This window comes from Bos taurus, chromosome 7, assembly GCF_002263795.3.
Source record: "Bos taurus isolate L1 Dominette 01449 registration number 42190680 breed Hereford chromosome 7, ARS-UCD2.0, whole genome shotgun sequence".
Lineage (NCBI taxonomy): Eukaryota > Metazoa > Chordata > Mammalia > Artiodactyla > Bovidae > Bos > Bos taurus.
In genome coordinates this window covers 107826860-108403575 of record NC_037334.1, presented here as the reverse complement: position 1 = coordinate 108403575, position 576716 = coordinate 107826860, and the positions used below count along the sequence as shown (strand labels likewise).

At 41.5% G+C, this 576716-nt stretch overlaps 1 protein-coding gene and 1 non-coding gene across 5 annotated transcripts; both read right to left on the bottom strand.

Moving 5' to 3' along the window:
* Nucleotides 1–119189: 119189 nt before the first annotated feature.
* FER (FER tyrosine kinase) lies at nucleotides 119190–576362 on the bottom strand. Of its 4 annotated transcripts, XM_024994406.2 has the most exons (20): nucleotides 576298–576362; nucleotides 558329–558476; nucleotides 536454–536721; nucleotides 494608–494781; nucleotides 484411–484510; nucleotides 461103–461286; nucleotides 458870–459007; nucleotides 458128–458247; nucleotides 434095–434217; nucleotides 423499–423688; nucleotides 358656–358745; nucleotides 347016–347219; nucleotides 333310–333432; nucleotides 265693–265749; nucleotides 257460–257575; nucleotides 254895–254989; nucleotides 220816–220939; nucleotides 129875–130029; nucleotides 124427–124549; nucleotides 119190–123098 (listed from the first exon to the last, which is right to left on the bottom strand). In XM_024994406.2, the coding sequence occupies exons 3-20, from the start codon at nucleotides 536658–536660 to the stop codon at nucleotides 122956–122958; spliced, it is 2466 nt and encodes an 821-aa protein (XP_024850174.1). In that variant the 5' UTR covers nucleotides 536661–536721; nucleotides 558329–558476; nucleotides 576298–576362; the 3' UTR covers nucleotides 119190–122955. The 4 variants fall into 4 exon arrangements, with proteins under 4 accessions (XP_024850174.1, XP_024850173.1, XP_024850178.1 ...); XM_024994405.2 differs by lacking the exon at nucleotides 558329–558476; NM_001191336.3 differs by lacking the exons at nucleotides 558329–558476; nucleotides 576298–576362 and adding an exon at nucleotides 356373–356375 and having other exon boundaries at nucleotides 122793–123098; nucleotides 536454–536660.
* Nucleotides 289767–289839, bottom strand: TRNAG-CCC (transfer RNA glycine (anticodon CCC)). The gene has a single exon. It is a non-coding gene; the product is annotated as a tRNA-Gly (tRNA).
* Nucleotides 576363–576716: the final 354 nt, after the last annotated feature.

Genomic DNA, 576716 nt, shown 5'->3' with positions numbered 1-576716 from the left:
TATTGGGTCTCATTTGTTTATTTTTGCTTTTATTTCCATTACTCTAGGAGACGGGTGTTGTTTCAGAGGTTGATTGGGGGCTGTTACGGGACATGGTCAGAAAGGACTTTTGGACATTTCTGTTGAGACTAAGAAAAGAAACTTGTTTGTGAGGACTTGTGGGGCAAGGATTCTAGACAGAGGGAACGTTTGGAACAGCAGCCATGGTGGGGATTGCATAAGTGACTCAAAGACCAGAAGGAACGCCGCCGTGGCTGGAGCAGGGCCAGGAAAGGGCGGCTGGTCAGAGGCCCAGGCAGCCGCGGGAGAGCTCAGAGCATGGCGTGAGCTCCAAGCACAGAGACGCGGCACCAGAGGGCTTTCACCAGGCGCCGCACAGACAGCACCTCCGCGTGCGAGTGCAAGAGACACAGGCAGCTCATACTGTTCTCCAAGTCAAGCAGCTTCTTAAAACAGGGGAGCGGTTCTAGCTGCTAGTCATCTGAGAACACCCGGGGGTGTTATCAAGAGAAATGTTTAAACCCAGGTCAGACACCATTGCCAAATCCTTTTCTGTCATGAGTATTTAGGGTTAGCAGCTTAGAGTCTGATGTCAGAAACACTTGGCTTTGAATCCCAGCTTCTCTGGCATCGGATGTGTTATCTTAGGACATGCTACCTCTTGGAGTTTCATTTATCATCATCCATCAAGTGTGGAAAATAACATCCATCTCAGCAATGCCATCATAAGGCTTCAGTGAGATATTATATGTAAAATGCCTGACCCAGTACAAGTACCCAATGAGCAGTATATGGATTTAGTTTTACATAGTCCTGGGACTCACTGAGACGCTACTCCCAAGGTGCTGAAGTGGAGACTGAGGGCTTCAGGACTACCCTTCCCCTGCCCAGCCCAAGTCCTGGTGTTGTTCAGTCACTTAGTCGTGTCGGACTCTGTGGCCCCATGGACTACAGCCCAGCAGTTTCCTCTGTCCCTCACTATATCCCAGAGCTTGCTCAAACCTATGTCCATTGAGTCAGTGATGCCATCCAACCATCTCATCCTGTCATCCCCTTCTCCTCCCACCTTCAGTCTTTCCCAGCATCAGGGTCTTTTCCAGGGAGTCAGCTCTTCACATCAGGTGGCCAAAGTATTGGAGTTTCAGCTTCAGGATTAGTCCTTCCAATGAACACCCAGGACTGATCTCCTTTAGGATAGACTGGTTGGATCTCCTTGCAGTCCAAGGGACTCTCAAGAGTTTTCTCCAACACCACAATTCCAGAGCATCAGTTCTTCAGCACTCAGCCTTCTTTTTGGTCCAACTCTCACATCTGTACGTGACTACTGGAGAAGGCCTATTAAAACCCTCTTATCCTCCCACCCACGCCCTTCCCTCAGGGCCCGTGCTGACCATCCCTCCTCTAACTCTTTTCAGTGTTACTGCTTGGAGCTGAGCTCCCTGAGAGAAGGAAGTATTTATCACTCTTCACCAGTGTTGCCGGGTGCTTGGGAATCTACAGAAGGTGCTTAACAATGCGTGCCTGATGAACGAGAGAGTGAACAGAGAGAAACCAGAGCCTTTGGTTGGTCACCTCTGCCTCTCTGATCCCCATTTCCTGCATTTCTTTCTTTTGCCCTGGAATCTCTTGTCCATCTTTCTCCAGCTTGAGATGTAGGAGGCTAAACCAACCGGGCCCCGTGTCATCTGGCTTCTGATGAGTTTAGCGGATGGGAGCCACTGGAGGAAAGGCAGTGAGGTCTGGACGAGGAAGTTCTTCCTGTACAGCTGCTCCTTCTGGGGCCCTGTGACTGTGGCATCCATCCAAGGCCTAGGAGTGCCTCCCTGCTCTTGCTGGGCCTGCAAATGTCTCTACTAGCTCCCATCACCCTGCCCACACCGTTGGGAGCAGTCCATTAAAAAAAAAATACAAAAAAAAAAAAAAAAAAAAACGCTCAAAGTATCCGCTCTGTATCTGCCATTTCTTCCCCAAGGACACTGATACCGTGCCAGATAGATCCGAATGTATCCTATTCTAGAGCAGGACTTGGGCCTTTTTGGTTTTGGGAATGCAGATCCTGTCACTCCCCTTGGTGAACCTCCGCTGTTTCACAATCACACCAAATGGCTCTGCGCCTGCTATAACTTGGGCAAACAAGTTACGATAAAGCTGTCCATTGTCTTGAAGAACTAAGCAGGTTGTTTAGAGAAGTTGCAGAGTTTAGCAGACATGAGCCATTGCTGACAGTTAAATGTTTTTAAGAAGAATAAAATGTCAATTCACGGAAGAAACTAAAAATACTTTTAAAGCATATATTGTACATGATTTCTTTCCTATTCCGAGTTGCCAGGCTGTGGGTGTTGAAAACTCTTCAGAAGATGTGGTGTGTCATGTTTAGGTGGTGGGTGGCAAAAGAAATTCTAGGTTAAAAAATTATAAGACATCCACCCCATTGTTTCTTGCTTAAGTGTGAATTGCTGACTGTCGGATCCAGATGCTATGAGCTGGTGGGGTCAAGGCCAGTTGGCCACGTTACCTGCGGAACAGCCTGTCCAAACCAGCCCCCTCCTGGCTTTCAGGAATCACCTTGCACTAACTCTCGTGAAGACAGGGTTTTCCCTATCGAATACAGCCCTAGAAATGGCCACGGTAGGCTTAATCAATCAGAACTCCTATAGGAAGGAGCAGGAAAATATTTTTCACTGATGTGTCCAAAGAGGAGAATGTTGCCAATAAAAGAAAAGCAAAATGCGGAGATGAAAAGATCTCTTACTGGTTGGCTTGGGAAATGGTTTTCCACTGGCCCTAGCTCAGTGAACCCTTCCCTGATTCACAGCGTGGAGCTTCTCACTGGCCCTAGCTCAGTGAACCCTTCCCTGATTCACAGCGTGGAGCTTCTCGGACACTCCGTGCAGAACCCAGGTATTTTTCATAGTGAACAGCCCTTCCTCACTTTGCACACGGCTCACGTTTCCCTGCCACCTTCCTGGCTTCCTGCAGGATGGTATCCAGTGTCCTTTGGCTAATGACCTCCACCAAGTGACCTCCCCCCAAGCAAGTACAGCTCACAGACCCCAGCTCTAAGGTGCTCCTCGCTCTGGGAGCGTCAGGGTCCCAGGGGGTCACTCCCCAGAGGGGAGGGGACCTTGCGTTTGGCCAGGCCGACCTAGTGCAAGCCGAGTCTGTGCGAGGAAGTAAGAAGCGCCCGTAAGTTGGCCGCTGATCTCCCAGCTTTCAAATGAATCATTTTGCTGATTTGCTCATTCAGCCAAGGTTCTAGGCATCGATGATAAGATCCTTGACCAATCAAACAAATTTAATTCTCTCATCATGAAAAAGAAAGTTAAGATAATAAATGAATAAACAAAGCAATTACAGAAGTCCAACACCTTCTTGTGCCCTGGTTTCAAAGAGAAACGTGCAAGTAAAGCTTGTGAAAATTAGAGCCAGGCCCTGGGCCCTGCCACTGGTCACAGCCCCCCTCAGATGCAGACTCCCTTCTCCCGGAGAGACTCTGAAGCTATACCTGAGAAAGCAGCCAAAGCTGCAGGTGCATTGGGGGCTTAAAGTTAACACATGGCTTAGGGCTGCAAGAGCCTCTGACTGGTAAAGAAAACGCAGTCCTCTCGGGCACATAGGAACCCACATGTTTTCCAGAAATTCCTACAAGGAATGCGTGTGCCTTCAGAAACATATTCCAGGTGTGAGGACCTTCAGTGAAAAGGTGCTTGCCTTCATGTCTAAGGCAAACTTGTTCATCTTGCACTACTCTCAGGAGGAACTGAAGCCAGCTGTTTACCTTCATTAAGAAAATAAATTTTCAGATGACTGTAGGTTAACAGCACACAATTCCCTAACAATACCTTCCTGCTTCATTTCATGCCTTTATTCATGTTATGGAAAATACAAGATTTTTTGGCAAATATTACTTCTGAGCATTTCTGGCAGGTATGGGATTTGATTCTAAACGCAATTTTGCCCCTCCTACCCTGATGCTGGGAGGGATTGGGGGCAGGAGGAGAAGGGGACGACAGAGGATGAGATGGTTGGATGGCATCACTGACTCGATGGACATGGGTTTGAGTGAACTCCGGGAGTTGGTGATGGACAGGGAGGCCTGGCGTGCTGCGGTTCGTGGGGTCGTGGAGAGTCGGACACGGCTGAGCGACTGCACTGAAGTCTTGCTTGGACGGGGCTTTGTGCACACTGTCAGTCTGCCTCCCCTTGGAGAGATCCTGAGTGGCCCAAGACCAAGGACAGCAAGGGTTAGGCAGGGAAGGAGACGCGGGTGCCTGATGACAAGCCCTCCTTCTCGTCGCTGCTGCCCTAGTGTTGTGGGTATTTGAGTAGAGGTTGGTTTGGAGTGGCGTCTTAGTGTCGTTACAAGTAGCTCCCAATGTTGGCTGCACATCTGACCCACCCGGGGAGTTTGTGAAAGAAATATTTAGGGCCTAGCCCTTGGGTATTCTGATCAGTAAGTCTGGTTTAGGACCCAGGAATCTTTGGTTTGAAAAAATGTCTTCAAATGACTCTAAAGTAGGGTCAGCACCAAGAACTGCTGAGCAGCAGAGAAGAGCATCTGGGGATCCCCTTGGAAATGTCAGTGCCGGGGAGCCCCCCTGGAGGACAGGTCCAGGCCCAGGTTGCGTCCTAACGTCTGACAGTGAGCCTCAGCCCCGCCTGCCTCTCCCACTCTGATCCTGAGTCTGTTCCGGGGGCAGCACGAGACCAGTTTCCTCCCTCCTGTCCCACTGGCCATTGTGATGGGGCGGGGGGGCAGAGAGGGCCCCTCAGCACCTCCGTTAGTGTCATGTGCCAGGGTTTCTAGACTCTTCGGACACGGCCTGGGGTGGTGAGGGTGTTCAGAACGTGGCCCCTGGGGGCCATGCTTGTGGGGCTGCAGTTTTCTTCTGTGATACTCCCGGTGACTTGCACACCTCTGATGGCCTGTGCTCCTTCACTCCTTCTCCTCTCCTGGAACGCGGTGCCTCCCTCTCCTCCAGGACACAGTGTTGGTTGGATTCATCATGCCGCAGGAACGGCTGTTCAAGACCTGCAGCACAAAGGGATTCAGCAAACGCATAAAAGGTCAGACAAGGTGGAAGAGAAGCCGGGAGCGTCAGCCTTCACTGCAAGATGCACTACAGCTCATCAGCGGTGTTTATACTGAAAGGAAAATAAAACTATGATTGCACATGAACAGAGAACCCTCGGTGTAAAAGCTAATAAGAGCTTTGGTGCTGCACGATGAGCCTGAATCCCGTAACACATTGTAAGATGTTTCCTCCACAGTGTGCAGAGGCAAAGTTGTCAAACCAGGCCTACAGATCTTCAGCAATAGACATACCCTGTGCTTCTGCCTGGGAATCGTATTAAAACAATACAGCTTTTTAGCTTTGCTTCTCAACTAATTGAAAACACTCCAAGGACGTACTGTAGAAAGACAAAGATGTGTGTGAGTGGAGTTGAGCGGAGTTCCTGAAACAAGTGTGGAGACTGATTGAAGGCACACTGAAACGATTTCGCCTCCAGCCCTGGGACGGGTCTGGGAACTTTGGCTACATATCTTTAGGAAAACGCAGTCTTAGCCACCTCCTGTGTGTTTGGGTGTGATTAAGAATGAGGCATTTCTGCACATTCAAATTGGATTTTTGCCTCAAGTATTCGGTTCTGTGAATTTTAGGTATAAATCTTTAAGGAAAAGGCAATCTCAACATCCATGTGTGTGTGTGTCTGTGTGTCTGTGTGTCTGTGTGTCTGTGTGTGTGTGTGTGTGTGTGCATGCCTGAGCATGCCAACATGCACAGACACACAATTTTATTTTTAATTAAGAATGAAGGTATGTCTGCACATGTTTGTTAATCAAAATCTATAGACATTTAAAAAACAAAGATGCTCTTTAAGGCCAGACTGGTTTTCAGAGAAGACGGAACAAAAAAGTTAAGGAGGCCAAGCAAAGCTCCTATGCCTTTTCTATAGGCGAACTGGCTGTATCTCCCCAGACTCACATGTTGAAACCTCATCCTCGCCTTGGTACTTGGAGATGGGGGCTTTGGGAGGTGTGGAGGCCAGGAGGTGGGGCCCTTGCAAGTGGAGTTGGTGCCCTTATAAAAGAAATCTCAACGAGCTCTCTTCCCTGCTTCCACTCCATGAGGACACGGTGATATGAGGCTGTTTATGAGCCAGGAAATGGGATCCCTCCAGACTCAAATCTGCCAGAGGCCTGACCTCAGGCTTTCCAGCCTCCAGGAATGGTGAGAAGGACATTCCTCCTGTTTACACGCCACTGGCCTGTGGCATCCTGTTATAGCACCTGAACTGACGAAGACAACCTTCCTGGCTTTACACCCAGCTGTACAGTGGGTGCCCTCAGGCAGTGTAGAAAGTCATCGTTGGTGCTTTGCTCCGGCTCCTCGGAGAGCAGCCTCGGTCTACGGTGGTTGCTCAACAGGAGACAGTATAATCACAGAACAGCTAAATCCAATCTGTTAAATTTTTCCAGAAGCAGCAGAAACAGGAGCATCTGTCACACTGTCTGTTATTAATACGTGACGTACGTCGAGGCGTGGAGGTGCGTACAAAGGGATGGGCATACCAACACGCGGCAGGAGACAGACGGCACGCTCCTTTCGGCCTGTTTTCTTGTCAACACGGGGAACAAATGCTTCTGCTATACTTTAATTTGTAAAGTATATATTTATCTTTAAAGTGAGAATGTCTACCACATTAAAAAAAAATTTAATAGTAGCTCAGTATTCCTTAGAAATGATTTATCTCTTGTGCAGTGCTTTCTGAGCCCAGTAACCAGTTTTATTTGGAAATTGAAAAATGACAACGAGTTATTTTTAAAGCAGTTTTCCTACTCGTGCCCTGTAACCCCTGAAGAAGTCGGGCCCACGATGACATACACAGAGAGCCACAAAACCATTATCATCTAGATTTATTTCTTAAAGAGGAAGTCTAATCAGACACTCGATGATGCCTCTGTGACCAGGATTCTGAAATGGATGTGACTATTCCATCTTACTGCCTTTAGAAATATGATTTACAGCTCCCTTCTGCTTATTTTTCACTCTGTGTGTCTATTATGTTTCCTTTTAAAGGTTGTATTTAAAAAAAAAATCAACAATTTGACTTAATGTAAAGCCAGAAAAAGAAATTGGCAGGCTGGCAGAAACAACTTGAAGTAGAAAATCTATTTAGGGAAGATAAATTTCAGATCCATGAGGGCCATTTCTCCAGGACCTAGAGGTACTTCCTGCATCCTTGTGACCTGTGGCCTCCTGCCGCAGGGAGAGCGGGAGAAAGGCGCAGGCTTTGTGACCATGGGGCAGGGGGTGGTCTCCTGGGCTTCTGTGATGTTCCCTCCTGCCTTCTGATCTGACATCTGTCCTGGTAGCTGGAGCCGGGAACAGTGCAGAATGGTGCAGCCTCCTTCCCAGCGGGTTCCCTTCCGTCTTCCTTCTCAGGATCTAAGGGAGGATGGCCTCTGTCCACTTAAACCCCTGCTAAGAAACAGCCTGTGACTTGTCATCGCTGCCGGAATAAAGCTCAGCCCTGAGACTGGACTCCGGATCTTCCCCAGTTTACACGTGACTTTCCTCCCCGCCCTGATTTCCCTGTTTTGTTCCTGAAGGATGCCACGGATTTTGCTGTGTGGAAAGTCTGCCTTAGTTTCCCTTGCCAGTGTCTCCTCTGCGGGAAGGGACTCCCCGGTGCCCGCTCCTGCCTCCTCTCCTGCTCTGGTAGCCCTTTCTCCCAGCTGGAGGCAGGCTCTGGGCGCTCAACCCGAGCCCTCCATCGCGTGTGGTGGGCACCGCGCTGCTCCGCGCACTCCTGTCCTCTCCCTCGGGGAGAAGCGCCTGGAGGCAATTGCTGCGTCTCCTGTTTCCCACGACCCGACGCGGGCCTGGCACGGACGAGCCGCGGCGGGAAGCTTGGCCCACTCCCCGGCCCAGCGCGGTTGCTGCCCTCAGCCCCGGGCAGCTGAGACTGGGGCTCCAGCCCAGAGCACCGAGGGCCGAGCGCAGCCCTTGGATGAGCGCTTGTCGATACCGCAGCGCAGGCTCGCTTCCGCGGGGCGCGCCCTTCCCCGGACTGAGGGCGTTTACAAGGTCTCCTGGCCTTCCTGCTCACTCCGCGAGCGGGACTGAAGCCCACCGCAGCTCAAGGGAAACGCTGCAGCCCCAGAAAACGTCCCCGAGGGGGCCTTTCCAACAGGAAACCAGGGGTCCGTTTTGAACGGGTCACCTCCTGTGCGGGCCCTGCACCGTCTCCTGGCCCCCTACCCTCCCACTCCTCCTTCCCAAACCCACCACCACCCGCTCCTTTGTCAGCATTATGGCTTCTGGGTATCAAACCTCTTAAATCTCTTTTCTAAGGGCTAATTTCCCATTGAGATACGAAAAGCATGAAGATAGTAAATAGAGCTGTAGACATTTTCTCTGAAAAAGCAAAGACAACAAGCTGAAGCTTGCTGATGATTAATACATTTTTACTTCTTTATAATCACCTCACTTTCATTAATTTATTCATCCATATAATCAAGCTATGGTTTTTCCAGTGGTCATGTATGGATGTGAGAGTTGGACTATAAAGAAAGCTGAGCACTGAAGAATTGACGCTTTTGAACTGTGGTGTTGGAGGTGACTCTTAAGAGTCCCTTGGACTGCAGGGAGATCCAACCAGTCCATCCTAAAGGAGATCAGTCCTGGGTGTTCATTGGAAAGACTGATGCTGAAGCTGAAACTCCAATACTCTGGCCACTTCATGCGAAGAGTTGACTCACTGGAAAAGATTCTGATGCTGGGAGGGATTGGGGGCAGGAGGAGAAGGGGACGACAGAGGATGACATGGCTGGATGGCATCACTGACTCGTTGGATGTGAGTCTGAGTGAAGTCCGGGGGTTGGTGATGGACAGGGAGGCCTGGCGTGCTGCGGTCCATGGGGTCGCAGAGTCGGACACGACTGAGCAACTGAACAACGACGTGCTTGGCATTTTCTCAGTAGTTGGAAGAGACATGAAGAGGGAAACACCCCTGCCCTCGTGGTGAGGCATGGGGGTTGATGGACAGTAAGCCGTGAACTTAGTAAATAAGTAAATTACGCTGTTTGTGATGGACCAAAGGCTGGAGCAAGAATCCAGGGCATCAAGAGCCTGTGCCACCGTGTATGAGTAGTGTGGGCTCAGGCAGCGTCTGAGCAGATTGGCGGAGGTGATGGGGGCCCCGGGGGACGCGGGGGGAATAGCGGTACAGGCACGGGGGGGCGGGGGCGGTGAGATCAGAGGAGTGTCTGCGGAGCAGCAGCGGGGCGGTGAGCAGCGTGAAGAGCTGTAGGTCTGCACGGCGACAGCACTGTTGTAAAGACTTTGGGGTTTTTATTTTGATCAGAGTAAAAGCCATTTTCCTTTATGTGAGAGAAGAGACGGGGTGCTTTGAGGTGCCCGCCCACACTGAAGGCAGGACATGTCTTCACTCACTGCAACAACCATCAAGGGGAACAATCAGCTCTGTAAACACGCCGTGCTCTAGCCCAGTCCGCAAATGTTCTCAGGTCAGCCCAGAGATAAGACACAGGAAAGAAGAAGGAACGTTACTGGAGGCGGAGAGAGACTGCAGCTCTAGCAAAGCACATCTTGAGCGCCACGATGTGCACAAGGGCTTTCTAGCGGAGAGAGCCGTTCAACAGGAGACGCTGCACAAAAAAGGCCGTCGCGAGATGGCTTAGGAGGGGATCGAAGGAGGCCGTGAAGGCCGACATTTATGGCCTCGTGTGTCCATGTGCTGCATAGGACATTAAACAACAAAAGCAAACTGTAAAGAAAACAAATTCATGACTGTCATTCCAGGTACTGCAGAAAGCTCCCTGGATAGAAGTCACGGCCACAGAGTCATGTGCAGATGATACATTGCAAGAGTGATGGTGTGGTTTGTAAATGAAGAAGTTGTGACTGTAGAAATTCACGAGGCCGACAGGGGGGTGAGTACAGGAAGGCCATGTGACGAAAGGTAAAAGGAGGGGAAAACGCAGATGGCCGCTAACCTGCCCGGTTCCATCCGTTAAAAAGCAACAGTGGTTGGTCACACTCCAGCAGATTACGCTTGATAAACTAACCAGAAACTCAGAGAAAAGGCTGAGTTTTTGCATGTTGCTGGGAAACTGTCATCCTTACTCCAATGGGTGAGTTTTAAGGAGGAAAGTGCTGCAAAGCCAGTCTCGCTTCTTCCACCTGCAGCAGGTAGCACGGGGTGCTGGGCCATTTCTAGCATCAGTGTGGGCAGAACCTGCAGCAGATAGCACGGGGTGCCGGGCCATTTCCAGCATCAGTGTGGGCGGAACCTGCAGCAGGTAGCACAGGGTGCTGGGTCGCTTCTTCCACCCTGCAGCAGATAGCACAGGGTGCCGGGCCATTTCCAGCATCAGTGTGGGCAGAACCTGCAGCAGACAGCACAGGGTGCCGGGCCATTTCCAGCATCAGTGCGGGCGGAACCTGCAGCAGACAGCACAGGGTGCTGGGCCATTTCTAGCATCAGTGCGGGCAGAACTGTGAGGGGGGCGATGCGTGTCCCGGACTCTGAACCCTGAGACACTCCTAGTTCCCACTTCCCTCACCCTCCCACCTCCTGTGATCCCACTTGGCATCGCAGGGTGCTGCCTCCTCGGTGTGCCAGCCTCTGCTCCATCCTGGTGGAATCCCTGGGAGGACAACAGCAGGAGAAGTTGACGGAGGTCAAGGGAAACGTGGACTGAAAGGTGTCCACTGGACTCAGTGACGAAGGGGCCGTTCCTGATCTGGCAAGAGCAGTGTTCATAGAACTCATGTCTAGCTGCGTGTGGGTTGCAGAATGAGTGAGCGGTAAGGATCACAGCCGGTAGGTATAAGAAACCCGATTGTGCAAAGCAAGTGTAAGAGGAGGCGTTTAAATTTTAAGACGAGGACAAGTGGAACACGTTTCAGTGTCAGATGTTAATGGAAAGGAGCCAGTCGCAAGGACCAGTTGATGGCACAGGAGAGGAAGGGAACAGTCAGTAGCACAGGCCCTGAGCCCTGCTGGGGTGTTAGGACCATGTGGTAAACGGTTCTGGCCTGTTGCTGAGGTCCAGCAAACAAGTGCAAGGAAAGGTTTCTGACCGCTCCATCTCGTTCAAGAAGCTCAAGCATCACCTTTAAGTAGGACCTTGAACGCTGGAGCCATTAAACAAATCTGGGAGAAATGGCCCATGATCTGACGTCATATGCGAGAAAAGATTCCCTCTGCTCTAACACATGCGTAACGTTTTCTTAATGTTCTCAGAGGTTCCGTGAGTAATATTATGATAGACCACTCTGACCATTTCTGAAAGCCATTTCCACATTAGCATTATCCAACTGATTTTAATTATCCTGGGTACTTTTTATTTCTTCTAAAGATCTATTGCATCCACTCCGCCTTTAATCGTTTTAAAAACAAACCATCTCCAAGCAAGACATTTACAGAAACATAAATTAGTTTGACCCAATCTCAGAGCTCTGTGATTTCAGGAGAGCTCACTGCTGACCAACGAAGGCCTGAGCCTGAGCAAAATACGGGTCAGCATTGCTGTTAGTTACATCAGGGTTAACAGTTTAATTTTCAAAGAGAAGTGCAGAAAATGCAGGTGGGACAGGATCTCCTTGAACCATCCACATCGGGGCTCTACTTAGTCCTGGGATTCATATTCCCGCGTGTTGTTTAAGTCTTGTGAGCTCTGGATGCTCCTTGCATGTGCGCATGCTAAGTCGCTTCAGTCGTGTCCAAACCTTTGCGGCCCCATGGACTGTAGCCCGCCAGGCTCCTCTGTCCATGGGACATTCCAGGCAGGAATACTGGAGTGGGCAGCCATGCCCTCCTCCAGGGGGTCTTCCCCACCCAGGGATGGGCCTGCATGTCTTGCATCTGCTGCATTGACAGGCAGGTTCTTTACTGCTAGCACCATGTTGGACATGCCTCACCTCCCCACTAAGAGTAAGCGTGTGCAGTAAATAGCCTCCCTCCACGCAGCCTGGGCCCTGCCCCGCGTGTCAGCGCGGTTCTCACGGCACCATGGGTGTGGCCGCCCCAGCTCTCCTGTCAGGGACTGGCTTCACGGATCACATGCACAAGCTTCTGTCACTCGCATAGAACCTGCCTTACTTTCCAGAGTGTCGCATGTTCCACCAGACATTGATTTCCATTTTCCAAGGGCAGACTGTCCTCCTGAAGCTCAGCGAGGCTCTCCTAATTCTTTTAAGAACACTGTGTTTTTGTACCTACAACTAATGTCAGAGCTGGGTCCTGTTGCTTCATGGATTCAAATGTGACATAGGCCAGTAGAGAGGGCAGTTTCTCTGTATTGAAAGTGCCCTGAGCTCCTAAAGTGGATCCTTCAGAGTAAGTTTGGTCTGATACTAGACTGACTCTCATTGCAAGACTTCTAATTTTCTTAAGCATTCTGCCAGTCCGGTAGGTAAAATGCTCCCAGCGACTGGGTTTAGGAAGGTGCTTGGGTGAATTTGCGTAAACTGTTGCTTTGGTTTGCGCTGTGGTGAAGGTCGCTGACAGTTTGATCTAAATGTGGTCCGTCCGTAGCCTCTCAGGTTGGAGACTCAGAAGCTACCTGGCTTGGTGTGAACACGTCATACCAGACCCAGCGAATGCTCTCAAGTGCAATTATATTTAGCACTGAATTTTAGAAATAACTAGACCTGGAGTCTCCTGGAAATGTGGTGGATGAGAGAGTCCAGAGGGCTCGGAGCGGATGACTCGGAGGATCCTAATGCCGGGCTGCCAGAGTCTGTCTCATTGGTGTCGGCCGGGGCTTCCTCTGAGAAGGACTTGGCTTGCCCTCTAGACATACGGGCAGGGCTGTCCCAAAGAATGCAAAAAGAAAAGCTGTCTTCATTTGGGTTCCTCCTGTAGCTGACCCTGAGACAAACTTAAATGCAAGGAGGCTATCTGATGGCTGAGACAGGAGGCAGCAGGAAGTGGGGGCATGCAAGGGAGGAGAAAGAGGCCTGAAGGGAGTGCAGCATGCCTGTTATCAGCGGGGGCCAAGGCTCAGCCCTGCCGGGTCCTGGGGACAGCGTGGCACACCCGTCAGCCGTTCGCCTCGGTGGAGGGCAGCGAGGGCGCCGTGATGCCAGCCCATCAGCTCCCCATCTTTCCTGGTTGTGGCCGCTTCCTGCTGTTCAGGCACTGGCGGCAAGGAGAGGAAGTGCTCAGGCTGACAGAGGACAGCCGTGGTGTGCAGGGGAGATGCCAGCAGTGTGGACGGAGTGTGTCTGCATCTTGGGCCCCCAGAGTGATGGGAACCAGCTCCCCAAATGGAGAGAAAAGAGCCTGTCTTAGTCCATTCAGGCTGCTGTGACAAAATCACCGTACTCTGGGCAGCTTATGGGGCCTCCCTGGGGGCTCAGACAGTAAAGAATCTGCCTATGATGCGGGAGACCCGGGTTCAGTCCCTGGGTTGGGAAGGTCCCCTGGAGAAGAGAAAGGCAACCCACTCCAGTCTTCTTAGCTGGAGAATCCCATGGACACAGGAGCCTGATGGGCTACTGTCCATGGGGTCGCAAAGCGTTGGGCATGAACCAGGTGGTTTATAAACACAAGCATTTATTTCCTGCAGTTTTGGAGGTCGGGGTTCCGAGATCGTGGCACCGACACATGGAGGTTCCGCTCGCAGGCTGCAGATGGCCAACTTCTCACTGGGTCTCCAGGGCAGGGGGACGGCAGAGCTGTGTGGGGTCTCTTTTTTACAAGCACGATTTCCATTCCTGGGGGCTCTACCTGTCAATACCGCCTCCTAATACCACCAAACGGGGCACTAAGATTTCAGTATGTAGCCTGTGGGAGGACACAAACATACAGCCCAGGGCACAGAGCCCCCAAGGAGGCTGCCTCAGCCGGAGGAAGCTAAGGAGGTGGTGTCTGTCCTCCCCACTTCTCTGTGCCACAGGACACACACTTACATGTCTAGACCTGTTTAAATGAACATACCTCGCTCTGGCAGCTATGTGACGTGACCAGGGCTCTTACGTTGCTGACAGGAATGCGAACTGGTCCAGCCGCTTCAGAAGCCAGTGAGCAAGTTTTTGCAAAATTAACATACACTTAGCACATGACCCAGCAACTCTACTCCTGAGTTATTACCCAAGAGAAAGAGCTAAACACATGTGTCCCCTGAAAGACCAGCAAGGCAGCTTTAGTCACAATGGCCCCACGCTGGGAAGAACCAAACTGTTCATCAGCTGTAAACTCATAAACTGTGGAACATCCACTCGGTGAAACTCGTCTCTGCAATCAGAAGACACAGAATGCTGACAAGCAGGACAGCATGGACGAGTCTTCCCAGCGTCCTTCAAGTGAAAGGACTCAGATACTAAGCGGCATTCTGAAAAAGGCAAAACCGTAGGAGCAGAAGACAGATCAGAACCTTGCAGGTGCTGGGGGTGGGCATGGCGTGGGCTTTCCTGTGTGCAGATGAGACCTCGGTAACCTCGCCTTAACACACACTGAGGACTTAAGGGTGGTGCGAGGCGCAGACGGGGCGGGAGACTCATCAGCTCGGGTCCCGCCTCAGGGGAATCTGAGAGACAGTAAAGGGGCCCCTTTTCTAGAGTGGGTGTGGGGTCCTCTCTCCTCTGTCTCTGTCTGGACAGTCCCCACCTTACAGAGCCAGGACAGGAGTGCCCGCCGCTCGTGAGTGTCCTGAGGCCGTGTGTCCACAGAGCCTACGATGGGCAGCGGAACTGGTCTGCCCACCAGGGACCCAGCGCCAGCTCTGCCCTCCCAACTGCCTCTCTGCTCACCCCTCGCCCTGGGAGCCCGCGTCCTTGTGGAGACACGCTCATTCAGTAATAGATGACATCTGTCAGGGTGATTCCAGATTGGCTGTGAGCAATGCGGAAACCAGCTTGCTTCAGGCTCTTTGCAGTGATTTCCACTCAAGGTCATTCATGGCATAGACTGAAAACTTTGGGAAAACAAGATGAATGGAAAGGGAGGTCTCTCGTCAAGAGTCCAGGGTCATTTTTTAGGGTCACGGATCGTCTTAGGTTGCTGTGAGCCAGGAAACTCTGCTAGAAATTTCTGTCTTGACTGTGTCACTTGTCTGCAGCCTGCTTCTGACCTGGGCTTGAGTTGGGGGAGGAAATCGTGATGTTCTGTGACAGTGATTGCCAACAGGAAGCATCAGGGAGAGAAGGAGCTCATGTAAACAGCAAGGCAATTTTCTTAGACAGGAGCCACTTTGGGAGAACTTGGTGGAATCCCCAAAGGCTGATGGGTGGGAGCCCGAGTGCAGCTCTGGGCGTCGCGTTTTTACCCGCACCTTCGTGTTGTCCCCTCACAACAAGCAGAGAATACAGCTGTGACCTCCTGATGAACGCGCGCTCCTCACGCACTGTGACCCCAGTTAGATGCTGCTTCTTATTCATGGAACCTAAGTTCAGTTTTGCTGGTTATATGTGTAGGGGGCATGATTTTGAATGCAAAGAGGCCTTTCCAAATATAAAACCCTGTACACTCGCTTTCTTTTGCTGCTTGAGTTAACAGAAAGGAGATCAGTCCTGGGTGTTCACTGGAAAGACTGATGCTGAAGCTGAAGCTCCAATATTTTGGCAACCTGATGCAAAGAGCTGACTCATTGGGAAAGACCCTGATGCTGGGAAAGACTGAAGGCAGGAGAAGGGGACAACAGAGGGTGAGATGGTTGGATGCCATCACCGACTCAATGGACACGAGTTTGGGTAAACTCCGGGAGTTGGTGATGGACAGTGAGGCCTGGTGTGCTGCAGTTCATGCAGTCACAGAGAGTCGGACACGACTGAGCACCTGAACTGAACTGATTTGGCTTTCTGTCGGATTTGGGGTTTGCCCTGCTTTACCTTCCTTTCTTCCAGGCCTTTGGAAGGTGAGGAAGAGCAGGTGTTTAAGGCGGTGTGCACTGAAGATCCAGGACCCTGGTCTGACCGCTGCTCTGCCCACTGTGCTCTGTTCACATGTTTGCAACTGTCTCCTTTTATGGATGCGAAGCGGGGGCTCATCCTTCTTAGCAAGTGCCCCGTGAAACGTGGTCGGCAGAGGGGGTGCATCATCACCGGAGATGGGCAGGAGGCTTCTTGCAGAGGGGAGAGGAAAGACTTCCCACAGTGTGACAGAGGCTTGCTTTACAGGGAGTGGGGGAGGGGGAGAGAGAAGAGAGAGGAGACGGAAGAGCAGCCTTTGAGGGCGGCGAGGCCCGGACATCGGAGGTGCGTCCGCAAGTACAGCTGTGTGGGTTTCAGCTCCGGGAGCAGCCTTCTTGCGTTAGTCATCTGTGCTTGAGCGGTGAGGGCGTGCCGTTGTCTCTGACTCTTGGTGGCCCCATTCTGCAGGCAGGAACACTAGGGTGGGCTGCCATTCCCTTCTCCAGTGCCTGAGTATAATTACATAAAAATCTCCCTCTACATACGTGTTAATTAAAAAACAAACAAAAAATCTCCCGATCTTACTCCTCATGGAACAGAGTGAACACGGTCTGTGTTCAGACCCACTGTGGCCAGTTCCTGCGGAGCAGAGAAGCACTGCCTTCAGGATCGGGGGCCAGAAATCGTCCCGGGAATAACGAGGCTGAGAGTGTAGCAGTGGTTGGAGCAGTGACAGCTGAGGGACTGGGGGAGACAAGCGCTCTGTCAGAAGGAGGAGGGTAAAGAAGACGGGGTTGTTCACTTGCATTTTCTCTCCCTTCATAATGACAATCAACAGAGTCACTCCCAAGATAATGAGTCACTTCAAAGAAAGAAACAGATATCTGAGTTTGCAGCTGAATCACCAAAGACGGCAAAGAATTCTCAAAGAAGATGAAACAGTGCTGTATTCTCTGGAGAAGAAGGCCTCCTATTCTGGGGCATCGAGGTTGTCAGACTTTAAGGAAATGCTGCAATGTATGCAAAGAGTACACGGAGCAGACTTGTCTCAGCTGAGTGTCTCACTGTATTAAAAACACAAACACACTTTATCTTTGTTTCCATTTAAGTTTATTCGGTAGGGCCAGTTCCTTCCCTGGAGCAGGGCGTCACGTGACTTTCCTGGGCACGCTCATGTCAGACAACTCCCCCACATGGTCTGTTTCTGCACAGGAATTATGTAGAGACTATGAGCCCAGACCCTGAACAATTGAAACTATGACCTTGGTCTAAAATCGAGGCAGCCCCCCGAGAGGACTCTGCGAGCAGAGAGCAGCCAGGGTCATGACCAGCCCCTCCCCGCTGAAGGTGCTCTTCTCTGCATTCCCCTCTCAGTAAGGAGAGGTCTCCCCTGTGGCTGTGATGAGGGCCACCGTCTCACACGTGGCCCGGCGCGTATTACTGCTGACTCATGCAGGGGCTAGAGGCCTCCCTCCCGGACCCCTGCGTCTGGAACTGGCCCGCGCAGTCCCGGGAAGGTGGGTGACTTACTCTCATGATGTGTCTTGAACGTCAGTGGTTCCTGTGGTTTGCTTATCCCGAGGGAGCTCTGCCCCTCCAGTCCAGTTCAGTCAGTTCAGTCGCTCAGTCGTGTCCGACTCTCTGCGACCCCATGGACTGCAGCACGCCAGGCCTCCCGGAGTTTACTCACACTCGTGTCCATTGAGTGGGTGATGCCATCCAGCCATCTCATCCTCTGTCATCCCCTGCCTCTCCAGGTGGCCCTCTTGGGCAGGGCTGAAGGTGCCTCTGCCCATGAATCGCAGCTGGCCCCTGGGAGGTCGGGGGGCAAGCACCTTGGGGTTAGACCTTTCCTTTGCAGCTGCTCCTCCCTGCTCCTGCCCCCAGTGGAGAAGTCATATTTTGCCCTTTAAATGCAACAGGCAGACTTAGATGCCAGTCCACTGTGACTTCCTCCAGCCCCACACTGCAGGGGAAAGCATGACCCTCTCTGATGGAAGCCCAGTACCCTTGCTTTCAGTTGAGCAGGGAGTGAGAAGGAACCACCACCCCAGGCTCCTAGGGCTGAGCTGGGACTCAGAAGCTTCTTTCAAATCTTACCTCCAACAAAACGCTTCACATGTGCAGCTGCAAAAGCCTTTGCTTTTAAACCCATCCAGCTTTTCCAAGACAGTCTCCTTTACCAAAGTCAACTGATTGCAGAATTTAATTAAATCTCCAAATGTCTTCATAGCAGCACCTAGATTAGCGTTTGATTGTCTAATGCTTGACTGTAGCCTAGTCAGGTTCACACAGCACAAGTCCTTCCTTCACAGGTCGTCGTGAAGCTGAAGTGGTGGCTGTAAATCACTGGAGAGTGTCTGGTGTGCGGGAGTCAAGCACTGACTATCATAAATGTTGCTTACAAGCTCTGTGGCTTTGGGCAAATCGTGTAATTTGTCTGAGCCTTGATTTCCTCATGGTAAAATGAAATCCCTGGAATAGAAAATCACAGATGTTTCTCTCTTTTTTTAAAAAACAAAAAGTTAATTGTTTTTAGTTGGAGGACATTTGCCGTACAGTGTTGAGTTGGTTTCTGCCGCACATCGGATGAATCAGCCGTAGGTGTACGTGTCCCCTCGCTGGCGCCCCCTCCCGCCCCGGGTTGTCACAGAGCGCTGCCGTGAGCTCCCGCGTCGCACGGCAGCCCCGCAGGCTCTCTGTTGTGCGTAGTTAGTGTGTGAGCTTCTGTGCCACTGTCTCCTTTCACCCCGCCTTCTCCTTCCCGCCCCTCCCACGCCCACAGGTCTGATCTCTGTGTCTGCATCTCCACCGCTGCCCTGCACATAGGGTCATCAGAACCATCTTTCTAGATTCTGTATATATACGCGTTAATATGCAATATTTGTGTTTCTTTTTCTGGCTTACTTTACTATGTATAATAAGCCCCAGGTTCAAGCACCTCATTAGCACTGACTCAAACGCGTTCCTTTTTTATGGCTGAGTCATGTTCCACCGCGTATGTGTACCACAGCCTCTCTATGCATTCGTCTGTCGATGGACATCTAGGTTGCTTCTCTGTCCTGGCTATTGTGATAGTGCTGCACTGAACACTGGGGTACCTGTGTCTTTTTGAATTGTGCTTTTCTCAGAGTATATGTCCCATAGTGGGGTTGCTGGGTCTCATGGTCGTTTGTGGCTTCCTGGGTGGCTCTAGTGGTAAAGAACCTGCCTGCCAGTGCAGGAGATATGAGATGCAGGTAAACAACCCACCCGCCAGGGCAGGAGACATGAGATGCAGGTTCGATCCCCAGGTCAGGAAGATCCCCTGGAGGAGGGCGTGGCAACCCACTCCAGTATTCCTGCCTGGAGAATCTCATGGACAGAGGAGCCTGGTGGGCTACAGTCCATGGGGTCGCAAACAGTCGGACACGACTGAACTGACTTAGCACACACACAAGGTATTTTTTTAAGGAATCTCTGGACTGTTTCCACGGTGGAGAGGCTGCCCTGGAGGCCTTGGGTCTGCCCCGGGGAGGACGGGGGTGGAGGCGGCACAGCTGTGTGGATTACGGGGCCCGGGCAGCACCATTACGCAGGGGAGCTGGTGGCCCCGGCACAGGGATGCCATCTCTTAGGGCTTTCTCTAGCCCCTGGCAGCTCTGCCCCATGGGGTCGACCGCGGGGGTGGCACGGCCGCTTGCATCACAGGAACCCTGGCCACCTCGGGCCTGTGAGCCGTGGCTCTGTTGGAGCCCTCTGTCTGGCCTCTGCCAGCTGGCGTGCAGAAGGCCTCCGGGGCTGCCTGTATTTGTTGCTGCAGCAGCGCTCAAACCCACCCCCAGGCTGGGGTCCTTCCCTCGTGCTTGGCGCCTCAAGCACTTACAGGGCCACCTCTCTGGGGTCTCTGCTGGTCGGCTGCTGCACTGGTGTTGGGAGAGGGGGGCTATGGTGATGCTCCACGCTCTGCGTGTGACTCAGCCTGTGACCTTGCCTCCCTGCCTGCCCGGCTCTGCCCCCCGAGACCTCCCCCTCATGTCCCCTCGGGCCGTCTCCCTCTTCTCTTCCACAGTCAGCAGCAGACCTCACCCTGGGGTTGCTCCCCCATCCCCACACTCCAGCTCCCTGCCACCGTGCCTCCCAGGGGACTGGTGGCCCTGTCCTGGGCATGCAGGGCTGAGGCAGGGACTGTCCTTGTGGAACTCGGTCCACCCAGGGTCACAGGTCAGCTGCTGCACTCTCAACGGCCCCCTGCTTCCCCTCTGCCCTAAATGACAGCCCCACACGGGGATCCGACCCCTGCATCAGTTCCCCCAGGCCCTGCGGGGTTCTGCACGGATCTATAAACCCCTTTCTGGAGGTCAGGGACTCCTGCCCACTCTCAGCGGGTGTTCCGCCAGATCTTCTGCATCTGGAGACTATTTCTGGTGTGTCCACGAAGACATGGACTCCTTGTCCACTTACTCCTCTGCCATCTCGCCTCCTTCTCTCTTCTCTTCAGTTTAGTTCAGTTCAGTTGCTCAGTCGTGTCTGACTCTTTGCGACCCCATGGACTGCAGCATGCCAGGCCTCCCTGTCCATCACCAACTCCCGGAGTCCATGTCCATTGAGTCGGTGATGCCATCCAACCATCTCATCCTCTGTTCATCCCCTTCTCCTCCTGCCTTTAAATCTTTCCCAGCATTAGGGTCTTTTCAAATCAGTCAGCTCTTTGCATCAGGTGGCCAAAATATTGGAGTTTCAGCTTCAGCATCAGTCCTTCCAATGAACACCCAGGACTGATCTCCTTTAGGATGGACTGGTTGGATCTCCTTGCAGTCCAAGAGACTCTCAAGAGCCTTCTCCAACACCAGAGTTCCAAAGCACCAATTCTTCGGCGCCTGCATGAAGGGAGCAGAGTTTACGCAAGCTGAGTCTTGTGGGGGAAGGAAACTGGAGTGAAGGTAGGGAAGGAAACGGGACAGAACCGCGGTAGGAGGAAGAGCAGAAACAGTGAGAAGACCCCTCTGCCTGCTGGACCCTGGAACTCTGTCGCGAAGAAACGATTCAAACGGTGCAGAGCAGACAAGCCTGGGGCTATCTCCACCCCAGCTCCTAGGAGCCCTGGTGCCTGGGCGTCCTGGTCTGACCCTGAGACTCTTGTCAGACGTGGCAATAAAAGCACAGCTCTTCTGCACAGTAGACTCATCCAGGCAACTCTTCGAGCACCTACTAGAGCCAGGCCTGGGCACCTACTCTGTGACATGACAAATGCAGGGAAAGCTGGCTCCAATTCCTCCTTATCAGGAAACCCTTGAACAATCACCTTTACTCTTTCTTAGCATCATCTCCCGGAGAAGGCGATGGCACCCCACTCCAGTACTCTTGCCTGGAAGACCCCATGCACGGAGGAGCCTGGTAGGCTGCAGTCCATGGGGTCTCTAGAGTCAGACACGACTGAGGGACTTCTCTTTCTCTTTTCACTTTCATGCATTGGAGAAGGAAATGGCAACCCACTCCAGTGTTCTTGCCTGGAGAATCCCAGGGACAGGGAAGCCTGGTGGGCTGCTGTCTCTGGGGTCACACAGAGTCGGACACGACTGAAGCAACTTAGCAGCAGCAGCAGCAGCATCTCCACAAAAAGGGCTCTTTCCACTTGAGGGTCCTGAGTTAAATGCCAATCTGGGGGACTCAGGACAGTTGAGGCAAGCACTCAAAAGTTCCCACTCCCACCCAGCTTGGAGGTGCTTTCAACCTTGAAACAGCACCTCCTGGGACTTCACAACAGAGACCGTGTCAGACTCGGAAGGACAAAGCGATTCTGCTCCTTCAGAAAGCGATGTGTCCCCTGAGAAAAGCTGAGGTGCTTGGCCCTAGTGATTTTCATCTTCAAGCAAATGCCCTTGTCAGAAGGAAAGGTGAAACCAGGGCCAAGGCAATCGTGAAGGGCCAGGGAGGAAGGAAAAGCAGAGTGTCCTGTGCACAGACCCTGTTGCTGCTGCTGCTGCTAAGTCGCTTCAGTTGTGCCCGACTCTGTGCAACCCCACAGACGGCAGCCCACCAGGCTCCCCCGTCCCTGGGATTCTCCAGGCAAGAATACTGGAGTGGGTTGCCATTTCCTTCTCTGCACAGGCCCTAGAGACAGTCTATTAAAGACGGCGCTGCGGGGAGCCGGCAGGAGGCACTCCGCCCATGGCAAAGGTTATGAGGAAGGAGCCTCGACATACACAAAGGCAGGATCAAGCCTCAGGAGTCCCCCTGGAAATCCTCAAGCATCTACCCCCATAACCAGAGCCTGCCTACTTTATTACTTTGTGCTCTCACCTACACCTCTGACTTTACGGGGGGCTGTCCCCCACCACCTCTTTCAGAGAAGGAGTTAACTTAGAGCTCCAGTTAATAATAATTCCTGGGTGTGATAGGAGTGTTTCAACCTACAAACTCCTCTGAAGGTTCTCTAGCCTGCCTGACAGGCTTGTCCGGCCACATGTGATTGCTCACAGCCTTCCAACCTCACGGTTGGCATGAGATGCTTTAAACCTTCTAAAAACAGGTTCCTTAGAGAAGTTAGAAAACCATTAGTATAAGTATAGTGGGCTGATTAGAAATTGTATTGGTGAAGGGTTTTTCATTTGTTGAGCCAATGTTTGTTGCTAAGACTCCACATCCCCTGCCCTTACACACATTAATGAATATATAGAAGAAATAAGTATTAACCTTTGATATAAATCATATTAGACCTTAGGCTAAGTAAATTCTTTCCTTAACTAAAACCCACTACACCCTCACCCTATAGGAATGTAACTTTATTTGGGTGGCGTCTGTTTTAAGAATAATCACCCCTGGAGAAATAAGTGTTGACTGACCACTGTCACAAGGAGAGGGTCATAAATTGTCAGCAGGCTCCCTGGCCAGAAGATGATGTAACACCCCTAAGACCTCTGTATACATCTGTATGAAGCACCTGACTTTAATAAAAGCCAGGACTGCTGTCCCCACATGACTTTTGTATAACATCTCAGTGTATAAAAACAGACTCTGGAAAATAAAGAATTGGGATCAGTTCCTCGAAATACTGGTCTCCCCATGTCTCTCTCTCTCTCAAACTCTGGCTGAGTCTCCATCTGGAGCGCAGAGCCCGCCATGCTTATTAATTATGCCTGGGCTTCTAAGAGCCGACTGGGGAGGCCTCAGTGTCTCCTCTCCTTCGGGGGAACGGAAGGACACCTTCGGCCTACGTAAGTGGTGCAAGCTTCTTGTCTTGAAGTTTTATTGGTTTCCCGCGTAAACCAAGCTACTCAGCCTCTTTTCTCCACTGAATTTTCCTACTGAGCTATCCTCATTCTATTACTCTTTATATCTCTAATTAATATCTAATTGAAGCTATTGTATCCTGATACTCGCTGACGCCGTCCCCGCTTCAAATACCCTGGATCAGCCGGGGCTGGACCCCGGCATGGCGCCATCCTAGGATGTTCTTCATACCACATCCAAGCAAGCCAGGGTGGATTTCTGATATTTGAAGAGTAGCTGCAAAAGTGTGTCAGTTCCAACGTCTATTGTTTCAGCGTGGTTTATCTCAGAGCAGCATGACTGACTTAGGAAGGTAAAATCTAGAAATTCCACGATTTAGTTTCTCAGATATTCTTTTTATCTGTTGCCTTTATGGACTTCCTGGTGTCTCAGCTGGTAAAGAATCCACCTGCAATGCAGGAGACCTGGGTTCAGTCCCTGGGTTGGGGAGATCCCCTGGAGGAGGGCAAGGCAACCCACTCCGGTTTCCTGGGCTGGAGAAGCCCGTGGACAGAGGAGCCTGGCGGGCTGCAGCCAGGGGTCGCACGGAGTGGGCCACGGCGGGTGACTGAGCACACGGCCGTTACACCTGCCTCTACTGTGCTGTGTGGTGCTGGCTCGCAGAAAGAAAACTGTAATTGTTACTCAGTGTTTTGTAAAGAATATTGTAATAGTGTGATTTCATGAATATTCACTGTGTGTTGTTATTTGTGGTTTCAGATAAGGAAGTGCAGGCATTTCATCTGATTCCAACTCAGACGTTGCTTGAGAAGGACTGAAAGCGTGACTCCACAACAGTGGGCCTGGTTCTCTGCTCTGGAGTAAGAGGGCAGACTTTAAGACATCTTGTTATATGTTTTACTATTTTGTATGTCAACGTTTTCAAGCACATATTTTGTATCTGAGCTCCATTTGCACAGCTTCCTAGGTGGTTTATGTGGAGTCAAGGCGGAAATCCTGACACCAGCTCTCCCCCTTGGCTTCTAAAACGCCTCACGCTCAGTTATCTCCTTCCTTCTTTGCGTGGTCCTGGACGAGGAGCTCAGTGTTCCTCATTGCAAGTACAATGCAATCCATTTATAAATAATTCATATTTACATTGTACATCACTTACACACTATAAAATATTGGATATATTTTTGGCTTTCTACTTACAATTTCAGGATTCTTATTGCAAATGAATTAATTGCATTTTCTCCTTTTGCAAGGTTGAGGTGAAAACTAATGACAGAGATAACAGATTTTTTTTCCCTCTTGGTAATTAGAAAGGCTTTAGCGTCATCATTTAATCCCCAAGGACAGGGAAAGTGATTACTCTCAATGAATGAATTGCAGTCTACAGTTCCATTTTAATTAAACATTTATTTTTTTTACAATATGAGAGATTCATTAAGTAAATTTTAGGAACATAAATGCTTGAAGACATAGGAATTGTTTTAAAGGTTCCTATAAAATTATTATGGAATCACATTGTGATTCCTAAGAAATTTACCGTTTATGAAGTCGATTTATAAAGGGAACTCAGGATTTTCCCACTGTTATTTTTTGGTGATATTTATATTCTAATTTTTGTTGTTGTTGTTCTGCAATCGACAAATCGTCAGATGTGTAAGGGACTACCCTTTTCACCTGAGAAGTGCACTTCTAGAAACGTTTCTCAAGGAGAGGAGGACCAGGAATTTGGTGTTTCTAGGACACGTTTGTCCCGTCGTACACGTGGGCGTCTCTAAAGACTGGAGAGGACTTGTAGCGTCCGTTTCACCACGCAGGGCCTTGCTGCCAGCGTGCTGCGAGGGCCCTGAGGGCCTGTGCGTGGCTACGGCCCACCTGGCACAGCTTTGGCTGGGGCTGTCAATCACGGCAGGCCAGATTAAATCTGTTCTGCAAGAGCCCACAGGCCAACTTAATAGCTGCCACCTGATCAATGAAGCAAGCTGAATTGTTACAGAACGTGGAGGCTGTGATTAGAAGGCAGGTAATTGGGTAACTGTCCATTCTCAGGATAAGCTAGATCTGTATTGATCATGAAAGGAAAAAGTCTGACTTGATTAACAAATCTTCTCAGCATCCATAAGCTAATGGTAGGTTTTAAAATGTAATTTTGCTTCTGGTCCTCAGCAAGTGGCCAAAAGCAGCTAAGGGAGGGGCTATGGAGAAAGAGACAGTGTTTATAAATCCGGAGCTTCAGCCGTCATTTGGGGAAAGAGGCAGAATTTCTGCTTCGGGCAAAGGGTGCCTCTACCCTCTGAACTTTGTATGGCAGAATTCAACACCGTGTTACACTGAAGCCTTGGCGTCAGATACGTGGCTCCGTGTTCAGTTCTGAAGTGAGTCCTGCTAGAGGCAAGCGACTCAGCAAGAGGAAAACTTCCTTCTATGGAGAAACCTCTCGCTCCAATACATCACGTCCCACAGTCCCTCCCCGGGGACCTGAGGCGCCTCTTATGCTGCCAGGATTGACGCCCTGAGAACTGTCTCCTTCTTCTTGAAGCAAAGGAAACCCAGGCCTGTGCACCTCTTCCCTGGGGCAATGTTACTAGGTTGTTTCTCTGTGGGTTTCATTGCAACCACAACCAAACATATTGCACACAGTGCCCTTGGTTCAAAGGACCTCCTTATTTGAATGTAGCCGGAAGACAGGCTTGAAAGTTCCTGGGCCAGAAAGTTCCACATCTTCCTGAGTTCTGAGTCTGAAGTTACCTTCCCCCTCCCCCCAGCACCGCTTGTCCTGTCTTTGCTGACCCCAGACACGCGGGGACCTCGCCTGAGCTTGGGGGGCATCCTCAGGCACCTGCTGCGTTTGCAGCTTTGCCCAGCACAGCCTGTGGGCACGTTTCTCTCTGAGGCCAGGACACAGCAGCCATGCCACCTCCTCTGCTCTCCATGGCCACCACCCGAAAAGCTGCAGAGAGGGGTGAGACGCAGAAGAGCTAAGCGGTCACCTCCCAGATGCTGCTGTCTTCCAGCCTCCTTCAGCAATAAGCAGGAGCCCTGAGGCATCTCCGCTGACCCCGAGGAGCCTGATGTGAGCCCCTGAGCCTTGTCAACTGTTTTTGGTGCCTCATGAAGGAGGCTCTGCCTTCTACAGGGTTAGCCTTCCCAGCCCACGACAACGAGCATATTGAATGAGCGTGTCCCAGCGTGGAGTGTTAGCAGCAGCAAGAGTGTGTCTGTCCCTTGTTTGGGTTGCTGCTGTTTTGCTTTTGGCATATTCAGGATTCTTGTAGTATGAGACAAAATTTTGTTGAAAGAATGTGTATAAAAAACAGGAAGATAAAAAAAAAAAAAAAAACAGGGAGATGCAAGTTCTAAGTACAGATGGGTATTTTCACTCCAGCTCCCAATACCGGCATCGCCTCTGCTAAAACCTGGGACATCTCTATTGACGTGACTGTCCTTCCCGCCCGTAACAAGAGCCCCATGTGTTTCCTTCAGCTGTTGTCAGTAGGCAGGCAGCTGCGTTAGTACCTCTGCCGTGGGCTTGTGGAGACTGATGAGCTCTGTCACTCAGGAGACAGGCGTGAAAGGAAATGGACGGCTGGGCGCAGCAGAGGGGAGCCAGGGGCAGGAGCCAGCTCCGTGGACTGCTGGTGTCGAGCACACTCAGGCAGGCACGCCCTTGAAGAGAGGCTTCGACCTCCTAGAGGACTGAGGAAGCCCACCAGACCCGGGGCTGGGGTAGGGACGGGGTGACATCAGTCAGGACGCAGAACCAGAGGTGCTGACCCCAGAGAGCCCTCGGGAAGCTAGTCTGGCTGTCGGAGAACTAGAACTCTGTCTGCGAGAGGAGAGCCCTCGGGAAGCTAGTCTGGCCGTTGGAGAACTAGAACTCTGTCTGCGAGAGGATGGAGAGGAAGGGACGGGAAGCTAGTCTGGCCGTCGGAGAACTAGAACTCTGTCTGCGAGAGGATGGAGAGGAAGGGAGGCAGTGATGGGGGCCTGGGGCAAGTGTGGTGGGGCAGACTGGGCCGTCTGTCCAGACAAGGCTGGGAGTCAATTCCTAGGCAGGTTGATAGGGAGTCCGGGGTGCCCGAGGAGGAGAGAGAGGTCTGGGGCTCTCAAAGCGGAGGTAGGGGTCTGGAATTCTCAAGGGGGAGGAAAGCACAAACATCTTTTTCTTTCTCTACATTCCTTAGTCTTAGTCACATAAAACGTTTTTTTCTTTATGCCCAGAACTGATGATTACACAATAAACAACTCCGTTTAAACTCTGTACTAAGGATTATATAACAACAATGTATCCTGCTTGAGGACAGTTTCTCCTTCCTGAAAACCTTCTGGCTAATCCTGATTTCTAAAAATGTAAATTATGGGAGTGGGTCTGGTAGGATCTTTACAACCTTGAGACATTCTTTCGATTTATTACAATAGCTAATTTAAAAAGTATATAACTCCCTTGCTAACATTAGCAAGGGGGCACTCTCCTTCCCTCTTGTGATGTCTGCGTCAGAAGCTTCCTCTGTCCCTTTCCTTACTTTAAGAAAACTCTGCTACACAAAAGCTCCTGAGTGATCGTCTGGCCCCTGGTCCCAAAGGTCCATCTTCTTCAGGAATCACGCATCCGACACCGTTCACTGTAAGCTGTCAAGGCGACACTCGGGAGCTGGGAGCAGACCCCCCAGGGGTGGAGCGGGCCTGGAGCCTCGTGTCCGGTGGGCCTTGCTCAGCAGCTCCCCCATGGGAGACCCACCTGGGCTCACCCTGCGCCCACCTCTGGCAGAGCGGAAGGCGGAAGTCACACCCTCTCCCTCGCTGACCGTGGAGCCGTGCAGCCAGCCCGCTGTGGGAAGGGGAGGGCTCTTAACATCCTCAGCTTTGCGTATCACCAGCTGCCTGGGGACGACTTGCAGCTCACGGGACGGCCACCTTTCCCGGGGCGCACCTGCTCCCAGGTAGCCCAGGAGAGCCCACAGGAATGGCAGTGGTGGCCCTCGGGACCCTGACCCTCCCTCTGCCCCCGCCCCCATTCCCCTGGTGAGTGTTGGCAGCAGCCTTTGGAAGCCGTGTTGTTGGAGACGCCCCCTGGGAGAACTCATCAGGGTGTGAGTGCTCTATTCTGCCCACAAGGAGGAGATGGTGCACAGAAGGGGTGGTCAAATCATACTGGCAGGGGTGAATGCTGCAAGCTTTCTTACAACTGCAGTAAGTGAGGAAAAGAGCCTTCTAAACGCTGGTAAAGCGTCTGCCTACAATGTGGGAGACCTGGGTTCGATCCCTGGGTCGGGAAGATCCCCTGGAGAAGGAAATGGCACCCCACTCCAGTACTCTTGCCTGGAAAATCCCATGGACTGAGGAGCTTGGTGGGCTACAGTCCATGGGGTCACAAAGAGTCAGACACGACTGAGCAACTTCACTTCACTTGAAACGCTATAGATCCACAGAAGTGAGGGAGAAAGAGCACAGGGCTTGGAGCTGGGACATACTTGCCGACATCAGGGCTATAAGTTAGTCACTTAACATCTTTACAGTTTTGAGGCTCAGTTTATCCATCTAGAAAATGAGTGGAATAATGCTTACTCTCCTCTCATGTACTGAAAGTGAAAGTCGTGTCCGACTCTTTGTAACCCCATGGACTCTATAGTCCATGGGATTCTCCAGGCCAGAATACTGGAGTCGGTAGCCATTCCCTTCTCCAGGGGATCTTCCCAACCCAGGGATTGAACCCAGGTCTCCAACCCAGGTCTCCGAGTTGTGGTTAGATTCTTTACCAGCTGAGCCACCAGGGAAGCCCTTCTCCCACAGGATTATTCGAATACTGAAGAACTTAGTGATGATGATGGTGTAGATGATGGTGGTGATAATAAGTAATAGGTGTCCCTTACAAGGGGCTTCGCTGGTGACTTAAATGGTAAAGAATCCACGGGCGGTGCAGGAGGCCCGGGTTCGATCTCCGTGTCGGGAAGGTCCCCTGGAGAAGGGAATGACTACGCACTCTAGCATTCTTGCCTGGAGAAGCCCAGGGACAGAGGAGCCTGGCGGGCACTTACAGGAGCACCTGCCACGCTCCAGGCAGCATTGCGAGACAGCTATCAGTTCCTTTAGTCCTCACATCACGCCTATGAGGACGGCACCCAGATTGTCCTCCTTTTACAGAAATAACGGGTCAAGGGGCCGGCTTGCCCACAGCTGGCCAGTGACAGCAGCCAATCAGAGCTGACGCCTGGGCAGACGGCCTCAGGGCCTCTGCCCATAACCTTAGGCGGTAACTTTTCTGAGACAATCGATGCGAAACTGGTTTAGAAATATCTTGGCTCCATAAGGCAGGCCTTAAGCATGGGCTTCCTGAAGGAGGATTTAACGTATACATGAAGTGCTAACCACAGAAAAGCAGATACTGTCTCTATGAGGACTACAGGTCCAGCAGTTCTGATCCCTTAGAGGCAGAGATCTGAATTCTGCGGAGGCACCACACCCGTCAGGTGGGAGATGCGTGCCTGGAGGTGGGGGGCTGCAGCGCAGGCAGGGGGTGTGGGAGAGGGGGTGGGGCCCGCCGCCCCCTGCGTGGTGGCCGCGGAGAGCCCGGAGGGCTCTCCCTTTAGCTCGGCTGGCTGGGAGGGGGATTGTTCATGCCAACGGGCCACTGTTCCTGACCGATGGAGAGCAGCTCCCGCTCGGAGAAGCCGACAAAGGCGACCTGCAAAGGCGCGAGAGGAGGAGGTGGGCGGCGCCTGGCAGACCCATCTCAGCGTTTACTCTCGGGGGAGCCGCGGGGACCATCCACCACCCCGGAAAGGCTGTGAGTTCGCAGGCCCAAATCCCGGCCCCGGCTCCACCGACGCCCCCGCCTTGCAGAGCCCCGATGGGCGCGGGGTGCCCTGGGGAGGGGATGGGGTCCAATCCCAGGTTGGGGACCTCGGCCAAAGTCTAGCGGCACCAATGCCTTCCCTGAACGGCAGGAATGGCTGCAGGGGAGCCAGCTCACTCTGCCAGGAGGCCTCTTTGGGGAGCTCGGTGCCTCCCAAGGACCCTCATCCCCACAGAGTTTGCAGCCTGTATGAGTCCACCCATCTCCTCACCCAGCACCACCTAGGTGCCTGAAAACGGGGAGTCAGCCTCGCCTCCCGCCCCCATCTCAGTCATCCCATCCCATCAGTCAGCAGATTCCTCAGGTCTTGCTCCTACTCTGTGGTTTCAAACCCTCCTTGTAGCCGGAAAGAAGAAATACGTTGTGTGCGGCAGCTCAGCGCCCCAGGTAACGCAGTCTCACGCACGCGCGCCGGAAGCAGCCATCTGAGGGAGTGGTACTGACCCTTCCTAGATGCAAAGTCCTCCGGTAGCTTTTGTTTGTATTTGTTTATCTGTTTGTTTACAGAGGCAAAAAACAAGTTTATTAAGATTTACTCCTCCTGGTTACATAGGAACTACCCAGGAACACGGAATAGACCTCCCCTCTGGTAGACTTCAGAGAAGGCAACAGCACCCCACTCCAGTACTCTTGCCTGGAAAATCCCATGGACGGAGGATCCTGGTGGGCTGCAGTCCATGGGGTTGCTGAGGGTCCGACACGACTTAAGTGACTCAGCAGCAGCAGCAGCTGGTAGCCTTTACTTAGTTCTATTTCATGAAAACAATTCTAGTCGTGACTCACTATCACGACTTCCCTGGGTTGGGAAGTAAATTTATGCTCATTAATCAGTCAAGCCCCACAGTTTGAAAAATGCCCTGCTAACAGTCTCTTGAGTCTATTTCTCTCCCTATGGCCAACACTAACTCCCAAGTCCAATGTCCCGTCATCTGTTGCACGAATGACCACAGCGTCCAGACCGTCTGACCCTTGACCATTTTTGCTCCTCTTCAGTCCACTCCCCATTTTGACACATAAACCAGAGTGAAACGTTCTGAAGACAGAGAGTGATCGTGCTGTTTGCACGCTCAGCGCCCTTGCTGCTGTATAAAGCCCAGCTCCTCAACCACGCCCCCAGCCCCCAGACGGCCTCACCTATGTCTCTAGCTTGCCTTAGCTCTTCCTCCTGCACTGTCTTCACACGAGTCACCAGAACTTCTTCCACCTCCTTGAGCTTGCCATGCGCTCTGCTGGGTCTGAGTCCTTTCTACAGTCCTTTCCTCCCTCCCTTCTGGCCATTTAGTGTGGTGGTCTAGGTCTACGATAAGCAAAGGGGTGATGCCAGCAATTCTCGGGGTCGTGCAGAAGAAGGATTTCAAAGACTCGGGGAAGCAGGAGGAACTATTACAGTAACTCAAGCGTGTGGCACTGGTTCCCTTGCCCCTGTGTTCCCTGAAGGATACAGAGGACAGCTCCTTCACCACGGTGTTGAGTGAAATATGGGGAAAGGAATGATTGCGTGGTGGGTCCTGCTGGTGCCACATCCCCGCTGTCATCAGCTGCTCTGAGCACTGGCTACTGCCTTCTCCATAGAACCCCTTCCACAAAACGGAAGCCTCCTGTGGCTCAACTGGTAAAGAATCCGCCCAGTGCGGGAGAGCTGGGTTTGAGTCCTGGGTTGGGAAGGTCCCCTGGAGGAGGGAATGATCCCCACTCCAGTCTTCTGGCCTGGAGAATCCCATGGACTGTATAGACTCGCAAAGAGTCAGACCCAACTGAGCGACTCTCACCCACTTGAAACAGAAGCCACTCAACTGAGAGACTACACCACTCCTGTTGCTCTCGTAAGCAGTCAGAGGCCAGAGGCTCACAGACACAAAAGATGGAAGCGGTCGCCTTGCCTCCGGCTCTATGGTGCTGTCCGCGCTTTAGCCTTGGGCACCGGGCTGGACCCAGTGCCCATCAGGACCCCCTGCTTAGCTTCCTTCCCAGCTCTGTCCTGCTTTTCTCACCTGCCTTCTCCTGAGGGCACTCACCAGTAGATTATTTTCACGAGTAAATGCCGGCCAGGCTCTGATTCTAGGTGACCTGAGCTGTGATGGCTCACGTCTCTGAAGAGTGCAGCGGTGGCTCTCCTCTGGGCTGGGACGAGGGTGGGGGATGCTGAAACAGCCCCCTTGGTCTCCGTGTGGGGCAGCAGGCATCTGCCAGGGGCAAGGCTTCCGTGGTTTCTGTCATGGGCAAACGGCCAGGGGGCACAGCAGAACGGTTTGACTCTCAAGGAACTTCGTTGGCGACTGATGGGTTACAGAGTCCCTGGAACGAGGCTGGGTGGGTGGCCCACTGAGGCACTCCTGGAGCTGTGTGTCTGAAGAGACTGTCCCTCAGAGTGAAAGTGGCTAGAATCACCACAGAGGGTCAGAGCCCCAGCCTAGGCCACACACCTGAGAGGGTCAATCACCACAGAGAGTTGGAGCCCCGGCCTAGAATCACTGCAGAGGGTCGGAGCCCCGGCCTAGGCCCCATGCCTGAGAGGGTCTGCAGAGCTGAAGCTCTCTGAGGGAAATCTCATGGTGTAACCTGGAGGAGGGGCCTGATGGTGGAACCACAGAAGCGTCCCTAACCCCCACTTAGTCTGCGCTAAGGGACCTGCAGACTCCCACCAGAGGAGGAGAGTGCTCAGCCCTTTAGGGGACGGTGGGTGTCGGCTTTTAGGTGCCACTGTGGTCTTATTGTTCTTCAGTCGCTCAGTCGTGTCCGACTCTTTGTGACCCCATGGACTGTGGCACACCAGGCCTCCCCATCCATCACCAGCTCCCGGAGTTTACTCAGACTCACGTCCATGGAGTCAGTGATGCCATCCAACCATCTTGCCCTCTATCATGCCCTTCTCCTCCTGCCCTCAATCTTTCCCAGCATCAGGGTCTTTTCAAATGAGTCAGTACTTCGGGTCAGGTGGCCAAAGTATTGGAGTTTCAGCTTCAGCATCAGTCTTTCCAATGAATATTCAGGACTGATCTCCTTTAGAATGGACTGGTTGGATCTTCTTGCAGTCCAAGGGACTCTCAAGAGTCTTCTCCAACACCACAGTTCAAAAGCATCAATTCTTTGGCACTCAGCTTTCTTTATAGTCCAACTCTCACACCCTTACATGACCACTGGAAAAACCACAGCTTTGACTAGACAGACCTTTGTTGGCAAAGTAATGTGTCTGCTTTGTAATACACTGTCTAGGTTTTTTGTAACTTTTTTTTCTGAGAAGTGTCTTTTAATTTCATGGCTGCAGTCACCATCTGCAGTGATTTTGGAGCCCCCCAAAATGGTCTGTCTCTGTTTCCATTGTTTCCCCTCTTATTTGCCATGAAGTGATGGGACCAGATGCCATGATCTTTGTTTTTTGAATGTTGAGTTTTAAGCCAGCTTTTTCATGAACTTTCCTCTTTCACCTTCATTAAAAGACTCTTTAATTCCTCTTCTCTTTCTGCCACATGGTCGGTGTCATCTGCATATCTGAGGTTATTGACATTTTGCAGGGAGCTGGCAGGAGGCACTCCGCCCGTGGCAAAGGTCATGAGGAAGGAGGCTCGACATACGAAAAGGCGGGATCGAGCCTCAGGAGTCCCCCTGGAAATTCTCGAGCATCTACCCCCATAACCAGAGCCTGCCTACTTTACTACTTTGTGCTCTCACCTACACCTCTGACTTTACGGGGGGCTGTCCCCCACCACCTCTTTCAGAGAAGGAGTTAACTTAGAGCTCCAGTTAATAAAAATTCCTGGGCGTGACAAGAGTGTTTTAACCTACAAACTCCTCTGAAGTTTCTCTAGCCTGCCTGACAGGCTTGTCCGGCCACATGTGATTGCTCACAGCCTCCCAACCGTGAGAGGCACGAGATGCTTTAAACCTTCTAAAAACAGGTTCTTTAGAGAAGTTAGAAAACCGTTAGTATAAGTATAGTGGGCTGATTAGAAATTGTATTGGTGAAGGGTTTTTCATTTGTTGAGCCAATGTTTGTTGCTAAGTCTCCACATCCCCTGCCCTTACACACATTAATGAATATATAGAAGAAATAAGTATTAACCTTTGATATTAATCACATTAGACCTTAGGCTAAGTATATTCTATCCTTAATTAAAACCCACTACACCCTCACCCTATAGGAATGTAACTTTATCTGGTACCTTCGGAAGGTGGAGTCTGTTTTGAGAATAATCATCCCTGGAGAAATAAGTGTCCTGGTTGACTGACCGCTGTCATAAGGAGAGGGTCATAAATTGTCAGCAGGCCCCCTGGCCAGAAGATGATGTAACACCCCTAAGACCTCTGTATACATTTGTATGAAGCACCTGACTTTGATAAAAGTCAGGACTGCTGACCCCACGTGACTTTTGCATAACATCTCAGTGTATAAAAGTAGACCACGGAAAATAAAGAATTGGGATCAGTTCCTCGAAAGACTGGTCTCCCCATGTCTCTCTCTCTCTCTCTCAAATTCTGGCTGAGTCTCTATCTGGAGCGCAGAACCCGCCATGCTTACTAATTATGCCTGGGCTTCTAAGATCCGACTGGGGAGGCCTCAGTGTCTCCTCTCCTTCGGGAGAACAGAAGGACGACTGCGGACTCCATAAGTGGTGCAAAACTTCTTGTCTTGAAGTTTTATTGGTCTCCCGTGTAAACCAAGCTACTCAGCCTCTTTTCTCCACTGAATTTTCCTACTGAGCTATCCTCATTCTATTACTCTTTATACCTCTAATTCATATCTAATTGAAGCTATTGTATCCTGATCCTCACCGACGCCGTCCCCACTTCGAACTCCCTGGATCAGCCAGGGCTGGACCCCGGCAACATTTCTCCAGGCAATCTTGATTCTAGCTTGTGCTTCATCCAGCCTGGCATTCTGCATGATGTACTCTGCATATAATTTGAATAAACAGTCACAATATACAGCCTTGATGCACTCCCTTCCCAAGTTTGAGCCAGTCTGTTCCATGTTTGCTTCTGTTGCTTCCTGACCTGCATACAGGTTTCTCAAGAGGCAGGTAACGGGGTCTGCTATTCCCATCTCTTTAAGAATTTTCCACAGTTTGTTGTGATCCATACAGTCAAAGGCTTTAGTGTAGTCAATGAAACAGAAGTAGATGTTTTTCTGGAACTCTCTGCTTCTTCTATCATCCAGTAGAGGTAGTAGTTTAGTTGCTAAGTCGTGTCTAACTCTTGCAACCCCATGGGCTGCAGCCTGCCAGCCTCCTCTGTCCATGGGACTTTCCAGGCAAGAGTACTGGAGTGGGTTGCCATTCCCTTCTCCAGGGGATCTTTCCCACCCAGGTATTGAACCCAGGTCTCCTGCATTGAGGCAGCTTCCTTATTGAATAAGCTACGAGTGAAGCCCTATGATTTGATGGATGTTGGCAATTTGATCTGTGGTTCCTCTGCCTTTTCTAAATCCAGCTTGAACATCTGGAAGTTCACCGTTCACGTACTGCTGAAGCCTGGCTTGGGGGATTTTGAGCATGACCTTGCTAGCATGTGAAATGAGTGCAATTGTGCAGTAGTTTGAATATTCTTTGTCATTGCCTTCTTTGGGTTTGGAATGAAAACTGGCCTTTCCAGTGTGGTCTATCAGTCAGAACGTGAGGTCAGCTGAAGTGGTGTTGGTACAAGTTCACGTTTTGGCACATGTCCACCTCCCAATGTATGTGATGGCTCCATCGTACTTCCAAAGTCCTTGGGGGGTATGATTAGAAAAGATGAAATTAGCAACTGGCAGTGTCTATCGGTTCTCTGTCCTGTGGAGCAAGGAGAGTAGGAGCCGTTGAAATAGTTCCCATTGAACCAAAACAGAAAACCAGAAGCAAGAATTCTCAAAGGCCAGCTTAGGTACCTGCATCATCTTACCTATGTGCTGACCACCCTGTGAGACTGGCATCATTAGATCATCTTCCAGGTGAGAGGTGAGCGGCAGAGAAATTGAAGATCATGTTCCTGGAAAAGTCTTCGGTTCTCAGTTCCAGGCCTTTGCTACCCTGGGTTGTGGTCTGGCCAACTGTGGCCCCCTTCCCCACTCCCTCCATATTATAAATGTTCGAGGTTCTGCATCTGCCTTTTGGAAGTGGTGGTGGCTTCGGGGCATGTGCTGGCTGCCTCTGCTCTCTGTGTCTGGAAAAAGACTAGCAAGGGGGCCTTGAAGCAAGATGGAAATGCCTGGGTACCGTATTAACTACAGCCACGTGGGCTCTCACCTTCTGCTTCAGCTCAAGTAATCTCAGAAATGACATAGCCTCCAGAGAAAACTGCTTGTTTGCGTGTGGCAGGCTTCCTGCTATAGATGGAATCATGTCCCCAGCAAAATTCATAATTCGGAGCATTAACCCCAATGTAACGTAACAAAAGTAAGTCCTCTACATACACACCTTCAAGTTGCCCACGTTCAAAGGTGTGAGCGTGTGATCCATCAGCGTCAGGAGTGGGTGAAACCCCAGCTCCCTCAGTCTTCTGGCGCTGATGATCCTTCGGCTCTTCTGTCGCTAGTCAGTAAGTCTTCTTGCCTCTTAGCTGGATGCCAGCCCTTCTGCACCAGCTCTTGTGCTGTGCTAACTGGACATTTCAGTCTTACTATACTGCAAGATTAAAAATATTTTTTGTGCTTGTTTTTTGTATTATGTGTATGAAAAGTATTATAAACCTATTACAGTATAGTACTATAAGATCTTCATGACCCAAATAATCAGTATGATGTGATCACTCACCTAGAGCCAGACATCCTGGAATGTGAAATCAAGTGGGCCTTAGAAAGCATCACTACGAACAAAGCTAGTGGAGGTGATGGAATTCCAGTTGAGCTATTTCAAATCCTGAAAGATGATGCTGTGAAAGTGCTGCACTCAATATGTCAGCAAATTTGGAAAACTCAGCAGTGGCCACGGGACTGGAAAAGGTCAGTTTTCATTCCAATCCCAAAGAAACGCAATGCCAAAGAATGTTCAAACTACCACACAACTGCACTCATCTCACACGCTAGTAAAGTAATGCTCAAAACTCTCCAAGCCAGGCTTCAGCAATATGTGAACCATGAACTTCCAGATGTTCAACCTGGTTTTAGGAAAGGCAGAGGAACCCGAGATCAAATTGCCAACATCCGCTGGATCATCAAAAAAGCAAAAGAGTTCCAGAAAAACATCTATTTCTGCTTTATTGACTATGCCAAAGCCTTTGACTGTGTGGATCATAATAAACTGTGGAAAATTCTGAAAGAGATGGGAATACCAGACCACCTGACCTGCCTCTTGAGAATCTTATATGCAGGTGAGGAAGCAACAGTTAGAACTGGACACGGAACAACAGACTGGTTCCAAATGGGAAAAGGAGTACGTCAAGGCTGTATATTGTCACCCTGCTTCTTTAACTTCTATGCAGAGTACATCATGAGAAACACTGGGCTAGAAGAAGCACAAGCTGGAATCAAGATTGCTGGGAGAAATATCAATAACGTCAGATATGCAGATGACACCACCCTTAGGGCAGAAAGTGAAGAGGAATTAAAAAGCCTCTTGATGAAAGTGAAAGAGGAGAGTGAAAAAGTTGGCTTAAAGCTCAACATTCAGAAAACGAAGATCATGGCATCCAGTCCCATCACTTCATGGGAAATAGATGGGGAAACAATGGAAACAATGTCAGACTTTATTTTTTTTGGCTCCAAAATCACTGCAGATGGTGATTGCAGCCATGAAATTAAAAGATGCTTACATCTTGGAAAGAAAGTTATGACCAATCTAAATAGCATATTAAAAAGCAGAGACATTACTTTGCCAACAAAGGTCCGTCTAGTCAAAGCTATGGTTTTTCCAGGGGTCATGTATGGATGTGAGAGTTGGATAGTGAAGAAAGCTGAGCACTGAAGAATTGATGCTTTTGAACTGTGGTGTTGGAGAAGACTCTTGAGGGTCCCTTGGACTGCAAGGAGATCCAACCAGTCCATCCTAAAGGAAATCAGTCCTGAATATTCATTGGAAGGACTGATGCTGAGGCTGAAACTCCAATACTTTGGCTACCTCATGCGAAGAGTTGACTCATTTGAAAAGACCCTGATGCTTGGAGGGATTGGGGGCAGGAGGTGAAGGGGACGACAGAGGATGAGATGGCTGGATGGCATCACTGACTCAACGCACATGAGTTTGGGTGAACTCCGAGAGTTGGTGATGGACAGGGAGGCCTGGTGTGCTACGATTCACGGGGTCACAATGAGTCGGACATGACTGAGCGACTGAACTGAACTGAACTATACAGCTGATTGCATTAGTTGGATATCAAGGCTAACCTGGTTGGCAGGCATGCATGCTAAGTCGCTTCAGTTGTGTTCGACTCTTTTCAACCCTGTAGACTGCAGGCCACCAGGCTCTTCTGTCCAAGGGATTCTCCAGGCAAGAATACTGGAATGGGTTACCATTTCCTCCTCTGGGGGATCTTCCCGACCCAGGGATTGAACCTGAGTCACTTACATGTCCTGCACTGAACTTGGTTGGCCATTTCCTCCTCCAGGGGATCTTCCCAACTCAGGATCGAACCCAGGTCTCCCACATCGCAGGTGGATTCTTTACCAGTTGAGAGAAGCCCAAGAACACTGGAGTGGGTAGCCATTCCCTTCTCCAGTGGATCTTCCCAGCCCAGGAATCTAACCGGGGTCTCCTGCATCACAGGTGGATTCTTCACCAGCTGAGCTACTGGGGAAGCTCGAACTTGGTTGGACTCACAGACAAACTGTGAGCTGAGCTCCAGGGTGGGCCACAGGCTCAGAGTGTGCTGGGGATGCAGAAACAAAGTCACAGAGGCCACCTGTTTTCCAAGCCCCCGGCCGCCGGTGCATCAAGTACTTACTTCACTCTCGATTAGATTCCTAGCAAGAGCTGAGCTGAGGACTTTTCTTTAATATTATTATTATCATGAAAGATTATATTCTACACTTGCCTTCTGCTGGAAGATGGATTGTGGGGACCGCAATGCATTGTGGAATTATCTTCACTGCTTTTGAACTGTGGTGTTGGAGAAGACTCTTGAGAGTCCCTTGGACTGCAAGGAGATCCAACCAGTCCATTCTGAAGGAGATCAGCCCTGGGATTTCTTTGGAAGGAATGATGCTAAAGCTGAAACTCCAGTACTTTGGCCACCTCATGTGAAGAGTTGACTCATTGGAAAAGACTCTGATGCTGGGAGGGATTAGGGGCAGGAGGAGAAGGGGACGACAGACGATGAGATGGCTGGATGGCATCACTGACTCGTTGGATGTGAGTCTGAGTGAACTCCGGGAGTTGGTGATGGACAGGGAGGCCTGGCGTGCTGCGATTCATGGGGTTGCAAAGAGTCGACAGGACTGAGCGACTGAACTGAACTGAATGCATAATTAATACGCAGCGATTCAATTGGCCAACTCCCCTCTCCCGTTTTTCTTGCTAAAATAGTTTACATTTATCTTAGAAAGGCAGGGCGTGTGCAAAAGGGAACAAAAATGCCCCCAGCACTTTGGAGGTCCTTTCCTCTTTGTTTCATCAGATATGGTTTTTCTCGGGCCCCTGGCGTTTTTCAGCTCCGGAACAGCCCAGGGAGCAAGGAGAGGTCCGACCGCGGTGACTTCGCTAAGGGGTGCCTGCTCCCAAGTCGGACGCCGGCCGTGCGCCTCCGTGCGCCCGCATCACGCGCACACGCCCGCGGCCCTCACCTCCTCTGCCTGAACGTCTGCGCTGTGACCTCGCTCCTCCGGCCCACCGCCGTCACCGGCCGGCCTGGGCGTGACGCGGCCCCTCGGGCCCTCTCTCCAGGTGCCGCCCCTCTCTGCGCGTTTGCCCGCTGCCGGCGCTCTGAAAGCCGGGCAGGCGTGCCCGGGAGAGGAGAGACGCCCTTCGCCTCTCCGCAGCGCCCACGTCCAGCCTCAGGGGCGGGCACAGCACCCGGGCCCACCCAGGAGGCCCCTCCCTGCTGGCCGCCTCCTGGGCGCCCCGCCAACCTCAGCAGGGCTGGTCCAGCCTCCTTCCCCTTCTCCCGCCCTGGCAACTCCGCTGGAGCTGGGAGGATGGCGGCATCCGCGTCTTTCTACACTCACTACACCCCAGAGACCCAGCCCTTGAGGACTGACTGCCTGAGAGTGACTGCGGGCAAGGGACTCCGAGCCCCGGGTGGTAGGAAAGAAGGTGGGATGGGGGGCGAAGGAGGGGGACAGGGAGGGGTCTGCGGTCTGCAGCCCCGGGTCCTGATGCGCTCCGCTTCATCCTGGGACGCAGCGTCCCGAGGAGCCGGTCCCCTCCTCCCGGCCTCCGCCTCTCTCTCCCCCATCTCATCAGAGCCCGCGGCTCTGCTTCAGGTGTTTCCCGGGCGCAGGGCTGGATTCCAGGCCTCCACGTGTTTGCGCTGCCGAAATTATGTAAAGCTAATTACTGGGCTTCCTGGTGGCTCAGACGGTAAAGCGTCGGGAGGCCTGGGTTCGATCCCTGGGTCAGGAAGATCCCCTTGAGGAGGGCATGTCAACCTACTCCAGTGTTCTGGCCTGGAGAATCCCACGGACAGAGGAGCCTAGTGGGCTGCCGTCTATGGGGTCGAAAAGTCGGACACGACTGAGAGACGGCACTTTCTCTCACTGTTCACCCTGCCAGGAGCACGGTCTCCCAGCCTCGGCCTGGCTTACCGCTCTGTCTTCTTTCAGACCCGGTTCAAGTACTACCCGAGCTCCCTGACCTCCTGCTGCCACCGCGGATGCAGCCCTCATCTGTGCTCCAACCCCATGCCTGGTTCTCCCATCACACTCATTCAGCGGGTCGAGGGCAGGGACGCTGTTAAACATCCCACAAAGTGTAGGGCAGCCCCACCACTTAGCATTATCGGACCCAAGATGTCAGCAGTGCTGAGGCTGAGAACTCCAGCTGAAAAGTGCGTTCCTAGCACCAAAGGGAAAAGAGTCTGTGTGTCATCCGAGTTTTCAGCACAATTGTGAGATCTGCCCTTCGGACTAGCTTCAGAGGGGTAGGGATCTAAAAGGAATTTAGTGCTAGAGCTGTTTCCAGCTAGACTGTCTGTCAGGGGGGTGTGTGTGTGTGTGGGGGGGGGGGGTTGGGGTGCATTTTTTAACCTGAAGGCACTCGTAAAGTTTGCCTGCTCTCCCCCATACATTCATTTGAGAAAGTTATTTGAGGTAGCATTCCAGAAAAACGCAAGTCAGGAGTCCAGACGATGAATGGCAAGACAAGAGACAGAGCTGAGTGTGAGCCAGAGGACGTGAAGAAAGCTAGAGAAAGTAAATAAAAATGAATCTGTTAGACCCTGATGCACACAGAAGCCTCGCTCAAGAGGACAAAAAAATTCAGGAGTCACCAGCTCCTAGGTATAAATATTTAAAGCCACATAAATATGGTTTAAAGTTGCGTTGGAAGGTCACCAGAAGAAAAACAACAGAAGCGCTGCCCTGGGGGCTGGACGAGTGCCCGGCAAGGGGAGAGATTGTTTAATGCCCAGCTCTCTGGTTAGCTTTTTTTTTTTTTTTAATGCAGATTTGTTTTCTTTGTGTAATAAAACCTCACTAGTTTAAAAATATCTATTAAAAAATAAGATTCTGAATCCCCGTGACTCTGAATAGGGAATGAATCTTTTTAAGAGGTCTTACCGTTTATTAGCTCATGGAAAGGAAGAGAGTTGTGTGCAACCTACATGCCCATGACAGGGAGAGGCTACATAAGTCATGTATCTATCTATCTATCTACTCTGTTATGTAGTTATTGAAATAATGGGCTCATTGGAAACTAAGGTAGAGACATGAAAAAGGTTAGGGAATAATGTCAAATAAAGATATATGTGTGTATTTTATAAAATTAGGCCCATTTGAAAAAAGGCTGGAAGGAAATGGCCCTGGCGACAGCAGAGCCTGTCCAGACTAATGAGGTTAGAGATGATACATAGTGTTTCTTTTACTCTATTCCCCGTGTTCTATCTATAATGTTACTGCTATGATTAAAAGCAGCTCCCCCTGAAAGAGGATGAAAGTGTTGTTAGATGGTCTGAAGGTATCAAGGCCATGGCTCTGGTGACTCCTGTTTGAAGGGAGACCCTCTGTCTCTTCTTAAGCAAGAGGTTAGAAAATCACCACCGTTTGGTTGCAAAAGAAAGCCACAGGAGTTCTATCAACACACAACATCTGTGGTTATAATGTCTTCCTGGATGAATGGAAAAATAAGAATTTAGGATCCTCTGCGTGTGTGCGTTTCTGCGGTGGGAATCAAAGTGTTAAGGCCGAGGATGCTAGTAGGATTGCCTGATTAAGGAAGGCCAGTGGGTTTTCAGTAGGAAATGCAAAGTAGCTGCTGGAGGACGTTTCAAGAGATTGTGATCCAAATTAGTTTAATGTTTTGGAGTCTGTTGGCAACCTCTGGGGTGGATTTGAGTGCAGAGTAAGACCAAAGAAGGGTTTCCTGGGTGGCTCAGTGGTCAAGAATCTGCCTGCAAGGCAGGAGATGCGGGAGACGTGACTTTGTTCCCTGGTCAGGAAGATCCCCTGGAGAAGGAAATGGCAACCCACTCCAGGATTCTTGCCTGAGAAATCCCACGGACAGAGGAGCCTGGCCAGCTATGCCCATGGGGCCGCAAAGAGTCAGACGCAACTGAGCATGCACAGCAAGATTACAAATAATTTAATGTGGTAATGTAAAAATACGTGTGCTGAGGGGAACGGAACAGAGGCTGTGTGGCAGACCCTGCTGGCTGCTCTCAGAGTATCCATTCCTTTCTTCTATAATAATAGAAGCCTCGTTTTGTAGCGAGGGAGGCATGGGGTTTCCAGAAACAATCTAAAAAGGACTGTGTGTCCTACCCTCTTGAAGGTGGTGTGAGACTGGGACAGCTGAAGTGGATGAGACGGGAGCAGAAACGGCATGGGGCACTTCTGAGAGGCACCTTTACAGGAAGAGTCTGCCCTCGTCCTCGCTTCCCTTCCTTCTCTCTGGCTGGAGGGTGACTGTGACAGCTGGAGCTAGGGCAGCCACCTCAGCCTGGAGGCCGCCTTGGGACGGGAGCTCCACGCGGCTGAGCCCTGCGATGCCCTCCCCCCCGCCGAGGCCTCGTGCTGTCCACCTAGTTCTGGACGTACGTGCGGGAGAGAAATGGACTTCTGTCTTGCTGAAACCGCTGCATCTGGGGCTTCTGAAGCTATATCTTAATCGTAATAAAGGAGATGACGGCATGAGACAGTACTGCTTTGGGGTGGTCATGGTCTGCCCGCTGCCAGGTACCTCTTTTACCAACAAAATCAGGAAGTTGCTTAAAAAAAAAAAGCAAAGGTCCCGCCAAATCAAAAACCGAATACTCACATAGAGTGTCAGGGCCACAGAGGGAGAAACGGCACGGAGGCACAGGGTATTTGGTCTCGCCTGTGTCCCTGGCAGGGCTCTTAGGGTTATGGAAACCTAAGAGTGTGTGGGGGCGGTGCAGAGCCTGCCTTGAAGTTGGCACTCGGGGGACTCACATGCATTCGGAGTCAGCGTGCATTTCGCGCTCGGCGGGGCGGGGGGCACCTGATGCAAAACCACATCGTTCTGGTAAATCTCAGTCCCAAGTCTGGGTGTAGGCTGTGTCTGCCTTCACGAAGCCTCGGATTATCACAGGTGCTCAGTGAGTCAGGCTAGCCAAAACGACTTGCCTTAGCAAATGCCAAATGCTTTACAAAATAAAGCTACTGATTATAAAGGCTCCCTAAATTCTCCTACTAAATCGAGGTGATCAGAGCTTCTCCACAACTAAGGGAAAATCAGTGCCAGACTTAGTGACGACCGCAACATCCAGTCACCAGAGAAAACGCACCACGTTGCGGCATTCGTTTGTTTTTTTGATGTCTTAACTCCTCAGAGAGTTAGCCTGACCCGAGCCTGGAAGAAGAGATGACAAGCGTTGAGAGAGAACAATCCCAGTGCCTAGAAGAGGCTCAGTCCATCCCGAGTGCAGACGTGTCATGGAAACCGAGGAAAACTGTGGAGTCCAGCGCAGCACCGCTGGGCCCCGAGGCCCCTTATTCTCCCTGACAAGTCCGCCTGGAGCAAGGGGGCTGGGTCTCCAAAGCCGATGGAAGGGAAAGGGCTGCTGGGGAAGAGGAGGAAGCGACAAAGAAGGTTCTAGCCCCTTCTGGAAGCTTCTAAGTGTGTCCTTTAGCCCCGTCTTCTAGGGGCTAAAGGAACCCAGAAAGTCTGGAATGAGACTGCAGGACTTACCAAGTAATTAGCAAGACTTAGGTAGGTTGGGCTCAGTTCCGTTAGCAACTGTAATTTTTATTTGAGTGAGAGGAACGAGTGTCCTCTCAGAATTGCCCGGCCCCTAGCTGACACGTGGTTCGTGGCTGTGGTTCCTCAAGGCACTGGATCAGCTCCTGATCCAGGCCAGAGGCTGTGAGTAGCAGCAGACCCTCTGAGGGCTGTCTGCCCCCCGATCCTGCCCGCTGAGCATCCCACCCTGTCAACAGGAGCACCATAAGGGAGAAGGTGGCAGAGCGGGGAAGAAAAGGAGGCATGAAGCAACAAAATCCACGAGCGGGACCCTTAACCCCAGCAGAACGCTGGAGGCCTGGCTGGCTGCCATGGCTCCCAAGGAGGCTTGCTCACAGAAACCTCACGGCAGGCCTGGGGGGAATCTCCTTCATCCGACTGTCAGAGGAGACTTTGGGGTCCGAACTGAACGGGTGGAGTCTCCCGAGCTTCAGGATTGGCAGGCGTTCAGAAAAGTCAGGCCTTCGCTCCCTGAAGGTTCACCTGCCATCTCATCGCTCAACCGGTCAGAACCTTTCCTGAGCATTCTGAGAACCAGTTCCCTGAGTCCTGGTCTCCCCTCAATTAATTCCCAAGATCTAGTATCCTCAGTGGAAGGACTGATGTTGAAGCTGAAAACTCCAATACTTTGGCCACCTGATGCGAAGATCTGACTCATTTGAAAAGACCCTGATGCTGGTAAAGACTGAAGGCAGGAAGAGAAGGGGATGACAGAGGATGAGATGGCTGGATGGCATCACTGACTCAATGGACGTGAGTTTGGGTGAACTCCGGGAGTTGGTGATGGATAGGGAGGCCTGGCGTGCTGTGATTCATGGGGTCGCGGAGAGTCAGACACGACTGAGCGACTGAACTGAACTGACTGAGTATCCTCAGTGCTCTTACACTTCACGGCCCCTGTCCTCCCCTGGTTCTTCAGTGTTTGTAAAACCTAGGGCAGGAGAAACGCTTGAAACCACTGGTTTACATGGGAGGCTTGGATAATTTGTGCCTTTCCCGAACCTCGTTTGGCTCTTGGAAATGGAAACCCCCTTCCCATTTGCAGCTTATTTCTTCCCTGCTGGCTGTGCATTCACGGTCTCAGGCCAGGCACCCTGGCAGCTGGGGAAAGAAGCCTCAGCCTCCGCCTGTAGGACGGACGAGGACGCAGGGTCTCAGAGCACCTTTCACCTCCATCCCCCTGAAACCTCGGGTGTATTTCCAGCTCCTCTTCTCCCGGCAGTTCTTGGGATGCCCACACCCCTGCAAAGGGATGCAAGTGACTCTCCCTTTCCTGGCAGAGTGACTTGACTTTGGAAAAGAAAGCCTACATGTTGCTGGCTGCTGAGGTGAGGTGGCATTCCACAGCCATGCGAGTCCCCTGACACCTTTCTGGGCTGGGATTGTATTACCATTTCCCAAAGGACAAGGAGAATGGACTCCCATGAATGCTGTTGAGATCGCCTTGGGCAAGGCCACCCCAGTTAAGGCAGCTCAGCATTTCCAGAAGAGGCCTCCACACTGGCGATCCAGCGCAAACTGTTAGTGTAGGCCAGAGAACCTTTGAAGGCAGAGTGAGCGTGAGACCCTCCAAATCCTGGCCTGACTTGGAGCTGTCAGAGGAGAAATCCTACCCAGAGAGCTGACTGTGCGTGCGTTCAACTAAGGTCAGTGGAGCACCTTCAGTTCAGTTCAGCTCAATTCAGTTACTCAGTCGTGTCCAACTCTTTGCGACCCCATGGACTGCAGCACGCGGCCTCCTTGTCCATCACCAACTCCTGGAGTTCACTCAGATTCATGTCCATTGTGTCAGTGATGCCATCCAACCATCTCATCCTCTGTCGTCCCCTTCTCCTCCTGCCTTCAATCTTTCCCAGCATCAGGGTATTTTCTAATGAGTCAGTTCTTCGAATCAGGTGGCCAAAGTATTAGAGTTTCAGCTTCAGCATCCTAGAGCAATCTGATCCACTGAGAGAAATCAAACTGTCTTTAAAAAGGTTAGTGTCTAAAAGGAGGTGGCAGCCTCAGACTCAAAGCCAATAAACTGGGCAAGGGGAGAAAGGGAGAGCCGCTGTGGTCAGCGCTTGTCTTATGTGTCCTGGGAGACTTCTGAGAGCCCGCGAAAGGGCTTCAAAACGCAGAAGGAAAACGGCCAGGCTGAGCTGAGCTGGAGGGAGACCCCTGTCCCGGGCGTGGCTGACACTGGATAACCCAGCATGCCTCTGGAGTCCTGACGCCTGCGAGGTCTGCAAGGCAAGGCCCAGGGCGGGGGCGCTCCTGGGTCAGGTGTGCGGATGGGCCGCTGGGTCCCCGAGCGATCCTCCCAGAGCTGTTTGCTGATGGGCAGGGTGTGGGTGGGCCCCCGCATCTAGCAAGCCCAGAATTTCAGGGCTTTCAGCATTCCTGAAAGCTGCCCTGGAGAAGGCGGCTGCTGCTGGATGCAGGCACGTGTTCCGGGGCCCAGCCTGACCGGCTGCGTGTCCGTGACTCCCTTGGTGAGTGCCTGCTCGGGCCCCCTGCTCCCGGGCGCCTTCCCCTGGCCCAGGGTCCGAGCCAGTGCGCTCGCGCTGGTGAGCCCCCTGCGGGTGTTGGGAAGGACCCCGCTTGCCTCCCGGCCCCTCGTCTTCTCACTCACGGGCGCCCAGGGCGAGCGGAGGCAGATGGCAGGGTCACCATCGCGTGGGCTCCAGGCAGCCCGGAAGGAAGGCCTGCTCCGCATGGGCTCCTGTCTACACGCTGGGCTGTGGGTATGGATTTTTGTTTTTTTTTTTTTAATTGAAGGACAATTGCTTTACAATGTTGGTTTCTGTCATACAGCCATTATCAGTTGTGTCCGTACGTTCATCCCCTCGCTCTTCAGCCTCCCTCCCACCCCACACTGGGGCTTTGGGCAAGGGAGGTGAAGTGAACATGCAAGGCGCTCAGTCCTGTCTGACTCTTTGCGACCCCGTGGGCTGCACAGGCCATGGGATTCTCCAGGCCGGAATACTGGAGTGGGCTGCCTTTCCCTCCTCCAGGGGATCTTCCCAACCCAGGGATCGAACCCAGGTCTCCCTCATTGTAGGCAGATTTTCTACCATCTGAGCCACCAGGGAAGCCCGGGCTGTTGGCTGACTGGTCTCATCTGCAGAATACAGGGGACCTGAAAGGTGTCTTCTCAAAGGAGTTCAAGGCCACAGCGGGGGGAGTCAGGGGCTGACCTGACTAGCTCACCCTCTCGCAGCCTCGTGGGGGGTCGGGTCAGGAGCCCAGCTCTGCACTCTGGGTAGTGGCTGCGCTAATAGCAGGACCTTGGCTTTGCCCCCAGCTCGGCACCAGAGCTCTGAACTAACACCACAGACTAAAGCCACAAGACCAGTGCCACGGCGTAAGGGCGAGCCCTTCAGAAACTATAAAGCCGTGTGTAAACCTCGGACTCCCTTCCTTCTCTCTCACTGTGGCCGCGTCTGCGGTGGCATCCTGTGCTCTCCAAGGCGGAGACAAATGCTTAGACTTTTCTCCCCTCCTGCTCCCACTTCCTGGGCACCTGGCTATTTCATCAGCTGGAAAATCATTCTCAGCTTAAAGGCCAGCTTGAACGAAGAGCTGAATATAGAGCAATCTTTGAATAATAATCTCCAAATAGATTAGACTCCAAATTTCAAACCTGTGCTGTATACCAACCTCAAGTCTCAGCATTTCAGAACGGATGGAGAATTCTAAAGAGGAGGTATTGGACTCACGAATGAAGTGTTGGAGAAGTGGTTCTCTAGACGGAGCGGCCCGTGGCTTCTCACCGGGCAGGACCCGGACTGCCCTCCAGCTCCTGATTGAATTGTGGCCGGGATCCTTTATTCCTTAAGAAGTCAAATGACGTTAGGAGGCTGACACAGTCAGCAAAAGCAGTCATGTTTGATTCATCTCGAGATCAGTGTTTTCCCTCGGGGCGTTGTTCAGATTTATTCAGGGGAGCCACATAAGAACTTGAGCCCCGAACTGAGTGATAATTACACCAGACGGATGGCCAAGCCAGAAACACCAGTGGCGGCAGCCGGCCCCGGGGGGAGAAGCGTTTCCCGGCTGCTGTGTGTGTCTGTAAGCCCCTGTGCAGAACCCCCCGGGACCCCAGGGAGGGCAAGGCGGCAAAGAGGCACCTGGGGTAGGAGGCACACAGATGTGGGGAAGCAGGGAATGTCAGATCTGGAGAGCGAGTCACGGGCGCAGAGGCCGGGGCGCAGGGCTCCCGCGTCGCCGCGGCATAGTGCTCCGTGGGCTGGATGCTGTGGGGGTACTGAGTGAAGTCATGCAGTGAAGTGTCGCCAGGTCCTTCTCCCTCTCCTGTATCTCCTGTATTCCCCGTGTCCCCGTCCAGACGGCCGCTGGACCACTTGGGCGCCTTCTCCTCAGAGAAGGGGTTTTAACTGCAGAAGCGCAGAAAAAGAAACTTCTTCATTTCAAAGAACTGGGCCCTGCAGGTAATCAAGAAATCTGCGACACGTGTGAGACTCTAGAACCCTCCTCTGGACTCTGAGCCACGTGGAGAGGCAGAGTTGGAAGTAGGGTGATTAGTGGGCAGATGCCGGCGGGAGCCCTGCCCTATGTCCACTCCTCACGAGACCCACGAGGACAGGAACCCGAACCGAGCAGAGGTGTTTGGGAGCCCAGGCCCCTTGCCCTCAGCAGCAGTAGTGGCTTCGTGTGTCTGAGCGGGCCAGCGAGGTGTGCAGAACAGCAGGCTGCGAGGGACACAGGCCTAGCATGGAGCATCACTAGGTCGGCAGGGTCACTGTGGATGAGGCGAGAGGAACCCAGGGCTTATCTCAGCATGCACCCCACATGAGTGGAGAGGAATTTCCAGGAAATTAGCCTACAAGGACTTATTGAAGCCTCAAATGAGAGCACTTTTGAGCAATAAAGTATTTTTTAATTAAGACTATGCCTTTCTTAGACATAATGGTGAAAGTGAAAGTGGCTCAGTTGTGTCTGAACCTTTGTGACCCCATGGACAGTCCACGGCATTCTCCAGGCCAGAATACTGGAGTGGGTAGCTGTTCCCTTCTCCAGGGGATCTTCCCAACCCAGGGATCGAATCCGCATGGAGCAGATTCTTTACCAGCTGAGCCACCAGGGAAGCCCGTCTCTTGCATTACAGGTTAATAAAGGTGGAGGCATTCCCCACCTCTCCTCAGAGCAGACTTGCGCACGTTCCAGGGTGATAGCCCTCTCAGGAAAGGTAGGGTGGACGGGTATTCCAGAAGCACTTAGACGAGACTGGATGGTGCCCTACACTGTGCAGCCCTTGGTCTGCCACGATGCTCTGTGGGAATCAGGATCTGGGAGCAGGTGCGAGAGATCACTCTGCCCACTACTGCTGTGAGCAGCAGGGAGGCACTGTTTGGTCTTGCATCTGAATCGAGCTGTAGCTGACCTGTCGCATCATATGAGTTTTGGGTGCACAGCATAACGTGTTGATATTTGCCCGAATCGCAAAATGACCACAGAAGTGTCGTGAGCAGCTGACGGTGCACACAGTTACAGGTGTTTGTTTCTTGGGAGAACTTTTAAGATTTACTCTCAGCAGCTTTCAAATACCCAAGCAGTGTAACCAGCTGGAGTCCCGCTGCTGCGCACAACACCCCTAGGACTTACATGGGAGTTTGTTCCCTTTGACACCCATCCCCTGTTTCACCAAGACCCCCTCCCAAGCCCAGCTCAGCCTCTGGCGACCTCCTGTCTGTTTTACATAAGTTCAGTCTTTTGGCTCCTTCCGGCATTCCTTTCCACTTATGAGTGAGATCACGTAGTATTTCTATCAGACTTACTTTACTGAGAATAGTGTCCTCGGATTCCATTCATGTTGTCACACATGCCAAGACTTCATTCTTTTTTATGGCTGACTAATTTTCCACTGTATTTAAACACCACATTTTCTTTATCCACTCAGCTATAGTTTGGATACTTAGACTACCGCCCTGTCTTGTCAAGTGTAAACAATGCTGCAGTGAACGTGGGGGTGCATACATCTTTTTGAGTTAATGTTTTTTGTATTCTTTGGATAAATACACAGACGTGGAATTTCTGGTAGTTCTAGTTTTAATTTTTTGAGGAACCCCCATGCTTTTTTCCCCATAGTGGCTGAAACAATTTACATTGCCAGCAGCAGTGCACACGTGTTTCCTTTTCTGCACATCCTTACCAGCAGTTCTTTCTTTCTGATAACAGATGCGAGGTGACAGCTCACTGTGGACTTCATTTGCGTTTCCCTGATGATTCGCAACGTCGAGCCCTTTTTCACACAGATGTTCACCCTGTCTATGTCATCCTTGGAAAAATGTCTATTCAGATTTTCTGCCATTACTATTTGCTATTGAGTTGCATGAGCCCTGTCTATATTTTGGATATTATCCCCTTATCAGGTACATGATTTGCAAATATTTTCTACTATTCAGTATGTTGCCTTTTCATTTTCTTGATGGTTTCTTCTGCTTTGTAGAAGCTTTTCAGTTTGATATAACCTGTTTATTTTTGCTTTTGTTACTTGGCTTTGGTGTCAAATCCAAAAAATCATCACCATGACTTGTATCAAGGAGCTGACTGCCTGCGTTGTTTCCCAGGAGTTTTATGGCTTCATGTCTTCATGTAAGTCATTAGCCCATTTTGAGTTCATTTTTGCACGCACATGTGGCTGTCCAGTTTTCCCACCAGCGTTTACTGAGGAGACTGTTCTTTCCTCATTGCATATTCTTGGCTCTGTCGTCATAAATTAATTTGGCATACACATGTGGGTTTATTTCCAGGCCCTCTATTCTGTCCCATTGATCTCTGTGTCTGTTTTTATGCCAATACGATGCCCTTTTGATTACTGTAGCTTTGCAGTGAGTTTCAAATCTGAGAGCATGATGACTCTAGCTTTGTTCTTTCTCAAGATTGCTATGGATTCTTGGGATTTTTGTAGCTCCATACACATTTTAGGCTTGTTTGTGCTTCTGTGAAAAAATCTATTAGAATTTTGATAAAGATTGTATTGAATTTCTAGAGTTCTTTGGGTAATAGGGACATTTTAATACTATCAATTCTTAAAGTCCATGAGCATGGTTATCTTTCCATTTATTTGTGTCTGCTTCAGTTTTTTTCATCAATGTTTAATAGTTTTAGTGTACAAATCTTTGACCTCCTTGGTTAAATTTATTCCTAGATATTCTTTTTGATGTAACTGTAAATAGTATTGTTTTCTCCAGTTCTCTTTTGGATACTTTGTTAATTGGTATATAGAAGTGAAACAGATTTTTATATATTAATTTTGTATCCTGCAACTTTACTGACTTTCTTGATTAGTTCTAATTTTTCTTTTTTTGAGTCTTTAGGGTTTTCTATGTAAAATGTCATGTCATCTGCAAATATTGACAGTTTTACTTCTTTGTCTCTGATTTTAACGTCTTTGTTTTTCTTGTCTAATTGGTCTGGCAAGATTTCTAATATGTGGTAAGAGTGGGCATCCTTGTCTCATTTCTGATCTTAGAGGAAAAGGCTTTCAGCTTACAGTCACTGAGTATGTGGTTAGCTGTGGGTTTGTCGTATCTGGCCTTTATTATGTTGAAGTACATTTCCTCTGTACCCACTTTGTTGAGAGTTTTTATCATAAAGTGTTAAATTTGGTCAAATGCTTTTTCTGCATCTGTTGAAATCATCACACAGTTTTTATCCTTCATTTTGTTAACACGATGAATCACATTGATTGGTTTGTAAATGTCAAACTATCTTTTTATCCCGGGAATAAATCCACCTGATTATGATGTATGGTTCTTTTAAAAGTGTCCTTTTCGACAGTCCTGCTGAATTTGGTTTGCTAATATTTCACTGAGGATTTTTGCATCTCTTTTCATCAGCAATATTGGCCTATAATTTTGTGGTGTCCTTGTCTGTTTTGGTATCAAAGTAATGCTGGCCTTGGGGTTGGCATTCTTTCTTTGCATTTTTCAGAGTTGTGTTTTATTTGGTGGGTAAGTTTTATGACTTCAAGCCTGCAAGACAGTGTCTCAAGTAACCCTGAGAGTACTTCTCCGAGGAGGCAAGGAGAAGAGCTAGGTTATAGAGACATCTGTTTGTTTGTTATTTTTTTCCAATTGCAGAGGACTTCCTTTGCATATTGTGTTGGTTTCTGCCATACGACCACGTGACTCAGCCGTAAGCAAACATACATTCCCTCCCTCTCAACCATCCCACCCTATCCCACCCCTCTAAGTGGCCGTCTTAAAAAGAGACAAAAGCGTATAAATTGTCCTCTCTGAATGGACTTTATCCGTTGGGAATCATTTGACTAACAGACGTCTGTGTGTCTGAAATGTCTCCAGTCTCCCCTGCTGATCGTGACTCCTTGATCATCTGTCTAGCCACAGGCCCTCGAAGGTTGCAGTCTTCTGATTATCCCCAGGTAACAGAGGCCTGAGTCCTCCAGCAACATGGTTCCAACTGGAGCCTGTGTCTGCATCCTACACGTGTTTTAGACTGGAGCCGCCCCCCTGCCACATGCAGATTAGGTGACTGAAATTTGGAGGGAGGTTTCAAGCATGCACGCACGCCTCGCTTACTCCTGGCCCCACAGCTGGACATGCTTTGTTTTCTCATGTGCCAGGTCAGCCTTCACCTGCTTTACTCCCCCCAGTGCCCATCAGCCGGCTCCACTGGGCCCTTTGAGAGGCCACTGCCTTTGTAATCAGCTGGGCACAGTAGCCCAAGATGGGTGAATCTGGGCTGATGAGATAATGAAAGGGAAGCAGTTTATAGTGAAGTGATTCTGTATTGGAGCAGAGTCAAATTTCTGGCCCAGAATTATATTCCCAATACCTTTCCATAGAGTTCAGTTCCAGTGAGCAATGATTTTCCTTTTCCCTGTCTTCCCTTTCAGATGCATCTTCTGGAAATCTACCCTTCTTCATCTCCAGGTCATCTATGCAGCCTAAATCTCAGTTTGTGCAAGTTCAACATCACAGAGTTAATATGTTGCCAAAAGGGGGCCCAGAATGTGCCAGGGAGGGAGGCAGTGCCGGCTGGGTCCCTTCATTCAGTGACTGAAATTCTCAGCTTGCCTAGGACTGTCCTGTGGTCCCACTTGTTAAGAGAATCCCCTTTCACTGTCAGGATAATCTCGGACTTTCATGGCTCCCAACCTCCGACCCTTCCGTCCCCCACTTTGGCGTCTGTGGGTCAGTGATCTGAAGGCGTTGCTTTACCCTGTGGGCATGAGGGTCAAGAAATTCCTGTGAATTCTCTCCGTCCACACCCATCCTGGTAGATGCTCAAACACGAGAAATCCTTGAGAGTGTCCTGAACTAGAACTGTTTGATGAATGAGGTGGTCATAGGATAAGTCCTTGAAATTGAACTCGAGTTTTACTCATGTGAGAGATTCCAGTGGCTGTTATTGTCATACCTGACATAAAAGAGCTTTCATAAGGTGAATGAGTGAGTGAGTGAGTGAGTGAGAGTCGCTCAGTCGTGTCCGACTCTTTGCAACCCCATGGACTATACAGTCCATGGACTTCTCCAGGCCAGAATACTGAAGTGGGTAGCCTTTCCCTTCTCCAGGGGATCTTCCCAACCCAGGGATCAGACCCAGGTCTCCCACATTGAAGGCAGCTGAGCCAATAGGGAAGTCCAAGAATATTGGACTGGGTAGCCTATCCCTGCTCCAGCAGATCTTCCCGACCCAGGAATCGAACCAGGGTCTCCCACACTGCAGGTGGATTCTTGACCAACTGACCTATGAGGGAAGCCCTCATAATTTGGATGAATATATTCCCCCAAATTGCAACAGTAATATAAATTAACAGGCTCCCAAGGGGGGAGAAGAGAAGGACATGGCAACCCACTCCAGTATTCTTGTCTAGAGAATCCTGTGGACAGAGGAGCGTGGTGTGCTGCTGTCCATAGGGCCACACAGAGTTGGACACGACTGAAGCGACTTAGCATGCACGCATGCATTGGAGAAGGAAATGGCAACCCACTCCAGTGTTCTTGCCTGGAGAATCCCAGGGACCGAGGAGCCTGGTGGGCTGCCGTCTATGGGGTTGCACAGTCGGACACGACTGAAGCAACTTAGCAGCAGCAGCAGCAAGTGGCGGGGGGAAGTGTGTTAACATTTTCTCATCCACCTCCTCTCAGCTCTTGTAGAACAGTCCCTCTGTGAGCTGCGGTGGGCTTTCCTGGGCTTCTGGGCACCCGAGAGATACAGAGACCATTGCAAAGAAAGGATAGAGAGCCCAAGCACTGAGTCACATTAGGAGACAGGTAACGGAATCCAGGGCTGCTGCAGGGAGCTAAGAACTGGGCAACAGAGCTTAGAACGGCCGATGCTAGGGCAGAAGAGGACGGGTCGCTGCCCGCGTGCACCCTCCGCCGGAAGAGGCAAAATCCTTTAAACTCTCTCAGAAGGCTGAGCCAGAAGCTCTCCTGGCGCCGACCCTGTTTCCCTCAAACCAGAAGCCTGTGTTGCTCTGTACCGAGGGCGCGGGTGTGGAGTACAACCATCCCGAGCACCTTTCTCGGTGTTGGCTTCCGAGCACTGCAGACCTGCGCCCGCGCCCACTCCCGCCCGGGAGCAGGGCGGGGCCGGCTGTGGGCACGCGGCTCTTCTAGGCTCAGGGAAGGCTGCTGCTCCGCGCGCCCTGCTGTCGGGCCCGCTTCATTCTTCTTCTGTCGGGGAACTCTGAGGCCAGAAGGAAGGTTTCCTTCTTACCTCATCATCTGGGTTTCTTAAAAGCATTTCCAAACCATTATAGATAGGGAGGAGGTATCCCATAAGATATATAAAAATGCCAATTTCCTCCTTTTAAAAAATGTGCTCCCAAGAAACATAGGGAGCACAGATAAATCAAGAGTCTGTGCCTGGCTCTCTGCCCACAGTGCCGAGCTGATGGGGAGGGGGCCCGTGGACGACCCGAGACAGACCAAAAGAGACCTCATTTAGCCTCCTGGTAATCTCCAGCGTCGGGGCTCCAGCCTTAGCTGGCACTTTTTCACTGTCAGCTTCTTGCCAGGAAAAATGCTGGGGAGAAGAAAGAAGAAAGAAAAAGACTTTCAAAGCCGGCATCCTAACGTGTCTCGCAGAGGAGGTCGGGGGAAGCATCAAGGCAACCCTGTTCTTGACGTGCTTCTGAGCGCAACAGCCTTGCGTTTGATCTTTAGTGAGAACTGCATCATTATTTTTTAAAGTCTCAGGACAAAAACATCCCTGACCATTGTCATGTTTTGCTTTTGCAGTCTGATATTTGACAGCAAATTATAGGGATGAAAAACGCAGGGCTCTTGTAAGAAAGCTGATGAGCGATTCAAAACACAGAAATCAAAGAGGTGGTTAGCTGGTCTGGCTACTCCGAGCCCCGCTTTCCTAGGGTGGCTAAAGGCCCAGTTCTTGTAGAACCGAAGAGCACCTGGGCGGTCCTTCTGGGACGGCCAGAGGAAGGGGGAGGTGAGGCGTCCTTGGGGTGAGGGAAGCCACGGTTTCCCAGACGCCAGTCATCTGCACGCGACCCTCAGTGTTTCTGAGCCTTATTTACTCGGGACAGTTTTCACCCAGCTTATTTAAAATGGCTATTATCTCACTGGTTTGATGGACTAGTTCGAAGTTTTATTATTGCATGTTAAAATAAATAGGTACCTATAAATATGACATACCACCTAAATCATCTGCAGGGTTAGCCAGTGGCTCACATACGTCTTGAGAAAATATCCAGACGGCTGGGCCCCTGCACGCACAGAGGCCACGTCGGCGGTACTGGGGGCCATGAGCATCTTTCACTTTCTAACGTCTTGCACCCGGTCGCATGCCCCGTGGCCACTGGGGTGGGCCAAAGCAGTCGCTTCTCAGTGTTTGGAGTGATAGCGACTCAAGTACGACACTGCTGATTTCATGGGAAAAATCGGTTGACTATGTTTTACTTGTGTAGCTGATTTGGGTAGACACAGCTTTTCAAAATGTCTATGCGGGGAGGATAAGGACAATGGGTTTTCAATGCAGGAAGTCCAGCAGCCACCGGCTCAGATCACCCTCTCCTCTGTGGAGGAGCCGAGCTCCCAGGAGCTCCCGCAATGAGCTCCTAGAGGCTGGAGTCAGACCCTGAGCCGGCCATGGGATCCTCCCTCTGAGCCTCTCACGTCTCCACTTCTCTCTGTTCCTTGCCAGGGCCGGTAGCTTCTGACCAAGTCTGTGTCAAACGCACGACCACAGCTCTGACCAAGGAGTGGCAGCTCCCTGACCCCAGAGGCGTCACGAGGCTGGGAAAGGTGCTCAAGGTCGAGTTTGAGTGGATGTAAATGGTGTGGTCTGTGTCCAGGGTGGGTGGGGGGCCCTGTGGTGGAGGGGACTGTGAGGCTCTCCCTTCATCCTCGTTCACACTCGGGGCCAGAGCAGGGCCTCCATCACAGACATGGTTCCCCGAAACGGCTGAGTCAGTGAGTGGAAACTGGGTGAGCTGAGTGGGAACGGACGCGCCCCCATGTGTCACGCCTTCCGGTCCTCATGGGGTCCAGCCTGCTGCACAGCAAAGCCACGCTGCACCCCCGGCCCCCGTCTCCACCCGAGGCAGATGTCTGCTGCTGTCAGCAAGGGGGAAGAGGCTCAAGGGCCACCGCTGGCGCCCCTGCACACGTTTAGCCTGGAGAAGAGAGGAGGGCTGGACGCTGCTCCCAGGCCTGTGGCAGACTTAACCTAGGGAGGCCCGGTGAGTCCTGCCCTTCTGCAGTGACCGTTTGTGAGCCGGGGTGCAGCCTGGGGTGTCTTCTGCTGAGCAGAATGTGTGAGGCAAAGGTGAGGTAACTCCACACGGCAAACGCCACTCCCAAGGTTGGCTTTCATTATACAAGACTCTGAGGACGGGAAAGAGAGATGCTCCCACCGGCCTGGAACAAGCGAGCTGCTGCCATGTAGACTGCCTGTGAGGGGGCTTACATGACAGGAAGCTGAGGTGAGCCATAAAAAGGTAAAAGCGGTTCCTGACCAACGGCCAGTGATAAAACAGAGACGGGAATTCTGCCACCAGCCTGAGGGGGCTCGGAAGGGACTCTTTTCCCATTCGAGTCTCTGGTGATCCTGTGCCCTGGCCAACACCTGACTGCAGCCCGGTAGTCCCCTGGTACGAAGGGCCGAGCTCAGCCACGTCCCCTGATGGAAAACACGAGATGATGAATGTGTGTCGCTTAAAGCCTCTATGTTTACATAGTCATTTGTTATGTAGGAATAGAAGCCGAACACAGAAGACTTCTCTTTATCAGATCCTGCACTGGACATTTTAAATGTGTCACCTCGTTTGTTTACTTACTGCATGGCGTCTTAGTTGCAGCAGGCGGGGTCTTCATGGGGTCACGGGCACCTTTTGTCGCGGTGCCTGGACTCTCGAGTCGTGACGCGTGGGCTCGGTTGTCGGGGCGTGCAGGCTTAGTCAGTCTGCTGCTTGTGGGATCTTAGTTCCCTGACCAGGGATTGAACCCACGTCCCCTGCATTGCAAGGTGAATTCTTAACCGCTGAACCACCAAGGAAGTCCCCTATCATCTCGTTTAATTTTCACAAGACCCAGAGGAAGTGGGCAGCATGCTTTTACAAATTTTATAGATGTGTAAACCGACAAGATTTGAACCCAGGTAGATTTCCAATAACTAGTTCCCAGCCAGGGTTCCCCCAGTGTGCACTGAAGCACTGCAAAGTACCATAGAAATGCGCAGGCATCCCACAGGATATGTTAAAAATTTGAAGGAACATCTGTTTACTCTCATGTAAATTACTGGCTCCATGTAGCTTGCATTTTCAACATTGGATCAGATTCGTCTATTTGATGATATCGTATCTTTGTGAAGCTGGACCTTCAGTTGCTCTTACTCAGTCGCTGAGTCGTGTCCGACCCCATGCCTTTGCGACCCGATGAACTGCAGCATGCCAGGCTTCCCTGTCCAGCGGAGTCCAGTGGATTTTCAGTGGTTGCTGCAATGAAAAGCGAGTGCTAAATAAAAATCGGTTTGGAACAGGAAATGAGGGGTGGTTAAGTCCAATCTAAGGTCTGAGAAGCTGTGCAATGCCCAACAGATGCAAATCCTATTAAAAAGTGATTGTGATTATTTAAGAACAAAGTCAAAATATTTTCACTTTCAGTATATGTGAGGTATTTTAAGCTGTTAGGGTATATTTATTAAGCCGTTTGGGAGTAACTCCTTATTTAATGGAACTTCTAGTATTTCTTTTGGCCTATGTGTGATGACTAAAGTCTCTGTGCCACCAAGGACACTGAAAATTGAGACCTTTGGGAAGCCTTCTGTTCAACAATCCAGTCTTCTAGACACTTGGAACGTTAGTTTTATTTCACCTAGAGGTGAAGCAGAGTGCATAGTTATAGGAGGCTAATTTCAGACCACACAAGGATGGACTGTCTGACCACAGGCGTGGTCTACACACACTTGGACCACACCTGTGTTAAAGGTGACCTCCTGAGGTGGGAGATCTGTCTTGGGTCATATCAATAGAAGCTGGATAAGAACTTGCAGGCCACACAGATGAGATTTCTGTACCTGCCTTCGGTGGGAAGGGAAGCCAGACTGTCTCTGAGGTCCCTCCCAAATCCTGGGCCTCCATCCACCTGATCGCTGACAATCTCTACTTTGAGCACAGCTCTAGCAGTCTCTGCTCTTCCCACAGCCAGGTATTTCTAGGGAACCTGGGAACTAGAGCATCTGGGGTGTGGAGGGAGAACAGTCAATTAGCCCAAAGGCAGGCTAAGCTGCCGTAATCAAGAAGCCCAAAATACCCAAAAGAGGCTTAGATAAGGGAGCAGTGTTTTTCTCCGTCGACTCCTGGGTACAGACGAGGGTGGTCTAGTGTGGCAGGAGAGCTTAGCTAACGCCTTCCAAGGAAGCTGCTCTGCTTGTGGCCATCTCCCCACCAGCAGAAAGAAAACAAAAGTGGAGGGCAAGCAGCTTTCACTCCAAAGTCAGGACCTGGAGGTTGCCACATCACTTCTCCTCACACCCCATTGGCTCAGTCTTAGTCACATGGCTCAGACTTGCTGCATGGGAGGCTGGGATGCATGGTCTCCAGCTGGTCAGCTACACGTTTAGCTAAAACTAAAGAAACTCTGTTTTTAAAATGAAGGAGGGGAGAATAGATGTTGTATCAGTCTGCTAGGGCTGTCATGACAAAGCATCACAGATTGAGTGGCTTAAAGGACAGAAATACAACAGAAATGTATTTTCTCACAGTTCTGGAGGCTAGAAGCCCAAGATTTAAATGTTGACAGCCTGGGCTTCTTCTGAGTTCCGTTCATGTTCACAAGCATTCTCCCTCCAAGCATAGTTACATCAAGTTTTCCTCTTTCTATAAGGACACCAGTTCAGTTGGATTAGGGGTCACCCGAATAATCTCAGTTTAATTGCCTCTTTAAAAACACTTTCTCCAAATACAGTCATGTTTGGAGGGCCTGGGGGTTGGAAATTTGACATATGAGTTTGGGGGCTGGAATTCAGCCCATAACATATGTTGAAGGACAATTCTCAGCCCTTCCACAAAGGCTGAGGCACCCTGGCTATCTTGTTTTGAGCAAGATTTAAGATGAAGAAATGAGAGGCCGAGAATGTTCTGAGACCCCTTTGTGGGTGCCCTCTGCTCAGGGTAGTTAGATAAAGGAGCTTAAGAAAACGAGCTGCAGGAGACTTAAGGAGCACAGAGTCCACCAGAACTCATCCTAACGGAAGACGTTTTAAGATCTAGTTACAAAGCATAGGATTTTTGCCTGAAAGTTATTGTTATGTTTATGAGCATTTTGAAGTGCGGGTCTCTGGAGAACGCTGAGGAAAGGTGAAGAGAACACTTTAGGGAGCACTTCTCGGTAGTAAGCGCTACTTCAGGCGCCTTTACACACACTGCTCCTAACTCAAGTGCACACTGATGGGGTGGGCACTGTCTTGATTTTGCAGGTGGATGACCCAGGGATCAAAGGGACTGTGTCACAGCATTGGTTTAGGGCATCACAGTGTGTGCTCGCATCGGGGATTGAACTCAGATCAACTGATGCCAAAGCTCGCGCACTTCTTAATAGACCCCACTGTCTCATTCACGTTGCGGTGAAAATAATTGAGAGCAGAACTTCCCTTAGTGAAGAGGCTGCCAAGATGAAGAAAGAGTCAGAGTGCCGGGCTTCTAGAGCCCAGGGCCAGGGTTCAGGGGAGCTAAAGACCGAGCGCCCTGCCGCCTCAGTCTTCCCCGTGATAATTTTTCCCAGAGCTGGCCGGCTAGGGAGGTGGGAAAGGAGGCTTCCCCAAGCAAGGCGAGGAGGGTTCTTCTGGCCTCTTCCGTTCCTTTGTGTGATGTTCTGGCTATGTCACGAAGGCCCTGTGGCCACTTCCAAGGACAGCGTGTAGCTGTGCCCTTGCCCAGAGCCGGATAAGGAGTCACCCTCTGGGGCTGTCCCACTGCTGAGCCCCTCCGAACAGCATCTCGCAGGTAGAGGCAAGGATGGATGTGTCTTCTCTTCTGGAGCACGTGGGCTCATTCCTGGTTCCCTAATGTAGGCGGAGGAGGGCCCCGCCGAGACCTTTTTGTGCTCCTTGAGAGCCAGGGCCTTGCCAGCCCCACCCAGGACAGGACTGTGGACCTTGCACAGAGAAGACCCAAATGGGGAGGGGGCGCTCTGCAGGGTGCGGGGCGGGGTGGGGCACGTGCAGCCTGGCACTGCTCTGGGCAGCTTGTCCACAGAGCCCGAGGCCACCCTCTTTGTGTGCAAAGGGACTGCTTCCTTTGTTTGCCTCCTTTAATTCCTTCCTTCCCAGTGATTTCTCGTCCCCAGGTTTACCCCTCAGGGTTCAGGCTCAGCTCCAGGAAGGGGACGCAGAAGCCCGGGTGGTTCCCGCAGGCCCACTGATTAATTTTGAACACCTCGTCTCTCCCCAGGACACTCGGTTCCGTAGCCAGCCTCCTCCTGACGTCCCTTCTATTTCTCTACTATCCTCCCAGCTTTCCGCCGAGACGCAGATTTCATTAGCGAAGGGAGCTGACAAAGACAGACAGCCCATCCATGATTTAAAATTCGCTGCTCTAATTTAATCTCTCCTTTGATGTGTCTCCTTTCGAGCCACTATAATCAGTGGGGTTTTCTTGGCTGCTGTTCGTAGCTCTAATTTTTAGCTATGGGGTCAATGTATTTGCCCTTCCCTGGCCTTTCCTGAGAGTAATCAGTCTTAACAAGCATTCTACCTACCTGAGGAAAATGTTTTCTATCTCATCTCTCCAAACATTCGACCCTCTCCTAAGTTCCTTACCCCTCCGGTTCAGTCGGCTGCCGGCATCTGGTAGACCAGGGCTCTGAGTGTGAGGCTGCCTGCGCACGGGGTGTTTGCCCCTGAGTTGCTTGTCCTGCAGGTGGGTGCTCTGTCTTCTCTGTCTCTTTGGAACCAGCTGGGTAAGGCACTTACATTTGGGGGTGGAGAGTGTGTGGCAGGATTCAGCTGAGCAGTGCCTCAGTTTGAGGGCCCTGTGCCTTAGGAAAGAGCTGGTAGGACCTGCGGATTCTCTTCCTCAGGGTCATGGTATCACGTCAGCTCAGTCACATTTCTGAGCAAAACATCTCACAGCAGTACCTCTTAGCAGGGATCCCTAAGATCAAATTGCCAACATCCGCTGGATCATAGAAAAAGCAAGAGAGTTCCGGAAAAACATCTATGTCTGCTTTATTGACTATGCCAAAGCCTTTGACCATGTGGATCACAATAAACTGGAAAATTCTGAAACAGATGGGAATACCAGACCACCTGACCTGCCTCTTGAGAAACCTATATGCAAGTCAGGAAGCAACAGTTAGAACTGGACATGAAACAACAGTCTGGTTCCAAATAGGAAAAGGAGTACGTCAAGGCTGTATATTGTCACCCTGCTTATTTAACTTATTTGCAGAGTACATCATGAGAAACGCTGGGCTGGAAGAAGCACAAGATGGAATCAAGATTGCCGGGAGAAATATCAGTAACCTCAGATATGCAGATGACACCAACCTTATGGCAGAAAGTGAAGAGGAACTAAAAAGCCTCTTGATGAAAGTGAAAGAGGAGAGTGAAAAAGTTGGCTTAAAGCTCAACATTCAGAAAACTAAGATCATGGCATCTGGTCCCATCTGGTCCCATTCATGGCAAATAGATGGGGAAACAGTGGAAACAGTGGCTAACTTTATTTTTATGGCCTCCAAAATCACTGCACATGATGATTGCAGCCATGAAATTAAAAGATGCTTACTCCTTGGAAGGAAAGTTATGATCAACCTGCTGCTGCTGCTAAGCCACTTCAGTCATGTCCGACTCTGTGCCACCCCATAGACAGCAGCCCACTAGGCTCCCCCATCCCTGGGATTCTCCAGGCAAGAACACTGGAGTGGGTTACCATTTCCTTCTCCAATGCATGAAAGTGAAAAGTGAAAGTGAAGTCGCTCAGTGTCCGACTTTTAGCGACCCCATGGACTGCAGCCCACCAGGCTCCTTTGTCCATGGGATTTTCCAGGCAAGGATACTGGAATGGGGTGCCATTGCCTTCTCTGATGACCAACCTAGACAGCATATTAAAAAGCAGAGACATTACTTTGCCAACAAAGGTCCATCTAGTCAAGGCTATGGTTTTTCCAGTAGTCATGTATGGATGTTGGAGTTAGACCATAAAGAAAGCTGAGTGCCAAAGAATTGATGCTTTTGAACTGTGGTGTTGGAGAAGACTCTTGAGAGTCCCTTGGACTGCAAGGAGATCCAACCAGTCCATCCTGAAGGAAATCAGTCGTGGGTGTTCGTTGGAAGGACTGATGCTGAAGCTGAAACTCCAATGCTTTGGCCACCTGACGCGAAGAACTGACTTATTGGAAAAGACCCTGTTGCTGGGAATGATTGCGGGCAGGAGGAGAAGGGGATGACAAGGATGAGATGGTTGGATGGTATCACCCAATGGACATGGGTTTGGGTGGACTCCGGGAGTTGGTGATGGACAGGGAGGCCTGGCGTGCTGCAGTCCATGGGGTCACAAAGAGTTGGACACGACTGAACTGAACTGAACTGCCTGAGAAACTGGATGAGGTGGTTTAGGAGGCGGCTGTTTCTTGAATCTGTGTCTTCCTCACCTTTGCCATCTGTATACTGGGCTGTAAAACTTCACCCTGAGAAGAGGAGGCTAGTAGGGAAGGAGGAACTAGGGTGAGCAGGGAGGGGCTGCAGGGACACTGGAGATGCCTCCCTGGGGCTGTTGGGGCACACTTCTGTGTGAGCAGGTGAGTGTGCGTGAGTGTGTGTGTAGGGCAGGAGAGCGGACAAAGGTGTAGCTAAGGCAGAAATCTCACCACTTCAGAGTTTCAAGGTGAACTTCCAGGAAGCTCTGTCTGCCTTTTCTCTTTCAAAGACGTCGGAATGAGCAAATTGTAAACATGGGAAGGCAGGAGAAATGAGGAACTGGTCAACCAGGTCCCCTGAGCCTTAATTCCTTCTATGGGCAAAGTGCCTTTTTAAAAATTTAGATAGATTGCAAATAGGTTGCATATTTACATGATTGAAAGAGTGAAACAATGTTTAAGGTATGCAGTGTCATGCTCCCATCAACCTTCTCATTTATCTTCCTTCCTAAGTTTGTCGAGACAAACATAAGCAAATGAAGAAGATATATTCTTATTCCTTACTATTTCAGAAATAAAAGACCTCGTATTGTATCTAAAGTTATGCATCTTTAAAAAGAAAAGCATTTATTATGACAAACTTCAAACAAACAGCAAAGTTGGAAGATTTTTAACAATTGGAAGACCAACCAGTTCAGTTCAGTCACTCAGTCGTATCCAACTCTTTGCGACCCCATGAATCGCAGCATGCCAGGCCTCCTTGTCCATCACCAACCCCCGGAGTTTACTCAGGCTCATGTCCATTGAGGTGGTGATGCCATCGGAAGACCAACCATATGCCTGTAAATTTATATTTTACAATTAATGCTTTCCTATACTTGTCTTTCCACATACCTATTCGTTTTCTTCATTACTCTACCCTTCAATTCATTCCTTTTTTAAAAAAACGTATTTCAAAATAAATCACAGACATCATCACTCCTATGTAGTTCAGCCTGAAGATATTAGAGTTCAGTATTTGTGTGCAGAAATCTTAAGTGTACATCTGCCAATTGTGGCAAATGCACGTCCCTGTGACAGCCGGCTCCTTACCGTGATGTAGAACAACGCGATTTCCCAGCGGTGTCCCCTCATGACTCTTAGTCAATCCTATTCCCACCCCAGAGGCAGCCACTGTTCTGATATTTTTTTTTTTTACCACAGAGCAGTTTCATTTAACATCACATAAATGGAATCATATAGTTTATACTCCTTTATATAAGGCTTTTTTTCATGTAGTATAATGCTTTTAAGATTCATTATGTTGCATTGATCATAATACATTTTTTTTAATTGCTGAATAGGATGGTTTGTATTGGGATATCTTACCCCATAGACCAGTTTATTCATTCTCCTCTTGATAGACCCTAGTCTCTTTCTAATTTTTTGGCTGCTAACAGTCTATAAATGTTCTATTTTTTGTTACCATGTGATGCATGTTTTCATTTCTCTTGGGTGAATACTTAGGAGTGGAATTAGCAGGTTGTAGATAGGTGTCTTGGAGAAGGAAATGGCAACCCACTCCAGTACTCTTACCTGGAAAATCCCATGCGCAGAGGAGCTGGTAGGCTGCAGTCCATGGGGTCGCTAAAAGTCGGGCACGACTTGAGCAACTTCACTTTCACTTTTCACTTTCATGCATTGGAGAAAGAAATGGCAACCCACTCCAGTGTTCTTGCCTGGAGAATCCCAGGGACAGTGGAGCCTGGTGGGCTGCCATCTATGGGGTCACACAGAGTTGGACACGACTGAAGTGACTTAGCAGCAGTAGCATATACTTTTAGCCACTCTGGTGAATGTGTTCTGGTATTTAATGACGACTTTAGCTTGAGTTTCCCTGGCAGCTAATGATAATGGGTGCCTTCTCAGTGCCTATTCACCATTCACACATCTTTTGTGAATGGTCTTTCTCTCACCCATTTAAAAAAACTAGATTTTTTTAAATTTTAAAACGATCTTTTGTCCATTAAAAAAATTGAGTTGTTTATCTTTTATTATTGAGCTGTAGAAGTTCTCTCTTAGGTACGTGCTTTGTGATTATTTTCCCTTGGTTTGTGGCTTGCCTGTTCATTGTCCCTTTTGATGAGTATAAGTTTTAAAATTTTGAATTAGCTGTTTTTTTTAAGGTTTTTTGTTTTTTTCTGTCCTAGACACTTTTGACTGCCCCCTCACTGAGTCACAGACTCTTGCTCTTTCCTCTAAAATACTTATGACTTTAAATATTATTTGGGGCCCATGACTCATCTCAGGTTTTGAGTATCATCTGAGGTAGGAGTTAAAGTTCTTTTTTCCCCCATATCCCGTCCGTTATTTCAGGGTGACTTTTTGAGAACACTTTCTCTCTCCCATGGTATTACTTTGGTGCAATTGCGTGTATAATTTGAGTCAATTTACGGGCTCCATTATGTCCCACTTGTCCTTGTCAATCCTGTGCCAGAACTGCCTTCTTAGTATAAGTCCTCCTACTTTGTTTTATAACATTGCTTTGGTATTCTGGCCCTTCAAACTTTCATGTATATTTTATAGTCTACCTGTTTGGTTTTTTAAAAAAATTTTTTTAAGCTTTGAATTTTGCCAGTCTGAAAGGAAAGCAATGGTATTTCAGTGTTGTCTCTTCATTTCCATTTCTCTTATTGGTTGTGAGCTTGAGCATCACACAGACCTTCTAACAGGAGGAAGTGAGCTGGCTCAGACCGACTGGGGACAGAGCACCCCTGGGAGGGCCAGCAGCCGCCCTGCGTCCGCTCTCTTGCCTGGCCAGTCCCAGGGTCACGGCAGACATTTTCCTGAGTTTCATTCCTGCTTGCACTGTCCCAGTCCACACTTGGGAAGCCTCTGATCTCTTCCACGGGGTGGAAGGTGCTATATAGCACAGCTCAGCCAAGGAGCGACAGATTCTAGAGAATTCCGGCAGGAGACACAAGCCCAGATTTGGGGGCAGGGGACTTGGAAGTGAAAGGAAAGCCCCATGCCGCAAGCTCTCTGCTGGCTGTCCAGGCCGGACGTCTGCTTGGCAGCCCCAGTGCTCTGCCTCCGCTCACGGGCTCCCGTGACCACGCTCATGTGAGTGGACCGGGACAGCCAAACACATTACAGCCTGAGCGCTGGGACTGACCTCAACAAAGTGTCACGCTCAGCCCTCTGCATCTAGGTGTCTAAGCAAAGTGCTGGTCATTATTGAGAGGAAACAAGACAATGGAATTAATTTCAAATTAGAGGACAATATTTTCAAGTGTCCTCTCTGCCCCCAAGACCTGCCAGGTAGAGATCACCTTCTTTAACATGGATGGAAATTTGAAGATTTCCTGATAGACATTTTTTGGAACTAGAGCATGCCTTTTCATGGGTCTGCTGTCCTATTTAAGCAGAAAACTGCTATCTGCAGATCTGACACTTTTATTAGAGAAATAAGATATTACAAGCACTGTTTTCCTATAAGAAAAATATTAAACCAATAAATTTTATTATGTTATATACATACAGAAATACATAGGGTATGAGAAATTAAAGATAGTAATACAGATACAATGTAGAGATCACCCACCCTCAGAAACAGAGGATGAAGAAGCCTTTTAAAGACCTTATCTGCCTCCCCTGAGCCTATTCCTCTTCTTTTTCCCCAGTAGAAAGCCGCTGTATGGAATTTTGTGTTTATTATGTTACAGTGTTAACTACATGCTTCAGTGTTTTAAATTTATATAAATTTTTGATCTTTATGTAAATGGGCTCATACTATATGTACTCTATGATTTGCTTCCTTTTAATGTGGAAGCAAATCATAGAAGACATATAATACATTTAAATGCATAGAAATACATAGAGATTTTTAAAAGGTGGGTTCATTGAGGTATAAATTACATACAGTAAAACGCTCTTCTCAAAGTGTGCAGTTGAAATGTTGTGATGACTGCACACAGCTGCATAATAACCCCACCATCAAGGTAGACAGTGTTCCTGCCACTTCCCAAAGTTTCCTCACATCCCTAACGGCACTTCCTCCACCTGGCAACCAGATCTGTTTTCTGTCACTATGATCTTTTTCCTTTTCCAGAATATCAAAGAAATGAAATCTTACAATATGAAGGCTTTTTTCCAGCTTTATCCAGATATAATTGACATACAGCACTTAAGGTGAGCATTATAGTGATTTGACTCACGCTTACTGTGAAGTGACTACCACAATAAGTTTAGGTAAAATCTATCACCTCATAGATATGAAACCGTAAAGCAGATAATGTGTTTTTCCTTGTGGTAAGAACCCTTAGCCTTTATTCCCTTAGTAGTTCTCGTGTCATGTCCATCCGTGTTAGCTGTGGTTATCACGTCGTACCTTTACATTCCTAGCACTTATTTATCTTACTACTGGAAGTTTGTGCTTTTTGATCGCCTTCATCTAATATCACCTTCCCGCAATTCCCAGTTCTAACAATCACAATTCTGATATCTTTTTGTATGATTTTGTCCTTTCTCTATTTTTAAATATTTGAATTATTTGGGTTGTGGTTTTGCTATTGAGTTGCATGAGTTGATTGCATATTTGATATAGTAACTCATGATCAGATATATGATTTGCAGCTACTTTTTGGCATTCTGTAGGTTGTCTTTTGTGTTGATCATTTCTTCTGTGGTACAGAAACTTTTTAGTTTGGTGTAGCAACTCACTCTTTTTTGTGTGTGTGGCTTGTGATTTAGGGGTTGTATCTCATATCCAAAAAATCATTCCCCAGAACTGTCAAGAAGCTTTTTCCCATGTTTTCTTCTAGGAGTTTTATGGTTTCCAGTCTTATATTTCAGTCTTTAATCCAACTCAAGTTAATTTTTGTGAGGTGTAAGACAGTCTAATTTCATTCTGTCACACGTGAATATTCAGTTTCCTAGCACCATTTATTGAAGAGACTTTTTCTTTTCTCTACTGAGTATTCTTGCCCCTTTGTCAAATATTAGTTGGCCTCGTCTGCACTGGTTTAATTCTGGGCCCTCAGTCTGTCCCGCTGGTCTGCGTGTTTGTTTTTATGCGAGTATCTTACTGTTTTGGTTACTAAGGCTTCATAATGTAGCTGGAAATCAGGAAGCATGGTGCCTCCTTGCTCCTGTTTTTCAGGTGGGGGTCTTTTGCGTCTCCACATGTATTTTAGGATGGTTTTATCTAATTCTGTGATGCCACTAGGTAGTTCGGACATTTTAACTATTCTTCCTGTACGTGAACACAGGATAACTTTCCACTTATTTGTGTCTTCTTCAATTTCTTGCATCAGTGGCTTGTAGTTTTTAGTGTAGAGATCTTTTATCTTCCAGGTTAAGTTGATTCCTAGGTATTTTATGATTTTCCATGCAATTGTAAAAGGGATCGTTTTCATTATTTTCAGACAGTTCATGTTGATGTACAGAAGTGCTGCTGATTGTTTGAATGCTAACTCTGTATCCTGCAACTTTCCTGCATTCTCTGATTAGATCTAAAAGTTTTGGTGGAGAGTTTGGGTTTTTTATATACAAAACTGTATCATCTGAAAGTAGAGACTATTTCTGCGTCTTCCTTTCCGATTCTGATACCTTTTGTTTATCTTTGCCTGGTCTGGTCGTCCTGACTAGGACTTCCAGTATGATGTTGAGGAGGGGTGAGACGGGGCGCCCCTGTTGTGCTCCCAGGCTTAGAGGAAAAGATTCTAACCTCTCACCATTAAATATGATGTTAGCTGTGGGCGTGTCATATGTGGCTTTTATTATGTTGAGGTACGTTCCTTTTATGCCTACCTTGTTAAGGATTTATCATAAATGTTGAATTTGGTCAAATGCTTTTTCAGCATCTATTGAGATGATCATATGTTTTTTCATTCTATTCATGTGATGCAGCACATTGATTTTGTGAATATGGAACCATCTCTGCATCTGGAGGATAAGTCCCCTAAGATTGTGATGAATGGCCCTTTTAATATGCTGTTGAATTCAGTTTGCTAGTACATTACTGAAAATTGTTACATTTATATTCATCAGGAATATTGGCTTGTAGTTTTCTTTTCTGCTGTCTCCTTTTCTGGCTTTGGCACCAGGGTAATGATGACCTTGTAAATTTAGGGAGCATTCCCTCCTCTGTGATTTTTTAAGAAAAGTTTGAAAAGGATTAGTATTAATTCTTTTTTAAATGTTTAGTAAAATTCACCAGTGGAGCCATCTGGTACTAGGCTTTCCTCTAGTGGAAAATTTTTTATTATTAATCCAATCTCATTACTAGTAATTGGTCTGCTCAAATTTTCTTTCTTCCTGCAATCTTGGTGGGTTAAATATAATTTTTCCTTTTCTTCTGGGTCTTCAGTTTGTTGGTGAGTATTGTTCATAGTGGCTTCTTATGAGCCTGTGTGTAGCTGTGGTATTATAATTTTTCCTTTTCTTCTGGGTCTTCAGTTTGTTGGTGAGTATTATTCATAGTGGCTTCTTATGAGCCTGTGTGTAGCTGTGGTATTGGTTGTAATGTCTTCCTTTTCATTGAAAATAGTGTCAAGTTGGGTTTTCTCACTTTTTCCCCTGGTTTTTCAGTTCTGTCGTATTTTTTGAGTTCTAGGGCGTCTTTTTTTTTTTATGGTTTCTATATTTTTTTTGTTGAACTTGTTTTGACAATTTATTTTCCCAATTCTGTTTAGTTGCCTATAGGAGTGTTCTTGTAGTTCAGTAAACTTCTCTCAGAGGATTATTCTGCTTCTTTGTCTAACAGTTCTGAGATCTCCATTTCCTTTGGGTCAGTCGTTGGAGCTTAATTACTTTCACTTGGTGGCATCGTGCATGCCTAGTGTTTTGTGATTCTTTATTCCTTACTTTGGCGTGTTGGCACCGCACATTTGAATAAGCAGTGCCTTCTTCCAGACTGTACAGGCTCACGCTGGCAGAAGATGTCCTCCACCAAGTGCCTTCTTCCAGACTGACTTTACAGGCTCACGCTGGCAGAAGATGTCCTCCACCAAGTGCCTTCTCCCAGACTGTACAGGCTCACGCTGGCAGAGAACGTCCTCCACCAGTTGTCTCGGTCTGGGTTTCTGGACCCGTCTGCTAATAAAGTCCTCGGACAGTGGGGCTTGCTCTTAGGGTCTGTTTGAGGGAGAAGCCGCTGGTTGAGCGCTGAGATTGAGTAGGGGTAGGTGCTGCTGGCTGAGAACAGCTGGATAGGACAACTGGCTTGGTTCCCTGCCCTAGCGGGGCTGGAGGATGGGCTCCCCAGAGACCCCAGTTCCCTGGTCAAGCTTCCCAGATGCCTGGGACTGCATACTGTGCTCAGCAGTAGGTGAGGCTCTGGAAGCTTCCCTGCCCTTCAAGGTCAGCACAGCCAGCCCCAGGGCCTGCACAGCTCGTTGTCTGGGGACCCGGATCAGGCTAGGCTGTGCCCTGAATTCTTTGCGCAGATGGAGTCACTGGTCTTGCCTTGCAGAGGAGGAAAGCCGCAGGCTAGCCTCTCTGTTCAAACGCCTCTCTAAGCCAGCTCGTTGGATGGGTTCGGCAGCTCCTGTATGCTGTAGTTAGCTTCCCTGGTTGAGTGGGGTGAAGCAGTAGGCATGTCTATGAATGAGTTTTCCTACCAGAGTGCGGTGGGAGAACCAGCTCTAGGCACGGAAGGCTCTTTGCAGTCTTGAGTTGAGCCGTGCCCGAGTTCCTTGGCCGAGCAGTGCCAGGGGCTACACTCTGACGATCAGCCCTGTCTGCGGTACTCTCTGCTGGAGTGTTGTGGGCCCTGCACCTCGAGGTGTTCCCAGTCAGGGTTTCTGGCTGGGCGGAGCCGCACTCAGCGAGGGCCAGGCTCTGAATTAAGTCACGTGCCTTCCTGAAGCACAGGACTCTTCAAAGTCCATTAGGGCTCTCTGTGGTTTTGACTCAAGCTGACACACTCTCCAGTTTCCTGGCCGAGGCGAGCCACTGGTTTTGCTCTGCCCAAGGTCCGCTCCCCCACCTGAGTTCCATCCTGTGCCCGAGCGTCACGGGGCACTGCAGCTTCCACGTATCCAAGCGAGGCTCTCTGGCCAGGTGGGGCAGGGGCGATCACTCAGCCCTGGTTGTTGCAAGGCCCTTTCCTCTGCTTCAAAATCAGCTTCCTGGGGGTCCAGCCCCACGGCTGCCCCTGAAACCCCCGTGAGGCAAGACCGGATGGCATCGAGGCTCCCAAGAGGAGCTCCAGAGCCCGGGGGGAGCATGTCCACCGTGGGCTCCCTCTTCCCACTGGAGGCCCCCTTGGGCCCAGGGGTTGCATTGGCCCGGGCAGGGGCAACCCCGCTAAATGCAAGTCTGTCTTGGCCCCCGGGGGGCAGAGGGGCGGCAGCCTCACCTTTGTCCTGGGAGGGTCCCGCGGTGTCTTGTCCGTGAGCGGTTGTTGGCTGTGCCTGTGGGGAGAGAAGGGCCAGGAACAGCCCAAGTCACCGTCTTGCTGACATCCATCCTTCACTGTCGTCTTTTGTGTTAGGCTCTCTCCCTGAGCATAAAGGCTTGTGCAAACAGAGTTTTGCAAGGTCTTTTGCTTTCATTCTGTTGGGTGAACACCTACAGGTGGGTTTTCTGGACCCTATGATAGGCACATGTTTAAATTTGTAAGAAAAGGCCAGAGTGTTTTCTGTACCCTTTGGCCTCCCTGCCAGTAATATACGAGCTTTTCAGCTTTTCACACCCTCGCCACTGGTGGTAACGTCCGTCTTTATAGGCTTGGCCTTTCCGCAGCTCCGCAGTCGTATAGGTTTCCATTTGTATTTGCTTGATGGCAACACTGAGCATCTTTTTATGTGCTTATCGGTTATTTTCCACTTTTCTTTGTTCAAATGTTGGTTCAAACACTTTATTTTCACCGGTCTTTCAGCTGTCTTTTCATTTTAGTAAGGGCATCAAAGAACAAATCCTTTTAATTTTGAGGAAGTCCAATTTATCTTTTTTTTAATGGCTTTGCCTTTTATATTCTATTTAAAAATTCTTTGCCTTACTTTAGGTTATAAAACTTTTTTCCTGTGTTTTCTTTCAAAAGTTTTGTGATTTTACTTTTTACATTTAGGATTATGATCCATTTAGAGTTAATTTTTATATGTTGAGAGGAAATGGCAAAAGTTCTTTTCTTTCATGGAGATACTTAATATTCTGGTACTCTGAAAATCAATTGATTGTATATACCATGTATGGGTCTATTTTGGGATCAATTTGGTTTCTTTATTCTGTGTATTTTAATGCAGATACCATCTTGTTTGATTATTGAGTTTTATAGCGAATTAGGTGGTTTGTCTTCTTTCTTTTCCTTTTCAAAATGTTTGGCCTTTACACATAAAATATAGAATCCCCTCAGCAGTATCTGAAAGTGGCCTGCTGGAATTTTGATTGGCTTTACTCAAATCTACACGTCATCTGGGGATAATGGAGAACTTAATACTGAGTTGTTCAACCCATGACCGTGTGTCTCTCTCCACTAATTTCTGTCATGTAAACAGTTGTGTGAAATTTCAGTTTTCAGTTGTTTGTTGTTATTAATAGTATATAGAATTGGGCTGATTTTATATGTTGACATTTTATCCTGTGACCTTGCTAAATAAACTCATTATTGAGTTCTAGTAGCTTTTTCTTGTAATTCCTTAGGATTCTTTACATGGAGGGTCATGTTGCTGCAAATGAAGATAATTTTACTTTGTTCTTCTCAGATTTTATTATTTTTTTCTTTTCCTTACATTAGTATACTTCTTGTGACCTCCAGGGCAGTGATGAATAAATATATTGAGAGTAGATATCCTTGACTTACTCTCAATTTTAGGGGAAAATTCATTTTTTTAAATCACTAAATATAATAACATCAATCAGTTCAGTTGCTCAGTCCTGTCCGACTCTTTGTGACCCCATGGACTCCCTGTCCATCACCAACTCCCGGAGTTTACTCAAACTCATGTCCATCGAGTTGGTGATGCCATCCAGCCATCTCATCCTCTGGCGTCCCCTTCTCCTCCTGCCCCCAGTCCCTCCCAGCATCAGGGTCTTTTCCAGTGAGTCAGCTCTTCACATCTGGTGGCCAAAGTATTGGAGTTTCAGCTTCAGCATCAGTCCTTCCAAAGAACACCCAGGACTGATCTCCTTCAGAATGGACTAGGTGGATCTCCTTGCAGTCCAAGGGACTCTCAAGAGTCTTCTCCAAAAAAAGCATCAATTCTTTGGTGCTCAGCTTTCTTTATGGTCCAACTCTCACATCCATACATGACCACTGAAGAAACCATAGCTTTGACTAGATGGGCCTTTGTTGGCAACGAACTGGGGTCTCCTGCATTGCAGGTGGATTCTTTACCAGCTGAGCTATGAGGAAACCCCAATAATGACTATAGATCTTTCATTTTTCTTGTAGTGTAGCTAATTTACAATGCGTTAGTTTCAGGTGTACAGAAAAGTTATATGTGTAACTGAATAAATATTCTTTTTTGGATTCTTTGCCATTATAGGTTATTATAAGATATTGAGTATAATTCCCTGTGCTACACAGTATGCCCTTGTGTTTTATCTAGTCTATATATAATGATGTGTATATGTTAATCCCAAACTCCTAGCTATAGATCTTTTGCATATAACTTTATCATTTGAGGATATTCCTTTCTATTCCTATTGTGTTAATGTCTATCAGAAGCCATAGATTTTGCCAGATGTTTTTCTGCATCCAATGAGATGATCATAAAGATTTTCTTTATTAGTCTATTGACATGATTCATTATTACCATTATTATTATTTTGATTATTAAACCAATCTTACAGTCCTGGATTAAAACCTATTTGTTCATACTTTATTTTCCTTTTTACATATTAGTAGGTTTGATTTCTTAATACTTTGTTACAGATTTTTAATGCCTATGATCTTGAGTAATATTGGTCTGGAGTTTTACAAGAAATCCTTGTGTAGTTTTGGTATTAGTGTGATGCTGGGCTCGTAAAATGACTTAAGAAGTATTTCCTCCTTTCTACATTCTAGAAGTGTGTGTAATACTGTTATTTCAACGACCACTATTTGGTAGAATTAATCAGTGGAGTATATGGTCCTGCAGTCCTCTTTGTGGTTTAGGTTTTAACTACAAATTCACTGTATATTTAACAAATACACAGTTGGCCCTTGAACGACAGGCTTTAACGATGCAGGTCCACTTACGTGTGTGCTTAGTCACTCAGTCGTGTCTGACTTTGTGACCCCATGGACTGGAGTTCGCCAGGCTCCTCTGTCTGTGTGAATTCTCCAGGCAAGAACACTGGAGTGGGTTGCCATGCCCTCCTCCAGGGACTCTTCCCAACCCAGGGACTGACCCCAGGGCTCCCACACAGCAGGTGAATTCTTTACCATCTGAGTCACCAGAGAAGCCCAGGTCCACCTATAGCTGGGTTTTTTCATTAGTCCACACAATAGTCCTACGCCGGTTGGTTGAATCTACAGACGCAGAGCCGTGGATACAGAAGAACTGTGGATGGGGAGGAACCTTCTGTACAGAGGAGCAACTACACGTTATATGTAAATTTTCGACTGCAACGAGAGTCACCATCCCAGATCCCTACGTTGTTGTTCGAGTTTTGCTATTCGGGTTATCTGTTTCTTTTTGGCTGAGTTTTTGTACTTTGTGTCTTTTGATTTTAGTAAGTTGGCCAACACACTGGCACAAAGTTTTTAGTGGTATTTCCTTATTTTCCTTTTAATATGTGCAGTCAGTAAGATTGTTCCCCTATTTCATTCTTGATATTAGTCATGTGTATCATCTTTCTTTCTTCTTCCCTTGATCAAGCTGGTAGAACTTTGCTACTTTATTGATCTTTTCAAGAAATTAGTATTTCATTTCAGTGACTTTTCTCTTTTGTTTTCCTGTGATCTGTTTCATCGAGTTCTGCTTTTTAATATTTCCTTCTATCTTTGTACCTTGGGTTTAATTTGTTTTTCTTTTTCTAACTTCTCTAGATTATTAATAGAAACATTTCTTCTTTTTTAGTAAAAGCATTGATTGGATGATATAAATTTCCTTGTAAGCATTGTTTAGCTGTGTTCCAGAAAATTTATTATTTTGTTTTTCCATTTCCATTGAGTTTAGGAATGGGGTTTCTTGGTACTCCTTTCCCCACCGTGATGGCAGACCACAGTCCTCTGAAACAAGATAGGTTCCAGGGTTTAGGGGGTTTCCTGCTGCAGAGGCAGATGGTTTTGTTTCTTTTTTTAAAAGCCTTTTTTAAACATTTATTTTTGCGGTGCTACGTCCTTGCTGTGTGCGGGCTCCTCTCTAGCTGCAGGACAGGGCTTCTCGGGGCCGAGGCTGCTCCTGCTGCAGAGCATGGGCTCCAGGCACGTGGTCTCAGTACTGTGGTGCTCGGACTTAGGCGCCCTGCAGCATGTGGACCTTCCTGAACCAGGACTGAACCCGTGTCCCCTGCATTGGCAGGTGGGTTCTTAACCACTGGACCAGCGGGAAGCTCCTGCTTCTGTTTCTTAGCACAGACACGATTAGCCTCGTGGACCTTCCTGAACCAGGACTGAACCCGTGTCCCCTGCATTGGCAGGTGGGTTCTTAACCACTGGACCAGCGGGAAGCTCCTGCTTCTGTTTCTTAGCACAGACACGATTAGCCTCTAGGACGCGGGCCGGCTTCTTGTTTGTCCTCGAGCAGCCGCCAGTGGTGACCCTGTGCCTCTGCTGGGCTGAGGCTGCAGATGAACTCCCCAGAGCAGTCACTCTGCTCTTGAATCTGGGCAGTTTCTTCATGCCTCAGCCACCAAGAATGACATTCTCAGGGGTCCCACCCTCGTGAGCTTGTGGTGGAGGCCCACGCAGGAGAGGTGGCAAGTGGGTGCCATGCATCTCTGTTATACCAGCTCCCCCTTAGCCTTTAATCTGTTACAGTTTCGGTTGTTTTCTGTTTGACTGGTCTGTGAGGCTGACTCTTCTTCCTGCGCTCAGCCCAAGGCGAATCAGTTTGTGTGCCCGGGTCTGCTCAAGGGCCTTGGCACTCCTGGCAGTTACTTCACGTGGATATCTTGTGACATCAGCTCTCTGAAAGTTAAAAGAATAGTGCTGTGTAGTTTTTCTGTTGTTTCTCATTGTTCCGGGTGGGAGCGACATTTCGTGTGCTGTGTAGTTTTTTCCATTGTTTTCTCATTGTTCAGGGTGGGAGCGACATTTCGTGTGGCTTTCTACGTCCTAAGCAGCAGCGTCCCAACTTCTGTGTATGAGATCCATTTGTGCTGACGCTGGTGAAGGCAGCTCATCTATTTTGGCAGCTGCATGGTATTCACTATAAGCACTGCTCAAAACTCAGTTTCCACTTCCTGTTGATGAATGTTTCAGGTTTTTTTCTCTATTGCAAGCTATTCTACTATAATTGCTTTAAGAAATGTCTCCTGCTACACCTGTATTTCTCTTAGACATTCTAGGAAAGAAATTGCTGAGTCAGTGGGTAGATGCCATGACTCTACAGGTGTTACTGTTTACATCTTCACCTATGCTTGGGAGTATCCATGCTTAAAATTTTGCAAATCTTGTAGATAGAAAGTTATATGTAATTGTAGTTTCAGTTTGCATTTCTCTGATTAGTAATGAGATTTTTTTTCCCATATATTAATGGGTCATTCATCTTTCATCTTTTGTAAAATGATTCTTTTTGGGGGGATTCCATTTTTCTTTTGGGTTGTTCTTTCTTTTTACTCCATAGGAGTCATTTATATATTATTGATTATTGATGGTTGTCTGTTACATATATGATAAATATTGTCTTATATTTATAATTTGCTTTTTTATCTTTTCACAATGATCTTTGATGAATTGAAGTTTCCATTTTTCTTTAATTGGGCTACAGTTGCTTTACAATGTTGTGTTGTGTCTGCTGTACAGCAAACGGGATCAACTGGATTTATACATGTACCCCCTCCCTCGTGGACTCCCCGCTGCACTGCAGAGCCCCGTCTAGGTCACCAGAGCGCACTGGCTGAGCTCCCTGTGCTGCAGAGCAGGTTCCCACCAGGTGTCTGTTTTACACATGGCGGGCACATGTCAAGCCCAGTCTCCTAGTTCATCCCAGGCCCCTCCCCTCCGTGTCCACACATCTGTTCTCTACCATAGCTTCTCTATTCCTGCCCTACAAATAGCTTCATCTATACCATTTTCCTAAATTTCACATATACACGTTCATATACAGTATTTTTCTGTGTGACTTCACTCTGTATGACTCTAGGTCCATTCACATTTCTACAAAAGACCTAATATCATTCCTTTTTATGGCTGAGTAATATTGCATTGTAGTTATGTATCACATCTTCTTTATCTATTCATCTGTTGATGGACACTTAGGTTGCTTCCATGTCTTGGCTATTGTAAGTAGTGCTACAGTGAACACTGGGATGTATGTGTCTTTTTGAATTATGGTTTTCTGAAGGTATATGTCTACTACTGGAATTGCTTTCAAGATAGCTCAAATGGTAAGGAATCTACCTGCATGGCAGGTAGACCTGGGTTTGCTCCCTGGTTGGGAAGATGGTGATGGCCATTTGGACCAGTGTGATGTGATATCTCATTGTAGTTTTGGTCTGCATTTCTGTAAGAATTAGTGATGGGCATCTTTGCATATTGTTGGCCATGTGTCTTCTTTGGAGACATGTCTATCTAGATCTTTCACCCATTTTGTGATTGGTTTTTTTTTTATATTGAGTTTCATAAGCTGGTTGTATATTTTGGAGTTTAATCCATTGTCAGTTGCTTCATTTACAAATACTTTCTTCCATTCTAAGGATTGTCTCATTTATGGTTTTTTTTGCCATGCAAAAGCTTTAGTTAGGTTCTGTTTGTTTATTTTTGTTTTTAATTTTCATTACTTTAGAAGGTGGGTCAAAAAAGATCTTGTAGCAATTTATGTCAGAGTGTTCTGCCTATGTTTTCCTCTCAGAGTTTTATAGTGTCCGCTCTTCCATTCAGATCTTTAATCTATTTTGAGTTTATTGCTGTGTATTATGTTAGGGAGTGTTCTAATTTCATTATTTTACATGTAGCTGTCCTCGGAGAAGGCAATGGCACTCCACTCCAGTACTCTTGCCTGGCAAATCCCATGGATGGAGGAGCCTGGTAGGCTGCAGTCCATGGGGTCGCTAGGAGTCAGACACCACCAAGCGACTTCACTTTCACTTTTCACTTTCATGCATTGGAGAAGGAAATGGCAACCCACTCCAGTGTTCTTGCCTGGAGAATCCCAGGGACAGGGGAGCCTGGTGGGCTGCTGTCTATGGGGTCGCACACAGTTGGACATGACTGAAGCGACTTAGCAGCAGCAGTAGCAGCAGCAGCAGTCCTGTTTTCCTAGCAGCACTTATTGAAGAGACTGTCTTTTCTCCACTGTATATTCTTGTCTCCTTTGTCATCAGTTAGGTGACCAGAGGAACATGGATTTATCTCTGGCCTTTCTATATTGTCAACTGGCCTGTATTTCTGTTTTTGTGCCAGTACCACACTGTCTTGATGACTGTGGCTTTGTAGTATAGTCTGAAGTCAGGGAGCCTGATTCCTCCTGCTCTATTTTTCTTCCTCAAGATTACTTTGATTACTTATAGTCTTTGGCCTTCCCTCAGAGCTCAGTTGGTAAAGAATCTGCCTGCAATGCAGGAGTCCCTGGTCTGACTCCTGGGTCGGGAAGATCCGCTGGAGAAGGGATAGGCTACCCACTGCAGTATTCTTGGGCTTCCCTGGTGGCTCAGCTGGTAAAGGATCCGCCTGCAATGTGGGAGACCCTGGTTCTATCCCTGGGTCAGGGAAACCCCTGGAGAAGGGAACGGCTACCCACTCCAGGATTCTGTATTCTGGCCTTGAGAATTCCTTGGACTATACAGTCCACGGGGTCCCAAAGAGTGGGACACGACTGAGTGACTTTCACTTTCACTTGAAGTCTTTATTGGTTTCATACAAATTATAAGATTTTCTATTCTAGTTCTGTAAAAAAATGCCATTGGTGGTAATTTTATAAGGATTTCATTGAATCTGCAGATTCCTTTGGGTCATTTTAGTCATTTTGGCAACAATGCTTCTTGCAAACCAAGAACATGCTATATCTTTCCGTCTGTTTGGGTCATCTTTGATTTCTTTCATCAGTGTTTCTGAGTAGAGGTCTTTTGCCTCTTTAGGTAGGTTTATTCCAAGATATTTTATTCTTTTTGTTGCAGTGGTAAATGGGATTGTTTCCTTCATTTCTGTTTATGATCTTTTGCTGCCAGTGAATGAGAGTGCAAGGGGCTTCTGTGCATTAACTTTGTATCCTGCAACTTTACCAAATTCATTGATTAGCTCTAATAAGTTTTCTCATAGCATTTTTAGGATTTTCTGTGTTTAGTATCATGTCACCTGCAAACAGAGACAGTTTTACCTCTTTTCCAACCTGAATTTCTTTTATATTTTTTTCTTATTTCTGTGGCTAGGCTTTCCAGCACTATTGAATAGGGATGAGAGCAGGCGCCCTTGTCTTGTTCCTGATTTTAGAGGAAACGCTTTCAGGTTTTCACCACTGAGAATGATGTTTGCTGTGGGCTTTGTCATATATGTCAGTTTTCATTCCAATCCCAAAGAAAGGCAATGCCAAAGAACGCTCAAACTACTGCACAACTGCACTCATCTCACACGCTAGCAAAGTAATGCTCAAAATTCTTCAAGCCAGGCTTCAACACTATGTGAACTGTGAGCTTCCAGATGTTCAAGCTGGATTTAGGAAAGGCAGAGGAACCAGAGATCAAATTGCCAACATCCGTTGGATCATCAAAAAAGCAAAAGAGTTCCAAAGAAACATATGCTGCTGCTGCTAAGTCACTTCAGTCGTGTCCAACTCTGTGCGACCCCATAGACGGCAGCCCACCAGGCTCCACCGTCCCTGGGATTCTCCAGGCAAGAACACTGGAGTGGGTTGCCATTTCCTTCTCCAATGCATGAAAGTGAAAAGTGAAAGTGAAGTTGGTCAGTCATGTCCGACTCTTCGTGATCCCATGGACTGCAGGCCACCAGGCTCCTCGGTCCATGGGATTTTCCAGGCAAGAGTACTGGAGTGGGGTGCCATTGCCTTCTCCAAAGAAACATCTACTTCTGCTTTATTGACTATGCCAAAGCCTTTGAGTGGATAACAACAAACTGTGGAAAATCCTTAAAGAGATGGGAATACCAGACCACTTGACCTTGCTCCTGAGAAATCTGTATGCAGCTCAGGAAGCAACAGTTAGAACTGGACATAGAACAACAGACTGGTTCCAAATCGGGAAAGGAGTACATCAAGGCTGTATATTGTCACCTTGCTTATTTAACTTATATGCAGAGTACATCATGCAAAATGCTGGGCTGGATGAAGCACAAAATGGTATCAAGATTGCCAGGAGAAATATCAATAACCTCAGATATGCAGATGATATCACCCTTATGGCAGAAAGTGAAAAAGAACAAAAGAGCTTCTTGATGAAAATGAAAAAGGAGAGTGAAAAAGTTGGCTTAAAAACTCAACATTCAGAAAAGTAAGATCATGGCATCCAGTCCCATCACTTCATGGCAAATAGATGAAGAAACAGTGGAAACAGTGTCACACTTTATTTTTCTGGGCTCCAAAATCACTGCAGATAGTGACTGCAGCCATGAAATTAAAAGATGCTTGCTCCTTGGAAGAAAAGCTATGACCAACCTGCCGCTGCTGCTGCTAAGTCGTGTCAGTCGTGTCCGACTCTGTGCGACCCCATAGACGGCAGCCCACCAGGCTCCCCCGTCCCTGGGATTCTCCAGGCAAGAACACTGGAGTGGGTTGCCATTTCCTTCTCCAATGCATCAAAGTGAAAAGTGAAAGTCAAGTCGCTCAGTCGTGTCCGACCCTTTGAGACCCCACAGACTGCAGCCTACCAGGCTCCTCCATCCATGGGATTTTCCAGGCAAGAGTACTGGAGTGGGGTGCCATTGCCTTCTCCATGACCAACCTAGACAGCATATTAAAAAGCAGAGATATTACTTTGCCAAAAAAGGTCCGTCTAGTCAAAGCTATGGTTTTTCCAGTAGTCGTGTATGGATGCGAGAGTTGGACTATAAAGAAAGCTGAGTGCCCAAGAATTGATGCTTTGGAACTGTGGTGTTGGAGAAGACTCTTGAGAGTCCCTTGGACTGCAAGGAGATCCAACCAGTCCATCCTAAAGGAGATCAGTCCTGGGTGTTCATTGGAAGGACTGATGCTGAAGCTGAAACTCCAATACTTTGGCCACCTGATGTGAAGAACTGACTCATTGGAAAAGACCCTGATGCTGGGAAAGATTGAAGGCAGGAGGAGAAGGGGCTGACAGGATGAAACGGTTGGATGGCATAAATGACTCGATGGACATGAGTCTGAGCAAGTTCTAGGAGTTGGTGATGGACAGGGAGGCCTGGTGTGCTGCAGTCCATGGGGTCGCAAAGAGTTGGACATGACTGAGCGACTGAACTGAACTGATTGAGGTTCTCCTATGTTATGTGCATAAATATTTATAATTTTTGTCTTCTGGGATTGAGACCTTGATCATTATGTGTTGTCCTTCATTTCTTGTACCAGTCTTTATTTAAAGTCTAGTTAGTCCTATATGAGTATTGCTACTCCAGCTTTCTTTTAATTTCTATTTGCATGGAATGTCTTCCCATTCCCTCACTTTCAGTCGTAAGTGTCCTTGAGTGTGAAGTGGGCTCTTTTGACAGCATAGCTATGGGTCTTGTTTTGGTACCCATTCAGCCAGTCTGTGTCTTTTGGTTGATGCGCTTAATCCATTTAATTTGAGGTAATTATCAATATGTTTGATCTTATTACCATTGTCTTTATTGTTTTGGGTTTGTTTTTGCAGGTTTTCTTCTTCTTGTGTTTCTTGCCTGGAGAAGTTCCTTTAGCATTTGTTGTAAGGGTGGTTTAGTGGTGCTGAATTCTTGTAGCTTTTGCTTGTCCGTAAAGTTTTTGATTTCTCTGTTGAATCTAAATGAGATACTTACTGGGTTGATTAATCTTGGTGGAAGGTTTTTCCATTTCATTGCTTTAAATATTTCCTGCCACTCCTTTCTGGTCTGCTGAGTTCCTGCTGAAAAATCAGCTGATAAGTTGTGATATAATTGCATTTAGTATTTTCTTTTTGTATCTTATTTAAGGATCATTTTCCTGCTCCAAACTTGTAACTGCATTTCTGATAAAGTTTTTGATGTTTTGCTTTTTACATTTATGTTTTTAATCCACTTATCAGTTTTTAAGCTAAAAAATGTGTACATGGTATGAGAAGTAGGGACTCAAAGTCATTTCCTCCCATGTGGATAACCTAATCTCCATATTAATGAATGGTGTGTCTTTCCTGGACTCATCTGCAGTACCACCTTTGCAAAGTATCAGCTGTCTGTATTTGGGATTATTTTCAGTTTCTCTCTTTTGGTCTATTTTTCTGTTTATTTCTGTGCCAATACCACATTATAGCTTTATGATGCATGCATGCTAAGTCACTTCAGTTGCGTCTGACTCTGCAACCTTATAGACTGTAGCCTGCCAGGCTCCTCTGTCCATGGAATTCTCCAGGCAAGAACACTGGAGTGGGTTGCTGTGCCCTCCTCCATAGGATCTTCCTGAGCCAGGGATCGAACCCGAATCTCTCAAGTCCTACACTGGCAATTGGGTTCTTTACCACTAGCACCACCTAGGAAGCCCAGTTTTATGATAAGTCTTGTCTAATGGGAGAAATCTCTATATCTTGTAATGTTTGATTTTAAGAATATCTTTGCTCTTCTTGACCCTTTTTTCATATACATTTAGAATAATTTTGTTGATTTCTATAAGAATCTCTATTGAATATTGAGTAAGAACTGCATTTTGTTTTAGTAAATAATTTAGAAAGTATAGATATTTTCACAATACCGAGTGTCTTGGTCATTAAAAGACATAAGATAAGATCAGATCAGATCAGTCGCTCAGTCATGTCCGACTCTTTGCAACCCCATGAATTGCAGCACGCCAGGCCTCCCTGTCCATCACCAACTCCCGGAGTTCACTGAGACCCACGTCCATGGAGTCAGTGATGCCATCCAGCCATCTCATCCTCTGTTGTCCCCTTCTCCTCCTGCCCCTAATCCCTCCCAGCATCAGAGTCTTTTCCAATGAGTCAACTCTTCGCATGAGGTGGCCAGAGTACTGGAGTTTCAGCTTAAGCATCATTCCTTCCAAAGAAATCTCAGGGCTGATCTCCTTCAGAATGGACTGGTTGGATCTCCTTAAGACATAGCTCTCCGTTTATTTAGTTATCTTCTTTAATGTTTTGAAAACTCCATGAAGGGCATGCATGTCTCTCATTAGTTTACTTCTAGGTATACAGTCAGCAAAAACAAGACCGGGAGCTGACTGTGGCTCAGATCATGAACTCCTTATTGCCAAATTCAGACTTAAATTGAAGAAAGTGGGGAAAACCACTAGCCCATTCAGGTATGACCTAAATAAAATCCCTTATGATTATACAGTGGAAGTGAGAAATAGATTTAAGGGCCTAGATCTGATAGATAGAGTGCCTGATGAACTATGGAATGAGGTTCATGACATTGTACAGGAGACAGGAATCAAGACCATCCCCATGGAAAAGAAATGCAAAAAAGCAAAATGGCTGTCTGGGGAGGCCTTACAAATAGCTGTGAAAAGAAGAGAAGCGAAAACCAAAGGAGAAAAGGAAAGATATAAGCATCTGAATGCAGAGTTCCAAAGAATAGCAAGGAGATATAAGAAAGCCTTCCTCAGTGATCAATGCAAAGAAATAGAGGAAAACAATAGAATGGGAAAGACTAGGGATCTCTTCAAGAAAATTAGACATACCAAGGGAACATTTCATGCAAAGATGGGCTCGATAAAGGACAGAAATGGTATGGACCTAACAGAAGCAGAAGATATTAAGAAGAGATGGCAGGAATACACAGAAGAACTGTACAAAAAAAGAGCTTCATGACCCAGATAATCACGATGGTGTGATCACTCACCTAGAGCCAGACATCCTGGAATGTGAAGTCAAGTGGGTCTTAGAAAGCATCACTATGAACAAAGCTAGTGGAGGTGATGGAATTCCAGTTGAGCTATTTCAAATCCTGGAAGATGATGCTGTGAAAATGCTGCACTCAATATGCCAGCAAATTTGGAAAACTCAGCAGTGGTGACAGGACTGGAAAAGGTCAGTTTTCATTCCAATCCCAAAGAAAGGCAATGCCAAAGAATGCTCAAACTACTGCACAATTGCACTCATCTCACATGCTAGTAAAGTAATGCTCAAAATTCTCCAAGCCAGGCTTCAGCAATACGTGAAGCATGAACTTCCTGATGTTCAAGCTGGTTTTTGAAAAGGCAGAGGAAACCAGAGATCAAATTGCCAACATCCACTGGATCATGGAAAAAGCAAGAGAGTTCCAGAAAAACATCTATTTCTGCTTTATTGACTGTGTGGATCACAACAAACTGTGGAAAATTCTGAAAGAGATGGGAATACCAGACCATCTGACCTGCCTCTTGAAAAACCTATATACAGGTCAGGAAGCAACAGTTAGAATTGGACATGGAATAACAGACTGGTTCCAAATAGGAAAAGGAGGACGTTAAGGCTGTATATCATCACCCTGCTTATTTAACTTCTATGCAGAGTACATCATGAGAAACGCTGGGCTGGAAGAAGCACAAGCTGGGAATTCTCCCGGGAATCAAGATTCCCGGGAGAAATATCAATAACTTCAGATATGCAGCTGACACCACCCTTATGGCAGAAAGTGAAGAGGAACTAAAAAGCCTCTTGATGAAAGTGAAAGAGAAGAGTGAAAAGGTTGGCTTAAAGCTCAACATTCAGAAAACGAAGATCATGGCATCCAGTCCCATTGCTTTATGGGAAATAGATGGGGAAACAGTGGAAACAGTGTCAGACTTTATTGTTTTGGGCTCCAAAATCACTGCAGATGGTGATTGCAGCCATGAAATTAAAAGATGCTTATTCCTTGGAAGGAAAGTTGTGACCAACCTATACAGCATATTTAAAAGCAGAGACATTACTTTGCCAAGAAAGGTCCATCTAGTCAAGGCTATGGTTTTTCCTGTGGTCACGTATGGATGTGAGAGTTGGACTGTGAAGAAAACTGAGCACTGAAGAATTGATGCTTTTGAACTGTGGTGTTGGAGAAGACTCTTGAGAGTCTCTTGGACTGCAAGGAGGTCCAACCAGTCCATCCTAAAGGAGATCAGTCCTGGGTGTTCATTGGAAGGAATGATGCTGAAGCTGAAACTCCAATACTTTGGCCACCTCATGTGAAGAACCGACTCATTTGAAAAGACCGTGATGCTGGGAGGAATTGGGGGCAGGAGGAGAAGGGGACGACAGAGGATGAGATGGCTGGATGGCATCACTGACTTGATGGACATGAGTTTGAGTGAACTCTGGGAGTTGGTGATGGACAGGGAGGCTTGGAGTGCTGAGATTCATGAGGTCACAAAGAGTTGGATACAATTGAGCGAGTGAACTGAACTCAACTGAGGTATTTTATAGTTTTTATCGCTACTACAATGGCATTTAAAATATAATTCTTTTTATTTTTTGGTGAATAAATGTAGTTGATTTTTTTCAAGTTTATATTATATCTAGAAATTTAGTTCTTTTATTCACACAAGATTGGTGAATGCTAAACATCATTTTGCTCCTTTATGTTGCTGAGTGGTGGTGTCTGGTGTGGGCGTAGCGCAGATATTGCTACTGAAGAACACCTGGGCAGTTTCTAGTTTTAGGCTGTTATGACGAAAGATGCTATCAGATTAATTGTGCATGGTTAAAAGTCATTTTAAATGCTTCTGTGATCTTGCATGGTTAAAGTAAATAGTTTTAAAGATGTAATGATACCCTTTGCTAACATACTTAGGACATCTTTCTCCTAAGCCTAAGAACTTGACCCCTGAGTTTGTAACAGCCATGCAGTGAACCGAACCATATTGAAGGATGTCATTATTAAATTTCTCCAGCTTCATTTAAAATAATAAAACAAACAGAAGAGGCTGCTATGAACATATGTATAAAAGTTTATGCATGAAATAAGCTTTCTGTTATCTTGGTTAAGAACTATTCTGAATGCTTACTTTTTCTTGAGAAAGCTTTGGCAATTAGTGTTACTAGGAATTCATCAATTTTGTTTAATTTTGGATGTTTTCAAATTTATTATCACAGAGTTCATGGTATTCACTTATTACCTTTTCAATCCCTGCTGCTTCTGTAGATATTTATGTCTACTTTTTCATTCCTAAGATAGTTCATTCTTTTTCTTGGTGTATCTCATTGAAGAACCAACTCTTGGTTTTGCTTATATGTATGTTTGATATGTGTTGATTATGTCAAACATAACAGTGTAGGTGAAAAAAATTAAAAAGCAGTTTTATTTTCTGTCTTGCATTGTTCCTTTAAATTTTGTCCAGATAAAGAGAGCCGTCCACTTGCCCTGGGTGGAAATTGAGAGGCCGCATAGCTCAGGGCGTCTCACCTGCAGCACTAACGTTTGCAGCCAGGGAGCTCTTTGGTGTGAGGGTCTGTCCCGGGCGTGTAGGAAGGCTAGCAGCACCCTGGCCCCCACCTACGACGTGCTCGTGGTGCTCACAGCGAGAGAAACCCGGAGCACCCGAGGATGCTGTTAAATGTCCCCGGGGACAAAATGCTTCCGGTCGAGAGCCACTGCCGCGGCTTTTGTGTTCAGTCTTAGAAAACATCAAGTTCTAGAATGGCCTCATTTCTAATTTTTTTAAATTTACGTTTAATGGAAGGGTAATTGCTTTACATACCGTGTTGGTTTCTGCCGCATCGACGTGAACCAGCCATCGGCATACACGTGTCCTCTCCCCCTGAACTTCCCTCCGCCTCCCTCCCCATCCCCGTGGGTGTCCCAGAGCCCCGGGTTGAGCTCCCTGAGTCACACAGCAAACCCCACTGGCTGTCTGCTTCACGGATGGTGGTGTGTGTCTCCATGCCCCTCTCTCCGTTTGCCCCACTCTCTCCTCTCCCCACCCCCAGGTCCATAAGGCTGTTCTCTGAGTCTCCAAGGCTGCCCTGCAAATAGTACCATCTTTCTAGGTTCCCTATATACATAGCATTAATACATGATATTTGTTTTTCTCTTTCTGACTTCACTCTGTATAATCAACTCAACCACCTCATTACACGGACTCAGATGCATTCCTTTCTATGGCGGAGTAATGTCCCATATGTACCACAACCTCCTTATCCATTCATCTGTCAATGGATATGTAGGTCAACTGTGTGTCCTGGCTGTTGTAAACAGCGCTGCAGTGAACACTGGGGTTCATGTGTCTCTTTCGTTATGTCTTTCTCAGGGAATGTGCCCAGTCCTGGGATTGCTGGGTCATATGGTAGTTTTATTCCTAGTTTTTAAAGAATTTTCATACTGTCTTCCATAGTGGCTGTATCAATTTACATTTCCATAGACAGTGCAGGAGTGTTCCCTTTTCTCCACATCCTCTCCAGCATGTGTTGTTTGTAGATTTTCTTGAGGATGACCGTTCTGACTGGTGTGAGTTGATAGCTCATTGTACTTCTGCTTTGCATTTCTCTAATAATGACCGATGTTGAGCATCTTTTCATGTGTTTATTAACCATCTGTATGTCTTCTTTGGAGAAATCTCTGTTTGGGTCTTTTGCCCACTTTTTGATTGGGTTGTTAATTTTTCTGGTATTGAGTTGCATGAGCTGCTTGTATATTTTGGAAATTAATTCTTTGTCAGTTTCACTTGCTATTATTTTCTCTCATTCTGAAGGTTGTCTTTTCACCTTGCTTATAGTTTCCTTGGCTTTGCGAAGTGTTGCACTCAGTATGTCAGCAAATTTGGAAAATTCAGCAGTGGCCACAGGACTGGAAAAGGTCAGTTTTCATTCCAATCCCAAAGAAAGGCAATGCCAAAGAATGCTCAAACTACTGCACAATTGCACTCATCTCACATGCTAGTAAAGTAATGCTCAAAATTCTCCAAGCCAGGCTTCAGCAATACGTGAAGCATGAACTTCCTGATGTTCAAGCTGGTTTTTGAAAAGGCAGAGGAAACCAGAGATCAAATTGCCAACATCCACTGGATCATGGAAAAAGCAAGAGAGTTCCAGAAAAACATCTATTTCTGCTTTATTGACTATGCCAAAGCCTTTGACTGTGTGGATCACAATAAACTGTGGAAAATTCTGAAAGAGATGGGAATACCAGACCACCTGACCTGCCTCTTGAGAAACCTATATGCAGGTCAGGAAGCAACAGTTAGAACTGGACATGGAACAACAGACTGGTTGCAAATAGGAAAAGGGGTACGTAAAGGCTGTATATTGTCACCCTGCTTATTTAACATATATGCAGAATACATCATGAGAAAAGCTGGGCTGGATGAAGCACAAACTGGAATTAAGATTGCTGTGAGAAATATCAATAACGTCAGATATGCAGATGACACCACCCTTATGGCAGAAAGTGAAGCAGAACTAAAGAGCCTCTTGATGAAAGTGAAAGAGGAGAGTGAAAAAGTTGGCTTAAAGCTCAACATTCAGAAAACAAAGATCATGGCATCCAGTCCCATCACTTCCTGGGAAATAGATGGGGAAACACTGGAAACAGTGGCTGACTTTATTTTTGGGGGGCTCCAAAATCAGTGCAGATGGTGATTGAAACCATGAAATTAAAAGATGCTTACTCCTTGGAAGGAAAGTTATGACCAACCTAGGTAGCATATTGAAAAGCAGAGACATTACTTTGTCAACAAAGGTCTGTCTAGTCAAGGCTATGGTTTTCCAGTAGTCATGTATGGATGTGAGAGTTGGACTATAAAGAAAGCTGAGTGCAGAAGAATTGATGCTTTTGAACTGTGGTATTGGAGAAGACTCTTGAGAGTCCCTTGGACAGCAAGGAGATCCAACCAGCCTATCCTAAAGGAGATCAGTCCTGGGTGTTCATTGGAAAGACTGATGTTGAAGCTGAAACTCCAATACTTTGGCCACCTGATATGAAGAACTGACTCATTGGAAAAGACCCTGATGCTGGGAGGGATTGGGGGCAGGAGGAGAAGGGGATGATAGAGGATGAGATGGCTGGATGGCATCACCAACTCAATGGACAGGAGTTTGGGTATACTCCAGGAGTTGGTGATGGACAGGGAGGCCTGGTGTGCTGCGGTTCATGGAGTCACAAAGAGTTGGACACGACTGAGTGACTAAACTGAACTTGCTGTGCAAAAGCCTTTAAGTTTAATTTGATTCCCCTGTTTTGTTTTTTTTTTTTTTAATTTCCATTACTCTAGGAGATGGGTCATAGAGGATTTTGCTGTATTTATGTCACAGAGTGGTCTGCCTATGTTTTCCTCTAAGAGTTTTATAGTTTCTGGTCTTACCCTTGGATTTCATGGAGATCAAACCAGTCTATCCTAAAGGAAATCAGTCCTGAATATTCATTGGAAGGACAGATGCTGAAGCTGAAGCTTCAATACTTTGGCCACTTGATGTGAAGAACTGACTCACTAGAAAAGACACTGATGCTGGGAAAGATTGAAGGTAGGAGGTGAAGGAGACAACAGAGGATGAGATGGTTGAATGGCGTCACCAACTTCATGGACACGAGCTTGAGAAAGCTCAGGGAGTTGGTGATGGACAGGAAAGCCTAGCGTGCTTCAGTCCATGGGGTTGCAAAGAGTCAGACATGACTGCTGAATTGACTGACTGACTGGTCTTGCATTAGTGGCTTTATCCATTTTGAGTTTATCTTTGTATATCGTGTTTGAGAGTGCTCTAATTTGATTCTTTTACATGGAGCTGTCCAGTTTTCCCAGGGCCTCCTTTGTCAGAGTGAAGGTGCCTGTAGTTGTGTGAGCTTATCTCTGGGATTCCTGTCTTCTTCTTGGTTTATATTTCTGTTTTTGTGCCAATGCCATACTGTCTTGATGACTGTAGCTTTGTAGTATAGTCTGAAGTCAGGAAGGTTAATTCCTCCAGCTTCATTCTTCTTTCTCAAGACTGCTTTGGCTATTTGGGATCTTTCTTGTTTCCATATGAATTGATGAATTGTGAAATTTTTTGTTCTAATTCTGTGAAATATGCCATTGGTAATTTGATAGGGCTCACACTGAATCTGTAGATTGCATTTGGTAGTATAGTCATTTTCATAGTATTGATTCTTCCAACCCGGGAAACATAGAATATCTCTCTGTCTGTTTATATCATCTTTGATTGCTTTCATCATTTTCTGTATACAGAAAACAACAAGACAAAAACTTCTGTTTTTCTCTCCTTAGATAGGGTTATTCCCAGGTATTTTATTCTTCTTGCTATGGTAAATGGGGTTGATTTCTTAATTTCTCTTTCTGATTTTTTGTTGTTAGTGTATAGAAATGCAAGTGATTTCTGTGTATTGATTTTGTATCCTGTGACTTTACTAAATTCACTGATTAGCTCTAGTAGTTTCCTGATAGTATTTTTAGGTTTTTCTATGTATAGTATCATGTCATCTGCCAACAGTGAGAGTTTTACTTCTTTTCCAGTCTGGATTCCTTTTATTTCATTTTCTTCACTGATTGCCGTCACTAGGACTTCCAAAACTATGTTGAATGATACTTGTGAGAGTGGGCGTCCTTGTCTTGTTCCTGATATTAGAGGGAATGCTTTCAGTTTTTCACCATTGAGAATGATGTTTGCTGTCAGTTTATCATATATGGCCTTTATTATGCTGAGGTAGGTTGCTTCTACACCCATTTTTTGGAGAGTTTTTTTTGTCATAAATGGGTGCTGAATTTTGTTGAAAGCTTTTTCTGCATCTATTGAGATTATCGTATGGTATTTATGTTTCCATTTGTTAATATGGTGTATCATATTGATTTGCGTATATGAAGAACCCTTGCATCCCTGGCATAAACCCTACTTGATCATGGAGTGTGAGCTTTTTAATGTGTTGTTGGATTCTGTTTGCTAGAATTTTGTTGAGAATTTTTACATCTATGTTCATTAGTGATATTGGCCTGTAGTTTTCTTTCTGTTGTGATGTATTTGTCTGGTTTTGGTGTCAGGATGATTGTTGCCTCACAGAATGAATTTGGAAGTATTGCTTCCTCTGCAATTTTTTGAAGAGTTTCAGAAGGATAGGCATTAGCTCGTCTCTAAATACTTGATAGAATTCACCTGTGAAGCCATCTGGCTCTGGGCTTTTTTTTTTTTTGGCAGATTTTAATCACAGTTTCTATTTCAGTGTTTATAATTGGTTTGCTCATAATTTCTAATTCTTCTTGGTACAGTCTTGGAAGGTTGAACTTTTCTAAGCATCTATCCATTTCTTCCAAGTTGTCCCTTTTATTGGCATATAGTTGCTCGTCATAGTCTTCTATGATCTTTTGTAATTCTGTGTTGTCTGTTGTGGCCTCTCCTTTTTCATTTCTAATTTTGTTGACTTGATTCTTCTCCCTTTTTTTTTCTTGATGAGCCCGGCTAATAGTTTGTTAATTTTGTTTATCTTCTCCAAGAGTCAGCTTGTAGTTTTATTAATCTCTACTGTTGTTTCCTTCATTTCTTTTTCAATTATTTCTGCTTGGATCTTTATGACTTCTTTCCTTCTAGGAAACTTGGGTTTTTTGGTTCTTCTTTTTCCAGTTGTTTTAGGTGCAAAGTTAGGTTGTCTACTTGATGTTTTTCTTTTTCTTACGATAGGATTGTATTGCTAATAAACTTCCCTCTTAGAACTACTTTTGCTGCATCCCAAAAGTTTTGGGTCACCGTGTTTTCATGACAAATGATAAGTGCAAAATCAGAGAAATAATAACAGGAACAATGGAACACACACAAACAAAACCAAAAGTCCAAAGAAAAGGAAGTACAAGAGAGTGACCCACTGAACAAAGAAAATAAAAAATCACATCAACCATTTAAAAACAAGACTAACTAAAACACAAACTGGAGAACAAAACCAAAGCAGGGGGCCAAGTGGGCACCCTACAAAGAGGGCAAAATAAAGTAACAAACATGATGAAGAAAGAAAGAAAAGGAAGCACAGAAGGATAGAAAATAGAAAAACAAAGTTACATAGAAGTATATAAAAAAGGTTTATATATATGTAAGAATAACTACAGCAGGAAAAGAATAAGAAAAACAAAAGGAAAAATAAAAAAGAAAGAAAAACCCCACAGAACTGCAAAAAGCCAACATAGAAGTATATGAAGGAAATAAAAAGTGTGATTTAAAAAGAAAGAGTTCTCAAAAGCTTAACTGGAAAGATAAAGATCGTGTATTAATGTGTCTGTATATATATGGAATCTAGAAAGATGGTACTGATGAATTTATTTGCAAGGCAGCAATGGAGAAACAGACATAGAGAACAGACTTGTGGACATGGGAGAGGGGAGGAGAGGGTGAGACTATGGGGAGAGTAACATGGAAACTTACATTACCATGTGTAACTGCTGCTGCTGCTAAGCCACTTCAGTTGTGTCCGACTCTGTGCGACCCCATAGACAGCAGCCAACCAGGCTCCCCTGTCCCTGGGATTCTCCAGGCAAGAACACCGGAGTGGGTTGCCATTTTCTTTTCCAATGCATGAAAGTGAAAAGTGAAAGTGAAGTCGCTCAGTCGTGTCCGACTCAGCGACCCCATAGACTGCGGCCCACCAGGGTCCTCCTTCCATGGGATTTTCCAGGCAAGAGTCCTGGATTGGGGTGCCATTGCCTTCTCCGTACCTGTGTGAAGTAGATAGCTAATGGGAATTTGCTGTATGACTCAGGAAACTCACACAGGGGCTCTGTAACAACCTAGAAGGGTGGGATGAAGGGAGGTTCTAGAGGGAGGGGACATATATACATCTGTGGTTGATTCATGTCAATATTTCGCAGAAAACAAAAAAATTCTGTAAAGCAATTATCCTTCAATTAAAAAAAAAAAAGCTTCAGATCAGATCAGATCAGATCAGTCACTCAGTGGTGTCCGACTCTTTGCCACCGCATGAATCACAGCACGCCAGGCCTCCCTGTCCATCACCAACTCCCAGAGTTCACTCATACTCATCTCCATTGAGTCAGTGATGCCATCCAGCCATCTCATCCTCTGTTGTCCCCTTCTCCTCCTGCCCGCAATCCCTCCCAGCATCAGAGTCTTTTCCAATGAGTCAACTCTTCACATGAGGTGGCCAAAGTACTGGAGTTTCAGCTTTAGCATCATTCCTTCCAAAGAAATCCCAGGGCTGATCTCCTTCAGGATGGACTGGTTGGATCTCCTTGCAGTCCAAGGGACTCTCAAGAGTCTTCTCCAATACCACAGTTCAAAAGCATCAATTCTTCGGCGCTCGGCCTTCTTCACAGTCCAGCTCTCACATCCATACATGACCACAGGAAAAACCATAGCCTTGACTAGACGGATCTTTGTTGGCAAAGTAATGTCTCTGCTTTTGAATATGCTATCTAGGTTGGTCATAACTTTCCTTCCAAGCAGTAAGCGTCTTTTAATTTCATGGCTGCAGTCACCATCTATAGTGATTTTGGAGCCCAAAAAAATAAAGTCTGACACTGTTTCCACTGTTTCCCTGTCTATTTCCCATGAAGTGATGGGACCAGATGCCATGATCTTCGTTTTCTGAATGTTGAGCTTTAAGCCAACATTTTCACTCTCCTCTTTCACCTTCATCAAGAGGCTCTTTAGTTCCTCTTCACTTTCTGCCATGAGTGGTGTCATCTGCATATCTGAGGTGATTGATATTTCTCCCGGCAATCTTGATTCCAGCTTGTGTTTCTTCCAGTCCAGCGTTTCTCATGATGTACTCTGCATATAAGTTAAATAAACAGGGTGACAATATACAGCCTTGACGTACTCCTTTTCTTGTTTGGAACCAGTCTGTTGTTCCATGTCCAGTTCTAACTGTTGCTTCCTGACCTACATACAAATTTCTCAAGAGGCAGGTCAGGTGGTCTGGTATTCCCATCTCTTTCAGAATTTTCCACAGTTTATTGTGATCCACACAGTCAAAGGCTTTGGCATAGTCAATAAAGCAGAAATAGATGTTTTTCTGGAACTCTCTTGCTTTTTTAATGATCCAGCAGATGTTGGCAATTTGATCTCTGGTTCCTCTGCCTTTTCTAGAACCAGCTTGAACATCTGGAAGTTCACGGTTCACGTATTCTGAAGCCTGGCTTGGAGAATTTTGAGCATTACTTTACTAGCATGTGAGATGAGTGCAATTGTGTGGTGGTTTGAACATTCTTTGGCATTGCCTTTCTTTGGGATTGGAATGAAAACTGACCTTTTCCAGTCCTGTGGCCACTGCTGAGTTTTCCAAATTTGCTGGCATATTGAGTGCAGCACTTTCACAGCATCATCTTTCAGGATTTGAAACAGCTCAACTGGAATTCCATCACCTCCACTAGCTTTGTTCGTAGTGATGCTTTCTAAGGCCCACTTGACTTCACATTCCAGGATGTCTGGCTCTAAGTCAGTGATCACACCATCGTGATTATCTGGGTCGTGAAGCTCTTTTTTGTACAGTTCTTCTGTGTATTCTTGCCATCTCTTCTTAATATCTTCTGCTTCTGTTAGGTCCATACCATTTCTGTCCTTTATCAAGCCCATCTTTGCATAAAATGTTCCTTTGCTATCTCTGATTTTCTTGAAGAGATCTCTAGTCTTTCCCATTCTATTGTTTTCCTCCATATCTTTGCACTGATCGCTGAAGAAGGCTTTCTTATCTCTTCTTGCTATTCTTTGTAACTCTGCATTCACATGTTTATATCTTTCCTTTTCTCCTTTGCTTTTCACTTCTCTTCTTTTCATAGCTATTTGTAAGGCCTCCCCAGACAGCCATTTTGCTTTTTTGCATTTCTTTTCCATGGGGATGGTCTTGATCCCTGTCTCCTGTACAATGTCATGAACCTTATTCCATAGTTCATCAGGCACTCTGTCTATCATATCTAGGCCCTTAAATCTATTTCTCACTTCCACTGTATAATCATAAGGGATTTGATTTAGGTCATACCTGAATGGTCTAGTGGTTTTCCCTACTTTCTTCAATTTAAGTCTGAATTTGGCACTAAGGAGTTCATGGTCTGAGCCACAGTCAGCTCCTGGTCTTGTTTTTGCTGACTGTATAGAGCTTCTCCATATTTGGCTGCAAAGAATATAATCAATCTGATTTCGGTGTGACCATCTGGTGATGTCCCTGTATAGAGTCTTCTCTTGTGTTGTTGGAAGAGGGTGTTTGTTATGACCAATGCATTTTCTTTGCAAAACTCTATTAGTCTTTGCCCTGCTTCATTCTGTACTCCAAGGCAAAATTTGCCTGTTACTCCAGGTGTTTCTTGACTTCCTACTTTTGCATTCCAGTCCCCTATAATGAAAAGGACATCTTTTTTGGGTGTTAGTTCTAAAAGGTCTTGTAGGTCTTCATAGAACCATTCAACTTCAGCTCTTTCAGCGTTACTGGTTGGGGCATAGACTTGGATTACTGTGATATTGAATGGTTTGCCTTAGAAAGGAACAAAGATCATTCTGTCGTTTTTGAGATTGCATCCAAGTACTGCATTTGTTGACCATGATGGCTACTCCATTTCTTCTGAGGGATTCCTGCCCGCAGTAGTAGTTATAATGGTCATCTGAGTTAAATTCACCCATTCCAGTCCATTTCAGTTCGCTGATTCCTAGAATGTCGACATTCACTCTTGCCATCTCTTGTTTGACCACTTCCAATTTGCCTTGATTCGTGGACCTGACATTCCAGGTTCCTATTCAATATTGCATTGGACCTTGCTTCTATCACCAGTCACATCCACAGCTGGGTATTGTTTTTGCTTTGGCTCTATCCCTTCATTCTTTCTGGAGTTATTTCTCCACTGATCTCCAGTAGCATATTGGGTACCTACTGACCTGGGGAGTTTCTCTTTCAGTATCCTATCATTTTGCCTTTTCATACTGTTCATGGGGTTCTCAAGGCAAGAATACTGAAGTGGTTTGCCATTCCCTTCTCCAGTGGACCACATTCTGTCAAATCTCTCCACCATGACCCACCCGTCTTGGGTTGCCCCACGGGCATGGCTTAGTTTCTTTGAGTTAGACAAGGCTGTGGTCCTAGTGTGATTAGATTGACTAGTTTTCTGTGAGTATGGTTTCAGTGTGTTTGCCCTCTGATGCCCTCTTGCAACACCTACCGTCTTACTTGGGTTTCTCTTATGTTGGGCATGGGGTATCTCTTCACGGCTGCTCCAGCAAAGCGCAGCCGCTGCTCCTTACCTTGGAAGAGGGGTATCTCCTCACTGCCGCCCTTCCTGACCTTCAACGTGGGATAGCTCCTCTAGGCCCTCCTGCGTCCATGCAGCCACAGCTCCTTGTTTGTTATGACCAGTGCATTCTCTTGGCAACATTCTATTAGCCTTTGCCCTGCTTCATTCTGTATTCCAAGGCCAAATTTGCCTGTTCCTCCCGGTGTTTCTTGACTTCCTACTTTTGCATTCCAGACCCCTATATAGAGCCCCATATAGGGAACTGGAATGCAAAAAAAAAAAAAAAAAAGCTTACACAGAGTTAATATTAATAATAAAATCAATAACCACAGCAAAAGAGGAAAAGAAAGAAAAACATCCAGAACCACCTGCAGAACAAATCAGAATTTGAGAATAGTAAAAACGTTTGCCTTGACTCCCGGCCGTTGGTGCTCCTCCCCTCACTGAGCGTCATGGTCCACCTCTGTCTCCTTACAACGCCCTCCAGTGCTAGGCTGGCTTCTGGGCCCGCTGCGGGGACAGCTCAGATTCTAATCTGCTCCCATTGCTGCGTATTCTTGCCTCCAGTGTCCGCAGGTGGCAGAGCTAGTATGCTCTCTTTTATGGGAACTCTCATTGTCCTTTCATATACCCCAGAGACACAGAGTCTTCCTAGTCGATCGTGTGGATTTAAGCTGCAGCTTGTACATCTGGTGGGGAGTTTTTCCATTGTCTTCCTTAGCCACACTGCCCCTGGATTTCAACTGTGCTTTTACCTCCACCCCTGCATGTGGACTGTCCACAGGAGTTTGCTCCTGAGGCTGCCCTGGGGGCTTTGCGTCTGCCCCCAGGGAGTCCTGGATGTGGAGGGGACACAGCCGCTTGGATCGCAGGGACCCTGGCAGGGCTACGTGTGCAGGGATGCTGGTCGCCTCAGCTGCAGGAGCTCTGCTTCTGGCAGAGTCTTTTTCTAGGCTCTGGCAGCTCGCATTCGAAGACCCTCTTTGGCTGGTCCTTCTCTGTGGCTCGACGCATTCAGGCACTTAGAGGGAGCCCCCCTGGCTGAAGTCCTCTATTTCTCACCACATTGGTGGTGTAAGGGGTCACCCTCCCTGGGTGGGTCTTTCTCTACTGGCCAGTTGCCCGTGCAGAGAGGCTGCGGTGACGGCTCCACATTCTGGATGCGATTCAGCAGCATCGCTCTGCCTCCATGGCCACCCAGCTTCCCCCCAAAGGCGGATCGCCTCTCTCTTGTTCCCTGGGGCCATCATAGCAGACCTCGCCCTAGGACTGCTCTCCAGTCCCTACACTCCAGCTTCCAGCTGTCGCGTATTCCAGGGGACTTGTGTCCTTGTCCAGAGGACGTCGGGGGGTGGCAAGGATTACCTGTGTGGTTCTCATTCCTTTCAACCTGTCATATATCAGCTACTGTGCCCTCTGACAGCCTCAAATGCTTCCTCTCTGTCCCAAACCACTGCCCCATGTGGGGATCTGACCCCTGCTTCCGTCCCTCCCTCCCGGAGCAGGCCCAGTCCTGCTCACTCTCCTCTTCTTCCCCGCCTTCCTTCATCCTACCGGGTTTCGTGTGGGTCTATATACTCCTTCCCAGTGGTCAGGGACCAGAGCCTGCTCTCAGGTGGTCTTCTGTGAGACCTTCTGCCTCTGAAGATGTATTTCTGGTGCGTCCATGGAGAGATGCACTCCATGCACACCTGCTCCTCCACCATCTAGTCTCCTATTTCTAGTCTTTTATGTTGAATGCTTAGCACATGAAGTTTCAGCTATTTGGGGTTTTTTTGTGTGTTGATAAATTTAGTAAAGCGTGTTGTCTTGTTGTAATTGATGAATTTTAACAGTTTTTATTGGGCTCTAGTTGATTTACAGCGTTGTTAGTGTTAGTGGAAGAGAGCCTGGAGATCCCTCTTGCTGTGGCCTTGGTTCCTGGTAAGGATGCAAAGAAGAGTCTGAGGGCTTACCTGTTGCAAGAGAGCTTATTGAAGATAAAGAAAGAAAAGAGACAACACTTCAAGAGAGTGGTGGGCCAGGCCAAGGAGGAAAACAGCCCTGGGGGCCAGGCTGTAGAGTTTTAAGACAAGTTTTTTTGCACACTGATTGATAGTCTTAATTGACAGTTGTAGGTTATATAATAAGAGGCTCTACTGAGCATGGCCTTCCCATAATTCAGTCTGTTATAATTAGATGTATATATTCATAGGATACTTATGAACATTCAATGAGCCCAGAATATTTTTGGGCTCCAAAATCACTGCAGATGGTGATCGTAGCCATGAAATTAAAAGATGCTTGCTCCTTGGAAGAAAAGTTATGACCAACCTAGATAGCATATTCAAAAGCAGAGACATTACTTTGCCAACAAAGGTCCATCTAGTCAAGGCTATGGTTTTTCCAATGGTCATGTATGGATGTGAGAGTTTGACTATAAAGAAAGCTGAGCACCAAAGAATCGATGCTTTTGAGCTGTGGTGTTGGAGAAGACTCTTGAGAGTCCCTTGGACTGCAAGGTGATCCAGCCAGTCCATCCTAAAGGAGATCAGTCCTGGGTGCTCATTGGAAGGACTGATGCTGAAGCTGAAACTCCAATACTTTGGCCACCTGATGTGAAGAACCAACTCATTTGAAAAGACCCTGATGCTGGGAAAGATTGAAGGTCGGAGGAGAAGGGGACAACAGAGGATGAGATGGCTGGATGGCATCACTGACTCAATAGACATGAGTTTGGGTGAACTCCGGGAGTTGGTGATGGACAGGGAGGCCTGGTGTGCTGCAGTCCATGGGGTCGTGAAGAGTTGGACACGACTGAGCACCTGAACTGAACTGAACTGAAATGAGCCCAGAGGCCACCAAAGTTTATCTGAGGACATGTAGCCCAAGGTGTGTGCATCTGCCAGAATGGGATAAGTCCCCCCAGTCAGCCAGTGAGGGACTTTTCCAGTCCTTTGACCATTTTGGAGTACTGATGGGGTTGGCAAATAGCTTGGTGGGATTAGGCAGCTATTGATCATTCAGCTGACAGGGCTGCCTCTCATTGCTCATGGCTAACTTCCTGCCTAACATTTCCCCCTCAAGGGCATGGACCCCAGTTTGTGGGGGAGATGGGCCTTTCTTCTGACTGCTTCCTGCTGCCCTGGGGGAAAGAGGGGCCTTGAGTGTCCATTACTTGCTAACTGTCAGCGAGAGTGGCTGGAAGTTGCTGTTGATGTCTAAGGGGGAGCAGTATGAGGAGGCTGTCGCAGAGGCTAAAGGCTGGTATCTTTGTTGCATCAGGAGTTGGGCTTGGATCTTATTAACCTGGAAGGAAACAAACTGGGATAGTAAGTTGAGAAAGCAAAGCGTAAACAATGGAATTAAGAAAATACATATAAGGGGGTAATTATGAGCCAAGAACCGCTGCTGAAAGGTTTCTTTGACTGATTGGAGCCAGGACATCACTGTGGTTACCCTAGTTAAGATTTGATTTGTTTTGAGTATATTACTGGTGATTTTTCTCTGTCGATGTAGAAGCAGCATTCTTTTTCTAAGAAGGAACAGGAGCCACCTTTGACCTTGGTTTAAAGGTCAAATGCCTGCTGACTTTAGAGTGCCACACCTTCCAATGAGTTTATTTGGGTGTGAAGTTCTCACAGGATGGTGGACGCTTTGGACATGGCTGCGGTTAATTCAGTGAATATGCAATGAGGTGGGCCTCCCGGTGGCTGGGTGGTAAAGAATCCACCTGCCAATGCAAGAGATGCAGGTTTGATTTCTGGTTCAGGAAGATCCCCTGGAGAGGAGGAAAGAGCAACCCACTCCACTATTCTCGCCTGAAGAATTCCATGGACAGAGGAGCTTGGAGGGCTACAGTCCACAGGGTCACAAAAAGCCAGATATGACTGGGCACGAACACATGAACTGATCCCCTCTGTTGCCATTTCGGTGATGCCTGTTAGGATAGCGGTGAGGGGAATGAGGTTAGGTGCCACTGATGTCCGCCGTGATCTAGTTTGGAGACGGACTCCTTTATGGGGCATTGGGGAGGGTCGTTGGCCCAGGTAACACTTGATATGATGTAACCGAACATTTTCCTTCCCACCTTGAGGGCAGGTGCATGGATGCTGAGGTCCCACGGATGAAAAAGAGGCCTTGAGACCAGGAAAAATTGGTTCCATGTGAGTAGGAGTAGAGTGTAGTTGGGGCATCCATGTTACTGCCATTGTGACTCCCAGCTGACCTCTGCAGGGAAACACAGTTGGAATTTGCTCGCGTGGATGCCGGAAGTGGGACAGAATTTTGAAAAGTGGGTTTGTTGCCTCCAGACCAGTAATTGTGTGTGAAGCGAGGGGTGACCAGAGGGATTTAGTGAGACCCATCCTAAGGAGACGAAAGGACTAACGGTGTCTGTGGTCAAGAGGGGCTTATTTGGCACCTGTACTGTGTCTTTTTTTAAAATTTATTTTCTAACTGGAGGAAAATCGCTTTATACTGTTTTGTTGGTTTCTGCCATACAACAATGCGGATCAGTCATAATCAAATATATATATATATATATATCTCCCCCGCCCTTCCCCTCGCCCCCCGAGGCGTGACAGGGCGCCGGGCCGAGCCCCGTGCCGCACGGCGCCTTCCCGCTAGTGGTCTGTCTCCCACAGGAGGGTCTTGGGCCAGTGCTCCCCTCTCCATCTGTCCCCACTCCTTCCCCCACCGCGTCCGCAGCTCTGCTCTCTGCATCCCCATCTCCATTCCTTCCCTGCACGGAGGTTCACCAGCACCACTTTTCTGAATTCCATATATATGAGCTTCCCCGAGAGCTCAGTTGGTAAAGGATCCGCCTGCAATGCAGGTGACCCTGGTTTGATTTCTGGGTCTGGAAGATCCTCTGGAGAAGGGATAGGCTACCCACTCCAGTGTTCTTGGGCTTCCCTGGAGAGGGGAAAGGCTACCCACACCAGTATTCTAGTCTGGAGAATTCCATGGACTGTATAGTCTATGGGCTCACAAAGAGTCAAACACGACTGAGCAGCTTTCACTTTCACTTTATATATGTTAATATATAGTATTTGTTTTTCTCTTTCTGACTTCACTCTAAGTTCATTCACCTCATTATCACTGACTCAAATCTCTTCCTTTTCATGGCTGAGTAATATTCCATTGTATATATGTACCATATCTTCTTTATCCATTCATCTGTCGATGGACTTCTAGGCTGCTTCCGTGTCCTGGCTATTGTAAATAGTGCTACAATGAACACTGGGATAACATGTCTTTTAGAACTGTGTTTTTCTCAGGGTATATGCCCAGTAGTGGGATTGCTGGGTTGTATGATAGATTTATTTCTAGTTTTTTTTTTTTTAAGGACTCTCCACACTGTTCTCCATAGTGGCTCTATAAATTTACATTCCCACCAACAGTGCGGGAGGGTTCCCTTTTCTCCACATCCTCTCAAGCATTTATTGTTTGTAGATTTTTGATGATGGCCATTCTGACTGGTTATAAAGTGACACCTTATTGTAATTTTGAATTGCATTTCTCTAATAATGAGCAGGGGAGGCCTAGCATGCTGCAGTCAGTGGGGTCACAAACAGTCTGACTCAGTGACTGAACACCAACAATGAACGATGTTGAGCGTCGCTTCATGTGCTGATTGGCCATCTGTATGGCTTCTTTGGAGAAATGTCTATTTAGGTCTTCTGCCCATTTTTTAATTGGGTTGTTTGTTTTTCTGATATTGAGCTGTATCAGCTGCTTATATATTTTTGGGATTAATCCTTTGTCAATTACTTCATTTGCAATTATCTTCTCCCATTTTGAGGGTTGTCTTTTCATCTTGTTTATAGTTTCCTTTGCTGTGCAAAAGCTTTTAAGTTTAATTAGGTTCCATTTGTTTTTGTTTTTATTTCCATTACTGTAGGAGGTAGGGCTTCCCTGGTGGCTCAGACAGTAAAGAGTCCGCCCGCAAATGCCGGAGACCTGGGTTTGACCCCTGGGTTGGGAAGATCCCCTTGGAGAAGGGAGTGGCAACCCACTCCAGTATTCCGGCCTGGAGAATTCCATGGACAGAAGAGCCTGGCAGTTTACAGTCCATGGGGTCACAAAGAGTCAGACACGACTGAGTGGCTTTCGCACAGGAGGTAGGTGATAGGGAATCTTGCTGTGACTTGTGCCTAAGAATGTTAAGAATGTGCTGTGTATGTCTTCCTCTAAGAGCTTTATCGTTTCTGGCCTTACACTTAGGTCTTTATCACGTTTTGAGTTTATTTTTGTGGCACCTGTATTTTAGAGACCAAAGAGCTGTGGTATTCAGAAAGGCTTGTAGTTTTTATATGTTGTTCATCTGCTCCTCGGGTAGTTTGGTTGTGTTTGATGCTGTTCACTTATCGAGGGAGAGTCAGGATGAAAGTGTGGCTGCACTGTGTGGAGAGGTTACCGACAGGGAACCCCTGTGGGTGCCTCCTTTGAAAGCAGAGAGGGTATATGAGAGCCTCGGTTAGGTGTTAGGACACGTCTGGGTTGTGGTGTTGGTAGATTGATAGGAATAAGGTTTAGGTGTTCTCATAGGACTTGAAGAAAGATATAGTCTATATGATCTGACCTAAAGCTTGTGGTTCTGGGATCGGGTTGAGCATCTGCATAAGCTGAGACATTGGGCCAAGTTTCTATTGGCAAAGGTAACACTGTCTGAAGGCTAGAGCCGGAGATGCACAGCCATCAGGAGGATAGGCCGTGGGCGGTAGCTGGAGTCGTTAAATGGTCCTCTGCGTCTAAGAGATGTTGAGAGAGTGTAGGTTGGATGATGGGCCAGGGGAGGGGTAAGATGAGTGTGTGAGTGAGTTTGGTGACCCGGAGTCGAGACTGATGCCTGGTGTAGGCCTCGGAAGGAAGGACAGCCCAGTTTGGGCACCAGAGCATGCAGTAGGATCACCCACGGGAGGACACAGGTTCAGGAGAGGAAAGGACAACGGGAGAGCAGGGCTATCACGTGGGGAGTTGGCCACGTGTTTAAAGCGTTGTCACTGAGATGGCTGGATGGCATCCCCGCCTCAAGGGACGTGAGTCTGAGCAAACTCCGGGAGACAGTGGAGGACAGAGGATCCTAGCACGCTGAAGTCCATGGGGCCTCAGAGTCGACACGACTTAGCATCTGAACCACAACAGCAACCACACTGTTTCTTAACTTTGGTCATTTTGAAAAGGAAACCAGGGTCTTCAAGTGCCTCATGGGTGTGGGATATTGGGGTGCCTGAGTATTCAGAGGGCAGTTTCCAAGGCTTCACCCTGGAATGGTGAATCCAGCTGGAGAGTCTTGGAACCTTGATGGCTGTCAGTGAGGAAAGGAGGTCTGAAAGAGGCCCCTTCCAAATAGGGTCCAGCTGGGACTTGGAGACCCATCAGTCCAGGTTCTACAAAGGACTTTTCCCCAGGTTGATACAGTATAGGTGACTGAGGGCTAGGAGGGTGAGGTTTTAGGCCAAATTCCCTACAGGTCTGTTGGAATACTGAGTTTGTTTCCATGAGATTGTATCGCTAGCATTTCCCTTCCAGAAGGAGGTCGGTGTTATGAAAGGACATCTGTATAAACCTTCATATGGACTCAGTCCGGGGGGATCCTTTGGAGTTATTCTGCTGTGGAGGATGGCAATGGGTCAGAGGGTTACTCAGAGAAGTTTCCTGAGTTAATTTTCTCAGGATGTTTTTAAGGAATTGATTGGCTCTTTCTGCCTTTTCTGAGGATTGGGCGTCCAGGAGCAATGTAGAGCAAGCCAGCCTTATGCTGAAGGCTTTGGCAATGGGTTGGGTTATCGTGGAAATAATGAGGATCCAATATCACTCTGATGGGAGCAAGGAAGGCCAAGCCAGGCAGTGACTTCTTATAGAAGTTTATTGTTAACTTCCAGGGCTTTTTCTCTAGCCCTATAGGCCTCTAGCCATCCTGTGCATGTGTCTACAAAGACAGTAAATATCTGTAGTCCGGGGAAAGAGGCGCTGGGGTGACCACCTTCCAGTCTTCCCCAGGGTAAGTCCCGTGTCACTGGACGGGCTGGATCAAGGAGGGACATTTATTTCCCTGGGGGTTATTGTAGGAACAGTCGGAAAAGAGCTGGATACCTGCTGGATTACGTAAGTCCTTTGTCTTTTAGGGCTCTAGATACTGAGACAGAGAGGGCACCTCTTCCCAGACGTGTGAATTCATGGTGGGTCTTAGAGAGTTTCCACTGGGGGCTTCAGGGACAAGAAGAGTCCCTCAGAGCTGGACCATCCGGATGAGTCCAGAGGGAAACGCTTCTGGGCTGCCATGCGCTTTCTTCCTCCATAGAAATAGGTAGAGGAAGTGACGTGGGGAGGGGTGAGAGCCCCTGTCTTGGGGCTTTAGAGGCAGCCTGCTTAGCTTGGTCCACCAACTGGCTCCCCTCTGTAATGCCAGGCGAGCCTCACCGATGGCCTTTGCATCAAGCAATGGCTACCTCTGTACGCAGGTGGATGGCCCAGAGGAGGTGGCCAACCTGAGGGCCATATTTAACGGGCTTGTTTTCTGGAGGCTGGATATCCTCTCTTTCCAGACGCCTGCATGGGGATGTAGGGTCAAGGAGCAGATTTAGAACCACTGTAAACCGTGAGCCTTTTTCCTTTAGCCAATTCCAATTCTCGGCGCAGTGAGTTCAGTCAGTCATTTGGATGACCCTGAGGCTGAGCTCAGGTAGCATCAGTGATCCTGTGGGGAACACGATGGTGTATCCATCTGTGTTTTTCCCTCTGCTGTATTTTCCCTCTGCTGTATAACTGCTTTCATTGGCAAACTGACCCTTGTCAGCGTTGGCCAGAGTTTGCTCCCAGAGTTCTGGGGCCAGCAGTTAAGGAAATTGTCAAGACCTCGGAACAACTATGGCTAGCACTTTTCTCCTCTGGTATGGGCAACAGATTTGCTGGATTTAGAGTCTTGCAAACACCCAAGGATTTGATATCTGAGGATCCTGTTGTCTAAAAGCCAGGCCGAGGCCTGGTTGCTAAGTAAATCTGGTCCCTGATGGGCAGTTAGAACCAGAGTGGGTGCTCTCAGGGTGGACTTAAGCCCCTCCTCAGCTGGGAGGAATAGTGTCCCCTGGGCCCTAAGTCAGGGCCAGCCCTTAGCAGTGGAATTGAGCTGTTTGGAAAGATAGGCTACTGGCCGTGGAATTTCTCCTAGCTTTTGGGTGAGGACCCTTACCTCAACAGCCTCTTTTTTGTGGGTATAAATTTGGAATGGCTAGCTCTAAAGCTGGGAGCTCTGCAAAGGAGATTTTTTTAATGTTTCTATGACGCTTACTTCTTGGAAGGAAACTTATGACCAACCTAGATAGCATATTCAAAAGCAGAGACATTACTTTGCCAACAAAGGTCTGTCTAGTCAAGGCTATGGTTTTTCCAGTAGTCATGTATGGATGTGAGAGTTGGACTGTGAAGAAAGCTGAGCGCTGAAGAATTGATGCTTTTGAACTGTGGTGTTGGAGAAGACTCTTGAGAGTCCCTTGGATTGCAAGGAGATCCAACCAGTCCATTCTAAAGGAGATCAGCCCTGGGATTTCTTTGGAAGGAATGATGCTAAAGCTGAAACTCCAATGCTTTGGCCACCTCATGTGAAGAGTTGACTCATTGGAAAAGACTCTGATGCTGGGAGGGATTGGGGGCAGGAGGAGAAGGGAGCGACAGAAGATGAGATGGCTGGATGGCATCACCGACTCGATGGATGTCAGTGTGAGTGAACTCCAGGAGTTGGTGATGGACAGGGAGGCCTGGTGTGCTTCGATCCATGGGGTCACAAAGAGTCGGACACGACTGAGCGACTGAACTGATTGACTGACTGATGACCTTCTGTAGCCCCAACTCAAGGGGTGTTTAATCACCTTGTAGGGCTTCATATAGAAGCTGTGAAATGAGACTGTAGTTGAGTGTCTAAATCCTGCAGTACTGGGTTAGGCCCAGGAGTGCATGTAGCTGGGAGTTTGTGGGTTGGATACAGTCTTTATGTGGTCTGCTGAAAGGCTACTCCTGCCAGGGACCTTATTTTCCTAGTTAGGAAACTTGTTTTATACTAGCTGAGCCTTAGATTTGGACACCCTGTAACCCCATCTGGCCAGGAAATTTGATGACCTGAGTGGCATGTTGAATATGTTGGTGTTGAGTGGAGGAGCAAATCAAGAGGTCATCTGCATACTGTATGAACATTCCCCCTTTAAGTGTTAAATCTTATAAATCTTGGGCTAGCCCCTATCCAAAAAGGTGGGGGTATCCCTAAATCCCAAGGGTAGAATAGTTCATGTCTGTTGTTAAAGGGCCTGTAGTGCAGATTCCCATTCAAACGTGAACAAGAATTGTGATTCTGGAGCCAGTGGGATGCAGAAGAAAGCATCTTTTAAATCTAGAACTGAGAACCAGCTGCTATCTGGGGGTACTTTTCACAAAAGTATGCACGGATCGGGGACCATCGGGTGTAGGGGAATTATTGCCTCGTTAATGATTTGTAAGTTCTGGCTGAGACAGCAAGCGTCGTCATTTTTCTTGACTGCTAGTACTGGGGCATTGCAAGCTGCATTTGTGGGAATCCGCAGTTGGCAGGACAGAAGAGACAGGTACGATGCAGGCCTGCTGAATGGCTTGTCTGAGGCCCCCACGCTGGTACACGTCTGTTTGGAGAAGGGTTCGGAGAAGGAAGTCAAGATGGAATGTGTAGTGTCACGCAGTAAGAAGACAGACGACTCACCCACCGCGTCCGTTTGTGACGGGTATCCAGCCCAATGATGTCAATCTGTTGGCTGAGGGCCGACTGGATGGGGCCTCAGTCTTCAGTCATCTGTAGTGGCCCTCGGTCCTCGGTCCCTCTGGATTTTGGGGCAAAGGGCCGCCCAGCATCTTGATTGATGGCCTTTGTTGCAAGCAGTCTTAGGAGGTTTATCCTGGTTGGGGCACTTCTGTGCCCAATAGATGTGACATCTGTCTTTTTTGGACTGTGAATCAGGGTACTGGGGGGCACTTGCATTGGACAGCACCCATCATTTGGGCACGGCGGAATTCCTTCCTTCTTCCCTCCTCCAGGGCCTTGGCCTCAGCCTTTTGGTGATAGAAGACCCAGGAGGCTATTCATCTAGGGCGACATGAGGTTCTTGAATTAGTTTTGTAATTTGTGTCCTCACTGGGTCCTCATTTGTGCCAGGGGCTGACTGAGTTAAAGATGTATCTTTAATTTATCACTCGCCCCTCGTAAGCATCCGGATCCAGATTGGTGTATCTAATAATGCTTTCCTCATCCTGCTAAGGAAAGCTCTTGGAATTCCCCAGCCTCCTGGCTGATTGCTGCGACTTGGGAGCCGTTGTTGCTTTATGTTGGGCTGTCTTAAGGCCACTTTTGATACAGATGATGAAATGAGTTCTTTCCCATTGATATTCTTTCTGATTGTAGTCCCACCTAGGATTGGTACTGGGGAATGCCGTTTCCCTGGTGGGGTTATTTAGTATCAGAAAGGTGGAGTCCATCAGCAATTTTATTTTTTGATTGTCTTTTAACTCTGTGTCAGTATCAGAGAGGGTCTGGTTTTGAGCTTTGGTGATATCTCTCTAGGTCATTTCATAAGCCATACAAAAATATTGGAATCCCTTGATATATTTAGTGAGATTATCTGAAAAGCTACCTTTGATCTGTTTTAGTTCTACTAATGAGAAGGGCTTATGGACTTAACTGTGGCCCAAATTCACCTCCTAGCACTTCCACCAAGGGACGACTTGCACCGATGTGGGTAGTGGAGGTCCCATGTAAGGTGGTGGGGCAGAGCTAGATGGTGATGTGGCTGGTGAAATCGAGGGATTTTCCTTAGGTAGCAGGGTGGAAATGGTGGGACGTTGAGAGGTTGTGAGAAAGTCCCAGCTGTCCCACAGGAGGAAGGGAAGTTGTACATGAGATATCAGACCATTTGCCCTGCAGTTTGCAAAAGAGGTCTAACTGCAGACTGGTGTTATAATTAACAGTCCCATTTAGGGGCCAGGATTCTCCATCCACGGGGTCGCAGAGAGTCGGACATGACTAAGCGACTGAACTGAACTGAACTCCCCATCCAAAAGGCGCTATTGGGGCCAGACTGTATTACAAAAGAAGTGAGTCTCCTCCTTGGTGGCTCGGTGGGCTTGAATCTTGACCAGTTTTGGAGGATGTATCTCAAGGGTGTCCCCTCGTTGACAGACGGTTGGTTTCCCATCTGGAGAAGAAGTCAAAGAGCCTGGTGTCTCTGGGGCATAACTGGCATCTGGCCTGTGGGCTGGGACTCCCTGGGACCTGGGGAGGACGTCTCCTGCTTGGACCCAACTAAGAATGTCTGGGACACCTGGTGGCCAGTCTGGGCCTGGGCTGTCCCTCATCCTGGTAGGAGAGAGGGGGCTTGTCTCAGGCTCTGACGCTGGTCCCAAGAGGCAGGCTGCGGTGTGGACAGTGGTCAGATGGGCTGGGGTGTGGGAACAGGAGTCTGTTCTGACCGACAGAGAATTGAAAGAGAAAAGAGGAGTTGAGAACCGAGTAGTCTTTTGCGCCTGCACACTGAGAGAGAATGTCTCTTTCTTACAAAGATCTGAGTCATGGCACCAGAACGTTAGGGGTATAGAGTATGGAGACCCCTCCTGTGGAACTTGGTTCCTGGTGAGGAGGCAAAGAAGAAACTGAGGGCTTACCCATTGCGAGAGAGTTTATCGAAGACAAGGAAAAAGTGAACAGAGAGAAGACCTCAAGAGAGAGGTGGGCCAGACCAAGGAAGGCAATGGCCCCGGAAGGCTGGGGTGTAGAATTTCTAAGGCAAAGTGTTTTGCATAATCCAGGAGGTCTTTGATTGACAGTCTTCATTGACAGCTGTAGGTTATATAAGGAGAGGCTCTACTGTGCATGTCCTTCCCATAATTCAGTGTTATAATTATACATCTGCATTCATAGAATATTTACGAACATTTAATGAGCCAGTGGCCGCCAAAGGTTATCTAAGGACATGGTAGATAGGGGGGCTCATGTGCCAGAGTGGGGAAAATCCTGCCGTTCAGCCAGAGGGGATTTGTCCAGTCCCCTGACCATTCTGGTGGAGAAGGCAGTGGCACCCCACTCCAGTAGTCTTGCTGGAAAATCCCATGGACAGAGGAGCCTGGTGGGCTGCAGTCCATGGGGTTGCTAAGAGTCGGATACAACTGAGTGACTTCACTTTCACTTTTCACTTTCATGCATTGCAGAAGGAAATAGAAACCCACTCCAGTGTTCTTGACTGGAGAATCCCAGGGATGGGGGAGCCTGATGGGCTGCCGTCTATGGGGTTGCACAGAGTCGGACACGACTGAAGTGACTTAGTAGCAGCAGCAGCAGCCAAACTCCCCTCCCATCCAGGCTGCCACGTAACACTGAGCAGAGTTCCCTGTGCTCTACAGGAGGTCCTTGTTGGTTGCCCATTTTAAATGTAGCAGTGTGTACCTGTCTATCCCAAACTCCCCAACTACCCCTTCCCTCCGTCAGCTGTAAGTGCGTTTTCAAAGTCTGTGAGTCTCTGTTTTGTAAGTAAGTTCATCTGTATCATTTCTTTGTAGACTCCACATATAAGGGATGCCGTAAGATATTTCTCCTCCTCTGAGTATGACCATCTCTAGGTCCGTCCACATTGCTGCGAATGGAGTTATTCTTTTTAATGGCTGAGTGATAGTCCATTATATATATATACATGCATCACACCTTCTTTATCCACTCCTCTATAGATGGATGTTCAGGCTGCTCCCGTGTCTTGGCTATTGTGAACAGTGCTGCAATGAACACTGGGATGCCTGTACCCATTTGGATCACGTTTTTCTCCAGATATACCCAGGAGTGGGATTGCAGTGCCATTTGGTAGCTCTATTTCTGGTTTTCTAAGGAACCTACATACCACATACATATAGTGTGTGTGTGTGTTTACGTGTGTGTATAGTTTTTTAAGGAACCTATGTATAGACTGAAAAAGATATTGCTGAGATTTATGTCAGAGAGTGTTCTGCCTAGGTTTTCCTCTAGTGGAAAGTTTTATAGTGTCTGGTCTCACAGTTAGGTCTTAATCCATTTTGAGCTTATTTTTGTGTACAGTGTTAACAGATGATCTAATTTCATTATTCCACATGTAGCTGTTCTGTTTTCCCAGCACCATTTGTTGAAGAGACTCTCCTTCCAAGACTGTGTGCCCTGGCCCCTTGTCGTGGATCAGTCGGCCGTACGTGCGTGGGTCTGTTTCTGCCCCACTGATCTGCGCTTCTTTCTCTGTGCTGGTGCTGCACTGTTTCGCTCACTGTGCTGACATCAGACTGCCTCACTACAGCTTCGATTCGCATTTCTCTGCGCGACGTTGAGCGTCTTTTCATGTGCTGTGTGGCCGTCTCTTATGTCTGTTTTGGATAAATGTCTATCTAGATTTTCTGCCCATTAAAAAAAAATTATTGGCGTATAGTTGATTTGCAGGGTTGTTAGATTCTCTGCCAGTTTTTGATTGGGCTGTTGCTTGTTTGACAACAGCTGCATGAGCTGTTTGTGTATTTTGGAGATTAAGTCCTTGTCGGTTTCTTCTATTAATGAATCTAGATATTTGCCTTCCTTTCTTTCTCTGCTCTTCATAATTGGACTTTTTAAATTTATAATTTTCCTTTTTTATGTTTAACCTTGTAGAGGACTCTGGTCTTCCCTAGTTAGTACTTGAGGAATATACTTTAATATACACCAATGATTGTTTTCCTGGAATGTCTGCTTTGGGGTAAACCGTGAGGGTATCTGATGCAGGACGGATTTCAAACCAAGCGGAAGGATGGGCAGGAGGGGGGAAAGCAGGAAGTCTGGGAGAGAGGTGAAGTGGAAGAGGGTGGATGCTTTTGTGAATTTGCTGGTCTCGCATTTCTAAGCTTCCATACGCATGAGGGCAATATAGGAGAGAGACTGGGATTTGATATAAAGAGAAATTTAGGAGTGAACCTGGCTGGGCAGATGGCTGCCTATCCCCTGATTTGATCGAGGTTAAGAGGCAGTAATTCAGACACAGCCAGTGAGACGCTCTGGTCTCTGATCGGTGTTCCCTGGAAGACTCGCGTGCAGTTCTGGGAGTGAGAACACCTGGATTCTGGGATGCAGCCGCTGCACCAGGCGCTCCAGTGAGGGGCGTGTGGGCAAACCCTCTGCCCTCTCCCACTCTTGCCCTTTTCCAAGGCACACTCACCCTCGCGGTGTTCCTTCGAGTCCCGCTGTGCCATTCACTGTCATACTTTCCCCTGAGGTTTGGCAGGGGACGAGATGGGGACTGCAGACGGGGGAAGGCTTGCAGGGGCTGCCTGGAAAGTTGGGGTTAAAGACCCAACAGGCTTCAATTACTCATTCACTTCCCAGGTCTACAGGGAAGTGTGTGGGGCCTGGATGTGTTTTCAGGAGGGGAAAGACCCTCTGCACCCTGAACAAGACCCAGCCCGAGTGGAAGGTGGGACGAGGCCACGGGAGAATAGCCTCTAAGGTGGTCAGTATCTCAGTTCCTGGTGACATTTATTTTTCTATTAATTCCAGGCATTAATATTGCTGTGATGGATCAATTAGCCTCTCACAACGTTCTAGTCCATTGACCTTATCACTTAACTATCCTATGGTGCCTCTGTCACCGCAGGGAGACTGCAAAAGAAACATTTATAATTTTGAATTACCTATGTCCAGGGCTGGGGAGACGTTAAAAGGCTCAGTTTGCATAATCAGCGCGTTGGATGGCTGAACCTTCAGGGACTCTTCCTTCCTCTCATCACTTCTGGACTCTGACAGCCACTCTATAAAAGCAAGAGAGCAGACTCGGCCTGGGACTCCACAGTGACCCCGTGAGGACTTGGGAGATCACAGGCTCTCAAAGCCAGAAGGGGCGTCCCTGTAGAGGTTCATTCTATCAGCCTGGATCTGGGGCTGCAGGCCACAGAGGTGCCCTCTGGGGAGCTTAGTGAGAGGAATGAGCTAGAAGGCCATCCGGAGGCCCCAAGGTGAACAGGAGGGTAGAGAATGAGCTTGGGAATGGGAGGAAACCGGGGCGCTCTGGGGCGCGTTTCCTAGAAGCAAGGTTTTCCCAGGAGCAGTGCCCTGCGGCAGCGCCTCCTGTCCTTCAAGACGCAGTCTGGGAGAAAGGCTCCAGCTGGGTTAATAGAGAAGGATTACGGATCAGCCCTGGGGATTCCATAGTGGAGCCACCAGAGACTGAAGAGGGAATCAGGATGCCTTCAGAGAAGCCAAATTAAAAAAAACAAAGTTTAATATTAGGTAATAATTTAGTCCTACCTGTTTTATAAGTGAGACTGTCGCCTACACAGTGATGCGGTTTGTTCAAGTTCGCAGACTAGTGAGAGCCCAGCCAGGGATGAGAACAGGCTTCCCAGGCCCCCTGGTGTCTGCTTTGACTCTAGAAGCCTCTGCAGGAGCAGCAGCAGCCTGGCTGATGTGTATTCGAGTTGGGCCTGAGTGTGTTGGTCAGTCCAATCGCAGAAGATATGGGGAATTAAAAAACACACTTTATGGAGACTCAGCTTCTCACGGAAGGAACCATCACCGATACTTTTAATTAACAGAAACGAATTCTTCCATCCATGTTTTTTCACACATTACCACCATCTGAAGAAATCGTTATCCAGAGAGGGAGGTACGGTGAAGGGTAGGGTGTTAAGAAGTGCAGGGAATTTCAGAGACGCTGTCCATCTGAACTGGGAGAGGGGCTCCCGTCCTACAGCCGACATCCCCTGGTGACGGATGCACCTGGTCCTATTCAACTGAAGTCTAACAGCACAGGATTGTTGGGTGTTGCGTCAGAAGTCAAACCTGCCGGAGACGAGAATGCCATCGCAGACAGACGGTCAGGAGCTGCGGTGAAAGGATTCACCAGGGCCACAAACACGCAGAGTGCGGCGGGCGCAGACGGCTCGGAGCGGGCCGCGGGGCCTCTGTCGGCCCAAGAGGCTGCGGCGGCTGCACACCCCCACCTCCCCATCCCTGAGGGAAACATGGGTTTCTGAGAGGGCTGTGCTTGCCCTTCCCAATACAAGAGGAGGGGGCAGGGCCTGGTGTAACGCAGGGGAACCCGTGTAAATACCACAGCCTGCGTTTTAGAAAGATATCGATTTGCTGACTGAAGGGGAAACAGAAGTCCAGAATATTGGCTCCGTGACCCGCTCAGCCCCGAATGCGAGCCGTCAAAGGTGCATCCGGGTAACCGCCATGCAGCAGCGGCGTGCACAGTCTCTTTCCAAACATCGCTCTCAGCCACCTTTCTCCCCTGAATCCTCGTTATGTCTAAACAAATCCTGCTACGACGCAACAGCTGCAGAAACCCTGGCAAACAGCCAGTCCGCACAGAGAAATGGGACCTGAACTTCAGTTTCGACTTCTAAACAGAGGAAGCAGTGATCAGACTGGAAGCAACACACGCCCATTGTCATCGGATCGCATAGTCTTCATTTCAGAGAAACTGAAAGCTAATAATTTCTTGAGCACTATTCGTCCCTAGGAGGCCAGTTACCATGGAAACCTCCCCTCCCTTTTCTTCTGCTTAGAGAATATTATATGGAATAGGAAGAGGAACATAAACACGATGGAAAGATTAAACAAGACAAGGCACAGTTTGCTACAAATATTTTACATTTATTATAAGGATACAGTTTAAAAAAAAGTCCCACCGATCTATGAGCGGTAATTGGTCTATTGGAAAGGAAAAAGGGGCTATTCAAAAATGATCTACGTGTACAAAAACGATGAAATTATGTTTTAAAAAAGTAGAAAACAATTTAAAAACATCCTACAATGTTAGCCAAAGTGTATTTCTTCTGAATGTAAAACTAACAAATAAATAAGTGTTAAATACAGATCCGCATTAAACACGGTAAAAAACAAGACAGCTACCCACCCAGATATCCATCTTTCACTTTCAGACTTGTTTTACAAAGACAGACAAACTCACCAAAGGCCTTGCTTGTGTGTCTTACACTTGAGCTTTTAATGAGAGGCACCCTATTTCCAGTGTTTCTTTAATCTGCTTCACAAATATATTATTTTAAAATAACAACAGAAGATTACAGGTGCTTTAACTTGACAACATTGGCACTGAAAGGAAGCCGTAGCCCAGAGCACCCAGCTCAAAACGAGGCTTCCCGGCGGGAGGCCCATCCCGTGGGGGGCCGAGGGCAGGCCCGTCCCCACCGCACCACCCCACCCTCGTCTTCTAACACAAGGGAGCGGAAGCAACCCAGAAAGGCACGTTTCTGCTGCACTTGCTGCGGCCTGCGCCAGGGGCTGTCCAGCTTGGGCCAGAGTGCCACCGCCCAACGGCCCAGAAAACATCTATACATTTTGTCTTTGCTTCCTGTGTGCTTGTGCTCCCTGAAGAAGTCAGGGCTGTTCCCGGGACTGTGACAACTCGACCTGATTCTCCTGTATTTATATGGCTTTTCCTAAACCTATGTGGTTGTATGGCTATGACTTCAGAGAGGTCCGATCTTCCAGGGCACCCACCAGACCAAACCAAGAGAAAACACCAAGAAACCATACTGTAAAGTCAACAGAACTCACACCACCACCAAGCCCTGCTGGATTCATGTTACTTAAGCAGGCTGTCTGCTTTAGTATATTTAGCATAAAGTAAACATAAAATCTATACGCCTCTGACTAGTGAAGCTGTTTCAGTAGGAAACCTCAATGCAGAAGGAAAACGGCCAGTGGTCCATGGTGAGAGTCTGGTTCTGTCGCAGGACGGCATGGGGTAACTGACACTTCATATGGTGAAATGGTCATCAAGCAAGAGGGAGTTTCATGTTTTCTGGCCACTTTGGTCATGAATCTGAAATAACCAAAACCCCTGTCTAGCAGTTCCCCTTTATCTTTGATTTTGATTTGATGCTCAAAACCTATAGCTGGGATTGGATTTAGAATCACAGGGGATTATAAAACATACTTGTTATGGGGAATCAGGTGAGCCTTCTGGAACCAATCTCTTTGACAGGAAAGTCAAAGACAGTGAATTCCATTAAAACATGTATATTTTCTGTGCATTTCAAGCGTGAAAGGCCTAGGATCAAAGGAGAAATCATGGCAAGTAAGTTCATTTCTGTTGGAATTGGTCTTCCACAAAGCAATCAGACCAGCAGGGAATGGGCCGCCATAGCATCTTGTCATCTAAATATAATACCTACTATGCTTTGGATTAGGGGAAAACATTCACAGTAGTAGTAAGCGTGGCTGTGGGCACCATGCCCTCTGCACTTATTTACAATAGTTGGGCATTTCTTAATAGCAGGCAAGGAAGTTTATTTCTACCAAGTCAAACTATTTGCCGAAGGAAAATTTCTAGGTAATAGTATTTTGCCCCCCACCCCCCACCCCACTGTCTTCATGTTTGAAAAAACAAAAACATGGATTAAACCAGGATGGTCCTCTTGCCTGGGATCTCAGTAATAACATTCCAGATTCCCTCTTAGCCCTTAAGTTTCTGAATCCAGGGCACTTAGAAATTTAAGTTCCTATCAGGGGTTGGAGGGAGGGGATTTAATTTTTTGCTTCACAAATATCTTTCAGGTAACCCAAAAGATAACCCCCACCAAGGTTGTACAATTTGATGTGAAGAAAATTAGTAAGTTTAGAAACAATTTCATTTTTCATCCTCAGATTTTTGCTGTTTTAATGTGGGAATTGGGATTTAGGGTTTTTAACGGCCATCTTATACTCATCCTGTGTTGCTCAGAACACTGCTATTTCCCACTGACATCCGTCCTATTCTTTCAAAATAAGACACTAACTGCTGCTAAGATGAACTGCCTGGATGGTTCCAGTTTTCTCATGGGTGTTTTAACTGAGTACAGAGAGATGAAAATAGTGTTTCTGTTATCACTTTAATTGTTGAAATCTTGTTTCTTAGTGTGTCATTTTAGAATCTGCTTTGGATAGATTCTGGAAGGTGCTCATTCTAAGATGTTGTCGACAGCCAGGACAGTGATGTTTGGCTTTGGAGAAGAGTACTGCTCTGGGAGAACCTGGAAGGCAGAGCTTGGTTGCAACACTATGGCGCTTTGGGGTCTGAGTCTCTAGGTGGATGCCTTATTTTAAACTGGAGTCTTCATACTTGCTACCCTCTTTCCTGAAGTGATGAAAAAACTTTGATATTGTACAACCGAAATACTTTCAGACATTTACTGACAAGAGAGAGTGAAAGAAACAATGAAACTTCCTGGCAGAGAAGAGTGGAGTGGGGAGACTGAAAATCCCAGAGGTTGAAAACAGCCACTAGTGTTTTGACATTTCTCTGGAGGTGTTAGGTCACCTAACGAGCTTCCTCGGCCAAGTCAGCAGGCTGCTTCCCAGGGCGCGTCTGCCTGGGCAAGGTGGTCCTTCTGTCCTGGGACCATCTCCCAAGAGCTGACAGTGGTCACGCACACACCACCCAGTCGTCCTGTGTCCTCCAGAGACCATGACATGGCCTCTCAGTGTTCCCAGCTGCATCTGCCCCAGGGCCTCTCGCAGAGCGTGTGCAGTCGGCCTGGTGGGTGGATGCCTGGGAGCTCCCTGGGAGGCACCCTGAGCACCAGAGCTCTTCGGTCTAAGCCGATGAAGACACTGTCTGATAAAAGCTGATGAGAGAAGGCTCTTCTGTTTCGTTAAAAAGATTAAGAAACTGAGTATGAGAGAAAAAAATCAGTACCAACCAGAAAGAAAAAAAGAAAAGAAAGAAAACAGACAAACTAGCACCCAGCAGGGTTCCTTGAACCTGACGTGGCAGATACTGAGAAAAAGCTCCCGAATGGGTAAGGCTGCTACCTTATTACAAATTACAAATTGCTGCTGCTGGGGTCATTGCCATTACTGAGAACATTTCATTCCCCCGTAGAACACTCATATCTTCTGACTTCAGCGGTGACGTTTGGGAAGGTAATGTCTGAATTCAAGATGTGAATCTTTTTAGTGACTCCTAAACGTTCTTCTTTGGAAGCTCCTACAAGCCTGCTGGCAAGGAGGGAAGTGGAAATCTGTTTACATTGCAAGCAGGAGCCCCTCAGGAGGGATCTTTTCTTGCATAAAATACAACGTGGGCGCTCTTCTCCAGTGCTGACCCCCTCAGCCACACGTGTACCACCTTCAGCTCCTCGCTGCTTAAGAGGTGGGCTGAACCTCTCGTGTCTGCCGTCTTCCAGAAGAACCATGCAGCGGTTGCTTCCTCTTGAGTACAGGGAACGCAGAGAAAATCAGATCAACGGCTGACTCTGTCCTTTAAGAAATGTCACAGGGAGTTGAGACCTACATGAGTTTAGTAACATACAGCGGGAAGCAGCTCAAAACTCCCCTTGAGGGCTGCCCTCCCTCACTGACGCTGCATGTATTTGCTGGCGGGTGAGCCCCTGAGTCACCGCGCTGGTTATCTGTGATGGCTTTCTGCCCTTCGGTCTTCCTTCCCGGTGTCTCTGCTCTGCCTTCCGTGTCTGACCTTGGCTGGCCAGGCTCTGCAGAGATGGGCTTTAGGACGGTGCCCCAATTGCTTTCCCTCCCATGCCACCAGTGTAAAGACAAGGACCACTGCTATTCAGTGGTCATTTTCCTCCTGCACTGCTGGACCGCACGCTTTCCCAGAGCAGAGCTCATCCCCAGAAGGTGTCTCTGGGGTGCCTCTCGGAGCCCACGAGTTAACATCCGCCACAAGGTGAAGCTGCGTTGATCTCAGCATGCTCTCCCTTCTATGTGACCGGCCCCGCTGCAACCAGATTTCTAGTAAGGTGTTAATAATCAGAGATTGAGTTTACGAAACAAGATAACTAACACACAGAGAGACTTTGATGAGTCTGAACACACGTGGCCAAATCTGCGAGCCGGCCAGACCGTGAGCGTGTGTCAGCCAGCACGGCATAGGCTCGCAGCGAGGGACGGGAGACCGCTCCGGTGGACGGGAGAGGGGCTGGCTCGCCAGCACGAAGGCCCCATGCTGGCGGGTGACCTCTTTGCTTCTGCTAAACTTTGCGTAGGGAAGGCGCTGACCTGCTGGCCCTGCCCTCCTCAGGCCCCCCGGCGACACCGTCAGTCTTGGTTCCGCTTTAACTAACCGACAATCTCCGTAGGGGCTGCATCTTCCTGCTGCGGAAGAATCTTTCTCTTCCTCCTTTGCACACGCTCGCCTTGGCGCCTAATTAGCAGAGGCGCTGAAGCCTATGCTCATCACTTCTCCACAATTTAAAGTGATCAGGAATTTAGTACAGTAGGGTTTTCCTCCCACCTAAGAATCTCAGTCCTTACTAGGCAGCTAAGTGAGTTTTAATGTCTACACTTAACAATTCAGAAGGTAACCTTTGAATCAGCATGAGGCAGTAGGATGGTTTCAAAGGGGTAATAAATATTTCCTTAAATCGAATTATGACTGAGACATATAGTTTACACACCTTCTGTATTATAGCATCACCTTCTAAAGGAGAATTTTATGGGACTCTGCAACTGTACCAGTATCTCCTTCAAGTAGGTAATCATGGTACGTGAAATCCTGACTTTTAAATCAGTGTATTTTCTTTGGCAGAAATTAAGATGTGGTTTTGGATCCTCCCAAATAATACAGTATTCAGACTTGATATGAAACTCAAAAGAGAGAAAATAAATAAAACTAAAATATTTAATAAAAATTTTTCTGGTATTTATAAGCAAATCAGAGTTAGTAATAAAAGAGGTAACACTTTATTTTAATGGTAAACTTTCATGCTAACTTAATAGTATAATGGAAGTGTAATATAAACTCATTTTCATATAAAATCTTTTTCCTTTAATTAACATATGAACACATAAAGAAACCGTGTCTTTTGCAGTTATCTGCCCCTTTGTTGTCTTTTGTATTTTACATTTATTCTGTTTGAGTGAGGGCTGTGACCTTCTAAATACAAAAATTAGTCTCCATGTGACTCAGAACAGTGTTTACAGACAGTCAATTCTGTTGATAAGAAACATCTAAAATACCAATCTTGTGATGGGGGAGTACGCATATGTAAAAGGAAGGTTAAGGCAAATAACTTAACCTTAAGTTAAGGGCACACTCAGGAAGGCTCTCAGGCCGCCCCGACTCACGGGAATAAACTAGGGGGCGGTGTGACCGAGGAGACTGAAGGACGGCCTCGACGGGACCTTCTGCGCTGCCGTTTCTGTTTACCCCACTGTAAGGTCCTCAGTGTGCGGCATGTAACTAAAACACTTCCTTCGTGACACGCGTCACACCGGAGTTGTGAAGCTATAGCTATGTTGGTGGTATCGGCCAAGCTTTATGTGAGACCATATGGCACGACTGAAACACGAGTTACAGATACGCAAGAAAACCGTACTGTGGTTTAAAGGAAATGAAGACTGTTTCAATGACCAAACACTTCCTTTTCTTTGAAAAACGACCCTCAAATGAAAAAAGTTGTGAAATATGAAAACTGGCTGAAACAATCAGACTCATGTTCTACACTGATAATGCTAGTGAGAGGCTTCAATAGTAGAGTATTTGTGATAGAATGGTGGATTATGGATGAAGAACTATATTGACTATTAAATTTGGGAGATAAAAGAGAAATGTTTACATGAGACCTGTCACTGGAGACCCAGTGACAGAATGGACTGAAATGAAACCTCCGGTTTGAGCATCTAAACTAAGCCTATTCACACCCTTTATTATTATTTCCTAGAAGAGAAAGAGAATATCGGCTTTGGGAAGTAACCTTAGGTTACGTGGAACACAAAATAAGTTTAGGTTTCTTGTGTTGATAATAAATGCCTACCCGACAATAAAAGGTTTCTTTCCTTGAAAAATGATGACCTACCTGTCTATTTCTCATACAGGTTCCTTGGTGACTCAAGACAGAAAAATGCAGGGGAGGATCCAGCTGCCCGGGCTCACCTGCCCCCTACTCTGTAGTCATAAATTTAAGGAATGACGACAGAAACGGAACAGGAGAAGAGATGCCACACTTTAAAAACCCATTCACAACACAAAGATTTGTGACCTGGCTGGATTACATTCAGACCAGTGGCAGTTTTGGTTACCACTGTTTTCTTACTAAACAAATCTATTTTGTATGTTTCTGAAGCTTCTTTCCCTACATCAACTTGCAAATTCAGAGGAGTATTTGCATGTGAGCTTTCTGGGTATGGATTAGCCTCCTAAAGTACATAATTCCAATAATTATCAGTGACAGAAGGGATGAATAAATTATGCTTCAAGCACAACAAAATTAATGGTAAAAAAAAATGGTTTGCATAAGTTTTTCTTAATGCATGTGCCTATATTAAACTGAATAGTCTATACAACTGATATGACCCTGAAAGAAGTTATTAATCCTGAACTACACCACAGCCTGCTTTGGGACACAGAATAAGATAGAATTTAAATGCTGCAGATGTCATTATGTTAGGAAAAGCTTCTTTAATTTAAGCATAGAGTTATGACGTGAATTGTAAATTCTAACGGCCTGGATGAGTGAAATATCAAAGCCGTGTTCATTCTTTCCACCAGAATGCAAAGATTAAGCTTCAGGTCTTGTTCACAAAATTAAAGCCCAAACCTTCATTCTCTTTGCTGAGAGCTAAGCTTTGGGGCTGCTAAGTGATGGGAGGCTGTTTTGTTTTGTTTTAATAAAGAATGCTACAGAAGTGCACTTGGAAGCATTGGCAAAGGGCAGAAAGGTCCCTATTTTATTCTTGCTTTTGAAAGCTGGCAAGTGAGTGTAGAGCAGAGCTCTTAATCTTGAGTCTGTGCTGTGATCTACCGCAGTTTATGCCATCAAAAGAAGGTTTCACTTACTCGTCATATTTGACAGAAGGGAAACAAAGCTGCTTTTAAAAGAAGTTGCCTAGTATACTGCATTATTTTTGAGGGCAAGTTTATTATGCTTTCATTTTAGTCCGGATGTGGTAATCATGAAACATGTATGAAACTCGCACACACAGCCCCTTTTCTCTTCACCATTATTCCGTGTGCAGTGATATTCCCAGGCAGCAAGCGGGTGGATGGGGCAGGAGGCATTTCCATCCCATAAGCGCCTGCACTGAACGCAGACCAAATGATTACTGCTGTGCATCTGGACACAGGCTGGAGCACGCACTAAAAGCTCCCAGGCACATTTACCCCTGAGCGTGACTGTCTCTCACACACACGTGTTTCCTGAGGCAACTATATACAGAACATGGGATGGGGTAAGTTCCCTGGATGCGGCTAAGAGTCAGCTGAAGAGAATCCTAGTTTGAACTCGGCAGCGTTTCCCCGTGACGCATCTCCACCGCGCTCACAGCTGTCAGCTAACGGTAAGAGTTCCCAGGTAGCCGTGTGAGAGTAAATGAACAGAGAGCGGACAAAGCAGGGCCGCCTCTACAGCGTCCTCCTTGATAATGCTCATTGGACTTCAGAGCTGTTCGCTCCAAATTCACACCTGCCTGACTTCCTGGTATCATCTGTGTGTGTGTTGGGGGGGTGAGTGTGCACACGTGCCCACGGGTGCACACATAGGAATGTGTTTATGAACTAGGACCATTCAGTTCGGACAGCCCTGGAAAGTGGCGTGGATGAAAGGAACTGCATTCCGAGATGTCTCCTCTCAAATCAAGGCGCTTCAAAGGCGCTGTGACTTTTGTGGACTTGTGCTTTGGAGCTTCCCTAAACAATTTCTGGTTGCCGAGAGGGCTGTATCTAAGAGCTCCTGAAAGCATTTCTCAGAACCTTGCTCATGAATTCAGATCATAACGTGTGCATGTCTGTGTGTGTGTGTGAGTGTCTGTGTGTGTGTGGAGGCACGACTCTGCCACAGGTCACAGCCGTCCAAAACGGCCTCTAAAAGCCGCGGCCTCAACTGCCAGCTCTGTGAGGGGACTCCAGCCACCATCCCCGACAAAACAGGAGGGAAACCACAGCCTTACTCGGAGGAAGAAACGGGAGGGTTCTTATGCTTATTTCTGGCGAGAAAGGAGAGAAGACCCCGGGGAGGTCTGAACAGTTCTGTGTGAAGTGATATTTACCATCATGCTCCTGCCCTGGCGGCGCAGAAAGCTGACTTTGGTCGGGACGTGCCTCGCGGACACGGCGTGCCGGGTGGCGCACGCACGGACGGAGCGGGGTCCGCAGCCGGGGCGGCAGCGGGGAGCCGGGCCTGGAGGAAAGCGGCCCTGCGGAGCACCGTAGCGCCCGGTGAGGGCAGGACGGGCGGGCTCCGGCACGCTGGAGCCCGAGCCTGTCCACTCCCGCGGGGCTGAGCTAGGAGCGCCCATGCAAGGACTGCGCTTCAATGCCTTTGCCTTTTTTTTTTTTTTTTTCCTTAAACAGTACATATTTAAAAAAACAGTTAATAAAAAAAGTAACCTTAGAAGACGGTTGCACACAACACGGTATACACTCATGGTTAACAAGGAGAACAGTATTACTCTGCGGGAGGAGAGGCCGCGTCCACGCTGCTCCGTCACTACGTGATCTTCTTCTTGATGACCGCGAGCTCTTTCTGAAGTTCACTGAACTTGGGGCGGTTTTCAGGTTTATAATCCCAACACTTCATCATGATTTTAAATATTTCCTCTGGACAGTGCTGAGGGGCTGACATCCGGTATCCTGAAGACACGAGAGAAGGACAGAGAATTTAGGACGGGGATAACCAGACACCACTGTTCACACAGGGCATCGCACAGTTTGCAGTACCGTATGTTGTCGGTTAACAGAAACAAAAATGCCATTTTAGGGCAGGCTGATTTTTTTTCCTGTAAGTAACGCCGGTTTTAATAGCACAGAGCAACATCATTACCTTCTAGTGCCACGAACCCATTTTGTGTTTGTGCCAAATGAACAAAGCCTGATGTGAGAAACTTACATACAAGTGCATGTTTTAGCTGCTCTAAGTGTTAGCTTATAGATGCTGTGGGCGGTTTTTTTTTTTTAATCACCTTTCAGCTCAGGTTTCTGAAGGTGAAGAGAGGATGAGGATTTAGAAACATTACCTCAAAAGTGAAACAAGCATGAATACAAGTCATATTGCTTTACAGCTGAGAAGAATCTTTAATTCAGCGTCACCAGGCAGTGTCCCAGCAGGGTGCTGGGTGGGATGTGTGTGCCTGTGCGCATGTCCTCAGCGTTATGAAGGGCGCTGGCAAATCAGCCTCCTGCCCCCAACCCTACGACCATGCCCCCGCGGGGGGCCTGAAGCTAGGGCGCTGGCATTTGTCGAAAGCCGTGGACACACAGGTCCACGCGAGGGTGTCAGCATCACATGCTCAGGCCTGCCTTTGGTCTGAGAATACCACGGGGTTCCTTTAGAACTGTTACACGACTGTCAACTTCTTCCTGAAATCTAACTACCTTTCAATTAGTAGGGACATTAACAGTGTTTATTTGGCATAGAACAGGTACTGTTTCTGAGCCTCTTAACTGTTTCCCTGGAAGAGAGTGAATGGCACAGCCTTGCAGAGGTTGTGCTAGGCAAAGGCAGTGGAAGAAGAGCCTAGAGCCTTCTATTTCCAAGGCGCTGGATGTTTCAAAGGCTTTGTGGTTGGTTTTTGTTGTGTAAGATCCGCACCATCCTTCAGGTTCAAAAGTAGATGTACCAACACCTTTTCGATTGGGCTTTGCTGATAGCTCATGATAAAGAATCCACCTGCCAAGCAGGAGACCTGGCTTCGATGCCTGGATTGGGAAGATCCCCTGGAGAAGGAAACAGCAACCCAACCAGTATTCTTGCCTTTGAAATCCCATGCACAGAGGAGCCTGGTGGGCTACAGTCCATGGGGTCGCAGAGTCGGACACGTCTGAGTGACTAAACACACACACACACTTGTGTCTATCACGCACCCAAACAGCACCACCTTCCTCTGCCCGGGAAATGCAGACGCAGCCTCAGCCTGCCCCAGTGTCGGCGTGAACACTGCCACCCTGTGTCTTGAGCTCACCTCTTTCCACCTGTTCCCGGGCCTGCTGGTTTGTCATTCCGGGATAGGGGCAGACCCCCAGGCTGAAGGTCTCCCAGAGCAGGATGCCGAAGCTCCACACGTCACTCTCAGAACTGTATCTCCCTGGAGGGTGGACAAATCACAGCCAGCACACTGGGTAAGCAGGTGACAATTTCTGATTGTGTATGTCTGTATCAGTCACAGGTTTAAACTTATCAGGGACTCAACAATTAGTGATATTATTCTGTTGCCTAGTTTTGCTTTCCAGGAGGAGTAATACACCAATTAAATGAACAGTCTTCAGGTTGTTAGTTTAACCAAACCACCTTCCAAATCACACTTCCCCCACCAAGAGCACATTCTCACTCAGTATGCACGTTTACTCTCTCTGTGACCTCTAAATGAGCTGGATGGTTTATCTAAAAAAGATATAAATTTGTATACATCAATGCCTAGGAGATTAAATAAGCTGGGAGTTATGTAATTGTTTTCTGCCTGCATTCAATTTCTTTCTACTGAAATTACAAAGTTAGAGCAACAAGGAAAGTTTCTTAACATCAGTTTTTTTACTCATCACTGTTTACAGATATTCTTACATGCCTAAAGGTCTCATTTTCTCCACTGACAGTTTCATTTATGAAAAATTCATTTTTCTGTGTTTTGAATAGAGTAGAAATTAACATAGCTCGCTGATAAAAACAACTTCTTTAAATTACATGGTACCTTGTTTTGTCAAAATATCTTGGTGCACCTGTTTTACTGCATTACATAAGCTAAGCTCTTGGTTTTGTTTTCTCCCCTTGGTAATCTTCTAGACAAACACAGAGATAAAAGCCAAACAAAGATACTTTCTGGAATGAATGTGACATCAAGGAGCGGAAGCAAAAAGGCTATGAATTTCCAAGATTTTCCAAAGTCCTTCTGCCATTCCCGGATTTATAAATGCCTGGCCTCTAAAAAGGTCTTGTTAATTTGAGTAGGATGGCCTTTTCTCTTTCTTGCAAACAGTACAAGGAAATAGCACAATATTGCTATGCTAACTGCTCTGACGTCAGAGACTGGAGTGTTCTGGAGGATCATCGTCTCCAGCTGTGTGAATTAGTTTCCTTCTTACTAGACAGTAATTATGGACATTCACTATGCGAGTCAGTACCAAGATTAGTTGCCTTGTCTGTACATCAACTGTTTTCATGCCTGACATCCAATGAATTAAAGCTTTTTATGAAAATCATTCAATGGCCACAAGTTTAGACTAATTAGCTCTTCAAGGACATGTACAGCCCAGAGAACCCAATGCCCTTTTGTGAGATGATACCTGGGAAGAGGTCAAGAATGGCCACTTGTTCTGTAAACCAAGATCACACTCTGGAAGTGAAAGCTTATAACCTAACTCTGTGACCTGACTTTTGAATCTGGTTTTAACTGGATTATTTTAAGGAATTACTTAGTATTTCTTATTGAGGTATAATTGACATATAACATTATATGAGTTTCAGTTGTGAAGCATGATGATTCACTATTTGTATATATTACAGAATAATCACAGTAAGTCTAGTCAACACTATCATCCACTGTCACAAAAATTCTTTTTCTTGTGATGAGAACTCTAAGGATCTACTCTTCTAGCAACTTTCAGATATACAATATAGTATTAATTATAGCAGCCATGCTTTAAATTACATCTCCATGTAGAACAACAAGTAAGACTTTCGTAAGATATATTTTCTCTTGTTAAAAAATGCTAGGATTTAGAGCCAATTTTCAGTAATTTTATTCTGGGAGAACTAAAATGTTTCTCAGGTTTGCCGAGACATGCGCACACACTCAGGAACTCCCTCACTGGATTGGGTAATAAATACTCCTGACTTCCTTCTCATCCTGTTAGACATCTCTCCCTCACCTAAACTGTTCTGCATTTAAAATTTTTTTATCAATATTTTTATTGAGGTATAGTTGACTTACAGTATTAATTTCTGCTGTACAGCAAGATGATTCAGTTACACATGTACATACATTTTAAAAAAATGTTCTTTTCCCTTATGGTTGATCATTGGACATTGAATATTCTCTGTGTATAAACATATAAAGTGGGGCCCTGCTTCCCCATTCTGTGCATAAAAGCTCACAGCTGCTACCCCAGCCCTCCTGCCTGGCCACTGCCAGCTGCTCCCTACGTCTGCGCTGTTTGACAGACAGGTTCATGTGTGCCACGTTTCAGGTTCCGCATGTGAGGGCATCATACGGTGCCTGCCTGTCTTTCTCTTTCTTACTTCACTTGGCACGACAGTCTCCAGTCGCACCCATGTCATGAAAACAGCGTCATTCCATTCTCTCCCAGCCCACTGTGTGCGTGGGCCGCGTCTTCCGTGTCCACCCGCCTGGGATGGGCTTAGGCGTCTTCCCTGTCCTGGCTGCTGTGATCACTGCTGCTGTGAGTGCAGGGGTGCGTGCGTCTTTCTGAGTTAGAGTGTTGTCTGGGTGTGTGCCCAGGAGTCGGCTGGCTAGATCACGTGGTGATGCTGCGCTTGGTCTTCTGAGCGGCCCCCGTCTTGTTTTCCACGGTGGCTGCACCCAGCCATGTTCCCACCAACAGTGGCCTCCCCTGTCTCCACACCCTCTCCCACATTTACTTGTAGACTTCTTAATGATGGCCATTCTGACTGCTGTGAGGTGGTACCTCACTGCAGTTTTGATTTGCATTTCTCTGATAATTAGTGATGCTGAGCATCTTTTCATGTGCCTGTTGGTCATTTGTTTTCCTTCTTTGGAGAAGAAGGAAAGGGTTCTTTCCTTTGGGGGAAGAAGGAAGGAAGAAAAAGGTCTATTGGGTTGTTCATTTGTTGTTGAGTTGTATGAACCGCTTGCATACTTTGAAATGAAGCCTTTGTTAGTCGCATCACTTCTGAACATCCCCGCCATTCTGTAGGTTGTGTTCTCATGTCGTTTTTAGTTTCCTTCCCTGTGCAAAAGCCTGGAAGTTTGATTAGGTTTGTTTTTATTTCTATTGCCTTGGGAGACTGGCCTTAGAAAACACTGGTATGCCTTATGTCAGAGAATGTTTTTCCTATGATCTTTTCTAGGAGTTGTATGTTGTCTTAAAGACTTAGGTTTATGTCTTTAAGCCATTTCAGTTTGTGATGAGAGGGTGTGCTGTTCAGTATTTTATAAAAGTAACATGAACAAGCAGTCTGTCACTGCCCAGCAAAGACCTTCACGTGTGCTGCGCCTGGTTGCTCGGCCACGTCTGCCTCTCTGTGACCCTGTGGACTGCAGCCCACCAGGCTCCTCTGTCCATGGGGTTCTCCAGGCAAGAACACTCGAGTGGGTTGCCACACCCTCCTCCAGGGGATCTTCCTGACCCAGGCATCAAATCCAGGTCTCCAGCATCACACACAGATCTTTACCATCTGAGCCACCAGGGAAACGTGTCTTTATTCTATGACATGCTAAATTTAGGTTTGGCTCTTACAGATATTGGAATTAGAATTCTGAATTAAAGTATTTGGTAAATACTTTAGTCAGCTTGAAATTCAACTAAAATACGCCCTGATTAAAAGGCTGAATTTTACTGGCATAATTGCTTAGCAGTAAGAGAGATTTTAAAGGCAATGTAATATAGAGAATCCGGCAGACAGGATTAAGAACACATTGTAGAGAGTGGATTTTACTGATAAGTATTTACGGCTCCCTAGTCCAGCACTGGCTCCCTTATAGGGCTGCTGTAAGAATCAACAAGAAGGTGCTTAGCAGTTTTCATTATCTAAGAAAATGTCTCCATTAAAAAAAAGATTACAGTCCTTTCTTTCGTCTTGTGATTGCTGTCATTAGGAATATAGCCTCAGAATAATGACCACCCCAGAGAAGAATCACTGTGGGAAACAGCAGGGCTGCCGTGTTCTGTGGATTCTGAGGAGTGGTGGGATTCCTCAAAGCTCACCAGCACTTCTCTCGCCAGCACACGGGAAGACAGACTAAGGGTGAGGCTTAGTATCCCTGACATGTTAGGTTAAAAAACTGCATTGCTGGAAACTAGAACAGCTTAGTCAACTTCTTACAATGACAGCTGCCTGCACATGTCTGTTCCATAGCATTGCTGACGTGCAAAATGCAAAGCTGGTTGTGGTGTCTGGATCCATCCCAACTGACTTCCAAAACAATCATATTCCAAAGCTTGATCTGGAAAACATTCAGTGGTTCCTCAAACACTTAAGCACAGAATTACCAGATTCCCTAGTGTGTACTCAGAATTAGTTGAAAACAGGTACACAAATAAACCCCAGTACACAGGTGTTTAGAGCAGCACTATTCACAACTGCCAAAAGGCAAACACCGCTCAAATACACATCAGTGGGTGAACGGATAAATAAACTGTGGCAGATACATACAACAGAATATTATTGAGCTACAAAAAGGAGTAAAATAATGATATATGCTATAACATGGTTGAACCTTGAAAACCTTACGCTAGATGAAAGAAGTCACATGCCAATGGTCACATATTATATGATTCCATTTATATGAAATAGGCAGAATAGGCATATACATAGCAACCAAAAGCAGGTCTGAGCCTCCAGCGGTTGGGGGAGTGACTTCTTAATACGGGTGTAAGGCTTTATTCTGGAGTGAGGAAGATGCTTTAGAACCAGAGAGAGGCAGGATTTGTGCAGCGCTGTGAAGGTACTAAACGCCCCTGAACTGGTCACTTTACAACGGTCAGTTTTATGTCACATGAATTTTACCTCAAAGCTTTTTCTAAATTACCTGTCTTTAATTTAGGCATTAAGACTTTTGTAAATACTTTATATTAATTTTTCATGATGAAGTACTTTTCACTTTAACAAAGAATAATTTTATGATATGTTTTAAATTTTATTTTTATTTTACATTGGAGGGTAGTTGAGTCGAAATGTCCTCGCAAAGTGATTTAGATATGTACACACACATATTCCATCTCTCTCTTCCCAAAAGATTTATACAAGTTCCAGAGACTGAGATGCTAAGAAACCATGTCAGTTTTTCAGAGAGAAACTACAGACTCAGTATTTCAGGGACCTAACATCAGATGAGGTTATTGGACCAAATATAAGGCATTCAAAGGAAACGGTCCAGAGCCACACAACACTTTGACTCTGGGTCTAATCTGACTATTAAAATAGAAATAATCTTTTTCTGGGATCACGATAGAAACTTTCAGATGCACACTCACACTTACCAGTGCTTGTAACTCTATCCATCTTTTAAATCTAGCAATCTCACACAGAAATCTGATCAATAAAATCGCTGAATTAAGTCTGTCCTCAAGTGTGCAAAGTCTGAACACACACACCCCGTTTGCTGCCCCTCAGCTGATTCTCGCTTGTGCTCTGCTCTGCTCCGGGACTCTGCCCGTGACTGTTTCATGCTGACGGAGTCCGCTTTGACCACCAGAAAGGAAGGGTCCCTTCTTACCATAATTAAGCGCTTCTGGTGCCGTCCACTTAATGGGGATCTGCTTCAGGCCAGAAGATGAATACACACCACCGTCCTCTTGACGAGACATTCCAAAGTCACTGATTTTCAGCACGTTATTCTCACCTACCAGGCAGTTTCTTGCAGCAAGATCCCTAGGTCACAATAAGACACAGAAAACACCGTTCACATGGATGGCTTCCACACTTTGCATTTTCACATCTGCAGTGTGCTCGTAATGAGGTTAAGAATGCATGTGAGTTTCCAGTCTTTCTCTCTGTCACAGGTAAAAATTACCACGATAACACGTGTACATGTGATGGGCCACATGCTAATCCAGGCACCACAGGCATCATTTCCACTGAAACAGAAAGCACTGATTCTAGGGTTAAGAGAGAAGCCACAGGAGAGACTAAGCAGGCTCCGTATTACTCCTCTCTTGACTGGCTATCCCAGAGCTGCACTAACAGAACTTTCTGGGACAAGGGTGTATGCGACCCCGCGGGCCCTGTGTGTGCTGGCTGGTAGGCAGCACGGACCACGTGACTACTCAACACATGCAATGTGACGGGTGCGATGCGGAAACTGAACGTTTAAATTTTCTTTACTTTCAGTTACTTAAATAGCTGCGTGTGCCTTTGGCAGTGTATCCCTGGAATTTCCCAAAGGCTGGAGAATGGCTGAGATGCCAAAGAGGCTGGTGCCTTTCTCTCTCTTTTCCCTTTTTGCATCTGGGATACGCAAAACCCTCCCTGGTGAGCTGCCCTGCCTCTCTCACCTTGTTCTGCGTGTGTACTAAATTGACTAAGTTGTTTCATTCGTGTCTGATTCCTTGTGACCCCATGGACTTTAGCCCGCCAGGCTCCTCTGTCCATGGAATTTCCCAGGCAAGAGTACTGGAGTGGGTTGCCATGCCCTCATCCAGGGGATCTTCCTGACCCAGGGATCGAACCTGAGTCTCTTTTGTCTCCTGCATTGGCAGGGGGTTCTTTACCACCAGCCCCACCTGGGAAGCCTCTATCGTGTTCCGGTATCTCCATAATTGCTTATTCCAGCCACACTCAACTTTGTTTTGTCCCCAAACATAGGACAAACCCCTTCTACATGACAAGCTTATTTCCACAGTAGGGCTTTGCACTTCGCTATTCCCTTTGCCTGGAGTGCTCGCCTTCTAGACTTTTGCATAGCTCACTCCTCTTCATTCATTCTTAGCTCAACTGAGACTTCTGTGAGACTTGCCAACCTCCCCTGCAGCTAGCTCCACACATAATCTAAATACTGGCCAATGAGATATAAGCAGAACTCTTTAGTTTCTTTAAAAGAAAAGGGAAGTACCCATTACATTTCTCTGTCAGAGAACTCTATCTTGACCTCCCTTAACTAATAGAAAGATGGTGGTTAACAAAACAGACCACGTCTGCACTCTAGTTCTAGTGGGAAGATGCTCAATAATCAGATTCATATATGTAATATAGATGTTTATATATAGACATATAAATAAAGCATATGAGCATGCACACACACAGAATAGCAGAAGAAAGGTCAGACAGTGTTGAGTGCTAAGAGGAAAAAGAGCTATATAAAGGGAAAAAGATTTCCAAGAGGGAATCCTATTTTAGATAGGCTGTTAGGAAAGATCTCTTTGATAATGTGATATTTGATCAAAGATCTGAAAGAAGCTAAGGAGCAAGCCATGGGATCTCTAGGTGAAGAGCATTCAGGGTGGAAGGAATAGTATTTATAGATACAAAGGCCCTAAAATTGGCCCATACTTGGTATATTCAAGGAACATCAAGGAAGCCAGCAGAGCTGGAGTGGAATGAGTAAGCGAGAAGACAGATTTAATCAGAGTGAGCCAGGACCAAATGACGCATGGCCCTTTAATACTAAGCCCCTTGGATTTTATCAGCTAGGAGGTAGGCGGGGTTCTGCACACAGGACTGACACAGTGTGACTTAGGTTTTGAAGGATGATATGCTACTGTGTGGAGAGTGGACTGGCAGAACCAGAGAGCCCAGTAAGCAGCTTATCTGCGAAGTCCAGAAGAGGCGATGACAGCCTGCACTAAGATGCAAGTGAGGAGGTGGTCAGAGCTATCAGATTCAGGATCTATTCTGAAAGCACAATCAGGAGGATCTGCTGGTGGATTGGATGTAGACTGGGAGAGAAAAAGAGCCATGGCTGACCCAAGGCATTTGGCCTAAGCAACTGGGAGAATGTGGCTGACAAGGGAACGGGGAACTGGGGGAGAACCATATTCAGAGCATGGCAGACACAGCTAGCTGCTCCCTACTGTCCATTTAATACTCTTTTTCACCTTCCCCCCTGCCCAACCCCCCCCCCCCCATTTTTAGCTGAATATATTCTCATTGAGCTAAAAAATGCTATTCATCCCAACCTCCCCTGCAGCGAGATCTGGCCATGATATAAGTTCTGGCCAATGAGCTGCAAGCAGAAGAGTTGTCTAGGATTTCTAGTAAGTTTCTTTTAGAGGGGAAGGACCATTACATTTCTCTCTCCCACCAACGAAAAGAGGAAGCACACTAAAGCTGGAGAAGTAACGAGACAAGGGGCCCAGGTCCCTAATGACAAGTGTGCCTGCCATGCACGATCTGGACTTTGGATGTCTAGATTCTTTCTTTTAAATGTGTGAGAGGAATTCCTATGTCATTTAAGCAATTTTTGTTTCTTAGATTTTTCTTTTTTTTGGATATATGTGTGTTTGTGTTCAGTTCAGTTCAGTCACTCAGTTGTGTCCAACTCTTTGCGATCCCATGAATTGCAGCACGCCAGGCCTCCCTGTCCATCACCAACTCCCAGAGTTCACTCAGACTCGCATCCATCGAGTCCGTGATGCCATTCAGCCATCTCATCCTCTGTCGTCCCCTTCTCCTCCTGCCCCCAATCCCTCCCAGCATCAGAGTCTTTTCCAGTGAGTCAACTCTTCGCATGAGGTGGCCAAAGTATTGGAGTTTCAGCTTCAGCATCATTCCCTCCAAAGAAATCCCAGGGCTGATCTCCTTCAAAATGGACTGGTTGGATCTCCTTGCAGTCCAAGGGACTCTCAAGAGTCTTCTCCAACACCACAGTTCAAAAGCATCAATTCTTCGGCGCTCAGCTTTCTCCACAGTCCAACTCTCACATCCATACATGACCACTGGATAAACCATAGCCTTGACTAGATGGACCCATGCAGTCAAAACGCACTCAGTACTGTAGGTGGGGAGTCTGGTTTTGGACATACTGAGTCTGAGACGTTGGGTAGGCAGTTGGGTGTGTGAGTCTGGAGGTCAGAAGAGAGGGGATTCAAGGACTGCGCTCCAGAAACTCTGTGACTTAGAGAAGGACTGAAGAAAGAAGGCTGAGGAGGAGCAAGTGAGGCAGGGAGGGAACCAACAGAGGAGCTGGTGTCCTGGAAGCCAAGTGAGGAAGGCTTTTCGAGGAGCAATGAGACAGTAACTGTCAGCTACTACTAAGAGGACAAGCAAGATGAGGACGATGAGCTGGCCATTAGATTCAGCAATGTGGGATTTAATGAGACTGACAAGTGTAGTCTCAGGAGCGGTGGGTACGATGGTATGACTGGCGCATGTTCAAAGAGAATGAAAGAAAGAAGTGGAGACAGGGAGGTTTAGCCACTCTTGAGTCAGTTTTCTATAAAGGCGTATGGAGAAATGAGGAGGCGACTAGAGAGCCTTTCAGGTCAAAGGGTTTTTCCCTCTAACTTGTGCAGACAGTAATACTAGTGTAGAGAGGGTAAACTAATGCGGGAAGGGGGAGGTGGGCATTGCTGGGGTGAAGCCTTTGTGAAGAGGTGGTGTGCTGTTCTGAGCTATACCCCAGTGCCCAGAATAGCACCGGGCAATAGCAGGTGCTCAGCAGGAGCTTGCTGAATGCACACACACAGTTTTATTCTAGGAGTGATCCCTGCTGAAGGTGGGTTGTCTGTTCTGTGCTTTGCTTTGTAATTCTTTTCTCTTGAGGAACTATCAACAACCTGCTTGTCTTTCAGCTGAGATGGTTTTATATATTTATCTTTGGAATGCACTTCTACATATCCAACATGAGTCAAGACTTCTGAAAAACTGTAGTCTAATTTATACAGTTGGTCTTGTAACACAGGAAGTACCCTGAGCACTGACTTTAGCAATAGCTGACTGGCAATATGGCATTTCCTCGGGGAGCTAAATCAGCCTTGTACATCTTTGTAGTAAACTTGGCCAACAGCAGCTAAAGACATCCAGAAAGGAAAGTGACATCCTCTGCCTCACTAACCTGGTAAGACTAGCTTTATTCGTTAGGTCTAGTTTCACATGGAGAAGCTTAGAAGCCCAAGGTTAGAATTAAACCACCGACTGGCTTCCCAGCTCTGCGGAAGAGTGAGGGAGTCTGGTTTGCTGTTAGAGTGAGTGGTGGTGAAGTACTGGCTCATTCTAATGTGTAGGGAGGAACTTTTCTATAAAGGTGCATTCTGTGTGCTCAGGAATGCCACGTCCTACCTGTGGCCTAGATGGCCGGAATGAGTAACAGCTCTGTGACTTATTTGAGTGTCCTTGGGAAAAGAATCTAAAAAAGAGTAGATACATGTATATGTGTAACTGAACCACTTTGCTGTAAACCTGAAACTCACACAACATTATAAATCAACTATACTACAGTACATTTTAAAAAAAAAACTGGATCTGGAATTGCAAAGTTCTAGAATAATCCAAGCAATTTTAAGAAGCATAAAGTTGAAGGACTCACCTAACCTGATTCTAAATATCACTAGAAAGATATCATCATCAATACAGTTAAGTAGAACAGATATATTACAGATCACTGGAGCAGAATAGCAGGTCCTGAAATGTATCACTGACGTGTGGTCACCTGACTGGACAGAGGTACGGTGGACCGCAGGGCGCACCTCCCAGTCCTGGCCAGGGGGCCGGGTGATGCCCCTCAGGCCAAACGCCACTTCTCTTGGTCAGAGTGAGTGTTATTCAGTGTAGCTGTTTAGGCATTGACAGAATTTTGGTGTCAGACCTTTCCTCAGAGTAAGGCCTGTGCTGTGCAACGACTTACACCATCTTCACTGCAGCACCGGTGGGGTTTGTCCTCTGAAATGAGGATTTCAGTTCTATGAGGGATGAAGCTAAAACTAATTTAGAGATACCTTCAACTCAGTGGTGTGGGTTGCATGAAGTTCAAGTGCATGGAAATGGCATCTTTGGGCATACTCTATGAATTAAAATAAAACCTCAGGCCTTCAGGCAATAAGCATGCACTGCATACTCACCCTTTGCCTAATAGTCTAAAACGTATTAAAGGAGATAGGAACCACAGATGCGGTCTCTGGGCTGAGAAGCTGACAATCTAATTTGGGAGATAAGGCAGACACACACCTCTGTCCCTTCTCCCCTCTCTGTTCATTTATTTAGCTCCCAGCTGCCTCGCCCCAAGTAAGTCACGGCAGGAGACTAATGCTCCCTGCCTCTCCCCACATGAAACTGCCAGAGAACAAGTCAACGTGAGCCAGTATGCTACCGACTGCAAATCCTACAGGACTTCAGAGATGGGGAATCTCCTAACAGGCTGGCATGGTGTCACAGAAGGTAACTGTGATGCTGGGAAGACTGAAGGTGGGAGGAGAAGGAGACGACAGAGGATGAGATGGCTGGATGGCATCACTGACTCAATGGACATGAGTCTGAGTGAACTCTGGGAGTTGGTGATGGACAGGGAGGCCTGGCGTGCTGCAGTCCATGGGGTCACAAAGAGTCCGACACGACTGAGTGACTGAACTGAACTGATGGGAGATAACTTGATCTTACCAGGTGCAGAGGAACAGCGCAGTGAATGCTGCTGGCTGCCAAAAGGACATGGAGATGCTCCACTTAGGTCTGCTTCGTAATCTTATTTGAAGATTCAAACTTTTAACTGTATACCAAGGGTCTCTTACAAGTTGTACACAGTATGAGACAGGCTAATTAAGGATGAAACGAGCACAGAGAATATTTACGGGAAATCCAATGCCAGCAGGCACTGGAGACAGCACATTTTCTTTGCTCTCTCTGGAAATTACAACAGCGAGCAGCTTGCTCTGGAGCGATGCTGCCTCTCAGAGCAAATACTGTGATGAACCAGGGACAACCAGGAGGCTGGGCCAGTGTTCTCCTTTGCCGGTTGCTTTATCCCAAATGCCATTCACTGCTTGCAGCCAAGATTAATCCCTCAGTAGGAAAGGAGTTAAGAAATATTTGCTTCTTTTCCCACTGGGTCTGGATAATTGTTACTGTTTAGTCGCTAAGTCGTGTCCAGCTCTTTGCGACCGCAGGGACTACAGCCTGCCAGGCTCCTCTGTCCACAGGATTTCCCAGGCAAGAATATTGGAGTAGGTTGCCATTTCCTTCTCCAGAGGATCTTCCTGACCCAGGGACTGAACCCACGTCTCTTGCATTGGCCGGTAGATTCTTTACCACTGAGCCACCAGGGAAGGCCCCAGTCTGGATAAAACTGAGGCACAAATAACTCTCAGCACTTAGGAGAATACCTGAGAGCTCCTCATTCTAACACATGGAAGAAAGCCAATAACCCAGGGGTTGGGGATAAATGAAGCCGACTTCATTTGCCTTATTATGCTCTGCTAAAGAACAGAATTCTATCTTATTACTGCACAGCATATGTGTCAGTGATGGCTGCAAGCACACTCGGGGAGCATCACAGAGGAGTAGTTGTAAGCAGCAATTCTGAAACACTGCATCGATGATTCACTAGCTCTTGGACCTTTAGAAATTTACTTAGGCTTGGCCTCAGTTTTCTCATCTGTAAAGTAGGAAGTACCTGTTAAAGACTGTTGTGACAATTATGTAAACTGTTTAGCACAGCAATTGGAAAACAGCAGTAAAACTTGAATTTTAGTTACAGAAACTGTGTATTGGAGAATAACTGCCTTCTCCTCCCTTCTAATTGGAATAACTGCTTGACCACCTTTCTATTTATATAAACACAGAAGCCATTCAATTTAGTTCTCCTAACAGCAACAATTTATGTGGCATTTGCTAAATGTCAGGGATTATATTAAGCTCCTTTCATGAAAGCCACTTAATTCTTCTAGTTACGATACTGATGACCTCCATCTTTATACAGGAGATGAACCTGAAGGCCGGAGGGTGAAGTGACCGGCCTAGGGCTGCATGGTCAGTGGAGGGTACTGAGGTCCGGCCTCAGAGCCTGCCATGCTGGCCCCCTGCCATCATGCCTCTCAACACACCTCGCGCTTCTCTTCCAGAATGCAATCCCATTACACACCCCGTAATCCGCAGCCAGTGGCTACAACTTCCGAATTTTAAACAACCGGAGAGTTAAAAGTTGATTACCTTTAAGAAAGGAAGTGACACTCTACTCTCACCTCTGAAAAGTGGGGGGGACCTGAAAAAACTTTTTTTGGAAGAAGCTGAATGTCAGCAAATGGTTTGAAGTGACACATGCGTGTCCACTGGGAGAGGGAGGCGGGCAGCATGGAGCGGCCCCTCGGGGACCATGTCACGGCCGCCACTACTGAGCCAACAGAGATGGGACCAGAGATGAGGCAAAAAAGAAGTGACCGGCCACACCCTCTGCAGACCCCACAGTGCGTCCTTCCACCTCTGAATCACCTTCTCTTCCTTTGAATAAAACCTGTGTGAAGGTGCAGATCTCTCTCCGCCTCACTTTCAGGCGCACCTGTGACTTCACTCCCGGGTCTCCACTCCCCACCTCGTTCCTCAGCCTCCCTTCCCCTCACAGCTTCCTGCACCACACTTCCCACTCTGCCTCGGTGAGCTCTGTGCCCCCACCACTAACCGGGCACTTAGTTCTAAAAGAAGAGGCCCCAAAGGAAGGCCCAGCTGCAGAACTGTGGACATTAGGCCCATTATTAAACTGCGCTTTTTCTGTTCCTTTGAGAAACCGTCGCGTGCCACAGGCTTTGGGAGGCGGGCAGGAAGGCGCCGGCCCCGTGCGTGCAGACAGGTGAGAGGGAGAGGGTGTGCTGTGTGTCTCTGCTGAGGCCTGCCCCAGTGCCTGGCGGGCTGGTGCGTTGAGAGCCACGGGGCTCCTGAAACCCCTGGCCTGCTGCCCGTGGGACACTTCGAGGCCTAGGGATCTGAGGCGCTTCATTTGCTTAAAGCTGCTGCAGTAATGCAAACATGCTACCTGAGGGGAGGGAGGCACATGAGACTTTTTAATCACATTTTGGCATAAATTACTCCAGTAGATAATCGAACAGACGTCACACAGAATCTGTGTGGACAGAGGAGACTGGCAGGTGCGGTCCACGGGGGCACAGAGTCGGACAGGCCTGAGCACTTGGTGGCACGGCAAACAGAACCTCACGATGACGGCGCAGACCTGCTCCAACAGTGGCACAGGCTGAGCACCTAGAGCGGGCCATGGGGAGGGCGGGCCACGGGGAGAGCCGGCCACGCGGAGGGCGGGACACGGGGAGAGCGGGCCACGGAGGGAGCCGGCCACGGATAGGGCAGGCCACGGAGAGAGGCCGGCCACGGGGAGAGCCGGCCACGCGGAGGGCGGGCCATGGGGAGAGGGCAGGCCACGGGGAGGGCGGGCCACAGAGAGAGCAGGCCACGGAGAGCCGGCCCAGCCCGGGTGCGGTGGGCTCCCGGGGGCGGGCAGGCCTGGTGCTGGTGAGTATGAGTGTGTGGCAAACGTCAGCCTGCTGCTGCTGAGCCGCTCAGTCGTGTCCAACACTGTGCAACCCGTGGACCGTAGCCCGCCAGGCTCCTCTGTCCACGGGATTCTCCAGCAGGAGCACTGGAGTGGGTGGCCAGGCCTCCTCCAGGGGACCTTCCCCCCCTGGGGGATGGAGCCCGCGTCTCTTACGTCTCCCGCACTGGCAGGCGGGTTCTTTACATGCACCCCTGGGAGTACAGGCACAGCTTCTAAAAAGCTGTCCAGGGCTTGCCCTAGGGAGTTTCTTCGAAACCAGGTGACCTTCTCTCAACAGCACAGCAGGGTCAGCCCTGAAGGCTGAGTTGCCTCCATCCAAGAGTCTGCGTGTGCTGGAGAAATGCGGCCCTGGGCTGTCTGTGGAGAGACAGAGGCTCTGTTGACTCCCCTAACGAGGCCACTGCGGGCGAGCTGGGCCCTGAAACTGCTCCCTGAGAGCTGGCTGCAGGAGAGCCACTCACGCTCACGGAGGCCCCAGAAGCCACCTGCCGTCACCAAAATGGACGTGGGGGGGCGCACACACCCGCGCTTACTCTGGCTCTTTGATCTCCTTTCCGTCAGCAACTTCCCTGTAAGAGAATCCTAGCTGGATATACGCAAGTATGGACTAGGTATATTCTTTCACTTAGCTTATAGATAGTTCCTAGATAATTAGAAAGGGAACTCATACCACAAATATGGATATTGAAAAAAACCCAGAACCACAAACACGCAGTGATAACACCTGCTTTAGTCCTCAATTTACCGGACAAACCCAAAGGGGACTTCCTTTGTCTTTAAGTACTGTGACTAATCTGGATGGTGTATCGTTATGAACCTCTGTCTATACAGTCAGAACTAAGCATCTCTTATTCACAACTTTCTACTATCACTTGAGGGCCACATGATGATGTTAGATATCAAATCTGTAGAGACTACTACAAATTATAAATCAATACTGATCTAAAGGTGAACCTATTAATAAAGAAAGAGTCTGGTCAAGAAGAACTGGGGCATGGTGGGTAGTGGGGAAGACAAATGAAAAAACATTGATGGAAAGTAAATACTGAAATCTCTTTAGTTCACAGAAACATACCAAATCCCAGTGGGGAATTTAATAACAAAACAGAGCAGTCCTAAGCACGAGATACCTGCCCTCCACACTTAGTCTCAGTACTAATGGCAAGAGCCTCTGCTCCTAAGACTTCTGGAAGGGAGATTTTAAAAACACCCACCCACTCCTGTTCTGACAGTGGGAGAAAGAAGCCAGTTGCTTGAGTGACTGATGATAAACCTACAATGCTACACTTGGATGCAGCTAATTCCTCTGAGCAACAGACAGAAGAAAGTGACAGAATCACTCCTTACTGAACAGTCATCAAGACAACAGCAACCATATGTTGACTGTTTTATATTTGTCAGGTACTGTTTTAAATCTTTTTCAAACAATTCATTTCCTGTCAATACTCAGCTTCGTGAGTACTGATCTGAACACGAAATACACTTCAGATTTTTCCAGGAGCAACAGTGGAACACCCCCTCTGCCCGGGGTTCTGGACCAGGAGTTGGAGACCTGGGTTATCACCAGGGTTTTCCTTAACAAGCCAAGTAAACGAGTACCCCACGCGTCATTTTCCTGGGCCTCGGGATGAGAGCACCAGTTCTTGACTGTCTTGAGCATAAGGTTTTCCACATAATATGCAACCATGTCATGGCTTGTTTGTACCACATTTACCCTGATGTGAGAGTTGTATTTTTACAATGGCTGACAAAGAAGATACAATATAATGAAAAAGCTCCTAAGGATTCAACAATGTTTTGAAACAAATTTGTATTCCATTAATCACAACAGTAAAATAGTACTGCATATGGACATATACAGATACATTATTCTGTCTCAAAGGAAGCTTGATGCGCCCTTGGACACTTGCAGTAGCTTGGAGGAGCCGGTGGTCCATGGTCCAGCATGCGGTAGCCAGCATATGACCCTTTCCACTCTAACATTCTGTAAGCTCTGGTTAAAGGCATTGTCCTCCTGTAACCGGCTGGATGAACTTGCCACACAGGGATGCTCGATGGTCCTGGTGAAGGGTTTCCTACCTTTCCATCACAAGCGTGAACACCAACATTGATGAATGGAAGTAAAGCTGGGAGGGCTAGTTACAAGTTACATGCTTGAATCAAGAAAACACACTTCCTGACCCAGTAAGAATAATGAGTGACCACTTATTTAATACCTAGTATGTGACAGGCATGATACAAGGAGCTTAACCTATTATCCCTAACTGCTATTTAAATGTAGGTAGTTCAGTCAGTTCCAGAGAGGTCAATGGCACCCCACTCCAGTACTCTTGCCTGGAAAATCCCATGGATGGAGGAGCCTGGTAGGCTGCAGTTCATGGGGTCGCTACGAGTCGGATATGACTGAGCAACTTCACTTTCACTTTTCACTTTCATGCGTTGGAGAAGGAAATGGCAAGCCACTCCAGTGTTCTTGCCCAGAGAGTCCCAGGGACGGGGGAGCCTGGTGGGCTGCCGTCTGTGGGGTTGCACAGAGTCGGACACGACTGAAGTGACTTAGCAGCAGTTCAGTTCAGTTGCTCAGTCATGTCCGACTCTTTGCAATCCCATGAACCGCAGCACGCCAGGCCTCCCTGTCCATCACCAACTCCCAGAGTCCACACAAACCCATGTCCATTGAGTTGGTGATGCCATCCAACCATCTCATCCTCTGTCATCCCCTTTTCCTCTTGCCCTCAATCTTTCCCAGCATCAGGGTCTTTTCAAATGAGTCAGCTCTCCGCATCAGGTGGCCAAAGTATTGGAGTTTCAGCTTCTGCATCAGTCCCTCCAATGAACACCCAGGACTGATCTCCTTTAGGATGGGCTGGTGGGATCTCCTTGTAGGTATCTCTGTCTTAAATGTAGGCATCACCAGGACTTCCTGGTGGCTCAGGTGGTAAAGAATCCCCCTGCAATGTGGGAGACCTGAGTTCGATCCCTGAGCTGGGAAGATCCCCTGGAGAAGGGCATGGCAACCCACTCCAGTGTTCTTGCCTGGAGAAGCCCATGGACAGAGGAGCCTTGTGGGCTGCAGTCCATGGGGTGGCACAGAGTCGGACACGACTGACACTATTGTACTGATAAAGAAACCGAGGTACAGAGATTAAATAACTTGCTCAAGGAGATACAGCGGACAAGTAGCTGAGTGTGGAATCTGTCTTGCTCCAAAGCTTGTGTGCTTCCAGTATTCTACAATGCTGAGCATCCTTTTGGTTCCTTTGAACGACCGTTTTTATAAGCTCAGTGGCCCCTGAGTAGACAGACTTCTGCCACCTTGCTCCTGAGACTTGATGAAATCGAGTCCTGCTCAGGGCTCGAGCTGCGGAATACCGACTATGTTGGGAGGACTAAACATGCACTACCTTGGCTGCTGTATTCTTCTGTCCTGTTTAGAGGCACGTGACGATCATAAAGGCACAGGAGATTCCTCCCAAACCATTTGTCGTCATTCACACTTTCACTGTGCGACACACGGACTCACACTGGCACCCAAATTCAGACACCAAAGGCACGCAAAGAAGGAGAGCAACTGTCAAGGCCATTGGAATTTTTACAGTCTGCAAAATGTCCAGATACTAATGAACTCGCACACACGAATCACGGTGGAACGCACCTCGATGCAGATACCGAACCATCCGCAGATGGTTAACGCTTTGCAGGACTATCTTCTCCGTGCAGGGAAGGCCACAGGCTTTGCACTTGGCCGAGACAGTCCATATGGACTGTGTCCCCCCAGTGCCCTGTCCCCACTTCTTCCACCAGACACAGCTGTCAGTCAGACCGCACAGCTGCTGAGGTCCGGTGATGTGTGGGAGCCTCTCAGGCCGCACTCTTGGTCGAGCAGGAGGCCGGCCGCACCTGGCATAGGAACACGGAGAGTCGCCCAACCACAGCCTGAGCCCGTGTGCAGAGGGGAAAGATCCCATCCCGTTCGCTGTGGCACCAGCCCCTTTAACGGAGAACACTTTTCAGTATTTATAGGAACTCAACAGAAGTAATGACTTCCTTTCATGTGTCTCAACAATTCTTTCCTTGCCTCCCATTTACATTCCTTTCAAATGCCGTTTTCATTATTCCCATTTCAATTTCTAATGTTGTTTTCTAGGTTTATGAAGTGATATCCCTGGTGACTTTTATTATAAACTTTCCTTCAGTCCTATCATTGCTTTCAGTATATGAAATCCAAATAAGGAGAGCCAAACTTATGAATAAGGTCTACTTTATAATAATTCATTTTTATCTTGAAACAAAGATCTGAAATTCAATTTCTTTTCTGTCTCTCTGTATTTTCTTTGCATAGTCAGGAGAGCTTGCTTTATCTTCACTCATTTTTAATCCTCTATTATGTTTGATAAGACTTCATTTTTATGGTATTATATTAAGACTTGTTTCATATATGTAACTATTTTTCTCGTATACTTCTACAAGGTAAAAGGTTTTTCAAATAGTCACAAAAATGTCCTCCTATGATTAATTATTATTCGTTCCATGATTCTTTGCAGTAATCCACACAAAATCTGCGTTTTGCATTCATGAAGGATTACTTGTCTGAGCAAATATTAGCGTTGCATACACACGCGTGCTTTTGGTCTCTTAATGAAATCTGCATTTACCAACTTGCACACCGCAGTTAAGCAAAAGTGTCTGAAAGACCCAAAGTGGACAAAATAATAATGTATATACGTGTAAAGCCTGTCATGCCTAAAGGAGGCCACATGTTTTTACAAATTACAGTCCTCCCCAGGCTCTGAGAGGGAAATGTGACAGCTGCTTTGACAACATTCAGGACGGTGCACAGAAAGGGGGCAAGTCAGGGCGGCTCTTGTTGAATCTTGGTGAAATTACATGGAAAACAGTCACCTATGAGGCAACTGAACTGGGACACAGGACTTATAAATTCCATGAGATACCAAATTGTTCTTTTAGTGCCATCAGTCAAATCTTAGCTGACATTAAGTAATAGTTGAGCCTTTTAGATTATTTAAAGTATTTCTAAAGCAAAGGAATTAGAGGCTGCATTTGCAAACAGACTGCCTTATTAAGATCTTGCTACTTTGGCACAAATGTTCACTAATCTGACACTAAATGCATGCCACAAGACTAATATATATTTTAAGACTATGACGCCCAACCTTTGTGATAACGATGGTACAGAAAAGAGAAGAAATGATCTCTGGTTATTTGATCTGGGAACTGATTAAGGAAACACTACTGAGTCTCTGTTACAGAGATGAGTTTCTAGGTTCTAACAACCCAGGATTCTATAGTTACTGCTTGATACGTACAAAAACTTCTTCTGCTCTATATCAAAAAGACACACTTCTACTTTACTTTGTACTTTTAAAATTACTATTCCACTTATCTTAGAATCTAGCTATAAAATGTACACAAAAGAGAGTATTCATCCATGCACTGTATGTACCTATCAACTAATGAGCTCACCAATGGTTCAGCTTCTCTTTGTTAAGGCATTAATAATTGCCAACATCCACTGGATCATGGAAAAAGCAAGAGAGTTCCAGAAAAACATCTATTTCTGCTTTACAGACTATGCCAAAGCCTTTGACTGTGTGGATCACAATAAACTGTGGAAAATTCTGAAAGACATGGGAATACCGGACCACCTGACCTGCCTCTTGAGAAACCTGTATGCAGGTCAGGAAGCAACAGTTAGAACTGGACATGGAACAACAGACTGGTTCCAAATAGGAAAAGGAGTTTGTTAAGGCTGTATATTGTCACCCTGCTTATTTAACTTATATGCAGAGTACGTCATGAGAAACGCTGGGCTGGAAGAAGCACAAGCTGGAATCAAACAACCTCAGATATGCAGATGACACACCCTTATGGCAGAAGGTGAAGAAGAACTAAAGAGCCTCTTGATGAAAGTGAAAGAGGAGAGTGAAAATGTTGGCTTAAAGCTCAACATTCAGAAAACTAAGATCATGGCATCTGGTCCCATCACTTCATGGAAAATAGATGGGCAAACAGTGGCTGACTTTATTTTTCTGGGCTCCAAAATCACTGCAGATGGTGACTGCAGCTAAGAAATTAAAAGACGCTTACTCCTTGGAAGGAAAGTTATGACCAACCTATACAGCATATTAAAATGCAGAGATATTACTTTGCCAACAAAGGTTCATCTAGTCAAGGCTATGGTTTTTCCAGTGGTCATGTATGGATGTGAGAGTTGGACTATAAAGAAAGCTGAATGCTGAAGAATTGATGCTTTTGAACTGTGGTGTTGGAGAAGACTCTTAAGAGTCCCTTGGACTGCAAGGAGATCCAACCAGTCCACCCTAAAGGAGATCAGTCCTGGGTGTTCATTGGAAGGACTCATGTTGAAGCTGAAACTCCAATACTTTGGCCACCTGATGCGAAGAGCTAACTCACTGGAAAAGACCCTGATGCTGGGAAAGATTGAGGGCAGGAAGAGAAGGGGACGACAGAGGATGAGATGGTTGGATGGCATCATTGACTCGATGGACATGGGTTTGGGTGGACTCTGGGAGTTGGTGATGGACAGGGAGGCCTGGCGTGTTTCGGTTCATGGGGTTGCAAAGAGTCGGACACGACTGAGCGACTGAATTGAACTAAACTGAATAGGTACTGGGTCTTCTGCTGTGTGCTGCAGGTATAGATAGCCCAATCCCTTCTCTCAGGAAACTCAATATTACAAGAAATAGCTATGCAAGTACACACATTACAATATTGGAGGTGACAAGTCTGAAAATTAGGAGTGGGCTCTCAGATGTATGAAATCATGGCCATAATATTTTGTTCTCCTCCATCCCTTGTATCTAGGCTAACTTGTGACTGTGACGAGCAGAACGTGCAGAAGTAGTAGTATGAAGTTCTGGAGTGTAAGCCTTAAGAGGCCTTGCAGCTGCCACTCTAGTTTTCCTAGAACACTCCAGACACTGTGGAAAAAAGCCTGGGCAGACGCCATCTAAAGAGAGAGGGGCACAGCCTCCAGTGGGCAAAGAGGCCCAGGCCGTGTGAGTGGGGCTGTGTTAACCCCCCAGTCCCAAACTGTTAGATGTCTGAGGCCACATGAGTGACCCCAGGGGAGAAACGCAGAAAGTCATTCGGCTGAGCCAGCCCAGACTACTGACCCGAACTGGTGAGACAAAAAAGTAAGAAATGCTGTTTTAAGCCACTGTGTTGGGATGGTATTTGATGAAGCATTAGACAATGGGAACAGCAGATTTATTAAGCATTTATTAGCACTGAGAATGAGGAGAGCTCAACAGCAAGGGAAGAGGGGAGGGCAGGGGACCGGAGAACAAGGCTCGATGTTGAGGGAAGGCCTGCGGCCGCTCCTGCGGCTCCTCATCCACACCTAAAGGAGCACTGCAGGCATCTTCTTACTGGGGCAGCTGTTTCTCCGGGCTTGGCTCCTGATCCTCTGCTTTCAACTTGTTTTCTCATCTAGCTTTTTATGGGCCACAGAGCTTTTATGGGCTGAATTTTTCCCTTTCAAGCTTTCTCTTTACGCTTATGATCACCAGGCTCTTTGATGAACGTCTCTTCCAGACGCGGCTGCTCTGTGTCCAGAAAATGACACTGCCAGAGGGCTCCACCTGGTCCCATCTCTTTACGACCAGTGACTTCCAACCGGGTATAACAGGAAAAAAATAGAGTATCTGGCAGGTGGAAGCTAGTTCACTTAGAGACACACTTCCCTGAGACACTTTCAGGGAGTTCTGCTCTCAGAATAGAACAAATCACAATGAGTGATATAGGTAATGATGCCCCTGAGTTATCAATAAAGGTGATAACTATGGGGAAAACTTGGTATCAGAAGGTAGGAAAATATGACAGGCACTTTCTAACTATTTCCATGAAAGATTTAAAATTGACAAGGAGAAGGCCAAGTGATAAAATAAATTGACTTGTTTCCCTGAAAAAGTATGTAATTTGCACTTCCTATTTGCTGAGCACTCTTCTAGGCAAAACAGTGACAAGACACACAAATTTATGTTCTTATGACACTTAGGTTCCTTTGGCACAAACTAGATAAATGATGCATTATCAAATAGGATACATCTAAAAGGATTACTCAAGGACATATTTGACATAATGTAAAAAAGGGATCCATAAAAGAGGAAGATGCAGTGTGCAAAAAACAGCAGAAGCAAAGACATGAGTGATACAATTATGTCAATATAACTGTTGATCCATTCTGTTAAAAAAGGGTCCTAGACCTCTTCACCATTCTAAGTGGAAGGGAGGAGGTGGGGGTGGCACTGGCCTGCTCCCACGAGAGAAGGGGACTACGGTGAAAAACGCTCAGGGGTAAGAAGTGCAGGTGAACGTGAACTGAAGCGACAGTTGCTCAGTCGCGTCCGACTCTTTACGACCCCACAGACTATGCAGTCCACGGAATTCTCCAGGCCAGAATCCTGGAGCGGGTAACCTTTCCCCTCTCCAGGGAACCTTCCCAACCCAGGGATCAAACCAGGGTCTCCTGCATTGCAGGCGGATTCTTTACCAGCTGAGCCACAGGCAGTTGTGGCAGCACCGCCACCAGAAAGCAGAAAAAGAGCCTCAATAAGAATAAAAAGAACTGCATTTCTAAAAGAGTAGACTTCACCAAAATGACACATTACTGATCCTACAGGGGAAATGCATCAAAGAGTGAAAACAACAGGAAACCCACACGTGTTATGAGCAAAGGTACAAAACAAAAGCAGCACAATTCCACAGGAACGCAGACCTGGCCTAGAGGGGGCGGCGTCTAAGGCCTGCGGCAGGTGGAATGCCCTCGGAATCAGCAGAGAGGAGGAAGGGAGACGCGATCAGAGGCAGCTACCAGACAGCGAGCGGCGGACCTGCTTCCCAGGCAAACAAACAGCCGCTGAAACACGGGCAGAGGAAATGGAGGCCACCTCTGAGTACTTTAATAATTCTCTCACTAATGGGAGAGGGGGTATTTGGATTCAGTCCATGCGGGAACAATCAGAGTAATTACGGAATCCCACAATGTACCAGCGTGTGGTCTGACTATTAACCGGGAGTGATGTCATTCTGTGGAGAAGCTGGGTCTGGCTCACTCTCATCCTACTGAAGCCGGCTGATCAGGGCCTCTGGGGGCACCTTATCAGGAACAAGTCTGTCTCTGAGAAAGAACCGGCAAACCTTCATGAGGCTTTTACAGCTGGAATCTCAGAACCAATTATCATGATTATTGTCAAAGCTATAATAAATAGCTTAGGTTTTCTGCAGTTTAGTTCCTTTGGTGACTGCTTCTATTAATATAATAACAGGCAAATCTTAACTATTATGCAGACAGTTTTATTTTCTTAATGTTTCTGTAATCCATTGCATTAGCTGTAAAATAGACACGTAAATTTCATTAAATTGCCATGTGCTAAACAATAAAATGATTATCTAAAATCATACCAGGCAACCAAGCTATTCTATAAAGGTTTTATTACCCATATTCTTGATTATATTTATGTCAGATTATCAAAGAATATACTAAGTGGCAGCTATGTTTTCAAAAGAATATTTTCTTTAAAACTGAATTTTATATACTAAAAATAATTTTGTTCTTTTTTCTCATGGAAGAGTAGATGTTTATTTTTATACCAATATCCCAAAATTTTTTTCTGCAAAATTTGCCATACCAAAGTTCTCTCCAGCAATAACAAAAAGAATTCCTCTCATGCTGAACTTGGAGAAGGCACTGGCAACCCACTGCAGCACTCTTGCCTGGAGAGTCCCATGGATGGAGGACCCTGGTAGGCTGCAGTCCATGGGGTCGCTAAGAGTTGGGCACGACTGAGCGACTTCACTTTCACTTTTCACTTTCATGCATTGGAGAAGGAAATGGCAACCCACTCCAGTGTTCTTGCCTGGAGAATCCCAGGGATGGGGGAGCCTGATGGGCTGCCGTCTATGGGGTTGCACAAAGTCTGACATGACTGAAGTGAGTTGGCAGCAGCAGCAGCAGCAGCATGCTGAACTAATAATGGTTCAGGAAGATTATTCAAAGATAAAGTCTTCCTGGTCCAAAGGATATGTGGCATAAAGATAAAGGCCACACTCAAAGAAAGGACATTATTTACTAAAAACTCAGAAGTATCTATGTGGTTTAATAAAATGCCAATGGTGTACCAGAGAGTGCCAGTCAGTGGGTAAACATTTTAGTTGACTGTGTTATTGAGAAAACTAAGACAAGACTGGAGAAAGTGGGTCCAAATTATTTAACAGATGAAATAGCAGAATTTCTGTGCATAGGGATTTTTAGGATGTTAGCATAAAGGGAGATGATACGATTTGTTATCTTGGAATGTTAAAGGGGCAGATGACTAATGCAGCAAGCATTTCCTGGCACCAAATATGTGGCAAGTTCTGTGCAGCATCAGGAAGAAATAGGTTCTGTCCTCAAGGAGCTTATCAGTAACAAGCCATGCTGTCGGAGAGACAGCAGAGGGCTAGAGGGCAGGGTGGGTGCAGACAAGAAGACGGGGCACCCTGAAACGCTGTAGCCTTGAAGAGAGCCTCGCTAAGGGACTCCAGACTTGCCAGGGCAATTATCCAGACACAAAAACTATGTGTGACGTAAGCTGGGAAAGAACATCTCTCAATCTTATCCTCACACACAGGGTCAACTGAATCAGTCTCTCAGTGCTATCAAATCAGCATAATCGGGTTTTCTGAACTTCGCACTGAGTTCTAGTCAAGTTAAAATATTTGCTCACTGAAAACTTTAAAGGGTTATTTCAAGCCCTATGTACATCTGAACCTTTGCATTTCACCAGGCAAATAAAAATGTTTTGAGATTTTTTCCTAAAAGATGGCTTGAAAGAGCTATGTATAGGACACCTAAGGAAATATTGTTGGTACTGAAAAGTCACAGGAACGGGAAAAGGCAGACAATTAAAAAGGGATTTCTGTTGTATTTTGACCTCCAGGAAGGGATAGGACTGGAACTGGGAGTCCCCAGAAGATGACAGGATATGTTCTGACCAGAAGGTGTGCAGAGCTAGAAACAGGCAGGTAAGCAGGTAAAGAACCCAAGGAGGAGGGTGAGAAAGGGTGAGAAAGCACAGACAAGAGGCAGGAATCGTGTGCGTCTCAGATCTGAAAACAAGAATTAAACCGCAAAATTTTTAAAAAGAAAAACATAGGAGAAAACCTTCACAACTCTGGTTACAAAGGAGTTCTTAGATATGCCACCATAAGCGTGATCCATAAAAGCAGAAATTGATGGACTAGATTTCATTAAAATTAGAAACATCTCTTGAAAAGAAAACCAAGCAAAGAGCAGGCCACACACTGAGAGAAAAAAAATTGTAAAATTTCTATCTGATAAAGGAATTTCTTTCCAAAAAATAACAAACGCTTGTAACTTAAAGACAAAAGCTTGATTAAAGAAAAATGGGCAAAAGATTTGAACAGCCGCTTCATAGAAGACATATGAATGGCAAATAAGCACAAGAAAAGAGACTCAGTATCATTAGTCCTTAGGAAAGTAAAACAAAAATTAAACTCATAATGAGATAGCACTGCATTCCTACCAGAAAAATGATAAAAAGACTAATGGTAACCAGTGCTACTTGCTGTAGGGGTAAAGTGCAGCTGCCTTGCATAGTTGGTGAGCATGCAAAAGTAGAACGGAACTTGGAACAGTTTGACAGTTTCTCAGAATTTTTTCCATGCAACCCAGTCATTTAATTTCTAGATATTTACCCAAGAAAAGCAAAAACGTATTCACACAAAGACGTATATGAATATTCATAGCACCTTTGTTTATAACAGCCCCCAAGTGGAAATAATCCATATATCATCAAACTGGAAACTGGAAAAACAAACTGTAACATAAAATGGAATGCTGCTGCTGCTGCTGCTGCTGAGTCGCTTCAGTCGTGTCCGACTCTGTGTGACCCCATAGACGGCAGCCCACCAGGCTCCCCCGTCCCTGGGATTCTCCAGGCAAGAACACTGGAGTGGGTTGCCATCTCCTTCTCCAATGCATGAAAGTGAAAACTGAAAGTGAAGTCGCTCAGTCGTGTCTGACACTTCGCAACCCCATGGACTGTAGCCTACCAGGCTCCTCCATCCATGGGATTTTCCAGGCAAGAGTAACCAAAAGGTCTTTATAATTTGGCAGCAACTGAAAGCTACTACAGGTTTTAGAGAGTAGTTTTTTAAAAGTTGAGAAAATAGAGGCAGGGGTCTCTTGAATAATCTGGATGCAGAATCACTGGAACTATGAAGGTGTGTAAAGATGTGAGGCCCGATTTCAAAAGCAGTAAATCTTGACAACAGGAGGAGGGTTGAAGGAGCTGGATTAACATAAGTTTAAGGTTATTAGCCTTTGGAGGAGCCATATGAAGACAGCAGCTGTCAAGCAAAGGGGAAATTGAGTCAAACTGAGGAGTTTTTGTGAAAATAATGACTTCTGAGAAACTAATTCGAAAAAATTACAACAGGGCTGGTAAGAAGGAACAGATAAGGGGACCAAAATGAATGTGCATATTTGGAGATGCATTGGTAAAAATATATGCCAGAACTCCTAGGTGGTGTGTACTATGAAGAAGGAACAGGCCATGGGCAACAGGGGAGGAGGCTTCACTGGTGAGAGATGACTCAAGACCATTATCAAGGTTAACACGGATGAGTCCTTAACATGGAAGCCAGAAAGGACGGTATTCCGATGTGCGTCCCCCTGACTGTCAGTCATGGTTCCTCTGAGCTCACCCTGAATCCTCCCAGACTCAAGAGTTACCAAAGGCAGAAAAGATGTGTTCCTCCCATGAGTCCAGCTTTGAACCAATGTCTTCAGAGAGAGGAGAAAAGGTTTCAAAATTCTGACCCTGGGAGCTAGAGTCAGATATGTAAATAGTCTCATTTACCTGAAGCTCTAGGAAAGGATGAGCTACAGAGAGAGACAGGATGAGCAGCTGTCAGGCTGGGGTGGGAGGAGGGGGCTGAGCCCAAGGGGCACAGCAGACCTCAGGGTGATGGGCTTGCTCTGCTGGCAGCCGGTCTGCACACACTGGGGGAGACTCGCCAAACTGTACCCTCAAAACTGGTGCTTTTTCTTGTCTTCACATCACCATAAAGATAATTAAAAATATGTAGGGCATCTTAAGATACTTACAGGCTATTTCATCATTTTAAAGTTAATGGCATTATTTTTAATAAAGAACTTGGGATAGTATGTTACTTTGGGATGTCTTTATATGAGATTTCAAAATAATTAAGGGACCATACAGTCAAATAATTTATTTTTAAGTTAAACCAAGCAAATAAATGTATTAAAACATTGTCTCTCCTTAATCTGTGAAAATGCTTCTGAGGGTTAAGTGTTCTGCTTTCTTGACTATCTTGGTGAGATTTTGTTCAGTCACTTTCACAGGAACAGCATCAGTGTTTGCCCAGTATTTGTTAGTAAGGAGTAAGGCTTGGAGGAGAGTTTTGTGGCTCTTAAATGACTTTTCCTAATGCTGAGCAGCTAACTGGTCTTTATGTCACTTACAGTTTCTTTTATAAGAAGAAGTTTTCTTACAGGTCTTTTTTTTGGTAAAATAGTCAAATGAAAATTCAATAAACTATCTCTGTATTACTTTAAGGATTGTTGTTTAGTCGCTAAGTCATGTCTGACTGTTTTGCAACCCAATGGACTATAGCCTACCAGGCTCCTCTGTCCCTGGGATTTTTCAGGCAAAATCCTGGAGTGCGTTGCCATTTCCTCTTCCAGGGGATCTTTCCAACCCGGGGACCAAACCTGCATCTCCTGTATTGTGTCTCCTTTACTGTTGAGCAACCGGGGTAGCCTGTTTTAAGGATATTATCTCATAAAAATGGTGTCTACATTAATACCCAAATGAAAACCCTTTATTTTCCTTTAAGAGCTTAAAATGCCAAATTCTTACCAAAGAAGCTAAAAACTAGAACTCTTATAGCTTAGATATTGCTATGCTGCTAAGTCACTTCAGTCATGTCTGACTCTGTGCGACCCCATAGATGGCAGCCCACCAGGCTCCCCTGTCCCTGGGATTCTCCAGGCAAGAACACTGGAGTGGGTTGCCATTTCCTTCTCCAATGCATGAAAGTGAAAAGTGAAAGTGACGTCGCTCAGTCGTGTCCGACTCTTAGCAACCCCATGGACTGCAGCTTACTAGGATCCTCCATCCATGGGATTTTCCAGGCAAGAGTACTGGAGTGGGGTGCCATTGCCTTCTCCAGATATTGCTATACTACTAGGTATAACATAACTCATCATTTATATATTTTTTATTACTTCATATTTTTCAAAAGATACTAACAGTACAAAAACAACTTGAGAGCAAGGCATTTCTGAAAAAGTACAGACTTTTTTTAGACCATTGAAAATATTTAATAAATTCTTTTAATATTGTTATGGCCTCAAAATTAAAAAGTTTTAAAAAAGCATCCTAGAGAAAGTATTAGTAAATGATAATTAAACAAATAATGAACATTTTGCAAACACTGAAGCTGAAAGAGGAGTACATTCACCACATCAGTGTCATACTTTACATTAAGCAATTAGTCCTATTTTTAATCTTTTGCATTTACTTTGCTCCTGACTTCTGCACTTGATGTTTATGTATGATAGTCCCCCGAAAGCCTTTAGTGTACGCTGAAGAGAAAGAATTTGAAAAAGGTAATCATGCCAAGAGTGGGGGAAAACAAAATAATACATCAAGGTGTGGTTTCCCCCCAAATTCCCATATGCTGCATCCATCAGCCTATGAGACTCCCAAGAGAGTTAAGGTGCTGAGGTCTACTTTTAGCTTAAATTCAGAATCTAGATAGAAACATTCTCACAGTGTTTTTATCGAGTCACACAACTGGTCTGGTCCCGAAGGTTTGTCTCTCCCTTCATCTGTGAGCCAAAGAGTCGACATCCTGCTTCCAAAAGGAGACACAGAAAAGCGCGTGGGATGCTGTCAAGGGCTGCCAAGCCGAGCCTACTCTTCATTTTAAAATGAGACAAAATAAAGGCGACAGAGATGAAAACAAAATACCAAGACAGGGAAGAGGAGGCGCTGCGAAATAGGATTCTGGTGAATTAATTTGCTTAGGACAGGGAACTGAAGTCTAACAGCTCTCGGTTATGAAGCAAGGAAGAAGATGTATATGATGGACTAGTGTCTTGCACAGCCAGTTATGACTGGAAGCTTCCACAATAGGACTTTCTTTCTCATGCACCATTTACAAAGACTCTTTGCAGTTATGTCTGTAATATTCCTTCTAGGGAAGTTATTAGAACACCAACGCGGAGAGGAGATGAGGGAAGACTGACTGAACCAGCTCTGCATTCGGAAAGCAGCAGGGCTACCGGGAGGCCAGCATTCTCAGCCCTGTCATCTGATTCTTCGCCACCTCCTCCCATGTGGTCTGCAGACAGAACCATCAGGATCTCGGAGTCTGGTTTCTGACTGAATCCCTAAGAGACACCCGTCCAGCTCCACAGGCTAACTTTTAACTGTAGGGGGAGAAAGCTATATGAGATGCCCTATTTCTTACTGTATGATATCTGAAAATAGTAAGCATGAATAGCATTACAACGTATCATCAAATATTTGAGACAGAAAGATGCCTTGAGTTCATTTTCTTTCCTCTTCAGCAGATGCTCTTATAAGATTCAAGTTGGGACCAAAAAAAAAGAAAAAAAGATGCAGTCCTTTTCTTTGTCACTTTAATAACCATTGCTAGCAAAATAGAATTTCAATAGGCAGGTAAATTAAAACTAGTCAATGGCCTGTTATCAGTGCAGATGATCTGCTTTGTAGATTACTGCAGTCACATTCTATTTTTGCTGGGAGCCAGTAGGACAGGCTTGGGGAGGGTGGGCTGGGGCTCTTTACAGACTCCAGTCCGTGACTCTGCATTCATATTTTGACCTTCAAATGTCACCGAAGCATGTTTCCAAATAAAAGTGCTTTCTCCTGGCACCTATCTCAGCTATAATCCCTGAATCTCATTTTGGCAAACAGGATTCTTTTGACACCTTATAAAAATCCCTCCATCACTGACTCCATCCCACATTCCACATTATATGCTTCTTGACAATTATTGCCCTTAGTGTCTTATAAACTAACTTATATTTTTCTTGACTATGTGTATCATCTCCCCAGTAAGATTTCATGTTCTGTATAGAAATTAATGGTCGTTGTTTGAATTCCCACAACCATTCGTTCATTCATTCAGCAAGTAGTCATCTCTGCTCATAATGCCAGTTGGTTACTATGGGACCTGCAGCACATAATTAAAACATAATATAGAATATGGTTTGTTATTATGTAAGAAGGTCAAAATGGTAGTAGAGAGAAGGTAAATATTATTTCTGATTGGTGGACCACAGAAGAATCTAAGATGGAAATAATGAGTTGAAACTCTTGAGGAAAGAGTAGGGTTTAAAAAACACTATTAAAAAAGCTGAAAATACCATCTATCACTTTCTTCCCTACTGTAAAAGCACCACCTATACTCTTATGAAAAAAATGGAAAATACAGACTGGACTGAAAAGGGGGAAAAAGCAGTCATTATCCAACAAGCCAGAGGCAGTGACTGTTCCCATCATGTTGATACACTGAAGTCCCCTGTTTTGCATGTTCATTTCTTAAAACTGTGATGAAACATACTGCAGTGTATCCTGTTTGTTTTATCCATTAATATATTAAATAACCTTTTCATACTATTCGTCCCACAGGATTATTTTTAATGACTTTATACTGCATGGATGTATCATTTTTTGAGATATTTTAACTTTCTAGGATGAAAAGGCTTCTGAAGGGAATGGACAGGGAAGGAAACGAAGGTTATTCTGAGCAGAAGGAACAATCTAAACAAGGACGCAGCCGTGGGAGAGCTCAGTGGCTACAGGGGGCGGCAAGCCGTGGGAGAGCGCAGTGGCTGCAGGGGGCAGCGAGCCGTAGGAGAGCGCAGTGGCTGCAGGGGGCGGCGAGCCGTGGAAGAGCGCAGTGGCCGCAGGGGCGGCGAGCACTGGGGCTTCTGAAGAGGATCAGGGGGCCCAAAGCCCATGAAGACTAGTTCTCAACTGTGAACGTGATCCAAAGGCAGCGTTGAGACGCTAAAGATTTCCTCAAGGTATCATGGGCAGAGCTGGATTTTATGAGAATACTGAAGCAAGACTAGATGGAGGACTGAAGGAGAGAAGAGAGGCCATACCTCTAGGAGGAGATTAATTCTGAAGTGAAGCCTTCTCCCTGCCACCATTTTCCACTTCATTTATTTCGCAGACTCAGATTCTTTCCACAAAATAGAGTACTTTTTAAAACAAGATTTTTTTCTTCCCTACTTGCTTCATCTAGCTAAATCCCACTCATTCTTCAAAACGTAATCAAGGACCGTTACCTTTGAAAAGTCTTTGCTGATTGTGCATCGCAGCCCAGTTCACCGTGTGTCTCACTGAACGCTAACCACAGGTTTACTTGTCTGACTCTGCCGTAACGTCAGCTCTGTGCAGAGCCTCTGATGAGACCCTGGCACCTCCACACCCAGGTACATGCCACAGAGTCATCCTTGATGCGTGTCTGCTGAACTGATGCATGAAGATTCCCAAATCCCCAGGATTCAGATGGTACTTAAATTCGGAAGCTAAATTTAAACTAGTGGTAGGCAAACTAAAATCTACAACTTTACAAATGACGAACTTTCACAAAAATGGGGAATCACTAAAGAAAGTAAGTTGATTATTTTTGGAGCTTATCCTCATAACAGGAAGTCTATCAAAGATAACAGCACTGGAGTGCAGAGGCTGTCTCCCTAGGGAACCGCTTTTAATGCTCAGTATCAGAAAAAAATGTCAGAACTCGTTGCCAGTAATCAAATAAGACCACTAGCAGTGTATACTCCTGCAGAAGAGTCCAACAAGAAGATAAATGGTTTAAAAAATATATAGTCCAGGCTTGAGAGATGGAGGGGAACAGAATTTAGAACAGTGGAGATTTCACAGCCTTCCCCTGTGGCTGATGACAGCAGTAAACTGCATTTTAAAGCGTTTTCACAGAAAAGTCACTCAGAAAATCGGTTATAACACTGAACCGCCGGCAGACTTAAAAACACAACAGTGTCTCTCGGAAGATAATGAAGACTTGATTCAATCTAATTGTGTATATATTTTCAATTCACTGAAAAATATTAAGTCCACAGGCTCCAGTGGCTTGTAGAGGGAGTAAACAGCTACACCTGGCTTCCAAACAATGTAACCAGCATGAAATCCAGGTAACTTAGCAGTTTTCAACAGACAACATGATATTTTGGGTTAAATGGCCTCTGAGAAATAAGTGGCTGGGTCTGTTTAGTACACTGACATATTACTAGTCTGCCCTGCCTCCTCCTGACTCTTTCCATTAGCACCTGGATGGAGAGCCGTGCCCCCGCCCCTCAGCCCACTGCAGTCCCCCTGTCCCCATGACCTCACCCCTCCCTGGGCCCGTGATGACCTGCGTTCGCCCTGTCGCCTTACTGCACACGCGCGAGCCCCGAGCCCTCAGCCCACCGCAGTCACCCCCCACCCCCCCCTGCCCCGTCTCCACCACGTCACCCCTCTCTGGGCCCTCAAACCCTTCCGCATCACTGTCCCCAGTGTGGTCCCAGGAGCTTTCCTTCTAGTCCAGAGGCTGCCTCTGGACGGTCTCTACTGTTCCACCTCTGATCACCACCTCCAGACTTGTGACTCCTAAACCTGGGTCTCCACCCCGGAGCCTCCTCTGTTCCAGAGCTTCCCCACAGGCCTGCAGACATCCCCATTTTACTACCCTTCAGAAACCTAAGGTTCATCAGGACGCAAGTGCGTCCCTCCTGTGTCCCTCTGACAAAGAGTGGCGCCCACATCCACGCCACTTCAGTCACACTCGAGACCGCCACGTTCATGTTTCGCTGTGTTTCTGCCCTTACATTCTACTAATGAAAAACCCTGCCCATCCTGCCAACTTAAGGCCTTTAAACTCATCAACTGCTCACTCTCTAATTCCCTTAGTTCAGCCCAGCCCTCTGCCTTCTGCTCCTCTCTAGTATTAGCTCCTTTCAGCCTGTTCTCTACACTGCAGACACTGATACTTATTAGTTCCTTTCAGCCTGTTCTCTACACTGCAGACACTGATACTTATTAGTTCCTTTCAGCCTGTTCTCTACACTGCAGACACTGATACTTCCGTGAGGCAAACCTTACTTCCTGAACCCAAACTGCCCTCAGGAAAGGTCTGAATCCCTTAAAATAGCTTATAAGGATTTTCATGATTTAGCTCTAGTTTATTTCTTTGGATTACTATTATTATTATTTTTACTTTCTCCTGTTACTTACTTGTTACAAATCTTAACTACATGATCAGTGAGAACTCTTCCTTATCTGCTCCACAGGAATATCATGAGGAACTTTGTCAGACATCTTGATGAGATCCACTTACAATCACAGTGCCCTTAGTCTACTGGCATATGGATACTCTCAAAAAATGAACAAAAAGACACGTTCTTGACGAGTTCATGCTGTTCCTCTTACCATCACTCTCCCTTCTGTGGTCTCACAATCTATTTAAGGGTCCATTTGAGGATTTCAAGAGGGCATCATTGAGCTTACTGGTACAAAATTCAATTTAAGTTTTCATTCATGTGAATAATCAAGACAGTCTTTGCAGATTGTATAGTGTTTCAGCTCATTATCTGTTCTCTGTGAGTTTTTATATCACCACCAACAGTTTCAGTTCAGTTCAGTCGCTCAGTTGTGTCCGACTCTTTGTGACCCCATGAACCACAGCACGCCAGGCCTCCCTGTCCATCACCATCTCCCAGAGTTTACTCAAACCCATGTCCATTGAGTCGGTGATGCCATCCAACCATGTCATCCTCTGTTGTTCCCTTTTCCTCCTGCCTTCAACCTTTCCCAGCATCAGGGTCTTTTCAAATGAGTCAGTTCTTCACATCCGGTGGCCAAAGTATTGGAGTTTCAGCTTCACCATCAGTCCTTCCAATTTAGTTATCTTATCGTTGGGTTTTCTTTGTACCCTGGGCTGCGATTCGCCTCAGCCAGAAAACTCATTCTAAGCAGTTATGTTGGTACTTTCTTATCACTGCTGAACTGGGAGGACCTCTTAACAATGTTGGTCCCTTTTCTGTTCTCTCCTAACTTGCCCTGTCACTTGCTAAAACGATCACATCTTACCCAAGAAGAACTGGCTCTATTCTCCCTGGTCTGAGCATTACTCTCCACCAGAAATCCAGGTTTTTATTTTGATTATGTTTCATATTTTCAATAGCTTCATCTCATTTTAATTTTTAACCTGCTGATGCTGTTTTTACAGAGTTTCTCACTAGAAAGTATCTTAGGCAGTAACATATCAGTTACTTAAGATATTAACACATCAGTATCTGGTTCTTTCATTCCGAACATGGGGAAGACTGCCTTCTTCACCACATGACAAAGGAATGTGTGGCACGCGTCACCTTTGGGCTCAGGGGGTAAAAAGCTCCCCTCCAGCCACCCAGCTCTCCTCTCGCCCTGGTGACCACGGCACACCCTGCAATGGCGGAGGCATAAGCTGAAACCGCCCTGATCCCCAGGTCACTGCTGGGAAGGGAGCTGCTCTACAGGTACGGGACTTATGACAGATGTCCCATTAGCAAGAAATACTCTTTTAGGCAGTAAGCCCTTGAGATGTAGTATTTCTGTATTACTGCAGCACAGTTTAACTTTTCCTAGCTAATACAGCATTTTTCATTTTTATTTCCAAATTTTAGTTTTGAAGGGCTCCTGATCCAATTGAGTCATTTTTTTCCCTTTAGGATTTTAAGATGCTAAAATAGGTTGAATAATTTAGTCATCTCTTATTCTCAAAGATATCCTTGTCCTAAACCCTGAAACCTGTGAATATGTTACCTTTCGTGGCAAAGGGATTTGAGATTTTGAGCTGGGGACGTAATCCCAGATTATCTGGTCAGGCTCAGTGTAATCGCAGCCTTATGAGAAGGAGGCAGTAAGGCCATTCAGAAAAAGGGAATATGATAAAACACTACAAGCAGAGTTGGAGTGATGCACTTTGAAGACTGAGAGAGGGGCCCTGAACTATTAATGCAGCGGCCTCAGGAGTCTGGCAAAGGCAAGGAGACAGACTCTCCCCTGGAACACCCCAGCAGGAGTGCAGCCCCGCTAACACCTTGCCTGCAGCCCTGCGAGACCCACTTTGAACTTCTAACCTTCAGAACTCTAAGAGAATACATTTGTGTTGCATTACATCAATAAGTTTGTGGTGATGTTATAACAGCAACCGGAAAGTAATTCAGATGTTGAATAGTACTTTTCCTTTCTCTGAAAATTGTGGAAATGACTTTCTAAAGTCTGACGTAAACATGTCTAAGTAAGAATGACGTCTTAAACTACTCTTCTTCCCTTTCTTTTCCAAATATGAACAGTGTGTGTGTCAGTTGCTCAGTCATGTCCGACTCTTTCGACCCCATGGACTGTAGCCCACCAGGTTCCTCTGTCTGTGGGGATGATACAGGCAAGAATACTGGAGTGGGTTGCCATTTCCTCCTCCAGGGGAATCTTCCTGACCCAGAGATCGAACCTGGATCTCCTGCATTGCAGGCAGATTCTTTACTGTCTGAGCTATCAGGGAACCCCTAAATACGAATAGTAGGTGCTACTGGATATAAGTTTCTACTCCCTGTATTCTTAAACCTACTGATTTTACCATTTTCATCTTATGGACATGGGTTTTGCTTATTTTTTATTTACTATAAAAAGATTTCTCTCCTCCTTTTATTTTTGAATTATTTATTCTATCTTCCCCAGTCATATGGAACACAGAAATCAGTTCACAAGTGCTCACCTTATATACTGTAAAGATCACCTTGCGTGTAATAGTCCCCTCCAGCATGCAAGCATGATGATGCCCTCCAGCAGCAAAACAAATATGGTACAATCTTTGGAGGCTTTTTCCTATTCCTTCAGTTTTCATACCTCTGGTAAACGTTCAGAAATGTTATATAGACATCCCTGACACCTGATGAGAAGATGTATGATGACCAAACATCTGTTACACCTGTTTTCTGATTCCAAGTGGCAGACTTCTAAGAACTAAACTCTTAAGCAGGCTGGACCTACCTAACTTTCCAAGAGTCTGTGATTTTGCCACTTTCCACAAATATAAGTGTCAGTACCCTTGCTAGTTTCTGGAAACCTAGAGACCCTTAAATATAAACCAATGACTAGAGGAAACATCTGTTGACGTCAGCAAGGAAGATCACTGAGAAGAGACTCATTCACTGCTCCTCTGCTAGCTGATGCTTTCTGCTGCTCCCAGTCAAACTGTACACAATGCTTTGGGGCTGAGACCTTAATTTTTGAGGTTCTAATAGCTGAAGAGACTTTTCTAAGGTGAAAGATAGCACATTGGAACTAAACTCATGTGTTTAGCCCCTAGGATAAATGATCTTGACCATCTTCAACTATGGTTACTGCAAAATTTCAGAAAAGCTGTACAAACTGACAATCCTTATATTGATTTTCCCTCAGAACAGGAGATATCACAGTAAACCATACATTGGAAGATACTTTATAAGGAGCTAAAATAATGCAATCATTTGCTTTCTGATTTTAGAAATCAACTTGGGATGAGACCTGGAAAATGTTTCTGAATGTCTGTAAAACATGTCCATAGGACTGTCTCTGAAACATCAGAAATATGAACTCTGTTTTGAGATGATGTCAGATTATGCATTGACCACAGTTATTGTAACTTTTCTGACAGAAGATGACAGCTGTTAAAGTAATGACAACATGAATTTATAAAGGTTTCTTTGCTGGAGAAATTTCTTCCGGGGTCAAGTTCACTAATTTTGGCTACTGAAATGCCTTAATCCATCAATGAAGGAAAGTGTCTCCTATTAGTGAAAGCAAAACAGAAATTACACACCCTTGACATGTTTTATAACTTTGCATATTTTTTCATCTTTTACCTGGGTAAGTGTGTGTCTGTAGCTCTGGCATTCTTGCCTCAAGAACCCCATGAACAGTGTGAAAGGCAAAACAACATGACAATAGAAGACGAGGCCCCAGGTCAGTAGGTGTCCAATGTGCTATGGGGAAGAGCAGAGAAATGGGTCTAGAGAGAATGGAGAGGCTGGGACAGAGTGGAAACCATGCCCCGTTGTGGATATGTCTGGTGGTGGAAGTAAAGCCCGATGCTGTGAAGAACAGGATTGCACAGGAACCTAGAATGTCAGGTCCATGAATCAAGGTAAACTGGATGTGGTCAAGCAGGAGATGGCAAGAGTGAACATCAACACCTTAGGAATCGGTGAACTAAAATGAACACGAATGGGTCAATTTAATTCAGATGACCATTACACCTACTACTGTGGGCAAGAATTCCTTAGAAGAAATGGAGTAGCCCTCATAGTCAACAAAAGAGTCCGAAATTCAGTACTTGGGTGCAATCTCAAAAACGACAGAATGATCTCGGTTTGTTTCCAAGGTAAACCGTTCAACATCACAGTGATCCAAGTCTACACCCCCTCACCAGTAATGCTGAAGAAGCTGAAACTGACCGGTTCTGTGAAGACTTACAAGACCTTCTAGAACTAAAACCAAAAAGAGATGTCCTTTTCACCATAGGGAATTGGAACACAATAGACAAGGGACATCCAGAGTAAAAGTAAAGTTTGGCCTTGAAGTACAAAATAAAGCAGGGCAAAGGTTAAGAGAGTTTTGCCAAGAAAACGCACTGGTCATAGCAAACACCCTCTTCCAACAACACAAGAGACGACTCTACACATGGACATCACCTGATGGTCAGTACTAAAATCAGATTGATTATATTATTTGCAGCCAAAGATGGAGAAGCTCTATACAGTCAGCAAAAACAGGACCGGGAGCCAACTGTGGCTCAGATCATGAGCTCCATATGGCAAAATTCAGGCTTAAATTGAAAAAAGTAGGGAAAAGCACTACACCATTCAGGTGTGACCTAAATGAAGTCCCTTAGGATTAAACAGGTGTGACCTAAATGGAATCCCTTAGGATTAAACAGGTGTGACCTAAATGAAGTCCCTTACGATTAAACAGCGCAGTTGACAGACCAGGTAGACAAAGTGCCTGAAGAGCTGTAGACGGACGTTCGTAACACTGTACAGGTGACCAAAGCCATCCCAAAGGAAAAAAACACAAGAAGGCAAAATGGCTGTCTGAGGAGGCCTTACAAATAGCTGAGAAAGGAAGAGAAGTCAAAGGCAACGGAGAAAGGGAAAAATACCCAACTGAATGCAGAGTTCCAGAGAATAGCAAGGAGAGATAAGAAAGCCTTCTTCAGTGATCAGTGTAAAGAAATAGAGGAAAACAATGGAATGGGAACAACCAGAGATCTCTTCAAGAAAACTGGAGATAACAAGGGAACATTTCATACCATGATGGGCACAATAAAGGACAGAAACAGCAAGGATCTAACAGAAGCAGAACAGATTAAAAAGAGGTGGCAAGGATACACAGAAGAACTATACAAATAAGATCTTCAGGACCCAGATAATCATGATGTTGTAATCGCTCACCTACAGCCAGACATCCTGGAGTGGGAAGTCAAGTGGGCCTTAGGAAGCATTACTATGAACAAAGCTAGTGGAGGTGACGGAATTCCAGCTGAGCTATTTCAAATCCTAAAAGATGATGCTATGAAAGTGCTGCACTCAATATGCCAGCAAATTTGGAAAACTCAGCAGTGACCACAGGACTGGAAAAGGTCATTTTTTTAATCCAATCTCAAAGAAAGGCAGTGTCAGATAATGTTCACACTACCATGCAGTTGCACTTATTTCACATGCTAGCAAGGTAATGTTCCAAATCCTTCAACCTAAGCTTCAACCATACATGAAGCAAGAGATTCCAGATGTACAAGCTGGGTTCAGAAAAGGCAGGGGGACCAGAGATCAGACTGCAAACACTCACTGGATCATGGAGAAAGCAAGGGAACTCCAGAAAAACATCTACTTCTGCTTCATTCACACAAGAAAGCCTTTGACTGCATGGATCACAACAAACTGTGGAAAATTCTTAAAGAGACGGGTTCAGAAAAGGCAGGGGGACCAGAGATCAGACTGCAAACACTCACTGGATCATGGAGAAAGCAAGGGAACTCCAGAAAAACATCTACTTCTGCTTCATTCACACAAGAAAGCCTTTGACTGTATGGATCACAACAAACTGTGGAAAATTCTTAAAGAGACGGAAAATTCTTAAAGAGACAGACCACCTGACCTACCTCCTGAGAAACCTGTATGCAGGTCAAGAAGCAATAGTTAGAACTGGACATGGAACAATGGACTGGTTCAAAATTGAGAAAGGAGTATGTCAAAGCTGTATATTGTCACTCTGTTTGTTTAACTTCTACACAGAGTATATCATGAAACATGCCGGGCTGGATGAATCATGAGCTGGAATCAAGGTTACGGGAGAAGTATCAGCAACCTCAGTCATGCTGATGATACTTCTCTAATGGCAGAAAACAAAGAGGCCCTAAAGAGCCTCTTCATGAAGGTGAAAGAGGAGAGTGCAAAAGCTGGCTTAAAACTGAACATTCAAAAAACTAAGATCATGGCATCCAGTCCCATCACTTCATGGCAAATAGATGGGGAAAAATGAAAACCATGACAGATTTTATCTTCTTGGGCTCCAAAATCACTGTGGATTTGACTGCAGCCATGAAATTAAAAGATGCTTTCCTTAGAAGAAAAGCTATGAGGAACCTAGACAGTGTGTTGAAAAGCAGAGACATCTCTTTGCCAAAAAAGGTCCATATAGTCAAAGCTATGATTTTTCCAATAGTCATGTATGGATGTGAGAGTTGGACCATAAAGAAGGTTGAGTGCCAAAGAATTGATGCTTTCAAACTGTGGTGTTGGAGAAGACTCTTGAGAGTCCACTGGACTGCAAGGAGATCAAACCAATCAATTCTAAAGGAAATAAACCCTGAATATTCATTGAAATATTCATTGGAACTCTCTCTCTCCTGCATGCATAGGTTCTTTCTCTCTCGCTTTCTCTCTCTACCCACCGCCGCCCCCCATCCCCACCACGCACACAAGCTGGCACGTTCCTCCACTCTCTTCTCTTCTTCGGGGATGGATTCTCCCGCTATCTTCTAAATAAAATAGAGCTGTAACACTGATTTGTCTAAGAGCTATGACACGGTTTGTTCAAGACCCAAGAGCTGTGATGCACCGAGGGCTTTAATGTCCGTTGCTCCAAACCGTCGTTGTGACGAGACAAGAACCGAAAACCATACACTCGCCTGACATCTCTGGTGCCCTGACTCGGATTTAACCTGACTGAAACAACCTCCGCACAGCCCCTGCAAGGAGGAAGCCAAGAACAGCAGGAGCCCAACTCAGCGCAGAATGCAAAGAAAACCCAGTGCAAGGGAACTGACAAGAGGCCTATTGTGCTGGACACCAGGACAGCGAAAAACGAGCTCAGCAGAAAGCTCACGCAGCTCTGACCTCCAGTTAAGGTCAACAAGCTACAAGATGTGGTCCCAGTTCAACAAAGATACAGAACTACAGCCTACCATGGAAAATACCACTCACCCTTAAATGGACACCGCTATGAGGACTCTGAGGCCTGAGACTAGCAAAAGGGGGAGGCCCAATACCCCTCGCCATCCCAGTTCAGCAGGAAGTAGTCAGAAAGACCTCAACGCCCCTATTCGCAAAGAATTGGGCCTCCCATCTCTTGAGGGGCGAATGTTAGGTAGTTAGAATAGGGCAACGGAGTTCAAAATGGCAGTGGCTAAAAGATAAGGATGGAGAAGGCAATGGTGCCCCACTCCAGTACTCTTGCCTGGAAAATCCCATGGATGGAGGAGTCTGGTAGGCTGCAGTCCACGGGGTCGCTAAGAGCTGGGCACGACTGAGCGACTTCACTTTCACTTTTCACTTTCATGCATTGGAGAAGGAAATGGCAACCCACTCCAGTGTTCTTGCCTGGAGAATCCCAGGGACAGAGGAGCCTAGTGGGCTGCCGTCTATGGGGTCGCACAGAATCGGACACGACTGAAGTGACTTAGCAGCAGCATTCATTGGAAGGACTGATGCTGAAGCTCCAACACTTTGACCACCTGATGTAGAGAGCCAACTCACTGGAAAAGACCCTGATGATGTGAAAGGCTGAAGGCAGGAGGAGAAGGGGACGACAGAGGATGAGATGGTTATATAGCATCAGTGGCTCAATGGACATGAGTTTGACTCCAGGAAATAGTGGAGGACAGAGGAGCCTGGCGTGCTGCAGCCCATGGGGTTGTAGAGTCAGACACGACTTGGTGACTGAAAACAACAGATAGCTTTTGTACCAGTTTGTAAATTTACCAATCCACATTTTTTTCTTCTGTTAAACAAGAGTCCTTATTATGGTCTTTGAAGTGATAATTCAGTATATTCTATGTAAAACAGACAACCTAATTTTAAAGTTGAACTTAGAAGTCTTACCATATATTCAGTTTGACCGAATTGAAATGTGCAATTCTAGTTCTTATGTCTCAATGTGGTCTTTGAAAAAAATATGACCACTAACGCTGAGATGCTCAGTTGTGTCCCTAAGGACTGCAGCCCACCAGGCTCCTCCCTCTGTCCATGGATCTACTAACATGCAAAAATAGAAAAAACAAATATAGACAATGTTCTTTAAAAATTTTTTGAAACCTCATCAAAAATGTATAGCATAGCAGGAAAGTATCATTCAATGAATTATAACAATTTTCTGTCCAGCAGGGACATTTTAGACTAGTTTTCCATTTTCAAAGGGAAAAAAAAATAGTTGAAGATACAAGCTTTCCAAATACTTGTCTATAATTCATTATTTTATAGAGTCCATCACTTATTTCCAGTATAATAGCCACTTTGTAAAATGTCATTTTGATTATCTTGAACTATTTTAAACACCCTGTTAGATGATTCAGAGATAAGTATGAGAAATTCGCAGTGGGCTCTACTTCAAGGTGTAATGATTACGATGTCACAAATAGATTACAGATTGTTCTAATAATAACAAAAGAGCAAAGACACCCGAAACATCATTTTTACTAGCTTCTAGGTAAATTTATATGCATGGAGAGTACTAATGATAGTGATTAAAACAAGGATCACTTTAAAAATATATATAAGATATATTGCTGAAAGTAACACAACTATACTCCAACATAAAATACATATATTTTTTAAACTGTTAAAAAGTAAGAAGGTTTCTTCTCACTTGCTATCTGCTGCTTTGAGAATATTGATTCCTTCTTGTTCTGTCTTGTCTGTTTTCTCAAAGTACCTGTTTCTTCTCTTCCTGGTCTACACTCTTGCCATGGTCTTTTCTAATTTGCTAATTCAACTTTGTGAGAACTTGAAAAACAAACTTAAGAGGCTTATGTTTGAGGTTAAAAATAAAGATGCTCCAAAGGAAAACTCCCATTTCAAAAGTGTGGGAGTTTCTATGCTGGGGATTTTATGCAATTTATTTAGACTTCAGAGTTCTTTCATGGAGTATTTCCCATTCTTAACTGTGCTGTGGATAGCTGGAGTTGCTGATTAATCGCATGTTAGGTAAATGAGCTATTACAGATTCCGGCACTCAAGTGTATGTAAGAGGTGCCTCTACTCTGCTTAACCATATAAATGTGTATGACATCAAAAAAGTCTAATGTCAGCATTTGTGTTCCACTAATGAGCGCCGAAGAACTGATGCTTTTGAACTGTGGTGTTGGAGAAGACTCTTGAGAGTCCCTTGGACTGCAAGGAGATCCAACCAGTCCATTCTAAAGGAGATCAGCCCTGGGATTTCTTTGGAGGGAATGATGCTGAAGCTGAAACTCCAGTACTTTGGCCACCTCATGCGAAGAGTTGACTCATTGGAAAAGACTCTGATGCTGGGAGGGATTGGGGGCAAGAGGAGAAGGGGATGACGAAGGATGAGATGGCTGGATGGCATCACTGACTTGATGGACGTGAGTCTGAGTGAACTCCGGGAGTTGGTGATGGACAGGGAGGCCTGGCGTGCTGTGATTCATGGGGTTGCAAAGAGTCAGACACGACTGAACGACTGATCTGATCTGATCTGATCTGAATGGGCATAATTTGTAACTAACACTAAATCATTGGGCATTTTGGTTTATTTTCCCAGATCTTTCCATTCCTTGTTGGGCTATCATGAATAAGGCTGCAAGGAACGTGTGGTCACACACATCCTCTTGCTCTTCTGTAGCTGGTTTCACAGAGTATATTAATGGAAGTGGAATATCTGGGATGAAGCAAACAAACCTGCATGACTTCAGGGACATATTCTAAAGTTATGGCCCAAAGAGGCTGTGCAATTGCACTCCCACCAGGGCCGTATGCATGTCTGTACATGGATTCACAGCATGCTTTTCAATTCTTTCCAATGTGCAAGAGAAAAATGATATTAATTTTTAACTTGCATTTTTTATGACTATGGGACTTTAACATTTTTTCAAATATGTTACAACTTTAAATATATTCATGTGTTAAACTCTCCTATTTTGGAGGGGCATTTGCATCATCATTTTTCTGTGAATAACCTTTTCATCATTTTTCAATTGCCTTTTCATTGCTTTACCAATGTTTCCACCGAGTTGTTTACTTTTTATTCATTTATAAATAGTCCTTATGAGTAAAAGATATCATCTGTTTCATATATATTTTCCCAACACTTTGGTCTCAATTATATTCTCACTGTTTAAAACAAAACATCAATTGTCTCTTAATTGCTCCTTTATCACATTACTGAATCCTTTGATACATTTTCAAAGACTTCTCTCTGCTTTTTAAAACAGTCTCCTTTGCACTTCTTCCCAGCCCATCAGTTCTGAGATAATGACGCATGCAACATGGAGAGCTGAGCTGTGCCAATCAATGCCATACTCGCCATATGGAGCATCCTTTAAACGCTGCCGTTCACTCTGTCACTACTTCATCTGTGACATGTGGGTTGGGAAGGACTTTGTGTCTTTTTGAAGCACACATAATTATATATGATGCCTTACAAATCATAGGTACTTTGAACAGGTTGAATGCATGGATGAATGTCACAAAAACATAGTTTAGAAATTCTAACATATAAGTAAATGTTACCGCAGGTAGAAAGGTAAAAAAAAAAAAAGCCAGGTAAAACAATTATGAAAATGAAAGAAGAGATATAGATAGATATGCTATAAGCATGAACAGATTAGTAGTCAATAATAGTACTCATGTCAGCAGCCTTGGAATACAGATATTTAATCTCTCTACTGACAGGTGGATTACATCAGGAGTCTTCTACTTTTGTTTCTGAGATGGGAAGGGGCTGGACCTAAGTCTCTACTTCATGGCTGAAAAATATTTTAAAACTCCTAGAAAAGTGCTGAAAACTAAAGATAAATTTTGGCTGAAAATATAAACCAGACTCCCTCTTTTGTTGTTTATTGTCATATAATTATGATGAAAAAGTGTTCTTAATTTTCCTGAGGAACATACCATATAGTTTGTCATTGCTTTCCTGGTATGTTACCTGTACATATATTAAAAAGTAAATACTGAGATGTAAATCACCTAAGTTTCTCTATCTCTCTGTTATTTATACAAAGTTCTGAGAGACTATTATTGTTTTTCTAAACATAATAATATACAGTTTATAAACTGTAAGGTCTGTTTTGCAGGCAGCCAAATAACTTCAGCCCATTTACTCAAGGCCTTAAAAAAAAGCAGGCAGAAACACATTAACATACATTTCCTGAGAAATGCAGTATCAATGCGACAATAATAAAGTTCCAGTAACAACAGTTTCTATGTATACAGCCTCTCTCGTCTACAAATCTCAAAAAAAACCCAAAAACCCAACCTCAGAATAATCTCAGAAAATGTTCTACCTCACTTGAATAAAGGTCCCCTGGAAAGCACTATTTTGCTTCTGAATGTTAGATGTTGCCAGCCCTCAGGATGGCCCCTGGGTCTGCCTCCATGGAAAGATACCAAGCACTGGCTGATGCCATGTATTGCAAAGCATAAATGAGTGATTTAAGGAGGGGTGAGGACCATCCTCATGGAAAAGAAATGCAAAAAAGCAAAATGGCTGTCTGGGAAGCCTTACAAATAGCTGTGAAAAGAAGAGAAGCAAAAAGCAAAGGAGAAAAGCAAAGATATAAACATCTGAATGCAGAGTTACAAAGAATAGTGAGAAGAGATAAGAAAGCCTTCTTCAGCGATCAATGCAAAGAAATAGAGGAAAACAACAGAATGGGAAAGACTAGAGATCTCTTCAAGAAAATCAGAGATACCAAGGGAACATTTCATGCAAAGATGGGCTCGATAAAGGACAGAAATGGTATGAACCTAACAGAAGCAGAAGATATTAAGAAGAGATGGCAAGAATACACAGAAGAACTGTACAAAAAAGATCTTCACGACCCAGATAATCACGATGGTGTGATCACTGACCTAGAGCCTGACATCCTGGAATATGAAGTCAAGTGGGCCTTAGAAAGCATCACTATGAATAAAGCTAGTGTAGGTGATGGAATTCCAGTTGAGCTATTCCAAATCCTGAAAGAGGATGCTGTGAAAGTGCTGCACTCAATATGCCAGCAAATTTGGAAAACTCAGCAGTGGCCACAGGACTGGAAAAGGTCAGTTTTCATTCCAATCCCAAAGAAAGGCAATGTCAAAGAATGCTCAAACTACCGCACAATTGCACTCATCTCACACGCTAGTAAGGCAATGCTCAAAATTCTCCAAGCCAGGCTTCAGCAATATGTGAACCATGAACTTCCAGATGTTCAAGCTGGTTTTAGAAAAGGCAGAGGAACCAGAGATCAAATTGCCAACATCTGCTGGATCATGGAAAAGCAAGAGAGTTCCAGAAAAGCATCTATTTCTGCTTTATTGACTATGCCAAAGCCTTTGACTGTGTGGATCACAATAAACTGTGGAAAATTCTTCAGGAGATGGGAATACCAGACCACCTGATCTGCCTCTTGAGAAATCTGTATGCAGGTGAGGAAGCAACAGTTAGAACTGGACATGGAACAACAGACTGGTTCCAAATAGGAAAAGCATTTCATCAAGGCTGTATATTGTCACCCTGTTTATTTAACTTATATGCAGAGTACATCATGAGAAACACTGGACTGGAAGAAACACAAGCTGGAATCAAGATTGCTGGGAGAAATCTCAATAACCCCAGATATGCAGATGACACCACTCTTATGGCAGAAAGTGAAGAGGAACTCAAAAGCCTCTTGATGAAACTCAAAGTGGAGAGTGAAAAAGTTGGCTTAAAGCTCAACATTCAGAAAACGAAGATCATGGCATCTGGTCCCATCACTTCATGGGAAATAGATGGGGAAACAGTGGAAACAGTGTCAGACTTTATTTTTCTGGGCTCCAAAATCACTGCAAATGGTGACTGCAGCCATGAAATTAAAAGACACTTACTCCTTGGAAGGAAAGTTATGACCAACCTAGATAGCAATATTCAAAAGCAGAGACATTACTTTGCCAACAAAGGTCCATCTAGTCAAGGCTACGGTTTTTCCTGTGGTCATGTATGGATGTGAGAGTTGGACTGTGAAGAAGGCTGAGTGCCGAAGAATTGATGCTTTTGAACTGTGGTGTTGGAGAAGGCTCTTGAGAGTCCCCTGGACTGCAAGGAGATCCAACCAGTCAATTCTGAAGGAGATCAGCCCTGGGATTTCTTTGGAAGGAATGATGCTAAAGCTGAAACTCCAGTACTTTGGCCACCTCATGCAAAGAGTTGACTCACTGGAAAAGAGTCTGATGCTGGGAGGGATTGCAGGCAGGAGGAGAAGGGGACGACAGAGGATGAGATGGCTGGATGGCATCACGGACTCGATGGACGTAAGTCTGGGTGAACTCCGGGAGTTGGTGATGGACAGGGAGGCCTGGCGTGCTGCGATTCATGGGGTCGCAAAGAGTCGGACACGACTGAGTGACTGATCTGATCTGATCTGAGGAGAATGCTTAGAACTCAGGCAAGAACATATTTGTAAAGCAAACATAAAGCACTGAAGCACATTATTTGAAGGTAAACTTAGCTTCATAAAATCATATGAAAAATAATTTTACACATCTTGTTTCCTTATCAGGATGTTAAAAAAATTTTTTTTTCATATAGTGACTCAGATAGTAAAAAAATCTTTCCTGCAGTGTGGGAGACATGGGTTCAATCCCTGGGTCGGGAAGATCCCCTGGAGAAGGGAATGGCAACCCACTCCAGTATTCTTGCCTGAAAAATTCCATGGACAGAGGAGTCTGGCGAGCTAAGGTCCATGGGAATGCAGAGCTGGACACGACTGAGCAACACTTTCACTTTTCCTTCTCTATGTCACTGCAGTAAAGCTCTATAAGGAGATGTCTGCTGGAGATTTCAAAGAGAACAATTCCTTTGGGGAGACAGTCCAGTTCCTCTTTTGACTGCGCAGGCTCGTGTGAGGGTCACCTTGTCTCGCTGGGTAGTTAGTGGTATGCGCATGTGCAACCCTGGAGCTATGAGAACGTTTACACTGCAGGGAGAAACCGCCTTTGGCCAGGCAGAGCTTTCTGTAGCTGCTCGCTGCACACTATGAACACAAACGTGCACTCCTGTCTATAAGAAACATGACAACAGAAGTTCAGTTAGCTTTTCAATCAATAAACAATCCTCCTCAGATTATCTGAGCTTCCTGAAAAAATAAACCAGGAAAAGGAGATCTGATGAATAAAAACAACAGACTTGTCTCTCCACAACTTGAAGATTACTCACGGAAGAATTAGAGAGATACTGTTACAAACTCAATATATTTATTCTCCTATTCTCCAGTTTTCTTAATGTGGAATTAGAATGAATACAAAAGGTATTCACATTTGTTTCCGTATTCGTTATACTTCCTCTCTTGATCTCCGGATGCAGTAAGCTCTTGAAACACTGTGTCCTTGTCGGGCCCAAACTACATTTAGCAGCAGCTCTCTGGCCTTTGTGATTCCAGGAATGCAGGGAAATGGACCAGGTCCTTAAAAGGCTTTCCTGGGAAATTCCCTGACAGCCCAGCAGTTAGGACTTGGCACCTACCCTGCTGGGGCCTGGGTTTGAGCCCTGGAAACCAAGATCTTTTAAGCCATGCAGTACCCGTCCCTCCAAAAAAACCCCACCGATAAACAACCTTCCTGTTCTGGCTAGATCAGCAGGAAAAACAAACCAAACTAAAACAAAGCCCCCAAATAATAAACAAATCTCATTTCTCAGATATTCCCACTTTTAGGGATATAACTGAGGTGAGAAAAGATCACCCAGATGGAGGTGATCACATACGATGCTACAGGGCGGAAGGCCCTGAAGAATTCCGTCCGGGTTCCTCACTGCACACAGAAGGCGCGAGTCTCTGACGAGGCCCACGGCTAGTCAGAGGCCCCACCGGCAGAGAAGGAATATTTGCCCATTTTTACAAAGGACCCCCCACAATCTCTGAGACACGGGGAACTATTCTGATGTTTAATTCTAAAATTAGCAATATTTTAATACTACTTACTCTCATAAAAACAATTATCAGTAAAAAATGGTAGAAGGAAAAGTATCGGGGAAAAAAAAAAGGGCAGAGAAGAGACTCAAGGCTTAGACAGCTCTCTACTTCATCTATATGAATCGCCTTCCCCAAGAAAACTATGTTTTCCTGTATCAGGCACTTATGGTGAGTAATGGCTTTGAAAATTCAACAAATATTTATTGAGATACAACAGTAAATAGGATGTATTCCTTTCCTCATGGAGCTTACAGATTAGTTTGACACACGGACAGTAAGCAAGTAATTAAGTAATACAGTTGCTGACAGCTGTGTCTGTTACTAGGGAAAAGGAGCTGGTAGGAATACAGAGTGTAAGGGGAGAGGAGGAGGTGATTTTAACAGGGTTGACAGGAAGGCCTCCAAGGAGGTGATGGCTGAGAAGGCGAGGAGATCTGGGAATTTTGAAGTGTAAGTGGCAGTCAGGCTGGTAGAAGGGTCTGAGATGAGAAATAAGTTAAAGGAAAGGGAAGTTGAAGGAAAGTTAAATAAAATAAGTTAAAGGGAAGTTAAATAAAATATGGTAAAGGAAAATTTATTCACACTGGACCTTAGCTAGGGCTCTGATTTTCCCCAAAGGTTTTTGCTGATTCTTTCTTTCATTCAATACTCGGAAGACTGATGAGGCAATCTGTCTTTCAGGTTGGCAAGAAGACAACTTACAGTCAAGCATGTTATCGCACAGAACAAGCTCTTTGCTCTGCACCCCCCGTGGACGTGGTCCGAGCGGGGCGGTTCTCTGATACAGCCCTTCCCGACGTGCCCAGGAGTGCTGCAAATGCGGACGTGAACCGTCCGAGATACTAACCGGATGACAGAGCTGCTGCTGCTTCTCACCAACCCTGAACTCCTTCCTAATGGAACAGGAGCAGGTCACTCAGCGTAGCTGGGCCCTTGCCTAAATCAGAGAGGCCCGAAGTGATGCCTAGGTGCTGCTCTGTCCTCAAGTAACCACAGCCCACCTTTAGTGACAGAACAGCAACAACAACAAACTCCACTTTGGTTCTGTCTGCCCATCAGTCTCTCTAACACTGAAGAGGCAGAACAGCCTGGCTTCCTTAGTACTCACTGCTGGAACACATTCTGCAATTCTAATACGCTATGCTTCCCACATTTTCATACAAAACTCTAGATTTCACAGAAGAGGCCAAAATGAAGTGCAAAAGGTGCTCAGAGCTAATATATACTGAACAGTCTCTTAGAAGTCTGCTCTTAATTTCTCTGTATTCTCTAGTCCATCTTCAGCTGACAACTTTTATTAGCTGAATTTGCCTTCTGAAGCCTTTGAATAATCTCCCTCCCCAGATCCCCCATTGATACCGTATGCTCGGAAAGGCTTTGAATGCCTTTCATGGGAAGATCATTTCTCACTCTTCTTTGGATCCCCGACACCTTGCACAGTCTGTACTATAGCACTTATTTAATAAATGCTTCACGAAGCCATGCCATTTTTTTTATTTCCCTTAAGTATAGTTCTTGTCATTTAAAAACTCCAAACCACTTTGTAGTCCCTAAAGATCTACCTCTTTTATGAAAACGTCCCGGACTGAAGCCTCCTTGTTTGTCTAATTCCCACACCTGCTCAGTGACTCACCATTAAACAAGATACCCACACTTGCCATGCATATAATCTAAATAATTAAAACGACTGAGAAGGGAGTTGGGGTCAGATTATTACAAGTCGAGCAAACAAAGAAGTGGAACTGAATTTTCAAATGCTCTACTGCGGTTCACTGACAACGCATTTAACGTTTTCAAAAACGCAGGTAAAAAGCTGTTCCTAGTGAGAAAGCCCATTAAGTCCCTAACAGAAAGGAAACAGGTTCCTAGAGTAGCCTCTTGTGCCCTCCTTCTATTTTCAGTCTCCTGTCAGAGATGCTTGTTACTGCTTTTATTCCCTCGGCCTAAAGCTACTATGTGAAATCCATGGTCGAAGAGATACTTTTCATGGAAATTTCACTGGTGCTAACAAATTAGGACCAAAATAACCTTGGAATCCATGCTCTAGTAGCCATACTGGAGCGAGCATTCCATGAAGTCCAAGGCCTCGTCCACTTGATGTGTGTCTAGACGCCTAAGCTGGTGGCTTTTAAAACCACAATAAACCAAGCAAACTTTTCAGGCACCTACACTCCACTGGCACAGCAGGCAGAACCGCCAGTGCGCTTGCTGTGCTACTGTGCACGAATACACAGTGTTCCTCCCAGCAGGAGGGTTATACACGCCCACCACGTGGAGCTCACGCACTGCCCTGTGACTTGATGTAGTCAGTACACGTGAGAAGTGAAGACGGTTACGTCTAGGAACAACTTGAAGAGCCAGTCCACGACTTCGCAAGTTCCCTGCCCCTGCGACGGTAGAACCAGAGGCTCTGTTTCTGGGTGACGACTGTGAGCAGAGCTCCTTTTCTGATCCGTGATGGACTGCATGAGAAATACATTCAGCTGCTTTAAGTTCCTAAGAGTCTCATGCTATTTGTTACTGCAGCATAACCGAGCTTGCCCTAACTGATACAGGAGGTAAAACTTTCCTGTCCTTTGTGATGACTGGAGTATGGCTGATATTTGCAGTCAATCTGCAGGACCTCTGATGGCTTTCCGGCTTAGTGAAGCTTCTATCAAGTCCAATGCAGAGGAAAAAAATGTTATCTTTATCCGCAATTATGTTATGACCTGAAACTTCTGTGAATTTTTCTTATTTCTAATAAATACTTTAGATACTCATGATGAAACAGGATATCATCAACATGGCTTGTGCGAAAATGGAGAAAGGAAGTTTAATTTATACTTTCAAAATATGAGAAGTTCTCTTTTCTTTTTAATACTCATGAAATAGGTCCTCTCCAGTGCCACGGAGAACTCATATGCTGGGAACACAAGACAGGAGAGGCCCCTGTGCCCCCTGGGCTGCTGGCCCAGTGAGGCCTCCGTGCAGTCTTAGACTTCGGTGCAGGCCATTACAGGGACCACAGGGAGGCAGCTGCCAGCTCCTACAGACTTCTCCAAGTCTCTAAACACAACATGCTCAAGAGACGTGGAAGAGGAGGAGCTGTCACGGAGCACAGGGCCAGCGGATTCTGACGTGAGCCGAAGCGCAGAAACGAGCTATGAGAACGCTGTGCTCTCAAGTTCTCCACCTGGATGATAAGAAGGTCTATCTCCACCACGTAACACTCCTTTCCCCCCAGTCCATCCCTAGGATCAGATGACTCAGATGATGAAAGGTGCTTTCTATGTATTCTTAATGTTTCTAGTTATAAGATAGAAGGCTTTAATCTTTTTCTAACATTAACAGGGGTGTTAAAGGAAAATGCATTTGAGGTATGAAACTTTCATAAGGGGCAGCATCAAACACCAAAATAATTTCAGTGGGTTTAGCATTTAGTCATTTTTCTCCCCTGCTCTCTCAAAAAAAAATCATCAATAGCTTTCTGATGATAATTTTTAAAAAGATGTATTTTCTAGTTCATAACAGTTTTTCAATATTTCTGTGCCCCAATACCACTGATGATATGCATCTTACAAATGACAGCCAAACTCTTTCCCATGGGATTTATGTGAAAAATTTGGCCAATATGAGCATGAAATGAACCAACCTTATGATTAATGTGTGGTAAGCTGCCAGTTCAAGAAGCCTTTAATATTGCTTCAGAAAGGATATGTTTTGCACTATTTCTTCATTTGTGTCTGTGTAATTATCCAATATAGTGGAAAGGGAAATATAATTTTCTTATAGGTATAATTCTGCTCTACTTTAACCCATTTGTTTTCTATTTAAGGGTTTATATGAATCACTATTAAAAGCCACTAAAATAATGCCTTCCTTTTTTATGTAACGTGAATACAGTTTTTGTATTCACAGGATAAAAATAGTCTTAATCTGCTAACAGAAAAAAAAAAAAAAAGAAAACCTAAGCGCTTTCATTGTCTACAGCAATACTTCACATTACATAAGGCAGCACTGCTTTGCTTACTAGGCACTAAAGGTATTTGCAATTTGAGCTTTTTCGGGGAGTCAGAGAAAAAAGTTTTGTCCTTTATTTCTGCTACGATTCAATAACATACTCGAAAGTCAGCTTGGTAACGGATGGCAGTGTTCTCTCTGTGATTCATGCTTTTACTGCGATCCATCTAGCTCTGTGTAGACCCTGTCAGCTACCTGGCTGCCCATCCTTCTAACTGATACTTACCTCGCCACTGTAAAAGTGAGAAGTTTTCCATCAATTCTTGTTCCCGGGTCCATTTATCAAAATACCAAGCTTCAGAACATGTCAGCAAAATGTGTGTTCCCATATCTACACATCCTAGCCAGAAAAAAATGAAGGGAGGAGGGCTTGCTTTCATACCCAGGGCATATGTTACCAGGGCAATTTTTATATTGATTTAACCAGAAAACCTCTAAATCTTACTGGGAAGAAATGGGGAAAAAAGAAAAAAAAAAAACACTTCTGACATCTGAAGGGATGGTCAAACTTTGTTTCCTTAAAAATGCTCCCTTGGTAAAGCAGCGTTCAATAGGAACGTTCGGTTGTTCAATAGGAACAATTTTCCTGTCCTTTACTAGGTTCCCTAAGTTATGAGAAGACAGCGGCCCCTGTCCTTTTGGGTACAGGGTGGGAGAGGGAATCTTTGGCATTGTTGGCAGCAAGACAGAGATTCAAGAAGGTGGCTGTGGGAGATGAGGAAGCTGCTGATTATTACAGAGAAGACCCAAGGCCCATCTATACCTCCCTTGACCCATCCGGGCCCCTTGTACTCTTCTGGAGTCTTTCAATGGCTCCTCTTCCTATGCTCAAACGTGGCTCTGGCCCAGACCTGTCTCTCTTCTCTCCCCCTGGGCTATCATATTCTCCTTCGCGGCTCTGTGTGATTGTATGATTCCTATTCTCTTTCGTGGCCTTAATGATCACATAGCGGCATTAGTGGAGGCTGATGCCAGCATCCCAGTTTCATATTTCCCACTCCACTACTTCAGCAGAACTCTTTGAGATTCCTCTTCCTGGGTGGCTACAGATATTTCAATCTCAAAAAACATCAGTCTTGACCACCCTCCCCCCAATCTTGGTTGATGGATTGCCATGGGCCCCCTACTCACATTAGAAACACATACTTGAAATCTTCTTTGACACTTCCCTTTCCTTCACTCTACACATCAATAATTTATCATTACTCTACATCTGGAAAAAACTCTCGAATTCAACCCGCCCTTGGCAATCACACTACATGTCATAGGACATGCCCTAATCGCTTGCTGAGACAACCAGCATAGTCTCCTAACTGTTCAGAGATGGGAAGTGACTTCACAGCCCCCGGTCTGTGAAACATCAGATGGAAACTCAGGGAGAGCTAAGTGTATCCTAAAAGACTGGGAGGAATCAGAGAAACGAGGAATTTTTGAGGTAGCGGCACTGCTTCAAACAAGAAAAACCGAAGTTCTGGAGACAGTAGCTACGTCTAGTAAGGCTTTTAGTTAACATGGTCTCACAGAATCTCTCTTCCATTTACTGTCTCTACAAGAAATGCCCAACTACAGGAAACATGCAAGAAAATTCATCATGAATAGTATGAGTGATGAAACCTCCTGAGGACCTGCAAGTATCCCGTGGGCAATTTAGGGAGACGAAGTATTTCCCTCTTTCCTTAAACCAAGAGCAGGTGCTCTTTTCCCCACCCTCCTTTTCCTGAATATCCTTTGCCCCAGCTCTACACGTGACATCCTCTCCTACACTCCCAAGGCAGAAGTCCCTCCGGTTTCAGTGTGAAAGGGAACCTCCTGGCCTGAGGTGGACTGCAGGGACCAGGAGAGGACATCGGTGCCTTGGTCCAGGGCTGGGCTGGGCGGAAGGCCTGTGATGTCTTCAGGATGACATTGCAGGAGGGCAGGACGTCCATCCCAAGTTACACAGGTGGGGGCCGAGTTCCCGAGGAGAAGTGGAGGATTGGGCCTGACGGAAACTTTAGGCCCTAAGGACTGGAGTGGAATCGAAAATTGGTTTTGGTGTCCTTATTTGCTTCTTTGCTCACAGGGCTGAAGCCACTAGGGCGCTATAAAGAGCACCTTTCACCAAGCTCAGCCTCTTACCACCTCTGATTTTCCTATCCCTGTCTATGGCTCCTTGCCATCAGGGGTTAGCACTTCTGTTTATAGTACCTCTGGGTGAAAGTCTTGTTAGATCAGTGTGTGACTAACGAGATGGATTTTTGTTGAGATCCATTTAGAGACTAATCAGATGGAACACTGTCTTGGGTTCCCCCACGGCTCTGTTCCCTATCGCTGGAAGCTAGCCTTACCCTCCTCTTCTATTTCCCTGAATTCCTATAGGACAGACCAAGGTTAATGACTTCACAGAGGCTCCAGAGACACTTGAGCAGAGAAACAGAGGCCCGGCATGAGAGCCGGCCAGGTACAAGCATGGCGGAACTACCCAGGCTCGGCTCACCCTCGGGGGCCAGCGACGGTGTGGAGCAGGCAACCCCTGACTGGCCACTGTCAAGGAGAGCTGGGGCCTCTGATGCCACCCCCCACTCTCCTCCCCTGGAAGCCATGAGCAGAGCTCTGAAGCCCTCAGGACTGGCTCTAGGTTGGAGGCTTCCTTCTCTATGCCCCCCTCTCTCACAGAGCCGACTGAACAGACCAGGTAGTTTATAAAAGCTACTGTTTCAGTTCAGTTCAGTCACTCAGTCGTGTCCAACTCTTTGTGACCCCATGGACTGCAGCACGCCAGGCCTCCCTGTCCATTACCAACTCCCGGAGTCCACCCAAACCCATGTCCACTGAGTCGGTGATGCCATCCAACCATCTCATCCTCTGTCGTCCCCTTCTCCTCCTGCCCTCAATCTTTCCCAGCATCAGGGTCTTTTCCAATGAGTCAGCTCTTTGCATCAGGTGGCTAAAGTATTGGAGCTTCACCATCAGTCCTTCCAATGAACACCCAGGACTGATCTACTTTAGGATGGACTGGTTGAATCTCCTTGCAGTCCAAGGGACTCTCAAGAGTCTTCTCCAATACCACAGCTCAAAAGCATCAATTCTTCAGCACTCAGCTTTCTTATAGTCCAACTCTCACATCCATACATGACCACTGGAAAGACCATAGCCTTGACTAGACAGACCTTTGTTGACAAATGTCTCTGCTTTATAATATGCAGTCTAGGTTGGTCATAACTTTTCTTCCAAGGAGTAAGCGTCTTTTAATTTCATGGCTGCAATCACCATCTGCAGTGATTTTGGAGCCCAGAAAAACCATTTCAATTAAGACACAATTCAAAAATGCTTCCTCTCAAGGAAACCAACAGACTTTGGAAATTTTAAGCTACAGCATGAGATTGTACAGATAAATTGCAAAGCCTGTATTACCTGACTGGTATGTAAGGATGAAGCTTCTTCACTTCATATAGACAACATCAAAATTACTTTTATGACCATAAAAATACTACAGGTTGTCTTAGTAATAATCAGAGTTGAGAGGCTGTTTGCTTTATACAAACACAATAAAAGTAAGTTAACGTTCAGACTGGAGACTCAAGAGTTTGAACTATTATTCAGTTTTAATAAAACATTCTTTTGATGTATTAAATTTATCGATGTAAACAGATTTTGCAATGCAGGGATAAAAGGACGGACATGAAGGTTAGGAATCCTAGATGGAAGCTCTGAAAGCATACGAGTCCTCATTAAACCTCTGTTCTTTCACCTATAAAATGGTGATAATTACCTCCCTTGGTTTCTAAGAGGATCAAATGAGACTGTTTATAAGAGTAATTTGGAAGCTATAACAATCTAAATAAATGTAATTGCTATCATTACTCTCAAGATTGTCTTTCAAAAGAGTATGACTTAGAGAATAACTATGAGAAACATTTCAAAATTATTTTGTATGTGGTATGCACATGCTATTCACACTTGCATGCTCAGTCGCTAAGTCATGTCTGACTCTCTGTGACCCCATGGACTGTGGCCCACCAGGCTCCTCTGTCCATGGGATTCAGGCAAGAATACTGGAGTGGGTTGCCATACACTCCTCCAGGCGATCTTCCTGACCTAGGGATCGAACTCAGGACTCCTCCATCTCCTGAACTGGCAGGCCGATTCTTTACCACTGAGCCACCTCGGAAGCCCATTGATACTTGAGGACACTTCAAAAACACAGAACAGGTCTTCCCTCGTGGGAGAGTGGATAAGAAGCCACCTGCCAATGCAGGGGACATGGGTTCGACCCCTGGCCCAGGAGGATTCCACAGGCTGCGGGGCAGCCACGTCCAGGCTCCACAACTACTGAGCCCGTGTGCTGTGGCTCCTAAAGCCCACATGCCTGCAGCCTGTGCTCCGCAACAAGAGAACCACTGCAGCAAGAAGCCGGTGCGCTGCCGTGAAGAGCAGCACCCGCTCGCTGCAAATGCAGAAAGCCCTCACCAACAGGGAAGACCCAGAGCAATCAAACAAAAATTTACAACAACAGAAAACACAGAGCCAAAAGACAGCCAGTGAAAACACCCTTCTAATATATGTATTCATTTTTCATCCCTATGCTTCTTGAGCTAGCTCATACCCAGTCTTGTATCAACATGCTTCATAAGTAAATGTGGGATGGCCCAGGCCAAAAGAAAGAAAGCACGGCTGTGAAGGAGAGCTTTACTGTAGTCTCTTTGCTTTCTTCTCTACTTTGGAGTGTTGGTTATTAGAACTCCAGCCTGCATGGGCAGAAGTCATCAGAAGCAGCAAGGTGTCAGCAAAAGTCCAGGGGACAGTGAAGGCCCAAAGGGGAGGGATCAGCCCATTTACAAACAGATGGGGGTGAGTCAGGGCTGGAAAGAGCAGGCTGTGGGTAATTCTGGAGAATACTTCTGTTGTGTCCTACCTATAAATGTATGATGAACCAGAGTCTGTAGTTCAGTGTCCCCAATAAATTTCATCTTATTTCCCTGCTAAAAGCCCCTCAAACATTCCATCTATAATTACAATATCCGAATTCTTCTGCATGACAGGTTAGCCATTTGAAATCATGTTTCAATTTCCCAAGAAGACAACTACAGTAAACCTTTATTTTCCAAATGAGAGAAATGAGATACTCACAAGCTAATACACTTCCTTAAAAATAGAAAAGTTATTTATTTACCATAACAACTTAGGAAGGGAAAAATTACTTCTGATGTCTTAGTCTAATCTTTTAGCTATCATTATTAATTAAGGGTTAGCAAACACCCTCTTCTAACAACACAAAAGAAGACTCTACACATGGACATCACCAGATGGTCAATACCGAAATCAGATTGATTATATTCTTTGCAGCCAAATATGGAGAAGCTCTATACAATCAACAAAAATAAGACCAGGAGCTGACTGTGGCTCAGACCATGAACTCCTTATTAACAAATTCAGACTTAAATTGAAGAAAGTAGGGAAAACCACTAGACCATTCAGGTATGACCTAAATCAAACCTCTTATGATTATACAGTGGAAGTGAGAAATAGATTTAAGGGCCTAGATCTGATAGATAGAGCGCCTGATGAACTATGTAATAAGGTTCGTGACATTGTACAGGAGACATGGATCAAGACCATCCCCATGGAAAAGAAATGCAAAAAAGCAAAATGGCTGTCTAGGGAGGCCTTACAAATAGCTGTGAAAAGAAGAGAAGTGAAAAGCAAAGGAGAAAAGGAAAGATATAAGCATCTGAATGCAGAGTTCCAAAGAATAGCAAGAAGAGATAAGAAAGCCTTCTTCAGCGATCAATGCAAAGAAATAGAGGAAAACAACAGAATGGGAAAGACTAGAGATCTTTTCAAGAAAATTAGAGATACCAAGGGAACATTTCATGCAAAGATGGGCTCGATAAAGGACAGAAATGGTCTGGACCTAACAGAAGCAGAAGATATTAAGAAGAGATGGCAAGAATACACAGAAGAAATATATAAAAAAAGATTTTCACGACCCAGATAATCACGATGGTGTGATCACTCACCTAGAGCCAGACATTCTGGAATGTGAAGTCAAGTGGGCCTTAGAAAGCATCACTACGAACAAAGCTAGTGGAGGTGATGGAATTCCAGTTGAGCTGTTTCAAATCCTGAAAGATGATGCTGTGAAAGTGCTGCACTCAATATGCCAGCAAATTTGGAAAACTCAGCAGTGGCCACAGGACTGGAAAAGGTCAGTTTTCATTCCAATCCCAAAGAAAGGCAATGCCAAAGAATGCTCAAACCACCGCACAATTGCACTCATCTCACACGCTAGTAAGGCAATGCTCAAAATTCTCCAAGCCAGGCTTCAGCAATATGTGAACTGTGAACTTCCAGATGTTCAAGCTGGTTTTAGAAAAGGCAGAGGAACCAGAGATCAAATTGCCAACACCCACTGGATCATGGAAAAAGCAAGAGAGTTCCAGAAAAACATCTATTTCTGCTTTATTGACTTGCCAAAGCCTTTGACTGTGTGGATCACAATAAACTGTGGAAAATTCTGAAAGAGATGGGAATACCAGACCACCTGACCTGCCTCTTGAGAAATCTATATTCAGGTCAGGAAGCAACAGTTAGAACTGGACATGGAACAACAGACTGGTTCCAAATAGGAAAAGGAGTTTGGCAAGGCTGTATATTGTCACCCTGCTTCTTTAACTTATATGCAGAGTACATCATGAGAAACACTGGACTGGAAGAAACACAAGCTGGAATCAAGATTGCTGGGAGAAATCTCAATAACCTCAGATATGCAGATGACACCACCCTTATGGCAGAAAGTGAAGAGGAACTCAAAAGCCTCTTGATGAAACTGAAAGTGGAGAGTGAAAAAGTTGGCTTAAAGCTCAACATTCAGAAAACGAAGATCATGGCATCTGGTCCCATCACTTCACGGGAAACAGATGGGGAAACAGTGGAAACAGTGTCAGACTTTATTTTTCTGGGCTCCAAAATCACTACAGATGGTGACTGCAGCCATGAAATTAAAAGATGCTTACTCCTTGGAAGGAAAGTTATGACCAACCTAGATAGCAATATTCAAAAGCAGAGACATTACTTTGCCAACAAAGGTTCATCTAGTCTAGGCTACGGTTTTTCCTGTGGTCATGTATGGATGTGAGAGTTGGACTGTGAAGAAGGCTGAGTGCCGAAGAATTGATGCTTTTGAACTGTGGTGTTGGAGAAGACTCTTGAGAGTCCCCTGGACTGCAAGGAGATCCAACCAGTCCATTCTGAAGATCAGCCCTGGGATTTCTTTGGAAGGAATGATGCTGAAGTTGAAACTCCAGGACTTTGGCCACCTCATGCGAAGAGTTGACTCATTGGAAAAGACTCTGATGCTGGGAGGGATTGGGGGCAGGAGGAGAAGGGGACGACAGAGGATGAGATGGCTGGATGGCATCACTGACTCGATGGACTTGAGTCTCAGTGAACTCCGGGAGTTGGTGATGGACAGGGAGGCCTGGCGTGCTGTGATTCATGGGGTCGCAAAGAGTCGGACACGACTGATCAAGTGATCTGATGTGATCTGGGCAACCCTTCCCCTCAAAACACACTGATCTTTTCTTTTTAATAAAACTTAAATTTCCAGTATGAATGATTTCCAACTCATATACTGTAAACATCTTCTGCAATGACTCATACATCATTTAGCAACCGCACAGGAGCAAACACGCTCTGGCGGCAGCAGCAAGCTTCTCTGCACACAGGCCTCCACTCTGCTCTCCCGGCCCTTCCGGCAGCTGCCGCAGTCAGGCTCCACCTGCTTGTGTTTTCATTTCCGCTAGCTACTCAGAGGAGCCTGGGGTCGATCTGACTTCTGCCAGCTGCGGCTCGGGCCCCAGCAGTCCACCCCTCACACCAGGAGCTGTCCTCTGGGCTTGCCTCTGAGCCGTGAGCGCTCTTTTCCAGGAAGGACAGCCCAGCCCCTCTCCACCTCCCCACTTGCACTGGATTCTCCACAGCCTGGTGCTCCTCATAGACCCACAGGGCTCTCGGGTACCAATTTCAACCTGAACTGGACTTCAGGGCACTAGGGTCCTCAGACACAGGTTCTGGAGTTTGGCCTGATGCCTTTTGTCTTGGGACACTGTAAGAGGCGACCTCCTTTCCTGGGCCACCCTCTTTCCAGCTTTACTCTTCTCTCAATGTGGCCTTATAGCAGAGTCTGTTAGGGTTAAGATTAAAGTATGAACTTCACTGGAAGCACTGGAAGGTGGGCATGTTTGTTTGGTTCTCTGACACTTCCCAAGCTCCTAGAATGGTGCCTGAGACATAATAAAGCACTCAATAGACTAAATGAATGAACAAATGAATGCCTTCCCGAGGTAGCAGTTTATCTGCATAGTACTTATTTTAGTTCTTTCAGGAATTTCCTTAGCTTGTTGCATCTTTTATATGAGGACAGACTGAGAGGTCAAAGTCCATATTCCAAATGTGCCATCTGGCTTAAAATCAGTTGCATATTTCGGTTTTATCTTCAGGTTATTGGTACTTTTTAAGTTTCTAAAGATAAACAGCATTTGTTTTTGAATATTGACAACAGCATGTTTTGTTGATTTCTTCAAAGAAAACTTAATAACAATATTAGTGATAATTATAATAGCAATTGATTATTTTATGTTGATGCTGACATGGCTCCACAATGATTCCCAGGCTCCTACCTAAAATAAAACAATTAGCTAAGAGCATGTCATAAAAAAAATTTAAATTTTTGTCTTGCACTTAGCAACTAACACGACACTGGCATTTGATGGCTGCTCAGTTATTATTACTGACAAAGTAGAAGTATTCACTAGTGTCACTGTAATGTTAATTATGAGGGGAACGTCTCACAGACCCAATAAATAAACATATTATAATCTCATCTTTTATATTAGAGAAATATGCCTTAAAAATTCTATGATGTAAACTTCTAAAAATCAGTGTTTGATAACTGGGAAAAAGCTGAAGGAAAATACAATAAGTAATATTACTAGCGTGAAAGCTCACTATATGGTTAATCTGAGCAACTGCTGTCCATCTCCACTTAGGATCACAGGAGGAAGTCTTATGTTACTGCAAGAGATTATCAGGATTGACAGGGCAGCACCCTGCAGCTATAAAATTTAGTCAAATACAGGACAGAGCTATATCAAGGAAGGTTACTGAAGCTCTAACCGATAGGGATCTTAAAAAAGAAAATCAGCAATCAGCCGTTTTGGTGGCTTAATCATCTAAAGACCCAACAAATGAACAGTTGAGGTTGTTCAGTTTCTAGTGCTAAGTGCTTGGGTTTCCCTGGTGGCTCAGATGGTAGAGAATCCCCCTGCAATGCAGGAGACCTGGGTTCAATCCCTGGCTCAGGAAGATCCCCTGGAGAAGGGAATGGCAACACACTAGTAACAACACAGTACAACAGCAGCCTGGAGAATTCCATGGACAGAGGAGCCTGGCAGGTTGCAGTCCACGGGGCCACAAAGAGTTGGACGCGACTGAGCGCCCTCCACTTTACTTTCAGTGCTAAGTGCTATGTAATTCTATCTGACCTTGTGAGATTTAACATATATTTCAAGAGACTGAATTACTAGGTCTGAGCCACCAGGGAAGCCCCACCACAGAGGCAGGAATAGCAAAAAAAAAAAAACAAAAAAACACCCCCCAAAAACTCTGCAGAAGCTAGTTCAAATATTAAAAGTGCTTACTAAGTTCTAGACAGTTATTAGGCACTGGAGATACAATAATAAGAGAGACACTTGGTCCTCGGAGAGCCTGACAGTCTAATGAACAGTCTAATGCTGTGCTGGTCAGTAAGGCGGCTGCTAGCCACACGTGACATCTAAAACAGTCCAAACAGAGATGTGCTTTCACCGTAAAATACACACGGGATTCTGAAACTCTGCACAGCAGAAGAATGCAAAATAACTCAATGACAAGTTTCACATTAATTACATGTTAAAATGAAATGTTTTAATATGAGAAGTTAGTAAGCTATACTACTGAAAGCACCTTTTTCTTTTTAAATTTTTAGTGTTGCTACTAGAATATTTTAAATAACATTTTTTTTTAAGTCGCTCAGTAGTGTCTGACTCTTTGCAACCCCATGGACTGTATAGTCCATGGAATTCTCCAGCCCAGAATACTGGAGTGGGTAGCCTTTTCCTTCTCCAGGGGATCTTCCCTACCCAGGAATTAAACTGGGTTCTCCTGCATTGCAGGCAGATTCTTTACCAACTGAGCTATGAGGGAAGCCCTTTAAATAACACAGTGGTTGATATTATGTATTTATTGGACATGCTTAATAGAAGAAACAGATAAGTTAACAGAGGACTAACCAGTCCATTCTGAAGGAGATCAGCCCTGGGATTTCTTTGGAAGGAATGATGCTGAAGCTGAAACTCCAGTACTTTGGCCACCTCATGCGAAGAGTTGACTCATTGGAAAAGACTCTGATGCTGGGAGGGATTGGGGGCAGGAGGAGAAGGGGACAACAGAGGATGAGATGGCTGGATGGCATCACTGACTCGATGGACGTGAGTCTGAGTGAACTCCGGGAGTTGGTGATGGACAGGGAGGCCTGGCATGCTGCAATTCAAGGGGTCGCAAAGAGTCGGACACAACTGAGTGACTGATCTGATCTGATCTGATAGGTTGTCATCTTTGGTAAGTGCTAGGATAGTTCAGTAAAGAGAGGAAGGAGTGTAAGAAAGCCTTCTCAGGAGAAAACTGATCTCTCTTAAGCAACAAAGTGTGAAAAAAACAAAACAAAAACAATTAAAGATCACCAAATATATGTTCATATTAAATATCACATTTTTAAATGAGCAAATATATTTTAACTGTGTTATTTACTAAGGTATAAAGTCTTTAGTCATCTGCTTTATCATCTTTAAAATATGAAGATGGCTTCTTTTCTTTTGCTGTAAAGTATGTCCACTCAGTCACTTTGAAAGCAGAGATAAACCGTAAAAAAGAAAGGCTATCCAGAATCATTAATACATTGCTACACGTCCTAAAGTACTTGTATGTGAATGTGTGTGTGTTGGCATGAGTCCTCAGTCATTTCTGACTCTCTGTGACCCCAAGGATTGTAGCCTGCCAGGCTCCTCTGTCCATGGAATTTTCCAGGCAGGGATATGCAAAAATATGGAAATAAAAATTTATTTTTATAAAATTAAATCATACTTTATTTAGTATTGTGACTGTCTATTAGTAGTAAAAGAAGGGTCCCATTTATGTTGAGATTTAGAATGTTTGCTAAAATTTGCTGTTACATGCAATGACATAATAGCCAACCCAAAACATTATAGTTTTCAAAACTTTTTAAATGTCTTCTTTGATTACTGCTTTGAGGTAAATTCTTAAGAAATAAAAAACTGTGTCAAAGGGTATGCATTTTTACAGATGTTTACTACATTTTAATAATTTGAATCTAAAAAACTTGCACAAATGTATACCTCTTCCATATGAGGATGTGTTTTTCTCTACTAATTTATAGTAGGAATGAAAGATTTAAAAAATCGTTACTAACTCGATAGCAGAAATGGTATTTCATTGTTTTAAATTTACATTTCATTTTCAAATGTTTATTAGAAATTAATGAACTTGTTCGTATTCTAAATTAACTGCCTGTTCATGCCCTCTCCTCAGTTCTCTATTTGCTTCTTTATTACTTTTTAAGATCTCTTTATACATTATGTAATATTCAGATTTAGTTTACCACACCTATTTCAACCCTTGTCTTCCAGGTTTCCATGTAACAGTGATTGGTTGATTGCTATGTGGAAGTACATAACAGAGGAATGAAGGGCAGAGAGTCTTGAAATTCAAGGAGGTCTTGATAAAATTACTAAATAATACAGGAATTTAACATATCCTTTTTTAGCATTAAACAGAACAAGCAAAAAATAAACAAGTTAGTATATATAGTTATGCACGTATGGATATGCATGTACGGATGTGAGAGTTGGACTGTGAAGAAGGCTGAGCCCCGAAGAATTGATGCTTTTGGAACTGTGGTGTTGGAGAAGACTCTTGCGAGTCCCCGCAAGGAGATCCAACCAGTCCATTCTAAAGGAGATCAGTCCTGGGTGTTCTTTGGAAGGAATGATGCTGAAGCTGAAACTCCAATACTTTGGCCACCTGATGTGAAGAGTTGACTCATTGGAAAAGACTCTGATGCTGGGAGGGATTGGGGGCAGGAGGAGAAGGGGACGACAGAGGATGAGATGGCTGGATAGCATCACCGACTCAGTGGACGTGAATTTGAGTGAACTCTGGGAGTTGGTGATGGACAGGGAGGCCTGGCGTGCTGTGATTCATGGAGTCGCAAAGAGTCGGACACAACTGAGAGACTGAACTGAACCGAACTGAATGAGAATGTTAAGGTACATATTTGGAGCATTAAATGTTTAAGTTACAAATTTTCTGTATTTCCAATTATAATTATTTAACCTTAGCAGAGTGTTCAGATTCTCCATCTGGAGCTGATTTTGTAATAAAATAAAGTGTAAGTATTCAACCTTAATCCTCATCCTCCGCTGTCATCATAGCCCTATCACTGATGGTTAGCTAATTGGTCCAGGACCATTGATTCAAATAAATGTTTTTCTACTAATTTACAATATCTCTTTTATTGTACTCTAAATCTCTATAGTTTATATTATAGTCTAATTCTTGACATTATATTCTATTTTCACCAATATTTTATATATACTTATGCCCACACTTACTGTTTTAATTATTATAGGTTTATAAAATATTTTAACATACAACTGGGAAACTTCTTCATCCTTTTTGCTTTTACAATGCTTTCTTCATTAATTTTGCATATTTATCTTTCTATATATACTTTAGAGTCATTTTATATAAAGTTTTCAAACCAAAACAGTCAATTTTAATATGAAGTACATTAAATGCAAGTTCCAGCTATGAAGATAAAAATTGCAACCCATTTTACTTGCACAATATGTGAATTTATTATTTTAACAGTTTGTTACCCGCATACTTCAGGCCTGTATGCCTGATCCACCTCGGGCACTGCTAGTGCAGTGTGGGCGTCACAGTCCCTGCGGTCAGCACTCTGCGCTGCTCCACTGTGGACCCCACACAGGATGCAGTGTGCACTGTTCAGCAGCGACACCCAGGTGATGGCCCACCACCCTAAACGCACCTGCCTGCTTTTCATCAAGGAACCCCCAAACATGAACTAGAAACATCATCAAATGATCAACTAGGCGAAAGAGAACAGTCCAAAAGCGCCTGCTGATACTAAACGTGCTTTCTGTGAATGCTTTATTAATATGAAGACCTTTATTTTATGCCCACAAAACTGACCACTCAAAGTGGTCACAGATGTTTACAATGTCATAGACATGCCAAAGTTCATAATTACATGTAAAAAAATGAACCTTGAGGATCTAGGAACTGAAAATATGCTACTTCATAATTAAGAAATAGTTTTTATTTCTCTCATGAAAAAACTTGTATATTTCAAAAAAGGTATGACAAGGATGTGTATGCTCAATAATTGGGTAGAGAAGGAGGGGCTGAGGAAATATATGTCCTGTGTCCATGCTAGAACAAACTTCACCTTCAACACTGCTACCTGCAGCTGGCAAGCCCACTTTTATATTTTAAATATCAATTTAAATGCTAAATCAGAGGCTTATGTAATTTCTGATTTACAGCTTTCAATAAAACTGGCAAAAGCTAAAACCAAACATGGATGAAGTGGTATAGAAAAAAAAGATGAAATGCCTGGTATGCATAAGAACTGTTATTTCTTCCTGCTGGCAATGACCCTTCATAACATAGTGACATATAAGTGATAAAGTGATTAAAAATTTATGACAACAGTCAATGCATGAACAATCTGCTTGTTTTGCAGTTACCTAATGTGAGTATATATATTCAGTGTACTCAAGGAAGTAACCCCAATACATTGGTATCATGCATGAATTATTTCAGTACCCAGCTGTTCCTCTGGCATGTAGCACAGCTCCTTGTACACAGTAGAGACTTATTTATTCAATGAATAATGAATGACTAACATGACATTTAATAGTTTCTGTATACTATAGGTAAAGAGCAAACGTTGAAAATGAGAGGAGGAGAAAAAAATTATCAAGAACTGAAATTAGCATTTTAATACTATTATGAAATAATAATTGTTAGAGAATATATGTATTGATTTCAGGGGCCTACTTCTGAAAGTACTTGCTGATTCTGGGTCCCTAGTGAAATGTAAAAATTAACTTTGAACATAAAAACATGAAGGATATTTTCACTTTTATGACTTCCAATATAGTTAATTAGGAATATCTTTCTTAAAACAGCAATCTTTACAAACAAAAACTTTAGCTTTCATTTTTAACAGCATACTTTGTATGGATTAATATTAATACTTTTTGTATTAATAATTTATTATTATTTTAGGTACAATGAACACACATTATATACACAACTTTTCAAAATGTATTGTAATAAAGTAGTATCAGAGATAATCCCCAAAGGCAGATAATCTTAAAATGAAATTTTGTACTGGTATTCAATACAGATGTATGACAGAGCCTTCCTTATTTCCCCAAAGTGACTATATTGAAAGATAAATCAAGATTAGATGGAACCGCATATAATACATGCCAACAAATATTTAAAACACGGTAAAAAATAATCTTGGGATTTTGCCTGTTAACAGGTTCCTATGTGTTGGAAGTATGTGCAAGGGTTAGAGGCTACTGCAGTCTTTTCTGCGTGCTGGTGGACCCCCTAGTGACCTTCCAAGACAGAGCCTGGGAGCCGGTTCCCTGAGTCTTCACACTGCTAACTCCTTTGGTTTTCACCAGAGTGAAGAATTCTCAGTAGTCTTTCCCGATTTCCCTTGTGAGAGGATTTTCCCATCCCACTTCTTACAATTCATTCTCATCATTGCCCCCTGTTTGCTTCCATCACAGCTTCTGTCACAACTAGTGAATACCTAATTAAGTGTTTACCTTTTTACTGCCATCCCTACCTGATTATAAAAAGGAGTTATACAGCTGGTACCTAATACAATGCTTTGCACACAATGAATAGTCCAGTAAGTGTCTGCAAAATGAAAGAAAGTAGAGATTAGGCCCGAGGAGGTTTGCTCTAGTCGCTGTAAGTTCGTAGCTATGAATAGGCAATAAATTCTTATTCATTAATCAATCTTTTTATTGAAAATGAAAATTATCCAATTATGTTGACTTAGAAAATTTTCCTGGACCATGCTTGGGTTTTGATGGGTACACTGTTGAAATTAAGATCTCCACCTCTTTTTTTCAAGCACCTTCTGTGTAGTGGCTCCATATATAAGGAATAGATAAGTAAGCAGAGGATGAAAGCAAGGGGCACCACTGCTGTCGCCCTTCCGAGAGGAACAGAGGCGAGGCCTCCTCAGGATCCACCCAGTGGGGACCTGCATGGCTCTGACCTCAGAGCGCACATGGAGGGGGCCCAGACGACCAGATAACTGGGTGAAGGCAGGGGGACAGCGAGTCCCCTCTGGACTTAATCAGCTATCCGAGGCCACACAGTGAATGTTTAGAGGCATTTTTCTGTGTTTTAAAGGTAACAACAGCAATTATTTCCAGGCACGTAACTGTAGTTGTCCATAGAGAATTCAATAAAGGTCAGGGAGTCTCTCAGACTGAAAGTATGGTTTCTGGAACTGAGTAAATTACTGGCTGCATCAGGATAAAAACAACAGCTGCAGATATGAGTCTTTGAGCACTAAGCAATGAATGAGCCCCCAGGGAGGTAGCAGTCTGAGCCCTCACTGTCTCGTCCTTTCCGGCAAGCCAGAAGAACAAGGAGTCCTGTAGATGCTGCCTAAAAAGAATTTCCAGTTTAGGAACAAGTATATTAAGGACAATGTGTGGGTGCTGCTCCCTAAAACTCCTACCTCTCAAGTGACAAAGCCTCCTAAGAGACAATTTATAATACAAAACAAATGAGAATATCAGATTTTTAGAAGTAGCACATCAAGAGGTAAAAGCAAAATACAGTTCTTCCGGTCTGCTACTGTAACATTTCAAAACTAATACTGTGACTACTAGCACTAACTCACATTGATGGAGTGATTAGAATATTCCAGGTACTGTGCTAAACATAAGTTTCACCCAAATCTTTTAAGTACTACGATCACCCCAATTTTACAGACTATATACAAGTTAAGTACTACGATCACCCCAATTTTACAGACTATATACAAGTTTGGAGCAGGGTGTGTTATGCTATTTAAAAGATATGTCTGTGGTAGGAGGAGATAATGAACTTAATTGCAGATTTTTTACAATCTTTGAATATAATTCACCTCTAAGAAAAACTTGGTAAAGTGCTTCCATAAAATAATTTATATAACTTATGTTTAAATCCCTATTTTCACAGTGACTATTACTTTATGGTTATATATTTATCCAAACAGTGGTTCACAAATCATTTGAATCCACTGTATTATATATATGCTTCTAATGTTTATAAGGGGAAGCACAGTCAATAATTCTAAATATTTATCTCCTGAATTAGCAGGATCTTGAGGACAGTAAGTTTACTGAAAGAAAAACAAATTGCTTTAAGACCTTCCCTAGTGAGTGGTAGTCAACTTGTCTTAAAAGGAAAACTCACATTTCTTGTCTTATATTTTCTTTCTATTAAGTGCTTTTCTCTCACAAGTCACAGTTTGGAGATGTCAGTTGAAGGCTGCTGTCCATCAAGGAAGGTAGTAAAGAAAAACTACTAACAAAAATGTCTGTAAGAAAGGACAGACCAAATCTTACAGCTGACAGGTGTTATACTTCTCAGGACAAATGAGGCCTTTCTGAATACAGAGGAAAGGGAGAAGAATCCAGCACAGTGATTTCTCGGAACTTACACAGGCTTCTAATGAAAAACGTCTTCCATTTCACCAGAGCACAGAGCGCTCACACTCTGTATGAATTACTGGTCTTTGTACAAGCCACTGGGTGGAAAAATACTGCTAATAATTTCCCCCTGCATTTTGTTTCTCAAAGCTTTCAAACTGGTTATTGTAACAAGGATAAAGGAAACCGCCAAGCACCTAGTTTTCTGTTCCTTTGAAATGTTTCTGGCCAGTATCACTGCTAACATAAGCTCGTAAGAGTATTTCATAGACTTAAAGTGATACTGACTGAGATAGTCTGAGATGACTGGAAAATTAAAATATTCTGCAGCTAAAAGAAGCAATGATAAAAATGTAAATTAACCTTCTTCTGCCTAGCATTCACTGACCCAAGTTTTAAAACTTCAATTTTTACATATGCTACAAAATGATTACTCAGCTTTTAATTTAAAAAGTAAATGTGAATGCAATGTTATTAAGCAAAGAAAATGAGAAAATATTTAAAAGATATTTCTCATGGGTTTAAGAACTATGTCAGGTATACTTGGGTATATATACTCCACAAGGAGTACATAATACTTTTTTTTTTTTCCCCAACAAAATAGCTTCTAGGTCTGATCCTATGTAATAAAAATAATAATGTTACCTATTTGTATAGTTTACCATCTACAAATAACTTTTATTTACATGATCACATTATCATTCAGTCAGTAAACATTTGGTGACTGCGACTTGATGCAAAGTCCCCTGCTAAATGACTGGGGGGCAGAACCATCATTACATTTCACTACTGAGGAAGGACATCAGAAAAATTCGTAGCTAATTACCACAAGAATTCAGGCGTCCTACGCCCGGGAACCCCATCTTCATATGGTTTACCATCACTGACATTTTAAATTCACAAAATGATCAACGTAAAGTTACCCCTACCTGAGTATGTAATATCCATATGATTTATAAGAGCTTGATATTCACTGCTTGGTGTGAACTTATGGCATTATAAGGTATACATTAAAAGCATGCAGAATTTCATACAGTGATCTCACCTGTGTACAGAGAAACGAGCTTAGCATTTAATGGATGACCTTTACCATTCTAGAAGTTATCCTGGAGCGAAAAACTTCTCTGTACTTGTAACCTGATAAGCATAATGGAGTTAACACATTACACCTGAGAAAGAATCAATACTATCAACAAAGTTCCTTAAAATAAAAGTAAAATCCCAGATGGTAGATGAAATGGAAACCTAAACGCTTGGACAAACTGTCTCACAGTAGGTTCTCATCCAAGAGTTCTGACATATACTGGCAAAAGGTAGCTAAATCTTTTATTATAAACCTGAACATTCCATTCATCTTCTGTTATGACATTTTTAAATGCACGACCACATACAGATGTATTTTTTCATTATTTACATCACTAAGCTCTTCCTCTAAACTGCTAGATAATTTTCATTCATAGAAGAGGAAGACGTGGAACATGATATTATGCTTAAAATGCCATTTATCTTCACTCAAACTATGCGTTTGTCTTTCTTACAGAGTGACATCCCAAAGACAAAATGCAATGCAGATGTTCTGTGTCAGTGAAGACCGGCTGCATCAGAAATAACCATCAGGAAACGCGGTGGCAGCCTACAGTCAAGGACACCAGCACAAGGAGAGCGTGGATATCCGTTTGTTTCTCAGAATAAGGCAGAGCTGCAACATTTTAAACAAGTAACTTGGTCCAGATTTTATCTAATTCATCGGATATCCCATAGAACTGGAAGAGTGATTTAATGTCTTCCCATTTTACCCAAACGAACTGTCAAATTGTACCTGCAAACAGAAATAAAGTCATTTGTTGTTGACACTGTTGTTTTGTTTCTGATCATCTGACAGAGCATTCTCCTCGCAAATGGAAAAGAGAAAACCTACAAAGGAATGGGGCTCCCCTGGTGGCTCAGCTGGTAAAGAATCTGCCTGCAGGGAGGGAGACCTGGGTTGGATCCCTGGGTTGGGAGATCTCCTGGAGAAGGGAAAGGCTACTCACTCCAGTATTCTGGCCTGGAGAATTCCATGAACTGTAAAGTCAATGGGGTTGCAAAGGGCTGGACACGACTGAGCAACTTTTACAGCAGTGAGGAAACGGGAGCAGTCAGTGCTTCTACCAAAGCTAAAAGTACAGTTCCACTAGAGCCGATATCTATAGTCGGCAGTATTACACTGTTTGTCAACATCTATCAGCAAAGAAAACTGGGTAAAAACCCGTATTTCATGGGTATCCATCTCTCTAAGTGTAGGTCAAGCATTTTTGGGAGTGTGGTGACCCACTTCGGGACATCAGTACCATCAGTCTGAGACCAGTAACACACAGGGCCCGCACACATTCTCTCCTGCTCAATCATCTGACCTAACGAAAGTCACATTTCTCCAATTCAGAGTCCTTATCTGACTTTTGTAGCTCATCATTTTCCATGTCATTGTCTGGTTGTGTATGTATGTCTTTTGTGTTCTTTAATGTGAAAAACTCCTTCTAAGAGAGTTTCTTCCTCATTTGAGAATCCCCAACAGAACCAGCAGAGTATGATGTGTGCAGAGTACACCAACAGGGCTTGAAAAAGGGAGGAGAAGAAAGAAAAGGAGAAGAATTGATAGTCATATTTTACATGGATTTACATATTTACATATTTACATATATTTACATATAGTCTTAGCATTTTGAGGTACAAAGAAAAAGCCTCTAACTACAAAACCTAATAAAAATATCACAAAGTGCAAGAAGTCAGCAGAAGCTGAAAATACTAATCGTTCCAAAAGAACAGTGGAGTCTTTCTTGGCAAAAGCCCCTATAAAATCTGTCTGGTGGAGTACTAACAAGCCTTATTTACTGAGGGGTCTAAAAATAACTTGGAGTGTTTTCATAATCTTAGGTGAAAAACCTGAAGATAAGAAAACCATTATTATAAGTGAATCTCACAAAACTCCAAGTTGTAGAGATAGTGAAGTGAAAGTCGCTCAGTTGTGTCCGACTCTTTGCGACCCCATGGACTATAGTCCATGGAATTCTCCAGGCCAGAATATTGGAGTGGGCAGCCTTTCCCTTCTCCAGGGGATCTTCCCAACCCAGGGGTCAAACCCAGGTCTCCCCCACTGCAGGCGGATTCTTTACTGGCTGAGCTACAAGATGTGGAGATGCTGTGCCACTTATTCTCTATGCGTGTGTAAGCCGTTTTCCACTCATGACTGCCCAGGTTAGTTAGTATCATGATAGTATTATTTGGAAAACATATGTATTCAATTTGGGAATGAGATCATTGACTCCTGTCAATAAATCATAAATCGTGTTTAATTTTTCATTTTTTCCGTATCTACTACAGTACAAAAGTGAAAGTGTTACTCGCTCAGTCGTGTCTGACTCTTTGAGACCCCACAGACTATAGCCTGCCTGGTTCCTCTGTCCATGGAATTTTCCAGGCAAGAATACTGGAGTGGGTTGCTATTCCCTTCTGCAGGGGATCTTCCCAACCCAGGGATTGAACCCGGGTCTCCTGCATTGCAGGTGGATTCTTTACCATCTGACCCACCAGGGAGACCCCAGCAGTTTGGGCCTTTCTAATATTTTGACTAATTAGTCTCCCTAGTCTTATATGTTAAGAGCATAATTTATTGAATCTGTTAGAGAAAAATGTAAGATCTTCATTAGCAACAAACAAGCACCGAGTGGTTATTAGGGCCTGAGACATTAAAATAAAATAATTACTTCTGCAGTGTCTTTTATAATGATAGCTCCGAGTTAAACTCACTTTTCACAACAAATATCTACTGGCTCATCGATTAAGAACTGAAGCGGCAGAAGGAGAAAGGATGGCAAGAAGGGAAGGAGTCAAGAAGGAAGGAAGGGAACAACCAAACAGCTAACAATGTAGCTGGAGAGGCAAGACGCTCCTTTTGGAAGACAACAGCATACAGAATAGCCGCCAGGGACACAGAGAAGCAGGAGAAGCTGACGGGGGAGGAGGGTTTGAGCCTGGTCTCCGAGGGAACAAACAGAAAGGCTGGGAAGAGTGACGAAGCCCTTTTTAAATGTTTCATCCACAAGCCAAAGTTTTACTGAAATCGTCACACCGGTTTGTCTATGTATTTTCCGTAGCTGCTTTTGCGCTCTCACAGCAGAGCTGAGCAGCTGGGGTGGAGATGACCCAGAAAGACTAGAGTACGATCCGGCCTAAAGAAACAGTTCCAGAGCGAGGATTCATACAAGCCTGTCTAATGCTTTTATTATTCCCCAAAATTTCAAGTTACAATCCTGTGCACAGTACTACAGACACTTTTATAGGCAATGAGGTCTGGATATCAGCATATATAAAACAAGGAAGGTTAGACCAGTCACAGAAAATCACTTTCACAAAGCTTAGCTTATTTCTGTGGGCTTCCCTGGTGGCTCAGCTGGTAAAGAATCTGCCTGCAATGCAGGAGCCCTGGGTCTCATCCTTGGGTTGGGAACATCCCTTAGTGGAGGGCATGGCCACCCACCCCAGTATTCTTGCCTGGAGAATCCCATGGACACAGGAGCCTGGTGGGCTACAGTCCATGGGGTCGTAAAGAGTAGGACGTGACTAAGCGATGTTAAGCACAGTGTTGTACAACTTGAAAGTGGCAAATGAAAAATTAGTAATTGACTGTTATTGGGAACCTTAAAAGAAATTGGTGATATTGAACTTAGTCCTGGGTGAGCCATGGTCACCATCTGTATTCACGGTAAGTTACGAAAGGCATGGCTTATGGAATCTATCCTATCTCAAGGCCTTGTCCTACGAGGGAGGAACATGAAAGCAGTGAGAGGGAGGTGGGCACTCAGCACCACCTCTAAACGCCTGTGTGCACAGTCTTTCATTTGAAGAGTGTCCTTCAGCACGAAATATCACCACCACAGGCACTGAGCGCACGCAAGGGCAACACTGCCTTAGTCGCGCCATTCTTACGACTCTGACTATATCCTTTTCTAAGCAGATGTCTCGCTTTACCCCTTATTTATTTCCCATGGCTTTTCTCTTGCATATTAAATAATTAGCATAGATAACATTTTGAGTATACTTTGAGGGAAATTTACTTTTTTATCATTATAAAATAGTATTTTAAAAAATTGAATAATTTTGTGGTGCAAAAAATTTAAGATTCTTGGCTAATAAGCTACATTAGATTCTTTAATACACACAGTACTCAGCTGTCCTGCGTGCCCGGCACTGTGCTCCTGTTGGGAGTCAGGCCTTAACATGAATGGAGCCCGGCTTCATCCTCAGGACAGTCACAGTCCGCTGTGCATGTGCCTAAGTTTAAAGCAACCATATTTAAACAACTTTGGATGAAGAACTGAGTAATTCCAAGAGAAGAGCTTCAAAATAAAAAATTTAAGTGAACTTCTGATGCCCAATAAGTAAAAAGAGATTTCCTGCGACAGATACTGTTTGAAAGCAGTGGTTCTCAAACCCTCTCATCTTGTAATAGAAGAAGTTTCCTGGGACTTCCCTGGTGGCTCAGTGGTAAAGAATCCACCTGCCAATGCAGGAGTGAAGTCAAAGTCGCTCAGTCGTGTCTGACTCTTTGCGACCCCATGGACTGTAGCCTGCCAGGCTCCTCTGTCCATAGAACTCTCCAGGCCAGTATACTGGAGTGGGTAGAGCCTTTTGCTTCTCCAGGGGATCGTCCTAACCCAGGGATCAAACCCAGGTCTCCTTTCGTTTATCCTGTTTGGGACTCCCTGGGTTTCTTGGACTTGAGTGATTATTTCCTTCCCCATTTTAGGGAAGTTTTCAACTATTATCTCCTCAAGTATTTTCTCATGGTCTTTCTTTTTGTCTTCTTCTTCTGGGACCCCTATGATTCAAATGTTGTAGCGTTTAATATTGTCCTGGAGGTCTCTGAGATTGTCCTCATTTCTTTTAATTCGTTTTTCTTTTATCCTCTCTGATTCATTTATTTCTACCATTCTATCTTCTAATTCACTAATCCTATCTTCTGCCTCTGTTATTCTATTATTTGTTGCCTCCAGAGTGTTTTTAATTTCATTTATTGCATTATTCATTTTATATTGACTCTCTTTTATTTCTTCTAGGTCCTTGTTAAACCTTTCTTGCATCTTCTCAATCTTTGTCTCCAAGCTATTTATCTGTGATTCCATTTTGATTTCAAGATTTTGGATCAATTTCACTATCATTATTCGGAATTCTTTATCAGGTAGATTCCCTATCTCTTCCTCTTTTGTTTGGTTTGGTGGGCATTTATCCTGTTCCTTTATCTGCTGGGTATTCCTCTGTCTCTTCATCTTGTTTAAATTGCTGAGTTTGGGGTGTCCTTTCTGTATTCTGGCAGTTTGTGGAGTTCTCTTTATTGTGGCGTTTCCTCGCTCTGTGTGGGTTTGTACAGGTGGCTTGTCAAGGTTTCTTGGTTAGGGAAGCTTGTGTCGGTGTTCTAGTGGGTGGAGCTGTATTTCTTCTCTCTGGAGTGCAATAAAATGTCCAGTAATGAGTTATGGGATGTCTATGGTTTTGGGGTGACTTTGGGCTGCCTGTATCTTGGAGCTCAGGGCTAAAACACTCTCCGACATACATCACAGCAGGATCCTCTATGACCCACCTCCCAGAATATTGGAAATAAAAGCAAAAATAAACAAATGGGACCTAATTAAACTTAAAAGCTTCTGCACAACAAAGGAAACTATTAGCAAGGTGAAAAGGCAGCCTTCAGAATGGGAGAAAATAATAGCAAATGAAGCAACTGACAAATAACTAATCTCAAAAATATACAAGCAACTCCTACAGCTCAACTCCAGAAAAATAAATGACCCAACCAAAAAATGGGCCAAAGAACTAAATAGACATTTCTCCAAAGAAGACATACAGATGGCTAACAAACACATGAAAAGATGCTCAACATCACTCATTATCAGAGAAATGCAAATCAAAACCACTATGAGGTACCATTTCACGCCAGTCAGAATGGCTGTGATCCATAAGTCTACAAGCAATAAATGCTGGAGACGGTGTGGAGAAAAGGGAACCCTCTTACACTGTTGGTGGGAATGCAAACTAGTACAGCCACTATGGAGAACAGTGTGGAGATTCCTTAAAAAACTGGAAATAGAACTGACTTATGATCCAGCAATCCCACTGCTGGGCATACACACTGAGGAAACCAGAAGGGAAAGAGACACGTGTACCCCAATGTTCATCACAGCACTATTTATAATAGCCAGGACATGGAAGCAACCTAGATGCCCATCAGCAGATGAATGGATAAGAAAGCTGTGGTACATATACACAATGGAGTATTACTCAGCCATTAAAAAGAATACATTTGAATCAGTTCTAATGAGATGGATGAAACTGGAACCTATTATACAGAGTGAAGTAAGCCAGAAAGAAAAACACCAATACAGTATACTAACGCATATATATGGAATTTAGAAAGATGGAAACAATAACCCTGTATACGAGACAGCAAAAGAGACACTGATGTATAGAACAGTCTTATGGACTCTGTGGGAGAGGGAGAGGGTGGGAAGATTTGGGAGAATGGCATTGAAACATGTATAATATCATGTATGAAATGAGTCGCCAGTCCAGATTCGATGCACGATACTGGATGCTTGGGGCTGGTGCATTGGAATGACCCAGAGGGATGGTATGGGGAGGGAGGAGGGAGGAGGGTTCAGGATGGGGAACGCGGGTATACCTGTGGCGGATTCATTTCGATATTTGGCAAAACTAATACAATATTGTAAAGTTTAAAAATAAAATAAAATTAAAAAACAAAAAAAACCCAGGTCTCCTGCATTGCAGGTGGATTCTTTACCATCTGATATACCAGGGAAGCCCAAGAATACTGGAATGGGTAGGCTTTCCCTTTTCTAGGGATGCCCAAGAATACTGGAGAGGGTAGCCTATCCCTTCTCCAGCAGATCTTCCAGACTCAGGAATCCAACCAGGATCTCCTGCATTGCAGGCAGATTCTTCACCAGCTGAACTACCAGGGAAGCCCCCTGGGGAAGTCAATGCAGGAGACAGGCGTTCAATCCCTGGTCCAGGAAGATCCCACATGCCTTGAAGCAACTAAACCCCCACACCACACTTACTGAGCCAGTGCTCTAGAGCCTGGGACTGCAGTTACCGAGGGCCTTGCGCCCTAGGGCCTGCGCTCTCCAGCTAGAGAAGGCACTGCAGTGGGAAGCCTACACACCACATCTAGAGCAGCACTCGCTCTCAGCAGCTGGAAAAAGGGTCTGCGCTTTTCCTCTTCAACAATGAAGACCCAGAACGGCTAAAAATAACTAGCTAAATAAAAATTACGTTAGAAGTCTTTAAAAGAAAGCTTCCTGAAATTTCCTGTTTCATGAGAAAAAGATGTAAAATACATTTTTGGGTGGGGCGGGGAGGGGGAGTTCCCTTTCCTCCTGCAGTTGAGGACTTCTGGTACTGGTACGTCTAAGTCAGAGGTACACAGGCAGAAGAAGCTAGATCAGACCGAGCTCCGGCAGCAAGAGTAAACCACTTTTTCGTCCGGCAATGACAATAAAAGGCCCCGCCCCCGCCCCAGGATTAATCCTGCAACTGTGAACAAGGATCCCGGGAGACGCAATGCGCTCCAGTGCTGCCGGGTTGGCTTTCGGTTCAGCAGCAACAGAAATCTGTTCTTATTTCTTTTCAAAATCTAGGGGATTCTAGAGCACGACCACGTTTTCTGGCACTGGAAAAGACAGTTGGACAGGCAGATGGATCGGGAAAGAAAGGCAGATGAATAAAATGGGCACAGATCTCTGCGAAAATGTGCAGGTTTCACGCTGTGGAGGGGAAGCAGCGTATCTGAGACGTCGGATAGGAGAGCTGCCTGTCGCTCCCCCGGCCGGGCACAGACGGTGCGGGGACGGACAGGAGGAGCGCGCGCCGGGCCCTGCTGCAGGGACGGTCCTTTTTAAGCAATACCCATATACTGGATATTAGGATTGGAATGGCTTCAATTCAGCTCTAGAACAGGGAGCTATGAAACGTAACGGGGGAAAAGCTAGTTCCTCTCTTTTGTAATGAAAACTAACAGCTATCACATAAAACCTTTTTTTTCCCCCTGTTTTAGTATTTTTCTTCTAAATAAATAAAGCCTTGAAAAAAGTAAATATGAAAATCTGCAGTCAAACACCTCTGAGCAGTGACCTCGCTCAGCAGTCAGTTTGGAGCGGCCCATGGGAGACCCACCGAGGAGGCCACTGCCAACAGGAAACTTGACCTCTGAGCACCATGGCTGAGGACTGCATCTTGGTCCTTGACTGCGGCTACACGGAGACCACGCTCCAAACGCAGAATAGGGTCACCGTCTGCTTTCACCTCGCTCAAACCTTTCTGCTGACAATTTTAACCCATCTATTTTGTTCACCCATCTTTGTTTTCTTTCATTTTCTAAAGAGACTTTGTGAACAACTCAGTCTTCCTCTGGAACTGGACAGTCATTTTCCACTATGTATCATTTGAATTGTCACTTAGTTTACTCAAAGGCTTTCTTATCTCTTAATTTAACCTTATGGTGCTGACTGTGAAGTAGGTATTAACCCTCCCTTAACAGAGGGAGGAAATCTAGATATAATACACCTTTTTCAGAAGATAATTTCTCTTTAAATTTATTATTATTTTTTTTAGTCATAGAAAAACTAGGGAAATGTCTTTATTTTAGGTAAACCAATATACATGCCTTCAGATGTGAAAATAACAAGAGACAGTTTCTGTGTTGCCATTGTTAAGTCCCAGTCATTTAAGAATAGTACAAAGCTTCCCTGGTGGCTCAGCTGGTAAAGAATCTGCCTGCAATGCGGGAGACCTGGGTTCGATCCCTGAGTTGGGAAGATCCCCTGGAGAAGGGAAAGGCTGCCCACTCCAGTATTCTGGCCTGGAGAATCCCATGGACTGTAGAGTCCATGGGGTCACAAAGAGTCGGACACGACTGACCGACTTTCACTTTCACAAAGCTGTAATCTGTGTTCACATTGCTCACTGTTGCATTATTTCAAACTTTACAGCGAGCTCTACTGGCCAGATAGCTGGACTCCCAAGAAGCAAAGTCAGTTATGCTCCTGGTTTTCTTCCCAGAGGAAAAAACTCTCCAAAGGAAATAGGTTTCTTTCTATGAACGGTGCTTTTATAAAAATCTTTTGACTGATAGTTCGTTTGTATAGCATTAGGGACATTTCTGAACACAATGAAACTATGTTTCCCACTTCACATTTTCCAGTTGTCACTGTTATTTGTGGTACTATGAAGTTATCCAAGATGAAATAAATGCATATTAAGATTTTTAAAGGAAACACTTAACTCTCAAAGTGAATCTTTAAGTAAGCAAATAAGCTAAAAGAAACATTATTCTAGAGTTATTTTTATTGTCAAACTAGATTAATAGTACTAGAAATGACAAACATTGGATACTACCATCAAAAGTCAAAAGTAATATTGAAATTGCCTCCTCATTTAATAATAAAAAAGCTAGGGGGACTTTCCTGTCGGTACAATGGATAAGAATCCTCCTGCCAATCCACGTCCCCCCGGGGGACGTGGCTTTGATCCCTGATCGGGGAAGCTTCCACGTGCTGTGGAGCAGCTGAGCACATTCGCCACTGCTAGCGCAGCCCAGAGCCCGCGGCCCACAGTATGAGAGGCCGCCACGGCATCGGAGGGGGGCCCACTCACTGCAACCAGACAGCCCCTGCACAGCAACAAGGACCGCACATGGCCAAAATAAATAAAATTATCACTGAACTTAAAAAACCTACAGGCAAAATGACCTGATAGCTTATATATATATATTACAAATATATAGTTTAAAAAGTCAGATATATTCTTATACGCAAATATTTCTTTCACTCATTCATGAGTAACTCAAAGTTTCACTGATTCTCATATCCATTTAATTCATTCATTTTGCTTTCATCATTTCCGCATTGTTAGCTCCACATCAGACCTTTCTCTTCAGTTCTACTTTTAAACACTCACCTGCCTTTTCAGCGGCTTCACAAATACCTCACAGGCACACACATTCCTCAAAATAAACTCCCTTTGTCATCCACAATCCCGGCCCTTCCCTCCTCCCCCAAACCCCCAACCAAGCAAACCAAAAAACCCTGCTCATCTTCCAGGATTTTGAGAAGAGAGACCTGTCATCCACCCGGACAAGCAAGAAACATGGAAGACACCCTGATGCTGGCTTCCTTGAAAGCGTCCCTTCCCTCCACTGACTCTCCACACCACAGCCAGAGCACCCTGCGTGGAACATGCGTGGGGTCCCTCCCACTGAACACCCCACGGTGGCTTCCCCTGCTCTCAGACTCTGCACAAGCCTCCCTGTGAGGAGCCGCCTCCCAGGGTCAGCCCCTGCCACCGCTCCAGTCTTATCTCAACCTGGAGTTTCACCTACTCACAGTCTGGCTGCCTCTCACTGCCCCGAAAGGCCTTTTTGCTTCCAGCCTCCAAGCCACTCTCCCCCAGTTGCCTATTTCTTCTCTTCTCCCCATCTTCCTTTAGTTATTCACCTTTCAGGCCAAACGTCATTTCTTCCAAGATGCCTTCCTTGGCCCCAGGATAGGATCATATCCCACTTTAAAATGCATTCTTACATGACTATCTGTTAATGCATTCTTACATGACTATCTGCATTGTTACATGACTATCTACTCATTCATTAGATTTTAAGCTCCTGGAGGACAAAGACCCTATCTGATTGGCTCAACTTATGTATTCCAAACACCAACAATGTGCTTACACATAGAAAGTACTTAAGTAAACATGTGATGACTTCAGTTGAACTAACATTGTGGAACACTTGCCCCATGCCTGCTTTTCAATACCCAGATACTTACAAAGTAAGTGGATAAAGTATTCTTCAATTAATTTGGGTAGGGGGGAGTGAAACATTTCTAAGTTCTGCTAAATATGGTCAAAATTCAGTTTGCAAATCTCTTTGGAATTAAGCTAATTTTTAATACACCTGGTCACATAAAAGAAATTCAATAATTTACCCCAATATTTATTGGGTGGCTCTTGCAATTTAGACCTCTATATGCTATTTTCTAAATCCTACTACAAAAGGTCTTTAGAAATCCTATTATTGTGTCTTGTCCACTCCCTTCCCCCAATGCACTTTTTCAAATTATCAACTATCTTTAATTTTCTCATTTTCCTTCAGAGTAGGGAGCATGATTAAACAGAAAACTTATACAAAGAAGGTATTCAATACAGGGTTTTTGATTAATTTAGTGTGTGGATATAGAGAGGCTTTAGAAATTATGAATAAATTGAGGAATTTCACCAGGCATGTTTACATGATATCATAAAGCAAAAATATAGGAACCCCAATAATTGTTTCTACTAGGACACACATTTAAGTATAAATAGGATATGAAAATTATAATTTTCTTTCCTTTAGATAATATATATTTGAAAAAACAGTCTTAAATATTTATAATATGACACAACATAATAAAAAATAAAATTTTAAATTACATACCAATTATGCTTTCATTTGGTTACAAAGAGGTTTACAGATTCTTTGTGTATCATGCCATATGTTTATGTCCTGCCTTGGGTTTTAAAACATCTCAAATAGCAGACATAATTATTTCAATTTATTCCGTCATTACTTTATGTGTAAACAGACTCCTAATTTTAAAGCAGCATAATGGGAATTTTAAGGATGAAGGGAGAAATACTGCTACCTGAGAATTAAAGTTACTCATTATAAACAGGCTTAAACGGCAAGGAACTACCTGCTCAGCACTATTCTGGCTGCCCCGTTCCCATTCTCCAGTGATTTACACAGTGAATGGGCAGAGAGCGCCTAAGGGAGAGAGGCTGAAAGGAACACAGGCCTGACGACCCTCACACATAACAGCACATCTGATGTTTGCTGCCCTATTATTCTGAAGCACATTGTTAAAAATTAATACTTTCCAGCATGTTATAAACTACTGCTGCTTTCTTAAGTCCTGATCATTGTCTGCAACAGGACAGAATCAATATAACAAATAATTACTGTTAAGAGGAAAATGGATTGAAACAGGATAGTAGTCACCTTCTGTGCCTCTTGGAGGATGACAATATCCAGAAAAGAGCACTGACACCGTCTCACTAAATTTCTGAGACAGTCACATTCACACAATTCAAGAAAACGCTCTCAGCATCCTAAAACCTTCATTCTGACTTCACAGCAGAAAAGGAATTTTGGTCTGTTTGCATGACACATACTGGTTCGTATCACAATAATTACTTCTTCATTTATGCCATTTAAAGAAATCAATCAGTGGAAAATAAAAATAGAAGATTAACATTTAAGGGTGAAACAATTCAGGATTATTTTCCCAGAAAATCCTTAGTCATCTAATGGCATTTGATCAGTACTTTGTACAGTTGATTAGAGGCCTATTTCATTTATTCATTAATTTATCCATATATTCATTCATTCATACAGCAGATATTTATCACACTTCTACCATTTGAAAAGCACCCTGTGAAAAATGTGCACAGAAAATTTGCACTATTTCCTTCCCTACAAAAAAAGGAAATCAAACTATGCAATAAAAAATGTCCAGTATTAAAGAGTCAGTTTGAGAACACAGAATAGGCACATGTTTCTTTTCTATAGTAATAAGAATATCTATTCACATAAAGTATAAGTAAGTGTATGAGTGTGTCTGTTAAGTCACTTCAGTTCAGTTCAGTTCAGTTCAGTCGCTCAGTCGTGTCCAACTTTGCGACCCCATGAATTGCAGCATGCCAGGCCTCCCTGTCCATCACCAACTCCTGGAGTTCACTCACACTGACATCCATCGAGTCGGTGATGCCATCCAGCCATCTCATCTTCTGTCGTTCCCTTCTCCTCCTGTCCCCAATCCCTCCCAGCATCAGAGTCTTTTCCAATGAGTCAACTCTTCGCATGAGGTGGCCAAAGTACTGGAGTTTCAGCTTTAGCATTATTCCTTCCAAAGAACACCCAGGACTGATCTCCTTTAGAATGGACTGGTTGGATCTCCTTGCAGTCCAAAGGAGTCTCAAGATTGTCTTCTCCAACACCACAGTTCAAAAGCATCTAAGTCACTTCAGTCATGTCCAATTCTTTGTGACCCTATGGACTGTAGCCTGCCGGGCTTCTCTGTCCATAGGCCACAAATAGATACTACTGTCTCTAAGCTATTTCATGAAAACGTAATATTAATTCCAATAGAAGTCACAACCTTGCATTAGAAGGAATGACCTCTGTTTACTAAAGAAATAGCAAGTGAATGACACCTTTGCCCCATGTCACTGCAGTTCTACAGATGACAACAGACCTCCAAGAATCAGACACAAACCACTGTCATCATTAATGAGCAACATTACCTAGTTATTAGGTTCGGTAAATAACAATTATTTTCATTTACAAGTCATAAAATCAGAAACCTGGGTGAAAATGTAACCCTGTATAAAGTTTGCATACATTTAATTTTAATTATCTCCAAATCAGTGGGTCTGTGACATAGGATACTATCTGACGTAGGATACCCTTCTTAAAGATCTGCATCTTATTTGGAAAACATACATCCAATTAAATGGAAAAACTGCAGATGAGCTCTTGAGGCTACATTCCTCTATTTTCTTTCATCAGAAGAAATATAAAGTCAGTGTGGGAAAGTGAGGATGCCAGGAGTGGCGCTCTGCATCCTCGGCTCCGTCACTGGCACAGCTCTCAGTATTTAGGAAGCTCCCAGTAGAGAAAAACTACAAACTGTGTGTTTATTTGGCTCATTATAGTTTGAAAGATTCATATTTGAATTTCTGGAATTACAGGAAATAAAGCATTGGAGAGTGTCTTACAGGCACCTGAATTTATGAGGAAGATAATACAGGTGGATCACCGTTTGATGTCTGTAAAAACATGAAGTCATCTGTCACTCTGTTTCACTTACATGTAATGTCTAATATATGCTGTGTGCTTAGTCGTGTCCGACTCTTTGTGACCCCATGGAGTGTCACATGACAGCTCCTCTGTCCACGGGATTCTCCCGGCAAGAATACTGGAGTGGGTTACCATGCCCTCCTCCAGGGGATCTCCCCCACCCAGGGATCGAACCCAGGTCTCCCACTTTGCAGGCAGACTCTTTACTGTCTGAACCACCAGGAAAGGCCAAGCAAACTGGAGTGGGTAGCCTATCCCCTATTCAGGGGATCTTCCCAACCTAGGAACTGAACTGGGTCTCCTGCATCGCAGACAAGTTCTTTCCCAGCTGAGCTACCAGGGAAGCCGATGTCTAATACAACAAGTAGCAGATCCTGCCGGCTCTGCCTTCACCATTCCCCCAGAAGGGGCCACGCCTCTTGCTCTCCACCACTACCTTCCCCAGTGTCTCTAATTTCCATTACTGCAACAGCTCTCTCATGTGTCTTCTCGTTTCTGCACTTGTTCCCCGAGAGTTTATTTCTGAAACAGAATTCTAACTAATCCTTCCAAAACCTGAGACAGACCAAGTCAGTCCTCAACGGCCCCCATCTCATGCAGACTAAAGGCAAAGCGTTTCAGTGATTTACAAGAGCTGCCTGATGGGGCTGCAGGGCCCTCTCACCTCACTTCCTGTCTCCCTCGTTGGACTTCTTTGGACGCACCTGTGCACGCCTGTCTCAGGGCCGTTTGTACCTGCTTCACCCACAGCTAGGGAAGTTCTCCTCACTGATATTCACAGGGCTCACCCCTCTCTCTCTTCTGGGTCTTCTCTTACAGACTGTGAAACAGTGCCTGCCCCACCTTCCCATTCCCTTTTATCCTATTTTATGACTCCCTATAACATTTATCAGCTTGTGGAATATTGTGTATTCACTTGCTTATTCTTTTTCAAATGCGTTTATTACCTGCTTCCCCTCACTTTTGTGAGCTCCATAAACGGAGCGTTTTGTTTATTCACCACTGAAGGGAGCAAAATTTGCCACCCCAAAATATGCCTTTTACACTGTAAGATTATTTTGAGCTGATTATTTGAGCAGACACAGAAGAAGCTCTGAAAACTACGTAGTTACCATTTTGTAAGAGGCATTTACATTTAGAAGGAAATTTCCATTTGTAAGGGTTCCTCTCAGTTTTCCTGGTGGCTCACCTGACAAAGAATCTGCCTGCAATGTGGGAGACCTGGGTTTGATCCCTGGGTTGGGAAGATCCCCTGCAGAAGGGAACAGCTACCCACTGCAGTATTCTGGCCTGGAGAATTCCATGGACTGTATAGTTCACGGGGTTGCAAAGAGTCGGACACGACCAAGGAAAGTTCACTTCACTTCACTTCTCCCTGTCTGTACCAGGAAGAAAGGAAGAACTAAATCTCTGAAAACTCTTACCAATGGAGAAGACGGATTTTAAAAAGTCTGCATAGCTGCCTTACCCTTGTTGACTGTGCTTTCCCTGGTTACTTTACGTAACTGGTCTCCCTTCATTCCAATATCTTCCTTTTGTCTTTAGCTGGTGATGGTATTTAAGGTGGTGGCTTGGGCTATTTGGGGGAGTTACTCAGTTTTCCTGTGTATCTCCCACACATACAGGAGGTGGACTTGTTATTAAACTTCAGTTATTCTCCTGTTAATGTGTCTTCCATTACAGGGAGCTCTCAGTCAAGAATCTAGGAGGGGAGAGGGAAAATTATCATCCTCGGCTATACTGCACTAGCCATAGCATCTAGACAAGTGTCTGGCACAAACACATCCAGGTTGGAAACACATAGCTAACAGGTAATGAGAGCAAGGCAGCAAATTGTGGAGAAAAGGGCTGGAGACAGAGGCACCTGACTGGAGATACCCAGGCTTTCATTTCGTTTTTTCCTCAGGGTGAGGATGTAGCCTGTTACAAGAAGAAGAACCAATGGAGCCCAATGTTTAAAACATCACATTAAGCAAAATCACACAGATGTATAAGTACTCCGTGAATGGTGTCATAAGCTCCACACCACGGCATTAGCAAGATGAGCTGCTCAGATTCAGTAAGGCCCTATCCTGTGCAGGCTGTGTCATCATTAGAGACTCTGGAAACCACGGTGAGGTGAACTGAGATATTCTGCATTTGCTTTGCTTTACATGGCCACCCTTTTCCAAAGTTTCTGTACCCTTGGCTAAATAGACAACCGAGTCTGATCAGTATGTCCATCCAATGGTATAGATGTGGTGGTCTCTTTCTGCTAAGTTGTGACCTCTGGAAAGTCTGGGGGGATGTTTCTTATTGGAGGTCCTAGAGAGACCCCTTTCCTACTCAAGTAGGCTTGCCCTAACACTACTCAGTATGTCATGTAGAATATTATTGTCTTCATTTTATATCAGAAGAGACAGAAGTACAGTAACTTTAATCGTCATCCATTCAACAAACTTTTACTGAACACCAAAACTAGATGCTGGTAACTATTCTCTGGATCAAGGAATGAACAAGGCAACAGTCTCTATCCTCATGGAGCTTACACTCTAGTTGAGGTAGAAAATAAAAATAAACCCGTATTCACTTGATTCATATATGTCTATGTGGGCTTCCCTGTGGCTCAGTGGTAAAGAATCCACTTGCCAATGCAGGAGACTCAGGAGACATGGGTTGGATCCCTGGGTCCTGAAGATCCCCTGGAGAAGGAAATGGCCACCCACTCCAGTATTCCTGCCTGGGAAATTGCGTGGACAGGGGAGCCTGGCAGGCTACATGGGATCACAAAGAGTTGGACATGACTGAGAGACTGAGCATGCACAGACACATACACCTATAGCACCACTGTGATACTTCCTCATATATTTATATACCTGTAGGTGCATATGTAGACACAGACAAATGTCAGGTCATATAAGAACTGATGAAAAATAAAGCAGGGTAAAGGTTACAGGGAATGCGAGGGTGGGGCAGGATAGAGCTCCAAAGTCGCACAGCTGATGTGCCATAGAGCCAGGATTCAAATTCTGAGCATTCCAGCACCAAACCTGTGGTCTTAACCACTGTGCTGAAGCTTTAAATGGCTCTGAAAGCTTGCAGACTAGTTGGCAATGCAGGAGACAATCAGACTGGCACAGTGACACTTAAAGAGGAAATCTTGGAGTGAAAAGGGCCTCTCATTGTGCTTCTATATTTTACCAAATTAAAAAAATTAAGGATAATAATTGGACAAAGTGAAAGGGAAATGGTTCAGTTGTGTCTGACTCTTTGCCACCCTTTGGACTATAGCCCACCAGGCTTCTCCATCCATGGGATTTTCCAGGCAAGAATACTTGTGAGTGGGTTGCCATTTCCTTCTCCAGGAGATTTTCCCAACCCAGGGATTGAACCCGGGTCTCCCACACTGTAGGCAGACGCTTCACCATCTAAGCCACCAGGGAAGTATACTGGATAAAGTCCCTAGTAATTCTCAGTGAGGTGAGTCATGCCCAGTGAGTGGCTCAGGCTTGAGTTCTCCAGTTCCATATGTTGATTGCTCTGATCCTTTCTTGGAGGCCAGAGAACAGGAAACAAAGCCAAAATACCCCCGAAAACAACAAGAACAAAAAAGCGAGCAAGAAGGTTAAGCTTGTTTCTATGTCGTCTGTGTTCTAATGGACTCCTCAAAGGCCAGAATTTCTACTTGACCAGAATAATTTTAGGAAAAGCTAGCTGCTGTAGTGTAAACAAGGTTTTACTTCGGAACATTAATTCGACCAATGGTTACCCAAATTCCTGGGGTAATCATGAACCCAATTGCATAGTTCTGGGCTTAATCTCCTGTCTGTTGTATGGATGTATTGTGAGCTAGGATTCAAGGAGACTGCATGGACCTTCTGCAGGAAGGAGTGAACCCACCAGCCCTGCACCATGGAACGTGTGGGGATGAACCATTCCAGGAAAAGACGGAGCGAAGACTTATAAAGGAGTCTCTCATCCCTATAGCGAGGCTTTCTCTAAATCCCGTTTATTAAATGGTTTCCTTGTGAGAGGTGCCCGCATGGCTGATCATATTCACAACAGGGAAGAAACAGGAAATCACAGCTAGCACGGGGCTGAAGTGTTCTGCTTAGTTTCCCAGGCTTTGTCACCTACTTGATCCAGACTCAGACCTTCCACTCATCAGGTGTACGACATTGGACAACATACTTATTATACTTTGATGCCTCAATTTTTTCTACTCTAAAGTAGAGATAAATGGCCATAGAAGTATGAGGACTAAATAAGATAATGAATGTACTTGCCAAATAGGAAGCACTCAATGAATGCATGGCAGCCATTCTTTTTGGAAGCCTGCTTAGTCCAAGCTCCATCCTCTGAGTATTATACCATCCTAAGTGGCTCAGACGGTAAAGAATCTGCCTGCAATGTGGGAGAACCAGGTTCACTTTCTGGGCTGGGAAGATCCCCAGGAGAAGGAAACAGCTACCCACTCCAGAATTCTTGCCTGGAAAATTCCATGGACAGAGAACAACACAGTAATCAGCTCCTGTAAATCTATGTAAACATCATCCTGCCTACTTTTCTCTGTCTAGCCATGTTATTGATTAAAAACAGGATAAACACTAAATATAGGCTTCCCTGGTGGCTCAGGTGGTAATGAATCCACCTGCAATGTGGGAGACCTGGGTTTGATCCCTGGGTGGGAGAGATCCCCTGGAGGAGGGCATGGCAACCCACTCCAGTGTCCTTGCCTGGAGAATCCCCATGGACATAGGAGCCTGGTGGGCTACAGTCCATGGGGTCGGGAAGAGTCGGACACGACTGAGCGACTAAGCACAGCACAAACACTTAACATAAGCTGGGTCAGTCAATTCTTACTGCCAAGAATCTGAAACCAGACCTCAAAGACTAATTCAGTATCCACAGATGTGGGGCTTGGAAGGTGGTAACCTGGATGTCACCAGAACGACCTCTGAAGATAGGACAGAGGAACATAGTCTTCAGAGCAAGAGGGAAATGAAGCAGCAACACAGCAAGGGCAAACACCGGAAGACCGAGTGAACAGAGAGAGTAGCAGAGAGAGAATGTGCTCCGGCTCCTGACCGCTTCCCAGGTCCTAACTGCAGTGACGCCCAGAGCTGGCTGAATTCCTGTCGTTTCCGTTTCATGGGATAACTATTTTCTTCAAATACACTTCCTATTGTTTAGCTTCAGCAGTTTCTGTTCTTCATAATCAGAAAGGCCATAAGAGAAAATGGTGACCCACCTATTTGCATTTGTTTAAAGTAAAGGACCCTGATGCTGGGAAAGATGAAGGCAGGAGGAGAAGGGGATGACAGAGGACGAGATGGATGGATGGCATCACTGACTCAATGGACACGAGTCTGAGTGAACTCCAGGAGTTGGTGATGGACAGGGAGGCCTGGTGTGCTGCAGTCCATGGGGTCACAAAGAGTCGGACACGACTGAGCGACTGAACTGAAAGTAAAAGATCACTTTAGACATTCTGAACCAGGAATGTACTTAATGCAATTAAGTGAATAAAAATCAGAAATAACAGAGAATGAGGTATAGGCCAATTTCCTTCTACCATTTCTATGTAACACAAGACAAGACTAGCCCTCACTAAACCAGGAAACCACTCACGTACTCCTCTGCTTCCTCTCGAGGACTTTTATTCTGTTTATTGGATTGAGCAGAATTCCTGAATAGTATCCTACATATGGTACATCTTTCCTACTAGTAACCATAAATCAAAACTCATTTTTCCTGTGACCTGCTATCTCAAATCCCCCATTTCTGTTTTTCCAGAAGGCAGATGGATACTCTTGAGTATCCATGAGTACATTAACTCAAGCCAATTTGTTAATTGATTCCAGTATAATAGAAGGTCTTTTTCATTCCTGGAAACATACATGTGACTTAAGGTAAAAAAATCCCTTAATGAAAATGAATGAAACTAGCAATAGGAAATTCTGACACTGAATAAAGTAGCAGGATAAGTAATTTTTAGAAAGGTGTTCTTGTGAATACCAAGCCACACTAGATTAAAAAAAAAGGTTAAAGTAGAGAGGACTATATATTTTTGAGACATTTAAAATTACTGAGCATTCCTTTTTGTACTGTAGCAAAATGGTTTTAGAAGCTAAAAATAAAAGTACAGCTTAATATATTCAAAATTGTAATCAGATGTTAGAACAAGAAAATCAGTCATAAATGCTTAGTCAACTGAGATGATCACATTTCTATGCTAATCTTGTGTTTTTAATTAACAGATAAAGCAGAAGGGGGTATCTAAACAATAGTGTATAAAAATGAAAAAAACAAATTTTCAAGCTCTAATTAAATGGAGAAGCAATAACAAAATACTGCTGCATTTCAGCAACTGTTCATTAAAAAAACAACAGAAAAATCTTGTTATCTCTTTCTAAAATTACGTTTCACAGGCTTCAGCATCCTCTTCTGTTTTTACTTGTGATCATAAAGAAACCAGATGTTGATCATAAGCTGAGCCATCACACCAAACACCACCTTCTGCCCTGAATTTCCTGATTGGTCAGAAGACGCATGGCTTGTGCAGAGCAGGTGAGTCTAGGGTAGATTCAGAGTTGGGGCTCTCAAACCCGATTCCCAGGGTCCACATCCTGGATCCACCATGTTCTTCTCATATGATCTTAGGCAAGATACTCAACCTTCCCAACCATAATTCTCCTCATGTTACAACGGGCCCAACACAGTACCTACTGTTGCCTTGAGGACTCCCTCATTCTCCTTTAAGTGCCAAGCACTGTTCTAGCCTTTTGGAATCCAAGAGCAAATAATATAACTGAAAATTACTGCCCTCCTGAAGTTTATGTTCTATATATTGCATCTAAAGCACCTGATTAGCATAATACCTAGTATTCAGTAATCAGTAAACGTCAGTTGTTAGGATCGTGAATAGCTGATTGAGCAGAACACTGGAATAGCAATGTGTCAGGATGCGGTCACACATTTGCTTCATCTTTCTGAGCCTCAATTACTTAATCTGAAAAGTGATCTTAAGATTGTTCCTATTAAATATATGGCAGATCATGAGACATAGAAGAGATTAAAGAAAATATGAAGATGAATTATACACAAGAATGCTTTTCCAGTACCTTAAAACCTTAGAAAAAACTCAGATTTTAGGTATTCAGTCGCATTTTTAAAAAATAAAGAAAAACTCTCAAGAAAGGGAAAAACATAAATGATCACTATCATACCAAATCTTCATAAAACATGAAATCACAAAACCCAAAAATAAGTGACATCTTACATTTATCTTAAAAAGTATACATGGCTACCCTATCAGAAATCATTAGATGAAATAATCTCCTTCTAGAACATACAAGAGAAATGTAATATGTTCCTTTCTAGCAATCTTAGCTTTCCTTATTTTGTTTTTCCATTGAAACTTAAAAATAAAATTGGTCTCATACCCACACCTTTTCACAAGATTATATGTTTTTCAAGGTTTTGTAAGTTCTTTTGAAATTACTTTCCTTTTTCAGTTAAAAACCGTAGACTTTTAACCATCTTAAAATTATCTGAACACAGGGCTAGACATTCCCAGGTTTAGCCAAATTAAATGGCATCACATGGCCCTGGGTAAGAAAGGCCCTGTTTATCTGGCCCAGCACAATGCTCCCTGGACGTCCCATTTTGATAGTATTGAACTCTCTGTACTTCAGGATTAAATCACGCCTTCTCATGAAATACAAAACTTTGTTTTCAACTTTCCTTCAGCGAGAACATTCTTTCCCCTTGTATCCAGTGATAAACCCATCCATCAAGTATCACTCAACAATAACCCCCACAAAACTTTCCACTTGCTCCCCACCACAGCTCCCACAACGACACATCATATTAGACCTTCTTGATATTATTCCTATGGTGCTTTGTACATGTTGTCACTAAACTGAGTACCTCTTTGCACTATTTTCTGTTACATCCATCTGAAGGCAGGGACCATAATTCTCATGTTGTTATCACCCTGGTACAGAATAGGCTACTGTCCATGTTTATGAAGTACCGGAAACATCACTGTTCTCAATGGACAAGCAAAACCTTTACTAAACAATAAAATATTTTTGTCTTATATACTTTAATTTGTAGAGTTGTTAATCTTACTTCATAACAAAAAAGCATCATTGTGGTAGAGTAATCGAAAATGAAGAGGAATAAGTGTTAAGACTTAAAATAGAAAAAGAAATCACATTCTACAGTAGTCTCCCAAAACACCTTTTCTGGCGTTGACAATGACATACAATACAATGACATACAGGAAATTAAGAAATGCTTCCAACACTTCCAACAGAGTATGGTCTTTTACTCAAATACATGGCATTCAAGAGTTTATCCTCCTTTACTTTTCATTGACAAAGAACACAGCTCAAAACCAGTTCTTAAAAATAAACCCAAATAAAAATAAATCTTGCAGTAGAACTCAGCAATAAAACCATAAATGCCATTACCATTTAAATCTACTATAAAGTCAACCCTCAACCCACTTAACATTCAGAATACTCAGGTTTAATACTTTTTAGGGTGATACCTAGCAATCTAATGCCATTGTAAGTAACATCCCCTCTCAAAGTTTGTCAGTGTACTTCAAACATTTATATGAAAAAGGAGAAAGAAAAAATTCACATTGGCTTACTGAATAATTATAAAGTAAATGGGGTTGATTTCACATAAACTGAAACACAAAATATCCAACACTCTAAGCAGAAATGGTTTCAATTAGAAACTTAGTGTATCAAGAGAGCGCTTCTGGAAGTGAAATGGAAATTACAAGAACATTTTCCAAAAGCAGGCCATTTCTTTATGCAATTACTTGTTTCCAGTTTATAGGTCACACGTTTTTATCTATAATGAAACACTGCTCTGCTTTTCTCATGGTAATCAAAACAAAACAAAGCTAAAGTAAAGAAATGCATCCCCCACCAAAGTGAAGATACTTTTTTGGGGAAACACAATTAAAAATATTTTGAGGTTCTGAATTCCAGTGACCTCTAATCAGTGAACAGTTATAAATTTATAACTTCATATAAAATTTAAAGCATATTTAATATTTTGCTTTGATTTGTAGGACAAACACTTTAGAATTCATGGACATGTATTATATATTTTTTGGGATGTCAAGATTGGAGCTTGGTGTCTTTCTTCATTTCTTCAAAAACCGAAAGGAAACTTTCAATTACACTTTAGAAATTTTAATTGAATTTTGAAATACCTCACTAAAATTTCTCCAATGAGGAAAAATACTCTTCACTGTAGTATATACTATATATGTTATTTTTATATATTTATGCTATATTTATACTACATAAATATATATATATATTATTTCTTAGAACAAAATGCATGTCTTGAGTATGTCTATTAAATGTAAATCAATTGAAACTCCACTGCAATTACTACCGCTACCACAGAATTAGACATAGAGGAACACAGTTCCATAGCACAAGTCACTTCCATGAAAAATTCAGCAGAAAGAATGAGTTACTTTCTCAATATAGCGTCATGTATTGGTGAGATACTAAAATGAACAAAAAAATACTGAATTCATCCAAAAGATCATTTACGTAAGTGTGAAGAGAAACAAAAGACCACTGGCTAGAGATACCATAAAATTTATCCAGTAATCATGATTAATGAGAAAAAAACAGTAGATAGTTTAGAAGGTTATCAGTGAAAGTGAGTACAGAAAAATACTACATGTTGCTATAATACAGCTAGTAAAATATCATATCCAAAATGTATTTATGAAACTAAAGACAAAGACATTCTATGTGACAGGTGACAAATCTGGGGGTTTTGTGTTAATGCTGGTGAGCACCCTCACAGATGTGACCCATCAATCACGGGCTCTGTCACTGGCCCTGGAATCCTTCTCGATGCGCCATGCAGACAGCCGCGACCAGTCGCCGAGGCCTGTCAAACCTGCTCTCAGCACCGCCGCTCAAGACGTGCAGTCAGGAGCCTTCCTCACAGGCAAGTGGCACAGGACTAGGGACAGTCTTCTAAGCTAGGTGTTCAAGCGTGGGCTGACTTTCAAAAATTTGTAAATGCATGAACATTTTTAAGCAAAAGGAGAAAATAAAAATTATAGCAGATAATGTTGTGATTTTGTAAGTGGGATAAATTTTTAAAAGTTAACTGCCATCAGCAACTTGGAATGGTTTCAATTCTGATGATAGAAGCACTTAAAAAAATACAGTCATCCATCTGCAAGAAAAGCCATCACTAAAAAGCAGCAAGAAATTGAATCAGCAGTTCCCTCAACCACAACACACCAGCAATTAAAGAGTGTTATTGGTAACTGACAATGCAATAGTTTCAAGAATGGGTATTTATTATGGTTTAAAGTCATTGATAGTCTACCAGTTTTAAAAAAATCTGAGACAGAATAAAAAACTACAGTAGAGCATTTGATACCCAAAGTAACTTTAACACCTGAACAATCAAAATTACAGGTTTTCTCTAAGTAAAGGGCAATCCTTTCCTGTTACTTTTAACATAAAGTAACAAAGTCATTACACAATTCCTGTCCAAAACCAATTTTTTAGAGTCTTTTCAAATATCTATTACATTGTAATTCAATCTACATTTATCGAAAGTAAATACAGTCACTATTGATAGAAAGTAAAACAGGAATATGGTAGTGACTTAGTTTTCATTGTCTTAATTTCCAGAAATATAATATCCCTATGAGATGGTTGGATGGCATCACTGACTCAATAGACATGAATTTGAGTAAACTCCGGGAGTTGGTTGGTGATGGATGAGGTCTGGCGTGCTGCAGTCCATGGGGTCGCAAAGAGTGGGACATGACTGAGTGACTGAACTGAATATCCCTACTGAAATGTATTTTAAAACACATGTGATTGTTGACTCATATTTGAAACATAAGCTATAATTTTAGTTTCAGAATAAAACTGAATATTAAGCAAAACTGGGGGGGGGCATTAAGCAAAAAATGTTCATTGAGATCAAATAAATGTATATTTCAGGTGAATATAACTTTGTTCTGCTGCAACTCTACATTGTACAACCTCACCAGAATATTAGGTCAAAGGCTACATAGTGAAACACATGAGGAAAAAATGTATCTCAATAACCAACCAGCTTAAAGTACATAATGGTTTCATCTAACAATGAACCCTCCCCACATTAAACAGTATCATGTGCTGCTTCCAGCAGATAAAAACTGTATCAAATCCTAAACCTTATTTCATGTATATACACAGCCATATTTAGGCTCTGACATGAATCCTACAAGAGATCTTAATTTTTATTCACATTTAGCAAAAAAAAAAAAAAAAAAAATACTTTCAGCTATGAGCAACTAAAACCACAGTCTATAAGGCAGTAAGACCAAGTTGCTGGTCTTAATATAATTAGAGCAAGTTTGCTAAAATCTCCTTTGAAATAACTAGTATGCTAAAATCTTTTTACCCTTGGCCACATACACAGTCATGAATTATTTTACTATTAAGATTTCCCATAACTTTATAAGTAATTTCTTTAAAAAGGGGGAAGAACACATGAAACAATATTATTCAGTTATAAGATTATAGCTGCTTATATGATTAGCTTGAGGCACATCTTATCACTATGCTATTCATGATTATAATAAATTTTTAATTAGTAAATAATTGTCTAATAAGGAGTTACCTCAGGAAGACAGACAACAAGTGTTTCTATAAAATGTCAAAGAATGCTTTCACATAAAATATGAAAACCAATAAGAAATACATGTTGTGAAAGAAAATTCATTGCTTTATGATAGCAAATACATCAGTTTTCTAATATCCTATTAACAGAACTGGAAAATGTCTTAAAAATATTCTCCTTACCTGTGTATACAGTTTTTACTCTCGAGATAGGCCATACCAGAAGCAACATCTAATGAAAATTTCACTAATTGTTTGAGTTTTATATCGTCCTTCCTCTTTCTCAGAAACGTGAGGAAATCACCTCCTAGAAGAATCAACAACAAGAGAAGATCACGATGAAAGTCATATTTATCACCTATTAGATACACCTTCAAGAACAAAAAGCATTACACATTTAACCTTACTTTCTGCTCATTTAAGAGGAGGATAAAAGAAAACATGAAAAGAACACATCCTATTAGAAAGCAGACACTATGAATTCTCTTAGATGCAGTGTAAGTACTTCAAGGGCTTCACACTGTATATTACTCAACACATAACAATATTCAGTCATACTTTTTCCTCGGTCATAATTTCTCACCAATCTGCCTGCTAAAATTTTCTATGAAATCCTTTTGTCTCTAATACCAGATAAAAGATTATAATTATTATGAGTTAAATAAAAAAGTAAATTATATTGAATTAGTTACCAGATTCAGTGACTGCTTAAAAAACTGAGATTACTAACACCATGATAAATAGAGTAACACCATGAAAAAAAAAAGGCTATGAGTTTGATAAGATTTAGCTGCTGAGCCAGATTGCATTTTCATACATCAAATGGATTTCAGTGATATCTGAGAGAAACTCCTCAAACCAGCATGTTCCAAAAGAAGTGTAATGCAAGCCACTTAGAAATTTCAAATATACTGGTAGCCACATTTTTAAAAGTAACAACAATGAAAAGGTGAAAGTGACTGAAGTAATACATTTTTCTTTAGTTCCATTATGTATAAAATATTATTAAATCAACATGCACTATTATAAAATTATGGTGAAAATATTTTACATTTCATCATCTTAACTCTTTAAAACATGTTGTGCATTTTACATTTATGGAACATCTCAATTTAGATGCAAATTTCCATCAGAAATATTTGATCTGTATTTAGATTTCATCAAATTCATGGTTAAAAAACATACCTAGGTTGTTCCAAAAATATTATACTTAAATTTTTCCAATAACTGAATCATAGTACTGGAAATGAAATTTTTAAATTTAAATCATATAAAATTGAGTGAAACTCACACTTCATCTTTTAGAAGCACACATGTCAAAACTCAAGAGCTCAGGAGCTACATATGGCCAGTGACTACCAGACTAAACAGGACAGCCTTAGGCCACAGGCACTAACAGCATGGCGTTAACGGTTAAAGCTCGGTCACTTCTCCTTGCTAACGCACATTATAATGCACTGCATTAGTCAACAAAGTAAAACAAAACCTAGTCAAAATATATTGAATGAACGTTCTCTAAAAACAGTCATTCCTACTTTTTCTATTAGAACCTCAGACATTAAGCCAGAGTTTTGCAAGAGGGATTAGCATTTTAATTGTCATTTCCTGATGTTTTTGATACTCTTCACCAGGGATCCAGCCTCCTTAAATAGAACAACTCTAGAGGTGAAGATTAAATGGCTTTTTCTTTAATGAGAGTCTCAAGAAAACAAACACCAGCCTAACTCTCCTTAGAAAGTTCTTTTTCTAATCTCTTTCCCCTATTCATAAATCAAGCATTATACAAATTTAGGTGGACTATTTACGAAATCAATAAGCTATATGCTTCAAAAGTAATCTTAATGGTGTCTGATTATTTACTTTTTTCTGTTCTTCCAAAGAGAATATCAAACTTATTGCTAAGAACATTACTGAAATAGCTTCTATCAAGCTTGACTTAATTTTCTTAAAAAAAAAAAAAAAACCTAAATGCAACAGTAAACAGCAAAATTAACCACTAATTTTTCAACTTTAATAGGCAAAAAATGTCTATTAAAATGGACTTGAAATCAATATTTAGTTCAAGTTATTTCCTGGGCCAATATTCCCATATACTGTTAGATACATTTATTGATACACTGGCCTAGTTTAGAAGAAGTGCACCCTTCTAATTTTGAAACCATACAGCATTTTGGGAATAACTTTCAAATCAAAGAAATCTTTCCTGGAATTTGACTAAAGCAGCATATGACATAACCTCAGTGTTCTGTGGAATCCTAATATTTCTTCTTTCCAAAATTAGCTCACATTCAGCACTTTTCCTCTGCCTCCTGCTCTGTTTAAATTTAGACTTTCACCTACTCCTCCTCAACCCCCAGCCCAGCCTGTAAACCAGTGAGGAGAACTGCACCTCTAGTCAGTAGGCTAATTTCAGCAACCACCACAGGATGTCTAGAATGTCATAATACTTCAATAAGCATTCTTGGATGAATGAGTAAATAATGTAAAAAACAATCTCTTCCATGTAGCTTATAAGCTACCCATGAAGACATCTACATATGAAATTTTTTATTAATTTTAGTCATTTCTTCCTTAGCTCCTCTCCAATGGTTGGAACTATGCTTTTCAAGTACTTGCTCAAAATTAATGTTTAGAAAAGGATAACACTGCATCACTGGCACCTGACAGAGGCCATAAAAGTCTTTAGATTCCAAAATAAAACTTAGTACACTTAAAACTCTGAGCTCACCTTGATAAGATGCTTCTGTAACACCGCTGCCTTACAAACTGCATCACTTTAAAAACTAATTTGCAAAGGAGCAATTCTTAATAGACAAGACCGTAGGCCAACAGAGGCTTCCCAGGTGGTGCCAGTGGTGAGGAACCGCCTGCCAGTGCAAGAGCGTATGAGGTGCAGGTTTGATCCCCGGGTTGGGAAGCTTCCTTGGCGGGGAGCATGGCAACCCGCTCCAGTATTCCTGTCTGGAGAATCTTTTGTCATTTTCACTGTGCCACTTTAAAGAACCTCTTTGAACGTGTGATCTATCTAATAATCATATATGCAGCACATGTGCATACATGTTTGCATATGTATGTATGCATGTAGCCTAGAGTACCCCACCTGACCACTGCAGTAAGATGGTGGTACTCAAAAATGTGTAAAACGAGATAATAACGCCTCGTTTGTAACTCTGTCTCACCAAGGCTTATTTCTGTATGGATATACTGCATACTAAGCCAAGACAGGATGGATTACTTTCTAGATTTCTTCAGTGATGAATTTCTAAGACAATTCTTAGAATGTTTTTATAAACAACTTCTACTTTACTAATGATACAGCATCACATGGTAAAAAGAGTATGGATAGTTAGGCCTCAGCAATCTAGGTCTGATCAGCGGTAAACTGTTCAATCTCTCTAACCTTCCCTACAACATAAGGATTAGTGCCTTTTATTTCTCAAGGCGGTTTTGAAGACCAAAACGTATCTAAACCACAAAGCAAATGTCTACCTAGCATGTGGTGCACCCAATAAACAGTAGTGTAACTTACTATTTCTGTTGAAGTTATTTTGCATATAAAACCAGGAACAGCTGCAGCAAGGACTGGTTGTCACACAACAGTAGTTTTTCCTCACTCACCTCACTGCCTTTTTCCCACTTTGGAGAGTATTTACCTCGTCTCAGCACTAAAGGCAATCCTAGGTTTGCTTAACCCACTTATCAATGGAGTCGCCTTTTCAAGTGATGGATTCAGGGATGTGCGCTCGGTCGCTCAGTCATGTCCGAAGCTGGGACCTCAAGGACTGTAGGCGGCCAGGCTCCTCTGTCCATGGGATTCTCCAGGCAAGAATACCAGAGTGGGTTGCCATGCCCTTCTCCAGGGGATCTTCCCAACCCAGGGATCGAACTCAGGTCTCCCACACTGCAGGCAGATTCTTTACCATCTGAGCCACCAGGGAAGCCAGACTCAGGGGTAGGTACACTGTTTAATTCAGGCCACTGAGATACAGGAGATAACTTTTAAAGGATGAATGAAAGAAACTTTTTAAGACAAGTACCAGGAAAGGAGCTTCTCTGCAAGTGGAAGTATGCAGGGCAGCATGTGCTCCACAAAGACTGGCAGCCTTGGGATGAAGCTGTCGCCATGGAGAGGCTTCACCAGGAAGAGTGAAGGAAAGAATAGTTTTTGGTGGCATCTCTGAGACACTGGATCAAACGCTGCCTCAAGAATGACTTTCTTCTAGATTTTTGAGTTGAATGAACAAATAAAAGCTCTATAATTTTTTTTATATAACTCCCATACTAGCCACTCAAAGATTCTTTATGGATAAAATAATAACTGTATTAGAAGATACTGAGAATTAAAAAGATACTATATATTGATATATTAAATGTCTAGAACAAGTAGGAAATAATAAATAGAAGTGCTTTATTCTGTTTACAGCCAACATTTAGTAAGAGAATAGAAGACTGTTTTATTCTTAACAGCTCTTTCTCAAAGGTTTCTTACTCTGTGCTATGAAAATCTGATCCTATCTGTTCTTTCTGTATTAACGGGACTCCGAGGAACTGATCATATTAAACAAACTCGTAGAGATTATTATGTAAACAAGAACACGAATTTATCAATTTGTCATTAGGGAAAAGGGATCATCAAGGCTATACCACTAATGACTTTCTGTCACTGAATCATGTAGAGATCTTAATTTATCTTCAAATAAATTTAAAGGTTATTAAATTAAGAGATACCAGTCCCTAGTGATATATAAAATGCATAATTCATTACCCTTGTTTTTTAGGATATCAATTTACTCCAGAGAAGTTTGGTTTAGTTGTGTTCATGTACACATTTAAAATAGGCTCATAATCAAAGCAAGTATTAAATTATAGAGAGCTATTATAGAGGACCCATTTATGTCACTGTTCAGAGTTGTTACTAAAAAATAAAACTTTTCATCTTTTCTTCTCTTTTATTAGACTTCTGGCTGTGGACCAGCCCATCAAAACTCAGGCGGGTACACATTTATATGACAATCATAACAACGAGTGCTGACTTAATTTGTGCTCTGTGAGACACAGAATAGATTTTGTGTAATAGAAGGTAAGTTAAAACACGTTCCAGAAGAAAAGGATCGATGCAGACACTGAGGTACCAACACTGACTGCTACACACAGGGCACACGTAGGAAAGGCAGCTTTCACGGAAAGGGAGATTGGACAGGAGAATGCGCTGGCTGTTAACCAAGGTGATGAGGGCTTCTTCCAAGAACCATCACACACACTCACACACACACACACACACACACACACACAGACCACAGCACTAGATCTGAAAGACTCGGTAATGAGCTGGACATGGGTCAGTCTGTGAGGAAAGATGAGAAACATGCAACACAGAAAAGCCGAAAATGACTCCAAGGACACACTGGCTTTTCTGATGCCACGCTCTTCTTTCTAAAGCAGTGCGTGCTGAAGAGCTTGCTCCCTGTGCAGTTCAGCTGAGCCAAAGGCAGCGCTGAGAGGATGGTTTTCCCAGTTTAGATTAATGCACGACATTCGTCTTTTCAGATGAGGCTCCTTAATGACCACGCTCTGCCAGCACTGCACGGTACCGGGGCCTTTGGCATTTCTCCTGTGCAGATGATCTCTAACAACGTAACTCTCTAATGGTCGTAAAACCAGTTCTCTGCAATAAAAGAGTGCCTTTCACAGTACTTTTTAACTTGCCGGTTCAAGGGGCAGCAGCTATAATCTTGCTAGACATTATGTGACCTGCCAGGACAGATGCAGAGTCAGGTTTCACAGACCTTCAGAACACTGGCTTCCAGAAAGCACTCTGGAGATAATCCGCTTTATTACACGGTGGAGGAGAGAGCTGAACTCACCTGATTTTTACTTTTAAGGTGGTAATTTTGGTGATACAACTGAAATTCTAAGGCATATGCCTGCAAACTATGGCCTGAAGAGGCCAAAATCAGCCCCATGCCTGCTTTTGTAAATAAAGTTTTACTGGAAACTTTAAACTCATTCCTTTACATGCTGTTTACAGATGCTTTCGAGCTATGATGGTGGAGCTGAGGATGGCCAGAGACTGGACAGCCCTCAACACCTAACCATCTTACTACCTGGTCCTTTACAGAAAAAGCTCACTGCCTCTTGCTTTGAGGTATTACTCAGTATTTCATACCGCTACAGTCCCTCTATTTAAAGGTTCTCATGATCACCTTGGTTACTTTCAACCAAGATCTTACTGTTCACTGTGCTTTCTTTTTTGCGTGAGGGCTCAATAGTGCCATTTTTTTAATGTTCAAGGAGGAAGCTAGAAAGGTAAATTCACCAATTAATTTTAAATCCTAAGGCTGACAAACATATTCACACAGAAAAAAATATATGAAGAGTGAGATCATAAACCCCTGGTATCCTCCCCATCCACAACCCACCATCTGCCACCAAGACAAAGAAATTTCACTGTCTCTCCCTGCTCTCATGCCAAACAACCTACTTTTCTATTTTGTGGCCTGTTATGCCCCTGAAAGCTGCCTTTGATATAAAGATAAGAATGGACAGGACGATCAGGTGTATAAAGAGGTTCGTTCCTGGAATACCCTTTAAATACTTAGATGCTACAAAGACATTTTTTTCTAAATAAAAAATTCAAAAGAATGCTTATTTTGATGTATCTATCTACTACAGGAAAACCTGCAGAGAAAAAAGAAAGAGGCATCAATTCAAGTTTCCTTAGATTTTTTAAAGAGATGTGGGATCAAAAGACCAACTCAAAAGTACATTTAAATTTCATAAGAGAAAAAATGTTTATAAAAGCTAACAATATTTTTAGAAATTAAATTTATCATAGGCTACATATTTTAGAGACATTAAGTCCCTGAAAGCAATAAAATCAGTGACTACTTTATAAAAACTATTATATAATCTTATTCTCTAAAGTAATTAGAAACATATTTATATCTTCATGTTTACCCATTTCTGTTGGATATGGTCAGAATTTAATTTATGCAAAGCTTTTAATCATAAACACATTTACAAACTATGAAACTTTCTATCAAAATTAATTAAAAAGTATTACTTTATAATTTTAAAGAACACAGTGTAGCAAAGAGCTTGGAATGTCAGTATTGAGAAAAAAAAAAAAAAACAGGAGCATGTTTTTTCACTTTTTAAAAAGTTGTGGTAAAAACACTTATAAATTTTTCCTCTTAATTTTAAGTGTAATACTGTTAATTATATTGACAATGTTGTACAAATGATCCAGGTGAGCCACAGAATTGACTTTTTAACTTAGAAACCATTTTCGTTATGGTAAAAAAAAGAATAAATTTTAGCATCTTTACTACTTTTAAGTATATAGTTCAATAGTGTCTCCCTCTGAGATAAAGGTTTGATTCCATTTATACAAAGTCCAAAACCAGCCCAAACGAATCTATTTTATAAGTCCAGAAAATGGTAACCACGGGTGTGTATACTTTTTGATAATCCTGGAGAATCCCAGGGACGGGGGAGCCTGGTGGGCTGTCGTCTATGGGGTCGCACAGTCGGTCACGACTGAAGTGACGCAGGAGCAGCAGCAGCAAACTTATAATTAGTGCACTCTTCTGTATGTGTTATATTTTGTTTGATCTAGTATTTCACCCTATATATAAACTAATAAGTTAAATTATTTTTTCATGGGTCAGAGATAAATAACTTCAGTAGTCACAGCACAGCAGGGGGCTGTCGTGGGTTAAGCATATACGGATCCTTGAACACAAAGTAGGATGTGTTTTGGGAGAGGAATGATGAGTTTCAAAAAGCTGCTGTTTTTTAGCAGGCAGTAAGCAAGCCAACAGAGTGCATCATGGGAAATGCCAGGCTGGATGAATCACCAGCTGGAACCAAGATTGCCTGGAGAAATATCAACCATCTCAGATATGAACATGATGCCACCCTAATGGCAGAAACCAAAGAGGAACTAAGAGCCTCTTGATGAGGGTGAAAGAGGAGAGTGCAAAAGATGGCTTAAAACTCAACATTCAGAAAACTAAGATCATGGCATCTGGTTCCATCACTTCAAGGCAAACAGATGAGGAAACAATGGAAACAGCAACAGATCTTCTTTTCTTGGGCTCCAAAAAATGACTGTGGATGGTGACTGCAGCCATGCAATTAAAAGATGCTTGTTCTTTGGAAGAAAAGCTATGCAAACCTAGATAGCATATTAAAAAGAAGAGACATTACTTTGCCGACAAAGGTCCATCTAGTCAAAGCTATGGTTTTCCCAGTAGTCATGTATGGATGTGAGAGTTGGACTATAAAGAAAGCTGAGCACAGAAGAATTGATGCTCTTGAACTGTGGTGTTGGAGGACTCTCGAGAGTCCTTTGGACAGCAAGGAGATCAAACCAGTCAATTCCAATGGAAATCAACTCTGATTATTCATTGAAAGGACTGATGCTGATGCTGAAGCTCCAGTACTCTGACCACCAGATGCAAACAGTCAACTCATTGGCAAAGACCCTGTGGATGGGAAAGACCAGGGGCAGGAGGAAAAGGGGGCAGTAGAGGTGAGATGGTTGGATGGCATCACCGACTCAATGGACATGAGCTTGAGCAAACTCAGAGATAGTGAAGGACAGGGAAGCCTGGCGTGCTGCAGTTCAAGGGCTCAGAGACAGTCAGACATGACTCAGTGACTGAACAACAACAAATGATGTTTGGGGGTTCAGAGGTGGTGCAAGTGGTAAAGAACCTGCGTGCCGATGCAGGTGACATAAGAGAGGCAGGTTTGATCCTTGGGTCGGGAGAAACCCCTGAAGTAGGAAATGGCAACTCATTCATCCTTGCCTGGAGAATCCCAAGGACACAGGAGACGGGCAAGCTACAGGCCAAGTGGTCACAGAGTCAGACACAACTGAAATGACTTAGCATGTGCACAGATGGTAAAATGTCAAAGGTGGGAGGAGAAGGGGACAACGGAGGATGAGACAGCTAACAGCATCGCCGATTCAACAGATACGAATTTAAGCAAACTCCGGGAGATAATGAAGGACAGAGGAGCCTGATGTGCTGCAGTCCATGGGGTCATAAAGAGTCGGACATGACTTAGTGATTGAACAGTAACAATAACAAAGCAAGACTGCTCTTTGTCTGAAAGGGAGACATTACCTTGTCCCTAGAAGCTGTTCATTACAAACATACCCCAGAGAAATGGCCCAGATAAAGATCAGTCAGGGCCTTGTATTCTTGGCATACCCAGTAAGGTGAGTAGGAATGCAAGAAATCAATGCAAGAGTATCTTGTAACATACCTTAATAATAAGCTTACTAGATTTCTAATACTATAAAAAAGTAGATCAGAGGAAAGTCATAAACATAATGCAACAATATTTCTGCAAGCCATTTGCATCAAAAAAGTGAAGTGAAAGTCAGTCAGTCGTGTCCGACTCTTTGTGACCCGAGGTGATATCAAAGCTGATTTCAAATATATAAAGAGCTTTTTTTAAAAAAAAAAAAATGAAATAAGAACTTTATTTCTCATTTAACTTCAGGTTTCAAGTAAGGGTGATATTTTGTGTGCCAGGATATCCTGTCTAAATTATTTCTTCAAAAATAGTAAGAGAAATGCTTGTGGGTGAGCTAACACTGTCTTTTCCACCTTCAAATATCTGCATCAGGAAAATTTATCTCCCTTTTTGCTTAGAACAGAAAAGCTATGTTGCTTACCATTTAGGATTAAAAAAAAATACAAAGTGAGTAACTGTGATGAGTGTGACATACTTCTACAATGATGAGTAGTCAATGATAAAAAAAGATGATTACTCATATTGGACAAGAGATTTTAGAGGTATCAAAATTTCCTAGGATGGATGACTTTCTAGCAGATTAGGTTGGCTTAACTTGATCTGTCTTAGGTAAACATATAGAATAAGACTGTTGACATTCTAACGTTGTTGTTCAGTAGCTAAGTTGTGTCCGACTCTCTGCAACCCTATGGACTGCAGCACACCAGGCTCCTCGGTCCTCCACTATCTCCCAGAGTTTGCTCAAACTCACATCCACTGAGATGGTGATGCCATCCAACCATCTCATCCTCTGTCACCCCATTTTTCCTCCTGCCTTCAATTTTTCCAGCATCAGGGTCTTTTCCAGTGAGTTGGCTCTTCGAAGTAGGTGGCCAAAGTATTGGAGCTTCAGCATTAGTCCTTCTAATGCATATTCACGGTTGAGCTCCTTTAGGGTGGACTGGTTGGATCTCCTTGCTGTCCGTCTTCCACAGGTGAAGGGGCAGCAGGGGCTTCCTGGTGGGCCCACAGGGTACCTCAGGACACAGACAGAGACTCGTGCAGCTGCCCCACAGAAGGTCCTCCTGACACATCAGGAAAGGACACAGGGGACAGCAGTATTCAAAGAACTTTAAGGCCTACTAAAGATTAATGGATACTCCTTCTTACAGCCGTTCTCAATCTAATAAGGAAGACAAAAAAATTAGGGGAAAAAAAACTATATTAAAAGACACAGTTGGGACTTCTCTGGTGGTCCAGTGGCTAAGACTCTGTGTTCTCAATACAGGGGGCCTGCGTTTTCTCCCTGGTCTGGGAGCTAGATTCCACATGCCACCAATTACCAACCAAGAGTTATCATTCCACAACCAGATCCTGCAGGCAAGGAAGATTTAAGATCCTGAGTGTGGCAACTAAGACCCGGAGCAGACCAAGAGGGAAAATAAAAGACAAGGTGAAATAGCAGTTAAATACATACACAAGTAATATGTAGTGATGGTTCAGAAATGCACAGTGAGATCTGACTTCTGGGACCAGAGAAAGATTCAGAAAGTCAGTAACACTGTGAAAGATGCAGCGGGGTTCCAAGGAGGGGAAAACACAGAAGAACCAGTTGAACTTATGTTAGAAAGGAAAAACAGAAATTGAAACGCAGGGCTCACGAGAAGTAAACAGCCACAGAACCAAGACTCCCATTTCTGTATGAGTTCATTCTATTTTTGTTGCTGAATATTTTGCACTAAACTGGCACGACTGATGATGAATAATTGAAGCTTTCTCCTGGGTAACTGCTGAGGGGGAAAAACTAAATTGGATTCACTCTAATGTCAAAAATATTGATCATCTTTTTTCTTTAAGCTTGATTTTGGATATAAAAATAAACATTAATTCCTTCTTTGGAGTTTTTCTAGTAGAATGTTACTCTGTGCTAGAAATAATTATCATTCTCTAGAAGCACAAGGATGTTTGGCCATAAACCGATATTCCTCCTAATTCAGATCATCATGAAATGGGTTCTCAATTACACTGAATGTTCTCAAATCTAAGTGGGTAAAAAAAAGATATATTAAGGTTATTTGACTTAAATATTTCTCTTACGATAAGTACTTTCAGGAAGGAGAGAAGAACCATGCATGCAGTAAAATTCTAGTCATCTAACGAAAAAGGAAAACAGTTGTTATACATCTTTAAGATTAACTTTAATAGAGTTTTACTCCATAAGTTTGCAGACTGTCTTCTCATTCCAACTTTGTAATTAGTTGTAGGAACTTAGGCAAGCTGCTTGATTTTTTTTGGTTCCATCTATTACATAAAGGGCTTTGGGTTAGATGGACCTCAAAATTCCAATCTAGACCCCGAAGTTCAGTGGAATAGAAAGCGGGGATATGCAGGCACCACCTCTGGGTTCCCTGTCTTAAGCCGCCCTGCTCTGGACACGCTGCCTGCAGTCCTATCTTCCTTGCACGGCAGCCGTCCACTCTCCCCGCTGGGCCAGGGCTGGGGCCCTGTCATCTGTGTGCGTGGCCTTCCGACGAGGTTGGAGCTCTCCAGACGCCCTCCCACTCCTGACACTCCCCATCCCAGGCATCACTGCCATCACTTCTCCGGAATCTGGTCCAAGCATCCAAGAATAACTGCTTCCTTGCCTGCATACTTCACTCAGCACACCCAGTGTATAATCCACTTCCGCACCTCTATCATTTAACCTCTAGTGTTAGTGCTTTACACAAGCACTTAGCTGTTCACTTTGGAATTAGTGAGAACTTTGGTTTTTTTGATATCGAATTCTGGCAAGGAAATGGAATCATCCTGCCTTATTCTTTCCCAGCTAATTCGCTCACATGATTCAGATGTAAAATCCTTAAGCATCTTCCTTATTCAACAAAAGTTGACCTTTACCAGTGTCACTAGTTTAAAATGAATAACACAGCCTCTATTCCTTGGTAATCCATATAACTTCACTTTTACAAACAGCAAATATTTCATTAATTTTAAATAGATCTTTTGTTAAGTTATTATCTATGTGACCTTTTCGCAACTACTCACATGAAGTTTTCCAGGGCTTTTATCATCAACTCCCAGAAGGCACATCCCAGTAGGTAACTCACTTAGTACAACATGGTGTGCAAATAGGCAATTAAAACTATTTTCATGAAAGTGATAGGTTAAATGTCACAGAGAAACCAACAAAAGATTTAGACACATGAGTATTTTCTTCCAGTTACTGCTCGTCATTTCTTATTGGATATTATTTTCATTTATGACATGAATAAAAGCTCAGTGAGCAACATGGCAGAGGGAAAATGCCATGTACAACTTGGGAGTTCTTTTTCACTTTGGTTTATGCTCTTAAAATGTATTTGGGAATAAAAAACAATGGCTATTTATCAAAAAAGACAGGTTTATTAAACTACCAAATGCATAACCATAAACATGACCACAGTGAGATCATAATCCAAACAATGTAGATACACCAACAAAAGGAAACGAGCTCCTTTAAGTTAATTCCCACATTGCCAGAAACGGCTTCAAGAGCACAGGCTGGCATTGAGTCCAGGAATGGGGTCAAGAGGACAGAGGGGGCTGTCCAGCTGCCACTGGCTGAGCTATTGTACAGGAGGCCATGATCACAGCCATCCCAAGAAAAAGAAATGCAAAAAAGCAAAATGGTTGTCTGAGGAGGCCTTAAATAGCTGAAAAAAGAAGAGAAGTGAAAAGCAAAGGAGAAAAGGAAAGATATATGCATCTGAATGCAGAGTTCGAAAGAATAGCAAGGAGAGATAAGAAAGCCTCCTTCAGTGATCAGTGCAAAGAAACAGAGGAAAACAATAGAATGGGAAAGACTAGAGATCTCTTCAAAAAAATTAGAGATACCAAGGGAACTTTTCATGCAAAGATGGGCACAATAAAGGACAGATATGGTACGGACCTAACAGAAGCAGAAGATATTAAGAAGAAGTGGCAAGAATACAAAGAAAGGAGATCAGCCCTGGGATATCTTTGGAAGGAATGATGCTAAAGCTGAAACTCCAGTACTTTGGCCACCTCATGCGAAGAGTTGACTCATTGGAAAAGACTCTGATGCTGGGAGGGACTAGGGGCAGGAGAAGAAGGGGACAACAGAGGATGAAATGGCTGGATGGCATCATTGACTCAATGGACGTGAGTGTGAGTGAACTCTGGGAGTTGGTGATGGACAGGGAGGCCTGGTGTGCTGTGATTCATGGGGTTGCAAAGAGTCGGACATGACTGAGTGACTGAACTGAACTGAAATGATACCAAAAAGATCTTCATGACCCAGATAACCATGATGGTGTGATCACTCACCTAGAGCCAGACATCCTGGAACGCTAAGTCAAGCGGGCTTTACAAAGTATCACTACGAACAAAGCTAGTGGAGGTGATGGAATTCCAGTGGAGCTATTTCAAATCCTAAAAGATGATGTTGTGAAAGTGCTGCACTCAATATGCCAGCAAATTTTTGAAAACTCAGTAGTGGCCACAGGACTGGAAAAAGTCGCTTTTCATTTCAATCCCAAAGAAAGGCAATGCCAAGGCTAATTCATGTCAATGTATGGCAAAAACCACCACATTATTGTAAAGTAATTAGGTTCCAATTAAAATAAATAAAATGATTCAAAAAAGAAAATAAAGGTAATGCCTAAGAACACTCAAACTACTGCACAATTGCACTCATCTCACACACTAGCAAAGTAACACTCAAAATTCTCTAAGCTAGGCTTCAACAGTACATGAACTGAGAATTTTCAGATGTTCAAGTTGGATTTAGAACAGACAGAGGAACCAGAGATCAAATTGCCGTCATATACTGGATCATAGAAAAGGGAAGGGAAAGAATCTGCTTTCAATGTGGGAGACCTGGGTTCAATCCCTGGGTCAGGAAGATCCCCTGGAGAAGGAAAAGGCTACCCACTCCAGTATTAATGCGTGGAAAATTCCATGGAGAGAGGAGCCTGGAAGGCTACAGTCCATGGGATCGCACAGAGTCAGACACGACTGAGCACGCACGCACAGCATTTCATTTAATCTGTCATGTAATAGGTCTGAAAAATAGTTTGTCAATGAGTGCAATTGACACTCAACAGGAAAGCACACAAACCCCAAGGTTTATTAATATTTATTGTCAATTTTACTGTAAAAAGTTTTGGAAGCATATTCTTGGACTTGTTCAATAGTATATACCTGCCTATGGATTATATAAAATAACTTCAATGTTAATTCAACAATGAAAATTTTAGTTGCCTAAAAAATGAAGTAAAATAGGTCAAATATTTAATTCTTCACAGTAAAAACTTTTTTATTTCCTTAGCAACCTAGATTGTTATTCAAATAGAAAAACCCATATGGCTTATCTTTATGAGATGGGTATCACGCATATCTCAACACTGCTTTGGAAATCCAAGAACATTTTGAAAGATCCTTGACACCAATATCATCTTTCCTTTTGGCAAAAACCTTGTCATTTTCCCTGGGATACTGCCAGAACATATCCTAACTTGGACTTAAAGAAACTACTCTTCATAGCTTGATCATTTCCCACCTCAACTATTAAAATTACACTCTTCATAAATCTGTCTTCAGTACACTCAGGGGGTGCAGACAGCTCAGCCAAATTGTCTCATCATCTAACCTTGTCTTATATACTCTGGTCTTCTATACATCCAGCACGTCTGAGAAACTGTTATTCTGTTCACTGCTCCCCACCTCTGACAGGTTTTGAGCTCTCCAAAGGTTACTTGTCCTCCAAGCCACCTCCTGCGTCTCCACTAGTCTTCCAACCCGGATGAGTCTATCTCTCGTTATGAATTTCTGAGTTTGTGAACTGTGACTCTGCTTGAACCGCACTTAAAACTCTTTCCTATGACAAATGCTTCATATTTTATCTCAGAATTCATATTTCCTTCTTTATTTATGGGTGACTTTAGACAAAATGTGTGGTCTACTGCTATTTGAAATTCTGTTTGCATGTTTTCCAAAAATCTAAAGGTTTTATGTGTTAAAAATCAAGAGAGAACTTACTGACCTACACACTGAGAGCACTCTTTTCTATTAAATTAGAACTCAGTTGTCACCCCATCCTGTTCCTGTTTCCAGACCGTCCACATCACAACCAGGAGGTGGTGGTGGTTCAGTCGTTCAGTCACGTCCTACTCTGTGTGACCTCAGGGACTGCAGCCCACCAGGCTCCTCCGTCCATGGGGTTTCCCAGGCAAGAGTACTGGAGCGGGTCGCCCTTCCCTTCTCCAGGGGATCTTCCTAACCAAAGGATTGAATCCATGTCTCCTGCACTGCAGGCAGATTCTTTACTGCTAAGCCGCCAGGGAACACTTTAGTAGGAAGACAAAGAAACACATGCCTCAGATTAATTTTTAATTAATTAACATTTTGATTGAACAATCTAGGCCAAAATAGATAACTACTCATGCTTTAAAACTACTGACGGTTTTCTAAGGCTGGATATTTTTATTTTGAGTAGCGGGGCCTGATAGTAATCTGATAGCTCACTGAACTGAAAATCTAATCTACACTTCATGTTGCTCCTCAGCTCAGATTACTTTAGTAGCAACTAATATTTATTAGCTTGGACTCCTTGGACTGCAAGGAGATCAAACCAGTCAATCCTAAAGGAAGTCAGTCCTGAATATTCATTGGAAGGACTGATGCTGAAGCTGAAACTCCAATACTTTGGGCACCTGATGTGAAGAACTGACTTGCTAGAAAAAGACCCTGACACTGGGAAAGACTGAAGGCGGGAGGAGAAGGGGATGAAAGAGGACGAGATGCTTGGATGGTATCACCAACTCAATGAACTTGAGTTTGAGTAAACTCCAGGAGTTGGTGATGGGCAGGGAGGCCTGGTGTGTTGCAGTCCATGGGGTCGCAGAGTCAGATATGACTGAGCAACTGCAGTGAACTGAATATTTATTAAACACTCAGAATGTGTTAAGAACGGTACCATGTTCTTTTTTAAAATTAACTTTTATTATAGTTGCTTTACGATGTTGCATTCGTTTCTTCTGTGCAGCAAAGTGAATCAGTGATACACACACACACACACACACCTCTTGTGTGGATTTCCTTCCCATTTAGCTCATCACAGAGCACTGAGTAGACTCCCCTGAGCTGTGCAACAGGCTCTCATTACTCGTCTATGTCATACACAGCAGTGAAATAGACTCTTCCGATTCACTCCATCCTCCTTCCCCTCCTGCTATACGTATGTTTGTTCTCTACGTCTGTGTCATTCATCTGCATTATTTTTCTAGATTCCACATGTAAGAATTCCAAAGGGAAAGGGGAGTCAGGGACAGAAAAATGGTTTTTTATTGCATTTCCTATGTACTTTTTGAAAGTAAAACTTTTTTTAAAAGTCAGATGCCTGAATCATAAATTATGTTGGAAATAAAAGCTGATCCCCCTGATCACGAGACCCTTCGTCACTTCGTCTCTCCTGTCTTTCCAACCTCACCTTAGCCCCTCTCCCGGGCTACATGCCCAGGTCACAGCATGCTTCTTCCCCTTCCTCAGACACAGAAGCCCCGCCCACACACAGCTCTGCATTGGCAGTTCTCTGTGCTTTTATTTTAGCCCTTGGCTAAAGGGAGATGAGTTTCAATCTTTCATCTAGACACAAAAGCCACCTTCCGGAAATGTTTCCTAAGACTCTAAAATAAGTTAGGTGCTACCTGTGACTCTCTCTCTGAGCAACACTCTTAATAGTAAAGTTTGCAATAATAAATTTATTTGAGATTCCTGTTTAAACATATGTCTCTCCCACTACACTGAATTTCATGACAGAAGAGATCATAGTTATATTTTCCACCAATGTATATGGTATATGGAACGCAACTGATGCTAAGTATTAATCAAATAAAGTAATTAACCCAAATCTCACAACAATAAGTTTAAAAAGAATGCAAAGAAAGAAATATACCTCTTTTAAAAAGGGGTGTATTTCTAAGTTTTGAAGTCACTTAAGAACAGGGTGATATGTGCTTCAAAAAAAATAGTTATTTCTGTATTTATTTTTTATCAAAATTGGTTATAATATTTTTGACAGAATAATAAAACTCCTTCAAATTATAGCTTCATTAGCTTATAAATTCAACTCTAAAAAGAACTGAATAATATAAATATGACTCTTAGAAGTAATATCAATTCTTCAACACTTACAAATTTTTAATATATGATTACCTATCCTTTATTTTTAAAAAGCACTTTTAAAAAAATGTTTAAAAAAAACGCAAAGATAGATATCCAAGACTTTTATTTTATTCAACAAATGACAGATGTTAAACATAGAAAGGAGTTTTTCCTTAATTTTAGTAGCCAAGATGGGAAATAATGAATACCACCTGCTGGTAGCAAGTAATATCTTAGAAGATAAATTCATTTGAAAGTCTTATCAAAGATCTTCAATATACTAATCTGAATACTAATCCACAGACTAACATATAAGAGAAAGAAAAAAAAGACAAAAACATATCTTAAAAAACAGAAAATATGGAATACATGTACTCCTGTAAGAAACAAAATTATTAAAGATGCTATAAAGTCACTTTCTAAATCTCTCCCGGGTTGCTATATAAAGCCTTTCATTTTGAATGCAGATAATGTCAAATGTGATACTGTTTTGTCAAGTTTGACACAGAATTTAGGCAAATTTTTTTTTCTATTAAGTGCTCAGTCTGAGGCACAGCTGTATCAGGTACTAAATAATATTCTTTCTAGAATTGAAATTCATGCCCATAAACAGGCACCAATGACAATCAACTTCAGTTTTACAGAAAAGGACAAATGAAGCCAAGTGAAGAGCCAAGAAGTCCCATACACACAAAACCTGATTATAATGACAGCTCCTAATATTACTTTCACATTTTAAATGACAAGAAGCTATGCAACACTTAATATAACGTGCAATCCCTCCAGACGTATCTGTGAAAAAGAGTTATGTTATACAGCAACTGAAAATCTAAAAACAGAAAAAAGAGTGTCTAAGTGAAAAGAGAGACATTAAATATGACCAGCAGACTAGTGAAGAAATGAAATAATTTTTAAATGCATAACAGATTTTCATAAGTAATTAACATGGCTGGTCATAAAATCAGCATTTAGCAAGTATAAGATTGATTTAAATCCTCAAAAATTTACTCAAATTTATGAAGGAAATGTGAGGAAAAGGCAAAAAGATAATACATTCCTGTCCACTGGAGACAACATCACCCAGACTCTTGGGTCTTGAGAGCCTAAAAGACACTCAGTGTCTCCCAAGGAACTGGCTGTAAAGACGAAGCTCTCTCTAGGGTATTTACCTTGAAAGCTGGGAAGGACAGCAAGAGCACAGAGCATGTCTAGGTGAGGGCAATCGCTGCCAGGTGGCTCCTTAGGATGAAATAATTCATTCTTCTCATCTACGAGGCCCTGCACATCTTGAACTCCGTCCCTTCCCTGACCTCATCTCCTGACACCCCCTCGCCCTGACTTCATCCACCCTGCTCTTTCTGCATCTCCATGAAGCCTGGAGGCTCATCTTCCAGGCGTCGACACAGCGTGTTCCCTCACTTCCACCAGGCACTTCACTCATCTTATTCTACTCCTGTTGAGGCTTTCCCTGGCCAAACACTCAACCTGTGCCCGTACCAACAGTTTTATCCCTCTTCCCTCTATGTTTTGTTTTTATATACCATTTAACACACTATATACACTTTACTCATATAACACATTTCTTCCCCCTCCAGAGCACAGGGTGCAGGAAAGCTGGAGGTTTTGTTTTTTGTGGGGTCTTTTGTATGTGGCACACATGGGAGGCACTCAGTAACTGTTTGAGCAAATGACTGAATAATCTAACAGAATATCTAGCCTTAAATACTTTTTAAGTAATATTCTACTTAAAATATACTGGTATGTCTGAGTAGCATGGCATACCTTCTCAAGTATTAATGGATAAAGTTTTCATTTCATCCACAAATTTAGGAAGAGTCCAGAGTTTGTGCATAATTTCTGAATACACATGTAATTTACAACTAAAGAGTCGGACACGACTGAGCGACTGATCTGATCTGATCTGAGAAAGGGGTAAACTTTATACATAAAAAAAGAAGTGAACATTACAGTATCTTTGGCTGATGTTGACAAGAGAAGTTTAGCTTTTACACAAAATAGCTTGAACATTTATGGCACTGCAATACAAATAGAAAAATTCCCACATGTTAAGTGTTCAACTTCCATCACAAGTAAAATAAGTATTTTTAAAGAACTTTGATTCAACTGATTTTCAGTTGTCTTTTAATCTTGGAAATATCCTGTGTTCCCCATTGTTTTAATATCTATTCTCCTAATAATTCTGATAATATGAAAATTCCAAGCTCATAGGCACTGTCAGAGTCATAAACCTGGGTAGAAAACTGAGGAAAACCTATTTATCAAAATCCAAAACATTATATGTAAAAATTTTTATTTCAGCTAAATTCACTACAGTTTAACTAGCCCTGTTCATACTTCTAAGATTTGCAACAAATACTGTAAGCTTTCAGCAAAAAAGAAAATTTTATCATGTATAATATTACTTTAAACTTTCTTAGCAAGTTTTTTAAGACTTTTCCATGTACAGTAACAAAAACTTAAAAACAATAACAAAACTAAAACTCATCAGTATTTTATACATGTGGAAGAATGCATATATATTCGTAACTCTTGTTTTCCTTTAATTCATTATGGAACTTCAATTATCATAAAGATGTTTTCAAAACAGGATCTAAAAGTGAAAATACGGTTCAGAACATGCTTTGTCCTGCTCACTAAGCTTTTTGCCTCCGTGCAGGAGATACTTTACAGGTATAAGTGCCTTCAGATACTCAGAACATAAAAAAAGTGAGTCATACTGCTCAGATATAGACAATGCATCAGTGGCTCAAATGCACCATGGAAACTTAGTATTTGTTAAAACGCACCAACCTTTGCTCATTGTAGAAAAGACAATCCCTATACACTACTTTACAACCACTCAAGAGGGGCCGCAGTAACAATTGTTATATTTTAGATTTCATTTCTCATAGCTTTCCTTTGGGTTAATGTTTCCAGCGTTCAGCTCAACCTCTGAGAAAGAATATGCACTGTTAGAAGGGCGTGGTCTACCCCCCAAAAAAAGCAAACAGAAAACTGCTAATATCACATATATGGAGTACCACTAGGTTATCCATTTAAGTTCTGCATAAATTAAATAAAGTAACTAACTTAAAAATATATTAGTGTCTTTAGTGTCTGGAGAAATGGCCAGTTTAAACTAGCCCATCTGCATTTGCTTTGGGATATTAGGCAGCAAATGAAACATTAGGGCAACCTAATATATCATTTGGCTGAGAAAGAAATATCAATTTAAAGAGGCTATCTTTTTAAAATGTTGTTTTGGAAATATTTTACATTATACCAAAAATATTATCTGTGATAGAAAATGTCAGTTAAATGCATTTATTTTGCTTTTCATTAATGCAAAGGACTTGAATTATAAAGACCAATATTTCAGTTTAGACATTATAATATTGGTTAACATAGAAAAGTTACCCATTCTTCAAAATGGAGACTTACAACATGCTAAATTATAATAACTCATTTAGAATCATACAAAATCTGTTTTAAAATGGTTTTCTATAAACATCTCCAAAAAACAAAGTGATAAAACCCATAAAGTTAGTAATTTATTGGCAACATAAAAGACAGCCACTGAGTTGACGTATCTTATCATCTTTAGCACAAAATATTAATCTGAGAATTATTGTTTGTCCTTTTCCTTGAACTCAAATTTACTGCTATGAAGTGATATTGTTATATAACCAGCAATGGATTGTATGATGGGGGATAGGTTAAATCTATGTAAGGTTAGGTGCCAGTTCAGATTTTGAGGGCTCTTTTATACTGCGTGGAAACAGTGGCTGACTTTATTTTGGGGGGCTCCAAAATCACTGCAGATGGTGATTGCAGCCATGAAATTAAAAGACGCTTACTCCTTGGAAGGAAAGTTATGACCAACCTAGATAGCATATTCAAAAGCAGAGACATTACTTTGTCAACAAAGGACCATCTAGTCAAGGCTGTGGTTTTTCCAGTGGTCATGTATGGATGTGAGAATTGGACTATAAAGAAAGCTGAGCGCCGAAGAATTGATGCTTTTGAACTGTGGTGTTGGAGAAGACTCTTGAGAGTCCCTTGGACTGCAAGGAGATCCAACCAGTCCATCCTAAAGGAAATCAGTCCTGGGTGTTCATTGGAAGGACTGATGCTGAAGCTGAAACTCCAGTACTTTGGCCACCTCATTCGAAGAGCTGACTCATTGGAAAAGACCTTGATGCTGGGAGGGATTGGGGCCAGGAGGAGAAGGGGACGACCAACGATGAGATGGTTGGATGGCATCACCAACTCAATGGACATGGGTTTGGGTAAACTCTGGGAGTTGGTGATGGACAGGGAGGCCTGGCATGCTGCGGTCCACGGGATCGCAAAGAGTCGGACACGACTGAGCGACTGAACTGAACTGAACTTACTGTGTGCCAGGAGCCATGTTCCTTAATTTTTTGTTGGCAGAATGTACCCGTTCTATATTTATAATGAGGGAAAGAAACAAATGTCAGACAAAGATCTAGAGCCAAAATATTGGGATTTGTTATCAAAGGAACTGTTGTTTCCAGTGACTACCATAATAACCTTCTATAGTCGTGATGTCATGTATCAAACTGATTCTGTTAGAATCACATAAAAATATTTATAAAACTTCAATACGAATTGGAAGGAAAAATAATTATTTTTTAAAAGAAGTTAACCTTCTGGCTAAAATTAGCAAACTTACCCTAGAAATTACAAATGAAATGAGTAATTAATAGAAAAAAATATGATAATGGAAAGATTTCCACTGAAAGGCTTAAAGACATTTATGAGAACAACGTAAATAATGATGTCCAAATTTCTAAGCTAGAATCTCTAGACAATATAAACTACATGAGCTCAATTTTTTTTCAAACTTGTTATAGAGGTGAGATATTTTGATGATGCATAAAACTCAGTAAAAATCCCTCAGTAACTCTAAAAACTCCAAGCCATAAATCATTTTAAAATACAGATAAGTCTGAGGACTACCAAAGGGCATGGATCTGTATGACCTGAGGAATGGACCAGAAAATATAACATTCAATTAGTCCAGGAACTTCTCAACTCAGAATATCCCGAAAGAAGGAGAAGTTAGCAAGGTCTAGTACAAGCCTGGAGACTGATGCTCAGTTCCGTCCAGTCCAGTCGCTAGTCTTGCTGAAATTAACTACCTCCACCTGGGATATGGACCTAACACTGTAATTAGAGGTTAAGGTGTTTGGTTTCTTATTCATCAAGGTATCTTACAGCAGCCCTAATATAACTACAGATGTGAAAAGAAATGACAGCTGCCTAGACCACAAACATTCCTTAAGTTACGCCTTGTCATTAAAAAAAAAAGTCCTCTCATCCTTTTCTTCACTTGGGGCACTAAGTAAAAAACAACTTGTTTGCAAAATAAAGTCGGATCATCTTTTAGCACATTAGTTTGTTTTGTTTTCAGTATTTCCCAGCATCATTTAGAATTGTCTTTTGTTTGATTTTATTTACCCAGCAACCTATAAGCAAGCAAGAAATATTGTGTTTGTAATTCAAGAGATGATTCAAATGAAGACAGGATAATCTTGGAGTATTCACTCTAAACCTGAATTTTCAAATGCTTATAATCTCCTCAAACATTACTTTGGTTGCAATGTATTTCAGATTTATGTTTCCAAAGGGCTCAGTTATCTGACGAGAACAGGAGCATATTAAATCTCTGCATAATACATTTCTGAAATGGCTTGTATCTAAGACACCAAGCAGTTATTAAATCTTGCTTTTAACCCACCAGTCCTCTAAATCTTCTCTCCACAGCTTGATTCCCAGTAGAGAAAAAAGTAACTCAAACAAAAATCTTCCTGTTTACTGTAATAAGCTATTTACTTATCTGTGCACAAGGTTGAGAAATTATGGAATAGGGATTCATGTATTTGCCCAGAGAGTATCTTGCATAGACATTTTGTTTAAATTTTCATTTATATTTTCAATTCATAAAAGGATTATATACTTTGACCCACTTATAAGGAGAGAAAATAGAGCACTATGTTCCCACTTGCTATTTACTGAGGTTGACAAGTCACTCTAAGCCCTCTGAACCTCATTTAGTTTATTTGTAAATGGAGATAACAATACTGCCTGGTAGAGCAAATGATATGATGTTAATTAAAGTGCTTTGACAACTATAAATATTATGTAAATATAAAATACTGTGTATTGTTATACTACTTTAATAAGAATGAAAACTAGTTGGTTATTTCCCCATCATGCCTTTTGTAAAATAAGGACAGGACAGAAAGACACTATTTTGAATAATCTAATTGTTATGAGAAGTCTCAAATAAAAAATTTCTTAATTAAAATATTATAGATCAGAGCTAAAATTTAGAAGCCATTTAACCCAGCAACTTTAGTTTTAGATGTAAGGAAAGAAAGACCCATGAAGGTAAATACTAAAAACATACACACTTACGTTGGGGTGGAAAGTCACAGTGGTGGAAAGGGGAGAATTAAACACAAACGTTACGTTTCCCAATTTGCTGTCATGTCACACTTGACTGAAGAAATCTAGGGTTAGGGTTAGAGGGCAGGGCAGGGCAAGTTCCAAGGCTGCGTTAAAGTTCTGCCAGATTATAGGAGTCATTTTAATTGGTCACTTTATTTTATTGGCCAATTATAAAATAGTAACAATAAAAATTATAACATGATGATGAGAATACACAGAGTAGTTATAATGGTTAAGCAACTCACTCCAATATTCTTGCCAGGAAAATCCCATGGACAGAGGAGCCTGGTGGAGTCCATGGAGTCACAAAGAGTCGGATACGACTGAGCAACTAACACAACCATTCTAAGACTATATAGAGGCAGCGTGAGTTGCTCGGTCGTGTCTGACTCTCTGCAACTCCACAGACTGTAGTCCCCCAGGCTCCCCTGCCCATGGGTTGCCATGGGCTTTTCTAGGGGATCTACCCAATCCAGGGATCAAACCCACATCTCCCACATTGCAGTCAGAGTCTTCGCTGTTTGAGCCGCCAGGGAGCCCTGAACCATGTAGTAATGTCTCAAGATCATATATATAAATATAAATTATGTGTATATATGTATGTATATAAGGGCTTCCTAAGTGGCACAAGTGGTCAAGAATCTGCCTACCAGTGCAGCAGATGCAGCCAGGAGACGCAGGTTTAATCCTTGCGTTGGGAAGATACCCTGGAGGAGGAAACGACAACCCACTCCAGTGTTTTTGCCTGGAGAATCCCACAGACAGAGGAACCTGGTGGGCTACAGTTTGTGGGGTTGCAAAGAGTTGGACACGACTGAGTGACTAAGCAAAGTCACTTAATTTCAGCAAATGTTTCTGGAAAAGGAGTACATCAAGGCTGTATACTGTCACCCTACTTATTTAACTTATAGGTAGAGTACATCATGAGAAATGCTGGGCTGGAGGAAGCACAAGCTGGAATCAAGATTGCCAGGATAAATATCAATAACCTCAGATATGCAGATAACACAACCTTTCCGGCAGTAAGCAAAGAAGAACTAAAGAGCCTCTTAATGAAAGTGAAAGAGGAGAGTGAAAAAGTTGGCTTAAAGCTCAACATTCAGAAAACGAAGATCATGGCATCCGGTCCCACCACTTCATGGCAAATAGATGAGGAAACTGTGGAAACAGTGACAGACTTTATTTTGGGGGGCTTCGAAATCATTGCAGATGGTGATTACAACCATGAAAATAAAAGACGCTTACTCCTTGGAAGAAAATCTATGACCAACCGAGACAGCATATTAAAAAGCAGAGACATTAATTTGCCAAGCAAGATCCACCTAGTCAAAGCTTTGGTTTTTCCAGTGGTCATGTATGGATGTGAGAGTTGGACCATAAAGAAAGCTGAGCACCAAAGAATTGATGCTTTTGAACTGTGGTGTTGGAGAAGACTCTTGAGAGTCCCTTGGACTGCAAGGGGATCCAACCAGTGCCTCCTAAAGGAAATCAGTCCTGGATATTCACTGGAAGGACTGATGTTGAAGCTCAAACTCCAATACTTTGGCCACCTGATGTGAGGAACTGACTCATCTGAAAAGACCCTGATGCTGGGAAAGATTGAAGGCAGGAGGAGAAGGGGACGACAGAGGATGAGATGGTTGGATGGCATCACCAACTCAATGGACGTGAGTTTGAGTAAATTCCGTGAGTTGGTGATGGACAGGAAGGCCTGGTGCGCTGCATTCCGCAGGGTCACAAAGAGTTGGACTGACTGAGTGACTGAACTGAACAAGAGAGCGCCTCCTGTATTATCAAATCCCTTGCTATAATTTGTTACAACTGATGAACCTATACTGACATCATTATCACCCAAAGTCCATAATTTACATCAGGATTCATTCTTGGTAATGTATGTTCTTTCTGTTTGGAGAAATATAAAATGACATGTATCTACTATTATGTCATAGGTGGTAGCGTAAATAGTCTACAAAAATCCTCAGTGCTATGCCTGTTCATACCTCTCTCTTCTGCAATCCTCAGCTGAAATTTGTTTAAACACTCTCCATAGTTTTCCCTTTCCCAAAATACCACAGAGTTGGAATCATAAAGTATATAGCCTTTTCAGACTGGCTTCCTTTATGTAGTAATGTAAGTTCCCTCTAGGAATTTTCATGGCTTGCTATTTCTTTCATGCTCTGATTTATATTCCATTGTTCGGATGTACCCTAGGTTACCCACTCACCTAGTGCAGAGCATCTTGGCTGCTTCCAAGATTTGACATTATGAATGAAACTACTATAAACATCTTTGTGCATGTTTTTGTGTGGATATAAGTTTTAAACTCCTTTATGTAAATTCTAAAGAATGTGATTGATGGACTGCATGGTAAAAGTATGTTTACTTTTATAAGAAACCACCAAACTGTCTTCTGCAAACAAAGTTTTATTTCTTCCTTCCCCATCGGTATAACTTTCATTTCCTTTTGTCTTTTTTTCTTTTAGTGAAGGATAACTGTTTTACAGAAGTTTGCTGTTTTCTGTCAAACCTCAACATGAATCAGCCATAGGTACACATATATCCCCTCCCTTTTGAACCCCCCTCCCATCTCCCCTCCCCATCCCTCCCCTCTAGGTTGATACAGAGCCCGTTGAGTCCTTTTGTCTTATATTAGCCAGGAGTTTGAGTAAGATGTTGGAAAGGAATGGTCAGAGAGGCATCCATGGGAGAGCTTCAAGTCTCTCACCATTAAGTATAATGTTAGCTGTAGGGCTTTTATAGATTAAAAAAAAAAAAAAACTGAGCAAGATCCTTGAGTTTACTGACTTTTAAAAATCTTTATCATAAATGAGTGTTAAATTTTGTTAAAAGCTTTGTCTGCATCTATCTATATATATGATCACTTGATTTTTCTTCTAGCCTACTGTGATGAATTACTTTAATGAATTCTCAAATGTTGAAACTAGCTTGCATACCTGGGACAAATCTTTCCTAAGCTTTTTATAACCATGTATTTATCAGCTTTTCATCTTATAGTGGAAATATTTTTTACAAGGAATTTTATGGTATTTGCCTTTATATTCTGTATGTAAACGTGTTCACTGATGAGAAAGGAAAAGATGCCTAAAAGACTTAAACAAAATCTATAGAGACAATGCGAAGTTTCTTACCAAGCCTTAACTTGAAGCCTGAAAATGTCAAAATTATGAGCTTATTGTTTTGAACTTGCTATTCTGGCCCAAGTTTCATGACATTATAATGTTAGATTATAACTGGCTCAATACAGAGATTTCAAAGCAGTGTCTAAAGAGAAAAACCACTAAGATGATTTATATTACTTTTAAAATGTTTAAAATAAAAAAAATCATTTATTTTTAAGTGCTGTAGTGGGAGAAGGCAATGGCACCCCACTCCAGTACTCTTGCCTGGAAAATCCCATGGATGGAGGAGCCTGGTAGGCTGCAGTCCATGGGGTCGCTAAGAATCAGACACGACTGAGTGACTTCACTTTCACTTTCATGCATTGGAGAAGGAAATGGCAACTCACTCCAGTGTTCTTGCCTGGAGAATCCCATGGACAGAGAAGCCTGGTGGGCTGCTGTCTATGGGGTCACAGAGTCGGACACGACTGAAGCGACTTAGCAGTAGCAGCAGTGGTTTTACCATAGAATTCTATAATGTCTTTTATATTAGCATAGTAGGCAGCATTTTAATTTCAAGCACTGACAAAGAAATACTGTGGCAGAGGTGAAAAATACCATAAACATATTAAAAGATGATTTTTACTTTTTTTGCTTTATTTTTTGCTGTATTGTCCTGGAAGCTAGAATACTGAGAATACAATGTTTAAGTGGTAAATGTAGGCAAATCTGTCTTATTTCTGATATAAATGAGCAAAGCATTCAGATATTTGCCATTAAGGACAATGTTATCTGTAGGACTTTCTCAGGAGTCACTCATGGTGAAGACATTCTCTTTTATTCCTCATTTTCAGACAATTCTTATCAGGAATGAACGATGGATTTTCTCAAGTGATTTTTCTTCATTTACTGATTGTATAATTTTAAATGATATTAATCTGAATTATACTGATTGCTATTTGAAGGTTAAATCAGCTGCTAGTCCTAGGATAAACTCCACTTGATCATGATGTATTTGTCTATGGCTTAATTTGCTTCATTAAAATTGTGCTCAGAATATAAAATATGTAATAATGACATATAGTCCGTGGTTTTCTTTTCCTGTAATATTTTTGTCTAGTTATAGAATCAGGTAGCAATGACCTCAATGAGTTGAGAAGTAGTTCTCTCCTTTTCATTTCTAAGAATTTGTGTAGACCTGGTGCTTCTTCTTACAACTTTGGTATAATTCACCAGTGACATGATACAGGCCTGGAGTTTTCTTAGAAGGATGGTTTCTTAGTGACCAATTCTATAAAAGATAAGGGGTTATGAAGGTTGAATAAAATTTGGCAGTTTTTGTCTCTCAGAAAATTTTTCCATTTCATCTAAGCCGTTGAATTTCTTTATACAGTGATTAAGAAATTATTATGGATATCTTTTAAATTATGTAGAACCTGTAATGAGGTCACCTCTCTCATTCTTGATATTGATAATTTGTGTCTTTTTTCTGAAGAGTTTATGTAGAGGTTTTATTAATTTTATTAATCTCAAGGGGTTCTACTGATTCCTTTTCCTGTTATATTTTTCCTTCCTTTTATATAAACATTTTGAGTTAGTTTGAATGTAAGGTAGAGGTCATGATGATAACTCTGAGTTCTCCCTTCTTTTCTAGTCCATGTATTCAGTGCTAGATGTACGTCCCCAAGCACTGTCTAATGGGCACCATATACATCATATACATATTGAGGTATTTTTCTCACTTAGTTCAAAGTACTTTCTAAGCTCCCCTCTGACTCACTGGCCACTCAGCTATGCATTGCTTACTTTCCAGATATTTAGACATTTTTCAGAAATTGTTCTGTCCTTGAGTTCCACTTTATTTCTGTTGTGTTCATAGAACTTGTGTGTGTGTGTGTTAGTTGCTCAGTGGTGTCCGACTCTGCACCCCCAGGGACTGTGGCTCACTAGACTCCTCTGTCCATGGAATTCTCTCCAGGAGATACTGGAGTGGGTTGCCCTTCCCTTCTCCAAGGGATCTTCCCAGCCCAGGCATCAAGCCTGCATCTCTTATGTCTCCCACACTGGCAGGTGGGCAACACTAGCACCACCTGGGAAGCCAACAGAGCTTAAACTCATGTAAATTTACTGAGCTTTGTTTCATGGCCCAGGATACGGTCTATCTTGGTAAACATTCTCTATATAGTTGAAAAGAATGTATATCTTGGTGATGTTGTGTAGAGTGTCCTATAAAGGTCAATACATCAAACTGACAGTGTTATTCACATATATATTATGACTTCCATAGTGGATTTATTTATTTTTTAAAAAATCATTTACAATAGCATCTCAGAAAACCAAATACTCAGAAGTCTGACAAAAGAAGATCTATCTTACTAGAAAGATATACCATGTAGAAGAGTCAGAAGACTCAATATTGTTAAGAGGCCTATTCACCCCAAACTGATCTATAGATTCAATTTAACCCTAAACTAAATCTTAGCAACCCTTTATATAGAAACTGAAAAACTAACCATAAAATTGATAGTGAAATGCAAAGGACCTCTAACAGCCAAAACAATTCTAAAAAAGAACAAAGCTAGACAACTAACATCACCTGTGATATTGGCATTGCAACAAACAGAAGGACTGACAGAAATTAGAGTCCAGAAATATGCGTGCATGTTAGTCGCTCAGTCCTATGTCTGACTCTTTGGGATCCCAGGGACTGTAGCCCGCCCAGCTCCTCTGTCCATGGAATTCTCCAGGCAAGAATACTGAAGTGGGCTTGCATTCCCTTCTCCAAGGGATCTTCCTGCCCCAGGGACTAAACCCGTGCTTCCTGCACTGCAGGCAGCTTCTTCACCATCTGAGCCACCAGGGAAGCCCAGAATCCAGAAATATAATTCCACATAAATGTGTTTTAAAAGGAAGGTAAAAAATCAGGAGAGAAAGAAGAATCACGATGCTGGGACAACTGGATATCTATATGCCAAAAATACGAACTTCAAACCATTCCTCATGACCATATGAAACAAACCATAGACTGAACTATACGTTCTAAATTCTAAAACTATGAAAACTGTATAAGTAAACATAGGAGAAAAAGTTTGTAATCTGGGATTCAAAGATTTCTTAGATTTACCATTAAAAACATGACCTGTAAAGAAAAAAAATAATTTAAACTTTGCAATTAAAAAAAAATCTGCTTTTTAAAAGACACAGTTAAGAGAATGAAGAGACAAGTCAGACTGAAAGGAAATATTTGATAATTATACATCTGACAAAGGACTTGCATCCAGAAGATATAAAGGACCAAGACTCAACAGCAATGTGCTTGTGTGCTGATGGCGTCCGTGTGCTAAACCTGCCCACTCGTGTCTGACTCTCTGCTGCCACTGTTTAGTCGCTAAGCTGTGCCCCACTCTTTTGTGACCCCACAGACTATAGCTCGCCAGGCTCCTCTGTCCTTGGGGATTCTCCAGGCAGGAATACTGGAGTAGGTTGCCACGCCCTCCTCCAGGGGATCTTCCCCACCCAGGGATTGAACCTGCAGCTCCTGTGATGGCAGACAGGTTCTTTACCACTATCGCCACCTGGGAGGCCCCTGTTACAACAACCCATTTTTTTTAAAGTGGGCAAATTATTTAAATAGATACTTCAAAGAAGATTATAAATGGCAAATTAGCACATGACAAGATGCTCATATCATTAGTCAGTTGGGAAAGCAAATTAAAAACACAGTAAGGCACTTCAACATAAAATTATAATGTCTAAAGATTGAGCGTACAAAGTGTTGATGAAAATGTAGAGAAACTGCAGTTAGGAATGTCAACTAGTATAAAGACTTTAGAAAGCAATTTAACAACTTCTTAAAATTTTAAAGTTGTACACTCTAATTCACTTATTCCATTCCTAGGTAGATTTTCAGCAGAAAAATGAAAAATGAAGGCGCGTGTCAGTACAAAAAAAGACTTGTACGTAAGTGTTCATAGCAGCTTACTTTGCAGTAGCCCTAAACAGGAAACAATCCAAAAGTCTGTCAATAATTGATAACAAATGTGACATATTCATATAATGCAGTTCTACTCAGCAATAAAAAGGTGAACTTCTGAAAACCATTACAACATGGACAGATCTCAAAATTATGCTGAATGAAACAAACTAGACCCAAACAAGAAAAGAGAAGTACAGACTGTGGTTCCATTTATATTAAATTTTACGAAGTGCCAACTAACATACAGTCACAGAAAGTAAATCAGTGCTGGACTGGGACAGGAGGTGAGAGCGGGAGGAGGAAGGGACGAAAAAGGCATGAGAAAGATCTGAGGATGAGAGGTGTGTTCATTACTTTGTGGTAACTGTTTCACAAGTGTATACATATGTCAGTATTTTATATATACATATATATAGTATACGGCAATTACATGTCAATAAATATGTTTTCAAAAAGATTGAAAAATTATGGCTATTAAATATTAGACATTTGACATTCTCTCAAGACTGAGTGAAGTCTGAGACTTCAAGGCAAAAAAACGGACAGTTTTTGCTGCCAGGGACAACATTCCAGTTTTCCAATGCAAATTAAAATTTTGGAAAACACATACTTGCTGTCAAGAGATTGACACTTCCTATTATTTTTCCAGTGAGATTAGGGATGGCATTAATGAATGTGATCTTTTGATAGTGCATAATGAATTATGTCACTGTTTGGTCACTTGATATTTTCCAAATAAGAAATGACAAAGCATGATGCTACAAAAATCACGCATTCATCTTACAAGATCAACCAACTGAATTAATGTGACAGAGTATGAAAAGTTCAGTGTGGTTTCACATCCCACACGGCAATGAACCTTCAAGAAAATTTAGCTAAGTCTACTGTGGTAGGCAGAATGTGAAGATGGCATCCCAGTCATGTCCCACCCTAATCCCTGGAACATGTTTAGATGTGTGAACATGGTTAGAGGCCACTCCCACGATTATATTTTGTCATGTAGCACAGCTGCCCTAAAGGCAGGCAGCTTGGCCAGGTGAGCCTGTTCTAATCACAGAACCTTTCAAAACAGCAGAGTATTCTCTCAGCTTTTTTGAAAAACAAAATAGAATGAACCAAAAACCTAAGAGCAAGTTAGAGAAATTCAGAGCATCTGAAAGATGTGACACACCAGGTCTGAAGATCAAAGAGTGTGGAAACCTGTGAAGAGCTGGGAGATGCCCTTGGCTCACAGCAAGAAAAGAAAGAGAACCTCGGGCCACTTCTCACCTGCAAGAGATGAGATTCTGCCACCACCCAGGAGGAGTTTGGTAGTGATTCTTCCCCAGTGCCTCCAGACAAGAACTCAGATATACTGATTTTTGGCTTTGTGAGACCCTGAGCAGAGAACTCAGTCAAGCCTGCCTGGACTTCTACCCTACACAACTGCGAGGTGATAAACGGATGTTATGGAAAGCTGCTAAGTTATGATCATTTGTTGTGCATAAGCAGAAAGCGAATACACTTTCCATAAATCAAAATGCACATAAACTCAGACCCATGTTGAACATTGTTTAAAAAAGAAAAAAAAAGGAATAAAATTGGAAACAACCAAAGTGTCCATAAACAGAAGGCCAAATTAAATTATATAAAACCAAATAATGGAACATTCTGCAGCCAGTATAAAGAAAAGGTAGAACTATATGGATGAATAGGAAACAATGAAACCATGTTATATTAGAGAAAAAAGAAGGTTTTATGATTTTAAATAATTAAAAGATTTGCATAAAATCATGGTATTCTATATTAAATATTTTCTTGGGAGGGGGGAACCACAAAAAACTAAATAGTTCACTTTGGATTAAGATTAGATTGTTGAGTAGGAGGTTTTTATTTTTAATTTTCCGCCTTCATTACAGTTTGAATTTTCTAATGAAATTTATTATTCTTAATCATTAAAAAAATATCAATAAAGGTTACTATTTAATGTCTAGATAAACACTTCCCTGGCTCTCTTTCAAAGCTATCTTTTGTTTTATTCAATTTGGACCTCCATCAGGAATTTGTTATCATGCTCCTTTAGTCAGTTACAGTAACACCAAATTACTTTTCCTCATCAAGTCTGCCCCACCTCTCAAATCTAACTTTTTCAGTGACATCCCTTATTATCTGGGGGCATCATCTGGATTATGTAAATGTTTTATGTATTCATAATACCTAAACATACTATTTTAGGTAAAATCAGAGGCTATTCAACTGTTTTTAAAATTTTAGACTATAGTCTATTTTTCATAACTGTATGAAAGCTACTTTGAGATTTAATCACAAGTAGTGTAAATCATGCAAATATATATTGCCATCTTGAGAATGAAAATGATTATAATCTAGGAATTTTGCAGTTACATGGTAATAAAGAAATATTCCAATAGCAATCAAACCAGCATGGTAAAATTGGACCAACTGTCCTTAAATTATGAAAGGATTATGTGAAAAGTTTTCAGTGGGCAATCAGCAATACCAGGTTTATGTGATATATATTCAAAGTTAGAAATATTTTTCATATTCCTTTAAGTTTCTTCTTTTAAAATGAGTAAACAGTTAAGGTAACAAAGCAAATGCTTATCAGTTATTAAATATTGTACTTGTAAATCTTATAAAGATCATATTTTGCCTCTGATTACATTTTCTGCAACAGAAAGACACATCAATATAATAAAAATAAAGATATACGCTATCAGTTTGATGTTATCCTTGTTTGTTGGCAAAAGTAGTTAACCAAAATATCTGGCAGTTTTAAAAGTCACCAGAAAAAAATACAAGGATAAATTCCAAGAGAGATTACCTTTTTTTTGTCCATATATTAAAGAAGTTCGAAGCATCTGTGACCCAAAGCATTATGGTCTTATTATGTACAACTAACAAGAGGAGGTGAGGTAATGTACTTGTAAAAGGACATGAATGAACTAAATTCTTAGTACTACCATTACTATAAAGTCCAACTAGGCAGACAACTTTTCTAAATAGTTTTTCTCACAGAAACATTATATATAACTAAATTCCATGTGTAACTGCAATGTAATAATATATTTCCTTTTAAAAAGGTTGGTTGACATTTTCTAGAAAACAGCAAGTATTAGAGACTATAAAAACAATGAGTACATGTACAAGCTCTTCATCATGACGAAAATGTTAAAGAAGTCACTGGAAACTTCACAAGGAGAAATCAAAGAGACAATATATAAAAGCAATAGAAAGACATTAAAATGCCATCGAGGAAACTGCTAAAACGGTATTACCTGGAACCAGTTCCATAATGATGTAGATAGGCTGTCTCTGTGTGCAGACTCCTATAAGTTTGACAATATTGGGGTGATCATACTGCTTGAGAATTCTGGATGAGAGAAATATAAGAATAGTCACCATTTAAGTAGTAAGCATTGATTTATGATCATGTGTAGTGTGCACAAGTAGAATACACAATTTTTAAAACGTAAGTACGAACATAAATTATGATAAATGGGATGCATGTAAGTTTTGATAAATCTTGGAAAAATAAATGAGTCAGCTTTTAATTAAATATTCATATAAAAATTAGTATCCACTCTGAATAACTAACAACCATGCTAAATCTGAATAACTTACTCAGTCCAAAATATGTGGAACTCTTTTCAAAGCATCTGCTTTTCGATGCCCTCACAAAAGCTGAAGAGTATTAGTGGACCAAAAACTGTAAGCTGTTAGGGCAGCATCTTTTTGTTTAGTTTTGTTTTATGTACACAATTCATTTAAAATTTAGAACAATTCATATTGGTAAATGCTATAGAGTAATCACTTCATATTTAGATTTCATAATACCTACTTGACAATCATGGTCAATTTCAAATAGTATAAACTCAAAAGTTTTGAGAAGCCTGGCAGAAAGTTTAAACAATAAGTAATATTAGATTTAAGTCAAAGCAAGGAAGTTTTGGTTTGGATAAAGGCAGAATTTCAGAGGGCTATAAAAGTAGCAAAGACTCATCTAGAGGACTCCAAGCATGAGTTAAAAATAGATTAGATGCCCTCACAGGTCTGTTTGCCCTGATGATTCCTGTTATCAAATGATATTCCACATTATCCTGTTGACACAGTTATAAACTCACTCATATTTGAAAAAACACAGGTTCCTTCCTAGGAGAATGAAAAAAATAACTTCATTTGGAGAAAGATGAAATAGTTTATATATGTGCTGTACATGTACAACTAAAGCAGAGATAGCTCTAAGAAAAATGTCATAAATTGAAAATGTTCAATGTTTATTAACAAATGAAGACAGACTAGGAAGAATTCTAGAGATAAAAAAAATACTGTTAATAACAGAGTTTGCAGTTTCTATGATTAATTAGAAAGGGAGTTCTAGAATGATTGACTTTAATCCAAAATGTCATTTCTTAGGTTGAAAACTACTTAATAAAGAAATTCTACAAAACAGCCAGGATGAACCCAAATAACATTAAATATTTAAATATATAAATCTATCTTCTAATTAAAAGATACTTGAGAGCTTGCAAGGATATAACTGTAATTTTTAACAGAAAATTTCATAGTTTCACATTAGAAGAAGAAATTAAACTCTTATTTTTCAATAAACATTCACAAATTAGAAAGCAAGATACTTTAAGATATCTATGAATAACTAAAATGATGAGCCCATGAATTTCATTTCCAATAGGATGCTTTTAAATTCATTATAGAGTATTTTTTCTGATTTGCTGGTGATATATATGAAAAATGCTTGCAATTTTATTCCATAGATATTTAATAAATGTACCCAACTAGCTTAATACATTGCTATAAATATCTATTGTTTACATGGAGAAATGACATCAAGATGCTCCACTCCACAGGATTTAGTTCTCTCATTGCATGTCCTCTGTTATTCCAGGGCACTTTACGGAGCTTTGTTTTCATATACAATGCCGTGAAGGAGGTAACACGCCCCCCACCCCGCTGCCCACACACACACACACATTTTAGGAAAGCTTTGCTTTTATATACAATGCCATGTAGCAGGTAACAGGCCCTCACACACACCTCTTTTCCTTCTTCCCTTTACACCAATCTATGATCTCTACACCCTTCTTCTCTCCCTCCCAACCATCCAACCACTCATCTGTACAGCTCCCATTCATATGTCCATTCTCTATCCAAAGCCCCTTTCCATTTGTTTTGTGTTTTGTTGTATATACTAGATTTTACCACTAACTACGTGCAATATAGAGCTGGGGAGTTGCAACATTAAATTTTAGCTAAAACATATAAGGGAAGACAATCATTCTAGGAGATCAATTAGAAAACAAACAATGCAAATTTTGGAACAATGTCAGACCCTGAGCCGAAGAGGAACTCTGAGATTCTCAGAAAAGAACAGTGACAGCTGGGAACAAACAATCAAGCCATAACATCTAAGGAGAGTAAAGAAAATGTCATTAAATTCTCAAGGTATATTTACAGTAAGTATTTTATTTGGGGAATACAGACTATTTTTATTATAAGGTCAATCACAACACTACATATATACATATGTGTATATGCATGTGATAGAAGCAAGAAATACTACAATGTTTTTTTTAATGACTTGAAGAATATTCACTGTTCTTAGCATCTGGCTCTTTTGACTGTAACTGCTAATTGACCTAGAGTCTCACTTCAAAAGAGAATCTTTCTGTTTTCAGACTGCCTACTTTTGAAGTGTCTACTTTTGAAGACTCTGAAAGTACCTATTTCTAATTCATCAAATCATAATTTAAGATATCTTCAAACTTACATTTTAATGAATCACTTTTAAGTAGTACATATTAACATTATTTTAAAGAACTCACTTGGCTTCTTGTAAGAATTTTATTTTCAGTTCCTGAGGAAGATCTTCTTTACACGTTTTAACAGCAACAGCAGTTTTATCCTTTAATACGCCCTTAAATACTTCACCAAAATTTCCCTGAAAATACAAACATATTTATCATTTGGTGTGTAAGACAGTCACATAAGTCTTTGCAAAATTCCAGGCAAGCATGTAATGATGAGTTTTGAGTTAGAGTACTCTGTTGGCTTTATTCAATTTCAAGTATAGATAAAGACTTGGCATGCTGCTCTTTCCAATTCTCCAACTTTAAATATACTATTCAACACTCCAGCCATTCGGGAGACTGAGGCTTGAGGGGAATGGGAAAGGAAATGGGAAAAAACTGTAGTAGTGTAAAAGGAAAGACTAACACTGTCAGAAGTACCTAAATTTCACTCCGCCTAGTCTTTACCTTCAAGCTCTACATTTTGGTATCAGTGTATTAAAAAAGTCCCCATTAACGCTTACAGGTAAAGCCACGGTGCTGTAAGGTGATTAGGGGCACTGATGCACACGGCCAGTACTGAGTGGAGAAGAGTGAGAGAGGCAGAGCCGTCAGCGGTCTCTGGAAGGCGCCAGGGAAGGGGGGGCTTGCCCAAACGCAAGCACCACGGTGAGTTCATCTCTGCCAGATGTCTGAGCTCCGAGCCTTACTATATGGCTTGAACATACTCTGATTTAAAATGCCTTATTTCTAGTTTGAAGTTGCTTTTATGATAAGTACGAAAAAAATGAGAAGATCTGGAAAGCCAACATGACAGCTGTCTTTAGGTGTTCTAAGTCCTCCGTACGCATGTGCACTCTTAGCTGTAACTGTAATAAGCAACATCATAAATAGCTTTAACGCTACCACTGTTGAGCAAGAAGTAACTCAACGAGGGGTCTGAAAATCCATGAGTATGAGTTCTAAGATCAACATAATTCTTAACAGTCCACGATATATAAATTTTAACTGTTCTTAATAATTGAAAATTACTAAAATGTTGATTTTAATAAACTCATTATTTATTAGCTAATTGCTCTTTGCTTAAAATAACATTGATTTTACTTATATTAAGCATACTTTGGTATTTAAGTAATGAATAGTATTACTATTAAATCTAATATTCAACTCAAATATTTATTGAAAACGATGACTGATTACATGAAAAGTAAACATTCAATAAATTCAACAGAGTACACATTCATCATTAGCTAGAAACAGAAAAAGTTGAGCTTTATATCCTTCCGTGTTATTCAAGGGTTTTTTCCTTCCCACAATCATCACATCATTTATTATATCAGAAATAGACCCAGTAAAGGTGTTAGTATACATGATTACTGCTAGACCGTTATTTACCTGAATGATTCTGAAGCATTGATTCTTCAATAATGATTTAATTATTTTAATTTTTTTAATTTAATTATTTTAATTTTAATAATGATTCTTAAAATTCATTAACATTTAACTCATTGGAAGACACTTGCTGACTAAATTAGCAGGACCATTGTTCTCTCTGCAAGCGTTCAGATCCCCCTCTAGAAACTGCTGTCTTCCTCTTCACATCTCAGACAGCTGCTCTCATTTTTCTCACCTCAGCTGATCTCACCATCAGTTCTTCAGGCCTTCAACCCACACACCACAGCACTGCCAGATTAACTGCTGCAAGAAACACTCCTGCCTTCTTCAACATCTAGCCTTCCACAGCCATTACTCTCTCAGCCTCTGTCTAGCTCCCTCTTGCTACATGTATCCTAAATTCAGACAGGGATTTCAAAATATGTGCTCTGCCTTCTACATACTTCCCCTCTACTTCCAATCAAAGAACAAGCTGACTACTCCGGAAGTGCATTTCTGCCCCTCCTGTATGAAGAGATTCCTGATCTTCCCCAGATTATTTCTGTCCTTCCTGAACACTTGTCATCCCATTGGCCCCTTGGTTCATTTTTACTGGTCTCTGCCCTATACGGACCTATAGGTCCTGGCTCATAGGAAGCATTTTAAAACTTTAAACATTTATTTAACAGTCTTCACTCAGAAGACGTCAACTCTATTAACAGTGATCAAGGGAGGAATCTGAAACACGGAGAAAAAGACTCTGCTTCACAGACCACCTCTTCTTCATCCAAACAGGTCAGGAAAAAGGATAGGCCACCCACTGCTCCCTACCACCTAGCAGGCACAGCTTCATCTCCACTGCTGGCTCCACGTCCATGAGGCTAAGCTTAATGGTGTCTCTTGTCTTGTTTATGTCTGTCCCCACAGAAGGTCCTGGCGGTCCATCCCCACTCTTGGTTCTGATCAGGCAGGGTGGACTCCTGCTGTCTCCAACTATTTCTCTTCTATCCCCAGCCTCCACTGTGTCTTTGGGAACTTCCGGTCTATCATTAAAATTTTATCTTGATCTATTCTTTGGTCATGCTCTTCACCTTCTTGCTCTAATAGAAACCTCACTCTCACTTGAGAACACTCAAATGGTGGGTGAGTTTCTTTTGGCTTCTAAAATTGTGATTTCCTTTCAGTCCCCTATACACATACACCAGGCCTTCTCCCAGTGCCCTGGAGACAGAATAAAGGATTCCACTAGCTGTCTGTCACTGCTTTTAAAATGTTCTCTCTACTGCCTTCCTAAAAACCCCTAGCTTTGAAACTTTATCATTTGATTACATACCCAATACCCTGCCTAGCAGCTACTGCATTTGAAAATATTTGCCCTCATTTGTTGACTATTTGAGCTCCTGAATCACTGCACCAGGTGTTACTCCTGTCTTATACTTGGAAATTTCAAGAGACAATTAAGGATCCTTCCAACACTTCAAACTGTTTTGTGATCATCTCTCCTCCAATGATCTGCATTCCAAGTTATTTTCTAGGTTCAGATCTTAAACTCTGCCATCACCAATAATGCCACTCCTCGATAACATCTATTTCATTTATCTCATCTTCTGGCTGGCTTTCATTTTTCTAGCTTACTTCCTCTAGTACCCAGACTGAAAATTCCTTGACCCTATAAGTTCAGTTCAGTTTAGTCACTCAGTCGTGTCCGACTCTTTGTGACCCCATGAACCACAGCATGCCAGGCCTTTCTGTCCATCACCAACTCCTGGAGTTTATTCAAACTCATGTCCATTGAGTCGATGATGCCATCCAACCATCTCATCCTCTCTCGTCCCCTTCTCCTCCTGCCCTCAATCTTTCCCAGCATCAGGGTCTTTTCGAATGAGTCAGCTCTTCGCATCAGGTGGCCAAAGTATTGGAGTTTGAGCTTTAACATCAGTCCTTCCAGTGAATATTCAGGACTGATTTCCTTTAGGATGGACTGGTTGGATCTCCTTGATGTCCAAGAGACTCTCAAGAGTCTTCTCCAACACCACAGTTCAAAAGCATCAATTCTTCGGCGCCCAGCTTTCTTCAGAGTCCAACTCTCACATCCATACACGACCACTGGAAAAACCATAGCCTTGCCTAGACAGACCTTTGTTGACAAAGTAATGTCTTTGCTTTTTAATATACTGTCTAGGTTGGTCATAACTTTCCTTCCAAGGAGTTCAGTTCAGTTCAGTCGCTCAGTCGTGTCCGACTCTTTGCGACCCCATGAATCGCAGCACGGGGCTGTGATTCATCATCACCAGGCCTCCCTGTCCATCACCAACTCCTGGAGTTCACTCAGATTCACACCCATCGAGTCAGTGATGCCATCCAGCCATCTCATCCTCTGTCGTCCCCTTCTCCTCCTGCCCCCAATCCCTCCCAGCATCAGAGTCTTTTCCAATGAGTCAACTCTTCGCATGAGGTGGCCAAAGTACTGGAGTTTCAGCTTTAGCATCATTCTTTCCAAAGAAATCCCAGGACTGATCTCCTTTAGAATGGGTAAGTGTCTTTTAATTTCATGGCTGCAGTCACCATCTGCAGTGATTCTGGAGCCCAGAAAAATAAAGTCAGCCACTGTTTCCACTGTTTCCCCATCTATTTCCCATGAAGTGATGGGACCAGATGCCATGATGTTAGTTTTCTGAATGTTGAGCTTTAAGCCAACTTTTTTACTCTCCTCTTTCACTTTCATCAAGAGGCTCTTTAGTTCTTCTTCACTTTCTGCCAGAAGGGTGGTGTCATCTGTGTATCTGAGGTTATTGATATTTCTCCCAGCAATCTTGATTCCAGCTTGTGCTTCCTCCAGCCCTGTGCTTCTCATGATATAAACCTCCAAATCTTTAAATCCTATTACTTTTTATTGTCCATTACACCCTTAACAGCCTTGGTTTCTTCCTTATTCAGCTTAAACTCCATGGCTCGTAATTACTGTCTACCAAACACGCCCAGCTTCTTTATTCCTCTTAATTTACAGAACCCCCTTGTCAAATCCACAACCCAGACCAAATGCAGCATGGCCTTCTGGGCTGATACAGTTCAGTGTGGATGGAGAAAGTCCACACCAGTGTTGACTAGTTTCACTTTAAGAACACACACCTCTAGGGGGTCCTTAATACTGTTCAGTAATTATTATACAATTCCCTAGAACATGAACACTCTCATTCTAATTAACTTTTCCTCACCCTTCAGCTCCCTTCTTAAAGATCCCGTACCTCCCCTACAACCTCATTCTCAGCTAATAATCTTGCTTCCTGATTTACTGAGAAAACTGAAGCAATTTCCGACTCTCAGGTCCACACTGACCCTCCTACCAATCTTCCTTGCTGTTACAAGATGAACTGTGCTTCTATTAAAGTCAATCCTCCATTGTAAACTAAATTCCATTCCCTCTTGTCTACTCAATGATATTATTTCAGCAATTCTCATCTCCTTTAAAAATCATGAGTTTTCACGACATCATTCCCAGCTTCAAACCAGCATGCTGTTTTTCTCGGGTTAACCAACAGCACACAAATCATTTCTTCTGAAACCGCCACCGTCTGTGCTTCCTTTCACAGCAAAGCTTCAGAGTTGCATCCTTGCCATGCCTATTTCCTCTCCTCCCATTCTCCCTAATATATATTCCAGCTTGGTTTTCACATAAAACATGCTAAAGAAAGTGCTCAGTCAAGTCACCAGGAGTCTCTCCATTGCTAAATTCAGTGATTCTCCGTCATCGTCTCATTTGACCTCTCATCAGTGGATGCCACCACCGATCACTCCTCCTTCAAATACTTTTTTCTCTTGGCATCTAAGGCATCCTGTCTCCCAGTTTTCTGCCTTTCTGGAGATTTCTCTTTCTCAGCCTCAATCTTCTTGCTTCTCTTCTCTGCAGCCTCTTGATTTTGAAGTGATCAGAGCTCAAGCTCTCTCTCCTCTTACCTAGACTCACTCTATTGTTGAACTCATCGAAGGAAACCATCAAGTAAGCGACAACTACCGAATCTGTAATTTGATCCACGCCTCTTTTCTAAACTTCAGACTTAATACCCAACTGTTTTCTCAGCATCTCCACTGGGAAGTCTAGCAGAGAAACCTTAATATTTACATGCAAAACCCCTAATCTCAGTCCCCAAAACCTGGTATACCTAAGCCGACCTCCTCCATGTCTCACGCCCCAGTTGGGTCAACCATAACAACAAATGCAGAACCCACCACATTCCCCCATCTCCACTGCCACTTCTGTGATCTGACCAGCAACCATCATCATTAGTTAGGTAAAGACAAGAGCTTCCGAACCTTCCCAGCCTATTCTCAACACGGGAGCCCGAGTGAACTCTGTAGAGGGTATGATCATCTCACTCCTCCAGGCAAAGTCACCCCCCAGCTTACCCTTTCACACATATTCAAAGCCAAAGTAACTACATTGACCAGCATGGCTTGACATGATCTGTGCCACCTCAGCCACTTGTTGTCTGAGTGTGTTCCTTCTTGCCTACTCAACTACAACAAACTGCCTCTCCAGCTCATCAAATGTGATTTGCATTGATACTCCCTCTGCCTAAAATCCTTTTCCTCATTTGACCACGTGGCTAAATCCCTTCTTGCCAGGTTTTTATTGGAAAGTAACAATTTTGATAAGGCTTACCTGGATTCCCCTATTAAAAATCACAACTCCAACCAACAGCACTCTAAATTCCTCATGTTTTCACAGGATTAGCACCTTTAACATTATGAAGCTTACCTATTTATTGTTTATTGTTTGTCTGTCTTTCCCTGCTAGATAGAATACGAGCTTTACAAGGGCGAGGACATTTGTCTACTTTGGTCATGGATGTATTCCGAGTTCCTTGGGGAGTGCCTGGCATACAGGAGGCATTCAATAAATATTTGAGGAATTAATATTTTTGATTACCAGCTATCAAGCACAGTATGAAGAAATATGGTGCTCAGTAAAAGTTACAGTTACCACATCAACTTTATGTTACTACTAAATCCCAAAGTATGTAAGTATAGGTTAATCCTCTTTTTTTCTCATGCATTTTCAGGCAGTATATGATAAACACTCAGAACAGGTAATGAAAATATTAAATGACAATTTTCAACTCAGAAATATTTGCTGAAACTAAGCTATGTGCTTAGTCACTCAGTCGTGTCCAACTCTTTGCAACCCCACAAACTGCAGCCCACCAGGCTCCTCTGTCCATGGGGATTCTCCAGGCAATACTGAGGTGGGTTGCCCTATCCTCCTTCAGAGGATCTTCCCAAACCAGGAATCGAACCCAGGTCTCCAGCATTGCTGGCAGATTCTTTGCCGTCTGAGCTACCAGGAAGCCTGAAATTAAGCCATACATGTCTCTAAAGTTGAAGTGTTTGTTTTATTAAAATGATTAAATTTATTAAAACGGGTATATGCTACTGCCTTGTCATTGAAAATAATTATTCTTTCAAATAACCTTACCAAGTAAGGACCTAATGGATAAAATTCCTAATATGTGAAGTATCGTGTATCACATATTAAACTAAACATAAAAATAACTGAAATATCTCTCTTTAACTGAAAACTTTTTTTTCCTTAGTACTGAAAAATCTGCCCTTCTCAACACACTTTTTCAGTAACTGGTTTAATCTTATAACTTTATATTTAATTGTATTTTCATAGAAATTACTTTATTTCTTTGTAATAATTTTTAGCCCAATAACTGATACCGAGTTACTTAAAGTAATGAAAAACTATAATATTTCCTTAAGAATTATGGTTACAATAGAGGAAATAAACATAATAGCTACTGTAGCTTGAAATTCTTTAGAATTTACTTACTAAATAAGTATTAGCAATCAATAGAAACTGTTTTCTAATAGCAATTTAATGCTTCTATTTGGAAAAATATTTTTAAAATAATAAGGATTCTGCAAAATAGATTGTTTTCAACAGGGATTCACTTTCTTAACACATAGCGAGGCTAAAAAATAGGGGAAATCTGTCAATTCATCAAGTTTACATTTGAATCAAGATAAGTAATGGATAATCATTTATTTCTTTACTTGAAATGCTGAGCCTTAAATTCTAGTACTGATCACTCAGAAGTATACGAGTAACAGTTTTCCCTACCTGGATTTTACACTATTTCTTCCCTTGTATTATGAACCCCAACTCAATTCAAACTTCACTAATTAAGCCATCGATAAAGACGTTAATGCTTATCTATTGGAACTCAATTATAAATCAACATGTCCAAATAACCCATTTGATTATAGATATAATATACTTTCATATTGCCTATGAGTTGGAAATTTCCAACCAGTTTGAAGGAAAGTGACTTTACCATATATAGCTACTTCCTGTGGCCACGAGCAGAGCCAGCTACAGAATGGGTGCATTGAGACATGTGTCCTGCCCACATCGCTTTCAGATTGAAATAACACGGCCCATGTTGCCACAGACTGTGATTCTATGCACGTCCTGAGATCCCTGAGAGCAGGCCTGCATGTTTTCTGACCATGTGAACCAGACACACATGGACTAAGCCCACTGGTGTACACATTCTTATTACCTCACAGCTCCTCTCCAAATCTCAGCTCACTAGTTTTGGTTTTACTACAATGTAATAAAAATTATTGTGGCTTTTAATCCTTTCAGAGGAAAATTTACATTATTTTTTTAAAAGTCAAGGTAATCCTTAAACTTTTAAAAGATTTTCACACTTCTTTTACCACGAACTCCACAGTTTGTAACAGATACGGCACCGTGTTCTTCTAGGTTCACGTGTGAATGTACCCTGCTGTGTGCAGGAATATTAGAAAGGCTTTGAAGAAACAAAGAATCACAGAGTTCAAAATCACTATCAAGACTTCTGGTCATTCAGCTCAGTGGATTACATACCTTGCCCAGTAATTCTCCTAATGTGACATCTTCGTGATTGAGAATCCACTTCTTATCCTATGGCAAAAAGAAAGAATGGTTTTTTAGCTTAGGTGAGAAACGCAATTGCTCTAAGATGCATTTGAGGCCGTGGCAAATAGACCTAAGGGATATTTCATTCATACCATTCAATCAACAGCACACGAAGAAGCTGTAACCTCAAGAGGTTATAAAACAGATTTAAGAAGTGTTACTACACAACAGAACTTTAAGATCTACATTATAGCAAACTTTTATCAGAGTTCTCAGACTTCAAAATGATGGTATCCCTATAACTAGAACACAGCATACACTTTCCTCCCACCATAAAGCTTAGGCTACGCTGTTATTTGTCATTTCAGAATGTTGTGTCATCAGTACATGAGGAAATTTCATTTTGCAATGTTAAATTTCCAGTCCTCATTTCATCATACAGAATTATTTTTCTACCCAAACCACTTTCCTAAGATCTAATTTTTCCACAGCTGGTCATGAGTTATGGCTGCCTATTAGAGTGAATATAGACCCACATCTTTCCCAAGTAATTTCCTATAGCATAATAAAGCAACAAATATCAATTACAGTATCATCAAGGCACACACAACCAACGATGCAAACATGCATTATAAAAGAACACTCCATTATCTGACCTCAGGAACTAATCACTACTTAGGGAATATTTTATCATCTAAAAAGTCTCAGCTATGAGAGTACACAATGCTGTAACAGCAGAAAGACATATAAATTAAAGAAGGAAGAAACGAGGTAGGAGACAGACCGGAGAAAGGAGGGGAGGGAAAATGAGGCGAAGAAAGAAAAATCCTGGAGTGGTATGTTTTATTCTTTATGTAAAAGAATTTGCATTAAAGCATAGTATTCCCCCATTACATAGACTGAAATATAACTGTGATCTGTCGGACCAATTGCGACACATAGTCAAACATCTTGAAGTAAAAACTCACCCCAACCACAGCTTTAAAATGTCCTGGACAGCCATTTTGAATTAGTTTACCTTCTGAAACACTCTGTACCCAGCCACCACCCTCTGATAGGTCAACAAAAGGAACAACAATGATTGTTTTGAAAGAACACTTTACATGTATGATCTGCAGGGGTTCCTAACAGGCCTCCTCAAACGTGCTACGTTGGCATTTGGATTACTCGGGACTAAAGGCAATGGAGACCCTGCGGACTCAAGGGAAATTTTTACCTCCCTCTTAAGAATTGAAATATGGTGATCTGCCCACAGTAACAGTCATTACCAGAAATAACTTTTCATGACCTATCTGAATGACAGGGCAAACATCCAATTACTAACACCTGCTCTTCTTTTCTGAGAATTACCCTCCTCTCTGAAGCCTCTGGCTCCTATACATCCCTTAGCTCAGGATGGCATATATATCTTTTAGATTCCTAACTCTAAACTTCTCATGTCTATGTACATGTACAAAATTAGATTTGATTTTTTTCTCCTGTTAATCTGTCTTGTGTCAATTTAAATGTTAGACTAGTCAGAGAATCTAGAAGGACAGAGGAAAGTTTTCTGCCTCCATGACAAGTCTTTCAACCCAAGTATAAAAGAAGAACTATAAAGGTCCTGGAAGAAAACACAGGAGAATATCTTCATGACCAAGCGTGTAAGCAAAAATTTCTTAGGAGACAAAAAGCACACACACACACACACACACACACACACACACACACACCTGGAATTCATCAAATTAAAAACATGCGTTTCCCCAAAATCTCATTAAAAAAAACGAAAAGTCCAACTACTATCTGGAAGAATATTTTTGAAACATATATAAATGACAAATCATTTCTATGTAACACAGAGAACACACACCTCAAAAACAAGATGACAAACAACTCAATTTTAAGAATTAGGTAGAATACTTAACAAAAGAGGATGGACAAATAGACAATAAGCACATCGAAACATGTTTAACATCATCAGTCAGTAACATACAAAAACAAACCACAATAAGAGGCCACTTCATATCATCAGAATGAAGCGCCTTCTGTTTACAATAGCCAAGACACAGAGACAACCCACACGCCATGGGCAGGTGAATGGATAGAGGTGATGTGGTATGTGTACACACACACACACACTCATACACACACACAGACTCACACACACATTCACACAGACTCACACACACAACACACACTCATACAACACACACTCATACACACATTCACACAGACACACACACTCATACTCAATGGGTTATCACTCAGCCATAAGAAAAAATGAAATAAAGCCATTTGCTGCAACACAGATAAGCCTAGAAATTATCATATGAAGTGAAGTAAGTCAGAGAAAGACAAATATATGATATCACCTATATGTGGAATCTTAAAAAATGATACAAATGAACTCATTTACAAAACAGAAACAGATTCACAGATATAGAAAACAAACTTATGGTTATCAAAGAGGTAGGGAGGGATGAATTAATTAGGAGTATGGAATCAGTAAATATAAATTATTATACACCCAAAACCAACACAACATTGTAAATTTACTATACATCAATCAGAAAAAAGAAATGCCTTGAAGAGCCTCTGTCTGGGAAAGGGTCCCTAAGTCTGAAATTTAAATAATGGCTATGGTGGCTCAGATGGTAAAGAGAAGGAAATGGCAACCCACTCCAGTAATTTTGCCTGGAAAACCCCATGGATGGAAGAGCCAGGCAGGTACAGGCCATGGAGTCACAGAGTTGGACATGACTGAGTGACTTCACTTTCCCTTTCATGGTGTTACCTGGGGTTAAAGATGAGGGTGCTACTGTCGTCTCTAGGGCTGTAACAGCAGAAAGGGGATCTAGAACGCTTATTATCGCCAGAATGGCTGTTATCTAGAGGGTCACTCCTGGTTTGAAGTCATGAAAATCACCTTTCTACTGATGGGCAGAAAAGCACATTAGTTGGGAAGAAGACTAACTGGATAAGCAAATCACTGCAATTGAGGAGGAGTCCATTAAGAGTAAGATTGCTCTTAATCTGTTTTAGCTAAAAAGGAAGGTCAGAAGGCAGGAGCCTAGAGCCTCAGAATTTAGATTTGTGAGTCTGTCTGTAAGAGGAAGGGACAAAATACCCAAAGGGTATCCAGTGACAATTTGATAGCTGCAATTTAGCAGAAATATGGACAGAGGGGCAAACTCCAATCTGTCAAACTGGAAAAAGGCAGCAGCACTTGACACATCCCTGAAGAGGGGAACGATCCAACTCCTCCCTTACAAAATAAATGAAATACTCCTACCGGGGCTGCTGGTTGAGAAAGGCAAGCAACTTGAGACACACGATGACACTAAAGCTTCACTGAACACTACGCCTCTGACCCAGGTCATGATGAATATGGTAACAAAGGAGGTTTCCTATAACTTTATCCTTGGGGAAAACAGAAAGTAAATAGGCAGAAACTCCTCAGAAGAAAATTCCAAGGTAAGGCAGGGAACAGAGACACTGAGTCACATGGAGTCTGGAGAATGGAGCGCTGCTGAAGGAGACTGGATCCTTGACTTGCCCATCATCTTTACTGACCTCTCTTCTCCCCTTAGCACACAGGAAAGAAAAGCCACACTCAGAAGGACTGCCAGAAACAGCTGCAGCTCACTCATCAACAACTGTCCCAGGCCTGGTATGTTCTACAGAGATTACAGGGCTTCCCTGGTGGTTGAGAGGCAAAGAATCCGCCTGCAATGCGGGGATGTGGGTTTGATCCCTGGGCTGGGATGATTTCCTGGAGAAAGGCATGGCACCCACTCCAGTCTTCTTTCTGGAAAAAGCCATGGACAGAGGAGCCTGGTGGGCTGCAGTCTACGGGATCATAAAGAGCCAGATGCGACTGAGCACACATGGAGATTATACCTAATATTCTTATCTTTATCTTTGCTCTGCTCTCTATAGAGGGGAAGTAGACTTGTGCAACCTTCTTGAATGTGGAGAAGAATCAAGAGGAATGGATGCAGACTGCCTGCAAGAAACATGAGTAGCAGTGTCTTCCCTAGTTTCGCAGATTTACTAGTACTGCATGAAAACGAAAGCTGCACCAACGTATAAGTCAATAGAAATAAAAGACATAAAACTATGAATCAAAATTGTAATGAAGAGAGTTAACAGTTTTGTTTCATCTGCTTGCTAGTGATTTATCACCATTATATCTACAAACGGAGAAGGCAATGGCACATCACTCCAGTACTCTTGCCTGGAAAATCCCACGGACAGAGGAGCCTGGTAGGCTGCAGTCCATGGGGTCGATGGGAGTCGGACATGACTGAGTGACTTCACTTTCACTTTCATGCATTGGAGAAGGAAATGGCAACCCACTCCAGTGTTCTTGCCTGGAGAATCCCAGGGACGGGGGAGCCTGGTGGGCTGCCGTCTATGGGGTCGCACAGAGTCGGACACAACTGAAGTGACTTAGCAGCAGCAGCAGCAGCATATCTACAAACCTACATTCAAAACTAATGATTAAATTTCCCTGATGCAAAAGCTATAAAATACTTGATTTAGACTATTCAAATATTCTTGACCTTAGGGTTTTATGATTTAATTCATAAGTATTAACATTTCATTACTATGATGAAAGAAACTTATACTTTTTCCATTTATCAGTTACCTGTGAAAATGAAAAAAAAATTTTTTGAAACGTCAAATTATTTGGTCTAAATTGGACAACTCATTTTGAAAGGGGGGAATGGAAGGAAACTCTAAGACCTGAATACATTTTCTAAACTATGAATTTCTGGGGAATTCCCTGGTGATCTAGTGGGTAGGACTCGGTGATTTCACTGTCAAGGTCCCAGCTTTGATCCCCTGTCAGAAACTAAGATCCCACAAGCCTTGTGGCACGCCCCCGCCCCCAAAAAAGAATTTCTGGGTTTTGTCAACTGATCAGAATATTCTTTAAAACTGCCTAAGAGCAGACTTAGAGCCAGCCCACAGTACAGGCAAGGGGGCTTCCCAGGTGGCACCAGTGGTGAAGAGCCCACCTACCAAAAAGAGACACAGGATCCCTGGGTCAGGAAGATTCCCCTGGAGGAGGAAATAGCAACTCACTCCAGTGTTTCTGCCTGGAGAACCCCGTGGACAGAGGAGCCTGGCAGGCTACAGTCCACGGGGTTGCATAGAGTCACACACGACTGAGCAACTGAGCACGCAGTCACACACAGTACAAGCAAAGCCAAGTAAGTATTACCGCTTGTCTGAAACCCAAACTTTTATAAAGAAAAGCTAGGGACACATTTTTAACATGTTCCCAGACACGCTTGCTTGCTGAATCTCAGAAGAACCTCCATTAAATTGAATGTATCATCTCCACTTCACATTGAAAACCGAAGCCTTGAGAAGATAAAATTCTGACTGTGTACACAGGTACTAAGTTTGAGAGTTAAGAACTTCAGTCTTCTGTCTTTTGGCCTACTGTTCCAACATATTCTGTTTTGATTTCACTAGTCTCTTCAGTGTGGTAAAGAACATTACATTAAAATAAAACTCAGTAGTATAATACTTATCTGACTCTAAATAATACATATATCATATCATGTAATTAAAAAGAGTCAAATGAAGAACATACTATCTATAACACGAATCAGTTCAGCTCAGTCGCTCAGTCGTGTCCGACTCTCTGCGACCCCATGAATCGCAGCACGCCAGGCCTCCCTGTCCATCACCAACTCCCGGAGTTCACTCAAACTCACGTCCATCGAGTCGGTGATACCATCCAGCCATCTCATCCTCTGCCGTCCCCTTTTCCTCCTGCCCCCAATCCCTCCCAGCATCAGAGTCTTTTCCAATGAGTCAACTCTTCGCATGAGGTGGCCAAAGTGTGCCATTAATTTTTAAAATCTTAAATATTTATCTACTGTATATGATAAATGAATGTTATGTTATCAAAGAGCCAATTCATGCCACATTGTGGAACTACCCTAGAGGTAAAAATTTTCAGAAAGTCTCACTGAGACCTTTAACGGTTATATTTAATATAATCAATTCCAAAAAGTTTTTCATTTGATTTGTAGAACAGGAAGGTCAATGAAGCAGTTTTGACAACTGAATCACTGAGGCAACTGAGCTAAGAGATATGAGAATTCTCCCTAAAGCACACCTTGCATAAAATTTACACACCTCCTCTATGGCAATAAGATTGATTCCAGCTCCCAGAATTTCAACCTAATTTCTAGTTCAATTATAAGTTGTTGTCCAAGTGCCAAATTAGAAGTCTACATTGAGAGTGTAACTCATCATTTATTTTCATGGGTAAACTTAAGTACAGTTTTAAAAGATGATTGTCATAGCAACATTTCTCAAAGTTTTAGGATGTGTCAAGATTATTTGTATTCTGTCCCTTAAATCGTGTGGTCCCCAAAACTGTGTTAGCAAATAATGCCAAGTTCCAATTTACAACTATTTCTTAATGATAAAAAAAAAAAAATAAACCACGGGTAAACTTCATGAACGCAGTTTATCATTATAAAGAGCTTACTCCAGTGTTCTTGCCTGGAGAATCCCAGGCACGGGGGAGCCTGGTGGGCTGCCGTCTACGGGGGCGCACAGAGTCGGACACGACTGAAGTGACTTAGCAGCAGCAGGACTATTAATATTAAGCATGCGTTGCATAATTATTACTCTAACGATATATCAGTGCTTTGGTGGCATATTAAAAAAAAATCAGTAAATCATTGCATTACAAGTAGATACAAGACTAGAATGTAAGAAATAAAAGTGTAGAATAATTTTTTCTATCGGTTGCTTATCTTTTAATTATTATTTTCATTTTTGTAGTATCAAATATTTATATCGAAATTCCTCTCTGACACAGGAGAGCAAACATGCTCCTAAACTATACCGGTAAATGAGCCTAGCACTGGATTTTTTTATTGAAATATAGTTATTTACAATACTGTGTTAGTTGCAGGTATACAGCACAGTGCAGATTATACAGAGAAACACTGGGTATACTCCCTAGTGCTACACAGTAAAGCCCTGCTGCTTATCTGTTAATGCATCCCCTTCCGGCCCCCAAACTTTGGTAATGTAAACTCACTGTCTGTCTGGGAGTCAGTTTCCGTTTTGTGTTCACGTTCATTTGTGTACTTTTTCTAGGTTTCACATGTAAGTGATAGCATGTGATATTTATCTTTCTCTGAGCTATTTCACTAAGCATAATATTCTGTGTTCACCAACACTGCAGCAAAGGATAATATTTCTGTCTTTTTATGACTAATATCCTGTTGTGTATATAAACCACTTCTTATGCCAATCATCTGTTGATGAGCACCTGAATTGTCTGCATGTCCTGGCTACTGTAAACAGTGCTGTTATGAACACTGAGGTGCATGTATTTTTTTTGAATTAGAGTTTTTGTTTTTTCAGGATATATGCTTAGGAGTGGAACTTCTGGATCATATGGTAACTCTTAAGTTTTTAAGGTCTTTCATACTGTTGTCCATAATGGCAGCACCAATTTACATTCCAACCAACAATGTACAAGGGTTCCTGTTTTCCACATCGTCTCCAGCATTTGTTATTTGTAGACTTTTTGACAACAGCCATTCTAACTGGGGTGAGATGCCACCTCATTGCTGTTTTGATCTGTATTTTGCTCATAACTGGAGAAGTCAAGGATCTTTTCATGTGCCCATGTCTTCATTGGAAAAAAAAAAGTCTATTTAGCTCTTCTGCCCATTTTCTGATTGGCCTGCTTGCATTTTTGATAGTGAGTTTATGAGTGGTCTATATTAACCCTCTGTGGGTGGAATTATTTACAAATAATGTCTCCCATTCCATTGGCTGTCTTTTGGATTTGTTAATGATTTCCTTTGTTGAGCAAAAGCTTTTAAGTTCCATTAGGGTCCATTTATTTGGTTTTGCTTTTATTTCTTTTGCCTTGACAGAATGAACTAAATATTCCTACAATTTGTGTCAAAGAGTATTTGGTCCATGTTCTCTTCTGTGAACAGGAGTTCTGTGGTGCCACGTCTTACCTTTAGGTCTTTACTTTTGTGAGTGAATGGTCTAATTTCATTGTTTTGTACGTAACTGTCCAGCTTTCCCAGCACTACATACTGGGATTTTAATATTTCACGAGCTCCCCAGTTTTCATACCCTTGAACAGAAGGCGCCCAAGAGAAAAAGTCCTGCAGTGGATTTCAAGGCTCCATGAACAAGGTTCGCACGAGACAAGCCCTGCACTTCAGCACCACATCACCACGTGTCCTACTCTTCCCAGAGGCTCCCATCCTAAAGGACGCCTCTCCTCCAGAGCCTCCTGCCCTCCTATCCGCGCCAAATCCAGCTTTAACAGAGTACAGAGCTGTTACTCTGTCTTTAAATCTCCCCCACATATATATTTGTTCACAAAGTCTAAACTACTCACTGAATGTAAAAACACATTTGTTTACATTTCAAAAGGTAACACCAGTTATACCTACTGCCGGGAGCCGGCATATTGCATATTGAGTGCATATTGCATATTGAGTGCAGCACTTTTCAGGATCTGGAATAGCTCAACTGGAATTCTATCACTGCCGGTAGCCAGCGTGAGGAACTCCGCCCATGACAAAGGTCATGAGGAAGGAGGCTCGGCATACGCAAAGGCGGGATCAAGCCTCAGGAGTCTCCCTGGAAATTCTCGAGCAATCTACCCCCAAAACCAGAGTCTGCCTACTTTCTGCTTTGTGCTGTCACCTACACCTCTGACTTTACGGGGGGCTGTCCCCCACTACCTCTCTCTGAAAAAAGAGTTAGCTTACAGCTCCAGTTAATAATTCTTGGGTGTGACAGTGTTTCAACCTACAAACTCCTTTGGAAGTCCTCTAGCCTGCCTGAATAGGTTTTTTCCGGCAACATGTGATTGTTCAGAGCCTCCCAACTGTGAGAGGCAGGAGATGTTCTAAACTGTCTAAACACAGATTCCTTTGAGTAGTTAAAAGATTGATTAGAAATTGTATTGGTGAAGGGTTTTTCACTTGTTGGGCCAATGTTTGCTGCTAAGTCTCCATATCCCTTACCTACTGTGTCCTTGGCGGTGTATTGATTGATATAATGGGTGTATAGAAATGTAAGCAGTCGCCTCAATGTTTGTAATCTTGGACCCTTGAGTTAATTCTTTTCTTGATTGAGCCCACCTCACCTTTGCCCTATAGGAATGCAACTTTCTCCAATGCTTTTTGGAGGCTGGCGCCTGACTTTAAAATAATCACCTTTAGAGAAAAATAAGTTTCTTAAAATGTTAACAGGCTTCCTGGCCAGAAGATGATGTAAATCACCTAAACTTTTGCATATGATAAGTTTGAAAGCCTGACTTCGATAAGGATCAGGAACTGCTGTCTTTGCATGCCTCTACCCCTTCCCCCATTATCCTCTATGCACAACTTAAGGTATAAAACTGCTTTGGAAAATAAAGTATCTCCTTTTGTTCACCGGAATTTGGTGTCCCCATGTCGTTCTTTCTTTCACCTTCTAGCTGAATTTTTCCTCTGAGGCAGGGAAGCTTGTCAAGCCTACTAATTTTGCCTGGGCTTCTAAGATCCGACCGGGGAGGCCTTAGTGTCTCCTCTCCTTCGGGAGAACGGGAGGACGCCTGCGGCCTTCGTAGGTGACATTAATTCCCTGCTTTGGAATTTTATTCAGTCTCTTTTCTTTACTGAATTTTACTGAGCTATCCTCATTCTATTACTTTTTATATCCTTAATTAACATTTAATTAAGCAATTGTTTCCTGATCTTCGCCTACGCCGTCTCTCCTTCGAATACCCTGGATCAGCCGGGGCTGGTCCCCAGCAACCTACTTTATTAAAGACAAAAAAGAAATGGGCAATTCTAAGTTAACAGCTAAGCTAAACAACTAGATGACTGAGGTAAGCTAGACAAATATTCAATATAGTTAACAGGTTATTAACATTGGGGTTTTACCTTAATACTTAGTTATTACATTAATATAATACTCAGTGCCTTTTTAGTGACCTCATTTTGAACCTTTTTGTAACACAGTACACACCTGTGACTCCAAGGTCTCCACTAGGAGACTTCTGACACTAGGAGGTCTTTCCCTGGAGATTTATGACACAACAAGCATCCGGAATTCACCCTCATTACCAAGAGAGGAGGCGTTTCATCACTTGGGAGAAGAAAACATTCCAATGGGCTCTGGCAGTAATACCCGTAGTCTTCATATTGTTTAAGATAGTATAATCAGCATATAATGAATCCCCCCCCCCAAAACCCATTGGAATGCACCTAATACTTCTATATTTCTAAATAGATAATTTAAGTCTATTGCTTCCCTGGTGGCTCAGACAGTAAAGCGTCTGCCTGCAGTGCGGGAGACCTGGGTTCAATCCCTGGGTTGGAAAGATCCCCTGGAGAAGGAAATGGCAACCCACTCCAGTACTCTTGCCTGGAAAATTCCATGGATGGAGGAGCCTGGTGGGCTAGTCCATGGGGTCGCAAAGAGTCAGACACGACTGAGCGACTTCACTTTTTACTTTAAGTCTTATCAAAGAGACATAGTAATTACAATGACAAATATTGCTAGAAAACACTACTGATATCTAAAAAAAATCTTCCAAGAATAATTTTTAACACTGAATTGTTTAAATACTTAGGACGCTTAAAGTTGTCTAAAAATAAACTGAAATTTGAAAAACTATATATTCTAATGTCATATTCTTAGGAATGATGTATCTTGAGGCCAAATTTCTTATCTGTGAATGTGATCAATCCTTGTAAATCACATGCTTCTAGGGAAAATGGTAATTCTGTAAGAAAATGTGAATAATTCATATGTAAAAATCAGTTGTAAGAAATGAATTTAACTAACCAGGCTTATTGTCCATGTTTTACACAGTATTTCAAAGTAAATATAAGAATAAAATTTAAGTAAAGCAACAGAGATTAAAAGGTCCATTAAGAGTTAATCCAATTTTAGCACCATATTCTAAAAGCAGAATACCATGACCATTCTATTTGGTAACTCAAACCTTATTTCTTATTTCTCGTAAAACCTTTGGCTTTCAGAAATAAATTAGTCAATACAGATAAAAGTAGAAGCAGATGCTGAAACATAAAATAGCAATATTGATTAAAACGCTTCACAGAGTGAATTAAAGGTAAATGTTTTCTCTGAAACAAGGTTAAAATTCATAGCTAAGCCATCAGGTAATTTCTAAATTTATTCCTTATATTAGAGTGAATTTTTATATGTCAATCTTTCTTACAATGAAACATTTCACAATAAATACCAGAGAAAGCATTTACATCACAGAAATTCGTATAAAAGGAATGTGGAAGTTTATTCAATAGATTCTTTATAGACTAACTTCTACCTTTATCCATTCTAGTCCCAGAATTGCAAAAAGAAAATTAATTGTCTTGAGATTCATTTTTTTTTTTTTTTGCTTTCCTTTCCTGAAAGGAATGCAAATAAATGAGGCACAGAAGAGTGAAGAGTAGAACGCACCTGCCACTACCATGGTAAAATAACAACAAAAGGTAATTATACTCTTTTGGAAGAAAGCAGGACTTCTAAATTAGGCAGTCAAAAGGTCTGGTCTATTTCATATAATACATATGAATGGACTCCATACAGTCAAAGAGACTACTAGGAAAGATTTTTCCAGGACTCACTTTGAGATACAATATAATACACAAGAAGATACAGAACAGTCTGGAATACACCAGGCTATGGCAGGTTACTAAAACAAAGCCAAACAGTGAAACAGCATGTTGGGGAAACAATGGAAGCCGAGATACAACTCAGCCTGGCTCTGAATCCATCCTGATTTTATATTTATACACACACACACAAACACACACTGAGTTGCACTAGAAATTCCAAGATACGTGGATTCAAAGGTAAGTTAAACACAGTTCCTGTTCTCAAAGGCTTTAATACAAGCATATGAGAATAGAGAGTCAGAAGAGCTAGAACACTGAGATACATATGGTCTATATAAAGACGCATAAAAAGGCTTCTCAGAAGAGGTAGAAAGGTTTCTCAGATTTCTCAGAGTAACTTTTTGTTAACCTCCCACAAGCTACTAAACTATGAAAACCATAAAGTTCCTGCTTTAGGTGTTCAGAAGTTGCTTACAGTGCTTGCTACTCCCTACGATCCTTAAAAAGATAAAGGTTAAATGGAAGCTATTTGGGGTGAAAAAGAAAAGCACAAGAGGTATGCGTACCTTTGCAGGAGTGAAACACAGGGGTTGGTCAGGGATCCCAAAGTTTCTTTATCTGTAGCTGATGATTGTCATCATTCCACTGATACTAACTTCCTTCTTCTAGAAACTAGATGGTCTGTTTTCTAATTCCATTCCCCAAAAAATTTCTCCTAGTAGACCAGGCAGTAGTCTCTGATATAAGCCATAAAAGTCATCACTTCATGGAACTCAATGTTACAACTACACTGGAGGGGAAAAGATGAAACGCTAGGGAAATACACAGTTCTGGAATTTCAAGACAGACTCAAAACATAAGGGTATATTCTATTAGACACTTATGACAAAGTGGTTACAACCCAAACATTAAATACATGAGCAATAAATTTAAGAATCCAAATGTAATTGCAAGCACTGCCTCTCTAAGAAAGTTCATCTCCAAAGAATAAACTTTTAGAGTGCACTCTGTTCAAAATGTTAAAGCCTAACATGAGTGATAGATGTTAAAAGTCAGAAAAAGTAATCCATATTGTATTTGAGAACTTAGGAAAAAAAATTCATGAAAGAAGTAAAAAAGAAAACTCTTGAACAGGGTTATAATTCTGATACACTAAAAGGAGAAAATAACTTCAGTAAATACACAGGAAAAAGTACAGATTGTCTAAAAAGAGTGAATACACCAATCTTGTGTTGTTTAGTCACTAAGTCATGTCCAACCTTTTTGAGACCCCCTGGACTATAGCCCACCAGGCTCCTCTGTCCACGGTATCTTCCAGGAAAGAGTACTGGAATGGGTTGCCATTTCCTCCTCCAGGGAATCTTCCCAACTCGTGCGTCCTGCATTGGCAGGCTGATTCTTTACCACTGAACCACCAGGGAAGCCCTCACACCAATATTGTAGACCCCTAAGTTTTTAAAGGCAGTAGTATTGGGTATGGCAAATAGATGGGGAAACAGTGGAAACAGTGAGAGACTTTACTTTTTTGAGCTCCAAAATCACTGCAGATGCTGACTGCAGCCATGAAATTAAAAGATGCTTACTCCTTGGAAGGAAAATTATGACTAGCCTAGACAGCATATTACAAAGCAGAGACATTACTTTGCCGACAAAGGTCCATCTAGTCAAGGCTATGGTTTTTCCAGTAGTCATGTATGGATGTGAGAGTTGGACCATAAAGAAAGCTGAGCGCCGAAGAATTGATGCTTTTGAACTGTGGTGTTGGAGAAGACTCTTGAGAGTCCCTTGGACTGCAAGGAGACCAAACCAGTCCATTCTAAAGGAAATCAGTCCTGGGTGTTCACTGGAAGGACTGATGTTGAAGTTGAAACTCCAATACTTTGGCCACCTGATGCAAAGAGCTGACTTACTTGAAAAGACCCTGATGCTGGGAAAGATTGAAGGTGGGAGGAAAAGGGGACAGAGGATGAGATGGTTGGATGGCATCACCAACTCAGTGGGAATGGGTTTGGGTGGACTCCGGAAGTTGGTGATGGACAGGGAGGCCTGGCGTGCTGTAGTTCATGGGGTCACAAAGAGTCGGACATGACTGAGCGTCTGAACTGAACGGATAGAAAAACTAGAGATATACTTTCTGACCAAAACAATGGAGAGCTTTAAGTACCAAGCAATCTAGTATTCACTGAATCTTATACCCAACTGTCTCTAAACTTTTATCACTCATTTTTTTTTAATGTGATGTAGTCCCTGGGCAAATGGTGTAAATACATTTGTCCCTGCTGCTTTTCATTAAGCACAACTATAAACCAGGAAATGATAAAGAGACGATGAAAGAACTCTGAATGGAGATAAGAGGAAGGTGAGCTGCGTGGGACCGCAGGGATGGGGACACGGTTGCAGCAGGATGTCCCCCAAATGACAAAGGAGGCTTAACTCTCAGAGTGGCAACAGAAGACAGCCCGGGGGGCCCATTCCCCTCCAGGATCATACGTCTGTCCTGCCCAGCATCAGATAAACCCAGCACCACCTGCAAGGGGCCAGCGGGGAGCTCGGCAGATACAAGCAGTCAGGGCCAACCTGCTCTTTCCCACCGGGGCTGAGACTCCCTGCCCTGCCAAGAAGTATGGAGGCAGCTCCGAAAACAAGGGCAGGAGGGATCCCAGAACAACAGTGGCCAAGACTGGGAAGTCTTTGGTCCCAGAGACCTGATATTCCTCTTCCAGACCAAGAATTACCAAAGTAGTTAGGCTGCTGGTGAGGGAAATGCTGCCAGACAAAAACAGACTCGCCTGGGAAGCCTCTGTCCCCACAGAGCTAAGACTCCTATCTCCTTCCCAGACAGGGGCAGCTGGCGCTGGAAGGGAACTGACAGAACCCGACCACAGGCAGCCAGCCCGTGAAGGGCTCTCTGTTCTTACGGGCAGCAGAGTTCAGCCAAATAAGCACCAGGCAGCCTACATGCCTGACACATGCCTGACACTGTGGCCCACCACAGGGAGAGGAGCAGGTGGAAACCAGGTAAACCAGCAAAGCAGAGTCACACCACAAAGGCTCCAAAAAGCAAATGGTCGCTTAAACCACAACCTGCAAAAGCAAGCCAGGTCTTACAAGCCAAACCTAAACCAGGTGACCGCCTGTAAAAACAGAAGATTTAAATAGGACCCAGAGTCTCCCAACAAAATAAAATGTTCAGAGTACAGCACAGAATCATCCATCAAACCCACAGCCAAGGAAATCACAACCTGAATGAGAAAAGACAGTCAACTGACATGAAAACTGGGACAGATCAGATGTCGGGATCATCTTGCAAGAATTTCAAAGCAGCTACAAGAATACTTCTACAATCAAACTCTCTCGAAATAAAAACAGATTAACTCAGCAATGGAAACAGAAGTTATAAACCAGAAAAGTGAAAATCATAATACTAAAAAAATTCAGTAACAAAAATAAATTGACGGAATGAGGAATTCAGTAAAATGAAGATGACAGAAGATAGAATCACTGGACTTGGCCACAGACCAATAGAATTTACTCACTTTAAACAAAGAAAAAAGTTTTTAAAAAGGAACAGAGCCTTGGCGACGCATGGGACAATAGAAAAGGCCCAACCTTTGTATAAGTCTCAGAAGGAGGGGAAAGACAGAGTGTGTGTAATGCTGCAAAAGCACTGAAACAAGTAACGGTTGAAAATTTTCCAAATTTGCTCAAAGACACAAATCTACAAATTCAAGAAGCTGAAACAAATTTACATAGGATAAACCCAAAAAAATCAGTTCAACTGAGACATAAAATTACGCTCTGAAAATTAAGGACAAAGAAAAAGTCTGGATTCAAAGGCAGATTTCTCCCTCTGAAGCTATGGAGTTCAGAAGGAGGTAGCACAGTTTTTCAAATGTTGAAAGAAAAGAACTGTCCATTACCACTACAGGTGACAAAACTATCTTTTAAGAGTAAAGAAAAAAAAGACATTCTTGGATGAAGGAAAACTAAAAGGATGTGATCAAGAATAAATATAAACAGAGTTGTAATATTTTCTCTCTACTCCTCGATGAATAGTTTTGTGTACCCCAGATACTACAGACAGCAGAATGTTAGTTAGGATAGGCGAGACATAGAAAAAGTAACTCATGGGACAATTCCCCTTCAAATTTCATTTAATTCCATGTGAGGAAAGAGTTAACATGCATGTTAACTTTAGCATGTTAGTTTTAGCATGTCAGTTTCACCTGGCTCCTGCTTATCTAGACAGCATACTCTTAAAGCTGAGAACTTCTGCAATGTTCAGATGTTACTGAGTAATGTTAGTCTACATGCCTGAAACGGCGGGTCAAGACAAACACGCTGTTGGCTTGTTTAAAATAAACCTGGAGTCGCTCTGTGCATCTGGTGTGGCTTGAGGTCCTCACCATGGCTGGTCATGAAGCAGGTATGTGGTCCATTCCCTTGGAGAATTCTGGACTTCAAGACTCAGAGTATATCTCTGAGTATGTCTCTTCCTGAGTATATCTCTGCAGTTTGTAGGTGGAAAGACATGCCCATAAATAGAGCAAGAAATCCTGAGCTTGACCACTCCTTTGCCATTCCTGCCGTCTCACTTGTACACTCTGCTATAATAAATCTTGGCCTTGAGTATAACTCCCTATTAAGTCATGTAAGACTTTCCAGTGAAAGCGTGAACTCGCGGGTGGTAGCCGAGCTATCAAGACACCCTGGGGGCTTGCAGGTTCTGAGAGCTAGATTCCTCAGGTAGCAAGTGGCAGAAACACTGTTTGAACCCACAACTTTCTGACTCTGCAGGCTATGTCCTTTCTAACAAACCATGCTGCCATCCAAGATAGAGTAATACATTGAAAGCAATGCATAGACTCTTTAAACTTCAGAGATTGACTATCATGCAATGTAAGTCACTCAGTTGTGTTCGACTCTTTGTGACCCCATGAACTAACTAGTCCATGGAATTCTCCAGGCCAGAATATTGGAATGGGTAGCTGTTCCCTTCTCCAGGGCATCTTCCCAACCCAGGAATCGAAACCAGGTCTCCCTGAAGGCAGATTCTTTACCAGCTGAGCTACCAGGGAAGCCCATCATGCAATTATCAGTTTTAATTAACTGAAACACAATGGGTTGTACGTTCTATTTCAAATTCTAGTTCTAAAAGATTTCTGACTTACGTTTCATATACTTGTTTTCAGCAAACAATGCCTATGTAATCCAATCATAGATTGCTCTTCATTCATTGAACTGACTACATTATATCTAATTTAAAGCCTTACATTTTGCACATTCACAGTTTGGGGATCAAAAAATAAGGCCACTATAAAAATTTTAAGTTGCAATTAAGTAAAACGACACCACATAGCTGACAAAATTATGAATCAATTTTGTAAAATTTTTGTATAACCTATAATAATGACTTCAGTCTTCAGACCACTTATTCCGACTAGATGAGATATGACAAAAGTTCCATTTTCTCATGGTAACTATCAATTTTTCTATAACGTTTAAAGAAATAAAAAACAAGAAAAAATTAAGTCATACCAATAATATTTTCCACTTTCAGGAAAACTCTAGGCTTTTGTAATCCTTCATCTTTGCACATGAATAGGTATAATAGAAGGCATAAGCTATAAAAATAGCTGCAAATAAGAAACAATGACAGCTTGAAAACGTTAAAACCCGAAATCGGAGAGAATTACTGTGGCTTCACAAAGTAGCTATTTTAAATGACCTGAGCAAGGTAGTGAATAAGCAACTTCCCCTTTGCTCTCCTGTGGAGGATCACCAGCCGCCGCCTGCCTGGGCCACAGGGGCCTAATTGGGCTTCCTGGTGGCCTGCCACAGGCTGCAGATGGTCCTTACTTGCTATGCCAATTAATCCCCGCCAAACTGCTCTGTGATGGCTGTACATCTCTTCCTACAGTTATCCTTTTAAAGAGCTTTACAGGGATACAGGGACCTATCTGAAATTAGATTAAGCAGATAACTCAGTGATTAAGAGCATGCTTTAAATGAATAGTCAGTTCTCCAGGACGAAAACCCACCTAAAATATAACCAGGGATACCACAAACAATCTTAGCTATTACCATATCCTTCCCATATTCAAAATTCAATAAAAGGAGTTCTTCCATAGGGTGAGAAGAGATAAATTTTAAAGCTATATTTTCACTTTTATTTTTTTTTAGTAATGACTTCTACCTTAACCAATTACAGGACAACTCACTAATACAGTAATACAACCTATTCCCAAGCAAGAGCCAAGTAATACAGGTCCAACTTAAAAGTTAGTTACCCAAAACAGTGAAAACATAAGCTTTATCCATCCATGGTCAAGTGGATGGAAATAACCATCCAGGATAATGGATTTTTTTTAAGGCAAAAAACACAGACTTTAAGAAGAAAACTAACTACAATTTAGATTCACAATTTACAATTTACTGAACACCTAAAGCAGATAAATTTCTGAACATATTGACAACATGAGCTTTTATTTTGAAGCCACAAGCCCAACTATGATCTTTAGGAGGAATTAATTATTAACAGAATGCCACAATACAGGACATAAAATGATTGTCAGAGTCTGTAGTTTTTCTGCTGTTCATACTGAGAAGTAATTGTTCTCTCTACTTTTCTCTTCGACACAGCTTTTCAGTCCGTCTGCTTCATTACCTGCTCGGCCTGCTTAGCACATTTGTTCCACTCAAGGTCACAGCCACGGCGTATTTTTAGAGTCCAAGGATTACTCAGAATTTGATCAGCTTTGTCATTAAAGTTATCAGGGTTGCTTTAGAATAAAAATCCTCATTGACAAGTATGCAAAGAAGTCTGCCACTATGGACTCCGCTTGAATAGCTTTTAGTAATTGAATACCTGTTAAATACTCTACAAATTAATGCTAAATAATTCAAAAGTTCTTTGCTCCCAATGGTTATTTGGGAAAGACTTCTATTTGTCACCTTAGCAAATATTTCATTATTATATCTGCAGGTTTCATAAAATACTTTCGTGTATGGTATACTTTTGTCTTTCAAAGGGAAACTTAATTCTTACTTTTAATTCATGTCTACTCAAATCCCCTACTTATAAACTTCTGTTCCTATTAGTATACTATTAATTGAAAAAAGGTTGTATAACTTTCTGTAGACATTAATATCTTCCAATTCATTTTTCATCTGAACCTTAGAACATCTCATTTTTCTTGACGAAAACTCACAGCTAAGTCACCCTCCAAAGGGATACATGCAGCTGGAACAAGTAAAGAAACATGCTGATACAGACCCTTTTCACGTTCTGGAAACTAAACGACCAAAAATAGCCAGCTAGAACAATATGCAGGTTCAACGTGGTCTATCAAATTCCTGCAAGACACACCTTGTTCTTCATCCATTCATACCACCATTATGTCATGGATAATTATCCCTTTTGCTGACGGAACTGAGTTTAGCAAACACACTGTGAAAGGGCAGGGGTGCATTAAAACGACAGCAGAGTATAGATTCTGCTCTTGGAGCTTGTAATCCAGTGAGAACAGGAGAAACAGACTGTGTGGTACCTTTATCCCTAGAGAACGAGAGAGAAAACTTCTAGCTTTTTCTGTCTAGTCTTAGCCCCTACCCGTGCTTCTCCCTACCCCACACCCTGGCCACTGAGCTGAGTCCCTCTCAGGAGAGTTTGGCTCTCTCCCCAGTGCCCCCTGAGCAGGAAGAGGCGTGTCTGAGAGGAGTGGGTTGGAGCCTGCCCTCTGGGCCCCGTGTCCAGTCTGCATGGAGGGCGGCAGCCTCACAGGCAAGACATGCAAGGGGTGCCTCTCGCCCTCTTCTCAGGGTGATGGGGACGGGGGTCAGTGGAGTGACTTCTGATCCAGATACTGGTGAAGGGGGACTCAGTGGGGCTGAGGACAATTCCATGGGATTGATCAGAACGTTCCTCAATGGGTCCAAAGGCTCCAGAAACGCGGTGATCTAAGTCACTGCAGCACGAGCCCCCTGTGCTCTGCAGCGGTGGAGCCAAACTGCGTGGGCTTTACCCAAGGCTGTGCAGTACTACACCAGCGACCTCCCCTCTCGAAGCCCCATCTCCTACCTTACAGTGAAGGCAAGAACAGCAGCTACCGTACAGAGTGGCTCCAAATACTAATGAGATTTTTAAAGAGCTCAGCACAGTGCTTGACACACAGGAAGCGTTTACCGAACACTAAGCATTCTCCTTGCTCAGAATCCCTCAAACATCTGGGAAAAGGGCAGTCTGTCATCTCTCACACTCATCTACCTCCAGCGCCTCGACTCCCCTCTGAAGCAAACCATGATCCTGTTTGGACCTTCCTTCCCTCAACGAGCATTTATCAAGTATCTGTTGAGTGACCATCACTGTGCTGGGCATTGGCTAAAGAAGGTGACAGAAGCCAGCCCCTCTTCTTGAGAGCAGGACGAAGTGAAACACGTTTGCAAATTACTAAGTAAATTAAAAAGCGCCAACAATACTGAGATAATGAATAAAGTGGAGATAGCTATTTAAATAGACTGGCATTTAAACTGAGTCTGGGACCGGGCAGAGACAAGGAAACGATATTCCAGACAGAAGGCACAGCTGGAACAAAGGCTCTAAGTCATGGGGAGAGCGTGGTATGTCCAAGAAACAGAGTCCATGTTGACCCTTTGGGTTCTCCACGTGGACATACAATTATATATTTGACATCTGTATCTGAACGTGTGATCCTATCTCAAACTAACCATGTTCATAGCAGAACTCTACTCTTCTCTCCAAAAACTGTGTTCTCACAGTGTTCCCCATCTCAGTGTTGATGAGCTAACCAGTTCTTCAAACCAAAAATCTTAAGAGTTGTTCTGGACTCTATTCTCTGCCTCGTCTCCCATAGACAACCCACCAGGACATGTTGAGTCTACTTCCAAAAGGTAACACATCTACCTTCTGTCCGTCTCGAGTCCCACCACTGAAGACCAAGTAAACATCATTTCTCCCCGAGAGCACTGTAAGAGTCCTTCAGCCTGATTTCTTGCTTCTATCCTTACCTCATAAATATTCTGAATGCAGGAGAGAGTTGCAAATAATCTTTTAAAAAATGTAATTAAGAACTGCCTTCCCTTTTATTAAAAATCTCCAATAACATTGCACTGGTCTTAGAATGAAATGCAGACTCTGTCCCACAGCACAGCAGGACAAGACCTGGGTCCCACAGTTCTTACACTGATCTTATCCCACTCCCCGTTTTGAGGGCTTTCTTACATTCTTTATACAGACTACGTCTCTGGTTATTGTTGATTTTGAACTCTGTACTGTGAAGTCACTCTACCTAGAACTTACTCATCAATGTAACTTTAACCATAGTTAATGCATTTCATGTTCCAGGTCTTTGAGTCAAACTGTATCTTTTCAAAGAAACTGTATCTGACCATCCAATCTAAAATGGACTCCAAATGACAGTATACTATTTCTCTATTATGTCATTGACATTTTGAGGACCCAGTATCACTTATCCAAACATGTAAAAGTTATTTATTTATTCTATTAACAGACTGTTACATAAAACACGTTCTATTATATTCCACTGACAAATGTGCCTCCCCCAATATGTGGAGCGTGGTGAAAAGATGCCCATTAAAAAGGCTTACTCGAAGAAGAAAACATTCGATGCTGTAAGAATGTTTTACAGTCTTATTCTCTAAGTTTGCTGCGTCTGTTCCCACTAGTGATCCCACTGCACTTCTCAAGGACCTGGCATGTACACACCTGTGGACACCCCCTTCTGAGCATCCAAGCTGCTCCTGCGTGTGCTGTCAACAGGCACCTGTCGGTCACTCTTCAGACGGTCTATCCTTGAGAGCGTGGGCCTGGATGGGCCATGGAGGCTGGTTCAGGGGCAGCGGGGTTGGGTATCTGAAGCCCTCCAGGCCCTGAAAGGGAATCGACCAACTCTGTGTGGTCCCACAGTCCGCATTCCGGGGACTACGAGTGCCTCGACTGCAGGCAGAGCACAACTGGCGGAGTGCCAGCGCAGAGCCACAGAAGGAGCTGTGTAAAGTCTTCCTGGGTCTAAGGATCTCACCAGTTCACCTGTTTCCTTTTTAGCAACATTAAGCTATAATTCTTTTAACTCATCTGTTTACTTTTATGTATGCATGTGTGCATGCGTGCTAAGTCATTTCAGTCACTCTTTGTGACCCCATGGACTGCAGCCCACCAGGCCTCTCTATTCGAGAGATTCTCCAGGCAGGAAGACTGGAGTGGGCTGCCATGACCTTCTCCAGGGGATCATTCCAACCCAGGGATAGCGCTCACGACGTCTCCTGTGTCTCCTGCACTGGCGCCACCTTGGGAAGCCTACTTTTCTGTATCTCCTCCTCTAAAAGGTTAGCTGCCTGCTTATAGGAGCTTTGTCTGGCTGGTAATGTCTGACACATACATCACTGCTATTTCATAACTATTTGCTGGATTATAGTTCTTACAATGATAACAGGAAAATGCAACAACTTTTAGAAAAAATGTTTCAAAAGGTCATGTTTGCAAATAAATACTGACCAAATCTGGACTTCCCTGGTGGCTCAGGGGTAGAGAATCTGCCTGCCAATTCAAGAAATGTGGGTTTGATCCCTGGGCTGGGAAGAAGGAAATAGTAATCCACTCCAGGATTCTTGCTGGGAATCCCATGGACAGAGGAGCCTGTGGGCTACAGTCCATGGGGTTGCAGAGAGTCACACGTAAATTGGTGACTAAACAATGACAAACAACTTACCGAATCTAAGAAAACCAAGCGCTGCCTTTCAACTAATCTTAACTGTGTAAGATTCACAGTTTAGTAAAAGTTATCTATTACTGTTTTATAAGATGGCATATATGTTATCCTAAAGCCTTAGGAGTTTTATAAAAAATTGAGATAAATACCAAGAAATCTCTCATTATAAACTAAAGACTAATGGAAAGGTGGACGACAGGATGAGATGGTTGAATGGCATCACCAACTCAACGAACGTAAGTTTGAGCAGACTCTGGGAGATTATGAAGGACAGGGAAGCCTGGCATGTTGCAGTTCATGGGGTCGCAAAGCATCGAACATGCCTTAGCAACTGAACAACATCAATAGGTAGGAAGAAACTGGCCAATAAAAAAGTTTACTTTAATATTCTATTTTACCCTCAGCATATGCAGAATCGTTCTTCCACTAAATCATTAGAAACTAAAAATGAAAAGCAATTTCTGCTTGTGAGTCAAATTTTCCTTAAATGACTTGTTAACTACTTAAACATACCACTATACTATCCATTTTGTATTAAATTGTATATCTTCACAGAAACTAAGTTACTTGATTTCAAGATGAAATATTCAAGAAAATTCCACAACAGAGAATCCAATATTAAAGCCCCTGATATTACTGTTATTCACATCAAAGAAAACTTTAAAAAGGCAGATGGTTTGCCAAAATTTAATTTTACAGTGCTCCTGCATACCAGCTAAAAACCTAAGTTTGTTAATTATAATGGTAATAAACAGCACTGGGTAGAACAAAAAGTCATTTGTTTCTTTGAATCTAATCATGAGGTGGGTGTGAAATATTTTGGCATGTATGCCACAGACATATTAAAGTAGCTACACTACAATCATTTTACTCAATATGTGAAGCAAAATACTGAAAATAATTCGAATTGAAAAAAACACAACAGATTGAAAGGAAAGAAGCTAATCAATAGAAGCTATCTCTAGGGTTTGAGTAGTAATAATTTTCTTCTTTAAATTTCACTTTGACTATAGACTGCCCATATTATCAGAAAAATCAAATGATTTCTTATGAAAGAAATAGAGTGAATGAAACTGGTAGTTGGAATTAATGCAGTTCAAATTATGTTAATTTCTTTGAGTAAACTGAATAAATTTATGGTAAAGAAAAAAAGGAAAATAAAGGTAGAATATTCCAGGCTACAGGTATACTGAGACCACGACAGTCTGTATGTTATGAAGGTACTAAAAATGCCATTTGACTCAAGAGTATTCCTACACTGTGGCAGAGACCAGAGACACGACCAAATATGCACTCTATTATTTATGACTGTAAAGCAATATCACTGATTCTAAAAACACAGTTTCTAAGTAAACCTACTCCAAAAACACTGCTCTTGGTAAAAACAACTCTGGCAATCCATTTTAAAAACTGCCTTCAGAACTTAAGAATGTATCCAATGTTAGCAGATACCAACCTATGGAAATGGAATTTGTAAAGACAGTAATTAAGAGCCAAATCTGGTGGATGTGGTAGGTGGTAGGTAGGCCAAACCTGCTAAAAAACAACTTGACTGCCAAGTAGTGAGACCCATTTTGTATTGGTCGAAATGTTACCTTTAAGTCAAACCCCAAAGAAATAATTTTTTAAAATATTTATTTATTTGGCTGTGCTGAGTCTTAGTTGCAGCATATAGAATCTATTCCCTGACCAGGGATAGAACCCAGGTCCTCTGCGTTGGGAGCACAGAGTCGTAACCACTGGACCACCAGGGAAGTCCCCAAAATAAACAAACTTTAAAGCATTTTTAGGAAAGCAGCACAGCGGTTAGAATTTTTTGTTCTCCAAAATTATCTTGATGAAAAGCGTAAATCATTATCAGAATTCTTTACATTGGTCTTAGAAATTTACAGAAGCAGCTTTATAGCTGTATTTATATGTATAGGTATAAGCTAACAGTGGAAACCGTGTCAGACTTTATTTTTCTGGGCTCCAAAATCACTGCAGATGGTGACTGCAGCCATAAAATTAAGACACTTACTCCTTGGAAGGAAAGTTATGACCAACCTAGATAGCATATTCAAAAGCAGAGACATTACTTTGCCAACAAAGGTCCGTCTAGTCAAGGCTATGGTTTTTCCTGTGGTCATGTATGGATGTGAGGGTTGGACTGTAAAGAAGGCTGAGCACTGAAGAATTGATGCTTTTGAACTGTGGTGTTGGAAAAGACTCTTGAGAGTCCCTTGGACTGCAAGGAGATCCAACCAGTCCATTCTAAAGGAGATCAGCCCTGGGATTTCTTTGGAAGGAATGATGCTAAAGCTGAAACTCCAGTACTTTGGCCACCTCGTGCGAAGAGTTGACTCATTGGAAAAGACCCTGATGCTGGGAGGGATTGGGGGCAGGAGGAGAAGGGAACGACAGAGGATGAGATGGCTGGACGGCATCACTGACTCGATGGACGTGAGTCTCAGTGAACTCCGGGAGTTGGTGATGGACAGGGAGGCCTGGTGTGCTGCAATTCATGGGGTCGCAGAGAGCTGGACACGACTGAGCGACTGGTCTGATCTGATCTGAAGCTTGGGAAGGAAAGAGTTATCAGCTTTGTGACTCACATCTTTCCTGGCACTACAGGAAGAATGCCAGGAGGAATGAATGACCTCCACCAGACGTCCTGGTAAAGTTATGGACAGATTGGTCTTCAAACCTCAGCCTGCATCAGAATCATGTGGAGGACTTGGTAAGATTGACAGGTCTCACCCCCAGACTCTCTCGTCAGTAGATCTGGTGAAGGACCCAAGAATTTGTATATCTACTAAGTTTCCAGGTAGATTTGATGCTGCTGGTCTATTATATTATTATATAATAATAATATTATTATTAATAATAATACTTTGGTATAAACCCAGGACGACAGAGGATGAGATGGTTGAACGGCGTCACCGACGCAATGGACACGAGTTTGAGTAAACTCCGGGAGTTGGTGATGGACAGGGAGGCCTTGTGTGCTGCGGTCCATGGGGTCACAAAGAGTGGGACACGACTGAGTAAGTGAACTGAACTAAAAGGATAAACCTAGGAGAAAGTTACCAGGACGGGCTTACCTATAAAGTTAAGGTCTTTACCTGGTCCTTCTAGATACATTTATTTACAATAACCAATAATTATGAGTACATGACTAGAGAATAGGAAAATGGCAATCCACTCCAGGACTATTGCCTGGAAAATCCCATGGACAGAGGAGCCTGGTAGGCTACAGCCCATGGGGTCACAAAGAGTCGAACACAACTGAGTGACTTCAGTTTCATGTAAGAATTTTTGTGTGTGGAATTAACGGACTGAAAGAACAGAATCCCCAAACCATACACTGCTTGAAACTTTTGATTCTGTTAATCAAAAACTTACCCTCCTCTGATGAAAGGGAAGCTTTTGAAAGCTATACATCACGGACACAAGCCCCAAGGGGAGAAAGAACACTACATTTGTGCCTGATTTTTGCTTTGGGCTTTCGTGGTGGCTCAGATGGTAAAGAATTCACCTGCAATGCAGGAGACCTGGATTTGATCCCTGTGTTGGGAAGATCCTCTGGAGAAGGGAATGGATACCTACTCTAGTATTCTTGCCTGCAACATTTCGTGGACGGAGGAGCCTGACAGGCTACAGTCCATGGGGTTACAAAAGAGTTTGACATGACCGAGTGTCTAACACTTATCTTTTGAATTATTATATACTTCGGTGTTGGAAGACAGCTGTGATTTGCATAAACCAGGGATGCCATTTCAGCCTTTTGTGTTAAGACAAGCAGTTTCTCAAAGTCCCATGGTTTAAAGTACGTGCCTGTTAAGTTGCTTCAGTCATGTCCGACCCACTCCGACAGTATATACTGTAGCCCTCCAGGCTCCTCTGTCCGTGGGATTCTTCAGGCGAGAACACTGGAGTGGGCTGCCATGCCCTCGTCCAGGGGATCTCCGCACCCAGGGACTGGACCCTCATCTCTTAGTCTCCTGGCACTGGCAGGCAGGTTCTTTACCACTAGCACCACCTGGGAAGCCCATGATTTAATGGTGGTATTACCCAACTGGTTATCAAACTTTCACATTTTTGTTTTGCATTTTTCCTTACAGTTTATCCAATCAAGGGGTTGGTAAAGATGATCGGAAAACAGTGTGACAGAAACGCAGCTCTGCAACTTGAGCCCTTCGAAAGGCTTGCATTTTGCTAGGAGAACATAGTGAGTCCTTTAAAATGCTGTGGGAATTAGCTGACATTTTGAAAGATTACTTTATGCCAGACACTGTAATTTTTACATGTATATGATTTATATGATAATACACATATGGCATCTATTTAAATCTGTAAAACCTAACAAGCAGTCATAAATTCCGTTTATAGATGAGGAAACTTAAGCTTTCATTGATAAATTGACCCATCCTGCATATCTGAAACATTAGGATTCAGGTATTGGATACTCACGTCTATATTCTTCACTGCTGAACTATACTGAAAATTGTAAAAGGGCAAAAAGATAATGGGGAAAGGGGGTATAAAAACCTTGGTTATCTAGAGTTCTCTGTATGTATAATTCCAATGATATGGTATTATTTTAACTGTATCATCATAAAAAACTGATTATCTGGATATAGGTATATGTATGGCTGAGTCCCTTTTCTCTTTACCTGAAACTAGCACAACATTGTTAATAGGCTCAACCCCAAAACAAAATAAAAAGTTAAAACTGATTATCAGTCCTAAATCTTTAGATGCTCAATGTGAAGACAAGTATGCTTTTAAATGGGCAGGATAAAGCAGAAGTATTACCTTTAATGATTCTTACTGCCGCTTTCTAGTCAGTACAAATAACTCCTGTGGGTCCTCTGAGTTTTTGGATAAGACAACCAAAAGCACAGGTAGTAAAAGCCAAAACAACAAGTGGGACTACATCAAACTAACATTTTCTCCACAACAAAATAAATTTAAGAAAATAAAAAGGCAACCTGTGAAATGGGGAAAAAAATTGCAGACCATATATTAGATAAGGGGTTTAATATCCAAAATATATAAAGAATTACTAAAACTCAGTCACAAAAAACCCAAAGAATTTCAATTTTAAAAAATGGGCAGAGGAGCTAAGAGGACTTTTTTCCAAAGAAGATATCCATGCAGCCCACAGGTGAAACGGATCCTCTGCATCTCACCAGGGAAATGCAAACAAAACCACAACAGATATCCCTTCACACCCATTAGAATGACCATCATAAAGAAGACAAGACGCAACAAGTGTTGGTAGGATGCGGAGACAAGGAAACCCTTATATATTGTTAGTAGAAATGTAAAATGATTCAGTCACTAAGGAGAACAGAATGGAGGTTCCTTAAATTAAAAACAGAATATGATACAACCCAGCAATCCTACTTCTGGGTATAATATCTGCGTGAAGGAAATAAAATCACTATCTCGAGAAGGTACAAGTGACCCACTGTTGACAGCAGCATTGTTTACAATGGACAACTCACTAGAACAACTCAGGTGGCCACTGAGGGTGAGGGGAAGAAGCTGTCCAGTCATAAGAAGGAGGAGATCTTCCCGTTTCCCAACAAGATAAGTGGACTCTGCGGGCATTATACTGAGACAAGTTAGAGAACGACAAACACTAAACAATGACAAATACTGTTTGTTGTCATTTATATGTGAAATCTGAAAAAGCCAAACTCAAAAAGACAGAGAAGGCCAGTGGGTGCCTTGTTTAAGGGTAAATATTGGAACCAGCAGATCAGTCAGTCCTGGGGGCTATGCACAGAACAGTGACTATAGTCAACAATACTCTTTCATACAAACGCCAAAGCTGCTAAGAAACCAGACCTTAATTGTTCCCCCACAAGAAAAGGGAGTTACAATTACGTGATGTGATAGGCATCCACTGCTACAGTGGTGATCATACTGCAATATATAAACGCATCAAAGCAACACACTGCACACCCAAAACTCACACAATGTTATATGTCACTACATTTCAATTAAAAGATCTATTCACTGCAAAAAGGACATATTTTAACTTAGATAAAATACCCATAGAAAAGTTAAGGTTAGTAACATAATATATTCCTCCAGAATTAGTCAACAGAATAAAAGATAAATGAATTTTTTTTGGACCAAGCTAAAAGAATTAAAATGAATATTGTATGGAGATAAGTTTTGTATTTTCATGTGAATTGCTATTGCAGAGGATCCAGAAATGAGTAATATTATGTGTGAATATATAACATTTATTAATACAGCATGAAAATCTTACTATGTCCTTTGTCTCAGCAGTCACAGGAAACTGATTCAGCCCAGTTTTAAAAGGCTTGAATAGCAAAAACTTTAAATGGAAATGATGATTCCACTGTGATGACTGCAAAAGGGGCCAGCAGATGTTGCTTTGATAAAAACGCTGCCTTGCTCTGTGTTAGAAACAGGGAGCTTATGAAATCACACACACACACACACACACACGAGTCAAAATTCATGCAACTGTCAAACGCAAGAACAACTTTTTCTGATAACTAGATTGAGTCTGACATTATTTCTGGAAACATAAATATCATACTTTCACGTTAACGCCTACAGAGACATTTAGAACAAAATGTTCTCTAAAAATCAACATTTAGAAAGATTACTTTAAAAACAAGGATAACACTAAAGTCAGAAAATGCACCTAGGACTCCCCGTTTCTAGTAGCAGGTAATCCCACTCTGCACGCCCAGCGATGTGAGCAGTCAGTGAGCTAAGCGCCCAAGGAGCGTCTATCGCTGCTGTCCTTCGCTTTCATCACCTCACACCTGAAACAAGAGTCGGGCGGTTTTCACTTTTCATTATTTATCATATTCTCCTAGACTTTAGAACATTTGCCTTTATTTTTTCCCTCTCCATTCTGACAAAAGCAAGGGAAGAAAATAACCCATAATTTAAAGGAAATTGTTGCATTATTATTATCCACATTTAATTAATGTCCCATGAGACATAAATGTATCTCTTTGAACAAATCTTTCCAATTTCAAGCTCTATACAAACTGATAATATGCCATCATAGTAACATCACACAGAAACACCACACAGGTCTCAAAGAAGGCAAATTTTGGAATCCCTTTCTGGAAATCACACTACATGAAGCAAAGTTATTGCTTTAAAAAAAAAGCTCTTTGAAAGAAATGGAAAAAAAAAAAAGGGTACAAAACTGGAACTAGCAGATAAATCAGTCCTGGGGAGCTAGAACAGTGACTATAGTCAACAATACTGTTTCATATAAATGCCAAAGTTGCTAAGAAACTAGACCTTAATCGTTCCTAGGAGTTACAATTATGTGATAGGCATCCAGTGCTACAGTGGTAATCATACTGCAATATATAAATGCATCAAATCCACCTGCCAAGGCAGGAGACTCAGGAGACAAGGCTCGATCTCTGGGTTGAGAAGATCTCCTGGAGAAGGAAATAGCAACCTTTTCCGGTATTCTTGCCTGGAAATCCCATGGACAGGGAAGCCTGGTGGGCTACAGTTCACAGGGTCACAGTCAGGCACGACTTAGCAACTGAACAGCAACATAACGTGACAGGCATATATCAACATACGGTCTCCACGTTCGAGCAGCTCACCATCACAGACATCATCACGATACTAAAGTCAAGAAAGTGTAATATTGACATTACGAACCAAGTGTCAAGGACGTAAGAAAAAGAGAAGTTTCGCATGTCCATCTCTCTCATTTTTCAAAATAAATTCATTTCATTTGTGCCAAAACCCAAATGTTCAAAACTCCAAAACATTGTAAAAATAATAGTCAAGTAAAAGGAATACTTTATATCCTCTTGATACATGAATCTTAATAGCTTGTTGTAAGTAATCAGCTGTTTAAACTTACAGTCAGCAGAACTACATGAGCAGCTCTGTTTGGGAGATAAGGGGAGACAATCCCCAAACCTAGAAAGCTTATCTGCACAGATGGTAACTCTATGGGTCACGGTGACAACATAAAATCAGGAAAAGAGACAAAAGCATAGGATCAGGAGTGAAAATAATGAATTCTCTTTTGTACCGTTTTAATCTGGAACACCCAAATTCAGGTGTTCCTCCTTGGAGACAATTCTAACTACTGGTCAAAAGTTCACGAGACTTGTAAGAGAGTAGAAGCACAGAACATCTCAAGAGGAAAAGAAAAGGACAGTTAAAGAGAAAACAGCAAGTTTCAAAAGTCAAGAACTGTAGAAGACTGCTTCATAACCACACACATGTATATATATGCCATTTTGAAGAGTGAGTACTTTTCTTCCCCTCCAGACATGGAGTTTCTTCCTCACCTTGAATCCTGGCCTGCTTTATTACTTACTTAGAACAACAGATTGTGACAGAAGTGGTTCTGGGCAAATTACAATGTCTAGACCTCAAGAAGCCTTAAAGCTTTTGTGTTTACTATCTTCAAACAGTATGCCAAGATCGTGATGATATTATAGGAAGAAGCCTGGCATTAAAGACCAGTCACTGAAGCTGTCAGCTGGGCCCAGCCCTTACCTTGTCAGCCGAGCGCAAACCAACGAGTGCACCCAGCTTAAACCAGCAAAACTGTCCAGAATCATGAGAAATAACAAAACGTGATTTAAGATACTAAGTTTTGGGATAGTGTTTTATATAATTAACTGAAATTGAGAACCAACAGAGAGCTGCATCCAGAAAGAAGCAAAAAGCAAAGGCAGAAGACAGTTTCTACTAAAAGAATTTTCACGAAGTAGCAGAGATTTTTAAACAGGCTGGGGGCTAAGAGGAGGTCACTGAAGCAAGTGAAGAGAACTCATCCCAGATACTTGAGAGTTCAGTGTCAGTCAGGTGGAAGGGGTAGAAGGTTTTCTCAGAAGATTCCAAATGAGCAGCTGAGGAGCAAGACTGACGGAAAATTGGATTACTCTTGTAAGTTACTTTATAAGAAAGACAGGAACTATTTTATAAGACTGAAGAGCAAGACTGGTTGAATGGAAGCTGGTGTTCACAATGGTTTAAGATAAGGATGCAGCTGCAAAAGAAATGAAAAATACTTTGTTTTTTGTTTTCTTTTTTAAATAGAGAAAACCAATGTATCAAAGGCCCAAGGGAGGTGCAAAGACTCGGGACGAAGGTGAGCAGTATCTTAGTTCAGGCTGCTCTAACAATATACCGCAGACTAGGTGGTTTAAACAGCAAACAGCTATTTCTTTCTCACCATTTTTGGAGGCTAAGAAGTTGGAAGATCGAGGCACCAGCAGGTACAGAACACCCCTCCTGGTTTGCAGACAAACCTCTTCTCCCAGCTCCTCTCTTTACCAAGACACTGATCCCATGGCAGAGGCTCCACCCTCGTGACTTCATCTAACCCTGCCTCCTCCACAGACACCCTCACCTCTTAATATCCTCCACATGGGGTGACAGGTTTCAACGTGTGAATTGCGGGAGGGGAGGCACGAACATGCAGTCCAGAACAATTGAGTTAACCAGAGGAAAGTGAAAAGAAAAAAAGCTAGGTGAACTGGTAACAGCTGGGATAAGACAGCAAGCCAGGTTAGGATGGCTGAAAATAATCCTTGGTAGAGTGTGCAGGATTTTCTTACCCAGGCTCTTAGGAAAAAAGAAGAAAGCAAGATCACTTGCTAAGACTGAAGGAGCAGAAACTGTTTCAAGAGCATGAGAAAAACAGTCAAGTTTGGAAACAGCCATGGGGAATGGGGAGAAGAAACAATTCAACAGGGGAACTATTATGTCAAGTAACAGCTGACATCCTGACAAGCAAGGCGGCAGCCAGCATCTGTGAGGACAGCTGTGGTTAGGAAGAAGAATTACTATGTTGCTATTTAAATAAATAATAAGATAGTATTTTTACTCAATCCCATGTATGAAAAAACACAGTAATACAATGTTAAAGAGGAGCACACTTTATTTCCTCCAGGAGTGCAGGATTATCATTTTAATACAAGGGTTTCTGTATTACATGGTTGTCAATTCCCACCAAAGAAGATACATGGATCACAGATAAGCACTTGAAATTACACTTGACATCATTATCATTGTTGTTGTTTAGTTGCTAAGTCAAGTCCAACTCTGTGTGACCCCATGGGCTGTATGTAACCTACCAGGCTCCTCTGTCCCTGAGATTCTCCAGACAAGAATATTGGAATAGGTTGCCATGCCCTCCTCCAGGGGATCTTCCTGATCCAGGGACAGAACCAAAGTCTCCTGCATTGCAGGCAGATTCATTACCACTGAGCCAGTTAAGGAAATGCAAATTAACAACACAATAAGATAACTATATACCTATGAGATTGACCAAAAATAATACTTAATTTTTTTTAAGTGATAAAACCAAGTACTGACAAGAAGGTAGAGTGACCAAAATTCTCCAGGATCATTAGTGGGAATGCAAAATGGCACAGTCACTTTGGAAAACAGTTTGGCAGTTTCTTATAAACATACATTTATCAGAAAAACCACCACTCCCATTCACAGGCATACACTCGAGAAATGAAACCTTACGTTCATACAAAAACCTGAATATGAATGCTTACAGCAATTAGGTTAATAATAGTCAAAATACTGGAAATACCTTTCAACTGAAGAATGGAAAAACAGACTGTGGTATGGCCATAGAACAGACTGCTGCTCGCTTACAAACAGGAGAACACGTCTGGTCTGTGTGACAATGTGGAGGAAACGCGTTCGCCCTCTGCTCAGTGAAGATCAAACTTAGAGGATATATATTGTATGATTCCTTTCATATGATATTCTTAGTAAATTTTAAAGGGCTAGGTTGACTAGAAAAGAAGACAGGAGAATTCTGGAGGGTGTTGGAATTTGATTGTGGGTGAAGTTATATAACTACACACTTGTCTAAATCATTAGAATGCATACTGCTGCTGCTGCATTGCTTCAGTCGTGTCCGACTCTGTGCGACCCCATAGACGGCAGCCCACCAGGCTCCCCCGTCCCTGGGATTCTCCAGGCATGAACACTGGAGTGGGTTGCCATTTCCTTCTCCAGTGCATGAAAGTGGAAAGTGAAAGTGAAGTCGCTCAGTCGTGTCCAACTCTTAGTGACCCCATGGACTGCAGCCAACCAGGCTCCTCCATCCATGGGATTTTCCAGGCAAGAGTACTGGAGTGGGGTGCCATTGCCTTCTCCGAGAATGCATACTAAAAAGGATTAATTTCTCTGTTTATAAAGTATCTCTCCATAGGAATGATTAAAACAATGTAAAGGGCCTTTGCAAGATGAAATGACACTGCAAAGACTGCCGACTCTTACTATTTTGAATGAAAACACAACAGGATTACTATACTAATATAATGTCAATAACAGCTCAAGCATTTTAGAATGTCAAGTGTTACTTTACAACTCCATTGAACGAATATCAGTAGACCATGTAATTAAAACCACCTTTTAAATGCTAAATAAAGAGAAATTAAATATCATTTCTCAATTTTCCAAATAACCTATTATAGAAAACAAAACTGTTAACTATACCTTTTCCAATAATAATGACATCTGCTAAGCACATCAGAATATACAAAGGATAGATTCCATAGTACTTTAATTTTATGCAGTACCTAAGTAAGTAACTTTTAAAACAAATAACTGAAAAAAAATTTTACCAAAGTTTTTTATGTACAAAGTGACTCTCAGAATTAATACACTGCTTTAATAATCTTAATAACTAAGGTGAGGTAGATAAGATTTTGCCACCATATAAAACATAACAATCACTTTCTTTAGGCTATATAATTATTAGAAAATAATATAAAAGTAGATTTATTCAAGAACACAATAGAGTATTACTCAGCCATTAAAAAGAATACATTTGAATCAATTCTAATGAGGTGGATGAAACTGGAGCCTATTACACAGAGTGAAGTAAGCCAGAAAGAAAAACACCAATACAGTATACTAACGCATATATATGGAATTTAGAAAGATGGTAACGATAACCCTGTAAGCAAGACAGCGAAAGAGACACAGATGTATAGAACAGTCTTTTGCACACTGTGGGAGAAGGCGAGGGTGGGATGATTTGGGAGAATGGCATTGAAACATATAATATCATATGTGAAACGAATCGCCAGTTCAGGTTCGATGCATGATACAGGATGCTCGAGGCTGGTGCACTGGGATGACCCAGAGGGATGGTACGGGGAGGGAAGTGGGAGGTGGGTCCAGGATGGGGAACACGTGTACACCTGTGGCGATTTCATGTTGATGTATGGCAAAACCAATACAATATTGTAAAGTAATTAGCCTCCAATTAAAATAAATAAATTTATATTTTAAAAAATAGAAAAAAAAGAAGAAACTTAAAATTATAATTTTTTACTCATCTTTACAAAGATGTATCACCTACACATATACAGTGTGATACTTAAACATAAATATACCAACTAACACTAAACTTCACATGAAACTAACCACCTAAAATGACTACAATTACCAACTGCTTCATAAGGCTCAAAACCAGACATATCCCAAACCAACGTACTTTTGATTTTTGAAGTTTTGTAATGATGAAAGTAATACATGAGTGGGCTTGTGTGTCAGATAGAAAATATTACCAAAAATTTGCAACACTACCATGGACTTCCCTGCTGGCTCAGACGGTAAAGTGTCTTGCTTACAATGTGGGAGACCTGGGTTCGACCCCTGGGGTGGGAAGATCCTCTGGAGAAGGAAATGGCAACCCACTCCAGTACTCTTGCCTGGAAAATCCCATGGACAGAGGAGCGTGGTGGGCTACAGTCCACGGGGTCGCAAAGAGTCAGACACGACTGAGCGACTTCACTTTCACTTTCACCATGATATTGCTATAAACAATGTCTGTTGCCTATTTGTTCAGTTAACAATATATTACGAGCACATTTCCATGACATTTAACAAATGCAAAAACATAGTTCAACAGGCTTTATAATATCCTCATACATGGATTTATAATCATTTAACTGTTCCTTTTTGCAGACATTTGAATTATTTCCAAAATTTTACTACTGTTTTTCAGTGCTTTGATGATGATCCTTAAACTTCCAATAGTTCTTTAGACTACATCCCTAAAAGTAGGAGTAGGGCTATGGGGGTAAAAGGATGGGAATATTTTGAAAGTTATGGTAAGTGACATCCAATAAAACATCCTGTGATTATGGAGACTCTGTGTCTGCTGTGTGCAGTATGAAGCCACTTGATGTCTGGGCTTCCCTGGTGGCTCACTGGTAAAGAAGCCGCCTGCCAAGGTAGCTGACACCGGTCAATCCTGGTTCAGGAAGATCCTTTGGAGAAGGAAATTGTACCCACTCCAGTATTCTTGTCTGGGAAAGCCTATGGACAGGGAAGTCTGGTGGATGACAGTCCATGGGGTTGCAAGAGTTGGACATGACTTATCGACTTATCGACTAAACAACAGTAAGTTGTAAGCACTTGAAATGTGGTGAGTTATACTGAAGAAATAAACATTTGACTTAAACAGCCAACGTGGCTACTGGCTGTGTAGTACTGCGCAGCACAGCATTAGATACAGAATGTCCAAATGTCACCTAGAAAAAGCACAATTTACATTTTCATCAGCAGAGAATGAGTGTTCATTTCCTCATACATTCATTAGCTATGACATCTTTTATTTTCTATTATTTGTCAATTTCCTAGGCAATAGAGGGAATTGTTTCTTAATATATATTTCTTTAAATGCATGGGTTAAACATTTTTTCATGTTTTCTTGTGTGAGTGTCTGTGAACTATTCTTTTCCTTTGTCAATTTTTCTACTAGAGGGAGTATTTGCTTTTCTTAGAATAAATGGTCTCTATATATTAAATGAATTCTTGCTCATATCTGTTTCAAATAATTTTCCAATTCTATTATGCTTTTGGATACACAGAAGATTATATTTTAATTTACATTTATTGATCTTAGGCTTGTGTTTTCATCTCAAGCCAATTTAGAGAAAATGTCAACTTATACAGTTTATTCACCACTTTTATGAAAATAAAAAGGGTCAAGATGAAACAGTGAATTCATACTTTAAAACATGACCCCTGCCTTAACACACACAAATGACAGGTAAAATGTAAAAATAGTCAAAAAGGCTGTGCTGGACTCAGAAACAAAATAAATACTTTCAACTTACACAGACACAAAGCAGTAAGTGGAGTTAATGCTGCGCCTGCTGCACTTCTGTGTTTTGTGTCTGGAATTAGTTATACTAAAGTAACTTTCTTCTCCTTAGTGAAAAGAACTAAGAATAGATCCAGGCTCTCAGCTTGAAACAGCAAATGTACAGTTCACAAAAGTGGAAACCAGAACAGACAATACACACAGAAAAAGATTTTCAATCTCTCTAGTGATGGTGGGATATAATTGAGATTATATCTATCAGAATCAGTTCAGTCGCTCAGTCATGTCTGACTCTTTGCAACCCCATGGACTGCAGCAAGCCAGCCTTCCTGGTCCATCACCAACTCCCGGAGAACAGCAAAATATATATATCAGAATATATCTATCAGAATACCAAAAAATAATAAGCGTGGCAGAGATGCGGGGAAATGAAAACACATTTACTCTACTGATAGGAGTATAAATTGGTACAAACACATCAGGAAGCAATTCAGCAACATAAAACAAAATTAGAGATGTGCATACCCTTTCATCTTGCTACTTCACTTTTTAGGTATAAATAATAAGAGAAGAAAAATAGATGCTTTTCAACGGTGGTGTTGGAGAAGACTCTTGAGAGTCCCTTGGACTGCAAGGAGATCCAACCAGTCCATCCTAAAGGAGATCAGTCTTGAATATTCATTGGAAGGACTGATGCTGAAGCTGAAACTCCAATACTTTGGCCACCTCATGCAAAGAACAGACTTATCTGAAAAGATCCTGATGCTGGGAAATATTGAAGGCAGGAGGAGAAGGGGACGACAGAGGATGAGATGGTTGGATGGCATCACTGGCTCAATGGACATGAGTTTGGGTAAACTCCAGGAGTTGGTGATGAACAGGGAGGGAGGCCTGGTGTGCTGCGGTTCATGGGGTCACAAAGAGTCAGACACGACTGAGCAACTGAACTAAACTGAACTGAATAAGAGAAACTCACACACATACCTCACGTCTACATAAAGGATGTTCTTTATTCATTATTTGTGTCAGTAATAACTAAAAACAAATTTTAAAAAATAGAATATTTATTAACAAGAAAATACATGAATTGCATTATATCCCTAAAATTTTGAACTGATTAAAAAATTAAAACCAGTTAAAATAAATAAACCTGAGCTAAACTATTAATGGGCTTCCCAGGTGGTTTAGAGGTAAAGAACCCACCTGCCAATGCAGGAAACGTGGATTAGATCCCTGGGTTGGGAAAATCACTTGGAGAAGGAAATGGCAACCCACTTCAGTATTCCTGCCTGCAAAATCTCACGAACAGAGAGCCTGGCACGCTACAGCGCATGGGGTCACAAAAGAGTTGGACGTGGCTTAGTGACTAAACAATAACAGTATTAATATGGCAAATATAACGTTTTAAAATGTTTAGTATAGAAAGCAAGTTGCAGAATGATACAGCTTTATAAATTTTGAAAAACATGCAACAAATGCAAAACAAAAAAAAATATAAGGAAGGATGGATTAAGTAGGGAGCAAGGAGACTAAAAAGTAGCAGAATTAAGGAGGGCTTCACATTTATCCATGTTGTTTCAATTCTTAAAAATTAAGTATGGTAAAATGTCAGAAAAAATTGTAAATGAGTTTGGATATGGGTACATACTATTTTATTCTCTGTAGTTTTTCATGTTTGAAATAATGCATATTACCAAACTAATAAAAAAAAACCTACAAAGAATTCTCTAGAATCTTTTTCAAAAATAAAATGTATATAAATCAATTAAAAAGCAATCTGAGTAGAGACTTCCAATAACAAATAAGATGACGCAATCTCACTCCCATCTATTTCTTCCACCGCTTACAACAAAAACTCTGGACCAAATACGTAAACCAATTATCTGAGGACTGAAAAGTTACCAATGGCAGGCAGACTGGGAAGAGATGCAAAACATAAAAATTCATAGCGAGGATGCATTTCCTGGTTAATTCTGTGTGTGTGTGCCCTGACTTGGACCCACAAGGGAATTCACAGAGAAAATGTGTTAATAGGAAAAGGTATAAAAAAAAAGAGAAAGAGAGAGAAACCCTGCCTTTATGGCCAGGGGACCTTTCACTAACTCTGTTGCTTTTTATTTACAGAGACCAGATTCTACTTCTTAAGGATTCTGGTATCTGTTGCAGATCTGTAAGCCTCTTTCTGGGTATAGCTTTACCTCAATTCATCTTATTCATCTTATTTGTTATCACTATTGATCAACATTCATCAAGCATCCCCAGCATGCAGGCGGCACAGAATGATGATTAAATGTTAAATACAAGCTCAAAGTTCCTATCCTTTCATTCACCTTCAAAACTGGTCTCAAGTTTGACATTAAGCTTTCAATACAAAGACAGATAAGGATGAACTGGTGGGACAATATATATCATTCAACTATTCAATATCAGAAGAACATCCTCATCTCGAATTTGAGATATATGGCGGGGAAAAAGAACTAGACGAGCCAAAGGAAGAGAAAACTTTGAGATGATTTAATGTATTTCTGTGGCTGAGCCATATAGCTTGAGGGCTTGAAACTGTTTAAAGAGAGCTTTTCCTCAGTAAAATAGCAAGTGCTAAAAAAAAGAGAAATCAGCACTTAATAAAAATATTGAATAAAAATGAGTAAAGGAGGAGATCTCGAGGTACAAAAAAATTGTTCATCTGTTTGAATGGCAAATTTTGCAAAAATGTGGTATAAATGACAATCCTAAGAACCATATATATCTCTTAAAAAATAAGATATCAAAGTTGGTCCATCTATTTGAAAAGTGTTTTATTTCGATTAAATCTGTATCTTTTCATTAAATTTTATAGTCATATATAGATAACAAAATCAATAATTTTTCAAGTTTTTTGTTTTGTAGGAAACATGATAACTCATTATTTATAATCATTGAGGATTAAAAAATATGCCTATACTTTTTTCATTTAACCTTGCTAGTAACTAGAACAATTAAACTATGTAATAATCCAATCAGCTCTTTCAATGATAAACTAGAATCCAGGTGAAATACAGGTGAGTGTGTATGTGTGTGTACACGGGCATGCAACCTGGGTGCTGAGTGTCAACACTGACATTTTCACCAGTACACTGTATTGCTGATAGCATTCCTTCTGTCTCATTATAAATAAGAGTACCACTGTACAAGATATAGCTTTTTGTATATATGTATATACCTATGCATGTGTGAAAGTAAAGGAAATGGAACCTTCTCCAGTGTTCTTGCCTGGAGAATCCCAGGGACGGGGGAGCCTGGTGGGCTGCCGTCTATGGGGTCGCACAGAGTCGGACACGACTGAAGTGACTTAGCAGCAGCATGCATGTGTGAATACATTTTCAAACAGCTTTATTTCATGCCACATAAGTTCGGTACTTATTTGGTACATATTTTAATGTTAAGTGTAGCGTACTGAGACTATTTCAGTAGTTATCAGTATGACAAATCATGAATGTCTGTCTAAAATGTCTGCAGTATACTTGGTAAAGGGTTTCTGTATTGCCCGGTTTTATTTAAGCTTTATTTCACAGACGCTAAAGAAAATGACTCAGCTCTCGACTTCACTGAGTAATACCTCTCATCATTTCTCCCTTATTTCCAGCCTTATAAAGATGCATTCTCCATGGCTCTGCTGACTCTAGTACCCACGATGCCTCTTTCAAACACCAAAAATATTGACACCTCTAAAACACTCATAAAGTATTGACTTACTTTCTCTTATCCTCGCCTCCATTTCTTTCATTCTCTCTTCATTTGCAATATTTTTTCAAATCTCCATCCTTTTTTGTTTGTTTCTCTAACTGTAAGTGGACAGGCAGGATGCAGGTACCTATATGTACATACACGCGTACCCTAATACTGTAACAAGCATCACCACGATTTTCTAAGTTGAAATACATTACTATGTATAAATCAAGATGCCATTTAGAACACTTTTTACAGAATTTAATTCTGGCATTTTGAAACTTCATCAAAACATTTATCAACCATGCTTTTTACATTGTGATTATAATATTTATCTATACAAGTGGAATATAAATGAGAAGTACCAGGTTAAAGTAGGCTAGTAAAATCATAAGCTTTTCTTCTAATATTGCTTGACGTGACTAACCACAATAAGAATCTTATAAGTATTAGTGTGGTTTCAGATTCAGCAATGTTTTATTTCATGACTTAGCTAATTTTTTTAAAAAATATATTTTTTGGCTTTTACTGACATAGATTACTGTTAAGCAGCAGCTTACTTTGTATGTTTTCAGTAGAAAAAAATTAAGTGGATTGTATCTGTGGTGTGGCCCAAATTACCTAATGAATTCTTAAAAGAAACATGTATTGAGCCCTTAGCAAGTACAAGGCACTTTAAGAATACAAAATCATTCCGATATACATCTTGTCCAAGACTGACTACAAAGACAATATGAGTGTTTGCAAATAACTGAAACAAACACTGGCGAATAGAGTACAAATCTTCTTATTCAAACGAACAGAAATGTATTAAATGTCTACCTGTTGCGTGCATGCTAAGTCGCTTCAGTCGTGTGTGACTCTGCAACCCCAGGGACTGCAGCCCACCAGGCTCCGCCGTCCATGGGATTCTCCAGGCAGGAATACTGGAGTGGGTTGCCATTCCCTTCTCCAGGGGATCTTCCTGACCCAGGGATCAAACCCGCTTCTTTTGTGTCTTCTGCATTGGCAGGCACTGCTAGTGCCACCATAGAAGCCCAAATGTCTCCCTATATCATGTTAAACTCCTTCGTATTAATAGTTTTATATTCCCATGCTTATCCCACATACAATTCAATAATGGAAATACTACTGATATAATAATTATATTTACATAATTTTTTCTTGAACATTCTTCAAAGGCTTATACTATTCATTACAGTGAAAGAAACAGTCTTATACATGAATGAAAAAAAAATGTAAAAATCCTAATCTGATCAAGTAAAGAAAAATACACACATGCAGCTTAGTTAAGTTTGTGATTTGTTCTTTTATCTGACACTTTTTTCTTTTAAAATTTAAGATTAGTTTATTGTTAGATAATCAAAATTGGTCACATTATCCTTATTAATTTTCTATACATTTTCTAATCTTTGAAGGTTTCATCTCCATCTCTAGAAGTTTATAAATATTAAATTCTATTTTCTCTTTTATTATGATTTAATTTTTATATGTAATTCTGCCTGCACGTGCATGCTCAGTCTTGTCTGACTCTTTGTGACCCCATGGAGAGTAGCCCACCAGGCTCGTCTGTCCACGGAATTTCCCAGGCTAGAATACTGGAGTGGATTGCCAGTTCCTTCTCCGGACGATCTTCCCAAGGCAGGAACTGAACCTGTGTCTCTGTGTCTCCTGTATTGGCAGGCAGGTTCTTTACCACTGGCACTACCTGGGAATGCCTATAGGTAATTCTAACTAATTCTAAATATACAATATTGTAACAAGCAGTGTCTAACTTGTTGCTTTAGTAAACTAACTAGTCTATCACACTACCATTGATTGAGAGAAAATCCCCTTTCCAACTGATTTTAGACACATTCTTTATCATATTTTCCCATATACTTTTATATAAAGAGTAACTGGTTACATCTGTATAAGAAAAGACATGAGCATTATACTCAATGAAATCTAACTATGAAGAATGTAGAGAAATAACTACTGACTGGCATTTATTCACTGCACAGCATAATGTCTTCATTTAAGAACAATTTCAACTTCCAGATTTTTTTTCTATATTTTCAAATATGCTTAGTTAATCCTTCATTTTATACTTTTACACTTTTTTTTATACTTTTTAAGACACTGATGAAAGAAACTGAAGGACTGATGGAAAGATATACCATGTTCTTGGATTGGAACTATTAATATTGCTATAATGACCAAAGGCAATTTACAGATTCAAATGCAATCCTTATCTCTGGAATCTTTAAATAGTATTTTTCACAGAACTAGAACAAATAATTTAAAAATGTGTCTGAAAACTCAAAAAATCCAACTGCCAAAACAATCTTGAAAGAAAAGGAACAGAGCTGGAAGGCTCATGCTCCTTGGCTTCAGAATACTACAAACCTTCAGTCTTCAAAACAATACAGGGCCGCCAAAATAATAGAGTGCCGCGAAAACAACAGAGGGCCATCAAAACAATACAGTGCTGTCAAAACAACACAGGACTGGCACAAAACACACCACAGATCAATGAAACAGAACAGAGAGCCCAGAAATAAACCAATACACTTCAAGTCAATTAATCTATGACAAAGGAGGGAATAATACACAACAGAGAAAATTCAGTTTCTTCAATAAGTGGTGCTGGGAAAACTGGATAGCTACAGGGAGAAGAATGAAATTAGAACATTGTCTAATACCATATATAAAAATTAACTCAAAATAGATTAAATACCTATATGTAATAAGACTGGAAAACATAAAACTCCTAGATGAAAGCATAGGTAGAACACTCTTTGACATAAATCACAGCAATATTTTTTGAACTGTACCCTAGAGCAAAGAAAATAAAAGCAAGACAAACAAACACATTTAATCAAACTTAAAAGCTTTTGCATACAAACAAAAACCATCAGCAAAATGAAAAGACAACCTACTGTCTATGATAGAAAATGTTTGCAAAAGATATGACTGACAAGGGTTAATATCCAAAATATATAAACAGCTCATATAAAAAAAAACCAATAAAAAATTGGGCAGAAAACCTGAGTAGATAATTTTCCCAAGAGGACATTCAGATGGCAAACAGGCACTTGAAAATGTGTTCAACATCACTAATCATCAGGGAAACACAAGTCAAAGCCCTGATGAGATAACACCTCACACCTGTCATCGTGTCTGTTATCAAAAGGAACACAAATAACTATGTTGGCAAGGACGTGGGGAAAAGGAAGCCCTGGAGCACTACTGATGGGAATGTCAGCTGGTGCACCCTTTGTGGAAAAGAAAAAGCAGGTTTCCCCAAAACTGAAAACTAAAGGCAGGGACTCTGCTGGTGGTGCAGTGGCTAAGACTCTGAACTCCCAATGCAGGGGGCCTGGGTTCAGTCGCTGGTCAGGGACTATACCCCACACGCCTCAGCTAGAGATCCCACTTGCTGCAACCAAGATCTGGTGCAGACAAACAAACAGAGAGCAGAATGACCACATGACCCCGCAATTCCACTCCTGAGTATACATATATATGAAAGAAAAACAGTAATTCGAAAAGACACATGCACTCTGATGTTCACAGCAGCATGATTTACAGTTCTCAAGATATGGAAGCAACCTAAGTGTCCATTTGCACATAAACAGACAAAGAAGACGTGTGTACACACACAAGGCAACACCACTCAGTCACACACATAAAAAAGAAATTCCACCATTTGCAACAACATGGGTGGGCTTGGAGGGTATTATACTGTGAAATAAATCAAACAGAGAAAAACGATGCTGTAAGATATCACTCCAACGTGGACCCTAAAAGGTACAACAAACTAAAAGAACATAACAAAAAAGAAAGAAACATACAGATATTAAGAACAAACTTGTGGTTATCAGTAAGGAGCAGCAAGGGAGAAGGGGCGATATACAGGAGGGGTACTAAGAGGTACAAACTGTTAGAAAAGTAAGTACCAAGGTACATAGTCCAACAGTGAATACAGCCAATGTTTTATAGTAACTATAAATGGAGTGTAATGTTTTAAAAGTTGAGTCATACTGAATACCTGTAAGTATTGTATTAAGCAAGTATACCTCAATAAAAATTTTATTTTGACTTTTAATTTTTATTGAAGGATAGTTAATATGCAATGTTGCATTAGTGTTCAGCTACAGCAAAATGGATCGGTTATACATACACCTACTCATTAAGATTCATTTCGCATCCAGGTCATTACCGAGTATTGAGGAGTAGATCCCTGTGTCATACGGCAGGTCCCTCTTACTTCCCTGGTTTACATGTAGCAGTGTACGTATGTCAGTCCCAACCTCCCAGTTTGTCCCACCCTCCCTGGTGATCATAAGTTTGTTTTCTACGTTGTGATTCTGTTTCTGCTTCGTAAGTTAGCTCGTTTATACCATTTTCTTCACATACAAGGGGTATCATATGGCATTTGTCTTTCTCTGACTTACTCACTCAGTATGACCGTCTCTAGGTCCATCCACAGTGTTGCAAATGGCATGATAACATTCTTTTACTCTGGAGGATTAATATTCCACTATACATGTGTACACCACATCTTCCTTATCCGTTTCTCTGTCAATGAACACCTAATATTTTTCAGTTTTAAACCCTAAAGATACACCTGTGTATATCATTAGCTGGTTTGGGTGGGACATTTTATTCAATTTTTTTATTTCTACGCGTTTGAGCAAATTCCAGGAAAAGGTGAAGGACAGGGAAGTCTGGCATGCTGCAGCCATGGGGATGCGGAGTTAAGACTCGACTTAGCAAGTGAACAACAACAACCAAGTTATTTTTAACTCGACTAAGTGAGTAGTTTCTGGAAACCTGGTGAGTATATTCCCAATCCCTTTTCTCACATGCCTCTAGATCTTTGCCTTCATTAACTTTAATTCTCCACAAAGAGAAGTTTAAGACATAAGAAAGGTAAGATGCAGAGTTCTAGGAAGTCTTTCAGGAGTTTTTCACTTCTGCAACAGTATTCAGAAAGGAAGGCAAGCAACGGAGAAGACAGAAAAGTGCCAGTAGGATTAGGTGGTTAAGGGGATCTTCTTGAGCAATCATGTAACAGACAGCACACACTTCAAGAGAGCAGGCACCACGTCTCTCGCGTTCTCCACTGCAATGCCAGCACCAGCTGCACAGAGGGTGCTCAGTGAATAATGCTGATCGCGTGAAAGAGACGGAGAGAGCAGAGAGAGGAGGAGAAGAGGCGACAGAGAGAGGGATGAAAGAGACCGAGAGAGCAGAGAGAGGAGGAGAAGAGGCGACAGAGAAAGGGGGAGCACACGTGAGTGTGTGTGTGTGCCTGGCTAGCAAGCCTGAGCAGGATTCTCGAACTGTCTCACAATTCTCTCCTTTCTTGGAAGAAGGACCAGGGTGAGACACTCTACCTGATCTAGGACTTGTAATTTTTTAAAGCACCATTTATCTTCTGACTGTTCTTAAATTCTGCTGATTCTTTTGCTCCTCTGTGACCTCGATGCTACAAATAAAATTCTGAAGTGCCTAAAATCAAATTTTATGGACAGTCTCCTGATGAGTAACACCACTGTTTCCTCTGCTCTGATGGCTTAGAAACACCATTCATCTGCCCCATGTGCCGATAAAACTGCTAACATGACTGCCCTGTCAGAAATTTCACTGTCATGAGAGGCCAAAAGTTAATTTACTACTTTGCATATGTTTCATATTTATGAATAAAGTAGATATGATAAGAATATGATGAAAATATCAAGAATACTATGAATTGGCTGTCCAGATTTCTTCCAAAAACCAACTCAATTTCAAAACATCATTAGATTTCAACTTGGTTTAGACTGAAAGCATCAAGATATTTTAAGCAAGCAGAGAATAAAGTAAGAGAATAGGGGTTTTGAGGAAGCAGAAAAGCAGTAAGACAGGGAGAATGTGCTATGTCATAGCCTACCTATAAGTCTTGGTTAGAGATGCTATCAGTCTTAAAATTTTGTGCCCATGACTCCTTCACCAGAAATGCTAAGCATGAGGCTCAGTGATCTCTGAAACTGTTACTGGTGCTGTACGTCGCCTCACGCTGCCACGGCCTCTCATAGAGTCAGAGTCACTCATTCCATCAACCCACTCAACGAACACTTGATAATTAAAAAGTGCTACAGGACACAGTGGCACATGCCCTCGTGGGGCTTACTGGGTGGTAATACTACTATACTAGTAGTATTAAACAAATGACTATGAAACAACTACACGTTTTCCAAGCATGTTATCTCATTTGAGATAACAGAACCAGTAAGGTAAGAATATTACCATTTTATGGGTAAGGGAATGAGGCTTAAACAGGGTCACCCTAGTAAATGCATAATTACAAAAAACGGAAAATGTTGAGGAGGAAATTTAAAATGTGTAGCAGGGTATCTGATTTTCCTAGAGGTCAAAGGACATTGCTCTGAAAAAATAATTGTTACAGTTTAGCTTTATTCACCACATTACAATTAACAAAACACAGGGTTAAAAATTATAATTTAAGTAGATGAACTTTATCATTTTCTGTCTTAGAATCACTTCAGAATTACAGTGAATATATAGCTCATAAAAAGAAGACCAAAAAAATACAGTGTTCATGCAGAATATCATTTTAGATATCTTTCTTGTGAATTCTGATGAGACTGCGAAAATCAATTTTGGAACATCAACTTCTCCAAAAAGTCATAAAATAGGCATTTCTGCTTCACTGATTCTTGATCACTAGGATATTTTAAGATGATTAAAGTTTAAAGAGGTCATTGCTTATACCTCAAATAATTATCAGCCTATTACTTGATTAATGTGATTTCTTCTCTTATTTCCAAAGGCAGAATACACATATCATTATTTCAAATTCCTCCCATATTCTCCCTGTCTAAGTTACAGACATAAGGTAATTAAGAGAACTTCCCGGTTCAGGATAGCTCTTTTTTACTCATCTAAATCAACGGTGCTTATACTTTGGGGAGCATCAGAATCACCTAAAGTGAAAGTGAAAGTGTTGGTTGCTCAGTCATGTCTGACTCTTTGCGACCCCACGGACTGTAGCTCCTCTGTCCATGGGATTCTCCAGGCAAGAATACTGGAGTGGGTTGCCATTCTCTTTGCCAGGGGATCTTCCTGACCCAGAGATCAAATCCAAGTCTCCTGCACTGCAGGCAGATTTTTTACCATCTGAGCAACCAAAGCAGAGCCTGGTCCCACTCCAGACTTCTTGAGTCCTGTAGGTCTGGGATGACACCAGGAAATTTGCATTTCTAACAAGTTCCCAGGGAATGTTGATGCTACTGACCCAGAGAATGCACTTTCAAAACCACAGGTGTAGGGGGTAAACTTCAGGGAGCTCTACAACTAAGAGTGGAAAGTCCTGACATTTCTTAAAGTAACTCAGTTTCACTGGTCCGTAATTAGCATCACTGACAGCTGTAATGAGAACAATCACACAAGTCAGTATACTCACTACAAAGATGGCATTACAGGTACTGTCCTCTGCATGCTCTTGGAAAGGCAGTACAGCATAGTGTTTAAGAGCAAATGCTGGGAGGGCAAACTGCTTGCGTTGGAATCCAGGATCTATTTTCCTCTTAACAGCTAAGCATGCTTGAGAAAATTACCTAACTTCTCAGGGCTTCACTTCCCTCATCTACAGAAGTGGGAAAATAATAATACCGCCTCAGAGGGGTTTTCTGATATTTAAATAAGTAAAGCACTTAGACCAACACCGGAGTTAGAGTATACCTAAGTATTAATACAAAGTATATATCAGTATGAAGAGCTAACTCGTTGGAAGAGACCCCGCTGCTGGGAGAGACTGAGGGCAGGAGAAGGGGGAGGCGGAGGGTGAGATGGTGAGACAGCATCTGACACAATGGACATGAGTGTGAGCAGATTCTGGGAGTTGGTGAAGGACAGAGGAGCCTGGCGTGCTGCAGGCCATGGGGTCACAAAGAGTTGGACACAACCGAGCGACTGGACAACAGCACTTCCTCAGTGAAGACTTTCCAGGGGCTTTTTCTCAGATTTCAGAACTATGGGTTTTTGTTTTATGAGTAGCTTCCTTTTTTCCTACTTTTATTTATTAACTCACAAAGTCTCATAAACATTGCTATATAACAATTATTTCCTGATTAAACATGTTAATTATGCTTTTTTCTCTTCACTCTAGTGTCATCATCAGCTAATTATTAGTCTGTTGTATTAACCGTATATTTGCAAGTCTCCAAATGAAGTATGCTATGCATAAATAAGCCAATAAATATTATAGCTCTTTTTAATGTTTACCATAATTATTAAACAATGAAAGTAAACTAAAACAAATTAAGCTTCATGAACAAAAAAAACTACTTCAGCTATTCTTTAGTGCCTTTGACAAAATGATGAAGTATAACAGGCTATTTTATCCATCTACTTCAAATCATGACCTAAATCCCTTCTAGAAAAACTTCTCTAAAAACCCTACCCAATAGAAACAAATATCCAGTTTTCACTAAAGTGTGAACAAATGGCAAGAGACTTTATTAGGGTACATGTTTCTGCAACAAAATGTGAGGCCAGCATTCACTGGTTTCTTTGCCTCTTCATATCATTCAGGAGGACCCACTGTGGGTATTGAACCTGAGGACTAAGGGAATCTGATGACAATAATAAGTATGCTCAACTTGGGTGTTTGGAAATTCACATTTTCTTATTAGTCCAAACCCTCAGGCACAGCTTTTTCACTGGACTTCTAGGTATATCCTATGTTCTTGCCAAAATGCCTAAATAATCAACCAATTTGAAAACAACTTCAAATACATTAGTTCTTGACACAGGAATCTGGGATAGAGTTGCACACTTTTATATATTTCAGGTGGAAAAGCATCAGAGAAATAGCATTACAAGTATTTCAGCTTGAATGGCTTCTATCAGACAGAGGAACTGGAACACAGACGTTATCAAAACAGGATATAATAGTTTTCAAGGCCACTTAGTTGACATAGCAAAATTAGCCTGTGGTATGAATTATTTTTTAAAAGTAACGGAGGGAAGTAATATTGCATAATATCCAGTATTAAGAGAATTAGGATTTTTACACCACAGTTAGTGATATATTTAGATAAGAAAGGGATATTACAACATAGATTACTTTTAAAAATAATTTTTAAAAATTATGTCCTCTTCACTCAAGGTAATATTATATAACATTTCTTGACTCTTCAATATTTGACAATATATAGTATTTGACTAAATACATATGTGAAATATACCTTAATACATAAATATGAAATATTCCACCTATAAATTAAACACAGCCTTTATAAATTCATTTTCGAATTATTGTTCCACCTTTCCATTTTAATAACTTTGAATTTCATGTGTTTCTTCACTATTGTCTTTTAGGTTATTAAATGAGAGACCTCCCCATTGAAATATACCTAGTTACCTTTCTCTTTTCAGAATGCATTCAGTATAACTCATTACTTCAATCTATTACCCACACAATAATAGTCTTTCCTGTCTTTTGTCCCAGATTGCAAGGATATCTGTTTAGTATCTAGGTCAAACTTACATTGTAATAGGAACCTAATGAATATTAAGGAAGTGTACATTATAATGAAAATGATTACCAGTAGCCAGATATCCTGATTTTTTAAAAGCTCTGAAAGCTTAAAGGATCGTACATTTTCCCAAGTCTATGGATACTAAACCTTCCAACCTAGCTAGCCATAGTTTCATTGCGTACTATATGAAATGTGGCTTTTAAAGAACCTGAGAACTCACAAAGAGCTCTCACCACTGTGTCTTTACAGCGGCACTGCGCAGCAGGCACAGAACACAGACTGGGCCTCAAAGAGATCAAGTGTGCTGTCTCAACCGTTTGAAGAAAAAGAATCAGTGAACATACATTTGATGGAGCAGGTGTCAACCTGAATCAGCCTCTGAACAGCCTTTCTTGCCTAATCAGCTCCAGGAAATAATCAGGAAAAATCTTAAAGGGACGAGTACTGCTTTATTGCCTCTAACTCCAAACTAGAATTTTTGAGGGGTTAATAAGAAAATACAACTTGCCATCAATTAAATCAGTGGTGTGGGCTTCTGCAAAATATCTAAGAAAATATTTTGATTCACATGACCTGTGGTAGCTGGGAATAATTTGCACACTCTTTGAACAGCCTAGAAATTTACTCCATTATCCATAAATATGTCCTGAGAGGATGATACACGTAAGAAACCACTGAAACACTTAACAGTAACTCTTTCCTTAATTATTGGTAGTTGTGTAACATTTCCACCATTGTAGTAATGCCTACAATTCTCCCAGTCTGGGCCCTTTCTAGTTTCATTGCCTCTTTCTTGGAGGTGGCTACTAGTATTATAGTCTAAGTCATCTAGGTGCTACTACAGACAATGACAAGGGCCAGACTATCACCCGGTTTATTCATTGTAACACTCCTATTAATACCTAGATATTTTTGGACATCTTGTATACAACAGCATCTATAAGTTCATGCTATCCTATATTCTTTATTCTTTCAATTCATATTTATTTAGGGTCTTTTATAAGCCACCATTAAACAAGGCTCAAGGAAGACAAAAAGGAATCAGTATAGTCCGTGACTTCATAGATCCACTACTTGAAGTACGTAAAAATTAAAATAATTGAAATACTACAAAGTAAGTGCTATTATCATGGCTTGTGCAGAATTCTGTGGAAGCACAAGGAAAGGAGAACCTAATTTGAACTGGTCGGGTGAAGAAAGGCTTCAAAAGAAAATGACACTCAAAATGTGTGCCAGGTACAAAGATGGAAAGGTGGGGAGCAGCAAATCCCATTCTGAGAAGTGACGGGGATTCCAGACCCATGAAGGACTGGCACCCTTCTCTGTCCGTCTCTGACTCACCTGCTCCCTCTCTCCCTTAGAAGAATCTGTGATTACATCAGGCCCACCTGGATAAAACACAATAATTTCTTCATCTCCAGATGCTGGACATCATCATATCTGCAAAGTCCCTTCTGCTACGTGACAGAACACACCCACAGGTTCTGAGGACCAGGACACAGACACACGTGGGAGGCATTACTTTGCCTACCATATTTATTCTGCCCTCCTCCCTGACTGCTGGGACACTCTCCATTCCAGGTGTATAAAGTGGAGTTCTTGTATCTTCAGCTATTGCACAGAATCTCTCACTCCAAGATCAGCTGCTTTGTTTCAAACACTATGATCTGCAGGCTCCTCACAGCACACTCTGTCATCCTGCACAACTCTTGGAAGCATTCCCTGGACTGTCAAGGTAAGAGGCCCTTCTTATGTCCTCTAAAAAGACCATAAATTTCCTTCTAGAATAAGGTTTAGCACCTCAAGCATAATTCTTACTTACTTGTCTGTCTTCCCAACCAGACTCTAATTTCTTTGGGGATAAACCAGTAGCGAATATAATTTCTATTTTAATATAGATATAATACACATTTACTGAATGCTAATTAAAGAGACATGCTTAAAACCTACGAATTCCTAGAAAAGTTTGACCTATTTACTTTAGATGAACATTGATGACCTTCCAGAAACCCTACTTTCAAGATGGCAAGAGGAATAGAGGAGGTTTTTTTTAGAAGTTATTTCTAGAGAAGACTTTTAAAACTCTATTGACTCTCTCACAGTCCAGTGTTATAGACATTAAAAAATTACTCTTTTAGTCACCATCTGAAATTATTCTAGGGGCAAAAAAAGACACACATTTATTATTTAAAAGAGAACATAGCATTACTAGAAAGCATTAGTAAAATCATACCTCTTGAATTCACCATTACAAAATATTTCTAATAATAAAACAATGAGGTCCATGAATTGAACATGATGGTCTTTTATTAAAAAGAGAGACAGATATTATCACTGATCTTTGTTATAACTTATAAAAGTTATAACTGATCTTTGTATTATATTTTGTATATACTTGTAATATTATATGTATTATATTTTATAAGTTATAACTTATAAATTATAACTGATCTTTGTTGATCTTAAGTCTATTTCTCATGAAATAGTTATCAGTCAAGATTCAAGGATGTCCACTAGATGATTATTTCCAAGCATGGGTATTTCTTTTATAAGACCTTAATTTTTGGTATAGTTTTAATGTATGCCAGTTGTTAATATAAGTAACAGAAAGAAAACCTTACAGTTTCATTTTCTCTAAGGCTTATATATGAACAATCATTTAAAAAAATCACTTGAAGACATCTTTTTAACGTCCTTGTCTTTCTAATTTAAATCCTATTATTTTGAAGTCATTAAGATTCTTGGCATGCATACTTAGTCACTGCAAAGTAGGGCGTGGGGCAAGTCTTTTGTGGCACAGTTAAATTGTTCCCCTCAAGGACAACGCAGCAGAAGGGAGAACTAATTTAGCTAATATGGTAAAGAATGATAAGTGGTTCTTTAAAAAAGTGAAAATAAGCAATGTCAATTCTTGTATTTCATCTCCACTTCTGAAATGGGTTAATACAGGACAATAATTTGCAAGCAAGAAATATTAAATATTATACAAGACTGCTTCACTATTTTAAAGTTAATATCAGAGAGAAATCTCATTAAGGTGTCAAATGGATTTTATGGAACCAATCATATACAGTTTACAGTAGTATAAAATACATATAAGCTAAATAAGAGAACATTAAAAATACTTCCTATCTGTACTTAAAAGTACTTATGAAATTTACAAGAGAAAAATAACTACCTAAAAAAGCAACTTCTAATATAAAGCAATATAAGAAGGAAATGAAAAATATAATGAAAAAGCTATTATACAAAAAGAACTGAAATGAAGTATGTCAATTCCAAAGGAATCTCATTTATAAATCTACTAAACCTATTATACAGAGTGAAGTAAGCCAGAAGGAAAAACATAAATACAGTATACTAACGCATATATATGGAATTTAGAAAGATGGTAACAATAACCCGGTGTACGAGACAGCAAAAGAGACACTGATGTATAGAACAGTCTAATGGACTCTGTGGGAGAGGGAGAGGGTGGGAAGATTTGGGAGAATGACATTGAAACATGTAAAATATCATGTAAGAAACGAGTTGCCAGTCCAGGTTCGATACACGATACTGGATGCTTGGGGCTAGTGCACTGGGACGACCCAGAGGGATGGTATGGGGAGGGAGGAGGGAGGAGGGTTCAGGATGGGGAACACATGTATACCTGTGGCGGATTCATTTTGATATTTGGCAAAACTAATACAGTATGTAAAGTTTAAAAATAAAATAAAATTAAAAAAACAAAAAACAAAAAAAATAAATCTAAACCATGCTAACATTTTTATATTTACTATAAAAAGAGAATATTATACATGTTTCAGTGCCGTTCCCCCAAATCACCCTCTCCCACAGAGTCATGTATAATATCATATAAGAAACGAATTGCCAGTCCAGGTTCGATACAGGATGCTTGGGGCTGGTGCACTGGGATGACCCGGAGGGATGGTACGGGGAAGGTGGTGGGAGGGGGGTTCAGGATGGGGAACACACGTATGCCCGTGGCGGATTCATGTTGATGTGTGGCAGAACCAATATTGTAAAGTAAAAATAAATAAATAAAAATTAAAAAAAAATAAAAAGAGTATTAATATCTTTAAGTTATAAGATTTTTTCAAATATTTATCAAGCATTTATTAACTTGATAATAAATTATCAAGTCCAGAATAAATAATAAATAATAAAATGTTTGTTATTTCTCAAAAATAACAACAAATATTTAGTGAATGATGTATCAGGTGGTGTAAGATACATAAAGAACAAGTAAAACCATCCTCCTTGCTCTCATGGAGCTTATTATCGCGTGGGGACATCAGACTACAGATGCGCAGTAACAGCAGAAGGTACGTAAGCATCATGACTACTGCACAGCGAGGGGCGAGCCCGGAGGAGGAGGAGGAGGAGATGTTCGTGGACCCGTGAAGGGAAGGGAGAGGCGCTCAGGCGTGTCCGACTCTTTGCGACCCCATGGCCTATCCAGTGCATAGGATTCTCCAGGCCAGAGGACTGGAGTGGGGAGCCCTTCCCTTCTCCAGGGGGATCTTCCTAACCCAGGGATTGAACCCAGGTCTCCCGCATTGCAGGCGGATTCTTTACCAGCTGAGCCACCAAGGATGCCCTCATTTTACTTATAAAGGAGCAGTTATGGATGGAATAGTAAATACATATATTAACTAAAACTGACTAACAGTAAAATGAAAATGACACACCATCATCAGAGGTTTTCTCTCTCAGAAGTTTCTGTGGGCTACAGGCTCCAGAGGCACAGGGCAGAGAGTGTTTATAGGGAAAAGGGAGTATGTGACTCAAGAGACTAATCCGGCTCAGAGGCAGAGTGGGCCCCGCCTGTTCTCTCTGCCACAGTCTCCTTACCAGCTCACCTCCCTCACTCCTGACCACCTCATCCGTCCCACCTACCCTGCTGACAAGTCCCAACGTTAAGAACAGTCTGCATCGAGACACAGATGTAAAGAACAGACTTTTGGACTCAGTGGGAGAAGGCGAGGGTGGGATGGTTTGAGAGAATAGAGCTGAAACATGTATATTACCATATATGAAAGAGACAGCCAGTGCAAGTCCCATGCAAGAAGCAGGGCACCCAAAGCTGGTGCTGGGACAACCCAGCGGGGTGGGGTGCGGAGGGAGGTGGGAAGGGGACAGTGTACACCGGTGGCCGATTCATGCTGACCCATGGCAAAGACCATCACAATACTGCAGAGTAACTGTCCTCCAATTAAAATAAAACTGCATCAGAATGCCTTTGTCTTCTTCTTGGTACAGACCTACCTTGCTTTCCAGATCTCACTAACTTAAATCCATTGTATTCTGAGATTTCAGAACAGTTAAATATATTCTCAGTGTCTAAGTTCAAGATTTGAAAAGTAAGACAGTAAAAGACATAATAATATCCATTAAATTATCCAGAAAAGATAATTTACAAAAATTTGAATGATCAATTATTGACAACATAATCAGGGCTTTTTTTTTTTTCCCCCCCCCCATTAAGGGCAAAGTATGAATGAAAACAACACTTCAACAATACCTCATTCCATGTTAAGATATTTTGCACTCAGTCTGTGGATCTTCTACCAACTTGGCTAAATTTAAGTTGTTCAGGTATATAATTAAGAGATTTGTAAATATCATACATGTGATCTTCTGGTCTTCTGGTACTTGTTTAAATTTCTACTGTATTTAATGATAAGGTTATTACTATTTTGACTATAAATCTGGATCCTAGAATTCTATTATTCTATTCAGCAAAAATTGGAAACAGATGAAAAATTTCAACACAGAATGTGTTTCATTACATTGTATTAAAAAAAAACTTAATATTATGCCCTTGGCTATTATGAAAGGACATGAAAAGCAACAATCTATGAAATCTGCCCTTAAACTTTTGCAGAAGCGTTTTTAAGGACACTGCTATATCCAAAATCCCAAGGGAGAAATTTCCTTTAGAACTTACTGGTAGTAAAACTTTGCTTTAAATAAATTAATATCCTTCCTCCTCTCTAACCATGACACTAGTTAACTTTTTCTACAATGACTTACAGCTAAATTTCAAGCTCAACACGGAAATTATTATAGGTCTTTAAGAAACTACATTTTGCTTGTTAGTTAAAAACCATATATTTTATTAAAATACCTAAAATATCCTCTTTTCTTAATTCAAGTTATTTTATCTCAAGCATCAACAACTATAACAATTTAAGATTAAACTTCTAGTCAGACAAAACCACATTCAAATCACCTATTATTTACTAGATATTTGATTTGAGCAAGTAGCATAACACATGTAAATCTTAACTATTTTAAACAAATATAGACAATTAATTGTTGGTATTTCCTAAAATGAAGTTAAAATTTTATTGTACGGTTTAGGTGATATGCTCTGTGTACAATAAAACAGATCAATAAATATGAAGTTAATTCCTTTCATCCTTTCATGTAATAATTTGTGAACAAGTAATTTTCTTCCTCGACTGACCATCCTATTAATAATTTCATTAATCATGTCTGTTTCAAATATTTGTTCTTCCAGAGACTATAACTGTTGTTTTGCTTATGTATTCTAATTTTGAAAATTTAAATTTGTGGTTACATATGCCAGCTTTCTGTGAGCTGGATACAAGCTAAACTATATGTTCTTTCAAATAAAATGTACAATGATGAGACCAACAACATGCAATTTAATAAGAAATATATTTTTACTGAAAGGAACCTGGAAATCTGACTTTAATGTTTAGTTATTCTGTGACTTTGAGCATGAGCCTCTTGCCTTAGAGATTATTACCTCATTTGTAAAGTAACAGGGAATGAACCGTCTAATCTTGAAATTTCACCTAGTTCTTTTATTCTTTGATTTTAGCGAACTACTCTAACAAGAGTCTCTGGGTTTTTATATTTAATAACAAAACAAAACTGCATTTTGTATTTTATTTACTGCTGTTAAATTTCCACTATTTATTTTTTCCTGGTATTGATATTTTTTCTATATATATTTTGACATTATTCACTGAAATATAATTTGGATATGGCTATACAAGTTCTTTGTGAAGCATAGTAAAATCAAAATTGATTTGTTTTATAAATGTGCCAATAAATAATTTAAAAGGCTGGATGAGTGATAGTTACTCAGACATGCCTGACTGTTCACGATCCCATGGACTATAGCCCACCAGGCTCCTCTGTTCATAGAATTCTCCAGGCAAGAATACTGGAGTGGGTTGCCATTTCCTTCTCCAAAAGGGTGGTCAGGCTTCAGTATTTTTGTAAGGTATCACTAGCTACACTTTAGATGTGTTTAGTTCACATCCCACCCTTGCTTATAAACCTGCAATGGAATGGCATTTCCACAGAGAAATCCTAATTGTGGTATTCAAAGCTCTCAAAACTGAACTTTCAGATTACTCATTTTTTTAAATCATCTGCTTCTGTCAAGGCAACTGATCTTGCCTTCCTTAAAACAAGTCTAGGAATTTCCCATGTTTTACAGACTTCCCTTACCGTGAGTGCATGTGTGCGTGCGTGCTCGGTTGCTTCAGTCGTGTCTGACTCTGTGCGACCCCATGGACCATGGCCCACCAGGCTCCTCTTTCCACGGGGTGCTCCAGACAGGAATCCTGGAATGGGCTGCCACATCCTCCTCCAGTCCCTTACCATAACCCCAAACAACTTCCCTAGTCTTTTGGCCTATCCTTGAGACCTACTTCAAGTCCACGTTTCTCTGTGAATTATTCCTAGGCCGTATGTTCTTCTAAATTCACACACTGTTACTTTAAAAATCCTTTATAAAATATTTTTCAAACTGAGATTCATAAAATCAACTTTTTGGATGTCGAGTTTTTGGATGCATTCTTAATAGAACACATCACATTAAGAAATATAAAAAGTTCCATAAAATCTCTCTCAATTATGAAGACATATCCACACCAACATTTCCAATTCGGTATGTCCTGCGACTCGAATATAATATGCAATTTCTATGCATTATGGGAAAAAAGAGTTTTAGAAACACTGCTTCTGTATCTTGGAACTCTCTCCAACCAGAACATAGATGCTTTCTCATTCACGGTATTACACTGGATGGGGTACAATAATTTAACCAGACTCCTATTAAAGAACATTTGAGTTATTTCAATTTCCTGATATTATAAATGCTGCAGTGAATAACCTTATACTGAGATCATTTCATACATACACATATAATTAAAGGATAAGTTGCAGAAGTCATATTGCTAAGTCACAGTAAACGTATCTACATTTTGTCATTTTTATAGATGGTGCCACATTGCCTTCTACAATGTGTGCGCTGAGTCGTGTCCAACTCTTTGGGACCCCGTGGACTGTAGCCCACCAGGCTCCTCTGTCCAAGAGGGTTCTCCAGGCCAGAGTACTGGAGTGGGGAGCCTTTCCCTTCTCCAGGGGATCTTCCCGACCCAGGGATCAAACCCAGGTCTCCCGCATTGCAGGCAGATTCTTTACCAGCTGAGCCACTAGGGAAGCCCAACAGAGGTTTTTCTAATTTATATCCCCAGCACCAAATTGTCCAAGGGTTTTTATCTGTACATCTTTGCCAAGAAAGTAAATTATCAAACTGAGTTTATGGCAATCTGCTAGGTAAAAACATGATATCTCATCCTAGTTTTAATACTCCTTTATTCTGAGTGATATAATCATCTGACATATTTTAAAAGCCATTTGTATTTTCATTTTTTGTACTATCCATTCATGCCCATTGCTAATTTTCCTTTATGATTGTCTTTATCTGACAGACTGCAGCCCACCAGGCTTCTCTGTCCATGGAATTCTCCAGACAAGAATACTAGAGTGGGTTGCCATTTCCTTTTCCAGGGGATCTTCCCAATCCAGGAATCAAACCCAGGTCTCCTGCACTGCAGGCAGATTCTTTTCCGTCTGAGCAACCAGGGCAGCATTAATTTCTAGAGATTCTTTATATATTAGATATTAGCCCCGTGTGGTATGTGTTTTCTTGAATAAATTAGCGAGTATTTTAATTTTCTTTTGATCTTATAAAAAGCAGTTATTATATATATATTTTGTTTTTTATTTTTTATATTTTTAAGTTATTCCTTTTACTTTTTTTGAAAGGATTAAAATATTTTATTAAATTTTCATACAAGTTAAATTTGATTTTAAGGAAATAAAACATAAAAGCTAATTGCTGTTTTATAGTATATTGATTAAATGTATGCTGGTGTTTAGCAAGCTTCATAGCTCATTTTCAAAATTCAAATCATAGAAATTTCAAGAAACCTTAGACTAGTTTTTTCTTCTTCAGTCACGATGTGCACCTGAATCACTTGGGGATCTTATTAAAAAGTAGATGTCATATCCTTCAATTGAAAATAAACACATTTTTTAAAAAGTAGGATAGCTAATTTAGTGAGTCTGAGGCAGGTCCATGACTGCATTTCAACAACCTCCCAGAAAATATCTTTCTAACAGGCTGCCAAGCACTGCATTTTTAAAGAAGCATTGCTGCTGCTGCTGCTAAGTCACTTCGGTCGTGCCTGACTCTTGGCGACCCCATGGACTGCAGCCTACCAGGCTCCTCCACCCATGGGATTTTCCAGGCAAGAGTACTGGAGTGGGATGCCATTGCCTTCTCCAGTCCTTTTATCTTTCTTAATTTCTTTCTTTTGCTTTCCTTTTAATTGTGGTGTTTTTTCCTCTTAATTTTTTGAATTAGATGTTTAACGCATTCATTTCATTCTTTTTGTTTAATCAATGTTAAGTTTTTAAGGTACTGAATTTTCCTCCAAGTGCAGTTTTGTCTGTATCACTTAGCTATATGAAAATTTTTATTTTCCCCACACATGTCTTGCATTCTTTGATGCAAGCAAAGAATACAGAAATTTAGAGTTCTTTCCTTTCAACATGTATTTTTGCTAGAGGTTAATAAGACCTAGAGCAACTTGGTTCTTTGATCACCTCTTCTCTTTGTGCTACACAACTTTTGCCAAAGCAAAGGAGCTTTTGGCTACCTAAACATGTACTTTTTAAGTCTGTGGATAATATATAGCTCCTAGTTTCGTGAAAAATGAAGTTTATACTTTTTTATTTTGTTGTTATTATTCTATGGTTTCCACAGGTAACAGGGACAAACTGTTGTTACGTAACCATGTTCATACTAGAAATCCTTTTATACATTTTCTGTGTACATTTCTATGTGCTTCTTGGGCTTCTCTAGTGGTTCAGACAATCAAGAATCCATCTGCAATGCAGGAGCCCTGGGGTTGATCTCTGGATCAGGAAGAACCCCTGGAGAAAGGAATGGCTACCCATTCCAGTACTCTTGCCTGGACAATTCCATGGATAAAGGAGTCTGGCGTGCTACAGTCCACAGGGTCGCACAGTCAGACATGACTGAGCAACTAACACTTTCCCTTTCCCAGGGTCCATATGCACAGATTTTGTAAATATTTTAAAATGATGAAATGATACACTCCGGGCAACGTTTGTGCTGTAAATACCAAATCCTATCCTTTAATCTACATTAAAAAAACTTTAATGATATTTCTTTTCACCTTTCAGCCCCCATCTGACTATTTTATCACCCTTCCATCTATTTATATGGTAGATAAAAAGAATACTCTTATCTATCAAAAAACCTTGCTCCTCAGACTAAAAATATGATATTTAAGACAGTCTAAGGCAGACATATACATGAAATTCCTTTGAGACATCACATAAGAAATCATTAGTGGCCTCCAAGGTCTATTAATTTTTGAGTCCAACGTTGCTCTTCCTCACAATACCTGCTGGTAAACTTTAAGACAGAAAGCTGAAAGTCAGTCTATGTGTTATATGTTCGATGACTATGTTATGTTATTTCATTAAATGGAACAAACCTAAAATCCAAACTTAATTTGACTTTACAAACTATGCAAAATGAAGGGTAAACATTCAGATATTATCTGTATTTCCCTGAATACAACATGTTATTATAGTTCTTGTTAGATTAATTTTCATATGAGATGGGACTGTAACTGTCAAGTTCACTGGTACATACTACTGGTAGAATACTGAACTACGGAAAGAATTTCTTCTTTAACTATTGACATTACAAAGACTATACATTATAATTTATGCTAGCTAGGGTTGTACTAAAAAATGATGAATAGAACAGAATCATTTTCATGTTACCACTCTGAAATTTATGAGAAATGTGGTTTTAGATATTTCTGAGTTTCCTCATCTAATAATGGGGATAATACTAACACTCAGTTCACAGCTGTTGAAAATATTTAATAAAATAATAGAACTGGAGTGTTATCAACAGACTATCAGATCAGATTAGATCAGTCGCTCAGTCGTGTCCAGCTCTTTGCGACCCCATGAATCACAGCACTCCAGGCCTCCCTGTCCATCACCAGCTCCCGGAGTTCACTGAGACTCACATCCATCGAGTCAGTGATGCCATCCAGCCATCTCATCCCCTGTCATCCCCTTCTCCTCCTGCCCGCAATCCCTCCCAGCATCAGAGTCTTTTCCAATGAGTCAACTCTTCGCATGAGGTGGCCAAAGTACTGGAGTTTCAGCTTTAGCATCATTCCCTCCAAAGAAATCCCAGGGCTGATCTCCTTCAGAATGGACTGGTTGGATCTCCTTGCAGTCCAAGGGACTCTCAAGAGTCTTCTCCAACACCACAGTTCAAAAGCATCAATTCTTCGGCGCTCAGCCTTCTTCACAGTCCAACTCTCACATCCATACATGACCACAGGAAAAACCATAGCCTTGACTAAACGAACCTTTGTTGGTAAAGTAATGTCTCTGCTTTTGAATATGCTATCTAGGTTGGTCATAACTTTCCTTCCAAGGAGGAAGCGTCTTTTAATTTCATGGCTGCAGTCACCATCTGCAGTGATTTTGGAGCCCAGAAAAATAAAGTCTGACACTGTTTCCACTGTTTCCCCATCTATTTCCCATGAAGTGGTGGGACCAGATGCCATGATCTTTGTTTTCTGAATGTTGAGCTGTAAGCCAACTTTTTCACTCTTCACTTTCACTTTCATCAAGAGGCTTTTGAGTTCCTCTTCACTTTCTGCCATAAGGGTGGTGTCATCTGCATATCTGAGGTTATTGATATTTCTCCTGGCAATCTTGATTCCAGCTTGTGTTTCTTCCAGTCCAGCGTTTCTCATGATGTACTCTGCATATAAGTTAAATAAACAGGGTGACAATATACAGCCTTGACGAACTCCTTTTCCTATTTGCAACCAGTTTGTTGTTCCATGTCCAGTTCTAACTCTTGCTTCCTGACCTGCATAAAAACTTCTCAAGAGGCAGATCAGGTGGTCTGGTATTCCCATCTCTTGAAGAATTTTCCACAGTTTATTGTGATCCACATAGTCAAAGGCTTTGGCATAGTCAATAAAGCAGAAATAGATGTTTTTCTGGAACTCTTTTGCTTTTTCTATGATCCAGCAGATGATGGCAATTTGATCTCTGGTTCCTCTGCCTTTTCTAAAACCAGCTTGAACATCTGGAAGTTCACGGTTCACATATTGCCAAAGCCTGGCTTGGAGAATTTTGAGCATTACTTTACTAGCGTGTGAGATGAGTGCAATTGTGCAGTAGTTTGAGCATTTTTGGCATTGCCTTTCTTTGGGATTGGAATGAAAACTGACCTTTTCCAGTCCTGTGGCCACTGCTGAGTTTTCCAAATTTGCTGGCATATTGAGTGCAGCACTTTCACAGCATCATCTTTCAGGATTTGGAGTAGCTCAACTGGAATTCCATCACCTCCACTAGCTTTGTTCGTAGTGATGCTTTCTAAGGCCCACTTGACTTCACATTCCAGGATGTCTGGCTCTAGGTGAGTGATCACACCATCGTGATTATCTGGGTCGTGAAGCTCTTTTGTACAGTTCTTCCGTGTATTCTTGCCATCTCTTCTTAATATCTTCTGCTTCTGTTAGGTCCATACCATTTCTGTCCTTTATCGAGCTCATCTTTGCATGAAATGTTCCTTTGGTATCTCTGATTTTCTTGAAGAGATCTCTAGTCTTTCCCATTCTGTTGTTTTCCTCTATTTCTTTGCACTGATCGCTGAAGAAGGCTTTCTTATCTCTTCTTGCTATTCTTTGGAACTCTGCATTCAGATGTTTATATCTTTCCTTTTCTCCTTTGCTTTTCGCTTCTCTTCTTTTCACAGCTATTTGTAAGGCCTCCCCAGACAGCCATTTTGCTTTTTAGCATTTCTTTTCCATGGGGATGGTCTTGATCCCTGTTTCCTGTACAATGTCACGAACCTCATTCCATAGTTCATCAGGAACTCTATCTATCAGATCTAGGCCCTTAAATCTATTTCTCACTTCCACTGTATAATCATAAGGGATTTGATTTAGGTCATACCTGAATGGTCTAGTGGTTTTCCCTACTTTCTTCAATTTCAGTCTGAATTTGGCAATAAGGAGTTCATGGTCTGAGCCACAGTCAGCTCCTGGTCTTGTTTTTGCTGACTGTAGAGCTTCTCCATCTTTGGCTGCAAAGAATATAATCAATCTGATTTCGGTGTTGACCATCTGGTGATGTTCATGTATAGGGTCTTCTCTTGTGTTGTTGGAAAAGGGTGTTTGTTATGACCAGTGCGTTTTCTACAGACTATACACTCTATGAATACATTTTTTCCTTCACAATTTAAAATCTTCCAAATTTTCCTTCTGTTCTATTTGTCCTGTTAAAGAAAGTTTTTGAACAGGAAAGTATATATATTTTATAGTTTTCAAAATCTACAGAGAAAAATTGACTTTTCTTGAGTTGTGTCTTTCTATAATAAATAAGGTATCTGGTAAGTAGTGACTACGTGACTCAAGTATAAGGTAAAGTGAACAGTCTTCAGTGGTCTGAAGCCTCACAGTATGAACAGAGCACCTCAATGAAAAGCAACGCTCTCCTCTCTGCCCTTCGTGTGCATGTGTCTGTCGAAGAAGCTGTCACCGGAAATTGGCCACCTCAGGACATGTTAATTTCAGCCACAGGTTTACTCTCTCCACAAAAATCTGCTTCTAATATTCTGGCATACTATACAAATTCTGATTAAAAAGCCAGAATTACTCGATTTAAGCTGGCAGGCAAGTCATTTACCTAAAGGTTCAACTTAACGGCTCACTGCCTAACTTTCCTGAATTTAAATCATGAACTTTAACTTCCATTCAGAAAGAAAAAAATTTTTAAGAGCTAAATCTAAAGAAATACTAAGCTTCACAAGCCAGACTTTCAAATGTTAAAGGTGAACTAGATGTCTTCCTTACCTACATCTTACAACATCCTCTACTATACCTTAAATTACAACTCTGTCACCCAATATTACAGTCTAATATTTTTCCTTCTATAGAGACCTATAGTTTTTGCTATGGTAAAGATTTTCTCCATTTACTGTTTTGTGCAATCAAAGGTACTTCCTTTCCATTAAACTCATACACATGTCCCATAAAATAAACATTTTATTCCCTACAGCCTCTAAAATTTAGACTCTACAGTCTAGACAGATAGCAGTTAAGAACATGGGTTGAATATCTCAACTCTGCCAACAGCTGTGTTGTTTTGTGAAAGTAATTTACCACTGTAAACTTCAGTTCCAGGTTCATAATTGTATGGGGTTAGTAACAATATTTATTTCATGGCAATATATACAGTTAAGGCATGTAAGAAGCTTGGAAGTACCTGGCTTCTAGCAATTGCCCAGTGAATTCAATTCTTCAACAGATATTTACTGAACACCTACTAGCTAGCTGGAGGAAGAAATGGCAACCCACTCCAGTACTCCTGCCTGGAGAATCCCATGGACAGAGAAGCTGGGTGGCCTACAGTCCACGGGGTCGTAAAGAGTCGGACACGACTGAAGCAACTGAGCACACAGTAGCTAGCACTGTTTTAGGTACTGGCTGGACTGATTATTAAATGCAATGCTGGCCCTTATAGAACTTACATTTCTCTTGCGGGAGATAGACAACCAAAAATACATCCTATAGTATGATGTCAGGTAAACAGAACTGTAACAAAGAGAAATTGAGGACAAGAGAGAGATATAAGGGGGTAAGGTGTTATTTCACAGGCAGCAGTCAGAAAAGACCTCCCCGATGAAGTGACATTGGAACAGAGTCTGAGCTGAGGAAAGAACAGGCCCTGTGCGTCCCACCGTGCTGCTAGGATGATGAAGATCATGATCAGTAACCTGTGTGGGACACCTCTCTCATTCCCATACCTTCCCACAGGCTCTGGGAGGCAGAGGAGGAAACGTCAGCCAGGGCAGAGGGAGGGATGGGTGGGTGGAACATCAGTTCGCTTCATCATCATGAGAAAGTCAATTTCTCTAACTCAGGCTGTCTAGTTTCATGTGCCTCTGGGAATAAGAGAGAAATTACCCTGGTCGCCACGTCCTCTACTCTGACATATGATGTACACGTATATTCTCATGAGTAAGAGGGAAACAAATGCAGAGAGGCGTGAGGTACTATAAACAGAAATTATACTGAGACCAAAATAGCATTCTTTATGTAGGCTAAAAATGAAGTCTGGCAAGATGGAAATTAGATGTTTTATAGCACATTATATGGTCAAAGACATTAACTTCCTACACAAATTAAATCAGGAAAGAGATTCCATTTATAAGACGACAAATAACTTTCCAAGAGAAGATACGTAACAGATAAAACTAGCATAAGAAAATTGTTCCCCACTCATGATTGAAAATTACCTCCTCTCATAACCCTGTTTTGTGATTTTCTTTTAAAAGAGTGATATGATTCTTTAAATCAAGTGCATAATAATATTTACCATAAATTGAGATAATAACTTGCATATTTCAAATATCAGTACTTTAGATCAAGTTAACAGTCAACTAGATTAACTTCAAATTTCTACCTCATAAAACAATCATACGTAGCCACTTAATCTTTTATAGCTTTCAGTGTAGTTATTTTCATAACTAAGGCTATAAAATGCTGGGATAATCGGCTCCACAGCCAGAGTTGGGGGTTTGAGAGGAAAAGAATAACTGGCCATGTTAAAAGTCCAGGGCATCTACTCCATTTCTCTATGATCATTTCATGGAATATTTCATATTATGAGGGATATAGCTTTACTTATATATTCATATCCAAGGCCAGACAAGCACTTTTTTGTGCCTCTTTTAGGGCTCTGATCTCTCAACTTAGACTTGGCTAAGCAAGTAGACAACGCAAACACTAGGTTGGCTTGTGAAATGAGTCAAAATCATTTGACAGTATCAGTATCTCTGAAAATCCAAGCATCTCTCATTAACCTAACATGGTCAAACTGTGGTACTTTCACCGCATTGAACTTTACTTCATATTGGGATATACTAGAATTGAGTTCATACTTTCACATGTACAACTGAGTATACAAAACTCCTGGCACTTGAAGTGCTTAGGCAGGGCAGTGGTAAAGAGCTGTCAAAGGACCCCTAGATTTATAGTTTGAGCAGCTGGGTATTTGGTGATACCATTTACTATAAAGGAAGAACAAATTTTGTAGTTAAATGTGATTAATTCAGTATTAGGTGAAAAGTAGAAAATTTTTAGATTTGGGAAAGATATATATCTGAGCTGGAAATATAAATTTGCAAGTCACTGATGTTTTAATAGTAAATAAAGTAAACAGAACAGATAGCAGTTATTCCTCGATGAAAGAAGAAACATTAATAGACCTTTTTTTAACTAGAGAAAAAAAAATGACAACCTGTTCCAGACTAAAGGAGAATTTTTATAGGGTTTTCTGCAATTAAAATATAAAACAAAAGTGAATGGAAAAACACTAACAAAGAATGAGCCAAACTCATAATTCTAGAAAATTATGCAAAAAGGACAATTCTTTAGCCACCGAATTAATGTTTAGTAACTGACTGCTGAAATCTTCTGTGGGTGGAATGTAAAAATAAAGAGTGAGTAATAAATACATAATACAAGTACAAACACAGACACCATGCTCCAGGCTAACAAAGGGATATACAACAACTGCTTTCTAAATTTTTAAAATTTCAGGTGAATTTAGATTATATACTAGCATTCTTGGGAATAATACTTGCTTCATATTATAAGTCATCCCTGGATATGTAAACCTCCAATCAGCAAATATTAACCTCCCAGGTTTTATGACTTCCCTGTTTCTACACTGTTCCTCATGTGAGATGGCGCCCTAAGGAAAGGGGCTCCTGTTGACCCCCACTCAATTCCGGGACCATTAGAAGTGCCCAGAAGCTAGGCAGGCTCCACTGTTCCCCCTAGTCCAGGTGCCACAGGTTTCACCTTAAAAACACAAGCCTTCCTCAACCCACTTACTACCTCACAGACCACTTAAAGCACATAAATGCAGTCTGCGCTGTGATAGATCTTAGAGGTAACACTGACCTAGAACAATCTCTCACCCAGCTGGCTGACTCTACAGTGAAGCTATCATTTACTGCCCTTGAGAAGAGTAGTGCAGTTTTTTAAAATTCCAGTATCTTACAATACATCATACACTTAACACCAAAAAGTAAAATTCTAATGAACTCTTAATTGCTGGACATTTTCTTGAACATCTACATCTCAGAATCTTTTATAAACTAAACCTTTTAAAATCTGAACCTTACAGTGCGAAGGAAAGCCTCAAGTCTTTCAAAACTTGAAAGGAAAAAGAAAAACAACAGGCCATTTGTAACCTAGCAAACACTGAATAAAAAGACAACTCATCTGCCATCCAAGTAAAACCAAGGAAATTTCATGCTTTAACTATATTTGTTTCCAAAATTATAAATTACCTAAGGACTTTATTTAGTGTGTGACATAACTCACGAAGCAGTCCTTTCTTTTTCCTTTTGTTAAAAAAAAGTAAACGTAAGCACGTACCTTAGGAATAGGATTCAGCAGAATTACACCTGACTTCTTCGTGATGACCTGTTTTGTTGTATAGTGATGATCTATAAGTTGAGGAATATTTGAAAACCCAGTGCCTTCAAAACGATACATATTCTGGAGAAAGAACAATAAAGTAGAATAATCATGAAAACATTGCTTAAGCAACACTTCATCCATCAATAAAGTTCCATTTAAGAAAATCTATTGTTGTACAACCATGTGAAGATACTTAACACTACTGAATTATAATATACTTAAAAACGGTTAAGACGGTAAAAATAAAGATAAATGATATTGCAACAAGCTAAAAAATAATCTTTGCATCAAGAAACTAATTTTCATAAATGACTAAAAGTAATTCAGATTGTAAAAAGAAAAAAAAACCCAGAAGAAAAGAATAATTTACAGACCTGGAATGCACTTTGCTAAAATAATAACCAAAGGAAATAAAATACAGGATACATTTAAGCAACAGAAATATGTATACATACGTTACCATATGTGTTTCATTTGAAAAAGCTTTCAAGATCAAAAATAATGTCAAAAGTCTGCAGAAGTATATCCAATATAATAATATTTTAAGAATACCTCTGATGACCATATATTCCCTTTCATCAATACAGTATGAATTGATTTCTCTGTACTTGGGTTCAGTTCAGTTCAGTTTAGTTGCTCAGTCGTGTCCGACTCTTTGCGACCCCATGAATCGCAGCACGCCAGGCCTCCCTGTCCATCACCATCTCCTGGAGTTCACTCAAACTCACATCCATTGAGTCGGTGATGCCATCCAGCCATCTCATCCTCTGTCGTCCCCTTCTCCTCCTGCCCTCAATCCCTCCCAGCATCAGAGTCTTTTCCAACGAGTCAACTCTTCACATGAGGTGGCCAAAGTACTGGAGTTTCACCTTCAGCATCATTGTTATTCATGTATTATTCTCTCATCAAACCACACAGTCAAAAAAACAAAACAAAACTATACAGTCATTCACATACACTTGATAGAGAAAATGCAGCAGAGACAAATCTGTGCACATCAGCACAGTCACACCTTCACACTTGTGATTCCAACACATGAAGTTAGTAACATGTTCCCAAACTCTGTCAAAACCGCTTTCCTCTGACTTCAAAAAGGCACATCCGTTGGTAATCTTATGAAAGAACCAATGGCAATAAATTTAGCAATGAAAAACATCTTATTGAGGCTATTTTTCAACGAAAGGAGCATTACGGTACAGTGTTGTGTAACAAAAGGCTCCCATCTGATTATTCACAAATAGCTCCATGTACATGTGTATGAATACAGATACAAATGTGTTCCGTTTTAAGAAAATCCTATGGTAAGAAACCAGAGAAGGCAATGGCAACCCACTCCAGTACTCTTGCCTGGAGAATCCCAGGGATAGGGGAGCCTGGTGGGCTGCCGTCTATGGGGTCGCAGAGTCGGACACGACTGAGCGACTTAGCAGCAGCAGCAGCAGCATGGTAAGAAACAAGAAATTTCCGAACTCTCCAAATTTGGATATTACTTACATTACTGGAAGATATTTTCCCAGATAAAGGATAAAAAAACTCAAACTCTATTTGTGCAATATAAAATTCAGGCAGTTCAGTTGCTGAGTCATGTCCAACTCTGCGACCCCATGAACCGCAGCAAGCCAGGCCTCCCTGTCCATCACCAACTCCTGGACTTTACTCAAACTCATGTCCATTGAGTTGGTGATGCCATCCAACCATCTCATCCTCTGTTGTCTCCTTCTACTCCCACTTTCAATCTTTCCCAGCATCAGGGTTTTTTCCAACAAGTCAGTTCTTCGCATCAGGTGACCAAAGAATTGGAGTTTCAGCTCCAGCATCAGTCCTTCCAAAGAATATTCAGGACTGATTTCCTTTAGGATGGATTGGTTGAATCTCCTTGCAGTCCAAGGGAGTCTCAAGAGTCTTCTCCAACACCACAGTTCAAAGGCATCAATTCTTGGGCGCTCAGCTTTCTTTATACTCCAACTCTCACATCCATACATGACTACTGGAAAAACCATAGCCTTGACTAGATGGACCTTTGTTGGCAAAGTAATATCTCAGCTTTTTAATATGCTGTCCAAGTTGGTCATAACACTTCTACAAAGGCTCAAGCATCTGTCAATTTCATGGCTGCAGTCACCATCTGCAGTGATTTTAGAGCCCCCAGAATAAAGTCTGACACTGTTTTCCCATCTATCTGCCATGAAGTGATGGGACCAGATGCCATGATCTTAATTTTCTGGATGTTGAGCTTTAAGCCAACTATTTCACTCTCCTCTTTACTTTCATCACGAGGATCTTTAGTTCTTTGCTTTCTGCCATAAACGTGGTGTCAACTACATATCTGAGTATTGATATTTTTCCGGGAAATCTTGATTCCAGCTTATGCTTCATCCAGCCCAGCATTTCTCAAGATGTACTTTGCATATAAGTTACATAAGCAGGGTGACAATACACACAGCCTTGACATACTCTTTTTCCTATTTGGAACCAGTCTGTTGTTCCATGTCCAGTTCTAACTGTTGCTTCCTGACCCGCATACAGGTTTCTCAAGAAGCAGGTCAGGTGGTCTGGTATTCCCATCTCTTTCAGAATTTTCCACAGTTTATTGTGATACACACAGTCAAAGGTTTTGGCATAGTCAATAAAGCAGAAGTAAATGTTTTCCTGGAACTCTCTTGCTTTTTCAATGATCCAACAGATGATGGCAATTTGATCTCTGGTCAATTTGATCTCTGGTCCCTCTGCCTTTTCTAAAACCAGCTTGAACATCAGGAAGTTCACAGTTCACGATTTGCTGAGGCCTGGCTTGGAGAATTTTGAGTATTACTTTGCTAGCGTGTGTGATGAGTGCAATTATGCAGCAGTTTAAGCATTGTTTGGCATTGCCTTTCTTTGGGATTGGAATGAAAACTGACCTTTTCCAGTCCATTGGCCACTGCTGAGTTTTCCAAATTTGCTGGCATATTGAGCCCAGCATTTTCACAGCATCATCTTTTAGGATTTGAAATAGCTCAATTGGAATTCCATCACCTCCACTAGCTTTGTTCGTAGTGATGCTTCCTGAGGCCTACTTGACTTTGCATTCCAGGATGTCTGGCTCTAGGTGAGTGATCAATCACACCATAGTGATTATCTGAGTCATGAAGATCTTTCTTGTTCAGTTCTTCTGTGTATTCTTGCCACCCCTTCTTAATATCTTCTGCTTCTGTTAGGTTCATACCATTTCTATCCTTCATTGAGCCCATCTTTGCATGAAATGTTCCCTTGGTATCTCTAATTTTCTTGAAGAGATCTCTAGTCTTTCCCATTCTATTGTTTTCCTCTATTTCTTTGCACTGATCACTGAGGAAGGCTTTCTTATCTCTCCTTGCTGTTCTTTGAAACTCTGCACTCAAATGGGTATATCTTTCCTTTCCCCCTTTGCCTTTCACTTCTCTTCTTTTCACAGCTATTTGTAAGGCCTCCTCAGACAACCATTTTGCTTTTTGCATTTCTTTTTTTTGAGGATGGTCTTGATCACTGACTCTTGTACAATGTCATGAATCTCCGTCCACAGTTCATCATGCACTCTATCTACCAGATCTAATCCATTGAATCTATTTGTCACTTCCACTGTATAACAGTAAAGGATTTGATTTACGTCATACCTGAATGGTCTACTGGTTTTCCCCACTTTCTTCAATTTAAGTCTGAATTTGGCAATAAGGAGTTCATGATCTGAGCCACAGTTAGGTCCCAGTCTTGTTTTTGCTGACTGTCTAGAGTTTCTCCATCTTTGGCTGCAAAGAATATAATCAATCTGATTCCAATGTTGACCATCTGGTGATGTCCATGTGTAGAGTCTTCTCTTGTGTTTTGGAAGAGGGTGTTTGCTATGACCACCAGTGCATTTTCTTGGCAGACCTCTATTAGCCTTTGCCCTGCTTCATTCTGTACTCCAAGGCCAAATTTGCCTGTTCCTCCAGGTGTTTCTTGACTTCCAACTTTTGCATTCCAGTCTCCTATAATGAAAAGGACATCTTTTTTTGGGTGTTAGTTCTATAAGGTCTTGTAGGTCTTCTTAGAATCGTTCAGCATCTTCAGCATTACTGGTCGGGGCATAGACTTGAATTACTGTGAGACTGAATGGTTTGCCTTGGAAATGAACAGAGATCATTTTGTCATTTTTGAGACTGCATTCAAGTACTGCATTTTGAACTCTTTTGTTGACTATTAGGGCTACTCCATTTCTTCTAAGGGATTCTTGCCCACAGTAGTAGATATAATGGTCATCTGAGTTAAATTCGCTCATTCCAGTCCATCTTAGTTTGCTGATTCCTAACATGTTGACATACACTCTTGCCATCTCCTGTTTGACCACTTCCACTTTGCCTTGATTCATGGATCTAACATTCCAGGTCATGGTGGAGAGTTCGGACAAAACATGGTCCACTGGAGAAAGGAATGGCAAACCACTTCACCATTTTTGCCTTGAGAACCCCATGAACAGTATGGCAAAAAGACAGGACACTGAAAGATGAACTCCTTAGGCTGGTAGGTGCCCAGTATGCTACTGGAGATCAATGGAGAAATAACTCCAGAAAGAATGAAGAGATGCAGCTAAAGCAAAAACAACACCCAGTTGTGGATGTGACTGGTGAGAGAAGCGAAGTCCAATCCGGTAAAGAGCAATATTGCATAAGAACCTGGAATGTTAGGTCCCTGAATCAAGGCAAATTGGTTTGTGAATGTTAAGGTTTAAGTCAGCTTTTCACTTTTCTCTTTCACCCTCATCAAGAGGCTCTTTAGTTCCTCTTCACTATCTGCCATTAGAATGGTATCAACTACGTATCTGAAGTTGTTGATATTTTCCCAGCAATCTTGATTCCAATTTCTGATTCATCGAGCCTGGCATTTCTCATCATGTGCTCTGCACAGAAGTTAAATAAGCAGGGTGACAATATACAGCCTTGAGGTACTCTGTTCCCAGTGGAATCAGTCTGTTGTTCCATGTTCAGTTCTAATTGTTGCTTCTTGACCTGCAAACAGGTTTCGCAGGAGGCAGGTAACGGGGTCTGGTATTCCCATCTCTTTAAGAATTTTCCACAGTTTGTTGTGATCCACATAGTCAAAGGCTTTCTTGTAGTGAATGAAGCAAAAGTAGATGTTTTTCTGGAATTCCTTTGTTTTCTATATGATCCAATGAATTTTAGCAATTTGATCTCTGGTTCCTCTGCCTTTTGTAAATGCAGCTTCTACATCTGAAAGTTCTTGGTTCATGCACTAGTGAAGCCTATCTTGAAGGATCTGGTGCATAACCTTAATACAATGTGAAATGAGCACAATTATATGGTAGTCTGAGCATTCTTTGGCATTCCCCTTCTTTGGGATAGGAATGAAAATTGACTGCTTCCAGGGCTGTGGTCATTGCTAAGCTTTCCAAATTTGATAACATATTAGGTGCAGTACTTTAACATCATCATCTTTTAGGATTTTAAGTCACTCAACCTGAATTCCATCACCTCCACTAGCTTTGTTCATACTAGTGCTTCCTAAGGCCACTTGACTTCATACTCCAGGATGTCTGGCTCTAGGTGAGTGACCACACCATCTTGGTTATCTGGGTCATTAAAGACCTTTCTTCGATAGTTCTTCTGTGTATTTTTGCCACATCTTCTTAATCTCTTCTGCTTCTGTTAGATCCTTACCATTTTTGTTCTTTATCATGTCCATCCTTGCATGAAATGTTCCCTTGATATCTCCAATTTTCTTGAAGAGATGTCCAATCTTTTCCATTCTGTTGTTCTCCTTTACTTCTTTACACTGTTCATTTAAAAGGTCTTCTTATTTTTCCTTGCTATCTCTGGAACTCTGCATTCAAATGGGTATATCTTTCCCTTTCTCCCTTGCCTTTCGCTTCTCTTCTCTTCTCAGCTATTTGTAAGGCCTGCTCAGACAACCACTTTGCCCTCTTGCATTTCTTTTTTCTTGGGGATAGTTTTGATCACCGCCTCCTGTACAATGTTATGAACTTCCATTCATAGTTCTTCAGGCACTCTGTCAATCAGATCTAACCCCTTGAATCTATTTGTCACTTCCACTATATAACCATAAGGGATTAGATTTAGTAATACCTGAATGGCCTATGGTTTCATAACTTTCTTCAATTTAAGTCTGATTGTACAATAAAGAGATCATGATCACAGCCACACTCAGCTCCAGATCTTGTTTTTCCTGCTGTATGGAGCTTCTCCATCTTCGACTGCAAAGAATATACTCATCCTGATTTCCGTATTGACCATCTGGTGATGTCCACGTGTAGAGTTGTCTCTAGTGTTTTTGGAGGAGGGTCTTTGCTATGACCAGTGTGTTCTCCTGGCAAAACTCTGTTAACTTTTGCCCTGCTTAATTTTGTTATCCAAGGCCAAACTTGCCTGTTACTCCAGGTGTCTCTTGACGTCCTACTTTTGCATTCCAGTCCCCTATGATGAAAAGGACATCTATTTTTTTTGGCTAGTTCTAGAAGGTCTGTAGGTCTTCTAGGAACCGGTCAACTTCAGCCTCTTCAGCATCAGTGGTCGGGGCCTATGACTACTGTGATGTTGGATGGTTTGCCTTGGAAGCGAACTGAGATCATTCTGTGGTTTCTGAGCCTGCACCTAGACACTGCATGTTGGCCTCCCATTTACTGTGAAGGCTACTCCATTTCTTCTAAGGAACTGTTGCCCACAGTGGCCATCTGAATTAAATTGGCTCATTCCCATCCATTTTAGTTCACTGATTCCTAAGACATCAATGTTCAGTAAAGATGTGACACTAGAAGATGAGCCCCAAGTCGGAAGGTGTCCAATATGCTGCGGAAGAGCAGAGGGCAATGACTAATAGCTCCAGAAAGAACCAAGTGACTGGGCCAGAGCAGAAACGACGCTCAGTTGTGGACATATCTGGTGGTGAAAGTAAAGTCCAGTGCGGTAAAGAACAATATTTCACAGAAACCTAGAATGTTAGGTCCATGAATCAAGGTGAACTAGATGTAGTCAAACAGGAGAGTGTTTAATAAAATGTAATAATGAGATGAAGCTGACAGAGAAAATGAAATTTCAAATTAGCCACTAGTGTCCTAAGATCTTGTATAAATTTCTAATGTATCTCTTCTAACTAGAGAAATTGTGAATAAAATAATGGGAATTTTCAGTTTCCAATTCTAAAGAACATATCTAGTTTTTAATCTGAAGGTGGCTTTCTGCCACTGACACAGCAATCATGATGGAGTCATACAGAGAGTAACACAAGCAGCGGTACCCCCTTCATGGGCTGAAAGGAGAAACTGACTTCTGGCAATTACTTGTTTAAAGCAATCCTTCTGATATCAGGGACATCCTGAGTCCTAACACAGTGCAAAACCCATCAACTCCCTTTCTTAAAGATGAAGATAAAGAATCTAAAAATAATGCCAAGGCCGGTTGCTCATAAAGTTCATCTAAACAACTACGGTGAAGAACAGCACATTCACAGAACCCTCATGTGCTGTCAGTGGGACTGTAAATTGGTGCAGTCACTACAGAAAACAGTATAACACTTCCTCAAAAGACTGAAACTCGAACTGCAATATGTGTGTGCTCAGGAATGTCTGACTTTGTGCAACCCCATGGACTGCAGCCCGCCAGGCTCCTCTGTCTATGAGATTCTCCAGGCAAGAATACTGGAGTGGGTTGCCATGCCCTCCTCCAGGGGATCTTCCCGACCCAGGGATCAAACCCTTGTCTGTCTCCTGCATTGGTAGGCGCGTTCCTTACCACTAGTGCCACCTAGGAAGAAGTATAATATGATCCAGCAATTCCTCAATGTGGTATTTTTCCAAAGAAAATAAAAACTACTTAGAAAAGATATATGCATCCCTATGTTTATTACAGCATCATTTACAATAGCCAAGATATCAAATCAACCTAATTATCCATCAATAGATGAATGGAAAGGAAATAAGATATATACACACACACACACATTGGAACATTAATTGGACATAAAGAAGAATGAAACCTTACCATCTGTGACAACATGGATGGACCTAGAAGATTCCATGCTAAGTGAAAAAAGTCAGAGAAAGACAAATATTATGTATGGAATCTAAAAAACAAAACTAACAAAATAGAAGCAGACTCATAGATACAGAGCACAAAGTGGTCTTTGCTAGAGGGGAAGAGGGTAGAGGGATGAAAGAAACAGGTAGGGGAGATTAAGAGGTACAAACTTCTAGCTATACAACACAGAAGTCATGGGACATACTGCATAGCACAGGGAACACAGTCAACAGAGGGTAATGACGCTATAGTGACAGATCATCACTAGACTATCACAGTGATCATTGTGCACTGCGTAAAAATATCAAATCACTATGATGTACACCTGAAACAAACGCAACATTGGAAGACGATTTATACTTCTATTTAAAAAAACTAAAAAGTACATTCAAAAAACGTTGAAGACTTGTTTCTTGATACACTCAAAATTCCAAATATTACATTTGACCTTGTACAAATCTGTGCAAATGTATTATAATTCAGCTAAGAGGTTGGGTTCACATATAGATAGGCTCTTTTAAAGTTTCTCTACTTTAATAATAATGTGACTATTAATGTGGCTTTAATGATAATGTGACTGAGAGAATTCATATTCATTTTAAATAAGAGATTTCTTTTTGGAGCTACTAATGATTTCTATGTGAATTTCAAAAGAAGCAATAAAAACAGTAGTAGACAATAAATTTCCACAAATTCTGACAAAATTGTGTTGACTGTCATTTGTATTACATTTTTAAAAATCAAGTAACATATTAAAAAATAAGTATAAATAAAAATATGCTAGGGCTCAATTTTATAAAATAAGAATTACATAGATACATACTATTAGATATTTTTTAAATCTCAAAGAATATTCCCTGAGTCTATAAGGGGGTGTTACTGTGAAGCACACATTCTGTGATACATATTTCTGAATTTTCACTAAGAGTATGCATTACTTTTGTTTTTAAAACATTCACAATATCCAGAATTCATTCCTGATTTATCACTGTGCAACTTAAGAATCAATCATGCATACTGATGAAAAACACATAAAAAGCAGAATCAGATTTTGTTGCTACACATATTTCCAGAAGACTATTATTATGCAAGAAAGTCAGACAGAACAGCATAAGCACATAAAAATGAGAAGGGGATTCAATGAATGTTAATTTGAAATATTATGCCTGAGGAGATCTGAAAAAAAAAGAAATTGAGGATAAGCATGCTTCAGAAAAAAATAAAAAGGAAAAAAGGAAAATCATTTCTGAAAGAGGCCAAGATGAATAAGCTGAATAAAAGCAAAATGCTAAAACACTCCTTTCTGGGGTAATACCCAAATCTAAAAATGTAAAACATAAATTTTAGCTTTCTCAAATAAAAACAGCACACTGACTAGTTGTAACATATTACCAGTTAAACCAGTAAACAGAAAAGGTTGTTGGGGAACCTGAGGAATAATATTAAAATGATCCTGGCATGGCATCTCCTAGTTAACTTTTATTCATTCCTCAGATGTTGTCTCAAACATTAACTTCCTTAAGTTTTCCAGTTAAAAGCTTTCAGAGCACTGTGTATCTTTATAGCATTTACTATGGTTTATAAATTCATATACTGTATGCGATTTATAAATGACCGCGAATTCTCCCCACCATGTAAGCTCCATCGTGATATGTCTGGGCCTCAAAAGCACTCACTCAATTAGTATTTCCTGGAAATTAATTAATCAGCGTTTGGAATGGATTTGTTTTATTGTTAAGAAGGAAGTCTCCTAAGTCCTTGTTTATGTGCCTGGGGCACAGAAAATGATAACTCATGATGGTTTCATTTTGACTTCAAGGTATATGTACTGCCTTCTCTTGAATCCTTGAATGGCTGGGTAGTGAAACAGTTAAAAGAATCTTAAGCATACAAGGACAAGGCTACAAACTTGGAATTGACTGTCATACAAACAAACTGTGGATCTGTATATACTTTCACTCAGTCTGTCTGAAGACCCATAGTATGGATTTAAAAGGTAGTTCAAAGAGCCTAGAGACTGTGGCAACAAAACAAAGCAAACCTGTCTGGTACATTCAGAGATTAATCCATCAGCTCAAAGCGGAACTTAGCACATGACAGACATCCAGTAAGTACCTGCTGAATGAACTGATGATACAACATGCTGAGATACCTAATTTCACATACTACTACTCATGGCCTCCACTTTTGTGTTATTTTTGATTGGCCCACATCCCAGGGTCCTACAGAATACTTGCTCAACTAGTACTTCTTAATTGAAATGAATTGAAGAAATAAAAAATGATGATATGCAATTATACAGAGGACTTTCCCCCAAGTTTTATTTTAAAATATTTACTATGTTGCTATTTTTCAATTCATTATCAGATGTTAATTCAAATGTTTGGTTCAGTCATCTCTAATTCTGCATCTTTAATGTTTCTCTGTTCATAAATTCTACTAATGTCTCACCTACCAGGTATTAAGCTCACCAAGCAGTAGGCCATGCATTTTTAATTTCACCTTCCTACCTTGCCAACATGGATACTTCCTACCCTCCCAACATGAATAAAATGATACTTTACCAAAATGTGTTTTTAGCAAATGTGTCAGATAAATAAATCAGAGAAATATGAATTGGTACTTTCCTATTAATAACAGCATAAAAGTTTCCTCTGAAATACTTTATCACATATTTTTGTTTATCTTATACAAAAGCAAGGATTTGATTATACATTAACATATGAAATCTAACGATGCTATTTGAATCTATGAAAATCTACCAATATTTATGACACAAGATAAATAGTTTTAGGTACAAACTCTAACTGTGACTTTACAATATGCACCATAAACAGGTTAATAACTATGGAATAGTCAGTAAGTAACACTAGAATTACACTGAGATTCAGATACTTAGATATGCTTAATACATTAACATCCAATAAAAAGTACAGTTGTCCCTGCTTGAACTAGCTAAAACAACAGACATTCTCTGCTAGCATAGTAAGAAAGGTGAAAACTGAAAGTATCTGCATCCATGCAGGTCAGCCATAATGTTCACAGCACGTGGCCTCATACCATGTTGTAAAATAACTGATAGGCACACAAAAATAAAGCTTCAAACTAGCTGCCAAACTAGACTCTAGCTGGCAGAGACAATGTTACTAAAAACAACATTATTTGTGATCAATGAATGCCTCAAACTTAAATACATGATTTTCAAAATAACATTTCTACCATTATTTAAATTTCACAAATAAATCTCAACAGGAACCAGAAAGAATTTTTAAATTCTCCAATTACATTGATATTCCATACAAAGTACGTTTGTATGTTTTCTCAAATAAAGTGTTCAAACAATGGTAAAAATGCCTAATGATCTGCACAGCACTTAATAAGAATATATTCACTCTCCGACTCTCACAAGCAGTGTATTGGCTATTACCCCCATTACATCCCAAACCACAGAGCTTATCAAGTACATATCTGAGCTTGAAACCCAAGTTTCCATTGGTCTACTACTTGACATTTTTTCCATTTTCTAAAATCCTATATGTCTTTATATCTTCCTCTCTGAGGACACCCGTCCCCTCACTTATGTACAGCTTTTATAATCTAGTAATGGATTAAAAAGTCATTGATTGGAATAAAATTTCAATAGGCAATATAATAAATATCTGGTAATGACTTCCCCATTTATAAAACCCTTCCAGACAACAGGTATATGACGAAGGAAATGCAATAAATTTAGACCAAGTAAGAATCACCTACATAAAAAGAAAAAGAATTAAAATTTTTCCCAGTAGTCTATTTCACCTCAAAACTCTTATGATTGAAGAACTCAACATTATATAAGGAGGGCAAATTAAATAAAATTAGGCAGTGGAAAACTGGAGGCATTTACAGAAACATAGGCACTCTCAAAGATCTCTGCAAAATTTCAATGTCAGAGGAAGCCAAATAAAATCTTTAAATGTGAACTTGTAACAATGTCTCATTTTTTGAATATATAATGCTGTTCACTTTAGTTACTTAAAACAAAATGGAAATATAAAGACAGGTGATAATTTCCAAGTGGACCCTTTCCATTTTGTTTCTAAAAAAACTAATTTAAATTCCTGAGGTTACATTTTAAACTATAATAGGTAATAAAAGAAATATTTCAGTCTTACTGTATGAAACATTTCAAAATAGTAACTTTTAGAGCTTAGAAAATAGAAGGAAACATTCATATAAGTTGTAGTTAGTTCATACTTTACCTACCCTCTTTCCTTCTAAATTCTCACACCATTTTACAAATATTGCCAACATGGTTACAGGTTGTAATAAGGAAGGGTATCTATCAATACACCCATAATTTAAAGATAGATGCAAATTATAAAACAGTTTGCCAAGGAAATAAGGAATGATATACTATTAGAAACAGTAAGTTTGATGTATGAGAGTAAACAATTATAATCATCAAGTTGAGATCTGAATACTATACAAAATTAACATAATATACACTTTAAACGGCTTATCTTAACCCATCTGATCAGCATCTATTTTCCTTTAAATATAATTCTTAGATGTGACTACACTAAATGCCACTTTTAAATGGTTATTTTTATGATATGTGAATTTCAGCTCAGAACTATATCTATGTAACACAGAGATAAAATGTAATGTATTATCATTAGATGAATTTATATGTTATATGAACTATGTATGAACTGGAACATATATGTTCCTAAAACCTTCTGAAATTCATCTAATGATAATGGTTCAATCTTCTTGTAAGTACTTAGTGTCGCTATAGTGCCTGGACATTTACTGAAATCCTATAGGCAGCCAGCTTGAAAATGCATGCTGTTTGAAATGATGAGGTTAAAAAATGACAAACAGAAGCATTAATTCCTTCCTATGCCAAAAAGTTTAAAATTTCTCAGTGGATAAAATTAAAGAATTTTGAAACACTCTTCATCTGTTTAGTGGTTAATAAAGAATGCAACACAAAAGGAAACAGCTTACAATACTTAAACTTCAATAAATAAATCAGTATAACAAGCAATGTGACTTGATCACTTTTAAAATTCTTCCTAAATTCCTATTTACTGTTCATTAACACCAACAAATAAAAGCTTATACTTAAATGGAAAAAAACCCATTAATCCTCAGTGAATCATAAAACCAATTCAACTATCACCATCTCATTCATTAAGGTACTTCATTATTATTATTTAATAAAATACTTCTTAAAAATCTTGTGGCGACATTTTTGTGCAATTTCAAGGTCCAATTTTAAGAGCATAAAAATCATAATTAAGTTTCTCTAGAAAAAAATTGTAATAATCACATATTTCATTTTTAATTTAAAGGATCATAAACAAAGTTAACTTAAAATATTAAATATTAATGCATTTAAATTTAATGCAAATTGTAACTATTTTTAACTTAATATTTTAAAATGCATATTTCCTTTAAAAGATGAAAATTTCAGTGCATTTTGGAGCACTAAAGTTAAGGAATTTAAAAAAACATTAAGTGCTAAAGTTACTGTTATAGGCATTTACCACAAATCATTCATCATTTTATTACAAGTATACCTCAATTAACTACATCAAAATATACATATAAACTAAAGTGGAAACGTACATCAACATATTGTATGATAAAGTGTCTCCTTTGTCCATCAGAAAATACAGAAAGGACATATTCACCAGGTTTCCCATGACTCTCTCGCACCAAGAAGTCTCCTTGTTGTTTTAACAGGTCTTGCGCTTCTATTCTGGGAATTGCACCATGGTACCAGTCCTGTTCTGCCAGAGGTTTCTCAAGTACAGGGATCGTATCACAGAACTTAAGCAAATATTGAAAAAAAACACATTAAGTTAGAGAAGATAGCAATTTTTTTCTGGTAGGACTAATAGCAATTATAAATACTTCTTACCTATGTTCCTCCCTTTAATTGACCAATTAAACGTTATCTGAAAAATCTGAAATGTTCATAATCTTTTAATACCTCCTGGAGCACTGATGCTGAAGTGTAATACATACCCTTAAATACTGCAAGATTATTTGTTTTTTCTATCAGACGTAGGTACACACAATATTAGCATTTAGAGTTAGCACTGTGGTCTGAGTCACCATATTATAAAATACATATATTTAAAAATCTTCAATCAGAGGATTATGATGAAATGAGAGTATTATCAGGGGCACTTTTCATAAACAACTTCATTTTCAAAGAAGTAAAAGTTGAATTATATGTTTTTATGGCATTAACTCTTGATCACATGGCTGCCCCCGTCATGGGTTCCAGAAGCACTATGGCTTCCGCTTGCTGCGCCTGCTCATCCTTGCTCCTCCGACTTCCTTAACCATTACCTCTGCCACAGGGCTGGTCCTGATCCTACACAGCAACAACAGACAAAGGCTCAGCTGAAACAGCATCCCTGAAACCACCAAGATGCAATGGCAAACATGCGACAAAAACAAGGCGGGGGGGATACAAGCCATGAGCGCAGCAGGAAGCAAGTCATCCGTTATTTTAGGAGGCCAAATGCTAACAACAAATAGAGGTAACTCAGAGCTGGTTATGTTTCTTTGAAATGTTTCTAATTAATATGTTGATGTATGGCAAAACCAATATAATATTATAAAGTAATTAGCCTCCAATTAAAATAAATAAATTTATATTAAAAAAATAATAGATGAAAGCATACATCTTATGGTTACAAGTAAAAAGTTGTTTGTTTGTTTCTGTTTATCACCCACAGAAACTGAACTGCCCCAGGTCATAGGAACTCTTCATAGGTAAGGCACAGGCACCTTTCTGGTAAATGAGAACTAGCTTGAAGAGAGCCTGCACTGTTTCTGTCACTTAGTGGTTTACTCGCCAAGTCGTGTCTGACTCTTGCAACCCCACGGACTGTAGCCCACCAGGCTCCTTTGTCCATGGGATTTTCCAGGCAAGAATCAGTTCAGTTAAGTTCAGTCGCTCAGTCGTATCCAACTCTTTGCGACCCCATGAATCGCAGCACGCCAGGCCTCCCTGTCCATCACCAACTCCCGGAGTTCACTCAGACTCATGTCCATTGAGTCGGTGATGCCATCCAGCCATCTCATCCTCTGTCATCCCCTTCTCCTCCCACCTTCAATCTTTCCCAGCATCAGGGTCTTTTCAAATGAGCCAGCTCTTCACATCAGGTGGCCGAAGTACTGGAGTGGACTGCCATTTCCTTCTCCAGGGGATCTTCCCAATCCAGGAATCGAACTCAGGTCTCCTGCATTGCACGCAGATTCCTTACTGACTGAGCTATGAGGGAAGCCCTCAAGTTTTATCACTTGAAGAGGCCTAAAATTTACTGGTCAAAGTTCCATTTTATATTAGCCAAAGCCCATCCTACTGACTTAAAAAACTGAGAAATCCCAAACAGAATTTAAAGAAGAGTACACAGTTTGGTTTCTACTTCTACCACCATGTGAGTGCGAATGCTAGTCGCTCAGTCGTGTCCAACTCTTTGTGACCTCATGGACAGCAGCCCACTAGGCTCCTCTGTCCATGGGGTTCTCCAGGCAAGAATACTGTAGTGGGTTGCCATTTCCTTTTCCAGGGGATCTTCCCAACCCAGGGAATGAACCCAGGTCTTCCGCATTGCGGGCAGAGTCTTTACCATCCAAGCCACCAAGGAAGCCCTGCCACTGTGAGATTAATTCTTTAAATACATATATGATGCATCTGTACATGGAAATTGTTTATAAGCTGAATAAGCCTTTTCTTTTGTTAGAATTATGACAAATACTTTACTTTCAAAACAATTTAAATTGTATTCCCAAAATGGGTTTACAATTGAATTATATAAAGAACTAGCCACAACTATGAGAAAAAAAAAATAATTATTTTTTTAAAACAAATGCATAATCCATATGAAATTAATTTTTGTGTATACTGATACTAACAGTTTATAAAGTAGGTGGTCAGAATGATTAAATATTTCTTCTTTAAAATTTTGTCACAATGGATTTCAATATAGAAAACACTAAAACTTTTACTGTTATAGAAATATTTTCAAGTCTCGCCAATGGCGAGTGTTTTATTGATTTTTTTCCTCTGAGAAGAATCAATATAGAAAGAAATTCAGTGTCACTTTTAGGCAAAAAAAACTTTTTATTATTATCTCTTTTTTAAAAGGTCTACATAATAGAAAAGCATCACAAACAAGGATATCATGTGCTTGATTTCCTCTCCTATCAGCCTATCCTCCAAAAGGTTGATTTATTTAGAAGTGGGACAACAAGGACCCTGGGGAATTCATTAAGTCAGAAGGGCATTGGAAATACAAAAGCTCAGCTAACACAGAAATTCATTTAAGCATCTGAAGGTGAGGAATACATTTTGGGGGAAAAAAATCATTCTGAAACATCTAAGTTTGTTTGTTTGTTTTAAAAAGAGAAATAAACGGGAAGGAACTTACAATGGTATTTCATAGGGATTATACTTCTGTTTTTTTGTTTCATAAGGTCTTTTGGGTAGGAAGGAAAACTTCGCCATCTGCCGTTCCTGGCCCTAGACAATACCGTCATGGAACGCAGGCTGAAGTCACTATGGGTATATGTGTGTGTACATGTGAGACATGCATACACAGGAAAAGGCTGTACACAGCCCCTGACTGCATCTATCAAGGTCTTTCAGGAATTTCCCTGGAAACACTGGAAAAAAACATTTTATTAATGTGCTTTCAACTAAATTCTAATACAGCTTTGCAAGCCTGACAGTAACAGAATGAAGGTCGTGCCAGCAATGGAATCCAGCATTCCAAAGGCTTTCATAATGACATCAAAAATGAAAGGAAGCTTTTTACTTCAAACATCACAACTTTCTCAGCCTAAGTGGGGAAAGATTTTTCCTTGTTATCTAAAATTTTTGTCAAAGACATGGGGAAGATGAAGTTTCCATTTTCATATGTGTAGTAACATAACATAATTAACAAGTTACACAATAATAAGACAAGCTTTCCTGATTGACTAGACTAGCTATCTACCTTTTTCCCCAGACCTTATTCTTAAAGAATATTTCAGAAAAAACATACTGAACTTAGTTTGATAAAAAGATGGTTTAAATGAAGAGGCAATGAGGAATCAGCCCAAGAAAATGAAAATTTTTTTCCAGACTTAAGAATGAGGTTATTTTTTTGTCTTAGTCTAATTAAGACTAATTACCAAGAATTTAATGAATATTTGTATGCTTTTATCTCAAACATTTGAGCACAAGATTAGCTCCTTATGAGAAGCAAAGACAACAATGTTTTTTAAAAAAATCAATGTCTGGATTTTACTCAAATTAAGCACCCAAATAAGGAACCATTAAAAAAAAAAAAACTAAAATATAACAGCATCGAAAATATGCAAGTAAACCTCTCAGTGAGTTTGAAACAAGCTAAATAAAATTTCAACACTAACATATGAGTTTTTATGAATTTTTAATAAACATAAAAGTGAACATAATTCTCTTCTAAATCCTTATATAAATTTAGTTATTAGTTTAACAATTGAAGTAAAGAATTATTTCAAACCGAGTGTAATAATATACTATGGTGTCTACAAGTAACTCATAGGATTTTAAACATTTCTAAAAAATTCCATAATGACCCCTTTAATTTTAAAGCTATATATCACTGAGAGATTTTAGGGGCGATTAAGAATCAAATGTCATACAAACAGAAGAAAATCACCAAACACTTGCAAAAGGTGGGAAATACTGGCCTACTGAGTAGGAATCTGAGTTACGCAGTAAAGGCGACTTTCTATGAAAGGGCCATGTAAACACTCTGGATATTTCACCTTCATGACTGTTTGCATTCCTGCTGGACAAACAGGATGTAAAGCAGTGCTTCTATCTTCAACAGGCACAAAGGCCTATCTGTAAATTGACAAATCCTATTTTTTTAGCAATAAAGTAGAATTGATCTTTCTTTCATGCATTGATATCTTATTTTTATCAAAAGCATACTTTACCTAATGTTCACTTTATACTATGAAACTAGAAGCAAAACTCTTATTAACAAATTCCTTAATTAACAATTTTTGTACTTTTTGAGACTTTGAGTTTGTTCAGTCGTTAGGTAATAATACAACTATGATTACCATAATGATTAGGCAGAATTACATGCTGATCAGATTCACATTCTTATACAATTCTTCCCCAAACAATATTAATGTCACTCTTCCCCAAAGATATACAACTTAATCAAACTTGAACATCACCTTACTTCCATGACTTTCCACTTCCTTGACTGCCTGTTTGTGTACCTTCCAGGATGTCTAATAAGAGACCCTATCTCTAGCAAAATATATTTTTTAAAGGTCATTCATTTTTGGTCTCATACTTCTCCAATACCTTCTGATTTCTCCTGACTTTGCTTTCTTCCCTGCTTCTTTAGTTCCTTTACTCAACTTCTTTTTATGAGTAATCGTTCTTTTTTCTCATTATTTTTATCCATTTACTTTTTCCAGTTGTGCCTGTGACTCTCATTCATTCTCTTTCATCTCATCACATTGCTGCCATTTTTTCTACAGCTTTATTTTTTCCAAATCAAACATCCTGACCTGAAGCTCATACAATGTTGCAGAGAAAATGTACCACTGCATCAATAATAACATTTTAGTCCATTAACTGTCTTCAGTGCAAGTGCTATACTACACATCTCAACTAAAACTATTACCAGATCATTCTGATGAATCAGTATGAAATCACAGCTCGGTAAATTTGGAAATTTATCATCAAGTTGGGATTGCCTGTACAGAACACAGTGTCATTCTGACATGATCTGGGTCAAATGCTGTAAGCATCTGAGCAAACACATAAAAGAAGAGGCTTACTCTCTGTGTGGCTTCCTAACTGGCACTAGCGGTGAAGAATCCACCTGCCGGTACAAGCGACAGAAGAGACTTGGGTTCCATCCCTAGTTCAGGAAGCTCCCCTGCAGGAGGGCATGGCAACCCACTCCAGTGTTCTGGCCTGGAGAATCCCATGGACAGAGGAGCCTCGTGGGCTACAGTCCATAGGATAGCAAAGAGTGGGACATGACTGAAGTGACTTAGCACACACACTCTATGTACTGAAATAATAGAAAATAAAGCTTGATAAGAGAGTGAAAAAGTTGGCTTAAAGCTCAACATTCAGAAAACTAAGATCATGGTATCTGTTCCCATCACTTCATGGGAAATAGATGGGGAAACAGTGTCAGACTTTATTTTTGGGGGCTCCAATATCACTGCAGATGGTGACTGCAGCCATGAAATTAAAAGACGCTTACTCCTTCAAAGGAAAGTTATGACCAACCTAGATAGCATATTCAAAAGCAGACATTACTTTGCCAACAAAGGTCCTTCTAGTCAAGGCTATGGTTTTTCCAGCGGTCGTGTATGGATGTGAGAGTTGGACTGTGAAGAAAGCTGAGCGCCAAAGAATTGATGCTTTTGAACTGTGGTGTTGGAGAAGAGTCTTGAGAGTCCCTTGGACTGCAAGGAGATCCAACCAGTCCATTTTGAAGGAGATCAGCCCTGGGATTTCTTTGGAAGGAATGATGCTAAAGCTGAAACTCCAGTACTTTGGCCACCTCAAGTTAAGAGTTGACTCATTGGAATAGACCCTGATGCTGGGAGGGATGGGAGGCAGGAGGAGAAGGGGACGACAGAGGATGAGATGGCTGGATGGCATCACTGACTCGGTGGATGTGAGTCTGAGTGAACTCCGGGAGTTGGTGATGGACAGGGAGGCCTGGCGTGCTGCGATTCATGGGGTCGCAAAGAGTCGGACATGATTGAGTGACTGAACTGACTGAACTGAAAGCTTGATAAGCTCTTCTTAAAAATTATGTATAATACTAGGGATTCAAAACATGTAATTCTGAGAATATTATTTAGTTTTCTTAGACATGACTAGCTACATGGAGAATTCAATCTATTTATGGCAGTGATATGATGTAAGAAGTTTAATTTTTATTTTTCCTATTTCTCATTTTTCTACATGTTACTGTCTGGGATAAATAAATAAATATTAAGTCCTTAAGGATAAAGGAAGACAACCAAGTTTTAAAATACATAATATCTAAGTTGAACTTAACAACATCCCTTGTCAGAGGAAGTACAAGGTTGTTCTGTTGGACTTAAAGAAAGACACTAAAAAACAAGAGCAGTTTTTTATGTTATGAATGAAAATAACTATATTCCCTTATGCCAAAGGTGAAAGCCCAGCATTATAATACCAACATGATAACCAATGTACAACAAACACAACTGAACCATAATTTGCTTATTTTCTAAACAGAAGCAAACAAGCAAATCTTACTTAGTATATAATTATTTATTATGGATGCACATCATTATTTTTGAATATTTTTATTTTCAATCAAGTTCAAAGTAATTCAAAAATTTTAAAAACCTAGATCCAGAAAAATGTTAATTTTAAGGCGACAGAAGAATAATTTAATAATTCTTCTGACATCTAAAGAACAATTATCTGGACCAAAGTGTGCTTTATTTTTATTTTAAATAACGTTTTTCAAAGAGTGCTACTATTATAAATGTGTTCTGTACTCCACTCATCAGTGAACAACTAGTACTCAGAAGGGGCCGTAAGACAGAAGAGATTGTTCAGCCACTTATAACAAAAATTCTGCAGTAAAAAAATGGCTCTGGAGAAAGGGCAGTATTCTTGATATGACTAGAACAGATCTCATCGAATATAATGTGGTTTGAAAGACTTTCAATGGAAATGGACCCTCATGATCGCCTGTAGGCTTTCAGATTATACAACGAACCCTGTCTAACACCCCTGGCCTTGATTTCAGAAGCAGTCTATGAGAAATAGTCCTCAATGCAAATTCATAACCGCCTGAAGCACGAAAGATGCAGGATATGAAGCAGACCTCAGCGCCTGAAGGGACTCAGAATAGGCTATTTAACTCTTTTAGTGCAGTAGAAAAAAAGAAACACCTGCTTGGAGCTGATACAGCGTATTAAAATACTAATCTCACCATAACAGTAAATATTAAACATCTATCATCAGATATTATAGTCTGTTAAAGTCAAATTCACCTATGAGCTAATTATCTGACATTCTTCCTTCCAGCAACATTTCTGATTAAAGTGCTCCATCAGACTGTCTTCACAGAGAGATCTACATTTAGCCACAGTGTAAAAAATGGCAAAATAAGTAGCTATGAGAAGTTCAATGGGAATACTATCATGATTAATCCATTTCCTTTTGTATAATGCAATTAACAGTTTTATCTAAAATTATGCTCTAAGCTCCCAATTTTATATGTTTGAGTAAAAAACCAGCGATTTCATAGTTGTTGCTTTTAGATTTTAAATTAAATATGCTTCCACACTTTAAAAAATAATTTGAATATATACCTCATACCATATGCAAATATTAACTTGCAGTGGATCAAAGACCTATATGTAAAACTACAGAACTCTAGAAGGAAACACAGGTGAGGGTTTGCATGACTTTGCACTAGACAATTTTTTTAGATACAGCACCAAAAGTATGTGCAATGAAAGAAAATTAGATAAATGGACTTTCTCAAAATTAAAAACTTTTGTGTGTCAAGACAATTCCAAGAATGACGGAAAAAAATTTTTAAATTATGTATCTGATAAGGGGCTTGTATTCAGAATATATAAAGAACTCATAACTCAACAATGAAGGAAAATCACCAATTAAAACATATACAGTGGATATGAATAGTCATATCTCCAAAGAATACATACAAGTGACAACAAATCACATTAAAAGATACTTAACATCATCAATTGTCAGGAAAATGCAAATAAAACTACAATAAGATATCATTTCATACCCACTGGGATGCCCATAATTTTAAAAAAATGGAAAAATAAAAAGTGTTGAGATTGTAGAGAACTGGAACACTCAAATAATATGCTTTGCTGGTGCAAATGCAAAATGCTGCGAACACTGTGGAAAACAGTTTGGTAGTTCCTCAGAAATTAAACACAGAATTACCACATGACCCAGCAATTCCCTGGTATATAACTGAAAGAACTGAAAACATACATTCACATAAAAACTTGTATTTGAATGTTCCCTGCAGCTTTATTCATAATAGCCCAAAAGTAGAACAACCTAAATGTCAGCTGATGGATAGGTAAACAATGTCAGATAAACCCACACAAGGAAACACTATTCTCTCATAGAAAGCAATGAAGTTCCAATAAATGCTACACCATGGATGAATCAAGAAGACACTACACGAAGTGAAAGAAACCAGGCAGGAGAAGGCCACATAGCCTGTGACTCCATTTATGGGAAATGTCCAGAAAAGGCAAATCCATAGGATCAAGAATAGATGAGTGATTACCAGAAAATTGAAAAGGGGGGAAATTAAGACCAATTGCTAACAGGAGTTTCTAATTAGGGAGACTGAAAGGCTCTGTATGTATATGATGGTGATGGTTCCACAACAATGAATATGCTAAAACCACTGCGTGTATATGCTGAAATGGTGCGTTTCACATTGTGTGATGTATATCACAAAAAAATAAATTAATTGGCTTAAGTTTGCCATTTTGGCAGGGTTCTTAAAAAGTTTTAAAGAAAAACTCGTTTAGAGTAATTAGAAATTTTCCTTCTTTTACACTACCTTTACCAGACTAGAATACTCAAAAATACTAAACTATGTCAGAAAAAAATTTTAATTATAATTAAATAGCCTCTAAAGTTTATCTTAGACTATCATACTACCTGAAACCTTCACATTCACAGTAAGACAGTAAGACTCAAGACCTCAGTTACCTGTGTAGTTGAGGGGAAAATCTTCTTCAAGTAAACAGGATATTTAACACCTTACAGAAGTAGTTCTGTACCTTTACTCACAGTGCACCAGTGTCATAAAGTGCAGACTATCTCAGTCTTCTTAGTTCATAAGATTTCTGAATAAACCAGGGAATGTCAAAGGGCTCTTAAGTGATGGATATAATGACTGCCTTAATCATGAAGATAAAAACGTGATCAAATGCAAGACAACGTACAGATTCACTAGAATTCTTGATTACAAAGGGAAATTTTCTTAAATGAAACGGGCATTTCATAGCTTCAAGGATGTTGATAAGGTTATTTAAATGTATATATGAATGAGGTACATGCTTTGTGGGAAAGGCACTTCATTTCAGATAAAAGCAGTCAGTAAACACCAAATTTAACCTATATCAATCACTGCCAATTTAGTAATTTTACTTAAGAATAAGGTAAATACCACTTTTAAGTGGAGACAAAACATGTAAATATCTTAAGGCATTTAAAAAGCTATGATTTATATCAACTAATTATGAAGATTGTGTACAGTATATCTGACGTACTTTTGGAGTGCTAACCCCATACAACTTCATCTTAATGAACAAACAGGATTTCTCCTTTGTTTCTAGATGTAAATCAATGTGTCTTAAAGGAAAAGAAAAACCTCTTTCATTCTCTGTTTAAAAAATACTTTAAATATTTCCTTGTAAGAACTGTTTCTTTTTCTTCTAATGTGCTGTGCTTAGTCGCTCAGTCATGCCCGACTCTCTGTGACCCCATGGACTGTAGCCCACCAGGCTCCTTTATCCATGGGGTTCTCCAGGCAAGAATCCTGGAGTGGGTTGCCATGCCCTCTTCCAGAGGATCTTCCCAACCCACGGATTGAATCGAGGTCTCCTGCATTACAAGCAGATTCTTTATCATCTGAGCCACCAGGGAAGCCCTTTTCTTCTAATAAAAATTATCAAAAAAACTCTCCTCATAGAGTCTCTGAAACTTCTCATGAATTCTTAATCAAGTCTCCTATGCCTTACTTTGACTGTCAAATCATAATAAACCAAGTCTTATAAACTACTATTTATCTGTAGAGTTGTAAATTTATGAAAATAAGAGCAGGAGATAAGGCCTGAAAGAGAAGTACTCTGTCATGTGGCTCCTGCACACAATTTTAATTTTCATTTGCTACTTAATGCCACATGAGACGGTCTGCATTAGTTTTCTCCTGTGGATACTTCTGAACGCTGAAAGTGACAATGGCAGCATCAAAGGTTAAAAGATAAGTTGAAAATCTTTTACGCAAAATATATTTTTCTTCCTTTTTTTTAATTAAAATACCTGATGCCTTGCCACAGTTGTGTATAAAAGATTGTTGCTTGAGTGGAATAAATATGGGAATATGTCTAACATATTAAAAAGCGTGCATGCTCAATCGTTAGATCATGTCCAACTCTTTGCAGCCCCGTGGAATTCAGCCCACCAGGCTCCTCTGTCCATGGGATTTCCCAGGCAGAAATACTGGAGTGGGTTGTCATTTCCTCCTCCAGGGGATCTTCCCAACCCAGGGATCAAACCTGTGTCTCCTGCTTGGCAGATGGATTCTTCACCACTGAGGCACCAGGAAAGCCACATATCGAAAAGGAACTATAGCAAATATATCCAAAATGAACAGTGAACTAATCTAAGGTTAGGAAGCACTTTTTTTTAAAATATATGAGTAGGTCACATTGTTTTAGCTAAACTTTTAAAGAACAAGAAATAATATTAAGATATTATGTTGTAGAAACTTGGCAAGATGGGGGGGAAAGCATGTAATTAGTTTGTACTGAATATTGTTTCAACCATCATTCAATAAAATACTATAAAGCTCTATACTGAGAGTGAGGCATGGCTAGAATAAAAAGCTTGATGACTTAGTATTATAGGTAATGAAGCAAAAAAATACTTTATACTTTTATATATAAATGGAATAAGAATATTTTTTTATCTTGCTTGGCTATAGCTGCTATTACTAGGAGTAGTGAATATTCTATACATTACCATGTGCCACGCACAAATTTCAAATGGACTTTAATTTTCCAATTAAAACATTCTTAAAAATATGAACACATATAAAATGATACATTTTTAAAATACATATATAATAATCCCTATTATAAAAATGTTTCACTGTAAAATAATTATATTTATAGTTTTCCTCAATGTTACAAAGTACATAAAATACTGTAAGTACTTATATGCAGTACAGAAAGTCTACAAATCAAATTTATTTCTTTCTTCCTTATTTCACTGTTACATGGGTCTTACTATACACATATCATTAATATACACACAGATTCACATGCACACATAAAGTTAAATTGTCTACTTACCTTTCCATTGATAAATACAAATTTACATGACATTCACTGATACATCAGAAGAAAGCTAGACAATGACTATTTTCAGTAATGTATAGAGTTCATCGTACTTACTGAAGAGCCCAGTGCAGATTTTGGAGATCTAATGATTCCAGCAATTGAGTGACGAATAGACTCAAATCTGGACAGCCTCTCCTTCCTTTCCTGGAGAGATGCAGAAAGAAGCTGTTAGCAGTAGTAAACTGTCGGGTACATACACAGCTACGCTAGGCAATCAGGCATTTATCCGCAGCTTAAGTCCATTCACTCTGTCTTGCAAGTAAATAAAATGCAAGTTTCCTAACATTCCAAGTGATAAGTAATCAAATGCACATGAACTCTGCAGCATTTTATTTGCCTGTTTGCTCAATAAATATCATGATTTGGGAAAAAATAAGAAATAGAAATTCATGAGATAAGAGAAAACAAGAAATGCAAAGAAAACCCACAGAAACATAAGCATTAGCACAAGGCGGGGCAGGGGAGACACAACTAGAAGGAATCAGTCTAACAGAAAATTTCTGACGGTTGTGAGGGATTTTCAAGGAAAAAACGGGAGTAGAGGGGGCAGGAGGAGAATTGTACGGAATGTATTTCTAAACAGCGAATTTCACTTGAGCAGCGTGGAGGTTTCCCAGAGACTGACGTGATGATGAGAACGATGGCAACAGAAAGGACAAGGCAAACCAAGCAGGCAGGGGCCGGCAGCTCTGCCACTAAGGGAGCGCGTCCAGGCTACTATTTGCTACGGGATGCATTTCTGCAGGTCACATACCACAACGGAAGGAAACTCTTCCTTAAAATTTCAAATCCTTAGATCCGTTCTACAGACACAGGTGATGGGAGAGGTAAGAGAGGTTAGGAAAGAAGAGCAGGAAGGAAAGCAACGCTGAGAGCCTGGAGGTGAGAACGACAGCAAAGCGCGTGTGAGCGTAGTAAAAGCACTGACTAATGGTCCCATAGTGACTCCAGTTCCACTGCTGGCAGCAGACAAAGAACAAGGCATCACAGCCAAGCTCTGTACTTCCATGTCTCCCAACAGCAGTGATACTCGACTCGACTCGTTGTGGAAGAATAACCAGAGCAGGCCACAAACAGCATCTTCCGTTTCCTCTCATAGATAAACACCGTTTCCTGCCACGTCAGTAAACACAGGATGTCACGGCATCGCACCATCAGCCTCTGCGGCTGCCTCAGCTGTCCACCCTGAGAGGATGGAGAAGAAAGTGGACACTGGCCCTCGATACCAGAGGTGCACGTCAAAGGGACGACTTCAGTGAGCCAGGCTCCTGCACCTTCCCACACGCAGAAAAGGACTACACTTATTAACATGAGACGTCCACCTTACTTTAATCAGCAGTAATGTACTGATGTTCCAACTACCTGGCTGGTTGCAAAAATTCCTGTCTGTTATGACTCCTCCCTCACCTCTTCAGTGCAATCTCTCGAGACCTATCTGAGGGGCTGTGTCCTGGGCTTAAGTCCTCAACAAGCCCATCGATAAAACCTAATTCCCAAGCTTTAGGTTGTGTGTTTTTGTTTTTCAATTGACACTGTGTCTCCAATACCTATAGTATGTCTCTTTATATAGTAAATATTTTTCGTCACATGCTACCTGGTAAACATCATGCTTCCTGGAATTTAACCTTTGTCTCTCCACTTGCTTATTGCCAGGTTATTTGCTGTTATTCTACGAGTTGTGGTACTGTTAGTTTTTATTATTCTACAAACATATGCCTACTAATACTTTAAAATAATCTTAGGAGATCAATTGAGTCAATGCTCTTAAAATATTAAAGAGAGTAGAATCCCTATGTAGGAGTAGTATGAGAACAGAACCGAAAATTACAGGGAGGTTATGCAGAAAACTAGAATATTCAATGAAGAGATTTAAGTGCTAGAATGTATTTTACTTGCATATGTTTACAGCAATATTCACTGTAATGGTAAAAAACTCTCCTCAAGCTACATCTTGGGCATCGAACCCTACGGAAAGTAAAGAGAACAATTTCTCCCCAAGCCTCTTACTAATGCTAAAGAGAAACATTTTCTTAAAAAGCTATTACTAGAACTGATTCAAATGTATTCTTTTTAATGGCTGGGTAACACTCCAATGTGTATATGTACCACAGCTTTCTTATCCTTTCATCTGCTGATGGGCATCTAGGTTGCTTCCATGTCCTGGCTATTATAAACAGTGTTGCGATGAACAGTGAGGTACATGTGTCTCTTTCAATTCTGGGTTCCTCAGTGTGTATGCCCAGCAGTGGGATTGCTGGGTCATAAGGTAGTTCTAATGAGGTGGATGAAACTGGAGCCTATTATACACAGCGAAGTAAGCCAGAAAGAAAAGCACCAATACAGTATACTAACGCATATATATGGAATTTAGAAAGATGGTAACAATAACCCCGTATATGAGACAGCAAAAGAGACACTGATGTATAGAACAGTCTTTTGGACTCTATGGGAGAGGGAGAGGGTGGGATGATTTGGGAGAATGGCATTGAAATATGTATAATATCATATATGAAATGAGTCGCCAGTCCAGGTTCGATGCATGATACTGGATGCTTGGGGCTGGTGCACTGGGATGACCCAGAGGGACGGTATGGGGAGGGAGGAGGGCGGAGGGTTCAGGATGGGGAACACGTGTATACCTGTGGCAGATTCATTTTGATATATGGCAAAACCAATACAATAGTGTAAAGTTAAATAAAATAAATTAAAAAAAAAAAGCTATTACCAACTAGGTAAGACTAGTAGATAGGTCTAGGTGTGGAATAAAAAAATTGCTTCCCTTATATTAAGTTACACAGCATAATATTGTCTGTATTCAAAGGAATATGATCAGTGAAAGAACCTTTCATTTAAAGATACTCTTCAAATAATGTGGTCTTAAAAAAATGTATTATTAGAAGCAATAAATAGACTAAGTTTTATAAGGAATAATCAAACACGATTCAGTTCAGTCGCTCAGTCATGTCTGACTCTTTGTGACCCCATGAATCACAGCACGCCAGGCCTCCCTGTCCATTACCAACTCCCGGAGTTCACTCAGACTCACATCCATCGAGTCAGTGATGCCATCCAGCCATCTCATCCCTCTGTCGTCCCCTTCTCCTCCTGCCCCCAATCCCTCCCAGCATCAGGGTCTTTTCCAATGAGTCAACTCTTCGCATGAGGTGGCCAAATTATTGGAGTTTCAGCTTTAGCATCATTCCTTCCAAAGAACACCCAGGGCTGATCTCCTTTAGAATGTACTGGTTGGATCTCCTTGCAGTCCAAGGGCCTCTCAAGAGTCTTCTCCAACACCACAGTTCAAAAGCATCAATTCTTCGGCACTCAAACTTTCTTCACAGTCCAACTCTCACATCCATACATGACCACAGGAAAAACCATAGCCTTGACTAGAAGGACCTTTGTTGGCAAAGTAATGTCTCTGCTTTTGAATATGTTATCTAGGTTGGTCATAACTTTTCTTCCAAGGAGTAAGCGTCTTTTAATTTCATGGCTGCAGTCACCATTTGCAGTGATTTTGGAGCTCAGAAAAATAAAGTGTGACACTGTTTCCACTGTTTCCCCATCTATTTCCCATGAAGTGATGGGACTGGATGCCATGATCTTCGTTTTCAAAATGTTGAGCTTTAAGTCAACTTTTTCACTCTCCACTTTCACTTTCATCAAGAGGCTTTAGTTCCTCTTCACTTTCTGCCATAAGGGTGGTGTCATCTGCATATCTGAGGTTATTGAGATTTCTCCCGGCAATCCTGATTCTAGCTTGTGCTTCATCCAGCCCAGCGTTTCTCATGATGTACTCTGCACATAAGTTAAATAAGCAGGGTGACAATATACAGCCTTTACGTACTCCTTTTCCTATTTGGAACTAGTCTGTCGTTCCATGTCCAGTTCTAACTGTCGCTTCCTGACCTGCATATAGGTTTCTCAAGAGGCAGATCAGGTGGTCTGGTATTCCCATCTCTTTAAGAATTTTCCACAGTTTATTGTGATCCACATAGTCAAAGGCTTTGGCATAGTCAATAAAGCAGAAATAGATGTTTTTCTGGAACTCTCTTGCTTTTTCCATGATCCAGTGGATGTTGGCAATTTGATCTCTGGTTCCTCTGCTTTTCTAAAACCAGCTTGAACATCAGGAAGTTCAGGGTTCACATATTGCTGAAGCCTGGCTTGGAGAATTCTGAGTATTACTTTACTAGCGTGTGAGATCAGTGCAATTGTGCGGTAGTTTGAGCATTCTTTGGCATTGCTTTTCTTTGGGATTGGAATGAAAACTGATCTTTTCCAGTCCTGTGGCTTAGAGTTTATAAAACATTTTAACCAGTGTCAGCTCACTTGGTGCCCAGATTTCCACAAATTAACGTGAAATTATTTTACCAAAAGAATTTCTGGTCAGTGTAGCATTACATATCAAGTTTAAATAATCCACCTAACAATACATCAAATTATGCTGATTATTGTATCAATGAATTAAATGGCTACTTTAACAATTAAAATTAAAAAGCTTCTCTTCAGTTACCACGGACAAAGCGTCTAATTTTGCCTGGAGGCCTGCTAAGGCTGGTGATGATTTAACAAGGTAAAGAGATTTCTCCAGATAAACAGGGATCAGTTCTAGCTAAAAGTCCCTCAAAGTGGAGACAGCTGTGGGCCAGTGAAGGAGGGAAAGGAGAGGCAATGTGATGAAGTAATATATGATGTTACCAAATAATATTATGATGAGTAGCCTATAAAAATTCCATAAAGGTATCTAGAAAGAACAGATGCAGTATCAGTTTCACATCTCATTTAAGAACAGCTTTTCATTCCATTAAAATTAAAGCAGAGCTTCTCAATATCCCTCTCAATATATATATACATATATATATAATAACTAAGAGACTTCCATAATAATTAAAAGCCTATCTATGATAACTCTTTCAAAATATTCTGAAAGAAATAATATCTTAATTACAGTTCAAGTAAAACCAAACCTATCCAGTTTCCAAATCACTCTTCACTGAAATTCTCAAATTATAGTAAAATAGGCTCTCAAGTTACCTTCATCTCCTGTCCAAAGGCGAAGATATAAAAGGCAAGTATTGAGGTTTTGCTAAAAATGAACCCCTCTTCCAAATGACAGTCTATACAGATGCTGAAGTAAATTACAAACTAACGACTTGAACCAAAAAGCACGTGCTGCTGCTGCTGCTAAGTCACTTCAGTCGTGTCCGACTCTGTGTGATCCCACAGACGGCAGCTACCAGGCTCCCCTGTCCCTGGGATTCTCCAGGCAAGAACACTAGAGTGGGTTGCCATTTCCTTCTCCAATGCATGAAAGTGAAAAGTGAAAGGGAAGTCTCTCAGTCGTGTCCGACTCTTAGCAACCTCATGGACTGCAGCCTACCAGGCTCCTCCGTCCATGGGATTTTCCAGGCAAGAGTACTGGAGTGGGGTGCCATTGCCTTCTCCGAAAAAGCACGTAACAGGTCTCAAAGCAAGGCTCTTAAAGGAGGCACGATTGGGGGTAGGAGGAGAAGGGAACAACAGAGGATGAGATGGCTGGATGGCATCACCGACTCGATGGACATGAGTTTGAGTGAACTCCGGGAGTTGCTGATGGACAGGGAGGCCTGGCGTGCTGCAACTTATGGGGTTGCAAAGAGTTGGACACTAATGAGAGACTGAACTGAACTGAAGGAAGAAGGAATAAGATTCTTGATGTCAGAAGAGAAATTTGGGCAAACCACTTAACTACTCTGGCTCTTAGGTTTCCATATCAGCAAATAGAAGAACACTGGACTAGACAAAAATATTCATCTTGAAAATTCTGTGACCATTGCTCAACTCCCCAGTCATCTGTACCGCGCTGATCACTAAGGACGCTCTCACAGAAGAGTTGCACTGGATCAGGCTGGCAATCAGAGTTACTCCCCCTGGGGGACTCAGTCACACCTGACAGACGGTGCCCCCAGAACTTGTCCTCAGGAAGGGGGAAAGAACTATGGAGAGAGGTGACACCAGAACACTCTTTGGTTAATAACTGCGCATTCATTGAGGCAGTAACCATGTATTGTTTCTCATAGACGTCTGTAAATAAACTCAATCAAATAACATTCTTAGAAGGAACAATGAAAGGGATTATTCATCCCTGCAGGAACAGTCAGATGTTTATTCAAATCAGCAGGCGGTAAGATTCAAGAAAAAGATAATATTCACAATATTCACTCTCAACCTCCAGGCTGTGTGCCAAATATCTTTGGGACTTCTTATGCAAAGCAGCCATGAAATTTGGAGTGATTTTGTGAGGAATAGCTGCAGGGAAATTACAATGCTAGAGGAGATTGTCTCTCAAAAAAAAATTCTAAACAGTTGATAACTCCATAATGTAAATGAAACACTGCAAATATCAATAAGTCCTTCATAAAAGGAATGGATTTATAAATAAACAAATACCTTAGTCTTTTGCAGATGTTGATCTGCTGGAGAGAATGAAGGACACACAGTTTCTACTCCCATCACAGTACAGAATTTAAGCATTAAAACAGTTTCTAAATGATTTATTCTAGCAATTGGGTTCTTACTGAAGACAAATCATTTTAGAAGTATTTACTGCCTGGGAAACTTGTTCGTCATATTGTTTTTCTTGGATGCTTGCATATTAAGAATATTTATTAAAGTAAAGACAGCAATAGTGAAATTTGCTCAGTTATGTCCGACTCTTTGCGACCTCGTGGACTATACAGTCCATGGAATTCTCCAGACCAGATTACTGGAGTGGGTAGTCTTTCCCTTCTCCAAGGGATCTTCCCAACCCAGGGATCAAACCCAGGACTCCCGTATTGCAGGCGGATTCTTTATCAGCTGAGCCATCAGGAAGGCCCAAGAATACTGGAGTGGGTAGCCTTTCCCTTCTCCAGGGGATCTTCCCAACCCAGGGATCCAACTTAGGTCTCCCGCATTGCAGGTGGATTCCTTACCAGCTGAACCACGGTTCAGTTCAGTTCAGTTCAGTCGCTCAGTCATGTCCGACTCTTTGCGACCCCATGAATCGCAGCACGCCAGGCCTCCCTGTCCATCACCAACTCCCAGAGTTCACTCAAACTCACGTCCATCGAGTCGGTGATGCCATCCAGCCATCTCATCCTCTGTCGTCCCCTTCTCCTCCTGCCCCCAATCCCTCCAAGTATCAGGGTCTTTTCCAATGAGTTAACTCTTCACATGAGATGACCAAAGTACTGGAGTTTCAGTCTCAGCATCAGTCCTTCCAATGAACACCCAGGGCTGATCTCCTTTAGAATGGAATGGTTGGATCTCCTTGCAGTCCAAGGGACTCGCAAGAGTCTTCTCCAGCACCACAGTTCAAAAGCATCAATTCTTTGGCACTCAACTTTCTTCACAGTCCAACTCTCACATCCATACATGACCACTGGAAAAACCATAGCCTTGACTAGACGAACCTTGTTGGCAAAGTAATGTCTTTGCTTTTGAATATGCTATCTAGGTTGGTCATAACTTTCCTTCCAAGGAGTAAGAGTCTTTTAATTTCATGGCTGCAGTCACCATCTGCAGTGATTTTGGAGCCCAAAAAAATAAAGTCTGATACTGTTTCCACTGTTTCCCCATTTATTTCCCTTGAAGTGATGGGACCAGATGCCATGATCTTTGTTTTCTGACTGTTGAGCTTTAAGCCAACTTTTTCACTCTCCACTTTCACTTTCATCAAGAGGGTTTTTAGTTCCTCTTCACTTTCTGCCATAAGGGTGGTGTCATCTGTGTATCTGAGGTTACTGATATTTCTCCAGGCAATCTACAAGGGAAGCCCAAAAAAAGAGAAAGACAACCCCCTTGCTAAGTGAAGCATTTTCACTTTTTGAAATAATGAAATAGGAAACTAAATGCACAAAAGGAAATGCTTGAATGATTAAGATTTTGTCTTAAAATAACAATGCTGAAGAAATCTATGGTATAATAGAATGGGGTTCAGCGAAACCCAGGCTGTAAAGCTCCCCAGCATACTGTCTGCTTTCCTGACTCTGTATCCTCTTAAATAAGGTGATTTCTCCTCTAGGGAAACAAATCCCAAGCGTCAGGCTGTAATCAGCTCCCTTCCTGTTCAATATCTAAACATAATTTGTGTTCCATGGAGCTTTCCTCAAGTGTAGGAACAAATATCCATTGTAGTTTTTTTATAAAGTACCCAGAAGTGCAAGATGCACACCAACCAGTTTCCTTTTGAGGACCTCACTGACTCAATTTACATACAGATAGATTTTGCTCAGTAAGCAACTGTGCATTTCAGTAACTTAAAAAAGTACACTATTATGAATTAAATTATTAAGACATCTTAACTGAAATTCTGCTATTAAAATAAATAAGGGACATAATAATAAGATCATACATTTATTCCCTTTGCTTAAACTAACAAATTATGAAACATATATGTTATAATGTATAGACTATATAGAGAATGAAAGTGTTACTTCATTTGAGGTCCCTATGTCTAGTAATCAAGGCACTTTACCAACTTCAGCCTCACCCTCACCAACTCCCAAGCTCATTATTATATTTAACAAACTGCTTTGATCAGGCCAAAACCATCCCTTTGTCACTAACTGTGTAAGCGGCACGTGCCTCTCCCAGCGGCTTCCTTCTCTCTCTTCCTCTACCCTCTCTGTCTCCCGTTTCCCTTCTTTCCTCCCATCTGTCTCCCAGGTCACAGTGAGAGCTTATAAACTTTAGCCATCATTATTTGGGTTTTACTAATACTAACAAGGACATGTGGGCAGTTCCCATCTTTTGGCTGTTGTGAATAGTGCTGTAATGAACATTCATACAAACATACTTGAGTATCTGTTTTCAACTCTTTTAGGGATTTATATAGGAATGGAATTGCTGGGTCATATGGCAGATCCAACCAGTCAATCCTAAAGGAGATCAGTCCTGAATATTCATTGGTCGCTGAAGTCACGTGATGTGAAGAACTGGCTCATTTGAAAAGACCCTGATGCTGGGAAAGATTGAAGGTGGGAGGAGAAGGGGACGACAGAGGATGAGATGGGTGGATGGCATCACCCACTCAATGGCATGAGTTTGAGTGAACTCCAGGAGTTAGTGGTGGACAGGGAGGCCTGGCGTGCTGCGATTCATGGGGTCGCAAAGAGTCAGACACAACTGAACAACTGAACTGACTGAAGTGAATCTGCCTGCAGTGCAGGAGACCTGGGTTCAATCCCTGGGTTAGGAAGATCCCCTGGAGGAAGGAAAGGTTACCCACTCCAGTATTCTGGCCTAGAGAATTCCAAGGATGGTATAGTCCATGGGATCGCAGAGTCGTACATGACTGAGTGACTTTCACTTCCATGTCCTATGCATTGTTCTATCTGTGGAAGTTACAATGGCTAATGGAGCTTATATTTTAATGCTTTTGAGTTGAGAACGTTTACACGTAATATCATCACTACTATAGCCATTCTAAAAACAGATATGCTTATTTTTCTTGAGTAAACTCAAGAAATTTACTCCGTTAATTTTACTCAGTCAACAAAAATTGTAATGTCATTTTGGCCTTTCAGAACACATACTCCTGATTTTAGGTTGGTCATAGGAAAAAATAAAGGGAGACAGCCTGGTGGCAATTCTATATTTTAACTTTCAGAGGAACTGCCAAACTGGTTGACCCATTTTACACTCCCACCAACAATGTATGAGGCTTCTAAATTTTTCACATCCTCGCCAACACTTGTTATTTCTGTTTTTCTGATTATAAACATCCCAGTGATTGTAAAGTGCTGCTTGCCTTCATTTTTTTTAAGGATACTTTCACTGAAGATAGAAGTCAAAGTTGAGGCTTTTTTTTTCTTTTGTTCCAGCGCTTTGCGTTCTGGTCTCCATTGTTCCTCGTATGAAGTCAGCAAGAATTCATGTCATTATTCCCCTGTACATAATGCTTATTTTTATCTGATTGCGTTGTAATCAACTAGGATATAAGTACATGTAAATTTTTCTTTTAACTATTCTTTTTGGGGTCTGTTAAATATCCTGGACTTCTGGATTGAAAGTGTTAGAAAACACAACCATGTCTGTTCAAATACGTTTCTACTCCCATCTCTCTCTCCTTTCTTAAATTCTAATTATTAAACATGTATGTTAGTCCTTTTGATATTACCCCATGATCTCAAATACTCAGTTGTCTATTTTTATCTTTTTGCTTCATTCTAAATGCTCTCTATCACCTGTCTTCACAGCTCACTGTAATTGTCCTGTGTCTAGTCTACTGACAAGTCCAGCTAATGAATTTCTCAGTTCTGATAAATTTTTCATTCTAGAATTTCCATGTTTATAGCATCCACACTGCTGCTGAACTGCTCCATACACACTGTATATCTTTTCACACACATTGTATATCTTTTCTTAGACCCCTAAGCATTTTCATAAGCTATCCTAAAAGACACTAACAATACAGTGCCATCCCTAAGTCTGCTTATTTTCTGAGCTGTAGGTCACATTTCTTACTTTTTAGTGGCCATACAATGTTTAACAGATGGTTTCTACTAAAAAAAAAAAAAAAAAAGCAGAATCTGAATTCTATATGTTTACCTCAAGAAAGAGGCACACATACTCTTTTTTCCTTTCAGGATGCTAGAATTGGGGCTGTAGTTAATAAGCTGGGCTTGTCCTCTGCTACTGCTTTGGTTTGAATTAATCCATCACCAGCTTCAAATATTTGGGGCTAGATCAAGTTTTTCTTCCAGAGAAGGCAATGGCACCCCACTCTAGTACTCTTGCCTGGAAACTCCCATGGACGGAGGAGCCTGGTAGGCTGCAGTCCATGGGGTCGCGAAGAGTCGGACACGACTGAGTGACTTCACTTTCACTTTTCACTTCCATACATTGGAGAAGGAAACGGCAACCCACTCTAGTGTTCTTGCCTGGAGAATCCCAAGGACAGGGGAGCCTGGTGGGCTGCCGTCTATGGGGTCACACAGAGTCGGGCGTGACTGAAGTGACTTAGCAGGAGCAGCAGCAAGTTTTTCTTCAGCTACGGATGGAATCTGAACTGTGGCCAGATTCCAGCAGGCTCTTTGGCAGGGGTGAGGGGGGCAGAAGGCAGGCTCTGGGGAGCTCTCTTTCCTCCCCAGGCTCACCCACTACATTATATCTAAGATAACTTTCTACCTTCTCTAGCCTTTAGAAGGCCACTGCTCCCAACTCTGTGAAGACCCACAAGTCCCTGCAGAGAATCCACCTGAGAGAGGGTTCCAACATTCTTTTGTCAGTAAAAACCCAGAGGGCTCAGTCCTCCTGCCTCTAACCTCAAACAGCCACCCCACGCCCCCCAGACAATACTGCAACACTTTTTACATGTGAGGAGGATGTCACTCGGGATATCTTTCTCAAGCGTTCATCTCTGATTCCCTGCTGAACTCAGCGAAGACGTGAGCAGATCAGAAGCGGCCTCATTCTGTGGGGAGGGCTCCCCCAGATTCTAATCTGTCCCGCAAGCCTACACTGCTATCACCAGTTTGGTTAAAGCTTGTTCAGTTGATTTCTCCTTATTCCTTTCAGTGGAACTTTCTTCTTATCACACAGCTCCACCCAGGATGGAGGAAATCATAGGTCTTTTTTTTTTCCCCCCTAAAAAAGCTTGTCACTTTCTGGATTTTGGTTCATTAAGGTTTCCTTCTGTCCTCAGATCTCTGATGAGTCTTTTTTTTTTAACTATTCTTTTGTACCGTATTCTCTGATAAGTAACCTACTAGTCATCATTTATCTTTATTCACAAATCAAGAAAATAAAAAGACATACTTTAAGGGTCTTCAGTAAGAAGTCATTAATTTATCAAAAGTTACAGACTTGAATTTAACTACTATTTTCTAAAGCAGTCAATTATCACAGAAGGCCTTTAAAGATTACATTTCTCAGAAAACTATTTAAAGGGTTAACGTCCAGACTTCTCAGAAATTTTGATTGCTATTCTGTTTTGGTTTTCTTTTGTTGATTGCTTTTGGGAGGTAAGGGAGATGAAGTTTATTGGCCTTGTATTTGCTGTAGACCTCACAAGGATACTATAAAGACTACTGTGCAACATATTTCATTTCTTGTAAAAGGCTTTAAGTTTCCAACTTTATCTGAGAAGTTTCATGAATGGAAACATACTGTTTGATAGTCTCATACTGCACATGTATCAATAATCCTCTTATCTGTTCAGAGCTCCTTTTGTAACTAGAACTGAGAACATTTCAAGTTTCAAGGCCTCAGTCAAGACTTTATTAGAATGGAATCAGAAACAGCAGGACTCAAAAGAGAATCCTGACTTAAAAAAGAGAAAATCATAAATTTTAAAGAAAGGAAATGTGGTATGTATAATGTTACCCTTGCATTATCAGCAAATAAAATACAACCAGGAAACCTGTTTTAGAAGGAAGCAAACTAGGTTCTAAGCGTCTGTCTCAGCCTCAGCCCTCCTGAGATAATACCACACTGCAGCATCGTGGCACCACCACGGGGAGTGAAGTCGATACGATAACAGGCACAACTGAGAAACCAGGGCACATGCCTGACGACACGATTCGGAATCTCTGGACATATCCAGAAATCTGAGGGGAAAAATGCTCTATTTTGCCTTAACTAATCTGCCATAGTTGACTGCTATTATGGAATGAATACAGTAGGCTTTCTTAGAATATCCATGAATAATTAAAGATTACTAATCAATAATTACAACTATCACAAATGTCACTAACAAAATAACGCACTAACATTTTTAACGTTTTGGACATATGTTAACTTCTAACAGGAAAATGAATATTTTAGTATTGAAATGCATCAACATAAATGTCAAAATTCTTTGCAAAATAAACATTTACTATGTTGTGGTGCTCCTTCTTACTGATTCCCATTAGTTGAACAGTTTCAGCACATGACACACGAAACACCTGCCCAATGTGTTGGTGAAAACCCCAGTGTAGATGGTTATTAATAGATATTATATTGCAAAAGGTTTAGTAACTGCACAGATTTTAGAACTGCTCAGTTAAACAAATATTTAAGCAGATTTCTTAATGCAACATGTCTCAGAGCCTCAGTAATGTACTTTTTTGGGGGAAAATATTATTCAACAAAATTCACCTCAAGAAATGATGTCATGAGGATTTCATTAAAGGTAGTAGGAGAGAAAACATTCTCTTCCACTTTACATTAGTCACGGCTTTTCCTGGACATGATCCTCACATGTAACAGGTCCAAATTAACGAATTTCAGTTTGTCTCTTTCTGGCCACAAGCACCTACCCCACTGGTGTGCTTTTAACTAGATCCACTAAAACCATGTTTCAACTTCACTGAAGCCCTAAGGCTTTGAGTCTCCGAATTTCTTCCACTCCATCACCTTCTCTTTTGTTCTCTTCCTCACTGAGATGACCATGACGCCTCACTCCACTGACACTCACCATATTCTCAATTCCCTTGCTCTCCAGTCTCTTAGTTGTCCCCACACAGCAAACCCCAACCATGGACAAATCCAACTTTCTGCTCTCTCTGAGCTAACATTTGGCAACCCACCACTGTTGAGAGAGTCACATGATGATTGCTTCAAATGGGCCCTAAATATCTGACATACGATGGCATTTCGCTGGTCAACTCACTTAACACTCCCACTTCCACTGTCCACCCTTTCCTACTTTCTGTGTCTAAACCACCTTGATCTACCCTCCCCTGCCTCTTTAGAAAGAAACTACAAGGCAGAAACCCCTTCAGCATCCCTTTTCACGCCCACAAACGTATTCCTTCCCCTCCCATTCTAATCCCGTCCCCATGTGGACACATGGAGCTGTCTCTCTCCCACCAAGGATGACCATTCTACTTGTACTTCCTGCCTTTCTGCCCTCCCAAGGACTTTACACCTTTAAACACCTAACAGACGTCTCTGTGATGCACTGTCCCACTGACTTTCATATTTAAGTTGCTCTCATAGGGAAACAAGAAGAGTTAGGAGGGGAGAAAGGAGGAAGAGAGCAATGGAGAGAGGAGACGATGAACCTTTCCCCTTAACCACATACTCTGCTCCATTTATTGTGTGCTCTTCACAAAAGGGGAAAAAAAAATCCCTAGAAGAGTTACCTATGTCAGCTAGAAATCTTGGGACCAAGTCTCTGTTTCTAAGTAACAGGTATTAATCTGTTTAAATTAATAAAGCACTCATTATATTTACTGGTATTTTCAGAAATTCATTCACTGTTTCACCACCCAGCAACAGGCAGAGAAGAATCAATAAGAAAAAAGAGACACCAAACTACTAGCCTAGAATACTCAATGTGCAGCTCCAAATATCATACTTGTAAATCAGGAAGCACTCTGATTAGGTATCACCATACAAGCCACAGTTCTCATTTGAAAAATAAGAGTGGGTATGCACTAACTAACCGTACCAATGGTCTCACAAAGTTATTAAAGTATAATGGTATATGTGAACACAATGTACATAATGGTATAATAATTCTAAATAATTAAAATTATATTTTTATTAAGCAAAATTATTACATTGGAGAAAAAGTTTAGAGATACGAGAATCTGAACATCCCGTAATCCCCTTATTCCTACTGAGTTCTCCATGGATTTTATAATTAGCATTGTCTATTTCTGTCTTTATAGAGGATACCTTAATTTATACCTATTGGAAATGCTCATAGACAAGATTATGACAAAGAAAGTATAGTCTAGAACTGCTAGCAGCTTGAGGAAAAAACACTATACCGCTGAATACAGAGTTGACTAAGCCCTTAAATAAAAAAGCCTCTCCAAGAAGGTTTCCTGTAGTTACCTCATGCAGAGCAAAACTTCATGAAGATTCTAATAAAAGTACCTGAAAAGTTATGGTCTTTAAATTTTTATTCCTGATGACAACATTCCCCACAGCATTCTTTTGGCTGTGATTACATTCTACCTATCTCAATATACAACTAGAGGCAAAAAGTGATTGGTTCAATTGGAAGTGGCGGCCCTAAAAGTTGAGAGGCTGTATTTTTTTAAATCATAGCCAAAGTGAACATCAACTGTCTTGACTAAACTTCCCTAGGTTTGCATGACCTACATATCTTAGAAAGCACGGCTTTTAAAGGCACCTTGATTGTTCTACACTATCTTCATTTCTTAGTCAAACTGGCATTCCTATTTCAAGATATATATTCAAACCATTTTCTCCTTGCCAAGCATTAACTTCCTACCTTATAAGTAGCTTCAGTGTGTTTTATCTGAGATTCAAAATAGTTTATAGAGAAGAAAAGTTTCCTATAAAATGGGAGGAAAGCTGATACAAATACATATAAAGACTGGTAGTACTTAGATGAATTCACAACTTCTCAGGATGGGTAAGAAAAAGAGGAAGTGGTTTACAGTCTATCTAGGTCTAATTTAACATGAATAGCTATGCTCAAAGGCACATACCAAGCTCAGCAGAAATATATATATATGTATGCTGCTACTGCTGCTAAGGCAAGAGTACTGGGGTGGGTTGCCGTTTCCTTCTCCAATGCATGAAAGTGAAAAGTCAAAGTGAAGTCGCTCAGTCGTGTCCAACTCTTAGCGACCCCATGGACAGTAGCCCACCAGGCTCCTCCGCCCATGGGATTTTCCAGGCAAGAGTACTGGAGTGGGGTGCCACTGCCTTCTATGTATGTGTGTGTGTGTGTATATATATATATATGTATGTGTGTGTATATACACTCAAGAGAACAAGAATAATACTGTATAGATGTGTTTAATTCTAATCACATTTTCATGGCCTTAGACACAGCAAAAATTTTTCCAGAGCCTCAAAATGCCATTTAGCCATATTCAAATAAGCTTCTCAGAAGACAAAATTTATCCCTCAGAAAGCATTTTAAACCCGCTTAGTTCATGATAAGCTCACAATTCACATTTAAAATTCAAAGAGCATAAAGAACTTTATCTCTAACAGATATGAACCTGAAAGAAGACAGGTACTGCTTTTTCTAATCTTCAATATAAGATTAAAATATCAATGATTTCCTTGGCCATAGAAGTAACTGAAACTGCACATTAATTTGCAGTATTTCTAATTCAGAATACTTTTGCATAGCTATACTTTATTCCAATCAAAAACCCAATTTTTATCAGTACTACTCAATAATATCTATAGAACTGACTGACAGAAACATAATATTTTCATTTGAAATAATACCAAGAAAAATAACTCAATAAAGGATGAATCTTAATTAAACAATAATCCTCTTTATCAAAGGATAAAGAAAAAAGATTATCTTACTAAAAAGTTTTTTTTTAATTCTAAAATGGAGTTTGGAATTTTCCTCTCATTAAAAAATAAAATACAAGCAATGAAATAACCGACCAGAAGCCATATGAAAGCATTATGAAAAGTACCCTAGCCTATGTTCTTTTTGCTTCATGTGATAAAACAGATGAGTTAATGGAGGAAAATTGTATAAGGACAGCAGATAATCAGGAAGCACTCTGTCAATGGAGGAAAGACCAGAAACACCCACAATGATCAACCTCAACACTGGGATAGCGGTACAACTAAAACACTCTTATTCTCCACAGATCACCATGCTATGTTTTCCTTCCCTCTGAAACTTAGCCACCTGAGAGTTGGATAGAAAAAGGGAAAAAGTCAACCACGTGCCCATGTGCCCCTGTCCCTTGTTGTCTACTTGCCCGCACGTCACTGACCTTTGACCCGCCCCCACACGACCTCAGCGCTGCTAGACTTGCGGGCACTGCGGCGCTCCCTTCTGACGATGCCCGTCTCTCCCTGCTTCAGTGACATCGTCGCCTCTTGATTTTCTCCATCTGTCAGCCTGATGCACCTCATTCGTGTGTGTGTCTGTGTGTGTGTCTGTCTGACATGTGCTCAGTCACGTCTGACTCCCTGCGACCCCACGGACTGTATAGCCTACCAGGTTACTCTGTCTGGTTGATCCACCTCATTCCTGTGTGTGTGTGTGTGTGTGCATGTCTGTGTGTATCTGTGTGTCTGTCTGTGTGCGTGCTCAATCAACGTCTGACTCCTTGCGACCCCACGGACTGTAGCCTGCCAGGTTACTCTGTCTGGTTGATCCACCTCATTCCTGTGTGTGTGTGTGTGCACGTCTGTGTGTGTCTGTGTGTGTGTGTCTCTGTGTCGTGTGTGTGCTCAGTCACGTCTGACTCCCTGTGACCCACGGACTGTGCCAGGTTACTCTGTCTGGTTGATCCACCTCATTCCCGTGTGTGTGTGTCTGTGTGTGCTCAGTCACGTCTGACTCCTTGAGACCCCATGGATGGTAGCCCGCCAGGCTCCTGGGTTCATGCAGTGTCCCAGGCAGGTACCCTGGAGTGGCTCGCCGTCCCCTACACAGGGGATCTTTCCAGCCCTCCCTGATGTGTCTCCTGCACGGCAGGCAGCTTCTTCCCCAGTGCGCCACCCGGAAAGCCCTTATTACGCATCCCTTGTCTCCGCCTGGCCCTCAACACCAGTCACTCAACATTCCCCTCTGTGGCCCTCCTCTCCTGCCCCACAGTCAAACACAGTTATCTCCATCACTTCACTTATAAACTGCGTGCTGAGGATTCCCAACAGCCACATTTGCAGCCTGACCTCCAACTAGCACTCGCCATCCTTCACCCAGTCCAATCTGTTGTCCTTCTGTTCCGACGACCCTCACGTTTTGCGGCGAGCACCACCAATGACAGAACTCCCAAGGCAGAACTCTGGAGGGCAATCTTGGTACTGCTGCTCCCTCATATCCATCTCCCATCAGTTACCAAATTCCAAAGTCTGTATCTATAAAATACCTCCAAAACTGGCCCCAGGGACTCCCTGGCAGTCCAGGGGTTACAATTCCACGCCTCCACTGCAGGGGACACAGGTTCAATCCCCTGGTCGAGGAACTAAGATCCTGCACACGGCGCAGCACAGACAAAAAACAAAGACAGATTTAAACATCAGCCCCTTTCTTTCGGTACTCCCTGATTCGATTTAGTTCAGCACCAGCCTTCCTGGCCTGGATAGTTCTTTGCTCCTGTTCGCTACGAAACCCCGGAGTCCTCTTTGTGAAAAGGTAAGCCAGATCGATTCACTCTGCAGCTTACTGTCTTGAATGGCTCCTGCACTGTGGTCACCATAAAACCCCAGTTCACACACAAAGGTTTTTCCATAGTTTAAGCTCCGACATAATATCCAATATCATTTCTCTCCACTTAACTTTTCATACCCATAATGTGGTCATATATAAATACTGAAGATTTAGAACACACCATATTTTCTCTTACCCGAGTAATACATGATACCTCTCCCTTTTCCTGAAAAACTATTCCAATTTTCTGTCTTCTGGCCTGTCCAGCCCCGTGTCTTCTTCAGACACAAAGCAGACCTTCACCTGGAGGACTGAAGCTCTAAATCTAGGACATCGTCTTATGTTCTCTGATGGGACCCAGGCTTAACCCTCATCAAACTCCCCATACTCTTGTCATAATGATCTGCTAACCTGTCTTTTGCTCAACTCTGAGCTCCTTGCAGACAAAGACTTAACCTCACTCAGCTTTGTATTCAAAGGTGAGACAGTGCGTGTGGCATATGAACTTCCCCAAATGGCCTCAATAGTACCTCCATCACGCGCACCCTTCTTACCATAAAGACTCTGACTCCACTTTCTTGGGAAGTGGGGCATATGTCCTCTCCTCGAGATTCTGGGTGAGTACGTGACTATGGTGAAGGGACACGACGTGACGGCTGAGCCCAGGTCCCACAACCAGCTTCCTTCTGGTTTTCTCAGAACACATACTCTGGAACTTAGCCACCTCAAGCTGTAACAAAACTCAAGCAACCCACAGACAGACCCACAGGAGATAAACAGAGCTCAGTTGAGCCTGGAGCCAGCAGTACCCAAACTGTAAATCATGGGACTGAACCACTTAGGAGGTGGAGCGGAAGGCGTCTAGTCCAAGTGTTCCAGTTATGGCACATGGAAGAGAGATAAGCCTTCTGCACTGAATTCTTCCCAAACAGAGATTCATGAACAAATAAAATGACGGAGTGTTTCAAGCCTTTAAGCTTTGCAGTGATCTGTTACATAGGAACAGAAAATCAGAATAGTGCCTGCCAGAGTACACACACACACACACACACACACACACATGAGTTTACACATGAACAGCACATAGTCACACACATACATAAAATCTGGTGAATCAGTAAATATGTTCTCTATCAATTTTACTACGTAAGTTAGATTTGGTGGATAGAGGAGAGAATTTCCAAGTATTTTAAATGGACAATTAAACTATCTCAGCTTTTTTTACCATTAAAAAACTGACAATCAAATACAAGGAATATATATGCCCTTGTAACCATCCCCCAAGTCAAGAAATAGAGCCCTGCTAAATACTGCAGGCGGCTTCCATTCGACGCGCCCCAGGCGCAACCACCACCCGCATGCCTCCCTCCGAGGTTACCACTATCCTGCTGTGCATAACAAATCACTCACCTGCATGACTGTTAGTCTTTGGTGTGCATCCCTAGAAAAGATAGTTTTGGTTTGGGGCATTTTTTAAATTTTATTTAAGGTACCTTTAAGCACCTTTTATTCGATAGGTTCCCTCTCTGTCCCTATATTTTACTTACAATTTAGCTGTTTAAAGACCCAGCCATAGGATTCAGGGTTCACAGCATGGGATTGCATGATTCCACACTCCAGGGGCAGTCTGGCATGTCCTCTGTCCTCTTTTCTACAAATTAGCAGCTGGGATCAGAGGCTAAATCAGACTTGGGTTTAACATCTTCAGTGAAAGCATGGTGGTATGTACCAGGAAATAATGTCTGGTTCTCTCTTGCTGTGATGTCAGCAGGGACTGATGCTCAGCGTTTACGTTTACCAGTTCACAGGGTGGTAAATGGTGGTGTTCAAATCCTATCATTCATTTCCCATTTATTAGTTGGAATACGTCTATAAAAAGATGCATCCCCTCATCAAACATTTGGTTAACCATTATTATTATGTAATAACAGTTCATACTTACTTACTCCTTGGAAAGAAAGTTATGACCAACCTAGACAGCATAATAAAAAGCAGAGACATTACTTTGCCAACAAAGGCCCATCTAGCCAAGGCTACGGTTTTTCCAGTGGTCATGTATGGATGTGAGAGTTGGACTGTGAAGAAGGCTGAGCGCCGAAGAATTGATGCTTTTAACTGTGGTGTTGGAGAAGACTCTTGAGAGTCCCTTGGACTGCAATGAGATCCAACCAGTCCATCCTAAAGGAAATCAGTCCTGGGTGTTCATTGGAGGGACTGATGTTGAAGCTGAAACTCCAATACTTTGGCCACCTGATACGAAGAACCGACTCACTGGAAAAGACCCTGATGCTAGGAAAGATTGAAGGTAGGAGGAGGAGGGGACGACAGAGGATGAGATGGCTGGATGGCATCACCGACTCAATGGACATGAGTTTGAGTAAACTCAGGGAGTTTGTGATGGACAGGGAGGCCTGGCGTGCTGCAGTCCATGGGGTTGCCAAGAGTCGGACACGACTGAGAGACTGAACTAAACTGAACTGAATAACTATACTATTATAAAGATAAACTATAATGATTATTTTGTAAAGGTTAACATGAGAAATTGTCTCTAAAATCTTTCATGGAAATATGTTTTCTAATGGTCTTCTGAGATAGAAAATTCCAAAGCTATTACATAAAGTAATAATCCCTGTACCAGAAGAAGGTGTTTTAACTCGGTCCCTACAATTTAATGTACACAGATATTCGTTCTACCATTTACTTATGTTTACTTGTAAAAATTATTCTTCAGAAGTCCATTCCTTTGAATTACAAAAATACAATAGTCTGAAAAAGCTTTTAAAGAATAATCAAAATACATAAATTCAAGACTGGCTGGCACATTATACATATTTCTCATTATTTTAAAGCTTTTACACAAGAGTGAACAAGTAGAAAGTATAATAAAAACTACATCAGCCAATGAACACAATACAACCAGCAAAGTACTCAAGCACACTGAATCATCTTAAGGGAATAGATTCTTAAAAAACTAAATTTAAATAAAACTGTATTTTGAAAGATTCAAATCTGCTATAAATAACTTTGATTATAGAGTTTATCCTGAAATTCTTATGACTTTAACAAAAAGCAATACTACTCAGATAATATTAGGTGTAAAAAGTCAACAAGAACTCATGATTTTGAAATGCATGATGAAGAGAGATTAATGAAACAAAATGGGTTACACAGATGTAACTCTAATCATTTGGCCTAATACTAACCAGAATACTTAAGAGTGTAAAGACAATTCTTTCTTAACCAGTTTTGCTTTTATATAAATAATGCTTATATAAATGCTTATATAAAACTGTTGTTTTATATAAACAATGCTTATATAATCCACGTACAAGTACATGGATTAAATCTCATGTGGCGATCTGGATGACAACTATTACAATTCCATACTTCTGCCTTCAACAGGCAGGTACCAGCTCATGAGGAATCATCTAATAGATACAAACAAGAATGTAATTTCACCAGAATTGCAACATATAGTTCTCTTAAATAAGACATTTGGTGTAGATTTAAATAGAAATCTGTATGGGATACCTACTCTTGATGAGCTAACTGGACTATTCAAGTACATTTATTACATTTAAGCAAATAGAAGTTTCACTTGAGATTTAAACACTATTTTCACTTTCTTCATACTAAGCATAAACTAGGTATACCAGTGAAGAATGTGAATCTTCTCAAACTCCTGGAGTGAGTTGCCATTCCCTTTTCCAGAGGATCTTCTTGATGCAGGGATCAAACCCAGGTCTCCTGCATTGCAGGCAGATTATTTTCCATCTAAGCCACCAGGGAAGCCCTCTGTGCTAGAGGGGAAGTGCTTCTCAAATATAAATAATTAAATACAAATCATGAAAATAAGAAGGGATATTCTACAACATGCAATTACCTCAGGTATAAAAATATTTACTATAATTTTAGACATTGCATTATGAAGTGGACATAATATTCTATGATGATTTACAAACTATTAGTAATAAGCCTACAAATATATTTTTACATACAATTCCCAATTATATGATTTCCTAAATATTAATTGGGGCTTCCCAGGTGGTGCAAGTGCTAAAGAACCTGCCTGCTAATTCAAGAGACCTAAGAGATGTGGGTTCCATCCCTGGGTCAGCAAGATCCCCTGGAGGAGGACATGGCAATCCACTTCAGTATTCTTGCCTGGAGAAGCCCATGGACAAAGGGGCCTGGCAGGCTACAGTCCATACACCTGCGCAGAGACTTGACTGAGGCAACTTAGCATGCAAATATTCACTACCATTGCCCCACTACTGATGAATATTTATTATGGCACATAATATTAAAAATAAATGTCAAAAATCTAAAACTTTACTTAGAAACTGCCTTTTTGAAAAAGAAACCTAAAAAGAAGTTCTTAATATTTTTGCCATAAAAGCAATAAAAGGGCAAAAATAATACTTATCAGAGATACCACATTGGCTGGCACATTTTTCTGTAAAGGGCTAGACAGGAGATATTTTAGGTTCCTGGCCCATATGTATCGGTCATCACTACCCAACAAGGCCAATGTTTGTAGCGCTGTATTATGAAAGCTGCTACAGACAATATGCCAAAAAAATTTAGCAAGCCTGTGTTCAATTAAAACTTTATTTATAGACACTGATACCTGATTTCATATAAATTTTACATATCATGAAGTAGTCCTTCTTTTGAAATTTTTTCAATCATTTTGGAGGAGAAGAGGGAGAAGGTGAGAGGAATGGAGAGAGTGGCATGGAAGCATATACACTAACATACGTTAACAAGCAGCCAAGGAGGGTGTGCTGTGAGACCAGTAGACTCAAACTCAAACTCTGGAATAACCCAGAGGGGTGGGAATGGGCAGGGGGTGGGAAGGGACATACGTACACCTATGGTTCATTTATGCTGATGTATGACAGAAACCAAACCAATACTGTAAACCAACCATCAATCAATGAAAAATAAATAAAAATATAAAAACAAGGCTTAGCTCACAAGCCACCCAAACAGACATAGCAGGCCAGATATGACCCCATGGGCCATAATGTGCAACTCCTATTACATCACTTAAATTACAGAAGCTACACAACAGAGGTGATATAAGCAGATGTTAAGAGGACAGGCTCCACAGTCTTGAATGGGGTTGACATGTGACCTCCCTACTCCCAATCTACAGGACTTTGGACGAGTTGCCTAACTCTTCATCAGTTTCCTTCTCTATAAGCTAAGAATAATAATAGTACTGCCTATTAGGAATAATAGGAGCTATCCCACATTGAAGGTCGGGGAGGGCAGCAGTGAGGAGATACCCCTCGTTGAAGGTAAGGAGCAATGGCTGCGCTTTGCTGGAGCAGACCTGAAGAGATAACCCACGCCCAAGGTAAGAGAAACCCAAGTAAGACGGTAGGTGTTGCATGAGGGCATCAGAGGGCAAACACACTGAAACCATACTCACAGAAAACTAGTCAATCTAATCACACTAGGACCACAGCCTTGTCTAACTCAATGAAACTAAGCCATGCCCATGGGGCAACCCAAGACGGGCGGGTCATGGTGGAGAGATTTGACAGAATATGGTTCACTGGAGAAGGGAATGGCAAACCACTTCAGTATTCTTGCCTTGAGAACCCCATGAACACTATGAAAAGGCAAAATGATAGGATACTGAAAGAGGAACTCCCCAGGTCAGTAGGTGCCCAATATGCTACTGGAGATCAGTGGAGAAATAACTCCAGAAAGAATGAAGGGATGGAGCCAAAACAAAAAGAATACCCAGCTGTGTATGTGACTGGTGATAGAAGCAAGGTCAGATGCTGTAAAGAGCAATATTGCATAGGAACCTGGAATGTCAGGTCCATGAATCAAGGCAAATTGGAAGTGGTCAAACAAGACATGGCAAGAGTGAATGTCGACATTCTAGCAATCAGCGAACTGAAATGGACTGGAATGGGTGAATTTAACTCTGATGACCATTATATCTACTACTGCGAGCAGGAATTCCTCAGAAGAAATGGAGTGGCCATCATGGTCAACAAAAGAGTCCGAAATGCAGCACTTGGACGCAATCTCAAAAACGACAGAATGATCTCTGTTGGTTTCCAAGGAAAACCAATTCAATATCACAGTAATACAAGTCTATGCCCCAACCAGTAATGCTGAAGAAGCTGAAGTTGAATGGTTCTATGAAGACCTACAAGACCTTTTAGAACTAACACCCAAAAAAGATGTCCTTTTCATTATAGGGGACTAGAATGCAAAAGTAGGAAGTCAAGAAACACCTGGAGTAACAGGCAAATTTGGCCTTGGAATACGGAATGAAGCAGGGCAAAGACTAATAGAGTTTTGCCAAGAAAACGCACTGGTCATAACAAACACGCTCTTCCAAAAACACAAGAGAAGATTCTATACATGGACATCACCAGATGGTCAACACTGAAATCAGATTGATTATATTCTTTGCAGCCAAAGATGGAGAAGCTCTATACAGTCAGCAAAAACAAGACCAGGAGCTGACTGTGGCTCAGACCATGAACTCCTTATTGCCAAATTCAGACTGAAATTGAAGAAAGTAGAGAAAACCACTAGACCATTCAGGTATGACCTAAATCAAATCCCTTATGATTATACAGTGGAAGTGAGAAATAGATTTAAGGGCCTAGATCTGATAGATAACGTGCCTGATGAACTATGGAATGAGGTTTGTGACACTATACAGGAGACAGGGATCAAGACCATTCCCATAGAAAAGAAATGCAAAAAACCAAAATGGCTGTCTGGGGAGGCCTTACAAATAGCTGTGAAAAGAAGAGAAGTGAAAAGCAAAGAAGAAAAGGAAAGATATAAACATCTGAATGCAGAGTTCCAAAGAATAGCAAGAAGAGATAAGAAAGACTTCCTCAGTGATCAATGCAAAGAAATAGAGGAAAACAACAGAATGGGAAGACTAGGGATCTCTTCAAGAAAATCAGAGATACCAAAGGAACATTTCATGCACAGATGAGCTCGATAAAGGACAGAAATGGTATGGACCTAACAGAAGCAGAAGATATTAAGAAGAGATGGCAAGAATATACAGAAGAACTGCACAAAAAAGATCTTCACGACCCAGATAATCACGATGGTGTGATCACTCACCTAGAGCCAGACATCCTGGAATGTGAAGTCAAGTGGGCCATAGAAAGCATCACTAAGAACAAAGCTAGTGGAGGTGATGGAATTCCAGTTGAGCTATTCCAAATCCTGATAGATGATGCTGTGAAAGTGCTGCACTCAATATGCCAGCAAATTTGAAAACTCAGCAGTGGCCACAGGACTGGAAAAGGTCAGTTTTCATTCCAATCCCAAAGAAAGGCAATGCCAAAGAATGCTCAAACTACCGCACAATTGCACTCATCTCACACGCTAGTAAAGTAATGCTCAAAATTCTCCAAGCCAGGCTTTGGCAATATGTGAATCGTGAACTTCCTGATTTTCAAGCTGGTTTTAGAAAAGGCAGAGGAACCAGAGATCAAATTGCCAACATCTGCTGGATCATGGAAAAAGCAAGAGAGTTCCAGAAAAACATCTATTTCTGCTTCATTGACTATGCCAAAGCCCTTGACTGTGTGGGTCACAATAAACTGTGGAAAATTCTGAAAGAGATGGGAATACCAGACCACCTTGATCTGCCTCTTGAGAAGTTTTTATGCAGGTCAGGAAGCAAGAGTTAGAACTGGACATGGAACAACAGACTGGTTGCAAATAGGAAAAGGAGTTCGTCAAGGCTGTATTTTGTGACCCCATTTATTTAACTTCTATGCAGAGTACATCATGAGAAACGCTGTACTGGAAGAAACTCAAGCTAGAATAAAGATTGCCGGGAGAAATATCAATAACCTCAGATATGCAGATGACACCACCCTTATGGCAGAAAGTGAAGAGGAACTCAAAAGCCTCTTGATGAAAGTGAAAGAGGAGAGTGAAAAAGCTGGCTTAAAGCTCAACATTCAGAAAACGAAGATCATGGCATCCGGTCCCACCACTTCATGGGAAATAGATGGGGAAACAGTGGAAACAGTGTCAGACTTTATTTTTCTGGGCTCCAAAATCACTACAGATGGTGACTGCAGCCATGAAATTAAAAGATGCTTCCTCTTGGGAAGGAAAGTTATGACCAATCTAGATAGCATATTCAAAAGCAGAGACATTACTTTGCCAACAAACATCCGTCTAGTCAAGGCTATGGTTTTTCCAGTAGTCATGTATGGATGTGAGAGTTGGACTGTGAAGAAGGCTGAGTGCTGAAGAATTGATGCTTTTGAACTGTGGTGTTGGAGAAGACTCTTGAGAGTCCCTTGGACTGCAAGGAGATCCAACCAGTCCATTCTGAAGGAGATCAGCCCTGGGATTTCTTTGGAAGGAATGATGCTAAAGCTGAAACTCCAGTACTTTGGCCACCTCATGTGAAGAGTTGACTCATTGGAAAAGACCCTGATGCTGGGAGGGATTGGGGGCAGGAGGAGAAGGGGATGACAGAGGACGAGATGGCTGGATGGCATCCTTGACTCGATGGACATGAGTCTCAGTGAACTCCGGGAGTTGGTGATGGACAGGGGAGCCTGGTGTGCTGCGATTCATGGGGTCGCAAAGAGTCGGATACGACTGAGTGACTGATCTGATCTGATCTGATTAGGAATAATAATAGTTCATGTAACAGCATTACTTTCACAGCATCATCTTTCAGGATTTGGAATAGCTCAACTGGAATTCCATCACCTCCACTAGCTTTGTTCGTAGTGATGTGTTCTAAGACCCACTTGACTTCACATTCCAGGATGTCTGGCTCTAGGTCAGTGATCACACCATCGTGATTATCTGGGTCATGAAGCTCTTTTTTGTACAGTTCTCCTGTGTATTCTTGCCACCTGTTCTTAACATCTTCTGCTTCTGTTAGGTCCATACCATTTCTGTCCTTTATGGAGCTCATCTTTGCATGCAATGTTTTCTTCGTATCTCTAATTTTCTTGAAGAGATCTCTAGTCTTTCCCATTCTGTTGTTTTCCTCTACTTCTTTGCATTGATCTCTGAGGAAAGCTTTCTTATCTCTTCTTGCTATTCTTTGGAACTCTGCATTCAGATGCTTATATCTTTCCTTTTCTCCTTTGCTTTTCGCTTCTCTTCCTTTCACAGCTATTTGTAAGGCCTCCTGAGACAGCCATTTTGCTTTTTTGCATTTCTTTTCCATGGAGATGGTCTTGATCCCTTTCTGTACAGTGTCACGAACCTCCATCCATAGTTCATCAGGCACTCTGTCTATCAGATCCAGTCCCTTAAATATATTTCTCATTTCCACTGTATAATCATAAGGGATTTGATTTAGGTCATACCTGAATGGTCTAGTGGTTTTCCCTACTTTCTTCAATTTAAGTCTGAATTTGGCGATAAGGAGTTCATGATCTGAGCCACAGTCAGCTCCCAGTCTTGTTTTTGCTGACTATATAGAGCTTCTCCATCTTTGGCTGTGAAGAATATAATCAATCTTATTTTGGTGTTGACCACCTGCTGATGTCCTTGTGTAGAGTGTTCTCTTGTGTTGTTGGAAGAGGGTGTCTGCTATGACCAGTGTGTTCTCTTGGCAAAACTCTATTAGCCTTTGCCCTGCTTCATTCCGTACTCCAAGGCCAAATTTGCCTGCTACTCCAGGTGTTTTCTGACTTCCTACATTTGCATTCCAGTCCCCTATAATGAAAAGGACATGTTTTTGGGTATTAGTTCTAAAAGGTCTTGTAGGTCTTCATAGAACGGTTCAGCTTCTTCAGTATTACTGATTGGGGCATAGGCTTAGATTATTGTGATATTGAATGGTTTTCCTTGGAAACGAACACAGATGATGCTGTGAAAGTGCTGCACTCAATATGCCAGCAAATTTGAAAACTCAGCAGTAGCCACAGGACTGGAAAAGGTCAGTTTTCATTCTAATCCCAAAGAAAGGCAATGCCAAAAAATGCTCAAACTACCGCACAATTGCACTCATCTTACACGCTAGTAAAGTAATGCTCAAAATTCTCCAAGCCAGGCTTCAGCAATATGTGAACCGTGAACTTCCTGATGTTCAAGCTGGTTTTAGAAAAAGCAGAGGAACCAGAGATCAAATTGCCAACATCCACTGGATCATGGAAAAAGCAAGAGTGCCAGAAAAACATCTATTTCTGCTTTATTGACTATGCCAAAGCCTTTGACTGTGTGGATCACAAGAAACTGTGGAAAATTCTTTAAGAGATGGGAATACCAGACCACCTGATCTGCCTCTTGAGAAATCTGTATGCAGGTCAGGAAGCAACAGTTAGAACTGGACATGGAACAACAGACTGGCTCCAAATAGAAAAAGGAGTACATCAAGGCTATATATTATCAATCTGCTTGTTTAACTTATACACAGAGTACATCATGAGGAATGCTGGGCTGGAAGAAGTACAAGCTGGAATCAAGATTGCCGGGAGAAATATCAATAACCTCAGATATGCAGACGACACCACCCTTATGGCAGAACGTGAAGAGGAACTAAAGAGCCTCTTGATGAAAATGAAAGAGGAGAGTGACAAAGCTGGCTTAAAGCGCAACACTCAGAAAACGAAGATTATGGCATCTGGTCCCATCACTTCATGGCAAATAGATGGGGAAACAGTGGAAACAGTGTCACACTTTATTTTTGGGGCCTCCAAAGTCACTGCAGATGGTGACTGCAGCCATGAAATAAAAGACGCTTACTCCTTGGAAGGAAAGTTATGACCAATCTAGATAGCATATTCAAAAGCAGAGACACTACTTTGCCAACAAAGGTCCATCTAGTCAAGGCTATGGTTTTTCCAATGGTCATGTATGGAGGTGAGAGTTGGACTGTGAAGAAGGCTGAGCGCTGAAGAATTGATGCTTTTGAACTGTCGTGTTGGAGAAGACTCTTGAGAGTCCCTTGGACTGAAAGGAGATCCAACCGGTCCACTCTAAAGGAAATCAGTCCTGGGTGTTCATTGGAAGGACTGATGCTAAAGCTGAAACTCCAGTACTTTGGCCACCTCATGTGAAGAGTTGACTCATTGGAAAAGACTCTGATGCTGGGAGGGATGGGGACAGGAAAAGAAGGGGACGACAGAGGATGAGATGGTTGGATGGCATCACCGATTCGATGGACATGAGTTTGAGTGAATTCAGAGAGTTGGTAATGAACAGGGAGGCCTAGTGTGCTGCGATTCATGGGGTCACAAACAGTCAGACACGACTGAGCGACTGGACTGAACTGAACTGAACAGGGCTACTATAAGGATGAAATGTGGCACAGAAGCGACTAAGCAAAGTTCCTAGCATCCAATAATGAGTCAAATAAATATGCTGTTGCTGCCATAATCAAAACACAGGAAAAGTTCTATCTCATAATAATACACATTCTGATATGCAAAGGTATTCTACTTTCGAATGTCTACACGCATAATTAGAGAAAAATCTTTTTAAAAACAGCCATAACATTTCCCAACTGGGAGATACCATAAAAGTAATTTTGTTTCACCAGAAGCTCAAGGATGTTTCTGGTTCAAGTCTAAGTTAAAGTCAAAACCAGAACTAGAATCAAGTGTCTTCATCTGTATTTTCAGGCCAGAAAATCCTCTGTTTATTCTATCTTTGTAGCAATTTAGTAGACATTTATTGACCAAAATTTAGACAACATTCCTTTTTCAGGGATTTGGAAAAGAGTTCTTGGGAAGCATGAGGTCAGAGGCTGGCAAAGACTACTCCACACAGACATAACAGCACAGTGATTAAGAGCAAAAAATCAGTATCAAAGCGGGATTAACATTTCAGCTACTCGACCACATGACCTGGGGTAATTTATTTAATATTTCTGGGGCTCACAGAATAGGTACTCAAAAAATATTTGAATAAAAGGTCAAAAGAACCAGGTTCTCTCAAAGTTAAAGGTCTTGCTCACAACCAAAGTTTCAACTTTTGAAAAATTTGACAATTAAAGAGAAAACATACACAGCTATAATGGGCTGGATGTGAGCCCCCGCCAAAGGTATATCCACCCAGAACCTATAAATGGGACCCTTCTTGGAAAAGGAGTTTATAATTAAGGAGTTTATAATCAAGGATCTCAAAACGAAATCGACCTGGATTGTCCGTGCGGGTCCTGAATCCAAAGATAAGCTTCCATACAAGAAGACAAACAGGAGAGGAAAACACACAGAAGAAAAGGTGGTGTGAAGAAAGGGGACATAGGCTGGCATGACGTGCCCACAGGTCAAGAAATGCCAGGGTTTGCCAGCAGCTACCTGCCAGAAGCTTGGAGGGAGGCTTTCTCACTCAGAAGGAACCAACTCTGGGGGCACCTTGATTTTTAACTTCTGGCCTCTAGAACTACGAGAGAATAAATCTATGTTGTTTTTAAGCCACCAGGTTTGTGGTCATTTGTGACAGCAGTCCTAGGAAACTGATGCACAGCTGACAAAGAGTCGCTGAATATTTACCTCGTAACGTGATCATCAGCTGCCCTAAGCGTCAAAAACAAAACAAAAAAAACCAAGCTTACGTGAGTTCTATTAATCAGGAAAACTGGTCCAAAAATTGCATTATTCTCATAAATTGTATACAGTGAGATTAAAATGTACATACATGCATTTTTATTGTTCACTCTTACCACTCCAGGTTTTAGACACTTATCTCAGGCCAAAACAACACCGTGCCCTCAAATGCACTATCAGAAGTATAGCTGCAGTCTCAAAGACAGTTTTTCCCAACAGGAACCCTGATTACTCCAGAAACTATACAGCAATACGTACAGCTCAGCAGCAGCAAGGTCACAGGACCTTTTTATTCATTTACAGTGCAGCAGCTGGAACAGTAGCTAACTTTTTATTTGCTTTGCTAGCATCTATTTTCACACTAATTAGCACACGTGGTTTTCACATTTTTGGATACAGTATTGTTTCCAATTATAAGGCGCCAGCAAAGAAAAGAGGAGTTTCAAAGGCAATCAACCACTAATCAAAAACATAAGTTGATATAAGTTTATACATATAGAGCATGTAGTAAAAAGATTAACACTGGAAGTAAGTATAAAATTACTGGGCCATAGTCTTTATTCTATCAGATCTTTTTCATGGTTTATATAGAAATGGTATTAGAAGGACTTTTCCAAGCTAGCTATTTTTCTACTTCAAACTTTTCACTTCACGTAGTTGAGAAAAATGGAGATCAGCAGTGAGATGACTCAACTCATGACACAAGTATGATGACAAAGCCAACTCCCTTTTCTACTGTAACCCCTGGCTTAGATTACATCCACAAAGTCAACCAATGCTGGGCATTGGTCACTCATTCAGAAATTTAGTGTGAGGTGAGGAGAAAATGCTCTAATGACATTAAAGTAGAAATGTTACATAGAAACAATGACTGCATTCAAATTTAGAACACTTAGTGTAAAAGCTGTTGTTCATTTACACCCCCAAAAGATGCACTATTTTGAATACCATATCTCAAAAATGTAATAAAAACATAAAAAGACCAGTAAAAATTTTAAATAATTATAAGACTAAAGAATGCTGCTAATAAGAACATACACTCAAGCACACATACACACACACACACACACACAGAGGCACTGGGGACTGGAATGGCAAAATGTTAGACGTGACTGAAAACTACGAAACATCAGACAGATAAAATTATTTTTTTCTATTAAAGATAAAAACTAAGATAGGGGAGAGCCCTTTGAATACAGATCCAGGAAAGGCTGGATCCACATGTCAGAAATGCTTCATTCAGTACCTATAAATTCCATTACATTTCAAAGTAGTTCAGTGAGAAGCCAAATGATTTTAAGTACTGTCAAATACTTAAATAAAACTGAGAATAACATCACTACTACTAAAACTTTAGGGGCTCTGTTAAAGAGGACAGCCACAATACACTGCTTGAGGTCACTGTGGAGAAAATACGGACATGCTCTGAAAACGGCTCTGACAGTAGCTGACATTTGCTGAGCACGAACTATGTGCCAAGCACCATGCAGCCTGTCCACGCAGTCTTCTGCACATCTAGTCATCTCTAACACTACGTAGCAGGCCGTCTTAGCCTCACCTCATATATTAAAAAGCTGAAGTTTGCAGTGGTTAGGTAACTTTTGCAAGGGCAATAGTAAGTTCTCATCCAGAGTACTAATTCTTACATTCAATCTTGTAATCGCAATCACATCACTTGATCTCTTCCCTACAATGATTGGGTAGGAACAAGATAATCTACAGAACCAAAAGATTAATGTCTAGAATTTTTAAAAAACCAGCTTCAGGGCTCTAAGAATCATACAAAGTTTCAAAAGATTATCCACAAATTGTCTTAAGTCTTAAAAGGTACAAAATAAAATCAAACAGCGAATTACGGTACCTTTAAACTTCAGTAGAAATTAAGAATTTTTAAAAGAATAACTTACTTTAGAACTAAATGGCACTAATGAGATGCCTCATTAGACCATATTTTGAAAAAAAGACTATCTTCACAAAACAAATTTATATTTCTGTGTTACTATCAATAACACATGGTTCAAAATGAACATTAATCTTACTTTGCTAAGTCAAAACTACAAGGTAACTGTTTCAGATTTTCTTCCATCTGAATTTCAGGCCTTTCCCCGCCCTCCAGATTCCTCCAGTGATGTTAAAATACGGGTCATCACTTCTTGCCACTGACAATGCCCGATTCTGCTCCTCCCCCAGTCCCTCGCCACTCCACGCCTGCACTCGGTATATTTACCATTTGCTCTTTCTAATCTACAATACTTTGCGAAATCATGAAAATAACTTCTTTACAACTGCTTCTAAACAAGAGTAGAAAGAACATTTGATCTTTATTATGTGAACTTACATTCATCTGTGAAATCCAAATAGAATATTTTTTCTCCTACTTCTTGTTTCAGAGTAGAAGTCACAGAGACAATGATCCACGGAGAAACTGGATGTTTTCCTACTTGCTTTTAAGCGTGAAACTATGTCTGTTAAGTCGCTTCAGTCATGTCTGATTCTGTGACCCTACGGACTGCAGCCAGCCAGGCTCCTCTGTCCATGGGATTCTCTAGGCAAGAATGCTGGAGTGGGCTGCCATTTTCTCCTCCACAGGATCTTCCTGACCGAGGGATCAAACCCGCGTCTCTATGTCTCCAGCACTGACTAGCAGGTTCTTTACCACTAGTGCCACCACCTGGATGCCTTACTTGCATGCCTTAAATTAGGATAGTCTTTCCAGGTTTTCACTACCGTCCTGGAAAAAGGTATTGCCATATCTCCTGTTCTCTCTTCAGCTTTCATTTTACTTGAGCCCTGGGGAAGGCAGATTTCTCAAACGGTCTCTACAGTTCCCACCCCTTGGTGTGTTCATCCCACATGATCACTGGGACAGTGAACGTGGTGGAGTTTCTTCTACGATTAGGTTATGTGCATGTGACACAGTTGATTTTTAAATAGGGAGAATATTCTGAATGTGCCTGACCCAATCAGGTGAGCCCTTGAAAGAGACTGGCGTCTCCCTGAAGGCAGAGATTTAAAGCTTAACAGAGATTCAGTGTGAAGAACGTCCTCCACTGCCGGAGGGGATCATACAGCAAAGTATCCTGGTGACCTCCAGGTGAAAGCCAGCATGCAAATGAGGGCCTCAATCCTCAAATGCAAGGAACTGACTTTTGCCACAACTTCAGGAGCTTGAGGCAGACCCGCAAGCTGCACGTGAGAAGACAGCCAGCAAACAACCTGACTTTAATTGGGATCCTGAGCAAGGAGTCGGGCCAGGCCTGGACTTCTGACCCACAGGAGCTAAATCCAGGGCTTTTTTGAAGCCAGTAAAAAAAAATGGTGGTTGGCAACATAGTACAGAAAAGGAAAGTAAGATCACTCAGCCTCTGCATCTCACTGATGGCTCCTTTCTTGAAATGCTTCTTTGGGTGACTCTCGTTTCCTCTCGTCATTCCTGTCTCCACTGTGAGCCTTATTTTCCCCATCCTCCTCAGGTTCCCCAAGCTTCTGGTCTGAGCCTTTTCCTCAAACTCTACCATCTTCCTGTGTGATTTCTCTCCTTTTTTAGATAATGTTTGTTGACCAACTACAACGTTCCAGATAGTAATGCAAGCTCTAGGGAGCTATCAGTGAGGTGAGGGGGAAAAAAAAAAAAAAAAAACAACTTCTGCTCCTGTGGAAGGTTCCCTGGTTCTGTTGTAATCAAGGCAAAACTGTCTCCTATGTTCCAGATTCAAATCGCCAACCTTTTTTAGGAAACTCAGACTCAGGGAGGTAAAGTGGAAGTCGCTCAGTCATGTCCGATCTCTGCAACCCCATGGACTGTGGCCTGCCAGACTGCTTTGTCCATAGGATTCTCCACACAAGAACACTGGAGTGGGTTGCCATTTGCCTCTCCAGGGGAATCTTCTCAACCCAGGGATCAAACCCAGGTCTCCAGCACTGCAGGTGGATTCTTTACTGTCTGAGCAACCAGGGAAGCCCAAGTAAGTGTCTAAAGTCCCTCAGTCTGAATCCAATCTGGAATACATCTTATCCTTCAATATTCTGAAACCATTTGCTCAGCTGAAACCCCACTTCTTCACCCATTCACTCCTGTGTTATTGCAACCCGACCTTCTCCCTGCGCACTCCACAGCACGTATGTTCCCTCTGAGCTCACTGAGAACCTCTAAAGCTGCCAAAGCCACAGAAAGCTTTTCAGCCTTGTCTGTCTCTCCACTGAACTGTCTACTCCTTTGTTCTTCTATCTTTCAAATTACCCTACTTTCTTCATTTTTTTTTTCTCTTCCTCTTTAATTACACTGGCCACTTCCAAGTCTTCATCTCCAGCTTCAGAAGGACATCCTAAACTGTGGCTACTCATCTCAACAAGAAGTTCAGGACACCTCAGGCTGTGAATATCCCACACTGAACTCAGTCCTCCCACGGCCTGGTGGTCCCCCTGCTCGGGGCACTAGGTGGATGGAGCCAGTACGACCCCCGTCACCTGTCGGTGGCCATCCTCCACCCCACCTTTATCTCTCCCTGTCACTCATGCCACAGAGCTGGTCAGTCATCTTCCTGCCCACTGATGCTACTGCTACTGCTGCTAAGTCACTTCAGTCGTGTCCAACTCTGTGCAACCCCATAGACAGCAGCCCACCAGGCTCCCCTGTCCCTAGGATTCTCCAGGCAAGAGTGCTGGAGTGGGCTGCCACTGCCTTCTCCGTCCTGCCCACTGAGCACCCCCTAAAAATCATACTTGCTTCTCTGCCTTAGACAGAAAAGTCTGTAATAATTGATAAAATATAAACATTAACATCTATTTAAAATCTGTTAGATGTTAATGCTTATATGAACAGTCAACTAAGTGTGGAGCTCAAAATTTTTATGTTTATAATAAGCATTCTATGTTTATTTCAAAGATGAATAATAGCAGAGATTTGTGATTAAGTAGCAAATCATAATTTTAAAATAAGTAGTAGTTTTCCTACCACTTTCTACTGCTATTCTTTACTCTATTGCTGTTCCCCACATTGATAGAGAGCCAGTAATAAGCAAGTCATAAGAGTCTTCATTTCTCTCTGGCCAGCCATTCTTGGTGACCTTCCCTTTAGTTTAAAAAAAAAAAAAAAAGCAGCTATAATCTTTACAAGCTCAATTCCATAAGATGCCTGTGTATCTTATTTCTGTTAATATAAATGAAACACAAAAGCTAAACTTCCATTGGTGAATAATGCAATAGATAAACCACATAACCAAGGATTTCTGGAATTCCAGTAAATAGTAGTTCAAATGATATCTAGATTCTACCTAGAAACTTCTGGTTATGACGAGAATTGACTTCTAAGACTTTAGCTTTATTTGATGAAATATGTTCTCTTGGTCCCATCAGCACTTAGACTGATCAGTGCAACATATCCTAGAACAGAGCAATCTACTTTTGTGTGCTTTCTTAATTCAAGATTTGGGCGGGGGGAGTATAGGGAGAGGAAGAGGCTTTAAGGTAGCCAATGCTTTCTTGCTACCACAAACAAAACAACAGATGTGGACTTTACTAATTACTGAAGGATATATACCTTTATAAAATTAGAAATGTAGAAATACTTTACCTGCTGTGATTGAGTAAAAGAAGCTAAAAAACATCTCATGCCATTTCTCTTTCATCTGTAACCTCTGGGTTCCTACAGTACTTTGGGATGAATTTTCAACATATATCCAATGTTCTCAGATATCTATAGGTATGCTTCTTAATCAGAATAAAGTTTTATACAAATAATGTTTTTAGTACATAGAAAAGCACTGTAAAGAGTAAACTGTAAAGATTCTAGGGATTATCTGGCTGAATGACTGGCTACAGAGTCTAGAGTATTCGTCTATCATTCTTCCTTTTGGCTTATTTTACAGTTTTGACCATACCTGCTACCACTGCCACCCTCTCTCATCCTCTTAAGAAACAAGCAAAACTAGTCTTAGTAGATGTATACTTTCAAGGCAGATGCCATAAAAATCACATCATTCATACATGGAATAAATCTTATTCAGAAATTAATTAGAAATTGAGAATATAAAGCAATAACCTAAAACTATAAAATAAGCAAGGACAATCTGAAATATGTACAATGACCCTGTTTTCCCTTAATATATGTAAAAGCCCATAAACTCTTTAAATCTTTGCTTTTGTACTCATGAAAAAGATTAAGTCCTACAATAAATCTCAAGAACTCACCAAATTAACTACTTTCATTCATATTATCTTATCACCAAACACTGAAATACGTATATAACTTTAAAACAGCATGTAATATGCTGTAAAGCTACAGAGGCAATTAAGTCTCCCTAATAATTCAACCAAAAACTAGGGAGGTGGGAGCGAGGTAGATTACCATGCTTTCAAAATAGAGGTATTTATGAAAACAAAACGTGATAGCCAGATTCTTTAATATTAGAATCAATAACACCTATTGATGCATTGAAATTCTTCCACTTTAATAATCTCAGTGCCACAAAAGCTCCCGTGGAAGCTAGCACCTTCTCAAACATACAAATATATAAACAAATAATAACAATAAAAATAGCAGCTTTGTGCTGTGCTACATTTTCTATTTTCACTAAAACTTTACTTAATCTTCCACTCGGAACTGCATTCAAAAACACATCTAAACCTAACCAAATCAGGTTTTGTGTTTCTTATAAAACAAGAAGTCTATAAAGTAAGCAGCCCAGAGTTGATGCCAGAAACTCAAGAGGAACAAGGGTCAAGGAGTCCTCTTCCATCTTTAAGAAAAAGACTCTTGACCTAAACTTGCTTACCAGCTATCAGACCTCAATCAGTACTATTTTTAGATTGATGAATATAGAAACTACAATTTTGGATGGAACTTACACATGAATGCTAAAGTCATTCCAAATGGCTAGAGGTAGAAAAAGAGACAATGAACCACAGAACACTTATTCTTTGATAAATGAACAGGAATAACCAGAAACATAAAAGAACTCATGAAAAAATGAAAAAATTACTTCAGAGAAGAAGTAAATATATAGTACAACCAAACCCCAAAAGCCTTGACAGCACAGAGGCTTTTACATAAAGTGAAAGAATAAAAAAGGTAGTACTTGTGAACATTTCTTAACACTGAGTTATACTGATATGAAAGGATGAATCTCTTGAGAAGGAAGCGCACTTAGCAGAATGAAATTCCAGGGGGCACAGTAAAGAAGTGTCAGAAAGTGCAGAGCTGTCTGGGGATGCTTTGGGGAAGTGAAACTAAGGTAAAGAATGAACGTGCCATATATAACACAGAATGAATATCACACACTAACTGACAGAGGAAGAAGATGGCTAGAGAAAGCAGCATGGCCGCAAAGCTCAGCAAAAGAAGACGAAGCAGGCTTGCATCTGTCACCAGAGCCCGAGCTTCCAGTAAAAAGAATGGCCCCGGCCTAAAATTAGCCCTCATTACTCAGTATATATCTTATGGTGATAAGGATTCACCGAAAACATCATAAAATAATAACAGAGAGTAAAAATGAAAGAGGTCAGAACATCCCTATGAAATGAGGATAAACAGTGATTCCATGGGCCTCCTGGTAGCTCAGCTGGTAAAGATCTACCTGCAATGCAAGAGACCCTGGTTCGATTCCTGGGTTGGAAAGATCCCCTGAATAACAGGCTACCCACTCCAGTTTACTTGGCCCTTCCTGTTGGTTCAGACGGTGAAGAATCCACCTGCAATGTGGGAAACCTGGGTTCTATCCCTGGGTAGGGAAGATCCCCTGGAGGAGGGCATGGCAACCCACTCCAGTATTCTTGCCTGGCGGACAAGGACATGGACAGAGGAGCCTGGCGGGCTACAGTCCATGGGGTCAAAAAGAGTCAGACATGACCGAGTGACTAAGCACAGCACAGCACACAGTGACTTCATAAGAATACAGAACCCTCCTTTGATCAATTCAGGTATGGATCATCACATAAGCTAATATAAATGAATCTGAATATGTGTGTTTCTGAGTGGATGTAGTAACATCCGACTAAACAAGACTGACAATAAATGTTTAAGCGCTTAAAAGTATATTTACAGATTTATCATAAGCTAAAAAGTCCCATTATATTTAGGCCAGCATTGGCTAATAACCAAAAACAAATAATCATAGTTATAGACGGACATTCACAGGTATGAGAGTTCAATAAATATCTATTTGAAGATAGTGTGCATATCTATACATAATATCTACCTGAGGATGGTGCCTGATAGCCATCAAGACAAAAACTCTTATTCTATGTGCCTTAAGATAATGTAGGAGTAATGCAGAATGATGTAGAAATTTATATAATAGCTAATAGTAAAACTTTAATCTTTTCCATTTTATTTTGAAAACATGAAGCAGAGTTGACACAAAAGAAAAAGATAAAAATTAAGAGGATTAAACACAATTTCAAGAACAAGAATTCAGAGCATGTCTGTTTTGCAAAAACAGTAATGAGATACACAAAAAGTAGAAGTACAGAAAAACATCAAATAAGGATCATAAAATATATCAGGAAGAGAAAAGTGAAAAGGAAGCGAGACTTTATTTTAAAGCTACAGAAAATTACAGTTGTACAAGTCACTAGCTAGCTACATGAGTCACTAATTATCTCGGTCTTCAGAGACATTGTTATATATAAAATGACAGATTAGACAGGATGACACCAATAGATTCTACATCCTCTAACATTTTTATGACTCCTTAAATCAAGGTAACATAAAACTTACAAATGTAAGAAATGATTCTTATAAATGGTACTTACCCAATGACTCTAAGACACTAGTATTTAGAACACCATAACTACGAATTTTGTAACATTAAAACAGAAATTATGTCTACTAAATTCTCTTCAAATATAAAAGAAAAAATATATGAAGCTACAAAATCATTGAATGTTCCTTTTGGACATTTTCCATTCTTATCTGAAGGCCAGAATTTACTTTTCTTAATGTAGCGAATCTGGAAGAATGACAGCCTAAAATACAGGGTCATTAACTGAGCAACTTACGGGAGGCAGGCAATTAAATTTAAACTGCAAAAGAGCATGTAAACATATGCGTTAACTAACAAACTTAAGATGGAACCCCATTCTTACATAGAAATGACAGGCACTAAAATCCTAAAATACTACTGTGTTCCAGATAACTGAATTAAAACACAAGAACTGATGGTAAAAGTAGTACTGAACTATACAGTTACACATCACAGTGAAAAGCTTCACCAGGCATCATTACTGATTACTTAATACCATCCGAGAAAAATATTATTTCCCTTTGCTGACAGAAATTGAAACTAAGAGGGTCAAACTGGGCTCACCAGCCAATAAAGAAACTGAAATCTGTAGATAAAGAAACCATAACCCCGCCACAGAGGTTAAACCGGCACTGCTTCTCCTGAGACGGCGGCAGGGCGGCCCTCCCCTTCCCAGGACGCCTGCCTCTGCCCACCGGGCAGTGATTCTCCTCAGACATGATTCTCCTCAGACGGCGGCAGGGCGGCCCTCCCCTTCCCAGGGCGCCTGCCTCTGCCCACCGCGCGCAGTGATTCTCCTCAGACATGATTCTCCTCAGACGGCGGCAGGGCGGCCCTCCCCTTCCCAGGGCGCCTGCCTCTGCCCTCCGCGCGGTGACTCTCCTCAGACGTGATTCTCCTCAGACGGCTGACAGAGCGGCCCTCTCCCTCCCAGGGCGCCCGCCTCTGCCCTCCGCGCGGTGATTCTCCTCAGACGTGATTCTCAGACGGCCAGAGCGGCCCTCCCCTTCCCCAGGGCGCCTGCCTCTGCCCTCCCCTCAGTGACTCTCCTCAGACGGCTGCAGAGCGGCCCTCTCCCTCCCAGGACGCCTGCCTCTGCCCTCCGCGCGGTGACTCTCCTCAGACGTGATTCTCCTCAGACGGCTGCAGAGCGGTCCTCCCCTTCCCAGGGCGCCTGCCTCTCCGTCCGCACCCCCGGGGTGGGAGGACGCCCCGGGCCGCCTTACCTGCTCCCTCCTGACCTCCGAGGTGGACGGGCAGGAGGCCTCGGAGCTGTCCCCGGGCCCGTAGGACTCAGAGGGCTGTGGGTCACAGGCAGCCTCCGGCGCGCCCTCACCCTGAGAGCCCCGATGGCTCCTCTCCATGGCGGGCCTCCGCCGAGGGCCGGGCGAGGGCTCGCAGGAGGCACCTTCTCTCGGCCTCCCTGGAGCCGGCAGCCAGGGCAGGAACACGGGCTCTGCCGCTGGGCACTGTCTCCCCCTGTCGGCACGAAGTCTGACACTCAGCTCCCGGAGGAGAAGGACTCACACACGCCACGAAGGGAACGGATGTACTGGGCCACAGACTGTGAAGACCCACTATTTCAGAAACAAACCCACGCTGCAACTGACCTTTTTAAATAAAAATACCTTGTCTCCTCTCTATACAACCGGTAGAAGTCATCTGCTTTAGAAACTTGGATCTTGAGATCTCCAAGAACAGACCAAACTTTCAAGCACTCCTTGAAACAAAAATCTTGTAAAAAGCCTTCTTAAAAAGCCTTTCTCAACCCAGTATATTTTAATTGATTTCAAGAAGGGATAATTCTCCAATGCTTTATAATTCATCTGATTCAAAGAGAAAGAATCTAAATTATACACAAAAATAATCTTTAAGGTCTAAATAAAAACTAAAGATATCTGTACAGAAATGTGTTGAGCTTAACAATGTACAATGAGGGGAAAGGGCTGGAGAAGCAGTATCATGCTCAGGATACTTAAAATCACAAATGTTTAATTTGAAAATAAGGCTCCTGTTTTGTTACTCTGTTTTATACTAATTTGTTCACTGCTACATAAACCCTTGTTCTATTCATTCATTTCTTTAGAAGAAGGCACTGTGCTTCTACTAGATGCCAGATACCATATTCAGATACTGTGCTGAACATTCTTTAAAACAGGCCAAACTCCAAGAAACTTTTTTTTAAAACAAGTAAGAAAAAAAAGGAGAAAAGCAAGAGAAACCAATTACACAAAAGTCTTACTCAATAAAACTTTCCTAGCTCACAATTTTGACATAAAGTCTCTTTCTTTAAATCCTTTGCTTCCTTTTTCAATTCCATGCACTTAAAAAAAAAAAAAGAGGTATCTCCTGTATAATTTCCTCTACTTCTCAGTCTAAACACATACACATTTTGATTTTGCTGTTACAACAATCATTCATTTTTATATCATGTCCATTAGGGAAAAGCCTCATTTTATATTTTGAGAATAACTTAATAAAATGTTAGAATTAATGAATAATAATAATAGACAACATAGGATGGGGAGCCTTTTATGAGCCAGACCTTCTTTAAAACATCTAGGTAGATTATCTCAGCACAAGCTGGAATCAAGATTGCCAGGAGAAATATCAATAACCTCAGATACACAGATGACACCACCCTTATGGCAGAAAGCAAAGAGGAACTGAAGAGCATCTTGATGTGAGTAAAACAGGAAGAATGAAAATGCTGGCTTTAATCTCAATATTCAAAAAACTAAGATCATGGCATCCGGTCCCATCACTTCATGGTAAATAGATGGGAAACAGTGGAAAAAGTGACCAAATTTATTTTCTTGGGCTCCAAAATCACTGCAGATGGTGACTGCAGCCAGGAACTTAAAAGACGCTTGCTCCTTGGAAGAAAAGCTATGACTAACCTAGACAGCATATTAAAAAGCAGAGACATTGCTTTGCCAACAAAGGTCCATCTAGTCAGTTCAGTTCAGTCGCTCAGTCATGTCTGATTCTTTGCGACTCCATGAACCGCAGCACGCCAGGCCTTCCTGCGTATTACCACCTCCCAGAGTTCACCTAAACTCACGTCCATCAAGTCAGTGATACCATCCAGCCATCTCATCCTCTGTCCTCCCCTTCTCCTCCTGCCCCCAATCCCTCCCAGCATCAGGGTCTTTTCCAATGAGTCAACTCTTCGCATGAGGTGGCCAGAGTACTAGAGTTTCAGCTTTAGCATCATTCCTTCCAAAGAAATCCCAGGACTGATCTCCTTTAGGATGGACTGGTTGGATCTCCTTGCAGTCCAAGGGATTCTCAGGAGTCTTCTCCAACACCACAGTTCAAAAGCATCAATTCTTTGGTGCTCAGCTTTCTTCACAGTCCAACTCTCACATACATACATTACCACAGGAAAAACCATAGCCTTGACTAGACGGACCTTTGTTGGTAAAGTAGTGTCTCTGCTTTTGAATATGCTATCTAGGTTGGTCATAACTTTCCTTCCAAGGAGTAAGCGTCTTTTAATTTCATGGCTGCAATCACCATCTGCAGTGATTTTGGAGCCCCAAAAAAGTCTGACACTGTTTCCACTGTTTCCCCATCTATTTCCCATGAAGTGATGGGACCAGATGCCATGATCTTCGTTTTCTGAATGTTGAGCTTTAAGCCAACTTTTTCACTCTCCTCTTTCACTTTCATCAAGAGGCTTTTTAGTTCCTCTTCACTTTCTGCCATAAGGGTGGTGTCATCTGCATATCTGAGGTTATTGATATTTCTCCCAGCAATCTTGATTCCCAGTTTGTGCTTCTTCCAGCCCAGCATTTCTCATGATGTACTCTGCATATAACTTAAATAAACAGGGTGACAATATACAGCCTTGACATACTCCTTTTCCTAGTATGGTTTTTCCAGTAGTCATGTACGGATGTGAGAGTTAGATTATAAAGAAAGTTGAGTGCCGAAGAATTGACGCCTTTGAACTGTGGTGTTGGAGTAGACTCTTGAGAGTACCTTGGACTGCAAAGATATCTAATCAGTCCATCCTAAAGGAGATCGGTCCTGGGTGGTCATTGGAAGGACTGATGCTGAAGCTGAAACTCCAATACTTTGGCCACCTGATACGAAGAACTGACTCATTTGAAAAGACCCTGATGCTGGGAAAGATTGAGGGCAGGAAGAGAAGGGGACAACAGAGGATGAGATGGTTGGATGGCATCACAGACTCGATGGACATGAGTTTGGATGGACTCCGGGAGCTGGTGATGGACAGGGAGGCCTGGCGTGCTGTGATTCATGGGGTCGCAAAGAGTCAGACACAACTGAGTGACTGAACTAAACGGAAAGCTCACTTAATACCCCACGATAACGTTATGAGACAGGTTCTATCACAAACTTTAGGTTATATAAGAGAAAACTGAGGCATAGAAGTCATACAGCCTATATGGCTTGCCCTAAGTCATACAGCCAATATGCGGGTAACTCAGAATTCAAGTCCAAGCAACTCTACTTCAAAAATCTATAGAATTAACTTATACTCCACTTCTCAGGTTAAATCTCTACTCCAGCTCACTGAAAGTATTCTGTTGCCAAAACAGAGCCTCAAAGGATGTATTAGCAATTTATTAATTTTTTTTCTATATGCTGACACACTCAAGAAACAATGAATTTTGATTCTCAATTTTCTTTCCTTTGCCTCACGTTTTCCCTAGACCATTTTAAAAATATAATTTGTAGTTTTACACCTACAAAGATTTACTTGTATTTTCCTACCTTTCTTTATTTCCTGTAGGTTTTATTTATTGTTTCAATATTCACGGAGCATTTACAAGACGCTTGGCATATAAATTCACAGGCTCATAAAATCACAAAACTTTAAATCTTAAAACAATCTTGGAGATAAAATAAATCAAAATTAATGTTCACAGTCAAGGAATATAAGTCTAGAGAAGCTAGATTTCTTGCCTCTTGGTCTAGCACAGAAAAAAAGCTAATTCAGTTATTTCTCCTGTGATCATCTGTACCCATTACTTTTCATCTTCACAATTAGAAAAATTTTATGTCATCTAGATACTTCACTGGGCATCCCTGGTAGCTCAGCAGTAAAGAATCCCGCCTATCAATGCAGGAGACACAGGAGATGTGGGTTCAACCCCTGGGTCACGAAGATCCCCTGGAGAAGGAAAAGGCAACCCACTCCAGTACTCTTGCCTGGGAAATCCCATGGACAGAGGAGCCTGGAGGGCTACAGTCCATGGGGTCTCAAAAGAGTCAGACACGACTTAGCTGCCTAAACAACCACAACAAGAAACCTCACTAGGTAGTCCTTCAGGTCACTTCTAAAGATAACAAGCACAACGGATGCTGTATCAGTGTCCGAGGTCTGCTGTTAACAAAGCACTGCACACTGGGCGGCTTAAAGGGAAAGAAATCTACTTCCTCACAATTCTAGAGTCTGTAAGTCTGAAATCAAGGTTCTGACAAGATCATGCTCCGCAAAACCTCCAAGGAAGTAGCCTTCCTTGCTCTTGCAATCTTCTGCTTGTAGCAGCGTAACTCCTACGTCTGCCCCCATCTTCACGTGACTACATGTCCTGTATGTCAGTCTATCTGCTCTCAAGGGCACCAGTCATACTGAATCAGAGCCTACTCCAATAACCTCATCTTAACTTGAGTACATCTACAGACACTATCGGAGAAGGCAATGGCACCCCACTCCAGTATTCTTGCTTGGAAAATCCCATGGACGGAGGAGCCCGGTAGAATGCAGTCCATGGGGTCGCTAAGAGTCAGACACGACTGAGCAACTTCACTTTCACCTTTCACTTTCATGCATTGGAGAAGGAAATGGCAACCCTCTCCCGTGTTCTTGCCTGGAGAATCCCATGGATGGCTGAGCCTGGGGGGCTGCCGTCTATGGGGTCGCACAGAGTCGGACACGACTGAAGCGACTTAGCAGCAGCAGCAACAGACACTATTTCCAGTTAAAGCCATATTCACAAGAACCGGGTGTTGGGATTTCAACGTATCTTTTTGAGGAAACAATTCAACCTGTAACAGGTAGGATTCTTAATAGCTATGTACGTTGATACCATTCTAATGGCAGAAAGTGAAGAGGAACTAAAGAGCTTCCTGATGAGGGTGAAAGATGAGAGTGAGAAAGCTGGCTTAAAACTCAACATTCAAAAAACTAAGATCATGACAGCCAGTCCTGGAAGCAATGATAGATTTTATTTCCCTTGGCTCCAAAATCACTGCAGATGGTGACTTCAGCCAGGAAATTATAAGACACTTGCTCCTTGGAAGAAAATCTATGACAAACCTCGACAGCATATTTAAAAAACAGAGATATCACTTTGCCGACAAAGGTCTGTATGGTCAAAGTCACAGTTTTTCCAGTGGTCATGTATGGATGTGAGAGTTAGACCATAATTCTTCAGTTGAAGCTGGAGAATTCATGCTTTTGAACTGTGGTGCTGGAGAAGATTCTTGACAGTCCCTTGGACTGCAAGGAGATCCAACCAGTTAATCTTGACAGAAATCAACCCTGAATATTCACTGGAAGCCTTGATGCTAAAGCTGAAGCTCTAATGCTTTTGGCTAACTGATGCAAAGAGCTGACTCATTGGAAAAAGACTCTGACACTGAGAAAGACTGAGGGCAGGAGGAAAAGGGGGTGGCAGAGGATGAGATGGTTAAACAGCATCACCAACTAAATGGACATGAATTTGAGCAAACCCTGGGAGATAGTGAGGGACACGGAAGCCTGGCATGCTGCAGTCCATAGCGTCACAGAGTTGGACATGACTGAACAACTGAACAACAACACCTTGATTTTTACATTTTCCAGTTAAAGAAATACCTATTTATTCCTACCTTCTGATTTCTGAGTTTAAACCTTTTGTTGGGCCAATGCTAAAAGTATATTTCCTACCCAGTGGTGACTTAATATGTAGTAATCTTTAGTAAAGAACATTGCCAAGTCTTTCCTAAAACCTAAGTAGATGATTTTCTGTTCTCTATTACTTTCATAAAAAAGAACTCTAAGAATTATCAGTTAGGCATGATTCCTTCCTTAGAAACTATTCCCTTTCCCCTAGAATATTTTTTTACTTAAATATTTGATGATTCTATTTATTATTATGAATTCTAACAACCTGCCCAATATTCAAAAAATATTTACTAAGTCTCCTCTATTTGCCAAGTACTGCTCAAGGCCATGGAATTCACAGTAACAAATTCAGTAACAATTCACAGTGAACAAAATGAAAGTGCCTATCTTTGTGGAGCTACAGTTTGGGGGTCTAGCAGGGACTATAGGGAAGACAATAGACACCGAAATCAGAGATTCGTATATAATGAAATTCCATAGCTAAATGAATTAGCTATTTAACATATAAATACACATTTTAAAGTATTTAATGCATAGAAAGGCAAAGAAGAAACCTATGCGTGCATGCTAAGTCACTTCAGTCATGCCTGACTCTTTGCGTTACAGCCCACCAGGCTCCTCTGTCCATGGGATTCTCCAGGCAAGAATACTGGAGTGGATCACCATGCCCTCCTCCAGGGGATCTTCCTGACCCAGGAATCAAACCTGACTCTCTTATGTCTCCTGCACTGGCAGGCGGTCTCTTTACCACTAGTGCCATCTGGGGGCTTCCCTGGTGGCTCAGCTGGTAAAGAATCCGCCTGCAAGGCGGGAGACCTGGGTTCGATCCCTGGGATGCAAAGATCCCCTGGAGAAGGGAAAGGCAACCCATTCCAGCATTCTGACTGGAGGATCCCATGGACTGTAGAGTCCATGGGGTCCCAAAGAGTTGGACACAACTGAATGTCACCTGGAAAGCCCTAGAAAAAACCTACCATATAGTAAACATTAGCCAAGAGAATAGTAGTAGCAGCAGCAAAGATACTAGAAGTGCCACGTAAGAAATGGAAAAGCATGACAAGATAATCACGGCAAGGTGCAGCGAGGCCGTCAAAGAGCCTATTACACCTAGAGTAGTCAGAGCGCTGTCTCAGAATGACATTTGAGTTGAAATGATGAAAAGAGTTCTTCCTCTAAAGAGGGAGGAAACAGAAAGACCCTGAGATGGGAGGCAGCGTGACCTGATCAAAGGACAAATAAAATCGGGAAGGCCAGACAGCAGGGGGTGAGAAGGGGTGGGCAGCTCTGCTCAGCGGAGGTAGGCAGGGACGTGCTCGTGCAGTTTCAGCTGTGCTGAGAAGCCTCGTTCTAATTACACTAGGGTGCCCCTGGAGCATATACGCAGGAGAGACACAAGACCACAAGGAGGGTGCTCAGCCACACCACGGGAAACAGAAGCGTGGGAGGCAAGGACACAGGAGCAGGCCAGGCTGCAACTTACAGAGGGCTTTCTCAGGGTGACCGCAGGGAAGGAGCTGACGAGACGTCAGATCTGGGGGGTATTTTGGAGGCAACACCATGAGAACTTACAGACGGAATGGATATGAGATTTCTGAAAGTGTGAACACAAGGGTGACGCCCACGATTTTCTGCTTTAGCAGCTGATTAAAGGTGACACCATTTACTAAGAAGTGGAATACTGTGAGAGTGGCAGGTTTGAGGGTTTTGACCAATAAAATATGACATTGTCAGTCCAAATATGAATGAAATGATCAAATTCTAAGTCAGTCTCTTAAACAAAGTTCACTTTAAGTACGTCTTCTTTAGGCAAATAACTGTCACCCATTATATAATACCAGAAATAACAAAGAATTTTAAATGATATGAATAACCAAAGCACTATTTTCACATATTCAAGAACCAGCTGGCAGGGTGATGACTTTTGGTAGGCATGCTAAAAATAGAAAACCTTCACATATAAATTTCAAAACCGTATGCATTTATATTATTTTTAAAACGTAAGGTTAAAAAATAGCTCAATTTCAGAAATTTGGTTTCTCTGACACTGAGCTCCACCTGCTGGTAACTTATCTTTAGGTATTACACTACAAAAAAAATTTTTTTTAAGTTTATGTAGAATATAGCTTCCAACATGAATAAACTGAAAAATCACATTTAGAATACATCAGTTCAGTTCAGTCGCTCAGTCGTGTCCGACTCTACGACCCTGTGAATCGCAGCACGCCAGGCCTCCCTGTCCATCACCAACTCCTGGAGTTCACTCAGACTCATGTACATGGAGTCAGTGATGCCATCCAGCCATCTCACCCTCTGTCATCCCCTTTTTCTCCTGCCCCCAATCCCTCCCAGCATCAGGGTCTTTTCCAATGAGTCAACTCTTCGCATGAGGTGGCCAAAGTACTGGAGTTTCAGCTTTAGCATCATTCCTTCCAAAGAAATCCCAGGGCTGATCTCCTTCAGAATGGACTGGTTGGATCTCCTTGCAGTCCAAGGGACTCTCAAGAGTCTTCTCCAACACCACAGTTCAAAAGCATCAATTCTTCGGCGCTCAGCCTTCTTCACAGTCCAACTCTCACATCCATACGTGACCACTGGAAAAACCATAGCCTTGACTAGACAGATGTTTGTTGGCAAAGTAATGTCTCTGCTTTTGAATATGCTATCTAGGTTGTTCATAACTTTCCTTCCAAGGAGTAAGCGTCTTTTAATTTCATGGCTGCAGTCACCATCTGCAGTGATTTTGGAGCCCCAAAAATAAAGTCTGACACTGTTTCCACTGTTTCCCCATCTATTTCCCTTAGAATACATCATGGTAACTTTTTCTCTCTTTATAGCTACCTTTTATTAGCTATATGCCAGGTACTGTGCTAAGCATTTTTTAAAACATTACCTCATTAATTTTCAAAACAATCCTATGAGATTTCTATGACTTGGTACATTTTACAAGTAAGAATATTTACCTCAGAAAGGCTGTGTGACTTCGCATATGGTCATATCTTTAACAGCATAGACAGGATCTGAACTAAACTCTCTCTGACTACAAGTCTGCTGGCTTTGTAAACCGGCGACAACGCTGAGAATTTAGACAGAAAATTCTGAGCTTGAATCTGCCACTTTGATTCTGATCAAATTCCTTAATCTCTCCAAGTTACAATGTTCTCATCTGTAAGGCAGGAATCACTGCTTCCTTGGAGGTTGCTTGCCAGTGACAATATTTTATGTCTAGCATGCAGTTTCTTTTGGTAATTCTACTGAATGAACATATTAGAGCAACCTAACGTACGAGGCTTTAATTGGCCAAATGTCAATGAGTCAAATCCACTGTCTCTAAAAGAATAATCTTTTAGGAAATTTTAAATTTTGAATTGTAATAGACAGTGAAAAAATCTGTCCAGAAAAATCCTCCAAGATGGAACATTTTAAATAACAGCAAGATTTTCAGAATTCTTTACTTATCTTTAAAATCTATAGAGTGATTATACATAAAGCCAATAAAAAAAATCTACCAAGTTAAATTAAGAATGATCACCTTGTAAACAGTGAGATAAACAGTGAGACATCAATTTATCTTGAACATTGCAAGTAAAAATTGAAGTTTAATGTTGACAATTTCCTTTTAAATCATTAGTAATAGTTTCTAGCCCTTGAAGGACAAGCTTTAGATAATTTTATGGGAGCTTTGTTTTCACAAACATATCAAAATTATTTTAAACATATAAAATGTTTCCAATAACTTTCAAAGAATATATAGGTCTTCAACAATTTTTAAACATAAGCTAATTTACTAGTAAATCCTTCTAACCTTGCAGATCTACCTGCAAACAAGTATAGGATACCTGCAGCTGAAAACTTTTTCCAGGGAAAATAATCACTCACTGCATAAGCTAACTGCAGCTGAGAAAAATGGTACTAAGAATCATCAGAAGTACATACAGCTCATGAATTATTCTAAACCGAGATTATATTCCTGGATAGACTCAATTTACAGACAGCTGTATTTTTAAACATCCATGGACTGTTTCTGATGTTATGGCCTCTACTTCCATGAGGGATTCTAGATTCTGAAAGAGATGGCCTTATGAATCTCTTTCCAGTGTGAGCTGCAGTGATATCGTCAAGGGCACTGTCACGGCAGAAGTCAATGTTAAAGCCTCCAGAAGAAATTCTATTACAGCTAAATACAGCAAAAAGCTCTGCTTCTCTTGCAATGTGACATGCTTTCTTTTATGTAACAGTAACTACCAACTTTATCTTCTTTTCCATTTTGGCCTTTGGGAAGCTTAGAGACAAAATAATGGCTCTACTGTAGTGACCAAGCATGTTATAAGCTACATAGTGTTTCCTCCCGTCTTCATACCGCTGTTACAGCCTCCCTTTTTTCTGGTTCTGGTTTTATTTTTTATTTATATTTTTCTGAGTATCATTATCACTAGCTACCTCCGATACTCTGAGGACTAGGCAGGAAGTAAGTGAGAGGTGACACAAGTGTATAAACGAGTAAATCTGAAATGTAGACGAAAAGCCTGGAATGTGAAGATTATAAATTCCCAAAGCTCACAGTCTTTTCGGTAAACAACTTAAAACAAAACCTGGTTATCTAATGTTGGTGACATCACTGTCTCTGCAATTTTCAGACCCCTAGACACAGCCATTCTACCAGGCTGCCGTTTTTAGAAGTGACACAGCTGAAGCTTCCAGCAACGGCTCTTTTTCACTTCCTGTCAATCGGCTGAGGAACTCTGCGGAAACAGGAGAGGACACAGGAAGACTTCCTCGTGTTCTTTGCTTTTCAGCATTCTAATCCCCAGTCACACTGTACAGCCACCGAGCAAGAAGTCAAGCTGTCTCTGACTCTGACGCTGCGAGACAGGAAAGAGGCAACATCCCTAAAAACCATCCAAGAAGTTCTACAAGGAATGGCAAACAAAAGCTAAATTAGGCTTTCAAATTCCTATGGAAAACAACAGACCAGCGTTCTCTTCACAGCATGGCTAGGCCATGCTTGTTTTACTCCTCACATACCAAGTATCTTAAGTATCTACACAAATTATTTCATCACTTTAAAAGCACGGTCTGTATTTCAAAATAGATATAATTTAATTCCTCAGCACAATTTTCAAATTATAACATGCAACCACTAAATTGAGACCTCTAAATTGGATGCTGTCGTGAAACGCTAGAAAGTACAAAGGCACTTTGCCTTGGTGAGTTAAACAGTGGAGACAAGAATCAACGTGCTCGTACCGACAGCATATCTACATCTCTAGGTACATCAGTAAAAAACAAGAAACCTCAAGGGTCTTCATTATTACCAAAAGAGCCTGGCAAAGAACCCTTCTGATTAAATACATTTTTAATATATTAAGACAATTATACAAATAAAAGGTGATATAAAATACTCACGGCATCATATCAGAAAACACTGCCTGATCAACATGTAGGGTCCCATGATCAATTTGTTTTTATTAGTTGTAAACTCAGGAATTAAATTATTGAAAGCATGATCAAATGTGATATAAACTATGGCTACAGAAAAAGTCTATGCATTTTCTATTATGCACAAATGGAGGACAACAAAGGATCTCAGTGAGAATTCTCACATTGATTTGAATTTCCTCTTATGTCATCCAACCATGAGTGAACATAAAGACTTATCCCACAGTCTTCTTTGCTAATAATTTACCTGCATTGGAGACTAATACACGCAAAGACTATAACTATTTTATAAATAACAAAAATGAAAAAGGCTCACAATATCAAAAGTATAGGTATCTGTAACAACTACACACTATTAACATAAGCTATCTCAAATACCCATGATATAAGAAATAGCAAATCAAAGCAGCCATAGGTATAATGGAACTCTATTCTCACTCATACCCTGTACCAATAAATTACATATTTCTCTATGGGGGAACTAATTATTTGGAACTAAATTATTTCTGTTTGTGGGTAAACATTAAAATTTTCCATTTTATTTTTTCTTATTAAATACCATCCAATAAAAACCTTTGGGAATCACTCATTATAATTTGGCTCTTGACATAAAACTTGAAAATATAAGAATGAATATTGGAACCACAAATTGTATCCATATATTAGATATTTCTGAGCTACAAAGTAAAAATTTTGACACCCTTAGCTTGGTTCAATAAATATTTTTGTTTTATTTTCAATTAGTGCACGGTCCTCTGCCATCTCCTTTTTCTGAGTCCCCTTCTAGTCTTTCCTTTAGTTACCTCTTATTTCTGTATTGTTTCCCTCCTGTTCTTTACCTGCCATCTTCTTTGCCCTTCTTGTCTTCCTTCCCTCACCAACCTGATCCTGTTTGACCAACCCTGCTCTTAGTCCTTCGCTCACTGGCCTCTGAACCCACCGCCGCTCGCCTTTCTGGCCCACCTACCCCACATGCTCCTTGCTCTCGCTAAGCCCATGTGTTTCCACCTGCAGCCCTCTACCATTTCTGGTTATATCACAGAAAAAGAGGTCAGTTCTCCTTTCCAAAATTTTAAGACCTTTTCCTTTAGCTTTCTCCTCTATCCTAATTTTTTCCCCACCTTTCTCAACCTAAATTACTTCTGAAAAAGGAAAGGGACAGGCCTAAGGACAAAATTATGAAAGAAACTAAATTCATCTCCAGCAATTTCTGAGTTTCCTTTCTAACACCAACACCCACTCTCTAGCTTAGCTATCTATATTAGGACTTCATTCAAAGGGTCTTTTTCCATGCTAGCACTGCCCACATTCAGGGTGACTGCCACTCTGTTTAGTCCCCCAAGCCTTGATTTGAGGTACATTTTATTATCTCACAATGCTTAATATGCTACTTTCACAAGGGGCATTCAGAACTTTAAAAGAGCTCTATATGGACTCTGTGGGAGAGGGAGAGGGTGGGAAGATCTGGGAGAATGGCATTGAAACATGTAAAATATCATGTATGAAACGAGATGCCAGTCCAGGTTCGATGCATGATACTGGATGCTTGGGGCTAGTGCACTGGGACGACCCAGAGGGATGGTATGGGGAGGGAGGAGGGAGGAGGGTTCAGGATGGGGAACACATGTATACCTGTGGTGGATTCATTTTGATATTTGGCAAAACTAATACAATTATGTAAAGCTTAAAAATAAAATAAAATTTAAAAAATTTAAAAAAAGAGCTCTATAAGACAAAATTCTTTGCCCAATAGTCCTCAAACTTTTTTCAACCCCAAAACACTCTGAAGGATGCAACACTCTCACAGCAAGCACTACAGTTAATTATGGCTTGTTTGCAAAAGAGAAAGGAAGGGAGAAATGTTGTCCATGAAAGAAACACTCAAGTTTCAAAATGAAGGCAGATGAAAGGATCTGAATTTGTTTATCTTCTCCTGTAGCCCCTGTAACATCTGCTGCTGCTGCTAAGTCGCTTCAGTCATGTCCAACTCTGTGCGACCCCATAGACAGCAGCCCACCAGGCTCCCCCATCCCTGGGATTCTCCAGGCAAGAACACTGGAGTGGGTTGCCATTTCCTTCTCCAACGCATGAAAGTGAAAAGTGAAAGTGAAGTTGCTCAGTCGTGTCCGACTCTGTGCGACCCCATGGACTGCAGCCCACCAGGCTCCTCCACCCATGGGATTTTCCAGGCAAGAGTACTGGAGTGGGGTGCCGTTGCCTTCTCCGCCTCTAACATTTACCACACAGTAAATACACAGCAGGAGTATAAATGATTTCTTTCTGATAGAGTTATCTCTCCTTCCAAGGATTAAATGATTTTTAAGCAATTCTGAGAATGTATCTGCAAGAATTAGACTCTACTCTAAAAGATCTCTAGATATATTCTGACAGAGAAAATCTTCCTTAGTTCAAGATTTTATCATTTGCCTGGAATTTGCAATAAAACAATGATTTTAAAAATGAACACTTGAATCTTAATCTTTTAAATATTAATACTAAGTAATAATTTTCTACAGAATACTATAACAAAAGAGAAAATTTATTAGGATTTAAAATTCTATCATTAGGTACCAAATGAAGCAATCAATCATAATATTCACATGTCGTCTTTATTAAACCTTTCAATTAAATTAAAGAAATTAATATGTCATAAAATAATTTTCAAAATTTAAGATGTAAGGCTTTGGAGATAAAAATATATGAATTCCTTACCACATGCAAGGTCAACTGTCTGCCTATAATTCAAATCAAAAGATGATATATTCTCAGATGAATTTCAAGACGAATACTATTCAACTTAATACAGGAATTAGCAAATAAGTTGTAGAGACGGAAATAACTTTTTTCAGGTTGAGGAAATTAGATAATTTTTAAAATTTAAAAGAATGTCCTAAACATGACATGTAAAAGTTCATATGCCAAGTAGTTGCTTTGACTGACCTATTTTTAATGGGTGCAAAAAAACACAAGACCATTAATGTATTATGGAAAAAATACATAATGTATTATGTATTCATATCAATAGAAACTATTAGCAATTTTATTATTCACAATTATTATAACAAATTAGTCATGTACTTAAAAGTCTTTTTTGTTCTTCATATGATGAGATCTCTCCTCTGTCTTTACAATTAATGTATCTGTATTAAACTACCATAAGATAGTTTAGTTTTTTTTAATTTTAAATAATAGAGAATGTCAGTTAACACTACTTCTATAAGTAAACAGTCCAAAAAATACACAAAAATGAAATCTAATTAGTGTATGAATAATGAAATTGTCAATAAATTAAAATCTGTATTAATTTAAACTTTTTGTGTGAATCTGCATATTGCACTTAACTTCTCTGCTTTTATTTTTTATCTTTGTCTTGAGTAATATTTCAGTATTCCTAATTTCCTTGGACAAGTAGATATGGGGGTCATAAGTTAACGTTTAAATCACGACAGAAGGAAAAAAAACCCACAGATAACATAACTACAAAGAACAGAAGGCCTTGGGGTAAAGGCAAAAATCTGAGGAATATTAACGACCAGTTTCATCATAGCCCTTAACTCTGATGTTTTCTTGTTAATCAATTGTTCATTACAACTTTCTGCCTGCTGAATGTAGATTTTTCAGTACGGAGACTTTGTTTTACTTTAGGATGTCTCCATCCATGGCACACAATAAATACTCATGCAAGTTGTTTGACTGTGTTTACTAAGAAGGCAAAGGCAGGAAGAGGAGAAACAGGGACAAAAGTGCAAGACACAGAAGAAAAGAGGAAAACGAGAAAGGGAGGGAAGAAGGAAAAGAAAGGGGACAAAAACCGACTGTGCGCTGAACACCTTCCTTCCTAACTCCATCCAGAGCTCTATAAAGTGCCTTTGCCGACAATCCTATGAAGGGCATGTTACTAACCGCATTTTACAGATGAAATTGACCTAAGGTGGGGGGAGGCAGAAATCTACTTAAACACAATGAAAATCATGCCAGTTTGACTCAAGTTTCCACATCTTTCTCTGCCCTTTGTGCTACATGGAAAGTCGCTCAGTCGTGCCCGACTCTGTGCAACCCCATGGACTGCAGCCCGCCAGGCTCCTCCGTCCAGGGGATTTTCCAGGCAAGGATACTGGAGTGGGGTGCCATGCCCTTCTCCAGGGGATCTTCCCGACCCAGGGACTGAGCCTCTGTCTCCTGCAGCAGCAGGCGGATTCTATACCACTCGTGCCAGCTGGGAAGCTGCTGGGAACATGGGGTGCAGGCTACCTTTCCAAGTTAGTGTTTTCATGTCCTTTGATTCCGAATAAATACACAGAAATGGAATTACTGAATTATGTGGCAGTTCTATTTTTAATTTTTTGAGGAACCTCCATACCGTTATCCACAGGGGCTGAACCAATTAATATTCCCACCCACAGTGCCAAAGCATTCCTGCCCATTCACATCCTTGCCAAACACTGTTATCTATTGTTCTTTTGATAAGGGCCATTCTGATCAGAGTAAGGTAATATATCACTGTAGTTTTGATTGGTGGTTCCCCTGTGGTTAGAATATTCGTTAAGGAATCTTGACCTGAATCATTTGGAAAAATCAACAAATTTTTTATAATGTAATCATTATCACCTCCTAACATCTTTGTTTTATAAATTAAAAATCTGTCCATCAATTACATAAAGCATGTATCTCTAAATACTCTTTAAGTATCAGATCCACTGGAGAATCTAATAATTTAATAAACTAGAGAGCTACTAAAAGATGAGCATTATAAAAATCTATGCCAAAGGGAAGCTGAAAGCAAGAATGTATTCATCTATAAGACTGAAACACTAATGTCAATATTAATATAGTAATTAATATCCATAACTTACATTGTTCTCAGATTAAGAAACTTTTAAATTATTTTAAAGTAAAATCTAAACCTATATAAACTGCACAAAACCCTCTAAAATGGATCTTACATATAATCTCCATTTATATACATAGAAAAAGTATAGGATTTCACCAAAACTGTCTTAATAACAAAATATTATAAACCATGTACACATGTCATTCTTTGCTCAGAATCTTATGTCCCTGAGTCAGCATCACAGTGCTCACCATGGTCTGTGCGGCTGTGTGATCTGAACACTGGCCGTTTCCCCGACCCTCCCCTGCTTCATCCGGCTCCAAGCTCATGGCCGTCCTGGGTGCTCCACCAACACAAGAAGCAAACTCCTGCCCCAGAGCCTTCCCGCGGCTTTTCCCACCGCCTGAAATATCCTCACCCCAGGCAATCCCACCGTTTGCTCCTTCGTCATTTCAGATCTCTGTGTAAACACCTTGATCAGTGAAGCCATATTCGACCACCATCCATATAAAACACCTCCCAGCACCCTCTTCTTCCTTCCCGCTTCATTTTTCTCCAAAGAACTTACCACCACCTGACACTATATACATGTATATAAATTTACTGTCTGTCTCCTTCATACCCTCTTCTTCCATTGTTTTATTTTCTCCAAAGAACTTACCACCACCTGACTACATGTGTGCGTGTGTGTGTGTGTGTGTGTATACACACACATATAGAAATATAAATTTACTGTCTGTCTGCTTCAGTTAAGAGTGCAAGGTCCATGAGAACAAAAAAAAGTTTATTTTGTTCACTACTGCATCCTCAGAACTTAGAGTGGTACCTGATAGCTGACATGAAATAAATACTTATTTGTTGAACAAATAAATGAAAAAAAGAAGTATATATTCACTGTTGTAAATGATACTTAAAATATATTGAGCAGAAAAGTAAACAGTATTGTTATATGCTTTACCATTTATGTCAAAAGAGCAGAAAACATGTGGTATAAATTCATGTTTATATCTGCATACAATGCTTCTGGAAAGTTACCTCTGAGGTAGGGAACTGAGGACTCACAAAAGGACACTTAGACCCCCGTGCGCGCATATGTTCTACATATTCAGAGAAATTAATTACAATGTTTGCCTTCATAAATAAGAAATACAAACGATAATCCAACAGAAATATCTATAATTCATAATTAAGAACTCAGTAAGTATCTAACAAATTAATTTAAATGTGAACTAAGGTACATTATTAGAAAAAGAAATGAAGTAGAAACGTGTTTTAACACTATTTCATAAAACATAAAATACATAATCTCATTTCAGTGTCACAGAAATCCTGGCAGACAAGTTGGGTACACATTTGCTCCTTCTATGGGAAGAAAAACCAACTCAGAAAGGTTAAGTAGCCTCCCAAGAGCCCCACAACCGAGGCAAAGCTCAGCTCAGGTCTCCTGGTCTCAGTCTGGCACTTTGCTCAGCACATTTGACAGTAAAGCTTGGAATTAACATTTAACTTCTATGTTTAACGAAAGAAAATGTACCTGATGATGAAAACAGATAAAGCTGCAATAATGTTGTCAATATGAAATCTCAATTGACAGCATTCCAATTCAGGGACTAACTATAAAAACTGGAAATACATTGAACACTGTGCTAAAACAAATTATCACTGAATTGTAACGGCAGATAATATTTAGTCAACAAACAAGATATTTTGTTGGTTGAAACGTAACAAAACAGGATTTTACTGACAGTGCTGTTCAATTAAGCATAAATCAATAAAATACATAGAGAAGATAAATTTATATTGTGCATTACGCTAGTAAAAGGGCTTAAAGTGTACAACTTCAGAAACATCAAAGTAAAGGCAATTATCTTACAGTATAGCTAAAAACATTTAAAAAGAACTCATTCCATGGTGCCATCCATTCTAGCTATATTTGACATATAAAGGAGATTGAACAAAAATCATTATATTTGGCCTAATGTACACACTGCTATAAAGTAAGATAATTAGATTACTCTGGAATAAAAAGGAAGTGCAATTCCTCAATTCAACAGACACTGGTTGAAAATTTATCATGTTTTACAACTAGAGAGCTAAAAACAATCATGTAATACTTTTTAACAGATTGAGAGAGAAAGCAAGAGAGTCAAGTCAGGCAATGTTTAGTCAGGGACTAGAAATCTTGGTATTGCCATCATTATCCAAGGGCAGCCAACAAAGAGTTTACCCTTATACTCTGCCCCAAAAGGCAGATTCTTCTGCCTGCAGAGCTAAAATTGAAGAATAAGATAAAATAATCCTTGGGTCCATAGAGCACTGAAACAACACAAAATGCCTTTAGCATTAACAGCACATTTAATCAGTCAATAACTCAATTAGATAAGAAAGGATTTGTCTTCTAATTCACTTCTCAAAGTACAGTTTCCATTGCACAGTGGTCCCTTCAGGACACTCTGAAAAAGGATTGAGAAAGGATGGGACCAGTATTTCCAGAGAGAGAGCATTCTGTGCTATAGTTCTCTTGGCCATTTGATACAGAAAGTTCAGCAAAGTCCTGCAGTCAAATCAGGAAGTGCCCTAACCTGGCAGGTCCAAAACCACAGAACTCGTTTCTCCTTGGAGCGTGTTTCGAGGACACCGAACTCTCGACTTTCTGCCCCCTCACTGGGCACTCCTCCTCAGTTTATGCCGACTCCTCCTTGTCCGGACCTAACTTGCAGCGCCCCAGAGAGCAGCCCTTGCTTCCCTTTTCTTCTCTGCCTCCTTCACTTGGTGACCTTCTATGGTCAAATAGTTTTAAACACCATTTGATGCCTGCAACTCTCAAATGTATATCTCCAGTCCAAAACATGCTCTGGAACTACCAAATTTCCACACTGGTTGGGTGTTTCTTTTATTTTTCTCTCTTTTTTGGAAAGACAAACAGAACCCTTGCTCTTCCTCATCAAGGCCACTCTGTGCAGTCCTACCCCACACTGGAAACAAACACTGTTCCTCTAGAGCTCCTCCTCAAACCTGAAAACTGTTCTTGAATCTTCTCTCTCATACCCCGGACTAAACCCACAGGAAATCTCATGGGCTTCCCTGGTGGCTCAGCTGGTAAAACTGTCTGCTTGCAATGCAGGAGGCCCGGGTTTGATCCCTGGGTCGGGAAGATCCCCTGGAGAAATGGCAACCCACTCCAGTATTCTTGCCTGGGAAATTCCATGGACAGAGGAGCCTGGTGGGCTATAATATAGTCCATGGGGTCGCAAAGAGTCAGACACGAGTGAGCAACTTCACTTTCACTTTCAGTCATCAAACCACACTCAGAAACGAATCACCTCTCACGGCCTCCCATGACACCACCCTCAGTGTGTCATCATCTATCTCCCGGGTGTGGCAAAAGCCCTGTTCTTCCAACCTTATCACCTTTAAGTATATTATCGACACAGCGATCACTGAAATCACAAGTCACAGTATGTCCATCTTCTGTTATAACCTCCTCATCCAGCGGCTTCCCTTTCATTCAGAGAAAACGCATGACCCTTCATTATGCTGGAGAAGGCAATGGCACCCACTCCAGTGCTCTTGCCTAGAGAATCCCAGGGATAGGGGAGCCTGGTGGGCTGCCATCCATGGGGTCGCACAGAGTCGGACACGACTGAGCGACTTAGCAGCAGCAGCATCTTCATTATGCTCCCGGGACCTGAGACCTGCTCTCATCGCTTCTCACTCTCATTCCCTCTCCTCTTACCTTGCCCCTGCTCAGAGCTCCTCACTATACCCTGGACAGTCCAGATAGGTCCCTGCCTTTGTCTTTGACATAAACACATCCTCTGACTAGAATGTTCTTCTCCTGGAAATTAAGCAGTTTAGTCTAGATAGGTCCCTGCCTTTGTCTTTGACATAAACACATCCTCTGACTAGAATGTTCTTCTCCTGGAAATTAAGCAGTTTACTAGCTTCCCAGTTCAAGGTTTGGTTCAAATGTCACTTTCTTGTGTAAAAAATTGATCACTGGATGCCTTTGAACGCTAAGCAGGACTATGAGGTATTTTATTTTATCTACTATTTTTATTTTATGCAGTAGGAATATATTGTATTTATTTAATAACACTCACACATTTGTAGTTATTAAAGCAGCATATGTTGTTTTCAGAAATCTTGAAAATTAAGAAAAATAATAGAAAAAAATTTCCACCAAGCAGAGATTCTGTGATGACTATTTACCTATTATTTCATTTTTTTCATTAAAAAGAACATTGTTAATATTAAAATGTCACTTTCTCAAAGGTGCTTATCTTTATTTCCATTTAAAATTGTATCCCAAAAAACAAAATTGTATCTCAACCTCTGAGCCACTGGGCCCCCGACCCCCCACCCTGCTTTGTCTTTATGCCCTGGCATTTAGCATCTTCCAATATGATATATAGACTTCTCCGGTGGCTCAGATGGTAAAGCGTGTGTCTACAATTCGGAAGACTCGGGTTTAATCCCTGGATAGGGAAGATCCCCTGGAGAAGGAAATGGCAACCCACTCCAGTACTATTGCCTGGAAAATCCCATGGACGGAGGAGCCTGGTACTCCATGGGGTCACAAAGAGTCGGACACGACTGAGCATTCATTCAATTACAATTACAATATAATATACAGTTTATTTATTAAGTGCCACTCACCACAGAATGTAACTCCTAAGAGTCTTCATTAGTTTTATGCACTGATATATTACAAGCATATAAAAATATCTTTGACACATAGTAGGTGATCAATAAATACTGCTTTAAATGTATAAATGAAACACACGTGTCCACAAATAATAGGTAATTACTGTGCAGTGTTGTTTTTGTTGTCTGTTAGTTGCTCAGTCGTGTAGATTCTTTGTGACTCCATGGACTGCAGCCTGCAAGTCTCCTCTGTCCACGAAATTCTCTAGGCAAGAATACTGTAGTGGGTAGCTATTTCTTTTTCCAGGAATAGAACTCATGTCTCCTGCTTTGCAGGCAGAGTCTCTACTGTCTGAGCTACTAAAGAAGCCCTTACTTTTCAATACTTAATATTTATCATTTCCTCCTTGGTATTTTGGCCAAAATTAGACTTAGGTGAAAAAGACAACATTAGAGGATCAGCTTCCCTGGTGACTCAGACGGCAAAGAATCTGCCCGCAATGAAGGGGAATCGGGTTCAACCCCTGGCTCGGGAAGATCCCCTAGAAGAGGGAATGGCTACCCACTCCAGTGTTCTTGCCTGGAAAATTACATGCACAGAGGAGCGGGGTCACGAAGAGGTAGACACAACTGAGCGACTTTCATTCTTGCTATCCTGGCAAAGATGTTTATATTACTTGCCTACACAATTCTTTAGATCTGTTTATTCTCATAAAATTACAAAGTTGAAATAAATGTCAATACATCTAACAGCCTAACGAGACTTCTAACCATGATTATCTGAATCACCTTGGAATTTTTTAAGAATATACAATCCATGGCCCATCTCAGCAGTACAGTTCCTTAAGGACGCTCTTTCACAGAAGCAATCACCACTGAGGAGTCTGTATTTTGGTTAACATTGCCATTAATTAGGAAATGTAGAATAGTTAATAGTTTATTAGCTCAGCTAATAAAGAATCCACCTGCAATGTAGGAGACCCCGGTTCAATTCCTGGGTTGGGAAGATCCTCTGGAGAAGGGACAGGCTATTCACTCCAATATTCTTGGGCTTCCCTGGTGACTCAGATGGTAAAGAATCAACCTGCAATGCGGGAGACCTGGGTTTGATCCCTGGGTTGAGAAGATTCCCTGGAGGAGGGCATGGCAACCCACTCTGGTTTTCTTGTCTGCAGAATCCCATTGACAGAGGAGCCTGGCAGGTTACAGTCCATGGGGTCACAAACAGTCAGACACAACTGAGAGACTAAGTACAGCACAGAATAGTTAATAACTTGCTCTTAAATAATATTTAGGCCAAGCTTTACTATTTTTCACTATATTACGGTTTAATTTTTAGTTCTTCCAATTCTTCCAATACTCAACTAAATTTCCCTTATTGAAATACAAAGATATCATTTGTAAAGATAGAATTTATAAACAGGAAAAACCAATGGGCCTGCTTACCTGAATTTCAAGCATTTTGGTAAAATTACTCATAATGCTTAAACAGACATTTGGGGAAAAACGATTTATAGTTTTAATATTTTGGCTTTTTGAATAAAATGAAAAGTTATATTCTAATTATTACTGAAAGGCTGAATTATGCAAAGATTTCATTGGTATATGTGGGAATATTACTTAGTTGTAAGAACTACTAACTGAAAATAGTTTTTACTTGTTTATAAAACATACTGTAGAATCTCATCAATTGGCATCAATTGGTGGAATGTCCTGTTTGATATATAAAATGTTACTTTATTACCTTAAACTACACACAGCATTTCTTTGTAAATTCCTTAAAGACTTACTAAAGGCATTACTTCAGTGAATAGATAAGATGTATAGAAACACACAGCATTTCAGCTATTTAAAATAAATTGAATAAAATGAGACACCTGATATCACTTTCTAAACGTTCATAAGATATTATCATCATTTAATAAATGGGTACAGGAGAAGGTCTGAAAGTACCAGAAAGCAGTTTAGTCTCTTAAACTGTACTATGTTGTATTTCAGTTGGGTCCAATTCTTTGCGACCCTATGGACCATTGCCAGTCAGGCTCCTCTGTCCAAGGGATTCTCCAGGCAAGGACACTGGAGTGGGTTTCCATGCCCCCTTCTAGGGGACCTTCCCAACCCAGGGATCAAACCAGATCTCTTGTTTCTCCTGTACTGGCAGGAGGGTTTTTACCACTAATGCCACTTGGGATCACAGTATTATATATACTCTTTAAAACACTATTTATTCATTTATTGAAAAACCTCTTCTTCAATGATTATCAAAGATAAAACTCTAAAGGATTATGAGTTCTTAATGAAATACTTAATGAACTATTATATTTTAAATTGCAAACTCTATATTCTAGTTGTAGTTATAAAATGGGGATACGTTACCATTTAGTGACAATCTACCACTAAATCAGGCTATGAAGGAACCACTTCCACAGCCACATGGGGACAAGGAAATATTATAAACCATACTCAGAGAATAAAAGCTTTACTAAGGTTTGAAAGCCAAGCAAAAGAATGACCTTCAGAAGTTTCTCTGGAAAAAAAAAAAAAAGACATATACCAGATAGTTACCAAAAATCATGAAATAAGAAAATTAACCTAGTAGGGGCCTTGATCTATATAATAAGATCCTTATTATCTGGCAGGACAATAAGGAGAGCAAAGAATTATACTTCACAATGTATTGCATAGATCACTATGGCTCAATTAATTTAAAAATTGCAATAATCACAATAACTTAAACACTTCATATTCATATCCAGATTTATCTGGAATTGGAAATTTCAAATGCAATCTTTTTTCCTATGGAGACATTTCCTATGAATTCATTTAACAGCTAAATGGTACTATTTAGAATAACATGAACTAAAAATTATTCAAATACTTCTATAGCATCATTAACTGTAACAGTTCTACTCATGGACTGCATCCAGTTACTCAGTTACTCACAGAGAAAACCAAGGACACAGCTCAGTCCTTTTCAGCCCTGGCACTGTTAATATGTGAGGCTGAGTATTTTTTTGTTGGGAATAAGAAGAGAGGGGCTGTGATGGGCATTGTGTGATATTTAGCAGCATCACTGGCCTCTATCAACTAGATACCAAAAGCATCCACCAGCTGGGAAAATCAAACATGTCTGAAGATATTTCCAAATGACCGGTGGGTGTCAAAATTGTCCGTTGATAGAAACAATCAACGTAAGAGGAAAGAAGGAGGAAAGGAAGGGGAAGAGAGAAAAAGTACTTACACTAAGCATTCTTAAACAGTTAATAAATCTATATAAAATAAAGTTGAATTACTAGTTGCTAGATTTAAATGTGTTTATTGTAGTTAAAAGATATTTATAAGAAAAAATCTTTATAAGCAAAATCAATGTTTTGTATTGTGAAAACAGCAAAAACATCATCAATCTCAGATAAACTTCTACTGTTCTTAATAAGAAAAAATCAATAAATATCTTTTTCTTATTTCTACCTTAAGAATAACACCCTACCTTCCTGCTGTATCCCAGGAATAAAAACAATTGCAGTCTTTGTTTTCAGATTTAAAGGCAAGAGAAGAGCTTTTTCCTCTGACTCTACAGGTGGTTTCTGAAAGTGTTCTCCAGGTGACCTGAGGTGACCGACAAGTTTATTTTGCATTTACACACAAGTTTAATAGGACCTGCATATTAACAAGAGTAATAACTTGTTATAGCAACCAAAAATAATTTTTGTATTCACTTATTACCTGTATACAACTCTTTCAACTTTCTCATCTGTTTACGCTTTGGCTTACCATAGATGTAACGGATCGTGCGTCTTCTTCATAATTGACTACTGGAGGTGGCTCTTTCCCATCATTTTCTTGCACTTTTTGCTCCAGCAATTCTTTCTGTGCTGTAAACTTTGCCTCGGTGCATCTCAGCTGCTGGACTGACTGTTTCAGCTCTTCAAGTGTCTGTTTTTGGCTTAGCAGAAGTACAATACTAAAAGAGAACACATTTAATATAAATTATTTCAACTACTCTAAGAAATAAAGACTGTGAAGGAAATCATATCCTGTATATGTGTAGATTATGTTCCTTTCTTCATTTTCCTCTTTATAAGAGTCTTTCAGAACTATAAGAATTAGGAAACTAAACGGATTTTGAGTCATCACAGTAGTTGTTAAACATTAGCATTTACAAAATTAAAGGAAGTTTTTGGAAGCAAAAACCAAATTCAAAATGCTTTCAAATTATTACGATCCATGGCACTCATTTTATTTTACAGTAAACTGTCCACCTCACAAAGTACAGATATGTCGGTCCAGAAATGCAGAGCCTAAAATGAATTAACATGACTGAAGCAGAATCTTAATTTATTTTAAATCTCAAACGGAATATAGCTAAAATCAGATCTCTGCCTAGAGAATAAATCAAATCAAGGTGACAGCTGGAAGCAAGCTGTGTGCCTATTGTGAGGATCGTGTGCTTAGAGCTAGGGCAAGTTTTCTGACAAGGACTACCGAATACGTGTAAGCCCTCAAATCTTCCAATATACACCAGTAGAAAGATAGTAGACCTCTTCATTCCTCCTTTAGAGTTTTACCCTTCAAGGCTGTCCCTAATAGGAATTTCAAATTAATTTGCCCATCTTAAAGCCACAAGAAAACAGGTAGCAGCGGTGAGAAACATCTTGAAGATGCTGTCATATTTAGTATATTAGTATCTGAAAGAACTGTGCCACGCACTGTTGAAAGCAAGTTAATAATAGATTACAGACAGTTTGGAAAAAGACAGTCTCTTTAGCAAATGCTTCTGGGAAAGCTGGACAGTGCATGTAAATCGATGAAGTTACAACACGCTCACCACACACAAAATAAACTTAAAATGGCCTAAAGACTTAAATGTAAAACCACATGCTTAAAAATCATAGAAGCGATCATAGGCAACGTGGTCCTACTGCATAACATAGAGAACTATATTCAGTACTCTGACAAACCACCATGGTTTGTCAGAAGAGAGCATTTTTTTAAAGTATATTCGTGTATAACTAAAGCACTTTGCTGTATAGGAGAAGTTAATACAACACTGTAAATCAATTATACATCAATTTAAAAAAATTGATCAAATACATGAGAAGATAAGCCACAGACTAGGAGAAAAGATATACAAATGACATATCTGATAAAGGACTGTTATCCAACATATACGAAGATCTCTTAAATATCAGTAATAAGAAAATAAGCAAACTTCTTTAAAAATGAGCCAAAGACCTTAACAGATACCTTACAGATATACAGATGACAAATAAGCATGTGAGAAAGTGCTTCACATTCTATACTATCAGGAAAATGGAAGCTGAAACAACAATGAGACAGTATTAGACGTTTACGAGGAAGGCCAAACCCCAGAACACTGCCACCGCCACCTGTTGGCGAGGCTGTGGCCTGGAATTACTGACGGGCACGCACAATGGGCAGCCACTCTGGAAGACAGGCTGGCAGTTCCCTGCAAACTAAGCATACTTTTACCATGGGATCCAGCAATCCTATTCCTTGGTATTTACCCAAAGGAGTTGAAAACTTACGCTCACATAAAAGCCCACACATGGATATTTACAGCAGCTTTATTCATAACTGTCAAAACTGGGAAGCAACCAATATGTCAGTCAGCAGAAGAAAGGATAACTGTACAAGAGAATACGTTTCAGAACTCAAAACAAGCCACTAGACCACTGAAGACATGGAGGACTCTTAAAAGTACATCATTAATCGAGAGAAGCCAGTCTGAAGGGCTGCATAACGCACGATTCCAACCACGTGACACTCTGTACCAGGCAAAACTATATAAAGAGACAGTAAAAGGACCACGGCCACCAACAGCTGGGGCTGGGGGATGCACTAATGTGTGGAGCACAGAATATCTTAGTAAAAAATGCCATATATGATGCCATAATGATGGGCATAGGTCATTATACACTAATTCAAACCCACAGAATGCACACCACCAAGAGTGAAGCCCAATGCAGACTACAGACTTAGAATGATACTGATGGGTCATTCCAGATTCGTCAGTTGTAACAAATCTGATGCTCTGGTGGGCAGTGCTGATAATGTGGGAGACTATGTATTGTGGGAGAAGTATATCGGAAATCTCTGTAACTTCCCCTCAGTTTTGCTGTGAAATTTAAACTCCTCAAAAAAAGTCTTAAATTTTAAAAATGATGTATCTGTACAGATTTAATAGAATGGCTCGGATAAAAAGTAATGACAAGATCAAATGCTGGTGAAGATGAGGCGAGATTATCACTAATACATTGCTAGTGGTAATGGCATGTGCATGCATGCTAAGCCGCTAAGCCGATTCAGTCGCATCTGACTCTTTGTGACCCTAGGGACTGTAGCCTGCCAGACTCCTCTGGCCATGGGGTTCTCCAGGCAAGAATACTGGAGTGGGTTGCTCCTTCAGGGGACCTTCCCGACCCATGGATCAAAGCTGTGTCTCTTATGTCTCCTGCATTGGCCTAGGGTTTAATGGGATCTTTCTGCATTAATTCTTCCAACTACATGAGTGACAGTTGCTCAGTCATATCCGACTTTCTGCAAACCTATGGACTATAGCCCACCAGGCTTCTCTGTCCGTGGGATTCTCTAGGCAAGAATACTGGAGTAGGTTGCCATTTCCTTCTCCAATGGTAATTATCTCCATTAAAAACTAATTTAAAAATATGTATCGCTGGGAGCTCCCTGCAAGTCTAGTGGTCAGGATTCAGCACTTTCACCGCGGCAGCCCAGGTTCAATCCCTGGCTGGAGAATTGACATGCCACAAGCTACACGATGCGAGCAAACAGAGAAAAGGAAGTTTCACTACTACTGGTGCTTCCTGTTGTACTGTGAGGATTTTATTATCTCATATACCTTGGGTTCTTAAGTAATCTCTTTTAAAACAGGCCTTTGAAAATTTTTTTTCAGGAGTTCTAAATATCTATTGCGTCATATAAGAAATCACTTTTGAACATTTTGAGACACTATCCTAACGCCAAGAATAGGAAATACATAAAATGGAATACTACGCAGCATGAAAAGAATGAAATGCTGCCATTTGCAGCAACACAGTCGGACCTAACGAGGATCATACTAAGGGAAACGAGTCAGAATGTAGACAGATACCACACGATGTCACCTACATATAGAATCTAAACAAGTCAGAATGTAGACAGATACCACACGATGTCACCTACATACAGAATCTAAACAAGTCAGAATGTAGACAGATACCACACAATGTCACCTACATACAGAATCTAAACAAGTCAGAATGTAGACAGATACCACACGATGTCACCTACATACAGAATCTAAAAAAGAAATGATAGAAACTAACTTATTTACAAAACAGAAAACGACTCACAGATGTAGAAAACAAACTTAATGATCACCAAAGAAAGGTGGCAGAGAGGGATAAATTAGGAGTTTGGGATTCAAATATATACACACTACTATAAATAAATTACATAATCAGCAAGGACCTACTGTATGGCACAGGGAACTCTACTCAATATTCTGTAATAACATACATAAGAAAATAATATGAAACGGAATGGATATATATACACAGATAAATGAATCATTTTGCTGTACACCTGAGATTAACACATTATAAATCAACTATATTTCAATATAAAATAAAAATTTAATAAATAAGTAAATAGATAAGCATCCTGGCTTTTAATTTAGTTGTTTTTAAGAACAATGAGATTTTGGGGAGGTAGATGCCCTATTATATAGCTCTAGTCCAAATGTTTTCTAGTTAATACATCTGATCAGCAAATTAAGGAGCAATATTACCTTCATCCAATTAAGTTCACTGAGCTCTACGTATAATGACCATTTCAAATACATTATCATCTTATTATTGTTTAATAATTACTTTTTAAAAAATATTGCTGTAATCACTATATAATTATTTTGCATGCTTACAATACCATTCAGCAAACGAGCTATACATATTTCAATAAGAAGTTAATTATAATAAATGCATGATTGTATAAAACAAGATGCACAGGAAGCTATAAGTAAATCTGAAACATGCAAGGGATCAGGATTTATGCATGTGCTATTTCCTCCCTATTTCTGACTACTCTTTCTACGAACTCTTCACCTGGTGAAGACTGATAGTGTTAGATGCTCAGTGGTGTCCAACTCTTCAGGATCCCATGGACTGTAGCCCACAAGGCTCCGCTGTCCATGGGATTGTCCAGGCAAGAATACTGGAGTGGGTAGCCATTTCCTTCTCCAGGGGATATTCCTGAGCCAGAAATCAAACCTAGGTCTCCCACAATGTGGGCAGATTCTTTACCATCTGAGCCACCAGGGAAGCCCTTCTGCCCTTAGGTCTCAGCAAAAATGTCATTTCCTAGAAGACCCCTGATGACCCACATTAAGCGAGTGCTCCTCCGTCATTCTTCTACCTGACCTTGTTCCATAGCCACTATCACACCTGTTACTATCTCATTTTGTGTTGGCCAACTCCACAAAAGCACAAACTTCATGAGCCACGTGCCCACGTGTGTCTTACGTTTCACTGCAGTCATAGCACCTAGTAGATATAACCGAAACATTGAGACAAAAATAAAAAACAGATACCTGAATTTGCAAACCAGAACAATACTCCAGATGGTTCAAGCATCACCTTCACTATAAGCTGGATGTGAATCTTCTCAAGTCTCTGAAAATTTCTGGCCCTCAGATACCACATAATTTGCAAGATTAGATGATCAAATTGATTTCTCTAGATTCCACATGGCTCTAAAAGTTATGCTTTTATAATGTGTAAAGTATTTTTAAGTACCAGGTGATAATGGTACATAACTATAGAAAACTGAATTATCATTCACTCTCTGGAGTCAAATCAAGCATTAAAATGAGTAGCAACATTACCAGTTCTTTATGCCAATGAGTCATAAGTGACATATGCCTGGTATATTTTCCCATAAACTATTTTCTAATACAGCAGTCAAGGATCATAAATCAGGAAAAAATGGATACTACTTCCAGTTGAATAAGCATGTTTTGAAGTAATAAGTAACGATATGTATAACAGAGTGACACTTTGTGTTGTGTTAAATTATACCACTTCAAAAAGTTGGTTTTATTTCTTTCACCTTATTTCTTAAAATAAAAATTTGCAATAGCTATATTTCAACTAAGACCTGCATTATTTATATAAGCCAAAAATCTGTGCTTCTTGGTGTGAATTTCATGTCACATAAAAACCATTCTTTAAGTTCATTTTTCATTTTATATAATTCATTTATAAGAATCAAAGGTATCAGATGATTTTTCATGTAGTTTTATTTTTTCACTGTATTATGTTTTGGAGAAACCTAAGCCAAATCTAAATTCAAAGGTTTTAACATTAGTCTCTCATATGTTATACTTTTCATAAGAACATGAGTGCTATTTATAATAAGTAAAAATTCACATAATTTCATTAATTTAGAGATCATTTAAGAAAGGCAAATATATAGGATATTTTTATTTTATTTATTTTTTTTAAACGACGCCTCGACCTGGAGACCCGCTGCTGCTACTGCCGTCTCAACCACCGATCCGCTACCCGGCGGCCAGGCGCCTAGAACCGCCGCCGCCTCCGAACACGCCACTATAGGATATTTTTAGTCTTGGGGGAAATGTAGTTTTGTTTCATTGTTTTATTACTTTTAACTAACATGATATTTGAAGCTAAAAAAGTTCTGGAGTAAAAATAAATCTTTGAAATTAGATGAAAATTGCTTTTAATCATATATTTAAATAAGTATCTGTAGACATATATACAGGGCTTTCCTGGTGGCTCAGTGGTAAAGAATCCGACTGCAATGCAGGAGAGGCAGGTTTGAGTCTTGGGTCTAAAAGATCCCCTGGAGAAGGAAATGGCAATCCACTCCAGTATTCTTGCCTGGAAATTTCCATGGATAGAGGAACCTGGCAGGTACAGTCCATGGGGGTCACAAAAGAGTCGGACACGACTTAGTGGCTAAACGGCAACAGATTTTATATATATATATATATATATATACACACACATACATATATATGTGTGTATATAGAGAGAGATGTTTAAGAAATATTCAGAAGATGAAATGCAAACATTTACCCTAGAATTCATTTCAGACTGTTTGTTTTGCAAATTATTTTAACATATAGTTCAAAGACAAACTTAAACCTACCAATGTCTAAATTAATGAGATTTCACAATGACTACTTAGTTATATAAATATACTTAACATTTTCAAAATTATGCCCTGAAGTTAACAATAAAAACTCCATGATAACAGAGTGCAAACAGAATTTGGGTTAAACCAGACTCATTTGCTGAATTGCCAGACACACTTATCCCTTCTAACTTACTCTCCTAAGAACACTACTAAAATCATGAGATCAAGCAATTGCTGTGATCAGACAGAAACTTCGGAGTCAAGAACTCATGAGTTTTCTATCCCTTCCTAGGTGTGATTTTAAGTTATCTAAATTCTCTAAGTCTTAAAGGTAAAATGCTCATAATTACACAGAGAGCATAGTAAAGATAACATTAAAGTGAATTAATATATATAAAATATCCAGCATAATATGTGGAAATGAGTAAGAACTCAAGAGGTGTTGATTCCCATATATCCATCATGCTTTAAGCCTCCTCTCCTCTCATCCCATTCTTATCTCCTGATAAATATAAACAGGTGGAGAAATGTGGATCACCCTGATTATGCAGATGAAGCGAGAACTGAAGATATAAGTCAAGAAAACATACCAAAAAAATCAAAGAACTTACAAATTCTAGGTTAAGATAACCCTTAAAGACTGTCTCCTTCAACAATATATAACCAGACATGCTGGTGAGAGGGTCCTACTGTATTTCTTTATATCTAACAAATTTTAAAACAAAAGTCATTTACAATGTGTACATTTACAAAACTATAAAAAGTAGAACTACTTAGTCATCTGTAGACATGTGCAGAGATTTAGTTGCAAATAAAGAAAAACAAAAGATAATTATATTTTTACTTTTATATGTGCATTGGTTGATAAAATTTATCTTTATAATCCAAAGAAAATCTAATCCTGATTCAATACTGAAAATTTTCAGATTTATTAAAGGAATATCCAGAGTAACTCATATTTTCCTGTTCTCACCTTTAAAAGGCTCAGCAATTTCAATATGACATATAATACCAAGTTGTAATAAGAGCCATAGTATTAAGTGGGAGTGGAGAAGGAAATGGCAACCCACTCTGGTACTCTTGCCTGGAAAATCCCATGGACAGAGGAGCCTGGTGGGCTACAGTCCACGGCATTGCAAAGAGTCAGACACAACTGAGCAACTTCACTTTCACTTTCCTTAAGTGGGAGAGGTAGGCTCCTACTAACCTGAGTTGCATACGAGAATAGGTGGTGCTGCCATTCACTGAAACTGAGAGGAAAAAAAAAACTAAAAGTGAACTAGGTTGGGCTGGTTGGATTGTATTTAGGGGGTTTTTAATTCAGTCTTAGATGTGAGAAATGCAGGGTACTACTAAGACATCCAAAGAGGCATGTCAAGTAAGCAATCGACTACATGGGCATGGAGTTCCCAGAGGACATCTGAGCTAGAGTAATAAGCATGAGTCATCTTCAGGGGGTCACCCAGGGACAGAGTGCAGGAAGGAGACTGCACAGCCTAGGACCATGCCATGGGTAACTCCAAAATACACTGGCCAAGTGGGGAAGAATGAGTTTACAAAGAAGGAGTGGTCAGAAAGGGAGAAGCAAGATCTGGTATCTTGGTTCGCAAAGGCCAAGGGAAAGGAAGTCAACAAAGATACTTTGAGGAGGTCAAATAAGATAGTTGCAAAATTTAGAAACATATATATTGTCATTGAGTATTGTGTTCTTGCCTGGAGAATCCCAGGAATGGGGGAGCCTGGTGGGCTGCCATCTATGGGGTCGCACAGAGCCGGACATGACTGAAGCGACTTAGCAGCAGCAGCAGCAGCTTTTACCTTGTACACTGGAAAGGCTGTATATAGTCACCCTGCTTATTTAACTTCTATGCAGAGTACATCGTGAGAACGCTGGGCTGGAGCAAGCACAAGCTAGAGTCAAGACTGCTGGGAGAAATACCAATACCCTTAGATATGCAGATGACACCATGCTTATGGCCAAAAGAGTAGAGGAACTATGCTTTCCTCTAAAAGAGGACGCTGAAAAAGCTGGCTTAAAAAACAGCATTCAAAAAATAAAGATCATGCCATCTGGTCCCATCACTTCATGGGAAATAGGTGGGGAAACAATGGAAACAGTGACAGACTTTATTTTCTTGGGCTACAAAATCACTGTAGATGGTGTCTGCAGTCATGAAATTAAAAGAGGCTTGCTCCTTGGAAGAAAAGCTATAACCAACCTGGACAGCATTACTTTGGCAACAAAGGTCCGTCTAGTCAAAGCTATGGTTTTTCCAGTAGTGCTGTATGGATGCAAGAGCTGGACCACACAGAGGGCTGGGTTTGGAAGGACTGATGCTTTTGAACCATGGTGCTAGAAAAGACTCTTGAGAGTCCCTTGGACAGCAAGGAGACCAAACCAGTCAATTCTAAAGGAAATCAGTCCTGAATATTCATTGGAAACACTGATACTGAACCTGAAACTCTAATACTTTGGCCACCTGATGCGAAGAACTGACTCACTAGAAAAGACTCTGATGCTAGGAAAGATTGAGGGCAGGAGGAGAAGGGGACGACAGATGAGATGGTTGGATGGCATTTCCGACTCAGTGGGCATGAGTTTGAGCAAGCTCTGGAAGTTGGTGATGGACAGGGAAGCCTGGCATGCTGCAGTCCATGGGATCGCAAAGAGTTGGACATCACTGAATGACTAAACAACAAAAAAGTCCTTGAGAATCTTACAGATACCTACTTCAGTAATGCTGGGGCAGAAACTAGGGATTCGTGGGTTAAGTACTAAGTAAGAGTCAAGGTACTGAGTGCACATTAGCACTCTCAGAACAAGTCTGACTAAGAAAACAGAAGGCAAAGCCAGTAACTGAGAGAGAATACTGAGATTAAAGAAGGGTTATCTAGGGTGGGCAGAGAGGTAGAGGTTACTTTTAGGAGTCGGGACTTACAAATGTTTAAAAAGTGAGCACAGGACACAGTTGAGAAGAAAAGGTAACCATAACATATAAAACAATGTAAAGTTTCAGGGAAAGTAAGAAATGATGAGATATAAAGCAGGGACAAGAAACAGGACAAGGAACCGACCCTTTATGAAAGTAAGGAAAGAGAATGAGTACAAATGTGGCGAATTTAGACATGTAATGGCAAAAAATGAGGCATTTGCCACCTGGTGATTTTCATTTTTTCTGTAATGTAGGAGACATCCGTTTGTCGACTCTGATTAGGCATATAACACGATCAGAGATTTGAGAGACTTGGAAAACATCTGAAAAGTTGCACAGAAAGTACGAGCAAGTAGTAGAGACCAGAGAAATGTCACACATACAATTTCCTTGGAAGTCTTGACAAATCAAGCCAATTGTAAAAGTACCAGAGCAAGAAATATATATGTTCTAGTCAGGGGTTAGAGAAACCACAGAAAAGTAATCCTCGTTGAAGATGCAAACAGTGACCAAAGTCAGACCAGAAATTTTAAATTTCAGATCAAAATGTAAACCTGAAAACAAGAGAAAACGTAAGTACTGAAATCAGTAAACACAAGAGCACAGCAAAACGGGTCAGAGGACCCATGAGCGTGCTGGCTGATTCAGACACCAAGACGAGAGGCAGTCGTACGGCGACAGCACGGCGAGTCTCAGGGTGCGTGAGGCAGACCACTCCTTTTTCATGTTCACTTGCTTCCTCCTGACACAGCAGAGGCCAGTTTCCTGATTACACTGGTCTAACACTCTTTTAGGGGCTTCCCTGGTGGCCCAAATGGTAAAAGACAAGGAATTCACAGAGAATATGCTGGACTTTGATTTGTGCTGTGCCAAGGCGCTTCAGTCATATCTGACTCTTTGTGACCCTATGGACAGGAGCCAGCCAGGTTGCTCTGTCCATGGGATTCTCCAGCCCAGAATACTGGAATGGGTCACCATTTAAGGCAGAGTAAAGACAGGTTTTAATGGGGCTTTTCAGAAAATAATTCAAACCACTAAAACACTGAGACAAATGATAGGTAACATTACACGGATAAAAACACAAAATCATTCCTCTATAGTCCTCGAAAGTAACTCAACCATACACAGTTTCATACTTTTATACATGAAATTTCAACTTTTGGAAATTTTATGTCTCTAATTCCATGTAAAATGAAGTATTTCTGTAAAATTACATCAATTAAACTTTCTTTCCTCAAATAACCGCTTTGGTACTCACTCAGACTTCTTTTCACAGGTCTTGGCAGCCTCCTCGATCCTCTTCTCTAGCTCCAGGACGGCTTCTTCCTTGTTCACAAGCATCTGCTGTGTCTGCATTAGTTCCTCTGCCAAAGTCCGCAACCTAGGAGGAGGTTTCCTCATTGTCAGTCAGCACACGAATCACGCTCACTTTACACAGACCAAAAAAGAACCACACACCTAAGGCCGCAAAGGCCAACACAGGAGCCACAGCACTTTAACTCAAATTAAATACGAGTAAAATTTCAACTCCTCAGTTGCATCAGCCACGTTTCAAGCTGAGCAGACACACACGGCTAACGGCTACCACTCTGGACAGAGAAAAGAACATTTCAATAATCACAGTGAGTTCTCTGGGCAGTCTGTTTTAAAGGGTTTTATTCATCAAACAGCAAAAGAGAAAAAGAAATAGGAAATGGAGAAAGAGAAAAGAACCAAAGAACCTGTGGTGGATTCATTTCAATATTTGGCAAAACTAATACGATATTGTAAAGTTTAAAAATAAAATAAAAGTTAAAAAAAATCATAAAATCAAAAAAATAAAAAATTAAAAAAAAGAAAAAAGTACCTGTAGTTCTCCCAGGAAGAGTGTATGGTGAAATAACCATGATTTTTGTTTCAGACTAACATGTATGTATATTCTAGCTTTACCATTTTTTATCTGAGATCCTATGAAACTTGCTTCAGCTCACTGACTCTATTTTCCTACTCATATTTTGGATACTGTAACACCTGCTTCAGTGCATTGTTTTGAAGATGAAATACACTTATGTGTAAATAATGAATGGTACTTGATAGGCATTTGAGTAAATAACATCTAGTATTATCTGCATATGTTATCTCATTTAATTCTCACAACAAGCTATGAGATATATATTGTTATCCTCAAAGACAGTAAGGCTCAGTCACACGGTAATTTAAATTAATATAAGCTATTTCTGTTTTCACATGTTGCAGTAATGTTTTGGAGGTACAGTCTATATAGATTTGAAATTAGTATGTATAAAATTAGTCTGTACCCATAGATCAGACATTTTTTGATTACATAAAATGCATCCAGCCCTGAATAGAAATATTTCTATCACAAAAACACACAACTAGAATCTAAAAAATAATACAAATGAACTTATTTTTCAATACAGAAACAGAGTGACAAGACACAGAAAAGGAATTTATGCTTATCAAATGTGACAGAGAGGGAGAAACAAATTAGGAGAATAGCATTAACAGATACACATCACTGTATGTAAAACAGATAAACAACAAGGATTTCCTGTATGGCACAGACAATTGTATTTAATATCCTATAATAATATACATTGGAAACAAATCTGAAAAAGGATAAATACATATGTCTAACTGAATCACTTTGCTATATACCTGAAACTAACACAGTATCTTGAATCAACTGTAGCTTAATTAAAAAAAAACAAAAAATAAAATTGCTATAATCATAAAATATACACACACACACCTATCATATCACATTAAAATTTTTATTCTGTTTCAGCCTTTTAAAGCAAGACAGGAAATCCAAACTATACAAAATACTAAATAACCCAAGTATATGAAAATTTAAATTTAACTTAAAGAGATGATAAAATCAAAAGTCAAAAGTCAAACCTTGAAGAAATATTTGCAATGGAAGTTACAAGCAAAAGCTCATGTAGAAAAACTCTTAGAAAAAAGTCAATCTACAATGAAAATGAACAAAAAACACAACTGGAAGTCCAAGAAAACTTCAAATGATCAATAAGCACATGGAGATATTTACAACCTGAACCACAATTTAAAATCTTCAGATTAAATAATCAGTAAATTATTTTTCACCTACTAAAATTGACAAGCATGAAAACAAGTGATAATACACAGTATTCTCAAAACTGTAGCAAGAATGAGAGGGGAAGGAAGGAAGGAAGGAGAGAGGAAACTTGGAACTGTCTCTCAAACCTCAAATTAGAATCTCCTTTGACCATCTAAAAATCTGTCTTATCAATATACTTTACACATGCTCACAATCAGTCCATATGGAGATGTTTGTACTACAGTGTTTATAAAACTAGAAAGTATTTAATTGTTCATCAACAGGGGAATAGCTGAATAAATTTTGGTCCGATTTGAGAGAGTAACGATGACATATACACACTGCTATCTGTAAAACAGCCAGCCAGTGAGAATTTGCCGCATGACACAGAGAAGCCCAGGCTGGGGCTCCGTGACAGCCTAAGAGGGGTGGCTGGAAGGGAGGGGCAGGTGGGAGGGAGGGGCCTGTGTACACTCCAGGCTGATTCGTGCTGACGTCCGGCAGGAATCATCACGACACTGCAATTATCCTCCAATTAAAAGAAAAATAAAAAATTTAAAGAAACAGAATAGTCATTAAAAAGAATGAGGTTCTTCCAAAGCATGGTTCTTCCAACACATAAAAGGTTCGTCCAAGGCATTTACTTAAAAGGCATGAGGCAGAGAAGTACATATAGCCTGGCTCCATTTATAGTGAAATCAATGTATATGTATACACATACTACTGACTGAACTGTATTCCCTCAAAATTCATATCTTGAAATTCTAACCCCCAAAGTGATGATATTTGGAGAGGGGGACTTTGAGAAGTAACTAGGGTTAGATGAGCTCGTGAAGGTAGAACCTCATGATGGGATTAAGGTCCTCAGAGGAGATACCGAGAGTTTTGCTCTCTCTCCCCAGGCCTAGATGAAGCAGAGGTCATGTGAGTACATGAGAAGGCAGCAGTCTACAAGCAGGAAAAGACTCTCGCCAGGACCCAAACTGGCCGTCACCTTGATATGGAACTTGTAACACCCCAAACAATGAGAAATAAATTGCTATTGTTTAATCCACTCATTCATGGTATTTTATCATAGCAGCCATAGCAGAGTAATACACTATTATATATTTATGTGTGGAGAAGAACCAGATTACTAAAAACCAAACTTTCATCATCACTCTGACAGGTATGGGATTAGAGTAGGGGTGATTTAAGGACAAAAGGGTTTCCCTAGTAGCTCAGTTGGTAAAGAATCCGCCTGCAATGCAGGAGACCCCAGTGTAACTCCTGGGTTGAGTAGATCCGCTGGGGAAGGGATAGGTTACCCACTCCAATTTTCTTGGGCTTCGCTGGTGGCTCAGCTGACAAAGAATCAGCCTGCAATGCAGGAGATCTAGGTTCGATCCCTAGATTGGGAAGATCCCCTGGAGAAGGGAAAGGCTACGCATTCCTGTATTCTGGCCTGGAGAATTCCATGGACTATATAACCATGGGGTCACAGAGAGTCGGACATGACTGAGTGACTTTCACTTTTGGACAAAAAAGTCTCTCATATTTTATTCTGTATTAATCTATATTATATTTAAATCTTATAACAAAAATGAATTTGAATTTAAGATATTAAATAATAGGTAATGGAGACAGAAAAGGCAGAAAAACCATGAAACATGATAAAACTCAAAATATAGTAATCCAGGTTTTCTCATCCATGTTTAGAGTTAAGCAATATAATAAACCTCAACAGGTTTCTGAGGGCATTATTATACAAAACATAATCAATGATGCTTCCAATAATGATCCAGAATTGTAAAAGAAAAATTAAAGTATTTTTCATTAAGAATATACATATATTTATGAGACATACATCAAATCTAGTAAAATTATTTTGTTGAACTCGATAGCAAAACAATGTTGGGTTAAATGCACTTCTATGGAATAGTTCATACCCAGACTACTAGACACACAAAGTTACTATATTAAAACCTGAGGTCATTCTCAAGAAATCTACACTTCAACTTCTGGCTTCAAGTTACTTATTACCAACTACAAATGATATAAATTAGTAACATGCATAATGCTTCACTCATTGTAAAACTCTGCCGTATATGTGATCTCATCTCACCCTCATGGCAGTCTGGAACACTTGTCCTACCTCTGTGCCTGTCCCACCCCAGCCTGGGGGCATAAGGACCAGCTTCTCCCACGCTGCCCTGGCCATGCTGCACCAGAGATGAACTGGAAAGAAAGCTCCCGTCTCTGAGCACTCCCCTCCTCTCTGGTCGTTTACTTCGCTCTCCTACGCCTTTCCCAAAGCTCTTCCTGCTCAGTTTTCCACTCACCCCTCTTTTCAGTTCCTCGCTCATTCATTTAAACCAGGTGTTCACTAAGGCCATTCCCTGTGACAGGCACAGTGTTAGACACTCGGGATAAACAGTAAACAAGCTTGGCTTCAGGAAACGTAGATGCTAGCATAAGAAACGGCGTCCGCCTTTTCCCTCCGACCCTCCCTTTTCTTCTCCTCCTTTCCTCTCTCCGTGATGCTTTCTGTCCCAGTTTCTTCTCAGTTCTCGCTGCACCGCATTCTGCTCCACCCTGAAATAAACACATAACCCCACCGACCTGTAAGACGCAGGCAGCACGGCCTCCGCTTCACTGCTCAGCCCTCACACCTAGCTCTGTGTCTTTCGCACGGTAGATGCCCAACTCGGTTCTGCATGTCCTGTTTGTCTCAAAAGAATCTCACACATTAAGCTTTTTCTGCAATTTCCTAATAACTCCCAAGGCTCTCCTGATTCCTATAGTTCTGAATTATCTAGAAAGAGAAACCAAAGAGCTACCTCAATATGGGAACGGCACAGTTTACGACTTCCCCCCACCACGACAGCTAAACTGATACATGAACCACACCCCAGTGAAGGAAGCTTTAGTTCTCTACACAGACGTCATTAATACAGGACTGATGCTTTTCAAGTAAACATTTTGACATCAAGCTAATCACCTTACCTTCCACCTCAGAGTAAGAAAATTATTAGTGTTTGCAACTCTACGCGTCTCTGCTGCATTTTGTACAGCTCCTTACCCTGGTGAAAGAAACCAGGTCTAGAAGCAGACACCTTAGGGTTCAATGTTTACTTGGCTTTTCTAGATTCCATTTTCTCCTCTAACAAAATGGAAATTAATTTAATATCTAACTTAAAGGGTTCATGTAACTATGATACATATTTTTAAAGCTTCTAGAGTACATCATGAGAAATGCTGGGCTGGAAGAAGCACAAGCTGGAATGAAGATTGCCGGGAGAAATATCAATAACCTCAGATATGCAGATGACACCACCCTTATGGCAGAAAGTGAAGAGGAACTAAAAAGCCTCTTGATGAAGGTGAAAGAGGAGAGTGAAAAAGTTGGCTTAAAGCTCAACATTCAGAAAATAAAGATCATGGCATCTGGTCCTATCACTTCACGGGAATTAGATGGGGAAACAGTGGAAACAGTGTCAGACTTTTTTGGGGGGGGGGCTCCAAAATCACTGCAGATGGTGACTGCAGCCATGAAATTAAAAGATGCTTTCTCCTTGGAAGAAAATGACCAAGGTTATAACCAACCTAGACAGCATATTGAAAACATATTGAAAAGCAGAGACATTACTTTGCCAACAAATTAGAGGAGAAAACTAGTCAAGGCTATGGTTTTCTCAGTAGTCATGTATGGATGTGAGAGTTGGACTGTGAGCACCAAAGAATTGATGCTTTTGCACTGTGGTGTTGGAGAAGACTCTTGAGAGTCCCTTGGATTGCAAGGAGATCCAACCAGTCCATTCTAAAGGAGATCAGTACTGGGATTTCTTTGGAAGGGATGATGCTAAAGCTGAAACTCCAGTACTTTGGCCATCTCATGCGAAGAGTTGACTCATTGGAAAAGACTCTGATGCTGGGAGGGATTGGGGGCAGGAGGAGAAGGGGACGACAGAGGATGAGATGGCTAGATGGCATCACTGACTCGATGGACATGAGTCTGAGTGAACTCCGGGAGATGGTGATGGACAGGGAGGCCTGGCGTGCTGCGATTCATGGGGTCGCAAAGAGTCGGACACGACTGAGCGACTGAACTGAACTGAACTGAGTATGGATTTTTAAGCATAGAATATTCCCTATAAATGTAACTATATATTATTAACCAATTTTACTACTGATATCAAGAAACATTTTTCTGAAAATTAACTAAATTTTGATTTCTACCTTTTTTAAAGAGTGTTTTATTAACACTGGATGCAAAAATAAACACTGCCCCCACGGCAGGGTCGGCCTGAAGGTATTTTAAATAAAACTTAAAAATGGGTTATACTATTTATACATTTTCCCCAGTTAAGGACAAGTAAAGAAATATTGTAAGAATTTTGTATTAAAAGTATATGAGTTACTCATAATTCAAAGTTGTTTTTCCCTTTACAACAATGTCATTTCCAAGAACATTCACGTTTTAGAAATGTGGAAAATTTCAGTTCAAGAGAAATTAATGTAAGCCTGCGTGTCATTGCTATCCTTGACACAAAATAATAAAAAATCTCTACACACACGCATACGTCCTGATTTGATGTGACATAATGGTAACAATACCACAACAAGTCAAAAACTGAGGAGATTTGCTACTGATTTCTTCACATATATGATTGAGAAAAATTCAAGGGAAGACATCTGATTGTGTTGGATATCATGTTTACCCTAGTTAATCGGAGTACAGCCCTCTTTTTACTTTGAAACAGGGTAAGAAGGGAGGAATGAGGTGAAAGCCAGAGAGTCCTGATCCACTGTTTAAGCCACCTGATACATCCTAATTCTATTTATCAGAGCTCAATGGGACATGTGAATTCTAACAAAGGATATTAAAATCCCATACTTTCACTTCCTTTAGCAAGCATTCAGCCTTCTGAAAAATATCCCTTAGGCTTTCAGTGAGGAATTAGATTTGAAGTTTTGTATATGCTCAACTTTTGGAGTACATGTGTACGCTCATTTGTGAGAACAATGAGGTGGTACTCACGATTATTTCTCTTTCAAACATCTGATCTGTGCTAAAACTTTAACCCAGAAAGAAAAAGAAAACTGCTGTTGCTGTTGTTGTTCAGTCGCCAAGTCTTTGCAACCCCATGGACTGCAGCATGCCAACCTCCCTGTCCCTCACTATCTCCCAGACTCTGCCCAAGTTCATGTCCATTGAGTCAGTGATGCCATCCAATCATCTCATCCTCTGTCATCCCCTTCTCCTCGTGCCCTCAATCCTTCCCATCATCAGGGTCTTTTCAAATGAGTCAGCTCTTCGCATCAGGTGGCCAAGTATTGGAGTTTCAGCTTCAGCATCAGTCCTTCCAATGAATATTCAGGACTGATTTCCTTTAGGATGGACTGATTTGAACTCCCTGCTGTCCAAGGGACTCTCAAGAGTCTTCTCCAGCACCACAGTTCGAAAGAGTCCTACCACCAGTGTATTAGATTCTCTAAGGAGTTGGAAACTCTAGAAGTTAAACAAAGGCCTAGAAGAGCTAACAACACTTCTGTTCTCTGGCAGATCTGTTGTGTTACCTACAATTTACTACCTGTTTTGCTAAGCAATGAAGGTTGGAAAAAGAAAGGAGATAAGAATAAGAAAAGGGAGATCAGAGGAAAAGGAATGATAATATTAGCTAACTTTCCTTTTTCTAGCTCTTGATCATATAAAGAAAACAGTGGCGCTTCTTGAGGCCTTAATCTTTTACAGCCTTGGCACGAACAAAACATGCCCAAGCTTTATGCAAAATCGTCTTTAAAAAAAGAATCGAGCAAAGATAACCCTTTGTGTCAAAACTTCTTAATATTTCTCAGTCTCTATAGATCCATGGCTGTAAATCCAAAGTAGAAAAGACAAATGATTTAGAAGAACAGAATTATATAGGGAAAGGGTTTTGCCTTTTTCCCACTTGCAGTAGAATGGATTAAGAGAAAAACATTCTAGTATATACAGGTTATATATAGATGATTTTTAAAGATTTAGTTGTATTTAAAGATTGTTGTTCAGTCGTTAAGTCCTATCTGACTCTTTCAATCCCATGGACTGCAGCACGCCAGGCCTCCCTGTCCATCACCAACTCCCGGAGTTCACCCAAACCCATGTCCATCGAGTCGGTGATGCCATCCAACCATCTCATCCTCTGTCGTCCCCTTCTCCTCCTGCCCTCAATCTTTCCCAGCATCAGGGTCTTTTCAAATGAGTCAGCTCTTCGCATCAGGTGGCCAAAGTATTGGAGCTTCAGCTTCAGCATCAGTCCTTCCAATGAACACCCAGGACTGATTTCCTTTAGGATTGACTGGTTTGATCTCCTTGTTGTCCAAGGGACTCTGAAGAGTCTTCTCCAGCACCACAACTCAAAAGCATCAATTCCTCAGTGCTCAGCCTTTTTTATGATCCAACTCTCACACGATTACCAGAAAAATCATAGCATTGACTATACGGACCTTTGTCCACAAAGTGGTATCTCTGCTTTACAATATGCACTCTAGGTTTGTCACAGCTTTCCTTCCAAGGAGCAAGAATCTTTTCATTTCATGGCTGCAGTCACTGTCCTCAGTGATTTTGGAAACCAAGAAAATAAAATCTGCCACTGTTTCCACTTTTTACCCATCTATTTGCCATGAAGTATTGGGACTGGATGTCATTATCCCCATTTTTTGAATGCTGAGCTTTAAGCCAGCTTTTTCACTCTCTGCTTTCACCCTCATCAAGAGGTTCTTTGGTTCCTTTCCACTTTCTGCCATGAGAGTGGTATTATCTGCATATCTGAGGTTGTTGATATTTCTCCCTGCAATTTTGATTCCAGCTTGCAACTCATCCAGCCTGGCACTTCACACAGTGTATTCTACATAGAAGTTAAATAAGCAGGGTGACAATATACAGCCTTGACAAACTCCTTCCCAATTTTGAACTAGTCTGTTGTTCCATGTCTGATTCTAAATGTTGCTTCTTCACCTGCATACAGGTTTCTCAGGACACAGGTAAAGTCTCATCTCTTTAAGAATTTTCAACAGTTTGTTGTGATCCACACAGTCAAGGCTTTAGTGTAATCAATGAAACAGAAGTAGATGTTTTCTGGAATTCCTTGCTTGTTCTGTGATCCAGTGGAGGCTGGCAATTTGATCTCAGGTTCCTCTGTCTTTTCTAAACCCAGCCTGTACTTCTGGAAGTTCTTGGGCACGCACTGTTGAAGCTAGCTTAAAGCATTTTGAGCATTATCTTGCTAGCATGTGAAATGAGTGCAATTGTACGGTAGTTTGAACATCCTTTCCTTGCAATTAGAATGAAAATTGACCTTCTCCAGGCCTATGGCCACTACTGAGTTTTCCAAATTTTGGAATTTTGCTGACATATTGAGTGTAGCACTTTCACAGCATCATCTTTTAGGATTTGAAATAGCTCAGCTGGAATTCCATCACCTTCACTGGCTTTGTTCTTAGTGATGCTTCCTAAGGCCCACTTGACTTTACACCCCAGGATGTCTGGCTCTAGGTGAATGACCACACCATCGTGGTTGTCCTGGTCATTGAGATCTTTTTTGTATAGTTCTTATGTGTATTCTTGCCACGCTAAGTCGCTTCAGTCATGTCTGACACTTTGCAACCCTTTGGACAGTAGCCCGCCAGACTCCTCTGTCCATGGGGTTCTCCAGGCAAGAATATTGGAGCAGATTGCCATTTCCTCCTCCAGGGGATCTTTCCTGGTGGCTCAGATGGTATTCTTCCCACCTCTTCTTAATCTCTTCTGCTTCTGTTAGGTCCTTGCCTTTTCTGTCCTTATTGAGTTCATCTTTGCATGAATATTCCGTTGGTGTCTCCATTTTTCTTGAGGAGATCTCTAGTTTTTCCCATTCTTGTTTTCCTCTATTTCTTTGCACTGTTGACTTAAGAAGGCTTTCTTATATCTCCTTGCTATTCTATGGAACTCTGCATTCAGTTGGGCATATCTTTCCCTTTCTCCTTGCCTTTCACTTCTCTTCTTTTCTTAGCTATTTGTCAGGCCTCCTCATACAACTACTATGTATATTTAAAGATACAAAAGCCTAAAGCAACTATTGTGGATGATAACAAATTTTCAGTACTCATGACAAGACTTTTTATATTCTCAAACCATTTTCTACCATTATTTAAATCTCTGAGCACTTCTAAAGAGATCCAACTTCCTAAAAAAATATAAATTAAAAATTCCTAATACTGTCTCATTAATTGTGACATTTGGGTTAATAAAAACCCAAATGCAAAAAAGGTTACAGTTGCCTGATATAACTTTTTTGAGAGTCCTTATTCGCTATTCTTGTTCAGTTGCCCAGTCATGTCCAATTCTTTGTGACCCCATGGACTGCAGCACACCAGGCCTTCCTGTCCCTCACCATCTCCCAAAGTCTGCCCAAGTTCATGTCCACTGTATCGGTGATGCCATCAGCCATCACATCCTCTCATACCCTCTTCTCCTTCTGCCCTCAATCTTCCCAGCATCAGGGTCTTATCCAATGAGTCACTGTTTGCATCAAGTGACCAAAACACTGGGGCTTCAGCATCAGTCCTTCCAATGAGTTTTCAGGGTTGACTTCCCTTAAGATTGACTGGATTGATCTCCTTGCTGTCCAAGGGATTCTCAGGAGTCTTCTCCAACACTACAGTTTGAAGGCTTCAGTTTTTTAGTGCTCTGCCTTGTTAACCATCCAGCTTTCACAACCGTGCGTGACCACTGGGAAGACCACAGCCTTGACTACACGGACCTCTGCTGGCAGAGCAACATCTCTGCTTCTCAACACGCTGTCTAGGTTTGTCGTTTGGTTTGTGGGAAGCAACTGTCTTCAGACTTCATGGCCGCAGTCACCATCCGCATCGATTTCAGAGCCCAAGACGAGGAAATCTGTCGCTACTTCTCCCGTTTCCCCTTCTATTTGCCATGAAGAAATGGGGCCAAATGCCATGATCTCCATTTTTTAAATTCGGTTTAAGCCAGCTCTTTCACTCTCCTCCTTCACCCTCAGCAAGAGGATCTTTAGTTCCACGTCACTTCCTGCCGTTAGAGTGGTATCATCCACATATCCACATGTCGATGTTTCTCCAGACTGTCTTGATTCCTGCTTGTAAGTCATCCAGCCCGGCATTTCTCATGATGTGCTCAGGGCACAGGTTAAATAAGCAGGGTGACAGCAGACCGCCGGGTCGAACTTCTTTCTCAATCCTGAACCCATCAGTTTTTCCGTTCAGGGTTCTAACTGCTGCTTCTTGACCCGCATACAGGTCTTTGTTCAACTAAACCTCTTTTGATCCACGTATGTTCTTAACACCATCAGTTGTAATACAGCGTAACAGATTCCACTTCAGTCTGTACTGGGTTAGTCTTTTCTCAGCTTCATTGAAAATACTAATTGTAGGTGACCCACACACAACATTCACTGAAAGTAATTCTTCAATTGCTTCAAACCTGGTTTGACTTCTCAAGTAAACAACTGAGTAGTTTGGATCATATCTGCTGACTCGTCAAGAGCCAGGGAAAACCACTTTGAATAATTTGTCATGTTTTTTATTAATTAACTAATGACGCAGCTCCCAAAGCTCTCAACCCCTCAAGCAAATGTCCTTCCTGACAATGTAGTGGTCATAAACAAACTTACTTCCTCTGAACATATTTCCTCAGTTATTCTTTAAAACACTATTTAATTAAATTACCACTGATAAATGGGCTTTGCCTGCTTGGCTAACAAATAAGTCACCCAGAAACTTATTTTCATTTGGTTTTATCCTCATTCATATTTTATTTTTCTGAAAAAAGTCTGCTGTGATGAAGCATTTCAGTTTAACTTTAATAATTTTTCTTGACTCTTGCTGCCCTGTGTGTCAGTAACACTGAGAAGAGTGTTGAATCTGGTAATGTCAACAGACATTATTTTAGCACAGCTACAGTGCCCATGCATGACGAACACAATGCTGTGCCATCTAACTCAACAACAAAATAATCTGCATCTACTGTGTCTTAAAGTGTGACAACCAAAAGCCATTTTCTCTTCTCTTCTTGACATGACATGCATGCACTGATAATAAAAAGGAAGTAAATGCTGTAGTCCAGTGATGTGTATGGCATTCAAAACAGTGCTGAGTTACAACCATGGCGCTGCGGTCTGTAGTGCACCAAGCAGCAGTGTGAAGTGATGGGAATGCCACACGTGGTCTCTGCCTCAACGGCTCGCTCTGCCCTGCAGCAGGAACCCACCCACAGACAGCAGGTGAAGGGCGAGCACGGCTGCGTTCCAATGTAACTCATGTCCTCTGACGTTTACGCTGCATGTAACTTTCATATTCACAAAATATACTTCTGCTTTTGACTTTTTTAACCGTTAGAAAATGTAAAAAGCAGTGTTAGCTCATAGACTGCACGAGATAAGGTGGCTAGCAGGATGTGACCTATAAGCTATAGATTGCTCATTCACAGCTCAAAAATCCAAAACAATCACTTTCCCATGTAGAGAATTATCATTCTTCAATTAAGAGATCTTATTTATATTTCACTGTAAAGCTAAACACATTTTGACCCTAAATTTTGTTAAATGATCTGGGAAACATGAGACCTGAGATTGGGTTTTACTTTAGAATATACAACTAGACATTTAACACAGTCTTCTGGAACTCAAATCTATTTCCTACTGCTAGGCAGAAACAACTCATTATTAAGAGACCTCACCTGAAACTGGAAAACTGATCCCACAAAAAGACGGAGGCCCTTTGCTCTCCACCATTCCAGTAAAATTAATAAAAATTCCTCTTTTGGCAGACATGTTACTGTTCATATTTTGGAACAACTTGCTATCTGTAACCTGCCTGGCTTAAACTATGGATTCATAACTCCATTTACTCTGCTTTATGTTTGCACCGGATCACAAATCAATGCCTCATCGATCCAAAATGCAAAAGTCCACACAACAGATACTTAAATATGTTCTTCTAATGTTCAACAGACTTGACTTTTTCAAGTTATTTTGATAAACTAAACCAATCCCAAATTCGTCAATTAAATAGTGATTGGATGAGAGGAAATATTTACATATATAATCTTAAACAAAAAGTTTAGTATTCTCTTTCAGTCTTTGGCCAAGAAAGGAGATCCAAAAATGAGGTAGATGTGAAAGTGGTGATGGAAGGGAAGCAAAGAGGCTGCAGACGACAGAGACAAAGGGATCAGTCTCAGACTCAAGCCTCAAGGTGATGCAACCTGAACACACGTGTGGAGGCGTGTGCGTGATCAGGCGCCAGAATTTATCAGAGGCTGAGAAACAGCTCTTTCCCACACCATAATCTACCATTCAAAAACATTTCCAATATACAAGAGATAAACAAACAATTTACAAATAGCTGACATGAATTCCTCTCTCTGCATATATGCTGGGGTGGGGCGGGCAGCGGTGATATTATACTCAGTCAAATCCAACTCTTCACAACCCTATGTTCTGTGGCCCACCAGGCTCCTCTGTCCATGGGATTTTCCTGACAAGAATACGGCAGTGGTATGACCTTTATAATTATGGTTAATAGACAAATAATGAGAGTACGATAAAAATGTTTTGTGGCACATATTTACATGGATAAATGCAGTAACTTTGTCATTTAGTATTATATCATTAGATTTCTATCAGATCTGAAAAGAGGCAAGGAGTAACATTGTATAATCTTGTTCTGGATGTAAATAGTAATTGTGTAATAATCTCAGAATCCCATACATTTATTTGAGAAACCTCTACATGATACACCAAAGAGCAACCTAAACTATTAAGTTTATGAGTGTGGTTAATGAAAACAACAATTTTCAGGTTATATTTAGGAATCCAAAATAAGAAAACTTAACGGGTGTCTTTTTATGACTAGCAAAGTGAAAAAGATAACCTCAGGAAAAGAGGATCTCTTTAAATTTCAAATACTTTACCAGTCAAGACTAGACCAGAAGTATGGCAGATCAAAAGAAGAAAAAGAGTCAAAAAGAAATTCCCTGAGTCACATTGTTGTATGAAAGACACCAACACAACACTGTAAAGCTATTATCCTATTAAACTTTTAAAATTCCAGTTAGACCACTATAAAAAATGCTAATTTTTGCCAATACTACTATAAATTTGAGAAATATAGCTTCACTAGAAAAGTTTAACAAAAAAGACACCTTTACATATGACAGATATTCAAGTAGAGCAGTCCTCAGGCATTTTGGGTTGAGAAACCCTCTGAAAACCTGCACACAGCCTCCCCACAGAAAGTAAAACATGTATTTCTACAAACACTTTTAGTGGGCTTATGGCAGATTTTCAATCCTTTCTACACACTAAAGTCATCTGGGAAGTTTACAAAAAATTCCAATGCCTGGATAAAACCCTCAGAAAATCTGATTTAACTGGTTTGGGTCCGATTCCAGACATCAGCATTTTTTGAAGGCTCCCTCAGTGATCCTAATATGAAGCCACAGACAAGACCCACTACTGAGAAACTCCCCGAAATCTCCATAAAATATCTCCATTCACTCACTCATTCAACAAAGATGTTCATAAATCATCTGCAACATCTGACATCTAGCCAAGAATTCTGAAAAATCCAAAAGAAACGCAGCCCAATTTTTTCTTTGTTTCATAGTCAAGACTAACCAGCAGTCTGACAGATTGCCAGTATGATCCCTATTTATAGAAAAACTCCAGAAGTCAAAAATTAATGATTCTCACTTCCAAACGAATATAACCTTTCACAAAGGATAGGGTCACAGATCGTTTAAACATAAAGGAATGCAAAACAAAAGGAAAAATATTTCTGAAGTCTTCTTTAATACCATCCCTTAGTAACGCGTTAAAAGTTCACATGGGACGAGAAAAAAGCAGAACACAAGGAAACACAGGCTATTGGACATAAGCACTTTCTTTCTTTCCAGTGTTACAGCTCCATTTTATTTAGAAGATAGCAGCAGAGAGAGAGGGTGAGAGAGAGAGAGAGAGAGGAAGAAAAGAGCGCACGCACGCGGGAGAGAGGCCGAGAGAAAGCGCTTTGGCTCCTCCTTTTATGTTTTTTCCTCCACCTGGGCCTGCCCTATGCAAATTGGGCTTAGCCAGGAGTGCTGTTTGTTCTGCCTGAAGTCTGCACCCTGGTCCTCGGACCTTCCTTTGACCTTCCTTGTCTTTTAAAAGAGCTTTGAGAGTGCTCTATTATAAAACTATATAAAGCAATGTTGCGTTGTTATTTAGTCACTAAATCATGTCACGCCCTGTGGACTGTAGCCCACCAGCCTTCTCTGTCCATGGGATTTTCTGGGCAAGAATACTGGAGTGAGTTGCCATTTCCTTCTTCAGGGGGATCCTCCCAAACCAGGGATCAAACCCACATCTCCTGCTTGGCAGGTGGATTATCTACCACTGAGCCTCCAGGGAAGCCCTAAAGCAATCTTACTAATGAACAAATGCTTAGTGAAAGGATAAGAACTGACATAATAGGAAGGAAAATATTTAGCTTATATTCTGGAGAACTAACATAAGCTTTCAAATAATACTGCAAAAAGATGTGAAATAATACTGTATTTATTTTAAGTTATTATGAATATGGGCCCCAACATGCTTCCTTATAAAACCCATCAATTCATCTCCATTCCAAAATAGTTTCTATGTATATACAAACCTATATGGATTTTATTTATTAATAGACTCATTACATAAATATTATTCTATAGCTTATCTTTGCTCTCTATCATATTCTCTGGTGATCTTTCCATACAAGCATATATAAAAGCCTATCTTATTCTATTTAAAGCCTGAATAATATGGAAAAATTGTGGGATTAGTATAGACCTACTATAATTCATTTAACCAATTCCTTATTGATGAATATTTATGGTATTCCCAGTATTTTGCCAAAATGAAAGGACTACTTAGAGACCTTTACAATACTTGGCCTCTATCCAAAGTGTGTGTGTGTGTATGTATACACACCATCATTTATACACATATATTAAAAAGTGAGAAAGTTTAACCTATAAATTGTTTGAAATGTTTTGGTGTATACCAAATTTAATAATTAATGACAGTGATATTATGCTTTACAACAGTTTTCTTTTCATATTTTGGAACAAACAAAAATTTTTCAGATGTCAAGTATTTCCAAAAGTCCCTGAAAAACCTAAGAATTGTGCTCAGAGTGCTTATCATTCCAAGCATTAAAAACTAAAAGAAAAACCAATACGGATAAACATATAAGAGCCCCAAATAGACTTAAAAAAAAAAACAGAGCTGGAGGAATCAAGCCTTCTGACCTTAGACTACCCTACAAAGCTACAGCAATGAAAACAGAATGGTACTGTTCCAAAAATAGACTCATACATCAATGGAAAGGAACAGACAGCCTAGAAATAAAGCCACACACCTAGGGTCAGTTAATTTGTGACAAAGATGCAAGAATACACATGGTGAAAAGACAAACTGTTCAACTGGTACTGAGTAAACACCAATTTTTTGTGTATAGCCTCTTGATGAAAGTGAAAGAGGACAGTGAAAAAGTTGGCTTAAAATTCAACATTCAGAAAACTAAGATCATGGCATCTGGTCCCATCACTTCATGGCAAATAGATGGGGAAACATTGGAAACAGTGGCTGACTTTATTTTTTTGGGCTCCAAAATCACTGCAGGTGGTGACTGTAGCCATGAAATTAAAAGACGCTTACCCTTGGAAGGAAAGTTATGACCAACCTAGATAGCATATTCAAAAGCAGAGATATTGCTTTGCCAACAAAGGTCCATCTACTCAACGCTATGGCTTTTCCAGTAGTCATGTATGGATATGAGAGTTGGACTGTGAAGAAAGCTGAGCACTGAAGAATTGATGCTTTTGCGGTGCCAGAGAAGACTCTTGCAAGTCCCTTGGACTGCAAGGAGATCCAACCAGTCCATCCTAAACGAGATCAGTCCTGGGTGTTCATTGGAAGGACTGATGCTGAAGCTGAAACTCCAATACTTAGGCCACCTCATGCAAAGAGTTGACTCATTGGAAAAGACCCTGATGCTGGGAGGGTTTGGGGGCAGGAGGAGAAAGGGACGACAGAGGATGAGATGGCTGGATGGCATCACTGACTTGATGGACATGAGTTGAGTGAACTCCAGGAGTTGGTGATGGACAGGGAGGCCTGGTGTGCTGTTATTTATGGGGTCTCAAGGAGTTGGACCTGACTGAGCAACTGAACTGAACTAAGATGAGTTCAATTGTATAGTTGTTTGAATATTCTTTGGCACTGCCTTTCTTTGGGACTGAAATGAAAACTGACCTTTTCCAGTCCTGTGGCCATTGCTGAGTTTTCCAAATTTGCTGGCATATTGAGTGTAGCACTTTCACAGCATCATCTTTTAAGATTTGAAATAGCTCAACTGAAATTCCATCAAGTCCATTCGCTTTGTTCGTAGTGATGCTTCCTAAGGCCCACTTGACTTCACACTCCAGGATGTCTGGCTCTAGGTGAGTGATCACACCATCATGGCTATCTGGGTCATGATGATCTTTTTTGTACACTTCTTCTGCATATTCTTGCCACCTCTTCTTAGTATCTTCTGCTTTTGGTAGGTCCCTGGTGGACTTCCCTGGTGGCTCTGATGGTAAAGCATCTGCCTACAGTGTAGGAGACCTGGGTTCAATCCCTGGTTCAGGAAGATCTCCTGGAGAAGGAAATGGAAACCACTCCAGTATTCTTGCCTGGAAAATCCCACGGAGAGAGGAGCCTGGTGGGCAACAGTCCACGGGGTCACAAAGACTCGGACACGACTGAGCGACTTCCTTTTACTTTTACTTTTCTGTTAGGTCCATACCATTTCTGTCTTTTATCGAGCCCATCTTTGCATGAAATGTTCCCTTGGTATCTCTAACTTTCATGAAGAGATCTCTAGTCTTTCCCATTCTATTGTTTTCCTCTAATTCTTTGCATTGATCACTGAGGAAGGCTTTCTTATCTCTCCTTGCTATTCTTTGGAACTCTGCATTTAGATGCTTCTATCTTTCCTTTCTCCTTTGCTTTTTGCTTTTCTTCTTTTCACAGCTATTTGTAAGGCCTCCTCAGACAGCCATTTTGCTTTTTTGCATTTCTTTTTCTTGGGGATGGTCTTGATCCCTGCCTCCTGTACAATGTCATGAACTTCCATCCACAGTTCAGCAGGCACTCTGTCTATCAGATCTAGTCCCTTAAATCTACTTCTCACTTCCACTGTATAATCGTTAGGAATTTGATTTAGGTCATACCTGAATGGTCTAGTGGTTTTCCCTACTTTCTTCAATTTAAGTCTGAATTTGGCAGTAAGGAATTCATGATCTGAGCCACAGTCAACTCCCGGTTTTGTTTTTGCTGACTGTATAGAGTTCTCCATCTTTGGCTGCAAAGAATATAATCAATCTGATTTCAGTGTTGACTGTCTGGTGATGTCTATGTGTAGAGTCTTCTCTTGTGTGGTTATAAGAGGATGTTTGCTATGACTAGTGTATTCTCTTGGCAAAACTCTATTAGCCTTTGCCCTGCTTCATTCCGTACTCCAAGGTCAAATTTTCCTGTTACTCCAAATGATTCTTGACTTCCTACTTTTGCATTTCAGTCCCCTATAATGAACAGGACATCTTTTTTGAGTGTTAGTTCTAGAAGGTCTTGTCTGTCTTCAGAGAATCGTTCAACTTCAGCTTATTCAGTATTTCTGTTTAGGGCACAGACTTGGATTACCATGATAGTGAATGGCTTGCCTTGGAAACAAACAGAGATCCTTCTGTCATTTTTGAGATTGCATCCAAGTACTGCATTTCGGACTCTTTTGTTGACCATGATGGCTACTCCATTCCTCCTAAGGGATTCTTGCCCACAGTAGTAGATATAAATGGTCATCTGAGTTAAATTCACCCATTCCAGTCCATTTTAGTTCGCTGAGTCCTAGAGTGTTGATGTTCACTCTTACCAGCTCCTGTTTGACCACTTCCAATTTGCCTTGATTCATGCACCTAACATCCCAGGTTCCTATGCAATACTGCTTTACAGCACTGGACGTTACTCCCATCACCAGTCACATCCACAGCTGGGTGTTGTTTTTGCTTTGGCTCTGTCTCTTCATTCTGTCTGGAGTTATTTCTCCACTGATCTCCAGTAGCAACCGACCTGGCATGCTCATCTTTCAGTGTCCTATCTTTTTGCCTTTTCATACTGTTCATGGGGTTCTCAAGGTAAGAATACTGAAGTAGCTTGCCAGTCCCTTCTCCAGTGGACCACATTTTGTCAGAACTCTCCACACGACCCATCTGTCATGGGTGGCCCTACACGGCATGGTCATAGTTTCATTGAGCTAGACAAGGCTGTGGTCAATGTGAATAGATTGGTTAGTTTTTTGTGGTTGTGGTTTTCAGTCTGTCTGCCCTCTGATGAAGAAGGATAAGAGGCTTATGGAAGCTTCCTGATGGGAGAGACTGACTGAGGGGGAAACTGGGTCTTGTTCCAATTGGCAGGGCCATGCTCAGTAAATCCTTAATAATTCTTTCATCTTGTATTACATTACAATATATACATATATACACACATATACATTCATATATATTTTTTAATGGAATTGAATTATTTTAACAGTGCCTAGAGATACACTGAATAACTCATTCTTGGAATAAACTTCTTGAGGATAGTCTAATCCTAAGCTCATAACCTGAATTTAGACACTGTTTATTGAAATGTAGCTAAAGCTTTACCTCAGTAAGATGTAAGCAATTAAATCTTCCATCACATTATCAAAGACTTATTATCTCTAATTTATTGAATTTTTATTCACTGCTTCATCACCATAATTAAGAAATAATGCTTTATGAGTATAACTAGCTTTAGCTCTAATTATACCCTAAAAAGCAATATAACAAATTCTTCTTTGGCCACAAAATCTCTTACCTTATATATGCTTATAACAGTTAGCAATTTTTAGTTTTACCACATAACACTCCAATGTCTATATGCTCATCCTTTCTTGGTGTATTAAAATAAATTGATCAATTATAGCCTAAACTCCTTGAGAGTATTAAACCTTGCAACCTTAGACACACAGTAAATATATCTTGATGGGGCAATATTATGGTTTAAAAAAACAAGAGTAATTTATATCATGTTCCTTCACCAAGCAGCTCAGGAATTAAGGCATGGAATTTATTACTGCACAAGAATTGAGAAACTCTACCATCCATTTCATGACATGCAGTCAACTCTATTGTCACAAGCACAGTTCCTCAACCTCAGCATTACTGACATTTTTGCCAGAAAACTCCTTGCTGCAGGAGGCTGTCCTGTGAACTGTAGGATGATTAGCAGCATGCATGGTCTCTACCTTACCATCTGATAAATGAAAATGTCTCAGACATTGTCAAATGTCCCTTGAGAAGAACTGCCCAGGTGAGAACCGCTGATTTAGAGATAGCTGGCACCGTAACACAAAGTCAAAGTGAGTCTCCTGTGAAGGGTATCAAACCTGGAAGAACAGATTCTTCAAGAATCATATCACGCCTTCTTGGAAAGACCCACTAGTGCAGGATACACCCAATGCACCATTCCTCTCGTCGATGGTCAGTCCACCGTAACTGTTAAGCCTTCAGCTTGAACAAGGTAACTCAACAAGTACTTGGTAGTTTCTTCAACCCCGTCTGAGCAACTTGAAAGACGTTAACCCTTACCTAGAGCTAGTCCCAGGACACTACCACATAGTTAATTATTTGTAAATGCTACATTACTCAACAGTAGAAGAGAGACTCTTTGATTATATTACATAGGGGGTTTTTGCTGAATCTTTTGAGATAAAATTTCATTAAGTCAGATGATATAACATGTGCAAAACTGAAGAGAAACGGAGAAAACGTCCAGCTGTATTTTTCACACAGGGATAGGTACATACAACACTTACCAACAAATTTTAGTTTCTTTCTGTCATTCCTGAAAAAAACCAGGAGACAGCTTCAATATCTTTGTTGTTGCTGTTGTTCAGTCACCAAGTCATGTCTGACTCTTCGCAACCCCATGGACTAAAGCCTGCCAGGCTTCTTTGTCCATGGGATTTTCCAGGCAAGAATAAAGGAGTAGACTGCCATTTCCTTTTCAACGGGATCTTTCTGACCCAGTAATTGAACCCATGTCTCCTGCATTGGCAGGCAGATTCTTTACAAGAAGCCACCAGGGAAGTCCTAAATTTACTTTAAAAGAAGAATGCCTTAATTATGTTTTCTAATGTTTGAAAACAAAAAAAAATTAAGATTTCTCAAAACCCTTTTAAAATTTTATGCAGTAGTAACAAAAAGTGGAAAAGAAACTGATATAATAGTCTGTAAGTTCAGTTCAGTCACTCAGTCACGTCTAACTCTTTGCGACTTTAACCCGATGGATTGCGGCACACCAGGCCTCCCTGTCCATCACCAACTCCCGGAGCCTACTCAAACTCAAGTCCACTGAGTCAGTGATGCCATCCAACCATCTCATCCACTGTCATCCCCTTTTCTTCCCGCCTTCAATCCTTCCCAGCATCAGGGTCTTTTCCAATGAGTCAGCTCTTCACATCAGGTGGCCAAAGTACTAAAGGTTCAGCTTCAACATGAGTCCCTCCAATGAACACCCAGGACTGATCTCCTTTAGGATGGACTGGTTGGATCTCCTTGCAGTCCAAGGGACTCTCAAGAGTCTTCTCCAACACCACAGTTCAAAAGCATCAATTCTTCAGCACTCAGCTTTCTTCACAGTCCAACTCTCACATCCATACATGACCACAGGAAAAACCATAGCCTTGACTAGACGGACACAGTAATGTCCCTGCTTTTAATATGCTGTCTAGGTTGGTCATAACTTTTCTTCCAAGGAGCAAGCATCTATTAATTTCATGGCTGCAGTCACCATCTGCAGTAATTTTGGAGCCCAGAAAAATAAAGTCTGACACTGTTTCCATTGTTTCCCCATCTATTTGCCATGAAGTGATGGGACCAGATGCCATGTTCTTAGTTTTCAAAATGTTGAGTTTTAAGCCAACGTTTTCACTCTCCTCTTTCACTTTCATCAAGAGGCTCTTTAGTTCCTCTTCACTTTCTGCCATAAGGGTGGTGTCATCTGCATATCTGAGGTTATTGATATTTCTCCCAGCAATCTTGATTCCAGCTTGTGCTTCATCCAGCCCAGTGTTTCTCATGATGCACTCTGCATAAAAGTTAAATAAGCAGGTTGACAACATACAGCCTTTACGTACTCCTTTCCCAAATTGGAACCAGTCTGTTGTTCCATGTCCAGTTCTAATTGTTGCTTCCTGACCTGCATACAGGTTTCTTAAGAGGCAGGTCAGGTGGTCTGGTATTCCCATCTCTTTCAGAATTTTCCACAATTTATTGTGATCCACACAGTCAAAGGCTTTGGCGTAGTCAATAAAGCAGAAATAGATGTTTTTCTGGAACTCTCTTGCTTTTTCCATGACCCAGCAGATGTTGGCAATTTGATCTCTGGTTCCTCTGCCTTTTCTAAAACCAGCTTGAACATCAGGAAGTTCACAGTTCACATATTGCTAAAGCCTGGCTTGGAGAATTTTGAGCATTACTTTACTATTGTGTGAGATGAGTGCAATTGTGCGGTAGTTTGAGCATTCTTTGGCATTGCCTTTCTTTGGGATCGGAATGAAAACTGACCTTTTCCAGTCCTGTGGCCACTGCTGACTTTTCCAAATTTGCTGGCATATTGAGTGCAGCACTTTCACAGCATCATCTTTCAGGATTTGGAATAGCTCAACTGGGATTCCATCACCTCCACTAGCTTTGTTCATCATGATGCTTCCTAAGGCCGACTTGACTTTACATTCCAGGATGTCTGGCTCTAGGTCAGTGATCACATCATTGTGATTATTTGGATCATGAAGATCTTTTTTGTACAGTTCTTCTGTGTATTATTGCCACCTCTTCTTAATATCTTCTGCTTCTGTTAGGTCCATACCATTTCTTTCGTTTATTGAGCCCATCTTTGCATGAAATGTTCCCTTGGTATCTCTAATTTTCTTGAAGAGATCTCTTGACTTACCCATTCTATTGTTTTCCTCTATTTCTCTGCACTGGGCACTGAGGAAGGCTTTTTTATCTCTTCTTGCTATTCTTTGGAACTCTGCATTCAAATGGATATATCTTTCCCTTCTGCTTTGCCTTTAGCTTCTCTTCTTTTCACAGCTATTTGTAAGGCCTCCTCAGACAACTATTTTGCCTTTTTGCATTTCTTTTTCTTGGAGATGGTCTTGATCCCTGGCTCCTGTACAAGGTCACGAATCCCCGTCCATAGTTATTCATGCACTCTATCAGATCTAATCCGCTGAATCTATTTGTCACTTCCACTGTTAAATCGTAAGGGATTTGACTTAGGTTATACCTGAATGGTCTCATGGTTTTCCCTACTTTCTTCAATTTAAGTCTGAATTTGGCAATACAGAATTCATGATCTGAGCCACAGTCAGCTTCCAGTCTTGTTTTTGCTGACTGTATAGTTTCTCCATCTTTAGCTGCAAAGGATATAATCAATCTGATTTCGGTGACCATCGGGTAATGTCCATGTATAGAGTCTTCTCTCGTGTTGTTGGAAGAGGGTGTTTACTATGACCAGTGCGTTCTCTTGGCAAAAGTCTTATTAGCCTTTGCCCCACTTCATTCTGTACTCCAAGGCCAAATGATAGTCTATAACAGTTATAATAGTCTATAAGTGTTATAACAATCTATAACAGAAGACATTTCTGCTTAAAGAGAAAACTGAAAAGTCAAATTTTTATAATAAACGCTTTTGACATCTGTAAGTCTCTTTTTATCTCTAATACTCATTGTCCTCATTTCCAAATATCTCTGCCATTTAAAGCATGAAATGGGGTTAAAAAAATTATATAAATTTTGGAAAAAATAAAACGTTATTCTAATATTCTTATGTCATTAATAATTGGGCTAATGAATGTAACATCACACAGAATTTTTATTCTCAGAATTACCAAAATTAGTGATGATAATAGGTAAAGTTAACATATTTCTCACAACATTTTACTTTGACCAAACAAAAAGCAGTTCATTTTTAATTACTTTTCATTACTTTCAAGAAAACAAAAATTGGAATTTTAATCTGATAAAGTTAAACTATAAATAGTAACACTAATATTTAAGCTTCAGATTTTATAAATACTTACATTACTTGCAAACTTTCTGCTGTTAAATTATTCCACATAATCTCATTTGCCTGTAGATTTTCATTTTCTTCTAGTAAGGACGTATCAAACTCAATTTCTTGCTCCTTAGCAGCCGTTGTTCTAGTAAAGCATGCCAAACAATTTTGATCAATACGAATATCCTATCATAATATGTCTTAGTATACACTAAAGGCAGAATATTTGTTCTTATTTAAAATTATGTTAAGAAAGTAGAGCAAAAATAAATAGTATAAATCAAACTAAACCTTAGGCCTCAAAGATCTAGTCAAGTAATTTCAGCTTAGTTTCCTCATTTGTAGAATACAGATATTAATCTGCTTTATTTCTTCTTTGATGATAATTAATTTAAAATAAGATGATGCATACATGAAAACATAATAAATGTAGTATCACTGTAAAATTTAACACAAACAGAAAACAATAGGTTTATTATTATTACATAATTGTTAAAAAGAAAATATTACTTCATGAATTAAATATGGGTTTAAGCAATGATGTAGTAACAACTGAAAAACTTTTAAAGATCATTATATAAATTAAATATCAAAAGTTATAATCACTGAGAAAGGACTTTGAAAATAATTAAAAACAGACTAATATGAAACAGCCTATGTCCTAACAAAGTTCGTCAATATTTCTTATTTTAATTCATTAAATAACACATGGCAAAAAATAATACTGTCAAAAATACTGAAAGAAGAATGAAAGTATCTATACATACCTATGAACATCTATGAAATTGTTGTATTCTGTGCTAGGGTCTATCTGTTCAACCGACATTTGAATCTCTTTATGAACGTTCACTATTTCCTCTGTAACAAGACTAGTTATCTGGCTGTATTCATCAAATATACCTTTTCTGAAAAGAAGAAGAAAGTTTTACAGCATTTTAAAGTTTTATCAGGGAAACACAGGCCCAAAAAGGATTTAGAACGATAGAACAATAAAAAGAGAACGATAAAAAAGAAATGTAATGCCAGTTTTTACAGACGGTGGCTCCATGCACCACCTTATTTCCTTTACCTGGATAGTGAAGTAAACGGAGTATAAAAATGTATGCATTAACAATTTACATTTGATAGAACAGAATAATTGCAAATGATCTACAACATTACATTTTTCAACATCTATCTAACATACAAAAATGTAAGCCTGAACTGATCACTTTCTACTTGTAAACAGTACCACAGACAGGCTGATCCCGTCACATGACCTGTGGGTCAGATCCTGTGTCCAGAATGTTACTTTCACTGTGTGCGGCTTCCTCACAAGCCCTACCTCCTGGGTCTTCTCTTGCTCCTCAGTCTCTGTTCTTTTCCATATTATACTCAGAGTTTATCTGGCTTATATCTCCAGTGACTTTTCAATCTCTTCTGACCACCAGTCAGTAGCAAAAATGATCGTAACAGTTATTACCCTAATGTAATAAGTGCAAAAAGAAAACTATTCTGTTGCAAAGACCCTAATCCTCAACTTGATAATGCTATGCTATAAAAATACACAACTGCTCATTTAGTAGCCTTAAAAAGTGTGGACAGACATGTTTATCCTGCATGTACCCAAATAAATATAAGACTCTGATTTTCTTTTCCAAAATCTTCAGTCACAAAAAGGAATCCTTACAAAATCTCTCTTATTTTGAAGAATTCTTTTACTTTATTTTGAATAGTGAAATACTATTTGGGTAAAAAAACAAAAAAATTAAATTCAAACTGCTTCAGGCAATGCTAATTTTGAATGATTACAGAAATCACCCGATAGATACAATTGAAAGAAAAGAGCTAGGTAGAAAAATTTAATTCAGATTTAGTAAATATCCTTGGAGCCTCACAGCTGGACGTACTGGATGATATGAATGCAAAAGAGCCTCTCTAGATAATTCTTATAAAGCAATACAGTAAGTGGTTATTATGCTAACACTCATCTTTAAGACAAATTGGGGGAAAAAAGAAGTCTCCTAATGTTATATGAATGAGTGTGACAAAGGATTTAATTTTAGTGATATTATATTTTTAAATGCTAGATCTAAAAAAATTTACTAGACAGTAAAGATAATACACTTGTGAAATTATTAAATGTCTCTAAAGGATGTTCTCATGATGGTAAAGATACTGTTACTGAACATTCATATGGGGAGTTTGAGAAAACATTGATTCATAAAATGAAAGTAGGAAAGGAAATATAAATTTGTAAGTCAATAATATGTAATTTAAAGAAGACGTAACTAATTAAATATTTTAAGTAGGCATCTCACTATCTTATCAATACCCTTAAACGCTGACATATTCAAGTTGACTAAAATCACTTTATCCTTTACTGGAAAAATGGGGACTCACCAGCATTAATAATGAGATGAAGTCTACCAGAGGGTGGTGTACGGAATTGATATGTATGGTAAACATGTATGCATGTGAATTACTAACCAACACTGTTAGTTCCCTGAAGGCAAAAACTGTGCCCTACTCATCTCTACATCCCCAAGCACCAGTGTGCTTTGCATACAGACAATTCCAATAAACATGTGTTCACTGTAATCTCATACAACTAGAAGCAGGCAAATAAATGAATAAATAAATAATTTCCTTTGGGCTTATCAGATGCTTGAAACTTAAACATTCAGTGGTCTACAGATAGATATGCCATTTCCTTCTCCATCCACTTCTTAATGCTTATCAAAACAATGATTTTTTTTTTTTCATTTAAATTTCCAGCTAACTGGAGCAAAACAAAAATATACAAAAAGAAGAGTGAGTGAGCATAAGATGAAGGGATACCAGACAGGAAAATCAAGAAGGACCAAGGGAGAAAAGGTTTGAAACACCCTCTGAGCTAGTCCAGTGACACAGCTTACAAAACAAAGACAAATTTTATACAAAACTTTTAACTAGGAGGAAAAAGCAATGCTACAATCACTTCAGGAAGGACGTTTATATCAAATGGGAAATGCAGCTTACAGTGCTTTTATCATTTCTTCTTGCATCTTTTGTAAGGAATCGAGAAGCAGAGGAAGCGTAGTGTCATAATACTGATTCTGATGAAGCTGTGCCCCCTTCAGTGCCAAAACATACTGATTATGCAACATATGGAGTTTCATTGTGGCTTTGTCGTAACGTTCCTTAGCCTTTTCAGTTTCTTTCCCTGAAAAAAAAAAAAAGTTGAATAAAGTTAAGAGATAATTTAAAAGTTCTATCTTCACTATATGCAAACTGAGTTACCACTACTTCATGTTATCTCACACATTTTATGAATAATCAAAAGGCTACTGAACACATGTTTATTTGTCAGTACTTTGTACAAAGGATGCTCTGAAGCCAGTGTACCCTGCAGGAGCTGTTTGATGAATAAAGGTCAATATACAATTTTTTTTGAAAAACTGTACAGATATACGCTCCTTCTCATCTTCAAGGAGCTTACACCAAATGGAATGACAGTGCACGTGAAACACATAGCCAAGAGAACAAGAAAGTTTGTAAAAATGTTAAATTTGAAGGTCTACTTTTGAGATGTAAGTCAAGACCAGGGAAGTCAGAGGAGACTGTGGAGAAAACAGACCTTAAAAGATAAGGCAAGTCTGGAAAGGTAAAAGAAAGACAGGAGAGACAATAATAGTTCCTTCACCTCACTCTCTTTCTCCATTTCTTCCTTCGTTTCATTCAATAAATATCATTAGCTGCTCATCACCAGGAACTGTGCTAGACATTGGGAATTCAGCATTTGGCAAAACAGAGTCTTTGACAATAGCCCATGGTCTGGTGATTTGGAATATTGAGTGAAAACATGGAGAGAATAAGCAATGTTACATAGGCAAGCAAATCAATAGCTCAAAGATAGCAAGTTTTGAGGAAACGAAGGAAATAAGCTGCATAGCTCAGATAGTTTTAGGTTGTGAATGACTTGAAGATCAAGTAGAGAAATTTAGACTTGATACAGAACAAGTCTAGAAGATGACAAAGTAATAAGAAATTTCTATGATTCCCTTACTAAAATCATTCAGAAAATATTTACAGGTTGACAATATAAATGAATGATGATACAAACAAATAAAAATTTTAAGCAGATCTTCAATTTTTGAAGCAAACGGAAAAAATATTTCTTGTCAATTATCTAGACTTCATAAAAAGTTTTTGCCCTCTATCCAAGGAGAGCTCACCAAATGAATCCTTCCCCCAAAATAAATCTTATGTTGAGAATTCTTGATGCAAGAGGTTTTTCTCTGCTTCCACTCTGTTTAGACTCAGCACCCATTTGGGTATTCCCTATAGACAGGAGTCTGAAAAGCATCTCCTGTTGGAGACAGCAATCCTACTGCTGGGCATACACACCGAGGAAACCAGAACTGAAAGAGACACGTGTACCCCAATGTTCATCGCAGCACTGTTTATAATAGCCAGGACATGGAAGCAACCTAGATGTCCATCAGCAGATGAATGGATAAGAAAGCTGTGGCACATATACACATTGGAGTATTACTCAGCCATTAAAAAGAATACATTTGAATCAGTTCTAATGAGGTAGATGAAACTGGAGCCGATTATACAGAGTGAAGTAAGCCAGAAAGAAAAACACCAATACAGTATACTAATGCGTATATAGGGAATTTAGAAAAATGGTAACGATAATCCTATATGCGAGACAGCAAAAGAGACACAGATGTATAGAACAGTCTTTTGGACTCTGTGGGAGAGGGAGAGGGTGGGATGATTTGGGAGAATGGCATTGAAACATGTATAATATCATGTAAGAAACGAGTCCCCAGTCCAGGTTCGATGCAGGATACAGGATCCTTGGGGCTGGTGCACTTGGATGACCCAGAGGGATGGTATGGAGAGGAAGGTGGGAGGTGGGTTCAGGATGGGGAACACGTGTATACCCATGACGGATTCATGTTTATGTATGGCAAAACCAATCTAATATTGTAAAGTAATTAGCCTCCAGTTAAAATAAATAAATTTATATATTAAAAAAATATTTTCAAGTGAAAATTAAAAAAAAAAAAGTCCCCAGCCCAGGGCCAAAAACAGAGAACAACCCAGAGTTTTTGCAAAGAGAGGAGGCATCAGACTTCCTCAGGCAGACCAACAGAATTGGAACAATTTTGTCTTTCTCATCACTCTGCTAATTCTGAAGAAAAGGAACCACATTCAGCTGGTGAAAAAGTGAACAAATCCTTCCAGCAAACTGGCATGTCTCTATTACCAACAAATTCTAGTGTTTCCAAACACTAGAACCACCACTGACTCCTCCAGGGAAGCTGCAGTGCGGCTTGACTTCTCCAGTTACAGACATTAGCTTGTTCGTGCACATGAGGATATTTTAATAATTATCCAAACTATTCATAAAATATTGCCCTGGATAACCTATTTCACTTTATAACATAAAGAACTCATTGATGAGAAAATAATTTAATCACTAGAGTGTCTTTCCTAAGCCCTTTCATAGCTGACTGGAAAGAGGTCCTAATACTACAGTAGGAGCAAATATATTAATTCAGTTCTGATCTGAAGGGATCAGAAAAAGGTAACACTAGCTATCAAAGAAGTAGGTTTTCTCACTTTCTGATTGCAACACACACAGTCCTGGAGTGGACTGCCATTCCCTTCTCCAGGGGATCTTCCCCACCCAGGGATCGAACCCAGGTCTCCCGCGTTGTAGACAGACGCTTTACCGTCTAAGCCACCAGGGAAGTCCATATTATTATATGCCACGAACTAGTAAATAATCATATAAAATTTTAAATATATAACTGAAATAAGAAATTCATTTAAAACTTCTTATCCTTATTAAGAGAAGGATGCTGTGATTTTTTTTAAAAAATTCTATCATCTGAATTTTTAATTTTTAAAAATGTTCATTCAGAAACCAATATATTTTTGTGCTCTGTTAATATAAATTCCTAAAGTGGTTGTAACTTACTTTGCATGACATGAAGGCTAATTTTTTAACTTAGCAATTAATAAGACACTTCAATAATAATAATCACAAATGATTTTAAACATTCTTAGGAACACATCTGCTTACAGGTTCAGTTACTTTAATCATTTCTTCATCGAATACTCTGTAAAAATAATTTGCCCATAAACATTGCTACTTAACATCCTTCTTGCAGAAATACATTTCCAAAAAAGTCTCCAAAAGGCAGTACAATTGATACATCTATGATCAGTCCCGCAGCCTTCCTCTAAAAGAACAATCCCCTTTTCTACCAACCCACACAACTCAGGCAGAGACTCCCATATGAAGCTGTCACCTGAGATCCAAACTGTATACCCAATCAAACAGGAACAAATCTTTCAGCTGGGAGCTAAGTCACACTAATGCCTGAACACCTGCTGCAGTGAAAGTCCATGAAAATTTGCTGCAGAAATTGCCAGAGCAGCCCTTTCTAAGGTCCTTTTCTTAGAGTTGGTTCTGTTTGGGTTTGGTTTGGTTTCATCATTTTTAAGCAGATTTATGGTGCTCTTGCTTGATATTCAACAAATTCTGACAACAGATATGTCAAAATTTCACGTACAATTAGGCAGTTAAATCAACTCCAAGTAATAAAGAAGTCTTTTAGAGTCCACATGGCCATAATCAGAAAACAAGGCAGCACTCTTTGGGGACTGTATTCTAACTGCATTCTAACTGCATTCTAATTATTTATTTTTATTGTAAGCTTCAAATTATAACTAGCAAATTCAATGAATTCCACATTTTTCCCCCTCCTTAAAAAATATTGCTTTCTTTGTATAAACTCTATTACTCCCAATTAATTACTTAGATATTTTTAGTATAATTTCAGGAGTTAAGCTTTTCACACAAACATTTTCATGGAGACATTTAAACCATTTAAACCACCCATCTGTCTTCCTATTTGCACAGATTTCTAAGCTGTACACGACCCATCTGTCTTTCTAGCTGGTATAGAAATGACTCACGAAATATGCCACACTTGGCTAAGATTTTATAATCCAAAATAATATTAGAAAACTTAAGAACCTCCCAGCTAATTCTTTTTTTTTATCAGATATCCCTGGAGAAGGAAATGGCAACCCACTCCAGTACTCTTGCCTGGAAAATCCCATGGACGGAGGAGCCTGGTGGACTACAGTCCATGCGGTCATAAAGAGTCGGACACGACTGGGTGACGACACGGTTTATCAGATACAGTGTACGACCAACAATGTGAAGAAGGCTGTCATAGCAAAGTCTATGAACAGCTTACCAGTAGTCGTCTGCAAATGTAGAAAACAGTTAAAAGCCTTTGAAAACATCCAAGGCAGAATCCATTATATTAAAATAATAATAATAATACATAAGATGAAAATTTCTTTTAAAATAGCTCTGGGTCTAACACTGAAACACACCAGGGGAACGTCTTGTGCAGCTTGCTGTCCCCCAAGCTCACAGACACCATGCACTTGGCTACACGTGTGCATGCGCCTGGTACGTCCTCCCTTGGAGACATTCACAAATGTTTCAAAAGCATCAAAAACATGCCGTCATTTGAAAAGAGAGTCTAGTGTACTTTTACTTGACTTGTTTTTAAAAATATTTAGGGTTCCAAAGAGACTATTTAAGTAAATTCAAGAAATAGTAATACTGTGTGAAAACCAGTTATAACTAAATTTTTTAAAATTCTATTCACTTAACAAAATATATTACAAAAAAACTATGTACCATGATTCCTGCTGCACAGCATTTTAGTTCAGGGTATCTCAGATCAACATTATACTTTCCTAACTTTTAAATAACCATACCTTAGCTTAAAATTAATGTGGACTACACACAGTAAATAAATTCTCATGACAGACACAGAATCACACCTCTGGTGATGTATGCTTTTATTTTTTTTAACGACAACCAGCACTGAAGCAGGGCATGGACTCATTCTACGTGTCAATTACCAGGGAGAAAAACATCCAATTTTTCCTCCTCCACATAACAAAATTCACAAACAGACTAAATCACAATTCTTTTTCCTCCACTTGTTGACAAATCCATTTAATGTTTGTAATAACAGAGTGTGTAGACAACATGTCATGCCACAAACAATATTATGAAGCTAGCAAAACTCAATTATGGATGTTTGACATTTACAGGAGACAGGCTAGACTAGTCATTAAGTTAGTCTAGAAAGTCAAGTATTTTTTATTAAAAACCTCTGAAGCATTTACCATTTGTTAAATATTATGGTGAAAAGCCTCTGGGTAACAAATGAGAAGTGATTATTTTCCAAAAGTAAAGTGCCCGCAAGTAGTCTCTGCTTTGATGTGGATAAATAAATGTTTTATCACCTTACATTTTTCCTTTCTTTCAAAACATTCCTCAACTATACAATACTCATTACTCTGAGTAAGAGGAACATGAACAAGAATTCATCTTAACTTACAAGTCACTCGGCCCAAACGTCTGCACGTGTTTTTTTCTCATGGAAGCTAAAGTGGGAACAAGTATCTATGTGGGAACCATGAATAAGCTATCTATTTTACTCAGTGATGTTCTGACAACAACAAAGTTAAGAAGTCACTTTTCATCTCGGTTTCTCCTTTGATTAGCTGTACAATCCAAGCATGTCATTTAATATAAATTTCAGCTTCTAATTTTTAATCCTGGGAGTTAAATTGTCTGCCCTTCTCAATCCACTGGGTTGTGATGGAAATTAAATGGCAGAAAACTGTCAAACGCACAGTTAATAACAAAGAAGACAGAATTCGGACAGCGGAAAACAACCTTTTTGATTATATGTTCCTGTAAGGTATTAAAAAATATGAGATGCATCCATACTAGTATAACAAAACTTTATGTATCAATCAAGAAATATTTATTGAAACGCATTACAGGTTTTAGACTGTTCAAAGAACTAAAATAGTGATATTTTAAAATTCAATATAAAATAGCTTTAAAAAGCAAGCTCCCTAGCTCTGTGCAATGTCATTTCCTTGTACAGAGTGACTGCTAGATTCAATTGACCCTCAGTCTTTTAATAACCTACAAACTGAATGATATTTCATGGTCAAATCTATATTCCTAATAACAACGCTATGAATGGGGGATTCTGAGCAGCTACAATAGGGGCAGCTGCATAATTCTGAATCTCCCACATATTATCTAAGAATATAACAAAGAACAAAGAGAAAAACAAATGAAACCTGCACCCTCAGTACAACAGAGAATGTTCAAAGTTTAAATCTGCAGCGACTAGAAAAATAAACATCAAATCTTTGAAAATGATCTTGCATCCTCCCACTGCAAGCCTTCATGGGCACCAAAGACTGTTCTGGGGGGAAAAAAGGGAAAAGAAAAATGCACAGAAGAGAAAAGAGAGACATACAAGAGCTAGCAGTATGCCTAAGACTCATCTAAAACCACCATCAGAATATGGAGGTCTACCCTACATGTGAAAATACTGAAAAAGCGTAATGGCTGATCACAGAACTGACCTCGAGACAGGGACTTTAAAATGCACGTGAAAGACAAGAGATGTAGTCTTAGAAAGGTGATTCTTTAGAGGGAGGAATGGTAACACGAAGGAACTGTGAAAAGGGAGAAAGGAAAAAATCCTACAGAAAAGCAAACAAAAATGTAAGGAAGCATATTTCTGTCACAAAAGTGAAAGGCATGAGACTGTACCCTACTCAGCAAGCTAAAAAGTTGGGTTGCCTCAATTTCATGGATGCGGGCAAAAGACACAAGACTCGGGACAGAGACAAAGAATAGTTTACTTCTCAGTTTATTTATGAGTAGCTAGAATATCACTGGGAGAAGGCAATGGCACCCCATCCAGTACTCTTGCCTGGAAAATCCCATGGATGGAGGAGCCTGGTAGGCTGCAGTCCATGCGGTCGCTAAGAGTCGGACACGACTGAGCAACTTCACTTTCACTTTTCACTTTCATGCACTGGAGGAGGAAATGGCAACCCACTCCAGTGTTCTTGCCTGGAGAATCCCAGGGAATCCCAGAGAATCCCCGTCTATGGGGTCGCACAGAGTCAGACACGACTGAAGTGACTTAGCAGCAGCAGCAGCAGAATATCATCATTTGTGGAAAAAAAGACTATAAACAAAGTCAAACAACAACCAACAGACTCACAGAAAATTTGTGTCCCATGTATAACAGAAAAGGGACTATTCACTGTAATATATCTTTAAATTCTTTAAATTATAGGGAAAAAAATTGAACTTCAATTTTAAAAAATGGGCAAAAGAATTCACTAAAAATTACTTTTAAATGGCCTTTAAAGATATGAAAAGATGTTCAACCTCACTCATAGTAGAAGAAATGTAAATTAAAATTACCTACCAAATTAACAAACACTGTTCTGACAATGATGTGGAGAAATCAATACTCTTATACATAGTTGGTGGGAATGTAAATTGGTATAATTTTTATAGAAGGAAATCTGGCAATATCTAACAAAACTACACACACATTTATATTGTTACCCTACATTCACACTTTTAGAAATTTATACTTAAGGTACTGCTTCATAAATAAAGATATTGCTTCAACAATTAAAGAAAAAACTTTATGTACAAGTTTACTCATGGTAGTAGTGTAAATAATTAAAAAAACTGAAACATGCCCATGCATAAAAAAGTGCTTGAATAACTTATAATAAAGTGCTACACAGCAGTTAAAAAGAATAACAAAGAAATCTACAAACTGAAATATTGTGATCTTTCGGGACACAATGTCAGGTGGGAAAACAAAATGAAAAAGCATATCATAATATTACGATTTTTATATAAGAAATAAAGAGAAATGATGGAGATATTCTCTAAGAATATAGTTCTATACAGTTCTGACTTTTGGAACCATTAATGTCTAACCATGGAACAACAGACTGGTCCCAAATAGGAAGAGAAGTATGTCAAGGCTGTATATTGTCACCCTGCTGATTTTACTTATATGCAGAGTACATCATGAGAAATGCTGGGCTGGATGAAGCACACGCTGGAATCAAGATTGGAGGGGAGAAATATCAATAAACTCAGATATGCAGATGACACCACCCGTATGTATGGCAGAAAGTGAAGAAAAACTAAAGAGCCTCTTGAGGAAAGTGAAAGGGGAAAGTGAAAAAGTTGGCTTAAAGCTCAACATTCAGAAAATGAAGATCATGGCATCTGGTCCCATCACTTCATGGCAAATAGATGGGGAAACAGTGGCTGACTTTTTTTTTTTTTTTGGCTTCAAAATCACTGCAGATGGTGACTGCAGCCATGAAATTTAAAAGACACTTAGTCCTTGGTAGGAAAGTTATGACCAACCTAGACAGCATATTAAAAAGCAGAGACATTACTTTGCCAACAAGGGTCTGTCTAGTCAAGGCTATGTTTTTCCTGTAGTCATGTACGGATGTGAGAGTTGGACTATAAAGAAAGCTGAGCGCCGAACTGTGGTGTTGGAGAAGACTCTTGAGAGTCCCTTGGACTTCAAGGAGATCCAACCAGTCCACCCTAAAGGAAATCAGTTCTGAATATTCATTTGAAGGACTGATGCTGAAGCTGAAACTCCAGTACTTTGGCCACCTGATGCGAAGAAATGACTCATTTGAAAAAACCCTGATGTTGGGAAAGATTGAGGGCAGGAGGAGAAGGAGACAACAAAGTATGAGATGGTTGGATGGCATCACCAACTCAATGGACATGAGTTTGACTAAACTCTGGGAGTTGGTGATGGACAGGGAAGCCTGGCATGCTGCAGTTCATGGGGTTGCAAAAAGTTGGACACGACTGAGCAACTGAACTGAACTGAACTGAATGTTTAATCATTAACAAAATAAATTAAGTCAACTAGGGTAAGAGAGGAAATGCAACTTAAAATGGGATACAACAGAAACAAAAGTGGTGCCAGAGAAGACTCCTGAGAGTCCCTTGGCTTTGGTGCCAGAGAAGACTCCTGAGAGTCCCTTGGCTTGCAAGATCAAACCAATCAATCCTAAAGGAGATCAACCCTGAGTATTCTTTGGAGGGACAGATCCTGACGCCCTAATACTTCAGCCACCTGATGTGAAGGGCAAACTCATTAGAAAAAGACCCTGATGCTGAGAAAGATTGAGGGCAGGAGGAAAAGGGAGAAGGGGAAGACAGAGGATGAGATGTTGGATGGCATCACCGATTCAATGGACATGAGTTTGAGCAAGCTCCAGGAGTAGGAAAGCACAGAGAAGCCTGGCGTGCTGCAGCGCACAGAGTTGCAAAGAGTCAGAATGACTGAGCAACTGGACAACAAGAAACAAGAACCAAACTGTTTTCCCCAGTTTGTAATGTAAATAGTGGGGGGAAAAAATTAATCCAAGTAATCTGGCAAACAATATCTGACCACAGTGGAAGTCAAAAGGCAAAAAGCTCTAAACAAATACTGAACTACAGTAGGCAGATTTCTTTTTTTCAGAGGCATAAGTTAGCAATTCTGAAATCACCTTTTAGGACTGAACAGGTAAGTAGACTGTAAATAATAGCAGCCAGGTTTCTCACTGTCAAAGAAGGAGATTACAAATATGTAAATAGGAAAAGACAGAATGAACTGTTTGGTGTTTGAGTAGAATTAGAAGTATCAATGTGAATACTTCAGTTTCAATATAGACAGAGCAACAGACACAGACACAGGCACAGAGGTATGCGTGTGTGTGTGTGCACTTGCTGATTTCCTATCTCCGTCTACTGAAAGGACTGAGAACAAAGACATCCCAGCAGCGATGAGCACACCCAGTGCCAAATACTGGTTTTTAACTATCATCTTCCACTAAGTGAAAGCTACAGATCCTTAGAGAAATGAAGCAAAACCCAGGACAGGAAAAGTATAACATGAGCCAGAAAATAAGTGTTCAATAAATAACAGGAACATGCCAAAAAGACAGAGGAACCACTTTTCAGCTTCCTTCTCATGTACAGAGAAAACGATAAAGTTGCTAAAACATTAATATTTGTAGAATATGGCTGAAGTATATATGAGAATTCTTTGTATTAATCTTCCAAAATTTCTGTTGTTCCAAAATAATGTCAAAATTAAAAATAGAAAGTTGTAAAAACTCATTAAAGCTCATAAGTATCTAAATGTTCATTATATCTAAAAATTCAGTTATTTAGCCTAGAGATAAAAAGTCTCAATGACAGGAAAAAAACTTGGTTTTAATATGTATGTTTCACAGCAGGTATACTTACACAATAAGAAAAATTAATAAAGACGGCAGAAACATTTTTTTATGATCCTTTTGTTGGTAGTTCTGCTGTTTAAAGCGATCCCCAGCGCTGTGCCGAAGTGCCGCCTGGTGCTTTTGTGCTCAAGAAGCCTGTGATGTCTTATGGAGCAAATGTGTGTCAGACAGCTCTGCTGAGTCATGAATTACAACACTGCTAGCTGTGAGTTTAATATCAATGAGTAAACAATATACATTGAAGAAGGGGTCTTTAAACAGAAGCACACAAAAAATGAAGTGGTGTATTGATCAATTGTCAAAAATGCTGGGACCCTGCTTGCTGTTGCTGCTAAGTCGCTTCAGTCGTGTCCGACTCTGTGTGACCCCATGGACTGCAGCCCACCAGGCTCCCCCGTCCCTGGGATTCTCCAGGTAAGAACAACAGAGTGGGTTGCCATTTCCTTCTCCAATGCATGAAAGTGAAAAGTGAAGGTGAAGTCGCTCAGTCGTGTCGGACTCTTCGTGACCCCAAGGACTGCAGCCTACCAGGCTCCTCCATCCATGGGATTTTCCAGGCAAGAACACTGGAGTGGGGTGCCAGTGACCCTTCTCCAGTGACCCTGCTTAAAGAGATCCAATTTCTTATGTTATCCTCACCCAAGGCAATGATTCAGTAATCAGCTAATGCTAATTTAGTATTCACATTGATTTCATAGAATGTAACTACCACAAATAACAAGAATCAATGGTGTATATATACCCAGAATTTGACCACTTCTCATCACCTCTGCTGCTGCCAGCCAGGTCCAAGAAAGCACTGAGCCCTTTCCTGGATCACTCCAGTAGCCTAGAAGTAATCGTACCTCCATCCCTCCCCAACCACTCATATTATTCTCAACAAAGCTGCCAGAATTCTACTCCTAAAACTTAAGTTCATGTCGTTCCTTTGCTCAAACCCTCCAATGGCTTTCCACTAGCAAAGTGAAAGTCCCTCAGTCGTGTCCGACTCTTTGTGACCCCACGGACTATACAGTCCATGGAATTCTCCAGGCCAGAATACTGGAATGGGTAGCCTTTCCCTTCTCCAGGGGATCTTCCCAACCCAGGTCTCCCACATTACAGGTGGATTCTTTACCAGTTGAGCCACCAGGGAAGCCCAAGAACATTGGAGTGGAAGCCTATCCCTTCTCCAGTGGATCTTCCTGACCCAGGAATCGAACCGGGGTCTCCTGCATTGCAGGCAGATTCTTTACCAACTGAGCTACAGGGAAGCCCCAGCAAGACCCCCCACATAACCTGTGCCTCCCTTCCACCCACCACCGTTCCTCCTCTCCATTCTCATCTCGTACCTCCACACCTTTCCTTTACCAACCCCTCAGTTCCAGCCACACAGGCATCTATGCTACTCCTCAGAGGCTCCAGACACGATCCCATCTCAGGGACTTTGCTTCCACTTGTCTCTCTGGAGTACAGATAAGCACATGTTCACTCCCTCACTTGCACCCTTCATTTAAATGTTTTTCTTTGTGACACCTAAGTTGATCATCCTCTACATCCTATCTACCTACCAGGTTTCCTCCATCACATCTTTCATCACCTGACACACTGTATGTTTCCTTTCCTTATTTTCTCATTAGCTAGCTTCTGCTCTAAAACACAAGCTCCAAGAGGCAGGGATTTCCTGTGCTCTGTTATCTACAATATCACTTATACAAATAACAGTGCCTGGTAAATAACAAGAAAATGTACAAATTGATATAGTTGTTATTTTTTTTTAAGTAAACTTAAATAATTTTTTAAATTAAAAGTTATAGAAAGATTACAGTTTTACCTTCTGCATCTGTTTATATCATCTTTCTAGTAATCAAGTCCAAAACTAATATTGTTAAGGAGCTCACCTACAAAATATAGAGGAAAATCAGCAAAAGAATATAACTTCTCTTAATCTTGTTGTATATGAAACTTAGCTTTATTTACTTAATAAAACTAAGCAAAGTAGGGACAAATCAAATTATTGTTCTTTCATATTATTTTTAGGAAGTTATCTGCAGAATATAAATGAATCACGTAGCATATCCTATCCCACATAATATTTCAGCATCTGATGCAAATATTATAACTGTCATTCCAATTTATACAGCTTTAACCCAATGTAAATTAGATTAATAATTAAGAGTGCCATAATTCCTTATGACTTTGTAAAAGTCCTATCATATTAAGTTCCATACACTGAAAAACATTCATGCCATAAGTTAGCTGTTGATATCTATAAATAAGTAGATCCAAAAAAAGAGAAAAACCACCCACTTTCAGTTCATTTCAATAGACCAATAACCAACAAAGATAGCCTGAACTCTATTTTGGTCTTTAGTAAATTCTGTATTCAAAACACATTTCTTCCATATGTTGAACTGAGAGGTAATTTGAATTTCAGAGTATTTTCCTAGAGGACCTCCATACATCATTCATACATGATTCTGAATTTTTTAAATCCCCAATATTTAGAGGTTATCAAATAAGAAAGCCAATTGCCATTCTTAGTAGACTCAAGGAAATCAACTAAAAGAGCTTTTCCTAAGTTTCATTCATTTTTAAGATTTAGATTTGTTTAAACACAAATTCAACCATCTGTCTCAAGTCTGGGCTCATTTCAAACTGGTTTTCATAATTAAAGTACTCCAGAGAGACAACTCAATGGATCTAATCACTTTTAATTGGCTATAATATATCACAGAACCATTCGTAATGCATGAAGAGGCAATTTAAGAAAATCTACTTTCCCATTACAGAAAATTTTACTTTTGAATGAGACTTACAAGTAATCCCCCACAGCTCAAGCAATAGACAGGCTCGTACTCTGTCTGCTTTGGGTAAGTGAGGGCTTGTTGATAATCAGGCATTTTACCAATGCTTTAGTTTTCCTCTCTGTTTCTCATAGAGAAGAAAATAATTTGAAAAAGAGTTTGTTTCCTCTCTCTTGTTATAAAAGCTGATGAAGCATGTTCCTCACAAGCTTCTCCAGACTGACTGGTAAGGGCATGTATAGTGTGGAAGAGTTCATCCTGTCTTTTCTGAATATGATATGCACAAAGCAGACACACTGAGACTCCCACCCATGTACGAGAAGCCCCACAAATGTCTTTGTGGGTATTCTGAGGCTTAGTAAATATAAAACCATTAGTGTAATTCTAGCTATAAGAATACACAGCTGTGAAGCAGTTGTTCTGAATATCTTTTCCGATATTTCAATATATCTTTGAGCAAACTATAGAACTTCAAAGGAGAATCATATTTAAATTCACTTAATTCAATACTATATAGCATTCCTTATATTTTATAAAACTAGCATGCGTTTACTCTTTAGAAGTATTTTTTAACTTTGAAAAAGGTACTAACATGGCGTACAAACAAGGCTGTGCATGTAAGTATGCAGATAAAGATGACGCATATTTTCTACAATATTAACAAGATGACAGTGAAACAAACAAAATCTGGGAATGAAGAAACTCATTCAACTTTACCAACATATGAGACAGAATGATAAAGTCCACTAAGACTCTAAAACTTAGGTGAATGTGCCAAGTAGATATACGGAAGATTGAAGAAAAGACCCAAATCATAATTATTCAGGCAAATCTCTAATACCTGAGATGAAAAATACAGTGCATGAAGTTAAAAGCAGGTTAGACACTGCAGAAGACAAGATTAGTAGAACTGTAGACATAACCATACAAGCTAACCAACATGAAAGAGAAATAATACAGAACAAGGGGGAAAGTAAACAGACCATCAGAAGGCTGTAAGCAAATACAAACTGCATAATGCACACGTACTGCAGTCGCTGAAGGAAACGAGACAGAAACGTAGACAGAAAATATACATGAAGAAATAATGGCTGAAAGTGTCCCAAAGTTGATAAAAATTATAAACTTTCAGATATAAGAAGCTCAAAACCCATAAATACAAAAAAATCACATAAAGGAATATCAGAATAAAATTCCTCAAAATCAATAATAAATAAAAGGAAATCCTAAAAGCTGCCAAAGAAATACAAACCATGTACAGCCACAAAGAAAATGATTAGAATAGATTTCTCCTTCAGAGCAACAAAGGGCAACATCCTTAAAGACCTAACAAGAAAAAAAAAAAACCTGCCAAGAAAAACTCTATACCCAACAAAATATATTTCCAAAAAAAAAGGTGAAATGAAATCTTTTTTAGATGTACAAAAGCTGAATTTACCACTTGTAGACTTTGTTGTTGTTCAGTTGCTAAGTAGTATCCGACTCTCTGCAACCCTATGAACTGCAGCACACCAGGCTTTTCTGTCCTTCACTATCTCCCAGAGTCTGGCTCAGCTCATGCTCATTGAGTCGGTGATGCCATCCAACCACCTCATCCTCTCTCGCCCCCTTCTCCTTCTGTCCTCAATCTTTCCCAACAACAAGGTCTTTTCCAGTGAGTTGGCACTTTGCATCAGGTGGCCAAAGTATCAAAGTTTCAGCTTCACTATCAGTCCTTCCAATGAATATTCACTGTTGATTTCCTTTAGAATGGACTGGTTTGATCTTGCTGCTGTCCAAGGGACTCTCAAAAGTCTTCTCCAACACCACAGTTCAAAAGCATCACTTCTTTGGTGCTCAGCTTTCTTTATGGTCCAACTATCACATCCATACATGACTACTAAAAAACCATAGCTTTGACTATACGGATCTTTGTTGGCAAAGTGTTATCTCTGCTTTTTAATACATTGTCTAGGTTGGTCATAGTTTTTCTGCCAAGACGGAAGTGTCATAATTTCATAAGATCCATATAGTCAAAGCTATGGTTTTTCCAGTAGTCATATATAGATGTGAGAGTTGGACCATAAAGCAAGCTAAGCACCAAATAAGTGATGCTTTTGAACTGTAGTGTTGGAGAAGACCCTTGAGAGTCCTTTGGACAGCAAGAAGATCAAACCATAATTTCAAGGCTTCGGTCACCAACCACAGTGATTTTGGAGCCCAAGAAAATAAAATCTGCCACCGTTTCTACTTTTTCCCCATCTATTTGCCACAAAGTGATGGGACTGGTTGCCATGATCTTCAGCTTTTGAATGTTGAGTTTTAAGCCAGCTTTGTCACTTTCCTCTTTCACCTTCATCAAGAGGCTCTTTAGTTACTCTTTGCTTTCTGCCAATATAGTGGTCTCATCTGCATATCTGAGGTTGACAGTTCTCCCAGTAGTCTTGATTCCAGCTGTGCTTCATCCAGCCCGGCACTTCACATGCTGTACTCTGTGTAGAAGTTAAATGGGCAAGGTGACAATATACAGCCTCGACATACTCTTTTCCCATTTGGAACCAGTCAACTGTTCTAAAACCAGTCAACCAGTTCTAACTGTTGCTTCTTGACCCACATACAGGTTTCTCAAGAGACAGGGAAGATGGTCTGGTACTCCCATCTTTTTAAGAATCTTCCACAGTTTGTCATGATCCACACGGTCAAAAGCTTTAGTGTAGTCAATCAAGCAGATGTTTTTCTGGAATTCCCTTGCTCTCTCTATGATCCAATGAATGTTTGCAATTTGATCTCAGCTTGTACATCTGGAAGTTCTCGGTTCACATACTGCTGAAGCCTAGCTTGAAGGATTTTGAGCATTACCTTGCTAGCATGTGAAAAGAGCGCAGTTTGTGGTAGTTTGAGCATTCTTTGGCATTGTCTTTCTTTGAAACTGTAATGAAAACTGACCTTTTCCAACCCTGTGGCCACTGCTGAGTTTTCCAAATGTGATGACATGTTGAGTGTAGCACTTTAACAGCATCATCATTTAGGATTTGAAATAGCTCAGCTGGAATTTTATCACCTCCACTAGCTTTGTTGGTAGTAATGCTTCCTAAGGCCGACTTGACTTCATGTTCTAGGATGTCTGGCTCTAGGTGAGTGACCACACCATCGTGGTTGCCTCAGTCAGTAAGACCTTTTTTGTATAGTTCCGCATAGTCTTGCTACCTCCTCTTAATCTCTCCAGCTTCTGTTAGGTCCTTGCTGTTTCTGTCCTTCCTCATGTCCATCTTTCCATGAAATGTTCCCTTGGTATCTCCAATTTTCTTGAAGGGATCTCTAGTCTTTCCCATTCTACTGTTTTCCTCTACTTCTTTGCAATGTTCATTTAAGAAGGCCTTCTCATCTCTCCTTGCTGTTCTCTGGAGCTCTGCATTCAGTTGGGTATAATCGATTGATTATATATTCTTTGCAGCCGAAGATGGAGAAGCTCTATACAGTCAGCAAAAACAAGACCAGGAGCTGACTGTGGCCCAGATCATGAACTCCTTATTGCCAAATTCAGGCCAAATTGAAGTAGAGAAAACCACTAGCCCATTCAGGCATGACCTGAGTCAAATCTCTTATGATTATAGAAGGGAGGTGATGAATAGATTTAAGGGTTTAGATCTGGTAGACAGACTGTCTGGCAAACTATGGACAGAGATTCGTAACACTGCAGAGGAAGCAATAACCAAAACTATCGCGAAGAAAACAAAATGCAAGAAGGAAAACGGGTTTATCTGAGAAGGCTTTACAAATAGCTGAGAAAAGAAGAGAAGTAAAAGGCAAGGGAGTAAGGGAAAGATATACTCAACTGAACGTAGAGTTCCAGAGAAAAGCAAGGAGAGAAAAGAAGGCCTTCTTAAATGAACAAGTAAAATGATACCAGATGGAATAAAGAATTCTATGAAAGATGACTACATGGATAAATATATAAGATGCTTTAATATAATTTTAAAGATATCTGACTAAACAAAAACAGAAATATTAACAATATAGTATAAAGTTAAAAACATATGCAAAAGTAAAATACATCACAACAATAGCTCAAACACAGGAATCATACCAGTGTCAGGATTCCTTGTTGTACAAGGTGATACACTGCCACTTGAAGGTATACTATGGTAAAATAAACACAAAATACCGAAACGGTTATAGCTAATGAGACAACACAGGAGATACGACAACAAAGAGAATCTTAGGAAATTTTTCAATTAATTCAGAAGAAGGAAGAAAAAAGGAAAAGTACAAGGAAGAACAATGGAACAAGGGGAAAGAAATTGCAAGATGACAAATTTAAACCTAACACTGTCAAAATCAATCCCATTGTAGTCTAACCATCCCAATTAAAAGGTAGAGACTATCAAGATAAAATAGCAAGACCTCATTATATGTGCTTATCAGCAACGTAGGTCAACTATAAAGACTAAAAAATGCTGAAGTGAAAGGATTAAAAAAATACCATGTAAACATTAATCAAAATATCTAATATTAATATCAGAACAAATAACACAGTAAAGAATAATACCAGGGATAATAAAGGTCATTTCATATGAGAGAAAGGTCAGAGCATTAGGAGGGAACAACAATCATGACGGCTGCTTACACTCAATAGCAAGTTTCAAAACTCATTAAGCAAAAAACTGACAAAACTTCGAGAAGAGACAAACACAACCACACTGGGAGATTTCAGTCGCCCTCTCTCAGTAATCGAGAGAGCAGGTAAACGAGTATCAGTGAGAACATAGCTTTTAATAATACTGTCAACCACCTGGCCCACGCCAACAGTATAGACCACTGCAAGCAGCAACAGCAGAATACACGTTCTTATAAAGTGCACACGAAGCATTTACCAAGATAAACCAACTGTGGACCTTATAAAATATATTCATAAGTGTAAAAGGAATAAAATCATAAAAAAATTCTCAGAACAAGTGAAATTAAATTATTAATCAAAAATAGAGACTTTTTTAAATGTCAAAACTTAGGAAACAGTACATTTCTAAATAACCTGTGGATGAAAGGGAAAAAAAACAAAAACAAAAGAAATATTTGAAGTATTTTGAACTAAACAAAAATGACGGCATAATACATACAAATTTATGGAATGTTGTTAAAACACTACTTAGGGAAATTCATAGCACTAAATGCCTATATTAGAAAAGAAGACAATTCTCAAATCAATGATCTTTGTTTCCACATTAAAAAAAAAAAACAGACAAACTGGTGCAAACAAAGCCTAAAGCAAGCACAAGGAAGGAAAGAAACAAAGATCAGAGTATAAATCAATTAAAAAGAAAGCAGAAAAACAGAAACAAAACAAAGCCTAAAGCCGACCTGTGAGAAGATTAATGAAGCCAATAAACCTCTAGCCAGAATGATTAGGTAAAAAAGACAAGACAGAAAGTGTCAATAACAAAAATGAGAAAGAAAATATCACTGCAGATTCTGTAAAAGGGTGAAAAAGGAAGTATTCTGAACAACTTAGTACCAATAAACTTAACAAACGAACAATTCCTTGAAAGATACAACCTACTAAAACTCAAAGAAAAAGATAAACAAATAGCTGGTATCACCTAAAGAAACTGAATTTATCGTTTAAAAATTTTAGCTGAAAAGAAAAAAATAAAGCAAGCAGACCCACATGGCTTCACAAGTGAATTCTACCAATATTTAAGAAATACTATGAATTGAACACAAGGATCTCTACAAAATTAAAGAGGGGGAAAATCAAGCAGAGGAAAAGTGTTAAAATTATACCAAAATGAGACTAGCTATTAAAAGAAACAAAGACAAATATGAAAATTCATAAAAACTTAGCCAATCATATCAAATAACATCAAAAATAATAATACATCATAGCCAAGAGGAGTTTATCCCCCGGATGTGAGGTTGGTATAATATTTGAAAAATGTGAAAATCAATCAGAACAACTTACTGTATCAAACTAAAAGAAGAAGAAATACACATCTCCACAGATACAGAAAAATCATTTGACAAAACCTAATTTCCATTACTAAGCAGGAATAAAAGTGGACTTACTCAAGCCAACAGAAAGAAAAATCTTTGAGAAACTATAGTTAACTTCATCCTTACGATGAAAGTCTTCCCCGCTAAGATCAGCAGCAAGGCAAACATGCTTGCTCTTTCTTCTTCTATTCAAGACTATATTGGAGATACTAGCTAGGGAAGTTAGGCGAGGAAAAAGAAAAAAAAAAAACCCTTTAGACTAAAAAGGAAAACTGTCTTTATCCGCAGCTAATACGATCCTGTGGGAGTCCTCCTGAGTAGTTACTGACTCTCTATAAGGAAGATGTGACCACCTGAAAATATCATTACATAGTTAACTGGCTCTACTCCAATATAAAAAAGAAATTCAAAATATTAAAAAAGATTAATATAAAAAATATTTTAAAAAGAGAGGATACAACAGCAAATTTTTCCACTTAACAACCATTATGTCAGAACCTTAATTTGGATACAAGCTTTATGGACTCACAAAATTGTTTTATGGCAAACCTAACCACGTATTTAATCAACTAAAAGTATTCAGAATAATATGCAATAGGAAAGGAAAACCTGTGTATTTTGCATTCAAGAACTTACTATTCCATGCTATCAAGAAACATTCTAAATTATTAACTTCAGTTCATAATTTGGTTGTTCTCAGCATACATGTTATAAGTAAAAACCAACAGACTACTGTCCAAATTAGTCCAAGTTAATTTAAGACAAATATTTGTTCCTGCAACACAGACGAGAACAAAATGAGTTTGATATTTAGGATATATTGCAAAATAAAAAAAGTTTAACTAAAATGAAAGTGAAAGGCGCTCAGTCATGTCCGACTCTTTGCAACTCCATGGCCAGAATACTGGAATTCTCTAGGCCAGAATACTGGAGTGGATCCTTTCTCCAGGGGATCTTCCCAACCCAGGGATCAAACCCAGGTCTCCCACATTGCAGGTGGATTCTTTACCAACTGAGCTATCAGGGAAGCCCAGCAAAAATGATGCTCTACTAATATTACAAATGGATGCTATCCTTTACATTCGATAACATAAATCAGTGTTTCTTTGATATCAATTCTAACATTGAAAACTGAAAGTAAATCAGTGTTTCTTTGATATAAATTCTAACATTGAAAACTGAAAGTATTTTGTGTAATCCATACAGCAGGGGTCAGGAGTCTGGAACGTCAGTATGAACCCAGGCTGCCTATTGATCTACTACTGTGGCTGAACCTCCAGTTGCAGTCACTGAACCTGGATTCTAAGCCAGTTCTCCATCAAATCCAGAATTTAACTCTGACTCACTACAGGAACTGCTGCCAGGTGCTATATCCTCCAGAGCCTTGTCTTCTCAGGGTGGATCCCATGTGTTGGACTGAGTTTTCAAATAGCTTTCCCAAGACCTCCCAATTCCTAAAGTAAAGACTCTAAACACCAGACCCGTGGTTTGGCTCTCCACCGCCAGTGCCCCAGCAGCTCCTAGAGCCCATTCCAGAAATGGCCTGGTGGGGCCTCCCCAGATAAACTACGGTTCTGACATAAAACCTGTAAATGCTGCAAGAATCTGCCCACACATCATGCTTATAAAGAGTAAACAACTTCACACACACACAAACAACCCCTATTTCCATGATAAATGTAGAAGCAGTTTGAAAACCAGGTTTTCAGAAGTACAGGTTTATACTTTTTCATATAAACAGGAGTATAAGGATAGCTATGATTATAAAAGGGAAATTTCCGTGTGTCTCATGCATTTACATAGTTACATAAGAACTTATTTTACAAGTACATCCTCTACACATTATAAATTGATTTAATGAGAGGAATTAAATTCTTGAAAACAGGAACACACTATCACTAACACCTTTAGAAAGGAAATGCATTAATAAATAAGCTCACATATTTTAACAGGAGACTCAGTCAAATAATATGGTTCTTAAGATCAATTAAAGCTATAGTCTTCAGATTTTCTAGTTTCCTTCTTATTAGTAACACAGCAATAAATGGTGTTTTATCTCTGCTGCTGCTGCTAAGTCACTTCAGTCGTGTCCGACTCTCTACAACCCCAGAGATGGCAGCCCAACAGGCTCCCTCATCCCTGGGATTCTCCAGACAAGAACACGGGAGTGGGTTGCCATTTCCTTCTCCAATGCATGAAAGTGAAAAGTGAAAGTGAAGTCACTCAGTCCTGTCCGACTCCTAGCGACCCCATGGACTGCAGCCCACCAGGCTCCTCTGTCCATGGGATTTGCCAGGCAAGAGTACTGGAGTGGGGTGCCACTGCCTTCTCCAGTTTTATCTCTACCAAAAGTAATAAAGAACAATTATTACCTGTGAATAATCTTTGATAATATAAACATTAGGTACAAGAACTATTTAAAATTTATGATACCAGAATTAGATTTCATGTTTTAATCAAAAATAAACTATCATTAAAAGTAGGTATCAAAGACTTGGGAGTAATAGTGTATTTCTTTTCCTAACTAATCATTCTCCAACAGATGTAGACCTACTGTGAAATACTTCACATAGATGGATTACAATATAAATGAATTAAGTCATCACTTGCTCTGGGTGAATTCAAATATGGATATTTATACTACAGGAAATTTGAGAATGCTAGCCAAGCATTAGGTAATGAACTTTATAAAACTTACTCTTTGACAGACTGAGTAGTAATGCTCAATGTACAAAACTGTTTTTAAATTACTCTTGATGGCTTAGCAAAGGCTAAATTTTGAAACAGGAGACTTGAAGTTCCCAAGTTAGAACATCAACTAGCAATGGGTAAGTTCCTTGAATGTTTGAACCTCAACAACTTAAAGATAGCAAATAATACTCAGTAAATATTTCTTGATTATATAAAGCACTCTTTAAGACAAAAAAGGAATAATACTTAGGTATATGAAATTTGAAAATTACGAAATAATCATACAACATTGGAACTTACATCCAAGACTGACTCCAAAGTCTGACTTTGCACTTTTATTCTTTTCTTCACTTAAATAACTTACATAACTTAACTACAAAGGCATTTTAAAAGATAAATTTGCATTAAAAAGAGATCAGGGTCTCAAAATGTTGGTTGAGGCACAAGAAAAAATAAGTAAAAATAAGCAAACTGTGAATATTAATTCATCTTCCCTAAAAAAGCAGCAGAAACCCTGCAAGAAACAGAAACAGGAATAACAATGTGGGAGGGGTAGAGACAGGGTGAGAGAGAGACGCCAAGGACAGGCTTTAGGGAGTCCTGGGAGGGAGATCCGGGGCAGAAGGGAGGGAGGCAGGGGAGGGCGGGGAGGGAAGCAGGGGAGGGGCGGGGAGGGAGCAGAGGGGAAGGCTGGAAAGGGCAGCAGGAGGAGGCAGGGAAGCGGGGCAGAAAGGCCGGGCGGAGAAGAGAGAGCGGAACACAGCTTCCAAATCCCTCTCTCTTCTAGTCTACTGGGACTAACAAGAACACCACGTGTTTGGATATGTTGTGCAAAACATATCCAAACACGGGAGCTGTTTATCTACCTCAACAACACAACAGAAGAATATGCAACCAGAAGACAAAGAGAGAATACAGTAATAAAAGAGGAAGGTAAGTTAAATGATACAACTTTTTCAGAGCTGCTCGTTGTTGAGCAGCTCGTTGCACGTGACTGGAGCACACAAGGACTGGGGCCCCAGGCTCCTCAGTCCACAGAATCGTCCAGGCAAGAATGCGGGAGTTGGTTCCATTTCCATCCCCAACAGAGCTGCTAATAATGTTTATATATGACCAAGAAAAAAAAAACTTTTATAATTAACAAAATCTAAATATGAAGACTATTTAGTCACATTTACAACTATAACCAGAAATCTCTGTTAAAAACATAATGTTTCTCTTTCCATTTATTTCCAAAGCGTATTATGAAAATTTTAGGACAATAAAATTGAGCTATAAAAGCAAAACTAAGCTATAAAATGACTTGTGATTTTAATGGTACTTAAATACAGGTAAAAAGAGGATCAATAAAGACTTCTAAACAAATATGACTTTATTTTTCTTATTTAATATTAATTCAATAAGTAAATCTGAAGGCTGAGGGAAAATTTTAAAAATTCTTTGCACCCTATCACAAGTACTACATAATTCTATTTAGTGTGAACTACTCAAAAATAGTTTCTACCTCAAAAAGAAAAAATTATTCCGTTTGATAATTTGTCTATTTAGGCTTATTTTAATAAACCTATATGTTAATCAGTCTAAGTGGATTCACTCCACCACTTATAAAGATAACTTTAAAATGATAAAAATAAAAGTCACTACAATAAACATTATTCCTAATTGTGCCATACCTTTAGCTACAGCTTCTTTATATTTCTCTTTGGCGGAATTCATTTCTTTTATTAATTGTCTATAGCTGGTTTTTAATTTCTCTAATTCTGTCTTTGTAACCTGTCAAAAAAAAGAAATGCAAAAAGATTTTTAAAAGCTTAAATTTACATCTGGCAAGAACTTAAATTTCAAAGCATTAACTGATGCATCTTTTACTGCTTATGAGTCAGAAGTGCTCTTTAATATATAATTATAAACAATAAACTAAAATTAGCTTAGAAACTGGTGATAAATTCAAAGCATATGAAAAAAAGAAAAACATTTCTTAAAAAGAAGAGCAAATCATAAACTAGTGCTGTCATTACCTAAAATTGAAAGGCCAATAATTTATTGCTATTTACAGAAATATTTTCTCTAATAAAAAAACTAATTTAAAATTCTTATTTTAATCATACAGAATAACTCTGAGTGGTCATAATTCACCATTTCTAATATGAATTTTTTTTTTTACACTGTAACATCTCTGAAAAGATGCATCCAATTAATGTTGACCAGGCAGCATTCATGACAGTGGTCACAGCATGCACACATTAACTTGGTTATTATTTCTGCACAAAGGCTTGACAAATCCAAGTCCTTGACTCTGTAGTCAGCCATAAAAAGTGTTCAAGAAAAAACTGAGAATCTTAGATGGTATCTGAAAAACATCTACTAAGACTTCTGAGAAGAGTTAAGAAATCAGCACCATTAAAAACTTGCTAAAGGGACATAAGCAACTTGGAAGCAAGTCCCAGAGCCTACTTTAAACAAATTCTGCATCACCAAGGCTCTTGACAGCATGGAAGACAGCACTGTGTAAGTGAACAAAAATGTCAACAACTATGATAGATATGTGCTAAGTCGCTTCAGTCGTGTCCACATCCTTGCAACTCTATGAATTGTAGCCCACCAGGCGCCTCTGTCCATGGAATTCTCCAGGCAACAATATTACAGTGGGTTGCCATGCCTCTTCCAGGGGATCTTCGCAACCCAGGGGTCGAACCCACATCTCTTATATCTCCTGCATTGCAGGGAGGTTCTTTACCACTAGCGCCACCTGGGAAGCCCCATGATATATAGATACCGTTCATCATTTAGTCAATAAGTCATGTCCGACTCTTGCAACCCCATGGACTGCAGCGCACGCGGTTTCTCTGGCCATGGGATTCTCCAGGCAAGAATACTGTAGTGGGTCACCATTTCCTTCTCCAGGGGATCTTCCCGACCCAGGGATCGAACCTGCATCTTCTGCATTGCAGGCAGATTCTTTACAGACTGAGCCACCAGGGAAGCCCATGATACAGATATAGATAGAAATGACTTCAAATCATTTCCTTTTAAAAGAAAACCTCAGTGGTTAACATGTTTTAACGGACTTTACCTTTTAGAGCAGTTTTAGTATCACAGCAAAACTGAGCACAAAGTACAGAGATTTCCCATTTGTCCCTCATCCCACTCGTGCACGGCCTCACTGATCAACATGCTCCACTCGAGTTTGTCTGTACGTTTGTTACAACTGATGAACCTATAAGAACATATCATTCTCGCACAAGTACACAGGTTACATTAAGTTCCACTCGTGGGGTGTATTTTATGGTTTTGAACAAATATACCGTGACATGTATCCCACCACTACAGGACCACACACAGATGTTTCACCGTCTAAGACCCTCCGTGCTCCACTTGTTCACAAACCCCTAGCAACCGATGATCTTTTTACTACCTTCACAGCTCTGACTTCTCGAGAATACCATATAGGTAGAATCATATATATTTTTCAGATTGGCTTCTTTCACTTAGTGGGCCTCCCTGGTGGCTCAGATGGTAAACAATTTGCCTACGTAGTGGGAGGCCTGGGTTCAATCCCTGGGTCGGGAAGATCCCCTGGAGAAGGGAATGGCAATGCACTCCAGCATTCCTGCCTGGAGAATCCCATGGACAGAGGAGCCTGGCGGGCACCAGTCAGTCAGACACAACTGAGCAACGAACACTTTCCCTTCCTTTCACTTGGTAATATACATTTAAGGGTCCTGCATATCTTTCTTGGTAGCTCATTTCCTTTGAGCACTGAATAATATTCCATTGTCTGGATGCACCACAGTTTATCCATTCATTACTAAAAGACATCTTGGTGGCGTCTACGTTTTGACAATTATGAATAAAGCTGTTATAAACTGCTATGTGTGGGCTTTAGTGTAGACATATGTTCTCAACTTCTTTGGATAAATACCAAGGAGCTCAATTTTTGGAACCTACGGTGAAACTATTTTTATTTTTGTAAAACACAACCAAACTGTCTTCAAAGTGGCTGAATTATTATGTAATCCCACCAGCAATGAATGAGAGTTCCTGTTGCTCCATAACCTCACCAGTATTTGATGTCGTCAGTGTTCTGGATTTGGGACATTCTAATGTGGGGCAGTGGTATCTCATTGTTCCTTTAGTTTGCATTTCCCTGATGGCATAAAATTTGAGCAAATTTTTATCTGCTTATTTGCCATCTGTGTATCTTCTTTGGTGACGTGTTTATTTTTTCATAAGGTTGCTTCTTGTCTTAACGGACTTAGAGTTCTTTCTGTGTTTTAGATAACAGTCTTTTATCAAATGTCCTTACAAACTTTTTCTCCCAGTTTACAGTTCATCTTCTCATTCCTATGATATTGTATTTTGTAGAAGTGTGGTTTTTGGTTTTTGGTTTTTTTGAGGAGACTGTGTGTGTGTATGTGTGTGTATAAATATATATTTGCAGTAGGCAAGAAATATGGACACTTCCATCTGCATGACTGCCCATCACAGTTTACTGCTCTGGTCTCAGGGAACTGAACATTTTTCAATTGGGCACACCTTTAAACTGATGTATCCCATTCATGTCTGTTGTTGAAACCTGTCTGAAAATTTTCCCAATCTGATTCATTTTATCTTGTGTATCAGGCTGCTTTCAGCTCACTGTTCTTTTAAATTTGTGAAGTCATTATATAACTTATACTTGCTTACAGACGACCCAGAGTGTGCTTGAGACTCTACTGCGTCTGACTTTCAACGCTCTTCAGTTCAGTTCAGTTCAGTTGCTCAGTTGTGTTTGACTCTTTGTGGACTGCAGCACGCCCGGCCTCCCTGCCCATCACCAACTCCCAGAGTTTACTCAAACTCATGTCCAGTGAGTCGGTGATGCCACCCAACCATCTCATCCTCTGTCATCCCCTTCTCCTGCCTTCAATCTTTCCCAGCATGAGGGTCTTTTCTAATAAATCAGTTCTTCACATCAGGTGGCCAAAGGATTGGAGTTTCAGCTTCAGCATCAGTCTTTGCAATGAACACTCAGGACGGATTTCCTTTAGGATGGACTGGTTGGATCTCCTTGCAGTCCAAGGGACTCACAAGAGTCTTCTCCAACACCACAGTTCAAAAGCATCAATTCTTCGGTGCTCAGCTTTCTTCACAGTCCAACTCTCACATCCATACATGACCACTGGAAAAACCATAGCCTTGACTAGATGAACCTTTGTTGACAAAGTAATGTCTCTGCTTTTGAATATGCTATCTAGGTTGGTCATAACTTTCCTTCCAAGCAGTAAGCGTCTTTTAATTTCATTGCTGCAGTCACCTGCAATGATTCTGGACCCCAAAGAAATAAAGTCTGCCACCATTTCCCCATCTATTTGCCATGAATCTGATGGGACCAGATGCCATGATCTTCGTTTTCTGCATGTTGAGCTTTAAGCCAGCTTTTTCACTCTCCTCTTTCACTTTCATCAAGAGGCTCTTTAGTTCCTCTTCACTTTCTGCCATAAGGGTGGTGTCATCTGCATATCTGAGGTTATTGATATTTCTCCCAGCAATCTTGATTCCAGCTTGTGCTTCTTCCAGCCCAGGGTTTCTCATGATGTACTCTGCATAGAAGTTAAATAAGCAGGGTGACAATATACAGCCTTGATGTACTCCTTTTCCTATTTGGAACCAGTCTGTTGTTCCATGTCCAGTTCTAACTGTTGCTTCTTGACCCGTATACAGGTTTCTCGAGAGGCAGGTCAGGTGGTCTGGTATTCCCATCTCTTGAAGAATTTTCCACAGTTTGTTGTGATCCACACAGTCAATTCCCTTACCTTCCTCTAAATTCTGTAATAAAGATGCCACACCCTTGGAGACTAGAGTCACAGCTTTGTACTTTGACTCACATCCAACGTAAGTAAAATTTCTCGGAATGAAAACTCACGATGTCCTTTGCTGTATGCCACACATGTCACACACATTTCTGCAGAGCTATAATTTTTTAAAAAAGAGAGAAAGGAGGGAATCCCCTGGCAGTCCTGTGGTTAGGACTCTGTGCTTTCACTGCTGAGGGTCTGGGTTCAATCCCTGGTCGGGGAACTAACATTCTACAAGCCGTATGGTACAGCCAAAAATGAACTTTTTTTTAAAGAAAGAGAGACAAAAAGGAAGGGCAGAAAAGAGAACAGAAGTCTTACATTTTTATGAATTCCAGCTTATCAATGATTTCTCCATGGATCATTTTGGTGTTCTATCTAAAAAATCATCTCCATATCTAAGGTTATCTAGGTTTTCTATTTATCTTCTAGGTGTTTTACAGTTTTGAATTTTACATTTCAGTCTGTGATCCATTTTGAGTTAATTTTTGTGACTGGTGTAAAATCTGTGTAAGGATTCATTATTTGCACATTTTTTTTGTCCCTGTTCCAGTGCCATTTGTTGAAAATATTAACTGTTCTCCCCTGTGCTGACTTTGCCCCTTTCTTCCAAAGATCAGTCAACTATATTTATATGAATCTACTTCTGGACTGTATATTCCGTTTCACTGATCTATTTGTTTATCTGTTTATTTTCTTTCACAAACGCCAAACTCTCTTGATCAGTGTCTTTATAATAAATCTGAAAGTCACATAATGTTGGTCTTCCAATTTTGTTCTCCAATGTTCTGTCGCCTACTCTGGGTCTTTTGCTACTCCACATGAATTTTAGAATCAGTTCGGCATTTGCTGGGATTGTGATTGGGATCTGTATTAAATCTATAGTGCAAAATGGGAAAAACTGATATCTTGACAATATTGAGGACACAGGATAACAATTATTTCTCCACTGATTTCTCTCATCAGTTCAGCATCAGTTCAGTTCAGTTCAGTTCAGTTGCTCAGTCGTATCCAACTCTTTGCGACCCCATGAACCGCAGCACGCCAGGCCTCCCTGTCCATCACCAACTCCCGAAGTTTACTCAAACCCATGTCCATTGAGTCAGTGATGCCATCCAGCCATCTCATCCTATGTCATCCCCTTTTCCTCCTGCCCCCAATCCCTCCCAGCATCAGAGTCTTTTCAAATGAGTCAGCTCTTTGCATCAGGTGGCCAAAGTATTGGAGCCTCAGCCTCACCATCAGCCCTTCCAATCAACACCCAGGACTGATTTCCTTTAGGATGAACTGTTTGGATCTCCTTGCAGTCCAAGGGACTCTCAAGAGTCTTCTCCAACACCACAGTTCAAAAGCATCAATTCTTCGGCGCTCAGCTTTCTTCACAGTCCAATTCTCACATCCATACATGACCACTGGAAAAACCATAGCCTTGACTAGATGGACCTTTGATGGCAAAGTAATGTCTCTGCTTTTGAATATGCTATCTAGGTTGGTCATAACTTCCCTTCCAAGGAGTAAGCGTCTTTTAATTTCATGGCTGCAGTCACCATCTGCAGTGATTTTAGAGCCCACAAAAATAAAGTCAGCCACTGTTTCCACTGTTTCCCCATCTATTTCCCATGAAGTGATGGGACCGGATGCCATGATCTTAGTTTTCTGAATGTTGAGCTTTAAGCCAACTTTTTTACTCTCCTCTTTCACTTTCATCAAGAGGCTCTTTAGTTCTTCTTCATTCTGTCATTGTTCTCCTATAGATCTTGAACATACACTTTGTTAGATTTATACCTAAGTATTTCATTTTTTGAGGTTCTAATGTAGATGGTATTGTGCTTTTAATTTCATATTCTACCTGTTCATTGTTAATACATAGGGAAGTGATTGATTTTTGTATGCTAACACTGTATCCTGCAAAGTGAAATCAGTCAGTTGTGTCTGACTCTTTGCAACCTCATGGACTGTGGCCCTCCTGGCTCTGTCCAAGGGATTTTCCAGGCATGAATACTGGAGTGGGTTGCCATTTCCTGCAAACTTGCTATAACTGATTGTTTGTTTCAAGAGTTTTTGGTTTATTCTCTCAGATTATCTACATAAACAACCATGTCATTTGTAAATAATGACATTCCCAATCTGTATACATTTTATTTCTTGTCCTGGTCTTGTTTCATTAGTTAAGATTGACAGAATTTTTTTAACAAGCAGTGGCAAGCAGGGGACATCCATGTCTTGCTCTGATCTTAATGGGAAAGTTACATGTTTCTCACATTTATGTATGATGTTAGCTGGAAGTTTTTTGCAGATATTCTTTATCAAGTTGAGGAAGTTCACCTTTATTCCTAGTTTACTGAGAGTTTTTAATCACGAATTGGTGGTAGATTTTGTCAGATGCTTTCTCTCCATCTATTCATATGCTCATGTAATTTTTCTTTTTAGTTTGTTGATATAATGGACTCCATTAATTGATTTTCAAATATTGAACCAAACTTTCACAACTGAAATAAATTCCACTTGTCAAGGTGCATAAATTCTTTTTCTACACTGTTGGATTTTATTTCTCAATAGTTCAAAGACGTTTGCATCTATGTTCATGAGAGACATTGGTTTATAGCTTCCTAATATCTTTGTCTGCTTTTGGTGTTTGATAATACTAGCATCCTAGAATGGGACTGGTAAGCTTCTCTCTGTTTCTTTTTCTGAGGTAAGTCTGTAGAAAAGTGGTGCAATTTCTTCCTTGAATGTTTGATAGAATTCACCAGTGAAGGCATCTGAGCTTGAAGCCTTCTGAGCCTGGTGCCTTCTATTTTGGAAGGTTATTAATGATCGATTCAATTACTTTAATAGATACCTGCCTGTTCAGACTGTCCATGTCATTTTATGTGAGTTTCAGCAGATTGTGTCATTCAAGGCATGCTCCCATTTCTCCCAGCTTATCAAATTTATGGACACAGGGTTGATTAAAGAGTATTCCTTCATTATCCTTTTAATAGCCATGGGATACATAGTCATGTCTCCTCTTTCACTTCTGATATTAGTCATTTGTACCCACACTGGTTTTTTTGTTAGCCTGGCTAGAGACTTGTTGATTTCATTTACCTTCTCGAAAATCAGATTTTGGTTTTGCTGACTTTTCTTAATTAGTTTCCTGTTTTCCTTTTCACTGAGTTCTACTCTAATTTTCATTAGTTCTTTTCTTCTGTGTACTTTGGATTCAATCTGTTCTTCTTTTTCTACCGTTTCTTCTAAGGTAGAAGCAGAGATGATTGATTTTAGATCTTTCTTTCTTTCTAACAAATGCAGTCCATGCTATAAATTTCCCTCTAAGCACTGCTTTTGCTATATCCCACACATTTTGATAAGTTTTCTTTTCAGTTTCATTTAGTTCAACATATCTTTATATTTTTCTTGAGATTTCTTCCTTGGTCCATGGGTTATTTAGAAGTGTGTTGTTTAATCTCCAAGTATTTGGGGATTTTCTAGCTATCATACTGTATCAATTCCACTCTTTTAAATATATTTTGATGTAGCTTATAACCTGAATGTGGAACATCTTGCTGAATTGTGCAATATAAGCTTGAGAAGAATGTGTATTCCCCTGTTTGTGCATGAAGTAGTCAATAGTGTCCATCACATCTGGCTGACTAATGACATTATTGAGTTCACTCTGTCCTTACTCACTTTCTGTCTGCTGCATCTGTCCATTTCAGATGGGGGTGGGGGAAAGGTACCGAAATCTCCAACTGTAATGGAGGTCCACTCATTTCTCCCTACAATTTTAACAGTTTCACAGTCCTACCAATATTTTGATGCTATGCTGTTAAGCACATGTACATTAAGGATTGTACTGTCTTCCTGGAGAACGGACCCCTTCAACATTCTGTAACTCTCCTCTTTATCCCTGATAAACGTCCTTGCTTTGAAGTCTGTCTTATCTGAAATTAATATAGCTACTCCCACTTTCTTTGTATTAGGGTCAGTACATCTTTCTCCATCCATTTACTATTAATCTGTATGTGTCTTTATGTATAAAGTGGGTTTCTTATAGACAACATATGGTTGTTGCCCTTTCCTCAGATCAGCCAGGCTCCAGCTCAACAGCTTCTTCTGAGGATAGACCTTGGTAGGAACAGAATGCTCTAACCTATGTCAGAATGGTTCCCTTTCTCTTCCACTGCCAAGATCATGAGTTTTTTTTTTTTTTCCCCCTATATTCACTGTGAGTACCTCACAGAGATTCAGGAGGTAAAAGTCACAAGTGTGAAGACCCCTCAATGAGTGGGTCCTCCTGGAGTTTTCAACCATCAGAGCATCCAGAATTTGTCAGTTATAGTTCGGGTTTTTCTACACCTAACACTTGTTCTTTCTTATCTCTCCTTGCTATTCTTTGGAACTCTGCATTCAGATGCTTATATCTTTCCTTTTCTCCTTTGCTTTTCGCTTCTTTTCACAGATGGCTGGATGGCATCACTGACTCTATGGACATGAGTTTGGGTGAATTCCGGGAGTTGGTGATGGACACGGAGGCCTGGCGTGCTGGATTCATGGGGTTGCAAAGAGTCGGACACGACTGAGCGACTGAACTGAGCTGAACACTTGTTCTCAAGTCTGATGCTGGTCTGGTTAGTTGTGATTCTCTATTTTCACTTGTCCAGTTTGGGGGACAGTCATTTTGCTCTGTGACCTATCTTCTCTAATGGATCTAAGAAGAGTTGCTGATTTTTCAATTTGTTCCAATTTTTATTTGCTGTTAGGATGGAGTGACAATTCCAAGCTTCTTACATGCTGGATTGGAAAATGGAAGTCTTAACTTCTGAAGTTGCTAAAGAACCAATTCACTGTTCGTAAACTGGCAAATTAATGTCTAAAAGCAAGTATTTGTCTTACCTTTCTTGCATGATCTATACCTCATGGCAACCAAATAGCTGATACAGGAAAAACTTTTACTGAAAATTCCAGCTAACAATTGCATCAGGAATGACAGAAGTAAAATATTGTCATTTTACAACCTCCACTGAACTAATGGATCTGAGCAGTGGACATCAAGTGCTTCATTAGGTGAAAGGCTGAAGAGAAAATTTTTAATAGATTGACAAGGCTGGCAGCACTGGTACCTGTTAGCAGATAATATATACCTCTTGTTATGAAACAACAGGAAATCTATACCAGCCCGAAATAAACAGCAAGAGTATTGTCAAGCCTCTAGATCTAACTTCCAGTTTGCTGGAAAACTGAAGGATAAAGGAATACATGAAACTGCATTACAAGATACTAACAGCAAAATCCAAAATGAAAGAATTCAATTCTATTGAGTAAGTTACCCAGTTTCTTTAAATGCACAGCATTTTAAAAGTGGGGTGGCAAGGAGAGCCTACAGATTAAAAGAGATTATTAAAAGGCAATGTATAAGCCAGGTTTGGATCATGATTCAAATGAACCAACTGCAAAAATAACATTTAACAATTATTTGAGCACAATCAGGATAATTAATAATATTAAGGAATTATCTTTATTTTTAGGTGAGTTCATAACATAGTTTTCTTAAAGAGTAATTAGCAATAAATAATATTTACAAATAAAAGTAAAAAACTGGAATTTTCTATAAAATTATCCAATGTAGAAGAAAGGTAGGTGAGAGTACAGATGTAAAAAACAAACCAAAATATTGACTAGGCGGATGGACAGGTCAATGGGAGTTCATTTAATTATTCTCTCTTCTTCTGTACACTTGAAAATTTTCACAATTAAAACCACTGTAAAAAGTTAGGCAGAAGGGACAGACACCAGTTGTGAAGAAAATGTGGAAGTATCCCAACTAATTTATTTTGGCAGCATTTCTTTCGTGTGAATAAATAATCACATATCTTATAATCAATCATGTTTTATATTCAATAAAAATAAGATACTACTTATTAGAGACATTGAAATCTATTTCTTACCAGAAAATAGTGACTAAACACTTTTTAAAGTTAAACAGGATATAGCATCTCAGTGAATCTAAAACTCACACTAAAGACAGAATCCCAGAGTGGGAAGACAAACCTTGATCATCTCTGCCTCGATCTGCTGATGGACACCTATGTAACTCTTCTTCACCTGCTGCTTATCTTTGATCATCATGGTGAGCCTGTGTAAGGGCCCGGAATTCAGGTCCTCCGCATGTGTCTTCATGATCCTGCTGAGCTGTTCCGTCTGCTGAATCATAAGTAGCCAAGACTTTTTAAAAAATAAGAAACAAAATTAGCATTTGTATTAGAGGCTTCCATTTCACTGTGTTCAGGAACCTTAAACATTTAGTTTTACACAAATTATTACACTAATATAAAAATAACAGGTTTCTGGCAATTATGCAATAAGCTATATGAATGTTTTGTATACAACATCTTTAAATTCAAGCACAAACGCTTCAAAATTCAGTAAGCAGAGAGTGTGCATCACAGCAGGACAGGACTGAGGGGCTCATGGAGAGCCCACTCTTGCAGTCTTCACTGTACCACTTCTTGTCTGTCTTCCAACACTGATGGATTGCTTCTGCCCACACTCTTCCATTGTCTCAGTAAGGAAACCACTTCCCAACAGTCACATGCAACAGAAGCTTACCCATCTTCACTGTAACCTGTCTCTCTGCGGCATCTGATCCCACCGACTCACACTTCCTGAAACTCTCGTTGCTGGTTTCTACGGCCTCTTTTCTTCCAACATACTGACCTGCCTTCCTCCCTTTCTACAAATTCCTTCTCAATCTTAATACCTGCTCTCCTTTTGCTGCCTATGTCTTAAATACTTGAATTCTCTAGATTTCTATCTTTTCTCTTCTCTTAATAAATTAGTTAGAAACCATTCGTTGTTCTAGCTTAACATGTTGCTTCAACAGCAGACACACATCATGCTGGGTTTGGGACAAGTGGGCACATAGATACAGCTGAATCCTATTCAGAAACAAGTTTAGTTTGGTCAGAGAGGATCCATATTAAAGATATACACACAAAAAATAGACAAGGCATGTTTGGATATTTCTCAAAACTAATTTTTCTACACTATTACTTTTGATCTGTGAATGAACAGAATTAATTTCATTACTGTTAGTATTCCAAGGTAATCCTAAAACAAAATTTAGTAAGTATCTAAATCATAGGCTAGCCTAAAGGAAGCAAAAAATTTGTGGTCACAGTCAGAACTCTCCAGGGTCTAACTGGGTATTCTTGTGTTTGATACACTGCAGTATATGTTCTTTTTAAAAAAGTAATCTTTGAGGACATTTCTTTAGGGAAAAAGGTCATTTTAGTTGTAAAATTTCAGTTGCTTTTAAAAACACAAGACAGGTAGCCTACGAACTCATCATATTTACTTTCAAATTCAAAACCCTGAGTACTAAGATGCTCTTGATACCATAAAGCCATTTAAAACTGACGTAGCTCTTCCATTAAAATATAAAATTTAAGGAAGATGAAAACAAAAAACTATATAAATGTGGATTTAAAATATAATCTAGACTGCCCTAGTAACTGCCGTAGCTCTGCCTTTTTCATGATATTTTCACTCTAAGAAATAGAGGGTTAGGAAAACATTCTATATAGCATGTGCAGAATGTTAAGGCTACCAAAAATAAAGTGAGAAGAATCAATTTCTTTCTCAAAAAATAAATATCCTCTATCTTCAAAAAACAAATATTCTCTAAGTGCTTTGTAGCAAAAATTTTTTGTGTTTCTATGTAGGAGTCCTTGCAGCCTAGGGAGAAGTCTTCTTAGAAGCTAAGGTTAAAGGTCATACAAGTAGGTCAGATTACCCTCCACCTCGCAGGACAGCACATCTCATCCTGTCTAATAGCCCTGTTCACTGTAGTTACTGTGGAAAAGTCAAAACCTCCCGAGGAATATATTATCACCACGACTGTCGAAGCCAGAGTGACCTCAATATTTCCCATTTTGACCCAGGGCACAATCTATAGAATCCTGTACTGTCAAAAACTCCTGCTCTGTGATTAGAAAACTCCTTATGCTTTTTATCAGAACTTTCCATTTATCTTTAACAAAAATCTGCTCGATCCCACTTCACTCAGTCATGTCCGACTCTTTTCGACCCCATGGACACCAGGCTCCTCTGTCCGTGGGATTTTCTAGGCAAGAGTACTGGAGTGGGTTGCCATTTCCTTCTCCAGGGAACTTCCTGACCCAGGGATCGAACCCAGGTCTCCCACATTGTAGACAGACGCTTTACTGTCTAAGCCACCAGGGAAGTCCTACTAACAACCTAATAAGGCTAATAAATACTCCTTCTCTTCTGAAGCTGAAGCAACCTTTGAACATGAACAATCCATCAGCAAGTCCTTCTGATTCTCCCTCCAAAGGCTACCACAGATCTACCCACTTCTCTTCATAGTCACCGCCACCCCTTTTGGAAGTTTTAATTGTCTCTGATTTAGACCTAATTGGTGTCCTCTCTTCTGCTGATGCTCCTTTCCACACCATTCCCCTTAACGTAGCAAAAGAAACTGCCATCCTCCTGCAAAAAACCATATACAGGCTTTCCTTTACATTTAAAGGAAAATCCAAACTTCCTTCTAAGACCTAAAGTGTCTCAAATTACGTATCCGCTATAAAAGGCCTCTTGATGAAAATGAAAGTGGAGAGTGAAAAAGTTGGCTTAAAGCTCAACATTCAGAAAACTAAGATCATGGCATCCGGTCCCATCACTTCATGGGAAATAGATGGGGAAACAGTGGAAACAGTGTCAGACTTTATTTTTCTGGGCTCCAAAGTCACTACAGATGGTGACTGCAGCCATGAAATTAAAAAACACTTGCTCCTTGGAAGAAAAGTTATGACCAACCTAGACAGCATATTCAAAAGCAGAGACATTACTTTGCCAACAAAGGTCCGTCTAGTCAAGGCTATGGTTTTTCCTGTGGTCATGTATGGATGTGAGAGTTGGACTGTGAAGAAGGCTGAGCGCCAAAGAATTGATGCTTTTGAACTGTGGTGTTGGAGAAGACTCTTGAGAGTCCCTTTGACTACAAGGAGATCCAACCAGTCCATTCTAAAGGAGATCAGCCCTGGGATTTCTTTGGAAGGAATGATGCTAAAGCTGAAACTCCAGTACTTTGGCCACCTCATGCGAAGAGCTGACTCCTTGGAAAAGACCCTGACGCTGGGAGGGATTGGGGGCAGGAGGAAAAGGGGATGACACAGGATGAGATGGCTGGATGGCATCACCAACTCGATGGACAAGAGTTTGAGTGAACTCTGGGAGTTGGTGATGGACAGGGAGGCCTGGCGTGCTGCGATTCATGGGGTTGCAAAGAGTCAGACACGACTGAGCGACTGATCTGAGCTGATCTATCCATTCAGTTTCTGTTTTGCCATCTTCTACCCAGCTGAATAAATTCCAGGAGTGCTGGTCTTTAGTTTCCTGAACATTCTCTCTTCCTGGGGGCTTATCCTCTCTTTCACATGGCAAGATCCATCTCTTCCATTAGGAACCAGCTAAATCTCATGCAGGTCTCATCCTTGCTATTCTCTATCTGAGCACTTAAAATAATTATTTATTTGTGTGTATATCTGGCTTGTTTTTTTTTTAAGATCTCCCCAACTACAATGGAAGCTCCATGAGGGTTAGTACTGTGTCTCCTTGTTCACTATTTTATGTATTAATGGTGATATAAAACCATGAAGTGAAAATATGCCACTAAAAGATTTTTTTAAATTGTTTCAAACTGGATCTAGACAGCATGAGTGAGTGAGTGAAAGTCGCTCAATCGTGTCCTACTCTGAGACTCCATGGATTATATGGTCCATGGAACTCTCTAGGCCAGAATGCTGGAGTGGGGTGGGAGACCTGGGTCTGATCCCTGGGTTAGACAGCATGAGCAGTGCCAATTACGATGGGGAAGGAAAACTTAACGGGTCTATCTTCAACTGATAAAACAAGCGAGGGATCAGAGCAGCACATAATGCAGTAAGAAGTACTGGCCTAAAAGGAATGAGTTAGTGGGCAAGAAAGTGTTCGGGTGGTGTGTAATGAGAATTAGACACGTGGCTGGAACGTCTGTTATATAGAGATATGAGTAAAATGGTAACAGATGCTTGATAAAGAAACAAACAAAAAAGGATGCGTTTCAACATTTATAGTAAAACTGATACAGCACTTTGCAGATATGGCTCTTTAGTTCTGGCACAGCACTGGTCAAAGCATAAAATATTTGTTGATTACAGTAATTTCTGGAAGATAATTCCTTATAACCTAATAAACAAAATAATCATCTCATCTGCAGGCCATCTGCAGACATTCAAATTGCTTTATTATACAGAATCCTGTTTAAATGATTAATAATGTTCCTCATAATGGAATTTTACCAGCAGTCAGAGTCACTGATGCTGAAAGCCACAGATAGAGTAAGAAATAAAAAAAAAAAAAAGTAAAAATAACTGGTTTAATTTTACAAAAATCTAATCACAGGCAAAGAATAATAGAACTTGAAAATAAAACCACTGTGGTTAAGTTTACAGAATAGAATATAAGTATATTAACTTTTCAGAGAAGAGCTACAAAATATGAAAGTAGGAATAACTTAACTATAATAAACTAGACAGAAATCCCAAAGGATACTGACAAAAATCAAGGGTGAGAGACTGATAAGAAGTATATTCATTCCTTAACCTCCATACATAAGTCAATAGGCAGCATTACCTAGAATATTCATTTCTTAACCTCCATACATAAGTCAATAGGCAGCATTGACTAGAAAGTTTATAAATAAAGAGATACAGATTTAAGCTTATAATTCTTAAGCTTCAAAAATTAAACAAGTGAATGTTTAAAAAGGCAGACTTTGCAGGCTTCCTCTGTCACAAAAATAATTTTTAAAGAAAGATAACATTGTCCACTAAAAAAGGAAAGAAAATTTTAAAATGTTAAATGATTCAAAATAAAAATAAGCTGCAAAATAAAAATAACAACATCTGTTAAGCAGTACATAAAAATATTACCTGTTAAACATCTACAAGAAGGAAAATTATTATCAAATCAGGGGGGAAAGACTTCATTGTACACTATAAATAACAAATATCAGTAAAATAAAAAAACATGTAACATCAACAAAAAATGGTAGGGGACATCACTCCAGAAAAACATGAACAATAAAATTCAACAGTCATTATACGCAAATGACCTAAAACTGAATGTTAGACACAAAATATAAAACAAGGAAGGGCAAAGTATGATGCCAAAGAGTATCACTCACAGTAACATATAACCGTTGTGATTCTTCTCATCCTAGAAATCAATGCATCCAAACAAAAAGCAAAAATGAGGGAACGCGATGGTAAATCAAAAGTGGTGAGAGAATTAAATATACTCGTCTCTACCTATGATAGACTAAATCAAAAAAATTCATAATACAGAGTATCTGAACAAGAAATTTAGTAATTAATATGTTTGATCTATCATCATATATAAGACTCTATATACTATAGATCTAGAAAATGTCTATTTTTATAAGAATATTGTTAAAAATTAGATAATAGTGGGCTATAAAAATTTGTATAAATTTTCTGAAAAATAGAAATAGGGCATACTAATTCCAGTATCTAGCTTCTTTCAGTTAAAAAAAAAAAATCAGAATTTTTTAAAGGAAAAAATCAAATCATTTCTACAAAATGCACAGGCCAAAACAAATTTTTAATCTAAAAGAATTCCTGGAAATAACAGTCAGTTAAATACTATCAAGATCCATGATACATAGCTCAATTTGCTCAAAGATTTACTTCTATTTCTAAGTAAAAAAAAGTGTAAAAATGTTTATTAAAATTCAAGTTTAGAAGTTAGAAAACAGAGAACAATGTAAAACTAAGGAAAGTACACAGGAGAAACTGAAAAGAAAAAATTTAAAATATTTATGAATTAGATAAATTAAAAATAGAAAAAATAATGTTGATAGCATTAAAAAGGAGAGCTTAGCAATGACAAAGGAAATAATAAAAGAAATAAAGTACATAAGATCTATAATTAGAAAAGAGAAATCACCATAAGTTAAGATGAAACTGATCTGAAAATAAATGAAGTGGCTCCTTTATTTCTTTTAAAGATAAACTCAAATTAGTAAAACTGACATTTCAATAGATAGCACATAGATCATCCCACTTTCTGCTCACAGGCACATTCTCAGTCCTTTACCAGCTAGAACCTGATCTCTGCAAACTGTATTTCCCAGGCGTCCTCCTGCTAACTGGCTTTTGGTTTTGTTGTGCAACTGGAGGTCCTGGCACAAGACAGAGAGGCGGGAAGAAGGGAGAAACCTGGATGTATACCTCTCTCCGCTCAGATTTCTTCCTCTGTCTGTCTCTCTTGCTGACTGTAATGAGCCTTCCTCAGCCCTTTGGGGCTTCCAGACGGCAGAGGCTCCATGGAGTTACTAATCTCTGAATTGCCTCACCTTCCTCTGTTCGCTCCTAGACCTTCAAAAACCTTTGAACATATTTCCCCCAATTAAACCCTATTTATTGAAGTACCTGGTATAAGTTTTGTTTTCCTGACTGAATCCTAACCTTTACAGATAGAAAATTCAAAGAGGCCAATAACCATGTAATACATGGTTATTATTAGCCAATTATCAATAAAATACCTCTAAAAAAGTATGGGGCTTCCCTCATAGCTCAGCTGGTAAAAAATCCACCTGCAATTTAGGAGACCCTGGTTCGATTCCTGGGTCAGGAAGATCTGCTGGAGAAGGGATAGGCTACCAACTCCAGTATTCTCAGGCTTCCCTTGTGGCTCAGCTGGTAAAGAATCTGCCTGCAATGTGGGAGGCCTGGGTTCAATCCCTGAGTTGGAAAGATCCCCTGGAGAAGGGAAAGGCTATCCACTCCAATATTCTGGCCGTGCTCATTTAACTTCTATGCAGAGTACATCATGCGAAATGCTGGGCTGGATGAATTATGAGTTGGAATCAAGATGGCCAAGAGAAATATCAATAACCTCAGAGATACAGAGATACCACTCTAATGGCAGAAAGAAAAGAGGAACTAAAGAGACTCTTGATGAGGGTGAAAGAGGAGAGTGAAAGAGCTAGTTTAAAATTCAACATTCAAAAAGTAAGATCATGGCATCTGGTCCCATCACTCCATGGCAAATAGAAGGGGAAAAAGAGGAAGCGGTGACAGATTTTATTTTCTCGGGCTCCAAAAACACGGGCGATGGTGGCTGCAGCCATGAGATTAAAAGATGCTCGCTTCCTGGAAGGAAAGCTATGACAAACCTAGACGGCGTTATAAAAAGCAGACACATCACTTTGCTGACAAAGGTCCGTCTAGTCAAAGCTATGGTTTTACCAGTAGTCATATATGGATGTGAGAAAGAAGAAAGACAGCGCTAAGTTGTGTCCAGCTCTTTGCGATCCCATGGCTCCTCTGTACATGGGATTCTCTGGGCAAGAATCCTGGAGCGGGTTGCCATTTCCTTCCCCTGGGGATCTTCCCAACCCAGGAATTGAACCCGGGTCTCTCGCATTACAGGCGTATGCTTTACCGACTGACCTACAAAGGAAGCCCCAAAGAAAGCTGAGCATTGAAGAATTGATGCTTTTGAACTGTGGTGTTAGAGAAGACTCTCAACAGTCCCTTGGACTGCAAGGAGATCAAACCAGTCAATCCTAAAGGAAATCAGTACTAAATATTCATTGGAAGGACTGATGCTGAAGATGAAGCTCCAATACTTTGGCCACTGATACGAAGAGCTGACTCATTGGAAGACCCTGATGCTGGGAAAGATTGAAGGCGGGAGGAGAAGGCGACAAGAGAGGATGAGATGGTTGGATAGCATCATCGACTCAATGGACATGAGTTTTAGCAAGCTCCAGGTGTTGGTGATGGACAGGGAGGCCTGATGTGCTGTAGTTCATGCAGTCACAGAGTCGGACACGACTGAGCAACTGAACTGACTGATCTTATAATCAGTTTTGGAAATTTCAAAAATGAGTATTTAATAGTGAAATATAGAAGTATTCCCACATAAGTCAAATGCAAACCAGGCTGTTTAATATCAACAATGCTATTTAACACTGTTTCTCAGTTCAGTTCAGTTCAGTCGCTCAGTTGTGTCCGACTCTTTGTGACCCCATGAATCGCAGCACTCCAGGCCTCCCTGTCCATCACCAACTCCCAGAGGTTACTCAAACTCACGTCCATCGAGTCAGTGATACCATCCAGCCATCTCATCCTCTGTCGTCCCCTTCTCCTCCTGCCCCCAATCCCTCCCAGCATCAGGGTCTTTTCCAATGAGTCAAGTCTTCACATGAGGTGGCCAAAGTATTAGAGTTTCAGCGTTAGCATCAGTCCTTCCAAAGAACACCCATGACCGATCTCCTTTAGGATGGACTGGTTGGATCTCCTTGTAGTCCAAGGGACTCTCAAGAGTCTTCTCCAACACCACAGTTCAAAAGCATCAATTCTTCGGCACTCAGCCTTCTTCACAGTCCAACTCTCACATCCATACATGACCACTGGAAAAAACATAGCCTTAACTAGACAAACCTTTGTTGGCAAAGTAACGTCTCTACTTTTTAATATGCTATCTAGGTTGGTCATAACTTTTCTTCCAAGGAGTAAGTGTCTTTTAATTTCATGGCTGCAATCACCATCTGCAGTGATTTTGGAGCCCAAAAAAATAAAGTCTGACACTGTTTCCACTGTTTCCCCATCTATTTCCCATGAAGTGATGAGACCAGATGCCATGATCTTAGTTTTCTGAATGTTGAGCTTTAAGCCAACTTTTTCACTCTCCTCTTTTACTTTCATCAAGAGGCTTTTTAGTTCCTCTTCACTTTGTTACAAGGCCTTAAATGAAGCACTGAACAGCGCTAAGCATTTACCTAATGTTAGATGTTAAAATACTAACAACTTTCACCTACAGAATATGTTAAAAAAAATTTTTTTTAAACGGATAACCCAACCAGAAGCTGACTGTGACTCATATCATGAGCAACTTATTGCAAAATCCAGGCTCAAATTGAAAAAAGTAGCGAAAACCACTGGCCATTCAGGTATGACCTAAATCAAATCCCTTATGATGATAAAGTGGATGTGACAAATGGATTCAACGGATTAGATCAGGTAGACAGTGCCTGAAGAACTATGGACAGAGGTTCACAACATTGCACAGGGGGCCGTGATCAAAACTCCAAAAGAAAAATAAATGCAAGAAGACAAAGTGGTTGTCTGAGGAGGCCTTACAAATAGCTGAGAAAAGAAGAAACGGGAAAGAGAAACATATATGCAACTGGACACAGAGTTCCAGAGAACAGCAAGGAGAGACGAGAAAGTGTACTTAAGCGAACAACGCAAAGAAAGAGGAATGCAACAGAATGGGAAAGACTAGGGATCGCTTCAAGAAAACTGGGGATACCAAGGACTATCTCATGCAAAGATGGGCACAATAAAGGGCAGAAATGGCAAAGACCTAAGAGAAGCTGAAGATATCAGGAAGAGGTGGCAAGACTACAAAGAAGAACTATACAAAAAAGGACTTAATGCCCCAGATAACGATGATGGTGTACTCACTCACCTGGAGCCATATATCCTGGAATGTGAAGTCAAGTGGGTCTTAGGAAGCATCACTACAAACAAAGCTAGTGTAGCTGATGGAATTCCAGTTGAGCTACTTCAAATCCTGAAAGATGATGCTGTGAAAGTGCTGCACTCAATATGCCAGCAAATTTGAAAAACTCAGCAGTGGCCACAGGACTGGAAAGGTCAGTTTGCACTCCATCCCAAAGAAAGGCAACGCCAAAGAATGTTCAAACTACAGTACAATTGCATTCATTTCACATGCTAGCAAGATTATGCTCAAAATCCTTCAAGCTAGGCTTTAACAGTATGTGAACTGAGAACTAAGCTAGGTGGAGAAAGGTAGAGGAACTGGATATCAAATTGCCAACACCCACTGGATCACAGAAAAAGCAAGGGAATTCCAAAAACATCTACTTCTGCTTAATTAACTACGCTAAAGTCTTTGACTCTGTGGATCAAAATAAACTGTGGAAAATTCTTAAAGAGATGGGAATACCAGGCCACCTTACCTGTCTCCTGAGAAACCTGTATGCAGGTCATGAAGCACCAGTTAGAACTGGACATGGAACAATGGACTGGTTCAAAATAGGGAAAGGAGTACATCAAGGCTGTATATTGTCACCCTGCTGATTTAATTTATATGCAGAGTACATCATGTGAAATGCCAGGCTGGATGAAGCACAAACTGGAATCAAGATTGCTGGGAGAAATATCAACAACCTCAGATATGCAGATGATACCACTCTGATGACAGAAAGTGAAGAGGAATTAAAACGTCTTGATGAGGGTAAAAGAGGAGCATGAAAAGGCTGGCATAAAACATAGCATTGAAAAAACCAAGATCAAGGCAGCCCGTCCCATTATTTCATGGCAAACAGATGGGGAAACAATGGAAACCATGACAGATTTTATTTTCTTGGGCTCAAAAATCACTGCGGACAGTGACTGCAGCGTTGGAATTAAAATATGCTTGCTCCTTGAAGGAAAGCTATGACAAACCTACACAGTGTATTAAAAAGCAGAAACATCACTTTTCCAACAAAGGTCCATATAGTCAAAGCGGGAGGAGAAGGGGATGACAGAGGATGAGATGGTTGGATGGCATCACCAACTCAGTGGACATGAGTTTGGGTGAACTCCGGGAGTTGGTGATGGACAGGGAGGCCTTGTGTGCTGCAGTCCATGGAGTCACAAAGGGTTGGACACGACTGAGCAACTGAACTGAACTGAACTAAACTGATGGTGTTTCCAGTAGTCATGTATGGATGTGAGAATAAGACTGTAAAGAAGGCTAAACACTGAAGAATTGATGCTTTTGAACTGTGGTGTTGGAGAAGATCCTTGTGAGTCCCCTGGCCAGCAAGGAGATCCAATCAGTCCATCATAAAGGAAATCAACCTTGAATATTCACTAGAAGGACTTATGCTGGAGCTGAAACTCCAATACTTTGGCCACCTGATTTGAAGAACTGACTCACTGGAAAAGACCCTGATGCTGGGAAAGACTGAGGGCAGGAGGAGAAGGAGACGACAGAGGATGAGATGTTTGCATGGTATCACCGACTCAATGGACCTGAGTTTGAGCAAACGGCAGGAGATAGTGAAGGACCCTGTCCAGCCCCGTGTGCTGCAGTCCTTGGGTCACAAAGAATCAAACACAACTTAGTGTAGGAACAACAACAATCAGAACCATATCGGAGTCAGCAGTCTTGGGACATTCAAACGTTTTATAATGACTGCAATAATTTTCATAAACTGATTACACATATGAAACCATCAACTGTGTAATTTATTTTGATGAGTTTCTGGATATCTTTTTTTCTTACAGCATTTAAAGTTTCTTTCCCTGTAAACAGAGCAGGTATTGACTAGTCTCCTTCTCTTCATGGTTTATATCCCAGTATCCAGAAATGTCTACAGATATGATCTCATCTGATGGATATTTTTAAAGAACCAAAGGACTGAGTTTACTTAATGAGTCAGCAAGAAATGGGTCATCTGAGTTAAATACATCCTTTAACATCAGGGGAATTTCAGCTTCTCTCTTTAATAGGTGGTGGTTTAGTCACTAAGTCATGTTCAACTCTTGAGACCCCATGGACTGTAGCCTGCCAGGTTTCTCTCTCCATGGGACTCTCCAGGAAAGAATCCTGGAGTGGGTTACCGTTTCCTTCTCCAGGGGATCTTCCTGACCCAGGGATTGAACCTGGGTCTCCTGCATTGCAGGCAGATTCTTTACTGACTGAGCTACAAAGGGAACCCCACCTTTATAACAACGGAAGGGCTGAAACTTTGAAGACCCTGTTACTCAAGTAGTATAAATTCTAAGATTATCAAACACTTAACATAATAAAAACAAATCCTGAATAAAAACACTAGGTAGGCAAAACAATTATCAAACACTTTAAAACAAAATAGAATCAAAATAATCAACACAATCAAAGTCAGTATCTGGGTTCTAAAGACTGGTCCCAAATATGCTGACCCACGTCAGCTCACTCGTCTCCGCAGTAAGGAAACCACAGCACTACTAGAATACTGCTACTACCACTGAAAAAGAGCAAGTCTAGACATCTAAGCAGGGGCTACCTGAGTCCAGTGATCACGACTCTGAGCTCCCATCGCAGAGGGCAGGGTTCAGGGAACTAGGAACTGACGGAACCGCCTGCCACTGGCACAGCTTTAAAAAAGTGTCTAAGCACAGATGCAGGCTACAAAGGACACCGCATTACCTTTTCTTTCTAATACTTCGTCCAGTTTCTAGACTCAGCGCCCCTCAATTGCTTTTGTTCTTCTTGGACTTAAAGGTCACTCTCGTTGTTCTTCTGAGGAACAGAGATAACTAGCTGGCCAGAGTCACCTTGTCCTTCAGAAGCAAACTGCATCAGCTCAGCAGTCTGTCCTACCAAAAGTTAGGGGCTGGATTCCAGATCCCCGCAGTCCCTTCCAGCTCCAACACCCAGGGACCCTTCTCTGCTCAGCTACCTCCCTCGTCAACCTTACAAACTCCCTGCGGCTCACACCCACAGGACTCCTTTGCTGACCCAGCTCTAGCGGGTCCTTGTTAACACAGGGATGGCCTGTTGGGAAATTTTAGAGAAAGCAGTAAGTTACAGTACGGAGATGCGTGCCTGCGCCCCTGCAGTTTCTGTGTTAACATTCCTGTCCTCCGCCCTGCTGCACCCCACGCCCATTCCCCGTTCCCCGGCCATGTCCCAGGGGTAGTTCTGTCCTTCCCTAGTTCCTGCATCCTCAAAGTTTCCTCGAATGGCTTTCAGTTCAAAATATTTTATGAAAACAACTCTTTACTTCCTCAGTCCAACCAGTTCTTCCAGCTACTGCTCAATCTAATCTTGTTTAAAACCCCTGAAATAGAGGGGTTAAAGAAAAAATTAAAACTCTGCATTAGTTCCCAGGTGGCATGAATCAGGCTGTATACTTAGGATACTCCCTTTCTCCGAAGCTCTATCGAATAAATGCTGTTTTCTTTTCTTGCATTCTCTGTAATAAAGACCCAAGCGGTGAGTTTTATGTTCTCCATTACTTCTCCCCAACTCCACCCCTATTAAAGCTGACCTTACTTGTCTAGACAGCCTTTTCCTCCTCCTCTTTAACATTATCTACCTGTAATATATCCATAGATTGTCTCTTACTTACCCCTTGTATCAATAATCTGAAACACATATCTTCATCTTATAAGTGGTATCAGAGAGATTAAGTAATCTTAATTACTTAAGATCATACAGCTAACGAATGGAGGAGTTCAACTTCAACCCAAACCCACCTCTTAGTGAGCTGGACCTAACACAACCTCAGATGTCTGGAGGACACAGAAGGGTTGGACCCTAACGACTCTGGCATCAAAGTAATAAAAATTACTTTGAGAATAACTACCTATGATAAACTGATGAGAGGACCTTACAAACTGGTTACATATTACATTAATCTGTATTTAGCACTTTATCATGAAATTACAAGCTTAAGAGCCAGAGGGAAAAGCCATCGACTCCCTGCAGACCACCTGCCTTGCAGCATGAGTCACAAACAGCTAAAGTGAAGACGTCCTCACAGGCCAAGATCAGTGAGTCATTCTTGGTGTGACACACTCTGTTAGAAGAAACGAAGATGGAAACAGAAGAGGACTCTCACTGCATTTAAGTTTCCAACGAACCTATTTAAGAGTAACGAGCCACACTTCAAATCTCCCTAAGCAAAATCATTAAGAAATCATTATTTTACCTAACCAACCCCAGTACCACACTGAATAATTAGAAAAGCACCAGTTTAAGATGGACACACTCGTAGTATACATTTCTTTATGCTCCAGGAAAACAAAATGACTGGTTTGGGACTTTCAATTTCTAGAACATTTTTCAGAATATCGATTCATATATTAAAGAACACTAATATTATCTCATAAAATACTGTTTTTTACATGCATGCATGCTAAGTTGCTTCAGTCGTGTCCAACTTTTTGTGACTCTATCGATCACAGCTCACCGGGCTCCTCTGTCCATGGGATTCTCCAGGCAAGAATCCTGGGGTGGGTTGCTATGCCCTCCTCCAGGGGATCTTCCCAACCCAGGGATTGAACCAGAGTCATAATAGACTATTATGTCTCCTGCACTGACAGGCAGGTTCTTTACCACTAGCACCACTTGGGAAATGCATTATTTCAAAAGATTTTCTGAATTTCTAAATGTTATTATTTTATATTTATATTTGGTCACATTGTTTTGTGATCAAAAATAATTCCTAGAAATATATGCATCTCTTATTTCACAGTAAAAAAGACAAATAATGATTCAATTTACACAAATTTTAATCTCTTGTACATCCCCTCCCCTCCCAAAAGGAGACCAGTTGCATACATTAGATATCATCCCAGCTTTCTAAATCAATGAGCATAACTCCTAAAATGTCCATTTCCCTCTTAGGAAGCCAACAGAGGTAAACTTTATTGGTGATACTAGAATGAACGCACAATATACAAAAGTAAACACTGTGCTCAATGTTTTGAAAACAGAAAACCACGTATAGGGAAATTTTTTCTGTCTGTTAGAAAAGCACCTTTAGAAAAGCATTGAACTAACAGATACGTGGTGAGATAAATGAGTATCTCAAACAGGTAGTAATTCAAGTGTTTTGAGTTCGTTATACCAAAAACACTTATTCTGGGACACTGAGTCAAAGAACAAACTACTACGAGACCTATAATTACAGCAAAGCATTGAAAATAATCAACAGTGACTCCAGCTTGAAAAATACCTAAATAACGGTTGTCGTAAATAGCTTTTCTCTACAAACTGTATCTTCCAACTACTTGCTTGCCTTCTTCTTGGTTGAACACTTTTAAATACAACATAAAAATACATAAAGAGGAAAGTACAGTTTCTGTGCACAATAATTCAAAACAAATGTTTCTCTGAAACAACACTTTTTGTTCAGAGTTTGCCCATTACAAAATAAGGATGTTTCTGAAATCTCTGAATTCTTGTGTGATACAGAAATTTAGAAGACAAGCCATTAAATTTCCCTAAAACTGAGCTTTTCAAAGACTGAACTGCAAGTGCAAGGGAAACCTTAGGCAGTTTCCATTCTGAAGAGCCTACTTTCTGCATTTTTTTTAAGTTTCCCAGTTTTCCCAGGCCAGTTCTACAATAAGCTCTACAGTAAGAATCATGCAGCAGCCTTTTAAAAATACCAATTCTTGAATCCCATGACCAGAGACTCTGATTTAATAGGTTTGGAATGGGGTCTCACTTCAGTATTTTAAAGCTCTCCAAGTAACTCTAATGTGTAAGTTCTGCTATAACAAAACATTTGTGTCTCTAAATCACTGTGACATGCAAAATCACACAGTAAAAACCAAAGACCTTATGGGAAACCAGTGTTAAAGGTACAATGCTCAAAAGCGTCTTCAGGGATATTAATTGACTATAACTTTTTTAAGATTAAAGAAAACAAAGATACAACAATAAAAACTTTACATGATCTTGCTTGCACTAAATAAGTGAGATGTAAAGTCGGTACTCCATATGGCGGGTTCCACATCCCCAGATTCAATCAACCTCAGATCAAAAATACTCCAAAAAAAAATTCCACAAAGTCCCAAAAAGCAAAACTTCAATGTACTGTACACCAGCAATTGTTTAAACAGCATTTATATTACATTAGGTATTAGAAGTAATCTGGAGATGATTTAAAGTAAACAGGAGGATACACAGTAGGTTATATACAAACACTATACCATTTGATAAAAGAACTCGGGTATCCTTGGATTTTGGTCTCCTCAAGAGTGGCTGTGCTGTGTGCTTAGTCATGTCCCACTCTTTGTAACCCCATGGACTGTAGCCCACCAGGCTTCTCTGTCCACAGGAATTCTCCAGGCCAGAATACTGGAGTGGGTAGCTTATCCCTTCTCCAGGGGATCTTCCCAACCCAGGGATTGAACCCAGGTCTCCCACGTTACAGGCAGATTATTTACCATCTGAGCCACCAGGGAAGCCCAAGAACACTGCAGTGGGTAGCCTATCCCTTCTCCGGGGGATCTTCCCAATCCAGGAATCAAACTGGGGTCTCCAGCATTGCAGACGAATTCTTTACCAGCTGAGCTACCAGGGAAGCTCCAACGTCGAGGGTGATGTGACATTACCTTGAAAAGAAGCTTGTTCATCAAAGCAGGTGTCACAAGGGTTGCAGCTTGTCAGTTATCATAAAGTGATAGAAAGAGCTATCTGATTTGACAGAAAGTTGCAGTATCACATGTAAGTGGATATTCCTCATAACGCAAGGGGTAAACAAGGTAGCCTGTAGATGAGGGAAGCGAGTGTGCGTGCGTGTGCGCGCACGCACACGCGTGTGTTTTATATATTCCTAAGCAGATCAGTTCAGAGATGCAGTTTGCAGCAGTCTTCCAGGTTTGTACATAAGCAACTGTAAACCCATTATGCTCTAATTGCTCCCTGATATGTCCATTGTACAGGAACAAATTCATGTTCTTAAATCCAGTGTTACAGCAGAACTGACTCTACACTTAGGCTTAAGACTTACTGCCTTAAGATACAAAGGAAGTTGGAACTCTAGTTATGTAAGTTACTTGAATTCTTGAACAATTTGCAGGTTGACGGCACCAACCCACCACCTATTTCTACGCAGAAAACGTCCATGTAACTTTACAGTCGGCCCTCACCATGTGAGCTCCAAATCCTCAGATGTAACCGACCTTGGAGAGTGCAGCGCTGTAGCAGGCATCTGCTCCTAAGTGTGACTGTGAGTAATAAGGCTGGCTTATTACCAGCTCCTCGAAGAGCATCTTTAATTACTTCTAACGCCCACACAGTACATGGAACATTGTCAATATTTCAAGCCATTTCATGTTTAAAAGGTAAGCTTAATATCTCCCTTCAAATATGTTATGTTATTTGATAATTAATCTGTATCGCTATACTATTTTACAAGAAAGTTGACTATATTCTACAGATATACTTTGATTTTTACTTATTTTTTCAGCTTTATTGAGACATTAGTAACCTATACCATATGCAACTTTGAGGTAGAAAACATGATAATTAGTCACACACACATATTGTAAATTGATTACCACAATAAGGTCAGTTAAATACTTCTATCCTCTTACGTAATTACTTTTTTTCCTGCAGTGATAATTTAAGATCGACTCTTTTAACAACTTTCAAGCAATACAACACTGTTAACTACAGTCACCACGCTATACATATCCTAGAGCTGGAAGTTTACAGTCTTTGATCAACATCTGCTCATTTCTTCTATACCCACCCCAGCTCATCGCAACTACTATTCTGTTCTCTATTTCCATGGGTTTGGGTTTTAGTTTTCACATGTAACTGAGAACATGTATTATTTGTCTTTGACTTATTTCACCTAGTGTAATGACCTCAAGAAATACGTTGTCACAAAAGGCCGGATTTCCCTCTTTTCTGTGACTGAATAGTACTACATTGTGTACGTATGGGACATATACCGTATTCTCTTCACCCACTCGTCCACTGATGGAAGCTGAAGTTACTCCCGTATCTTGGCTGTCATAAACAGCGCAATGAGCCTGAGGGCACACGTATCTCTCCTAGACAGTGATTTCATTTCTCGCAGACATACACTCAGACGTGGAACTGCTGGATTATACGGTTCTATTTTAATTTTCTGAGGAACCTGCACACTATTCTCCAAAGTAACAGCACCACTTTATGACTTCTGTACGTCTTCTTTAGAAAAATGTTTATTCAAATCCTGTGCCCGTTTCTTAGATGGATTGTTTGATTATCTGCTCTTGAGTTTTAAGTTCCGTTTTTTTTTTTTTTTTTTTGCTGGTTTATAACATTATCTAAGTTTCATGTATACAATATTCTGGGCTTCCCTTGTGGCTCAGTTGGTAAAGAATCCGCCTGCAATGCAGGAGACCTGGGTTCGATTCCTGCGTTAGGAAGATCACCTGGAGAAGGGATGGGCTACCCACTGCAGTATTCTGGCCTGGAGAATTCATGGACTCTACAGTCCATGGGGTCGCAAGGGGTCGGACACAACTGAGCGACTTTCACTTTCACTTCATACCATATTCTATTTCTATATTCTCTGCAGTGTGCTCACCAACAAAGGTTTGCTTTCTGTCTATCATGATACAGTCACTGCCCTTCACCCAGGTCAACCTCACCCCAGCCCCTTCCCTCTGATAACCACTACTCTCTTCTCTGTATTTATGTGTTAGCTTTTGTTACATTTAGTTTCCTCATTTACTTGGGGTTTTTCTTTTTTTTTTTTTTTAAGTATTCCATTTAAGAGTAAAATCATTTATTTTTCTTCAACTGACTTATTTCACTTGCTGTTGAGTTGTATGAGTACTTCATATATTTTGGATATTAGTCTCTCAACAGATACATGATTTGCAAACATCTTCTCCCAGTTGGTAGCCTCTCTTTTCATTTTGCTGATGGGGACAGAAGGTGTTTAATTTGATATAGTCTCATGTGGGTTTTGTTGTTGATTTGGTTTTTTGAAAGACATTGCTATGACTGATAAAAAGGATACTATGTCTTCTACAAATTTTACAGTTTCAGGTCTTATATTCAAGTCTTTAATAGAGTTTGAGTTGATTCTTTTATACAACATAGGACAGTGACCTAGTTTCATTCTTTTGCATGTGACTATCCATTTTCCCAACACAATTTATTGAGAATATTCTTTCTGCATTGTATGTTCTTTGCTCTTCTGTCATAAATTAATTATATATACATATTTGTGTGGATTTCTGGGCTCACAATTCTTTTCACTGGTCTACGTGTCCAATTTTCTGCCAATACAATGCTGTTTTAATTATAATAGATTTGTGATACAACTCGAAGTCAGGGAGTGTGATGCCTCCAGTTTTGCCCTCTCTTCTCAGGATTATTCTAGTTATTCAGGGTGGTCTTTTTGGTTCCATACAAATTATAAGATTTTTGTTCTATTTCTGTGAAAAACATCCTTGGGATTTTGATTTGTTGTTGTTGTTTAGTTGCTAAGCCAAGTCCAACTCCCTTGTGACCCCATGGAGTGGAGCCCACCAGCCGCCTCTGTTTGTGGGATTTCCAGGCCAGAATCCTGGAGTAGATTGCCATTTCCTTCTCCAAGGGCTCTTCCCAGTCAGGGGTTGAGCCCACATCTCCTGCACCAGCAGGTAGGTTCTCTACCACTGAGCCACCAGGGAAGCCCCGGGATGTTCACAGGTATTACACTGAATCCACACATCATTTTATGTAATAGGAACGTTTTAACAGCCTTAATTTTTCCACTCCATGAGCACAGAATATCTTTCCATTTCTTTGTGTCATCTTTAATTTTTTCCCATAACATCTTACAGTTTTCAGTGTACATGTCTTTCACATCCCAGAATAAATTTACTCCTCAGTATTCTGTTTGTTTCAATTGTAAATGGGACTCTTAACTTCTTATCCTGCGAGTTAGTTGTTAGCATATAGGAACACACAAAAAAAATTTGTTTTACATTGACTTTGTACCCAGAAACTTTATTGTATTCATTAATTATTTCTAACAGGTTTTTCTAATGGAGTCTTTAGGGTTTTCTATACATAACACCACGGGATTCACAAATGGTGATGGATTTACTTCTTCCTTTCTAATTTGGATGCTTTTTATTTCTTGTTCTTGACTGATGGCTGTGGTTTGGACTTCCAATACTTTGTTGAATAAAAGTGTGAGAGTGGACATCATCATCTTGTTCCTGATCTTAGAGATCTTTTTCACCTTGGAGTATAAGCTGTGCATTTGTCATGAAAGTGAAAGTCACGCAGTCATGTCCAACTCTTTGCAACCCCATAGAATTCTCTAGGCCAGAATACTGGAGTAGGTAGCCTTTCCCATCTCTAGGGATGGAACCCAGGTCTCCCATAGTGCAGGCGGATTCTTTACCAGACTTTGTTTTTTGGAATGTTTTTATCACTGTCTCAATCTTCTTCCTGTTGATCTGTTCATGCAGATTTGCTTTTTCTCTGTGATTCACCCTTGGAAGGTTGTATGGTGTGACTGAAAAAACTGTGCACTGCTTCCAGGTGTCCAATCTGTTGGTGGATAGCAGTTCATAAAATCCTCTTACACTCCATTGTATTTCCGTGGCACCCACTGCCATTTCTCTTCTTTCATTTCCAACTTTTACTACCAGAGTTTTCTCTTTTTTCCTACTGAGTCTAGCCAAAGGGTTGTCAATACTGAGTACTGCCATCCTTTGTTTTCTGGTTGTTCTGTATGTCCACTGTTTCTTTTTCCTTGTTTTTCTGTCTGCCATTTTACTTTGGTGATTTTCCATGAGATTTTTCTGTTTCCTTTTTAAAATAAAAAAAATTCTTTTTCTCATGTCTCTGCTCTAAATTTGTTTTGTGTTTACCACGAGGTTTGCATGAAATATCTCACAGATAAAATAGTCCTTTTTTCTGCTGGACAGTTTTCATTTGCTTACATGGGTTGCTTCCTTTCCTTCTTCCACTTTTGTATTTGATTGTCTCAAATTATCTGTTTTATATTGTGTTTATCACCAAGTTGAAGTAGCCATAGTTTTATTTTGTTTTATTTCTTACTGTTTCCCCCCGCCAACCTTTATCCAATAATTAAATGTTTAACAACTTATTTTCATAGGGTTGCAATTTCCTGATTCTTTTCTATCACCTTAGTCATACTTTTGTGCATTCTGCCTTTTTGTTTTAGGAGAAGAGCTCCTTTCAACATTTCTTATAAAGCACGTTTAGTGGCAATGAACTCTAGGAAAGACTTTTTTTCTCCTTCATATCTGAAGAATAACTCTGCTGAATGTAGTATTATTGGCTGACACTTTTCATATTTCAGTATTTTGAGTATGTCACCCCGTTTTCTCCAGGCACGTAGAGTTTCTGCTGAGAAACCTGCTGATGGTCGAATGTGGGCTCTTTTGAAGGTTACCATCCTTTTTTTCCCTGGATGCCTTTAACATTGTTGGTGGTGGTGTGGTGTTTTTGTTTTTTGTTTGTTTGTTTGTTTTGCATTTACTTTGGAGAATTTTAATATAATGGGTCTTCCGTTCAGTTCAGTCGTGTCTGACTCTTTGCTACCCCATGGACTGCAGCACGCCAGGCCTCCCTGTCCATCACCAACTCCGGGGGTCTACTCAAACTCATGTCCATTGAGTCGGTGATGCCATCCAACCATCTCATCCTCTGTCGTTCCCATCACCTCCTACCCCCAACCCCTCCCAGCATCAGGTCTTTTCCAATGAGTCAGTTCTTTGCATGAAGTGACCAAAGTATTGGAATTTCAGTTTCAGCATCAGTCCTTCCAATGAATATTCAGGACTGATTTCCTTTAGGATGGACTGGTTGGATCTCCGTGCAGTCCAAGGGACTCTCAAGAGTCTTCTCCAACACCACAGTTCAAAAGCATCAATAACGTGTCTTGGAGAAGGTCATTTTGCATTGAGGTTATAAGAAGTTCTCTTAGCGTCGTGTAACCAGTTCTTTCCCCAGGTCTGGGGAGTTCTCAGTTGTTATTTCTTTATTTAAAGTCTCTGCTCCCATTCCCCTCTCGTCTCCATGCAGGATATCCACTATTCTAATGTTAACCTTTCTAATAGAAATGGGTATTTCTCACAGAATTTCTTTTAAGATCTTAACGCTCTCTCTTCTAACTGTACCATTTCTAGATTTCTGTCTTTGGACTAGCTAGCTCTCTCTTCCATACAGTCTGCTCAACTTCCAATTCTTTCGAGAGAATTCTTCATCTCCTTTATTGATGTAACTTCAGAATTTGTTTGGTTCTTTTTGAGAGTTTCAATCTCTCTGGTAAAGTATTGCCTCTGTTCTTTCATTTTATTCCTGAGCTCACAGAACTGCCTCTCTGAGTTTCCTTGTAGCTCCCCGCCTTTCTTCATGACAGCTGTTTTACAGTAGGGGGCACAAGAGCACAAGTTTCTGGCTTGTCCCACCTGAGCTGCCTCTGGTGAATTTGAGAGTTGACACTTTCACTTGCCACCACCCACTGACAGGTACCACCCAGTCCCCTCGATGTCACTGTGCCTGCAGGGTTACTGATGCCTTACTACTGCTGGAGTCAACAGGGTCATCCCCTGGGAAACCAGGATGTCAGGTGCCTCTGGCACTTTCAGAGTCTCCCGGGTGGCAGGGTCTGCTGCCATTGGTGGGGGTGGGAGTGTGTGGAGGAGGTCAGGGTCACAGGTGTCTCTACTGTGACCGGGCTGTAAGGTGCCCAGGTCCTGCCACTGTGGGCACAGGGCGGAGTGCTGGGCACTTTCGAAGCTGCACAGATACAGCTGCGGGCTCCACGGTCCCTGCTGCTGTCGCTGGGAGCTGGGGACAGCTCTGCGGCCAGGGAGCTGCTGCTGCCTCTGCCGAGCCTGATGCCACCAGGCTCTCTGGGGCTGCAGCTCAGATGGCAGCCAGGGCTCTGGGGTCGCAGCACTGCCTACCGCATTCTCCAGCAGCCTCCTCTGTGTGTTCCCAGATGCCCACCTTCAGATGGACAGACACGAGCAATTCTCCAGCATTGAAGTGCTTTCCACAGAGGAACATCTGCTGAGTTACAGATTTTACAACTTGTAGATTAAAAGGGAGAGACAAAGGGACTATCTCATGTGGACATGATGATTTTTTAACTGGATGACTTGATTTTTGCTCTTGAGTAAAATGAGTTCCTTATATATTAACTCCTTACCAAATAGACGTTTTGTAAATATTTTCTCCCATTCGGTGGGCAGCCTGTTCATTCTGCTGTTAATTTCTTGCTACACAGAAGCTTTTCATAAATGCTTTTGTTGCTGATTTATTTTTTGCTTTTTGTTGCTTGAGTTTTTGTGTCTTTTTCAAAAACCACTGTGAAGAACAATATCAAGGAGTTTTTTTTTTAATTCCTATGTTTTCTTCTAGCAGCTTTACAGTTTCACGTCTTACATTTAAGCTTTTTGTCCGTTCCAGTTAAATTTTTATGAGTGGTGTGAGTCATGCTTCATCCTTTTGCAAAAGGCCATTCTTGGCTTCCTTGTCAAGTTTTAGTTGACCATATCATGGGTTTATTTCTGGGCTATCAGTTCTGCTCCATTGACCTAGGCCTCTGGTTCTAGGCCAGGACCATGCTGTTTTGATGATCGCACCTTTGCAAACATGCTAAAATGAGGGAGTGTGACGCATCTAGATTTAGTCCACTTTCTCAGAATTGTTTTGGCCATTTGGGAGTCTTCGTGATTCCATATGAATTTTAGGACTGTTTTTCTGTGTCTGTGAAAATGCCATTGTAATTTTGATAGAAATTGCATTAAATTAATAGATGGCTTTTGGCAGTAAGGACATGTTAAAAATGCTAACTATCCCATTTCATTAGCACAGAATGTCTTTCCATTTTTGTGTCTTCCTGAGTTCCTCTCATTAGTCTTATAATTTTCAGTGTACAGGGCTTTCCCTTTTTGGTCACATTTGTTATTAAGGATTTTAACTTTTATGATATTGTACATAGGATTACTGTCTTTCTTTTTCAAATAGTTCATCATCAGTGTATAGAAACAAAATATGTTTTACTGAATTCGCCTATTAGTTCTATTAGTTTCTTGGTACTATTTTTATTATTCTCTATATATAATATCATATCCTCCACAAACAGAGGCAACTTGACTTTCTCCTTCCCCATTTGGATGCCTTTTATTTCTGGCAGGTGTAATTTTACGTAAATAAAGAAACACAAAGTAAAATTCACATTAGCATAGAATAAGACATATATTCAAACTAAAACAGCTGTCAAAATAACGAGAGATGTTCACTTTCATGCATAATTAGAGAAATAAAAATTTAAGCTATACTAGCTATCATTTCTACCTACCAGATTAATAAAAATTCATAAGTTTGACAACATAATCTCTTGCCTAGATCAAGTAGAAGCTGGCAGTTTCATGTATTCCTGCTAGATACACAAAATGGTGCAATGGCCACAAAGGAAATTTATATTTATAGAGACAATATAGCAACACTACAAAGACATTTACACTTTGACCTAGAAATGACCTAGAAATTTCCAGGAATGTGGGCAGTACCAAAGAATATGCTAACCATCAGACAATTGGACTCATCTCCCATTCTAGTTTACTTCAGTTCAGTTCAGTCATTCAGTCATGTCCGACTCTTTGCCAACCCATGGACTGCAGCACACCAGGCCTCCCTGCCCATCACCAACTCCCAGAGTTTACTCAAACTCATGTCAACTGAGTCAGTGATGCCATTCAACCATCTCATCCTCGGTTCTCCCTTCTCCTCCTGCCCTCAATCTTTCCCAGCATCAGGGTCTTTTCCAGTGAGTCAGTTCTTCACATGAGGTGGCCAAAGTACTGGAGTTTCAGCTTTAGCATCCAATGAATATTCAGGACTGATATCCTTTACGATGGACTGGTTTGATCTCCTTGCTATACAAGGGACTCTCAAGAGTCTTCTCCAACACCAAAAGCTATGGTTTCTTCTAGCAGTCAGATAAGGATGTGAAAGTTGGACCATAAAGAAGGCTGAGTGCTGAAGAATTGATGCTTTTGAATTATGGTGCTGGAGAAGATTCCTGGGAGTCTTTTGGACTTCAAGGAGACCAAACCAGTGAATCTCAAAGGAAATCAATGCTTTGGAAGGACTGATGCTGAAGCTGAAGCTCCAATACTTCTGCCACCTGATGGGAAGAGTCAATTCATTGGAAAAGACCCTGATTCTGGGCAAGATGAAGGCAGGAGGAGAAGCAGGCAGCAGGAGATAAGATGGTTAGATAGCACCATCGACTCAATGGACATGAATCTGTGCAAACTCCAGGAGATAGTGAAGGACAGGGGAGTCTGGTGTGCTACAGTACAGGGGGTCACAAAAGAGTTGGACACAACTTACTGACTGAATAACAACAACAAAATAAATAAATTTTTTTTAAAAAAAGGAATCAGGATCCCTTGGGGAAAGGGTTTACTGAAGGACTGAAAAAGGAACATTCAAAAGATGAGCCTGGAACATTTTAGTATGCCAGGAAATAGAGAGTACTCAAAGAATCTAGGGAAACACTCCAGGTAACTGAAAGAAAATACGCCTACCTAGGCTCCTATCACCCAATATTTTTCCAAAAGCAATACAATGAAAACATAAAAATTAAAAAAAAAAAAAACAACACAAAACCATGCCCTCAGGATTAAAGACAGAATGTACACACTTCAAAATAAATTTAAGAAAAAACACCAAAGCACAGAGTGTGACTTCTCACCGACATGTTCCAGATTACAGGAACTGAGGAACCTAACAACTAAATGCAATGAGTGATTCCCAATTAGATACTGAACCAGGATAAAAAAGAATTCTCTGCCAAAAGCGGACTGTATTGGAAAAGCTGACAGAAGCTAGATATGCAATATAATTTTGATGATAGCATGGTAATAATGCTATACTTCCCAAATCCCAAATCATTACACTGTGAATATGCTCTTAGAAAAAAACACGTTTAAGTATTTAAAAATAAAGAGGCATGATGTCTTCAACCAACCTGCCAATCATTCAGAAAAATGTACATATATATATATATAAAACACAAATTATATACAGAGAGAAAGGGAACTGCAGAGCAAATATGGCAAAATGCTAGTAATTAATAAACAGAGTAGAGTTCATAGGGGAATCTTTGTTCTATTCTTGAAACGTTGTTGCACATTTTAATGTTTTCAAGTAAAGACATAAAAATTACTACCTACAAGATTTCTGCTTCTGTCAAGATAGGGGAACAAGCAAGGGGAACAAGAGGAACTTATCCTCTTGGATAAAACAACTAAAAGTTGGACAAAAGTATAAGAAATAGCATTCAAGTCACTGGACGTCAAGCAAGTAAGGGTAGTGAACTCTGAGAGACTATAAATAAATGAACTGAACTGTAAGGTTATCCTAGTTTACTGAACGCTGAGAATGTCCAGGATACAGCTCGAGGAAGAAGAGCCGAGTAGAACTTAGCAATCTCCGCGACTTAGATGGTTCCGAGCACAGAGAGGCCAATGCAGTCAGCGTACTGGTGAAGAGACAAGGACAGAGATGAGAGAAAAGAGAGCGGTAGGAAGAGAAAACTCAGATCTGCAGAGACTCACCCGTGATTTGTTTTAGCTAAGTAGTGATCAGGTCAGGGCATGAGGAAACGACTCTATGCCAAGGAAATAATCCACCCGCAAGGATTATGACAGGAAATGCTACACAGGGCTCATGTGGAATGGTACCAGGTCCCAACAGCCAGAATTTAAAACCTCATAATATAGGGAGCATCCTTTGCATATTAAGAATGATCCTGCCTCAGTAGAGGAGATAAATCCACCCAAGACTATACATACACTGCTGGTCCACCACACAAATGTAAAAAGCAAGAGCCAAAAACATCACGCTGAGCCCAAGTAACTTCATCATATCTCAAAGCTCAAGAATATTTAAAGGTAAAACTATTCAGTACCTAAAAAGGTAAAATTGATAATGCCCCATATCAAGGGAATGCAGATGCAGGAAAATACAACCCAAAATGAGGAGAGAAATCAGTCAATCAGCTGCTCCAGAAATAACAGCAAACAATAGAAGACAGGGAAAATAAGAGTCACTATGATGGCGTTCCATAGGCTCCTAAAATTAAAAGAAAGAACACATACGTTAAGTAGAGACATGGAAATTTTAAAGGATTCAAACTGAACTAGTACAGATGATTCATGAATGACTTGCTCATTTTCAACATGCAAATCACTCAAGCACTTCCTTTCTCTTTTCTTCTCTCCAAATCTTCCATCTTAAACACAGGTGTGGGGTAAAAGCACGATGTGAGTTTCGAAAGGTATGAAAAGATGAAGGATTGGCATACAGGGGCATATTTAAATTGAAATACTGGTGAGACAAGAAGTGGCACTGCCAGAGGAAGAAGGAAAGAGGCAATGATATTGTTGGAACAGAAGAGGTCTAGGAGGGTGATTTAACTCACTGATACAATAATTACAGAGCTAGAGGGGGAGGCCGGTCCAAAACAGTGGCACAGGAAGACCCTGAACATACCTCCCCGCTTGATATTTCAAATCTACAACCACACATGTGATCCGTTCAGTTCAGTCACTCACTCGTGTCCAGCTCCTTGCAACCCCATGGACTGCAGCACGCCAGGCCTTACTGTCCATCACCAACTCCCAGAGTCTACTCATACTCATGTCCATTGAGTCGGTGATGCCATCCAGCCATCTCATCCTCTCTTGTCCCCTTCTCCTCCTGCCCCCAATCTCTCCCAGCATCAGGGTCTTTTCCAAGGAGTCAGTTCTTCACATCAGGTGGCCAAAGGATTGGAGTTTCAGTTTCAGCATCAGTCCTTCCAATGAGTATTCAGGACGGATTTCCTTTAGGATGGACTGTTTGGATCTCCTTGCAGTCCAAGGGACTCTCAAGAGTCTTCTCCAACACCACAGTTCAAAAGCATCAATTCTTCAGCACTCAGCCTTCTTTATAGTCCAACTCTCATATCCATACATGACCACTGGAAAAACCATAGCTTTGACTAAATGGAACTTTGTTGGCAAAGTAATGTCTCTGCTCTTTAAGACGCTGTCTAGGTTGGTTATAACTTTTCTTCCAAGGAGCAGGCATCTTTTAATTTCACGGCTGCAGTCACCATCTGCAGTGATTTTGAAGCCCCAAAAAATAACGTCTGACACTGTTTCCACTGTTTTCCCATCTATTTGCCATGAAGTGATGGGACCAGATGCCATGATCTTACTTTTCCCAATGTTGAGTTTTAGGCCAACGTTTTCACTCTCCTCTTTCACTTTCATCAAGAGGCTCTTTAGTTCCTCTTCACTTTCTGCCATAAGGGTGGTGTCATCTGCATATCTGAGGTTACTGATATTGCTCCTAGCAATCTTGATTCCAGCTTGTGCTTCATCCAGCCTAGCATTTCTCATGATGTACTCTGCATATAAGTTAAATAAGCAGGGTGACAATATACAGCCTTGACGTATTCCTTTCCCGATTTGGAACCAGTCTGTTCTTCCAAGTCCAATTCTAACTGTTATTTCTTGACCTGTATACAGATTTCTCAGGAGGCAGGTCAGGTGGTCTGGTATTCCCATCTCTAAGAATTCTCCACAGTTTGTGGTGATCCACACAGTCAAAGGCTTTGGCATAGTCAATAAAGAGAAGTAGATGCTTTTGTGGAACTCTCGTACTTTTTCAATGATCCAACGAAGTTGGCAATTAGATCTCCAATTCCTCTGCCTTTCCTAAATCCAGTTTGAACATCTGGAAGTTCACGGTTCATGTACTGTTGAAGACTGGGTTGGAAGATTTTGAGCATTACTTTGCTAGCATGTGAGATGAGTGCAATTGTATAGTAGTTTGAGCATTCTTTGGCATTGCCTTTCTTTGGGATTGGAATGAAAACTGACCTTTTCCAGTCCTGTGGCCACTGCTGAGTTTTCCAAATTTGCTGGCATATTGAGTGCACTTTCACAGCATCATCTTTTAGGATCTCAAATAGCTCAACTGGAATTCCATCACCTCCACTAACTTTGTTCGTAGTGATGTTTCCTAAGGCCCACTTGACTTCATATTCCAGGATGTCTGGCTCTAGGTGAGTGATCACACCATCGTGATTATCTGGGTCATGAAGATCTATTCTGTATAGTTCTTCTGTGTATTCTCGTCACTTCTTCTTAATATCTTCTGCTTCTCTTAGGTCCATACCATTTCTGTCCTTTACTGTGCCCATCTTTGCATGAAATGTTCCCTTGGTATCTCTATTTTTCCTGAAGAGATTTCTAGTCTTTCCCATTCTATTCTTTTCCTCTATTTCTTTGCACTGATCACTGAGGAAGGCTTTCTTATCTCTCCTTGCTATTCTTTGGAACTCTGCATTCAGATGCTTATATCTTTCCTTTTCTCCTTTGCCTTTCACTTGTCTTCTTTACACAGCTATTTGTAAGGCCTCCTCAGACAACCTTTTTGTATTTCTTTTTCTTGGGGATGGTCTTGATCACTGCCTTCTGTACAATGTCACAAACCTACATCCATAGTTCATCAGGCATTCTGTCTACCATATCTAGTCTCTTGAATCTATTTGTCGCTTCCACTGTATAATCATAAGGGGTTTGATTTTGGTCATGCCTGAGTTGTCTAGTGGTTTTCCCTACTGTCTTCAATTTAAGTCTTAATTTGGCAACATATAACACACGTAATTGTAGCCATGAAATTAAAAGACGCTTACTCCCTAGAAGGAAAGTTATGACCAACGTAGATAGCATATTAAAAAGCAGAGATATTACTTTGCCAACAAAGGTCCGTCTAGTCAAGGCTATGACTTTTCCAGTGGTCGTGTATGGATATGAGAGTTGGACTATAAAAAAAGCTGAGCACCAAAGAATTGATGCTTTTGAACTGTGGTGTTGGAGAAGACTCTTGAGAGTCCCTTGGACTGCAAGGAGATCCAACCAGTCCATCCTAAAGGAGATCAGTCCTGTGTGTTCATTGGAAGGAGTGATGCTGAGACTGAAACTGCAATACTTTGACCACCTCATGCGATGAGTTGACTCATTGGAAAAGACCCTGATGCTGGGAGGGATTGGGGGCAGGAGGAGAAGGGGACGACAGAGGATGAGATGGCTGGATGGCATCACTGACTCGATGGACATGAGTTTGGGTGAACTCCGGGAGTTGGTGATGGACAGGGAGGTCTGGCGTGCTGCGGTTCACGGGTCGCAGAGTCGGACACGACTGAGTGACTGAACTGAACTGAACTGAACACATGTAATAGTTCCAGGTAAACAAGAACTGTAAACTAGTTGATCGGGCTGCTCCACAATAAGGGATAAAGAGACCACAGCAAGATGCGCGGTGACTCTGAAACCTGTCCCCCAGTGTAGTGGCACACAGCTGGGAGGCATCTCATGAGCCCAGAGTCTGTCTTTAAGGATCAAAGGGTCTGTGCCCCACGTTGGGCACCCCAACCCTTGGGACCTGCGCCAGAGAGACAAGGCCCGCAGATATCTGGCTTTAGAAACCAACGGGGCTTACAGCCAGGGTGGGCTGTGTGGACCTGAGATCCTCCTGTGAAGGGGTTCAGGTGCGGACTCACTGGTTCCAGGAACCAGCACAGAGGCCAGTTTGGAAAGTAATTGGATTGTACCTGAAGGAGATGTGGCTGCTTGTCTGCTGGAGGGACAGATTACCTGGGATTTTTCCTCCTGGGTTTCTGCACTCTGACCCCACCTTGCTGTTGCAAGGGGGAGAGCACACCATCCATCTAGAGCCAAGAGCCTGCCCCACCCACAGTGCTCACCACAGGCATGCCCCATTCCCACCACTCCACCCCCATGATGGGGAACACCACAGGTGTGCCCCTCCCCAGCACTCTCTCTTTCCCCGCGTCCCTAAATCAGGGGCAAGCCCCGTCCCAGCACTCCCCCCAACACCCCCCCCATTATGGGGAACACCGCAGGTGTGCCCCTCCCCAGCACTCTCTGCTTCCCGCCTCCCTAAATCAGGGGCGAGCCCCATCCCAGCAGTCTCACACAGCCACACTAACGCTTTTGAAGAACAGCCTACACAAGGAGCCCTCCTGACTGCCCGGTTCTGGGGGCCAGAGGAGCTTTCGCTCCTGGCCCCACGGGACTCGAACAGTCAGAAAGACGGTTCTGGGCAGAATACCACACCCAGGACACTACATAAAGAGCAAAGGGAAACACCCCTGGTCTGCATATGAAAAAGGCCCCATTAATCGTCCGGACTTCAACCTGAACAGGAGTTTTCATGTCTGCAATACACCTAAAGGCTATAAGGCTTCTCTTTGGGAGCATAAGCAAGGAAACACCATCTGCACACCATCTGCGCACCATCGCATCCTCGTGACAGAACGCTGGTACCTCCCAGAAAGAAGCACGTGCACTCATCTGAAGCCCCAATTCTTCCAACAGCTACCAAGGGGCCACCTCTGGAACTTGACCTGGATGTCAGCAGGGTATACAGTCCTTGTGCTGTAAGACTTCATGTATCTATCCAATTATTTCAACAGTTATTGTCTGAGAAGCAGGCTTCCAATCAGCCTGAACCTGGGTGCTGACTGAGATCACTCCCTTTAGAACACTCCCTTTAGGACTCTTGGCACACCCTGGACAAGTGAGAGCTATCAAGAGTAAATCAGACTACTTAGAGCACATAGGACCCAGAGACAGTCAAGAGCTAAGCACAGCTGAATGAGCACAGCCCTCTCTTACATAAGGCCTGGTTCTTCAAGACTGGGAGAGGGAGCTTTTTTATCAAATACATAGAAACAATTACACGGAGTCAAGCAAAGAAAAAAAAAAAAACAAGAATATATTCCAACCAAAAAAGTAAGATGAAACCTCAGAGAAAGACCTTAATATAACAGATATAAGTAAAATGCATGACACAGAGGTAAAGAGATGCTTACTGAACTCCAAAGAAGAATGGATGAATACTGTGAGAGCTATAATGGATGGACAGAAAGTATTTTAAAACATTACATGGATGCCACAGAACCAAAGAACACAATAACTGAACTGAAAACTATACTAGAGGGTTCAAGAGCTGACCAGATAAACTAGAGTAACCAAGCAGCAACCTGGAAGGGCAGCTGGACTCACCCAGACAAGCAGCGAAAAGAAGCAAGAGTTGTCAAATGGGAAGATAACGAGGCCTATGAGACTACATCAAGCAGAGCAACATTCACATTATAGGGCCCAGAAGGAGAAGAGAGAAGGGGGGCAGAAAAAACGGTGACCGTAAACTCCCACAACCTGGGGAAGAAACCATTCAGATCCAGGAAGCAAAGAAAGTGCCAAGTAAGATGAACACAATAAATCAAAACATCAAAAAAGGTAAAGATAAAGAGAGAATCTTAAAAGCTGCAAGAGAAAAACAACTTGTTGTATAAACAGGAACTCCCACAAGACCATCTGCTGATTTTCCAGGAGAAATTCTGCAAGTCAAAAGGGAATAACACAACATACTTAAAGTGACGACGGGGAAAACCCACAACCAAGAGCACTCTATCATTCAGAACCGAAGGGGAGATTTAAAAAAAAGGCTTCTAAATAAGCAAAAGCTAAAGTAGTTCATCAAGCTTCCCCTGTGGGTCAGTGGTAAAGAACGCATCGCCAATGCAGGAGATGCGGGTTCAAAAAGAGTCAGGAAGATCCCCTGAAGGAGGAAATGGAAACCCACTCCAGTATTCTTGCCAGGGAAATCCCATTGACAGAGGAGCCTGACGGGCTGCAGTCCACAGGGCTGCAGAAGAGTCGGACACGACTTAGTGACTAAACAACAATGAAAAAGAGTTCATCACCACTTAACAACACTCACAGGAAATGTTAATGGGTCTTCTCTAAGCTGAAAGGAACCGGCACTAACCAATGAAAAACATATGAGAGCAAAAACCTCACGGGTAAGAGCAAATATACGGTAAAGGTAGTAGATTAACCACAACTACTGGTAAGAAGGGTAAAAGATAAAGTAGCAAAATTAATTAAAACTACATAATTAGTTACAGGATTAGTTACCTTTAACTACATAATTAGTTAAAGGATACACAAAAAGATGTAAAATATGTCATCAAGAACATAAAACATGACTGAGGGGAATAAAAATGCAAGTTTTCAGAATGTGTTCAAATTTAAGTTGCTACCAACTTAACTAGACTGCTATATATATAGATCATTATATGTAAACCTCATGGTAACCACAAAAAAATATATATATACAGTAGATACACAAAAGATGAGAATGGAATCTAAACATAACACTAAAGAAATTCATCAAACCACAAGAGAAACAAGCAAGAGATGAAGAAAGGAACAGACAGAAATTACAAAAAGAGCCAGAAAACAAGCAACAGAATGACATAAGTACACACCTATTAATATTTATTTTCAATGTAATTGGACCAAATTATCTGGTTAAAAGATACAGGTTGGCTGAATGGATAAATTTTTTAAAATTAAAAAATAAAAGACTAACTTATATGTTGCCGAGAAGAGACTTAATTCAGGTTTAAGGACACAAAGACTGAAAGCAGAGGGATGGAAAAACATATTCCAGGCAAAGAGAAATGGAAAGAGAGCTGGTGTAGCTATACTTAACATTAGACACAACAGACTTTAAAACAAAGACCATAATAGAAGACAAGGAAAAGCATTATATAATGTAAAGGGGTCAATTCAACAAGAGGATGTAACATTTATAAATCTCTACACACCTAACATCAGATCAGATCAGTCGCTCAGTCGTGTCCGACTCTTTGCAACCCCATGAATCGCAGCATGCCAGGCCTCCCTGTCCATCACCAACTCCCAGAGTTCACTTAGACTCACATCCATCGAGTCAGTGATGCCATCATCCATCTCATCCTCTGTCGTCCCCTTCTCCTCCTGCCCCCAATCCCTCCCAGCATCAGGGTCTTTTCCAATGAGTCAACTCTTCACATGACATAGGGACACTTAAATATATAAGGCAACTATCAACAGATCTAAATGGAAAATTTGACAGCAATACAGTAATTGTTGGAGACTACCCCATTTACATCAATGGATAAATATCCACACAGAAAATCAACAGGGAAATAAGAGCTTGAAATGAATCATTAGACCTGACTGGTTTGAGAGAAATACACAGAATATTCTACCGCAAAGCAGCAGAACACACATTCTCTTCAAGGGCATGTGGAGCATTCTCAAGATTCGGCCACATGCTGGACCACAAAACAAGTCTCAATAAATTGCCTGAAATAATATCACACAATTTCTATCAAAATTCTAATGGCATTTTGCACAGACTAGAGTAACTCTAAAATCTGTATGGTATCAAAGTCCCCAAATAGCTAAAGCAACCTTGAGGAAGAAAAGAAGGGGGGAATGAACAAAGCTGTGGGCATCATGCTCCCTGATTCCAGACCATGCTGATGGAAACAGGGCGATGCTGGCATGAGACACACAGATCAATGGAACAGAAGAGAGAGCTGGGAAACAAACCCACAGGCAAATGGACAACTGATTTATGACAAGATTGCCAGGAAAAACATCAATAGCCTCAGAGATGCAGATGACACCACTCTTATGGGAGAAAGTGAAGAGGAATTAAAGAGCCTCTTGATGAAAGTGAAAGAGAGTGAAAAAGTTGGCTTAAAGCTCAACATTCAGAAAACTAAAATCATGGCATCCAGTCCCATCACTGGAAATAAATGGGGAAACAGAGGAAAGAGTGACAGACTATTTTTCTGGGCTCCAAAATCACTGCAGCCATGAAATTAAAAGACGCTTACTCCTCGGAAGGAAAGTAATGACCAAACTAGACAGCATATTAAAAAGCAGAGACATTATTTTGCCAACAAAGGTCCATTTAGTCAAAGCTATGGTTTTTCCAGTGGTCATGTATGCATGTGAGAGTTGGACTGTGAAGAAAGCTGAGCACTAAAGAATTGATGCTTTTGAACTGTGGTGCTGAAGAAGGCTCTTGAGAGTCCCTTGGACTGCAAGGAGATCCAACCAGTCCATCCTAAAGGAAATCAGTCCTGAATGTTAATTGGAAGGACTGAAGCTGAAGATGAAACTCCAATACTTTGGCCACCTGATGCGAAAAACTGCCTCATTAGAAAAGACCCTGATGCTGGGAAAGATTGAAGGCAGGAGGAGAAGGGGATTGGCAGAGGATGAGATGGTTGGATGGCATCACCAACTCGATGGACATGAGTTTGAGTAAGCTCCAGGAGTTGGCAATGGACAGGGAGGCGATGGATAGGGAGGGTTGCAAAGAGTCAGACACAACTGAGCGACTGAACTAAACTGAATTTACAACAAAGGAGGCAAGAATATGCAATGTGAAAGGGCAATCTCTTTGATAAATAGTACTGGGAAAACCGAACAGTCACATGCAAGAGAATAAAACTGGATTACTATCTTACACCATACACAAAAATCCACTCAAAATGGATTGAAAACTTGAATGTAAGATCAGAAACCATAAAACTCCTAGAGGAACACACAGTCACCATGCTCCTTTTCATCACTCAGAGATAGTGTTGGGTCTGATTCAAAGGTAACGGCAAGGAAAGCAAAAATAAACAAGGCTACATCAAAGAGCTTCGGTACAGCAAAGGAAACCATCAACCAAACCAAAAGTCAACCTCCAGAATAGAAGATACTGGCGAACCATACAGCCAATAAAGCACGAATATCTAGATCATATAAAGAATTCATACAACTAAACAAGAGCAACAAAACCCAACTCTAAAGTAGGCAGAGGTGCATAAAAAGCTGCTCATCACCACCAACTATCAGGGAAACGCAAATCAAACCACAATGAGATATCATCACTTACGTGTCAGAATGGCTTTTACCAAAAGGACAAGTACTGGAAATTTTTAAGAGAAAAAGGAACCCTTACATACTGTGAATGAGAATGTAATTTAGTGCAGCCACTGTATAAAACAATATGACAGTTCCTCCAATGATTAATAACATACCTCATACGGTACTAGAACTGTATGATCTAGTTATTCCACTTCTGCATATTTATCTACAGTAAACAAAAACACCAACTGAAGGAGATAGATGCCTCCTTATGTTCACTGTAACACTGTTTAAAACAGTCAGACATGGAAATCACCTAAGTGTCCATCAGGGGACGAAGAGATAAAGAAGATGTGTACATATACACGACAGAGTACTTCTCAGTCAGAGGAAAGAAGGAAATGCTGCCGTTTATGACAGCATGGATGGGCTGTGGGGCTACTATGCAAAGTGAAGTCAGTCAGTCAGAGAAAGACCAACAGCGTACGATTTCACTTAAATGCAGAATCTAAAAAACAAAACAAATGAACAAAGAAAACAAAACCCGCAGGAACAGACTGGTGGTTGTCAAAGGGAAAGCAGGCTCGGGCGTTAGTGAAAGGGTGAAGGGGCCAATTATATGCTGACAGATGATAATGAGACGCTGTAATGAGCACTCTACAGTGTACACCAGTTTTACTGGAATTAAAACAAACAAACCAAAAAACTATCCTAACAAGAAAAAGAGGTAGGAAGGAAGGAAGGGAAAAAGGTTAATTCATTTGTCAAAAAGGGAGAACAAGTCTAAATAACTATGTACTTTGTAACAGAGATTCAAAAGATATGAAATAAAAAATGACCAAACCTCAGGGAGAAACAGACAGAGTCACAATTATAATTGGAGGTTTCAACACCCCTCCCAATGACTGATTGCTAGGGAGACAGAAACGAGTAAAGACACTACTATCGACCGTCGTGACCCGTCCTGTACAGCAATGCAAACAACAAGCGCAGAGCATAGCGTGCACGTGAAGAGCCACCCGGACGGAGCACACGCTGCATCATGAGACGAGCACCCATGAATTTAAGAGGCTTCAAGTCACGTAAGATTAGATCCTGGAAGACAATGGCACTAAATTTGAAATCAATATCAAAAATATCTCTTAAAAGAAAAAACTTCTTGGAAACTAAATAATAGACTTTAAAAGACTACATGGGTCAAGGGAGAAATCAAAAGTGAAACTAAAATGTATTCTGAACTGAAAAAAATGAAAATAAGCATCAGAGAGTTTTTTGAAATGCAGCAAAAACATTACTCGGAGAAAACTGAGAACACTACAGAAGAAGATGGTCTTAATCTCAATTTCTACTTTATTAATTCAGAGAAGAAAAAGAGTAAGTGAAGCCCAGGTTAAATGGGAAAAAATTAACTGATTGCAGAGCAGAAGTCAATGCAACAGAAAACAGAATATCAATAGAGACAGTGAATGAAATAAAAGACTGGTTCCCAGATAACATCAGTAAAGCTGAGAAATCTCTAGCCAGTCTGATCAGGGGAAAAAAAAGACATAAATTACCAATGTCAGGCATGAAAGAGATAAGACCACTACAGATTCTCCAAATAGGAAAAAGACAATAAGGCAAAATAATAAACAACACTAAAAATTAATGGACAACTTAGAAAAAAATGAACAAATTCCCAAAAGGCACCAAAGTTCACTCAAGAAGAAAAAGATAATCTGAATAGCTCTCTATTTTAAAAATTAAATTTATAACTAAAAACCTTCTCCCAAAGAAAACTCTAGACCAAGATTATTTCACTGGTGAATTCTATCAAACATCTAAATCTAAGCAAGAAATAAAACCAATTCTACATAAACTTCTTCCAAAAATTGAAGAAGAGAAAATACTTCCCAACTTGTATAATGAAGCCAGCATAACTCTGATACCAAAACCAGACAATATTAAAACAAAAGGGACTCTAGATCAAAATCCTCCAGCAACACTGATAAAAAAAATTCTCCAAAAACTAATTTTTAGCAAATTGAATCCAGTGATATAAAAAAGGGATAATACAAAAAAAGATGAAGTGGGATTTAATGCAGGAATACAAGTCGCATTTTGTTGTTTTTTTTTTTTTTTTTTTTTAGCAATCATCAAATGTTTCAAACACCTGAAAATCAATGAGCACATTTCAACATATTATTAAACTGAGAAGAAAAACAACATAATCATCTAAGCAGAAGAAGATAGACCAGTTGACAAAATCCAATGTTAATGAACAAAGTCTTAGCTAGGCAGGAATAGAAGGGAATTTTCACAAGCGTATAGAAGACATCTACCAAAGTTAACATCATAACAAATACTGAAAGACAATGCTTTTCCCCTAAAATCAGGAACAAGACATAGATGTCTGCTGTCAATACTTTTATTGAATTTTGCACTGGGGGTTTTAGCTATTGTTAGAAGGCAAGAAAAATAAATAAAAGGCATCCAAATTGGAAAAGAAGAACTAAAATTCTCTTTGTTTACAGATAATATAATCATCTGTGTAGAAAAGTCAATGAAATCTACAAGGAAAGGGCAAATAAGTATGTTTTGCCAAGTTTACGTTATGAGATTGACATATATAATAACAATGAACAGTGGAAAACGGAAAATTAGGAAAAATGCTACTTATAAGAACATCCAAAAATATGAAATACACATAAATCTGAAAGGTCTATACACTGACAACTGTAAGATTATTCAGAAAAAGAAAATACACCATGTTTATGGTGTATATATAAAGTTCCAATATAATATGGTGTATTGTAAAGCTCCAATACTGTTAAAATATACATTTTCCTGAAATTTACCTATATATATATATATATATATTTAATGCATTCCAATAAAAATTCAGTAACCTCTTTTAAAAAAATTGATGAGTTGTTCTAAAATACATATGGAAATGCACAGGAATTAAAATAGTCAAAACAATTTTGGGGAAAAAGAGCACAAAGAGAAATTACACTATATAACTTTGAGATTACTAGAAAGTCACAGTAATCAAAATAGTGTTACTGGTGTCATGGTAGATAAAGAAATGAATGGAACAGATCAAGTGTGTAGAAACAGACTTACTCATTATGGTCAACTGATTTTCAACAAAATGAAACAGTAATTCAATACAGAAAGCTTAATCCTTTCTAAAAATGTTGATGGAATAAATGGATATCCATTAACAACAACAACAACAAAAAACTGACTTTAATCTATAACTTGTCCCATATACAAAAATTAACTAAAAATGGGTCATAGACATAAATATAAAAGTATAAAACTTCCAGATGCAAACACAGGTGAAAACACCTTTGGATCAGGCAGATTTTTTTTTAGATATAACGTGAAAAACCTAATGAGCTAAAGAAAAAATTGATATATTGAACTTTACTTTTAGGTAGAATAAATGATGCATTTTCAGCATTAAGAGGAAAAGCTGACATACTCCTTGTTTTTCTTTGGGTTTCCTACCATTGTTCAACCGTTATCTCTCAAGCATTCCTCTTTGAAAAGCAACACTACCCACTTAGACCACTTCCTCTCAATCTATCACCCTGCCCTAGCCCCCTTTTCCATGCCCCACATTCTACTGCCTTTTTTAATCATCTTAGCATTTGTCTCCATCTATGGACTCTGGGAGTTGGTGATGGACAGGGAGCCCTGGCGTGCTGCGGTTCATGGGTCACAAAGAGTAGGACACAACTGAGTGACTGAACTGAGCTGATTCCTCACCTTAATACCTGACACTTCAATGCACACGTTGATGATTCCTCCTTTATCCTGACCTCACAAGTCCTGTATCTTCTTACCCATTAATCCTATCTCTTGTTCCTTCCAGTACCTTACTTTCCTAAGGAGTATAATTCCAGTTAAACATAGTCAATAAAACAGATGGCTATTTTTCCACTCCTTTCCAAAATCCCACTGAAACACAAGATAAAGTATAAATTTACAATCACAAAGAAGATAGAAAAGGCAACAATCACAGATAAGACATGCCAATAAAAATGTTAGAAAATATTATAAAAGCAGGAAGGGGTAACTGAGTAGCATCAGGAAAAGCTGAAACACAAGTGTTCTACAAAGTCGAGGTCAAGAAGAGAAGGCCTTGTGACAGGAGGGGGAACTGGAGGAAAACGCGTGAAGAGGCCAAGCTTCCAGTAATAGGACAAGTAAGCACCAGGGATGGCACAGCACGGTGGCCGTGGGGCACACTGACGTATGAGATGGGACAGCTGTTAAGTGAGTCCATTCTGAGAGTTCTTATCCAAAGGAGAAACTTTTTCTACCATTTTTAATGGGGCTTTCCTCGTGGCTCAGCAGGTAAAGAATCTGCCTGCAATGTGGGAGACCTGGGTTCCATCCCTGGCTTGGGAAGATCCCCTGGAGAAGAGGAAGGCTCCCCGCTCCAGTATTCTGGCCTGGGGAATTCTCCATGGAGCTGCATTAGTTCACAGGGTTGCAAAGAGTTACAATCTATTGCAGTAATCATTTCACAACAGACATAAACCATCACGCTATATACCTTAAATCTATACAGCGATGTATGTCAATGATATCTCAATAAGACTCTGGGGGGCAGGGAGAAGAAAAGACCCACCTACAGGGCCAGATAACTCCAGGAAAGCCCGGGAACTGGAGAAAGCTAAATGAAGGAAAAGGAGAGGGCGCTGAAACAGGAGGATCGGTTCAGGCTGCATAAGGAACAGCCAGAATTCTAGGGCCTATTGCTCAGCCCACAGACAGGCAACTATTCCTCCCCCAGAGCAGACAGAAACAAGCAGAAAAAATTAACCAGAGAGCCTCTGGATGCAGAGACACCAGGCAGCTTACCAAACTAGGAGGATTAACTAAAACATGACTCTCTGAACACCCAATCTACTTTCTCTACATATTCCCGTAACAGAGTAGTCTAACAAAATACAGGACACCAGGTAAATTTGAATAGCGGACAAAAAATAGTCTTTAGTGTATGCATCCCTGGAGGAGGAAATGGCAGCCCACTCCAGTATTCATGCCTGGAGAATCCCACGGATAGAGGAGCCTGGCGGGCTACAGTCCACGGGGTCACAAAGAGTGGGACACGACTGAGCGACTGAGCACTCCGAGGCTATGCATTTCTCATTGTTGCCTGCAGATTTAACTGGTGATCTATATTTTAATTTGCTACATCCAGCAACCCTACCTTCAGACTAGAACCTAGAGAAATGTTCTTCAGGGAACCTCACTGGCCCAGGAAAGGAAGTTAAAGATATTCACATTAGGAGTTCTCAGCGAAATCAAAGGTCCTTCCCAGATCACACACCACACACACAATCTCCATAAGAAACAGAGCTTCCTCTACAATCTACTCAAATCTTAAGACCCGTGAGTGCAAGAAACACACTAATTCTAACTTTCTGAAGTAAAATAAAATTTTCTTAACTTTGAATACATACAGTGAAATGTGAAGACAATGGAAACAGCAAAAATCCAAGACTATTAAGGTGTGTAATATTTCATCTTTTATGCCTTCAAAGGATAATGAGCAGTACAATATGGACCTTTATTTTTATAGCCCTTAATTTTTAATTTTATATATTTTATAAAATGAATAATAATAATATAATCTTTAAGTTAAAAAACCATATTGTTTATTCAAAGAATTTTACGTGTCATTAAATCATCAGTATATTAGCATTTTAGTAATGAAATGGTAGCAAAAAACACCTACACATTACAATATTCCATGGGACTATACTAATGACTCACAGAAGAATTCAAGGAAGGTGCGTTATAAAGAAAGTTTGTGCCAAAAGGATAAAACAGCAGGGCGCAAGGGACCCAAGGAAGTAGGGTACTTAGGAAAATAAAATTTTAAGAAGGGTTCTCAAAGCTGACTAATCATTAGAATAATCTGGACACCTATTGGGGAAAAAAAAGATTTCAAAGCTCAAAAATTTCAGACCTAATGACCCAGAATATTGGGAGATGGACCCAAATCTCACAGTTTCTGAAACTTTCCCCATGTGATTCTGATGGTCAGCAGGAGTTTAGAACCACTGCTTTAGAATGCTGACTTAGGTGTGCTTATTCAATAGTATGGCACCCCACTCCAGTACTCTTGTCTGGAGAATCCCATGGATGGAGGAGCCTGGTAGGCTTCAGTCCATGGGGTCGCTAAGAGTCGGACACGACTCAGTGACTTCACTTTCACTTTTCACTTTCATGCTTTGGAGAAGGAAATGGCAACCCACTCCAGTATTCTTGCCTGGAGAATCCCAGGGATGGGAGAGCCTGTTGGGCTGCCGTCTATGGGGTCGCACAGAGTCAGACACAACTGAAGCAACTTGGCAGCAGCAGTAGCAGCAGGAGCTTTCAATAGTATTATCTATTTGCTTTAAGGACAATTACGAAGCTACAGACGAAAAATGATGAAATTATTCTTCTTACCTTGGATACATTGCTGACATAATTCATTTGGATAGTACTTTCCTTATCAACTTGATTACAAAGGTTCTGTAAAGTAGATGCATATTCTTTATCACTTTTTATTCTCAGGGCCATGAATTTCTTCACTGTTTCCAGTAACCGTAATTCCCAGTCTTGCAATTTTAACACAGCTTCGTGTGAATTCTTCAGGTCACTCCCAAACCCCATCTTTGTAAGGCACTGTCTTATCCTCCACACTGCACAACTGAGCCTTCTAATCAGCACATATCTGTGTATGTAAACAAAAGGAAAAGAATCTTAAATCAAAAGCAAATTAATCTTCAAAGCAAAGTTATGGCCCATTTTTTTAGAGTGAAAAAAAAATCACTATAACTGAATGTTTTCCCCCAAAGATCAGGAACAAGATGAGGATGTCCAGTCTCAGCACTTCAACTCAACCTGTTCTAATCAGTACAATGAAGGAAATGAAACAATTTCCATTGAAACTGGGAAGGAAGAAATGAAACTATATTTATTTACAGATGATATGACACTCTATCTAGAAAATCCTAACAAGTACAATTTTACGAGTATTAGAACTAATAAATGAGCTCGGTAACATTATAGGGTACAAGATCAATATACAAATAGCAACTGTATTTCTATATTCTAGCAATGACCAATCTGAAAATAAAATTTAAAAACAATTCCATTTACAACAGCATCAAAAAGAATAAAATATTTAGGAATAAATTTTGCAAAATAAACACAAAACTTTACTCTTAAAATTATAAAACACTGTTGAAAAATGCAAAGAAAACCTAAATAAATGGAAAGACTCATGTTAATGGATCCAAAAGACTTAATATTGTTAAACAGGCAATCCTGTTCAATTTGATCTACCAGTTTAACTCAATCCACAATAAAATCTAAGCTAGCTTTTTTCTTTTTTTTTTTTTTTTTGCAGAAACTGATAAACTAATCTTAAAATTTACTTAGATATGCAAGGGAGCCAGAACAGTCGACCAAACAAAAAACCAAAACACCATGAAGAAAAAGAACAGAGTTGAAGGACTCAGAATTCAGTGCCATGTCTATTCAACAGAGGAAAAAAAGTCTTCTCTACTACAGACGCTGGGACGATTGAATTCCACATGCAAAAGACTGTGGAATGCAGTCTGCCTTAGACCATATACAAAAAAATTAACTCGAAAGAAATCACAGATTCAAATAGAGCTAAAACTGTAAAACTCTCAGAAGAAAATAAAGCAGTAAATCCATGACCTTGGCTCAGACAATGGCTTCTAGATATGACACCAAAAGTACAAGAAACAAAATAAAAATATATAAATTTGGTTTCATCAAAATTAAAAACTTCTGTACTTCAAAGGCCAACATCAAGTAAGTGATAATGCCACAGAACGGGAGAAAATATTTACAAATTATGTATCTGATAAGCAGCATCTACCTGGATTATACAAAGATTTCTTAACATCAGTAACAACATAACAAACTAATAAACATGGGCAAAAGACAGATATGACTAGACATTTCTCCAAATAAAATTTATAGATGCCCACTGCTGCTGCTGCTGCTAAGTCGCTTCAGTCGTGTCCGACTCTGTACGACCCCAGACGGCAGCCCAGCAGGCTCGCCTGTCCCTGGGACTCTCTAGGCAGGAACACTGGTGTGGGTGCCATTTCCTCCTCCCACATGAGAAGATGTTCAGTCTCACTGGCCATTAGGAAAATGCCAACCAAAACCACAGTGAGACATCATTCCGTATCACTAAGATGTCTATAACAAAAGGATAGATAATAGCAAATGTTGGAGACTGTGAAGAAATCAGAACCATCATATGTTGCTGGTATAAATTTAAAATAGGCAGTTCCTCAAAAATTAAACACAGAGTTATCATATATGACCAAGAAATTTCACTCTTAGGCATATACTCAAGAGAAATAAAAACATATGCCCACACAAAAACTTGTATATGAATATCTGCCAAATAGTCATCAACTGATGAATGGATAAATGAAATATAACGATACAAGGAAACATGATTTGACAATGAAAAGGGATTGATACAAGGTACGGCACAGATAAACCTCACAAACATTCTACGTGAAGATGTCAAACACAGAAGACTGACATGCTGTCCTGTCTTCCTACATGAAATGTCCGAAATCTACCTTTAGAGACATAAATCAGACTAGTATTTGACTAAAGCTGGCAAATGCGGGAAGAAATGAAGGGCGACTGCTAACGGGTAATGGATTTCCTTTTGCGGTGAGGAGAGTGCTCCGAAATTGATTGTGGCAATGGCTGCACAACTCTGTGAACAATAAAAGCCACTAAATTGTACAATTTAAATGGGTGAATTATTCAGCATGTGAGTTATATCTCAAAGTTGTTTAAAAAATCACTAGAGCATAACTTATAATCATCTAAAGGTCAGTGGGGCTTCCCTGATGGCTTAAGGACTCTCCTTAAGGACACTCTTCCACAGAAGCAATCACCACTGAGGAGTCTGTGTCTTGGTTAACACCACCATTAATTAGGAAATGTAGAATAGTTAATGGGCTTCCCTGGTGGCTCAGCTAGTAAAGAATCCGCCTGCAATGCAGGAGACCCTGGTTCAATTCCCGGGTCAGGAAGATCCCCTGGAAAAAAGATAGGCTACCCACTCCATTTTCTTGGGCTTCCCTGGTGTCCAGATGGCAAAGAATCCGCCTGCAAGTGGGAGGCTTGGGTTCAATCCCTGGGTTGGGAAGATCCCCTGGAGGAGGGCATGGCAACCCACTCCAGTATTCTTGCCTGGAGAATCCCCATGGACAAAGGGGCCTGGCAGGTTACAGTCCATGGGGTCACAAAGAGGCAGACACAACTGACTGACTAAGCCCAAAGGTCAATTATCAGAAAATTACCCCAAATCTATTCCTACTTGTTTGATATAAATCCCAACTATGATAGAATTTATTTTCCCCTCCAGCCTCCTAGAATTTCAGGCAGTGAATGTTTCAGGGTCAGTTGTAAGAAAGAAACAAAACACATCTTTAATTTTTAGGTCTGGCTCACATCAGAAGTCAATTTAATTGAGCTGAAATCCTCTAGGCTAATCAGAAAAAAAGAGATTTTTCACTCTCACCTCAGTGACACACATTTAAAATGATAAAACTGTGACTTTTCCAAATAGGAAGCAAATTTCAATCTTCTCCTAACTGAAAACTGTTCAGTTTTATACTCAAAGAAGTCAGCAGGGGTGGGCGGGTAGGAGGGAAAGATGGTGGGAAAATATACTTCATCAAAGTTTCCAAAGTAGCAACCAGGACACTAAATGGACCTTAACATAAATAAGCCAATACAAGTAACTGACTTATCCACTTTAATATCAAGTAGGAGAATTCCAGGGGCTTCCCTGGTAGCTCAGTTGGTAAAGAATCTGCCTGCAATGCAGGAGATCCCAGTTCGATTCCTGGGATGGGAAGATCTCCTGGAGAAGGGATAAGCTACCCAATTCAGTATTCATGGGCTTCCCTGGTGGCTCAGAGAGTAAAGAATCCATTTGCAATGTGGGAGACATGGGTTCGATCCCTGGGTTTGGAAGATCCCCTGGAGGAGGGCATGGCAACCCACACCAGTATTCTTGCCTGGAGAATCTCATGGACAGAGGAGCCTGGCGGGCTACAGTCCGTGGGGTCACAAAGAGTCGGACATGACTGAGCGACTAAGCACAGCACAGGATAATTCCAGTCTTTTCACTTTGTACGCAGTACTCTGATAAACTGTATCAAAAAATTTTTTTGATAAAAAAGAAAAATTTTCCATTATTTTACGTATAGCTCAACTAAATCTCAGTGAAGACATAGTCTATCTCATACCACATTTTCCATGGAAGAATAAGAAACATTTTTTCCAGACAAAGAAAGGTGAAACATTTTGCTTTTTAAGAAACTATTTCTGAGACTGTGGTTCATTTTATTCTGTAACTTAGAATAAATATCACTTCTGCTTCTAAATGCATCTAGCTGTGGTCTAAGCTTTGACAATAATTTTTTTCTCTCATTATTAGGAATTTCAAAAGAAAGATGAAGAGCTTAGATGAATAAAAACGGAAACAGAATCTGGCAGCTGAGACACACTCCAGCCCACACTGAGGGCTTGCTTATCTACACCAACATTCTAGGTCAGGGCAAATATAAAAGGATTCAAAGTATGGTACCATTCCTTGAAGAATGACAAGTAAAGAATTTTTTAAACAACTCCATAATTAACTGATTATGTCTAATTATTAAATTAGTAGAGATGATAAACGGTTTAGGAATTAAAGGAAATGGTATCTGACAGATAATTATTCCATAGATGTCAAACAATGTATGTAAGACTATTCAGTTCAGTAGTGTTTAGAATTTTTTTAAAAACTGTAAATATTCATTAAAAGGAATTGACTATGTAAATTACAATCAAAGCTACTACATTTGACTGTAACTGAGAAACCGTTTGAAGGGAGTACCATTCAAATCTAGTCGATGTGAGTTTGCTCAGGACTCAGTCTTCACAATGTACGTGGTGGACGTGATCGTGGCACACGAGCCCAGTGGAGTGCCATTCAGCCCTAACACAAAAACGAGAAAATCCGCGGGTGGATCTGGAGCCATCATCAAGAGCTATTACCAGAAAAAAGTAAGATACAGAACTAGGTTTGTTTACATTGTACAAAAAGAAAGCAGAAAAATAGAAATTAAATGTACTTGTAAGTGCACAAAATATTTCTAGAAGAACACACAGCGGCTGGGACACAGGAATGAGAGGAGACTTTCATCATATGCCCTTCTGAACGTTTGAAGTTTGTTTTAAGTGAACATACTGATACACAAAGATTAATGAATTAAAGAATTTTTGCAAGAATCCTTCAAGCTAGGTGTCAACAGTACAAGAACCAAGAACTTCCAAATGTACAAGGTAGGTTTAGAAAAGGCAAGGGAAACAGAGATCAAACTGCCAACATCCAGTAGACCATAGAAAAGGCAAGAGAATTCCAAAAAAACTTCTGTTTCATTGACTACACTAAAGCCTTTGACAGCGTAGATCACAACAAACTGAAAAATTCATAAAAGTGATGCGATTACCAGACCACCTTACATGCCTCCTGAGAAACCTGTATGCAGGTCAAGAAGCAACAGTTAGAATCGGACATACAACAATGGATTGGTTCCAAATTGGGATAGGAGTATGTCAAGGCTGTATATTGTCACCCTGCTTATTTAACTTATATGCAGAGTACATCATGAGAAATGCTGGGCTAGATGAAGTACAAGCTGGAATCAAGATTCCTGTGAGAAATATCAATAACCTCAAATATGCAGATAACACTACCCTAATGACAGAAAGTGAAGAGGAATTAAAGAGTATCTTGACAAGGGTGAAAGAGGAGAGTGAAAAAGTTGGCTTAAAACTCAACATTCAAAAAACTAAGATCATGGAAAGTGGTCCCATCACTTCATGGCAAAGATGGGGAAAAAATAAAAACAGTGACAGACTTCATATGTTGGGCTCCAAAATCACTACAGACGGTGACCAGCCACGAAATTAAAAGACGCTTGCTCCTTGGATAAAAAACTATGACAAACCTACACAGCATATTACAAAGCAGAGACATCACTTTGTCAACAAATTTCCATACAATTAAAGCTATGCTTTTTGCAGTAGTCGTGTACAGATGTGAGAATTGGATCATAAAGAAGGCTGAGCACTGAAGAATTGATGCTTTTGAACTGTGGTGTTGGAGAAGACTCTTGAGAGTCCCTTTGACTGCAAGGAGATCCAACCAGTCCATCCTAAAGGAAATCAACCCTGAATAGTCATTGCAAGGACTGATGCCGAAGCTGAAACTCCAATACTTTGGCCACCTGATGCGAAGAACTGACTAATTTGAAAAGACCCTGATGCTGGGAAAGATTGAAGGCGGGAGGAGAGGGGGATGACAGAGGATGAGATGGTTGGGTGGCGTCACCGACTCGATGGACATGGGTTTGAGCTTAATGCGGGAGACAGTAGAGGACAGGGAGGCCTGGTGTGCTGCAGCCATGGGGTGGCAAAGAGCAGGACACAACTGAGCGACTGAACAACAACCCAAAAAGGTTTGATGAGAAAGAGAAAAAAACTAATGAAAGCTGGAGTAACCCAGGAAAGTTTCCTAGAAATGGCAAGATATGAGCTAAGATTTGAATAATCATGATTTAGATTATAAAAGATCAAAAAGGAAATGTATTTCAGGAAGCAATATAGAGAAAATAAGTGAATAAGGGGTAAAGTAAGAAAGAAATGTCTCCAAAATCGAGCTGAATGTTGCAAACAGTGGCATGCCGATTGATCTCTTGCTCTTCTAAAGTTAAGGAGACTAATAAGGCTCCAACCCCTTAGTCACTGGTGTTAAGGCCAAACGACAAAGTCATGAACGTGAGTATTAAATGATTACCTTGCTGGTGCTAGTTATACAAGTGTGTTCGGTTTGAAAAATTTCCTAAAGCTCAGCATCCGTGATTTGTGTACTTTTCTATATGTATGTTACAGTTAATTAAAAGAGAGAAATATAGATTTTAATATGGAAGCTAGGTATAAAATAGGTTGATGAGAGCAAAAATATAAAAAAAGACATAAGAAGGAAAATTAATAAGTCATTATAGCTATACAGCTTGAGAAATGAGGATCTATCATTGACAATGTCAGTGAGAGGTAAAAAGGTACCAGGCTTGACCTGATAAATGAATTTAAGGAAGAGACAGATGATACAGGACAAGTTTAAGACTTTTATAAGAAATGAAGATAATATCAAAAGAAATGGAAGAATGACAATATGGAGCTACTTTAAAGAAAACACCTTCATTTCAGCAGGAAATAAATGCTTAGGTAAAGCATCAAGGCTAGAAGACACAAATCTGAGAGTCAAGTGCTTAAAAGTGATCAAACTAAGACTGAATGTTGACAGAAAAGCAGATCATTAAGGACAAAGCCCATGAGAATCTGTCAGTGGAGGAACTGGAGGAAAAAAGCCAAAGGGTAGAAATTAGGTAGGCAGAAGAATAAAAGAGGTTTGACAGTTACAGACACTGAGATTTAAAAAAAGAAGTTGTTAGCAATGTCAAATGTCAGAGAGAGATACGAAAACTGCAGAAAGTCATTATTAGAATATTCAGGTAAAGCCATCATAGTAAAAGAAGTACTTCAGAAGCTCCTACCGCCAATAACAAACAAAAAGAACAAAAGATCGTTAAGGAAAAAAACAAAAATTTAAACACATCATCAGCAAGTAAAGGAGTACAACTTCAGGCCACAAGCTTCACTACACGGTTTCAAAGGGAAAAAAAGGGAAAGTCCTGGCACTCTAGGCAGCATGCAAATGTGCCCCAAAACTACCCAACTTCTAGAAGAAATCCTGAGGAGTCACACTGGATACCCCAACATGAAAAGAGGCAGCAGAGACCAAATAGGCCCACCAAGGGAAAAATCAAGAGAACAAAGAAGCAAGCTTCTCTGGACCAAGACAGGACCTCAGAAAAAATGCGAGGGCAGCCTTGCCTTGCCATTTACCAGGGCCCTGTGAAGAACTGGTGGATGAGGTGAAACCCAGGAGTGCAGGATGGTTAGTGGACTCTCAGGAGACAGAGAGTCTCTCAGGGCTCCACACAAGGCCAAACTCAGTCCCAGCCCATACCACCCCAGCCCTCAGTCACCAGGCTTATATCACAAATAAGCCAAAGTCAAAAGTGAGACCTTTTCATCTCATGGACAGAGGAGTATAGTGCGCTACAGACCACGGGCTGCAAAGAGCTGAACACAACTGAGCGACTGAGCACGCAAAAGGAAAGCCTGGCTTCTGATCCAGGTAACGTGGCAGAGGCCATCTTTCCCAGATCCGCCCCACCGAACACAGCTGTCAACACTGGGAATAGCAAAAGGGACAACCAAAGAAGAACTCTGAAAAGTCGGGGGAAAGGAGGTAGAGTCCTTTGGCCCCAGGCCTGGGAGAACGACAGAGGCAGAGGCAAGGTATCCTGGGCTCCCTCACCCAACAGGAGAAGGTGGTCTGTCCCTGGCTGCCCACCTGCTCGTCTGGGAACAAAAGGCCGTCGGTGAAGGCCAGCTCCCTGGGGATGCTACGGGGGTCCCTCTGGCAACATGGGGCCAGCCAGCACCAGCAAGACAGACAGACGGCGAGCCTCCTCAAAAATGAACAGCCAAGAGAGACAGTCTCCTTCCCATCAGGGCCCAAGAATCCCCCTTTCGGCCAAGAGAAAGGAAACACGGCAGGAAGAACCAGTGATGGGGACCCGGCCACAGCAAGAGCCCATAGCAGTCCTCTCCGCCCCACAGGCCCCACTGCCCCCAGAAACTCCGGAGCTGGTGCACGGAACTGGCCAGAGGGCTGAGCTGCAGTAGGAGGTCCCGTCCAGGAAGCCCCTGCTCCCTGCGAAGCTAGGGTGCTCCTCTCCTGCCCAGAGGTGGCAGGGCAGCAAGGGGCACAGGGAGGAAACCTGATCTCACTCCTTCCCTAACCAACCAACAGCCAGCAGCTCAGCCCAAGAAGAACGTCCTCTACTCCCTCAAGCAGCACCAGCAAGGACCAGCGGGAGCCCTCGTGACACCAGATCAAGCAAACAGAAGTGACAGCATGAAGACCCTGAAAACGAGCTGTCGCTGGAACCACAGCCCACGAGAACAGGCCAACGACTGCACGCTAAATCTAAACACCGATGGACTGCCTGTAAAAATAAAAGATTGAAATAGGCCCCAGAGTCTCCTAACCTAACAGACAAAACATTGAGGCTTCAGTTGAAACTCACGTGTCATATCAAGAACCAAGAAAAAAAAATTACAGTTGAAACAAGATAAACAACTAATACCAACATCAAGATGAATCAGATGTCAGAATTATCAGAAGAGGATTTTTAAATCCAACACCATAAGAAACTCTTCCACAATCAGTTATAAATTCTCTTAAAACAAATGCAAAACAATAGTTATAAATTCCCTTAAAACAACTGTAAAAATAGGAAATCTAAGCAAAAAAATAGAAGAAATTTTTTCAATATATGGACATTATAGAAACTAAAAATGCAATAATGGGAATAAAAAACCTCACTAGATGGGCTCAGGAGTAGACAACAGAGGATACAGTGAATGTAAGAATACAGGAATAGAATTCAATCAATCCAAACAGAAAGAGAAAACAAACAGAAAATAAGAATAATAATAAAGCCTTGGGGACCTGTGGTACAATAACAAAGACCCAACATTTGGGGACCTTCCCTGGCATTGATGTGGCTAAGACTCCACACTTCCACCATAGGGGCTGAGGGTTCAATTTCTGGTGGGAGAATAAGATCCCATATGCCATGCAGCCAAAAAATAAATAGTATTCTAAAGTCTTAAAAAAATGACCCAACATTTGTATCATCTTGAGTTCCAAAAGAAGAGGAGGCAGTAAGGCTGAAAAGAGTATTCAGAAAAATATGTGATTCTTCACAAGTCAGAAATCAAGACAGTGTTTTATCAGTAGAGGACAGACAACAGATCAAGAGGAGAGAGGAGAGAACCCACAAACAGACCCACACAAACATGTTCAACTGTTCTTAGACAAAGGCCCAGAAGCAAGTCAGCAAAAGAAAACAAGCCTTTTTAATAATGACACTGAAGCAACGAGGTAACTATAGGCTAAATAAAAGGGAACAAAATGAACCCTGACCTAACACCATACACAAAAATTAATTCAAAAGAATCATAAACTTAAAACATAAAACTGCAAAACTTTCAGAAAAAAGAAAACAGAAGCAAAATCTTCAGGATCTTAACCTAGGCAGAGTTCTTAGACTTCAAACAAAATACACAATCCAAAAAAGGAAAAAATTGATAAACTGGGCTCATCAAAAGTAAAAAGGTTGCCCTGTGAAAGTACATGTGAAGATGAGAAAAAGACAAGCCATAGACTGGGAGAAAATTGTGCAAACCACGTATCTGACAGAGAACTAGTACCTAGAATTCATAATCTCTCTCAAAATTCAACATTTAAAAACAACAATCCAACTAGAAAATGAGAAGATGACAGACATTTCACAGAAGAGGGTATAAAAATGGCAAATGAACACATGAAAGGGTGTTCAACATAAGCCAGCCCCTGGGGAAACACAGTCAAACCACAGTGGGATACACTTCACACCTATCAGAATGGCTAAATAAAACATGGCAAGACCAAATGCCTGTATGGATATGGAAAAACTGGGTCGCTGATTTGCGACTGGTCAGCAGACAAGAAGTGGTACAGCCACTCCAGTTTCTGATCAAACTTTAATTCAACACCGTATGACCCAGCCATTGCACTCTTGGGCATTTATGCATAGAAATGAAAACACATCCACAAAAAACCTGTACCCAAGTGTTCACAGCAGCTCCATCTGGAAAAGCCAAAAGCTGGAATCGGCACAGAGACCCTTCAACTGGTGAATGCATACAGTGGAATACTACCCACGTTAAAGGGGAGCAATCTCTTGACACAGACAGCAACTTGGATGAATCTCTAGGAATCCTGGTAAACAAAAAAGTCAACCCGACAGTTATATACTCTATGATTCCATTTATATATAACATTCTTGAAGTAAAAAATCTTCGGAAAACAACAGATTAGGGGTTTAGAGTTTATGCCATGGTTTAGGGTTTAGAGTAAGCGTGGTTATAGAAGGAGAATACCAAGGATACCAGAAGTAGTGCTGGAACTGTTCAGTATCTTGGTGGTAGTGCCGGATAGGTCAATCTAGACTGGTAATAAAACACTATAGAGCTTAACAGACACACAGCAAAGGAGTGCAATTACAACTGGAGAAATATATGAATAAGGTCAGTGGATTATGTCAATGTTAATACGCTGGTTGTCATAGTTTTACTAAATTTTACTAAGAGGGGAAATGGGACCAAATATAAAAGGATTATTATTTCATATGATTGCATATTAATCTACAATTACCTTCAAAGTTTTTAAAAAAGTAATGCCGGACCTCAAACTATTGGTTGGGGGAAGAATAATAACGTGGAGAGCATGTCACAAACTTAGGTACTTTCTTCCACAAGTCACAGGGCAGAGATGCCTATGTCAACCACAAAGAAGGCAAAAAAAGAAAAATATAAGGAAATTATACAGTCATGTTGCAGACAAAAATTACGAAGAAAGACACAGCGCAGGTGGGGGTATAATACAGACTTCTTTGTAATCTAAGTTCCGACTGGGCAAGGAATAACTCTGCTCTCTTCCCTCACTAAGCTCTTCAGTGCTTGAAACTGTGCCTTGCATGCTGCTGCTGCTAAGTCACTTCAGTCATGTCCAACTCTGTGTGACCCCACAGACGGCAGCCCACCAGGCTCCCTCGTCCCTGGGATTCTCCAGGCAAGAACACTGGAGTGGGTTGCCATTTCCTTCTCCAATGCATGAAAGGGAAAAGTGAAAGTGAAGTCGCTCAGTCGTGTCCGACTCTTAGCGGCCCCGTGGACTGCAGCCCACCAGGCTCCTCCGTCCATGGGATTTTCCAGGCAAGAGTGCTGGAGTGGGGTGCCAATGCCTTGCATAGTACACAATAAAAATCTGGTACATGAACTAACTGGTTGCGTCTCCCCTGCCTTATACACACATCTCCACATGCCCTACAATCCACACTTAGCCCTCTTAATTCTTTAGGATACTCAATGATTCTAGATATTAATTCTATCATTACTTGTAATACTAAGTATTACGTTTACAACCCTGATCTATACTATAGGTTAGAATTCAAATCCCTTTGCCTGGTAATCCAAGATGGTCTCAGATCGCCTTCCACCCTCAAAAGCAGCACCACAACTTACTACCTATGGTCTCTGAGTGTCTCACAATCATACCTCTCTGCCTTTGGAGATGTTCTTCCTTCAGTCTAAATGTTTTTGTCCCTTGTCCACCTGGAGAATTACCAACAACTAAATTGTAAAGCCATTTTTCTCTATGAAACCTTCTCTGACCATCCTTACAACCATCACTACCCAGGACAATTTAGGTGTTCCTTTTTCTCAGCTCTCAGGGATCATGTATGCACATGTGATTAATATAACACTTCTCACAGTATAATTATTTATTCAGGTGTATCTCTCCCATCATACTATGATCTACATGAAAATAAGAATATTACATATTTTCATCTTTCTATCACGGGGGCTAATATTACTACTCATATGCAATAGGCATTCAATTTATCAAATAATTGCAAGAGCGAATTCATTTTTTAAAAAGATTTATAAATGAGATTTTAAAACAAAAATTCCTATAATTTAGTGGATACTAAGCACAAATCGGGGCTTCCCTGGTAGTTAAGTCATGAAAGAATCTACCTGCAAAGCAGAAGACTCAAGTTTGATACCTGAGTTGGGAAGATCCCATGAAGAAGGAAATGGCAACCCACTCCAGTATTCATGCCTGGAGAATCCCATGGACAGAGGAGCCTGGTGGGCTGCAGGCAGGGTGTCACAAGAGTTGGACATGACTTAGCAACTACACCACCACCAACTACAAGTCAGGCAGAAATAGAGTAATATACAAAAGGACATGCATGTTATTAGCAAAGATGTTCATTTTAAAATACCATCTTTTTAAAAGGTAAAACTAATAAAAATCCTAAAAAACTACTGACTTTTAGACTTATTTAAATCTTTCTTATTTAATGGTATTCAGTTTGGTATTTAGGATAGAGTAAGTTATCTCGAATTTTCAATTCACCATAAATAGTGATTAAAGACTTTAAAAGAACCATTAAAAGTTGCCATATTTTCAAAAATTAGAATTTCATTCTGTATAAAATACATCTATAAATATATACTGCTTAGACAAAAACTGACATTATTAAACAGCAAACTATGAAATACCTAGTTTCTTTGGGAGGACAATGGAATTCCAATGGCATATTTTATAAGGATGTGTGTAAGTATCTAAAATGCCTCCTGATTTTCAACTTTTGGCTTCACAACTGGCAATGTGTTTTTTTTACATCCTCTAAATACACAGATGAAAATAATGTTTTTATATAGCATAAGGAAATTTTAATCTGTATTTAATACTTCCTTTGAAGTAAGGGGAATTTATTTTAACACAGATGGTATATTGTAGTCAAAAATATTTCCTTAAATATTTCCTTCTTAACACTGAAAAAAAATCAAATATACCATGGAAGATATGCTTATTTAGAAAAATCAAAAGATAAGTGAATAAAAGCTGTGTAAAGAATCAGGAAGCCTTTCATCCTTCACCCAAGACAGATGTTCACAAGCTAGAAGAAATTTAACAGAGTTTGAATCTATAATCCTTAATTAATAAAACCCATCAAATCAGTTTATGATTCAAGTTACTTTATCAGAATATGTTTGCTCATTGATAAAGACTATAAAACCATTAACCAAAGAACAAAAATAATTACTTAACGGTATTTCTTACCTTTCATATGCTTCAATACTGACAGAAGTCAGACTATCTGAGCAGAATTTTAAGCTGCTTGCAGTAAGACAGAAAAAAAGTCACAAAAAGCCACCGAGTGTGCAAGTAAGAACCACAGTCACAAACCAAAAGCTGACCTCACGTGAATACAGAACAGGGTGCTTCTTCAGAAGCAGTTAAGCAGGCAGAAATGAATGATCACCAGAGTTTAACTACAAAGACAACATCATTCATTACCAGTTAATATATACTGACCTTGACTGCCTTTCAGATATGGATCCTAAAACTTCTCCTACACTTTCCTTATTTCAAAGTGTCCCTTTAGATTAATTCAAAATAAACGGTGCTTTTTTCTTGCTGGCTTTTAAACTTGTATACCTGTGATGGATTCATTTTGATATTTGGCAAAACTAATACAATTATGTCAAGTTTAAAAATAAAATAAAATTAATTAAAAAAAAATAAAAATAAAATAAAATTTAATTGTTTCCTGGTTTTTTAATTGCAGTATAACTGCTTTACAATGTTGTTAGTTTTTGCTGTACAAGGTGAATCAGCTATGTACAGCCCCTCCCTCTGAGCCTCCTCCCACTCCACCCAACCCTTAGGTCACCACAGAGCAGGCGCTGAGCTCCCCGTGTTACACAGCAGCTTTCCACTAGCCATCTATTTTACACACCGTACTGTACACATGTCAGTGCATCCAACTGAAACTGCAGGAGATTAGCAGACCGCCTGCTGGAACAGCATTAACAGACAAGGATGTTTCATTGAGAGAGAATACTGAATAAATTTCTGTTTATTGATTATGCCAAAGCCTTTGACTGTGTAGATCACAATAAACTGTGGAAAATTCTGAAAGAGATGGGAATACCAGACCACCTGACCTGCCTCTTGAGAAACCTATATGCAGGTCAGGAAGCAACAGTTAGAACTGGACATGGAACAACAGACTGGTTCCAAGTAGGAAAAGGAGTACGTCAAGGCTGTACATTGTCACCATGCTTATTTAATTTATATGCAGAGTACATCATGAGAAACGCTGGGCTGGAAGCAGCACAAGCTAGAATCAAGATTGCCGGGAGAAATATCAATAACCTCAGATATGCAGATGACGCCACCCTTATGGCAGAAAGTAAAGAGGAACAAAAGAGCCTCTTGATGAAAACGAAAGAGGAAAGTGAAAAGGTTGGCTTAAAGCTCAATATTCAGAAAACGAAGATCATGGCATCAGGTCCCATCACTTCATGGGAAATAGATGGGGAAACAGTGGGAACAGTGTCAGACTTTATTTTTCTGGGCTCCAAAATCACTGCAGATGGTGACTGCAGCCATGAAATTAAAAGACGCCTACTCCTTGGAAGGAAAGTTATGACCAACCTAGACAGCATATTCAAAAGCAGAGACATTACTTTGCCAACAAAGGTCCGTCTAGTCAAGGCTATGGTTTTTCCAGTGGTCATGTATGGATGTGAGAGCTGGACTGTGAAGAAAGCTGAGAGCCGAAGAATTGATGCTTTTGAACTGTGGTGTTGGAGAAGACTCTTGAGAGTCCCTTGGACTGCAAGAAGATCCAACCAGTCCATTCTAAAGGAGACCGGTCCTGGGTGTTCTTTGGAAGGAATGATGCTAAAGCTGAAACTCCAGTACTTTGGCCACCTCATGCAAAGAGTTGACTCACTGGAAAAGACTCTGATGCTGGGAGGGATAGGGGGCAGGAAGAGAAGGGGACGACAGAGGATGAGATGGTTGGACGGCATCACTGACTCGATAGACATGAGTTTGGGTAAACTCTGGGAGTTGGTGATGGACAGGGAGGCCTGGTGTGGTGCGATTCATGGAATCTCAAAGAGTTGGACACGACTGAGCAACTGAACTGAACTGAATAAATTCTGTGTGAGGTTATAAACAAATGAACAAAATGTTCGCTTTGAAATTAACTTTTTTTTTTTCATTTTAAAAATGTATTTGAAATACTGATATTTAAAATTATTTGGGCAGAGCAGGATTATTAACAGATTTTTTTGTGTGTTTTAAGCTAAACCAACAAGTATTTATTGAGTAATCATAGGAGTGATATTGTTAGGGATGCAAAGATAAATAAAATCCTGGATTACTGGCCTTCAAACAAGTTACGATGTATTAAGAACAAATGCAAGGAAGCCTGGCTCTGTGGTAAAGAATCCACCCTCCAGGCAGGATGCAGGTTCAATCCCTGGGTTGGGAAGATCCCCTGGAGAAGGAAATGGAAACCCATGCCAGTATTCTTGCCTGGAAAATCCCATGGACAGAGGAGGCTGGAGGGCTACAGTCCAAGGGGTTGAAAAAGAGCTGAACCTATTTGCCAGCATATTCCTCAGTGCCGGGAATACCAAAATGCATAAAATTACAGCCCCTAGTCTCAAGAAGCTCACCACCTACTAGGCATAACAAACAGGGAAACAAACAAATGCCATACAGGATTAAACCGGTTCACAAACACAGGTCGGTTATAAGCTCAGTGGGGATACATCCAGAGACCATCAGCGAAGCCTTCACAGAATATGAAAGCCTGAGGTACAGCTGAGAAGAGCACTCAAAAAAAAACATCATTTCACAATCATAGGTGTGTCATGCTGTACACCTTAAACTCATACAATGCTGCATATCAATTATATCTCATTAAAGCTAGAAAAACTATCGTTAATTTAAAAAAAGAAAATCAAAAAAAAATAAAAAAAGAAAATCCCTGGCAAGCCTTGAGGAATAGTCATGAAAGGAGCGCAAGTACACGCACGTCTCTCTGCAAAGGTGTGCGTAGGAGGAGGCTTTGGAAACACTCCTGGGTTGAAATCCTAACTTAACACGTCATAGCTGAGTAACTGTGCATTTTAATTAACCTCCTAAAAGATCTTATCTTTAAAATAGGGACAGTAATACTGAGTTTGCAGGGTTGTTGTGAAGATCAGAAGAGATGTATTTAATATGCAAGGCTTTGGAGAGATATTAAGAAGCAGTCATTGCTAAGAAATCATGAGAGACAAAGCTATACAAAGAACATGGAAGAGCAGGTGATGGAAGAGGGCTCCTTTCTAAACACAAGTCTGAACACAAGCAAAGACAGCAGGTGGGAAAGTGGAGACCACGTGTGTGAACCACGGCTACTCTGAAGGAAAACGGGAACAAAAGGTTAAAAGGATCAAGTATGGCCCCACGGCATACAAATCAGTATGTCCCAACTTATGAAAATATAAGTTATCTAGGTTCAGTTCAGTTCAGTCGCTCAGTCGTGTCCGACTCTTTGTGACCCCATGGACCGCAGCACGCCAGGCCTCCTTGTCCATCACCAACTCCCAGAGTTCACTCACACCCATGTCCATTGAGTTGGTGATGCCATCCAACCATCTCATCCTCTGTCGTCCCCTTCTCCTCCTGCCCTCAATCTTTCCCAGCATCAGGGTCTTTTCAAACGTCAGTTCTTCTCATCAGGTGGCTAAAGTACTGGAGTTTCAGCTTCAGCATCAGTCCTTCCAGTGAATATCCAGGACTGATTTGCTTTAGGATGGACTGGCTGGATCTCCTTGCAGTCCAGGGGACTCTCAAGAGTCTTCTCCAACACCACAGTTCAAAAGCATCAATTCTTCGGCACTCAGCTTTCTTTATGGTCCAACTCTCACATCCATACATGACTACTGGAAAAACCATAGCCTTGACTAGTTATCTAGGTACCTCTTGACTTTTAACTCTTCCTATATGATCAATTATTATAAAAGAGTTCAATTTTCAAATTAAGGCCAATTTTTTTTTTCCTTTCAAAGAGAGTTACAATGTAGGGAGAAATAAAAAATAATTTCTCTCACAGAACGTTTCCGGTTTCCACTGAACAATTTAATCCCTGTTCCATATCCCAGACTCTTGAACCAAAAGTCTCAACCTTCTCTGGTCCCTTATTTTTTTCAGGTTTTATCTGAACCAATTCTAGCTCTAATTTCAACACCTCAACAATACACTGGTCTAAACTGCAGGTCGAATCATTACCGTGGTTGCCTAGGGAAGGTATCTGTCTTTTTGCTCAGGGTCTCAATGAAAGACTTTCATCCATTCATTTATTTATCCAATAAGTACTTCTAAAAAATCTACAATACGCCAGACGCTGAGTGAGGTCCTGAGCACCGAGATAAGAAAAGTTCTGGCCACAGCCTCGGGAAGTTTACAAGAAGAAAGGAAGAGCTCTAACATCAAACAGTGACTGCTCTAAGGAATCCCTGTACCAAGTGCAATAAAAACACAGACGCACAACAGAGTCCTGGCTGAAGTAAAAGGAAGGAAAAGCCTTCACAGACAGCCCCAGGACATTCAGAGCAGTGCTTTCCTCATTGCCACTTTCTTCCTTTCCTCCAACCAAAATATGACTCTCCCCACCTGGAAAATATTGCTAAAATCTTACCTCCTACTTTCTCCCCGCAAATCTCCACTTGTTCCTAAATGCCGTGTAATGCTTAAAGAAAACCAACCAAATCTGTGAAATGCAAAAGCCAGCAAGGAAGGAAGGAAGACAACAGCGACTGCAGGCCAGTCCTACGCAAGCACCAGAGGGAGCAGGTACCGAGGTCTCTTCTCGTGCTTAGCTCTGCTGGCCTCTACGCACTTGCTTATGTGTCACCAGCATTTCAGTCTACTTCCCCCTTGAAACTGTGCATTTTTCAAAGATGAAAACATAGGCTGCTACAGCCTTATAATGCCCACAGCAATTACATACACCTTCCTAAGGAAAAACAACTGGTTATGAGCTGGGAGTGGGCCATGGTGGATGGGGGAGTAATTCCTGCAGATTTCTGTTGTTTTAAGCAAACTTTAATTGCCAGCTGGTGCCTACCTGCCAATGCAGGAGATGTAAGAGACACAGGTTTGATCCCTGGGTCCAGAAGATCCCCTGGAGGAGGGCATGGCAACCCACTCCAGTATTCTTGTCTGGGAAATCACACAGACAAAGGAGCCTGCCGAGCTACAGTCAGTGGGGCCACCATGAGTCAGACACGACTGAAGCTACTTAGCACACACACACGTACACCAGTGGGTTGAATACAGCATAAATCTCCTAGCTCTTTTTTTTTTTATCTTTAACTTAATGCAACCAAATGTAAAAACTTCAGCAAATGTGTACTTAAAGCTGGAATGATTAAAAAAATAAAAACTCAGAATAAACAATTTTATCTCCAACAACTTTAGAGAACTGAAAGGAAAAAGTAAATTGCAAATAAACTTTGAATGAATAATGTTCCATGAAACCAGGGAAGTCTCAAGAAAGGTATTAAACATACATAAACTACATATTATAAAAGAAAATATAGATAAATCATGAAAAACAAAAAAGGTGGGGACTGTTCAAGATTAAGAGAATAAAGATTTAAGACTCAAATGCAATGTATGAAACCCAATTGAATCTTGAATCCAAAAAACTAAAAAAAAAAAAAATGTTCAGGGACAACTCGGGATATACGTATATGAAACATTACATTAGACATATTCTTAAACTAATGTTAATTTTCTTAAATACTGACATCACAATCATGCAAAAAATTATCCATATTCTTAGGAAATACATGCTTAATTTTATATACTGTAATATAATGTAAGAGATATATGTAATATATTTTCAAGTGGTTTTTAGAATATATAAATGCATAAAGAGAGAACATGTAGCAGCATGCTGGGGTGAGCAGACGCAGATGAATGCAGTGTGGGTGCTCACCGCCCTGCACGGTCACTTTCCTCCGCAGCACTGAGCACTTTCAGAATGAAATCCTGAGGGGGTGACAGCACGCGGGGCTGCCGGCTGAACACACGCGCCAGAGGTAAAGGCAGCGCTAGTATCCGCCAACGGTAAACCCGGCGCGGTGATCCTGGGCAGCTCAGGGGCCCACCGTAGGTCTCAGCTAAGCTAGAAGGGGAGGAAGTGGATGACCTCTAAGGTAACCTTCCAGCTAAAAGCCCCATCACTCCACTACTTCTTCTCAGGTCTAAAATTCAAAAGATAACCAGATATGAAGACACAGGACTGTCAAAAAAAACATTTAAAACAGCTAGCCAAATGCCTGGCACATAGAACACAGACAATAAGTATTAACTCCTCTCTTTTGAAAATATTGTAAAACTTCTTCAGCAAAAAAAAAAAAAGATATGACTAATTAACTTATAAAATAAGTAACACAAAATTCGAACGATCTACTTTAATATCTATTCAATTTCTACTGAATTAAAAACTGTCAATGTGAGCCACAAATAAAGCAAAACAGAGTATTAACTAGTACATGTAACAAATTTGTCAGATGCTTTTATTTCCAGCACTAATGCTATTTGTAGCATTATAATTACTTTCCCTTTTGGAAAAACAACCAATCCTTGAGGTAAGGGGAAAGATAATAAACTAAAAAGATTCTGTACCTGATGCTAGCATCCACACAGTTGCTCAAAACCCAAAAATCATCCTTGAGTGTGTTGTCTCTTTCCACACCAAAAATACCCATAGATTTTTTTTTTAAAGGAATCTCAAATTCATCCATCTCCCTCTTGTTGCCAGCATCTTAACAGGGCACCACTCTCTCTCACCTTAGCTCCTAAAATTGTCAGCTTTTACCTTCAGCCCACTCAGTCCATTCCTCACATAGTAGCTAGAATGATGATTTCGTTTAAGGACACAACGAACGACATGCCAAACCCTTCAAAACTCTGAATATTTCTGTAACCTCTTCCTACCTATCTTGGTCTCTCCCACTATGTCAGCCACACTGAAGTTTTTTCTGTTCCTCAAATTCACCAAGCTCTTTCCTCCAAAGTTTGTGTACCCTCTATTTCTTTTTTTTCTTTTTTTCCACTCAGCTTTATTGAAATATTATTGGCATCCAACATACGTAAGTGTGACTTCTACACTGTGACGATTAGATGCACGCGTACACTGTGAGGACTGTCACAAGGCCGGTTAACACAGAGATACCTTCACATAATAACAGCTGTGTTTGTGTAGCGGGGGTCATATTTCAAAACTACTCTCTTGAAAATTTTCAAGCATACAACATTTTTAATTAAAGTCGCCATGTTCTACATGAGATCTTACTCATACAGAACAATACAGAACTTACTCATCTTATACCTAGCAGTCTGTACTCTGACCAGCATCTCCCTATTTCCCCTACTTCTCAGCCTCTGGCAACTACAATTCCACTCTATTTCTACGCGTCTGGCGTTTTAAAATTCCGCAGAAAAAAGCAAGCGCACACAGCATCGCTGTGTCTGACTTACTTCACCCTTCTACTCCTTCTAATGAGAACGCTTCCACCACCAAAACCATCACCACCGCCGCCCTCCCACACAGCCTCCGGGAAACAGCTCCTTCTCATACACAGGTTTCCCCTTCAATACCAACTCCTCAGAGGAGCTTTTTGTGACTCTGCTATCTGAAGTGGCTCCTGAGACCATATCTCCAAGTCATTTGCTTCCCTTCAAAAAATATTTACTGCAATTCATAATTATTTTGCCAGTTTATTTTTTTTACCTGTCCCAATTTCTAGAATACGGGCTTCCCTGGTGTCTCAGCAGCAAAGAATCTGCCTACAATGCAGGAGACCTGGGTTTGATCCCTGGGTTGGGAGGATCCCCTGGAGGAGGGCATGGCAACCCATTCCAGTATCCTTGCCTGGAGAATCCCATGGACAGAAGAGCCCGGCGGGCTGCAGCACATGGGGTCACAAGAGTCTGACATGACTTAGTGACTAAACCACCACCACCACCAACAATAACCTCAAGAATATAAGCTATAAAGACAGGATATCCAATTTATCCATCATTATATCCCCAGAATCAAGAAATTCTCTGATCCTTAAACAGAAGTCTATTACTGTACATTAAATGAATAAATAAAACAGTAAATGAATATAGGACTATGTTAAAATAATGGACTACTAATGCTATTAGTAGAAATACAAAAACCAGAAGGAGAAATAAGTGTATGAGAAGAAAAATAAAATACATGGAGTTTGGTGCCACAGAGTTGAAAATAAGGGACAGATGAGCACCCAGGTCAGGGAAGAGATACAGACTGGGCTTCTGCTGATTGTGTTAGCTGAAAAAAAAAGAGTAATTACATCACAGATATTAATAGAATTCAGGATAAATGCCAAGCAAAAAAATTAGTAACACAAATATAAAATGATCACAGCTTGCCTAGGCAGGAGAACAATCTAACATAAAGAACACTATGAAATTAAGACAAGCCAAAACTGCTTCAGTTTGAGAGAGAAAAAAAAAATATATATATATACACATATATACACACACACATACATGTGTACACATGTATGTGTGTATATATATGTATATATATATATTTAGTAATTTACTAAGAAGAGTACAGTAATCCTACCTTACTACTATTCGTTGCTGGTCATATCTTAGCTAAAGTAGCAGATCCATGTTGAAGGACAATGCATTAGGGGTGAGGAAGACACTTGAGAAAACGAGCAGTGAAGTCTCAACGGGGAACGACCATAGGTCTATGCAGAAAACATGAGCTGCAAGAAGAGATTCAACGAGTCAGAACTGTTCCCTACGGACAGAAAGCTAAAAAATGGACACAAGGAGTATGGTGGGCTCCTACAGTTCACCAGGCTCACCACATTGAAAACCAGGATCTTCTGCTTACCTAGCTTGTCCATTCTCTGCTTCCTCTCTTCCCTTTCTTTCCACAACCTTCCCCGTGAGTAAAGCATTTTATCTTCTCCCCAACCTGTATCTTCAGTTTTGAAAAGGTAATTCATGTTTTTCCTCCATTTTCACAGCATGAAACCAATTTCAAGTTTGAAACATATTAGAAGAAGCAAAATTTTAAATATTTATATGTAATATGCTAAGAGATTACAGCCTAAGAAATAACTATGTAAGAAAAACTTAGTCAAAGGCTGAGAAGGTTTGGGAAGGATGCTCCTGGCAGACACCTACTTTCCCTGTCTAACATGAGCTCCAGCATGGCTGTTCTCTCAATCCTTGAAGCTAGGAGAACCTCTAAGATGTTCCTTGGCCGTTGACTCTCTTCTCTGTCGCTGATGTTGAAATCTGAGGTTTACACCCCCATCACAGTTTCTGACTTTTTGTCTCATGCCTCCGTATTTCTAACTTTGACTTCTTGGTTTATAACCAACTCTTTTCTTTCAAGCGTCTCTTTTTTGTTTGCCTATTCTATATATCCTGTCATCTCCCCTGCCCCCTTCACCTTCACATGAATCACGTGAAACATACAGATGTTACCAATAAACATCTCAACCTTGGCTCAGATGGTAAAGAGCCTGACTCAGTAGAGCAGACCCGGGTTCAATCCCTGGGTCGGGAAGATCCCCTGGAGAAGGGAATGGCAACCCACTGCAGAATCCTTGCCTGGAGAATCCCATGGACAGAGGAGCCTGGAAGGCTACAGTCCATGAGGTGGCAAAGAGTCAGACACAACTGATTGACTAACATACATACTTCAACCGATAAATAACATTACTCCTTTCTTCCTGGTCAGGAAACTAACCAAACACAGTACATCAGGAATATCTTCTAAGTCCCCTACTCATCTAAGCTCTTGACCCGTTTCCAAAAGCATCCCTTCTTTGCCCCTCGATAAGCATTTCACTCCCAGATGTGGCAAGGGTCTCAATGCTTGAATGGGTTGGACATCTACATACAATCAAAGTATTATTATAATTCCTCTTCTTCCACTAAACTGTGACAAAATTAAAGACAGGGATTATTATCAGCATCTCACACATACAGTCAGCACCCTACACACACAGACAGCATCCCACATATACAGTCAGCACCCTACACATACAGTCAGCATCCCACACATAAGTCAGCGTCCCATACAGTCAGCACCCTACACACAGACAGCATCCTACACATACAGTCAGCACCCTACACATACAGTCAGCACCCTACACACAGACAGCATCCCACACATACAGTCACCATCGCACACAGTCAGCATCCCACACATACAGTCAGCACCCTACACATACAGTCAGCACCCTACACACACAGACAGCATCCCACACAGTCAGCACCCTACACACACAGACAGCATCCCACACATACAGTCAGCACCCTACACACACAGACAGCATCCCACACATACAGCCAGCACCCTACACATACAGCCAGCACCCTACACACACAGACAGCATCCCACACATACAGTCAGCACCCTACACATACAGTCAGCACCCTACACACACGACATCCCACACATACAGTCAGCACCCTACACACATAGACAACATCCCACACATACAGTTAGCACCCTACACATACAGTCAGCACTCTACACACACAGCATCCCACACATACAGTCAGCACCCTACACACACAGACAGCATCCCACACATACAGTCAGCACCCTACACACACAGTCAGCACCCTACACACACAGACAGCATCCCACATATACAGTCAGCACCCTACACATACAGTCAGCATCCCACACATAAGTCAGCATCCCAAACATACAGTCAGCACCCTACACACACAGACAGCATCCCACACATACAGTCAGCACCCTACACACACAAACAGCATCCCACACATACAGTCAGCACCCTACACAAACAGCATCCTACACATACAGTCAGAATCGCACACATAGTCATCACCCTACACATACAGTCAGCATCCTACACACACAGTCAGTACCCTACACACACATTCAGCATCCTACACATACAGTCAGTACCCTACATATACAGTCAGCATCCTATACATACAGTCAGCACCCTACATACACAGACAGCATCCTACACATACAGTCAGCATCACACACATACAGTCAGTATCCCACACAAACAGACAGATTCCTACACATACAGTCAGCATCCTACAGACTATAGTCAGCATCCCATATATACAGTCAGCATCCCACACATACAGTCAGCAAACTACACAGTCAGCACCCTACACATAGAATCAGCATCGCACACTTACAGTCAGCATTCTACACATACAGTCAGCACCCTACACATACAGCACCCTACAGAGTCAGCATCACACACTTACAGTCAGCATTCTACACATACAGTCAGCATTCTACACATACAGTCAGCAAACTACACATACAGTCAGCACCCTACATATACATTCAGCAAACTATACATACAGTCAGCACCCTACATATACAGTCAGCATCCCACACATACAGTCAGCACCCTACACACACAGACAGCACCCTACACACACAGTCAGTACCCTACATATACAGTCAGCGTCCAACACATACAGTCAGCGTCGCACATATACAGTCAGCACCCTACACACACAGACAGCACCCTACACACACAGACAGCACCCTACACATACAGTCAGCATAGCACACATACAGTCACCATCCCACACATACAGTCAGCATCCCACACAATACCTATAACATTACAGCCACCAAACAAGTGACTACCGAATGGTTAAATTCCAAGGTGAATATGACTTCCTCTGATTTGTACACTTGGTGTAAAGTAAGGCTTTAACAAGATTTGTAACAGTAAATGATAAAATCAATACTTGGTATTGATTAAGATAGTATTTTAGTATGAAAATTTTAATCATGACTTCTCTCTTAAACTGCTTTCAATAGAGTATCTTCAGTCTAACCTTCAATATTATAGTAAACAGTATTACTTATGGATTTCCAAGAAACAAAACTATAGTGAATGTGTCCCTAAGTGTACACATTACATATATCATCTAATTCCACTCAAACACAGACTTCAAAATTACTGGACAATTCATTTAATTAAAAGTTTTTTCAGCTTCTTGATCAGCAAAGGAACTTGAGAACTGTCTAGAATTCCATATTCTAGTCTCTCACTTTGACAAAGAAACATGACTTTCAAAGACCTAAGAACACAAAAGACAACTATTCAACTGGGACTTCATATCTGACATTGAGAAGTAGCAAACGTCTCACTTAAGGAAGTTAGTGAAAGTACCCATTTGTTACTTATGCGTCACTCTCTTAACTCAAGTCTTTTCTATAATCTTTACTGTTTAATAAAAATTCAATATTATTCCATGAAAAAGTCATATTTTCCACTTGAAATAGTTTGGGTTAAAAATAAGTAACAGCTTTCAGGGTAGTAGCTCTAAATGGAACATTTCCTTGTTCAAACAAACCCATGAGTAAAACTTACATTCCTTGTATTACTTCAAAGTTATTATTATCCTTACCAGAGCCCAGCAAAGGTTTCTACAGACAAGTGAAAATGTGTAATAATTACTTTCTAGTTCACCTTAATCATCCCCACCAACTTGGTCAACTGCACAGGCTACCATCTCTAACTCACACTCATAACCAAACACAGTTCCTATTCCCTGAAGGTGCTTCCCTTTGTGAGAGGACTAGGCTGACACGGGAGACAGACCCGGGGTGCAAAATAGAGACACACTCATTCTCAGGGCCACGGAAGTGTCTCCCTGCAGCTGCACGACCCTAAAAGTGAGCAGTGACGTAGGCTGTGTGTCCCGGTCTCTCTCTCGCCTCACCCTCGTCCTGGCCCTACTTCTCTTCTAAGCTTTACTTCTCCTGCTTCTCTAATCAGGGATGTCCCAATTCTGATAAACCAAAATCTAATTCTGACAAACCAAACATCTGAAATTAGGCAATGAATTCAGATTTCATTTTATATTCATTTAAAATCATGTTTTCAAAGAAAATTTCTTGTCCATGACGTCAGGTGAAAAATAGATTAGGTAGGAATAATCTATATACAATATATTATTATACAATATAATAATATACAATAAGGGCCTAAGTCTTAAAAAAAAAAAAAAAAAAAAGGAAGTTGCAGGCTTCCCTGGTGGCTCAATGGTTAAGAATCCACCTGCCAATGCAGCAGACACAGGTTCAATCCTGGTCCAAGAAGATCCCATGTATCACGCAGCACCTGGCCCGGTGTTTCACAGCTACTGAGCCTGTGCTCCAGAGCCCAGGAGCTGAAGCCACCGGGCCTGTGTGCTGCGAATGCTGAGCCCGTGCACTCCAGGGCCCACGCTCAACAGGAGAGCCACCGCAGTGAGGAGCCCAAGCGACGCAGTGAAGAGTAGTCCCACCGCCCAGTGAGAAAAGCCCCACGGCAACCAAGACCCCACGCAGCCAAGAGCAAATACATGTATTTCTTAAAAATGAAAACTGCATGTGTATGAGATTGACCTGTGTTGTCCTCGCTTCCAAGGAAATGGCAACCCACTCCAGTGTTCTTGCCTGGAGAATCCCAGGGACGGGGGAGCCATCTATGGGGTCGCACAGAGTCGGACACGACTGAAGCGACTTAGCAGCAGCACGGGGCTCGGTTGTGTCCAGCTCTTTGCAGCCCGCCAGGCTCCTCCATCCATGGAATTTCCCAGGGAAGAATACTGGAGCAGGCTGTGATCTCCAGGGGATCTTCCCGACCCAGGGGTTGAACCCGCGTCTCTTGCGTTTCCTGCGCTGGCAGGTGTATTCTTTACCACTAGCACCACCTAGGAAGCCCCCTTCCTTTGGGCAGCAGCGTTTCAGTTTCCTTCTGCTGAAGTACCCCTCTCGGTTGTCAATCTCTATAGTATGGGTGGCACCAATCATTTCCCACTCTTAAGTTCCTGGAAGAGGTGCAGGTAGACCAGGCATCCTGGTCTGGACCATCAGCATATTCCCTGCCCCAAGCAGTAGTTCAGGCATGAGCATGTGACCCAACTGGACCAATAAGACTCAATCGAAAAATTCTATAGGAACTAACCGGAAAGACAACTTTCAGCCGAGACTGCTCAACTAAAAGAACACAGTAAGTTCCTACTTGACAGTGAGCCAACCCAAAGAAGCACCAGGAGATGACAAGAAGAAAGAAAACTCTGAAAACATTCTGTGTCTAGCTTTAATCACACCTTTAGTTCACGGGAGTTCAGATGCAGCTGCTAGAATTCGGAGTTACTGCAGGGAAACGATTCTCTCTGCATTTCTCAAGTCCTTGCCCAGTCAGAGTCTCCTAAGGAAAAGGTCTACAAGGATAGCTTTGTACCAGACAGACTCAGAAATGCAAAGAGTAACTCCCTGAAGACAGGGACCTCCAACGAGCTTCAGAGAAATAAAGTCCTTTCCTTCCCTTCCCGGGTAGACATTCACTTACATTCTTTTCTTAATACATTTCTTATGGTACATCATACTTTTTACTCATATTGACCAATATTCTAGGTTAATAAATCTAAAGACACTTTACCTTTCTCCCCTCAGATCCGCTCAGTGAGTAATCTCTCTCCCTCTGCAGGGTGTTCTCAGCCCCATTAGTGTTTTGCACTTAGTAACATGAGGCAATAAACTGCTTCTGGTGGCTCAGTCGCTAAGTCGTGTCTGACTCTTGCGACCCCATGGACAGAGGAGCCTGGCAGCCCAAGGTCCATGGGATTCTCCAGGCAAGAAAACTGGAATGGGTTGCCATTTCCTTCTCCTGCATTTTAGGCAGATTCTTTACCAACTGAGCTACAAGGCTTACTTATTATTTTATGCAACAAACATTTGCTGGGAGGCTCCTAAGCTGTGTGTCACGCGTTTTTCCACACACACAAAACAGAGAGGTACACTCTAATATAGGGTAAGAAGTGACTGATCCATAATCAGCAAAACATCTAGTAAACTCACAGCTCTTGAAAATCAGACTGCTTGCCTACTAAGAATGGAACAGGAGGACACTTAGTAAAAATGCCAGGATGTTGGTACATTGCCTACTATGCCACAGTCTTCAGTAAGGCCCTTCAAAAACGCGGCACACTTTGAGTCAAGTCTTAATAAATGGAAAACCTTTTCAGTCTTTTACCGCAAATCCAAGATGGCTGATAATCTTGCAAATTACAATGCTGAAAATCAAATATCCCTAAACTAAAATCCGGCTTTTAACCACACAAAATAAAAGGTCAATAAAACACAAGCATCCTAGAGAAAGATGTATCAACGCCCTCGGAGCAGGGACAGATGAGTGCGCGCTGTTACTTCCAAGAAGTTGCTCAGAATGGCCTAGAGATGGGGGCCAAGATGAAGGCTGAGAAGCCTAGGACTTGCTTGATTTCAGATCTCATTACTACTGACACACTGAACTGGGAAATTCTTTGTCGTGGGAGACTGTTCTTTGCATGGCAGGATATTTATCAGCACCCTGGGGCACTACCTCTCCACGCCAGCAGTACCTGCCTACTCACCCCTCAACCCCCTATTGTGACAATAATAATGTCTGCAGACATCACTAAAGGCCCCTGAAGGGTTAAAAAAAAAAAGCCGCCTGTTGGAGACCCACTCACTGGGTTAGGGTGGCAGAGTTGTTTAGAGACATACCAGGCAACAGTTTGATCCAAATACCAGGATTTGGGCTTTGGGAACCTGGGAGAAGTTAATCAAATACAAATAAATCAAAAACTTACTAAGTTCATAAGAAAGCTGTATTGCCAAAGAAACTCCCAACAAAGCTTTGTTCTCCCTGGACTCCAACCTCTCATCAACAGTGAAGCGGCTCCTGAGGCCACGCAGCCCCCAGTAAGGGCATTCTTCTCAACACCCATCTTGGCCGTGACCAGGAGGAAACACGACAACGACCTTCTCAGGGGGAGAAAACGGACAGACGCATTGGCTAACCAAAAATCTGATTCCATTGCCAAGGCGAAGAGTTCGTGCCACCCCTGACCAATGAAATATGTACACAGTGCGAACTGGAAAATCTCCATGGATTTCTTCCCCTTTCTCTTTTCCGATTCAGAGTTTCTATTGTCCTTAGATTCTTCTTCTTCTATCACTGAGCGCTGGCTTTATTATAATCAGTTATATTTATGACTGAACCGTAAGATCCTTGACCCTAAGGCTGTCTTTTCAAACAGAATTGAGAGAAATCACCCAGTGATCCTAGACTTAGGCAGTAATTAAACAAGTCTCTGAGTTGTCTTCCTCTGTTGGGCTCAAGTGGTACATGCGTTGGAAGCTGCATCTTGTTAGGGGAGGGCATTTTTTCAAGGGTTTCTATGTAAGGGAGGACACAGAGGCAAGCTGGGAAGATTGCGGTGAAAGCCTGTTCATCACGCTGGTCTAGCATCCACTCCCTCTCCCCACAGTCACAGGACCTTCCTCCTGCTTCAGTGAACTCCCACCTGGACTCTCTGTCTACCTGGCTCCCACCACGGGACTGACCACGCTTCCTACTCTCAGCTCCAGTAGTTCATACCTGATTCAGATCTGGGTTATCATCATATGCTAATTGCCCGGACCACAGGATCAAGGATGAAAACATGACCCAACTCCTTCAATGAAATGCAACCCCAGGGCCTTTGCTAAAATTACGAGTAGGAAAAGGGTTGTCTGGGCTGGGCTTGCTAACCTGAAACAGTGTTAGGCCAACAGGGAGCGCCACAGGAAAAATTCTACCTGAAAGCACATCTAACACGAGAGAGAGCCACCGAGGTTGCTGAGGTCGTCGTTTGAGCCCCTCAGTCCATCCACACCTGAAGAGAGTACACCCCTCTTGGTCCCATTGCCCTGAGACACTGTGAATGGGGTTTTGGTCTCATGCAACTGAAAGATATTGAAAAATCTAATATCAGTTACCAGTTATCAGACAAAAGCGGTGTTAGTTTTCAAACCAAAAATAAAACAAACAACCTGAAGCGATGTGAATTAAATTCAGTTCAGTTGCTCAGTTGTGTCCGACTCTGCGACCCCGTGGACTGCAGCACGCCAGGCCTCCCTGTCCATCACCAACTCCCGGAGTCCACCCAAACTCACATCCATTGAGTCAGTGATGCCATCCAATCATCTCATCCTCTGTTGTCCCCTTCTCCTCCTGCCTTCAATCTTTCCCAGCATCAGGGTCTTTTCAAATGAGTCAGCTCTTTGCATCAGGTGACCAAAGTACTGGAGTTTCAGCTTCAGCATCAGTCCTTCCAATGAAAATTCAGGACTAATTTCCTTTAAGATGGACTGGTTGGATCTCCTTGCTATCCAAGAATTAAAATTATTTGCTAAATTCATACACCTAATCGCTGGTAGCACAGATCCAACCCTAAGTGGGTCTAGTTCTAATGCTCTTTGCACAACATCTACTCTTCCTCAAGAAAACAGTGTGAAACTTCTCTGTGTTTTAAAATCCCCTGTAGCCAAAAAGTAAGACCTTACCTGAAGTGAATATAGCATTTGTTAAACAACCAAAAAAGGAAGAATCCCACAACTTCCTGCTTTCTGTCCCATTCCTGCAACAACTTGCCTCCTGAATAACACAGTACATTTCTGCCTTATTTTTATAATGTAAGCTACTGTAAAGACATGTAATAGCAAGTGTCTCTAAGCAAAGCCACTTCAATCTTAGGGTAAATCAGATCCAAAATAATAATAGAACATCAGAACCTTAGAAAAAGGCCATCACCACAGACTAGTGACTATTCTGTTATAATTAATTGTAAAACTCAGAAAAGGACACCCAAATCGTAAGTGAGAATGCTATTATTTATGTTAGTATTTTAAGATATTTGTCAGAATGACATTAACTTGTAAACAGGAGCAGCTACTTAGAGTGAAATCTCTTTCAATATTATTGTTAAGTGTGAGAGAGAAGGGAAATGGGTTAGAAATTATGAATATAAGACCACTGACATTTTCAAAAAATCTAAAAACTATGAGAATTTTTGACAGAGCTTGAACATAAAATAATGATGTTTCACAAGTCAACTTTTGTTTCCCTAGAAGTACACTGATTCACATCCAGATTCAGGCGACTCACCATTCCATTTTAAACATATTGAAAAATGTCTATCCTCTGGCTACGATCTACCACTTTCTTATGCCTCTACTTTTCCTTCACTTCTAGCAGTTGCGCTCCTTTTCAATAAATTTTTTTTTACAAAGCAGCAACATTTTATCACTTGACGAAAGTTATTATACAGGATAACTTCAAACTGAGAACATAGTCAAGGTGACATGTGGACACTGGGCAGCTGGGTGGGGTCATGAATATCTCAGGATCTCACTTCCAATAAGAGGAAATTATTTCAGTAACACTTCAGATATTTCAACATGAACTCTAAGTCACTCCCAAGTGGATGAAATTGATGTTAAATCCAGGACTTCTAATGGTTCACTATATTTTAACATTTATCATTTATATGAAAGACCTAAATTCAAATCCCAGGTATCACTTTATTGCAGAATCTCCTTGGATATGACCTAAGATTGGTTCCAGATCACAAAATGAAAATACAAGTTATCCAATCTACAAGGTTGTGATGAAAATCAAAACTAATGCATAGAAAAGTCTAACATTTTTAGCAAGTACTAAAGAAATGCCAATGCCCCTCACTCATAACAATATCTGAATCCATGCAATGTACTCAAAAACTTTTACAGACAGAAATTGCTTCTTACTTTGAGGTTAAAATGTTGAGGAGGGGATAAAGGGTTACGCATAAAAAGAATTATAATACAATATGTATGTGTGTGTGAGCGCATACTCGGTTGCTTCAGTCATGTCCAACTCTCTGTAAGCCTATGGACTGTAGCCCGCCAGGCAGGCTCCTCGGTCCATGGACAGGCAAGAATACTCCAGGCAAGAATAACCGAGTGGGCTGCCACTTCCTCCTCCAGGGGATCTTCCCGACCCAGAGCTCAAACTCATGTCTCCTGTATCTCCTGCATTGCAGGCAGATTCTTTACCCACTGAGCTACCCGGGAAGCCCATATATGTACATATACATACATACATACATGTACATAACTACTGGTAAGAGAAAGCAATCAGTCTCCTGCTTTGTAAAAAGCTATACTATATATAAGTCTAGATGAAAATTCTTATACTTTGTCCAACATAATCATTTATAAATAATCGGGATAATGATTTATCAAGTTATTTGTCGTTAAAAATTACCTGAGACGACAGCATTGTTCCGTTCCCTTTAATTCCTCTTCTACTGGCAATTTATTCAATATATAGAAAGCAAAGAGGCTTGACAAAGTGATGGTACTTAGTCAGAATATATGAATTTGGAACAAATTCAGGATGGATTAAAAAAGAATACAACAGTGACTGGATGAGAATCATTAGAAATTCCACCAGACACCACAAACTCTACACTAAAACAGACAAAAAGGTAGTGCTTACCATGTTTCTTTTGCTCCTACCAAAGCAAAATTTTCAATCCTCAATGAAAGTTAAAACGATGGCTAATCTGTATAAGAATGTATGTAGAAAGCATGTGATTCTGAAGCAAATATAATTCAAGAGAAAGTCCGAATACTGTATAAACATTCTCATGAAGTCATCGTGTGGCTGCTAGGTGGCTACCGATGCATCTGTTGCCAAAACTGAATATTGGTAGAAGAGTCAAATGCATTTTTGTTTGCAGAATGCGAAATTAACAAAAAGCCTGAACGACTGACGGGAAAAGCTTGGGAAACCCTCCCAAGCTGAAGACATCCAGAGAGCAGAAGGGACACAAACTCCTGAGAGTCCGACTGCTGTCAAATATCACCAAGAAACAGCAGCAAGCAGCAAGCACCGCAGTGACCAAGGACGAACTCTTCAACTTTGTGGCAGTGCAGCAAGCTTTGCGATCAAGCCAGAAACACTCTTCCAGTCCACAAACCCACAGACAAGAAAAGCCAAGTAGAAGAAACTTCGTATGTACACTAATAACGTAATGTAAAGTCATCCAGCCTTCATTTCAGAAGCAAAAAAAAAAAAAAATTGTTTAACAACTTTGAGGACTGGAGTTCTGTTTACAGAATTATTAAGGGTCTGAAGGGATCACCTGAATTTTTCAATTAAATCTGACTGCATTTTATGAAGGTAATTATATCCTAGGTCTGCAAAGATTTCAAGAAATACCACTTGCTAATGCCAAGGGTATAATGAATATAATTTTTCTAAATCTTACTTCAACTTATATATTACATATATTACTTCTACATAGGATGAACTATTTAAGAGCAATTTCATCCACAAAATGTAATTTTAAAGAAATTTCTTCTGATTGAGAGAAGGTAAAGAACATCATTTATACTAAACACCTAGAATATAAATATTCTATTAAGAGTTTCCCCTTTTCCTAAAACCGTTTGTCCCACTCTGGAAATACATTTTCTGTAAGCAAAATAACTTATATTGGAAAACCAATTTCAATTTTTCTGTAGTAATATTATTTACTATAAAGACCATGGTGCTATTAGTCAAATATTTTTAAACATTCATCAGTTACTCTTAAAAATGTAAGGCTCTTCAGTGTCAATTACATAAAATTAGTAATCTCATCTGTAGCATTACAAGACTGACATGGAAAAGTGAAGAGTACTCATTTCAGGAAAAGGCAGAAATAACTTGGGCCTCAATGACAGTACTACAAGGTGTGTCTCAAGGATTTGTTACTGATAACAGCTATTTGGCTTTTTTAATGACCCACTTTCCTCAATAAGAGTAAATTCAAGTTTATCCCTATTGCAGTGTCATTCTCCATCACAAGATGGAATTACAGAGGGCATACTAGCAAACTACGTGTTAGAATATGTCACACGTGTACATATCTTATACTGGGGTGGGGAGAAAACACTGAGAATCACTGACTTAAACCACAAAATCTTTGTTTTCCTGCTGATGAGACAGTAAGGACTATTTAGTTCAAATCTTATCTCAATTCAGAGTTTGTCACAACACCCAAAAACTACAGGATGGTCTGTGTATTTAATTATAATTGTATTATTTAAGAATCAAAATTCCACACTTTGAACACACATTTTGAAACAGGGATATATTGCTCCCTAAAAAATAATCCTATAGGAAATTGGAGGAGACATTTCTGTAGGAGACAGAAAACACTCAAGAGTTTTGTGTATAATAATACACAAAGTTTTAAACAAATTTTAAATTTTAAACAAAGTTTTAAACAGATTAAGTAAATGTAGTTTAAAGTGGTGGGGTGCATTAGTTAGAGATTTAAGAAGGTAACATTTTTCTGTACCACTTTTAGGCAAATATTTGTGGTTGAAAGGAATGTAGGGAAACCATCCAACAACAGATGATAATCTAATATGAAAGAAAAATAATTCAGGAATTCAGACAAACTGGACATATTTTGAGGTAAAAATCATTTAAGGTCAATTTCTGATTATCACTACTGAGATACAATAAGCCAAGAACTATTACAAAAAAAAAAAAAAAAAACAGCTAATCTGAGATACTTCTATTATTTGGTTAGTACAAATGTAAATGTCTTTCAATTTCAGTCCATTTAATGTACATTATTTTAATTTCCAAAGTCTAAAACTTACGGGCTTTTAGGATGGCAGAATAAACACAGTAACACCTGAAGAGGCAAAATGAAAACTACAGGGAAAGGGACTGAATGTAAGAGCTGCGTGCTCCCTAAATTTAAGCACTTTACCTCGACTGTCTCATTTCTTCTTCATAACAACCTTATGAGGCAATTTTATTAATATCATCCCCATTTTACAGATGAAGAAACTATGACTTACAACAAGGACTTTTGTATAGTACACGAAACTCTGTTCACTGTTATGCGGCAGCCTGGATGAAGGGGACTTTGGGGGAGAATGGATACATGTATATACATGACTGAGTTCCTTTAGGGTCACTGAACTCACAACATTGCTGATCAGCAATATCCCAATACAGAACCAAAAAGTTAAAAAAAAAAAAAAGAAACTATGGTTTAAAGAGGTTTTTAAAAACTTGCTCAAGATCCCACAAAAGAAAATCCTAATTTCTGACTGAAACCCAGATTATCTGGCTCCAAAATAAAAAGAATTTTCTTTTCACTATACCCTGCAATCTCACAAGAAACACATACATTGAACTTTACAGTTTTTTAATCAAAACCTTCTGAAGGAGGAGGCAATATTAAGCTTATAGTGAGCAGTGGTAACTTATAAGGCTAAAAATTAGTCATAGTTTGTATAAATTAATATTTAGGAAATAAATTAATATTTAGGAAATAATTCCAAGTTATGCATGACATTAAATTTTTAAAAGCTGAACATGAAGTATCTCTCCAAAATAGAAAAAATCCAAAAATTTCTGTAGACAGGCAGCAAGTAAACGTCATCTTACTTGGACATTCTGAATCCCAAAGAAAAAACGTGAAAGGCTTCATACTTTGTCAGTTATACAGCAGTCTCATAAGGTTAACTAGGACTGTATTTATACTTAAGAAAAAAGAAAAAGTGGGTAATTGCTTGGGTCTGATTCTTTTGTTCTGACTCTATTCTGTTCTCTATTGATTCTTTTCCATTTTTCCTCCAGATCTTGGAGCCCTCTTCTAATTTAGGCTAACTGAGTCTCAAGTTCAGGAACTCCTCCAAGTTTAGATGTAAGTGCTGACATACTGCAATGAAGACCATAAAACTGCAAAGATTGCTAGAGTGTTACAGAAGAAACAAGAGCTTCAGTTCTTTTCCAAAACATTAACTATCGTGGAGTTACTTTTCTTCTGTAGTTTTCTGATTTGATTTTAAAGCACTTAACTTTCATAATAAAAAAAATGGGTGAAGGAGATGGAAGGGAAGACTTGGAGCTTTGATTAAAAAACATCTATTTTATTCTTTCCAAAGTTCCAGAACTATGCCCTGCTTGTTCCCTTTTATTTCCCAATGGCATGGTATGAAAAATTAACCATACATAAGCATGCCAACTGGTTCCAAATAGGAAAAGGAGGACGTCGAGGCTGTATATTGTCACCCTGCTTATTTAACTTATATGCAGAGTACATCATCAGAAACGCTGGGCTGGAAGAAGCACAAGCTGGAAATCAAGATTGCCAGGAGAAATATCAATAACCTCAGATATGCAGATGACACCACCCTTACGGCAGCAAGTGAAGAGGAACTTTAGCCTCTTGATGAAAGTAAAAGAGGAGAGTGAAAAAGTTGGCTTAAAGCTCAACATTCAGAAAATGAAGATCATGGCATCTGGTCCCATCACTTCATGGGAAATAGATGGGTAAACAGTGGAAACAGTGTCAGACTTTATTTTGGGGGGCTCCAAATCACTGCAGATGGTGACTGCAGCCATGAAATTAAAAGACACTTACTCCTTGGAAGCAAAGTTATGACCAACCTAGATAGCATATTCAAAAGCAGAGACATTACTTTGCCAACAAAGATGCGTCTAGTCAAGGCTATGGTTTTTCCAGTGGTCATGTATGGATGTGAGAGTTGGACTGTGAAGAAAGCTGAGTGCCGAAGAATTAAGCTTTTGAAGTGTGGTGTTGGAGAAGACTCTTGCGAGTCCCTTGGACTGCAAGGAGATCCAACCAGTCCATTCTAAAGGAGATCGGTCCTGGGTGTTCATTGGAAGAACTGATGCTAAAGCTGAAACTCCAATACTTTGGCCACCTCATGTGAAGAGCTGACTCATTGGAAAAGACCCTGGGAGGGATTGGGGGCAGGAGGAGAAGGGGAAGACAGAGGATGAGATGGCTGGATGGCATCACTGACTCGATGGACCTGAGTTGGGTGAACTCCAGGAGTTGGTGATGGACAGGGAGGCCTGGCGTGCTGCGATTCATGGGGTCACAAAGAGTCGGACATGACTGAGCCACTGAACTGAACTGAAGCATGCCAAAGTCAAATGAGATATGAAAAAATAATGAGGCAATCCAAAGATCTATACATTCTGAAGCACAGCTCAATTTCAATATTTAAGAATGAAATATTGTTAAGTATGAAAAACAGATTTGGGGCATACTAAAATTGAAATACTTTAGCCACGTGATGTGAACAACCGAGTCACTGGAAAAGACCCTGATGCTGGGAAAGACTGAAGGCAAAAGGAGAAGGTGGCAGAGGATGAGATGTCTGGTTAGCATCACAAATTCAATGATCACAAACTTCAGCAAACTCCAGGAGACAGTGAGGGACAAGGAAGCCTGGTGTGCTGCAGTCCATGGGGTTGCAAAGAGGGGTCAGGCACAACTTAGCAACTTAACAACAACAACAAAAAAAACTGAAAAGCAGGATTCACATACTTAAAGAAGGGCAGGAATTTCCTAAGTATGGGAAAATTATAAATATAATATACATGAATTTATACCCATTTCTTATTTTTTATCATAAATTGAAGTTTTGTATTAAAATATTCCTTTAGCATCACCATGAAATAACACGCAAGATAGCTTTGACTCCTACCAAAATTAACTTCAATCTCTCTAAATTCCATGGAAAAGTTATATTTAAAAAGTTCATGTTCGTAAGCTTTCTTTTTCCACTACAAAAACATTCTTATTCCAAAACAACATACATAAGGTTGATTCAATTTATTAAGTGTTACCAAAACAGTGCATAAATGATAGTCCCTTCGACTCATCTGCAAAACATACTCATTTAAAAATCAAGTACAAAAGTATAATCTATTAACACAAGTCCAATTTCAAAACAAAACTTTTATTTGTATAACAAGTTCATTAGATTTCCTTTTTTTTCTGATTACCAAAACACAATTAACTTAAGGCCCTGATTTACAATGATGACTGCTTTATAATAGTCTCACGGAATTCAATTACTATGGTTTTCATAAACACTATTTCCATCTACAAATGGAAAATAAGCACTTGACAATATTTTGGTATAATACATATTTATTCTGGTTTTCAAAGTTGATCATTTCAGTTCTTCTGTTCCTTAGTATATACCATGTAACAGCTGTTCCTATTATTGTTGTGTAGTTGGTGAGTATTCACCAGCAACTGAACTTGCCTGTATTGTTTGAAATTTTTCAACGTGAAATATTGGAGGGGGAAAAAGGCAAACGTGAAATGTTCACAGACCAGAGTTATAGCTACATTAATAGTTGAAGATGAAATGAAAAGGGCAGGTCTACCAAAAGCCTGACTTATTTCTTCAACTACTTACATCAAACTTTGAAATAGTGCAGAAGCTGCATTAACCCGACCCCAAATAATTTTACATGGTATATATTTAATGAAGAGAAACAGATCTTCTGCAAAAGTCTTTCATGGAAGAAACTGGAAAAAGGTTTCCAAGTATGCCTATGTACTCCCTTTGAAAACAGTTCTCTTGGCTCAAGAGAACTAGCAGAAACGAGGACCCAGATGACAAAGCACAGTCTTCCTTTGCGTTGACTAACAAAACGCTTGGCTCTTCACGTGTCTGTTTTCCTAAAGCCCACATAGGTGGATACAGCAGGACTGCAACACTGCTCAGTCCAAGAACTACACTTTGCAAAATTAAAGTCCCCATTCATTAAGTTGAAACATACTTTCTAGTCTTTAATCACTCAAACAGTTTTGGTCTATTCTTACTGATTTTTCTATTACACTTTTTACATCGCTGACTCCATTTGCCAATTTTGTGTTTTAAAACATCTGGAGAAAGAGAAAAAAAATAGCACCACACCTTTAGAGTAATTTATGTCAAACCGATAGTGGGGCCGCTACGAATATATATACAGTGGCTTCCGAATTTAAAAGATTTAGGATTTTTAACCCTAAGGCAAACGAAAACGAAAGTGCCAGCCTTATGAAATTAACACACGGTGGGCTGCACTGCACTGCCTATCAAAATCATAAATGCACAAAAGTAAAAAGCCACGGCTTCACAGTTAATTTGTGCAAAACGTAGCACCCTACCAACACCAACCCAGGTAGCGTGTTTCGGAAGGTGGAACCTGAATGTGGGAGACGAAGCATAGAGCTGGCCCCAGGTGCCTCCAGACACCTCCCCAGCCCTAACCGGCAAGGAGGGAGCGGACCCGGCGGAGCCAGCTTCGCACCTCGTCCGCCCCTCGAGGGTCACTGCGGGCCGCGGCGGGAGGGGCGCGGACGCTGGGGGTCAGGGGTGACAGGGGCGAGCTAGGGGCGGGCGGAGCGGCTCTGAGAAGCCGCGACGCCAGGACGGGCCGAAGGTTCCGCGGAGACCAGGGGGTGCGGGCGCGATGGGCGGCGCCCGCGCTGCCCCGGCACCGCCCCGCACCGCGCAGCCCCCGCACCCGGCTAGCGGGCGGGGCCGCCGGGCAGCCTCACCCCGCCGCCTCAGCCCCGCGGCGCAGGCACGCGCCCCCTCAGCGTCCAGTCGCGGGCGGTGAGGAGCGCGGGCCTCGCCCAGTCAGGCGGGCGGCCGGCCCGAGCCCCGAGCAGGGGCGCGCCGCCGCGGGCGCGGGACACCGCGGAGACCCCGCCGCCGGGAGCGGGAGGCGGCGGCGGCTGAGGGCGGGGACGGAGCCCCGGGCGCCCCTCGGCGGGCGCGGAGCGTGGCCCCGGCTCTCTGCCGGCCTCCCCCGCTCCCCACCCCACTTCCCCGCGTTGCCCTAGGCAACAGCGCCCGCCGCGGGCGGTGCGGAACTCACCTACCTAGAACCTGACAAGCGGGAGCCCCTCGGACGCGGGAGCCCGTCGCCACCCCGCGTCACGGGGCCGCCCCAGCCAATGGGCGCAGCCGTCACGGGCCCTCGCGGCCAATCCGGCGGCGCTCCGGTCTCCGGGCGCCCGCGAGCTGCCGGCCAATGGGCGCCGGCCGGGGGCGGGCGCTGCCGTCCGACCCCGGCCCTCCCCCACCAGCTCCCGGGGGGCGGGGCGCGGCCCGGGCTCCAGGCCCGCCAGGCGGGCTGCGGGCGGCGGCCGGCGGCCGGCGTCGTCACAGGAAGCTTGGGGAGGCTCGCCCGCCCGCGGCCGGGAAGCGGCCGGGCCGGGGTCGATAAGCCGGGGCCGCCTAGAAGGGCCTGCCCGACGGCTCGACGGCCGGGAGGGAATTCAGGGCGTGGGGGCGGGGG

Bases quoted from the DNA above. Each gene is read 5' to 3' on its own strand.
- FER (NM_001191336.3), bottom strand. From the start codon at position 536,660: ATGGGGTTTGGGAGTGACCTGAAGAATTCACACGAAGCTGTGTTAAAA. The intron at 494,782-536,453 runs GTAAGAAGAATA...TTTTTTAAAAAG, and splicing joins ATGTCAGCAATGTATCCAAG to TCTTGGCTACTTATGATTCA. The intron at 358,746-423,498 runs GTAAGCCAAAGC...GCATCTCTCCAG, and splicing joins CACGATCCGTTACATCTATG to GAAAGGAAGGAGAGGCTGTC.